Below are 576716 nucleotides of genomic sequence, written 5' to 3'. Positions count from 1 at the left end.
CTAGTAATGCCATTCGGACTTGCCAATGCTCCATCAGTGTTTCAGTCCTTTATGCATGACATCTTCCGAGAGTACCTGGATAAATTCCTGATTGTGTACTTGGATGACATTTTGATCTTCTCGGATGATTGGGAGTCTCATGTGAAGCAGGTCAGAACGGTGTTTCAGGTCCTGCGTGCTAATTCTTTGTTTGTGAAGGGATCAAAGTGTCTCTTTGGTGTTCAGAAGGTTTCATTTTTGGGGTTCATCTTTTCCCCTTCTACTATCGAGATGGACCCTGTTAAGGTCCAAGCCATCCATGATTGGACTCAGCCGACATCTCTGAAAAGTCTGCAAAAGTTCCTGGGCTTTGCTAATTTTTATCGTCGCTTCATCTGCAATTTTTCTAGTATTGCTAAACCATTGACCGATTTGACCAAGAAGGGTGCTGATGTGGTCAATTGGTCTTCTGCTGCTGTGGAAGCTTTTCAAGAATTGAAGCGTCGTTTTTCTTCTGCCCCTGTGTTGTGTCAACCAGATGTTTCGCTTCCATTCCAGGTCGAGGTTGATGCTTCTGAGATTGGAGCAGGGGCTGTTTTGTCGCAGAGAAGTTCTGATTGCTCGGTAATGAAACCATGCGCCTTCTTTTCCAGGAAGTTTTCGCCTGCTGAGCGAAATTATGATGTGGGTAATCGAGAGTTGCTGGCCATGAAGTGGGCATTCGAGGTGTGGCGTCATTTGCTTGAAGGAGCTAAGCATCACGTGGTGGTCTTGACTGATCATAAGAACTTGACTTATCTCGAGTCTGCCAAGCGGTTGAATCCTAGACAGGCTCGTTGGTCGCTGTTTTTTGCCCGTTTTGACTTTGTGATTTCGTACCTTCCGGGCTCTAAAAATGTGAAGGCGGATTCTCTGTCTAGGAGTTTTGTGGCCGACTCTCCGGGTTTATCTGAGCTTGCGGGTATCCTCAAAGAGGGAGTAATTGTGTCTGCCATCTCCCCTGATTTGCGGCGGGTGCTGCAAAAATTTCAGGCTAATAAACCTGATCGTTGCCCAGCGGAGAAACTGTTTGTCCCTGATAGGTGGACGAATAAAGTTATCTCTGAGGTTCATTGTTCAGTGTTGGCTGGTCATCCTGGAATCTTTGGTACCAGAGAGTTAGTGGCTAGATCCTTTTGGTGGCCATCTCTGTCGCGGGATGTGTGTTCTTTTGTGCAGTCCTGTGGGATTTGTGCTCGGGCTAAGCCCTGCTGTTCTCGTGCCAGTGGGTTGCTTTTGCCCTTGCCGGTCCCGAAGAGGCCTTGGACACATATCTCTATGGATTTTATTTCAGATCTTCCCGTCTCTCAAAAGATGTCAGTCATTTGGGTGGTCTGTGGTCGCTTCTCTAAGATGGTCCATTTGGTACCCTTGTCTAAATTACCTTCCTCCTCTGATTTGGTGCCATTGTTCTTCCAGCATGTGGTTCGTTTGCATGGCATTCCAGAGAATATTGTTTCTGACAGAGGTTCCCAGTTTGTTTCGAGGTTTTGGTGAGCCTTTTGTGGTAGGATGGGCATTGACTTGTCTTTTTCCTCGGCTTTCCATCCTCAGACTAATGGCCAGACCGAACGAACCAATCAGACCTTGGAAACATATCTGAGATGCTTTGTTTCTGCTGATCAGGATGACTGGGTGTCCTTTTTGCCTTTGGCTGAGTTCGCCCTTAATAATCGGGCCAGCTCGGCTACCTTGGTTTCGCCGTTTTTCTGCAACTCTGGGTTCCATCCTCGTTTCTCTTCAGGGCAGGTTGAGTCTTCGGAATGTCCTGGTGTGGATACTGTGGTGGACAAGTTGCAGCAGATTTGGACTCATGTAGTGGACAATTTGACCTTGTCCCAGGAGAAGGCTCAACGTTTCGCTAATCGCAGACGCTGTGTGGGTCCCCGACTTCGTGTTGGGGATTTGGTTTGGTTATCTTCTCGTCATATTCCTATGAAGGTTTCCTCTCCTAAGTTTAAACCTCGTTTCATTGGTCCGTATAGGATTTCTGAGGTTCTTAATCCTGTGTCTTTTCGTCTGACCCTTCCAGATTCTTTTTCCATACATAACGTATTTCATAGGTCATTGTTGCGGAGATACGTGGCACCTATGGTTCCATCTGTTGATCCTCCTGCCCCGGTTTTGGTGGAGGGGGAGTTGGAGTATATTGTGGAAAAGATTTTGGATTCTCGTGTTTCAAGACGGAAACTCCAGTATCTGGTTAAGTGGAAGGGTTATGCTCAGGAAGATAATTCCTGGGTCTTTGCCTCTGATGTCCATGCTCCCGATCTTGTTCATGCCTTTCATGTGGCTCATCCTGGTCGTCCTGGGGGCTCTGGTGAGGGTTCGGTGACCCCTCCTCAAGGGGGGGTACTGTTGTGAATTCTGTGGCAGAGCTCCCTCCTGTGGTCACAAGTGGTACTTCGGCTGATTCTCTCTGTGAGCTTCCGTTAGTGGAGGAAAGTGGTACTGCGGCTTCTGAGTTTCCTTCCTCAGGTGATGTGGTGAAGTCGTTAGGTGCTGCTCTATTTAACTCCACCTAGTGCTTTGATCCTGGCCTCCAGTCAATGTTCTAGTATTGGACCTGTTTCCTCCTGGATCGTTCCTGTGGCCTGCTGCTCTGCATAGCTAAGTTCTGCTTTGCTATTTTGTTTGCTGTTTTTTTTCTGTCCAGCTTGTCTATTTGTTTTTCCCTGCTTGCTGGAAGCTCTGAGACGCAGAGGGTGTACCTCCGTGCCGTTAGTTCGGTACGGAGGGTCTTTTTGCCCCCTTTGCGTGGTTTCTGTAGGGTTTTGTGTTGACCGCAAAGTTACCTTTCCTATCCTCGCTCTGTTCAGAAAGTCGGGCTTCACTTTGCTAAATCTATTTCATCTCTACGTTTGTCTTTTCATCTTAACTCACAGTCATTATATGTGGGGGCTGCCTTTTCCTTTGGGGTATTTCTCTGAGGCAAGGTAGGCTTATTTTCTGTCTTCAGGCTAGCTAGTTTCTCAGGCTGTGCCGAGTTGCATAGGGAGCGTTAGGCGCAATCCACGGCTGCCTCTAGTGTGGTTGGAGAGGATTAGGGATTGCGGTCAGCAGAGTTCCCATGTCTCAGAGCTCGTTCTATGTTTTTGGGTTATTGTCAGGTCACTGTATGTGCTCTGACCTCTATGTCCATTGTGGTACTGAATTACCTTATCAGAACAGGTGCCCGGTCGGCCATGTCCAATCAGCGACAGGCGCAGTCCAGCCGCGAATTTGCACCGGATTTGAACCACGCTTCGCTGATCAGCAAGCCGGGCGTGACCAATCAGCGATATTGGCGCGGAATTTAACCCTCACTCACAGCGCGACGTACATACATACATACATATTCTAGAATATCTGATGCGTTAGAATCGTGCCACCATCTAGTATAGATACAATTATGCAATTCCACAAGAATTAGATCTAACTTTCCCTGTAGCTACTCGCACTTTAGGTCAGGTAGTGGGCATATTGATATTAATTGTACAGACAAGCCTGTAAATAAAAGCCATACATATGTGACTTGTATTTATATATTGGATAAATTTATCAGAAACACAGCTACGTAAATCAATTTATTGGTTTTAGTAGGTGACTATGGATTGTCATTTATTCCTCTTTTGGTTGACTGTTATTCTTTTCGACCCGACCAAAAACTTTTGTTGTCAATAGGGAAATTAAAATAAGGTAGTTCCAGATGTATCTGGGAGCACTTATCTCCCATAAGGGGAACCTGCCAACTCCAGAAACACTATTTACTTGCAGATATACAGTAGTGCTAATCTGCAGGTAAATAACAACCTTTCACCAAATGTTTCATGTTGAACTGGACACACAATGTAATAGTGGCTGCAGAGCGAAAAAATAATAATAATAATAATAATAATTTTATTTATATAGCGCCAACATATTCCGCAGCGCTTTACAAGTTATAGAGGGGATTTGTACAGACAATAGACAATATTAATATAATTTACCTCTTTGTTGCAGAGATATTCCACTGTTTAGGCACATCAGGGGCTCTCGAAATGCGACATGACATCCGCAGACCATTCCATCAGTCTGCATTCCAAAACGTCACTGCTTCCCTTCCGAGCCCCGACATGTGCCCAAACAGTAGTTTTCTCCCACATATGGGGTATCAGCATACTCACGACAAATTGGACAACAAATTTGGAGTCCAATTTTTCCTCTTACACTTGGGAAAAAGACGTTGGGGACTAAAAGATCATGTTTGTGCGCTATAAACTTTAGTGAAACACCTGGGGGTTGAAAGTTGTCACCACACATCTAGATAAGTTCCTTGGGGGTGGATTTTTCAAAATGGGGTCACTTGTGGGGGAGCTCCAATTTTTAGGCACACAGGGGCTCTCCATACGCGACATGGTGTTCACTAACGATTGGAGCTAATTTTCCATTCAAAAAGTCAAATGGCGCTCCTTCCCTTCTGAGCCCTTCGGTGCTCCCAAACAGTGGTTTACCCCCACATATGAGGTATCGGTGTATTCAGGAGAAATTGTACAACAAATTTCATGATCTATTTTATCCAGTTGCCCATGTGAAAATGAAAATAATTGAGGCTAAAATAATTTTTTTGTAAAAAAAAAGTACTTGTTCATTTTTACGGATCAATTTGTGAAGCACCTTGGGGTTCAAAGTGCTCATTATGCATCTAGATAAGTTCCTTGGGGGTCTAGATTCCAAAATGGGGTCACTTGTGGAGGAGCTCCAATGTTTAGGCACACAGGGGCTCTCCAAACGCGACATGGTGTCCGCTATCGATTGGAGCTAATTTTCCATCCAAAAAGTCAAATGGCGCTCCTTCCCTTCTGAGCCTTGCCGTGTGCCCAAACAGTGGTTTATGACCACATATGAGGTATTGTTGTACTCAGGAGAAATTGCCCAGCAAATTTTAGGATCCATTTTATCCTGTTGCCAATGAGAAAATTAAAAAATTGAGGATAAAAAACATTTTTGTTATGAAAATTAAAATGTCCATTTTTTCCTTCCACGTTGCTTTAGTTGCTGTGAAGCACCTGAAGGGTTAATAAGTTAATAATCTTCTTGAATGTAGTTTTGAGCACCTTGAGGGGTGCAGTTTTTGGAATGGTGTCACTTTTGGGTGTTTTCTGGTCACTAAAAAAAATGGTTTTGTAAATTTTGCTGGAAAAATGAGAAATTGCTGATAAACTTTGAACCCTTATAACTTCCTAACAAAAATTAGTTTTTTCCCAAACTTGTGATGATATAAAGTAGAAATGGGGTAAATGTTGTTTATTAACTGTTTTGTGTCACATAACTCTCTGGTTTAAAAGAATAAAAATTTACAATTTGAAAATTGCGAAATTTTCAACATTTTTGCCAAATTTTTGATTTTTTCACAAATAAACGCAAAAATTATCTGCCTAAATTTACCACTATCATGAAGCTCAATATGTCATGAAAAACTATTCTCAGAATCGCTAGGATCCGTTGAAGCGTTCATGAGTTATTACCTCATAAAGGGACTCTGGTCAGAATTGCAAAAAATGGCCTGGTCATTAAGGTCAAAATAGGGTGGGTCATGAAGGGGTTAACAAGTATTACAATTCATAGCATTAAGTAAATACTGACAAAATATTCCATGCATACAACATACTTGTCTATATTGAGGAAAATCCTATGTAATTGTGATTGAGGTTTGTGTATGACACATTGTTATAGGAATCAATCACTTACGGGTCCATACTTGCCAGGCTGCAAACCATTTTCCATCACAATTCGTTCACAAAGACAGGTTTTATTTAATGCCAGACTTCAAAATCTAAACCGCATCATCTGTAGACGTACTTAGGTGTAAGAAATGGTATTTTATGTAATTCCAATTAAAAACTGGAGAATCACAAGCTGTAGATCACTGGTCGATAGTTTGCCAGATTTACAAGGAGTTATACATTTTGACTGCTCAGATTAAGACTGGCTGCACCAAATTTCTTCCACTGGTTTATGGATGATAAACTTGGCTCATCTTTAGGAATTTTTTTCTAACTTTTCTACTTCTGACTGATTTTATTTTAACATTTTTATGCATCTTTAACCGTGAACTTTTTCTGATATTTCATGCCCCCAATTGTATGAGGCACAACAAGCTTTGAAATATATATATTGAATAGCAAACCCTTAAAGATAACTACTGTATTTTCTGGCGTATAAGACTACTTTTTAACCCTTGAAAATCTTCTCAAAAGTCGGGTATCGTCTTATACGCCAGGTGTCGTCTTATAGGGCAGGTGCGGAGTAAAATGCGGTCGCCGGATATTGTGGGGGGAGTGACCCCAATGACAAGGAGAGGGGGCACCTCACCGGGAAGGTGTAAGTGAAGCAGAGGCAGAGAAGGAGATAATAGGATACAAGGGTGAGCCAGATCAGTGAAAGAGGAGTGTTTTTCTAGGCACAGCACCGCTCTCTCTTTTTTGCATACCCCTGGCATCCCAGACGCTGACAGTTTGCTTCACTTACACCTTCCTGGTGAGGCGTTCCCTCACCTCGTCATCGGGACCACTCCCCCCCACTATATACTTCGACCGCAGATTGCTCCGCACCCACCCTATAAGACGACACCCGGCATATAAGACAACCCCCGACTTTTGAGAAGATTTTATATTTTAACTGGAAAAGTTGGGGGTCGTCATATACCCCCAGTCGTCTTATGCTCCGGAAAATACGGTACATATTCTTATATCTGTTAGCTTTAGAGGCAGGATTGGAGGTAGGGCAGCCTAGGGTCACCTAGGGTGCCATCAAGGGAGGGGTTCAATTTGTGGCTTTAAAAACACTGTCTGTCTATTTTTAGTTGTCTTAGGATTGGGGGCGACAGTGTGATGGGACAATTACATCGTTGCCAACACGTAGAACAGAAAAATAAGGACATTTAATCAGCTTCCAAATGGCCATGAATGCCCCCAAAATACCCATTTTACTGGGGTGTTTTTGCTAAGCGTAATTATTTTGTCACCTGGTCCACAGGACTGTTGTGGCAAAATCTGAAAAAGAATGCATTGTGTCAATAATTGTCCATCCAAGAACTATCATGTTTAAGTTCAGAAACCGCTGAACTTACCCAGAACTTGTCTATCTCCTGAGTTTCATATCAATGTGAGAACTACTATATCCTATCTTCTGTAAAGAAGCTACAGGGAAATTGGTTTTGCAGAGCTCATTGGTTAAGTTTTAGATGGTTCTGAGTTTGCTAATAAAGCTATCAGTAGAGCTTTTTGATACTGAATGATTAATTACATATTACAGCTTAGTGGCTGGAACTCGCACTAAGGATAGCGGTGCTCATTGGTGGGAAAACTTCACAATATTATAGAATACCAAGGTGCTTAAACAGTTAAATTGATATACCGTATATACTCGAGTATAAGCCGAGATTTTCAGCCCATTTTTTTAGGCTGAAAGTGCCCCTCTCGGTTTATACTCAAGCCATTGTCCCAGGGGTCGGCGGGGGAGAGGAAGCAGCAGCTGTCATATCATACTCACCCGGCACAGTCTCTCTGCAAATCCCTGCTTCTCAGATTGTCTCCGGCACTGGCAGCTCTTTCTGTATTCAGCGGTCACGTGGTACCGCTCATTAAAGCAATGAATATGGATGCAACTCCACTCCCATAGGCATGGTGCGCATATTCATTACTTTAATGAGCGGTACCATGTGACCGCTGAACACAGGAACAAGCTGCCGGCGCATGCCGGAGACAATCTGAGAAGCAGGGGCTTGCAGATAGACCGCGCCAGGAAGGGGTGAGTATGACGGGGAAGGGTGAGCCGTGCGTTATTCATCTGTCCCGTTCCACCGCCGTGCTATGTCTTCCGCGTCCTCTGGCTGTGACGTTCAGGTCAGAGGGCACGATGATGTGGTTAGTGCACACCCTCTGTCAGAACAGTCACTGCAGAGACCTGGAAGACACAGCGGCGAGCAGCGGTGGAATTGGGACAGGTGAATATCGCAAGTGTCGGGGGCCTGAGCCAGCAGCGACTCCGGGACCTGGCCCCCATAGCGCGCCTGCTAGGGACCTCGGCACTCTTGCCCAGCAATGAGAGGTGAGTATGTCATTTTTTTTAAATCGCAGCAGCAGCATAAGGGGCATATTATGCTATAGAGCATCTTATGGGGGCCATCAACCTTTATGGAGCAACATATGGGACATATTATGCTATGGAGCATCTTATAGAGCCATCAACCTTTATGGAGCAGCATAAGGGGCGTATTATGCTATGGGGCATCTTATGGGGCCATCAACTTTTATGGAGAAGCATGTGGAGCATATTATGCTATGGAGCATCTTATAGGGCCATCAACCTTTATGGAGCAACATATGGGACATATTATGCTATGGATCATCTTATAAGGCCATCAACCTTTATGGAGCAGCATATGGGGCGTATTATGCTGTGGGGCATCTTATGGGGCTATCAACCTTTATGGAGAAGCTTGTGGAGCATATTATCCTAGGGAGCATCTTATGGGGCCAGCAACCTTTATGGAGCAGTATATGAGGCATATTATGCTATGGAGCATCTTACAGGGCCATCAACCTTTATGGAGCAGCATATGGGGCACATTATTCTAAGGAGCATCTTATGGGGCCATCAACCTTTATGGAAAATTATAATGGGGATATTATTCTATGGAGCATCTTATGGGGCCATCATTAACCTTTGCGCAGCATTATATGGGGCGTATTTTAATATGGAGCATCTTATTATTAATCTTTGTGCAGGATTATGTGGGGCATTTTTTTGTATGGAGCATCTTATGGGGCCCATCATGAACTCTATGGAGCATTATATGGGGCTCCTGATTCAATATGGATATTGAAAAACATTTAACCTACTGATGTCTCAATCAATTTTACTTTTATTGGTATCAATTTTTATTTTTGACATTTACCAGTAGCTGCTGCATTTCCCAACCAAGGCTTATAATCGAGTCAATAAGTTTTCCCAGTTTTTTGTGGCAAAATTAGGGGTCTAGGCTTAAATTCGGGTCAGCTTATACTCGAGTATATACAGTAGTTTTATTTGAAGAAAAATACAGCAGTATGTCTGTAAAACAGAAAAAGGGACAATGTTTCCGTCCACAGACCTTGGTCACGTTGTGAATTCATAGCAGCGCACACCTGTCTGTACCTCCTGTCTGCCTGTGACAAAGGTCTCTGGACCAAAACATTGGCACTGATATCTTATAATATATTACCACTTCAGTGATATAATCTTTTTTGCAAATAATAGGATAGAGTGAAATGCTGAGATCAGACAACAGATCAGGTTGGATAAGACACAGGACTGCCCTCTATACTCAACTTATCCAAAGTAATTTTGAAAAGTAAAATCAATAACTTTGTTAAAACTTTTTGTTTTAAGTGCCAGTGGAAAAAAAACAGATTTAACTACTCCTAAGGCTTAAATGTCTTGGCTTGGCTGTGACATTTAGCTTCAGCAGGCAGATGTGAGTTTAAGTTAAGTTCCCTATGATTTAGTTCAATAAATTTTGTGAAACTACATTAAAAGGTAACTTATCACCACCTAAAAAGCCCTCCACTTTCTTCAGCTATAAGATTTGCTGTAAATATGAGTGTGTAGATATGTACCCATGCATACACCCTGCAGAAAAGTTGCCCATCTAGACACTCACACACTTACACATTTTGTGACTCTATTCTACTGCTGTCCTACATATCTTCACACCACTGTTTTCTACAGCGTCGCACTCGCATCAGATATTCACTCGGAAGCTCCTCTCATGCATGGCAGAGTGTTATGAATCAATAGACAACCCTGGCACAACAACCTCACAAAAAAGCTTCGGCAAGTGTCCAGGGTTGTGGAGTGGCACTGGAAGAATACACACTTGCAAGAAGATTTTACCGCGTTCAAAAAAACTACTTTTAAATTTAAGTCATCCCTCACCTCTTCCAAAAAAGGCTACTTCACCACCCTGTATCCTCTTTACCCCACAATCCCAAAGAGCTATTCAATACCTTTAACTCCCTCCTCCATCCACAAATGCCCCTCTGACCTACCTCATCTCTGCAGAAAACGTTGCCGCATATTTCAAAAACAAGAATGACCAAACAAGACAAGCTTTTACTGAAAAACCACCACAAGTCCTATGTGTAACAGACCACTGATTATCCTCCATGACTTTCCCTCCCATCATTACTGACAGAGAACTTTTTGATCTCTTCTCCAAATCCCACTTCACCACTTGTGTACTGGACCCCATGCTATCACACCTCCTCTCCAACCTCACCACCACATTTGTCCTATCCTAAACCCATATCTTCAACCTATAATTATCTTCTGGTACCTGCCCTTCTGCTTTCAAATATGCCATGATTACACTTATCCTAAACAAATCATCCATCCACCCGACCGCTACGTTCAACTATCATGCCATATTGCTGCTCCTGTTCTCCTCCAAGCTCCTTCATTCGGCCAGCTCTTTACTGACAGCTACATTGCCCTTTTCCTGAGATGTATGCATGTGCAAATGGTGGGATTTGCATTTTCTTAACATTATGCAATATTCCATAATTTGTCTAATCAGCTACATTTTGTTTGTTTAGTGCATATTGCTATATACTCACTTATATGGAAAAAATATATACCCTATTACACACCATTGATCAACGAGAATCTTATAAATCAGAGAGCTTATAGGATGAAAATAACAATTTGCAAACATAGATCTTGCCTTAGCATTAGGCTGCATACATACATACATACATGACCAATTTGTTATCTGAGCTGTCAAGCATCCATTGATGTCACGTTGTATAACATCTGCTAAGAGAAGAGTACAATGCAGTTATAAAATAGATCCTGGTGCAAGTGGAAGGGTGTGACAGGGACTGTCGTATACCTTCCCCTGAAGACAACAATTTTAGTGTGAATATTAACATGCGTCTGTAATGTGTTTTGATGTTATAATGTAAAATGCATAGAGTTTTAACAGTACTGATGCTGCTGTTTGGTTATTGTACTTTTAATGACTGAGGTAACTCTGTACAGTCATCTCAGGGAAAGAATAGGATATAAGTTAATATTTAGGTAGTCAAAGACAGGAACTTTAAGATCCAAAGTAGTTACAGATAGATTACGATAAGCAGTGGTGGGCCTATTAATGTGATAGTATAAATAATGTTAGTATAGTGTTAATGTAAGAAAGTAATGCAAGCTGTGTGGGCAAATATAAGTGAAAGGTTAGATTGCCCCAGCAACAGACTGCAGGAACAGATTAGATACAGTTAAACTCAGTCTGAGTTAGTTAGAGGTTCATGTGAAGTTAAGGTTCAAGCTGCCATCGGCTGGAGGCACGTAGAGTACATATCGTTTTGGCAGCATGGGGTCATACCAAATTTCCAGTGGACCGTCATGTAACATCCGGGGACTACAACCCGAACTACTCACTGAGGAGTGTGCCTTAATCCCTTCCATACAGAGGAAGCCGGATGGGGAACCACGTGAGGGAAACGTACTGGATCTCAGGATTGCTGTGAGGCCGAATGGGAAATCCCTGGGGCTGACAGGAGGACCAAGCAAAGGGATAGTCCCAGCTGAACTTAAGCAGAGGCTTGAAATAAACTGTATTGATGAAACTGGAGGGTGCTGTGTCCGAAACTGCGTGTTAACGACTTGTATCTTAACTGTCCAGTTAAGTTGAATTTCCTGTAACGAGCCAGGTGTCCCCTGATGTGTGTATGTGTGGCTGATCCTGGACCAAAGGATGTGGATGCAGCGGAGGACTTTGGCCAGAAAGTGAGTACACTGCATTGTACACAGTACAACATTGATGGACTGGGACAAAGGTTAATTGTTGGTGGCCAGGGTGTGGAGAAGCAGCAGCTTGTTGACTTGTTCAATGTAACCCATAAAGAACATGTCAGGATTTGAACCCAGCAGCTCTTGTGCACTTGTGCACTTGTGCACCAGTCGGCAGCTCTTCCCTCTGAGATTTTAAGCTCTCTGGACAGTTCTTTGCTAGACCAGATAATAGTACCTGTGTGGTTCTTGATTGATTCCATCCTGAGTCTTTGATTATCTCCACCTCGAGTTCCTGATTGGCTCAACCCTGATTGAACACCCTACTTAAACCTGGCACTGAATGTTAGTGTGTGGTTTGTGAATCTTTAGTGTCAATGTATCCGATCTTTGAGCCGTTTCACATTTTAACTTTCACGTTACTTATACTGATACATTTGGTGTAAAGAACTAATTGGGATAAAATTTATTTTCTATGATCGTCAAAGGCAAAACATCTAATAAAGGGAGAGTATTTGGTTGTATGAATGGATCTTTGTGTCTAGAGTTATCTTAAATCCTTTGTATCAAATAAAGCACTTTTAACTGTGGTGTCACGGAGATTGATATTCGATTACTAGATGGATGGCAGAAATCTATTAATATTAAGACCTTGTGTTGCTGATGTTCATTCAGTCAGTTTAGCAAGAAGAAAGAAGTCTCATCAGTAGTGTTGTCCGATACTTGAAAGTATCGGTATCGGATAGTATCGGCCGATACCCGAAAAGTATCGGATATCGCCGATACCGATATCCGATACCAATACAAGTCAATGGGACACCAAGTATCGGAAGGTATCCTAATGGTTCCCAGGGTCTGAAGGAGAGGAAACTCTCCTTCAGGCCCTGGGATCCATATTAATGTGTAAAATAAAGAATTAAAATAAAAAATATTGATATATTCACCTCTCCGGCGGCCCCTGGACATCACGCTGGTAACCGGCAGGCTTCTTTGTTTAAAATGAGCGCGTTTAGGACCTGAGGAATGACATCGCGGCTTCTGATTGGTCGCGTGCCGCCCATGTGACCGCCACGTGACCAATCAGAAGCCACGACATCATTCCTCAGGTCCTAAATTCCTAGAATGAGGAGTTTAGTGCCTGAGAATGACGTCGCGGCTTCTGATTGGTCGCGTTGCGGTCACATGGGCGGCACGCGACCAATCAAAAGCCGCAACGTCATTCATCAGGTCCTAAACGCACTCATTCTAGGAATTTAGGACCTGAGGAATGACGTCGCGGCTTCTGATTGGTCGTGTGGCGGTCACATGGGCGGCACGCGACCAATCAGAAGCCGCGACGTCATTCCTCAGGTCCTAAACGCGCTCATTTTAAACAAAGAAGCCTGCCGGTTACCAGCGTGATGTCCAGGGGCCGAATATAGGGGTGAATATATCAATATTTTTTATTTTAATTCTTTATTTTACACCTCACTATGGATCCGATACCGATACCCGATACGACAAAAGTATCGGATCTCGGTATCGGAATTCCGATACCGCAAGTATCGGCCGATACCCGATACTTGCGGTATCGGAATGCTCAACACTACTGATGACGTCGCGGCTTCTGATTGGTCGCGTGGCGGTCACATGGGCGGTACGCGACCAATCAGAAGCCGCGATGTCATTCCTCAGGTCCTAAACGCGCTCATTTTAAACAAAGAAGCCTGCCGGTTACCAGCGTGATGTCCAGGGGCCGCCGGAGAGGTGAATATATCAATATTTTTTATTTTAATTCTTTATTTTACATATTAATATGGATCCCAGGGCCTGAAGGAGAGTTTCCTCTCCTTCAGACCCTGGGAACCATTAGGATACCTTCCGATACTTGGTGTCCCATTGACTTTTATTGGTATCGGATATCGGTATCGGCGATATCCGATACTTTTCGGGTATCGGCCGATACTATCCGATACCGATACTTTCAAGTATCGGACGGTATCGCTCAACACTACTCATCAGTAATGTATGAAATGATCATATTGAATTGAAAATTATTGTGAGCTTCTATAAATACAGTATTTGGTCCTGAATAGATGTGTGAAATAATTTAGTGAAATTCGATTTATGGTTTGTAAAAATAAAATATCTTGTCTAACACTATTTCCCTCACTGCTGAAGCTATAGCAAGAAGGCTAGTGTAATTTTGTGTGGCTGTCTGGGCTTCCTCATAACCTCCTGCAGCTATGACATCTAGTGGATTATAATACCTTGTACAGTGGTTGTGGACTGACCAGAGCTGGAGTAGTGATATTACAACCACTAGCGGCAGCACCGGCAGGTAGTGTCATCAGGGTTAAGCCAGAAGAAGGTACACAGAGCAGCATGGTAGTTGGGAGGATAAGCAGGAATAGTAGTCAGGATATAGCCAGAGGTCGGTACACGGAGCAGCTGTAAGATCTTGAGGATGAGCAGTGTGTGGGAAGAAGCTAGACTAAAGGCTGGAACCTCAATATTCTTGCAAGGAAGGAAGTGCAGTGCCAGGTTTAAGTAGGGTGTTCAATCAAGAGATCACAGGGTTGAGCCAATCAGGAACTCGAGGTGGAGATAATCAAAAACTCAGGATGGAATCAATCAAGAACCACACAGGTACTATTATCTGGTCTAGCAAAGAACTGTCCAGAGAGCTTAATATCTCAGAGGGAAGAGCTGCCGACTGGTGCACAAGAGCTGCTGGGTTCAAATCCTGACAGTGGTAGTCAGAACCTGGGCCATCACATGTCCGTGGTTCCCAGTGAAGCACAGTATGTATGAGTCGTTTTTCATCTCCAGAGCCACTGGGCATGTCTTTCTCTTCTCTTCTGTAGTGTGTAAGTGTAATGCCCAGGTCGAATGTTCCCTGCTATTCACCCCCACACGGTGTCCGCAGCCGAAGGAATTATGACACACACCTGTTATGATCTGGTGGCCTAGGAGCAGCATGTGACGTACTCTGGAGAAGGTGGTACCTGTACTGACCGCAGACCCTAAACTTAGCACCGCAACTAGAAATAGCCGTGGGATGTACATAACACTCCTTAGACACCTCGACACAGCCTAAGGACTAACTTTCGCTAAAGATAGAAATGGGAAAACTATCTTGCCTCAGAGAAAATCCCCAAAGGATAGACAGCCCCCCACAAATATTGACTGTGAGAGGAGAGGGAAATGACATACGCAGACTGAAATCAGGATAAGCAAAGGAGGCCTTACTAGCTAAAAAGAAAGAATAGGACAGAGAACTATGCGGTCAGTATTAAAACACTAGAAAATATCCACCACAGAAAATACAAAACTCCACATCTGACTAAAGACATGGAGGGTATATCTGCATCTCCAGAGATACAGCTTGGCTGCAAAAAATCCTTACACAGACAAAGCTGGACAAGACAAAACATGAAAATGCACTGAACTATAAAGGCCCACAGCATGTGGACAGCGAAAACAAAGCCCGGACTTATCTTTGTTGAAAAGCACAGCAAACAGGAGAGACCAGTCAGGGATGTGAATCCTCCAAAAACAATGGACAACTGGCACTGACTAAAGGATCAAGCAAGACTAAATAGCCCAGTCCAAATTGCAATAAGTGGACACACCTGATAAATGCTGTGATCCAAAGACAGCAGCACTACCACTCATAACCACCGGAGGAAGCCCAAGAGCAGAATTCACAACACACACCGGTCTGCTTTTACTTCAGCAGGCATGGGAATTATAACTTGGAACAAGTAAGGAACAGTCTCTCATGGGTAGTCCACAGCAATTACAGTTCACACTTAGATGCTGAGATGTTATTGGGGTCTGGAGCTTTAAGAGCACTCAACAGAGTCTTTTGATAGCTTACAGAAGGAGTGTGTCACGGCACGTGCACAAGTACTTATAGGTGAATGTAAAACAAAGGTGGGTCCAGTCAGAAAGACTTTAGAATGATGTCTGTACAGGTTAGAGAGGGAACCCAGGCTGTTAGGACTGCAGGAGATCTTGTAGCGAAAACAGCCTTCATGTGTGTTCTGCTCTCCCTGAGGGCATCCCTCAGACTAAAGAACATTCTAGACTTGCCTGGAAAACAGCTCCTCCTATTGACCATGTGACTAGGTGCTGGCCAATAGGACATCAAATTCACATCCCAGATCCTTACAAAACAATAATTATAAGTTATTGTACACTTTCACCATTAGGCGGCGCCAGAACACAGCAAATGAGAAATGCATTGCATCTAAAATGGCGGTGACTAGAAATGGTGAATTACAGCTCACAAATGCAGGTAATAATGTAGAGGGGCAGCTAGAGAGTGAGATGTAATGTACAAAAGCCACTCACAATCCAGGATTACGTAAAGGGAAGGACACACTCTCGACCGGTCACTACATAAGCTCTTATGGTCAGCAGGGCCCTCTCTCTCTTCTGTAGTGTGTAAGCTCTTATGGACAGCAAGGTCATCTCTCACTTCTGTAGTGTGTAAGCTCCTATGGTCAGCAGGGCCCTCTCTCTCTTCTGTAGTGTGTAAGCTCTTATGGACAGCAGGGTCATCTCTCACTTCTGTAGTGTGTAAGCTCCTATGGTCAGCAGGGCCCTCTCTCTCTTCTGTAGTGTGTAAGCTCTTATGGACAGCAAGGTCATCTCTCACTTCTGTAGTGTGTAAGCTCCTATGGTCAGCAGGGCCCTCTCTCTCTTCTGTAGTGTGTAAGCTCTTATGGACAGCAGGGTCATCTCTCACTTCTGTAGTGTGTAAGCTCCTATGGTCGGCAGGGTCCTCTCTCTCTCCTGTAGAGTGTCAGCTCCTATAGTCACCGAGGTTCTCGCTCACTCTCTCCTGTAGAGTGTAAGCTCCTATTGTCAGCAGTGTCCTCTCTTGTTCTCTCTCTCCCGCTTGTATTTTCTGATCAATTACAAGATTTCCAGTATTAAGATTCAAGCAACTTTTCCACAAATCAAATTGCGGGGAAATAGCATTGTGAACCAGCCTGGCATCTGCACTTAGACCTCCACTACCTGGAGGAAATTAACTTTATTCTCCCCGGCAGCTTTCAGGTTCCAGTAATAGGGGTGGCACAGGCATGGGTTCAGTCACCAGTCTGTGCATAGAGAGTGGCGGCTCTAATCATACCCCCTGTATTGCCTGACAGTAACTCAACATTAGTGCTGGCTTTTGGAGCCAGGGGCATGGTTACAGCCGCTGCTCTCTAAACACAGAGTGGTGACTGAACCTGCCCTGGAGCCTCCCCTATGACTTGAGCCCGAATGCTACTGGAGGGAATAAAATTAATTTCCTCCCGGCAGCGGGGCTCTAAGTGCCAGTGTCGGGCAGGTTCACAACACTTTTAACCTGCAGATTAACCCAATATCTGCAGGTTAACAGCATTTTTTCAGGTGACAGGTTCCTTTAACAATGGATGAATGAAAAACAGCTGAAACTTGGATGGAACATGAAATACCAAGGTTGTCTTCAGTGTCATCTGTTTTACGCACATCCACATAAACTTCAATGGCCAAGTTTGATCCACAAAAATGATCAGAATAGGACCTGCTTTGAGTCTCACAGACTGGAGATACAAATCCCTGATATGCATATGTCTCAATGAAATTCTAAGGGTTCGGGTGTTGTACGAGAAAAAAACAGACAGCGGTAGAGCATGTCATACGAATATGTGGATCTCTTCTTAAACAAATATGTCCAAAATGTGATCACCGGTAAAAATCACAATATTAACAACCTCATGGCAAAACAGCGGTAAATGTCTGACACAGATACAGACACAGACAGAAGATGGGTTCTGTGCAGGACAAATTATTGTCCCTTTGATGTCCAATAGCTCATCATAAAGCATAATTCCACCTGCTTTGGAGGTGGAAATGGGCCCTCTTAGTTCTTGGCCCCTGTGCAGGAGCACCAATGGTATGTCTGCCCCTGGTCTGATATGTGAGACACTATCCTAATGTGTGAACCCAGCCCAATAAACAGAAACATAAGAATTACCATATAATAAGACTAACCTCTTTGTTATAACAATTGTTTCCAGCCATACTCCATAAATACACTAACATCTTTTTGGCCGACGACTGTCTCTCCCAACTTCTCCATACACAGAAGCACTTGGCTGACAGTTGATGTGTTCTTAACAGGGAGAGAGGAGAAATCCACTTCCTAACACCTCTAACAGCATCTCATCTCCACACAAGGATCCGATACTCAAATTCCAACTGCCCTATGCAAATTGGATAATTGACTGGTTCTGCTGAAAGTGTCAGGGTCAGATCGCTTTTTATCTTATGAGTATGTAGGGGAGTGACTGAAGAAGTTGTGACAACAGAGGGTTAACGTGAAGTGGGATGTGTTAATATGTTGTGTTATATGTTTGATAAAGGAATGTTGCATTTTATACTTATGGCCGGTTTGTGTTCTCCTGGAGACTCTGCCTCAAGGCTGTCCTGGGGAATGGGTGAGGTCTGTCTATTAGGAGAACCATTACTAGCATGGGGATATAGTTTATCCCACACAGGGAAACATACAGCTACAAGTGCTTCCACTGTGTTTTATCAAGACCAAAGTCAGCACAGCCGTCTACCAGGACATTCTAGTGCACGCCATGCTTCCCTCTGCCGACAAGCTTTTTGGAGATGGAAATTTCATTCTCCAGCAGGACTTGATTCCTGTCCACATGGCCAAAAGTACCAATACCTCGTTTAGGAACAACAGTATCACTGTGCTTGATTGGCCAGCAACTCGGCTGACCTTAACCCCTCCATAGTGAATCTATGGGATATTGTCAAGAGGAAGATGAGAGACACCAGACCCAACAATGCAGATGAGCTGAAGGCTGCTATCAAAGCAACCTGGGCTTCCATAACACCTCAGCAGTGCCACAGGCTGATCGCCTCCATGCCACACCGCATTGATGCAGTAATTGATGCAAAAGGAGCCCCGACCAAGTATTGAGTGCATTTACTGAACATTAGTGTTGAGCATTCCGATACTGCAAGTATCGAGTATCGGCCGATATATGCTGTATCGGAATTCCGATACCGAGTTCTGATATTTTTGCGATATCGGAAATCGGAATCGGCGTGTGCGGTGCGTATGGTTCCAAGGGTCTGGAGGAGAGGAAACTCTCCTTCAGGCCCTGGGATCACCTGACCGCGACGTCATCGAAGGTCCTTCACTCACTGCATTCTTAGGGACGAAGGCAGACGCTCGCAGCGGTGACAGCCAGGGTCCTTTGGAGGGGTGAGTATATCCATATTTTTTATTTTTATTCTTTATTTTTTACATGAATATGGATCCCAGGGCCTGAAGGAGAGTTTCCTCTCCTTCAGACCCTGGGAACCATCCAGGATACCTTCCGATATTTGTGTCCCATTGACTTGCATTGGTATCGGGTATCGGTATCGGCGATATCCGATATTTTTGGGCCGACACCATCCGATACCGATACCTTTGAATATCGGAAGGTATCGCTCAACACTACTGAACATACATTTCAGTAGGCCAACATTTTGAATTTTAACCCCTCTGTGACCTTAGACGTACTATCCCGTCGAGGTGCCCTGGGCTTATCTGACCCTGGACGGGATAGTACGTCATAGCCGATCGGCCGCGCTCACGGGGGGAGCGCGGCCGATCGCGGCCGGGTGTCAGCTGCTTATCGCAGCTGACATCCGGCACTATGTGCCAGGAGCGGTCACGGACCGCCCCGGGCACATTAACCCCTGGCACACCGCGATCAAACATGATCGCGATGTGCCGGCGGTGCAGGAAAGCATCGCGCAGGGAGGGGGCTCCCTGCGGGCTTCCCTGAGACCCCCGGAGCAACGCGATGTGATCGCGTTGCTGCGAGGGTCTCACCTCCCTGCCTGCTACCTCCAGCCCCGGATCCAAGATGGCCGCGGATCCGGGTCCTGCAGGGAGGGAGGTGGCTTCACAGAGCCTGCTCAGAGCAGGCACTGTGAAGGCTGCAGCGCTGCATGTCAGATCAGTGATCTGACAGAGTGCTGTGCAAACTGTCAGATCACTGATCTGTGATGTCCCCCCCTGGGACAAAGTAAAAAAGTAAAAAAAATTTTTTCCAAATGTGTAAAAAAAAAAATAAAAAAAAATATTCCAAAATAATGAAAAAAATATATATATATTATTCCCATAAATACATTTCTTCATCTAAATAAAAAAAACCCCAATAAAAGTACACATATTTAGTATCGCCGCGTCCGTAACGACCCGACCTATAAAACTGTCCCACTAGTTAACCCCTTCAGTAAACACTGTAAGAAAAAAAAAAAACGAGGCTAAAAACAACGCTTTATTATCATACTGCCGAACAAAAAGTGGAATAACACGCGATCAAAAGGACAGATATAAATAACCATGGTACCGCTGAAAGCGTCATATTGTCCCGCAAAAAACGAGCCGCCATACAGCATCATCAGCAAAAAAATAAAAAAGTTATAGTCCTGAGAATAAAGCGATGCAAAAATAATTATTTTTTCTGTAAAATAGTTTTTATCGTATAAAAGCGCCAAACCATAAAAAAATGATATAAATGAGATGTCGCTGTAATCGTACTGACCCGAAGAATAAAACTGCTTTATCAATTTTACCAAACGCGGAACGGTATAAACGCCTCCCCCAATAGAAATTCATGAATAGCTGGTTTTTGGTCATTCTTCCTCACAAAAATCGGAATAAAAAGCGATCAAAATATGTCACGTGCCCGGAAATGTTTTCAGTAAAAACGTCAACTCGTCCCGCAAAAACAAGACCTCACATGACTCTGTGGACCAAAATATGGAAAAATTATAGCTCTCAAAATGTGGTATTGCAAAAAATATTTTTTGCAATAAAAAGCGTCTTTCAGTGTGTGACGGCTGCCAATCATAAAAATCCGCAAAAAAACTCGCTATAAAAGTAAATCAAACCCCCCTTCATCACCCCCTTAGTTATGGAAAAATAAAAAAAAATGTATTTATTTCCATTTTCCCATTAGGGCTAGGGTTAGGGCTAGGGTTAGGGCTAGGGTTAGGGCTAGGGCTAGGGTTAGGGCTAGGGTTAGGGCTAGGGTTAGGGCTAGGGTTAGGGCTAGGGTTAGGGTTAGGGCTAGGGTTAGGGTTAGGGCTAGGGTTAGGGTTAGGGCTAGGGTTAGGGCTAGGGTTAGGGCTAGGGTTAGGGCTAGGGTTAGGGTTAGGGCTAGGGTTAGGGCTAGGATTAGGGCTAGGGTTAGGATTAGGGCTAGGGTTAGGGCTAGGGTTAGGGTTGGGGCTACATTTAGGGTTGGGGCTAAAGTTAGGGTTAGGGTTTAGATTACATTTACGGTTGGGAATAGGGTTGGGATTAGGGTTAGGGGTGTGTCAGGGTTAGAGGTGTGGTTAGGGTTACCGTTGGAATTAGGGTTAGGGGTGTGTTTAGATTAGGGTTTCAGTTATAATTGGGGGGTTTCCACTGTTTCGGCACATCAGGGGCTCTCCAAACACGACATGGCGTCCGATCTCAATTCCAGCCAATTCTGCGTTGAAAAAGTAAAACAGTGCTCCTTCCCTTCCGAGCTCACCCGTGTGCCCAAACAGGGGTTTACCCTCACATATGGGGTATCAGCGTACTCAGGACAAATTGGACAACAACATTTAGGGTCCAATTTCTCCTGCTAACCTTGGAAAAATACAAAACTGGGGGCTAAAATATAATTTTTGTGGAAAAAAAAATATTTTTTATTTGCATGGCTCTGCGTTATAAACTGTAGTGAAATACTTGGGGGTTCAAAGCTCTCACAACACATCAAGATGAGTTCCTTAGGGGGTCTTCTTTCCAAAATGGTGTCACTTGTGGGGGGTTTCTACTGTTTAGGTACATTAGGGGCTCTGCAAACGCAATGTGACGCCTGCAGACCATTCCATCTAAGTCTGCATTCCAAATGGCGCTCCTTCCCTTCCGAGCCCTCCCATGCGCCCAAACGGTGGTTCCCCCTCACATACGGGGTATCAGCGTACTCAGGACAAATTGGACAACAACTTTTGGGGTCCAATTTCTCCTGTTACTCTAGGGAAAATACAAAACTGGGGGCTAAAAAATAATTTTTGTGGGAAAAAAATTTTGTTTTATTTTTATGGCTCTGCATTATAAACTTCTGTGAAGCCCTTGGTGGGTTAAAGTGCTCACCACACATCCAGATAAGTTTCTTAGGGGGTCTACTTTCCAAAATGGTGTCACTTGTGGGGGGTTTCAATGTTTAGGCACATCAGTGGCTCTCCAAATGCAACATGGCGTCCCATCTCAATTCCTGTCAATTTTGCATTGAAAAGTCAAATGGCGCTCCTTCCCTTCCGAGCTCTCCCATGCGCCCAAACAGTGGTTTACTGCCACATATGGGGTATCAGCGTACTCAGGACAAATTGGACAACAACTTTTGGGGTCCATTTTCTCCTGTTACCCTTGGTAAAATAAAACAAATTGGAGCTGAAGTAAATTTTTTGTGTAAAAAAGTTAAATGTTCATTTTTATTTAAACATTCCAAAAATTCCTATTAAACACCTGAAGGGTTAATAAACTTCTTGAATGTGGTTTTGAGCACCTTGAGGGGTGCAGTTTTTAGAATGGTGTCACACTTGGGCATTTTCTATCATATAGACCCCTCAAAATGACTTCAAATGAGACGTGGTCCCTAAAAAAAAATGGTGTTGTAAAAATGAGAAATTGCTGGTCAACTTTTAACCCTTATAACTCCCTAACAAAAAAAAAATTTGGTTCCAAAATTATGCTGATGTAAAGGAGACATGTGGGAAATGTTACTTATTAAGTATTTTGTGTGACATATCTCTGTGATTTAATTGCATAAATATTCAAAGTTTGAAAATTGCGAAATTTTCAAAATTTTCGCCAAATTTCTGCTTTTTTCACAAATAAACGCAGGTACTATCAAAGAAATTTTACCACTATCATGAAGTACAATAAGTCTCGAGAAAACAGTGTCAGAATCACCAGGATCCGTTGAAGCGTTTCGGAGTTATAACCTCATAAAGGGACAGTGGTCAGAATTGTAAAAATTGGCCTGGTCATTGACGTGCAAACCACCCTTGGGGGTAAAGGGGTTAAAAACATTTCTCAAGCTGGTGATATAAAGTATTCTAATTTACTGAGATAATGACTTTTGGGTTTTTATTGGCTGTAAGCCATATTCATCAACATTGACATACATTAACACTTGAAATAGATCACTTTGTTTGTAATGACTCTATATAATATATGAGTTTCATTTTTTGTATTGAAAAACTGAAATAAATAAACTTTTTGATGATAATCTAATTTAGTGAGAAGCACCTGTAATACAAAGGATTAGCACACTAGTTGGAAGGGGTTAGATCAGTTAATAGGAGAAGCATTTCCTGCTTCTAGTGAGATTAAATAGAGGGAAGTTAGTGAGAAGTCTAGGAGGGTTAAAGGGAACCTGTCACTCTGTTTTTTCAGTATGAGATAAAAATACTGTTAAATAGGGCCTGAGCTGTGCGTTACAATAGTGTATTTTGTGTACCCTGATTCCCCACCTATGCTGCCGAAATACCTTACCAAAGTCGCCGTTTTCCCCTGTCAATCAGGCTGGCCTGGTCAGATGGGCGTGGTGACATCGCTGTTTCTTCCCCCAGATCTTGCATATCTTTCCATTGGTGGCATAGTGGTTTGCGCATGCCCAACAGGCGAATCCACTGCGCAGCTGAAGGAAAAGAGTGCGATCTGTGCTATTCAGCCGTTTATCGGTGGGCGCGGCCATCTTTGTGAGATGCGAACTCGGCTTCAGTAAAATGGCCGCCGCGATCTCCATCTGCGCACGCGCGGCCTCCCGCGGCAATTTTCCTGAAGCCCCGGGAAGCCGAGCAGTACCATCTGCGCACGCATGGCCTCACAAAGATGGCCGCGCCCACCGATAAACGGCTGAATAGCGCAGATCGCGCTCTTTTCCTTCAGCTGCGCAGTGGATTCGCCGTGTTGGGCATGCGCAAACCACTACGCCATCAGCGGAAAGATATGCAAGATCTGGGGGAAGAAACAGAGATGTCACCACGCCCAACTGACCAGACCAGCCTGATTGACAGGCAAAAACGGCGACTTTGGTAAGGTATTTTGGCAGCATAGGTGGGGAATCAGGGTACACAAAATACACTATTGTAACGCACAGCTCAGGCCCTATGGCCCTATTTAACAGTATTTTTATCTCATACTGAAAAAGCGGGGTGACAGGTTCCCTTTAAGTGTGTGAGGTAGTTCTGATGAAGTGATAGATAATGACTGTGTCAAGGGGTTGTAAGAAAGCGGATGCAGCAGAGGTGAGATGGTTCTTTCAGTACAAGTCTCCTAACACTATGAAGACATGTCCAGGGCAGTCTTGAGCCTAGGGCTCAGAAGAGGTACTGAGTGCCGTATCTCTATCTCCCCTGTGAGAAAGATGTCAGCTGGGTCACAGCAAAAGGGACAGATGGTGGGCTTCAGGGAAACTATTATGCCAGGTAGGAAGCTCCTGGGACCAACAGAAGATGTCTAGGTGGGGAAAGGATTGGAAGAAGGGAGTCAAGGACTGATACAAACAGACGGAAGTGCCCCTTAGACGATAATATATATGTAGAAATCTGGATGATGACCGATACATCTCAGGCTTTCTCTTACACCAGACACAGGTGCTCCAGGACCAGGAGGGTTAATGTACCGCAAGTAGTAAGGTGCAATACCGAATCACTATGGAATGTGGAGCCCGGAGACAGCTCACATTCCTGTGAACAGTCCCAGCTTATACCAGAGGCGTGGAACCAACTCATCAAAGAGGTCAATTCTAAGGAACTACCAATCACTAAAATGACATCAATAATGTCTATACACGTGGATTTTCATTGGAAGGTTTCTATGTGCACATGATGCAGATTATTACCCTAAATGTGGAGAATGCAAGCTGTTGGGGGTTAGATATAGCAATGAACCCTATTTTTTGTCAAAATTCCACTTCTGAATAGTCCAAACTCTGTATCTCTGAGATCCATATAGGGGAATTATATCAATCCATTTGGATCTGGCAGAAAAAAGAAATCACAAACTTTGATGTATCTCTGTTTTGTACAAAACAGACCTTTTTTTCATTTTCTTGCGATTCATTCCATTTTTTCAAAAAATATCAATGGCTTAGCTGAAGGGGGCACCGACATACTGATTGATTTACTCTAATTTTCACAGCAACATTATGTACAGGTCCTTCTCAAAAAATTAGCATATAGTGTTAAATTTCATTATTTACCATAATGTAATGATTACAATTAAACTTTCATATATTATATATTCATTATCCACCAACTGAAATTTGTCAGGTCTTTGATTGTTTTAATACTGATGATTTTGGCATACAACTCCTGATAACCCAAAAAACCTGTCTCAATAAATTAGCATATTTCACCCATCCAATCAAATAAAAGTGTTTTTTAATAACAAACAAAAAAACCATCAAATAATAATGTTCAGTTATGCACTCAATACTTGGTCGGGAATCCTTTGGCATAAATGACTGCTTCAATGCGGCGTGGCATGGAGGCAATGAGCCTGTGACACTGCTGAGATGTTATGGAGGCCCAGGATGCTTCAATAGCGGCCTTAAGCTCATCCAGAGTGTTGGGTCTTGCGTCTCTCAACTTTCTCTTCACAATATCCCACAGATTCTCTATGGGGTTCAGGTCAGGAGAGTTGGCAGGCCAATTGAGCACAGTAATACCATGGTCAGTAAACCATTTACCAGTGGTTTTGGCACTGTGAGCAGGTGCCAGGTCGTGCTGAAAAATGAAATCTTCATCTCCATAAAGTATTTCAGCCGATGGAAGCATGAAGTGCTCCAAAATCTCCTGATAGCTAGCTGCATTGACCCTGCCCTTGATGAAACACAGTGGACCAACACCAGCAGCTGACATGGCACCCCACACCATCACTGACTGTGGGTACTTGACACTGGACTTCAGGCATTTTGGCATTTCCTTCTCCCCAGTCTTCCTCCAGACTCTGGCACCTTGATTTCCGAATGACATGCAAAATTTGCTTTCATCAGAAAAAAGTACTTGGGACCACTTAGCAACAGTCCAGTGCTGCTTCTCTGTAGCCCAGGTCAGGCGCCTCTGCCGCTGTTTATGGTTCAAAAGTGGCTTTACCTGGGGAATGCGGCACCTGTAGCCCATTTCCTGCACACGCCTGTGCACGATGGCTCTGGATGTTTCCACACCAGACTCAGTTCACTGCTTCCTCAGGTTCCCCAAGGTCTGGAATCGGTCCTTCTCCACAATCTTCCTCAGGGTCCGGTCTCCTCTTCTCGTTGTACAGCGTTTTCTGCCACATTGTTTCCTTCCAACAGACTTACCATTGAGGTGCCTTGATACAGCACTCTGGGAACAGCCTATTTGTTGAGAAATTTCTTTCTGGGTCTTACCCTCTTGCTTGAGGGTGTCAATGATGGCCTTCTTGACATCTGTCAGGTCGCTAGTCTTACCCATGATGGGGGTTTTGAGTAATGAACCAGGCAGGGAGTTTATAAAAGCCTCAGGTATCTTTTGCATGTGTTTAGAGTTAATTAGTTGATTCAGAAGATTAGGGTAATAGGTCGTTTAGAGAACCTTTTCTTGATATGCTAATTTATTGAGACAGGTATTTTGGGTTATCAGGAGTTGTATGCCAAAATCATCAGTATTAAAACAATAAAAGACGTGACAAATTTCAGTTGGTGGATAATGAATCTATAATATATGAAAGTTTAATTGTAATCATTACATTATGGTAAATAATGAAATTTAACACTATATGCTAATTTTTTGAGAAGGACCTGTAAGTTATAGTGGAAATCCATGCCAGCTCATGCATACTATTAAAGGGAACCTGTCACCTGAATTAGGCGGGACTGGTTTTGGGTCATATGGGCGGAGTTTTCAGGTGTTTGATTCACCCTTTCGTTACCCGCTGGCTGCATGCTGGCTGCAATATTGGATTGAAGTTCATTCTCTGTCCTCGATAGTACACGATTGGGCAAGGCAAGATTGCTTTGCGCAGGCGTGTACTATGGAGGACAGAGAATGAACTTCAATCCAATATTGCAGCCAGCATGCAGCCAGCGGGTAAGGAAAGGGTGAATCAAACACCCGAAAACTCCGCCCATATGACCCAAAACCAGTCCCGCCAAATTCAGGTGACAGAGTCCCTTTAAATTCTGTTTACTGGCAGCCATCAGAGAGGTGCGCTTATTAAATATAGATACATACGATAAATTAGTCTCATTAAAAAAAAAAACTAAAATAAAAAGAAATTTGATAGTTTCCATGTCCACTCAGGGATATTAGAGAGGATTTAAATTCATGGCCATTAGTCCATTAGTTCAATAGCACTTCCGTTCTACACATTGTGCCAACAGCAAGACTGGGCTGACGCACTGATTTTAGGATTTTAGTTTCCTGTCACTAAAATCCCGGAACACTCCCAATGGTTTACTGTGGAAAAAGGATGGAGGTCAACAGAAAAGATGTGAATTGTGTAAAGTGTCTGAATGTGTGGTAACGTATGGTTACTATATTAGATCACTATTGACAAATTTTATATGGAGACAGCAGGGAGAACAAAAATAATGATTCTTGCCGACCCGTGCTCACATAGTAAAGGAAAAAATGGAAGTAAAATGAGAAAAGGAAACCAGATGGACCCCATATAAATGTATGGGTCCCCTCTACCTCTGTATGACACATGACTGCACGGGATGCATCATTCCGTTTATTTGCTCTAAATAGAACAGAGTACTGGAAAATATATAAGGACATGTGAAGAGAGTCTACTAAGGGAAAATATTTAATAAAGACCCCACCCTCAAAAGAGCACACGTATTTCCAAATCCAGATATGCAACCATCACCCCTAGAAAACCAATTTTAGTTTGCCCTATCCCTGCTCTATGCACTTTTTGAATAAGGAATGAATGGAGCGATGGTTGAGAATGTGCACTGCCAATCCATTATCATAGAGATAAAAGTGCCCCGTTTCTGGTGGTCCCAGTGGATGAACCCACCCCGACGAGTTATTATCACCTATCCTTTGGCTATGGATCAATAAAAGATTTTTTTTTTCTTGAGTGGTGTCTGTGACAGCGCACCACACTGCCCCGATGACCAGAAGCCAGCCACAACATGGAAAATAAACCTTGATTCTCTCCATTTAGCCATTGCTCCAGTAAGGAAATCTGTTACATAGGATTTACATGCTATTTACCTGCAAATTGCCCCTATATCTGCAGGGAAATAACATTTCTGGACACGACACGATCTCTTTTACTATATTTGTTTCTTCTACCAGATTGCTGAGAAGCGGAAGGTTTTACGGTAAATGACCCGTGAATCGTAATCCTCTAGGGACCTCTAGTGGAAATGTTGGATATTGTTTCTGCCTTAAAGTTTTATAGTTTTAATTTAACAAAATATAAATGATAAAAAAATATTGGGAAAATATAAAGCCATTAATAAATAAAAGTCTTTCTGCAACTGACTAAAGAAATATCTCACATTGTCTTTAACTGAATTAAATAAATATTATTATTAAAATTATTATTTGCATGTTGTCTAAAAAAAATCTTGGATCTCTCTTCTTTGATCAAACAAATAAACTTAAGGACCCCCATTATACGATATCGTACCAAAAGTATAATGGGAGACCGCAGGAAGTGCGCCCAGGGTTCACTTGTGCTATTAAAGATGTGGAGAGATACAATAACGTTTTTATTTGATAAACTGGTAATTATAAGCAAAGGGGCAGATACAGATTCTCTTTATTCTTGTTGGACTCCTTTTACGCTGGAAGAAAAAACTTAAGATCAGTTATGAAGACTTTGATCCTGATTAGGGTTGAGCGAAACGGATCGGTCATTTTCATAAATCGGCGACTTTTAGGCGAAGTCGGGTTTCATGAAACCGGAACCGATCCTACAATGGGATCGGCCATGCGGTACACGATCAGAGCGCCAAAGTCGCGTTTCATATGACGCTGTCACCGCCGTTTTTCATCCAATGAAGGAGGACGCAGAGTGTGGGCAGCGTGATGACATAGGTCTCGGTCCCCACCATCTTTGAGAAGGGCATGGCAGTGATTGGCTTGCTGTCTGTGGCATCACAGGGGGTATAAAGGGGTGTGCACACCGACCGCCATCTTACTTCTGCCGGTCTGAGCATAGGGAGAGGTGTTGCTGCAGTTTGTCAGAAGCAGGGAAAGAGTTAGGGAGGAAATATAAACCCCCAAACCGCTTGTGCTGGAGAGATTTTCACTGTCCCACACCACCTTTTTGTGCAGGGACAGTGGAGGTCGTATTTTAGTGCAGCAGCTGCATAGCTGTGTGCACGGTGCTGTGCAAACCAACTGCTTTTTTTAAAGCAAAATTCCTGTTGCTCCTTTCTGCACAGTTACCTATCTTGTTTATTTGTCCACATTTTTGTGTTAAGCAGTCCTTTTTATTGCCGCCATACTTGTCCTGAGCTCATTGTAGGGAGCTTGTTATTTATTTATTTATTTTTAAATAATAATTCCAGCCACTTTCTGGCACGTTCATAGTTTACTGTTATACCACTGGGCCAGAGTTGTGGTTCTGTGTCTTCCCCCCCCCAAAAAAAAAGGGAGATTAAAATTTGCACACAGTGTATATTCTGCTGTACTGCTAGTGTGTCGTATATATCAGGCAGCCACTTTCTGCCACGTTCATAGTTTACTGTTATACCACTGGGCCAGAGTTGTGCTTCTGTGTCTCCCCCCCAAAAAAGGGAGATTAAATTTCGAACACAGTGTATATTCTGCTGTACTGCTAGTGTGTCATATATATCAGGCAGCCACTTTCTGCCACGTTCATAGTTTACTGTTATACCACTGGGCCAGAGTTGTGCTTCTGTGTCTCCCCCCAAAAAATGAGGAAGTCTGGTGGAAGAGGCCGTGGGCGAGGGTTGTCAGCTGGTACTGATGGCGGTGCTGCATCTGGTGGTAGTGGCAAAAGCACAGTAGCACCTAATGCTGGAGGTGTTGAGCCTGCGTCATCGTCTGGCTACACAAGGCCTCGAAGGCTCCCTTACCTGGGAGTAGGAAAACAGCTTTTAAAGCCAAAGCAGCAGGAAAACGTTTTGGCTTTCCTTGCTGACTCAGCCTCTAGCTCTTTGGCCTCCTCTTCCCAAAGTTCAAAATGTCACAGCAGCCAGTCGTCCGTGGATGCTCCCGGTCAGGAACAAGACGTTTCCTTATGTCCTTCTCCCAAACCAAAAGTGAAGGATGCGTCAGGCGACACAACAGGTTACTCCATGGAGCTCTTTACACATACCGTGCCTGGGTTAGAAAGGGAAATTGTACCCTGCCCATTACAAGAAGAATCGGACATGGAGTGCACTGATGCACAGCCACAGCTAGATTATGATGCTATTCCATCGAGTCAGATCACTACATTGCCCTCGCAGTTTGCTGAGCCAGAATCTGACCCTGATGAGACTATGGTGCCCTGTCCCGAACGCTATAGCACCTTACACGGTGACACTGAGGAAGGTGCACATGACATTGAGGAGGAGGAGGTGATAGATGACCCAGTTGTTGACCCAGATTGGCAGCCATTGGGGAAAGAGGGTGGCGCTGCCACTAGCTCAGAAGCGGAGAAGGGTTATCCACAGCAGCACCAATCTACACCGCAACAGCTGTCATCTGGCAGGCGCGTATCAGGCAAAAAAAGTTTGACAAAACCATTTTTAGGACAGCGTGGCCATCCTGTGAAAGTTGCACAGCATGCAATGCCTGAAATGGAATTCCATAGTAGGAAGAGTGCAGTGTGGCATTTTTTTTTACAAAGATCCCAATGATCAGTCAAAAGTGATCTGTTAAAAATGCTCAAAGACCTTTAGCAGAGGGAAGATTCTTAACAATTTAAATACAACGTGCATGCGTAGACATTTAAACAGCATACACTTGCAAGCCTGGACTAACTACCTAACGTCCCGTACCGTTGGTGCACCAGGTCTGAATGAAGGTAGCCAGCACTGCAACATTGCTTCCCTCACTGTAAGCCCACTGGTTAGGACACCAGCAGCAAATGTGGAGGGATCGTCGCTAGGCCAAAGCAGTCAGGGAGTCAGAAGGTTATTGGTAGGAAGCACTATATGTAGGCCAACATCACAAACTCACTCTCAATCTGCCATGTCCACAACCACCACCACCGCTAGTTCCACCATAGGCAGCTCTCCAGTGCAGCTCACCCTAGAAGAGACTCTTGTTAGGAAATGAAAGTACTCATCCTGTCATCCGCGTACAAAGGGTTTGAACGCCCACATTGCCAGACTTATCTCGTTAGAGATGATGCCCTACCGGTTGGTTGAAAGCAAAGCTTTCAAAGCCCTGATGGCCTACACAGTACCACGCTATGACCTACCCAGTCGCCACTTCTTTGCGAGAAAAGCCATCCCAGCCCTCCACCAGCATGTCAAAGACCGCATTGTCCATGCACTGAGGCAGTCTGTCAGTGGGAAGGTGCACCTCACAACAGATGCATGGACCAGTAGGCATGGCCAGGGACGTTACGTGTCCATCACGGCGCACTGGGTTAATGTCGTGGATGCAGGGTCCACAGGGGACAGCAATAATGGGACAGTTCTGCCTAGCCCACGATCTAGGAAACAGTTGGCTGTAGACGTTCGCCACCCCACCTCCTCCTCCTCCTCCTCCAGAAGTGAAAGCTCATCCACAGAGCGCTGTCGCATGACCACTCCATCCGCAGCTGCCAGTGTTGCACACGAGTTGTCCCATTACGGAACAGCTAGTGGAAAGCGTCAGCAGGCCATGTTTGAAATGAAGTGTGTGGGCGACAACAGACACACCGCGGAAGTTCTGGCCGAGTTCTTGCAAGGCAAGGTAGTCAGTGATAATGGAAGGAATTTTATGGCTGCCATAGCCCTTTCACAACTCAAACACATACCTTGCCTGGCTCACACTTTGAACCTGGTGGTGCAGTGCTTTCTTAAAAATTATCTAGAGTTACCAGCCCTGCTCCTGAAGGTGCGAAGACTTTGCTCGCACATCCGCCGGTCGCCCGTACACTCCAGCCGTATGCTGAACCATCAGCGATCGCTCAATCTTCCACAGCACCGCCTAATTATCGACGTTGCAACAAGGTGGAACTCCACATTGCACATGGTTCAGAGGCTGTGTGAACAGAGGCGTGCTGTCATATATTTGTGGGAGGATACGCATACACGGGCAGGCAGTTGGATGGCAGACATGGAGTTGTCTGGTATGCAGTGGTCCAAGCTACAAGACCTCTGTCAAGTCCTTCAGTGTTTCGAGGAATGCACACGACTGGCAAGTGCAGACGACGCCATCATAAGCATGAGCATCCCACTTATGCGTCTGCTGATGCAAAGTTTGACGCACATCAAGGAGCTGGCGTCTGCAGCCGAGGAGGAGGGAATCCTTGATGACAGTCAGCCATTGTCTGGTCAGGGAACTGTCCAGGATGAGGTGGCGGTCGAAGAGGATGAGGAGGAGGATGATGCGGATGACTATGTATGGGAGGAGGATGCTTCTCAGGGGATTTCCAAGAAAGTGCTCCTCAACCCAGCAGGACCAGTGAATAGACACCAGGAACATTGGCCCACATGGCTGAGTATGCCTTGCGTATTCTAAAAAGGGACCCCCGCATTGTCAAAATGATGACCGATGACGATTACTGGTTGGCCTGCCTCCTGGATTCACGCTATAAAGGGAAAATGCAAAACATCATGCCACATGAGAACCTTGAGCAAATATTGGCTACCAAACAAGCAACTCTTGTAGACCGTTTCGTTCAGGCATTCCCAGCACACAGAGGATGTGATGGTCCTCACACTTCCCGTAGGGGGCAACATGGCAGAGGTGCTAGAGGTGCAGAAATCCGAAGTGGCATTGGACAGAGGGGTTTTCAGACAAGGTTGTGGAGTGATTTTTCAATGACCAGGGTCTGCTGCATCTATTCAAAGTGACAGGAGACAGCATTTGTCCAGTATGGTTACAAACTATTTTTCATCCCTTATCGATGTTCTCCCTCACAGGTCATTCCCCTTTGATTACTGGGCATCTAAACTAGACACCTGGCCCGAATTGGCAGAATATGCATTACAGGAGCTCGCTTGCCCTGCTGCCAGTGTGCTTTCAGAAAGAGTCTTCAGTGCTGCTGGTTCAATACTGACCGAAAAAAGGACACGTCTGGCTACCCAAAATGTAGATGATCTAACCTTCATTAAAATGAACCAATCATGAATTGCTGTTATGAAAGGCAATTCAGTACCACAATGGACATAGCGGTCAGAGCACATACAGTGATCTGACAATAACCCAAAATCATAGAACGAGCTCTGAGACGTGGGAACTCTGCAGACCGCAATCCCTAATCCTCTCCAAACAACACTAGAGGCAGCCGTGGATTGCGCCTAACTCTGCCTATGCAACTCGGCACAGCCTGAGAAACTAACTAGCCTGAAGATAGAAAATAAGCCTACCTTGCCTCAGAGAAATACCCCAAAGGAAAAGGCAGCCCCCCACATATAATGACTGTGAGTAAGATGAAAAGACAAACGTAGGGATGAAATAGATTCAGCAAAGTGAGGCCCGACTTTCTAAACAGAGCGAGGATAGGAAAGATAACTTTGCGGTCTACACAAAACCCTAAAGAAAACCACGCAATGGGGGCAAAAAGACCCTTCGTACCGAACTAACGGCACGGAGGTACACCCTTTGCGTCCCAGAGCTTCCAGCAAAACAAATAGACAAGCTGGACAGAAAAAATAGCAAACAAATAGCAAAGAAGCACTTAGCTATGCAGAGCAGCAGGCCACAGGAATGATCCAGGGAAAAACAAGTCCAACACTGGAACATTGACAGGAAGCCAGGATCAAAGCATTAGGTGGAGTTAAGTAGAGAAGCACCTAACGACCTCACAAGATCACCTGAGGGAGGAAACTCAGAAGCCGCAGTACCACTTTCCTCCACAAACGGAAGCTCCCAGAGAGAATCAGCCGAAGTACCACTTGTGACCACAGGAGGGAGCTCTGCCACAGAATTCACAACAGTACCCCCCCCTTGAGGAGGGGTCACCGAACCCTCACCAGAGCCCCCAGGCCGACCAGGATGAGCCACATGAAAGGCACGAACAAGATCGGGAGCATGGACATCAGAGGCAAAAACCCAGGAATTATCTTCCTGAGCATAACCCTTCCATTTAACCAGATACTGGAGTTTCCGTCTTGAAACACGAGAATCCAAAATCTTCTCCACAATATACTCCAACTCCCCCTCCACCAAAACCGGGGCAGGAGGGTCAACAGATGGAACCATAGGTGCCACGTATCTCCGCAACAATGACCTATGGAATACGTTATGTATGGAAAAAGAATCTGGAAGGGTCAGACGAAAAGACACAGGATTAAGAACCTCAGAAATCCTATACGGACCAATGAAACGAGGTTTAAACTTAGGAGAGGACACCTTCATAGGAATATGACGAGAAGATAACCAAACCAGATCCCCAACACGAAGTCGGGGACCCACACAGCGTCTGCGATTAGCAAAACGTTGAGCCCTCTCCTGGGACAAGGTCAAATTGTCCACTACATGAGTCCAAATCTGCTGCAACCTGTCCACCACAGTATCCACACCAGGACAGTCCGAAGACTCAACCTGTCCTGAAGAGAAACGAGGATGGAACCCAGAGTTGCAGAAAAATGGCGAAACCAAGGTAGCCGAGCTGGCCCGGTTATTAAGGGCGAACTCAGCCAAAGGCAAAAAGGACACCCAGTCATCCTGATCAGCAGAAACAAAACATCTCAGATATGTTTCCAAGGTCTGATTGGTTCGTTCGGTCTGGCCATTAGTCTGAGGATGGAAAGCCGAGGAAAAAGACAAGTCAATGCCCATCCTACCACAAAAGGCTCGCCAAAACCTCGAAACAAACTGGGAACCTCTGTCAGAAACAATATTCTCTGGAATGCCATGTAAATGAACCACATGCTGGAAGAACAATGGCACCAAATCAGAGGAGGAAGGCAATTTAGACAAGGGTACCAGATGGACCATCTTAGAAAAGCATTCACAGACCACCCAAATGACTGACATCTTTTGAGAAATGGGAAGATCTGAAATAAAATCCATAGAGATATGTGTCGAAGGCCTCTTCGGGACCGGCAAGGGCAAAAGCAACCCACTGGCACGAGAACAGCAGGGCTTAGCCCGAGCACAAATCCCACAGGACTGCACAAAAGTACGCACATCCCGCGACAGAGATGGCCACCAAAAGGATCTAGCCACTAACTCTCTGGTACCAAAGATTCCAGGATGACCAGCCAACACCGAACAATGAACCTCAGAGATAACTTTATTCGTCCACCTATCAGGGACAAACAGTCTCTCCGCTGGACAACGATCAGGTTTATTAGCCTGAAATTTTTGCAACACCCGCCGCAAATCAGGGGAGATGGCAGACACAATTACTCCTTCCTTGAGGATACCCGCCGGCTCAGACAAACCCGGAGAGTCGGGCACAAAACTCCTAGACAGAGCATCCGCCTTCACATTTTTAGAGCCCGGAAGGTACGAAATCACAAAGTCAAAACGGGCAAAAAACAGCGACCAACGAGCCTGTCTAGGATTCAACCGCTTGGCAGACTCGAGATAAGTCAAGTTCTTATGATCAGTCAATACCACCACGCGATGCTTAGCTCCTTCAAGCCAATGACGCCACTCCTCGAATGCCCACTTCATGGCCAGCAACTCTCGGTTGCCCACATCATAATTTCGCTCAGCAGGCGAAAACTTCCTGGAAAAGAAAGCGCATGGTTTCAACACTGAGCAATGAGAACCTCTCTGCGACAAAACAGCCCCTGCTCCAATCTCAGAAGCATCAACCTCGACCTGGAACGGAAGAGAAACATCTGGTTGACACAACACTGGGGCAGAAGAAAAACAACGCTTCAACTCTTGAAAGGCTTCCACAGCAGCAGAAGACCAATTGACCACATCAGCACCCTTCTTGGTCAAATCGGTCAATGGTTTAGCAACACTAGAAAAATTGCAGATGAAGCGACGATAAAAATTAGCAAAGCCCAGGAACTTTTGCAGACTTTTCAGAGATGTCGGCTGAGTCCAATCATGGATGGCTTGGACCTTAACAGGATCCATCTCGATAGTAGAAGGGGAAAAGATGAACTCCAAAAATGAAACCTTCTGCACACCAAAGAGACACTTTGATCCCTTCACAAACAAAGAATTAGCACGCAGGACCTGAAAAACCGTTCTGACCTGCTTCACATGAGACTCCCAATCATCCGAGAAGATCAAAATGTCATCCAAGTACACAATCAGGAATTTATCCAGGTACTCTCGGAAGATGTCATGCATAAAGGACTGAAACACTGATGGAGCATTGGCAAGTCTGAACGGCATCACTAGATACTCAAAATGACCCTCGGGCGTATTAAATGCAGTTTTCCATTCATCGCCTTGCTTAATTCGCACCAGATTATACGCACCACGAAGATCTATCTTTGTGAACCAACTAGCCCCCTTAATCCGAGCAAACAGATCAGATAACAATGGCAAGGGGTACTGAAATTTAACCGTGATCTTATTAAGAAGGCGGTAATCTATACAAGGTCTCAGCGAACCATCCTTCTTGGCTACAAAAAAGAACCCTGCTCCTAATGGCGACGATGACGGGCGAATATGCCCCTTCTCCAGGGATTCCTTCACATAACTGCGCATAGCGGTGTGCTCAGGCACGGATAAATTAAACAATCGACCTTTTGGGAATTTACTACCAGGAATCAAATTGATAGCACAATCACAATCCCTATGCGGAGGTAGGGTATCGGACTTGGGCTCATCAAATACATCCCGGTAATCAGACAAGAACTCTGGGACCTCAGAAGGGGTGGATGACGAAATTGACAGAAATGGAACATCACCATGTACCCCCTGACAACCCCAGCTGGACACCGACATGGATTTCCAATCTAATACTGGATTATGGACTTGTAGCCATGGCAACCCCAACACGACCACATCATGCAGATTATGCAACACCAGAAAGCGAATATCCTCCTGATGTGCAGGAGCCATGCACATGGTCAGCTGGGTCCAGTACTGAGGCTTATTCTTGGCCAAAGGTGTAGCATCAATTCCTCTCAATGGAATAGGACACTGCAAGGGCTCCAAGAAAAACCCACAACGCTTAGCATACTCTAAGTCCATCAAATTCAGGGCAGCGCCTGAATCCACAAATGCCATGACAGAATACGATGACAAAGAGCAGATCAAGGCAACGGACAGAAGAAATTTTGACTGTACCGTACCAATGGTGGCAGACCTAGCGAACCGCTTAGAGCGCTTAGGACAATCAGAGATGGCATGAGTGGAATCACCACAGTAGAAACACAGACCATTCAGACGTCTGTGTTCTTGCCGTTCAACTCTGGACAAAGTCCTATCGCACTGCATAGGCTTAGGTTTAATCTCAGGTAATACCGCCAAATGGTGCACAGCTTTACGCTCACGCAAGCGTCGACCGATCTGAATGGCCAAAGACATAGATTCATTCAGACCATCAGGCATAGGAAATCCCACCATGACATCTTTAAGGGCTTCAGAGAGACCCTTTCTGAAAATCGCTGCGAGCGCAGCTTCATTCCACTGAGTGAGTACAGATCACTTTCTAAATTTCTGACAATACAGGTCCTTCTCAAAAAATTAGCATATAGTGTTAAATTTCATTATTTACCATAATGTAATGATTACAATTAAACTTTCATATATTATAGATTCATTATCCACCAACTGAAATTTGTCAGGTCTTTTATTGTTTTAATACTGATGATTTTGGCATACAACTCCTGATAACCCAAAAAACCTGTCTCAATAAATTAGCATATCAAGAAAAGGTTCTCTAAACGACCTATTACCCTAATCTTCTGAATCAACTAATTAACTCTAAACACATGCAAAAGATACCTGAGGCTTTTATAAACTCCCTGCCTGGTTCATTACTCAAAACCCCCATCATGGGTAAGACTAGCGACCTGACAGATGTCAAGAAGGCCATCATTGACACCCTCAAGCAAGAGGGTAAGACCCAGAAAGAAATTTCTCAACAAATAGGCTGTTCCCAGAGTGCTGTATCAAGGCACCTCAATGGTAAGTCTGTTGGAAGGAAACAATGTGGCAGAAAACTCTGTACAACGAGAAGAGGAGACCGGACCCTGAGGAAGATTGTGGAGAAGGACCGATTCCAGACCTTGGGGAACCTGAGGAAGCAGTGGACTGAGTCTGGTGTGGAAACATCCAGAGCCACCGTGCACAGGCGTGTGCAGGAAATGGGCTACAGGTGCCGCATTCCCCAGGTAAAGCCACTTTTGAGCTACAGAGAAGCAGCACTGGACTGTTGCTAAGTGGTCCCAAGTACTTTTTTCTGATGAAAGCAAATTTTGCATGTCATTCGGAAATCAAGGTGCCAGAGTCTGGAGGAAGACTGGGGAGAAGGAAATGCCAAAATGCCTGAAGTCCAGTGTCAAGTACCCACAGTCAGTGATGGTGTGGGGTGCCATGTCAGCTGCTGGTGTTGGTCCACTGTGTTTCATCAAGGGCAGGGTCAATGCAGCTAGCTATCAGGAGATTTTGGAGCACTTCATGCTTCCATCGGCTGAAATGCTTTATGGAGATGAAGATTTCATTTTTCAGCACGACCTGGCACCTGCTCACAGTGCCAAAACCACTGGTAAATGGTTTACTGACCATGGTATTACTGTGCTCAATTGGCCTGCCAACTCTCCTGACCTGAACCCCATAGAGAATCTGTGGGATATTGTGAAGAGAAAGTTGAGAGACTCAAGACCCAACACTCTGGATGAGCTTAAGGCCGCTATTGAAGCATCCTGGGCCTCCATAACATCTCAGCAGTGTCACAGGCTGATTGCCTCCATGCCACGCCGCATTGAAGCAGTCATTTCTGCCAAAGGATTCCCGACCAAGTATTGAGTGCATAACTGAACATTATTATTTGTTGGTTTTTTTGTTTGTTATTAAAAAACACTTTTATTTGATTGGATGGGTGAAATATGCTAATTTATTGAGACAGGTTTTTTGGGTTATCAGGAGTTGTATGCCAAAATCATCAGTATTAAAACAATTAAAGACCTGACAAATTTCAGTTGGTGGATAATGAATCTATAATATATGAAAGTTTAATTGTAATCATTACATTATGGTAAATAATGAAATTTAACACAATATGCTAATTTTTTGAGAAGGACCTGTATACCTCTATCTCATCCTGACCCTGACACAAAGCCAGCAAATTTTTCTCTGCCTGATCCACTGAATTAGGCTCATCGTACAGCAATCCGAGCGCCAGGAAAAAATGCATCAATATTACTTAATGCAGGATCTCCTGGCGCAAGGGAAATTGCCCAGTCTTGAGAGTCGCGACGCAAAAAAGAAATAATAATTCTCACTTGTTGAGCTGGGTCACCAGAGGAGTGAGGTTTCAAGGCCAGAAACAGTTTGCAATTATTTTTGAAATTCACAAACTTGACTCTATCACCATAAAACAAATCAGGAATAGGAATTCTTGGTTCAAACATAGGCTTCTGAACCAAATCTTGAATCTTTTGTACATTTATAACGAGATTATCCATTGAAGAGCACAGACCCTGAATCTCCATGTCCACACCTGTGTCCTGAACCACCCAAATGTCTAGGGGAAAAAAAAGGCAAAACACAGTGCAAAGAAAAAAAAATGGTCTCAGAACTTCTTTTTTCCCTCTATTGAGAATCATTAGTACTTTTTGGCTATTATGAAAGGCAATTCAGTACCACAATGGACATAGCGGTCAGAGCACATACAGTGATCTGACAATAACCCAAAATGATAGAACGAGCTCTGAGACGTGGGAACTCTGCAGACCGCAATCCCTAATCCTCTCCAAACAACACTAGAGGCAGCCGTGGATTGCGCCTAACTCTGCCTATGCAACTCGGCACAGCCTGAGAAACTAACTAGCCTGAAGATAGAAAATAAGCCTACCTTGCCTCAGAGAAATACCCCAAAGGAAAAGGCAGCCCCCCACATATAATGACTGTGAGTAAGATGAAAAGACAAACGTAGGGATGAAATAGATTCAGCAAAGTGAGGCCCGACTTTCTAAACAGAGCGAGGATAGGAAAGATAACTTTGCGATCTACACAAAACCCTAAAGAAAACCACGCAATGGGGGCAAAAAGACCCTCCGTACCGAACTAACGGCACGGAGGTACACCCTTAGCGTCCCAGAGCTTCCAGCAAAACAAATAGACAAGCTGGACAGAAAAAATAGCAAACAAATAGCAAAGAAGCACTTAGCTATGCAGAGCAGCAGGCCACAGGAATGATCCAGGGAAAAACAAGTCCAACACTGGAACATTGACAGGAAGCCAGGATCAAAGCATTAGGTGGAGTTAAGTAGAGAAGCACCTAACGACCTCACAAGATCACCTGAGGGAGGAAACTCAGAAGCAGCAGTACCACTTTCCTCCACAAACGGCCACAGGAGGGAGCTCTGCCACAGAATTCACAACAGATTGCCAATTCTTTTGCCCCACCTTCCCCTGCTGACACGTAGCTTGGGTGATAAATGACTCGCTTTTGGCCTCCTCTTACTGACTTTGCCAATTCCTCCATTTGCAGCTGCTGAATGTCCACCATAGGCCATTTTTATACGTCCCTAAATGGGCTGACTCCCCCACAGGACCGTGGTCACCACTTGGCGCAAGCACCCGTGCAAGTGCCGTTTGCCTGGACAGGTGGGTGCGCCCACTCTACCTCTACTAAACAAAGCTGAGTTTGAATCTACAGGCTTTCGGCCTCTATCAACAATATGAAACTGCATTTGGCCTGGTTCTTGGTTTGGGCCTAGTGACGTCTGCTGCTGCCTCTTGGTTTCCTCAAAGAAACAAAGCTGAGTTTGAATTTACAGGCTTTCGGCCTCTATCAACAATATGAAACTGCATTTGGCCTGGTTCTTGGTTTGGGCCTAGTGACGTCTGCTGCTGCCTCTTGGTTTCCTCAAAAAAACAAAGCTGAGTTTGAATCTACAGGCTTTCGGCCTCTATCAACAATATGAAACTGCATTTGGCCTGGTTCTTGGTTTGGGCCTAGTGACGTCTGCTGCTGCCTCTTGGTTTCCTTAAAGAAACAAAGCTGAGTTTCAATCTACAGGCTTTCGGCCTCTATCAACAATATGAAACTGCATTTGGCCTGGTTCTTGGTTTGGGCCTAGTGACGTCTGCTGCTGCCTCTTGGTTTCCTTAAAGAAACAAAGCTGAGTTTCAATCTACAGGCTTTCGGCCTCTATCAACAATATGAAACTGCATTTGGCCTGGTTCTTGGTTTGGTCCTAGTGACGTCTGCTGCTGCCTCTTGGTTTACTCAAAGAAGCAAAGCTGAGTTTCAATCTATAGGCTTTCGGCCTGTATTTAGAATTTGAAACTGTATTTGCCCTACTAGTTTGGTTGGGCCCTACTAACAGTGTCTGCTGCTTGTTGTTGTCCTCCACTGAACAAAGCAATGCTGCCCGTTTACTCCTGTTACCAATTTTTTTCTGCTTTTAGCCTCCTTTTTTATTTGGGGCCTATATCTGTGTTTCCTCCTCATCCTGCCTATTACCCAGCCACTGCTTGATGGGTCTGCTGGTACATTGACCCAGACCACTACATTCCCCTTGCACTCTACACAGCCAGAATCTGACCCTGCTGAAAGTCAGGTCCCCTTCCCGCATACCATACCACCTTACACGGGGACAAAGAGGAAGGTGCATATGAAAGTGCAGGCTCCTTCATCAGGTGGGGGGGCATACTCGTTGGCGACGTCACTGTCACAGGGCCCGTCATAGTATGCAAAAGTGTCACTGCCGGTGGGAGGCGCCAACGCCGTCAAACACAACGCCGTACTTTGAGGGGCCCTGTGTCAGTGCCAATGCGAACGAGTGGGCCCCCCTGCTTGCTCTGGATCACAGCACTTGCAAAGTTGAAATACTTACCTCTCCCTGCTCCACCGCCGTGACGTATTCCACATTTCCTGGGCCCAAGAAAAAATTGAGCCAGCCCTCCCCCCCCCCACAACTTTAAGCAAATCACCCCCAATTTCCAATGCCTTACTATTATTATAAGGTTAATTAAGATTGACAAGCTTAAGTAACAAGAATTGATGTTTTTGACATTAAAATGGGCTCTGTAGGTGTTTTTCTGTCCTCCACTCACTGCCGACTTTTATTCCCCATTGACTTGCATTGGGTTTCGTGTTTCAGTCGGCCCCCCGACTTTTCGCAATGATCGGCCGATTTCACCCGCGAAACCCGACTCGATCCTGAAAAAGTAAAAGTCGCTCAACCCTAATCCTGATTCATTAAAGCTTTTCTGCTAGAATTCAAGTACAAAAAAGGTTGAAAAGTCGCTAAAGTTTCGCCAAGCTGTAACGAAGTGGATTGATGAGGAATCCAACACCTCCCCATCGAGGCTGCCGTGAAAAATGCCCGTCTTGATGATTCGGAACCATTGACTTTATAAACCCTACTGATAAATGGATTGTAGAAGATTAGAAAAACATGCAGTTGTTCGCCGCAATCTTTTCCGGAGTGCAGCCTGTAATTGCAGCTCCAACACATGGAGAATTCACTTAAAGGGAACCTTTCATGTCCCCAAAGCTCCTTAATTGGTTAAGGTAATGGCCATGTTTCTGCAGTATAGAGGATAACATTGCTTAATTTTATCACTTGTGTGGTTAACATATTGAGCCTTTTTTGCATCATGTTTATGCATTATAGATTTAACAGAATGTTTTTTACAAACCAGAAGTGACAATTTTTTTTCAATTTATGTAAATGCAGCGAAATTAATGCTCAAAAGGAAAATATGTAATGTTATGAAATTATATGAATGTAACACTAGATGGCACTGTGGCATAACAGGTAAAGCCTTGACGTTCTATTTTCTTGTGCAGTGGCTAGTGTTGAGCATTCCGATACCGCAAGTATCGGGTATCGGCCGATATTTGCGGTATCGGAATTCCGATACTGAATTCCGATACTTCCCGCGTATCGGATACCGGAATCGGAAGTTCCCAGAATTCAAATTGAACGCAGCAGCCAATGAGGAATGAATGAAAGTGTGGGCACATCCTGTTTAGCATGGTGGGCATGTAAGTACTGGCAAGGCTTGGATTGGCTGCTGAAATGATGTCACTCTGCACTATAAAAAAGCGCTGCCGCCATTTTGCGCTCACTCTGCTGTGATTTCAGTTAGGGACAGGACGCTGTGTTCTAACTGAGGGCCAGTTGAGCTTGCTAATTGCTTTATTTTCCTTTCCAAAGGCTAATTTAGCAAAACGCTGTGTGTTCTTCACTGTTCACCTTGCTCTTGCCTTGCAGCGCTGTTTTAACAGCGTTCTGCAAGGTCTCTCTGTGTGTGTGTGTGTGTGCAGCTCACTCTGTAGTCTGTGTGCAGCCATATACCCGGTTGTATTCAGCTCAGGGGGGGTTCACACTGCCTCACACAGTTGTTCTTTTTTGCTCTTAGTGCAGCCTGCTGCACATTTTTTCTCAAATTTCCTATTAGTGTTTTTCCACCAGTCTCCAGCTCTATTGTGGAAAAACACTACATAGGATAACCTAGAGGGGGGTTTTTGGGCCTTGCAGCGCCGTTTACGGCTGTCTGCACGGTCTCCGTGTGAGCCCAGCTCGCCCTGTAGTCTGTGTGCAGCCATAGCCGGTTGGATTCAGCTCAGGGTTCGTTACTGGCTCATACCTTGAGAAAAATTTTCCTTTTTTTCAAATAGTGCAGCCTGTTTAAAATTTGAAAAAAAAAATTCCTATTAGTGTCTTTCCACTCGTATCCAGCTAAATAGTGGAAAAACACTATATAGGATAACCTAGAGGAGGGTTTTTTGGCCTTGCAGCGCCGTTTACGGCTGTCTGCACGGTCTCCGTGTGAGCCCAGCTCGCCCTGTAGTCTGTGTGCAGCCATAGCCGGTTGGATTCAGCTCAGGGTTCGTTACTGGCTCATACCTTGAGAAAAATTTTCCTTTTTTTTCAAATAGTGCAGCCTGTTTAAAATTTGAAAAAAAAAAATCCTATAAGTGTCTTTCCACTCGTATCCAGCTAAATAGTGGAAAAACACTATATAGGATAACCTAGAGGAGGGTTTTTTGGCCTTGCAGCGCCGTTTACGGCTGTCTGCACGGTCTCCGTGTGAGCCCAGCTCGCCCTGTAGTCTGTGTGCAGCCATAGCCGGTTGGATTCAGCTCAGGGTTCGTTACTGGCTCATACCTTGAGAAAAATTTTCCTTTTTTTGAAATAGTGCAGCCTGTTTAAAATTTGAAAGAAAAAAAATTCCTATTAGTGTCTTTCCACCAGTCTCCAGCTCAATTGTGGAAAAACACTACATAGGATAACCTAGAGGGTTTTTTGGGGGCCTTGCAGCGCCGTTTACGGCTGTCTGCACGGTCTCCGTGTGATTTAAACTAGCTCTGTAGCCCGATCTGCACCAAAAAAAAGGTTAAGTTCACCAAACACAACTTAACACTTGTGTAGGCCACATTTGAAAAATAATAAAGTTTAGTCCACAATTTACAACATTAGTGTTTCTTACACCTGTTAGGAGGAGCATTACAGGAATAAGCACACTAAGGCCTTAGTACTTTTCTGCTTATCTTTATCTGTCAACCAAGATGAAGAGGGCAGGGAGTAAGGCACGTGGGCGTGGGCGCGGAGCAGGGAGAGGAGCAGGGAGAGGACGTGGTGATTCTGTGCCTGCTGCGGGCGCCGGTGACTCGTCGTCACTCAGTTTCAGCAGGGAACAGTCCTTCATGCGCAGCTTTGTCGGAGAGCGCCGTGCACCGCTGCTGCGTGAAGACCAAATTGAAGCCGTTGTCGGGTGGATGGCAGCTAACGCCTCGGCATCGACTTCAGTTAGTGCCACATCCTCTCAGGCACAGAGCACTGGAGAGCAGCCATCTGTCTCTTCACCACCTGCCAAATTGGCCAGGCAGTCAGAGAGCCCAGGACAGGAGCCGTCTCTACTTCTGTTCTCTGAATCTCTTGGCTTGGAAACAGGGGGCCAGCCAAGCAGCATTGGAGAAATGGAAGAAGAGGCAGTGTGCAGTGATGCCCAACACCTTTTTCTCTCTGACTCTGAAGAGGCAGGTGGGCCAGTGCCTCCGGTGACCACAGCGCAGTACGCATCTGATGATGAAACTCAGGTGCCGCTTTCTCGTGCGTACTGTGCTGCTGAGACTACCCAGGAGGAGCAGTTGGTGGCAGAGGGTAGTGGAGATGATGAGGTCCTTGACCCATCGTGGCGTGAGGAACAGGAAGGTGGTGGGAGCAGCTCAGAGGAAGAGCTTCCTCTTACGGGCCAAAGAGGGAGAGGGAGGGGGAAGACTGCGGAGCCTGTAGCCTCCACTTTGGCACCCGTTAGGAGCCTGTCTCTTTCCAAAGCCAAAAAGGGCGCTCCCAAGACTTGCAGTGCCTGGTCCTTTTTTGACACAGTTGCAGATGACATTTGTTTTGTCAAATGCAAGCTGTGTCATCATAAAGTAAAAAGAGGGAAAAATGTCAGCAACCTCAATACCACAAATATGTGGAAACATGTGCGGACCAGGCACGCGGTGGAGTTACAGAAACACACTGAAGATGTAGGCCAACCAACAGCGGCAGCTACCACCTCTTCAGCTCGTGTTGCCTCTTCCTCCAGCTCACGCACAGCTGGTTTGGCTTCCTCCCAGAGACTTTGTGTAATTCCACCCACAGCACCACCTTCCCAGTCATCCTCACACTCCCAGTCTACTCTACAGCCATCGGTAGTACAGGCATGGGAGAAAAGGCGGGCATTCTCGGCCAACCACCCCCGAGCACAGGCTCTGAATGCAGGCATTGCCAAACTGTTGTCCCTGGAAATGCTCTCGTTCAGGCTGGTGGAGACTGACAGCTTCCGTGACTTGATGGCATTGGCAGTCCCACAGTACAAGGTGCCCAGCCGCTTTTACTTCAGCAGGCAGGCTGTCCCTGCCCTGCACAGGCATGTTGAGGCAAACATAAAACATGCGCTACTGAACGCCGTCAGTAGCAAGGTCCACCTCACCACCGATGCGTGGACCAGTCAGCATGGACAGGGGCGATATGTTTCCCTCACTGCCCATTGGGTTAATGTTGTTGAGCCAGGTACAGATCGTGCGAGTGGCGCAGGACGTGTCCTGCCCACTCCAAGGATTGCAGGAATCCAGTCTGTACGCATCGACTCCTCCTCTTACACCAGTTCCTCTGATTCCTCTCTGCAGGATCCGTCACAGTCCACCCCCACATGGACCCGTGAACGTTTACCTATGACCGACATGAGCACAGCCGTGGCCAAACGTCAGCAGGCCGTCTTGAAACTAGTTTCATTGGGGCATCGAAGCCACACAGCGCAGGAGCTCTGGAATGCCATAAAGCAGGAGAGCGATGTGTGGTTACTGCCAGCGAATCTCCAGCCAGGCATGGTAGTGTGTGACAATGGCCGAAATCTGGTGGCAGCTTTGGCCCTTGGCAACCTCACTCACATCCCATGTCTGGCACATGTGCTCAATTTGGTTGTGCAGAGTTTTCTGAGGGACTATCCGGATCTTGATGCCCTGCTGCACAAGGTCCGCCTAGAGTGTGCTCACTTGCGGCGTTCCAGCTTGGCCAGATCCCGCATTGCTGCTCTGCAGCGCCGATTCCGCCTTCCGGAACACCGCATCATATGTGACCTACCTACCCGGTGGAATTCCACGTTACATATGTTGGAGCGGTTGTGTGAGCAGCAGCAAGCAGTTATGGAGTACCAGCTGCATCAGGCGCAAAGAAGTCGCAGTCAGCGCCGATCAGACTTCACAACCACAGAGTGGGCCACTATGAAGGACGTCTGCCAGGTTTTGCGTCCTTTTGATTATTCCACGCGGATGGCAAGTGCAGATGATGCACTAGTCAGCATGACTGTCCCCCTTATCTGCCTGCTTCAGCAAACTTTGCAAGGGTTAAGGGATGATGTGGTGGAAGAGGTGGAGGATGAGGAGTCACCTTTTCCATCAGCTTCTGGAGAGTCAGCGCCACGTGGTTCCTCACAAAGGGGTACGCAGGGGCCAATTTGTGAGGAGGATGAGGAGGAGTCAATGGAGGAGGAAGAGCTCCGTCCAGAGGAGGGAGCGACACAATTGTCCAGTGGTCAATGTGTACAGCGAGGGTGGGGTGATGACGAGCGGGCAGAGATCATGTCTCAAGCAGGGGACAGCGTTTCTGGGCCAGTGGGCACTCTGCAGCACATGGTGGATTTCATGCTGCAGTGCCTGAGAAACGACCGCCGCATCGACCACATTCTCAACATGCCTGATTATTGGGTGTTCACCCTCCTCGATCCTCGCTACCGGGACAATGTCCAAAACCTCATCCCTGCGTTGACCCGGGAGCGTAAATTGCGGGAGTACCACGACACACTGGTGAATTCCATCATCTTCTCCTGTCCAACTGAGAGGAGTGCTGCTAGTGCTTTACAAAGCAGCTCAGTGCGTCGAGGCAGTGGGGGAGGCTCTGCCCAAAGAGGGAGCAGAAGCAGTGCCTCTGCCCAAGGCAAGCCCAGTATGGCACAACTCTGGCACACTTTTGTGTGCCCGCCCCAAATGTCTACACCATCACCGGCGGCTCCAGTCAGCAGGAGGCAACGGTTCCGTCAGATGGTGACAGACTACATGGCTTGCCCTCTTACTGTACTCCCAGACGGCTCTTCCCCGTTCAAGTTTTGGGTCTCTAAGCTGGATACATGGCCAGAGCTAAGCCAGTATGCATTGGAGGTGCTGGCTTGCCCTGCGGCTAGTGTCTTATCGGAACGTGTCTTTAGTGCCGCAGGTGGTGTACTAACAGACCGTCGCATGCGACTATCCTCCGATAACGTTGACCGGCTTACTTTCCTGAAAATGAACCAGGCCTGGATCTCGCAGGAATTTGCCACTCCTCTGCCTGATTAAGTAATTGGGTGTCATCCAGGTCTCCTGCTGTGTTCATCTTTCTACCACCTGAACTGCTATTCCTGGGCTCCAACACCGCCAGTTGCGGCTCAGAAGTGCAGGCTGCACAGTAAAAACATACGACCCAGTGTTATTGGGTTTCAGTAACGTCAGCTGATCCCCAGCTGTGTAGCCGGCAATGTGTCCTGCGACCGCCACGCTGGCACAACAACCTAAATGTAAGGGAACCTGTCCCCCCCCTCCCCCCGTCGTTTGTTACTGAAAGAGCCATCTTGTGCAGCAGTAATGCTGCACAAGGAAAAGGTAGCTCTTTTTTTTTAGCTCTTTGCACACGCAGAACTTAACACTTATAAAATGTGTTCACTGATACCGTTATACCGTCCCGGAGCTGGGACTTTCCTTCGTAATGTGACGCAGCACAGCCGTCATTCCTACCCCCTTGGTGCCATGCGCTGCCTCCTCAGCGTTGTTTTAAGCTGTCACGGAGCCTGCGCTGTTCTGTTATCCCTTGGGCATGCCCTATTTGCGCTGCCTGTCTTCTGACTTAATTTGGTGTCAGGCTGGCTGCGCCTGTGCGGCCGCGGTGCCCGAGATCCCGCCTCGCAGTGTCTTCTGATTGAGTCACACTGCGGGCCTGGGATCCATGGGCATGCGCAGTGCATATCTTCCCCTCGGGCTCTCGCTCATTTCCCTCCGCCTTCTTTAGACTGTGCGCCGTCAGCTGATCCCTAGCATGCCACGGCCGTGACACCGCACAGTCTGAAGAAGAGGGAAGGAGGGGAGTGAGAGTCGAGGTTATGCACTGTGCATGCCCATGGTTCCAAGGCCCGCAGTGGGATTACGTTAGATGAGACTGCGAGGTGGGATCTGGAGCAGCGTGGACGCACAGGCACTGACAGCCTGACACCAAATTATATCAGAAGACAGGCAGCGCTAATTGGGCATGGCCAAGGGCTAACAGAACAGCGCAGGCTCCGTGACAGCTTAAAACAACGCTGAGGAGGCAGCGCACGGCATCAAGGGGATAGGAATGACAGCTGTGCTGTGTCCCATTACGAAGGAAATTCGCACCTCCGGAACGGTTTAACGGTATAAAGGGACACATTTTTAGTGTTTACTTCGGTGTTTGCAAGGAGCATAATTAAAAGAGCAACCTTTTCCTTTTGCATCCTTAGTGCTGCACAACATGGCTCTTTCAGCTACAAACGTCTTGGGGGGGGGGGGTTAAAGGTTTCCTTTCAACTTGCTCCAATCAGGCTTCGGCCTACACTCTGTTCCTCTGCTCCTCCTGCTGTCCCTGGGCTCTAACACCGCCAGTTGGTGCCTGGAAGTGCTGTGTGCACAGTCAACAGTCGCTCCTCTGTTATTGGGGTTCAGTAACGTCAGCTGATCCCCAGCTGTGTGTGCGGCAATACCTCCAATCTGCTCCTCCTGCTGTCCCTGGGCTCTAACACCGCCAGTTGGTGCCTGGAAGTGCTGTGTGCACAGTCAACAGTCGCTCCTCTGTTATTGGGGTTCAGTAACGTCAGCTGATCCCCAGCTGTGTGTGCGGCAATACCTCCAATCTGCTCCTCCTGCTGTCCCTGGGCTCTAACACCGCCAGTTGGTGCCTGGAAGTGCTGTGTGCACAGTCAACAGTCGCTCCTCTGTTATTGGGGTTCAGTAACGTCAGCTGATCCCCAGCTGTGTATCCGGCAACGTGTCATGCGACCGCCACGCTGGCACAACTAAAATGTAAGGGGACCTGTCCCCCCCCCCCCTAGGCGTTTGTTACTGAAAGAGCCACCATGTGCAGCACTAATACTGCACAAGGGAAAGGTCGCTCTTGAAATTATGCTCCTTGCAAACGCTGAACTACACACTCATGTAATGTGTCCCCTCACACCGTCCAACCGTCCCGGAGGTGGGACTTTCCTTTGTAATGTGACGCAGCACAGCCATCATTGCTACCCCCTTGGCACCGTGCGCTGCCTCCTTAGCGTTGTTTGATTACGTCATGGACCCTGCGCTGTTATGTTATCCCTTGGCCATGCACAGTTTGCGCTGCCCGTCCTCTGACATCATTTGTTGTCGTCCTGGCTGCGCCTGTGCGTCCACGCTGCCCGAAATCACACCTCGCAGTGTCGTCTAATGTGATCCCACAGTGGGCCTGGTATCCATGGCCATGCGCAGTGCATATACTAGCCTCTCACTCCCCTTCTTCACGCTTCTTCAGACTAGGCGGCGTCAGCTGATCCCTAATAGCATGCCACGGCCGTGACGCCGCACAGTCTGAAGAAGCAGGAAGGAGGTGAGTGAGAGGCGATGATATGCACTGCGCATGCCCATGGATCCCTGGCCCGCAGTGGGACTACATTAGATGACACTGCAAGGTTGGATCTCGGGCAGCTTGGATGCACAGGCACTGCCAGCCTGACACCTACATGATGTCAGAAGACGGGCACCGCTAACTGTGCATGGCCAAGGGATAACATTACAGCGCAGGCTCCGTGACAGAACCAAACAACGTTGAGGAGGTGGCGCCCGGCACCAAGGGGGTTGGAATGACGGCTGTGCTGTGTCACATTACAAAGGAAAGTCCCACTTCCGGGATGGTTTGACGGTGTGAGGGGACACATTATATGAGTGTGTACTTCAGCGTTTGCAAGGAGCATAATTTTCGGAGCCACCATTTTCCATGTGCAGTATTACTGCTGTACAAGATGGCTCTTTCAGCAACAAATGCCTGGGGGGGGGGTTAAAGGTTCCCTTTCAACTTGCTCCACTGCAGGCTTCGGCCTACACTCTGCTCCTCTTTGATTCCCTGGGTTTCAACACTGTCAGTTGCCACCTGGAAGTGTTGTCTACACAGAAAAAACACTAGGTGATGTGTCAGTGGGGTTCAGCACCGCCAGCTGTTCCCCTGCTGTGTAGTCGGCAACGTGTCCAGCACAAGCCACGCTGGCACAACAGAACAAAAGCTGCCACCAGTGCAGGCTTCGGCCTACACTCTGCTCCTCTCCTCCTCCTGCTGACCCTGGGCTCAAACACCGCTAGTTTTTGCCCGGAAGTGCTAGCTGCACAGAGAAAAACACCAGCCAATGTGTTAGTGGGGTTCAGCAACGCCAGCTGTTCCCCTGCTGTGTAGCCGGCAACGTGACCTGCAAACACCATGCAGGCACAGGAACTGAAATTAAAAGGGAACCTGGCCCCACCCCCCAGGTGTTTCTATGTATAACAGCCACCTAGTACAGCAGTACTGCTGCATTTGTACAAGGTGGCTGACTTTTTCTCCTTGCCCACGTGGAACTCAACACGTACAAAATGTGTCTCATTGAGACCATTCCACTGTCCCTGAGGTGTGACTTTCCTTTGTAATGATACGCAGCACCCCCCTTGGTAGCGTTTCCCGTCTTTTGTCATCATGGTTAGATGGCTGCGCCTGTGCATCCGCCCTGCTAGAAACAACGCCCCTCGTTGTCATATTTATTTTGTCAGCGAGGGTGTGGTTTATGGGCACGAACAGTGCATATGTTCGCCTGTCTTAACTCATCTCCTTCCGCCTTCTTCAGACTGTGCGGCCTCCTGGCCGTGGTAGGCGATAAGGGATCAGCTGAGGCCGCCCAGTCTGGAGCAGGTGTAAGGACATGTGTAAGCGGCAAACCTATTTACTGCACAAGGCCACGAATCCCAGCCACGCAGTGTGATTTTTTGAAAACACACTGTGGGTCTGGGATTCATGTCCATCGCTAACCGCAACGGCCGACATGAAATGAGGTCAGAAGACAGGAAGCGCTCACAGCGCATGGCCAAGGGATCACAATAGCGCAGACTCCTGTACAGCAACTAACAACGCTCAGGAAGCTGCGCCCATGCAAAAAGGTGTTGTTTTCGACACCTGTGCTGCTTTTCTTTAAAAAGACAAGTCACGCCTCCACTACTGATTAACAGTATAATGGGCTAAATAGTCTACGTGTTGCATTCAGCTTGTGCAAGTAGAAAAATTAATAGAGCAACCTTTTACTTGTGCAGCATTAATGCTGCAGAAGGAGTGGCTCTTGTACTTTGTAACACCTGAGGGGGGGTTAAAGGTAACCTTTGAAATTGGTTCAACTAGGCTTCGGCCTACACTCTGCTCCTCTCCTCCTCCTGCTGACCCTGGGCTCTAACAACGCTAGTTTTTGCCCGGAAATGCTAGCTGCACAGAGAAAAACACCAGCCAATGTGTTAGTGGGGTTCAGCACCGCCAGCTGTTCCCCCGCTGTGTAGCCGGCATCGTGTCCAGCACAAGCCACGCTGGCACAACCGACCAAAAGCTGCCACCAGTGCTGGCTTCGGCCTACACTTTGCTCCTCTCCTCCTCCTCCTGCTGACCCTGGGCTCAAACACCGCTAGTTTTTGCCCGGAAATGCTAGCTGCACAGAGAAAAACACCAGCCAATGTGTTAGTGGGGTTCAGCAACGCCAGCTGTTCCCCTGCTGTGTAGTCGGCAACGTGTCCAGCACAAGCCACGCTGGCACAACAGAACAAAAGCTGCCACCAGTGCAGGCTTCGGCCTACACTTTGCTCCTCTCCTCCTCCTGCTGACCCTGGGCTCAAACAACGCCAGTTTCTGCCCAGACATGCTAGCTGCACTGAGAAAAACACCAGCCAATGTGTTAGTGGGGTTCAGCACCGCCAGCTGTTCCTCTGCTGTGTAGTCGGCATTGTGTCCAGCACAAGCCACGCTGGCACAACTGACCAAAAGCTGCCACCAGTGCAGGCTTCGGCCTACACTTTGCTCCTCTCCTCCTCCTGCTGACCCTGGGCTAAAACAACGCCAGTTTCTGCCCGGACATGCTAGCTGCACAGAGAAAAACACCAGCCAATGTGTTAGTGGGGTTCAGCACCGCCAGCTGTTCCCCTGCTGTGTAGCTGGCAACGTTTCCTGCAAACGCCACGCAGGAACATGAACTGAGATTGAAGGGAGCCTGCCCCCCACCCCCCCAGGTGTTTCTATGTATAACAGCCACCTTGTACAGCAGTACTGCTGCATTTGTACAAGGTGGCTGACTTTTTCTCCTTGCACACGTGGAACTCAACAAGTACAAAATGTGTCTCATTACAGACCATTACAATGTCCCTGAGGTGTGACTTTCCTTTTTAATGACACGCAGCACCCCCATTGTTAGCGCTGCCCGTCTCCTGACATCATTGGTTGGCTGGCTGTGCCTGTGCGTCCCCCCTGCCCGACACAACGCCCCCCGTTGTCTCATATATTTTGACTGCGAGGGTGTGATTGATGGGCACGAGCAGTGCATATGTTCCCCTGTTTTCACTCCCCTCCTTCCGCCTTCTTCTGACTGTGCGGCCTCATGGCCGCGGCATGCGATAAGGGATCAGCTGAGGCCACCCAGTCTGAAGCAGGTGTAAGGACATGTGTGAGCGGCGAACATATTTACTGCACAAGGCCACGAATCCCAGCACCGCAGTGTGACTTTAGGAAAAGCCACTGTGGGTCTGGGATTTATGGCCATCGTTAACCGCACCGGCCAACATGAAATGAGGTCATGAGACGGCCTGCACTAACAGGGTATTGCCAAGGGATAACACAAGAGCGCAGTTTCCTGTACTGCAAATAACAACGGTAAGGAATCTGCGCACAGCACCTAGGTGTAAATTTGTACACCTGTGCTGCGTCTCCTTAAAAAGACTAGTAGTCACGCCTCCACTACTGTTTGACAGTATAATGGGCTAAATAGTGTACGTGTTTAATTCAGCGTGTGCAAGGAGCAAAATTAAATAGAGCAACCTTTGACTTGTGCATCATTAATGCTGTTCAAGGTGTGGCTCTTGTACCTTGCAACACCTGAGGGGGGGGTTAAAGGTAACCTTTGAAATTGGTTCAACTAGGCTTCGGCCTACACTCTGCTCCTCTACTCCTCCTGCTGACCCTGGGCTCAAACACCGCTAGTTTTTGCCCGGAAATGCTAGCTGCACAGAGAAAAACACCAGCCAATGTGTCAGTGGGGTTCAGCACCGCCAGCTGTTCCCCTGCTGTGTAGTCGGCAACGTGTCCAGCACAAGCCACGCTGGCACAACCGACCAAAAGCTGCCACCAGTGCAGGCTTCGGCCTACACTTTGCTCCTCTCCTCCTCCTCCTGCTGACCCTGGGCTCAAACAACGCCAGTTTCTGCCCGGACATGCTAGCTGCACAGAGAAAAACACCAGCCAATGTGTTAGTGGGGTTCAGCACCGCCAGCTGTTCCCCCGCTGTGTAGCCGGCATCGTGTCCAGCACAAGCCACGCTGGCACAACCGACCAAAAGCTGCCACCAGTGCAGGCTTCGGCCTACACTTTGCTCCTCTCCTCCTCCTCCTGCTGACCCTGGGCTCTAACACCGCTAGTTTTTGCCCGGACATGCAATCTGCACAGAGAAAAACACCAGTCAATGTGTCAGTGGGGTTCAGCAACGCCAGCTGTTCCCCTGCTGTGTAGCTTGCAACGTGACCTGCAAACGCCACGCAGGCACATGAACTGAAATTGAAGGGAGCCTGCCCCCCACCCACAGGTGTTTCTATGTATAACAGCCACCTTGTACAGCAGTACTGCTGCATTTGTACAAGGTGGCTGACTTTTTCTCCTTGCCCACGTGGAACTCAACACGTACAAAATGTGTCTCATTAGAGACCATTACAATGTCCCTGAGGTGTGACTTTCCTTTGTAATGACACGCAGCACCACCCTTGTTAGCGCTGCCCGTCTTTTGACATCATTGGTTAGCTGGCTGCGCCTGTGCATCTCCCCTGCTCGAAACAACGCCCCTCGGTGTCTTATTTTTTTGGACAGCGAGGGTGTGATTGATGGGCATGTGCAGTGCATATGTTTGCCTGTGTTCACTCATCTCCTTCCGCCTTCTTCAGACTGGGTGTCCTCATGGCCGCGGCAGGCGATAAGGGATCAGATGAGGCCGCCCAGTCTGAAGCAGGTGTAAGGACATGTGTGAGCGGCAAACATATTTAGTGCACCAGGGCACGAATCCCAGCACCGCAGTGTGATTTTTTAAAAACACACTGTGGGTCTGGAATTCATGTCCATCGCTAACCGCAACGGCCAACATGAAATGAGGTCATAAGACAGGAAGCGCTCACAGCGCATGGCCAAAGGATCACAAGAGCGCAGACTCCTGTACAGCAACTAACAACGCTCAGGATGCTGCGCCCATGCAAAAAGGTGTTGTTTTCGACACCTGTGCTGCTTTTCTTTAAAAAGACATGTCACGCCTCCACTACTGATTAACAGTATAATGGGCTAAATAGTCTACGTGTTGCATTCAGCTTGTGCAAGTAGAAAAATTAATAGAGCAACCTTTTACTTGTGCAGCATTAATGCTGCAGAAGGAGTGGCTCTTGTACTTTGTAACACCTGAGGGGGGGTTAAAGGTAACCTTTGAAATTGGTTCAACTAGGCTTCGGCCTACACTCTGCTCCTCTCCTCCTCCTGCTGACCCTGGGCTCTAACAACGCTAGTTTTTGCCCGGAAATGCTAGCTGCACAGAGAAAAACACCAGCCAATGTGTTAGTGGGGTTCAGCACCGCCAGCTGTTCCCCCGCTGTGTAGCCGGCATCGTGTCCAGCACAAGCCACGCTGGCACAACCGACCAAAAGCTGCCACCAGTGCAGGCTTCGGCCTACACTTTGCTCCTCTCCTCCTCCTCCTGCTGACCCTGGGCTCAAACACCGCTAGTTTTTGCCCGGAAATGCTAGCTGCACAGAGAAAAACACCAGCCAATGTGTTAGTGGGGTTCAGCACCGCCAGCTGTTCCCCTGCTGTGCAGCTTGCAACGTGACCTGCAAACGCCACGCAGGCACATGAACTGAAATTGAAGGGAGCCTGGCCCCCACCCCCAGGTGTTTCTATGTATAACAGCCACCTTGTACAGCAGTACTGCTGCATTTGTACAAGGTGGCTGACTTTTTCTCCTTGCACACGTGGAACTCAACAAGTACAAAATGTGTCTCATTACAGACCATTACAATGTCCCTGAGGTGTGACTTTCCTTTTTAATGACACGCAGCACCCCCATTGTTAGCGCTGCCCGTCTCCTGACATCATTGGTTGGCTGGCTGTGCCTGTGCGTCCCCCCTGCCCGACACAACGCCCCCCGTTGTCTCATATATTTTGACTGCGAGGGTGTGATTGATGGGCACGAGCAGTGCATATGTTCCCCTGTTTTCACTCCCCTCCTTCCGCCTTCTTCTGACTGTGCGGCCTCATGGCCGCGGCATGCGATAAGGGATCAGCTGAGGCCGCCCAGTCTGAAGCAGGTGTAAGGACATGTGTGAGCGGCGAACATATTTACTGCACAAGGCCACGAATCCCAGCACCGCAGTGTGACTTTAGGAAAAGCCACTGTGGGTCTGGGATTTATGGCCATCGTTAACCGCACCGGCCAACATGAAATGAGGTCATGAGACGGCCTGCACTAACAGGGTATTGCCAAGGGATAACACAAGAGCGCAGTTTCCTGTACTGCAAATAACAACGGTAAGGAATCTGCGCACAGCACCTAGGTGAAATTTGTACACCTGTGCTGCGTCTCCTTAAAAAGACTAGTAGTCACGCCTCCACTACTGTTTGACAGTATAATGGGCTAAATAGTGTACGTGTTTAATTCAGCGTGTGCAAGGAGCAAAATTAAATAGAGCAACCTTTGACTTGTGCATCATTAATGCTGTTCAAGGTGTGGCTCTTGTACCTTGCAACACCTGAGGGGGGGGTTAAAGGTAACCTTTGAAATTGGTTCAACTAGGCTTCGGCCAACACTCTGCTCCTCTACTCCTCCTGCTGACCCTGGGCTCAAACACCGCTAGTTTTTGCCCGGAAATGCTAGCTGCACAGAGAAAAACACCAGCCAATGTGTTAGTGGGGTTCAGCAACGCCAGCTGTTCCCCTGCTGTGTAGTCGGCAACGTGTCCAGCACAAGCCACGCTGGCACAACAGAACAAAAGCTGCCACCAGTGCAGGCTTCGGCCTACACTTTGCTCCTCTCCTCCTCCTGCTGACCCTGGGCTCAAACAACGCCAGTTTCTGCCCGGACATGCTAGCTGCACTGAGAAAAACACCAGCCAATGTGTTAGTGGGGTTCAGCACCGCCAGCTGTTCCTCTGCTGTGTAGTCGGCATTGTGTCCAGCACAAGCCACGCTGGCACAACTGACCAAAAGCTGCCACCAGTGCAGGCTTCGGCCTACACTTTGCTCCTCTCCTCCTCCTGCTGACCCTGGGCTAAAACAACGCCAGTTTCTGCCCGGACATGCTAGCTGCACAGAGAAAAACACCAGCCAATGTGTTAGTGGGGTTCAGCACCGCCAGCTGTTCCCCTGCTGTGTAGCTGGCAACGTTTCCTGCAAACGCCACGCAGGAACATGAACTGAGATTGAAGGGAGCCTGCCCCCCACCCCCCCAGGTGTTTCTATGTATAACAGCCACCTTGTACAGCAGTACTGCTGCATTTGTACAAGGTGGCTGACTTTTTCTCCTTGCACACGTGGAACTCAACAAGTACAAAATGTGTCTCATTACAGACCATTACAATGTCCCTGAGGTGTGACTTTCCTTTTTAATGACACGCAGCACCCCCATTGTTAGCGCTGCCCGTCTCCTGACATCATTGGTTGGCTGGCTGTGCCTGTGCGTCCCCCCTGCCCGACACAACGCCCCCCGTTGTCTCATATATTTTGACTGCGAGGGTGTGATTGATGGGCACGAGCAGTGCATATGTTCCCCTGTTTTCACTCCCCTCCTTCCGCCTTCTTCTGACTGTGCGGCCTCATGGCCGCGGCATGCGATAAGGGATCAGCTGAGGCCACCCAGTCTGAAGCAGGTGTAAGGACATGTGTGAGCGGCGAACATATTTACTGCACAAGGCCACGAATCCCAGCACCGCAGTGTGACTTTAGGAAAAGCCACTGTGGGTCTGGGATTTATGGCCATCGTTAACCGCACCGGCCAACATGAAATGAGGTCATGAGACGGCCTGCACTAACAGGGTATTGCCAAGGGATAGCACAAGAGCGCAGTTTCCTGTACTGCAAATAACAACGGTAAGGAATCTGCGCACAGCACCTAGGTGTAAATTTGTACACCTGTGCTGCGTCTCCTTAAAAAGACTAGTAGTCACGCCTCCACTACTGTTTGACAGTATAATGGGCTAAATAGTGTACGTGTTTAATTCAGCGTGTGCAAGGAGCAAAATTAAATAGAGCAACCTTTGACTTGTGCATCATTAATGCTGTTCAAGGTGTGGCTCTTGTACCTTGCAACACCTGAGGGGGGGGTTAAAGGTAACCTTTGAAATTGGTTCAACTAGGCTTCGGCCTACACTCTGCTCCTCTACTCCTCCTGCTGACCCTGGGCTCAAACACCGCTAGTTTTTGCCCGGAAATGCTAGCTGCACAGAGAAAAACACCAGCCAATGTGTTAGTGGGGTTCAGCACCGCCAGCTGTTCCCCTGCTGTGTAGTCGGCAACGTGTCCAGCACAAGCCACGCTGGCACAACCGACCAAAAGCTGCCACCAGTGCAGGCTTCGGCCTACACTTTGCTCCTCTCCTCCTCCTCCTGCTGACCCTGGGCTCAAACAACGCCAGTTTCTGCCCGGACATGCTAGCTGCACAGAGAAAAACACCAGCCAATGTGTTAGTGGGGTTCAGCACCGCCAGCTGTTCCCCCGCTGTGTAGCCGGCATCGTGTCCAGCACAAGCCACGCTGGCACAACCGACCAAAAGCTGCCACCAGTGCAGGCTTCGGCCTACACTTTGCTCCTCTCCTCCTCCTCCTGCTGACCCTGGGCTCTAACACCGCTAGTTTTTGCCCGGACATGCAATCTGCACAGAGAAAAACACCAGTCAATGTGTCAGTGGGGTTCAGCAACGCCAGCTGTTCCCCTGCTGTGTAGCTTGCAACGTGACCTGCAAACGCCACGCAGGCACATGAACTGAAATTGAAGGGAGCCTGCCCCCCACCCACAGGTGTTTCTATGTATAACAGCCACCTTGTACAGCAGTACTGCTGCATTTGTACAAGGTGGTTGACTTTTTCTCCTTGCCCACGTGGAACTCAACACGTACAAAATGTGTCTCATTAGAGACCATTACAATGTCCCTGAGGTGTGACTTTCCTTTGTAATGACACGCAGCACCACCCTTGTTAGCGCTGCCCGTCTTTTGACATCATTGGTTAGCTGGCTGCGCCTGTGCATCTCCCCTGCTCGAAACAACGCCCCTCGGTGTCTTATTTTTTTGGACAGCGAGGGTGTGATTGATGGGCATGTGCAGTGCATATGTTTGCCTGTGTTCACTCATCTCCTTCCGCCTTCTTCAGACTGGGTGTCCTCATGGCCGCGGCAGGCGATAAGGGATCAGATGAGGCCGCCCAGTCTGAAGCAGGTGTAAGGACATGTGTGAGCGGCAAACATATTTAGTGCACCAGGGCACGAATCCCAGCACCGCAGTGTGATTTTTTAAAAACACACTGTGGGTCTGGAATTCATGTCCATCGCTAACCGCAACGGCCAACATGAAATGAGGTCATAAGACAGGAAGCGCTCACAGCGCATGGCCAAAGGATCACAAGAGCGCAGACTCCTGTACAGCAACTAACAACGCTCAGGATGCTGCGCCCATGCAAAAAGGTGTTGTTTTCGACACCTGTGCTGCTTTTCTTTAAAAAGACAAGTCACGCCTCCACTACTGATTAACAGTATAATGGGCTAAATAGTCTACGTGTTGCATTCAGCTTGTGCAAGTAGAAAAATTAATAGAGCAACCTTTTACTTGTGCAGCATTAATGCTGCAGAAGGAGTGGCTCTTGTACTTTGTAACACCTGAGGGGGGGTTAAAGGTAACCTTTGAAATTGGTTCAACTAGGCTTCGGCCTACACTCTGCTCCTCTCCTCCTCCTGCTGACCCTGGGCTCTAACAACGCTAGTTTTTGCCCGGAAATGCTAGCTGCACAGAGAAAAACACCAGCCAATGTGTTAGTGGGGTTCAGCACCGCCAGCTGTTCCCCCGCTGTGTAGCCGGCATCGTGTCCAGCACAAGCCACGCTGGCACAACCGACCAAAAGCTGCCACCAGTGCAGGCTTCGGCCTACACTTTGCTCCTCTCCTCCTCCTCCTGCTGACCCTGGGCTCAAACACCGCTAGTTTTTGCCCGGAAATGCTAGCTGCACAGAGAAAAACACCAGCCAATGTGTTAGTGGGGTTCAGCACCGCCAGCTGTTCCCCTGCTGTGCAGCTTGCAACGTGACCTGCAAACGCCACGCAGGCACATGAACTGAAATTGAAGGGAGCCTGGCCCCCACCCCCAGGTGTTTCTATGTATAACAGCCACCTTGTACAGCAGTACTGCTGCATTTGTACAAGGTGGCTGACTTTTTCTCCTTGCACACGTGGAACTCAACAAGTACAAAATGTGTCTCATTACAGACCATTACAATGTCCCTGAGGTGTGACTTTCCTTTTTAATGACACGCAGCACCCCCATTGTTAGCGCTGCCCGTCTCCTGACATCATTGGTTGGCTGGCTGTGCCTGTGCGTCCCCCCTGCCCGACACAACGCCCCCCGTTGTCTCATATATTTTGACTGCGAGGGTGTGATTGATGGGCACGAGCAGTGCATATGTTCCCCTGTTTTCACTCCCCTCCTTCCGCCTTCTTCTGACTGTGCGGCCTCATGGCCGCGGCATGCGATAAGGGATCAGCTGAGGCCGCCCAGTCTGAAGCAGGTGTAAGGACATGTGTGAGCGGCGAACATATTTACTGCACAAGGCCACGAATCCCAGCACCGCAGTGTGACTTTAGGAAAAGCCACTGTGGGTCTGGGATTTATGGCCATCGTTAACCGCACCGGCCAACATGAAATGAGGTCATGAGACGGCCTGCACTAACAGGGTATTGCCAAGGGATAACACAAGAGCGCAGTTTCCTGTACTGCAAGTAACAACGGTAAGGAATCTGCGCACAGCACCTAGGTGAAATTTGTACACCTGTGCTGCGTCTCCTTAAAAAGACTAGTAGTCACGCCTCCACTACTGTTTGACAGTATAATGGGCTAAATAGTGTACGTGTTTAATTCAGCGTGTGCAAGGAGCAAAATTAAATAGAGCAACCTTTGACTTGTGCATCATTAATGCTGTTCAAGGTGTGGCTCTTGTACCTTGCAACACCTGAGGGGGGGGTTAAAGGTAACCTTTGAAATTGGTTCAACTAGGCTTCGGCCAACACTCTGCTCCTCTACTCCTCCTGCTGACCCTGGGCTCAAACACCGCTAGTTTTTGCCCGGAAATGCTAGCTGCACAGAGAAAAACACCAGCCAATGTGTTAGTGGGGTTCAGCAACGCCAGCTGTTCCCCTGCTGTGTAGTCGGCAACGTGTCCAGCACAAGCCACGCTGGCACAACAGAACAAAAGCTGCCACCAGTGCAGGCTTCGGCCTACACTTTGCTCCTCTCCTCCTCCTGCTGACCCTGGGCTCAAACAACGCCAGTTTCTGCCCGGACATGCTAGCTGCACAGAGAAAAACACCAGCCAATGTGTTAGTGGGGTTCAGCACCGCCAGCTGTTCCTCTGCTGTGTAGTCGGCATCGTGTCCAGCACAAGCAACGCTGGCACAACTGACCAAAAGCTGCCACCAGTGCAGGCTTCGGCCTACACTTTGCTCCTCTCCTCCTCCTGCTGACCCTGGGCTAAAACAACGCCAGTTTCTGCCCGGACATGCTAGCTGCACAGAGAAAAACACCAGCCAATGTGTTAGTGGGGTTCAGCACCGCCAGCTGTTCCCCTGCTGTGTAGCTGGCAACGTTTCCTGCAAACGCCACGCAGGAACATGAACTGAGATTGAAGGGAGCCTGCCCCCCACCCCCCCAGGTGTTTCTATGTATAACAGCCACCTTGTACAGCAGTACTGCTGCATTTGTACAAGGTGGCTGACTTTTTCTCCTTGCACACGTGGAACTCAACAAGTACAAAATGTGTCTCATTAGAGACCATTACAATGTCCCTGAGGTGTGACTTTCCTTTTTAATGACACGCAGCACCCCCATTGTTAGCGCTGCCCGTCTCCTGACATCATTGGTTGGCTGGCTGTGCCTGTGCGTCCCCCCTGCCCGACACAACGCCCCCCGTTGTCTCATATATTTTGACTGCGAGGGTGTGATTGATGGGCACGAGCAGTGCATATGTTCCCCTGTTTTCACTCCCCTCCTTCCGCCTTCTTCTGACTGTGCGGCCTCATGGCCGCGGCATGCGATAAGGGATCAGCTGAGGCCGCCCAGTCTGAAGCAGGTGTAAGGACATGTGTGAGCGGCGAACATACAGTGGGGCAAAAAAGTATTTAGTCAGTCAGCAATAGTGCAAGATCCACCACTTAAAAAGATGAGAGGCGTCTGTAATTTACATCATAGGTAGACCTCAACTATGGGAGACAAACTGAGAAAAAAAAATCCAGAAAATCACATTGTCTGTTTTTTTAACATTTTATTTGCATATTATGGTGGAAAATAAGTATTTGGTCAGAAACAAAATTTCATCTCAATACTTTGTAATATATCCTTTGTTGGCAATGACAGAGGTCAAACGTTTTCTGTAAGTCTTCACAAGGTTGCCACACACTGTTGTTGGTATGTTGGCCCATTCCTCCATGCAGATCTCCTCTAGAGCAGTGATGTTTTTGGCTTTTCGCTTGGCAACACGGACTTTCAACTCCCTCCAAAGGTTTTCTATAGGGTTGAGATCTGGAGACTGGCTAGGCCACTCCAGGATCTTGAAATGCTTCTTACGAAGCCACTCCTTCGTTGTCCTGGCGGTGTGCTTTGGATCATTGTCATGTTGAAAGACCCAGCCACGTTTCATCTTCAATGCCCTTGCTGATGGAAGGAGGTTTGCACTCAAAATCTCACGATACATGGCCCCATTCATTCTTTAATGTACCCGGATCAGTCGTCCTGGCCCCTTTGCAGAGAAACAGCCCCAAAGCATGATGTTTCCACCACCATGCTTTACAGTAGGTATGGTGTTTGATGGATGCAACTCAGTATTCTTTTTCCTCCAAACACGACAAGTTGTGTTTCTACCAAACAGTTCCAGTTTGGTTTCATCAGACCATAGGACATTCTCCCCAAACTCCTCTGGACCATCCAAATGCTCTCTAGCAAACCTCAGACGGGCCCGGACATGTACTGGCTTAAGCAGTGGGACACGTCTGGCACTGCAGGATCTGAGTCCATGGTGGCGTAGTGTGTTACTTATGGTAGGCCTTGTTACATTGGTCCCAGCTCTCTGCAGTTCATTCACTAGGTCCCCCCGCGTGGTTCTGGGATTTTTGCTCACAGTTCTTGTGATCATTCTGACCCCACGGGGTGGGATTTTGCGTGGAGCCCCAGATCGAGGGAGATTATCAGTGGTCTTGTATGTCTTCCATTTTCTAATTATTGCTCCCACTGTTGATTTTTTCACTCCAAGCTGGTTGGCTATTGCAGATTCAGTCTTCCCAGCCTGGTGCAGGGCTACAATTTTGTTTCTGGTGTCCTTTGACAGCTCTTTGGTCTTCACCATAGTGGAGTTTGGAGTCAGACTGTTTGAGGGTGTGCACAGGTATCTTTTTATACTGATAACAAGTTTAACCCCTTAATGACCGCCAATACGTCTTTTAACTGACCTGAGATATAAGAGAATAGCCTCCCCATACAGATGACAATCCAGCATCTGTCGGTTGTACACTATAGCTGACAACTTGCTGTACCAGCCACGATCAGTATTTGCACCATCTAAATCTGTTTAACCCCTTAGATGCTGCTGACAATAGTGACTACATCATTATAAATGGTTAACAGAGTGTGGGGGCTTCTTCTTTGTCACAATTGGTGCCCTCAGATCATGATTTTGTGGTCCTGATGTTTGCAATGGCAATTCATGACCAAATAGCGGCCTTAGAGTCTGACGGCTGTAGTAATCTGTTTAGAAGTTAGCAACATTTAGGTGGTAAAAATACACATTTTCATTTCTGTCATACCACTTTGCATTAATTCCTGTAAAGCACCTGAAGGGTTAATAAACTACCTGACAGCAGTTTTTAATATGTTTAGGGGTGCTGTTTTTAAAATGGTATCACGTTTGTGGAATTCCCAATATATGGCACCCCTAAAGTCACTTTAAACATGGATAGTCCCTAAAAAAATAAATTTTGTAAATTTCTTTGAAAAAATGAAAAATTGCTGCTACATTTTTAAACCTCCTAAAATGCTAACAAAATAAAATAACATTTTACAAATGGTGCTGATGTAAAGCCGACATGTGGGAAATGTTATTTATTAATGGTTTGCTGTTGTATGACTATCTGGATTAAAGAGATAATCATTCAAATTTAGAAAATTGCTAATTTTTTAACATTTTTCTCAAATTTTTGATATTTTTTATAAATAAACACAAAAAATGTTGAACAAAATTTACCATTATCATAAAGTATAATGTGTCACGAAAAAACAATCTCAAAATCACTGGGATTTGTTGAAGCGTTGCAGAGTTATTACCACATAAAGTGACACTGGTCAGATTTCAAAAATTTGGCTCGGTCACTAAGGGGTTAAACAGGTGCCATTACTACAGGTAATGAGTGGAGGAAAGAGGAGACTCTTAAAGAAGAAGTTACAGGTCTGTGAGAGCCTGAAATCTTGACTGTTTGTTTCTGACCAAATACTTATTTTCCACCATAATATGCAAATAAAATGTTAAAAAAAACAGACAATGTGATTTTCTGGATTTTTTTTTCTCAGTTTGTCTCCCATAGTTGAGGTCTACCTATGATGTAAATTACAGACGCCTCTCATGTTTTTAAGTGGTGGAACTTGCACTATTGCTGACTGACTAAATACTTTTTTGCCCCACTGTATTTACTGCACAAGGCCACGAATCCCAGCACCGCAGTGTGACTTTAGGAAAAGCCACTGTGGGTCTGGGATTTATGGCCATCGTTAACCGCACCGGCCAACATGAAATGAGGTCATGAGACGGCCTGCACTAACAGGGTATTGCCAAGGGATAACACAAGAGTGCAGTTTCCTGTACTGCAAATAACAACGGTAAGGAATCTGCGCACAGCACCTAGGTGTAAATTTGTACACCTGTGCTGCGTCTCCTTAAAAAGACTAGTAGTCACGCCTCCACTACTGTTTGACAGTATAATGGGCTAAATAGTGTACGTGTTTAATTCAGCGTGTGCAAGGAGCAAAATTAAATAGAGCAACCTTTGACTTGTGCATCATTAATGCTGTTCAAGGTGTGGCTCTTGTACCTTGCAACACCTGAGGGGGGGTTAAAGGTAACCTTTGAAATTGGTTCAACTAGGCTTCGGCCTACACTCTGCTCCTCTACTCCTCCTGCTGACCCTGGGCTCAAACACCGCTAGTTTTTGCCCGGAAATGCTAGCTGCACAGAGAAAAACACCAGCCAATGTGTTAGTGGGGTTCAGCACCGCCAGCTGTTCCCCTGCTGTGTAGTCGGCAACGTGTCCAGCACAAGCCACGCTGGCACAACCGACCAAAAGCTGCCACCAGTGCAGGCTTCGGCCTACACTTTGCTCCTCTCCTCCTCCTCCTGCTGACCCTGGGCTCAAACAACGCCAGTTTCTGCCCGGACATGCTAGCTGCACAGAGAAAAACACCAGCCAATGTGTTAGTGGGGTTCAGCACCGCCAGCTGTTCCCCCGCTGTGTAGCCGGCATCGTGTCCAGCACAAGCCACGCTGGCACAACCGACCAAAAGCTGCCACCAGTGCAGGCTTCGGCCTACACTTTGCTCCTCTCCTCCTCCTCCTGCTGACCCTGGGCTCTAACACCGCTAGTTTTTGCCCGGACATGCAATCTGCACAGAGAAAAACACCAGTCAATGTGTCAGTGGGGTTCAGCAACGCCAGCTGTTCCCCTGCTGTGTAGCTTGCAACGTGACCTGCAAACGCCACGCAGGCACATGAACTGAAATTGAAGGGAGCCTGCCCCCCACCCACAGGTGTTTCTATGTATAACAGCCACCTTGTACAGCAGTACTGCTGCATTTGTACAAGGTGGCTGACTTTTTCTCCTTGCCCACGTGGAACTCAACACGTACAAAATGTGTCTCATTAGAGACCATTACAATGTCCCTGAGGTGTGACTTTCCTTTGTAATGACACGCAGCACCACCCTTGTTAGCGCTGCCCGTCTTTTGACATCATTGGTTAGCTGGCTGCGCCTGTGCATCTCCCCTGCTCGAAACAACGCCCCTCGGTGTCTTATTTTTTTGGACAGCGAGGGTGTGATTGATGGGCATGTGCAGTGCATATGTTTGCCTGTGTTCACTCATCTCCTTCCGCCTTCTTCAGACTGGGTGTCCTCATGGCCGCGGCAGGCGATAAGGGATCAGATGAGGCCGCCCAGTCTGAAGCAGGTGTAAGGACATGTGTGAGCGGCAAACATATTTAGTGCACCAGGGCACGAATCCCAGCACCGCAGTGTGATTTTTTAAAAACACACTGTGGGTCTGGAATTCATGTCCATCGCTAACCGCAACGGCCAACATGAAATGAGGTCATAAGACAGGAAGCGCTCACAGCGCATGGCCAAAGGATCACAAGAGCGCAGACTCCTGTACAGCAACTAACAACGCTCAGGATGCTGCGCCCATGCAAAAAGGTGTTGTTTTCGACACCTGTGCTGCTTTTCTTTAAAAAGACAAGTCACGCCTCCACTACTGATTAACAGTATAATGGGCTAAATAGTCTACGTGTTGCATTCAGCTTGTGCAAGTAGAAAAATTAATAGAGCAACCTTTTACTTGTGCAGCATTAATGCTGCAGAAGGAGTGGCTCTTGTACTTTGTAACACCTGAGGGGGGGTTAAAGGTAACCTTTGAAATTGGTTCAACTAGGCTTCGGCCTACACTCTGCTCCTCTCCTCCTCCTGCTGACCCTGGGCTCTAACAACGCTAGTTTTTGCCCGGAAATGCTAGCTGCACAGAGAAAAACACCAGCCAATGTGTTAGTGGGGTTCAGCACCGCCAGCTGTTCCCCCGCTGTGTAGCCGGCATCGTGTCCAGCACAAGCCACGCTGGCACAACCGACCAAAAGCTGCCACCAGTGCAGGCTTCGGCCTACACTTTGCTCCTCTCCTCCTCCTCCTGCTGACCCTGGGCTCAAACACCGCTAGTTTTTGCCCGGAAATGCTAGCTGCACAGAGAAAAACACCAGCCAATGTGTTAGTGGGGTTCAGCACCGCCAGCTGTTCCCCTGCTGTGCAGCTTGCAACGTGACCTGCAAACGACACGCAGGCACATGAACTGAAATTGAAGGGAGCCTGGCCCCCACCCCCAGGTGTTTCTATGTATAACAGCCACCTTGTACAGCAGTACTGCTGCATTTGTACAAGGTGGCTGATGTTTTCTCCTTGCCCACGTGGAACTCAACACGTACAAAATGTGTCTCTTTGAGACCATTCCACTGTCCCTGAGGTGTGACTTTCCTTTCTAATGATACGCAGCACCCCCCTTGGTAGCGCTTCCCGTCTTCTGACATCATTGGTTGGCTACTTGCGCCTGTTCGTCCGCCCTGCCTGAATAAAATGCTCCTCGTTGTCTTAATTATTTTGACTGCGAGGGTGTGATTGATGGGCACGAGCAGTGCATATCTTCGCCTGTCTTAACTCATCTCCTTCCGCCTTCTTCAGACTGTGCAGCCTCATGGCCGCGGCATGCGAGAAGGGATCAGCAGAGGCCGCCCAGTCTGAAGCAGGTGTAAGGACGTGTGTGAGCGGCCAAAATATTTACTGCTCAAGGCCACGAATCCCAGCACCGCAGTGTGACTTTATGAAAAGACACTGTGGGTCTGGGATTTATGGCCATCGTTAACCGCACCGGCCAACATGAAATGATGTCATAAGATGGGCAGCGCTAACAGGGCATTGCCAAGGGATAACACAAGAGCGCAGACTCCTGTACAGCAAATAACAACGCTCAGGAAGCTGCGCCAAGCACCAAGGCGTTATTTTGGACACCTGTGCTGCGTCTCATCAAAAAACCAAGTCACGCATCCACTACAGTTTGACTGTAGAATGAGGTAAATTGTGTATGTCTTTCATTCAGCGTGTGCAAGTAGACAAATTAATAGAGCAACCTTTCACTTGTGCAGCATTAATACTGCACAAGGTGTGTCTCTTGTACTTTGTAACACCTGAGGGGGGGGGTTAAAGGTTTCCTTTGAAATTGGTTCAACTAGGCTTCGGCCTACACTCTGCTCCTCTCCTCCTCCTCCTGCTTCAACACGGGCTCTAACATCGCTAGTTTTTGCCCGCAAGTGCTAGCTGCACAGAGAAAAACACACGCCATTGTGTTAGTGGGGTTCAGCAACGCCAGCTGTTCCCCCAGTGTGTAGCCGGCAAAGTGTCCTGCAAACGCAACGCAGACACAAAGCTGCCTCCAGTGCAGGCTTCGGCCTACACTCATCTCCCCCTGCTTACCCTTTGCTCCAACACCGCTAGTTGGGGCTCTAGGAAGACAATCTTTAATAGGCAAGGCAACGCATCTGGGTTCCAGCACCGCCAGCTGGTTCTCGGCAGTGTTCTTGTCACAGGTACTCCCTCGTGCCAAGCCTGGTTTCAGCACCGTCAGCTGTTTCCGGGTTGTGTCAACTTCACTGAGACGCCTATGCTTGCCCCGTCGTGGTACGGTCGAGTTAGCCAACTCCAGGGTGCCTCCAGTTTAGGAGCTTCCTATGTGGGCTGCGTGAACTGGTAGTCAAGGCTGGTTCTGTAGTGCCAGTAGGCCCAGCTCCCCCTGTAGGACTGTTGGGGTTCGGTAACTGCGGCTGCCTCGCGGCCTAGCTGTTCTCTCCTCTCCTGTGGACCTTGGGGTCCACCACCTGGTTCCAGCACCGTCAGCTGGTTCCGGGCCGAGCCTTTGGCTTAGGTGCCTCCTCCTGGGTATCCGAGTTCCGCCAACGCCAGGCGGTCCTTGGTAGTGCTTTTAAGCGCGGGCACCTACAGCTTAGTAACCGGGTTCCAGCACCGTCAGCTGGTCCTCGGTCGTGCCATTGGCTCTTGCACACTGGGGCAACGCATCCGGGTTCCAGCACCGCCAGCTGGTTCTCGGCAGTGTTCTTGTCACAGGTACTCCCTCGTGCCAAGCCTGGTTTCAGCACCGTCAGCTGTTTCCGAGTTGTGTCAACTTCACTGAGACGCCTATGCTTGCCCCGTCGTGGTGCGGTCGAGTTAGCCAACTCCAGGGTGCCTCCAGTTTAGGAGCTTCCTATGTGGGCTGCGTGAACTGGTAGTCAAGGCTGGTTCTGTAGTGCCAGTAGGCCCAGCTCCCCCTGTAGGACTGTTGGGGTTCGGTAACTGCAGCTGCCTCGCGGCCTAGCTGTTCTCTCCTCTCCTGTGGGCCTTGGGGTCCACCACCTGGTTCCAGCACCGTCAGCTGGTTCCGGGCCGAGCCTTTGGCTTAGGTGCCTCCTTCTGGGTATCCGAGTTCCGCCAACGCCAGGCGGTCCTTGGTAGTGCTTTTAAGCGCGGGCACCTACAGCTTAGTAACCGGGTTCCAGCACCGTCAGCTAGTCCTCGGTCGTGCCATTGGCTCTTGCACACTGGGGCAACGCATCCGGGTTCCAGCACCGCCAGCTGGTTCTCGGCAGTGTTCTTGTCACAGGTACTCCCTCGTGCCAAGCCTGGTTTCAGCACCGTCAGCTGTTTCCGGGTTGTGTCAAGCTCACTGAGACACCTATGCTTGCCTCGTCGTGGTGCGGTCGGGTTAGCCAACTCCAGGGTGCCTCCAGTTTAGGAGCTTCCTATGTGGGCTGCGTGAACTGGTAGTCAAGGCTGGTTCTGTAGTGCCAGTAGGCCCAGCTCCCCCTGTAGGACTGTTGGGGTTCGGTAACTGCGGCTGCCTCGCGGCCTAGCTGTTCTCTCCTCTCCTGTGGGCCTTGGGGTCCACCACCTGGTTCCAGCACCGTCAGCTGGTTCCGGGCCGAGCCTTTGGCTTAGGTGCCTCCTCCTGGGTATCCGAGTTCCGCCAACGCCAGGCGGTCCTTGGTAGTGCTTTTAAGCGCGGGCACCTACAGCTTAGTAACCAGGTTCCAGCACCGTCAGCTAGTCCTCGGTCGTGCCATTGGCTCTTGCACACTGGGGCAACGCATCCGGGTTCCAGCACCGCCAGCTGGTTCTCAGCAGTGTTCTTGTCACAGGTACTCCCTCGTGCCAAGCCTGGTTTCAGCACCGTCAGCTGTTTCCGGGTTGTGTCAAGCTCACTGAGACACCTATGCTTGCCTCGTCGTGGTGCGGTCGGGTTAGCCAACTCCAGGGTGCCTCCAGTTTAGGAGCTTCCTATGTGGGCTGCGTGAACTGGTAGTCAAGGCTGGTTCTGTAGTGCCAGTAGGCCCAGCTCCCCCTGTAGGACTGTTGGGGTTCGGTAACTGCGGCTGCCTCGCGGCCTAGCTGTTCTCTCCTCTCCTGTGGGCCTTGGGGTCCACCACCTGGTTCCAGCACCGTCAGCTGTTTCCGGGCCGAGCCTTTGGCTTAGGTGCCTCCTCCTGGGTATCCGAGTTCCGCCAACGCCAGGCGGTCCTTGGTAGTGCTTTTAAGCGCGGGCACCTACAGCTTAGTAACCGGGTTCCAGCACCGTCAGCTAGTCCTCGGTCGTGCCATTGGCTCTTGCACACTGGGGCAACGCATCCGGGTTCCAGCACCGCCAGCTGGTTCTCGGCAGTGTTCTTGTCACAGGTACTCCCTCGTGCCAAGCCTGGTTTCAGCACCGTCAGCTGTTTCCGGGTTGTGTCAAGCTCACTGAGACACCTATGCTTGCCTCGTCGTGGTGCGGTCGGGTTAGCCAACTCCAGGGTGCCTCCAGTTTAGGAGCTTCCTATGTGGGCTGCGTGAACTGGTAGTCAAGGCTGGTTCTGTAGTGCCAGTAGGCCCAGCTCCCCCTGTAGGACTGTTGGGGTTCGGTAACTGCGGCTGCCTCGCGGCCTAGCTGTTCTCTCCTCTCCTGTGGGCCTTGGGGTCCACCACCTGGTTCCAGCACCGTCAGCTGGTTCCGGGCCGAGCCTTTGGCTTAGGTGCCTCCTCCTGGGTATCCGAGTTCCGCCAACGCCAGGCGGTCCTTGGTAGTGCTTTTAAGCGCGGGCACCTACAGCTTAGTAACCGGGTTCCAGCACCGTCAGCTGGTCCTCGGTCGTGCCATTGGCTCTTGCACACTGGGGCAACGCATCCGGGTTCCAGCACCGCCAGCTGGTTCTCGGCAGTGTTCTTGTCACAGGTACTCCCTCGTGCCAAGCCTGGTTTCAGCACCGTCAGCTGTTTCCGGGTTGTGTCAAGCTCACTGAGACACCTATGCTTGCCTCGTCGTGGTGCGGTCGGGTTAGCCAACTCCAGGGTGCCTCCAGTTTAGGAGCTTCCTATGTGGGCTGCGTGAACTGGTAGTCAAGGCTGGTTCTGTAGTGCCAGTAGGCCCAGCTCCCCCTGTAGGACTGTTGGGGTTCGGTAACTGCGGCTGCCTCGCGGCCTAGCTGTTCTCTCCTCTCCTGTGGGCCTTGGGGTCCACCACCTGGTTCCAGCACCGTCAGCTGGTTCCGGGCCGAGCCTTTGGCTTAGGTGCCTCCTCCTGGGTATCCGAGTTCCGCCAACGCCAGGCGGTCCTTGGTAGTGCTTTTAAGCGCGGGCACCTACAGCTTAGTAACCGGGTTCCAGCACCGTCAGCTGGTCCTCGGTCGTGCCATTGGCTCTTGCACACTGGGGCAACGCATCCGGGTTCCAGCACCGCCAGCTGGTTCTCGGCAGTGTTCTTGTCACAGGTACTCCCTCGTGCCAAGCCTGGTTTCAGCACCGTCAGCTGTTTCTGGGTTGTGTCAACTTCACTGAGACGCCTATGCTTGCCCCGTCGTGGTGCGGTCGAGTTAGCCAACTCCAGGGTGCCTCCAGTTTAGGAGCTTCCTATGTGGGCTGCGTGAACTGGTAGTCAAGGCTGGTTCTGTAGTGCCAGTAGGCCCAGCTCCCCCTGTAGGACTGTTGGGGTTCGGTAACTGCGGCTGCCTCGCGGCCTAGCTGTTCTCTCCTCTCCTGTGGGCCTTCGGGTCCACCACCTGGTTCCAGCACCGTCAGCTGGTTCTCGGCAGTGTCTTTTGCTCTTGTACCTTCTGCTCCCCATCCTGGTTCCAGTACCGTCAGCTGGTTCCGGGCAGAGCCTTTGGCTTAGGTGCCTCCTTCTGGGTATCCAAGTTCCACCAACGTCAGGTGGTCCTTGGTAGTGCTTTCAGGCATGGGTACCTCCTGCTTAGTAACCGGGTTCCAGTAACGTCAGCTGGTCCTTGGTAGTTCCATTGGCTCTTGGACCTTCGGCTACCCATCCGGGTTCCAGTACCGTCAGCTGGTTCTCGGCAGTGTCTTTTGCTCTTGTACCTTCTGCTCCCCATCCTGGTTCCAGTAACGTCAGCTGGTTCCGGGCAGAGCCTTTGGCTTAGGTGCCTCCTTCTGGGTATCCGAGTTCCGCCAACGTCAGGCGGTCCTTGGTAGTGCTTTTTAGCACGGGTACCTCCTGCTTAGTAACCGGGTTCCAGTAACGTCAGCTGGTCCTCGGTAGTTCCATAGGCTCTTGAACCTTCGGGTAGCCATCCGAGTTCCAGTTCCATCAGCTGGTTCTTGGCATTTTCTCAGCCTTCTTGTACCTTCTGCTACATTTCCAAGTTGAAGACCCTAACGTCGACGACCCGGAAGACCACCCCGATGACGACGACCCGGAAGACCACCCCGATGACGACGACGATGACGGCGGAGACGACGACGGCGGAGACGACGACGGCTGAGACGACGACGGCGGAGATGACGACACTGGAGACGACGACCCTGGAGACGACAACATGGAAGACCGAGAAGCAGAAGAACAAGAGGCTGCAGAACAAAGAGCAGAAGAACATTAAGCATAAGACTTAATATCAGAGCAAAAGATATTATCTAAATTATATGCAGAAGAAGACTAAGCAGTGTATGGGGGTGAGTCCGTTCCTCCTCGTGGTGCCCCTGGATAAAGCCTGATGCTGCAGGCCAAACTGAACGCGGACAAATGTAACTTTTGTGACTGGCAGAACGGAAGGTGTAATCTTCCAACTTTTATAGATAACAACTACGGGAATGCCTGTCACAAATGAGAATATGATGAAGAAGTAGAATAGGAAGAATAATAACAGTGGAATAAAAAGAATATGTAGAATAGGAAGAATAATAATAGTTGAAGAAAATGAATATGAAGAATGTAATAAAAAAAAAAAAATAGGTAGAAGATGAAGAAGAAGATGAATAAGGTGAAGAAGTTGATGTCAAAGATGCTGATGATGATGAAGATGAAAGTGTGGGAAAAGGAAAAAAAAGAAGGGGAAGGTCGTGGAATAGTGAAACATCAATATCTGACAAAATAAAAAAAATTTACATAGTCAATATCTTTTTCAATCCGAACGTCTTTAAAAAAAAAAAAATCATGCTATTCTATTTGATTGGACTAATCCTCATTGCCTTTAATGTCTCCGCCACCTCCCCCATACATCCTACATTATTCTTAGTTGTTTTCCTTCATGTAGAATGAACCTACAAGGAAAGAAAGGGTTTATTTTAATTCCGATATTTTGGTCCCATTGACTTGCATTGGGATCGGGTATCGGTATCGGCGATATCCGATATTTTTTGAATATCGGCCGATCCAAACCGATACCGATATTTTCCGATATCGGAAGGTATCGCTCAACACTAGCAGTGGCCAATCTCAGGCTTTGGTGTGAAGCTTTCTAAAAAAAAATAAGAGTATGATAGTTACATAAAAAATAGGATTAGTGATGATATCAGTATACGTATTTTCTTGATAATTCCATGTTAGTTGGTATATTAGCAGCCATTCTGCACCTTGAACATTATTGCCTACATATTATAGAAGTTTATTTGACCCAGACAAACCCATGTTAGATCCCTTCAAGAGCAGGGGTCTCAAACATACGGCCCCTAAGGGTGCATTCTGTGACCAGCATGGCCACAGAGGCCCGAGGTACACGGATAACCAAGCCAGCAGAGTAAGAGACAACCCCAGCGCTGTTTATAGTTGAATGTACATCCTTAGGCCTCTTTCACACGTCAGTGTCTCCGGTATGTGTACTGACAGTTTTCTCACTTACCGGAGACACTGATACATGTAGACCCATTCAAATGAATGGGTCTATGCACATGTCTCCGTGTTTTCACGGACCGTGTGTCCGTGTGCAAAACACGGAGACATGTCCGCTTTTCTCCGGCAGCACGTACCGCAATACGTGCCGCACACGTGCACACGGAGAACAGTGTGCACTCTCCTCCATGTGCACGTACCACCCGCAGGAGAGACAGCGCTACAGTAAGCGCTGTCCCCTCTGCGTATGGTGCTGAAGCCGGCATTCATCCCTTCTCCCCAGCAGCGTTCGCTGGAAAGAAGGAATGAGTAATGAAGGTTTATTTTTTTCCCTTAAAAATAAAGTTTGTGAGTCACCACCCGCCTCCCATCCCCTGTGCGCCCCCCGCTTGCCTGTGTGAGCGGTTACATGGTACCGCTCATTACAGTGATGAATATGCGCATATTCATCACTGTAATGAGAGGTACCATGTGACTGCTCACACAGGACCTGCTGCCGGCGCTGAGAGCATACATCGCAGGAGCTAAGTATTTCCCGGCAAGCGGGGGGGGTGCACAGGGGATGGGAGGTGGGTGGTGACTCACAAACTTTATTTTTAAGGGGAAAAAAAACCTTGCTTTTTCATTCCTTCTCTCCAGCGAACGCTGCTGGGGAGAAGGAATGAATGCCAGCTTCAGCACCACACGCAGGGGACAGCGCTTAACTGTAGCACTGTCTCCTGCACGGTCTGTGTGGTCTCAGTCGGCACATGGGCGGCACACGGCTGCCACACGTGTGCCAAACTGATGTGCTACGTGAGCACACGGACACGCGGACACGGATAATTCTGGTACCGATTTCTCCGGTGCCGGAATTATCTGGACGTGTGAAAGAGGCCTTAGACACACATTTAGCTAAAATATATTCCAGAGCAGTGAGCCACTGTCTCTCTGCACGGCAAACACTATACATATCACTGGCCAATCAGAGGCTGTTGACTGATATAAGCATGCCTATCACAGGCGGTGCCTGACATCACTGATGGGGGACATTATTACATCTTAGGATAAGGGACAAAATAGAGGACATTAATACTGGATCAAGTCCAAGATGCAGGACATCATTACAGGATGTGGCCAGGAAGGAGGACATTATTACAGGACAAAGTCAGGGATGGGGACATTATTACAGGATGGGGGTGAGGACAGAGGACATTATTACAGGTTGAAGTCCAGGATGGGGAGCATTACTATAGGATGGGGTGAGGACGGAGGACATTATTACAGGTTGAAGTCCAGGATGGGGAGCATTACTATAGGATGGGGTGAGGACGGAGGACATTATTACAGGATGAGGTCTAGTGTGCGGACATTATTATAGGATGGAAGTGAGGAAAGAGGACATTATTACAGGACAAAGTCCAGGATGTGGGACATTATTACAGCATGTGGCCAGGAAGGAGGACATTATTACAGGTTGAAGTCCAGGATGGGGAGCATTACTATAGGATGGGGTGAGGACGGAGGACATTATTACAGGATGAGGTCTAGGGTGGGGACATTATTATAGGATGGGGGTGAGAAGAGAGAACATTATTACAGGATGAGGTCCAGCATGTTTAGTTCTTCTGCAGGTTGTGTGTGCTCTTGGAACACAGTGGGTGAGATAAGATGATATATTCCAAAGCCAAGTTTTATTAGTACAGCATACAATGCGTTTCAACTCTCATGAGTCTTCTTCAGGTATAATATATATATATATATATATATACAGTGGGGCAAAAAAGTATTTAGTCAGTCAGCAATAGTGCAAGTTCCACCACTTAAAAAGATGAGAGGCGTCTGTAATTTATATCATAGGTAGACCTCAACTATGGGAGACAAACTGAGAAAAAAAAATCCCGAAAATCACATTGTCTGTTTTTTTTAACATTTTATTTGCATATTATGGTGGAAAATAAGTATTTGGTCAGAAACAAAATTTCATCTCAATACTTTGTAATATATCCTTTGTTGGCAATGACAGAGGTCAAATGTTTTCTGTAAGTCTTCACAAGGTTGCCTGTTATGACCTGGTGGTCAGGACAATAATGGACCTGGTGGTTAAGAGCACACGGAATGACCTGATAGTTACTGATAATAAAGGACGAGCTCTGGGACGTGGGAACTCTGCTGACCGCAATCCCTAATCCTATCACACACACTAGAAATAGCCGTGGATTGCTCCTAACGCTCCCTATGCAACTCGGCACAGCCTAAGGAGCTAGCTAGCCCTGAAGATAGAAAAATAAAGCCTACCTTGCCTCAGAGAAATTCCCCAAAGGAAAAGGCAGCCCCCCACATATAATGACTGTGAGTAAAGATGAAAATACAAACACAGAGATGAAATAGATTTAGCAAAGTGAGGCCCGACTTACTGAACAGACTGAGGATAGGAAAGGTTGCTTTGCAGTCAGCACAAAAACCTACAAAAAGACCATGCAGAGGGCTCAAAAAGACCCTCCGCACCGACTCACGGTGCGGAGGCGCTCCCTCTGCGTCCCAGAGCTTCCAGCAAGCAAGACAACAATATAAATAGCAAGCTGGACAGAAAAATAGCAAACCAGAGAAAAACAAGCAGGAACTTAGCTTCTGCTGGGAAGACAGGTCACAAGAACGATCCAGGAGTGAACTAGACCAATACTGGAACATTGACAGGTGGCATGGAGCAAAGATCTAAGTGGAGTTAAATAGAGCAGCCAGCTAACGAATTAACCTCGTCACCTGTGGAAGGAAACTCAGAAACACCCACAGCCACTAGAGGAAGTCCATGGATAGAACCAGCCGAAGTACCATTCATGACCACAGGAGGGAGCCCGACAACAGAATTCACAACAGTTGCCACACACTGTTGTTGGTATGTTGGCCCATTCCTCCATGCAGATCTCCTCTAGAGCAGTGATGTTTTTGGCTTTTCGCTTGGCAACAAGGACTTTCAACTACCTCCAAAGGTTTTCTATAGGGTTGAGATCTGGAGACTGGCTAGGCCACTCCAGGACCTTGAAATGCTTCTTACGAAGCCACTCCTTGATTGCTTCCAGTTCACACGGGGTGAAGCTTAACCCACGTGTGAGCTGAGAGGTTATCCGCCGTTACTTTGCAGCAGATATCTCTGCATGGTGGACCCCGGGCTGCGAACGCACCTTGTAGCTACCTAGCTATACTCGGTGCTTTTCTGCTAGCCCTAACAGTATACTAGCGCCAGGGTCTGGCTAAGTAATGGCAGACAAACAGCGATTTCAGGGGTACCTCCAGCAGCTGGAGGGCATGTTGGCGGCTCTCGAGCGTGCATCCTCAGCTGTGGATGTTACCGCAATATCTGTTCAGACTGCTAGCATGGCTACAGCAACTTTAACCACTGCCATCCCTGTTTTGACCTTATCCCACCTTCCGCTGCCAGAGAAAAACTTTGGTGACAGTAAATCATGTAGGGGTTTCGTGAGCAAGTGCAGTATACCAGGGGTGTCAAACTGCATTCCTCGAGGGCTGCAAACAGGTCATGTTTTCAGGATTTCCTTGTACTGCACAGGTGATAATTTAATCACCTACACAAATAATGAGTTGGTGATTAAATTATCACCTGTGCAGTACAAGGAAATCCTGAAAACATGACCTGTTTGCAGCCCTCGAGGAATGCAGTTTGACACCCCTGCAGTATACACCTCGAGCTCCTGGCTACACATTTTCCCACAGAGCGGGCAAAGGTGGGATTCATTATTTCTCTTCTGTCGGACAGGGCGTTGGAGTGGGCTACGCCGCTGTGGGTGCGTGACGATCATGTGGTGCAGAGTGCTCCTCGGTTTTTGAGCACTCTGAAACAGGTCTTTTTAGGACCTCGAGTCACCCATGATACGGCACTCCAACTGCTGGCATTGACTCTGGGTTCATCCATGGTCAGCCATTTTGCCATCCAATTTCAGACTTTAGCATCCGAGCTGGAGTGGCCGGATAAAGCCCTCATCCCAGTATTTTGGAGGGGGCTGGCTGACCATGTGAAGGACGCTTTGGCCACTAGGGAGATTCCCACCACACTGTAGGAGCTCAAAGCAGTATCAACTCGCATCGACCTTCGTTTTAACGAGCAAAGGTTGGAGCGAGCCTAGTGTAGGCAGAGGTTTCAGCTGGCTCCCACCTTCGCCAAACCTCTGGAATCTCCGGTCCAGGCGTCCGAGTCACATGAGACCATGGAGGTGTCACGAGTGGGATCTAAGTCCTGGACCGCTCGTGCACTTAAGGTCTGTCATGTTTGCCGGCAGTCAGGACACCTTGCCTCCAGGTGTTTTCAGCGGTCGGGAAAACGTCAGTGTCTAGCGGTAGTCGGAGAAGGTACACTAGACACGGCAACGTTTTCCTCCAAATTGTCCTTCAAGGGGACAATTACCATAGGCCCATCCACTCTTATGGTAGAGCTTTGTGTGGGCGGATGGCAATTTTATATTATCTGCTTTCGCCAAACAACACGCAATACCCCTGGTGATGCTCGGCAAACCTGTGACCGTTCGAGTGGTAAATGGGTTGACACTACCCTCTCAGATTACACACCAAACCATTCCATTCACTCTTTCCATGTCTCCATCTCATTAGGAGATTATTTTCCTACTAGTTATTCCCGAGGGAATTGATGAGGTCTTGTTGGGGATACCATGGCTACGTTACTACTCTCCTCATAAAGAGTGGAAAATTCTGGGATGGAGTAAATCCTGTGAGGGTAGATGTCAGAGGGAGTGCGTTCAGGTTGCTACAACTGATGTACCCGCAGATCTTTCCTCTCTCCCCAAGCACTACTGGCCCTATGCAGTAAGTGTTCTCCAAAAGAGTTGAGGAGACCTTTCCGCCTCACTGCCCCTATGACTGTCCTATTGATCTCTTGCCTGGTGCAGAGCTTCCCCGGGGTCGAGTCTATCCATTATCTCTTCCGGAGATGGAGGCAATGTCCCAGTACATCCAAGAGAATCTGGCAAGAGGATTCATTAGGAAGTCAGTGTCACCTGCACGGGTTGTGTTCTTCTCCGTGCAGAGAATGGAGAACTATATCCATGCATAGACTACAGGGGTCTTAACGCCATCACCATTAAAAAAAAGTACCCACTACCCCTGATATCTGAGCTCTTTGATAGGCTACGAGGAGCAAGGGTATTTACTAAATTAGATCTGCGGAGTGCTTACAAGCTGATTCGCATCCGTGAGCGGGATAAATGGAAGACGGCTTTTAACGCCAGGGATGGGCACTATGAATATCTGGTGATGCCCTTCGGGCTCTGTAATGCCCCAGCCATTTTCCAAGACTTTGTGAACGACATCTTCCGGGATATGCTCACCACCTCGGATGTAGTCTATCTGGATTATATTCTCATCTACTCTCCAGACATTGACTCCCATCGGAGAGATGTTTGCAAAGTCTTCGACCTCTTACGGGCAAACTCACTCTATGCCAAGTTGGAGAAGTGTGTGTTTGAGCAGGAGTCCTTGCCTTTCCTTGGCTATATCATCTTTTCTAAGGGATTGGCTATGGATCCTGCCATGCTACAGGCTGTGATGGACTAGAAGGAATCTCATTCTCTTAAAGCAGTGCAGCGCTTTATGGGGTTCTTTAATTACTATCACCAGTTCATTCCCCACTTCTCAACTTAGGTAGCTCCCTTGGTTACCCTCACCAAGAAGGGAGCAAATCCCAAATTGTGGTCGGAGGAGGTCTCCAAGGCCTTTCTCGCTATTAAGTCACACTTCGCTAGTAGGGTTGAGCGAAATGGGTTGGCCAGATTCAGAAGTCACCGACTTTTGGCAAAGTCGGGTTTCATGAAACCCAACCCGACCCCTGTGTGGAGTCGGCCATGAGGTCGACGATCTTCTGATCTGGAATCGGAATTCCGATACCGAGTTCCGATATGTTTAAGATATCGGGAATCGGTATCGGAATTCATATTTAAGTGTAAAATAAAGAATAAAAATAAAAAAATATTGATATACTTACCCTCGGACGTGCCCTGGTTCTCACCGGCTGCCTTCCTTCCTAAGAATGAGCGCCTGAAGGGCCTTCGATGACGTCGCGGCTTGTGATTGGTCACGTGAGCGGTCACATGGGTGGTCACGCGACCAATGACAAGCCGCGATGTCATCTAAGGTCCTTCAGGCGCTAATTCTTAGGAAGGAAGCGTCCGAGGGCACGTCCGAGGGTGAGTATATTCTTAATAGGTATATACTCACCCTCGGACGCGCCCTGGTTCTAACCCGCTGTTAGGGCTAGCGGAACGCACCGAGTAAATAGAGATGTTTATTGATATTGGTGCGTTCGCAGCCGTGAAAGGAAAGCACTGTGCCCTGTTAGACTCCACAGAGGCACAGGCTAACTGCCCAAACAGAGAGCAGTCAGTGGTCACACAAACACACAAAACTCCTCGCCGGAGGAGCCAGCATTCTAGGGGCTTATTTCAGCCGGGTCCCTGAATACACTCAGACTCAATCTCCTCGCCGGAGGAGCCAGCATTCTAGGGGCTTATTTCAGCCGGGTCCCTGAACACACATACATGTGACCACACTGGAGCAAAGCACATAACATGAGACAATACTAGCGCATGGCCGTGCGGTCATGCGCAGTTTATATAGTTGCAGAACAGGAAGCTGCTACTGAAGTTTTTGCCCTTTCAGGACCTTCCAGAAGGACCAATGGAAAGTGCTGCAGTACCTGAGCATGTTTTGCCCTTTCAGGACCTTCCAGAAGGACCAATGGAATGTACTGCAGCACCTGAGCATGTGACCGAACATGTGGCCCTCGACCTCCAATGGGAGACCCTGCCCTGGGCATGCTCAGTGTGAGTAAACAAGGACTTAGTCCCAGAGAGGCTCGCTCGCCGCAGATCAGTGCAGGGTACCATAGGAAAGCCAGAAAAGGCAGTAGTGACCTTATGCACCGAATCAGCCCCAGCGAGACGCTGGGAGCGACGTCTCCGCTGAGCAGAGCCCACTGCGGCCGATACCGAATGGGAGACCGCAGCAGACACGGATCGAGATTCCCCCTGTGCAGCAGAGGAAACTCGACTCCTAACATTACCCCCCCCTCCTAGGGCCCCCCCCTCCTTGAGCCTCACTACGCTCAAAAGCTGCGATAAGCAGCAGAGCCCGAATGTGCTCCACAGGCTCCCAGGTTCTATCCTCTGGGCCGTGACCCTTCCAGTCCACCAGATAAAATTTCTTGCCACGTACCACCTTGCACCCCACAATAGCATTCACCTCAAACTCATCCGTGGATGAACCCGATGTCCCAGCAGATGACTCGGAAAACTGGGAAAAATGAACCGGCTTTAAGAGGGAAACGTGGAAAGTATCGGTGATACCAAGGCGTGGAGGAATAGCCAAACGGTAGACCACAGGGTTGACCTGTTCCAGAACCTTAAACGGGCCAATGTGGCGAGGAGCAAACTTAGTGGACTCAACTCGCAGCCTGATGTTACGGGCGGAGAGCCAAACTAAGTCGCCAGGAGCAAAGACCGGAGCGGGGCGCCGGTGTGTATCAGCCGAAACTCTCATTCTCTCCTTGGAGGCCCGGATGGCATCCTGTGTGCGGTCCCAGATGTGACGTGCCTCCACCGCCCAGTCTGCCACCCTAGAATCGGTGGATGACACGGGCATGGGCACAGGGACACGCGGATGCTGGCCGTAATTAAGGAGAAAAGGAGTTTGACCAGTGGAATCGGCTACGGCGTTGTTCAGGGCAAATTCCGCCCAAGGTAGCAAAGATGCCCAGTCATCCTGCCTAGCAGAGACGAAATGTCGCAAATATGTCACCAGAGTCTGGTTGGTTCTCTCCACCAACCCATTCGTCTCGGGATGATATGCAGAGGAGAGGTTTAACTCTATGCTGAGTAAACGGTAGAGCTCTCTCCAAAACCGAGATGCGAATTGGGGACCCCGATCGCTGACAATCTTATCAGGCATACCATGCAAACGGAAAACGTGTTTAATGAACAACACCGCTAAGGCCCGTGCTGAGGGTAACCAAGGAAGCGGCACCAAATGCACCATCTTGGAGAAATGGTCGGTGACAATCCAAATAATGGAGCAGCCACGCGACTTGGGTAGACCCACCACAAAGTCCATCCCGACCATCTCCCAGGGCCTGTCTGCCACCGGTAGAGGGTAAAGCAACCCAGCAGGCCGTTGCCGAGGAGACCGATTCTGGGCACAAGAAACGCACGCCTGAATATAGTCCTTGACATCTCGGGCCATATGCGGCCACCAGTATGTTCTTGCCAGAAGCTCAGATGTCCTCTTGGTCCCAAAATGCCCACCCACTCTGGAGGAGTGAGCCCAAGAGAGAACCTCCGGTCGCAAGTTAGCTGGTACGAAAGTCTTGCCCGGGGGCACAGACTCTAGCGAAACCGGAGCTACAGTTCTCAGGCTCTCAGAAGGGACAATAAGCCGAGGCTCCTCCTCCTCCGATGACACCACGGAGCGGGAGAGAGCGTCAGCACGAACGTTCTTCTCCCCGGAGAGGATATGGAGAGTAAAATGGAACCGGGAGAAGAACAGGGACCATCTAGCCTGGCGAGAATTCAGCCGCTGGGCCGTTTGCAGATACACCAAGTTCTTGTGGTCAGTGAAGACTTGGAAGGGAAAGCGAGCTCCCTCCAAGAGATGTCTCCACTCCGAAAAAGCCAACTTCATGGCCAGCAACTCCCTGTCCCCGATGGAATAATTCCTCACCGCTGGTGTGAAGGTCTTGGAGAAGAAGAAGCAAGGATGCTTCCGACCTTGAGCATCCTTTTGGAAAAGGACTGCTCCAGCACCAACGGATGAGGCATCCACCTCCAAGATAAATGGCTTATCAACATCGGGGCGATGTAGGATGGGAGCGCTAGCGAAGTATGACTTGATCGAGAGAAAGGCTTTGGAGACCTCCTCTGACCACAACTTGGGATTTGCTCCCTTCTTGGTGAGGGCAACCAAGGGAGCTACCAAAGTTGAGAAGTGTGGAATGAACTGGCGATAGTAATTAATGAACCCCATAAAGCGCTGCACCGCTTTAATAGAATGGGGTTCCTGCCAGTCCATTACAGCCTGTAGCTTGGCAGGATCCATAGCCAAACTCTGGGCAGAGATGATATAACCAAGGAAAGGCAAGGACTCCTGCTCAAACACACACTTCTCCAACTTGGCGTAGAGGGAGTTTGCCCGTAAGAGGTCGAAGACTTTGCGAACATCTCTCCGATGGGAGTCAATATCTGGAGAGAAGATGAGAATATCATCCAGATAGACTACGACCGAGGTGGTGAGCATATCTCGGAAGATGTCGTTCACAAAGTCTTGGAAAACGGCTGGGGCATTACAGAGCCCGAAGGGCATCACCAGATATTCATAGTGCCCATCCCTGGTGTTGAAAGCCGTCTTCCATTCATCCCCCTCACGGATGCGAATCAGGTTGTAAGCACCCCGCAGATCTAACTTTGTAAATACCCTCGCTCCCCGTAGCCTATCAAACAGCTCAGATATCAGGGGTAGTGGGTACTTGTTCTTAACGGTGATGGCGTTAAGACCCCTGTAGTCTAGGCATGGACGTAAGTCTCCAGTCTTCTTCTGTACGAAGAAGAACCCTGCCCCTGCCGGTGACACTGACTTCCTAATGAATCCTCTTGCCAGATTCTCCTGGATGTACTGGGACATTGCCTCCGTCTCCGGGAGAGATAACGGATAGACTCGACCCCGGAGAGGCTCAGCACCAGGCAAGAGGTCAATAGGACAGTCATAGGGGCGGTGAGGCGGAAGGGTCTCCGCAGCTCTTTTGGAGAACACGTCTGCATAGGGCCAATAGTGCTTGGGGAGAGAGGAAAGATCTGCGGGTACCTGTGTAGTAGCAACCTGAACGCACTCCCTCAGACATCTACCCTCGCAAGATTTACTCCATCCCAAAATTCTCCCAGAGGACCACTCAATATGAGGAGAATGGTAGCGAAGCCATGGTATCCCCAACAGGACCTCATCAATTCCCTCAGGAATGACTAATAGGGAGATTATCTCCTGATGTGATGGAGACACAGATAGCATGAAAGGAATGGTTTGGTGGGTAATCTGTGAAGGTAGTGTTGACCCATTTACCACTCGAACGGTTACTGGCTTGGCGAGCATCACCAAGGGTATTGCGTGACGCTGGGCAAAAGCGGAAGACATAAAGTTACCCTCTGCCCCAGAATCCATGCATAGCTCGACCATAAGAGTGGATGGGCCTATGGTAATTGTCCCCTTGAAGGACAACTTTGAGGCAAACGTCGCCGTGTCTAGTGTACCTCCTCCAACTGCCACTAGACGCTGATGTTTCCCCGACCGCTGAGGACCCTTGGAGGCAAGGTGTCCTGACTGCTGGCAAACATGACGGACCTTATGTGCACGGGCAGACTGAGACTTGGATCCCGCTCGTGTCACCTCTAAGGCCTCATGTGACTCGGATGCCTGGACTGGGGATTCCAAAGGTTTGGCGAAGGTGGGAGCCAGCCGAAACCTCTGCCTACACTGGGCTCGCTCCAACCTCCGCTCGTTAAAACGGAGGTCAATACAAGTAGAGACAGTTATTAACTCCTCCAGTGTGGCAGGAATCTCCCTAGTGGCCAGAGCGTCCTTAATGTGGTCAGCCAGGCCCCTCCAAAATATGGGGATAAGGGCTTTATCCGACCACTCCAGCTCGGAAGCTAAAGTACGGAAGCGGACGGAAAAATGGCTGACCAAGGACTCACCCTGAGTTAATGCCAGTAGTTGGAGCGCTGTGTCATGGGTAACTTGAAGTCCTAAAAAGACCTTTTTCAGAGTGCTCAGGAACAATGGAGCACTCTGCACCACATGATCGCCACGCTCCCACAGCGGCGTAGCCCACTCCAACGCCCTGTCCGACAAAAGAGACACAATAAATCCCACCTTAGCCCGCTCTGTAGGAAAACGTGCAGCCAGGAGCTCGAGGTGAATAGAGCACTGACTCACGAATCCCCTACAAGTTTTGCTATTTCCAGAAAAATTTTCTGGGAGCGGGAGGCGAGATAATGTCGGAACAGGGGTGGCAGTGGACAAGATTGCTGCAGCCACGCTAGCAGCCTGTACAGCAACTGCGGTAACATCCACAGCTGAGGTTGAGCTCTCGAGAGCCGCCAACCTACACTCCAGCTGCTGGATATACCGCAAAGATTGCTGAATGTCCGCCATTTACTAGCCAGACCCTGGCGCTAGTATTCTGTTAGAGCTAGCGGAACGCACCGAGTAAATAGAGATGTTTATTGATATTGGTGCGTTCGCAGCCTGGGGTCCACCGTGCAGGAGTACCTGCTGCTAGCAAACGGCGGAGCTATATGGCGGTATAGACTAACTCAGTTAATTCACTGAGTAGCCGTGAAAGGAAAGCATTGTGCCCTGTTAGACTCCACAGAGGCACAGGCTAACTGCCCAAACAGAGAGCAGTCAGTGGTCACACAAACACACAGAACTCCTCGCCGGAGGAGCCAGCATTCTAGGGGCTTAATTCAGCCGGGTCCCTGAATACACTCAGACTCAATCTCCTCGCCGGAGGAGCCAGCATTCTAGGGGCTTATTTCAGCCGGGTCCCTGAACACACATACATGTGACCACACTGGCGCAAAGCACATAACATGAGACAATACTAGCGCATGGCCGTGCGGTCATGCGCAGTTTATATAGTTGCAGCACAGGAAGCTGCTACTGAAGTTTTTGCCCTTTCAGGACCTTCCAGAAGGACCAATGGAAAGTGCTGCAGTACCTGAGCATGTTTTGCCCTTTCAGGACCTTCCAGAAGGACCAATGGAATGTACTGCAGCACCTGAGCATGTGACCGAACATGTGGCCCTCGACCTCCAATGGGAGACCCTGCTCTGGGCATGCGCAGTGTGAGTAAACAAGGACTTAGTCCCAGAGAGGCTCGCTCGCCGCAGATCAGTGCAGGGTACCATAGGAAAGCCAGAAAAGGCAGTAGTGACCCTATGCACCGAATCAGCCCCAGCGAGATGCTGGGAGCGACGTCTCCGCTGAGCAGAGCCCACTGCGGCCGATACCGAATGGGAGACCGCAGCAGACACGGATCGAGATTCCCCCTGTGCAGCAGAGGAAACTCGACTCCTAACACCCGCAGCCTTCCTTCCTAAGAATCAGCGCCTGAAGGACCTTAGATGACGTCGCGGCTTGTGATTGGTCGCGTGACGCCCATGTGACCGATCACGCGACCAATCACAAGCCGCGACGTCATCGAAGGTCCTTCAGGCGCTCATTCTTAGGAAGGAAGGCTGCCGGTTAGTACCAGGGCGCATCCAAGGGTAAGTATATCAATATTTTTTATTTTGATTCTTTATTTTACACTTAAATATGGATCCCAGGGCCTGAAGGAGAGTTTCCTCTCCTTCAGACCCTGGGAACCATTAGAAACCCAATACACTGCATTGGGTTTCGTGTTTCGGCCGACCCCGACTTTTCTATAGGATTGGCCGATTTCACTCGACCCGACTTTTGAAAAAGTCGGGTTTCGTGAAACCCGACCCGATCCCATAAAAAGAAAAGGCGCTCAACCCTATTCGCTAGCGCTCCCATCCTACATTGTCCCGATGTAGATAAGCTGTTTATAATGGAGGTGAATGCCTCATCCGTTGGTGCTGGAGCAGTCCTCTTTCAAAAGGATGCTCAAGGTCGGAAGCATCCTTGCTTCTTCTTTTCCAAGACGTTCTCACCAGCGGAGAGGAATTATTCTATCGGGGACAGGGAGTTGCTAGCTATGAAGTAGGCTTTCTCAGAGTGGAGACAACTCCTGGAGAGGGCTCGCTTTCCCTTCCAGGTTTTTACAGACCACAAAAATTTGGTGTACTTACTTATTTGGCTAAAGTTGTGGTGGGTAGGGCTGGTTCAAGTAATTAGTGGGCCCAGGAAATCTGGACCACGTCACGGCAGTGGAGCAGGGAGAGGTAAGTATTTCAACTTTGCAAGTGCTGTGAACCTGAGCGAGCAGGGGGGGCCCACTCGTTGGCATTGGCACTGGCACAGGGCCCCTCAAAGTACAGCGGTGTGTTTGCACGGCGGGTGCGCCTCCCACCGGCAGCAACACTTTTGCGTACCATGAGAGGCCCTGTGCCAGTGACGTCGCCAACTAGTATTCCTCCCCCCACCTGATGAAGGAACCTGCACTTTCATCTGCACCTTCCTGTTTGTCCCCGTGTAAGGTGGTATGGTATGCGGGAAGGGGGACCTGACTTTCAGCAGGGTCACAATCTTGCAGTGTAGCGTGCACGGGAAATGTTGCGTTATGGGTCAATGTACCAGCAGACTCATCTATCACTGGCTGGGCAATGGGCAGGATGAGGAGGAAACACAGATATAGGCCCAAAGAATAAAGTGGGCTAAATGCAGTTCAAAATTGGTAACACAGGACTAATCAGGGGGCATTGCAGTGGAGGACAACTGGAATGAGAGGCTGACACAGAGAGTAGGCCCAAATCAGTAAGTAGTCGAAATGCAGTTCAAAATTGGCAACAGTAGTAAACAGGCGGCACAGCTTTGTTCAGTGGAGGAGAACAGCAAGGAGTGGCAGACACCGACAGTAGGCCCCAACCCAACTAGTAGGCCAAATGCAGTCTAATATTAACAACTACTTAACGAGCGCCTGAAAACGGAATTTCAGGACAGGAAACCAGGAGAACAGCAAGGAGCGGCAGACACCGATAGTAGGCCCCAAACCAACTAGTACGCCAAATGCAGTTGTTCCGTTTAACCACAATTTAATGAGAGCCTGAAGATAGAAGTTCAGGAAAGGCAACCTGGAGAACACCTTGGAGTGGAACACACCATCTCTCTACACCCCATACCCAATTTGTAGGCCCAATGCAGCGTAGTTTCCAACAACTACTAAACGAGAGCCGGAAGATCGAAGCAATGGAGAGGAAACCTGGGGAACACCTTGGAGTGTAACACACCATCTCTCTACACCCCATACCCAATTTGTAGGCCTAATGCAGCGTAGTTTCCAACAACTACTAAACGAGAGCCGGAAGATCGAAGCAATGGAGAGGAAACCTGGGGAACACCTTGGAGTGTAACACACCATCTCTCTACACCCCATACCCAATTTGTAGGCCTAATGCAGCGTAGTTTCCAACAACTACTAAACGAGAGCCGGAAGATCGAAGCAATGGAGAGGAAACCTGGGGAACACCTTGGAGTGTAACACACCATCTCTCTACACCCCATACCCAATTTGTAGGCCTAATGCAGCGTAGTTTCCAACAACTACTAAACGAGAGCCGGAAGATCGAAGCAATGGAGAGGAAACCTGGGGAACACCTTGGAGTGTAACACACCATCTCTCTACACCCCATACCCAATTTGTAGGCCTAATGCAGCGTAGTTTCCAACAACTACTAAACGAGAGCATGAAGATCGAAGCAATGGAGAGGAAACCTGGGGAACACCTTGGAGTGGAACACACAATCTCTCTACACCCCATACCCAATTTGTAGGCCTAATGCAGCGTAGTTTCCAACAACTACTAAACAAGAGCATGATGATCGAAGCATTGGCGAGGAAACCTGGGGAACACCTTGGAGTGGAACACACCATCTCTCTACAGTGGAACACACCATCTCTCTACACCCCATACCCAATTTGTAGGCCTAATGCAGCGTAGTTTCCAACAACTACTAAATGAGAGCCGGAAGATCGAAGCTCAGGAAAGGCAACCTGGGGAACACCTTGGAGTGGAACACACCATCTCTCTACACCCCATACCCAATTTGTAGGCCTAATGCAGCGTAGTTTCCAACAACTACTAAACGAGAGCCGGAAGATCGAAGCAATGGAGAGGAAACCTGGGGAACACCTTGGAGTGTAACACACCATCTCTCTACACCCCATACCCAATTTGTAGGCCTAATGCAGCGTAGTTTCCAACAACTACTAAACGAGAGCCGGAAGATCGAAGCAATGGAGAGGAAACCTGGGGAACACCTTGGAGTGTAACACACCATCTCTCTACACCCCATACCCAATTTGTAGGCCTAATGCAGCGTAGTTTCCAACAACTACTAAACGAGAGCCGGAAGATCGAAGCAATGGAGAGGAAACCTGGGGAACACCTTGGAGTGTAACACACCATCTCTCTACACCCCATACCCAATTTGTAGGCCTAATGCAGCGTAGTTTCCAACAACTACTAAACGAGAGCATGAAGATCGAAGCAATGGAGAGGAAACCTGGGGAACACCTTGGAGTGGAACACACAATCTCTCTACACCCCATACCCAATTTGTAGGCCTAATGCAGCGTAGTTTCCAACAACTACTAAACAAGAGCATGATGATCGAAGCATTGGCGAGGAAACCTGGGGAACACCTTGGAGTGGAACACACCATCTCTCTACAGTGGAACACACCATCTCTCTACACCCCATACCCAATTTGTAGGCCTAATGCAGCGTAGTTTCCAACAACTACTAAACGAGAGCCGGAAGATCGAAGCTCAGGAAAGGCAACCTGGGGAACACCTTGGAGTGGAACACACCATCTCTCTACACCCCATACCCAATTTGTAGGCCTAATGCAGCGTAGTTTCCAACAACTACTAAACGAGAGCCGGAAGATCGAAGCAATGGAGAGGAAACCTGGGGAACACCTTGGAGTGTAACACACCATCTCTCTACACCCCATACCCAATTTGTAGGCCTAATGCAGCGTAGTTTCCAACAACTACTAAACGAGAGCCCGAAGATCGAAGCAATGGAGAGGAAACCTGGGGAACACCTTGGAGTGTAACACACCATCTCTCTACACCCCATACCCAATTTGTAGGCCTAATGCAGCGTAGTTTCCAACAACTACTAAACGAGAGCCGGAAGATCGAAGCAATGGAGAGGAAACCTGGGGAACACCTTGGAGTGTAACACACCATCTCTCTACACCCCATACCCAATTTGTAGGCCTAATGCAGCGTAGTTTCCAACAACTACTAAACGAGAGCCGGAAGATCGAAGCAATGGAGAGGAAACCTGCGGAACACCTTGGAGTGGAACACACCATCTCTCTACACCCCATACCCAATTTGTAGGCCTAATGCAGCGTAGTTTCCAACAACTACTAAACGAGAGCATGATGATCGAAGCAATGGAGAGGAAACCTGGGGAACACCTTGGAGTGTAACACACCATCTCTCTACACCCCATACCCAATTTGTAGGCCTAATGCAGCGTAGTTTCCAACAACTACTAAACGAGAGCATGAAGATCGAAGCAATGGAGAGGAAACCTGGGGAACACCTTGGAGTGGAACACACCATCTCTCTACACCCCATACCCAATTTGTAGGCCTAATGCAGCGTAGTTTCCAACAACTACTAAACGAGAGCATGATGATCGAAGCATTGGCGAGGAAACCTGGGGAACACCTTGGAGTGGAACACACCATCTCTCTACAGTGGAACACACCATCTCTCTACACCCCATACCCAATTTGTAGGCCTAATGCAGCGTAGTTTCCAACAACTACTAAACGAGAGCCGGAAGATCGAAGCTCAGGAAAGGCAACCTGGGGAACACCTTGGAGTGGAACACACCATCTCTCTACACCCCATACCCAATTTGTAGGCCCAATGCAGCGTAGTTTCCAACAACTACTAAACGAGAGCCGGAAGATCGAAGCTCAGGAAAGGCAACCTGGGGAACACCTTGGAGTGTAACAAACCCTCTCTCTACACCACGGAAGGGCTGATTCTTAGGAAGGAAGGCTGTCGGAAAGAAGCAGGGCGCGTCCGAGGGTGATTATATTCTTATTAGGTATATACTCACCCTCGGACGCGCCCTGCTTCTTTATTTGTAATGAATGTTTATTTGCAATGTGGTTTTGACTTACTCTATTTTTTTGGTAAATAATGATTTTATTATTTTCATTGTTTTGCATCTTCTTGGCAATAATATAAAGAAGACGCGACAGGACAACACTCGGTGGATGCCATATCTGTGTTTAAAATTGAAAAAACCTTTCAGTTAACTACTTGCAGGAGAAAGTTATTGTAGCTGGTGTCCATTTTTAGTACTGTACCAGATTTTTGTTGTATGTGTTTGTTTTTAATGTTAAAATGTCTGCATTTGATATCTCTCCAGTATTTTCTTTTTTATAAGCAAAATACTTATTTTTATATTTTCTGATGTTGGTTCCAGGGGTACACGGGCAGCAGTGGTGTGGTCAGTGGAGGCCTAGTGGAAGGAGTGACCGCAGACAGGCATCGAAGGCCTAAAATAATAACACATGGCTGTAGGCAATTTTAAATTGGTTCCAGGGGTACACGGGCAGCAGTGGTGTGGTCAGTGGAGGCCTAGTGGAAGGAGTGACCGCAGACAGGCATCGAAGGCCTAAAATAATAACACATGGCTGTAGGCAATTTTAAATTGGTTCCAGGGGTACACGGGCAGCAGTGGTGTGGTCAGTGGAGGCCTAGTGGAAGGAGTGACCGCAGACAGGCATCGAAGGCCTAAAATAATAACACATGGCTGTAGGCAATTTTAAATTGGTTCCAGGGGTACACGGGCAGCAGTGGTGTGGTCAGTGGAGGCCTAGTGGAAGGAGTCACCGCAGACAGGCATCGAAGGCCTAAAATAATAACACATGGCTGTAGGCAATTTTAAATTGGTTCCAGGGGTACACGGGCAGCAGTGGTGTGGTCAGTGGAGGCCTAGTGGAAGGAGTGACCGCAGACAGGCATAGAAGGCCTAAAATAATAACACATGGCTGTAGGCAATTTTAAATTGGTTCCAGGGGTACACGGGCAGCAGTGGTGTGGTCAGTGGAGGCCTAGTGGAAGGAGTGACCACAGACAGGCATCGAAGGCCTAAAATAATAACACATGGCTGTAGGCAATTTTAAATTGGTTCCAGGGGTACACGGGCAGCAGTGGTGTGGTCAGTGGAGGCCTAGTGGAAGGAGTGACCGCAGACAGGCATCGAAGGCCTAAAATAATAACACATGGCTGTAGGCAATTTTAAATTGGTTCCAGGGGTACAGGGGCAGCAGTGGTGTGGTCAGTGGAGGCCTAGTGGAAGGAGTGACCGCAGACAGGCATCGAAGGCCTAAAATAATAACACATGGCTGTAGGCAATTTTAAATTGGTTCCAGGGGTACACGGGCAGCAGTGGTGTGGTCAGTGGAGGCCTAGTGGAAGGAGTGACTGCAGACAGGCATCGAAGGCCTAAAATAATAACACATGGCTGTAGGCAATTTTAAATTGGTTCCAGGGGTACACGGGCAGCAGTGGTGTGGTCAGTGGAGGCCTAGTGGAAGGAGTGACCGCAGACAGGCATCGAAGGCCTAAAATAATAACACATGGCTGTAGGCAATTTTAAATTGGTTCCAGGGGTACACGGGCAGCAGTGGTGTGGTCAGTGGAGGCCTAGTGGAAGGAGTGACCGCAGACAGGCATCGAAGGCCTAAAATAATAACACATGGCTGTAGGCAATTTTAAATTGGTTCCAGGGGTACACGGGCAGCAGTGGTGTGGTCAGTGGAGGCCTAGTGGAAGGAGTGACCGCAGACAGGCATCGAAGGCCTAAAATAATAACACATGGCTGTAGGCAATTTTAAATTGGTTACAGGGGTACACGGGCAGCAGTGGTGTGGTCAGTGGAGGCCTAGTGGAAGGAGTCACCGCAGACAGGCATCGAAGGCCTAAAATAATAACACATGGCTGTAGGCAATTTTAAATTGGTTACAGGGGTACACGGGCAGCAGTGGTGTGGTCAGTGGAGGCCTAGTGGAAGGAGTGACCACAGACAGGCATCGAAGGCCTAACATAACAAAAATGTCAATACAATGGTATTATCAGTGGCAGGCATTGAAGGATGTCAGCGCATAGACTAAACATTGGTGGAGCTGTGAGATAATTTTGCAAGTGGTAGAGCACTGTTTGAGCTGGGGTGGGGGGAAACTGTCTTGTGGCCGGCGGTACAGGCCCAGGGCCCCTCATATTACAACGGTGTGTCTGACGTTGGGTGCGCACCACCACCGCCAGAGACACTTTATTGTACTAGGAGGGACCCAGTGGCAGTGCCGTCGACCAAAAGCGGGCTCACCCACCTCTTCAGACAAACTGCACTCTCACGGGTGCTGTCGCCAAGGGTCGATACCACGGCCCCGTGTGGGGAGTTTGGCCATTTAGTGAGGTGTAAACATGTCATATGCTGGACAATCAGGTGCAGAAAATTACGAGATTGGAAAAGGCATTCAGAATAGTCCACAGGCAAGACCTTTTCATAGGAAAGCTAGGTGTCAGCCGGGCAAGGTGGGGCAAAAGATTTCGAAATCCAGTTGTGGTTCATTTTAATGAAGGTTAGATCATCTACATTTTGGGTAGCCAGACGAGTCCTTTTTTCTGTTAGTATTGAACCTGCAGCACTGAATACTCTTTCTGATAGGACACTAGCTGCCGGGCAAGCAAGCTCCTGCAATGCATATTCTGCCAATTTTGGCCAGGTGTCTAATTTTGATGCCCAGTAATCAAATGGGAATGACGGTTGAGGGAGAACATCGATAAGGGATGAAAAATAGTTTGTAACCATACTGGACAAATGTTGTCTCCTGTCACTTTGAATTGATGCTGCCGTACCTGTCCTGTCTGCGGTCATAGCAAAATCACTCCACAACCTGGTCAGAAAACCCCTCTGGCCAATGCCACTTCTGATTTCTGCCCCTCTAACTCCTCTGGTCTGCTGCCCCCTGCAGCTCGTGTGAGAACGATCACGGGCGCTGTGTGCAGGGAATGCCAGAAGCAAACGGTCAACAAGAGTTGATTGTTTGGTTGCTAATATTAGTTCCAAGTTCTCATGTGGCATTATATTTTGCAATTTGCCTTTATAGCGAGGATCAAGGAGGCAGGCCAACCAGTAATCGTCATCATTCATCATTTTAGTTATGCGTGTGTCCCTTTCGAGGATACGTAAGGCATAATCCGCCATGTGGGCCAAAGTTCCAGTTCTCAAATCTGCGGTTGTGCTTGGTTGAGGGGCAGTTTCAGGCAAATCCACGTCACTTGTGTCCCTCCAAAAACCAGAACCCGGCCTTGCCGCGCCACCAATTTCCAGTGGCCCCGGAAAAGCTTCCTCATTAAAAATATAATCATCCCCATCATCCTCCTCGTCCTCCTCCTCCTCTTCGCCCGCTACCTCGTCCTGTACACTGCCCTGGCCAGACAATGGCTGACTGTCATCAAGGCTTTCCTCTTCCTCAGCTGCAGACGCCTGATCCTTTATGTGCGTCAAACTTTGCATCAGCAGACGCATTAGGGGGATGCTCATGCTTATTATGGCGTTGTCTGCACTAACCAGCCGTGTGCATTCCTCAAAACACTGAAGGACTTGACACATGTCTTGAATCTTCGACCACTGCACACCTGACAACTCCATGTCTGCCATCCTACTGCCTGCCCGTGTATGTGTATCCTCCCACAAAAACATAACAGCCCGCCTCTGTTCACACAGTCTCTGAAGCATGTGCAGTGTTGAGTTCCACCTTGTTGCAACGTCTATGATTAGGCGATGCTGGGGAAGGTTCAAAGAACGCTGATAGGTCTGCATACGGCTGGAGTGTACGGGCGAACGGCGGATATGTGAGCAAAGTCCACGCACTTTGAGGAGCAGGTCGGATAACCCCGGATAACTTTTTAGGAAGCACTGCACCACCAGGTTTAAGGTGTGAGCAAGGCAAGGAATGTGTTTCAGTTGGGAAAGGGAGATGGCAGCCATGAAATTCCTTCCGTTATCACTCACTACCTTGCCTGCCTCAAGATCTACAGTGCCCAGCCACGACTGCGTTTCTTTCTGCAAGAACTCGGACAGAACTTCCGCGGTGTGTCTGTTGTCGCCCAAACACTTCATAGCCAATACAGCCTGCTGACGTTTGCCAGAAGCTGGGAGACCTGGTGTGCAACAGTGGCAGCTGCGGATGGAGTGGTTGTGCGACTGCGGTCTGTGGACGAGCTCTCGCTTCTGCAGGAGGACGAAGAGGAGGAGGAGGGGGTGCGAACAGCTACAGCCAACTGTTGCCTAGACCGTGGGCTAGGCAGAACTGTCCCAAACTTGCTGTCCCCTGTGGACCCTGCATCCACAACATTCACCCAGTGTGCCGTGATGGACACGTAACGTCCCTGGCCATGCCTACTGGTCCATGCATCTGTTGTCAGGTGCACCTTTGTGCTCACAGATTGCCTGAGTGCATGGACGATGCGCTCTTTAACATGCTGGTGGAGGGCTGGGATGGCTTTTCTGGAAAAAAAGTGTCGACTGGGTAGCTCGTAGCGTGGTACAGCGTAGTCCATCAGGGCTTTGAAAGCTTCGCTTTCAACTAACCGGTAGGGCATCATCTCTAACGAGATTAGTCTAGCTATGTGTGCGTTCAAACCCTGTGTACGCGGATGCGAGGCTAAGTACTTCCTTTTTCTAACCATAGTCTCATGTAGGGTGAGCTGGACATGGCAGACTGAGAGACGGTGGGAGATGGTATTGTTGCCACCGGTGCCCTAGATGCAGTGTTTCCTACTATGAAACTGGTGATTCCCTGACCCTGACTGCTTTGGCCTGGCAAAGAAACCTGCACAGATACTGCAGGTGGTGCGGAAAATGGTGGCCCTACACTGCCGGAAGGGATGTTGCGTTGCTGACTAGCTTCATTGGCCGAGGGTGCTACAACCTTAAGGGACGTTTGGTAGTTAGTCCAGGCTTGCAAATGCATGGTGGTCAAATGTCTATGCATGCAACTTGTATTGAGACTTTTCAGATTCTGCCCTCTGCTTAAGGTAGTTGAACATTTTTGACAGATGACTTTGCGCTGATCAATTGGATGTTGTTTAAAAAAATGCCAGACTGCACTCTTTCTAGCATCGGATACCTTTTCAGGCATTGCAGACTGAGCTTTAACCGGATGGCCACGCTGTCCTCCAACAGGTTTTGGCTTTGCCACGCGTTTTGGGCAAGATACGGGCCCGGCAGATGGAACCTGTTGCGATGTTGATGCCTGCTGCGGCCCCTCCTCCTCCGCTTCAGAACTGCTGCCGCCTGCACCCTGTTCCCCCAATGGCTGCCAATCGGGGTCAAGAACTGGGTCATCTATTACCTCTTCTTGTAGCTCGTGTGCAACTTCGTATGTGTCACCGTGTCGGTCGGTGGTATAGCGTTCGTGATGGGGCAACATAGTCTCATCAGGGTCTGATTCTTGATCAGCACCCTGCGAGGGCAATGTTGTGGTCTGAGTCAAAGGACCAGCATAGTAGTCTGGCTGTGGCTGTGCATCAGTGCACTCCATGTCAGATTCAACTTGTAATGGGCATGGACTGTTAACTGCTTCACTTTCTAAGCCAGGGACGGTATGTGTAAAGAGCTCCATGGAGTAACCCGTTGTGTCGCCTGCTGCATTCTTCTCTGTTGTTGTTTTTGCTGAAGAGGACAAGGAAGCGAATTGTCCCTGACCGTGAACATCCACTAACGACGCGCTGCTTTGACATTTACCAGTTTCACGAGAGGAGGCAAAAGAGCTAGAGGCTCAGTCAGCAAGATAAGCCAAAACTTGCTCTTGCTGCTCCGGCTTTAAAAGCGGTTTTCCTACTCCCAGAAAAGGGAGCATTCGAGGCCTTGTGTAGCCAGACGACGAACCTGGCTCCACAGCTCCAGACTTAGGTGCAATATTTTTTTCCCACGACCAGCTGATGCTCCACCACTACCACTACCCTCATTACCAGCTGACAATGAACGCCCCCGGCCACGACCTCTTCCACCATACTTCCTCATTGTTTTAAAAACGTAAACAAACTAACGGTATTTGTTGCTGTCACACAAATTACACGGTGAGCTATAACTTCAGTATGATTTAGCTACCCCTTTACAGGTGAGTGAGACCACAACGAAAATCAGGCACAATGTTACACACTCTGTTGTTGGTGGCAACAAATGAGAGAGATGCCACACACGCAGGACTGTCACTGAAGCACAAATGTAAATATTAATCTCCCACTGATTTGATTTTTTTTTTTTTTAAGGGAGACTTTAGGAAAAAAAAATAATAGAATAAAATGATTTTTTCAGGAAGAATTTAGAAACCAAATAAAATAAAATGATTTTTTCAGGGAGAATTTAGAAAACAAATAAAACAAAAAAAGGCTTTCTATGGCCCACTGAGTGAGAGATGATGCACACAGGAGTCAGGAGTGGCACACAAGCCCAGAGGCCAATATTTATCTCCCACTGATTGATGTAGTGATTTTTTCAGGTAGATTTTGGAACCCAAATCAAGCTAAAAAAAATAATAGGCTTTCTATGGCCCACAATTGGAGAGAGAGAGAGAGATGGCACACCCAGGAGTCAAGACTGGCACACAAGCAGAAAGGGCAATATTAATCTCCCACTGATTTGTTTTTTTGGTTTTTTTTTCAGGGAGACTTTAGGAAAAAAAAATAGAATAAAATGATTTTTTCAGGAAGAATTTAGAAACCAAATAAAATAAAATGATTTTTTCAGGGAGAATTTAGAAAACAAATAAAACAAAAAAAGGCTTTCTATGGCCCACTGAGTGAGAGATGACGCACACAGGAGTCAGGAGTGGCACACAAGCCCAGAGGCCAATATTTATCTCCCACTGATTGATGTAGTGATTTTTTCAGGTAGATTTTGGAACCCAAATCAAGCTAAAAAAATAATAGGCTTTCTATGGCCCACAATTGGAGAGAGAGAGAGAGATGGCACACCCAGGAGTCAAGACTGGCACACAAGCAGAAAGGGCAATATTAATCTCCCACTGGTTTGGTTTTTTTTTTTTTTTTTTCAGGGAGACTTTAGGAAAAAAAAAATAGAATAAAATGATTTTTTCAGGAAGAATTTAGAAACCAAATAAAATAAAATGATTTTTTCAGGGAGAATTTAGAAAACAAATAAAACAAAAAAAGGCTTTCTATGGCCCACTGAGTGAGAGATGACGCACACAGGAGTCAGGAGTGGCACACAAGCCCAGAGGCCAATATTTATCTCCCACTTTTTTTTTTTGTTCCAGGGAAAATTTATAAACCCAATAAAAAAAATAATAAATAGGCTTTCTATGGCCCACTATCTGAGAGACAGAGAGAGATGGCACGCTTAGGACTGGCACACAAGCCCAAAGGCCAATATTAATCTCCCTTTTTTTTTAAGGGAGAATTTATAAAACCAAAAAAAAATAAATAAATAGGCTTTCTATGGCCCACTATTTGTGAGAGAGATGGCACGCTCAGGACTGGCACACAAGCCCAGAGGCCAATATTAATCTCCCACTTTTTTTTTTTTTCCAGGGAAAATTTATAAACCCAATAAAAAAAATAAAAAATAAATAGGCTTTCTATGGCCCACTATCTGAGAGAGAGAGATGGCACGCTTAGGACTGGCACACAAGCCCAAAGGCCAATATTAATCTCCCACTGATTGATTTATTGATTTTTTCAGGTAGAATTTAGAACCCAAATAAAGCAAAAAAAAAAAAAATGGGCTTTCTATGGCCCACTGAGTGAGTGATGATGCACACAGGAGTCAGGAGTGGCACACAAGCCCTGAGGCCAATATTTTTCTCCCACTGATTGATGTAGTGATTTTTTCAGGTAGATTTTATAACCCAAATCAAGCAAAAAAATAAATAGGCTTTCTATGGCCCACTGAGTGAGAGATGACACAGACAGGGATGGCACTCTAGCAGAAATGTCAATCTTAATCTCCCACAAAAAAAAAAAAAAAAAAACAGGGAGTGTCCTTCAATTACTATCTCCCTGCAGTAATCTCAGCCAGGTATGGCAGGCAGCAATAAGGAGTGGACTGATACACAAATTAAATAAAAAGTGTGTACAAACCAAAAAGATAGCTGTGCAGAAAGGAAGGAACAAGAGGATTTGTGCTTTGAAAAAAGCAGTTGGTTTGCACAGCGGCGTATACACAGCAATGCAGCTATCAGGGAGCCTTCTAGGGCAGCCCAATGAGCTACAGCGCTGAGGGGGAAAAAAAAAAAAATGTAGCTTCCACTGTCCCTGCACACCGAAGGTGGTGTTGGGCAGTGGAAATCGCTACAGCACAAGCGGTTTGGTGGTTAATGGACCCTGCCTAACGCTATCCCTGCTTCTGACGAAGCGGCAGCAACCTCTCCCTAAGCTCAGATCAGCAACAGTAACATGGCGGTCGGCGGGAACTCCCCTTTATAGCCCCTGTGACGTCGCAGACAGCAAGCCAATCACTGCAATGCCCTTCTCTAAGATGGTGGGGACCAGGACCTATGTCATCACGCTGCCCACACTCTGCGTTTACCTTCATTGGCTGAGAAATGGCGCTTTTCGCGTCATTGAAACGCGACTTTGGCGCGAAAGTCACGTACCGCATGGCCGACCCCGCACAGGGGTCGGATCGGGTTTCATGAAACCCGACTTTGCCAAAAGTCGGCGACTTTTGAAAATGAACGACCCGTTTCGCTCAACCCTACTTACTAGAGATGAGCGGTGTTTGAGTCGAACTGTTCGCCAATCTCAAATTCGAGCTGTTTTGGGTGGTGTTCGAGTCGTTCGACGAACCCGATCAATTTGCTTAAAATTCTGCTGTTCGAGTTTCTGTTCAATAACTGTTCGTTCAGCAAAAGCCTCGCTTAATTTGCACATTCAAATTGTTTATCATTGTTAATAGACTGTTTCAGTGTATAGTGGGCGGGGGTGGGGGATAAATCTGTGCTGAAATAACGCCAATCTCTATTTTTTTTTCTTTCCCGCATTTACAGTGGGACGGTGCAGTCTCTCAGCCTATCAGCAGTGCACACACAGCAATGTGCATGTGATGCACACAAGCAAGTGCATGTGTCATTGGCTGTGTATGTCACATGTCCTTGCTCTATAAGAACCAGCCATTTGCCCCGTCGCCACCATTTCCTCACTGCTGCAGCTTAGTGTTAGATGGCACCGCTGCTGCTGTGGGCGTTATACAGACTAATAGTATTTTTTGGGAGCGAATTGTCAGAGAGATAGGTTTAGGGAGTCGGGAGAGGTCGGGACTAGTTGTAATATCAGCTCTTTTCAGGGTAGGTTACAGCAGTTCATAGCACTGATTGTCAGGCAGGTCTGTGCCAGTGCTGTGCAAATGTTTATCACAGCATTTGGTAAAATCTAGCTCAGCCAATCCTTTTGGGCTAGTAGCATTGTCTGATAGTCATCTGAGTAGCCCGCCTGTGAAGCTAGCTACACAGCCTGTGTATCTCAATTTTCACTGCATCTAATCCAGTTGACATTTTAGGGCCTAGGAGCAGTGTCTGCACGTCAGCAGAGTAGCCTGCCTGTGAAACAAACTACACCAGCTGTGTATCTCAATTTTCACTGCATCTAATCCATGGTGTCCTGTTCCCGTTATGTCTCTTTCTCTTCTCTACCGACATCTATTTACAGATGTTTTTTTCCGTCTGACATGTACTCTTTTTCATGTGTATTGTTATATTTAATGATTTTTATATTGTTATTTTAACTAATAAATTATGTTTATATTGGAAACTTCACCTCCGACTGTTTCTCTATTGGTAGATATGCGTATGTGGAGGATTCTATTTCCCTTCTCTATCTTGGGTGTTTTGATTTGTATATGAGGTGTTCTCTTTCAATGTATACGTTATGACGTATAGCCTGGGCCAACGAGATCAAGAGGTGTGGCAAATCATGCTGCAGGAGTAGTCTCAGATTACGGACCTATGCACCCTTCTGCAAAGTTTTGAAATAGCGACAAAGATGTTTAGTGCTGACGATGCCATTATTAGCATGACCATTCCGGTGATTTATATGCTGGGGCACACCTTACACAGTGTTCGGAGTCAGGTGGTGGAACAAGAGGAGGAGGAGGAACAGGAGGAGTCGTATGCGTAAGAGATCATATCTCCAAGGTCAAGAAGGTTGGCAGCACCAAGGCGGCTGGCATTGGAGGCTGGGGAGAGGGATTACCAAGGTCGCATGGTAGCAGCCAAACTGTTGAGGGAGGTGCAAGAGGCGAGGAAGAAGTGGAGGACGAACTGGCGCTGGGCATGGAAGACTCATCAGATGAGGGAGACCTTGATCAAATTTCTGTTGTGCGATGTTGGGGAGAGAGGGCAGATGAAGAAAGCATGATTCTCACCTCGCCACACCAAGACAACAAGGACTTGGTGCTCCTGGATGCACAAGACACATGAGTGCCTTCTTGCTGCACTACCTGCAACATGACCCTTAGATTGTCAGAATCCAAAGTAATGCCGACTACTGGGTTGCCACACTCTTAGATCCCCGGTACAAAAGCAAATTTGGCGAAATAATTCCTGCCATAGAAAGGGATTCGCGCATGCAGGAGTATCAGAAGAGACTGTTACAGAATCTAACATCTGCTTTTCCTCAAAACACCAGTGGTGCACGAAGTGAATCTCTGAGTTCTAACTTGCCAACCGTGTAACTATCGAGTCATCACTCAAACCGTAACAGTAAACAGTAACAATGTATCTGGTGGTAACAGCAATTTTTTCCAATCGTTTCAAGATTTTTTTAGACCATCCTTTGCAAGGCCACAGGAGACAAGAAGTCTGACGCACAGCAAACGCCTAGAGAGGATGGTACAAGAGTATCTCCACGTTAACATCGATGCCATGACTGTGGAACTGGACCCTTGCTCATTTTGGGCTTCCAATCTTGAAAAATGGCCTGAGCTCGCCACTCATGCCTTGGAGATCTTGTCGTGCCCGGCAGCCAGCGTTCTCTCTGAATGTGTGTTCAGCGCTGCTGGTGGTGTGCTGACAGATAAGCGCACGCGGCAGTCCAGTGACAATGTAGACAGACTAACGTTCATCAAGATGAACAAATCCTGGATTCGCAAGGACTTTTCTACCCTGTGTCATCTTGGGGAGACTAAAAGCTTGATGATTTCTGAAAATCACCTCACCAACTGTTTTAAAAAACTCTGGCGAAATTAATGCTACTTAAGTGGTGTCTGTGGCTGATTTTTTGGAAAAAATGGAGACTCTTTATATAGTCCCCTTGCTGAGTTTTACATGACGTTGCCATCGTCAATTCTATTTGGGTGGGGTCGTCTGCAGAGTTGTTTACTCATACTATGGCCTGGGATTCAGAGGTCTGCTACAAAGCTTCAGTGTCTGCTAGTGAGCAGAGTAGCCCAGCCACCCACCGCCTGTTTACCTAAGTACTATTTTTAATGGCATCTGGTCCAGGAAATCCTTTTGGGCCGAGTAGAATTTAGTGCTACTCAGCAGCGTACCCCACCCATGAAGCAAGCTACACCGCCTGTTTACCTGACTACTATTTTGTAACGGCATCTAGCCCAGGAAATCCTTTTGGGCCTAGTAGCAATTTCTGCTACTCAGCAGCGTACCCCACCCATGAAACAAGCTACACCGCCTGTTTACGTAACTACTATTTTGTAACAGCATCTAGCACAGGTTAACCTTTTGGGCCTAGTAGAATTTAGTGCTACTCAGCAGCGTACCCCAGCCATGAAGCAAGCTACACCGCCTGTTTACCTGACTACTATTTTGTAACGGCATCTAGCCCAGGAAATCCTTTTGGGCCTAGTAGCAATTTCTGCTACTCAGCAGCATACCCCACCCATGAAACAAGCTACACCGCCTGTTTACGTAACTACTATTTTGTAACAGCATCTAGCACAGGTTAACCTTTTGGGCCTAGTAGAATTTAGTGCTACTCAGCAGCGTACCCCAGCCATGAAGCAAGCTACATCGCCTGTTTACCTAAGTACTATTTTTTAACGGCATATGGCCCAGGAAATCCTTTTGGGCCTTGTAGAATTTGGTGCTACTCAGCAGCGTACCCAACCCATGAAGCAAGCTACACCGCCTGTTTACCTAAGTACTATTTTTTAACGGCATCTAGCCCAGGAAATCCTTTTGGGCCTAGTCGAATTTGGTGCAACTCAGCAGCGTACTTCACCCATGAAGCAAGCTACACCACCTGTTTACCTAAGTACTATTTTTTAATGGCATCTGGCCCAGGAAATCCTTTTGGGCCTATTAGCAATTTTTGCTACTCAGCAGCGTAAACGATGTTGTCGTTTACTGACCTGCCCCTTGGATATGACAAATGGTGGATTAGTCTGAAGGTATTGGGTTCATTTTTAAAAAAAAAAAGAGGTAGAAAAAACGCAATAGCACTCACCGATCTGTAGCAGTTCAAACGTCTTTTATTACAACATGCAGTAAGGCATCTTCACGGCTTAAGGGAGGGAGTGAGAACAGGAGTGCGACAGGTTTGGGTTCATTTTTTGGCACAACTCCCAACGGGGGTACCACTACGTTTTCTAAGGAAAGTGTTCTGAATGGACCCGCTACCATTCTACCTAAATATATTTATTTTTTTATTTTTTTTGTCAAGACGTCTGGGTGTTCTTAGAGTGATTTTAGATTTTTACTCCAGCCTTTCTTGATTTTAGAAGGGCATGACATGCCTATATCTGTGTCTCCTCCTCCTTTAACTCCTCCCCCTCTTTTCTTTTCGCATGACTATATGTAGTTGTGACTTTTCCATGTGTTTGTTGTGTCTTCTGAGCAGTTTGTCAGCTTTTGGACACCTTTTAAGGTGTTTTCTATGTGTTTTCCATGTGTTTGTATGTGTTTGTGTTTGCCTGCCATTGGTTTCAATGGGGTTCGACGAAGTTTGTCGAACGTTCGACGAACAGTTCGGCGAACGCCTCCCTGTACGATGAACCGAACCCGAACACTAGGGAGGTGGCTCAATACTAGTACTTACAGCCCAGCAGCTAAATTCTCGCCAGGCCAAATGGTTTCTGTTCTTCTCCCGGTTCCATTTTACCCTCTAGTTTCTCTCTGGGGAGATGAACATTCGTGCCGAGGCTCTCTCTCGCTCCATAATGTCATCTGAGGAGGAGGAGGAGTCTCGGTTTATTGTCCCTTCTGAGAGCCTGAGAACCGTGGCTCTGGTTTCGCTAGAGTCTGTGACCCCGGGCAAGACTTTTGTACCATCAAATTTGCGACCGGAGGTTCTCTCTTGAGCTCATTCGTCCAGGGTGGGTGGATATTTTGGGACCAAGAGGACATTTGAGCTTCTAGTGAGGACATACTGGTGGCCGTATATGGCTCGTGACGTTGGTGATTATATTTGGGCGTGTGTCTCCTTTGCCAAGAATCAGTCTCCTCGGCAACAGCCTGCTGGGTAACTTTACCACTGCTGGTGGCAGACAGTCCCTGGGAGATGGTTTGGTTGGACATCGTGGTGGGCTTACCTAAGTCTCGTAGCTGCACCGTTATCTGGGTAGTCACCGATCATTTTTCTAAAATGGTGCACTTGGTGCCGCTTCCACGGTTACCTTCTGCATGGGCCTTGGCAGCGTTGTTCATTAAACATATTTTATGTCTACATGGCATGCCTGACAAAATTGTCAGTGACCGGGGTCCCCAGTTTGCATCTCGGTTTTGGAGAGAGCTCTGTCGTTTACTCAGCATTGCGCTGAATCTCTCTTCTACATATCATCCCGAGATGAATGGGTTGGTAGAGTGGGCCAACCAGACTCTGGTGACATACCTGCAACATTTTGTCTCTGCTAGGTAGGATGATTGGGCATGTTTGCTACCTTGGGCGGAATTTGCTTTGAACAACGCCGTAGCCGACTCCAGTTCTCCTTAATTACGGCCAGCATCCGTGTGTCCCTGTGCCCATGCCCGTGTCATCCACTGATTCTAGGGTGGCAGACTGGGCAGTGGAGGCACGTGACATTTGGGACCACACACAGGATGCCATTCGGGCAACCAAGGAGAGAATTAGGGTTTCTGCCGATGCACACCGGCGCCCTGCTCCGATCTTTGCTCCTGGCGACTTAGTGTGGCTCTCCGCCCGTAACATCAGGCTGCGAGTTGAGTCCACTAAGTTTGCCCCTCGCTACATTGGTCCTTTCAAGGTTCTGGAACAGGTTAACCCTGTGGGCTACCATTTGGCTATTCCTCTGCGCCTTGGTATCACCGACACCTTTCATGTTTCCCTCTTAAAGCCCGTCTATATGTCCCGCTTTTCCGAGTCATATGCCAGGACATCAAGTTCATCCACAGATGAGTACGAGGTGAACTTTCTCTTGGGGTGCAAGGTGGTATGTGGCAAGAAGTACTATCTGGTGGACTGGAAGGGTCACGGCCCAGAGGGCAGAACCTGGGGAGCACATTCAGGCTCTGCTGCTCATTGCAGCCTTTGAGCGTAGTGAGGCTCAAGAAGGAGGGGACCCTGGGAGGTGGGGTAATGTTAGGTGTCGAGTTCCTGCTGCTGCACAGGGGGAATCTTGAACCATGTCTGCTGCGGTCTCCCATTCTCCTCCGGCCGCAGTGGAACCTGCTCAGCGGAGACGTCGGTCCCAGCGTCTGGCTCAGCCTGATACTGTGCGAACAGTTACTTTTGCCTTTCCAGGCTCTGCTTTTTTCCAAGTCTTGCTTTTCACGCAATGAGCAAGCCCACGTGAGGACCTTTCATTGGAGGTCGGGGGTCACACGCTCAGGCCCTGTTGCAGCTCCTATTTGTCCACCAGGAAGGTCCTGTAGATCTGCAACTATAAAAGGTTTGCATGGCCGCACGGCCATGCGCTAGTATCAAATGTGTTTGGCTCATGCCAGTGGATTCTATACCACTCTATACATATGTGGTTTGAGGCTGTAGCTTTGGGACTGTATACTCAGGCAGGCAGCTATCGTCAGTGAGGGCAATAAGCCTTGGCTTAGCATCTGGTTCCTTCATGTGTGCGATTAGCACAGAAGAGTTCCAGAGCAAGCACAACCCTTAGTTAGGGTAATAGTTTTATGTACAGCACAACTCTGTGAGTCAACAGAGATTGCTTCCAGTTCACACGGGGTGAAGCTTAACCCACGTGTGAGCTGAGAGGTTATCCGCCGTTACTTTGCAGCAGATATCTCTGCCCCGGGCTGCAAACGCACTTTGTAGCTACCTATCTATACTGGGTGCGCTCCGCTAGCCTAACACATATTGTACTTCATGTTAGTGGTAAAATTTATTCGATATCACCTGCGTTTATTTATGAAAAAAATGAAATTTGGCAAATGTTCCAATTTTAAAACTTTTAATTTTGTATCCTTAAATCAGAGAGAGGTGTCACACAAAATAGTTAATCAATAACATTTCCCACATGTCAACTTTACATTATCACAATCTTGGAAGCATAATTTTTTTTGGCTAGGATGTTATAAGGGTTAAAAGTTGACCAGCAATTACCGACGTGTTTCCGGTAAGCGCGAGATAACTGCCACTGTCAGAGATTGACAGTGGCATTTAACAGGTTAACAACCACAGGTGGATCATGATTACACCCGTGGCTGTTAAAGGCACATGTCAGCTGTTCACAGCAGCTGACATGTTCCAGGAAAGATGTGGGCTCAGCTCCGAAGCCCAGATCAAAGGAAGGATTCCGAAGTGGGTGTATTATTGTGCCCAACATCGGAAAGGGGTTTTAAAAAAGAATTTATATTGTCTCCATTTGCCATACTAATGAGGGTTTAAAGTAGTTGCTGGGGTGTTAGATGCCCCAGACAAGTCATTCCACTTTCCATGTTATCACGCCCCTGTGGGAGTAAAAACACAATTTGCACTAGCGGCGTTAACGCCACTCATGCAAATCTCACGCATTCACGCTGGTCATTCCAGCAGTGTCACTGCATTTCTGAAGCCAGATGTAGTAGTGCCCTGCCTCTGATGCGAGAAGTGTACACCCGGCTTCAGAGGCGCACTGCGCATGACTGGAAGTTCAGACGATGGCTACTGGACATGCGGAGTGCACGCCTCTGAAGCTGGGAAGCGTACACCCGACTACAGAGATGCAGTGATGATGAACAGCGATGTTGATACTTATGCAAATTAGGTTTTCCAGCTAGTGTGGGGCAATTAATGCCACCATCGACTAGTCAAAGCCCTCATTAGCATAACAAATGGGGGCAATATAAATGCTTTATTAAACTTCATTTTTACAGAAATATGTTATACAGGGATGGTTAGGCAGGGAATTTACTCATAAATAAGTGAATGCAGCTGGGTTGGAGGGCATAAAAACATAAAACATGTAAAAACATAAAAATGTAACTATTTTCTACGGTTAAAATAAAGAATAAGAAAAAACAAATTTGGTATGTACCCCTTTGGTAAAAATCCGATATATTAAAATATGGAATTGATTAACCCAATTGCTAAATGCTCTAAAGATTTTTAAAAACCAAGACTCCAAAATAACTTTTTCCTTTTTGTCACCTCACCTCTTAAAAAAATAATATTAAGCAATCAAAGCATGTGAATTTATGTATATGAAATGGTATCAGTAAAAATGCCAGCTCACAATGCCAAAAAAAAACCAGGCCTACTAAACAGAAGAAAAAAGTTATGGTTCACTAAAAAGGCTGCACAGAAACAAAATATTTTTTGTGTACAAAATTCCACTGCACAGATGCTAGACTTCAAGCAATGTGTGAATGATGTAGGATAGAAGAGCCAGTGTTTGAAGGGACTTGGGTGGCGCTGAGTGTAATCTGGATTAACCCATTCAACATGCTTATGAATAGGTTTAACATGCTTATTTAGTATTAATTAATCAGACTTGTTTGAAAAATTTGTGTCACAGCCAAAGTCATCTTACAGCCCCGGCCTAATTGTCATAAGATTTGACGTTCGTCTTAAAAGTGAAGCATTTTAAGGAAAAGAAGCAATAACATAAAGGGGTAATTTCCTCTTACATAAAATGTATTTATTTGTACATTATTATGCTCTGTTTATAGCGTCATCATATTTTCCAGCACTTTACAGACATCATCACTGCTGTCCTCATTGGGGCTCACAATCTTCATTCCCTATCAGTATGTTTTTGGAGTGAGGGAAGAAACTGGAGTACCTGGAGGAAACCCACTGAAACATGGGAAAATCATACAAACTGCTTACAGATGTTGTCCCGAATGGGATTAGAGCCCAGGACCCCAGCGCTGCAAAGCAACAGTGCTAACCACTGAGCCACCATGCTAAGCAAACAACATTTATGTACAGTAGAAAGAAAATGTTTGCAAACATTTCTCACTGTTTTTAAGATTTCTTTCTGCAGTGATTAAAAGTGGAACCTGCATTGTTTTAATCAAAATTGAGATACAGGGAATATTACAAAAAGATATATACGTTTCCATCATTCAATATTTGTTGTATACCTCTTTATGAAGTTATTTAAATGTAGAAATCATGTTGCAATAAAGGATGCCCAACTCTTACTAAAGCAATGCGGCTTATTGATTTTGATTGGCGCCTCGAATGTTCTCTTCCCGTGAGTTTTGTCGGCTCGTGTGAGTAACCAGTGTCTAATGACTGATACATTGGTGTTCGTTAATGGGCCGAAATCAGAGGATTGAAATGGACTTTAAGTTAATCAAGATAATCTTTAATAATAATCTTTATTTTTATATAGCGCTAACATATTCCGCAGCGCTTTACAGTTTTGCACACATTATCATCACTGTCCCCGATGGGGCTCACAATCTAAATTCCCTATCAGTATGTCTTTGGAGTGTGGGAGGAAAACAGAGAACCCGGAGGAAACCCACGCAAACACGGGGAGAACATACAAACTCCTTGCAGATGGTGTCCAAGGTGGGATTGTATGGGGATCACCTTGTAAGAGAAGTACTCAGTCAGGCTTAAAAGTGTTTTTTTCCCCAACTCTTTGCTCCATTTAACAAAATGTGGATTCAGCTACGGACTATAGTCTAGTTTGCTTGGAATTTTATATCCTGCAAATAAACACTGAGTGGCAAGAGTTAGGCCAGGGTCGCACTGCTGTTTTCGAGAAAATCCGATTATGCCAATCTCACTCTGATCAGAGTGTGATCAAAGTGTGATCCCATTTTCTCGGATGAAAAAAAATAAAGTAAAAAAAAAAGTTTCTTCATATTCTCCATTCAAAATCATATTGCACTCGGATGTTGTCCAATTTGTTTCAACGGACCCATAGACGTGAATGACAGTATGCTCCAATAATCCTCATTGAATAACATGGGGACAAGTGCTATCCATAAAATGATGGATAGCACCCATCTATTTCTTACGGTTGAATGCATGAGCCCTAACAAGGCAGTATTTACCGTGGGTGACTGTGCATCACGGTAGATATTTAGCCGAAATGTATAGAATTATATTTAAAAAACAGAGTACAAATGTTTTAACTTCGGTATATTTTTATAGTGCAAATGAGAAAAAAATGAATAAATGTCAATAAATTGTTCCTATTATTATAATTACTATTCTTATTTCATTTATAACATTACATGTTTAGAATAATTTTGATTATAGTTTTTCTTGTTTGAGTTTTTAAATATATTTCCTTTTCCAATGGTCGGTCTGTCATTTCTATGCTTATTACTATGAAGGAATTTTTCTCTGTTTGTTGACGTTCCCACGATGAGTTTTCAGTGAGTTTCAGATGTTGCAGATTTTCTGCAGCATTTCTCAGCCTATTAGGTAAAATAGGTTACTTGCATTTTTTACATTGTTTTTTTTAGTGTGTTTTTTTTTACATACATTTTTATCGTATTTTTTAAGCTCATCGACTTTTGGTTTGTCAGGTTTTAGAAAAATCTGCGTTGTACTGGAAACTTCCTCTTACTTAAATATTATATCATACATGATATTCTGTAATACTTTAATAATACTTTAACAAAAGTTTGGTGATAAATTCGTGTGCAGAATGGTGTGTTTTTTACCTACAGATTCTCCTTATCTCATTCAAGCCTATAGGGAAAATCCGCCAATAAAATGCAAGAATAAAATGCAAGAAAAATTGAAATGTTTCAGATTTTATAAATGCAAAGCAGATCAGTTTATGCTGCGTAAAAAAAGCATAGTGGATGTTTCTATAAGTTCCATGTAAAAATAGTGGATGTAATAAAAGATCATCAAATATCAAAACCATTAAAAAAAAATTTAAAAATTCTCAATTTTTTGGGCTAAACTTATAAATGGAAATAATCCAAGACGAACACACAAATAAACAAAAATACATAGTCGATGATTATCCACCCTAAAAATCCCCTAGATAGCCCTATTGTCTGTGTCTACAGTACTGTGGAGGTTGGTACCCTAAATGATACAACAAATGGCACCCCCGCTCCTTGACGGCTGTCCCTGCATATCCCTATATATCCCTATATCTGGGTCTAGGGATAATCAGAAAAAGCAACACATCAAGATCCATATGAAAAAAGAGGGGGTAGATAAACAGGGAATTCCTTTTATTCCTGATGAACAGCATAGAATGCAAGCATTATATGTACAGGACACCAAAAATAGACATATCTTGAATGGAAGGTATATTGTAAGCACTATACAAGTATACAAAACATCATATATAGAGAAATATATAAATCCAAATGAAAAACTCTAATAAGACAGGATACCCCATATCATTCTTTGAGTATATATACATGAGGATCACCCAGAGATTTATCAGTACATCTCATTATTTCCACAAACAACAATCTATGCAGTCTGTAACTTACCTTTTATGATTTGTTCCAGAGGAATGATAAAGTGCCAGTGGCTTGATAAAGTGCCAGTGCTTTTATAAATGGTTTAACCAAAAAGCAGAGCAGCAATATGATCACATGCCATTGGTTGTCTAGACATGAATATGTGATAAAGTTTCAAAATATCTAGGACCTATGCATGATTGTACATGACAACCAGTGATTGCTCATGAGAAATGCTTAAAAAAATTAAATAGCTTTATACCATACATTGGGTATCACAACTGGAAAAGGGGGTAGCTTAACTGACCATTCTATCACAAGTAGTTATAAATATAATGTCTGTGCTTTGCAAATACAGTATATAATTCCAAAGACATACTGATAGGGAATTTAGATTGTGAGCCCCATCGGGGACAGTGATGATAATGTGTGCAAAATGTAAAGCTCTGTGGAATATGTTAGCGCTACATAAAAATAAAGATTATTATAATAGTGTAAAAAAAGGGGTTACTTATCCCATATGTTTTGCCCCATGTTTGCTCATAGGTGGTTCATCACGAGGCCCAGATAATTGGGCTAACTAGATATGTAGCTAGATAGAGGATCCAAGATGTTGCACTGTGTTCTGTGTATATCGTATCATTTAGGGTGCCAACCTCCGCAGCAAGGTAGACGCAGACGATAGGGCTACCTTGGGCATTTTTAGGGTTGATAATCAAGGACTATATTTTTTTGTTTATTTGTGTGTTCGACTTGGATTATTTCCTTTTTTAAGCATATCCAAGAAAAATTACAATTTTTAAGGTTTTCTGATGGTTTTGATACACGTTCCATCCACTTTGCTAAAACTGTAAGACGCCTGATTTTTTTTGAGCAACGAAATTAGGAAGCGTCATCAATGCTCCAAATACTCATCATGGGAGCTTGTGCACACAATGTGTTTTTTTAGGCAGGTTCACCATGATGCCTGAAAAAGTGCTTGCAAAATACAAAAAAGAAACATATGCATTGCAATGTCAAAAAGACTGACTGTGTATATAGTATGCGCAGATTTTTTTAGCTTCTTTAAAACAATTCAGGCTTTGAATGCTGCAAAGCTAAAAGAAGTGACCTGACCATACTTCAGATGTTTTCCTGCAAGAAAACACCTCAATATCTTACACCTAAAAGAATAAAATAAAGCAAGCAACAAATCTGTCCCCAAAAATGACAGAATAAGCTACAAAAAAGATGCTTCAGGAAAAACACAACCGGCATTTTCCTGAAATGTATTCTGTTTGAAAAACTCAAAGAGGACACAGGCATTTAAAAGATATCAAGCATTCATATCCTTATTGACTCCTGAGGAGCACTAGGATCTCAAGAATCCCAGATTAAAACTAGACCTTAACTGAAAAACACTGTCTGTTCCAAGTCATGGGTACACCTAAAACTGTTCTGCTACATCCAAGAAAGACAGTTTACCCACTGTCATTCTGTTCATTCATAAAAGCAAAGTTGGCAGTCTAACGTTGTTTCCTAGTAAAGTCTGGATCTGTGGGAAGTTTAGGGCCGTGTTGATTGTCTGCAGTTGTTTCTCAAATTGAAGAAGGTAAATTTAATTGCTTTTCTTTTTGCCAACTTTCACATACACAGCCAAATTTTAGAATCTATATTAAGGCCCCAATGACTGCAACTTCCGAAATTTCTATTGAGCCAAGCTTAATTCACTGTTGCATTGAATGGTGATTTAAATAGAACCTGTCACATTGTATATGAAGTTCAATTTGTGAGCGGCATGGGATAGAGAAGGCGAAGCCAAGCTTCACGACATATTGGTTTGTTGGTAAAGATTCAGTATAACTTATATGTACAGTACATGAGTACAGTTGGGGGTTCTACTCTACTAGTGACTGACAGCTATCTCTGCTTGGACAGTAATACAGGGGATACTGTAAATCACTGAGTAGGATCACCCAATCATATGTATACAAGCACCAGGGATTTCAATGAATAAAATTTACTGAAACATTTACTGCAAAGCTGTAAATCAATCTGAAGAACCTGAAGACTCATCTCTTCCGACAAGCCTACAGCCTGCAGTGATCCTCAACCTACTGAACAGCCGCACAGCCAGCTCTTCCCTCTCCTAGTGTATCCTCACCCACCCCCTGCAGACTGTGAGCCCTCGCGGGCAGGGTCCTCCCTCCTTATGTACTCGTGTGCCTTGTTATCTGCTCATGTTTAATGTATTTGTCTATATTTGCCCCGTATTCACATGTAAAGCGCCATGGAATAAATGGTGCTATAAAAATGTATAATAATAATAATAATAATAATCATTTCCTCCTGCTCTATAACATCCTGCCTGCAGATCAGATACCATTTTCATCATGGCAGGTTAAACACTTTAAATTCAGTTGAAATTCAGGTCTTGGAATTGCAATTTTTAAAGGGTTTTTCGAAATGTATCCCCAATTTCAATAATAGATTATACATTTCTTAATGCTGGAGGGCCTACCTCTAGATCATGATATGCGAGTCCTGATTCCCCTTATTACCTCACTACTGTCAGGATTTCTGGATAAGTTCTGCTGCTCTAACTTTTGCCTGTGTTGCCGATAGAGACAGCCGGCTGCTGTACTCAGCTACCTCTATCAGTCCCATAGGCACTAAATGGAGTGGCAGAGGTTGTGCGAGCAGACACCTCCAACAGCAGTGAGGTAGAAAAGAGCACTGGGACACACATTGTCATCAGTGGTGGGAGTACCAGTGGAGGATAGCAGAGAAAAGACATTGACGACCAATCCTGGGATATGTGATAAATGTATTTTTATAACAATTCCACTTTAATATTGGTGCTAAAATATGGACAAATGATTTCCATCTGAGACTGGCCACAGTATTCTGTTTTATGGATTGAAATTAAGATTTATATTTAAGGAAGAATCATTGAGTGTATAGTATTTCATAACAAAATTTTAAGCAACTTTGTCAATTCATTGGTTACCTTCCATTCATAAAGGGAATCTATTAGTAGTATCAACCCCTCTAAGACATCTATATGAACATGCAGGTCATAGTGAGTTGATTAAAATGATGCTTTGATATATGCAATATCTGCAGATTAACAGTCCACTTTCCTGATCCCACTGTAGAGTGGTGATTGATTATAACTAGCACAGTACAGCAAAACTGAGCTTTGTTTCTTTACAAACACATATGCAGCTGCAGTTGTCCTTTCAGAGGGCTTCAGTATCTATCACACAGACAGCTGTTTTGGGGAAAAGGGCAGTACAGCAGAGGTGACAGCACTATGAATAGAGAGCTGCAGCTGCAGATGTGTTTGTAGTGAGAAAAAGCTCAGCTCTGCTGCACTATGTAGTTATAATCACACACAGCTCTGCAGTGAGATCAGAACAGACGGTTGAACAGTACATTACTCACACTTGTAACATCCCCTTTCATTTGAAAAAATGCTCTGGAGGTAAATTTTAAGGGATATCTCTGTCCAGCCCCGAGATCTTGGCCAAAAAGAAAAAGCACCACTGCAATAAATGCACACCACTACATTGTATAGAAAATTATTTAACATTATATTTTATTAGTACGCCACACAAAATATTAAAACATAATTAAAACCAGACAAGAATCAATCCACTCAGAAAAATAAGTACATGTTATAGTGCCCAATATACACATATATGCATATACCGGTAAACCAATTTCAGACCTACTGGCTCAAGGGGCTATGTGGTGCAACTCTGCAAACCTAACGTGGACAATAACATGCCCATCAAGGAAAAGGGCCCCCCAAGGTAGGGAAGAACCCTATAGGTAAGACCACAGAAGATGACCAAAGACAATATATATATATATATATATATAAAGGGTCATCTGCATAATGAAACCAAGAGAACTCAGTAAAAGTCTGAAAGTTAAAGGGTTAAATTACCAAATGCTCCACATGTGAAAGAGGGCATGACCCCTCAAATGCAGGAGCTGAGTGGAATGAAGACAGTGGCCCCACGCATATCATCCTAGTGGAAAGAGCTTCATCAGGGTAAGTGGTGGTACACACACCAATGTACAAATAAATAAGAGTATGTGGAGTTGCCATAATAACCTGATGAAAAGCCAGTGTGCATAGATAGGAGCAGCCCAATGAGGAAGAAAAAAAAATGTGCCCATGAGACCGGTACCAGAAAATGGCTGCACATGCTGGAACGCAGGCCCTGTCACGGCCAGTTTACGCAGGCACACTTTCGTTCTCGGTGAGCATGTACTGATCATGCGCTACTATGTACAAAGATGCTGGATTCTGTTGCGCTGTACCCTGCGCAGGCGCCTTGAGTGGACCCGCGTCCCAGCATCTGCAGCTGCACAATGGCGCTGGACTTTGTTGCACTCTACTTCACGTAGGCACCCTGACAGAGCCTGCGTTCCAGCATGCGTGGCCATTTTCTGGTACCAGTCTCATGTGCACATTTCTTTTTCTTCCTCGTTGGGCTGCTCCTATCTATACACTTACCTATAGGGACCTTCCCTACCTTGGGGGGCCCTTTTTCCTGACGGGCATGTTATTGTCCACGTTAGGTTTGCCGAGTTGCACCAGATAGCTCCATGAGCACGTAGGCCTGAGATTGGTTTATATGCATATGTCTGTATATTGGGCAATATAACATGTACTTATGTTTCTGAGTGGATTGATTCTTGTCTGGTTTTAATTATGTTTTAATATTTTGTGTGGCGTACCACTAAAATATACTGTTAATTTCCTATACAATCTTGTTGTGTGCATTTATTGCAGTGGTGCTTTCTCTTTTTTGGCCATTATTGTTTACCACTGAACTTGCACCCCTAGTTTTCCTTTTCCTCTGGTATCTTTGTATATAGTGGTGCGCTTGGTTTCTCTATACTCATATACAGCCCAGAGATCTTAGCAGCAAATTTACGTATTAAAAAAACACATATTTTTCTGGAACAAGAAATCATATCACAGATATCAAGGTATCATCTTTTTATGACTTGCATATCCATGTAGATGACTTAGGAGGCATGACCCTACTGACAGATTCCCTTTATGTTAAAGCAGGTAATCATACCCAAAGCTGCTGCATTCACAGTTCTAGAGGATTCATAGCTGAATTCTCACCACAACATGAGCTGGCTCAATTTTGTTCACAGAAGAGTCATCTGTATACCAAGCGCTCAATAGTACCAACAATCTGATGGATGACAATAAAGTGTCCTACTGTATTAGTGGGATCAACTAAGCTGTTGGGAGTGTGCCTGGCCTCAAGCTTCTTGACCTTTTCGAATAACAAGCAGAACAATCACGGGGAGTAGCTTTGAAGTATAATTCTAGCTCAAATTCATAATATGTATATAATGAGTTATATAGTGTATTTGAAAAGTTACTCTATGCCATGTGCATAAATTAATGTTGATAAAGTAATGATTAACAGAAAACGTTTTATTGGAAATTCTTAAAATTAGTACAAAGAAAACAGGAGGAAACACTCTCTTGTACCTATGATGGTAGTCATTTACAGGGTTTCCATTTTCCATTGCCTACTATTTCTAAGATAACATTTCTACAGTTTCCATCCTAATCTGTGGAAGAGCCCAAAGCCAACACAATCACACAATTCCAAAGATACAAACCATTCAATAACAAGAATGATCTATGAGGGCTTTTTACCACCACAATGTTTTCTCGTACAGTGAACACTATATAAAGTGAGGCTCCACCTTTACGATCCGTACCCTTTGCTGCCATGTGGTTTTGTGCAATACACAATGAAACACCTTGTACATAGAAGAACATATTCTCTAATATTCCCTGAGCTTCATGTCTAATTCCATCTGTAGAACCGTCTCACCATTAATACATTACAACAGATGCCTTTAATAACATCCTAACAAGAAATAATGTAAAATAGTGTTAACAGTAACAGTTTTCTTCATTGCGTTCAATAAGATTATTTTGCATAGTCTAATATATGAAGGTACTTATATGGATATACTTATATATTGATAGTAACTGTAGAGTTTCTGCAAAATAAAAATATAAATGCTAATTCCTTTTGCAAACCCTACATAATCCCTACTCTGCATTCGAAACCCTATAGTTGGTCATTTCTTTATAAATGGTCGTCATGCCCCAAAGTGACAATGCTTTAATCAGTCATGTAAGGAATTATTAAACCTTCCAAATGCACTTAAAATATCATATATCATATGTACAGATGATGATCACAGTTTAGTAATAGTATCTCCATCTGTGGAGGACTCTACGTGTGTGCTTTTTGAATCTGACGGTAGTTCTTTGCTCGATGTGCATTCGACATCATGGAATTGACTTTCTTCTATTAAACTGTGGCCTCTGGCAGAAGGCTCTGATGGTAGACATTCCAAGGTATCCATATGACCTGGAGTTACTGTGCAATGTTCATCCAGTTTGTTAACATTTAATTCCGTGCTAAGTTCTTGGCTCTTTGCGGAGTTAAATATTTTCTCTGTTGGGCTACATATTTCTGTCTCCAGGATTTCCTCAGAAACCGAGTAGATTTTAGTAGAACTCTGTTCCGTGGAACTAGTTTTTACATGTCTGTGAAAAAGCCCAAAGCTTTTTATGTCTTTGGCAAATTGAATTTTCTTCGGCTTTTCCTTCACAGGCTGAGGAGCTAGCAGAGCAGTGCCATTGCTCACATTGTTATGCTTATCGGCTCTCATCTCTCCCGTTCTGGGATGAATCATCGTGGTTATGTCAAAGAAGCTGAAGTTTTTCTTCTGCGTTCTACTTTTATTTTCTTTGGGTATACTTTTCTCTTCTTCCTCTGATACATTGTTCATTTTAGTGTTGTGAAAATTTAACTTATTTCCTTTTAACAATCCCAAGACTTCAAAACGGAAGCTGGAAATATCTTGCTTTAATTCCTATGAAAAATGTTAAAAACTCAACGTCATCACCAGGGTAACAGTATAGGAATTTTATATCTCTTTATAAGACTGCCTCTAGCCTTTTATGCTTTCTATAGAGCTAGTCATTCCATAAAAGGATTAAAAATCTAATCATATCGTTATTTCATTCCCCAGTAAGAATTTACGAACTTACATTTACTGTCAATCGACCCAAGTACTACTATAAAACGAGACATTATTGTCAATCAAGGCACTGCAGAATAATCTGTTCATGCTTCTAATATTTCCTCTTTTTTTTGCTGAGATTGCTATCTAACAGAGGAACTTTAAACTAGAAAAATGTATTTCTAGGGTAAAATACTGTATATCCGTAATACAGTGAACTGAGTAATGAAGTCATGCATATATGCTAAAGACACATAGTGTACAACCAGCCGTGTTATTAGATGAGGCATTCCTTCCTGTCACCATCAGGCACTCCTACTAAGCTGGCCTCTCTTGCACCCTGCCACCCTCCAAATCATGCATCACAGCCAGGCACTCCTACTGTGCTTCCATCTCTTGCACCCCTCCACTCCCCCCCCACTGCACACCACAGCCAGGGACTCCTACTATGCTTCCATCTCTTGCACCCTCCACTCCCCCCTGCTGCACATCACAGACAGGCACTCCTACTGTGCTTCTTTTTTTTGCACCCCTCCAAGCCAGGCACTGCTACTTCCCACCACCGCGCATCCCAACCAGGCTCTCTTACTGTGCTGCCTTCTCTTGCACGCCAACATTTTCCCCATCATGCATCACAGACAGGCACGCCTACTGTGCTGCCTTATTTTGCACCCTGCTGCTCCCCTCAGTCCACATCACTGCCAGGCACGCCTACTGTGCTGCCCTATCTTGCACCTGAGGAACGTGCACCAAGCATGGACCAAAACCAGTAAAAAGAATGATGATGGCAGGGAATAATATTTAAAACGATAATTTTTATTATATAGCAACAGCAATAAATATTAAAAATGAAGAGATAAAACAACTGTGTATATGTATGTTTTTTTACATTTATATGTATATGCACATATCACACTATATATATAATGCAAAATACAATTAGCACATGGCAAGTCAAAAATGTATATGCTCTGGATACCCCAGTGGACAGAATAGAAAAATATATATATATAAGTATAAGTACCAAAAAAGAGAGAGACCATATGTAAAAAATAAAATAATAAAAGGGACCAATTTATGTGAAACAAAGATTATAAATAATATAAAAAATAACATATAAAAATATATATATAAAAAGATTATATATAATATATTAAAAATGTGTGTCACATAACAATGAAAAACATGTGTATAAGAACATGCAAGAAGTGCTAGGGAAAAATCCTGTGCAATAACTATATAGAAGGCAGCTTGTCGTGCATGCCGTGCTTGACCCACACAGAAAAAAAGTGCTATTTGAACATATGATCCAATCTGATCTGATGCCACTTACTTATAAAGCTGGGGAGAATACTTCCAGGACCGCCAATGTGTGGTGATATGTACCCCGACGCACGTTTCGGACCCAAAAAAAGTTCCTTCGTCAGGGGGTGATTTTAGCTATCTCTCTCCATATATAATACCTGATTTTTCTCCTATCTTGCACCTTACCACTCCCCCACCGTGCATCACAGCCAGGCACTCCTACTGGTTTGTCCTATCTTGAACCTTACCATTCCCCAACCACACATTACAGCCAGGCACTCCAACCATTCTGACCTATCTAGCACCTTACTACTCCCCCCACCGCACATCACAGCCAGGCACTACTACTGTTCTGCCCTATCTTGCACCTTACCATTCCCTCCACCGTGCATCACAGCCAGGCACTCCTACTGTTCTGCCCTATCTTGCACCTTACCATTCCCTCCACCGTGCATCACAGCCAGGCACTCCTACTGTTCTGCCCTATCTTGCACCTTACCACTCCCCATCACGCATCACAGCAAGTGCTGATTGCTCTGACATGCTGAGATGAGGAGGGACTGCAGTAGGACCTGGCTGTGATAAGTGGGGCAGGGAGTAATTCAGAGCGAGTGGTAATGCAGGAGGGCCTGACATGTTGACATTTATTCTTCTTGCCTGCCCTCTATCTCAGACCACTATGCAGGTCTTGTAGCATATGTTACACCTACTATGGCTACTGTTCTGCTCCACCACCTAAGAAAAACCCTCTTTAAATCTGTAAATGGCAAAATAAATTGTCTGTGATTAACATATATATAATAAAGTCAGAGGAAAAATTATGAAAATTATATTGGAGAAAATACTGCATAAATACAAGTTACCTCCCTCCTCGCTCACATGATTAGTGCTTAATATGTAGATGAGATTGATCAGTCTATTATTCACACTGAATAATGGTAAGGCTAAAGTAGCTAATCTAAAGAATAAAACAACATAAATACAAATAAACAAATTATGAAATTGCAGACAAGATACCTTAAAGTTTTCTTCTGTTAACCCTTCTTCAGTCTTCGCGTCCCTGATCATTGCAGCAACATATCTCTTAACAAGATTTTTCATAACCTCCTGAAACAAGATAATGAGATACTTGAAATGTTTCATTTTCAGCATGATTAATCATTAAATTAAAGATACCGATGCCTTAAAACTCATACAAAAGGAAAACAAGTTTTTTATATGAAGAGTAGTGATGGGCGAGCACTAAAATGTTTGGGTGCTCATTGCTCGGGTCGAGCAAATTGGAATGCTTGGGTGCTTGACACGAGCAAAGAACCCAATGTAAGTCTATGGGAAAAACGAGCATTTTTGCCGCGACCCCCCCGGGGTCCTTTTAGGTTCTAAAAACGTCCAAAATCGATGGGAACACTGCTCAAATGACATGGTAACACCATGGGGAATAGCCCTGGAAGCATTTCTGACTCCCAGGTCACAGCTGTGAACAATGTTGTCAGAGTTTTATGCCACTTTTACAGGAGCACAATAAAACATACAAAAACGAAACCAAAATGGATTTTGCTGGAAAATATGTTAAAGGGAACCTGTCACCACCAAAATCGAAGACGAGCTAAGGCCACCGGCATCAGGGGCTTATCTACAGCACTCTCGGCCCACAAAGTTGGGTGCTTTGCTGTCATTTGCCTGATCATGCTGGTGGTGGTCAGGATGGTAGTTTTGCTACCCCTGCTGATGCGGGCATGGCAGGTTCTGCAAATGGCCTGTTTGGGGTTATCGGTAGAGTCGTTAAAAAATAACCAGACTCCGGAAGACCTAACAGTTTTACTGCCAACTTCCATCGTGTTGGTGTTATGAGGAACAGTTGCCTTCCTTCTCTCTGCCGCCACCACACTGCTTCTTTCTGCCTGTTGGGGTGCTATGCCTCCCTCCCCCTGTGTGCTGCTGACCTCCTGCCAAGTTGGGTCAGTTACTATATCATCCACCACTTCCTCTTCCACTTACGCACCCTGGTCCTCCTCCTGACTTTCTGGCAATTGTGTCTCATTATCGTCCACATCTTGTGACACGTTCCCACAGTCACGTTCATGTGATGGTGGCTGCTCAAATATTTGGGCATTGCTACATGAGATCTCATCTTGCCCCGCTTCAAATGGACCGGCGAGAGGCCCGAATCTATAAAGGGAAAAGTGAACAGCTCTTCGGAGTGTCCAAATGTAGGATCAGTTTTCTCTGGGCACTCAGCATGATGGGAGGAAGGAGGATCAGGGTGAGGAATATGCAGTCCAGACTCACGGCTACTCAGACTTGACCGTGTGGAAGACAGGGGGGTGGCGGTGGAGCTGGTGGCAAAGTGACTGGAAGCATTATCCGCAATCCAACCAACAACTTTTTGACATTGCTCTGGATTCAATAGTGGTGTCCTGTGGTCCCCTAATAATTCAGACATGAAGGTCGAGCGAGAAGATGTGGGTGTTTGTTGTGACACAATTTCAGCTTGCCAACGGCTTCGGCCTTTGCATAGACCATAACCATCACATCCACTTCCTCGTCCCTTGCCACGCGCCTTGCCCATTTTAAATGGACTACAATATTTTCCACGTTCACTGCAAATGGCTGAATTTGGATTGAACTTATATGTGATCCATGTGTGGGAATACCACAGTTTAAAATAACTGGCCTATAGGTAACAGTTTCTTTTTCTGCAAACTGGTGTCAATAACTAGACTAACACACAGCAAAAACAGTTGAATGGAGGCCTGAAATGCCACAATTTTTAGCCCACAGATAGATGATTCGTGTGACGAAGATACCACACAGTAAAATTTGTGACCTGTATTTCTATTTTTCTACAGCAAAAAGTGTCAATAACTAGGGTAAGACAGGGCAAAATCAGTTGAATGGAGGCCTCAAATGCCACAGTTTGAAGCCCATAGATTGATGAGGGCTGTGATGGAGATACCAGACTGTAAAACATGTGGCCTGTATTTTTATTTTCTTACAGGAAAATAGTGTCAAGAACTAAGGTAACACACAGCAAAAACAGTTAAATGGAGGCCTGAAATGCTACAATTTTTAGCCCACAGATAGATAAGGTGTGTGACGGAGGTACCACACTATAAAATATGTGGCCTGTATTTTTATTTTTTTGCAACAAAATAGTGTTAATAATTGGAGCAACACACAGCAAAAATAGATGAATGATGGGCTCAAATGCCACAATTTGTAGCCTACAGAGAGGTGAGGCAACTGATAGAGATAGCCCACTTTCAAATATCTGGCCTGCATTTTTATTTTTTTTGGCCAGCAAAATTGTGTCAATAAGTAGGCTAAGACACAACAAAAACAATTCTATGGAGTCCTGAAATGGCACAATTTTGACCGCATTGGTATGCGATCTGTGTGGTGCACAAAACCCAGTGTGAAATACCTACCCATTTAAAATACCATATTTTTTCGGACTATAAGACGCACCGGACTATAAAACACACCCAGGTTTTAAAGGTGGAAAATAGAGAAAAAAATATTTGAAGCAAAAAAAAAAATTGGTAAAATTGAATAACATACTGTTATATGTGTTGTTATTACATATAATAGTACGTTATTATATTGGAAGCTGTGGGTAGAAGATGGTGCTGCGGGACCAGTGTGGTGTCTCTAAAGTACTATATGAAGACGCTGGAGGGGGAGTATAAGAATGGGGGCACAGGGCTTATATTTAAAGCACCGCTCCAGAACCTAAAAATAACACTGGAGTGCTGCATTAAGATCTCATTGGGAGAACTATAAGGACCTTCATGATGTCACTTGTAGTGACATCATGAAGGTCCTTATAATTGCATGGCTGCAGCATTACAGTGCGTGGCAAACAATCCCTGCATGTTGATTGGCTCTCTAAAGAGCACTGCAAAATGTTCAGTTTGTCTGATTCTTCTCTTTATAGGTATATTTTTGAATAAAATGTAAATTGCTCTTTTATTCAGTAAACTACTGACAACATGTCTCCGAATTTATTTTTGTTTTTTGCATTATTTGAGGTCTGCAAACAATGCATTTTTTTGTTATTTTGACCATTTCTCAAATTCAGAAAATAAATACAAAATTTATTGCTTGGAACTTCGGAGACATGTTGTCAGTAGTCTAGAGAATAAAATAACAATTTACATCTTACTCAAAAATATAAAGAGAAAAGTCAGACAAACTGAACATTTTGAAGTGGTCTCTTAATTTTTGCCAGAGCTATATACATATTATATCTATCTATCTATCTATCTATCTATCTATCTATCTATCTATCTATCTATCTATCTATCTATCTATCTATCTATAAATCCAAGGATACATACACAAACTACTTGGTGACAGTTACTGCTCTAAAGTGGTAAATTTATAGTCAGCAGTTTAACTAGCGACTGGTTATGAGAAAAGTTAGATAACCTGATATTGATTGTGTCTTCGAAGATTGTCGGCAGCTCTTCTCTGGAAAGAAAAAAAAAACAAACAAAATTATTTAAATCATCTAAACAATCCAACCACATTGAGCCGAGCCCAATTTTTCCTTTAACCCCCTTGTATTAGCAAACTGGCCAGTGTTATTTTTCCGTTTTCAATAAGAAAAGAAAAAGTCGCTTCTTGATATGAAGTGAGATTATCAAGTGGGATAATGAATTGGGATTATATCCTTGTCAAAAAAAAAACAAAAAAAAAACATTATATTAGTGCAATCAGTATGAATATGACCGTATCTGGCTGGATCTCATGTGTTTTTTTATTTTATTTTTTTTTTAAGTTCTTACCCCTATTGCTCCAAAAGTTTCCGGTTTTTTTCTTGTGTTCTTCTTGCATATCTGCTTCCGAACCCATTTGCAAAAGTACCACAATGATTTAGGACTTGGAACTATATTGAAAGGAGTGGGAAGTGTCCCTCCTTCTTCAAAGTAGCTCATCCATAACTTTGTTCTTGCAAACTTCCATTCAATATCTGCATGATCCTATTGAGGTGAATTAAACGGATATTAATAGGAAATGCCAAATGTTACCCCATTAAAGAACAAATGTTATTCTAATTGTACGATCCAATTTAGATTCTAAGAAGTTGAATGCTCCACATTTAACCCTGCTGTTCTGTTCAGGTCATAGTGACCCAGGAACAATACAAGTGTATAGTACATGGGAACAGAACAGAAGGGTTAAGATACCCTGATATCTGGCCACACCATCAGACAATAATGCTCTATTGTTTTTGCTATCAGTGGGCACAGTATTAAAATATCATATTATGAAGACAACCATGTGTCCTCCTAGGCCTTTTCGAGTCACTTTCCAAGGCAGTTCCAGTTCTGGTGGTTTTGAGCCAACCATGAAACATGAATGCCCATTCATCTAAACACTGACGTACACAGACAGAAAAGAATTCCTGTACAAGATTACTACATGGGCCCTTTGCTGTCAAATGGAGGTGGAAATGGGCCACTTATCTCTTGAGACCCTAAGCAGCTGAACAGGTTACACCAATCATTTGTCAGCACTGCATCTAAAAGGCTGCATTATAATGCTCCATATCACCTGCAGCAGGAGCTTTAGTTCTTATATAAAAGAGGCTGTTTATGGTTAACTTTTATTTTCTGCCATTATCCATAGCATCCCTTTACCAATACAGCATTACATGAAATTAATGGGTCATCCATGTAACCCACAGATGAGCTGTGTCCCTCAAAGAGAGCAATCAATGTAGATGTATTCTGAGCAAGAACCCTGCTAGGTGTCGAGTTCCCACAGCCGCACAGGGGGAATCTCGAGCCATCTCCGCTGCAATCTCCCATTCTTCTTTAGCCGCAGTGGAGCCTGCTCAATGGAGATGTCGGGCCCAGCGTCTGGCTCAGTCAGATACTGTGCGCTTGGTTGCTGCTGATCTTCCAGGCTCGGCCATTGTAGCCAGCACTGTTCAGTGCCGAACGGACACTCCTGCTTTTCCTCTACTGAGCATGCCCAAGGGACGACCTCTCATTGGAGGTCGGGGGTCACATGCTCAGGTCCTGAAGCAGTTCCTATTGGACCACAAGGAAGGTCCTGAAGAGCTTTCTCTATAAAAGGTTCGCATGGCCGCACGGCCATGCTCTTGTATAAACTTATGTTCTTGTGTGTTTGAGCTTAGCTACTTTGTGGTCTGTGTCAGCATGTGCTCAGGGTCGGCTGTATAGCCACTAGAATTCCGGCACCTCCGGAGAGTAGTTTGTGTGTGTGAATTTAGGGCTGGCATATAGCCACTAGAATTCCGGCACCTCCGGAGATGAGTTGTTTGTGTGCTGTTGCTGACTGTAAGATCACTGCATGGTACCTGCTCCATTAGTGGGCTGTGATCCTCTGTGAGGTTAACAGAGCACAGCATTATCGTTAATCCTGGCGACTCTGTGAAGCAACAGAGTTCGCTCCTATATACCGGGTGATGGATCCTGTTGTGAATTCTGTGGCAGAGTTCACTCATGTGGTCACAAGTGGTACTTCGGCTGATTCTCTCTGGGAGCTTCCGTTTGTGGAGGAAAGTGGTACTGCAGCTTCTGAGTTTCCTCCCTCAGGTGATCTGGTGAGGTCGTTAGCTGCTTCTCTACTTAACTCCACCTGATGCTTTGATCCATGCTTCCTGTCAATGTTCCAGTGTTGGACTTGTGTTTCTCTGGTTCATTCCTGTGGCCTGCTGCTCTGCATAGCTAAGTGCTTCTTTGCTATTTGTTGCTATTTTTTCTGTCCAGCTTGTCTATTTGTTTTGCTGGAAGCTCTGGGACGCAAAGGGTGTACCTCCGTGCCGTTAGTTCGGTACGGAGGGTCTTTTTGCCCCCTTTGCGTGGTTTTCTTTAGGGTTTTGTGTAGACCGCAAAGTTATCTTTCCTATCCTCGTTCTGTCTAGAATATCGGGCCTCACTTTGCTGAATCTATTTCATCCCTACGTTTGTCTTTTCATCTTACTCACAGTCATTATATGTGGGGGGCTGCCTTTTCCTTTGGGGTATTTCTCTGAGGCAAGGTAGGCTTATTTTTCTATCTTCAGGCTAGTTAGTTTCTCAGGCTGTGCCGAGTTGCATAGGGAGCGTTAGGCGCAATCCACAGCTGCCTCTAGTTGTGTTTGGAGAGGATCAGGAATTGCGGTCTACAGAGTTTCCACGTCTCAGAGCTCGTTCTATTATTTTGGGTTATTGTCAGATCACTGTATGTGCTCTGATCGCTATGTACATTGTGTTACTGAATTGCCTATCATAACAGTACAGGAAGCCCAAAGTACTAATGATTCTCAATAGAGGGAAAAAAGAAGTTCTGAGACCATTTTTTTTCCTTTGCACTGTGATTTGTCTTTTTTTTCCCCTAGACATTTGGGTGGTTCAGGACACAGGTGTTACAATGGACATTAAAGGTCTGTCTTCATGTGTAGATCAGCTCACGGCAAGAGTTCAAGATATTCAAAATTTTGTGGTTCAGAATTCTTTGTTAGAACCGAGAATTCCTATTCCAGATTTGTTTTTTGGAGATAGAACTAAATTTCTGAGTTTCAAGAATAATTGTAAACTGTTTCTGGCTTTGAAACCTCGCTCCTCTGGTGACCCAGCGCAACAGGTTAGGATCGTCATTTCTTTTTTGCGTGGCGACCCTCAGGACTGGGCATTTTCTCTTGCATCAGGAGATCCTGCATTGAGTGATATCGATGCGTTTTTCCTGGCGCTTGGATTGCTGTACGATGAGCCTAATTCAGTAGATCAGGCAGAAAAAAATTTGCTGGCTCTTTGTCAGGCTCAGGATGAGATAGAGCTATATTGCCAGAAATTTAGAAAATGGTCCGTGCTCACTCAATGGAATGAATCTGCGCTTGCAGCCATTTTCAGAAAGGGTCTCTCTGAAGCCATTAAGGATGTCATGGTGGGATTTCCTATGCCCGCTGGTTTGAATGAGTCTATGTCTTTGGCCATTCAGATCGGTCGACGCTTGCGTGAGCGTAAATCTGTGTACCATTTGGCGGTATTACCTGAGATTAAACCTGAGCCTATGCAGTGCGATAGGACTATGACCAGAGTTGAACGGCAAGAACACAGACGTCTGAATGGGCTGTGTTTCTACTGTGGTGATTCCACTCATGCTATCTCTGATTGTCCTAAGCGCACTAAGCGGTTCGCTAGGTCTGCCGCCATTGGTACTGTACAGTCAAAATTTCTTCTGTCCGTTACCTTGATATGCTCCTTGTCGTCGTATTCTGTCATGGCGTTTGTGGATTATGGCGCTGCCCTGAATTTGATGGACTTGGATTATGCTAAACGTTGTGGGTTTTTATTGGAGCCCTTGCAGTATCCTATTCCATTGAGAGGAATTGATGCTACACCTTTGGCCAAGAATAAGCCTCAATACTGGACCCAGCTGACCATGTGCATGGCTCCTGCACATCAGGAGGTTATTCGCTTTCTGGTGTTGCATAATCTGCATGATGTGGTCGTGTTGGGGTTGCCATGGCTACAAGCCCATAATCCAGTATTGGATTGGAATTCCATGTTGGTGTCCAGCTGGGGTTGTCAGGGGGTACATGGTGATGTTCCATTTCTGTCAATTTCGTCATCCACCCCTTCTGAGGTTCCAGAGTTCTTGTCTGATTACCGGGATGTATTTGATGAGCCCAAGTCCGATGCCCTGCCTCCGCATAGGGATTGTGATTGTGCTATCAATTTGATTCCTGGTAGTAAATTCCCAAAAGGTCGACTGTTTAATTTATCCGTGCCTGAGCACACCGCTATGCGCAGTTATGTGAAGGAATCCCTGGAGAAGGGGCATATTCGCCCGTCATCGTCGCCATTAGGAGCAGGGTTCTTTTTTGTAGCCAAGAAGGATGGTTCGCTGAGACCGTGTATAGATTACCGCCTTCTTAATAAGATCACTGTTAAATTTCAGTACCCCTTGCCATTGTTATCTGATTTGTTTGCTCGGATTAAGGGGGCTAGTTGGTTCACTAAGATAGATCTTCGTGGTGCATATAATCTGGTGAGAATCAGGCAAGGCGATGAATGGAAAACTGCATTTAATACGCCCGAGGGTCATTTTGAGTATCTAATGATGCCGTTCGGACTTGCCAATGCTCCATCAGTGTTTCAATCCTTTATGCATGACATCTTCCGTGAGTACCTGGATAAATTCCTGATTGTGTACTTGGATGACATTTTGATCTTCTCGGATGATTGGGAGTCTCATGTGAAGCAGGTCAGAACGGTTTTTCAGGTCCTGCGTGCTAATTCTTTGTTTGTGAAGGGATCAAAATGTCTCTTTGGTGTGCAGAAGGTTTCATTTTTGGGGTTCATCTTTTCCCCTTCTACTATCGAGATGGATCCGGTTAAGGTCCAAGCCATCCATGATTGGACTCAGCCGACATCTCTGAAAAGTCTGCAAAAGTTCCTGGGCTTTGCTAATTTTTATCGTCACTTCATCTGCAATTTTTCTAGTGTTGCCAAACCATTGACCGATTTGACCAAGAAGGGTGCTGATTTGGTCAATTGGTCTTCTGCTGCTGTGGAAGCTTTTCAAGAGTTGAAGCGTCGTTTTTCTTCTGCCCCTGTGTTGTGTCAACCAGATGTTTCTCTTCCGTTCCAGGTCGAGGTTGATGCTTCTGAGATTGGAGCAGGGGCTGTTTTGTCACAGAGAGGTTCTGGTTGCTCAGTGATGAAACCATGCGCTTTCTTTTCCAGGAAGTTTTTGCCTGCTGAGCGAAATTATGATGTGGGCAACCGAGAGTTGCTGGCCATGAAGTGGGCATTCGAGGAGTGGCGTCATTGGCTTGAAGGAGCTAAGCATCACGTGGTGGTATTGACTGATCATAAGAACTTGACTTATCTCGAGTCTGCCAAGCGCTTGAATCCTAGACAAGCTCGTTGGTCATTGTTTTTTGCCCGTTTTGACTTTGTGATTTCATACCTTCCGGGCTCTAAAAATGTGAAGGCGGATGCTGCAAAAATTTCAGGCTAATAAACCTGATCGTTGCCCAGCGGAGAAACTGTTTGTCCCTGATAGGTGGACGAATAGAGTTATCTCTGAACTTCATTGTTCGGTGTTGGCTGGTCATCCTGGAATCTTTGGTACCAGAGAGTTAGTGGCTAGATCCTTTTGGTGGCCCTCTCTGTCGCGGGATGTGCGTACTTTTGTGCAGTCCTGTGGGATTTTTGCTCGGGCTAAGCCCTGCTGTTCTCGTGCCAGTGGGTTGCTTTTGCCCTTGCCGGTCCCGAAGAGGCCTTGGACACATATCTCTATGGATTTTACTTCTGACCTTCCCGTTTCTCAAAAGATGTCAGTCATTTGGGTGGTCTGTGATCGCTTTTCTAAGATGGTCCATCTGGTACCCTTGTCTAAATTGCCTTCCTCCTCTGATTTGGTGCCTTTGTTCTTCAAGCATGTGGTTCGTTTGCATGGCATTCCAGAGAATATTGTTTCTGACAGAGGTTCCCAGTTTGTTTCGAGGTTTTGGCGAGCCTTTTGTGGTAGGATGGGCATTGACTTGTCTTTTTCCTCGGCTTTCCATCCTCAGACTAATGGCCAGACCGAACGAACCAATCAGACCTTGGAAACATATCTGAGATGCTTTGTTTCTGCTGATCAGGATGACTGGGTGTCCTTTTTGCCTTTGGCTGAGTTCGCCCTTAATGATCGGACCAGCTCGGCTACCTTGGTTTCGCCGTTTTTCTGCAATTCTGGGTTCCATCCTCGTTTCTCTTCAGGACAGGTTGAGTCTTCGGACTGTCCTGGTGTGGATACTGTGGTGGACAGGTTGCAGCAGATTTGGACTCAGGTAGTGGACAATTTGACCTTGTCCCAGGAGAAGGCTCAACTTTTCGCTAATCGCAGACGCCGTGTGGGTCCCCGACTTCGTGTTGGGGATCTGGTTTGGTTATCTTCTCGTCATATTCCTATGAAGGTTTCCTCTCCTAAGTTTAAACCTCGTTTTATTGGTCCGTATAGGATTTCTGAGGTTCTTAATCCTGTGTCTTTTCGTCTGACCCTTCCAGATTCTTTTTCCATACATAACGTATTCCATAGGTCATTGTTGCGGAGATACGTGGCACCTATGGTCCCATCTGTTGAGCCTCCTGCCCCGGTTTTGGTGGAGGGGGAATTGGAGTATATTGTGGAGAAGATTTTGGATTCTCGTGTTTCAAGACGGAAACTCCAGTATCTGGTTAAATGGAAGGGTTATGCTCAGGAAGATAATTCCTGGGTTTTTGCCTCTGATGTCCATGCTCCCGATCTTGTTCGTGCCTTTCATGTGGCTCATCCTGGTCGGCCTGGGGGCTCTGGTGAGGGTTCGGTGACCCCTCCTCAAGGGGGGGTACTGTTGTGAATTCTGTGGCAGAGTTCACTCCTGTGGTCACAAGTGGTACTTCGGCTGATTCTCTCTGGGAGCTTCCGTTTGTGGAGGAAAGTGGTACTGCAGCTTCTGAGTTTCCTCCCTCAGGTGATCTGGTGAGGTCGTTAGCTGCTTCTGTACTTAACTCCACCTGATGCTTTGATCCATGCTTCCTGTCAATGTTCCAGTTTTGGACTTGTGTTTCTCTGGATCATTCCTGTGGCCTGCTGCTCTGCATAGCTAAGTGCTTCTTTGCTATTTGTTGCTATTTTTTCTGTCCAGCTTGTCTATTTGTTTTGCTGGAAGCTCTGGGACGCAAAGGGTGTACCTCCGTGCCGTTAGTTCGGTACGGAGGGTCTTTTTGCCCCCTTTGCGTGGTTTTCTTTAGGGTTTTGTGTAGACCGCAAAGTTATCTTTCCTATCCTCATTCTGTCTAGAATATCGGGCCTCACTTTGCTGAATCTATTTCATCCCTACGTTTGTCTTTTCATCTTACTCACAGTCATTATATGTGGGGGGCTGCCTTTTCCTTTGGGGTATTTCTCTGAGGCAAGGTAGGCTTATTTTTCTATCTTCAGGCTAGTTAGTTTCTCAGGCTGTGCCGAGTTGCATAGGGAGCGTTAGGCGCAATCCACAGCTGCCTCTAGTTGTGTTTGGAGAGGATCAGGAATTGCGGTCTACAGAGTTTCCACGTCTCAGAGCTCGTTCTATTATTTTGGGTTATTGTCAGATCACTGTATGTGCTCTGATCGCTATGTACATTGTGTTACTGAATTGCCTATCATAACAGGATCCCGTGTCTATTCGGCGTAGTACCGCGATATAGTGCCACCATTTACTAGCAGCAGGTTCCACTCCTGCACGGTGGACCCCGGGCTGCGAACGCACCTATACTATCTCCATATTTACTCTGTGCATTCCGCCAGCCCTAACAAACCACTCCTTTTTGACATTTATATAAACTGGTTTGTGTGTTCATATAGAACACACGTTGATGTCCAAAATTCCAAATGATTTTATATAATTACATCCGACCATACCTTAAGTCCTTGTACATTATGAGCTGAAGTCTTACAATACCATTCCCTATCAGATGCAAAGATGAAGAATCTAAAAGAAGGGACGAGTGCCTACTACAACACCGTAGGATCCACGTGACTTAAAGGGAACCTGTCAGGTCACCCATGCCCTCCAACCCAGCATCATTCATCTATGTAGGACTAAATTCCCTGTCTAATCAGCCCTGTATAACATTATTCAGTAAAAAGAGGTTTAAAAATAGCATTTATAAGGTTCCTGTTTGCTATGCTAATTAGAGCTTTGACTAGTCCATGGGGCATGTTTCCCTAGACTAGTCGTCAGCCCTCTTTCCATGTTATCATGCCCCTGTGGGTGTGATAACAGAATTTACAGGAGCCGACATCATCGCCAGCTCCTGCTAATCTCTCGCATGTGAGCCACTCATTTCGCCAACGTCACTGCTCCTATGTTGCTAAGTGTATGCTTCCTGGCTTCAAACAAGAAGTGTGGTAGATGGCTTACATCCATAGAGGAGTCAAAGCACAACTGGACTCACAGGAACAAGAGGAACAGCTGGCACAATGACGTGAGTGAAAAAAGCTGCACACCTGCGTAAGATTTGCCGGGGCTGGCGGTGATGTCGGCTCCTGCAAATTATGCGGTGTGATAACATAGAAAAAGGGCTGATCAGTCTGGGGAAATTAACGCTCCATTGTCTAGTCAAAGCCTAAATTAGCATAGCAAATGTGGACCTTATAAATGCTTTTTTAAAATATCATTTTCACTGACTAATGTTATACAGGACTGGTTAGGCAGGGAATTAAGTCCTGCATACGTAAATGCTCTCTCGGTTGAAGGGCCTAGAGGACCAGACAAGTTCCTTTTAACCAGCCTGGACTTATATGAACTCTTCACATCTATCACACTGAGTTGATGCATAATATGCATAATATCAGAGAGTCATGCTAGCTTTTGAGGTTTATTACTTTGACGACTAAAACAAAGTTTAATAACACTTAATAAAAATAGACAAATATTACAAAACACAACTTACAGCGATGAGCTGGTAGGAGTTGTTCATCATGGCAATCAGCATGTTCAGAAGAACAACCAGGGAGATTACATTGTAGGTTCCAAACATTGTGGCACCAACAAATTCTGTGAATTTGTGATCAGGTTGTACGTTTGTTACATAGAGGTTGATGAGTCCAAAAATTGACCAAAATAGTGACTGTAAGGTTTCAAAAAACCTAGAATAATGAAGAGCGACAGGAGAAAGGAAATCATAATAAAACAGATATTTTCACAATATAACAGTCAAAAAGTAAAAAGCATTTTCAAGGAAAAATACATTCCTGTTCTAAATTCTACAAGCAGTAATCAATGTAAGGGTCATCAACTATGCAATGATAGGGAATCGAGTACTCTAACCATGGGCAACTGACTTATCGAGGAAGCCGTACTCAAGCGTGGGAAAATATTCTGAAAAGTTCCCAGGCTCGAATTCATATGAGTTCATCCAGCAGAGGGCGCATCACCGCGACTCGAGGCAACTACAGTACATTCCCCTGCATTCCATTCATTCACCAAGTTTTACAGTCAGGAGCACAGCTGCATTAGCAGACTTCCTGGGTGTAAAATGATTTAACATCTTCAGATGGATTTACAGCGTGGGACAAGACTGTAACGACGGAAGGTATGGAATATTGTTGTTTGTTTTTTTTGTTTCAGGTGACCAGTATAATAAAATATTACAACAACCTGTGTATTTATTTAATTAAAATACTTTGTAATAATGTGTGTGTGTTTTTTTAACCATTTCATACTATTGGATTAATAATGGATAGGTATCATAATTGACGCCTCTCCATCATTAATCTGGCTTAATGTCACCTTACAATAGCAAGGTGACATTAACCCTTTATTACCCCATATCCCACCGCTACACGGGAATGGGAAGAGAGTGGCCAAGTGCCAGAATAGGCGCATCTTCCAGATGTGCCTGTCCTGGGGTGGCTGGGGGCAGATGTTTTTATCCGGTGAAGGGGGGGGCAATAACCATGGACCCTCTCCAGGCTATTAATATCTGCCCTCAGTCACTGGCTTTACCATTCTGGCGGAGAAAATTTTTTCCGCGATTTAACCCTTTAATTTAATAGCTAGAGTGCCCAAATTTTGCACATACACACTACTAACATTAGTAGTGTGGAATATGCAAAAAAAAAGGGATATGAGATGGTTTACTGTATGTAAACCATGTCTCATGTCATGTTGGGTTTGAGAAGGAGATAGGAAAAGCCGGCAATTGAATTACCGGCTTTTAAGCTATCTAGCGCTGTATGAAATATTAATATATATATATATATATATATATATATATACAGTGGGGCAAAAAGTATTTAGTCAGTCAGCAATAGTGCAAGTTCCACCACTTAAAAAGATGAGAGGCGTCTGTAATTTACATCATAGGTAGACCTCAACTATGGGAGACAAACTGAGAAAAAAAAATCCAGAAAATCACATTGTCTGTTTTTTTAACATTTTATTTGCATATTATGGTGGAAAATAAGTATTTGGTCAGAAACAAAATTTCATCTCAATACTTTGTAATATATCCTTTGTTGGCAATGACAGAGGTCAAACGTTTTCTGTAAGTCTTCACAAGGTTGCCACACACTGTTGTTGGTATGTTGGCCCATTCCTCCATGCAGATCTCCTCTAGAGCAGTGATGTTTTTGGCTTTTCGCTTGGCAACACGGACTTTCAACTCCCTCCAAAGGTTTTCTATAGGGTTGAGATCTGGAGACTGGCTAGGCCACTCCAGGACCTTGAAATGCTTCTTACGAAGCCACTCCTTCGTTGCCCTGGCGGTGTGCTTTGGATCATTGTCATGTTGAAAGACCCAGCCACGTTTCATCTTCAATGCCCTTGCTGATGGAAGGTTTGCACTCAAAATCTCACGATACATGGCCCCATTCATTCTTTCATGTACCCGGATCAGTCGTCCTGGCCCCTTTGCAGAGAAACAGCCCCAAAGCATGATGTTTCCACCACCATGCTTTACAGTAGGTATGGTGTTTGATGGATGCAACTCAGTATTCTTTTTCCTCCAAACACGACAAGTTGTGTTTCTACCAAACAGTTCCAGTTTGGTTTCATCAGACCATATGACATTCTCCCAAAACTCCTCTGGATCATCCAAATGCTCTCTAGCAAACTTCAGACGGGCCCGGACATGTACTGGCTTAAGCAGTGGGACACGTCTGGCACTGCAGGATCTGAGTCCATGGTGGCGTAGTGTGTTACTTATGGTAGGCCTTGTTACATTGGTCCCAGCTCTCTGCAGTTCATTCACTAGGTCCCCCCGCGTGGTTCTGGGATTTTTGCTCACCGTTCTTGTGATCATTCTGACCCCACGGGGTGGGATTTTGCGTGGAGCCCCAGATCGAGGGAGATTATCAGTGGTCTTGTATGTCTTCCATTTTCTAATTATTGCTCCCACTGTTGATTTCCTCACTCCAAGCTGGTTGGCTATTGCAGATTCAGTCTTCCCAGCCTGGTGCAGGGCTACAATTTTGTTTCTGGTGTCCTTTGACAGCTCTTTGGTCTTCACCATAGTGGAGTTTGGAGTCAGACTGTTTGAGGGTGTGCACAGGTGTCTTTTTATACTGATAACAAGTTTAAACAGGTGCCATTACTACAGGTAATGAGTGGAGGAAAGAGGAGACTCTTAAAGAAGAAGTTACAGGTCTGTGAGAGCCAGAAATCTTGATTGTTTGTTTCTGACCAAATACTTATTTTCCACCATAATATGCAAAAAAAATGATAAAAAAACAGACAATGTGATTTTCTGGATTTTTTTTTCTCAGTTTGTCTCCCATAGTTGAGGTCTACCTATGATGTAAATTACAGACGCCTCTCATCTTTTTAAGTGGTGGAACTTGCACTATTGCTGACTGACTAAATACTTTTTTGCCCCACTGTACATATATATATACAGGTCCTTCTCAAAAAATTAGCATATAGTGTTAAATTTCATTATTTACCATAATGTAATGATTACAATTAAACTTTCATATATTATAGATTCATTATCCACCAACTGAAATTTGTCAGGTCCTTTATTGTTTTAATACTGATGATTTTGGCATACAACTCCTGATAACCCAAAAAACCTGTCTCAATAAATTAGCATATCAAGAAAAGACCTATTACCCTAATCTTCTGAATCAACTAATTAACTCTAAACACATGCAAAAGATACCTGAGGCTTTTATAAACTCCCTGCCTGGTTCATTACTCAAAACCCCCATCATGGGTAAGACTAGCGACCTGACAGATGACAAGAAGGCCATCATTGACACCCTCAAGCAAGAGGGTAAGACCCAGAAAGAAATTTCTCAACAAATAGGCTGTTCCCAGAGTGCTGTATCAAGGCACCTCAATGGTAAGTCTGTTGGAAGGAAACAATGCGGCAGAAAACGCTGTACAACGAGAAGAGGAGACCGGACCCTGAGGAAGATTGTGGAGAAGGACCGATTCCAGACCTTGGGGAACCTGAGGAAGCAGTGGACTGAGTCTGGTGTGGAAACATCCAGAGCCACCGTGCACAGGCGTGTGCAGGAAATGGGCTACAGGTGCCGCATTCCCCAGGTAAAGCCACTTTTGAACCATAAACAGCGGCAGAGGCGCCTGACCTGGGCTACAGAGAAGCAGCACTGGACTGTTGCTAAGTGGTCCCAAGTACTTTTTTCTGATGAAAGCAAATTTTGCATGTCATTTGGAAATCAAGGTGCCAGAGTCTGGAGGAAGACTGGGGAGAAGGAAATGCCAAAATGCCTGAAGTCCAGTGTCAAGTACCCACAGTCAGTGATGATGTGGGGTGCCATGTCAGCTGCTGGTGTTGGTTCACTGTGTTTCATCAAGGGCAGGGTCAATGCAGCTAGCTATCAGGAGATTTTGGAGCACTTCATGCTTCCATCGGCTGAAATGCTTTATGAAGATGAAGATTTCATTTTTCAGCACGACCTGGCACCTGCTCACAGTGCCAAAACCACTGGTAAATGGTTTACTGACCATGGTATTACTGTGCTCAATTGGCCTGCCAACTCTCCTGACCTGAACCCCATAGAGAATCTGTGGGATATTGTGAAGAGAAAGTTGAGAGACGCAAGACCCAACACTCTGGATGAGCTTAAGGCCGCTATTGAAGCATCCTGGGCCTCCATAACATCTCAGCAGTGTCACAGGCTGATTGCCTCCATGCCACGCTGCATTGAAGCAGTCATTTCTGCCAAAGGATTCCCGACCAAGTATTGAGTGCATAACTGAACATTATTATTTGATGGTTTTTTTGTTTGTTATTAAAAAACACTTTTATTTGATTGGATGGGTGAAATATGCTAATTTATTGAGACAGGTTTTTTGGGTTATCAGGAGTTGTATGCCAAAATCATCAGTATTAAAACAATAAAAGACCTGACAAATTTCAGTTGGTGGATAATGAATCTATAATATATGAAAGTTTAATTGTAATCATTACATTATGGTAAATAATGAAATTTAACACTATATGCTAATTTTTAGAGAAGGACCTGTATATATATATGTGTCTCACTGACATCTTATCTTAGCTATTCTATTCTAACCTGTCAGTGTGATTTTACTGTACACCGCACTGAATTGCCGGCTTTTCTCTCTAACACCGCTGCATATTTCTCGCAAGTCACACTGTTGGTCCATGTGTAATCCGTATTTTTCTCACTCCCATAGACTTTCATTGGCGTATTTTTTGCGCAATACGGTGACAAACGCAGCATGCTGCGATTTTCTACGGCCGTAGAAGACCGTATAATACGGATCAGTAAAATACGGCAGATAGGAGCTGGGCCATAGAGAATCATTGTACCGTATGCAATCCGTATTTTCTGCACCTCTCATACGTCTGTAAAACTCGCTAGTGTGAGGCCGGCCTTAGAGTTGAGCAAATATGTTCGTAATCGGTCTACAAATCTGAATTTGCCATATTCTTGCCATAGTGGTGCCCTATTCGTGCTGAATTTATGTTAGGCTTGTTTCACATTTGCGTTTAAAAACGCAGCGTTAAAAACGCAAACGCAGGTGGTGAAAAAAATGCATGTAAACGCGTGCAAACGCTGCGTTTTTAAGACACATATACGTTTTCGTTTGCAGAAAAAAACGCGGCGTTTTGACGCGTTTACATGCGTTTTTTCCTGCGTTTGCATTTTTGAAACGCATGATGAGAAGTGTGTGACAGCTGCCAATCATCAAAATCAACTAGAAAACCCACTAGAAATAGCTAGAGTTAGGGTTAGGGTTAGGATCCCTTTATCACCTTGATGGTGGGGGGTTAGGGTTAGGATTAGCGTTAGGATTAGGGTTGGGGTTTGGATCCCTTTATCACCTTGATTGTGGGGGGTTAGGGATAGGGTTAGGATTAGTGTTAGGATTAGGGTTAGGGTTTGGATCCCTTTATCACCTTGATTGTGGGGGGTTAGGGTTAGGATTGGGGTTAGGATTAGGGTTAGGGTTTGGATCCCTTTATCACCTTGAAGGTGGGGGGTGGCTTATCAGTGTGTAGACTTGTTTTTTTCTATGGAAATGCATGTGTTTAAAAACACAACCAAACACATGTGCTTAAAAACGCATGCGTTTACATAGACAGCAATATGTTTTTTTGCCGCACAAAAACGCATGCTTTTTTTGCGGCAAAAAAACGCCTCTAGAAATTACTACATGTTGCATTTCTGCAACAAAACGCAAGCAGAGAAACGACACATGCGTTGTCAAATGCGGCAAAACGCATACAAAAAAAACATGCGTTTTTAATGTTAAATATAGGTAAAAAAACGCATGCTTTTTTTGCGCTAAAACGCAGTGCCAAAAACCGCAAATGTGAAACCAGCCTTAGATGATCAGTTCCGAACATATTCGGTCATTTCTACTCCCATTGACTCAAATGACATTCGGCTGTGTTCGATCAATATTGACAAAAAGATAATTCGCTGCTAATCATAATCGGAACCAAATTTTGAAAAATTTGCTCATCTTTACTGTCTATGTTGCCCACAGCAACTAATCACAATGAAGCTTTAATTTTGCAAGGGCAGAACACAAAATTAAAGCTGCTCTGCGATTGATTGCTCTAAGCAACAGAGGTTGATAAGTCTATAAATTTGTCTTATTTATAAAGACAAATCAGATGAGCCAAATAAATATAAAATTGATGGTATTCAATTACTTCTAAATTACAATTAATTTGGTTTGAGTTACAGAAATGTGATGGTAATATACCTGTCCCATAGAACATCCACGGCAGTTGGAACCTCAACAACAATTCCATTATGAGTTTAGCCAAGATTTACATGTTAGGCTGCTTTCACACATCAGGTTTTTGCTATCAGGCAGAATCCGGCAAATTTTGAAAAAACGGATCCTGCAAAAGTTGCCGCCAGATCCATTTTTTTCTCATAGACTTGTATTAGCACCGGATTGTGATTTCATGCGTTTTTTTTTTGCCGGATCCGTCGAAAATTCATTTTCTGGCGGTCGGAGAAAACAAACATAGGAACGTTTTTTCTGTCAGTCGAAAAAATGGACAGCTACAGATCTGGTGAAAAATGGATGAAACTTGAGGTGAAATGATGGAATCTGGCGACGGATTTTTACACAAATCATGCATTTTCCATTCTGGAGTCTCTTTCTCTATCGACAAAAAACCGATGCGTGAAAGCATCCTTAGATGGGTATTAAGCAGTTTTTTTTTTTGTACAGCACCCTTTATTTTCAGGTGAAATACAGACAAAAACAGGTTTTACAGTACAGATGAATCATTTAGCAGAAATACAATGCACGGTACAAAACAAGTATAACTAAACATGGCCAAGTGACAGACATGGGAATGGGGACTTGGCCAACAAGAGTTTACAATCTACAACAGAAAAGGGAAGAACAAAGAAGAAGAGAGTAAAAGCTAGTAATATGGGAATGTGATGGGAATGTGATGGAATCAGTGTTATTTTGCTGGTTGTAGGCATTTTTGAAGAAGTGGGTTTTTAGGCTGCATTTGACACCTTTGAAGGTTGGGGATGGTCCAGTCAGTTGAATTACTCAGTTCCAGAGTACAAGGAAGTAATATGAGAAATCTTGGAGATAATCAAGTGAGGAGCTGACAAGAGGGGAGCAAAGAAGGAGTTCTTCTGAGGACTGGAGATTTGGAGATAACAGGCCATGAATAGTCAGGTAAGTCATAGTAACATATTAACATAGTTATTAAGGTTGAAGAAAGACTTTAAGTCCATCTAGTTCAACCCATAGCCTAACCTAACATGCCCTAACATGTTGATCCAGACGAAGGCAAAAAAAACCATGTGGCAAAAGTAAGCTCCACTTTGGGGAAATAAATTCCTTCCTGACTCCACATACGGCAATCAGACTAGTTCCTTGGATCAACGCCCTATCGAGGAATCTAGTATATATATCCTGTAACATTATACTTTTCCAGAAAGGTATCCAGTTCCTTCTTAAATTTTAGCAATGAATCACTCATTACAACATCATACGGCAGAGAGTTCCATAGTCTCACTGCTCTTACAGTAAAGAACCCGCATCTGTTATTATGCTTAAACCTTCTTTCCTCCAGACGTAGAGGATGCCCCCTTGTCCCTGTCTATGATTAAAAAGATCATCAGAAAGGTCTTTGTACTGTCCCCTCATATATTTATACATTAAAATAAGATCACCCCTAAGGCTGGTTTCACACTTGCGTTTTTGAACGCATGCGTTTTAAAAAAAAAACGCATGGTACAAAAACGCATGTAAACGCGTGTAAACGCTGCGTTTTTTTGATGCACGCGTTTAACGCGTGCGTCAAAAAAACGCAGCGTTTACACGCGTTTACATGCGTTTTTGCATGCGTTTGCGTTTTTTTGGGGATTTTTAAAAAAAAAAAAAAATAAAAAAAAAGGTTACCAGACACAACCAATGGGAATAGAGAGGGCGTACATGATTGGCAATCAATATATAGACCCTAGGGGAACAGAAATTTTCAGAGCTTGCTACTGTTTCCGGTGTCATGATGGATCTTTCAATGGCGAACTTTTATTTCAAACTGGAGTTCAGCTTCAAGATTTTCCTTGCCTGTGTTTTTGCTTGGGAGCAAGACCGAAACCGCCAAAGATGGAGAAGGAGACAGCGTCGGCGTTTTTGGAGGCACCCCATCATTGAAATGCGTGAGACCCGTGGAGCATATCACACGCTCTATGCGGAGCTGAATGCCAACCCGGAGAAATTCCAGGATTACACCAGAATGTCTCAGGATTCTTTCCGGGATTTACTGTCTCGCCGTGGACATTGGAGCTTTTGGCCGTGGCAATGATTCCCAGACATTCAAGAGCTCGGATATGGGCCGTCGGGTATATGGCAACAATTTTAATTTTCCCCCTCCACAGCCTCTCCCCAACACTCAAGGCCCACCGCTGCCATTTGTTATGGTTGGGGATGAGGCCTTCCAGATGTGTGAAAATCTCCTGAAGCCCTATTCTAGTAGGGACTTGGACCACACACGCAGAATATACAACTACAGACTGACCAGGGCCAGAAGAACCGTAGAGTGCAGCTTTGGCATTCTGGTTGCTAAATGGCGCATTCTTGCAACAGCCATCAATCTAAAAGTGGAAACTGTGGACGAGGTGGTCAAAGCCTGTGTGGTTCTACACAATTATATAATGGCTAAGGAGCGACCCCACATTGAACTTGATGAACCAGTTTCACACCCATTGCCAGATTTTCAGCATCACCCGATGCGGTCAACTGCAGCCGTTGGTCTTATGCGGGACCAATTTGCGGCCTATTTTGTGTCCGATATTGGACGGGTTTCATGGCAGGACAATGTTGTTTAAATGTCCTGTTGTATGTTAATGTTTACCAATTATTAAATACTGATACCAATTTTTCTAATTAATAAACTTTTTTGTCTTCACCAGGTCTCCTGTCTTTTTCCTCTCTAAAAAACGGTTGAACAAAGATGGGCAGTAGATATGTATATCATAATTTGTAATCCAAAACCAGGAGTGGGTGATAGTTGATGAGGTAATAATTAGATTTTTTTAATCATAATTGACCTCTGTTGCACTCCCTATTTTGGTTTACAAAGAATGATATAAACACGCATACTTATAATAATGTAACCAGATTTAAATTTATTTATTGGTAATCTTCTTGACGTCATTGCGTCAAGACTGGCACGCTCTCTATACCCGTCAAGTCAAGTGTAAGAAATAATGAATTCATGATGAACATATACATGATCATGAATTCAAAATTTCTTACACCTGCCCAGGTGAGGATAGATAGTTAGCGTGTGCCAACCATTGTCCCATCAGTTTGACAAAAATTGTCACATAATGTGCTATATAGAATATGGTGAATATACAAGTCAGTAATCAACTAAACAGGTCAGGTGTCTATTTTGACATCTGACCGGTTCAGTTGAGTTCTGAACTTGATTGCCACCATTTTCTCTTTGGACAGTGACACTACACTAGTTAAAAATTAAAAATAAGAGTATGGAAATAACTGCTATTTTTTTGGCCAACTCATATCTGTATACTAAAGAAACACATATAGATGTTGTCTGGTATTTTATACTACTGGAGATATGTGTAGGCCAAAAGAATAAGTGTGTGACGAACTTTATTGGTGTGTATTGAGAGCGGTGAAAGACACAATAAACCAAACATAATTGTTGCAAATAATCTTTTTTTTAATTGAGGAAAAACAACAATTTATTTTTTGGTACCGTGCCGGGTTGAACCACGCCGGCTTGGGGTTGAGTGACGTAACTGGGGGGTATTCAGAACTGAAGCCTGGCTTTCCGTGGAGGAGACAGAGGTGGCAGGAGAATGGGCAAGAAAACTTGAAGGGTCTGGAAGTTCGGGGATGGGGCTTAACCCCTTAGTGACAGAGCCAATTTGGTACTTAATGACCAGGCCAATTTTTGCAATTCTGACCACTGTCACTTTATGAGGTTATAACTCTGGAACGCTTCAACGGATCCCGCTGATTCTGAGATTGTTTTTTCGTGACATATTGTACTTCATGTTAGTGGTAACATTTCTTCGATATTACTTGCGATTATTTATGAAAAAAACGGAAATATGGCGAAAATTTTTAAAATTTTGCAGTTTTCAAACTTTGTATTTTTATGCCCTTAAATCAGAGAGATATGTCATAAAAAATAGTTAATAAATAATATTTCCCTCATGTCTACTTTACATCAGCACAATTTTGGAAACAAAATTTTTTTTTGTTAGGGAGTTATAAGGGTTAAAATTTGACCAGCAATTTCTCATTTTTACAACACCATTTTTTTTTAGGGACCACATCACATTTGAAGTCATTTTGAGGGGTCTATATGATAGAAAATAATGAAGTGTGACACCATTCTAAAAACTACACCCCTCAAGGTTCTCAAAACCACATTCAAGAAGTTTATTAACCCTTTACGTGCTTCACAGGAACTGAAACAATGTGGAAGGAAAAAATGAACATTTAACTTTTTTTTGCAAACATCTTAATTCAGAACCATTTTTTTTATTTTCACAAGTGTAAAAACAGAAATGTCACCATAAATTTTGTTATGCAATTTCTCCTGAATACGCCAATACCCCATATGTGGGGGTAAACCACTGTTAGGGCGCACCGCAGAACTTAGAAGTGAAGGAGCGCCGTTTGACTTTTTCAATGCAGAATTGGCTGGAATTGAGATCGGACACCATGTCACATTTAGAGAGCCCCTGATGTACCTAAACAGTGGAAACTCCCCACAAGTGACACCATTTTGGAAACTAGACCCCTTAAGGAACTTATCTAGATGTGTGGTGAGCACTTTGAACCCCCAAGTGCTTCACAGAAGTTTATAACGTAGAGCCGTGAAAATAAAAAATCGCTTTTGTTTACACAAAAATGATCTTTTTGCCCACAAATTCTTATTTTCACAAGGGTAACAGGAGAAATTAGACCACAAAAGTTGTTGTGCAATTTCTCCTGAGTACGCTGATACCCAATATGTGGGGGTAAACAACTGTTGGGGCGCACCGCAGAGCTTGGAAGAGAAGGAGTGCCGTTTTACTTTTTCAATGTAGAATTGGCTGGAATTGAGATCGGACGCCATGTCGCGTTTGGAGAGCCCCTGATGTGCCTAAACAGTAGAAATCCCCCACAAGTGACCCCATTTTGGAAACTAGACCCCCCATGGAACTTATCTAGATGTGTGGTGAGAACCTTGAATGCCCAAGTGCTTCACAGAAGTTTATAATGCAGAGCCGTGAAAATAAAAAATATTTTTTTTTTCCACAAAAAAGATTTTTTAGCCACCAAATTTTTATTTTCACAAGGGTAACAAGAGAAACTGGACCCCAAAAGTTGTTGTCCAATTTGTCCTGAGTATGCTGGTACCCCATATGTGGGGGTAAATCACTGTTTGGGCGCACGGCAGAGCTCGGAAGGAAGGAGCGCCGTTTTGGAATGCAGACTTTGATAGAATGGTCTGCGGGTATTATGTTGCGTTTGCAGAGCCCCTGATGTACCTAACCAGTAGAAACCCTCCACAAGTGACCCCATTTTGGAAACTAGACCCCCCAAGGAACTTATCTAGATGTGTGGTGAGAACTTTGAATGCCCAAGTGCTTCACAGAAGTTTAGAATGCAGAGTCGTGAAAATAAAAAATATTTTTTTTTCCACAAAAAAGATATTGTAGCCCCCAAGTTTTTATTTTCACAAGGGTAACAGGAGAAATTGGACTGCAATAGTTGTTGTCCAATTTATCCCGAGTACGCTGATGCGCCATATGTGGCGGTAAACCACTGTTTGGGCGCACGGCAGAGCTCGGAAGGGAAGGAGCGCCTTTTTGGAATGCAGACTTTGATAGAATGGTCTGTGGGCATTATGTTGCGATTGCAGAGCCCCTGATGTACCTAAACTGTAGTAACCCCCCACAAGTGACCCCATTTTGGAAACTAGACCCCCCAGGGAACTTATCTAGATGTGTGGTGAGAACTTTGAATGCCCAAGTGCTTCACAGAAATTTAGAATGCAGAGTCGTGAAAATAAAAAATATTTTTTTTTTCACAAAAAAGATATTGTAGCCCCCAAGTTTTTATTTTCACAAGGGTAACAAGAGAAATTGGACCCCAGAAGTTGTTGTCCAATTTATCCCGAGTACGCTGATGCCCCATATGTGGGGGTAACCCACTGTTTGGGCGCACGGCAGAGCTCAGAAGGGAGGGAGCACCATTTGACTTTTTGAGCGCAAAATTGACTGTCGTGTTTGGAGACCCCCTGATGTACCTAAATAGTGGAAACCCCCCAATTCTAGCTCCAACCCTAACCCCAACACACCCCTAACCCTAATCCCAACCTGATCCATAATCCTAATCACTAACCCTAACCATAATCACAACCCTTACCCCAAAACAACCCTAATGTCAACCCTAACCATAACCCTAATCAATACCCTAAATCCAACACACCCCTAATCCTAATCTCAACCCTAACCTCAAACCTAACCCTAATCCCAATACACCCCTAATCACAACCCTAACCTTAACCCTAATCCCAAACCTAACCCTAATCCCAAGCGTAACCCTAATGCCAACCCTAACCCTAATACGAACCCTAATCCAAACCCTAACCCTAATCCCAGCTCTAACCCTAACTTTAGCCCCAACCCTAGCCCTAACTTTAGCCCCAACCCTAACCCTAGCCCTAGGGCTACTTTCACACTTGCGTCGTTTGGCATTCCGTCGCAATCCGTCGTTTTGGACAAGAAACGGATCCTGCAAATGTGCCCGCAGGATGTGTTTTTGCCCATAGACTTGTATTGCCGACGGATCGTGACGGATGGCCACACGTCGCGTCCGTCGTGCACTGGATCAGTTGTGTTTTGGCGGAGCGTCGGCACAAAAAAACGTTCAATGAAACGTTTTTTTGTACGTCGCATCCGCCATTTCTGACCGCGCATGCGTGGCCGTAACTCCGCCCCCTCCTCCCCAGGACATAGATTGGGCAGCGGATGTGTTGAAAAACTACAGCTGCTGCCCACGTTGTGCACAATTTTCACAACGTGCGTCGGTATGTCGGGCCGACGCATTGCGACGGCCCCGTACCGACGTAAGTGTGAAAGAAGCCTAACCCTAAGTTTAGCCCCAACCCTAACCCTAAATTTAGCCCCAACCCTAACCCTAAATTTAGCCCCAACCCTAGCCCTACCCCTAACCTAACCCTACCCCTAACCTAACCCTACCCCTAACCCTACCCCTAACCCTACCCCTAACCTAACCCTAACCTAACACTAACCCTACCCCTAACCCTACCCCTAACCCTAACCTAACCCTACCCCTACCCCTAACCCTACCCCTAACCTAACCCTAACCCTACCCCTAACCCTACCCCTAACCTAACCCTAACCTAACCCTAACCCTACCCCTAACCCTACCCCTAACCCTACCCCTAACCCTAACCTAACCCTACCCCTAACCCTACCCCTAACCTAACCCTACCCCTAACCCTACCCCTAACCTAACCCTAACCCTACCCCTAACCCTAACCCTACCCCTAACCCTAACCTAACCCTACCCCTAACCCTAACCTAACCCTACCCCTATCCCTACCCCTAACCCTACCCCTAACCTAACCCTAACCTAACCCTACCCCTAACCCTAACCCTACCCCTAACCCTACCCCTAACCCTACCCCTAATTTTAGCCCCAACTGCTGTTCTCCTGCCGGCCGGCAGATGGAGACAGATGGCGGGCGCACTGGGCATGCGTCCGCCATGTTCTGCTGCCGGCGGCCAGGAGGAGCAGCAAGAGGATCCAGGGACCTAGGTGAGTATGCTAGGGTCCCCGAATCCCCCTATTTCTCTGTCCTCTGATGTGCGATCACATCAGAGGACAGAGAATTACACTTTACTTTTTTTTTTTTTTGCGGTCGCCGGTAAACAGTTAATTACCGGCGATCGCAAAACAGGGGTCGGTAATACCAACCCCGATCGTGCTCTTTGGGGTCTCGGCTACCCCCGGCAGCCGAGACCCCAAAGATTCTCCCGGTGCCGGCCGGCGGGCGCACTGCGCATGCGCCCGCCATTTTGAAGATGGCGGCGCCCACCGGGAGACACGAGGAGCATCGGGGGAGCTAGGTGAGTATTGGGGGGCCTCCTGGGACCCCTTTTCTCTGTCCTCCGATGTGCGATCACATCGGAGGACAGAGAAATTAAAAAGAGATCGCTTTTTTTTTTTTTTTTGCGATCGCCGGTAAACGGTTAATTACCGGCGATCGCAAATGCGGGGTGGGTTAAAAAACCCCCGAATCATGTTCTCTGGGGTCTCGGCTACCCTCGGCAGCCGAGACCCCGGAGAAAATCGGCCTCTGGGGGGCGCTATGGACTTTTTCCACAGCGCCGTTAATTAACGGCGCTGTGGTTTAAGTACCCTTAGCGGCCGCCGTTAAAAGGCGTATCGGCGGTCGCTAAGGGGTTAAAACATGAGGGGCTTGAGACACACTGCAAGGTTGAGACACATCGGTAGGTGATGGGGGAGGAATAATCAAAGTTTTTTGTTTTTTATGAGTTTTGCCAGTTTTACGTTGGGTTTTCCGGGTTGGGGGAAGTCTTCTGGGGCTAGGTTGTAAAGTGTAGGCGGGAGACACGTCAGGACCCGGCTCCACAATTAAACAGTCAGTCTCCATTGTGGAGCGCTCGGCAATGTCTGAGTCCAATGGGGGAAAAGATAAAGTCCCGCCTGGGTCCTGGTGCCTTGTTGGGGGGGGGAAACAAAAACCCTCCCAGGATCCTGGTGCCTCGTTGGGGGGGGGGAACATAACACCCTCCCAGGTTCCTGGTGCATCGTTGGGGGGGGAACGTAAAGCCATGGATGGGTCCTGCTGCATCGGGGTGGGCTGCATCGGGGTGGGTCCTGTCCGGAAAGGTATGGCTTGGTCGTGCTGCATCATGGGGGGCCCGGTGCGATACGCCATGGATGGGTCCTGCTGCATCGGGGGGTGTCCTGCCCGGAAAGCAACGCCTCGGTCCTGCTGCATCGGGGTGGGTCCGGTCCGATATGCCAGGCCTCGGTCCTGCTGCATCGGGGGTGGGCCGGTCCGATATTGCATGGATGGGTCCTGCTGCATCGGGAGGGGGCCGGGCCGATAAGCCACGCCAGGGTCCTGCGTCATCGTGGTGTGAGTGGAGGAGGTCCAAGCCGGAGCAGCGGTCGTCACGGTGGTGGCGGTGGGATGTCCAACAGCACTCGTCATCGTGTTGGCGCTGTAGTGGAGTACACCTGTAGAGGGAATAGAGGTGGCCGTGCAGTGGTATGCAGCAGAGGTAGGAATAGTGTTTACTTGTGACAGTGACGGCACAGTTGGATATGCCGCCACATTACGACTCTGACTCTGCTGCATAGCCTGCACAAAAGCAACATTGCAGGCCTGCATCACACTCAGCTGGAGATCAGGGCTAAGGTGTTCCGACATGCCCTGTTCGATTTGATTAAAAAAATGATGAGCTGGCTTCTGGAGGTCGGCTTTCACTTGATCAACGCTTTTGGCGACATCCTGGATGCGGCACTCTAACAGGTTATGGGACACATCCATTCTGTCACCTAAAGCCTTGATAGCTTCATGTAAAACCGAGCTCAAGTGCAAAAACTCGGGCATGAGGGACCTATCCGGAGCCCTCTGTCGCTGCCGGGATGAGCCCGCAAAAATGGGTGCAGCGAAAGAGGACTGCGAAAGGGGAAGACCTGATGGGCCAGCCCCCTGGTCTCCAGTGAGTGTGGAAGACCCACCTGGTGCTGCGCTGCTGGATGGCTGGGACGGGTCCGTGGCTGCCGGCTGAAGGACCGCTCCAGAACCTGTGGCGACAGTCGTGCAGTGTGTGCTGTGAAAAAAGAAAACAGAAAATTAATACCAAACTATAACAAGACGGTACATCCTGTGGAATTAAAAATGACAGATTATGTCTATGCAATACAACCGGAGGCATGTGAGAAATACTTACATTCTCATGAGAAGGACCGGTCTCAGGAAGGCCAACACACGGTGGTATTTGTAGAGCCGGTGCCTTGCTCCGGAACCACTAGCTGCACTCTTCTCTGCACGCAGGTCCTTGTTGAAGCGGTCCTTCATGGAACGCCAACGTGTCCTTACTTTGTCCACTGTGAAATAACAATAAAATATAATGGTCAGAATAAGGACTTTTGGCCGTGCTCTCGTGACTGTGTGTGATGACAGAAACTACGAAAAGTTTCTTTCATCACACACAGTCAAGAGAGCATGGCCAAGGTCTGTTGCTTCACACTACCGTGCAATACTTACCAAATGCATTACGGACCCGTGGCGGGGAATTCTCCCAGCCATCCCACAACGCTTGGGCCACCTCACTCCACAAACGACGGAGAACACTATTGACGGAGTGCTGTTGATCCCGGCTGTCCCACAACGGGACTCGCTCCTGGACCAGACTGATCAGCAGGTCATTATTAATCCGGTCGTCGTCCTGTTGTGAAACCTAAAATTAAAAGAAAATCATTTAAGTTTGCTCAACCACATTTGGAAAAAATAAGACACGAAGATGAGAAAGGGCAGGAATATGAAAGACAACTTTCAGAAAAGGATGATACAAGAAAAATGTAAAGAAAAACAAGGGTACAGAAAAGGAAAGAATATTACAATAAGGACAGTCTGCCTGGTATACATACCCGCTGCCGTCTTCCACCTGGACCTTGACTCCGCTGCTCAGTACCTCTCTGTCCCTCAGTTGAAGTGCTCTATAAAATTAAAAAAAAAAAATTGCCTCATGTGTCGATGTGACAGTCAATACTTACCAAGCTGACGGACAAAAAAATTACCTCGCTCACGTGATCCACTTCTGATTGCCGTGGCTGGAACTCCTCATCAGACGAAGAAACCAGAGAAGACATTCTGATGCGTGTTGAAAGAAAAAAATTGAAGAAATTAGGACATGTAGATCCAAAAAATTGAAAATGAATGCATTGGCTAGGATATACTCACATTGCTCTGTGTCTTGTCCAACAATGCGTCCGGGCAGGGTGCTGTCTTCTTTGGAGTCTGATGAGAAGTGACCAGAAACTTCCCCCAACCTTCCTTTTATAACCCTGCTGCTATGGGGGAGGCTTATCAGTGTCTAGACATCCTTATCTACAGTTAATTCAATGGTGCCAAAAAAAACGCATGCAAACGCATGTCCAAAAAAACACATGCATCCCCATTGACTCCAATGCATTTTTTGTCAAAAAAAAATGCATGTAAACGCATGCGTTTTTTTGGGGAAAAAAAAACGCCCCTCAAAATACTACAAGTTGCATTTTAGAAAATGAACGCATGCAGTAAAAAAACGCACGCGTTCACAAACGCGTGCAAACGCGTACACCAAAAAACGCATGCGTTTTCAATGTTAAATATAGGGGAAAAAAAGAATGCTTTTTTTGGTAAAAAACGCTGCAGACAAAAACGCAAGTGTGAAACCACCCTTAGTCTTTGTTTTTCCAAACTAAATAGCCCCAAGTGTAATAACCTATCTTGGTATTGCAGACCCCCCAGTCCTCTAGTAACCTTGGTCGCTCTTCTCTGCACCCGCTCTAGTTCAGCTATGTCTTTCTTATACACCGGAGACCAGAACTGTGCACAGTATTCTAAGTGTGGTCGAACTAGTGACTTGTATAGAGGTAAAATTATGTTCTCCTCATGAGCATCTATGCCTCTTTTAATGCATCCCATTATTTTATTTGCCTTTGTAGCAGCTGCCTGACACTGGCCACTGAATAGGAGTTTGTCATCCACCCATACACCCAGGTGTTTTTCACTGACGGTCATCATTTTGAGCTGAATTCTCTCAGTAATGTGGCGGAATTGTAAGAGGGAATAATAGCACGGTGAATGGTGGACCGAGTTAACCTTAGAGTCGAGGCTGAACTGGATGGGCATGAGAGCGCTACAAGCCAGAGGAATTTAGACTATATCTACAAGTATGTGTACAAATATATTCCAATATTGGCTCATATCAGCAAAGTCTAATGATACCATCCACTTGCCAATTCTTGAACCCTACTATTTTGGAAAAATTATAGAGTTTATGGTTTTATTAGATAGGAATGTAAAATAAAAACCTTAATATCACTAACCATACTTCATGTAATAGTTTAAAAGTAGAAAAATACTGGAGCAATGTGAGGAGATTGGGATTTTAGCATATGTTTGGCTGGTTTCACACTTGCGTTGGGCAGAGCTGCGGAGGGCTGCGTAGTTCCTCTGTTAAGCCCTGCCCAATGCCGCCCCTCTTCCATTCAGCTCCGCCTGCGTTGGCATGCATCCTACATACATATCTTTAACATTGGGTATGCAGGCCATGTGAATGTTTGCGGATGCTTCTACATGTGTCGTTTTGATGCTGCGCCGAAGGAAACATGTTGCATTTTGTTGCGGTCGGTGCAGCGTCAAAAAGACGCATGCGGAGGCATCCGCATACATTCGCATGGCCTGCGTACCTAATGTTAAAGATAGGTACACAGGAAGTATGTCGACGTAGGCGGAGCTGAATGGAAGAGGTGTGGCAGTGGGCGGGGCTTAATGAAGGAACGACGCAGCTCTGCTCAACACAAGTGTGAAACCAGCCTAAGAGTGGGCCATCCTCCAGCTACTGATGTTGGAGCATAGCCCTTTCACAGGTTTATATTAAAACTATCTCCTTTTTTCAATTGCAGAATGATAAGGAGGAATCCTCTTATTTCAGATCCTGACTATTTATTTTCACTAGAGTTAAGAAGAACCGCCTGGGGCTGGACAGAGATATGTTAATCATCGTCCAGCTTGTAATTGTAGCTGTGGGGGTCCTTCATCTTCTGCTACATTCAGGCTGCGTGTCCACGTTCAGGATGGCCGGCGGTATCGTCGGAGCGGCTTAGCCGCTCTGCGGTAAGCCCCGCCCCCTTTCTGGGACGCGATGATGCCGGATGTGTTCACAGCACACATCCGGGATCATCGCTCCCCACCATAGGGCCCTGTGCTATATCTTGCGGCGACGGAGCGTCGCCGCAAGATATACGGACCTGCTGCGATCTGAAAAGACGCGCAGCATGTCCGGAGTCGCAGGGCCGCCGCGTGCGTGTTACCACGCATAGTGGAGACGGGATTTCATTAAATCCCCTCCACTATGCTGTAACATCTGGACGCTGCCTGTCTGACGCTGCGGCTCTATGCAGCGTCAAACACGCAGCGTTTACTGCACGTGGACACATACCCTAATAGTATGCTATTATATAACTATATCATTTATTGTTCATTATATGAGGGTTTCTGACTCAGTTTTCCTTTTTAAATGCTGGTTGTCGGCTGACATCTGTCCATTGTGTGCCGTTGTTGAAATATTCTATACTCAGCCTAACTTTGAAAAGCAGATTTTCAGGATAGTTAATGGATGAATAGATAGGATAGATATGATAGCTAGATAGGATAGATAGATAGAATAGATAGATAGATAGATAGATAGATAGATAGATAGATAGATAGATAGATAGATAGATAGATAGATAGATAGATAGATAAATTTTCCTGAAATACACATTGATAACATACTGAGCAGTATGGTGGTTCAGTGGTTAGCACTATACTTTTGTAGTATTAAGGTCCTGGATCAATCCCAGCAAGGGCATGTTCAAAGAGTTTGTATGTTCTCCCTGTATTTCCATAAGTTTCCTCCAGGTACTCAGATTTACACTCACTCTATAAAAACATAGAGCCCAATTCATCAAAGTTTTTCCCCAGAATACTGGAGTAAAAAGCTTTGAAAAGTATCTAATTGTTGTTGCAACTTGAGACTGTGCTAACATATTGCGACTTTGGAGTTATCATTCCATTTTTACTCATCTCCAACAATGTGGGCAGAGCTGGGGTAGGATGTGGGAGTGTTGACTGCAAAATTTACGACAAGTGGCGGCGTATGCTTCACCACAAATCTTACTCCAGCAGGGACTGGAGTAGGATTTGTGGCGAGGGGCACACAGAGGTGCACGCCATTTGTCCGATGGTCCTGAATCATTAAGAGGCTTGAATCCCTTAATGAATCAGGAACATCTGACTCCAGCATCCTCATCAAGACCGGCGTGAACAATGCCAATCTTGATCATTCAAGGTCATACTGATAGGTATAATGTCAAATGGACACTATTTATTCAACTATACTTTCTATACAGAGTGTCACTGCAGAACGTTTCACACAATGTACATTTTAGATTGGGACCTTAATGTGTGATATATTTCACTTCATATTCCTACAGCAGCATATGCTGGAGCCTTCTGTCATAAATATTCTCTACCGACCACCGATAAAATTCTCATGCTATGGACCCATATCATACTTTTATGTGCATGACTATGTATGAACCCATAAGAGAAAATAATTTTGTCCTGTTCAATCACATTTTGCATTGCAAAGAAATTTTCCCAAAATTACATTATAGTGGCTCATGGGTATGACAAAATGGCAGCGCGCAGAATGCCTATAGGTGTATAATACAGATTCTTTAGCATTATGAAGGATCCATACATGTGGCTTTGCTAAGTGCATGTGTCCTAAGTAAGTACAATGTACAGTAGTTTGTGAAAGTATTCACCCCTCTTGGCATTTTTCTTGTTTTGTTACCTCATAACCTGGAATTTCGTTTTTTTTAGGATTTGCATCAGTTCATGTAAAGAACATGCCTACAACTGTGAATATTTTTGTTTTCTTTTTATTGTGAAGCAAACAACAAATAGGACAATATAACTGAAAACTTCAGCATTCATAACTATTCACCCCCTAAAGTCAGTACTTTGTAGAGCCTCCTTTACCAGATATTACAGCTGTAGGTCGCTCCAGCTCCGTCAAGCTAGATGGTTTCCTCTGATGAACAGCAACCTTCAAGTCTGACCACAGATTCTCAATTGGATTAAGGTCTGGGCTTTGATTAGGCCACTCCAAAACATTTACACATTTTCCCTTAAACAACTCAAGTGCTACTTTAGCAGTATGCTTTGGGTCTGCAATGGACTGGGTGGTGGAACCACTATGCTGTGATCTGAGGAAAGCCTGGAGAGGCGTGACTAGGTTCCTCACCAAGTCCGACCTTGAATGTACGGTGGCCAACTATACCTCAAAAAATGAGGGACCAGTTGCTACACCAGGACTGACCTCTGGTAGATGGTAGCTGACCCTTAAGGGACAGGAGTCAGGAACGGCCATGGATGGTAGACTTGGCAAGCGCTGTTGAACATGGCTGACAAACAGGCAGACTGGCAAAGCTGATAGACAGACACATGGGCACGGTTGATAGACAGACTGTTGGGCATGGCTGATAGACAGGCAGGCACGGCTAATAGACAGGCTGGTGAGCACAGCACATAGACAGGCAGGTGAGCACAGCTTATAGGCAGGCAGGAGGACACTGCTGATAGATAGGCAGGCAGGCATGGCTGATATAGTCAGGCAGGTAAACAGGAATATGAGTACTGGGATCTGAGAACTAACAAGAGTGCTATGAACAAACTTACAACATTGCACAGGCACCTCCCACCTGGTGGAGGTGCCTTAAATAATAAGTATTTTACACTTTAGGATGGTGCGCGTTCCTTTGAAGAAGACAGGACAGCGTGCGTGTATTCTACGCACAGTACTTGGGGATCTGCGAGCCATGTGCAGACACCGGGCAGCGGCAGGAGGATGAGGACGAGGCATGGGACCATGTTGGTGAGTTGCTAACTACCTGCCTGTTCTGCCAGGCGTCGATCTTTGCCCACACAGAAGGGTCACAGAATGCTCCTAGCAAAAACTGATACCTGCGTTTTTTGCTTAGTTTTTGCTGTGTTCTTGCAGTTATACATTGTTTCCTGTTGGTGAAAAACACAGCAAATATGCTGAAAAAACGCTGAGAGAAGTGACATGCTGCAGTTTTAAAAAATGCAGCAGTTTTCCAAATCAGTCAGGAAAATAAAACAATGTGTGTGCATGACATTTCTAAAATCTTATAGACTTTGCTGGTAATGTGAAACACACAAAAAATGCAGCAAAAACGCAATGTGTGAACATAGCCTATAACTGCAGGTTAATAATATTTGGGGACATGACAGGTTCCCTGTACCTTTCTGCATTGTGATATCTTTCTTGTGTGTTTGTGTACGCAAGGTTACATCTTTACATAATAACATTACATGCAAAATCATAATAACATTTAAATAGAAAAATGACATTGGATTTTCAACTTACGTGGAGAAGGCATTGTTTTGCTTTTCACACCGGATGCCAGTACAGTTCGCGGTATTATTCACAGTGGTATCGTAATTGAAGTACAGTTGATTTAATCCATTTGCGAAGGCCAGTAATACGAGACAGTAAATGAAAAGAAACTTTAAAATGTCCAGAAGCATTCTTCCTAAAGAGATCTGCAGAGGACCCAGGTGAGAATTGGCTGTGAACAATGAGATCAGTCTCAACGAGCTAAAGATATTTGCAATGGCAAATAATGCTTCTGCGACTAAAGTTGGATGCCACATGTCCCAGTGGCTACGTTCACAATAATCTTCACTGTACTAAAGCAACAGAAAATAGAAATAATGTTACTTTCAGACCACTCCACTCATTTACATTATATTCATGTATATAAAACCAGTTTTTACCATAACTTCTAGTTAGGACAGATGAAGATGACCATTTTATCTCCATCTGAGAAAATCGGTCCAGTAATGCAAATTACACTCTGATCAAATTTTCCTAGGGGTGGAGAGAAAAACAAAGGTTTCTCCGCCTTCTCCATTATGTCAGTTCATGACAATTGTTTTTTTTCAAGGACCTATAGACATGAATAGGTAAGTGCCATCAGATTCTTGGAGACAATATCACTGCAAATCATGCATTCTTGGAGAATCAGTGATTTTTGGAGTGATATTTTTCCTCTGACCGCTCAGTCCTAGGAAAAAATCAGACATGTACATGGTCCTATGGAATAAAATGGGTATGAGGACTATTGGTCACAACCATGAATAGCATTCATCTGATTAAAACGGTCATGTGCATTAGCCCTGATGCTAATGCTAAAATGCTAAAAAAGATGAAAATATCTATATATATTTCATATAGATATATATATTGCCTAAAATACAAAGCAAACGTGTCAACTTTAATTTTAGTTATTTTAGATATCATTTCACCTTCAACTTGCTTAACTGTTCACAAAAACAGTAATTTTGACCAGGGGTGCTAAAACTTTTACAATCCACTGTACTAGCCTGTGTTTTGCTGTTTCAATGCAATCAGTAAATCAGTGTTTTATCTGCAGAAGATTGTCACTTCTGGACATGCTGCCTTATGTGTCCTGATCCATCCAAGTCCCCACCAATGATTAGCAGATTTCTGTCACTTTACATTGTACACAGAAAGCTGCCAATTATTGGTGTGGATGGAGATATAAACAGCTCAATATCTCAGTGTTGTTAAATCTACAACAGAGAAAACTGTGATTTTATCACAACTGCTGCACCCAGCATGGAATCAGGTTCTTCGTTCCTATCTTATGCTGCTGTGTAAGGGTACCGTCACACAGTGAAATTTTGATCGCTACGACGGCACGATTCGTGACGTTCGAGCGATATATCTGTGACGTTCGAGCGATATCGCAATGTCTGACACGCTCCTGCGATCAGGGACCCCGCTGAGAATCGTACGTCGTAGCAGATCGTTTGAAACTTTCTTTCGTCGTCTAGTGTCCCGCTGTGGCGGCATGATTGCATGGTGTAACATATATCGTATACGATGTGCGCATAGTAACCAACGGCTTCTACATCGCACATACGTCATGAAATTATCGCTCCAGCGTCGTAGATTGCAAAGTGTGACAGCAGTCTACGACGCTGGAGCGATATTGTTACGACGCTGGAGCGTCACGGATCGTACCGTCGTAGCGATGAAAATTGCACTGTGTGATGGTACCCTAACGCACATAGTTGTGAAAGCACTGTGCCATGGTCCAGGGAGAGCCTGGAAGGGCGTAACTAAGTAACTAAGCAACCCCCTGGTTCTTCATTAGAGCCCCTCATGGTGTGAATAGAATGAAACCCAGGTGAATGCCAAATGCTACTCCAGGATGGACTTCAGAGCCGCAGGAGCTGACCCCCACAGGGGCAGTCAAACAGGACTGGCCAGGAACTGGTAACCAGGAGTACATGCGGCCGATTAAACAGAACAGATTCCATATAGGACTACAAGGCTGGTAGACAGAACAGGTTCAGGATCAGGAACTGACAGGAGAGGTTAAGGAGCACATAGCTGACTTGGGTGCAGTATCACAGGTGCAGGTTCAGATTGAGCTTGTGACGGTAGCAGGATAGGTGCGGAGAGATGCAGGATAGGTGTGGAAAGGTACCGATCAGGCTCAAGACCAGATAGAGGCTAGACGGGCACAGGAACAGGTTACAGTGGAACAAGTAGGATCAAGATCAGATAGGACAGACAAGATCAGATTCAGGGAGCATAGGTACAAGATATAAATCTTTATTAATGACAAGAACCCACATATTGGTTCACACCACAAAAAATGACCACAAAATAAAAAAAAACAAAAAAACATACACTGTGCTCACACATAAACACTTAATTAAAAAAGGAGTAACTAGGTGTCCCTAATGTGTGCTATTCTCGCACCTTCCTACCTGTGGGGGTTGGCACCCTATGGGGGAAACAATATGGCGCCCACACTCCACGGTGGCTATCCCTAGGGGCCCTGTAATACCCTATATCCCCTGGGAAAACCCACTACCCACGGACTAAGGAAACCGCTGTAGATAGACAGAGATACTCCTATGCTAAAGGAACCCTAGATCCCCACAAAGATAAAAACAAAATAAGGAACACAGTAGGCAAAGATACTGGCGTATCGGCGATAGAGGGGAGGGATATTTGGCCTAAATACTTATAGGACCATAATATCCGTGATAGGAGAGTCTATTGTAATACCCCAATATATTACCCATGCGCTGTAGCAATAGGGTGTGCGGCAGGCACCCGGAAGTGAGCCGGGCGGTGACGTCACACGCCCCCAAGCGCACACATGGCGGTAGGCTTTAAAGAGAGGTAGGTATCAGAGTTATTCATTACTACCACACCGCATTAGGACACTACTTATCTTATTATCGAGCCTCCTGAGGAGCCCAATGGGGTGAAACGCGTAGAGGCGCTGCTCATCTGTATGGCAATTGGCAGGCGAAGGGAGATAAGTGCTTTCTAGTTCTTTTCTACAGTGGATATGCTTAACCCCTTCATGACCAGGGGATTTTTCGTTTTTCCGTGTTCGTTTTTCGCTCCCCTCCTTCCCAGAGCCATAACTTTTTTATTTTTCCGTCAATTTGGCCATGTGAGGGCTTATTTTTTGCGGGACGAGTTGTACTTTTGAACGACATCATTGGTTTTAACATGTCGTGTACTAGAAAACGGGAAAAAAATTCCAAGTGCGGTGAAATTGCAAAAAAAGTGCAATCCCACACTGGTTTTTTGTTTGGCTTTTTTGCTAGGTTCACTAAATGCTAAAACTGACCTGACATTATAATTCTCCAGATCAGCACGAGTTCATAGACACCTAACATGACTAGGTTATTTTTTATCTAAGTGGTGAAAAAAAATTCCAAACTTTGCTAAAAAAAAAAAAAAAAAGTGCGCCATTTTCCGATACTCGTAGCGTCTCCATTTTTCGTGATCTGGGGTCGGTTGAGGGCTTATTTTTTGCGTGCCGAGATGATGTTTTTAATGATAGCATTTCGGTGCAGATACGTTCTTTTGATCGCCCGTTATTGCATTTTAATGCAATGTCGCGGCGACAAAAAGAGCGTTTCGAATTTTTTTCCCGCTACGCTGTTTAGCGATCAGGTTAATACTTTTTTTTAATTGATAGATCGGGCGATTCGGAGCGCGGCGATACCAAATATGCGTAGATTTGATATTTTTTTATTGATTTATTTTGATTGGGGCGAAAGGGGGGTGATTTAAACTTTTATGTTTTTTTATTTTTTTCACATTTTTTTAAACTTTTTTTTTAAACTTTTGCCATGATTCAATATCCTACATGGGAGGCTAGAAGCAGGCACAACGCGATCGGCTCTGCTACATAGCAGCGATCTGCTGATCGCTGCTATGTAGCAGAAATGGAGGTGTGCTGTGAGCGCCGACCACAGGGTGGCGCTCACAGCCACCGGTCATCAGTAACCATAGAGGTCTCTAGGACCTCTATGGTTACAATATACAAGCATCGCCGACCCCCGATCATGTGACGGGGGTCGGCGATGACGTCATTTCCGGCCGCCCGGCCGGAAGCGGTAGTTAAATGCCGCTGTCTGCGTTTGACAGCGGCATTTAGCTAGTTAATAGGTGCGGGCAGATCGCGATTCTGCCCGCGCCTATTACGGGCACATGTCAGCTGTTCAAAACAGCTGACATGTCCCGGCTTTGATGCGGGCTCACCGCGGAGCCCTGCATCAAAGCAGGGGAGCCGGCATCGGACGGTATAGTACGTCCGATGCCGGTAAGGGGTTAATATATGGACATGTCTGTAGCCATATCTGGGTATTACAATAGACTCTCCTATCACGGATATTATGGCCCTATAAGTATTTAGGCCAAATATCCCTCCCTCTATCGCCGATACGCCAGTATCTTTGCCTACTGTGTTTCTTATTTTGTTTTTATCTTTGTGGGGATCTAGGGTTCCTTTAGCATAGGAGTATCTCTGTCTATCTACAGCGGTTTCCTTAGTCCGTGGGTAGTGGGTTTTCCCAGGGGATATAGGGTATTACAGGGCCCCTAGGGATAGCCACCGTGGAGTGGGGGCGCCATATTGTTTCCCCCATAGGGTGCCAACCCCCACAGGTAGGAAGGTGCGAGAATAGCACACATTAGGGACACCTAGTTACTCCATTTTTAATTAAGTGTTTATGTGTGAGCACAGTGTATGTTTTTTTGTTTTTTTGTTTTTTTGATTTTGTGGTCATTTTTTGTGGTGTGAACCAATATGTGGTTCTTGTCATTAATAAAGATTTATAGCTTTTAGGGATTGCATACGATTGTATACTTTTGAGACCCTAGTCATATAATTTCTTTTTCTAAGCATAGGTACAAGAACCTTACAACTAGGTAGCAAGATACACACTGATACTAAGGTTGCTAAGGCACCTCCCAATAGGGGAGGGTGCCTTAAATATCAGGCATCTCCCAGCTATTGGCTGGAAATGTTTTCAGAAGCAAGTGTGCTACCCCTTCAAAAGGTAGGGAGCACGTTCTCGCCTTAATCACACTCCCAGGAGACATGCGTGCCATGCACAGGTCCTTGGAAAAACCAGACACCACGGGAGCTGCAAGGGCTTGTAAGTGAACAAGTTTTAAATGTTATGTTGTAGATATATCTGCTGTAGTGCAGATCATTGTTGTAAAGATGAAACTGGACGCACACAATTTAATAAGGGCTGCAGAGCGGAAAAAAAAGTTTGTTTTTTTATTTTAAGTTTGCCACTCCATTGCGGACATATTATTAGAGTATTGGCACCTAATGAGTTAACTTTTAATACGCCAAGTGGGTGTTATCGGATAGCAACTCATACAGAGGGAAGAAAAACATGCTCCAAATAAAAAGAATCTAAGAACTCCCACTTGGACTTAAAAAATACTTAAAATTATCAGATGCTAAATAATTTGATTGCAAATATTTCTGCAAGGGTGAAGCGACATTACAAAATAAAAAACAAGCAAAAAGAACCCATTATATTTGGCTCCACAGTTGTCAATTTCAACATGACAAAAAATGTAAAACGTACATACCATAATTAATATAGTTGAGCTAAACACCCTCCTTGAGGCAGTGTAGTACAATCCCTTTTAGTGTCACTTGACACTAAATACATGTACTGCAATTTCACAAGGAATGAGTGTGGTGTAAAACAGAAAAAAAATATTAATGATATCTATTATTCTTATAACAGTAAAACATCAATATAAACAAGCTTTTTTAATCCCATATATTGCATAAAATGTGTTCATATTATATCTCCACTGTACCTTAGAATAAGCAACAATTTTTAATGAAATAGTTGCTAAATATAATGAATTCATTACAAAATCCATTAAGTTCCACCAGTCATGGATGTAATCCTGAAGTCCTCCATCCCACATCTGTTTAATTTCAGCCCATATGATACCTATTCATTGTAAAACAAAACACATTACAAACATTTATGTTATCAAATTGTAATGGGGCACAAATGCTGTTTAATCATTCAGAACATTATTCCATAACAATTAACACTTTGCTACATACAATATCAGTTAAAAAGTGCATTATAAACAGAGCTAATAAAGCTCCATAAAAATGTGTATGTAAACATTGCTTGCCCTTAAAGGGGTTCCCCAAAAATAAAAAATAAATAGCTGGAGAGAACATTGTATAGAACCGGGGTGCACAACCTGTGGCCCAGAGGCCAAATGCAGCGTGCAATACTCTCTTGTGAAGCCCTCAACCATCTGTTCACAGATTTGCTTGATAGTGTCTGGTAGGATCCGTACATTCCTCAACCAAGAATCTGCAAAAACCCTAATCCATGCTCTCATCATCTCCCACCTTGACTACTGCAACCTCCTGCTCTGTGGCCTCCCCTCTAACACTCTCGCACCCCTAAAATCTATTCTAAACTCTGCTGCCCGACTAATCCACCTGTCCCCCCGCTATTCCCCGACCTCTCCCCTCTGTCAATCCCTGCACTGGCTCCCCCATTGGCCAGAGACTCCAGTACAAAACCCTAACCATGACATACAAAGCCATCCACAATCTGTCTCCTCCATACATCTGTGAGCTCGTCTTCTGCTACTTACCTGCGCGCAACCTCTGATCCTCACAAGATCTCCTTCTCTACTCCCCTGTTATCTCCTCTTCCCACAATTGCATACAAGTTTTCTCCCGTGCTTCCCCCATAATCTGGAACTCTCTACCCCAACATATCAGACTCTCGCCTACCATGGAAACCTTCGAAAAGAACCTGAAGACCCACCTCTTCCGACAAGCCTACAACCTGCAGTAACCACCAATAGATCAAACTGCTGCACAACCAGCTCTATCCTCACCTACTGTATTCTCACCCATCCCTTGTAGATTGTGAGCCCTCGTGGGCAGGGTCCTCTCTCCTCATGTACCAGTCGTGACTTGTATTGTTTAAGATTATGGTTTTATTATGTATACCCTTCCTTACATGTAAAGCGCCATGGAATAAATGGCGCTATGACAATAAATAATAATAATATCTGCCAAAAGGAATTTTGCAGGTAAAGGAGAATAGTGGTGGGTATCTGTTATGAACTGGTGATTCAGAACCACAATGGACCTGGTGGTTAAGAGCCCACAAAGTGACCTGATAGTTACTAATAACATAGGACGAGCTCTGAGACGTGGGAACTCTGCTGACCGCAATCCCTAATCCTATCACACCACACTAGAGGTAGCCGTGGAGCGCTCCTGACCAGACCTAGGCACCTCGGGCACAGCCTGAGAAACTAGCTAGCCCTGAAGATAGAAAAATAAGCCTACCTTGCCTCAGAGAAATTCCCCAAAGGAAAATGCAGCCCCCCACATATAATGACTGTGAGTAAAGATGAAAATACAAACACAGAGATGAAATAGATTTTAGCAAAGTGAGGCCCGACTTACTGAATAGACCGAGGATAGGAAAGATAGCTTTGCGGTCAACACAAAACCTACAAACAACCACGCAGAGGGCGCAAAAAGACCCTCCGCACCGACTAACGGTACGGAGGTGCTCCCTCTGCATCCCAGAGCTTCCAGCAAGCAAGAAAACCAATATAGCAAGCTGGACAGAAAAAATAGCAAACAAAAGTAACACAAGCAGAACTTAGCTTATGCAGGCCACAAGGACGATCCAGGAGAGAGCAAGACCAATACTGGAACATTGACTGGAGGCAAGGAACAAAGAACTAGGTGGAGTTAAATAGAGCAGCACCTAACGACTTAACCTCGTCACCTGAGGAAGGAAACTCAGAAGCTGCAGCCCCACTCACATCCACCAGAGGAAGCTCATGGACAGAACCAGCCGAAGTACCACTCATGACCACAGGAGGGAGCTTGACCACAGAATTCACAACAGTACCCCCCCTTGAGGAGGGGTCACCGAACCCTCACCAGAGCCCCCAGGCCGACCAGGATGAGCCAAATGAAAGGCACGAACCAGATCGGCAGCATGAACATCAGAGGCAAAGACCCAGGAATTATCTTCCTGACCATAACCCTTCCACTTAACCAGGTACTGGAGTTTCCATCTCGAAATACGAGAATCCAAAATCTTCTCCACTATATACTCCAACTCCCCTTCAACCAAAACCGGGGCAGGAGGATCAACGGATGGAACCACAGGTGCCACGTATCTCCGCAACAATGACCTATGGAATACATTATGGATGGAAAAAGAAGCTGGAAGGGTCAAACGAAAAGACACAGGATTAAGAACCTCAGAAATCCTATACGGACCAATGAAACGAGGCTTAAACTTAGGAGAGGAAACTTTCATAGGAATATAACGAGACGACAACCAAACCAAATCCCCAACACGAAGTCGGGGACCCACACAGCGCCTGCAGTTAGCGAAACGTTGAGCCTTCTCCTGGGACAATGTCAAATTGTCCACTACATGAGTCCAAATCTGCTGCAACCTATCCACCACAGTATCCACACCAGGACAGTCCGAAGACTCAACCTGCCCTGAAGAGAAACGAGGATGGAAACCAGAGTTGCAGAAAAACGGCGAAATCAAAGTAGCTGAGCTGGCCCGATTATTAAGGGCGAACTCAGCCAAAGGCAAAAAGGACACCCAATCATCCTGATCAGTAGAAACAAAACATCTCAGATATGTTTCCAAGGTCTGATTGGTTTGTTCAGTTTGGCCATTTGTCTGATGATGGAAAGCCGAGGAAAAAGACAAATCAATGCCCATCCTAGCACAAAAGGCTCGCCAAAACCTCGAAACAAACTGGGAACCTCTGTCAGAAACGATGTTCTCCGGAATGCCATGTAAACGAACCACATTTTGGAAAAACAATGGCACCAAATCAGAGGAGGAAGGCAATTTAGACAAGGGTACCAAATGGACCATCTTAGAGAAGCGATCACAAACCACCCAAATGACCGACTTCTTTTGAGAGACGGGGAGATCCAAAATAAAATCCATAGAGATATGTGTCCAGGGCCTCTTCGGGACCAGCAAGGGCAAAAGCAACCCACTGGCACGAGAACAGCAGGGCTTAGCCCGAGTACAAATCCCACAGGACTGCACAAACGAACGCACATCCCGTGACAGAGATGGCCACCAAAAGGATCTGGCCACCAAATCTCTGGTACCAAAGATTCCAGGATGACCAGCTAACACCGAACAATGAACCTCAGAGATAACTCTACTCGTCCATTTATCAGGGACAAACAGTGTCTCCGCTGGGCAACGGTCAGGTCTATTAGCCTGAAATTTTTGCAGCACCCGCCGCAAATCAGGGGAGATGGCAGACAAAATTACCCCCTCTTTGAGAATACCCGCCGGCTCAGGCAAACCCGGAGAGTCGGGCACAAAACTCCTAGAAAGGGCATCCGCCTTCACATTCTTAGAGCCCGGAAGGTACGAAACCACAAAGTCAAAACGGGAGAAAAACAGCGACCAACGAGCCTGTCTAGGATTCAACCGTTTGGCAGACTCGAGATAAGTCAAGTTCTTGTGATCAGTCAAGACCACCACGCGATGCTTAGCTCCTTCAAGCCAATGACGCCACTCCTCGAATGCCCACTTCATGGCCAGCAACTCTCGATTGCCAACATCGTAATTACGCTCAGCAGGCGAAAACTTCCTGGAAAAGAAGGCACATGGTTTCATCACCGAGCAATCAGAACTTCTTTGCGACAAAACAGCCCCTGCTCCAATCTCAGAAGCATCAACCTCGACCTGGAACGGGAGCGAAACATCTGGCTGGCACAACACAGGGGCAGAAGAAAAATGACGCTTCAACTCCTGAAAAGCTTCCACAGCAGCAGAAGACCAATTGACCACATCAGCACCCTTCTTGGTTAAATCAGTCAACGGTTTAGCAATACTAGAAAAATTATTGATGAAGCGACGATAAAAATTAGCAAAGCCCAGGAACTTTTGCAGACTCTTCAGAGATGTTGGCTGAGTCCACTCATAAATGGCCTGAACTTTAACAGGGTCCATATTGATAGTAGAAGGGGAAAAAATGAAACCCAAAAATGAAACCTTCTGAACACCAAAGAGACACTTTGACCCCTTCACAAACAAAGAATTGGCACGCAGGACCTGGAACACTATTCTAACCTGCTTCACGTGAGACTCCCAATCATCCGAGAAGACCAAAATATCATCCAAGTATACAATCAGGAATTTATCCAGGTACTCTCGGAAGATGTCATGCATAAAGGACTGAAATACTGATGGAGCATTGGAAAGCCCGAATGGCATAACCAGGTACTCAAAATGGCCCTCGGGCATATTAAATGCTGTTTTCCATTCATCGCCCTGTTTAATACGCACAAGATTATACGCACCACGAAGATCTATCTTGGTGAACCAACTAGCCCCCTTAATCCGAGCAAACAAATCAGACAGCAGCGGCAAGGGGTACTGAAATTTGACTGTGATTTTATTTAGAAGGCGATAATCAATGCAAGGTCTCAGCGAACCATCCTTCTTGGCCACAAAAAAGAACCCTGCTCCCAATGGTGACGACGACGGGCGAATATGACCCTTCTCCAAGGATTCCTTTACGTAACTCCGCATAGTGGCGTGCTCAGGCACAGACAAATTAAACAGTCGACCTTTAGGAAACTTACTACCAGGAATCAAATTGATAGCACAATCGCAATCCCTATGTGGAGGTAGGGCACTGGACTTGGGCTCATCAAATACATTCCGGTAATCCGACAAGAACTCTGGGACCTCAGAAGGGGTAGATGACGAAACAGACAGAAATGGAACATCACCATGCACCCCCTGACAACCCCAGCTGGACACAGACATAGATTTCCAATCCAATACTGGGTTATGGACTTGTAGCCATGGCAACCCCAACACGACCACATCATGCAGATTATGCAACACCAAAAAGCGAATATCCTCCTGGTGCGCAGGAGCCATGCACATGGTCAGTTGGGTCCAGTGTTGAGGCTTATTCTTGGCCAAAGGCGTAGCATCAATTCCTCTCAGTGGAATAGGATACTGCAAGGGCTCCAAGAAAAACCCACAGCGCCTAGCAAACTCCAAGTCCATCAAATTCAGGGCAGCGCCTGAATCCACAAATGCCATGACAGAATAGGACGACAAAGAGCAGATCAAAGTAACGGACAAAAGAAATTTCGACTGTACCGTACCAATGGTGGCAGACCTAGCGAACCGCTTAGTGCGCTTAGGATAATCGGAAATAGCATGAGTGGAATCACCACAGTAAAAACACAGCCCATTCCGACGTCTGTGTTCTTGCCGTTCAGCTCTGGTCAAAGTCCTATCACATTGCATAGGCTCAGGTTTATGTTCAGATAATACCGCCAAATGGTGCACAGATTTACGCTCACGTAAGCGTCGATCGATCTGAATGGCCAAAGACATAGACCCATTCAGACCAGCAGGCATGGGAAATCCCACCATGACATCCTTAAGGGCTTCAGAGAGACCCTTTCTGAAAATAGCTGCCAGCGCACCTTCATTCCATTGAGTGAGTACGGACCACTTTCTAAACTTCTGACAATAAATCTCTATCTCATCCTGACCCTGACACAGAGCCAGCAAATTTTTCTCTGCCTGATCCACTGAATTAGGTTCATCATAAAGCAATCCGAGCGCCAGAAAAAACGCATCAATATTACATAATGCAGGATCTCCTGGCGCAAGGGAAAATGCCCAGTCTTGAGGGTCGCCACGTAGTAAAGAAATAATGATCTTAACTTGTTGAACTGGGTCACCAGAGGAGCGGGGTTTCAAAGCCAGAAATAGTTTACAATTATTTTTAAAACTCAGAAACGTAGCTCTATCTCCAGAAAACAAATCAGGAATAGGAATTCTAGGTTCTAACATAGAATTCTGAACCACAAAGTCTTGAATATTTTGTACTCTTGCAGTGAGATGATCCACACAAGAAGACAGACCTTTAATGTCCATCACTACACCTGTGTCCTGAACCACCCCAATGTCTAGGGGAAAAGAAAGACAAAACACAGTGCAGAGAAAAAAAAATGGTCTCAGAACTTCTCTTTTCCCTCTATTGAGAAGCATTAGTACTTTGGGCCTCCAGTACTGTTATGAACTGGTGATTAAGAACCACAATGGACCTGGTGGTTAAGAGCACACAAAGTGACCTGATAGTTACTAATAACATAGGACGAGCTCTGAGACGTGGGAACTCTGCTGACCGCAATCCCTAATCCTATCACACCACACTAGAGGTAGCCGTGGAGCGCTCCTGACCAGACCTAGGCGCCTCGGGCACAGCCTGAGAAACTAGCTAGCCCTGAAGATAGAAAAATAAGCCTACCTTGCCTCAGATAAATTCCCCAAAGGAAAAGGCAGCCCCCCACATATAATGACTGTGAGTAAAGATGAAAATACAAACACAGAGATGAAATAGATTTTAGCAAAGTGAGGCCCGACTTACTGAATAGACCGAGGATAGGAAAGATAGCTTTGCGGTCAACACAAAAACCTATAAACAACCACGCAGAGGGCGCAAAAAGACCCTCCGCACCGACTAACGGTACGGAGGTGCTCCCTCTGCGTCCCAGAGCTTCCAGCAAGCAAGAAAACCAATATAACAAGCTGGACAGAAAAAATAGCAAACAAAAGTAACACGAGCAGAACTTAGCTTATGCAGGCCACAAGGACGATCCAGGAGAGAGCAAGACCAATACTGGAACATTGACTGGAGGCAAGGAACAAAGAACTAGGTGGAGTTAAATAGAGCAGCACCTAACGACTTAACCTCGTCACCTGAGGAAGGAAACTCAGAAGCCGCAGCCCCACTCACATCCACCAGAGGAAGCTCATGGACAGAACCAGTCGAAGTACCACTCATGACCACAGGAGGGAGCTTGACCACAGAATTCACAACAGGTATCATCATAGGGACAGGTGCTAATGACATAATGCATGCTCTTCACAGAAAGTAGTTAATGGGGTAAAGAAGTGGCCATATATGAGGGCTGATTAATTCATTGTGGTTTATGGAAGAAGGGAAACACTGGACAGTTTCAGCATCTCACATAAGCTACAATAGAAAAAGCTGAATTCAGAGTCACTTCCTTTCCTATCAGTGACTGACAGCTTTCTCTTCAAGCACACTTATACAATGACAGCTGTCAATCACAGATAGAACCGCGCACTGGACTACTAATCCTAAAAAGAGGAGCGGTTAAAATAATTAAACACAGGCTATGCTTAAAGGTAAATGATATAAGTCCATCTCCAAACAGCTTCATTTTCCTGTTACTAGAGCTGCACATATTATTCAGAAGTTTATGGTCAATGGGACTGTAGCCAACTTCCCTGGATGTGAAGAGGAAAATAGTTGACTAATCATTACAAAGGGAATATGTTCTTAATGTCAAGATCTTCTTGGGGAGAATTTGCAATTTAAAATTTTCAACATTACCCATTTCAGATAAGAGTAAGTTTGCTGTTCTGATCTTTTTCAGCATAAGTAATAGTCTATATATAAAAATATAGTTTATGATATAAATTAAAAATCAGTGTAGTGAAGAATTTGATCAGTAGCCTACCATACAAAACAAAATGTGACCACTTCTTTCCTTCTCTATCAAAAACAGGCGAGCTTATGTCTTGTCTTTTGAATTCAGTAATGTTGCTTGTAATATCTAAGTAGTCTTGAGATGCCTGCTTTAATTCAAAAACATCAGAAAAATCCTTTATTTTGGATTATTACAAAGTGATGCTCCGAGCAGATTAGCACTGCTTTAGCTAATGTATTTTTAGAATTGTGGGAAAGCAAAAAAAAAATGATCTGAACAACATCACAAGGAAATGTTATTCCAATTCTTCCTACAAGTGTCTCACAGTATACTACTCCATCTATTTTTAAAGACCAGATAAAGAACGACTGCAAAATAAGCTGATAAAAGATGAAAGCCGTACATTATTTATAATCTTAGTGTTATTCAATGTGAATGCCTAGTGCAATATTACAGTTTTCATTTATTTCATTGTGATCCATGGGAGTTTGGCTGCTGGTTTTTTGATCCAGGTTTTTGCCACCTAACTTGAAAGACAGAGACCCTGGGAGAAACGGATTATTATCTTCTCAATGGACAGGTGAGGAATATTGTTATTATTTTAATTCTCTTACAGGGGACAATGGCTTCACTGGGAAGGGCGATACTGTAATTATGGTTTAATTAAGATAAATTAAAGGAGTTTGTGTCATTCTTTCAATTAAAAGACATTATTCTGGGTGTGTGTGTTTTCATACAATACTATGTGGTTAGTAATTGGAGTGTCTTACAGATGCCTCTCCATTACTAACTTCTGGGCTTGATGTCACTTGACAATACAAAGGTGACATCAGCCCCTCCAACTATCACCCCACTTGCCACCCCTTCAGTGCAAGTGGAAACAGAAAGGGCAAGTGCCAGAATTATAAATGCGCCTTTTCTGGGGAGGCTGAGAGCTGATATTTTTAGCCTGGAGGTGCCAAGATCCATGGCCCTTCTTAGGCTATTAATATCAGCCCGCAGCTGTCTGCATAGCCTTTGCTGGTTATTAATTATAGGAGGACCCTATGTCATTTTTTTGGGGGGTGTCCCCCATTTTAATAGCCAGTTAAAGGCTAAGTATACAGTTGTGAGCTGAGATCACTAGCCTGGAAAAATCCTTGGGTATTACCCCCTTCCCAGGCTATAAACATCTGTCCCCAGCCTTCGGCTTTCCCTTTGCAGGTTAAGAAAATTATGCTGGAGCCCACGCCATTTTTTTCTGAAAAATAGTCTTTTAATAATTAAGTACATGCACAGTAAGCTGCACACGCACTGTACTAATTGTATATGTCACTGACATCTTTAGCTTTTCATCTATCTTTCTAATATATATACTGTATATATTTTGAAGAATATTTCCTTTGAAAACTATATGTAAATGACAGAGAATTGCTCTATGTAAAAGCTCATATTAAAATCGCATTGCGCTCCGACAGCAATCGCACTGCATTTGGATGTAAATCGGATGCTAGGTGTTAAAAGTCAGATTCTGCTCTCATAACAAACGCATGACACTTGCATGACACTCGCCAAACTTTGCAGGAACAAAATCGGGCCGATTTTAAAATTACTAATGTGTCTTCGGCCTTAAAGGGTTTGTTTCATGTTCATAAATAGGAACCTCCGGACTTCCTGCTGTTAGCTTTGTACACTGCAACAGCTTCCTATAGATTTATTTGAAGCTCTGATCTTATATTCACATGTTGCTATAAATAAAGGTCTGTATCTCTGCACATGTTATTGTACAAGGACTTCTTTGTAATAAAAAAGCCACTTCCAAAATCCCATCTGCGTTGCTAGGGAAGTGAGTGAACTATTAAACATTTTATAAGAGGGATACAAATTTGGCTGGCATTAAATATTCATACTCTCCATATTTTCTTCTTGGCATCACTTGAGCTTTAAATTTCTGTGTTAAAAATCATATTAGCAATAGAGTTTTTAATCTGATTATTTTCAGTGCGTATGACACACAGTATCATTTTGTTTAGTCTAAACATTTGACCAATATTCCACATAAAAGGGATGGTTTTAAATTAATACAGGAAAATATTATCAATCATGAATCATGCGACCTGCGGTATTCACTGCACTCGGCAGTAGGGTTGAGTGGCCTTGACCTTTTTAGAGTCGAGCCGTGTTTCACGGAACCCGACTATCTTAAAAGTCGAGTCGAGTGGAATCGGCCGATTATCGCGAAAAGTCAGGGATCGACCGAAACACGAAACCCAATGCAAGTCAATGGGGGAGCATAGTCGGCAGTGAGTGGAGGCCAGGAAAACACCTACACTGCTCATTTTAATGGCAAAAACATCCATTCTTGTTACAGAAGCTTGTCAATCGTAATTTAGCTTATAATAATTGGAAGGCATTTGAAATTGGGGGTCATTTGGCTAAAGTTGTGGGGGGTAGGGCTGGTTCAAGTAATTAGTGGGCCCAGTAAATCTGGACCAAGTCACGGAAGTGGAGCAGGGAGAGGTAAGTATTTCAACTTTGCAAGTGCTGTGATCCTGAGCAAGCAGGGGGGACCCACTCATTGGCATTGGCACTGGCACAGGGCCCCTCAAAGTACAGCGGTGTGTTTGCACGGCGGGGGCGCCTCCCACCGGCAGCAACACTTTTGCGTACTATGAGGGGCCCTGTGCCAGTGACGTCTCCAGCAACGAGTATTCCTCCCCCCACCTGATGAAGGAACCTGCACCTTCATCTGCACCTTCCTCTTTGTCCCCGTGTAAGGTGGTATGGTATGCGGGAAGGGGGACCTGACTTTCAGCAGGGTCACAATCAGAGGCGTAGCTAGGGGTTCAGCCTAGGGGGGGCGAGACATCTGAGTGGGCCCCTAACCTCTGATTACAACTATGGTGATGCACCCTAATAGTGGACGTAGGAGAACGTCAGCAGATGACCCTGCTGCAACTTAAAAAAAAACATCTCCACAAGACCAATACTGATATTACCGCCATATTGTGACCATATAGGGGTAGATACCAGTCCTACAAAGCATACAAGTGATAACAGCACAGTTACAGATGATGACTTACCACTGACGTTCTTTCTGATGGAATCGTTCACTTTTCCCGCCTTTTCCATCTGGTCCAGACCGACATGGCGACTTCTCCACCCAGGACTCATCTGCAGAAATTACAACAAAGACACATTTCACTTCTCATATTCCAGCCCCATCACCATCTATTCCCAACCTGCACAAACTCCTCATCCTGCTGTTACCCCAATACTGAGCCGCTGCTGCTGTATGTGTCCCTATTACTACACCTGATACCGCAATACTGAGCTCCTGCTGCCGTATGTGTCCCTATTACTGCAACTTATACCCCAATACTGAGCTGCTGCAGCCGTACGTGTCCCTATTACTGCACCTGATACCCCAATACTGAGCCGCTGCTGCCGTATGTGTCCCTATTACTGCACCTGATACCCCAATACTGAGCCGCTGCTGCCGTATGTGTCCCTATTACTGCACCTGATACCCCAATACTGAGCCTCTGCTGCCGTATGTGTCCCTATTACTGCACCTGATACCCCAATACTGAGCCTCTGCTGCCGTATGTGTCCCTATTACTGCACCTGATACCCCAATACTGAGCCGCTGCTGCCGTATGTGTCCCTATTACTGCCCCTGATACCCCAATACTGAGCCGCTGCTGCCGTATGTGTCCCTATTACTGCCCCTGATACCCCAATACTGAGCCCCGGCTGCCGTATGTGTCCCTATTACTGCACCTGCTGTGTGGTACAAATGCAATGCTCCTCATACTGCATCACATAGTAATGCCACCATTGTGCCCTTACTTAGTACAATGTCTCTTTTGTGCTCTCACAGTAGCCCCAAACTCTTTACAGGCCCCCACAGTAGTCCCCACACTGTATATAGGCCCCTACAATGTATGATGGCCCGACAGCAACCTTCAAACTGTATAGTGACCCCTGCGTTAGCTCCCACACTGTATAATGACTCCTGCCTTAGGTCCCACGCTGTGTAACGGCTCCCACATTATCTACCACACTTTACAATGACCCCTCCATTAGCTTCCACACTGTATAAAGACCCCTCCATTAGTGTCCACGCTGTATAATGACCCCCGCATTAGCTTGCACGCTGTATAATGGAACCCGCTGTAGCTCCCACTCCTTGGATTCTGGTCACTGTCTGTCCCTCTCTGGGGGCTGATACTTGCACAGCCCTGAAATATATGACAAAGACATAAATAGAAGAAACAGCCAGTGGGTGTGTATAGAGGCCATCATATGGGTATAGCTCCCTGAATGTGTCCAGATAACCCTAAAGGAATACTCTTGTCTGGACAAGACCCCAAAGAGGGAAATGGAAATGAGGGAATCAGAAAAAAGAGGGGGAGGTAGAATATTACCCATCTAAAGAAAAAAGTACACCCCCTGGCTCTTCAGTTCCTTTTTCCTCTTCTCCCCCTTGGGGATCTTGTGGTCTAGACTGAGTATATGTAAATGGACCCGCACCCATATGTGATTTTCTATATGCACCTACTTGTTGTTTCTATTTTCGTCTGGCTATTTTTCATCTTAATATATACTTACCTTGTAATGTCTTCACATCCTGTTCCGTCCAGATCCCAGAATTCTAAGAGGCGGAAGTTCACCGACCACCATATTGGGACACCCAAGTGATGGGTGTCTCAATTTGGAAACTGTTTACGATACCAGCCTCTTGCGCGGTACCACCAGCTGAACACCGTCCACCACACACACTGTATATGCCGTACGCACCACACACCCACTGTAAACGCCGTAGGCAGTACACACACACACTTTATAATCATCCTCTTGAGCGGTACCACCAGCGGAACACCGTTGCAAACATGCCACTGCCGGGATCAGCCGAATGACTCACTGACCGCCGCCATCTTTGTACAAGGGCAGCGCAGAGCACATGGGGTAGACAGGTCAAAGAAGAGAGCACAGACGGGGGAAAGAGAGAGTGGATAGGTGGGCGAGCACATGGGGGGGAGAGATTCTCAACGCTACAAAGCCTGCACCCATCGTGACACTACCGCCCTCCCAATGCGATAGCATCGGGTCTCCATATAGTAAATATATATTCATCCTCAACTTTTTTAATAAAAGGTTTTACCTTTTATTTTTCATATTTCGTGTTTTTTTTATTTTTCGTGTTTACCACCTTAGATTTACTGATATGAAATCATGCAGACACTGGTCTGATAGGATCCTGACCCAGGCTACAGGATAGAACATGTATATGGGTTGGGGTCTTATCAGACCAGTGTTATATATATATATATATATATATATATATATATATATACTAGATGGTGGCCCGATTCTAACGCATCGGGTATTCTAGAATATGCATGTCCACGTAGTATATTGCCCAGCCACGTAGTATATTGCCCAGCCACGAAGTATATAGCAGAGCCACATAGTATATAGCAGAGCCACATAGTATATAGCAGAGCCACGTAATATATTGCCCAGCCACGTAGTATATTGCCCAGCCACGTAGTATATTGCCCAGCCACGTAGTATATTGCCCAGCCACGTAGTATATTGCAGAGTCACATAGTATATAGCAGAGCCACATAGTATATTGCCCAGCCACGTAGTATATTGCCCAGCCACGTAGTATATTGCCCAGCCACGTAGTATATTGCCCAGCCACGTAGTATATAGCAGAGCCACATAGTATATAGCAGAGCCACATAGTATATAGCAGAGCCACATAGTATATAGCAGAGCCACGTAGTATATTGCCCAGCCACGTAGTATATAGCAGAGCCACATTAGTATATAGCAGAGCCACATAGTATATAGCAGAGCCACATAGTATATAGCAGAGCCACGTAGTATATTGCCCAGCCACGTAGTATATTGCCCAGCCACGTAGTATATTGCCCAGCCACGTAGTATATTGCCCAGCCACGTAGTATATAGCAGAGCCACGTAGTATATAGCAGAGCCACATAGTATATAGAAGAGCCACGTAGTATATTGTCCAGCCACGTAGTATATTGTCCAGCCACATAGTATATTGTCCAGCCATGTAGTATATTGCCCAGCCACGTAGTATAGTATATAGCAGAGCCACGTAGTATATAGCAGAGCCACGTAGTATATAGCAGAGCCACATAGTATATTGTCCAGCCACATAGTATATTGCCCAGCACAGAGCCACGTAGTATAGAGACAAAAAAAAAATAAACATATACTCACCTATAGCTCGTTGAAGTCCTGCTATACTATTAAAAAAAACAAAAAACCTGCTATACTCAACCTCCGCCGCCTTTCCCGCTCCTCGCCACGCTCCCGGGACCGCGCCATTGCAAGCGCATGCTTCCGCTCCCAGGGCTGGTGTGAGCAGGACCTATGATGAAGTCGCGGTCACATGACCGTGATGTCACGGCAGGTCCTTGTCGTACACCAGCCCTGGGAGCGGAAGCTGCTGCTTGCAATGGAGCGGTCCAGAGAAGCGGGAAAGGCGGCGGAGGGTGAGTATAGCAGGTTTTTTGTTTTTTTTAATTATTTTTAACATGACCTATTTTTACTATTGATGCTGCACAGGCAGCATCAATAGTAAATAGTTGGGGACACACAGGGTTAACAGCAGCGGTAACGGAGCGCGTTACACCGCGGGCCGTTACCGCTGCCATTAACCCTGTGTGAGCGGAGGGGATTATGGAGCGGGCGCCAGGCAGTGAGTGCAGGTGAGTAGGGGAGGGACTAATCGGACTGTGGCCGTCGCTGATTGGTCGCGGCAGCCATGACAGGCAGCTGCCGAGACCAATCAGCGAATGAATAACCATGGCAGAAGGAGACAGACAGACGGAAGTACCCCTTAGACAATTATGTATATATATATATATATATATATATATATATATATATATATATATACAGTGGGGCAAAAAAGTATTTAGTCAGTCAGCAATAGTGCAAGTTCCACCACTTAAAAAGATGAGAGGCGTCTGTAATTTACATCATAGGTAGACCTCAACTATGTCGTGTTTGGAGGAAAAAGAATACTGAGTTGCATCCATCAAACACCATACCTACTGTAAAGCATGGTGGTGGAAACATCATGCTTTGGGGCTGTTTCTCTGCAAAGGGGCCAGGACGACTGATCCGGGTACATGAAAGAATGAATGGGGCCATGTATCGTGAGATTTTGAGGGCAAACCTCCTTCCATCAGCAAGGGCATTGAAGATGACTAAATACTTTTTTGCCCCACTGTATATACAGTGGGGCTAAAAAGTATTTAGTCAGTCAGCAATAGTGCAAGTTCCACCACTTAAAAAGATGAGAGGCGTCTGTAATTTACATCATAGGTAGACCTCAACTATGGGAGACAAACTGAGAAAAAAAAATCCAGAAAATCACATTGTCTGTTTTTTTAACATTTTATTTGCATATTATGGTGGAAAATAAGTATTTGGTCAGAAACAAAATTTCATCTCAATACTTTGTAATATATCCTTTGTTGGCAATGACAGAGGTCAAACGTTTTCTGTAAGTCTTCACAAGGTTGCCACACACTGTTGTTGGTATGTTGGCCAATTCCTCCATGCAGATCTCCTCTAGAGCAGTGATGTTTTTGGCTTTTCGCTTGGCAACACGGACTTTCAACTCCCTCCAAAGGTTTTCTATAGGGTTGAGATCTGGAGACTGGCTAGGCCACTCCAGGACCTTGAAATGCTTCTTACGAAGCCACTCCTTCGTTGCCCTGGCGGTGAGCTTTGGATCATTGTCATGTTGAAAGACCCAGCCACGTTTCATCTTCAATGCCCTTGCTGATGGAAGGAGGTTTGCCCTCAAAATCTCACGATACATGGCCCCATTCATTCTTTCATGTACCCGGATCAGTCGTCCTGGCCCCTTTGCAGAGAAACAGCCCCAAAGCATGATGTTTCCACCACCATGCTTTACAGTAGGTATGGTGTTTGATGGATGCAACTCAGTATTCTTTTTCCTCCAAACACGACAAGTTGTGTTTCTACCAAACAGTTCCAGTTTGGTTTCATCAGACCATAGGACATTCTCCCAAAACTCCTCTGGATCATCCAAATGCTCTCTAGCAAACTTCAGACGGGCCCGGACATGTACTGGCTTAAGCAGTGGGACACGTCTGGCACTGCAGGATCTGAGTCCATGGTGGCGTAGTGTGTTACTTATGGTAGGCCTTGTTACATTGGTCCCAGTTCTCTGCAGTTCATTCACTAGGTCCCCCCGCGTGGTTCTGGGATTTTTGCTCACCGTTCTTGTGATCATTCTGACCCCACGGGGTGGGATTTTGCGTGGAGCCCCAGATCGAGGGAGATTATCAGTGGTCTTGTATGTCTTCCATTTTCTAATTATTGCTCCCACTGTTGATTTCTTCACTCCAAGCTGGTTGGCTATTGCAGATTCAGTCTTCCCAGCCTGGTGCAGGGCTACAATTTTGTTTCTGGTGTCCTTTGACAGCTCTTTGGTCTTCACCATAGTGGAGTTTGGAGTCAGACTGTTTGAGGGTGTGCACAGGTGTCTTTTTATACTGATAACAAGTTTAAACAGGTGCCATTACTACAGGTAATGAGTGGAGGAAAGAGGAGACTCTTAAAGAAGAAGTTACAGGTCTGTGAGAGCCAGAAATCTTGATTGTTTGTTTCTGACCAAATACTTATTTTCCACCATAATATGCAAATAAAATGTTAAAAAAACAGACAATGTGATTTTCTGGATTTTTTTTTCTCAGTTCGTCTCCCATAGTTGAGGTCTACCTATGATGTAAATTACAGACGCCTCTCATCTTTTTAAGTGGTGGAACTTGCACTATTGCTGACTGACTAAATACTTTTTTGCCCCACTGTATATATCTATGGATATATATATATATATATATATATATATATATATATATATCTATAGATATATATATATATATATATACACTGACAAGACTGGTCAGTAATGTGCATTGAAACACGTGACCCTGGCTGCAGGACCCCACAGATGAGGATATTTGACTCTTTCCCATATATGGTATATATAGGAAAGAGACATATTGTATATCCTCATCTGTGGGGTCCTGCAGCCAGGGTCACTCACTCTATGAGTGCACATTACTGACCAGCCGCCATAAATCTCAGTGCCCTAGAAACTGCAGATACAGCACAGGAATCCTGCTGGGGCTTATCAGGAGAGCAGCAGAGTAGAGTAGAAGTGTGAGCTGTACTTACACTGCTGTGTCCTGCTCCTCTCCAGTCTCACTGGGAAAAGATGCTTCATCCTGTCTGCTCTGCAGCAGACATTGCATGCCCCCTCAGCGTGCACTGTGGGCGTGTCTTCCGTATACTGAGGCAGGCAGCTGTCAGGTACAGTGCTGGCCTGGAACTCAGCGTGTATCAGCATGAGGGGGGGGGGCGGGGGCTTTGGGGAATATGCTCCTCTCTCTTCAGCCACAGCCCGCGGTAGTGCAGGGAAAGATCATGTCTCCCTCGTCTCTACCGCAGGCTGTGCACGCTGATATAATTAAGTGTAGCATAGCTCCAGGTGGGCCCCTGTGAGCGGTGGGCCCGGGGCGACCGCACCCTCTGCCCCCCTGCTAGCTACGCTACTGGTCACAATCTTGCAGTGTAGCGTGCACGGGGAATGTTGCGTTATGGGTCAATGTACCAGCAGACTCATCTATCACTGGCTGGGCAATGGGCAGGATGAGGAGGAAACACAGATATAGGCCCAAAGAATAAAGTGGGCTAAATGCAGTTCAAAATTGGTAACAGGACTAACCAGGGGGCATTGTTTTGTTCAATGGAGGACAACTGGAATGAGAGGCTGACACAGAGAGTAGGCCCAAATCTGTAAGTAGTCTAAATGCAGTTCAAAATTGGCAAGAGTAGTAAACAGGCGGCACAGCTTTGTTCACTGTAGGAGAACAGCAAGGAGCGGCAGACACAGATAGAAGGCCCCAACCCAACTAGTAGGCCCACTGCAGTTTTAAAATTCCGATAGGCTGAAAACCAGATAATTGTAGGTCATTTTTTGTAAAGAGGACAGCTGTATTGAGTGGCGCAGCCAGACACTACAAGTAGGCCTTAAACCACAAAGTTGGCTCGACGCTGGTTTAAAAAAGGTTACATGGGCACACGTTCTGCATTGTTGTGCTCAGTGGAGGACAATTGGAAGGAGGGACCACAGAAAGACTTTGTAGGCGTAAAATTACAAAATAGGCTCTATGCAGCTTCGATTATGTGGCAACCTGGAGAACACCTTGGAGTGGAACACACCGTCTCTACGACCCAGACCCAACTTGTAGGCCTAATGTAGTGTTGTTTCAACAACTACTTAAGACGAGCATGAAGATTGAAGCAATGGAGAGGAAACCTGGAGAACACCTTGGAGTGGAAGACACCGTCTCTACAACCCAGACCCAACTTGTAGGCCGAATGCAGTGTTGTTTTCAACAACTACTAAACAAGAGCTTTAAGATTGAAGCAATGGAGAGGAAACCTGGAGAACACCTTGGAGCGGAAGACACCGTCTCTACACCCCATACCCAATTTGTAGGCCTAATGCAGTGTAGTTTTCAACAACTACTAAACGAGAGTCGGAAGACCCAAGCAATGGAGAGGAAACCTGGGGAACACCTTGGAGTGTAACACACCGTCTCTCTACACCCCATACCCAATTTGTAGGCCTAATGCAGTGTAGTTTTCAACAACTACTAAACGAGAGTAGGAAGATCGAAGCAATGGAGAGGAAACCTGGGGACCACCTTGGAGTGGAACACCGTCTCTACACCCCATACCCAATTTGTAGGCCTAATGCAGTGTAGTTTTCAACAACTACTAAACGAGAGTAGGAAGATCGAAGCAATGTGGACGAAACCTGGGGAACACCTTGGAGTGTAACACACCGTCTCTCTACACCCCATACCCAATTTGTAGGTCAAATGCAGTGTAGTTTTCAACAACTACTAAACGAGAGTAGGAAGATCGAAGCAATGTGGACGAAACCTGGGGAACACCTTGGAGTGTAACACACCGTCTCTCTACACCCCATACCCAATTTGTAGGCCTAATGCAGTGTAGTTTTCAACAACTACTAAACGAGAGTAGGAAGATCGAAGCAATGTGGACGAAACCTGGGGAACACCTTGTAGTGTAACACACCGTCTCAATACACCCCATACCCAATTTGTAGGCCTAATGCAGTGTAGTTTTCAACAACTACTAAACGAGAGTCGGAAGACCCAAGCAATGGAGAGGAAACCTGGGGAACACCTTGGAGTGTAACACACCGTCTCTCTACACCCCATACCTAATTTGTAGGCCTAATGCAGTATAGTTTTCAACAACTACTAAATGAGAGTAGGAAGATCGAAGCAATGTGGACGAAACTTGGGGAACACCTTGTAGTGTAACACACCGTCTCTCTACACCCCATACCCAATTTGTAGGCCTAATGCAGTGTAGTTTTCAACAACTCCTAAACGAGAGTAGGAAGATCGAAGCAATGTGGACGAAACCTGGGGAATACCTTGGAGTGTAACACACCGTCTGTCTACACCCCATACCCAATTTGTAGGCCTAATGTAGTGTAGTTTTCTACAACTACTAAACGAGAGTCGGAAGACCCAAGCAATGGAGAGGAAACCTGGGGAACACCTTGGAGTGTAACACACCGTCTCTCTACACCCCATACCCAATTTGTAGGCCTAATGCAGTGTAGTTTTCAACAACTACTAAACGAGAGTAGGAAGATCGAAGCAATGTGGACGAAACCTGGGGAACACCTTGGAGTGTAACACACCGTCTCTCTACACCCCATACCCAATTTGTATGCCTAATGCAGTGTAGTTTTCAACAACTACTAAACGAGAGTAGGAAGATCGAAGCAATGTGGACGAAACCTGGGGAACATCTTGGAGTGTAACACACCGTCTCTCTACACCCCATACCCAATTTGTAGGCCTAATGCAGTGTAGTTTTCAACAACTACTAAACGAGAGTAGGAAGACCCAAGCAATGGAGAGGAAACCTGGGGAACACCTTGGAGTGTAACACACCGTCTCTCTACACCCCATACCTAATTTGTAGGCCTAATGCAGTGTAGTTTTCAACAACTACTAAATGAGAGTAGGAAGATCGAAGCAATGTGGACGAAACTTGGGGAACACCTTGTAGTGTAACACACCATCTCTCTACACCCCATACCCAATTTGTAGGCCTAATGCAGTGTAGTTTTCAACAACTCCTAAACGAGAGTAGGAAGATCGAAGCAATGTGGACGAAACCTGGGGAATACCTTGGAGTGTAACACACCGTCTGTCTACACCCCATACCCAATTTGTAGGCCTAATGTAGTGTAGTTTTCTACAACTACTAAACGAGAGTCGGAAGACCCAAGCAATGGAGAGGAAACCTGGGGAACACCTTGGAGTGTAACACACACCGTCTCTCTACACCCCATACCCAATTTGTAGGCCTAATGCAGTGTAGTTTTCAACAACTACTAAACGAGAGTAGGAAGATCGAAGCAATGTGGACAAAACCTGGGGAACACCTTGGAGTGTAACACACGTCTCTCTACACCCCATACCCAATTTGTAGGCCTAATGCAGTGTAGTTGTCAACAAATAAAAAATGAGAGTCGGAAGATCGAAGCAATGGAGAGGAAACCTGGGGCACACCTTGCAGCGGCAGACACCGTTAGTAGGCCCTACCAAAGTAGTAGCCCCAATGCAGTTTTAAAATTCCTAGAGGCTGAAAACAAGACTATTGACGCTCTGCTTTTTTCAAAGAAGGACAGCTGTATTGAGTGGCGCAGACAGACACAGGTAGTAGGCCTTAAACCAAAAATGTGGCTCACTGCAGTTTAAAAAAGGTTACAGGGGTACACAGGCAGCATTGCTCTGGTCAGTGGAGGACAATTTCAATAGTGGACCGCAGACAGACTTTGTACGCCTACTATTAAAAAAAGGATGCTCTATGCAATTAAAAATAGGTTCCAGGGGTCCACGGGCAGCAGTGGTGTGGTCAGTGGATGAGTATTGGAAGGAGGGACCGCAGACAGGCGTAGTAGGCCTAACATAACAAAATTAGGTTGTAGGCACTTTAAAATTGGTTCCAGGGGTACACGTGCAGCAGTGGTGTGGTCAGCAGAGGACAATTTGAATTAAGGACTGCAGACAGACTTTGTAGGCTGTCCCCTGTGGACCATGCATCCAACACATTAACCCAGTGCGCAGTAATGGACACGTAACTTTTTGTGGACATGCCTACTGGTCCATGCGTCTCTTGTCAGGTGCACCTTTCTACTGTTTGATTGCCTGAGTGCTATGACAATGCAGACTTTTTCATGCCGGTGGATGGCTGGGATGGCGCTTCTCGCAAAGGAAATGTCGACTGGGTAGCTTTAACCGTGGTACAGCGTAGTTCATCTGGGCTTTCTAAATATAAAACAAAGAAAAAAAGGAGGCTCCATGCACTTTCAGCTGGGTTCCAGGGGTACACAGCCAGCATTGGTCTGGTCAGTGGAGAACTATTGGAAGGAGGGACCGCAGACAGGATTCGAAGGCCTAACATAAAAAATTAGTGCTGTAGGCACTTTAAAATTGGTTCCAGGGGAACACGGGCAGCAGTAGACAGGTCAGTGGAGGCCTAGTGGAAGGAGGGACCGCAGACAGGCTTCGAAGGCATAACATAATAAATTAGGGCTGTAGGCACTTTAACATTGGTTCCAGGGGTACACGGGCAGCAGTAGACTGGTCAGTGGAGGCCTAGTGGAAGGAGGGACCGCAGACAGGCTTCGAAGGCCTAACATAATAAATTAGGGCTGTAGGCACTTTAACATTGGTTCCAGGGGTACACGGCCAGCATTGGTCTGGTCAGTGGAGGCCTAGTGGAAGGAGGGACCGCAGACAGGCTTCGAAGGCCTAACATAATGAATTAGGGCTATAGGCACTTTAACTTTGGTTCCAGGGGAACACGGGCAACAGTAGACAGGTCAGTGGAGGCCTAGTGGAAGGAGGGACCGCAGACAGGCTTCGAAGGCCTAACATAATAAATTTGGGCTGTAGGCACTTTAACATTGGTTCCAGGGGAACACGGGCAGCAGTAGACAGGTCAGTGGAGGCCTAGTGGAAGGAGGGACCGCAGACAGGCTTCGAAGGCCTAACATAATAAATTTGGGCTGTAGGCACTTTAACATTGGTTACAGGGGAACACGGGCAGCAGTAGACAGGTCAGTGGAGGCCTAGTGGAAGGAGGGACCGCAGACAGGCTTCGAAGGCCTAGCATAATAAATTAGGGCTGTAGGCACTTTAACATTGGTTCCAAGGGTACACGGCCAGCATTGGTCTGGTCAGTGGAGGCCTAGTGGAAGGAGGGACCGCAGACAGGCTTCGAAGGCCTAACATAATAAATTAGGGCTGTATGCACTTTAACATTGGTTCCAGGGGTACACGGGCAGCAGTAGATTGGTCAGTGGAGGCCTAGTGGAAGGAGGGACCGCAGACAGGCTTCGAAGGCCTAACATAATGAATTAGGGCTGTAGGCACTTTAACATTAGTTCCAGGGGAACACGGGCAGCAGTAGACAGGTCAGTGGAGGCCTAGTGGAAGGAGGGACCGCAGACAGGCTTCGAAGGCCTAGCATAATAAATTAGGGCTGTAGGCACTTTAACATTGGTTCCAAGGGTACACGGCCAGCATTGGTCTGGTCAGTGGAGGCCTAGTGGAAGGAGGGACCGCAGACAGGCTTCGAAGGCCTAACATAATAAATTAGGGCTGTAGGCACTTTAACATTGGTTCCAGGGGTACACGGGCAGCAGTAGACTGGTCAGTGGAGGCCTAGTGGAAGGAGGGACCACAGACAGGCTTCGAAGGCCTAACATAATAAATTAGGGCTCTAGGCACTTTAACATTGGTTCCAGGGGTACACGGGCAGCAGTAGACTGGTCAGTGGAGGCCTAGTGGAAGGAGGGACCGCAGACAGGCTTCGAAGGCATAACATAATAAATTAGGGCTGTAGGCACTTTAACATTGGTTCCAGGGGTACACGGGCAGCAGTAGACAGGTCAGTGGAGGCCTAGTGGAAGGAGGGACCGCAGACAGGCTTCGAAGGCCTAACATAATAAAATTGGGCTGTAGGCACTTTGAATTCTCTTGCAGGGGTACACAGGCAGTGGGCACCATTGGTGCTGTCAGCGGCGGCCGATTGTAATGAGTGTCTGCCAGTTAGTAGTCCCAAAAAATCAATACATTTTAATGTCTCGCATTACAACAAAAAGAAAAACCAAAAGGGTGCAATCATTAGGTACAGGGTTGGGCTCCTCTGCGTAGTTTCAGACCTAGTAATTTGGCACAAAGTACTGTATTTACTTGGGTAAATATAGGACACTGCCCCTGACTATGTTAAGTACCATCATACATGTCAACACAATGGTATTGTCAGTGGCAGTAATTTACGGATGTCAGCGCATAGACTAAACATAGCTGTAACTGTGAGAGATAATTGTGCACGTGGTAGAGCAATGTTTGAGGTGGGGGTGGGTGAACTCTCTTGTGGCCGGCGGTACATGCCCAGGGCCCCTCATGTTACAACAGTGTGTCTGATGTTGGGTGCGCACCACCACCGCCAGAGACACTTTATTGTACTATGAGGGACCCAGTGGCAGTGCCGTAGACCAAAAGCGGGCACACCCACCTCTTCAGACAAACAGCACTCTCACGGGTGCTTGCGCCAAGTGGCGATACCACGGCCCCGTGTGGGGAGTTTGGCCATTTAGCGAGGTGTAAACATGTCGTATGCTGGACAATCAGCTGCTGCAAATTACGAGATTGGTAAAGTCATTCAGAGTAGTCCACAGGCAATACCTTTTCATAGGAAAGCTAGGTGTCGGCCGGGCAAGGTGGAGCAAAAGAATTCGAAATCCAGTTGTGGTTCATTTTAATGAAGGTTAGATCATCAACATTTTGGGTGGCCAGACGAGTCCTTTTTTCGGTTAATATTGAACCTGCAGCACTGAATACTCTTTCTGATAGGACACTAGCTGCCGGGCAAGCAAGCTCCTGCAATGCATATTCTGCCAATTCTGGCCAGGTGTCTAATTTGGATGCCCAGTAATCAAATGGGAATGACGGTTGAGGTAGAACATCGATAAGGGATGAAAAATAGTTAGTAACCATACTGGACAAATGTTGTCTCCTGTCACTTTCAATTGATGCAGCAGTACCTGTCCTGTCTGCGGTCATAGCAAAATCACTCCACAACCTGGTCAGAAAACCCCTCTGTCCAATGCCACTTCGGATTTCTGCACCTCTAACACTTCTGTTCTGCTGCCCCCTGCTGCTCGTGTGAGAACGATCACGGGCGCTGTGTGCTGGGAATGCCTGAAGCAAACGGTCAACAAGAGTTGATTGTTTGGTTGCTAATATTAGTTCCAAGTTGTCATGTGGCATAATATTTTGCAATTTGCCTTCATAGCGAAGATCAAGGAGGCAGGCCAACCAGTAATCGTCATCGTTCATCATTTTAGTAATGCGTGTGTCCCTTTTGAGGATAAGTAAGGCATAATCCGCCATGTGGGCCAAAGTTCCAGTTGTCAAATCTGCGGTTGTACTTGATTGAGGGGCAGTTTCAGGCAAATCTACGTCACTTGTGTCCCTCAAAAAAACAGAACCCGGCCTTGCCATGCCACCAATTTCCAGTGGCCCCGGAAAAGCTTCCTCATTAAAAATATACTCATCCCCATTATCCTCCTCGTCCTCCTCCTCTTCGCCCGCTACCTCGTCCTGTACACTGCCCTGACCAGACAATGGCTGACTGTCATCAAGGCTTTCCTCTTCCTCTGCTGCAGACGCCTGATTTTTTATGTGCGTCAAACTATGCATCAGCAGACGCATTAGGGGGATGCTCATGCTTATTATGGCGTTGTCTGCACTAACCAGCCGTGTGCATTCCTCAAAACACTGAAAGACTTGACACATGTCTTGTATCTTCGACCACTGCACACCTGACAACTCCATGTCTGCCATCCTACTGCCTGCCTGTGTATGTGTATCCTCCCACAAAAACATAACAGCCCGCCTCTGTTCGCACAGTCTCTGAAGCATGTGCAGTGTTGAGTTCCACCTTGTTGCAACGTCTATGATTAGGCGATGCTGGGGAAGGTTCAAAGACCGCTGATAGGTCTGCGTACGGCTGGAGTGTACGGGCGAACGGCGGATATGTGAGCAAAGTCCGCGCACTTTGAGGAGCAGGTCGGATAACCCCGGATAAGTTTTCAGGAAGCACTGCACCACCAGGTTTAAGGTGTGAGCCAGGCAAGGAATGTGTTTCAGTTGGGAAAGGGAGATGGCAGCCATGAAATTCCTTCCGTTATCACTCACTACCTTGCCTGCCTCAAGATCTACTTTGCCCAGCCACGACTGCGTTTCTTTCTGCAAGAACTCGGACAGAACTTCCGCAGTGTGTCTGTTGTCGCCCAAACACTTCATAGCCAATACAGCCTGTTGACGCTTGCCAGTAGCTGCCCCATAATGGGACAACTGGTGTGCAACAGTGGCAGTTGCGGATGGAGTGGTTGGGCGACTGCGATCTGTGGACGAGCTCTCGCTTCTGCAGGAGGACGAGGAGGAGGAGGGGGTGCGAACGCCTACAGCCAACTGTTTCCTAGACCGTGGGCTAGGCAGAACTGTCCCGAAATTGATGTCCCCTGTGGACCCTGCATCCACCACATTCACCCAGTGTGCCGTGATGGACACGTAACGTCCCTGGCCATGCCTACTGGTCCATGCATCTGTTGTCAGGTGCACCTTTGTACTCACAGATTGCTTGAGTGCATGGACGATGCGCTCTTTAACATGCTGGTGGAGGGCTGGGATGGCTTTTCTCGAAAAGAAGTGTCGACTGGGTAGCTCGTAGCGTGGTACAGCGTAGTCCATCAGGGCTTTGAAAGCTTCACTTTCAACTAACCGGTAGGGCATCATCTCTAACGAGATTAGTCTAGCTATGTGGGCGTTCAAACCCTGTGTATGCGGATGCGAGGATAAGTACTTCCTTTTTCTAACCAGAGTCTCATGTAGGGTGAGCTGGACTGGAGAGCTGGAGATCGTGGAACTAGCGGGTGTGCCGGTGGACATGTCAGACTGAGAGACGGTTGGAGACGGTATTGTTTCCGCCTGTGCCCTAGATGCAGTGTTTCCTACTGCGAAACTGGTGATTCCCTGACCCTGACTGCTTTGGCCTGGCAAAGAAACCTGCACAGATACTGCAGGTGGTGCGGAAAATGGTGGCCTTACAGTGACAGCAGGGATGTAGCGTTGGTGACTAGCTTCATTGCCGAGGGTGCTACAACCTTAAGGGACGTTTGGTAGTTAGTCCAGGCTTGCAAATGCATGGTGGTTAAATGTCTATGCATGCAACTTGTATTGAGACTTTTCAGATTCTGACCTCTGCTTAAGGTAGTTGAACATTTTTGACAGATGACTTTCTGCGGATCAATTGGATGTTGTTTAAAAAAATGCCAGACTGCACTCTTTCGAGCCTCGGATCCCTTTTCAGGCATTGCAGACTGAGCTTTAACCGGATGGCCACGCTGTCCTCCAACAGTTTTTGGCTTTGCCACGCGTTTTGTCCCATCTACGGACCCGGCAGATGGAACCTGTTGCGATGTTGATGCCTGCTGCAGCCCCTCGTCCTCCGCTTCAGAACTACTGCCGCCTGCACCCTGTTCCCCCAATGGCTGCCAATCGGGGTCAACAACTGGGTCATCTATAACCTCCTCTTCTAGCTCGTGCGCAACTTCGTCCGTGTCACCGTGTAAGTCGGCGGTAGAGCGTTCGTGACGGGGCAACATAGTCTCATCAGGGTCTGATTCTGGATCAGTACCCTGCGAGGGCAATGTTGTGGTCTGAGTCAAAGGACCAGCATAGTAGTCTGGCTGTGGCTGTGCATCTGTGTACTCCATGTCAGATTCAACTTGTAATGGGCATGGCCTGTTAACTGCTTCACTTTCTAAGCCAGGGACGGTATGTGTAAAGAGCTCCATGGAGTAACCCGTTGTGTCGCCTGCTGCATCCTTCTCTGCTGTTGTTTTTGCTGAAGAGGACAAGGAAGCGACTTGTCCCTGACCGTGAACATCCACTAACGACGCGCTGCTTTTACATTTACCAGTTTCAAAGAGGAGGCAAAAGAGCTAGAGGCTGAGTCAGCAAGGTAAGCCAAAACTTGCTCTTGCTGCTCCGGCTTTAAAAGCGGTTTTCCTACTCCCAGAAAAGGGAGCGTTCGAGGCCTTCTGTAGCCAGACGACGAACCTGGCTCCACAGCTCCAGACTTAGGTGCAATATTTTTTTCCCACGACCACCTGATGCTCCACTGCCACTACCATCATTACCAGCTGACAATGAACGCCCACGGCCACAACCTCTTCCACCAGACTTCCTCATTGTTTTAAAAACGTAATCAAAGTAACGGTATTTGTTGCTGTCAAACAACTTACACGGTGAGCTATAACTTCAGTATGATTTAGATATCCCTTTACAGGTGGGTGAGACCGCAAGGAAAATCAGGCACAATGTTACACACTCTGTTTTCGGTGGCACCAAATGAGAGAGATGCCACACACGCAGGACTGTCACTCAAGCAGAAATGTCAATATTGATCTCCCACTTTTTTTTTTTTTTCAGGGAGACTTTAGAAACAAAATTTAAAAAAAATGATTTTTTCAGGAAGAATTTAGAAACCAAATAAAAAAAAATGATTTTTTCAGGGAGAATTTAGAAACCCAATAAAAAAAAAAATAGGCTTTCTATGGCCCACTATTTGAGAGAGAGAGATGGCACACCCTGGAGTCAAGACTGGCACACAAGCAGAAAGGGCAATATTAATCTCCCACTGATTTTTTTTTATTTTTTCAGGGAGACTTTAGAAACAAAATTTTAAAAAAATGATTTTTTCAGGAAGAATTTAGAAACCAAATAAAAAAAAATGATTTTTCAGGGAGAATTTAGAAACCCAATAAAAAAAAATAGGCTTTCTATGGCCCACTATTTCAGAGAGAGAGATGGCACACCCAGGAGTCAGGAGTGGCACACAAGCAGAAAGGGCAATATTAATCTCCCACTAATTTTTTTTTTATTTTTTCAGGGAGAATTTAGAAACCCAATAAAAAGAAAAATAGGCTTTCTATGGCCCACTATTTGAGAGAGAGATGGCACACCCAGGAGTCAGGAGTGGCACACAAGCAGAAAGGGCAATATTAATCTCCCACTGATTTTTTTTTATTTTTTCAGGGAGACTTTAGAAACAAAATTTTAAAAAAATGATTTTTTCAGGAAGAATTTAGAAACCAAATAAAAAAAAATGATTTTTCAGGGAGAATTTAGAAACCCAATAAAAAAAAATAGGCTTTCTATGGCCCACTATTTCAGAGAGAGAGATGGCACACCCAGGAGTCAGGAGTGGCACACAAGCAGAAAGGGCAATATTAATCTCCCACTAATTTTTTTTTTATTTTTTCAGGGAGAATTTAGAAACCCAATAAAAAGAAAAATAGGCTTTCTATGGCCCACTATTTGAGAGAGAGATGGCACACCCAGGAGTCAGGAGTGGCACACAAGCAGAAAGGGCAATATTAATCTCCCACTGATTTTTTTTTATTTTTTCAGGGAGAATTTAGAAACCCAATAAAAAAAAAATAGGCTTTCTATGGCCCACTATTTGAGAGAGAGATGGCACACTCAGGACTGGCACACAAGCCCAAAGGCCAATATTCATCTCCCACTGTCTTTTTTTTTTCAGGGAGAATTTATAAACCCCACAAAAAAAAAACAGGAAAATAAAAAGGCTTTCTATGGGCCACTATGTGAGAGAGATGGCACACACAGGGATGGCACTCTAGCAGAAATGCCAATCTTAATCTCCCACAAAAAAAAAAAAACAGGGACTGTCCTACAATTACTGTCTCCCTGCAGTAATCTCAGCCACGTATGGCAGGCAGCAATAAGGAGTGGACTGATGCACAAATTAAATCAAAAGTGTGGACAAACAAACAAGATAGCTGTGCAGAAATTGAAGGAACAACAGGATTTGTGCTTTGAAAAAAGCAGTTGGATTGCACAGCGGCGTACACACAGCAATGCAGCTATCAGGGAGCCTTATAAGGCAGCCTAATAAGCTACAGCGCTGAGGAAAAAAAAAAGTAGCTTCCACTGTCCCTGCAAACAAAAGGTGGTGTTGGACAGTGGAAATCGCTACAGCACAAGCGGTTTGGTGGTTAATGGACCCTGCCTAATGCTATCCCTGCTTCTGACGAAGCGGCAGCAACCTCTCCTTAGGCTCAGATCAGCAGCAGTAAGATGGCGGTCGGCGGGAATGCCTCTTTATAGCCCCTGTGACGCCGCAGACAGCAAGCCAATCACTGCAATGCCCTTCTCTAAGATGGTGGGGACCAGGACCTATGTCATCACGCTGCCCACACTCTGCGTCCACCTTCATTGGCTGAGAAATGGCGCTTTTCATGTCATTGAAATGTGACTTTAGTTTTTTAGGCATAGCCACAACTCATACAGACACAGAGGTAGAGCAAAATTAGTTTCTTATTCCCGGCCACAACTCGTACATAGTGACACAGTATAATTATTTTTTTAGCACCAGCCTCAACTCTTACAGAGACAGCTGTATAGTATAATTACTTATAGACACAGCGGTAGAGTATAATAATTTTTTAGGCATGGCCACGACTTGTACAGACACAGCGGTAAAGTATAATTATTTTTAAAGCCTAGCCACAACTCATACAGGCACATCGGTAGAGTAAAATAATTTTTTAGGCCCACTACTCGTACAGACACAGCTGCAGAGTTTGCAGAGGCTTTTTGGCACAATACTTCCACAGGCAGGGGTGCAGAGCACAAACAGAGGGTTTTTGGCACAGTACTCTCACAGTATGTATATATAGAGCAATACTACAAATAATCTCCCACTACCGTTTGTTCCACAATAGGATCAGGAAAAATAGCAACAGTTCGGTTTATAAACATAACTTTTACTAGTCAGTTCCTAAAAACAGGTTCAACATCTCTGTAATATTATTTGAAACAGTGATATCAACACACAATAAAATTAACATATAGCAGATAGTTCAACCCTCTGTTTGGGAACAAAATTTATTTTTGTCACACCATATGAAAAGTGGGACATCATTATTGTGCGGGGGCACAAAGGAAGGCATTTCCGTCTATACATTTCCTGATGAGACTATATGGTTCTAGTTTTTTCTTGGGTTTATGGTTTGCACGCATATAATAGTTTGTCAATAAAATAGTGCTTAGCTATTGTGTATCAAAAATAACATTCACTTGTCATCGCTTAGTTTTTGTGACACATTTAACTAAAAATACTTGCAGTATGTAAAATGTGAAGGTTAAATGTGACACTGCTGAAGTATTATTTTTCTGGTGCTGTAATCCAAATCTTTAAATTGTCAGAGATAAATTGAGTTCATGACTTTGCAATGATGATATAAAATCCAGCAATTGACACCAAAAATCAACTGTGGAGACCTTCGTCTAAAGAGGGGAATGAAAACTTTTGGAGTGTTTATTAAAAATGTTCCTCATATTTGATGCATTGATTTAACACATATAGATATATATTTTTTCCATTCCTTTAAAGCACCACTCCAGCTTTTGTTTGTTTGTTTTTCTGTAGTTTTTTTTTCAGCACTGGAGTTGTGCTTCTAATGTAAGGTTCCCGTCCCCGGTCTTACGCACACCCTCCAGCGTCTCAATCTTTTATCTGCACCACTCCGGTCCCACGACACCATCTTGTGACCTTAACCCAGAAGTTAGATCAAAAGCTCTCAATGAAAGTATATGAGAGCCAGAAGGAGATTACACTGGAGGGATCTGGCAGGTCACAAACTGCTGGAGTCTGACAGGAGCGGCAGTGTTTAAAGGTGAAGATGGCGGCAGGTGAGTATAAGATTAGAAACACCACTCCAGTGGTAAAATAAAAAAAAAAAACTGTTGGATTGGTGCTTTAAGTAACTGGGATTTTTCCTCCTTTCTTATATTTTTTTCCCCTTAAAATGACCAAATTCAGATTACTTTTAAATTGCATGACTGGGATAAGTCTTAAAGTGCATTTGTCATATCAGGTGACTGTTCGAAATAAGTAGCCATGTGGATCTTCACATGAAAAATAATACTGTATCTTGCTGTTATATGACTTGCAGTGGTATAAAATGGCAGCAGACCATGTGACTATCATGTGAGCTGGCATGTGGGGGAGACCGGTGCTAGTATCAATGTACCTTTACATTTTTAATAGAAAACATATTTGTCCCGCCAAAGTCTCACTGCATCCAAATTAGTTTAGCAGATGTGCCCCCACTTACCACTCTGAATGCTTCTGCCTAGGCCTCTCATGTTGATGCTAAAGAGAGATGCTAAACTGCTGTGGACAGGACACCAGACAGATACCACGAGAAGTTGTGCTCCCTGCTGGAAAACCAGGCATGGTGGTGGTTGGACTCTTAGGGTATGTGCACACGTAGAATGGACCTCTGCGGATTTTTCCGCAGCGGATTTTAGAAATCCGCAGGTAAAAGGCACTGCTTTTTACCTGTGGATTTACCGCGGTTTTACACCTGCGGATTCCTATTATGGAACAGGTGTAAACCGCTGCGGAATCCGCTCAAAGAATTGACATGCTGCGGAATGTAAACTGCTGCGTTTCCGAGGGTTTTTTCCCACAACATGGGCACAGCGTTTTCTGTTTCCCATAGGTTTACATTATACTGTAAACTCATGTGAAACTGCTGTGGACCCGCAGCTGCAGATCCGCTGCGGATCCGCAGCAAAATCCGCAACGTGTGCACATAGCCTCACTCTAAAGAGTTTGGCTGAGTGAGTGTCTAGCAGTGAGTGACTGTGCCAGGCAGCAAATGTTCTCTGCCTGTCATTTTCGTAAGGGGATTGTGATGCCTGGCTCACTGTCTACACAGCTCATCCACTCTTTCCTTGGCATTGTGTTCCTGAAATGCACAGGATGGAAAATGAGGAGCATATCTAGAAAATGCACTGCAGCCTCCTGGATTTGTCCATGGCAGTGCATGTGTGGGAGGGGTCAAGTAGAGGTGTATGGCCAGCATTAAGGTGATCTTCTATTACAGCGGATCATAAAAATAGATTTTGTTTTCATATTTTTAATGTATTTAGTGTGGAGAATATATCTGCAGAATGATTTAGCTCACTTTGCAATATTAAAAAAGTCAGAGAGTGATCTCAGACGCGCGCTCGGAGCTCGGACCACATGGCGCTCAAATGAGCATTCCGTCGGCCTTGTGTGCCAGTATGCTTTCTTAGCTTTTGGATTAATTTGCCCAATAGATGATTGCGTTTTGAGCAGCATTTTAAAAATTATTCCTTAGTATTATGACCCTTTGTAATCACCTCACACTGATCAGACATCCAATAGGATGATTTACTGGAACGTTGTGTTGGAGCAGAAATGCAAAATTGCAAAGAATCACTCAACTCACTCATTTCGTCATTTGCTCCGAAACAACTTCACTGAGGTGCAAAGATTGTGAGCATAGCTATGCTTTTGGTAATAATTATCTTTATCGAGGGGTTTATACCAATTCTTAATGAAATGACTATTGGACTGCAAGCAGGGATGTACGTGCACATGTGGGACAAGGCTCGTTTAAGTGGCTTCGAGCGGCGTTTGTCTGACTCCATTGGAGACTACAGATCTCATCGATAAGGGTATGTGCACACGTCCGGATTTTTAGCGTTTTTTTTGCGGAATTTCCCGATAAAAACGCTATAAAATCGCTAAAAAACGCAAACATTATGCATCCTATCATTTAGAATGCATTCCGCATTTTTTGTGCATATGTTTGCGTTTTTTTCCGCAAAAAAAAACGCATTCCGCAAAAAAAACGAGCATGTTTATTATTTTTGCGGATTTTTTGCGGATTACCCATCAAATTGGAGTGTCCGGAAAAAAACGCAAAAAATCCGCAAAAAACACGCCAAAAACTCGCAAATTCCGCGCAAAATCCGCGCAAAAAAAGCACGCGGATTTCTGGCAGAAATCTCCGGATTTTGTCAGGAAAAAATCCTGACGTGTGCACATACTCTAAAAGAGAGAGCAGCTCTGCAGGAATTTTATGAGCACAAGGAAGAATTACTATTTTCCTGGAATGGCTGATTGATTGATTGTATGTAAACATATCTCTGTGTAATCAGTACGAAAAACATTAAAAAAACGCATTTTTCTAGAAACCACTTTCTTTTCAAATCAGTGGCTACGATATCTTCAGAGCCAATTGCTGGGCTGGTACACACATTTTCATCATATAAGTACGTTCCTGTACCAGAATAAGGTTGAAATATTATTTTTGTAATTTTGACAGGCCTCCAATTGTGACAAAATTCGATACTCAATTTTTAGCATTATGCCATTTATTTTAATTTTCATGCCTTTTTAAAATTTCTGCTACTGGAGATAGTGACAGTTATAGAAATTAAGAATCTCTGTTTTTTTTTGTTTCAGACAAGTACAACAGCCGGGATTGTGGCCACCGTTCACAACCATTTTGTTTTCCTTGCCCACTTCATTGCATTTTTACCGTACTTATTTATAGTCTTTTCATGATATAAAAATGTGTCAGCATTAGTGATGAGCGAATATACTCATTACTCGAGAGCATGCCCGGACAACTGTTAATCTATGGGGCAGCTCACACGACCATATTTTTTCTCAGGCGTATCCAACGTGCGTGTAAAATCACAGCATGCTGCGATTTCACGCGTATATCTTCAGAGACTCGCCAATGCAAGTATATGGGTGCGAGAAAAACTCGGACACCACATGGACCATCAGTGTGACTTGAGACAAATACGCACACATTGTCTCTGCAACTATTATTCTACATTTCAGGACCATCTACAATGTCCTACGCTACAGAATGGTAGTGCATCCGGAAAAAATGGACAGTCTGCATGCCCATCCTTTTTTTCTCATACCAACTGACTTGCATTGGCAAGTCTCGTCCGATATACGCGGCCACTCGCCGCGTGTTTCAATTTTTTTCTCAGTCCGATCCAAGCTCAGAAAAAAAAATCACAGATGAACACATAATCATTGAATAATATTTGTCAGAGTACAATCAGATTTTTTTTTTCATCCGATTGCACTCGTCTGATTTATACGCAGATGAATATGAGCCCTAATCCTTGCTTCATCCTTAACTCCTACTCGGTGCTATTTTAAGGCTTACAGACAGATGAATACATGTTCTTCTATCTAACCAGTTTTTAAGTGAACACATTAAGTGTTATACACAATTATAAGCAGTAATTAAGAATAACATGCACCTCTGCAACTAAATATAGAAGCGTTTTTTGCTTATCACTTCTTACTTTGAGAAACTTTCTCCTTAGACTTTGTAAAAGCCAACAATGCTTTCTGCTGAATCCCTCTTTCCTTTCGCCAGCATGGAATTATGTTTGTTAAAGTAACTGCAATCTATTGTACACGTTTTTCTTGCAAAATACACCGTGCAGACAAAGAAATTCTGCAATGTACTGAAATCACCAAAAGACTTTGTTAATGGTTCACATGGTTTGTCTGAACTGTATTTTTTTTTAAAAGTCAGATCTTGAAAAAAAAAAATTGTGAAGTAAATATGATGCAGCATGAGTCAAACGCCAAACTATAGACAAATAATGATCAAAATCAGAACGAAAAAAAATCTTGGGAATGTGTGAATTAAGCCTAAAATAGTAAATAAAAAAACTGGGAGGAAAGGGAGCTACAGAAATGTCTTTTTCCTTTTTGTCTGACTAAGGGGCACATTCATATGACAGCTTTTTTTTTTAAGTACAAGAAAAATCGACCAAGTTTCATCAGTGATTTCGGTGAGAATTTCATCAAAGTTTTATCAGAGTTTGTTCCAAGTTTGGTACGAGTTTCATGAGTTTTTCCTCGTACGTAGAAAAAAAAAAGTTTCTCCACCTTCTCCTGTCCAACAGTCCATGAAGATCGGACGGCACTCACATGGTCTCTGAGTGCTGTTCAATTTTTTTCACGGACCATAGACTTGCATTACTGATTTTGATCAGACACTCAGATCAATATCGGCATGTCTCCACGATTTTGCGCAGATTCTTCTGTCTGCGGAAAATCACAAACATGAACAGCCTCATTCATTATTATAAAATAGGGGAATGAGCTCTGATACCATGAAAAGAGAAGGGGCCATCAGATGAAGTAGATCTGACTGAATAAGAGAAATTAGCAAAGTCCTTTCTTTCCGCAAAAAAATCCATTCCCCCAACTAGACAGAGCGAGAGAGAGAAAATGTGCAATTTAGAAATGAGCGAATCTCACAAAACTGATTAGAAAAAAAACAGTCTGAATCGAAAGTGCTCAGATTAACGTGAAAAGACATTTGTAATGCAGTGAGGTCTTAATGAAAAGGAGTTAAAAATTAGAAAACAAATATGTCCTAGGTCTTAACCTGATTGCCTATGCTGCCTCAAATCCCTGGAGAGCTGCACAGGTCTTCTGTTCTTCCAGCACTGAGCTTAGTGATTGGCCTTCTGTGGTCACATGAGTTCTAATTTATTAAGTCAATGACTTGTAATGCCTTCTTCTTGCTCTCATGAGGTCATCCACTGGCCATAGAACTGGCAGAGCAAAGGAAGGGGGGCTGAGGCATTGATTAAGGCATGTGAAGGCCAAGGACAAGGACATGTGAGTGTAATGTTTTGTCCTTTAACAAAAAGTACCAAAACTTACATTTTTTAACAGAATTATGTCGAGCATGAAAACTTCGGAAACTTGTTGTTTTTTGGGGGGGCATGCGCAGTTGCGCTGCCCTTCGAACTTACAGTGCAGGCGCCGGGGACGCTACTGAAGGAAGAGGAGGCAGCGCCCGGCGCACAGAGGCCCTAAGTGATGGCTGGGAGGCGTCTGGATTAGGGGGGAAAGACCTGCCCCCCTGCCGATTTGATGGTACGAGGGTCAAATTTAAAAAACGATTCTTTCAGCAGTGCCAGGGACCTGAACTAAAAGAGCCACCTTGTCAGAATGCAGCATTACTGCTGCACAAGGTGGCTCTTTTAGTTACAAACGCCTGGGGGGGGGAGGGGGTTACAGGTTCCCTTTTACAGAGTTCTTGTGAATGGAAAGAGTTTAGAGTTCCTCATATTGGCTGTGATGCTTATTGGAACCTCACCCTTTCATTGTATAAACCTATGGTCTGGCTTCCCTCCATGTGAGCAATAGAATCTTCATTCTGTCCCTGGCATCATTGAAGAAAGTATTCTGGAGAGTCGCTCTAGTAGTCTTGAGATTGTTGCATGTGGTTTGTTGTGATTACCTCTACCTTCCCCTTCTTGTATTCTTTTTGATTTTCTGCCTCATTACTGTGTACTCATTTTTCCTTTGTATTTTATCCTGTATGTCTGTTGTTTTTTCATTCCTGTCTGTCCAGCTGTTGTTACCCTTTTACTACTGCCACTTTCCACTTTTTAGGAGTGTAAGAAGGAGAACCAGGCCACGGTTACCTGTCCTATGCCGGGTCCTGAATTGTCTGGGCTGTCTCTTTTGTTTTCCGGGGGAAAGAGTAAGAGACCGGACAGACCTTTGCGCTTGGAAATAGGGTGTGTGGTTAAGTGGCAAGAGCCATGACGCGCACGGAAGCAGTCAGTCTTGGCAGGAACAGGCAGCGCACAGCACAGAGAGAGAAGCGCTCCAACCCTTGAGCATCAAGGCTGCGCTGGCCCACGTTTGTGTATTCCTGCCGTGACCAGTGGGAATTGCAGAGAGAGAAGTGTAGCGCGCCCAGTAACTGACAGAGAGCAAGGTGCCATGCGCTTCATGACCCCGAGTACAGCGCCCATGCCGCGAAGAGAGAACCGGCTACTGGACAGACATTTGTGGCCCACCTTTACACCAGACGCCTTCCTGCCTACAGAGGGCCTTGATCGTGCTGCTGCCTTGTTTGCTCTGGCTGCCTATGTTCATGGACATGGGGCTCAGCGGAAGGTACTGGAGACTGATCGCTGCTGCCAGAAGATGGACCAACATTACCAGCTCAATCTCCTTTGACCAACACCGTGCCAGCCATTGAAGGTGTTCCTAACCCCCAAATTGTTCCTGCCTTCTGAAGAACTTCTGATACGATAAGTGCATCACCGAACTACTGTCACATTGTTTATTTACCCTGCATATTTTCCACAATTGGACTGCTATTGCCCTGTTTAACCCTTAATCTTTTTGCAAGGCAGAGCTAGGGTTATCAAATTTAACAGTTTTAATTTTAACATGGGTTTACCATGTTAAAATTAAAACTGTTTAATTTGATAACCCTAGCTCTGCCTTCTGTCTGTCACTGCATCCTGCAACCTGCATACAGGAGCACAGAAAGGTATGAGACCCAGGCATCTCCAACTTCAGGGGTAACCCTGAGGTTGGGGATAGATTACGGAAAGTATAGATTAAGAGAAACTTTAGGGTGCCTCCTCTCTGACTTTCCTACATTCACAGAGTGACACACTGGCTGAGCTCAATAGCTCTGTGGACAAGCATACTACAGGAGATTTTTCTGACAACACTGTGCAGGAGGCAGAGTGTGTGCTAGCTGAGAGCTCAGAGGTAGACATGAGCACATCGATATGTGGAGGATTGAGCTTGTGTCTAATTTCCTGAAATTACAGGTTTTGAAGAAATTGAGATTCCATTCTCTGTTTGAAAAACAAGACAATTTGTTTGGTAAAATTTGGTGAAACCGTTAAAATCAATTTTTAAAATAAAAATCCTCTTCTCAGGAGGAAGACATCTGAACTCACTACCCTGCTCAAGAGCCATAACACTACTAAGATGGTGACCCCTTCAATTACAGAAAATGTATTCCAAGTACATAGAGAGGAAAATAGACTTAGGGAAATGCAGGGGTTGTATGTGTACTGTGCTGCAGGGTAAGTCACTTACACGATATTGTTTCCATGGTGAACAAAATTATATATGAAAAAATGAAGTTTAATTACTCTTTAAATTTATCTCCTCAGATTAGTCATAGCCTGTATTATTTAGGAAATGTAATGAAAAAACAGCTAAAGCAAGGAAATAGATACAAAATGCTCATTCAATTTCTGGCTGTATTGTAACCTGTATATTCTATCATCATAAAAAAAAGTTCAACTTATGATAAAAAATATGAAGTGGGTTTTCTGAAATCAGAACAAAGTAAATATATTAAAAAAAAATTGCAGCAGAATTATTATTTACCTGATAAATTCCCTGCTGCAACCACTCCAATGGTGCCCAGAGACATTTGTTGATTATCCTGCGGCGGTCTATCCACATAAACACTGCTGAGGATAGTGATTGGCTGCAGTGGTCACATGAGCATATAGTATATCGCCATTGCAGTAAAATGAACAAAGATCAGTGAGGAACACCAGAGGATCTGCCAAAGTGTAATATAAAAAATCTTGCATGAATAATGTGAAAAAGTGACAAAAAATTACTATTATCATAGCAACATTTGAAGGATCTAAATCACCAACCAATGAAAGTCAATGTTCACGCATGATCTGAATCATGATGGTGGTGCGGTGATAACATGAAAATGAGGGAGCAATGGACTGGAAGAACAATACTGCTGTGGAAAACAAAGCAGACATTGGGCGTCTACAACTTGGCACTGGTAACTTGCTAAAGATATCAATCACTAATCTCTTATTCCCATATTTTCAATGTGCAAATGAGCCGTTTATGTAACAATTCTGGTAAGTCTATTTTGGGTATGTCTTAAAATTTTGGCAAGAACATGTTGTTTCAATGCCAACAGATGGCGTGCTATATTAATGATGCCACATGGCAGTAGAAACATGTAATGCTATTCGATTCATGAGAGAAATGTATGCATACATATCAGCTGTTGAAATATCATTGGCAATAACAAAACAAATATCTAGAGCTTTAAAGGGGTTTTCCGCAAATTAAAGTAATTTTGTCTAATAGTCGGAAATGTAAAAAAAAAACAAAGTAACCATAACTACCCTGTTAAATTTCCTACTGCTCTATTAATCCCCACTGGCGCCCTTGTGCTATCTATCCATGTGACTGCTGCAGCCAATAAACAAAGTTAGGCGGGGATATCTGGAGCCTTAGTGCTGGAGAGGCGGGGTATTATACGAATCAGCTATGTTTGTATATTAGCTTTTATACCTATATATATTATAGAAATCATAGACAACTCCATAACACCTTGATGTTCCATAACCCAGGGAAACACCGACGGAAGTCTCATGTTTGTAGCACCAAAGTGACTGCTAATGCTTCGAAGGCCGGGATCACACACAATGAGATACGGCTGAGTCTCGCAGGTTAAAAACAAAATCTGGCACCGACACTCCAGAGCGGAGCGGCAGCCGCATAGCAATACATGGAGCTGCACGCTCCGCTCCGGAGTGCCGGTGCCAGAGCTTGGCTTTAGCCTGCGAGACTCGGCCGTATCTCGCTGTAGTGTGACTCCGGCCTTATTGGAATACTGTGCTGCTTCCATCAATTATAGTCTGCTAAATGGCAACTAATCAATGGCGTCTTCAGTTTTTGGTGCATTAAATTACTGTCCCATCTGGGATATTTTGACATATCAATTGTATATTCCATAAATGTCCGCGCGACAATTTTCAGAGTTCCCGAAGAAATGAATGGAGAAAGCCCCGTATATGTACATCCACGTCTCCAATTTCTGACATTGTCTGGCAGGACCCCATACTCAATATTGATGTGGTTCTCGCTAAATAACACTTAATAGAGTAGTTGCTCACTTTATATTTTGCAGCTAACAAAATATAGGAAGTGTATATTCACACGTTGCATTTTTGCATTTTTTTTTCCTGCACCAAAAACCAGAGCGGTGGCAGGAAAGTACAATCTGCACATTTTTGTTGTGTTTCTAGGTGCGTTTTTGGCAGCCTGTTTCACTCACTCATGTGAATGTTGAAGTGCTGAAAAAAAATACTGAAAGAATTGACAAGCTGCATCCTGACAAAAATGGAACAGGGCTCAAAATATGCAAACAAAAAAAATGAGCGAGCATGAAATGTCATAAAACTCATTGATTAGGCTAGTGCTGTAAAACACCGCATATTTTATTTTACATATTTCAACAAATATATTGTGCAAAAAATGTCGCATGTGAATATACCCTAAAATGCAGTATATTTTACCTTTAGAAAAAATGCAAAAAACATACAAATCCATATAAAATTCAGCAAAAAAATCAGCGTGTGAATAAGCCCTTATTTTTCTCACTTCTAGGCACCAGGATGAGAAATACAATACCACATCTAATCATTTCTGTGGCTGACACATTTCCAGATCAGCATAAAATATTTCACTCTTTAAACTACTCTTCGACAATAAAAATATTTGACATGCTACTGAAGTTCATGTAGACATCATGTATTGCATTTATTTAGTAATTCATTTACCCAAAACCCACGGTAATATCACCCATTCAATGGGCACTGGTGCGGGGCCTGGCTTGTTAATGTTGTATCCACTTTGAGAAGCTTGTAGTAAACAGAACAGGAAAGTCAAATGTGATGCGGTGTGGCAGATGAATTTGATGAACGGTTTCCTAATAAAAAGTCCGAGGTTGCTTTTTGGAGCTATCAAGTAACACGCAGAGAAGATAGGGAAAAGGAGTCCTATTATTACACATGTCACCATCTTCACTGCCCAATGTCGTCTCCTCCAGCCTGGAAATTCATCATACCAGCGGGAAGCAAGCAGCTGCTGACAGTTAGGTTGAGCGACAAACTGAAAAACACAAGGAGAAATAAAACAATTTACATGAATGTGAGGAGGCCACTGCTATAGTCAACATATCACTAGACGGTTCACGATACATTAATCTGAATGATTTATATGGGTTGTCTGTGATTTTAAATTGTTCACACATATCTGGAAATGAATAAAATAGCACAGTAACCCGAAGGCTACTTTCACACATCTGTTTTTGGCCTTCAGGCAGAATCCGGCGAATTTTGAAAAAAACAGATCCGGCGTAAAATGCAAAAAACTGATGCAACGGATCCGTTTTTTTGCTGGATCCATTTTTGTGTTTTTTGCTTTTTTTAAAATCAGGAATAAAGGAGAGAGAGAGAGAGAGAGGGTGAGAGAGAGAGAGACTCCATAATGAAAAATGCAGCCACGGGGCATGCTCAGTGTAAAAAAAATGAAATTGGTAGCCGGATTCACTCAATTCCCCTCACGTTTTGTCCGTTTATCGCCAGAAATGTTGCTGTGCGTTTTTTCGCCAGACAAAAAAAAAAGTTCATCTGTACATTTTCTCCGACCGCCGGAAAACTAATTTTTGACTTATTTGGCAAAAAACGGATGAACCGTTAGGCCATCCGGCGCTAATACAAGTCTATGAGAATAAAAACGGATCCGGCGGAAAAAAAAAATCCGTTTTTTCGAAACTTGCCGGATTGTGCCTGACGGAAAAAACCTGATGTGTGAAAGTACCCTTAGGCTACTTTCATACTAGCGTCGGTATGGGGCCGTCGTCATACGTCGGCACGATTTACCGACTCAAACTGCGAAAAAAATGAACAACGGGGCAGCGGATGCAGTTTTACAATGCATCCCCTGCCCCAATGTAAGGTCCGGGGAGGAGGGGGAGGAGCTCCGGCATGCGCGGTCAGAAATGGTGGACACTAGAGTTGAGCGACCTTGACCTTTTTAGAGTCGAGCCGGGTTTCGCGAAACCCGACTATCTCAAAAGTCGGGTCGAGTGAAATCGGCCGATTATGACGTAAAGTCGGGATCGACCGAAACACGAAACCCAATGCAAGTAACATAGTAACATAGTAACATAGTAACATAGTTAGTAAGGCCGAAAAAAGACATTTGTCCATCCAGTTCAGCCTATATTCCATCATAATAAATACCCAGATCTACGTCCTTCTACAGAACCTAATAATTGTATGATACAATATTGTTCTGCTCCAGGAAGACATCCAGGCCTCTCTTGAACCCCTCGACTGAGTTCGCCATCACCACCTCCTCAGGCAAGCAATTCCAGATTCTCACTGCCCTAACAGTAAAGAATCCTCTTCTATGTTGGTGGAAAAACCTTCTCTCCTCCAGACGCAAAGAATGCCCCCTTGTGCCCGTCACCTTCCTTGGTATAAACAGATCCTCAGCGAGATATTTGTATTGTCCCCTTATATACTTATACATGGTTATTAGATCGCCCCTCAGTCGTCTTTTTTCTAGACTAAATAATCCTAATTTCGCTAATCTATCTGGGTATTGTAGTTCTCCCATCCCCTTTATTAATTTTGTTGCCCTCCTTTGTACTCTCTCTAGTTCCATTATATCCTTCCTGAGCACCGGTGCCCAAAACTGGACACAGTACTCCATGTGCGGTCTAACTAGGGATTTGTACAGAGGCAGTATAATGCTCTCATCATGTGTATCCAGACCTCTTTTAATGCACCCCATGATCCTGTTTGCCTTGGCAGCTGCTGCCTGGCACTGGCTGCTCCAGGTAAGTTTATCATTAACTAGGATCCCCAAGTCCTTCTCCCTGTCAGATTTACCCAGTGGTTTCCCGTTCAGTGTGTAATGGTGATATTGATTCCCTCTTCCCATGTGTATAACCTTACATTTATCATTGTTAAACCTCATCTGCCACCTTTCAGCCCAAGTTTCCAACTTATCCAGATCCATCTGTAGCAGAATACTATTTTCTCTTGTATTAACTGCTTTACATAGTTTTGTATCATCTGCAAATATCGATATTTTACTGTGTAAACCTTCTACCAGATCATTAATCAATGGGGCAGCATAGTCGGCAGTGAGTGGGGGCCAGGAAAACACCTAGAGTGCCCATTTTAATGTCAAAACCATCCATTCTTCTTAATGAAGCTTGTCAAGCGTAATTTACCTTATAATAATTGGAAGGCATTTGAAATTGGGGGTCATTTGGCTAAAGTTGTGGTGGGTAGGGCCGGTTCAAGTAATTAGTGGGCCCAGGAAATCTGGACCACGTCACGGCAGTGGAGCAGGGAGAGGTAAGTATTTCAACTTTGCAAGTGCTGTGAACCTGAGCAAGCAGGGGGGGCCCACTCGTTGGCATTGGCACTGGCACAGGGCCCCTCAAAGTACAGCGGTGTGTTTGCATGGCGGGGGCGCCTCCCACCGGCAGCAACACTTTTGCGTACCATGAGAGGCCCTGTGCCAGTGACGTCGCCAACTAGTATTCCTCCCCCCACCTGATGAAGGAACCTGCACTTTCATCTGCACCTTCCTGTTTGTCCCCGTGTAAGGTGGTATGGTATGCGGGAAGGGGGACCTGACTTTCAGCAGGGTCACAATCTTGCAGTGTAGCGTGCACGGGAAATGTTGCGTTATGGGTCAATGTACCAGCAGACTCATCTATCACTGGCTGGGCAATGGGCAGGATGAGGAGGAAACACAGATATAGGCCCAAAGAATAAAGTGGGCTAAATGCAGTTCAAAATTGGTAACACAGGACTAATCAGGGGGCATTGCAGTGGAGGACAACTGGAATGAGAGGCTGACACAGAGAGTAGGCCCAAATCAGTAAGTAGTCGAAATGCAGTTCAAAATTGGCAACAGTAGTAAACAGGCGGCACAGCTTTGTTCAGTGGAGGAGAACAACAAGGAGTGGCAGACACCGATAGTAGGCCCCAACCCAACTAGTAGGCCAAATGCAGTCTAACATTAACAACTACTTAACGAGTGCCTGAAAACGGAATTTCAGGACAGGAAACCAGGAGAACAGCAAGGAGCGGCAGACACTGATAGTAGGCCCCAAACCAACTAGTACGCCAAATGCAGTTGTTCCGTTTAACCACAATTTAATGAGAGCCTGAAGATAGAAGTTCAGGAAAGGCAACCTGGAGAACACCTTGGAGTGGAACACACCATCTCTCTACACCCCATACCCAATTTGTAGGTCTAATGCAGCGTAGTTTCCAACAACTACTAAACGAGAGCATGATGATCGAAGCATTGGCGAGGAAACCTGGGGAACACCTTGGAGTGGAACACACCATCTCTCTACAGTGGAACACACCATCTCTCTACACCCCATACCCAATTTGTAGGCCTAATGCAGCGTAGTTTCCAACAACTACTAAACGAGAGCCGGAAGATCGAAGCAATGGAGAGGAAACCTGGGGAACACCTTGGAGTGTAACACACCATCTCTCTACACCCCATACCCAATTTGTAGGCCTAATGCAGCGTAGTTTCCAACAACTACTAAACGAGAGCCGGAAGATCGAAGCAATGGAGAGGAAACCTGGGGAACACCTTGGAGTGTAACACACCATCTCTCTACACCCCATACCCAATTTGTAGGCCTAATGCAGCGTAGTTTCCAACAACTACTAAACGAGAGCCGGAAGATCGAAGCAATGGAGAGGAAACCTGGGGAACACCTTGGAGTGTAACACACCATCTCTCTACACCCCATACCCAATTTGTAGGCCTAATGCAGCGTAGTTTCCAACAACTACTAAACGAGAGCCGGAAGATCGAAGCAATGGAGAGGAAACCTGGGGAACACCTTGGAGTGTAACACACCATCTCTCTACACCCCATACTCAATTTGTAGGCCTAATGCAGCGTAGTTTCCAACAACTACTAAACGAGAGCATGATGATCGAAGCATTGGCGAGGAAACCTGGGGAACACCTTGGAGTGGAACACACCATCTCTCTACAGTGGAACACACCATCTCTCTACACCCCATACCCAATTTGTAGGCCTAATGCAGCGTAGTTTCCAACAACTACTAAACGAGAGCCGGAAGATCGAAGCTCAGGAAAGGCAACCTGGAGAACACCTTGGAGTGGAACACACCATCTCTCTACACCCCATACCCAATTTGTAGGCCCAATGCAGCGTAGTTTCCAACAACTACTAAACGAGAGCCGGAAGATCGAAGCAATGGAGAGGAAACCTGGGGAACACCTTGGAGTGTAACACACCATCTCTCTACACCCCATACCCAATTTGTAGGCCTAATGCAGCGTAGTTTCCAACAACTACTAAACGAGAGCCAGAAGATCGAAGCAATGGAGAGGAAACCTGGGGAACACCTTGGAGTGTAACAAACCCTCTCTCTACACCACGGAAGGGCTGATTCTTAGGAAGGAAGGCTGTCGGAAAGAAGCAGGGCGCGTCCGAGGGTGATTATATTCTTATTAGGTATATACTCACCCTCGGACGCGCCCTGCTTCTTTATTTGTAATGAATGTTTATTTGCAATGTGGTTTTGACTTACTCTATTTTTTTGGTAAATAATGATTTTATTATTTTCATTGTTTTGCATCTTCTTGGCAATAATATAAAGAAGACGCGACAGGACAACACTCGGTGGATGCCATATCTGTGTTTAAAATTGAAAAAACCTTTCAGTTAACTACTTGCAGGAGAAAGTTATTGTAGCTGGTGGCCATTTTTAGTACTGTACCAGATTTTTGTTGTATGTGTTTGTTTTTAATGTTAAAATGTCTGCATTTGATATCTCTCCAGTATTTTCTTTTTTATAAGCAAAATACTTATTTTTATATTTTCTGATGTTGGTTCCAGGGGTACACGGGCAGCAGTGGTGTGGTCAGTGGAGGCCTAGTGGAAGGAGTGACCACAGACAGGCATCGAAGGCCTAAAATAATAACACATGGCTGTAGGCAATTTTAAATTGGTTCCAGGGGTACACGGGCAGCAGTGGTGTGGTCAGTGGAGGCCTAGTGGAAGGAGTCACCGCAGACAGGCATCGAAGGCCTAAAATAATAACACATGGCTGTAGGCAATTTTAAATTGGTTCCAGGGGTACACGGGCAGCAGTGGTGTGGTCAGTGGAGGCCTAGTGGAAGGAGTGACCGCAGACAGGCATCGAAGGCCTAAAATAATAACACATGGCTGTAGGCAATTTTAAATTGGTTCCAGGGGTACACGGGCAGCAGTGGTGTGGTCAGTGGAGGCCTAGTGGAAGGAGTCACCGCAGACAGGCATCGAAGGCCTAAAATAATAACACATGGCTGTAGGCAATTTTAAATTGGTTACAGGGGTACACGGGCAGCAGTGGTGTGGTCAGTGGAGGCCTAGTGGAAGGAGTGACCGCAGACAGGCATCGAAGGCCTAAAATAATAACACATGGCTGTAGGCAATTTTAAATTGGTTCCAGGGGTACACGGGCAGCAGTGGTGTGGTCAGTGGAGGCCTAGTGGAAGGAGTCACCGCAGACAGGCATCGAAGGCCTAAAATAATAACACATGGCTGTAGGCAATTTTAAATTGGTTCCAGGGGTACACGGGCAGCAGTGGTGTGGTCAGTGGAGGCCTAGTGGAAGGAGTGACCGCAGACAGGCATCGAAGGCCTAAAATAATAACACATGGCTGTAGGCAATTTTAAATTGGTTACAGGGGTACACGGGCAGCAGTGGTGTGGTCAGTGGAGGCCTAGTGGAAGGAGTGACCGCAGACAGGCATCGAAGGCCTAAAATAATAACACATGGCTGTAGGCAATTTTAAATTGGTTACAGGGGTACACGGGCAGCAGTGGTGTGGTCAGTGGAGGCCTAGTGGAAGGAGTGACCGCAGACAGGCATCGAAGGCCTAAAATAATAACACATGGCTGTAGGCAATTTTAAATTGGTTCCAGGGGTACACTGGCAGCAGTGGTGTGGTCAGTGGAGGCCTAGTGGAAGGAGTCACCGCAGACAGGCATCGAAGGCCTAAAATAATAACACATGGCTGTAGGCAATTTTAAATTGGTTCCAGGGGTACACGGGCAGCAGTGGTGTGGTCAGTGGAGGCCTAGTGGAAGGAGTGACCGCAGACAGGCATCGAAGGCCTAAAATAATAACACATGGCTGTAGGCAATTTTAAATTGGTTACAGGGGTACACGGGCAGCAGTGGTGTGGTCAGTGGAGGCCTAGTGGAAGGAGTGACCGCAGACAGGCATCGAAGGCCTAAAATAATAACACATGGCTGTAGGCAATTTTAAATTGGTTCCAGGGGTACACGGGCAGCAGTGGTGTGGTCAGTGGAGGCCTAGTGGAAGGAGTCACCGCAGACAGGCATCGAAGGCCTAAAATAATAACACATGGCTGTAGGCAATTTTAAATTGGTTCCAGGGGTACACGGGCAGCAGTGGTGTGGTCAGTGGAGGCCTAGTGGAAGGAGTGACCGCAGACAGGCATCGAAGGCCTAAAATAATAACACATGGCTGTAGGCAATTTTAAATTGGTTACAGGGGTACACGGGCAGCAGTGGTGTGGTCAGTGGAGGCCTAGTGGAAGGAGTGACCACAGACAGGCATCGAAGGCCTAACATAACAAAAATGTCAATACAATGGTATTGTCAGTGGCAGGCATTGAAGGATGTCAGCGCATAGACTAAACATTGGTGGAGCTGTGAGATAATTTTGCAAGTGGTAGAGCACTGTTTGAGCTGGGGTGGGGGGAAACTGTCTTGTGGCCGGCGGTACAGGCCCAGGGCCCCTCATATTACAATGGTGTGTCTGACGTTGGGTGCGCACCACCACCGCCAGAGACACTTTATTGTACTAGGAGGGACCCAGTGGCAGTGCCGTCGACCAAAAGCGGGCTCACCCACCTATTCAGACAAACTGCACTCTCACGGGTGCTGTCGCCAAGTGTCGATACCACGGCCCCGTGTGGGGAGTTTGGCCATTTAGTGAGGTGTAAACATGTCGTATGCTGGACAATCAGGTGCAGAAAATTACGAGATTGGAAAAGGCATTCAGAAGTCCACAGGCAAGACCTTTTCATAGGAAAGCTAGGTGTCAGCCGGGCAAGGTGGGGCAAAAGATTTCGAAATCCAGTTGTGGTTCATTTTAATGAAGGTTAGATCATCTACATTTTGGGTAGCCAGACGAGTCCTTTTTTTCTGTTAGTATTGAACCTGCAGCACTGAATACTCTTTCTGATAGGACACTAGCTGCCGGGCAAGCAAGCTCCTGCAATGCATATTCTGCCAATTCTGGCCAGGTGTCTAATTTTGATGCCCAGTAATCAAATGGGAATGACGGTTGAGGGAGAACATCGATAAGGGATGAAAAATAGTTTGTAACCATACTGGACAAATGTTGTCTCCTGTCACTTTGAATTGATGCTGCAGTACCTGTCCTGTCTGCGGTCATAGCAAAATCACTCCACAACCTGGTCAGAAAACCCCTCTGGCCAACGCCACTTCTGATTTCTGCCCCTCTAACTCCTCTGGTCTGCTGGCCCCTGCAGCTCGTGTGAGAACGATCACGGGCGCTGTGTGCAGGGAATGCCAGAAGCAAACGGTCAACAAGAGTTGATTGTTTGGTTGCTAATATTAGTTCCAAGATCTCATGTGGCATTATATTTTGCAATTTGCCTTTATAGCGAGGATCAAGGAGGCAGGCCAACCAGTAATTGTCATTATTCATCATTTTAGTTATGCGTGTGTCCCTTTTGAGGATACGTAAGGCATAATCCGCCATGTGGGCCAAAGTTCCAGTTCTCAAATCTGCGGTTGTGCTTGGTTGAGGGGCAGTTTCAGGCAAATCCACGTCACTTGTGTCCCTCAAAAAACCAGAACCCGGCCTTGCCGCGCCACCAATTTCCAGTGGCCCCGGAAAAGCTTCCTCATTAAAAATATAATCATCCCCATCATCCTCCTCGTCCTCCTCCTCCTCTTCGCCCGCTACCTCGTCCTGTACACTGCCCTGGCCAGACAATGGCTGACTGTCATCAAGGCTTTCCTCTTCCTCAGCTGCAGACGCCTGATCCTTTATGTGCGTCAAACTTTGCATCAGCAGACGCATTAGGGGGATGCTCATGCTTATTATGGTGTTGTCTGCACTAACCAGCCGTGTGCATTCCTCAAAACACTGAAGGACTTGGCACATGTCTTGAATCTTCGACCACTGCACACCTGACAACTCCATGTCTGCCATCCTACTGCCTGCCCGTGTATGTGTATCCTCCCACAAAAACATAACAGCCCGCCTCTGTTCACACAGTCTCTGAAGCATGTGCAGTGTTGAGTTCCACCTTGTTGCAACGTCTATGATTAGGCGATGCTGGGGAAGGTTCAAAGAACGCTGATAGGTCTGCATACGGCTGGAGTGTACGGGCGAACGGCGGATATGTGAGCAAAGTCCACGCACTTTGAGGAGCAGGTCGGATAACCCCGGATAACTTTTCAGGAAGCACTGCACCACCAGGTTTAAGGTGTGAGCCAGGCAAGGAATGTGTTTCAGTTGGGAAAGGGAGATGGCAGCCATGAAATTCCTTCCGTTATCACTCACTACCTTGCCTGCCTCAAGATCTACAGTGCCCAGCCACGACTGCGTTTCTTTCTGCAAGAACTCGGACAGAACTTCCGCGGTGTGTCTGTTGTCGCCCAAACACTTCATAGCCAATACAGCCTGCTGACGTTTGCCAGTAGCTGCCCCATAATGGGAGACCTGGTGTGCAACAGTGGCAGCTGCGGATGGAGTGGTTGTGCGACTGCGGTCTGTGGACGAGCTCTCGCTTCTGCAGGAGGACGAAGAGGAGGAGGAGGGGGTGCGAACGGCTACAGCCAATTGTTTCCTAGACCGTGGGCTAGGCAGAACTGTCCCAAACTTGCTGTCCCCTGTGGACCCTGCATCCACCACATTTACCCAGTGTGCCGTGATGGACACGTAACGTCCCTGGCCATGCCTACTGGTCCATGCATCTGTTGTCAGGTGCACCTTTGTGCTCACAGATTGCCTGAGTGCATGGACGATGCGCTCTTTAACATGCTGGTGGAGGGCTGGGATGGCTTTTCTGGAAAAAAAGTGTCGACTGGGTAGCTCGTAGCGTGGTACAGCGTAGTCCATCAGGGCTTTGAAAGCTTCGCTTTCAACTAACCGGTAGGGCATCATCTCTAACGAGATTAGTCTAGCTATGTGTGCGTTCAAACCCTGTGTACGCGGATGCGAGGCTAAGTACTTCCTTTTTCTAACCATAGTCTCATGTAGGGTGAGCTGGACTGGAGAGCTGGAGATCGTGGAACTAGCGGGGGTGCCGGTGGACATGGCAGACTGAGAGACGGTGGGAGATGGTATTGTTGCCACCGGTGCCCTAGATGCAGTGTTTCCTACTACGAAACTGGTGATTCCCTGATCCTGACTGCTTTGGCCTGGCAAAGAAACCTGCACAGATACTGCAGGTGGTGCGGAAAATGGTGGCCCTACACTGCCGGAAGGGATGTTGCGTTGCTGACTAGCTTCATTGGCCGAGGGTGCTACAACCTTAAGGGACGTTTGGTAGTTAGTCCAGGCTTGCAAATGCATGGTGGTTAAATGTCTATGCATGCAACTTGTATTGAGACTTTTCAGATTCTGTCCTCTGCTTAAGGTAGTTGAACATTTTTGACAGATGACTTTGCGCTGATCAATTGGATGTTGTTTAAAAAAATGCCAGACTGCACTCTTTCTAGCATCGGATACCTTTTCAGGCATTGCAGACTGAGCTTTAACCGGATGGCCACGCTGTCCTCCAACAGGTTTTGGCTTTGCCACGCGTTTTGGGCAAGATACGGGCCCGGCAGATGGAACCTGTTGCGATGTTGATGCCTGCTGCGGCCCCTCCTCCTCCGCTTCAGAACTGCTGCCGCCTGCACCCTGTTCCCCCAATGGCTGCCAATCGGGGTCAAGAACTGGGTCATCTATTACCTCTTCTTGTAGCTCGTGTGCAACTTCATCTGTGTCACCGTGTCGGTCGGTGGTATAGCGTTCGTGATGGGGCAACATAGTCTCATCAGGGTCTGATTCTTGATCAGCACCCTGCGAGGGCAATGTTGTGGTCTGAGTCAAAGGACCAGCATAGTAGTCTGGCTGTGGCTGTGCATCAGTGCACTCCATGTCAGATTCAACTTGTAATGGGCATGGACTGTTAACTGCTTCACTTTCTAAGCCAGGGACGGTATGTGTAAAGAGCTCCATGGAGTAACCCGTTGTGTCGCCTGCTGCATTCTTCTCTGTTGTTGTTTTTGCTGAAGAGGACAAGGAAGCGACTTGTCCCTGACCGTGAACATCCACTAACGACGCGCTGCTTTGACATTTACCAGTTTCACGAGAGGAGGCAAAAGAGCTAGAGGCTGAGTCAGCAAGATAAGCCAAAACTTGCTCTTGCTGCTCCGGCTTTAAAAGCGGTTTTCCTACTCCCAGAAAAGGGAGCGTTCGAGGCCTTGTGTAGCCAGACGACGAACCTGGCTCCACAGCTCCAGACTTAGGTGCAATATTTTTTTTCCCACGACCAGCTGATGCTCCACCACTACCACTACCCTCATTACCAGCTGACAATGAACGCCCCCGGCCACGACCTCTTCCACCATACTTCCTCATTGTTTTAAAAACGTAAACAAACTAACGGTATTTGTTGCTGTCACACAAATTACACGGTGAGCTATAACTTCAGTATGATTTAGCTACCCCTTTACAGGTGAGTGAGACCACAACGAAAATCAGGCACAATGTTACACACTCTGTTGTTGGTGGCAACAAATGAGAGAGATGCCACACACGCAGGACTGTCACTGAAGCACAAATGTAAATATTAATCTCCCACTGATTTGATTTTTTTTTTTTTTTTTTAAGGGAGACTTTAGGAAAAAAAAATAATAGAATAAAATGATTTTTTGAGGAAGAATTTAGAAACCAAATAAAATAAAATGATTTTTTCAGGGAGAATTTAGAAAACAAATAAAACAAAAAAAGGCTTTCTATGGCCCACTGAGTGAGAGATGACGCACACAGGAGTCAGGAGTGGCACACAAGCCCAGAGGCCAATATTTATCTCCCACTGATTGATGTAGTGATTTTTTCAGGTAGATTTTGGAACCCAAATCAAGCTAAAAAAAATAATAGGCTTTCTATGGCCCACAATTGGAGAGAGAGAGAGAGAGATGGCACACCCAGGAGTCAAGACTGGCACACAAGCAGAAAGGGCAATATTAATCTCCCACTGATTTGTTTTTTTTTTGTTTTTTTTCAGGGAGACTTTAGGAAAAAAAAAATTGAATAAAATGATTTTTTGAGGAAGAATTTAGAAACCAAATAAAATAAAATGATTTTTTCAGGGAGAATTTAGAAAACAAATAAAACAAAAAAAGGCTTTCTATGGCCCACTGAGTGAGAGATGACGCACACAGGAGTCAGGAGTGGCACACAAGCCCAGAGGCCAATATTTATCTCCCACTGATTGATGTAGTGATTTTTTCAGGTAGATTTTGGAACCCAAATCAAGCTAAAAAAAATAATAGGCTTTCTATGGCCCACAATTGGAGAGAGAGAGAGAGATGGCACACCCAGGAGTCAAGACTGGCACACAAGCAGAAAGGGCAATATTAATCTCCCACTGATTTGTTTTTTTTTCAGGGAGACTTTAGGAAAAAAAAAATAGAATAAAATGATTTTTTGAGGAAGAATTTAGAAACCAAAGAAAATAAAATGATTTTTTCAGGGAGAATTTAGAAAAGAAATAAAACAAAAAAAGGCTTTCTATGGCCCACTGAGTGAGAGATGACGCACACAGGAGTCAGGAGTGGCACACAAGCCCAGAGGCCAATATTTATCTCCCACTGATTGATGTAGTGATTTTTTCAGGTAGATTTTGGAACCCAAATCAAGCTAAAAAAAATAATAGGCTTTCTATGGCCCACAATTGGAGAGAGAGAGAGAGATGGCACACCCAGGAGTCAAGACTGGCACACAAGCAGAAAGGGCAATATTAATCTCCCACTGATTTGTTTTTTTTTCAGGGAGACTTTTGGAAAAAAAAAATAGAATAAAATGATTTTTTGAGGAAGAATTTAGAAACCAAAGAAAATAAAATGATTTTTTCAGGGAGAATTTAGAAAAGAAATAAAACAAAAAAAGGCTTTCTATGGCCCACTGAGTGAGAGATGACGCACACAGGAGTCAGGAGTGGCACACAAGCCCAGAGGCCAATATTTATCTCCCACTGATTGATGTAGTGATTTTTTCAGGTAGATTTTGGAACCCAAATCAAGCTAAAAAAATAATAGGCTTTCTATGGCCCACAATTGGAGAGAGAGAGAGAGAGAGAGATGGCACACCCAGGAGTCAAGACTGGCACACAAGCAGAAAGGGCAATATTAATCTCCCACTGATTTGTTTTTGTTTTTTTGTTTTTTCAGGGAGACTTTAGGAAAAAAAAAATAGAATAAAATGATTTTTTCAGGAAGAATTTAGAAACCAAAGAAAATAAAATGATTTTTTCAGGGAGAATTTAGAAAACAAATAAAACAAAAGAAGGCTTTCTATGGCCCACTGAGTGAGAGATGACGCACACAGGAGTCAGGAGTGGCACACAAGCCCAGAGGCCAATATTTATCTCCCACTTTTTTTTTTTGTTCCAGGGAAAATTTATAAACCCAATAAAAAAAATAATAAATAGGCTTTCTATGGCCCACTATCTGAGAGACAGAGAGAGATGGCACGCTTAGGACTGGCACACAAGCCCAAAGGCCAATATTAATCTCCCTTTTTTTTTAAGGGAGAATTTATAAAACCAAAAAAAAAAAATAAATAGGCTTTCTATGGCCCACTATTTGTGAGAGAGATGGCACGCTCAGGACTGGCACACAAGCCCAGAGGCCAATATTAATCTCCCACTTTTTTTTTTTTTTCCAGGGAAAATTTATAAACCCATTAAAAAAAATAAAAAATAAATAGGCTTTCTATGGCCCACTATCTGAGAGAGAGAGATGGCACGCTTAGGACTGGCACACAAGCCCAAAGGCCAATATTAATCTCCCACTGATTGATTTATTGATTTTTTCAGGTAGAATTTAGAACCCAAATAAAGCAAAAAAAAAAAAAAAAGGGCTTTCTATGGCCCACTGACTGAGTGATGATGCACACAGGAGTCAGGAGTGGCACACAAGCCCTGAGGCCAATATTTTTCTCCCACTGATTGATGTAGTGATTTTTTCAGGTAGATTTTAGAACCAAAATCAAGCAAAAAAATAAATAGGCTTTCTATGGCCCACTGAGTGAGTGATGATGCACACAGGAGTCAAGAGTGGCACACAAGCCCTGAGGCCAATATTTTTCTCCCACTGATTGATGTAGTGATTTTTTCAGGTAGATTTTATAACCCAAATCAAGCAAAAAAATAAATAGGCTTTCTATGGCCCACTGAGTGAGAGATGACACAGACAGGGATGGCACTCTAGCAGAAATGTCAATCTTAATCTCCCACAAAAAAAAAAAAACAGGGAGTGTCCTTCAATTACTATCTCCCTGCAGTAATCTCAGCCAGGTATGGCAGGCAGCAATAAGGAGTGGACTGATGCACAAATTAAATCAAAAGTGTGTACAAACCAAAAAGATAGCTGTGCAGAAAGGAAGGAACAAGAGGATTTGTGCTTTGAAAAAAGCAGTTGGTTTGCACAGCGGCGTACACACAGCAATGCAGCTATCAGGGAGCCTTCTAGGGCAGCCCAATGAGCTACAGCGCTGAGGGAAAAAAAAAAAAAATGTAGCTTCCACTGTCCCTGCACACCGAAGGTGGTGTTGGGCAGTGGAAATTGCTACAGCACAAGCGGTTTGGTGGTTAATGGACCCTGCCTAACGCTATCCCTGCTTCTGACGAAGCAGCAGCAACCTCTCCCTAAGCTCAGATCAGCAGCAGTAACATGGCGGTCGGCGGGAACTCCCCTTTATAGCCCCTGTGACGCCGCAGACAGCAAGCCAATCACTGCAATGCCCTTCTCTAAGATGGTGGGGACCAGGACCTATGTCATCACGCTGCCCACACTCTGCGTTTACCTTCATTGGCTGAGAAATGGCGCTTTTCGCGTCATTGAAACGCGACTTTGCCGCGAAAGTCGCGTACCGCATGGCCGACCCCGCACAGGGGTCGGATCGGGTTTCATGAAACCCGACTTTGCCAAAAGTCGGCGACTTTTGAAAATGAACGACCCGTTTCGCTCAACCCTAGTGTTTACTGTTTAGTGCTAGGGTAACAAACACCAAAAAAAGAATGGAAGCCTCAAAAGCACACTTTGTAGCCCACAGATAGATGAGGCGTGCCACAGAACTACCACACTGTAAATTTTTTTTAATTTTAACCAAGATAGTGTATAGACTAAAAATTGGAATGTATGGATGAAAAAAAACTATTTTTATACCACATATAAAACATGAGCACCACCAGAAAAAATCAGTGTATAAACGTCCACAGACTATTATTGAGGTCACAATACATAAAGTTTATTGAATACATAAAACAGACCACAAGACAGGGCAACGAATAAAAGGGCAACAGATCTTCCCACATAGCAAGCAGGCGGAGAAAGGGCCATATGTGAAACCACCCGGGGGACAGTCATACAATCATACATGTATAGGTAGGTATAGGCAGGACATCCTGCACCAAAGACATGTCCCACATCACATACCTGTAGATAATGACAGGGTCACATAGAGGCACTCCCGCCCTCCCCGACGCGCGTTTCGGAAGTATACAACACTTCCTTCCTCAGGGGGATACTTAATAAAAATGAGTCACCATTAAATAAAAGCCCAGACCGGAAATACACGCCGGCCGGCAAGAGAGACACGCCCACCCCGCAGGCGTCACACCGGACCGCCGACACCAGGGAGCCAGAGTCCCCACGTGACCACGGCGTCTGGCGGGAGGCGGAGCCAATGGGCGGGACAAAGAACGTCCACTCCAAAGCGCCGCAACAGCCGCCGACGCCAAGGCAACAGGAGCCCTAAGCCACCATGACGCCAGTAGAGGGCGGGACTAACCAGCGGGACAAGGCGGAGCCCAGACAGAGGGAAGCACAGCCGCAGCCATATTCAAAGAGGCTCCTTTGTGAGCCTATGGTGCGTGTAGCCTTGGTCCAGCATTAGATGTAATGGGCCTTTGCCCTCTTTGAATATGGCTGCGGCTGTGCTTCCCTCTGTCTGGGCTCCGCCTTGTCCTGCTGGTTAGTCCCGCCCTCTACTGGCGTCATGGTGGCTTAGGGCTCCTGTTGCCTTGGCGTCGGCGGCTGTTGCGGCGCTTTGGAGTGGACGTTCTTTGTCCCGCCCATTGGCTCCGCCTCCCGCCAGACGCCGTGGTCACGTGGGGACTCTGGCTCCCTGGTGTCGGCGGTCCGGTGTGACGCCTGCGGGGTGGGCGTGTCTCTCTTGCCGGCCGGCGTGTATTTCCGGTCTGGGCTTTTATTTAATGGTGACTCATTTTTATTAAGTATCCCCCTGAGGAAAGAAGTGTTGTATACTTCCGAAACGCGCGTCGGGGAGGGCGGGAGTGCCTCTATGTGACCCTGTCATTATCTACAGGTATGTGATGTGGGACATGTCTTTGGTGCAGGATGTCCTGCCTATACCTACCTATACATGTATGATTGTATGACTGTCCCCCGGGTGGTTTCACATATGGCCCTTTCTCCGCCTGCTTGCTATGTGGGAAGATCTGTTGCCCTTTTATTCGTTGCCCTGTCTTGTGGTCTGTTTTATGTATTCAATAAACTTTATGTATTGTGACCTCAATAATAGTCTGTGGACGTTTATACACTGATTTTTTCTGGTGGTGCTCGATTTATGGACGTCAGTGTGTCCGTATATGTCCAACAATATACTATGGGTTATTTCTGAGAGACATCTTACTAATATGTGTTCCCATAGTTTCTTGTGGTTTCCGGTTTATTATTATTATTTCACATATAAAACATCTAAACAGTCCAACAGACTGTTCCATTATGTGTATATGAATTACACCAGCGCCCTCAATGACAAGGAAAACCTAAAAAATGATTTTGATTAAAAAATCGATGTGAATACTGTTCTGCCCAATGATGACAGAAGTATTCTGGGAGTGATACCTTTATTGGCTAACTAGAAAATAAATAATAATTGATTATTAATAATCAATTAATAATTGATAATAAATGATTGATTGACATCATTCAAGGTTATATATTCATTAGGTGACCATTATAAGGATTAGCATGGCAAACCATTTGATTTTAGTATTTAGTATTTTGCACATAGGATTTTTCACACAGGATCCTGAGTTTTGCCAGCAGCTGTATATCCTATTTTTTAATCATGATGTACAATAACAAATTGTATTGTGGTACCGTGTTAGCCAGAAAAATCGATGTGAATACTGTTCTGCCCAATGATGACAGAAGTACTCTGGGAGTGATACCTTTATTGGCTAACCAGAAAATAAATTATTATTTATTTTCTGGTTAGCCAATAAAGGTATCACTCCCAGAATACTTCTGTCATCATTGGGCAGAACAGTATTCACATCGATTTTTCTGGCTATCACGGTACCACAATACAATTTGTTATTGTACATCATGATTAAAAAATAGGATATACAGCTGCTGGCAAAACTCAGGATCCTGTGTGAAAAATCCTATGTGCAAAATACTAAATACTAAAATCAAATGGTTTGCCGTGCTAATCCTTATAATGGTCACCTAATGAATATATAACCTTGAATGATGCCAATCAATCATTTAACTATAACAATAATGTTCAATATAACAAGTAGAAAGCCAATGTCATGTTAAACTGTGCACAATAGCAAGCTTAACCCCTTTACCCCCAAGGGTGGTTTGCACGTCAATGACCAGGCCAATTTTTACAATTCTGACCACTGTCTCTTTATGAGGTTATAACTCCGAAACGCTTCAACGGATCCTGGTGATTCTGACATTGTTTTCTCGTGACATATTGTACTTCATGATAGTGGTAAAATTTCTTTGATAGTACCTGCGTTTATTTGTGAAAAAAACAGAAATTTGGCGAAAATTTTGAAAATTTCGCAATTTTCAAACTTTGAATTTTTATGCAATTAAATCACAGAGATATGTCACACAAAATACTTAATAAGTAACATTTCCCACATGTCTCCTTTACATCAGCATAATTTTGGAACCAATTTTTTTTTTTGTTAGGGAGTTATAAGGATTAAAAGTTGACCAGCAATTTCTCATTTTTACAACACCATTTTTTTTTTAGGGACCACGTCTCATTTGAAGTCATTTTGAGGGGTCTATATGATAGAAAATTCCCAAGTGTGACACCATTCTAAAAACTGCACCCCTCAAGGTGCTCAAAACCACATTCAAGAAGTTTATTAACCCTTCAGGTGTTTAATAGGAATTTTTGGAATGTTTAAATAAAAATGAACATTTAACTTTTTTACACAAAAAATTTACTTCAGCTCCAATTTGTTTTATTTTACCAAGGGTAACAGGAGAAATTGGACCCAAAAATTTGTTGTCCAATTTGTCCTGAGTACGCTGATACCCCATATGTGGCAGTAAACCACTGTTTGGGCGCATGGGAGAGCTCGGAAGGGAAGGAGCGCTATTTGACTTTTCAATGCAAAATTGACAGGAATTGAGATGGGACGCCATGTTGCGTTTGGAGAGCCACTGAAGTGCCTAAACATTGAAACCCCCCACAAGTGACACCATTTTGGAAAGTAGACCCCCTAAGGAACTTATCTGGATGTGTGGTGAGCACTTTGACCCACCAAGTGCTTCACAGAAGTTTATAATGCAGAACCGTAAAAATAAAAAATCATATTTTTTCACAAAAATTATATTTTTGCCCCCAATTTTTTATTTTTCCAAGGGTAAGAGAAGAAATTGGACCTCAAAAGTTGTTGTCCAATTTGTCCTGAGTACGCTGATACCCCATATGTGGCAGTAAACCACTGTTTGGGCGCATGGGAGAGCTCGGAAGGGAAGGAGCGCAGTTTGACTTTTCAATGCAAAATTGACAGAAATTGAGATGGGACGCCATGTTGCGTTTGGAGAGCCACTGATGTGCCTAAACATTGAAACCCCCCACAAGTGACACCATTTTGGAAAGTAGACCCCCTAAGGAACTTATCTAGAGGTGTGGTGAGCACTTTGACCCACCAAGTGCTTCACAGAAGTTTATAATGCAGAACCGTAAAAATAAAAAATCATATTTTTTCACAAAAATTATATTTTTGCCCCCAATTTTTTATTTTTCCAAGGGTAAGAGAAGAAATTGGACCTCAAAAGTTGTTGTCCAATTTGTCCTGAGTACGCTGATACCCCATATGTGGCAGTAAACCACTGTTTGGGCGCATGGGAGAGCTCGGAAGGGAAGGAGCGCCGTTTGTCTTTTCAATGCAAAATTGACAGGAATTGAGATGGGACGCCATGTTGCGTTTGGAGAGCCACTGATGTGCCTAAACATTGAAACCCCCCACAAGTGACACCATTTTGGAAAGTAGACCCCCTAAGGAACTTATCTGGATGTGTGGTGAGCACTTTGACCCACCAAGGGCTTCACAGAAGTTTATAATGCAGAGCCTTTTATTTTTGTGGGAAAAAAACAAAATTTTTTTCCCACAAAAATTATTTTTTAGCCCCCAGTTTTGTATTTTCCCTAGGGTAACAGGAGAAATTGGACCCCAAAAGTTGTTGTCCAATTTGTCCTGAGTACGCTGATACCCCATATGTGGGGGGGAACCACCGTTTGGGCGCATGGGAGGGCTCGGAAGGGAAGGAGCGCCATTTGGAATGCAGACTTAGATGGAATGGTCTGCAGGCGTCACATTGCGTTTGCAGAGCCCCTAATGTACCTAAACAGTAGAAACCCCCCACAAGTGACACCATTTTGGAAAGTAGACCCCCTAAGGAACTCATCTTGATGTGTTGTGAAAGCTTTGAACCCCCAAGTATTTCACTACAGTTTATAACGCAGAGCCATGCAAATAAAAAATATTTTTTTTCCACAAAAATTATATTTTAGCCCCCAGTTTTGTATTTTTCCAAGGTTAGCAGGAGAAATTGGACCCTAAATGTTGTTGTCCAATTTGTCCTGAGTACGCTGATACCCGATATGTGGGGGGGAACCACCGTTTGGGCACATGGGAGGGCTCGGAAGGGAAGGAGCATCATTTGGAATGCAGACTTAGATGGATTGGTCTGCAGGCGTCACATTGCGTTTGCAGAGCCCCTAATGTACCTAAACAGTAGAAACCCCCCACAAGTGACCCCATATTGGAAACTAGACCCCTCAAAGAACTTATCTAGATGTGTTGTGAGAACTTTGAACCCACAAGTGTTTCACTACAGTTTATAACGCAGAGCCGTGAAAATAAAAAATCTTTTTGTTTTCCCAGAAAAATTATTTTTTAGCCCCCAGTTTTGTATTTTCCCAAGGGTAACAGGAGAAATTGTTCCACAAAAGTTGTTGTCCAATTTGTCCTGAGTACGCTGATACCCCATATGTTGGGGTAAACCCCTGTTTGGGCACACAGGAGAGCTCGGAAGGGAAGGAGCACTGTTTTACTTTTCAACGCAGAATTGGCTGGAATTGAGATCGGACGCCATGTCGTGTTTGGAGAGCCCCTGATGTGCCGAAACAGTGGAAACCCCCCAATTATAACTGAAACCCTAATCTAAACACACCCCTAACCCTAATTCCAACGGTAACCCTAACCACACCTCTAACCCTGACACACCCCTAACCCTAATCCCAACCCTATTCCCAACTGTAAATGTAATCTAAACCCTAACCCTAACTGTAGCCCCAAACCTAACCCTAACCCTAGCCCTAACCCTAGCCCTAACCCTAGCCCTAACCCTAACCCTAACCCTAGCCCTAACCCTAGCCCTAACCCTAGCCCTGGCCCTAACCCTAGCCCTAACCCTAACCCTAGCCCTAACCCTAGCCCTAACCCTAGCCCTAACCCTAACCCTAGCCCTAGCCCTAACCCTAGCCCTAACCCTAGCCCTAACCCTAGCCCTAGCCCTAGCCCTAACCCTAGCCCTAACCCTAGCCCTAGCCCTAACCCTAGCCCTAACCCTAGCCCTAATGGGAAAATGGAAATAAATACATTTTTTTTTATTTTTCCCTAACTAAGGGGGTGATGAAGGGGGGTTTGATTTACTTTTATAGCGAGTTTTTTAGCGGATTTTTATGATTGGCAGCCGTCACACACTGAAAGACCCTTTTTATTGCAAAAAATATTTTTTGCAATACCACATTTTGAGAGCTATAATTTTTCCATATTTTGGTCCACAGAGTCACGTGAGGTCTTGTTTTTTGCGGGACGAGTTGACGTTTTTATTGAAAACATTTTTGGGCACGTGACATTTTTTGATCGCTTTTTATTCCGATTTTTGTGAGGAAGAATGACCAAAAGCCAGCTATTCATGAATTTCTATTGGGGGAGGCGTTTATACCGTTCCGCGTTTGGTAAAATTGATAAATCAGTTTTATTCTTCGGGTCAGTACGATTACAGCGATACCTCATTTATATCATTTTTTTATGGTTTGGCGCTTTTATACGATAAAAACTATTTTACAGAAAAAATAATTATTTTTGCATCGCTTTATTCTCAGGACTATAACTTTTTTATTTTTTTGCTGATGATGCTGTATGGTGGCTCTTTTTTTGCGGGACAATATGACGCTTTCAGCGGTACCATGGTTATTTATATCTGTCCTTTTGATCGCGTGTTATTCCACTTTTTGTTCGGCGGTATGATAATAAAGCGTTGTTTTTTGCCTCGTTTTTTTTTTTTTTTCTTACGGTGTTTACTGAAGGGGTTAACTAGTGGGACAGTTTTATAGGTCGGGTCGTTACGGACGCGGCGATACTAAATATGTGTACTTTTATTGTTTTTTTTTTTTATTTAGATGAAGAAATGTATTTATGGGAATAATATATATTTTTTTTTTCATTATTTTGGAATATTTTTTTTTAATTTTTTTTACACATTTGGAAAATTTTTTTTTAACTTTTTTACTTTGTCCCAGGGGGGGACATCACAGATCAGTGATCTGACAGTTTGCACAGCACTCTGTCAGATCACTGATCTGATATGCAGCGCTGCAGGCTTCACAGTGCCTGCTCTGAGCAGGCTCTGTGAAGCCACCTCCCTCCCTGCAGGACCCGGATCCGCGGCCATCTTGGATCCGGAGCTGGACTGAGCAGGGAGGGAGGTGAGACCCTCGCAGCAACGCGATCACATCGCGTTGCTCCGGGGGTCTCAGGGAAGCCCGCAGGGAGCCCCCTCCCTGCGCGGTGCTTCCCTGCACCGCCGGCACATCGCGATCATCTTTGATCGCGGTGTGCCAGGGGTTAATGTGCCGGGGGTGGTCCGTGACAGCTCCTGGCACATAGTGCCGGATGTCAGCTGCGATAAGCAGCTGACACCCGGCTGCGATCGGCCGCGCTCCCCCCGTGAGCGCGGCCGATCGGCTATGACGTACTATCCCGTCCAGGGTCAGATAAGCCCAGGGCACCTCGACGGGATAGTACGTCTAAGGTCACAGAGGGGTTAATATCCAAATTAAAATAGCTAGCAGCCGTATCTAGTTAATCCCACACACTGTAGTGCAAACTGCTCATATAGTTGTCCCTAAATGATGAGCAAACAACTCCAATGAATGCGTTCACATCACAAAAAATCTATATAAGCCAGGCAGACAAACTTGTGTACTGTGATAAATCTCAAGGCTAATGGCAGTGCAATGCATTACAAATGGCTTGTGACAGGACCAGGCAACAAAAAAGACCTTCTGCAATGAAATCAATAACAGCAGAAGACTGCTCACCTGTTGGAGGAAAAAAAAAATGCAGCTATGGTGGCGACTAACCTGCTGAGTACCTGTTCCTCGTTTTTCTGCTGGGGCTGCAGATGGCAATGGGTAAACGGAGCTTCAAGAGATCAAGAGGTACGCGCAGAGCCAAGGGAGCCCTGGCCGGTGGCGTCTCTGGTTGCACGGCAATAGAAAAAAATGGCTGACAGAGGCTGGCCGGCATGTGACGTCACAGCACTATGGAGTGCATAAATGGCCAAAAGAGTTACCAACGCGTTTCGGGGAATACATGGTTCCCCTTCATCAGGGTGTCACATGTTTCATTATGTGGCTTGTATTTTTTAAAATTTTCAAACCATAAAATACTGTATACACCAAGAGTATCAGACCAAAAAGTGGAATGTATGGCTGAAAAGCTAAGATATGAAGATCACAGACCAGACGTGTGACTGAGATAACAGACTGTTTCAATATGTGAGATGTATTTTTTTAAATTTTAAAAACCACAACATACTGTATACACCAAGGGTAGAAGTCTAGTAGATCGAAAAATGCAATATATGCCTGCAAAGCAAGGATATGGACACCACAGATACACTCTGTGTCTGACAGAGATAACAGAGTAATCAAAATGGGTTCTTGATTTTTTTGGCCCACCAAAATTGTGTCCATAAGTAGGCTATGACACTAAAATAAAACATTTAGAGAATTGTACAAACATTTCCCCATAGGCGGTATATTTAAAAAAAATATTTCATAGGTATCACAGATACCGTTTCCAAAAAATGGACTGGCTGTAGCAGTGCAGAACCCATTAACCCTAGTGATCTAGTGGCGGAGAATGAGGAGACATAATGAAAGATCAATCATACAGAAATAAAAAAAGTGAATAAAGGATGTAAATCCACCTTTGAAAGAAAATAACAAAAGGGAAGGGTGAACAAAGGTTTATAGATATGAAGCCAGAATGTGTCCAACAAGATATTTTGGTCCCTAGCAACAGCTCAGAGACAGGTATAAAATAAAAATATAATATAATAGTATTTTTAAAAAAAATTATATTGGAGAGGTATACAATAGGTCATAATTGGATAGTCCAGAGATAGGAAAAATGGAAAATATAAGAATAAATGGGAAGAATAGACGAACATCTCATTTTTGTGACATTTCCCTTTGGGTGAGTAACATTTAATTGGCTTCAAATTATTAACAGGCATCATGTAGACACTTTTGACAAAAATTGCACTGGTGTAGCCGCACAGAACCCGTTAACCCTGGTGATCTAGTGGTGGAGAATGAGGAAACATTGATGAAGGCCTTATTAAAAACTAGGCCCAATGTTAAGGAGCGGGTCTCCTAGACTTGTAATGCCGATACACGAAGTGCATGGGCTGACAAACATTTCCCCATTGGGGGTAAATTTGTAAAAAATATTTTATGGGCATCATAGACACCCTTGCCAAAAAATCAAAAATTGCACTGGTGTAGCAGCACAGAACACATTAAACCTGGTGATCTAGTGGTGGAGAATGAGGAGACTTTGATGAAGGCCTCATTAAAAAATAGGCCCAATGTAAAGGAGGAGCGGGTCCTTTAGACTTGTAATGCCCATACACGAAGTGCATGGGCTAGCAAACATTTCCCCATTGGGGTTAAATTTTTAAAAAAAATTTTATTGGCATCATGGACACTCTTGCCAAAAATTGCATTGGCTGTAGCAGCACAGAATCCATTAACCCTGGTGATCTAGAGGTGGAGAATGAGGAGACATAAGATAAATCATACTGAAATCAAAGAAAAAAATAAAAAATGTGAATCCACCCGTGAAAGAAAATAACAAAAGGGAAGGGTAAACACAGGTTCATAAATATGAAGCCAAAATGTGTCCAACGAGATATGTTTGTTCCTAGCAACAGCTCAGAGACAGGGATATAAATAAAAATATAATATAAAAGTATTTGAATAATTTTCTATTGTAGAGGTATACACTACCTCATTAGAGGACTGTCCAGAGATAGGAAAAATGGAAAATATAAGAATAAATGGGAAGAATAGATGTACATCTCATTATTATGACACATTCTCTTGGGGGAGTAACATTTGTTTTGGTTTCCAATTAGTAACGGGAATCATAAAAACTCACTTGCACAAAAAAATTGTGACTTTGGCAACACACAATCCATTCACCGTGGTGTTCTAGTGGTTGTGGATGATGAGGATGAGGATAAGGAGGAGGATAACACCAAACAGACCAAATCTGGAAGTGTATACCCATGTGTGGTTGTGAAGAGGTGCATGCGAATACACCTCCCCAAAAACAGAATGTATTAGAGGTTATGTTTCAATGTTTTCACTTGGTGGTGTACAGAAGTCTTGTCCAATCCAGCCCTTGTTCATTTTTATAAGAGTCAGCCTGTCAGCATTTTCAGTTGGCAGGCGGATGCGCTTATCTGTTACAATTCCACCAGCGGCACTAAAAACCCACCCTGACAGAAAACTAGCAGCAGGGCAGGCCAGGACCTCCAAGGCGTAGAGAGCCAGTTCATGCCCTGTGTCCTGCTTGGACACCCAATAATTAAAAGGCACAGAGGAATCCCGGAGGACGTTTGTACAATCTGCAAGGTACTCTCTCAGCATCTTTCCAAATATTGCACTTCTTGTGACAGCACCCCTTACCTCTGTGCCGGCACAAAGAGAGGGTCTGAGAAAACTGTCCCAGAACTTTGCCATTGTTCCCCTGCCTGAGCTGGATTGTACTGTCTCTCTCGCTTGGACTCCTTGGTTGTACAACATACTCTGACGTCTGCTGCCAGCATTCTCACATGGGAATTTTCTAAGTAATTATGCTACAAGGGCCCTCTGGTACTGCAATATTTTAGTTCACCTTTCTGCCTCTGGCAGAAGAGATTGAAAGTTCTCCTTGTAGCATGGTTCTAGAAGTGTCTCCAACCAGTAATGAGTGTCACCAAAAATTTTTACAATGCAAGGTTCACATGAAACGCTGTGCAACATAAAGTCAGCCATACATGCCAGACTGCTAACAGGCAAGACTTCCGTGTCCTCACCAACAGGATGACTGACCATGCTGTCCTCCTTTTCCTCAACCTCATCCTCCTCCTCCCTGTCCTTAGGCCATCGCAACTGAACAGACGTTATGACAGCTGTGTTTGTAGTACTGTCTATAGCGCATGAAAGTAGCTCCTATTTTTCCTCCTCCTTCTCCTCCTCATTGTCTACCAATCCACGTTGGGAAGACATGAGGCTGTACTGAGTGTATTCACCCTGTATGGGTCCTTGCTCCATGTCCTTGTGCTCTGCCTGCAATGCATTCTCTTTAATTTTGAGCAGAGAGGTTTTCAGAATGCAGAGAAGCGGAATGGTGATGCTAATTATGGCATCATCTCTGCTCACTATCTTGGTGCAGTTCTCAAAGTTTTGGAGGATGGTGAATATGTCTGACATCCATGTCCACTCCTGAGGGCTTATGTGTGGAGTCTGAACTGAATATCGACGGCCTTGTTGATGTTGGTAGTCAACAACTGCCCTCTTCTGCTCACAAATCCTTTCCAAAATATGCAGTGTAGAGTTCCAATGCGTGGGGACATCACACAACAGTCGGTAAGCTGAAGCTACAAATGCTGCTTAAGCACAGCAAGGGCAGCTGAAGCTATAGCTGACTTTCTAAAATGGGCAGACAGATGACATACTTTCACTAGCAGATCCAGCAGCTCTGGGTAGCTTTTCAGAAAACGTTGAACCACGAGGTTAAGCACATGGGCCAGACAGGGTTCGTGTGTGAGCTCACCTTGTCTCAGATACACAACAAGGTTATGGCCATTGTCACACAGAACCATGCCTGGCTATAGGTTCAGTGGTGTCATCCAAATATCTGACTGATCTTTCAGCGCTGTCCATAACTCTTCAGCATTGTGCGGTTTGTCACCTAAGCAGAGTAGCTTCAGCACAGCCTGTTGCCGCTTGGCTGAGGCAGTGCTGCAGTGCTTCCAGCTCCTGATTGATGTGTTCATTTCACAGATGGAGGCTGAAGAGGAGGAGGTGCAGGATCTGTAGACAGTGGGGGCAACCCTGATTGAAGAAGGGCTTGCAATCCTTGATGTCGGGAGGATGTGTTCCATCCCAAGTTCCGACTGGGTCCTGGCTTTCACTATGTTAACCCAGTGTGCCATCAGTGAGATGTACCATCCCTGCCCATAAGCACTTGTCCATGTGTCTGTGGTTAGGTGGACTTTCCCAGCAACAGCATTGTTGAGGGTACGGGTAATGTTGTGGGACACATGCTGGTGTAATGCCGGTATGCATACTTGGAGAAATAGTGGTGACTGGGGACGGCTGCCACCATCAGGTTGTGGAAAGCTTCCGTCTCAATGAGCCTAAAAGGCAACATTTCGAGTGCAAGCAGATGAGAAATGTTAGAATTTAGTACTATGGCCTGTGGGGCATTGGCTGGGTATTTCTGCTAGCGTTCCAATGACTGGTATAGACAGCTGAAGGCTGTGCTGGGACAAGAATGTGGATTGGGACAAGAAGACGAGCTTGGACTTGATGATGGTGGAAGAAGCAGTGGTGTTACCTGCAGACAGTGTTCCTGGAGCCTGGGGTTCGGCCCCCAAAGTCGGGTGCTTTGCTGCCATGTGCCTGATCATGCTGGTGGCGGTCAGGCTGGTAGTTTTGCTACCCCTGCTGATGCAGGCATGACAGGTGCTGCAAATGGCCTGTTTGGGGTTATTGGCAGAGTCTTTAAAAAGTAACCAGACTCGGGAAGATCTAACAGTTGGAATGGCAACTTCCCTCATGTTGGTGTTACGGATGCACGTCATCTGTCTGTGGCCACCACACTGCTTCTTCCTGCCTGTTGGGGTTATATGCCTCCATCTCCATGTGTGCTGCTGTCATCACCCTGCATGTCCTCCTGCCAGTTTGGGTCAGTCAGTATGCCATCCACCACCTTGTCTTCCACATCCGCACCCTGCTCCTCCGCCTGACTTTATGGCAATTGTTTCTCATCATCGACCACCTCTTCAGAAAATTTCCCACCATCGCCTTCGTGTGACAGTGGCCGTTCAAAGCTTTGGGCATTGCTACATGCAATCTCATCTGGCCGCACTTCAAGTTGACCGGCCGAGAATCCGGAATCTTTAAAAGGAAAACTGAACAGCTCTTCGGAGTGTCCAAGTTTGGGATCAGTTGTCTCAGGGCACTCGGCATGGTGGGAAGAAGGAGGATCAGGGTGAAGAATATCCGGTCCACACTCACGGCTACTCAGACTTGACCGTGTGGAAGACATGGTGGTGGCCAAATGACTGGAAGCATTATCCGCTATCCAACCAACAACCGTTTCACACTGCTCTGGCTTCAATAGTGGTGTGCTGCAGTCTTCTAGAAACTGGGACAGGAAGGTCAATCGCGAAGATATGGGTCTTTGTTGTGGCCCACTTTCAGCTTGACCACGGCCTCGTCCTCTGTATGCACCATCAGCATCACATCCACTTCTCCATCCCTTGCCCCTTGCCTTGCCCATTTTAAATGGACTACTGAACTATTTGAAAAGCTCAATACAAAGGTATTTATTTGGAGAAAAATTATACGTGATCAGTATGCCTGCAAAGCAAAGATTTTTCCACCACAGATACACCAGGCCTCAGCCTGAGATAACCGACTGTATACAGTTTTATTTATGCTTGTTAATAATTTTTGAAAACAATAAAAAATGAGTAGAACAAGGCTAGCAGACACATCTATGCAACGTATGCCTGCAAAGCAAAGATTTTTCCACCACAGATACACCAGGCCTCAGCCTGAGATAACAGACTGTATACATTTTTTTTGTGAATTTAAAAAAAAATGAGTAGAACAAGGCTAGCAGGCAGAACTATGCAACATATGCCTGCAAAGAAAAGATTTTTCCACCACAGATACACCAGCCGTCAGCCTGAGATAACAGACTGATCTAAATGTGGCCTTTATTTTTTTGGGCACAACAAAATTGTGTCAACAAGTTGGCTATGACACAAAAAAAAGGAGTATTAAAATTGTAAGATATTTTGCACAATGATATGCGATGCGTGTGGTGTACAACTCAGAGTGATAAATCTAAGAACTGTAGTTAAATATCTTTAGGCCAGCTACCGATTTTTGGGGCAGCAAAATGGTGTCCAAAAATGTTGTTAGACACTACAAAATATTAGATAGTACCAAAATAAAAAAAATAAAAAATATTTTTTGGCGCACTCTCATTTGATGCCTGGGACAAAAATAATTCTTAGATTTGCACGCTCTTTTATTACAATGACCTGGCTGTAGTCTGCAGCGTGACCAAGCAAATAAATGTAGAAAAAAAGGGGGCTATGGACTACTTTACAATAAAAGGAGCAGGTATAAGGTGAAAAAAAAATAAATTGTTAGATTTGCATGCTCTTCTATTACAATGACCTGGCTGTGGTCAGCAGCGTGACCAAGCAAATAAATGTAATAAAAAGGGGCTATGGATTGCTTTAGAATAAAAGGAGCAGGTATAAGATGCAATCAAAAAATTGCCACAGATAATTGCAGCTAGGTATATATTAAATAAGCAGCAGCAGATAGGGTTGAGCGAAACGGGTCGAACATTTTCAAAAGTCGCCGACTTTTGGCTAAGTCGGGGTTTCATGAAACCCGATCCGACCCCTGTGCGGGGTCGGCCATGCGGTACGCGACTTTCGCGCCAAAGTCGCGTTTCAATGACGCGAAAAGCGCCATTTCTCAGCCAATGAAGGTAAACGCAGAGTGTGGGCAGCGTGATGACATAGGTCCTGGTCCCCACCATCTTAGAGAAGGGCATTGCAGTGATTGGCTTGCTGTCTGCGACGTCACAGGGGCTATAAAGAGGCGTTCCCACCGACCGCCATCTTACTGCTGCTGATCTGAGCTTAGGGAGAGGTTGCTGCCGCTTTGTCAGAAGCAGGGATAGCGTTAGGCAGGGTCCATTAACCACAAAACCGCTTGTGCTGCAGCGATTTGCACTGTCCAATACCACCCTCGGTGTGCAGGGACAGTGGAAGTTTTTTTTTTTTTTTTTCCCCTCAGCGCTGTAGCTCATTGGTCTGCCCTAGAAGGCTCCCTGATAGCTGCATTGCTGTGTGTACGCCGCTGTGCAAACCAACTGCTTTTTTCAAAGCACAAATCCTCTTGTTCCTTCCTTTCTGCACAGCTATCTTTTTTGTTTGTCCACACTTTTTATTTCATTTGTGCATCAGTCCACTCCTTATTGCTGCCTGCCATACCTGGCTGAGATTACTGCAGGCAGGGAGATAGTAGCTGCCTGCCATACCTGGCTGAGATTACTGCAGGCAGGGAGATAGTAATTGTAGGACATTCCCTGTTTTTTTTTTTTTTTTTTTTTTTGGTGGGAGATTAAGATTGGCAATTTGGCATTTCTGCTAGAGTGCCATCCCTGTGTGTGCCATCTCTCTCACATAGTGGGCCATAGAAAGCCTTTTCATTTTTCTGTATTTTTTTTTGTGGGGTGTATAAATTCTCCCTGATAAAAATACAGTGGGAGATTAATATTGGCCTTTGGGCTTGTGTGCCAGTCCTGAGTGTGCCATCTCTCTCACAAATAGTGGGCCATAGAAAGCCTATTTTATTTTTTTTGGGGTTTTATAAATTCTCCCTGAAAAAAAGGGAGATTAATATTGGCCTCTGGGCTTGTGTGCCAGTCCTGAGCGTGCCATCTGTGCCAGCCCTGAGCGTGCCATCTCTCTCACAAATAGTGGGCCATAGAAAGCCTATTTAATTTTTTTTTTGGTTTTATAAATTCTCCCTGAAAAAAAGGGAGATTAATATTGGCCTCTGGGCTTGTGTGCCAGTTGTGAGCGTGCCATCTGTGCCAGTCCTGAGCGTGCATATCTCTCTAATAAATAGTGGGCCATAGAAAGCCTATTTAATTTTTTTTTTGGTTTTATAAATTTTCCCTGAAAAAAGGGAGATTAATATTGGCCTCTGGGCTTGTGTGCCAGTTGTGAGCGTGCCATCTGTGCCAGTCCTGAGCGTGCCATCTCTCTCACAAATAGTGGGCCATAGAAAGCCTATTTAATTTTTTTTTTTGTTTTATAAATTTTCCCTGAAAAAAGGGAGATTAATATTGGCCTCTGGGCTTGTGTGCCAGTTGTGAGCGTGCCATCTGTGCCAGTCCTGAGCGTGCCATCTCTCTCACAAATAGTGGGCCATAGAAAGCCTATTTAATTTTTTTTTTGGTTTTATAAATTTTCCCTGAAAAAAGGGAGATTAATATTGGCCTCTGGGCTTGTGTGCCAGTTGTGAGCGTGCCATCTGTGCCAGTCCTGAGCGTGCCATCTCTCTCACAAATAGTGGGCCATAGAAAGCCTATTTAAATATTTTTTTGGTTTTATAAATTCTCCCAGAAAAAAAGGGAGATTAATATTGGCCTCTGGGCTTCTGTGCCAGTCCTGAGCGTGCCATCTGTGCCAGTCCTGAGCGTCCCATCTCTCTCACAAATAGTGGGCCATAGAAAGCCTATTTTTTTTTTTTTTTGGGTTTTAGAAATTCTCCCTGAAAAAAAAAGGGAGATTAATATTGCCCTTTGGGCTTGTGTGCCAGTACTAAGCGTTCCATCTCTCTCTCTCTCTCAGTCAGTGGGCCATAGAACGCCTATTTTTGGTTTTATTTGTTTTCTAAATTCTCCCTGAAAAAATCATTTTATTTTATTTGGTTTCTAAATTCTTCCTGATAAAATCATATTTTTTTTATTATTTTTTTTTCTAAAGTCTCCCTGAAAAAAAAAAAAAAAAAAAAAAAACAGTGGGAGATTAATATTGGCCTTTCTGCTTGTGTGCCAGTCTTGACTCCTGGGTGCGTCATCTCTCAGTCAGTGGGCCATAGAACGCCTATTTTTGTTTTTATTTGTTTTATAAATTCTCCCTGAAAAACTCATTTTATTTTATTTGGTTTCTAAATTCTTCCTGATAAAATCATATTTTTTTTATTATTTTTTTTTCTAAAGTCTCCCTGAAAAAAAAAAAAAAAAACAACCAAAAAAAACAGTGGGAGATTAATATTGGCCTTTCTGCTTGTGTGCCAGTCTTGACTCCTGGGTGTGCCATCTCTCTCTCTCTCTCTCTCTCTCTCTCTCTCTCTCTCCAATTGTGGTCCATAGAAAGCCTATATTTTTTTTCCTTGATTTGGGTTCCAAAATCTACCAGAGAAAATAACTACATCAATCATTGGTAGAAAAATATTGGCCTCTGGGCTTGTGTGCCACTCCTGACTCCTGTGTGCATCATCTCTCAGTCAGTGGGCCATAGAACGCCTATTTTTGTTTTCATTTGTTTTATAAATTCTCCCTGAAAAAATCATTTTATTTTATTTGGTTTCTAAATTCTTCCTGATAAAATCATATTTTTTTTATTATTTTTTTTTCTAAAGTCTCCCTGAAAAAAAAAAAAAAAAACAACCAAAAAATACAGTGGGAGATTAATATTGGCCTTTCTGCTTGTGTGCCAGTCTTGACTCCTGGGTGTGCCATCTCTCTCTCTCTCTCTCTCTCTCTCTCTCTCCAATTGTGGTCCATAGAAAGCCTATATTTTTTTTCCTTGATTTGGGTTCCAAAATCTACCAGAGAAAATAACTACATCAATCATTGGTAGAAAAATATTGGCCTCTGGGCTTGTGTGCCACTCCTGACTCCTGTGTGCGTCATCTCTCAGTCAGTGGGCCATAGAACGCCTATTTTTGTTTTTATTTGTTTTATAAATTCTCCCTGAAAAAATCATTTTATTTTATTTGGTTTCTAAATTCTTCCTGATAAAATCATATTTTTTTTATTATTTTTTTTTCTAAAGTCTCCCTGAAAAAAAAACAAAAAAAAAACAAACAAAAAAAACAGTGGGAGATTAATATTGGCCTTTCTGCTTGTGTGCCAGTCTTGACTCCTGGGTGTGCCATCTCTCTCTCTCTCTCTCTCTCTCTCTCTCTCTCCAATTGTGGTCCATAGAAAGCCTATATTTTTTTTCCTTGATTTGGGTTCCAAAATCTACCAGAGAAAATAACTACATCAATCATTGGTAGAAAAATATTGGCCTCTGGGCTTGTGTGCCACTCCTGACTCCTGTGTGCATCATCTCTCAGTCAGTGGGCCATAGAACGCCTATTTTTGTTTTTATTTGTTTTATAAATTCTCCCTGAAAAAATCATTTTATTTTATTTGGTTTCTAAATTCTTCCTGATAAAATCATATTTTTTTTATTATTTTTTTTTCTAAAGTCTCCCTGAAAAAAAAAAAAAAAAAACAAACAAAAAAAACAGTGGGAGAATAATATTGGCCTTTCTGCTTGTGTGCCAGTCTTGACTCCTGGGTGTGCCATCTCTCTCTCTCTCTCTCTCTCTCTCCAATTGTGGTCCATAGAAAGCCTATATTTTTTTTCCTTGATTTGGGTTCCAAAATCTACCAGAGAAAATAACTACATCAATCATTGGTAGAAAAATATTGGCCTCTGGGCTTGTGTGCCACTCCTGACTCCTGTGTGCGTCATCTCTCAGTCAGTGGGCCATAGAACGCCTATTTTTGTTTTTATTTGTTTTATAAATTCTCCCTGAAAAAATCATTTTATTTTATTTGGTTTCTAAATCCTTCCTGATAAAATCATATTTTTTTTATTATTTTTTTTTCTAAAGTCTCCCTGAAAAAAAAAAAAAAAAAACAAACCCCCAAAAAAAATGGGAGATTAATATTGGCCTTTCTGCTTGTGTGCCAGTCTTGACTCCTGGGTGTGCCATCTCTCTCTCTCTCTCTCTCCAATTGTGGTCCATAGAAAGCCTATATTTTTTTTCCTTGATTTGGGTTCCAAAATCTACCAGAGAAAATAACTCCATCAATCATTGGTAGAAAAATATTGGCCTCTGGGCTTGTGTGCCACTCCTGATTCCTGTGTGCGTCATCTCTCACTCAGTGGCCCATAGAAAGCATATAGTTTGTTACATTTGTTTTCTAAATTCTCCCTGCAAAAATCTATTTTTTTTTTTTGGGGGGGTTTCTAAAGTGTTCCTGAAAAAAATAAAAATAAAAAAAAAATAATAGTGTGACATTAATATTAACATTTGTGCTTCAGTGACAGTCCTGCGTGTGGGGCATCTCTCTAATTTGCAGCCACCAAAAAAAGAGTGTGTAACATTGGGCCTGATTTTCGCTGTGGTCTCACCAACCTGTAAAGGGGTAGCTAAATCATACTGAAGTTATAGCTCACCGTGTAAGTTGTGTGACTGCAACAAATAACGTTAGTTTGGTTACGTTTTTAAAACAATGAGGAAGTCTAGTGGAAGAGGTCGTGGCCGGGGGCGTTCATTGTCAGCTGGTAATGAGGGTAGTGGTAGTGGTGGAGCATCAGGTGGTCGTGGGGAAAAAAATATTGCACCTAAGTCTGGAGCTGTGGAGCCAGGTTCGTCGTCCGACTACACAAGGCCTCGAACGCTCCCTTTTCTGGGATTAGGAAAACCGCTTTTAAAGCCGGAGCAGCAAGAGCAAGTTTTGGCTTATCTTGCTGACTCAGCCTCTAGCTCTTTTGCCTCCTCTCGTGAAACTGGTAAAAGTAAAAGCAGCGCGTCGTTAGTGGATGTTCACGGTCAGGGACAAGTCACTTCCTTGTCCTCTTCAGCAAAAACAACAACAGAGAAGAATGCAGCAGGCGACACAACGGGTTACTCCATGGAGCTCTTTACACATACCGTCCCTGGCTTAGAAAGTGAAGCAGTTAACAGTCCATGCCCATTACAAATTGAATCTGACATGGAGTGCACTGACGCACAGCCACAGCCAGACTACTATGCTGGTCCTTTGACTCAGACCACAACATTGCCCTCGCAGGGTGCTGATCAAGAATCAGACCCTGATGAGACTATGTTGCCCCATCACGAACGCTATACCACCGAACGACACGGTGACACAGACGAAGTTGCGCAGGAGGTACAAGAAGAGTTATTAGATGACCCAGTTCTTGACCCCGATTGGCAGCCATTGGGGGAACAGGGTGCAGGCGGCAGCAGTTCTGAAGCAGAGGAGGAGGAGGGGCCGCAGCAGGCATCAACATCGCCACAGGTTCCATCTGCCGGGCCCGTATCTTGCCCAAAACGCGTGGTAAAGCCAAAACCTGGTGGAGGACAGCGTGGCCATCCGGTTAAAGCTCAGTCTGCAATGCCTGAAAAGGTATCCGATGCTAGAAAGAGTGCAGTCTGGCATTTTTTTAAACAACATCCAATTGATCAGCGCAAAGTCATCTGTCAAAAATGTTCTACTTCCTTAAGCAGAGGTCAGAATCTGAAAAGTCTCAATACTAGTTGCATGCATAGACATTTAACCACCATGCATTTGAAAGCTTGGACTAACTACCAAACGTCCCTTAAGGTTGTTGCACCCTCGGCCAATGAAGCTAGTCATCAACGCAACATCCCTTCCGGCAGTGTAGGACCACCATTTAGCGCACCACCTGCTGTATCTGTGCAGGTATCTTTGCCAGGCCAAAGCAGTCAGGGTCAGGGAATCACCAGTTTCGTAGTAGGAAACACTGCATCTAGGGCACCGGCGGCAACAATACCATCTCCTACCGTCTCTCAGTCTGCCATGTCCACCGGCACCCCCGCTAGTTCCACGATCTCCAGCTCTCCAGTCCAGCTCACCCTACATGAGACTATGGTTAGAAAAAGGAAATACTTAGCCTCGCATCCGCGTACACAGGGTTTGAACGCCCACATAGCTAGACTAATCTCGTTAGAGATGATGCCCTACCGGTTAGTTGAAAGCGAAGCTTTCAAAGACCTGATGGACTACGCTGTACCACGCTACGAGCTACCCAGTCGACACTTTTTTTCCAGAAAAGCCATCCCAGCCCTCCACCAGCATGTTAAAGAGCGCATCGTCCATGCACTCAGGCAATCTGTGAGCACAAAGGTGCACCTGACAACAGATGCATGGACCAGTAGGCATGGCCAGGGACGTTACGTGTCCATCACGGCACACTGGGTAAATGTGGTGGATTCAGGGTCCACAGGGGACAGCAAGTTTGGGACAGTTCTGCCTAGCCCACGGTCTAGTAAACAGTTGTCTGTAGCCGTTCGCACCCCCTCCTCCTCCTCCTCCTCCTCGTCCTCCTGCAGAAGCAAGAGCTCGTCCACAGACCGCAGTCGCACAAACACTCCATCCGCACCTGCCACTGTTGCACACCAGGTCTCCCATTATGGGGCAGCTACTGGCATACGTCAGCAGGCTGTATTGGCTATGAAGTGTTTGGGCGACAATAGACACACCGCGGAAGTTCTGTCCGAGTTCTTGCAGCAAGAAACGCAGTCGTGGCTGGGCACTGTAGATCTTGAGGCAGGCAAGGTAGTGAGTGATAACGGAAGGAATTTCATGGCTGCCATCTCCCTTTCCCAACTGAAACACATTCCTTGCCTGGCTCACACCTTAAACCTGGTGGTGCAGTGCTTCCTGAAAAGTTATCCGGGGTTATCCGACCTGCTCCTCAAAGTGCGTGGACTTTGCGCACATATCCGCCGTTCGCCTGTACACTCCAGCCGTATGCAGACCTATCAGCGTTCTTTGAACCTTCCCCAGCATCGCCTAATCATAGACGTTGCAACAAGGTGGAACTCAACACTGCACATGCTTCAGAGACTGTGCGAACAGAGGCGGGCTGTTATGTTTTTGTGGGAGGATACACATACACGGGCAGGCAGTAGGATGGCAGACATGGAGTTGTCAGGTGTGCAGTGGTCGAAGATTCAAGACATGTGTCAAGTCCTTCAGTGTTTTGAGGAATGCACACGGCTGGTTAGTGCAGACAACGCCATAATAAGCATGAGCATCCCCCTAATGCGTCTGCTGATGCAAAGTTTGACGCACATAAAGGATCAGGCGTCTGCACCAGAGGAAGAGGAAAGCCTTGATGACAGTCAGCGATTGTCTGGTCAGGGCAGTGTACATGACGAGGTACCGGGCGAAGAGGAGGTGGAGGATGAGGAGGATGATGGGGATGAGTATATTTTTAATGAGGAAGCTTTCCCGGGGGCACGGGAAATTGGTGGCGTGGCAAGGCCGGGTTCTGGTTTTTTGAGGGACACAAGTGACGTAGATTTGCCTGCAACTGCCCCTCAACCAAGCACAACCGCAGATTTGACAACGGGAACTTTGGCCCACATGGCGGATTATGCCTTGCGTATCCTCAAAAGGGACACACGCATTACAAAAATGATGAACGATGACGATTACTGGTTGGCCTGCCTCCTTGATCCTCGCTATAAAGGCAAATTGCAAAATATTATGCCACATGAGAACTTGGAACTAATATTAGCAACAAAACAATCAACTCTTGTTGACCGTTTGCTTCTGGCATTCCCTGCACACAGCGCCCGTGATCGTTCTCACACGAGCTCCAGGGGCCAGCAGACCAGAGGTGTTAGAGGGGCAGAAATCAGAAGTGGCGTTGGCCAGAGGGGTTTTCTGACCAGGTTGTGGAGTGATTTTTCTATGACCGCAGAAAGGACAGGTACTGCAGCATCAATTCAAAGTGACAGGAGACAACATTTGTCCAGTATGGTTACAAACTATTTTTCATCCCTTATCGACGTTCTCCCTCAACCGTCATTCCCATTTGATTACTGGGCATCCAAATTAGACACCTGGCCAGAATTGTCAGAATATGCATTGCAGGAGCTTGCTTGCCCGGCAGCTAGTGTCCTATCAGAAAGAGTATTCAGTGCTGCAGGTTCAATACTAACAGAAAAAAGGACTCGTCTGGCTACCCAAAATGTAGATGATCTAACCTTCATTAAAATGAACCACAACTGGATTTCAAAATCTTTTGCCCCACCCTGCCCGGCTGACACCTAGCTTTCCTATGAAAAGGTCTTGCCTGTGGACTATTCTGAATGACTTTTCCAATCTGGTAATTTTCTTCACCTGATTGTCCAGCATACGACATGTTTCCACCTCACGAAATGGCCAAACTCCCCACACGGGGCCGTGCTATCGCCACTTTGCGCTTGGACCCTTGAGAGTGCTGTTTGTCTGAAGAGGTGGGTGTGGCCGCTTTTGGTCGACGGCACTGCCACTGGGTCCCTCATAGTACAATAAAGTGTCTCTGGCGGTGGTGGTGCGCACCCAACGTCAGACACACCGTTGTAATATGAGGGGCCCTGTGCCTGTACCGCCGGCCACAAGACAGTTCCCCCCCCCCAGCTCAAACAGTGCTCTACCACTAGCAAAATTATCTCTCACAGCTTCACCAATGTGTAGTCTAGGCGCTGACATCCTTCAATGCCTGGCACTGACAATACCATTGTTTTGACATTTTTGTTATGTTAGGCCTTCGAAGCCTGTCTGCGGTCCCTTCTTTCTACAACTACTACACTGACCAGGCCACTGCTGGCCGTGTTACCCTGGAACCAATTTAAAAGTGCCTACAGTCAGCCCAATTTTGTTATGTTAGGCCTTCGAAGACTGTCTGCCGTCACTCCTTCCACTAGACTTCCACTGACCAGACCACTGCTGCCCGTGTACCCCTGGAACCAATTTAAAAGTGCCTACAGCCAGCCCAAGTTTGTTAAGTTAGGCCTTCGAAGCCTGTCTGCGGTCACTCCTTCCACTAGACTTCCACAGACCAGACCACTGCTGCCCGTGTACCCCTGGAACCAATTTAAAAGTGCCTACAGCCAGCCCAAGTTTGTTATGTTAGGCCTTCGAAGCCTGTCTGCGGTCACTCCTTCCACTAGACTTCCACTGACCAGACCACTGCTGCCCATGTACCCCTGGAACCAATTTAAAAGTGCCTACAGCCAGCCCAAGTTTGTTATGTTAGGCCTTGGAAGCCTGTCTGCGGTCACTCCTTCCACTAGACTTCCACTGACCAGACCACTGCTGCCCGTGTACCCCTGGAACCAATTTAAAAGTGCCTACAGCCAGCCCAAGTTTGTTATGTTAGGCCTTCGAAGCCTGTCTGCGGTCACTCCTTCCACTAGACTTCCACAGACCAGACCACTGCTGCCCGTGTACCCCTGGAACCAATTTAAAAGTGCCTACAGCCAGCCCAAGTTTGTTATGTTAGGCCTTGGAAGCCTGTCTGCGGTCACTCCTTCCACGAGACTTCCACTGACCAGACCACTGCTGCCCGTGTACCCCTGGAACCAATTTAAAAGTGCCTACAGCCAGCCCAAGTTTGTTATGTTAGGCCTTCGAAGCCTGTCTGCGGTCACTCCTTCCACTAGACTTCCACAGACCAGACCACTGCTGCCCGTGTACCCCTGGAACCAATTTAAAAGTGCCTACAGCCAGCCCAAGTTTGTTATGTTAGGCCTTCGAAGCCTGTCTGCGGTCACTCCTTCCACTAGACTTCCACTGACCAGACCACTGCTGCCCGTGTACCCCTGGAACCAATTTAAAAGTGCCTACAGCCAGCCCAAGTTTTTATGTTAGGCCTTGGAAGCCTGTCTGCGGTCACTCCTTCCACTAGACTTCCACTGACCAGACCACTGCTGCCCGTGTACCCCTGGAACCAATTTAAAAGTGCCTACAGCCAGCCCAAGTTTGTTATGTTAGGCCTTCGAAGCCTGTCTGCGGTCACTCCTTCCACTAGACTTCCACAGACCAGACCACTGCTGCCCGTGTACCCCTGGAACCAATTTAAAAGTGCCTACAGCCAGCCCAAGTTTGTTATGTTAGGCCTTGGAAGCCTGTCTGCGGTCACTCCTTCCACTAGACTTCCACTGACCAGACCACTGCTGCCCGTGTACCCCTGGAACCAATTTAAAAGTGCCTACAGCCAGCCCAAGTTTGTTATGTTAGGCCTTCGAAGCCTGTCTGCGGTCACTCCTTCCACTAGACTTCCACAGACCAGACCACTGCTGCCCGTGTACCCCTGGAACCAATTTAAAAGTGCCTACAGCCAGCCCAAGTTTGTTATGTTAGGCCTTGGAAGCCTGTCTGCGGTCACTCCTTCCACTAGACTTCCACTGACCAGACCACTGCTGCCCATGTACCCCTGGAACCAATTTAAAAGTGCCTACAGCCAGCCCAAGTTTGTTATGTTAGGCCTTGGAAGCCTGTCTGCGGTCACTCCTTCCACTAGACTTCCACTGACCAGACCACTGCTGCCCGTGTACCCCTGGAACCAATTTAAAAGTGCCTACAGCCAGCCCAAGTTTGTTATGTTAGGCCTTGGAAGCCTGTCTGCGGTCACTCCTTCCACTAGACTTCCACTGACCATACACTGCTGCCCATGTACCCCTGGAACAAATTTAAAAGTGCCTACAGCCAGCCCAAGTTTGTTATGTTAGGCCTTCGAAGCCTGTCTGCGGTCACTCCTTCCACTAGACTTCCACAGACCAGACCACTGCTGCCCGTGTACCCCTGGAACCAATTTAAAAGTGCCTACAGCCAGCCCAAGTTTGTTATGTTAGGCCTTGGAAGCCTGTCTGCGGTCACTCCTTCCACTAGACTTCCACTGACCAGACCACTGCTGCCCATGTACCCCTGGAACCAATTTAAAAGTGCCTACAGCCAGCCCAAGTTTGTTATGTTAGGCCTTGGAAGCCTGTCTGCGGTCACTCCTTCCACTAGACTTCCACTGACCAGACCACTGCTGCCCGTGTACCCCTGGAACCAATTTAAAAGTGCCTACAGCCAGCCCAAGTTTGTTATGTTAGGCCTTGGAAGCCTGTCTGCGGTCACTCCTTCCACTAGACTTCCACTGACCATACACTGCTGCCCATGTACCCCTGGAACAAATTTAAAAGTGCCTACAGCCAGCCCAAGTTTGTTATGTTAGGCCTTCGAAGCCTGTCTGCGTCCTGTTCTTTCAACTACAACTACACTGACCAGGCCACTGATGGCCGTGTTCCCCTGGAACCAATTTTAACTTGCCTACAGCCAGCCCTATGTTATTATGTTAGGCCTTCGAAGCCTGTCTGCGTCCCGTTCTTTCAACTACAACTACACTGACCAGGCCACTGATGGCCGTGTTCCCCTGGAACCAATTTTAACTTGCCTACAGCCAGCCCAATGTTAGGCCTTTGATGCCTGTCTGCCGTCACTCCTTCCACTAGGCCTCCACTGACCTGTCTATTGCTGCCCGTGTACCCCTTGAACCAACATCATTAAATATAAAAAAAATTAATTTGATTATAAAAAATAAGATCGTGTTGAGATCTCAAATGCAGACATTTTAACAATCAAAACAAACACACAACAAATATCTGGAACTGTACTACAAAGGTCCAACAGCTACAATTTCTTTCTCCTGCAAGAAGTTAACTGAAAGTTTTTTGGAGTTGTTAACACAGATATGGCATCCACCGAGTGTTGTCCTGTCGCGTCTCCTTTAAATTATTTCCAATAAGATGTTAAACTATTAATTTAATAAAATCAATAATTAAAAAAGTAATTGAGTAAGTCAAAAGCACATTGCAAATAAACATTAATTACAAATCAAGAAGCATGGCGCGTCCGAGGGTGAGTAGATACCGAATAAGAATATAATCACCCTCGGACGCGCAATGCTTATTTAAAACAGCCTTCCTTCCTAAGAATCAGCCCTTCCGTGGTGTAGAGAGAGGTTGTGTTACACTCCAAGGTGTTCCCCAGGTTGCCTTTCCTGAGCTTCGATCTTCCGGCTCTCGTTTAGTAGCTGTTGGAAACTACGCTGCATTAGGCCTATTAATTGTGTATGGGTGAAACAGTGGCGCATCTGCGGTCCCTCCTTCCACTAGGCCTCCACTGACCTGTCTACTGCGGCCCGTGTACCCCTTGAACCAACCTAATAAAATATTTAAAAAATTAATTTGATTATAAAAAATAAGATCGTGTTGAGATCTCAAATGCAGACATTTTAACAATCAAAACAAACACACAACAAATATCTGGAACTGTACTACAAAGGTCCAACAGCTACAATTTCTTTCTCCTGCAAGAAGTTAACTGAAAGTTTTTTGGAGTTGTTAACACAGATATGGCATCCACCGAGTGTTGTCCTGTCGCGTCTCCTTTAAATTATTTCCAATAAGATGTTAAACTATTAATTTAATAAAATCAATAATTAAAAAATTAATTGAGTAAGTCAAAAGCACATTGCAAATAAACATTAATTACAAATCAAGAAGCATGGCGCGTCCGAGGGTGAGTAGATACCGAATAAGAATATAATCACCCTCGGACGCGCAATGCTTATTTAAAACAGCCTTCCTTCCTAAGAATCAGCCCTTCCGTGGTGTAGAGAGAGGTTGTGTTACACTCCAAGGTGTTCCCCGGGTTGCCTTTCATGAGCTTCGATCTTCCGGCTCTCGTTTAGTAGTTGGTGGAAACTACGCTGCATTAGGCCTACAAATTTGGTATGGGGTGTAGAGACAGGTTGTGTTACACTCCAAGGTTTTCACCAGGTTGCCTTTCCTGAGCTTCGATCTTCATGCTCTCGTTTAGTAGTTGTAGAAAAGTACGCTGCATTAGGCCTACAAAATGGGTATGGGGTGGAGAGAGATGGTGTGTTACACTCCAAGGTGTTCCCCAGGTTGCCTTTCCTGAGCTTCGATCTTCATGCTCTCGTTTAGTAGGTGTCGGAAAGTAGGCTGCATTAGGCCTAAAAAATGGAGAATGGGGTGGAGAGAGATGGTGTGTTACACTCCAAGGTGTTCCCCAGGTTTCCTTGCCATTGCTTCGGTCTTCCGACTCTCGTTTAGTAGTTGTAGAAAAGTACACTGCATTAGGCCTAAAAAATGGGTATGGGGTGGAGAGAGATGGTGTGTTACACTCCAAGGTGTTCCCCAGGTTGCCTTTCCTGAGCTTCGATCTTCATGCTCTCGTTTAGTAGGTGTCGGAAAGTAGGCTGCATTAGGCCTACAAATTGGGTATGGGGTGGAGAGAGATGGTGTGTTACACTCCAAGGTGTTCCCCAGGTTTCCTTGCCATTGCTTCGGTCTTCCGACTCTCGTTTAGTAGTTGTAGAAAAGTACACTGCATTAGGCCTAAAAAATGGGTATGGGGTGGAGAGAGATGGTGTGTTACACTCCAAGGTGTTCCCCAGGTTTCCTTGCCATTGCTTCGGTCTTCCGACTCTCGTTTAGTAGTTGTAGAAAAGTACACTGCATTAGGCCTAAAAAATGGGTATGGGGTGGAGAGAGATGGTGTGTTACACTCCAAGGTGTTCCCCAGGTTGCCTTTCCTGAACTTCGATCTTCATGCTCTCGTTTAGTAGGTGTCGGAAAGTAGGCTGCATTAGGCCTACAAATTGGGTATGGGGTGGAGAGAGATGGTGTGTTACACTCCAAGGTGTTCCCCAGGTTTCCTTGCCATTGCTTCGGTCTTCCGACTCTCGTTTAGTAGTTGTAGAAAAGTACACAGCATTAGGCCTACAAAATGGGTATGGGGTGGAGAGAGATGGTGTGTTACACTCCAAGGTGTTCCCCAGGTTGCCTTTCCTGAGCTTCTATCTTCAGGCTCTCATTAAATTGTGGTTAAATGGAACAACTGCATTTGGCGTACTAGTTGGTTTGGGGCCTACTATCGGTGTCTGCCACTCCTTGCTGTTCTCCTGGTTTCCTGTCCTGAAATTCCATTTTCAGCCTCTCGTTAAGTAGTTGTTAATGTTAGACTGCATTTGGCCTACTAGTTGGGTTGGGGCCTACTATCGGTGTCTGCCACTCCTTGCTGTTCTCCTCCACTGAACAAAGCTGTGCCGCCTGTTTACTACGGTTGCCAATTTTGAACTGCATTTCGACTACTTACTGATTTGGCCCTACTCTCTGTGTCAGCCTCTCATTCCAGTTGTCCTCCACTGCAATGCCCCCTGGTTATTCCTGTGTTACCAATTTTGAACTGCATTTAGCCCACTTTCTTCTTTGGGCCTATATCTGTGTTTCCACTTCATCGTGCCCATTGCCCAGCCAGTGATAGATGAGTCTGCTGGTACATTGACCCATAACGCAACATTCCCCGTGCACGCTACACAACAACATTGTGACCCTGCTGAAAGTCAGGTTGCTCTTCCCGCATACCATACCACCTTACACGGGGACAAAGAGGAAGGTGCAGATGAAAGTGCAGGTTCCTTCATCAGGTGGGGGGAGGAATACTAGTTGGCGACGTCACTGGCACAGGGCCTCTCATAGTACGCAAAAGTGTTGCTGCCGGTGGGAGGCGCCCCCGCCGTGCAAACACACCGCTGTACTTTGAGGGGCCCTGTGCCAGTGCCAATGCCAACGAGTGGGCCCCCCCTGCTTGCTCAGGTTCACAGCACTTGCAAAGTTGAAATACTTACCTCTCCCTGCTCCACTGCCGTGACGTGGTCCAGATTTCCTGGGCCCACTAATTTCTTGAACCAGCCCTACCCCCCACAACTTTAGCCAAATGACCCCCAATTTCAAATGCCTTCCAATTATTATAAGGTAAATTACGCTTGACAAGCTTCATTAAGAAGAATGGATGGTTTTGACATTAAAATGGGTACTCTAGGTGTTTTCCTGGCCCCCACTCACTGCCGACTATGCTGCCCCATTGACTTGCATTGGGTTTCGTGTTTCGGTCGATCCCGACTTTACGTCATAATCGGCCGATTTCACTCGACCCGACTTTGGACATAGTCGGGTTTCGCAAAACCCGGCTCGACTCTAAAAAGGTCAAGGTCGCTCAACTCTAGCAGCAGACAGTAATGGAGCTTTTGGAGGTATGTAGTGAGAGCTATGTACTCACATACAGTGCCTGCAGGCTCTGCACTGATGTGGATATGTGCACATAGACTCCCCTTCCTACCTAGCGCTGCAATCTCTGGACCCACGAATTAGCCCTAAAAAGGACTGTTGGGTTCTCAGAATTTGAGGACTGAGCACTAGGGTTGAGCGACCTTTACTTTTATAGGATCGGGTCGGGTTTCACGAAACCCGACTTTTGAAAAAGTCGGGTCGAGTGAAATCGGCCGATCCTATAAAAAAGTCGGGGTCGGCGAAACTCGAAACCCAATGCAGTGCATTGGGTTTCCATGGTTCCCAGGGTCTGAAGGAGTGGAAACTCTCCTTCAGGCCCTGCGATCCATATTTTAGTGTAAAATAAAGAATTAAAATAAAAAATATTGCAATACTTACCCTCTGACGCGCCCTGGTACTAACCGGGAACCTTCCTTCCTTAGAATCAGCCTTCCAGGACCCTGCGGTGACGTCGCGGTGACGTCGCGGCTTGTGATTGGCCGCACGGCCGCCCATGTGTCCGCTCGCGCGGCCAATCACAAGCCGCGACGTCACCCGCGACGTCACCGAAGGTCCTGGAAGGGCTGATTCTTAGGAAGGAAGGCTGCCGGAAAGAAGCAGGGCGCGTCCGAGGGTGAGTATATTCCTATTAGGTATATTCCTATTAGGTATATACTCACCCTCGGACGCGCCCTGCTTCTTTCCGGCAGCCTTCCTTCCTAAGAATCAGCCCTTCCAGGACCTTCGGTGACGTCGCGGGTGACGTCGCGGCTTGTGATTGGCCGCGCGAGCGGTCACATGGGCGGCCACGTAGCCAATCACAAGCCGCGACGTCACCGCGACGTCACCGCAGGGTCCTGGAAGGCTGATTCTAAGGAAAGAAGGTTCCCGGTTAGTACCAGGGCGCGTCAGAGGGTAAGTATTGCGATATTTTTCATTTTAATTCTTTATTTTACACTTAAATCTGAATTCCGATACCAATTCCCGATATCTTAAACATATCGGGAATCGGGATCGGAATTCCGATTCTAGATTCAAAAGATCGCCGACTTCATGGCCGACCCCACACTGGGGTCGGGTCGGGTTTCATGAAACCCGACCTTGCCAAAAGTCGGCGACTTTTGAAAAATTTCGACCCGTTTCGCTCAACCCTACTGAGCACTAGCAGACCCACACTAACTATTAAAAGGACGATTCTGACCCTATCTCAGCAGCAGCTCTCCCTACACTTAGTCCGGAGCACAATGCGGCGAGCAGGGCAGCACCAGGTCTCTTATAGACCTGATGACGCTGTACAACCAGCCAATCACTGTAATACCACAACAAAGATGGCTGCTGCATTACAGTGCATGGCAGACAATCCCTGCATTGTCATTGGTGCTCTAAAGAGCGCCAGAACTGCAGGGCAGAGACCCGAGCTCCCACCAAATAATCCCAGAAATACTCTGTGCACGCCGAGTACACCAAGCATAGTGATATTCGGGTGAGTACCGAGTATTGGCGAGCATGTTCGCTCATCACTACATGGTATCGAATCTATACAATATTTTGTCAGCGAAGCAGCCTGTATTCCCGAATGGATACACCGTAGCAAAACACCAAAGAGATTTGTGCATGAAATGCTAGACACAACTATTACAACTTTTCAAAATGTACCAGTTAGTTCTGATTAGACATAAATTTCTTCCACCCATAATATTGTAAAGTGCCATCTGTCAGTTAATGTATGGGAGAACAGCGTCTCATAAAAGTTCTTTCATTTCACTTAATCATGTGTTCCCTTATTATAAATACATTATGCAGCTCAGTAATTGTTCATATACATTGAGTCATAGACACACGATAACAGCAATTTTATATGACAATTTCAATTTTAATTTGAAGTCTTCATCATTTATAATTCTATTAAAAGTCTCTGTATACAGCGCTATTGTTCTCAAATTACATATGAAGTTCACAGATTCACTTTCTGCGCTAAAGAGCTGTCTTTTACAATTAATGTTCTCATAATTAGCTAAATGAAAAATAAGCATACTTATTCATCTGTCTATTCTGACAGGTTCTAACCACCTACATATTACTCTATGTCAATATCTGCTGAAAAAAAAATCATCTGATGTTGGAGCTTTGAAGAAAGGGAATTATGTGAATCCATTGTCCTTATGTACCGTATTTTTAGACATACTGGACCATGAGGTCGGGGTCACACTAGAGAGGAATACGGACGAGAGGCACAAAAAAAAACGCATTGCACACTGACCAATGTTTTTCTACGGGGTGACCCCTATCTGGCGTATATTTCTCGGCCGTATTTTACGGGCTGAGAAAATCGCAGCATGCTGCGATTGTCAGCGTATTGCGCAAAAAAAAAAGCCAATGAAAGTCTATGGGGGGTGAGAAAAATATGGATTACACACGGACTATGCGTGTGACTTGCGAGAAATGCGCAGCGGTGTTCTATAGAAAAGCCGGTAATTCAGTGCGGTGTACAGTAAAATCACACTAACAGGTTGGAATAGAATAGATAAAATAAATGTCTACACATAGCATACATATATATATACATATATATATATAGATACATATATATATAATCGTCTAAGGGGCACTTCCGTCTGTTTGTCTGTCTGTCTGTTTGTCTGTCTGTCACGGAAATCCCGCATCACTGATTGGTTGCGGCCGGAGGCACAGTCCGGCCGCGAATTCGACCCTTCCTACTCTGTCAGTGCCTCCTCCAGTCAGCGCTCACACAGGGTTAATGGCTGCATTACACAGCATTATGCCGCAGTGAAACGCAGTCCGTTAACGCTTGCTATTAACCCTGTGTGACCAACTTTTTACTATTGATGCTGCCTATGCAGCATCAATAGTAAAAAGATCTAATGTTAAAAATAATTAAAAAAAATAAAAAATCATTATATTCTCACCTTCCGTCGCGTCCTCGTGATGCTCCAGTCCATGCATTGCGGTCTCGCGAGATGATGATGTAGCAGTCTCGTGAGACTGCTACGTCATCATCTCGTGAGACCACAATGCATTCTTGGGAGCGTCGCGAGGAGCATCGGTAAACGCCTGGGCTGGATCCAGGGGCCGACGGAAGGTGAGTATATAACTATTTGTTATTTTAATTCTTTTTTTAACAGAGATATGGTACCCACATTGCTATATACTACGTGGGCTGTGTTATATACTGCGTGGGCTGTGTTATATACTGCATGGGCTTTGTTATATACTGCATGGGCTGTGTAATATACTACGTCTCTGTGCTATATACTACGTGGCTGTGGTATATATTACGTGGCTGGGCAATATACTACATCGCTGTGCTCTATACTACGTGGCCTTTGTTATATATACTGCATGGGCTGTGTTATATACTACATCTCTCTGCTATATACTACGTGGCTGTGCTATATACTATGTGGCTGTGCAATATGTTACGTGGCTGGTAATGTAGTAATTTTCAGAGGCATTTTTTTGATGCAAAAAACCGCATGCGTTCGTATGCGTTTTTTTGCGGCAAAAAATGCATTGGAGTCAATGGAAACGCATGTGTTTTTAAGCACATGTGTTTGGTTGTGTTAAAAACGCATGTATTTTTATAGAAAAAAAAACAGAAAACACACTGATATGCCACCCCCCACCATAAAGGTGATAAAGGGATCCTAACCCTACCCCTAACCCTAACCCTAGGGATCCTAACCCTACCCCTAACCCTATCCCTAGGGATCCTAACCCTAACCCTACCCCTAACCCTAACCCTAGGGATCCTAACCCTAACTCTAACCCTACCCCTAACCCTAACCATAACCCTAAGGGTTAGGGTTAGTATCCCTTTAGGGTTAGGGGTACGGTTAGGGGTAGGTTTAGGGTTAGGATCCCTAGGGTTAGAGTTAGGGTTAGGGTTAGGATCCCTAGGGTTAGGGTTAGGGGTAGGGTTAGGGGTAGGGTTAGGGTTAGGGTTAGGATCCCTACCCCTAACCCTAACCCTAGCTTTTTCTGTTTATAGTGGGATTTTTACTTGATTTTGATGATTGGCAGCTGTCACACACTTCTCATCATGCGTTTAAAAAACGCAATCGCATGAAAAAACGCATGTAAACGCGTCAAAACGCCGCGTTTTTTTCACCACATCCAAAAACGCATGGGTCTAAAAAACGCAGCGCTTGCACGCGTTTACATGCGTTTTTCCACCATGCGTTTTTTTTTTAAACGCATGCGTTTTAAAATGCAAGTGTGAAACCAGCCTTACTGAACAACAAAATAAAGATTTGTAATGTAATTTCTTGTCCATCCTCCTCTTTTACATTTGTCCAACCCATACTCCATTACACACAGATAGATAGATACATAGATATGGGATAGACAAATAGATCTATAAATAATATATTGATCTATGTATAGATCTATATATCTATCTCATTGCTTCTATCTATCTATCTCATTCTATCTATCGATCTATCTATCTATCGATAAATAGCTATATAGATTTGGGATAGATAGATAGATAGATAGATAGATAGATAGAAGGAATGAGATATAGATAGATCTATATATAGATAGATCTATAGATAGATCTATTAATATATCTATCCATATATATATCTATGGATAGATGTAGATAGGTATATGGATAGTTAGATATATATGGATAGATATATCTAAGTATCTATAGATATATCTGTCTATCTATAAATATATCAATAGATAGATATATCTATAGATAGATATATCCATATCTATCTGTATAGATATATCTATAGATATATAACAGCAAGGACAATGTTTATTAATGAACAATATGTTTAATTTTTGAAAAAAGTGGCATGGGCTCCTGCACAATTTTCTGCACCAGAGGGGGAAAGCCAATGGCTGGGGGCATTATGTTTGTAGTCTGGGAATGGAATAATACCCCTGGCCCCTTCCCAGGCTATGAATATCAGCCCGCAGCTGTCTGCGTAGCCTTTACTGGCTATTAAAATAGACCCCCCAAAAAAAGACATGGGGTCCCCCTATATTTTATAGCTAGAAAGGCTACAGAGACAGCTGCAGGCTGATATTCATAGCCAAGAGAGGGGCCATGGATTTTTGCCCCACCAGCTACATACACCAGCACCCACCCGCCCCAGAAATGGCGCATCTGGAAGATTCGCCAATTCCGGCACTTAGCCCCTCTCTTCCCACTCCAGTGTAGCGGTGGGATATGGGGTAATAAGGGGTTAATGTCACCTTTTGTATTGTAAGGTGACATTAAGCTTGGTTATTAATGGAGAGGCTTCAAGACACCTATCCATTATTAATCCTATAGTAGTGAAAGAGTTAAAAAAATTGATTGGATTTCTGCAGATCAGGGAGTATATTGTTTGTTTATTATATTAATATTTTTTTTACAGGTGAGCAAGGGCTTCGGGATCAAGGTGATTGGTGAGTATGTACTCTATGTTGTATGTACTGTATGTACTGTATGTGTTGTGTATATGTACTTTATGTACTGTATGTTGTATGTACTGTATGTTGCATGTATTTTATGTTGTATGTAATGTATGTATTGTATGTTGTATGTTGTATGTACTCTATGTTGTATGTACTGTATATTGTATGTTGTATGTACTGTATGTACTGAATGTTGTAAGTGCTGTATGCTGTATGCACTGTATGTTGTATGTTGTATGTACTGTATGTTGTACATACTGTATGTTGCATGTTGTATGCACTGTATGTTGTATGTACTGTATGTTGTATGTACTGTATGTTAAGTATGTTGTATGCACTGTATGTTGTACATTGTATGTACTGTATGTTGTATGTACTGTACGTTGCATGTTATATGTACTGTATGTTGCATGTTGTATGTTCTGTATGGTGTTTGTACTGCATGTTGTATATTGTATGTACTGTATGTATTGTGTATATGTACTGTATGTTGTATGTTGCATGCACTGTATGTTGTATGTTGTATGTACTGTATGTTGTATGTACTGTATGTATTGCATATTGTGTGTACTGTATACTGTATGTTGTATGTATTGCATGATGTATGTTCTGTATGTTGTATGTTGCATGTTGTGTATGTTGTATGTACTGTATGTTGTATGCACTGTATGTTGCATGTTCTGTATGCTGTATGTTATATATACTGTATGTTGTATGTACCGTATGTATTGTATGTTGTGTGTACTGTATGTTGTATGTTGTATGTTCTGTATATTGTATGTTGTGTGTTTTATATGTTGTATGCACTGTATGTTATATGCATTGTATGTTGTATGTTGTATGTAATGTATGTTGTATGTTAAGTATGATGTATGCACTGTATGTTGTACGTTGTATGCACTGTATGTTGTATGTACTGTATGCTGTATGAACTGTATGTTGCATGTTATATGTACTGTATCTTGCATGTTGCATGTACTGTATGTTGTATGTACTGCATGTTGTATGTACTGTATGTGTTGTGTATGTGTACCATATGTACTGTATGTTGTATGCACTGTATGTTGTATGTACTGTATGTTGTATGTACCGTATGTATTGCATGTTGTATGTACAGCATGTTGTAAGTTCTGTATGTTGTGTATGTACTGTATGTTGTATGTACTATATGTTGTATGTACTGTATGTTGTATGTTCTGTATGTTGTATGTCCTGCTTGTTATGTGTACAGTATGTTGTATGCACTGTATGTTGTATGTACTGTATGTTGTATGTACTGTATGTTGTATGTATTGTATGTTATATGTACTGTATGTATTGTATGTTGTATGTACTGTATGTTGTATGCACTGTATGTTGTATGCACTGTATGTACTGTATGTTGTATGTACTGCATGTTGTATGTACTGTATGTCTATATGTGTGTATGTGGGTTTTTTGTATACTTGAACACAGTAGCCAGATGAAGGGACTATACTGTCCCATCATCCGGCTACATGTCACTAGTTGTCCCATCGTTTGATGCCTGCCTACATACAGACTGGCGCACACACAGCCCCTCACACACCCACGCACAGACACACACAGCCCTGCGATACCCTACAGCCCCACGATCCCTGCACAGCCCCACGATCCCCGCACAGCCCCGCGATCCCCACACAGCCCCGTGATGACTGCACAGCCCCACGATCCCCACACAGCCCCACAATCCCCGCAGAGCCCCATTATCCCGGCACAGCCTCACAATCCCCGCACAGCCCCGCGATCGCCACACAGCCCCACGATCCCCGCAGACCCCCACGATCCACGAACAAAGAGAAACAGAGCCCCGCAGACACACACAAACACCCGCACACAGTCACATCTTCACTGTACACACACAGTGTACACACACAGCCTCCACCCACACACACAGTCTCCGCCCACACTCCACCACACACTCTTCCCCCTCCCAATCTGCAGCGCTTCTCGCACCCAACTCCACAGCAAAACTGCAAATCTTTTTAAACCTGCTGTTTTGCTGGGGATTGGCCTGGCACAATGGAAGTCAATGGGTGCAGAAACACTGTAGATCCGCACAAAAGAAGTGACATGCTGCGGAAAATAAAACGCTTCTGTGCGGATTTTTCCACAGCATGTGCACATCAAGTGTGCGGTTCCCATGGACTTACATTGGTTGTGCACTACATTGCGGATTTGATGCAATTCCGTGCAGAAAAAAATGCTGCAGATTCGCAATTAAATCCACAATGTGTGCACACAGCCTTACTGTCAGTTTAATAATGCGTTTGTTGAGTGAAGAGACTGACAAATGGGCATCTAGCGACAAGATACAACATGGTGCCATTTCTCTTTAAATCACATGGGAGTTAGCATATGGACACAGTTCAGTAAGTGCATTGCACATTTCTTGCATTCTGTATTTATAGACAGGAGTGGGAGTTTCCATATTGATCAGATCAACAACATATATAAAATGTTACAAGAAACAAATGTTACCCTTCTGTGAAATACTGAATCATATGTCTGATTATATAAAAGGCAACAACTGAAACAATAGAGTTCCATGTATCAAGCTAAGTGCAACTCTAATGTTACTTGCTAATGTATGCATTCTTTAGCCATAATTAGCGACTTTAAATAATTGTCACTTTAAACACCTTTCACAACGTCTGCCTGATATGTACGGCACAAGTTGGAAGCGGGTGTTTGGAGCCGGCCCACACAGCGAGCCAATGTCATACCCAGCAGGTGATGTTGTGTATTACAGCCAGGACCTACCCCTAAGGCTGGAGTCACACTAGAGAGGAATATGGACGAGTGCTATGCAAGAAAAAAATCGCATAGCACTCAGACCAATGTTAATCTATGGGGCAGCTCTCATCACTGTTATTTTTCTCGCCCGCATTATACGTGCGAGTGAAATCACAGCATGAGGCGATTTGCACCGTATATCGGCCAAGACTTACCAATGAAAGTCTATGGGTGTGAGAAAAACTCACACAGCACAAGGACCATCAGAGTGACTTGCGAGAAATACGCACCGGCAATTCAGTGCGGTGTAATGTAATAAAATCCTTGACCAATCAGCGACGGGCACAGTATCGACGTAGAAATCCCACGTCTCTGATTGGTCGAGGCCTGGCGGCCTCGACCAATCAGAGACGCGGGATTTCCAGGACAGACAGACAGACAGACAGACAGACGGAAAAACCCTTAGGCAATTATATATATAGATATATACTGCTCAAAAAAATAAAGGGAACACTTAAACAACAGAATATAGCTCAAAGTAAATCAAACGTCTGTGAAATCAAACTGTCCACTTAGGAAGCAACACTGTTTGACAATCAATTTCACATTCTGTTGTGCAAATGGAATAGACAACAGATGGAAATTATTGGCAATTATCAAGACACCCCTATAAAGGAGTGGTTCTGCAGGTGGGGACCACAGACCACAGCTCAGTACCAATGCTTTCTGGCTGATGTTTTGGCAAAAAAAAATGGCAAGTGTGGCTCCAGCCTAAGAACGCGATTGCTAATGCGTTAAATGCCGCTGTCAATCTTTGATAGCAGCATTTAACACGAGCCGTCATTTTCTTCGCCCATCAATGTGATCGCAGGTTGCCAATGGGCTGTCATGGCAGCCAGGGGTCAGTTGATGACCCCTGTGCTTCTCAGTATGGAGTTCCTGTGAAACTTTGCCTGTGGCTGGGCTTCAAAGGAGACTGTGATTTCTGCTATATGCAGCAATCCTTTGCATCATTGGATACAACACAAGCGATCAGATGATCATATCTTCAAATCTCCTAAGGAGGTTAACAACAATAAAAAGTGGAAAAAAAATGTTGTAAAAAACGTGGAAAAAAATCTCCAGGTGACATACAGCAGCTGTCGGCTGTACACTATAGCTGACAACTTGCTGCATCAGCCATGATCAATGATGGCACCGTACATATCTGTTTAACCCCTTAGATGCTGCTGTCAATAGTGACTATATCATATAAATGTTTTAAAGAGTGTGGGGGCTTCCTCTTTATCCCCATCGGCACCCTGAGATCATGACTGTGTGGTCCTGATCTTTGCCATGACAATTCACAAGCAAATAGCGGCCTTAGAGTCTCCCAGCTACAGCAGCATGTTCAGAAGTTAGCGACATTTAGGTGGTAAAAATACACTTTTTCATTCCTATCATGCCACTTTGTATTCATTCCTGAAAGCACCTGAAGGGTTAATAAACTGCCTGACAGCAGTTTTTAGTATGTTAGGGGGTTACTGTTTTTAAAATGGTATCACTATGGGGGGTTTCCAATAAATAGGACCCCCAAAGTCACTTCAAACTTGTATAGGTCCCTAAAAAATAAATTTTGTAAATTGCATGAAAAAATTAAAAATTACTGCTACATTTGTAAGCCTCCTAAATGGCTAAAAAAATAAAATAACATTTTACAAATGGTGCTGATGTAGAGCAGACATGTGGGAAATATTATTTGTTAATGTTTTGTTGTGGTCTGACTACCTGGATTAAAGTGATAATCATTCAAAGTTTGAAAATTGCTATTTTTTTTTACATTTTTGTCAAATTTCTGATATTTTGTATAAATAAACACAAAACATATCAGCCTAAATTTACCATTATCGAGAAGTATAATGTGTCACGAAAAAAACTTCTCAAAATCACTGGAATTTGTTGAAGCGTTCCAGAGTTATTACTACATAAAGTGACACTGGTCAGATTTTTTAAATTTGAATTTCTCATTAAGGAGTTAACTTCAATCACAAAATTGTACTAATAAAAACACAGCTCCATTGACAGAAAAATAAAAATGTTCTCAGAAAATGGAAACACAACCCCCAAAATGTTTTTTTTTTTAAACTTCTGATTTTTTTTCACCACTAAAATTAAAAAAAACTGGACATGTTGTGTACCGCCATAATCATATTGCGAGGTGTTTTTTTTACCACAAAATGTACACTGTAAAAACAATTCCCAAAAAACAATGTCAGAATTATGTTTTTTTCAAAGTTCTACCACATTTGGATTTTTTTTCCCGTTTTCAAGTACACTATGTAGTAAAATTAATGGTGTAATTCAAAAGTACAACTCGTCCTGAGAAAAACAAGCCCTCACATGTCAATGTGTTCAGAAACTTAAAAGAGAAGGAATGAAATGGAGGAAATAACGGAAATGCAAAAACAGAAATTGGCTGTGGCGTTAAGGGGTTTAAGCTTTACCGTACAGATTTTTTTAGCATTGTTTTGGGGCACTTTTTGGTATGAGATGATGATGTAACTTTTTTTATATGTACAGTATGTGATTTTATGACTGATTAAAGGGAATCTACAGTATCAGTAGGATCACCCCTCCTGAGCCGTCTATATGGGCATGTAGGTCATAATAAGCTGAATAGTGACCGATAAGGATATTCCCGATCTGCTCCTTATACACACTGACCTATGTAAGGTTTTAATATTCCATTTCTTTTAAGGCCAGTCTCACGCGTCCAGATAATTCCGGTACCGGAAAAATTGATACCGGAAATATCCGTGTCCGTGTGCTCACGTTGAACTTCAGTGTGGCACACGTGCGGCAGCCGTGTGCTGCCCGTGTGCCGACTGAGGACCACACGGACCGTGCAGGAGACAGCGCTAGAGTTAAGCGCTGTCCCCTGCATCTGGTGCTGAAGCCGCTATTCATTTCTTCTCTCCAGCATCGTTTGCTGGAGAGAAGATATGAAAAATCTTTTTTTTTTTTAGTGTTTAAAATAAAGATCCCTGTCCCCAACCCCCTCCCACCCCCTGTGCGCTCCCCCCCCCCCCCCCCGCTGTTAATAAAATACTTACCCGGCTCCCTCGCTGCTTCCTGTCCTTGCCGCAACTTCTCCTGTATGAGCGGTGATGTGGTGCTGCCTATTACAGTGATGAATATGCGGCTCCACCTCCCATAGGGGTGCTGCAGAGAAGAAATGAATAGCGGCTTCAGCACCACGCTGGGGGGACAGCGCTTACTGTAGCGCTGTCTCCTGCACGGCACACGGACAACATCCGTGTGCGGTACGTGTTTTACACGGACCCATTGACTTTAATGGGTCCGTGTAATACGTGCGCTCCCACGAACACTGACATGTCTCTGTGTTTTCCAAATGGACACACGGTCCACGAAAACACGCTGACATGTGCAGAGACACATTGATTTTAATGTGTCTATGTGAGTCAGTGTCTCCGGTACGTGAGGAAACTGTCACTACACGTACCGGAGCCACTGACGTGTGAAACCGACCTAATATAGTGAATTAAAAGTTAATTTTTATGGCTTTTAGATGGGGATTTTTGTTGCCTTTCGACAAATTGTGATCAATAAAAAAGTAGTGGACAACCTATATAAATGCTGTTATATCAAGCCATTAAAAAAACGTGTTTTGATGCCTTTATACAGTTCTAAAATACAAAAAAAAAACTCATTGTCGTATCACCACAACAGAACACTGGCTATAACTAAATACAATTTTTTTTTATTGTGATATGGTTACATTAGATCACAGAGACTGTACATAAAGACACCGGATTTTGTTATTTTAGCAAACACAGCTGTGAGTTCAGTACAATACACATCTCCATGCAAAAGAAAAAAAATTACATTGTTGGCAACAAAATACAGCCTAAGAAAGAAAACAATCTAAATTGTGACATCAATACCAAAGAGCACCGGCTTAAAATAAATACAAATTGTGATGTGATATCACCACAGTAGATTATCGTATATAAACCTTTAAATAAGGATGCAGTCTATTGTGACATCAGAAAAAAAGCAAAACCTCTATTATATTTTAGGAATAAAAATAACTGGTAGAGATGAGAAGATCTTTTAATTTGCTGACTTTACCACATTTTGCCCCCAAAATTCAATTTGCAGCAAGTAAATTTGCGTGAATCTCAATACTAAAAAGCTTGTAACAGATCAGATAATACAGGTGGGGGAGATGAGGAAGAAAGAGATTACACATTATAGAAGAAAGAGTAGGAACACAGCTGATCATAAGAGCATAAACTCTATATGAGAGAGATATAGGGCAAGGATCCTGCTAACCAGATGAGCTTACACTCTACAATAGAGAAACTAAAGGACTCGCTCACACGACAAGTGCGATCTGGTAAAAAATAGGAATTCCACTAGGACCAATGTTATTCTGGGAGAGGGAGAGGTGAGTAAAAAAATTGCAGAATGCTATGATTTGTCTGCAAAATTGGATGGGTGTGAGAAAAAAATTGGATACCATAAGGACAGTAGCTTAGCTACTAGGGGGTGAGACAGAGAGAGTGGTGGCCTCCAAGAGCTCTGAGGTGGTGGCATCTCCTGGATGCCGATACAGTTGAAAGAAATGATGAAAGATGGAGCGTCATTCATCCTTCAGCGTCTGACATCTCAATGCAGCGGGCATGATGATGTTACTACATAGTGCCCGCTATGATAAGATGTACACGCGATCAAAACGCTCACTGCAGAAACCGGAGCAGGGAGTGGACGAAGAGGAGAGGGGAGCATTGTATTTTTTTTTAATCAGTGGGAACATTGTGGTTGCCAGAATACTGTATGGAGGACTATGGGGATTGCATTACACTATATGGAGGACTATCTGGAGTGCCTTTTACTGTTTGAAGGACGATTGGGAGTGCAGCATACTATATAGAGGACTATGGGGTGTATTATATTATATGGAGGACAATGGTAGGGGCATTTTACTAAATGGAGGACTATGGAGAGAGCATTTTATTATATGGAGGATTATGGGGTGCCTTATACTACGTGGAGGAGGACTTTGGTTTGGGCAACATACTATATGGAGGACAAACAGGGGTACATTATACTATATGAAGGACTATTGGGAGTGCATTATACTGTATAGATGACTATGGGGAGTGCATTATATTATATGGAATGACTATGGGAATGGGAAGAGTATAATGCTATATGGAGAACTATGTGGAGTGCATTTTACTATATGGGGAGCTATGCAGAGTGTGTTATACTATATAGAAGACTATGGGGTGCATTGTAGTATATGGAGGACTATAGAGAGTGCCTTATACCATATGGAGGAATATGAGGAGAGCATTATACTAAATGGAGGACTATGGGGAGTGTATTATACTATATGGAATGACTATGTGGAGTGTATTATAATATATGGAAGACTATGAGGCGTGCATTATACTATATGGAGGACTAAAGGCAGTGCATTATACTATATAGATGACTATGAATTGCATTATGCTGTATGGATGACTAAGGAGTGCATTATACCATATAGAGGAATACTGAGAATGCATTATCTATATATATAATTGTCTAAGGGTTTTTCCGTCTGTCTGTCTTTCTGTCTGTCTGTCCTGGAAATCCCGCGTCTCTGATTGGTCGAGGCCACAAGGCCTCGACCAATCAGCGACGGGCACAGCGACGATGATGTCATAAAGGACGTAGAAATCCCACGTTTCTGATTCAGCAACGGGCACAGTATCGACATAGATGTCATAATGGTTGCCATGGCGACGATGATGTCATAAAGGTTGCCTCGACCAATCAGCGACGGGCACAGTCTGCTGCGAATTCTGGATTCATCATTGTCCATATACTACGGGAACATGCATATTCTAGAATACCGGACGCGTTAGAATCGGGCCACAATCTAGTGCTGTATATTGGAGGGCTCATGCTGTATTTCGGAGGCTATGTGGGGGGCTCATGCTGTATATAGGAGGCTATGTGGGGGGATCATGCTGTATATAGGAGGCTATGTGGGGGGCTCATCCTGTATATTGGAGGCTATGTGGGGGCTCATCTATATATATAATTGTCTAAGGGTTTTTCCGTCTGTCTGTCTTTCTGTCTGTCTGTCTTTCTGTCTGTCTGTCTGTCCTGGAAATCCCGCGTCTCTGATTGGTCGGGGCCGCCAGGCCTCGACCAATCAGCAAAGGGCACAGCGACGATGATGTCATAATGGTTGCCATGGCGATGATGATGTCATAAAGGTTGCCTCGACCAATCAGCGATGGGCACAGTCTGCCGCGAATTCTGGAATCATCATTGTCCATATACTACGGGGACATGCATATTCTAGAATACCTGTCTGTCTGTCCTGGAAATCCCGCGCCTCTGATTGGTCGAGGCCACCAGGCCTCGACCAATCAGCGACGGGCACAGCATGGCGACGATGATGTCATAAAGGTTGCCTCGACCAATCAGCGACGGGCACAGTCTGCCGCGAATTCGCCTCGACCAATCAGCGACGGGCACAGTATCGACGTAGATGTCATAATGGTTGCCATGGCGACGATGATGGCATAAAGGTTGCCTCGACCAATCAGCGACGGGCACAGTCTGCCGCGAATTCTGGAATCATCATTGTCCATATACTACGGGGACATGCATATTCTAGAATACCCGATGCGTTAGAATCGGGCCACAATCTAGTACTAAATAAAGGACTATGGGGAGTGCATTATACCATATGAAGGACTATTGGTAGTTCATTATACTATTTGGAGGACTATGGGGAGTGCATTGTACGATATAGAGGAGTATGGGGTGAATTATACTATCTGGAGAACTATGTGAAGATGCATTATATGCATTGTATTATACGGAATAGTGTGAAGAGTGCATTATACTATATGAAGGATTATGGAGAGTGCACTATACCATATGGAGGACTAAGGGGGGTGCATTATACTAAAAGGATGACTTTAGTGAGTGCATTATTCTATGTAGAAGACTGTGGAGGGAAGTATACTGTATGGATAACTATGGAGAGCTTACTATACCATATATAGGTATATGGGGAGTGCATTATACTAAATGGAGGACTATGGGGAGCACTGTACCATATGAGGGACTATGAGTAGTGCATTATACTATATGGAGACTATGGGGAGTGTATTATATAATATACCATATGGAGGATAATGGGCAGTGCATTATGCAGGACTATGGGGAGTGCATTTAACTATATGGAAAACTATAGGGAGAACATTATACTATATGGAGGACTATTGGGAGTGCAGTATATTATATGAAGGACTATGGGGAGTGCAATATACTATATCGAGGATTATGGGGTGTGCAGTATACTATATGGAGGACTATGGGGAGTGCAGCATACTATATAGAAGACTATAGAAAGTGCAGTATATTATATAGAGAACAATAGAAAGTGCATTATATTATATGAAAGAATATGGGGTGCATTATACTATACTAATATACTATGTGGGGGCTATTATATTTGGAGGGCTATGTGAGAACCTTTATACTGTATGCAATCAATTATACAATGTGAAGGTTTGTGTAGGGTCGATCATACTGTGTGGAGTTCTGTGTAGGGGACCATTATACAGTGTGGAGACGTGTTGGACAATTATACTGTATGTAGGCTCATTATACTGCATGGAGGGTTGTTTGAAGGTCACAGTTGGGGGATCATACTGTGTTGGGGTCGCCATCATTTTCTGGGGGAGTTGACAGGTAGGGTACAGTAGGGCCATCATACTGTGCATGTGGAGAGTACTGTGGAGGAACTTTTGCTGACATCATATTTTTTTGCAATGAACAGGAAATTTAGGGCTCCAGTAGGAGGAATATTAAAAGGCACGCAGTACCACACAGTAGGTGCAGTAATAGTGACACATAGCAGCAGCGGCTCAGCATTGGGGTATCAGCATGATAAGGAGTTTGTGCAGGTTGGGGATAAATGCAATAAATGTGCCTAAAATGTATTGTATTAAGGCTGAGTGTTTTTTGCGTACCAAATATACACAAAAAATCAGACACATGTCCAGTAGGGACCGCAGGGATCTGTGCTAGGATCAATTCTTTTCAACCTCTTTATTAATGACCTAGTGAATAGAATTGAGAGTAAAGTCTTTGCTGATGACACCAAACTATGTAGGATATTAAAATTGGACCTTGACATTACAATATTGCCAAACGATCTAAATAAGATGGCTGAATGGGCAAACACTTGGCAAATGAGATTTAATGTAGATAAATGTAAAGTAATGCATCTAGGACAGAGTAATCCTATCACTGCATATACATTAAATGGGAGTATACTCGCGACTACAGAACAGGAGAAGGACTTGGGTATTCTGGTTACAAGTAAGCTGAGCAGCAGTACTCAATGTCAAGCAGCAGCCACAAAAGGAAACAAGATTTTAGGATGTATAAAAAAAGAGATAAAATACCATGATCCGAACGTATTATTACCCCTTTATAAATTATTTGTGAGGTCACATCTAGAATATGGGATCCAGTTTTGGGCTCCACATTTTAAAAAGGACATTCAGAAATTAGAATCGCTTCAACGATGGCATCTAGATTATTACAAGGGACGGTAGGTATGCCTCTCATATGAGGAGAGTTTGGAAAAGTTGGGCTTGTCTAGCTTAGAAAAAAGATGCCTCAGAGAGGATCTCATTTACATGTGTAACTATATGTGTGACTAGTACAAAACACTGGCACGTGACTTATTCCTTCCAAAGACCGTACTGAGGACCGGGGGCACTCATTACAGGTGGAAGAAAGGAGATTCCCACAGCTAAATAGGAAAGGATTCTTTACAGTTAGAGCAGTCAGACTGTGGAATGCCCGACCACAAGAGGTAGTAATAGCAGACACAGAACAGCTATTAAATAAGGGCTGGAGGATTTCCATGATACACATAACATCGCGGGTTATTGCTAAAGTAGTGACGAAATGTACAATTGGTGGAGAAAGGTTGAACTTGATGAAACTAGGTGATTTTTTAACCTATGTAACTATGTACTACAGTATATAAACAAACCCTTTAATCATAACATTTTGCCTCTAATAAATTCAGTAGGTTTACAGCCAGAAAATGTCACAGATTTTATTTTCTTTCTTTAAGAAAGCTCAAAGTGAGATACATTTTTAAGGGACAAAAAGCATGGTAAGCTTGTTTTCTATTTGCAAACAAACTCCTTATATGTACATAATAAAACATTGCATTATGTTACTAATGAGTGCTCACCTCTTTTTGATGGTACTTAATTGCCAATTTTAATCGGGCCAGGTCATTACCACTCTGCTCTTCCAATATGCTGCCATCATCCTTGTAATTGAGGATAATTTCCAGTTCTCTTGAGCTCCTTGTCTGATCCAGCAGATCTTTAGCAAATTGCTTACATTGCTTTGATAGCTCCTCATACTCAGATTTAAACTCATTTTCCACTTTGCTTAATTCCTGTAGCTCCCAGCTCAGCTGGAATGCTGTGAGAAAAGGATCTTCACTTGACAGTGCTATTAAAGAAGGACTCGCCAATGCCCTGTAGATGTTAAGTCTTGATCGAGAGTGCCGTAAACTGTCCACATCAGATCCAGAAACACATTCCACACAGTTACAGCGCACTTCATGTGGTCTGGGGATTGAGACTCCTTTTTGAACAAGATGCTTTATTATTTCATAATTGTTTGTATGAGCTGCCAAAATAATTGGGGTGATGTCTGGAGTAAATTCAGAAAACTGTTTATCCAAAAGGATTGGAGGAACCTGTACGCAAACAATATAAAAAAAATATTACATTATTATATTACATATTCAGTTTTACGCAATTTCCCAAAACATGTTATTTATTTTTAACAACATGAGAAATGTAAAAGGATTCTCAAAGCTTACTATGTTTATTAGTGATGAGCGAATATACTCGTTACTCGAGATTTCTCGAGCATGCTCGGGGGTCCTCCGAGTATTTTTTAGTGCTCGGAGATTTAGTTTTTCTTGCCGCAGCTGAATGATTTACATCTGTTAGCCAGCTTGATTACATGTGGGGGTTCCCTAGCAACCAGGCAACCCCAACAAGTACTTATGCTGGCTAACAGATGTAAATCATTCAGCTGGGGCGATGAAAACTAAATTTCCGAGCACTAAAATATACTCAGAGGACACCCGAGCGTGCTCGAGAAATCTCAAGTGACGAGTATATTCGCTCATCACTATTTATGACCATTTACTTAGAATTGGTCATTAATAGAAGCTCAGCTGTTTTAAGCTCCAGCTGGATCTATTGATTAGGAGCTGAACTGGAGTGCTCAAGAATTACCATTACACAGTGAACGGAGCTGTATTGTTCTGCTCTATTACAGCTTTACATCTGGACATTGCTGGAGCTGAAAACAGCTCATCAGTGTGGGTTTCGGGTGTTGTCTCCCGACCAATCTGATATGACATGCATGTCCTATGGATAGGGCATCAATATTTAACTCATTGGGATTTACAGTGATTTTAAGAAAAACTTTTTCTGACTTTTTTGTGTATGGGTGTGTTAGGTGTTGAGTTCCCGCCGCTACACAGGGGGAATCTTGAACCATGTCCACTGCAGTCTCCCATTCTCCTCCAGCCGCAGTGGAACCTGCTCAGCGGAGACATCGGTCACAGCTTCTGGCTCAGGCTGATACTGTGCGCTTGCCTTTGTAGCCAGCACTGATCAGCAGGGAGCAGGCATTTCAGGGACTAAGTCCTGCTTTTCCCACACTGAGCATGCCCACGGGACGACCTCCCATTGGTCACATGCCCAGGTCCTGTTGGGGCTCCTATTGGACCATTAGGAAGGTCCCGGAGCACTACTACTATAAAAGATTTGCATGGCCGCTCAGCCATGCGCTAGTGTAAACTTTTGTGTGTGGATGTATGCCTGTCAATGGATGAAAGCTCTGAATCATTCCCATCCCTAGAGTTGTTGTCTGCTCGCAAATGGTAGAGATACCTAGCGCCCGCCTGTGCTATCCTGCAAATTAGCACAAGATACTATCTAGTTAGCAGCGACCGCCAGAGCGACGCCATGCACAGATAGTGCACTTTCCTGGCCCTAGTTAGGGTGGTTAGTGGCATCCGTCAGAGCGGCGCTGCACGCACTCCTGTGCGGTAAATGTTTAAGGCTACGTTCACATTAGCATGGTGCGCCGCTGCGTCGGCGACACAACGCAAAACGCAAATAAAAACGCACCAAAACGCACGCAAAAACGCTGCGTTTTGCGACACATGCGTCGTTTTTTGCCGAAATTTGGATGCAAGAAAAATGCAACTTGTTGCGTTTTCTGCGCCCGACGCTTGCGGCAAAAAACCGAATGCGTCGCACAACGCATGTCCATGCATCCCCCATGTTAAATATAGGGGCGCATGACGCATGCGTCGCCGCTGCGTCACCCGACGCAAACACGCAAAATGCTAATGTGAACGTAGCCTTATTTAGCTTTTTCCCTGGCACCACAGTAGGGGTGTTGAGCGCAAGAGATCTAGAGGGACTCTTATCCTGAGTCTCGGAGCAGAGTTCTGTGTCACCTTGCTTGTGCTGTCTGTGCTGTATTGCGTCCCTGTAATGCAACAGGGTTCACTTCCTTCATACCGGGTGAAGCTAACCTGTGTGTGTACTCACACTATACTGCCATATAGTCCGTCATTACCAAGCAGCAGGTGTCTTAGCTGCACTGTGGACCCCGGACTACGGACGCACCTAATTTAATCTCTAATTATTATTTGGTGCATTCTGCAAGTAAGAACTCTGACATCATGCTGATTGACATCCAGCTCCCTATTGCCTAACTGAGAGGTGTCAATCAGCATGATGTCAGCAGTAACATCGCACTGACAGAGCACAGTCGAAAAGAAGGAGCTGCTCTGTCCACATAACACCACAGGAAGCAGGAGAATCGTCGGCAGAACCGCTCTTAAGTTCTTAGCCCACAGGAAATAAATATAAAAGTCCTGGATAACCCCTTTAAGAGCACTCATTAGAACTAATGACTCTTTACATAATGCATTGCTTGATTTGGAAAGTTCTTTGCTTTAAAAGAGTTGACCCTATTGCTTAGTTGTAATTTTGTCCTTAGCTAGGGCAGAAAATCAATATTACATCTGTTGATATCCAGCTTTTACCTCCTTCACTGCTAAACTGCTTAAAGACACAATGGAATAGTGCAGATGTTGCTGCCAGAGATGACTGATTAAGAGCAAACTGAATTTAAGTCGAATTTTATGAGTTGCACAGGTCCCGGAAAATTTGAACAATTTGAAATTCGATTAGAATGAACTGCCAAAAAGATGCCTGCCTTTTTACACATTGTAGAAAACTGCATTAGCCACAGAAAGCTTACATTACCTTAGGCAAGAACATATGTGTTTCCCCCATAATGCCTTGCAGCTATCACATCACAGGTGCTATTATAGTCTGTATGAAAGTCTATATACAAAAAAAAGTTGCATTCTATTGTGATAAAACATGTCAATGTGAAATATATTAAATATGAATAGGAATACTTCTTCTGGATACTAGGAAAAAATGAGACTCTTAGCAAATAATTTGGCCAATTCATGCCTGCCCATCAACCAATGTCAAGGTGGTCTCAAAACTGATGGGTCCCCACATATATAATGTGAATATCTCTCTTAGGCTGAAGTCTGAATTCCTGGGTGAATGTGGATACATCTCTCAGTAAAGCCTGCATTTGTGGGTAGATAGGACCCTGCTGTAATTAAAACCACCAAATATTGTGCTTGGTCAGAGAGCTAACATAGAAATAACAAAAGACTGACTGGCGCCTCCGTGCTAGTGTGAATAGGTGCATTTCTTTTTGTATATTGTATATGGAGGTGGCTGTTCCTAGTATGCACTTATTCACACTAGCTTGGATGTGTCAGTCAGTCTTTTGTTATTTGTATTAAAGTCTAGGCAGGGAATGCAGCAGCCATTTTAGAGTGAATTTAGAATAGTGAGAGTTTGTCAGATGTCAAAATTCAGTAATAGAGGTAGGAAGACAAAAACATAAAACAATGGACAAATACTCAAGACAGCAATGCGAGTAGTAGTGTGCAAATAATAAAGAGATTCAATTGATAGGGGGAGAGATAGAAGAGGTACCAGCAGCAATGCTAGACACTGTGATTAATCAGTGATATGGTGTAGCTGGCATTTGTTCTGCTGCAATTTCACAATTTTTTCTTTATTAAATAAAAACAAAATAAAAACAGCACAATAGTTTTTACAGAGAAAAAAAATCTTAAATCAGCATCAGACAGAGTGTTTGTCAGAAGAGACTGTACTGAGTTTTTGCATTTCTTGTGCAGTATTTATGAAAGGGGAAATATATTTTTTTTTAATTAAAAAGAAAATTCCCCCAAATCTAGACTTTTAACTGCAACTGTCTATTTCACAAATTATGTATGTTTTAGAAACAATTTATTGCTGTTTTTTTGAAGGGGTACTTAACATTTCTTATGAAGTCACTTTTTGGAATTTCTTTTTTAAATGTAGACATTTATCTGTGCATGTCAGTTTTTGCACATTTGTTTTACTTGTTCAATTTGACAACCATACTAGTCACACCAATACTCCAGCCTGCTGCCACAATTTTCTTTTTGTACCTGTATTTACTTAGAATTTCTTAATATGTCTTTTTTGGCAAGGTTTGAATAATTGGAGTTGAACGTTTTTCAACAGTTTAATGTAGTGTTGAACAAAATGTAAAAATGTATAGTGAAAGATAAATTGGCAATGGTAATGAATACAAAAGAAAAAAAAACATAACAAGGCTAATAACGCAAAAACTGTAAACAGCAAAAGATCACAAACACCACTGGCACCAGGTGTCCAGGCAGTATTACTATCAAATGCAGGTCACAATTTGCCTTTTTTTTTACCTCTGGCAAGTGTATTAGCGGGAGGGCATTATGGAGTATATGGCACATCACTCATCGGAGCCACAGTAGTATGATGTTACCTCTTACAGTGACGTCATCAGTTTTCAGTATTTTTCACAGACTGGTCTGCCTGATCATAAATGACTAAGAGGGATAATTTTTGGACTATTTTTTTTAAATAAATACGAAGAAAAAAGTGTTTAAATTGAAGAATCAACTAAAAATAGTAAATGTTTATTAAAGGGAACCTGTCACCTGAATTTGGCGGTACAGGTTTTGGGTCATATGGGTGGAGTTTTCGGGTGTTTGATTCACCCTTTCCTTACCCGCTGGCTGCATGCTGGCTGCAATACTGGATTGAAGTTCATTCTCTGTCCTCCATAGTACACGCCTGCACAAGGCAAGATTACCCTGCGCAGGCGTGTACCACGGAGGACAGAGAATGAACTTCAATCCAATATTGCAGCCAGCATGCAGCCAGCAGGTAAGGAAAGGGTGAATCAAACACCCGAAAACTCCACCCATATGACCCAAAACCAGTCCCGCCAAATTCAGGTGACAGGTTCCGTTTAACATACAATCCAAACAAGACATGTTCAAAACATTTTAAAAACCACAAATGGCTGTAACCTGAGTAGTCCAGACCACATCAGTAAAGTGCGTGGGTCTAACTTGTCTGTCAATATGATGATTTAGGAAACCCAAATTATTGCCATCTTAATACAAATATATTGATATATACCCCTAATCACAGCTTATCCAGTAATTCAAGAGGCACTGCATCATTAACCTGAGCCCCAAAGTAAGGACCAGTATTATGCAAAGTGCATAGAGACAAAAGGGCAGAAAATAAATTTGCCCAATGGATAATATGCAGTCATTCATCAAGAAGAACAACGTGACAGATGATAAACAAGAGCATATAGAACAATTTTGTATAATAAGTATCAGGATGAACGATAGATAATACAACCCTATGGATGAAAGTGTCATAATTGAATCAAGAAAGGTTGCACAACAATCACACTGCTGGCATAATTTGCAAATGATTTCAAAGAGTAAAAATACATATGCAGAGATCAAGTAGACAGACATTGACAAGTAGACCCCATGTGTATCGGCATTAGGGGTGAGGCTTCATTACTTCTGCCCCTGATTAAGCCACAAACCTAGTGATGATACGCATGGTGTATCTATTTTTAGGTGATCTCTCTTTTTGGTATGCAGTAGGTTGATCCCAATTATTATGCAGTGGTGCCCTCCTTATTTCTTTGAATGATATTTTAATTGTTGCAAAAACATTAAATGTCTATCAAAGTATGATGTTATTAAATGAGCTGTTGGTTACTATCAGGTTACCATCTGTTTCTAAGGCTAGCATTAATGAGATTAAAATGGGCTGGATAGAGTCCTAGAAGATCTGAGTCTTATACATATCTTTTCAGTGAGAAAGTTCTCACACTGTGATTGGTGAAGTCAGTAAAGTTAAAGCAGTTCATAGGTGGTGGATCACACAGAGGTTACCATGAAAAGTGTCGGCTGTGACCTTTGGTTACCCTAATGATGTCACCGCTTATCACTGCAGTCTGCTACTCTCAGTGTATTCCGGCGGCCATGGCGAGCGGTCATGTTACTGACGTCACCGCTCATCACAGCCTCTGGATGAGTCGGGGATCGTCCTGGGACCTCTTTATTATGGATTTATGGTGGGCCCTGATGGATTATTTTTATTTTTTTGTGTGTGTATATTTATTTTGACTGCGGGTTACTAATGGAGACTTGACGTCAGCGGATATTGCAAAAGCTGAAATCAACCCCAAAACCATTACATTGATTCCCAATGTACCAGGGCAATGGGGAAGAGTCAAGGCTAAGTGCCAGAATTCGCACATCTAATGGTTGCACCATTTCTGTGTTTGCTGAGGGCTGGTGTTATTAGTCTGGGAAGGGGTCCAATATCTATGGCCCCTTACTAGCCTATTAATATCAGCCCTAGTGATGAGCGAATATACTCGTTACTCGAAATTTCCCGAGCACGCTCGGGTGACCTCTGAGTATTTTTTAGTGCTCGGAGATTTAGTTTTCCTCACCTCAGCTGAATAATTTACATCTGTTAGCCAGCTTGATTACATGTGGGGATTCCCTAGCAACTAGGCAACCCCCACATGTACTTATGCTGGCTAATAGCTGTAAATCATTCAGCTGAGGTGAGGAAAACTAAATCTCTGAGCACTAAAAAATACTCGGAGGTCACCCGAGCGTGCTCGAGAAATCCCGAGTAACGAGTACATTCGCTCATCACTAATCAGCCCGCATCTGTCTGCTTAGCCTTTTCTGATTATTACAAACCGGTGGGGACCCTATATCTTTTTTTAGTCCCCTTTGTAATAACCAGTAAAGGCTAAGCTATTAGCTGTGAGCTGATATTAATTGGCTCGGAAGATGCATAGATATTGGCTTCTTCCCATACTATTAATACCAGCTCACAGCTATCTGCTTTCCCTTAGCTGGGTTATTAAAAATAAAGGGGATCCCACACCATTTGTTTATTTTCTTTATTGGCTAAAAACAAGTACAGAAAACTACATATGCAAAGTACTAATTACATACAGTATATTACTGAGATCTATCTATTTCTGTATACAAGATTGCTTAATTAGTTAGAAAACTAGCTTTAAATGACAGAGAATTACCGTATGAAAAATTTGATTTAAAAAAGACATTGTATGTGGATTGCATACGCATGTCATACAGATGGTAGGTGAGGAAAAGGAAAGCGTGAAACTCGCCTGACACTCTCCAACTTCTCTGTCTGAGAATCTCAGCTGCTTTATACACTCAGATGTGAGCGAACTCTTAAGGTACCTTCACACATAACGATATTGTTAACGATATCGTTGCTATTTGTGACGTAGCAACGATATCGTTAATGAAATCGTTATGTGTGACAGCGACCAACGATCAGGCCCCTGCTGGGAGATCGTTGGTCGCGGAATAAAGTCCAGAACTTTATTTCGTCGCTGGACTCCCTGGAGACATCGCTGGATCGGCGTGTGTGACACCGATCCAGCGATGTCTTCACTGGTAACCAGGGTAAACATCGGGTAACTAAGCGCAGGGCCGCGCTTAGTAACCCGATGTTTACCCTGGTTACCATGCTAAAAGTAAAAAAAAACAAACAGTACATACTTACCTACAGCCGTCTGGCCTCCAGCGCTGCGCTCTGCACTCCTCCTGTACTGGCTGTGAGCCGGAAAGCAGAGCGGTGACGTCACCGCTCTGCTTTCCGGCTCCCAGACAGTACAGGAGGAGTGCAGAGAAGCAGAGCGCAGCGCTGGAGGACAGACGGCTGTAGGTAAGTATGTACTGTTTGTTTTTTTTTACTTTTAGCATGGTAACCAGGGTAAACATCGGGTTACTAAGTGCGGCCCTGCGCTTAGTTACCCGATGTTTACCCTGGTTACCTGTATCGTTGGTCGCTGGAGAGCGGTCTGTGTGACAGCTCTCCAGCGACCAAACAGCGACGCTGCAGCGATTCGGATCGTTGTCGGTATCGCTGCAGCGTCGCTAAATGTGAAGGGGCCTTTAGTGAAAAAAATAACAGATATGGGTAAAAAACAGAAGCAACTTGGAAGTAACTATGATGACACATGGGAGAAAAATCAGTCCAACAACTAAAATGTGAATGCAGCCTTATAGATTGTTCAAATGAGCGAATGACTTGGGCTTGTGCTGTACATGTGCACCATGGACCGCACATAGAGAGCACATTCATCCACTATAGCCAATGTGACAGTGCACATGGGCGATTTTCCACACTGACCAACAGTCTATGGCCGGGATCACACATACGAGAAATACGTCCGAGTTTCGCCTGGTAATACCCGGCATTGCCGCCGTCACTCAGGAGCGGAGAGTGCAGCCGCATATTAATACATGCGGCCTCACGCTCCGCTCCTGAGTGACGGCGGCAATGCCGGGTATTACCATGCGAGACTCGGACGTTTTTCTCGCATGTGTGATCCCGGCCTATCTGGAATAAAAAACAGCATACACTACTTTTGGCAGATATATGGACCAGACTAGTGCACATTAACAGCAGGCAGCTCGTGCACTCAGAGCCAAACCTATCCACAATTTGCAAAGATGACTGGCCCTTGTTTTATTATGGCCGTTTGAACCTGGCTTTAATCTGAGTAAATGTTCTAGATGAAATTGTAGTACTGATTTTTTTTATGCTGCTTGAGCAATTTTGTTGAATAAATTGAGCAAAAAGCGGAAAATAAGTCAACAGAGAATTGAAAAATACAGACAATATACAATTACATGGTCAGTAACATCAGAAATGAGTGGAGCAGAAGCCGTTTATCCGCTATTTTTATCAGGACTTTGACAGGCTTGAAAAGCAAATGCCAGGTTTCCAGACAGACATATAAATAGGAGCTGAGCTGTTATCAGCGGCATAATTACCAGATTTCACCGGCTCTTGTGCAAAATATGAAATGCCAACTACATAACATTTATCATTTTACAGAGCAACCTAGTGGAATAGGACAACACGGCCTAATAACTCACAGACACATGAAACAATGTCATGATGCAGAATGTACCCATTATGAAAATTCACGATATGTTTTTGTAGCTTTCACCATTGATTTAGGAAGCAATAATTCCAGAAATGTATTTATTTCATCACCAGAACTTAGATAGCACCAGCATAGTCTTGATCCTCAGTGAGATTAATAATCTAGCTTCTTCATATTTCCATTTGGGAACCTTAATCATGAAGCCAGTGTGGACCATATATGTTCAGGTATCACAATGATAGTCCATGGATTCCAGTAACCAAAACATTGGCTTATTTTACTGCAAAACGCTGCTGACTTTCCACAGATCTAGCCAGAAGAGTCATTTTGACTTCTTTGGAGGCAGAAATGATTGAGCTATATTCCCACTATGAGCTTTTCTTCAGTTTTTGATGTTGAAGAATTTCTGCACCATTTCTGCACCTATAATTTAAATTAGTTCACTTGCATTATTTAACAAGCATTTTTATTGTGTTTTTGACGCTGCATTTTTTTTGTCTCTTGTTGGTATGTCAGCATTTAAATAAAGCTGCTTTGTTTTTGATACTTCCTCTTATTTGGCTTTGACAAAACTTTATTGACATACTTCGGTGCGGATTACATGGGTTGCTGATGCGTTTCCTCAGCAGAAACACACTAAAAACTTGTATATTTTAACTTGTGGAATTTCGCGACCTAATGTAAGTCTATGGTGAAATACCACACAGAAAACTCAGCGTACCCACAAGAGCAATTGATATGCTGCGGATTTGAAATATGCACCGCAGGTCAGTTAATGCTGTGCTAAAAAGATGCTCATTGGTCTGGGGATTTCTATAAATCCCATCAACTTTGTTGGAACTCTAAGAAAAGGTGTTTTTGATGCAGCACAATTATGCAACATCAAAACACACCAAAAGCTAACTGCGGCAATGTAGTCTTACTTTTTCACTCCTAAGGCTACGTTTGTTAGGACTGGCGGAACGCACCAAGAAAGGTGATATAGATGCGTTCGCAGTCCGGAGTCCACTGTGCAGGTGAAAACCTGCTGCTAGTAAATACAGACTATATGGCGGTACACTAAAGTATATACACGTGGGTTCAACCTCACCCAGCGTGAAGGGAGCAATCCTGTTGCGTCACAGGATCGCGGTACCGCACCTAAAGCGCGAGCGAGTAGTCAGCGTACTTAACCCCAACTGGGATTGAAGTCCGATTAGACCCTCGCTGGCACTACACCGCAACTGGGTGTGTAAGGAAACTAAGTTTAAATATATAAATGCACAGGAGTGCGAGCAATGCCGCACAGACGGACGCCACCAACCACACTGGCTAGGGTATGGAAAGCGCAAGGCAAGCACACGGCGCCGTACAGGCGGACACAGCAAGAGGACGCTGTAATGTGTGTATCGTGCAGATGATTAGTCGGGCGCTAGATAGCTACCAACATCCGCGAGCAGACAACAACTCTAGGGAGGGATATTTAGGAGCTTTCATCCATCGACATACATTCATCTACACACACACATATAACGTTATGAGACAATACTAGCGCATGGCCGTGCGGTCATGCACAGTTTATATAGTTGCAGCACAGGAAGTGGCTACAGCACTTTTGCCCTTCCAAGACCTGCCAAGAGGACCAATGGAATGTGCTGCAGAGCCTGAGCACATGACCCTCGATCTCCAACGGGAGATCTTACCCTGGGCATGCTCAGTACGTGCAGACAAGGACTTAGTCCCAGAGAAGTCCGCTCGCTGCTGACCAGCACTGACTTTAATGGCAGAGACTGGAGAAGCAGCAGTAACTCTTTGCACAGAGTCAGACTGAGCGAGACGCTGGGAGCGACGTCCCTGCTGAGCAGACTCCACTGTGGCTGGAGGAGAATGGGAGACCGCAGCGGAGACGGATCGAGATTCCCCCTGTGCAGCAGAGGAAACTCGACTCCTAACAACGTTCACATTAGCGTTTTGTGGTGCTGCGTCGGCGACGCAACGCACAACGCATGCAAAAACGCAGCTTTTTGTGACGCATGCATTCATTTTTTCATGATTTTTGGCGCAGAAAAAACTGCATGATGCAGCATTATCTGTTGCGCAAAAAAAACGCATGCATCACAAAACGCAAGACAACGCATGTCCATGCGCCCCCCATGTTAAATATAGGGGCGCATGGCGCATGCGTCACCGCGGCTGTGCCCGACGCAGCCCCGCAAAACACTAATGTTAATGTAGCCTAAATTGTTTTTAGAATTTGTATTCAACAGAGCTATGTGATGACTTTTTTGCTGAAAAAAGCATATTTTGGAAGGATCTTTTTTTCCCCTCATGCTTTAGTTAAGGCTAGGGTCACACCACCAAATTATCTGTCATTCAAGAGAATTGGACCAATTATACTAATCACACGCTGATCAGAGATTGATCAAAAAGGTGACCATAGTGTGATCAATTTTTTTGGACGAGGGTAAGATGGAATGAAAACTTTTCTCCACTTTCTCCATGCTGTCAGTCCGTGAAAATCAGACCGCACTCGGATGTCATCTGAGTACAGTCCGATTTTTTTTACACTGACTCATTGACTTGCGTGGCTGAGTGCGATACAAATATCAGACGCCAATTGTTCGTGCTGCAATTTTTTCCTCAGACATGTCCTAGGAAACAAGCTGACGTGCACATCCCCATAGAATAACATTGGTCCAAATGTGATCCGATGTTTCGTCGGATCGCACTTGGGCTGAAAATACGGTCGACTGCATGAGTCTTAGCAGTCTAAAATAGCATGCTAATTTTATTCAGTGGGTCAGTATGTGTACAGTGATGCTAAATTGATGCTATTTTTGTCACTATCTTCTAACAGCCAAAACCTGTTTATCTATCAGTGTGTGATGGTTTATAGTTTGGAGGTCAATCTGCATTTTTTTCTGCCTTTTTTGCTACCAATTTGGTGAATAAGTTTTTTATTCTCTTTTTACTTGTTTATATTTTTGGAAGAAATGAACCCGTGAATATTTAATCTTCAGTATGGGACAATATTGGCCTACCAGCATTTTTTAAGTACTCTTTTTTTCTGAGCTTATAAATTATGAGAAATACAAAAAAGTTATATTAACATTAATAATAAATTCTAAGATTTAATAATTATAATTCACAATACATCCTAATAGGAATCAGCAAAATGCAAATCTGAAAAATTACCTCATCCTCTACCTCCTAATAGGAGTCTGTGTTACTCCATACACAATATCGATATTAATCAGCCATGAAATAACATGTCACTGAAGGGGGAGGATACAGCTAAATGCTTCTAAGTGTTTAATCCCCTAAAGTAGGACATAGCTGCTTGTAAATGGCTAATTAGCAATAATAGGATTCAGACGCTGATGAAGGACCAATCTGTGTCTCTATTTACTGTATATAGACAGAAAGCAGAAGTCAGAACACACTGAGGAGAAAACTGTGACAGGATTTACCTCAGTCACTATTTCTATCCAACCTCTTCTCCTCCTTCTGCTCCATAATACACAGGATTGCATTTACATATCTTCTCACACAACTACTTCCAGCATGAAGACAGCTGCACTGATTCCCATGCTGCACACACCCAGTCTATACCACACCGTGCTCCAGGTCAAGCAGGTTGTGTCACACAGCTGTCAAAAAAGCAAGAAAATGCAAAACCCCACCTTTCCAATTCACCAAACAATTTTGTCCCTATCTACATAATGGGGAAAAAGTGAAAGGAAAAGTGTTGGAGGCAAATTGACAGCTGCCAGATGTGAACAAGGGGGACTTAAAGAATGAGAGAGATGGCGCCAAAGAGTATATACCGTACAGTTGCTAAGGTGGGGCCCCGACATGGGATACTCACCACACACGGGGATATGAACACACACACAAAATGCGCCACACACTACCACGTGCTTGAACACATATACCACCCTCAGCACACATTTCACCACACATACACCAACCTCGCCACATAAAAGTCGAAACACAAAAGTCACTGCTCAAAACTCGCCACGCGTGAAATTTGCCACATGCAAAACTCGCCAAATGCAAAACTAGGCTCATGCAAAACTAGCCACACGTGCAAAACTCACCTCATGGAAAACTCACCACACGCAAAACTTGCACACGTGGAAAAATTGCCACATGCACAAAAGTTGCAACACATGCAAAAGTTGCCTCACACAAAACTTGCACATACTCAAAACGCACCACACATAAAACTCACCACGCGCAAAACTCGCCATGCGCAAAACTTGCTGCACACAACTTGCTACACTAACCTGTCACATGCAACTGGACAGACAAAAAGTTGCTACACGCATGTCACCACACAAAACTCATCTCACAAAAGTTGCTATATGCATGTCGCCACACGCAACTCAACACACACAACTTGACACATGAAACTCGCCCTAAAACACACACAAGTCTGGTATTATCCTTCAAAAATAAAAATCTGAATAATAAGCAGACAAACTACAAGAGCAACAAATGTACCATATAGGAAATACAGCAGCTGTCAGTCACATGACCTGTCTATTATGTGTATGTGTGAGCTAATATATACTGCCAGGGAGGAGGGCTTCCTGTTGGCTGGGGATTATCAGGCTGCCAATTTAGCTTACAAATACTGAGGTAAAAATATTGTCCAAATAACGTGTGAACGAGGTCTAATACAGGAGGAGGTGACACACAGATAAATACTATATACAGGGGAGATGACATACAGGTACATGCTATATACAGGGGAGATGACACACAGGTATATACTATATACAGGAGCAGATGACACACAAGTATATGCTATATACAGGAGGAGATGACTTACAGGTATATACTATATACAGGAGGAGATGACATACAGGTATATACTATATACAGGAGGAGATGACATACAGGTATAAACTATATAAAAGAGGAGATGACACATAGGTATATAGAGGAAGAGATGACATATAGCAGGTATATACTATATGCAGGGGAGATGACATAAAGGTATATACTATATACAAGAGATGACATACAGGTATATACTATATATAGGAGGAGATGCCATACAGGTATATACTTTATATAGAAGAGATGACATACAGGTATATACTATATACAGGAGGAGATGACATACAGGTATATACTATTCACAGAAGATGACATACAGGTGTATACTATATATAAGGGAGATGACAAACATGTATATATTGAGGGGAAAATGAGAGGTGTGAGGTGAAAATGAAAAGGTGTGAGTGCAAAATGAGAGGAATGAGGGAAAATAGTGGAGTGATCAGAAAATGACAGATGTGAGGTCGAAATGACAAGTGTTAGGAGGAATGAGAGGAGTGAGGGGGAATGAGAGGAGTGAGGGGGGAAATAAGAGGAGTGAGGGGGGAAATGAGAAGTGTGAGGGAGAAAATGAGAGAAGTGAGGTGCTAAATGAGAGGTGTGATGGGAAAATAAGAGAAGTGAGGTGCTATAACTAACCACAGATATTTACTATGCCCAGGCAATGCCGGGCTCTTCAGCTACTACTATATACAGGAGGAGATGACACATAGGTATATAGAGGAGGAGATGACATACAGCAGGTATATACTATATACAGGGGAGATGACATACAGGTATATACTATATACAGGAGATAACAGACAGGTATATACTATATATATAGGAGGAGATGGCATACAGGTACATACTATATACAGAAGAGATGACATACAGGTATATACTATATACAGGAGGAGATGACATACAGCAGGTATATACTATTTACAGGGGAGATGACATACAGGTATATACTATATACAGGGGAGATGACATACAGGTATATACTATATATAGGAGATGACATACAGGTGTATACTATATATAAGGGAGATGACAAACATGTATATACTGAGGTGAAAATGAGAGGTGTGAGGTGAAAATGAAAAGGTGTGAGTGCAAAATGAGAGGTGTGAGGGAAAATAGTGGAGTGATTGGAAAATGACAGATGAGAGGTCGAAATGACAAGTGTTAGGGGGGAATGAGAGGAGTGAGGGGGAAAATAAGAGGAGTGAGGGGGAAAATGAGAGATGTGAGGGAGAAAATGAGAGATGTGAGGGGGAAAATGAGAGGCGTGATGGGAAAATAAGAGAAGTGAGGTGCTATAACTAACCACAGATATTTACTATGCCCCGGCAATGCCGGGCTATTCAGCTAGTTATATATATATCTTATAAAAGTGTTTTTTTTTTTAATTTTGGTCTCCTTTTACTTCATAATCTTTTTTAGTAGGTGATAGGTCTTTATAAGTAAGAGTACTGAAATAGCATACTTTTGGTACCTTCCTAGCTGCTTGGCAAATCGCTAGATCACAGGGCTTTCTCTGTCTAATGACTGGCCAGTGGCATTTAATGGGTGAAAAGAACACTCCCATCAAAGTTTTGATATTCTTAATATATTGCAGTCATCATATTATATAGCACTGTGTACTTACAATTGTTCATTTTGCCTTTCTACCCAGATAATTGTTCTCTTTTCTCTGCTCTATTTAGAAACAGAAAGTTCCCTCTTCAACTCTGGACCCAGCTGCTCCCTCCCCCCTCCCTGCCATGTACTTTTGCAGTGACTTATGGTATGCTATATTTTATTATACTATATTCGGAAACTATAGTATAACCTGTTTACCCTGTGTGGTTCACCAAATAGATATTTTTCTACAATTACTAACAGTGTTGTATCCCTAGGCTTGGTGAATAATTATCTCGCCTTCTGCTTCTTTTGAACTCTGTAGGCTACATGATGCTGACATTTACTCGCTGATCTGCAGATGCTACATGTAGATTTATCAGTACATGTGACTTGCTTCTGCTTAAACTACTGTAATTATCTAGTTTTAACCCATTAACATCCAGCTAGGAGGGGTTTTACCACTATTATAAATCATAATAATTGCATAGGTCATAAAATAAACAGTGTTCGCCATTGATATAAACATCTCAGTGACATCATATATTTAAGGAGCCAATCCTCAGGAAGTACACGGGCTGGTTTAGGAGTCGAACCGTAGCTAGCTGTAATTCATTCTGGGCTCTGAGATGACTCCCAACCCTATTTAACCCCTCTGTGACCTTAGACGTACTATCCCGTCGAGGTGCCCTGGGCTTATCTGACCCTGGACGGGATAGTACGTCATAGCCGATCGGCCGCGCTCACGGGGGGAGCGCGGCCGATCGCGGCCGGGTGTCAGCTGCTTATCGCAGCTGACATCCGGCACTATGTGCCAGCAGCGGTCACGGACCGGCCCCGGCACATTAACCCCTAGCACACCGCGATCAAAGATGATCGCGATGTGCCGGCGGTGCAGGGAAGCACCGCGCAGGGAGGGGGCTCCCTGCGAGCTTCCCTGAGACCCCCGGAGCAACGCGATGTGATCGCGTTGCTGCGAGGGTCTCACCTCCCTCCCTGCTTCCTCCAGCCCCGGATCCAAGATGGCCGCGGATCCGGGTCCTGCAGGGAGGGAGGTGGCTTCACAGAAGCCTGCTCAGAGCAGGCACTGTGAAGCAGCCTGCACTGCTATCAGATCAGTGATCTGACAGAGTGCTGTGCAAACTGTCAGATCACTGATCTGTGATGTCCCCCCCTGGGACAAAGTAAAAAAGTTTAAAAAAAAATTTCCAAATGTGTAAAAAAAAAAAAAAAAAAAATATTCCAAAATAATGAAAAAAAAAAAAAATATTATTCCCATAAATACATTTCTTCATCTAAATAAAAAAAACAAAACAATAAAAGTGCACATATTTAGTATCGCCGCATCCGTAACGACCCGACCTATAAAACTGGCCCACTAGTTAACCCCTTCAGTAAACACCGTAAGAAAAAAAAAAAAAAAACGAGGCAAAAAACAACGCTTTATATCATACTGCCGAACAAAAAGTGGAATAACACGCGATCAAAAGGACAGATATAAATAACCATGGTACCGCTGAAAGCGTCATATTGTCCCGCAAAAAACGAGCCGCCATACAGCATCATCAGCAAAAAAATAAAAAAGTTATAGTCCTGAGAATAAAGCGATGCAAAAATAATTATTTTTTCTGTAAAATAGTTTTTATCGTATAAAAGCGCCAAACCATAAAAAAATGATATAAATGAGGTATCGCTGTAATCGTACTGACACTTTGGTCATTCTGCCTCACAAAAATCGGAATAAAAAGCGATCAAAAAATGTCACGTGCCCGAAAATGTTTTCAATAAAAACGTCAACTCGTCCCACAAAAAACAAGACCTCACATGACTCTGTGGACCAAAATATGGAAAAATTATAGCTCTCAAAATGTGGTATTGCAAAAAATATTTTTTGCAATAAAAAGGGTCTTTCAGTGTGTGACGGCTGCCAATCATAAAAATCCGCTAAAAAACCCGCTATAAAAGTAAATCAAACCCCCTTTCATCACCCCCTTAGTTAGGGAAAAATAAAAAAAAATGTATTTATTTCCATTTTCCCATTAGGGCTAGGGTTAGGGCTAGGGTTAGGGCTAGGGCTAGGGTTAGGGCTAGGGTTAGGGCTAGGGTTAGGGTTAGGGCTAGGGTTAGGGCTAGGGTTAGGGTTAGGGCTAGGGTTAGGGTTAGGGCTAGGGTTAGGGCTAGGGTTAGGGTTAGGGCTAGGATTAGGGCTAGGCTTAGGGCTAGGGTTAGGGCTAGGGTTAGGGCTAGGGTTAGGGTTAGGGCTAGGGTTAGGGTTGGGGCTACAGTTAGGGTTGGGGCTAAAGTTAGGGTTTGGGTTTAGATTACATTTACAGTTGGGAATAGGGTTGGGATTAGGGTTAGGGGTGTGTCAGGGTTAGAGGTGTGGTTAGGGTTACCGTTGGAATTAGGGTTAGGGGTGTGTTTAGATTAGGGTTTCAGTTATAATTGTGGGGTTTCCACTGTTTCGGCACATCAGGGTCTCTCCAAACACGACATGGCGTCCGATCTCAATTCCAGCCAATTCTGCGTTGAAAAAGTAAAACAGTGCTCCTTCCCTTCCGAGCTCTCCTGTGTGCCCAAACAGGGGTTTACCCTCACATATGGGGTATCAGCGTACTCAGGACAAATTGTACAACAACTTTTGTGGACCAATTTCTCCTGTTACCCTTGGGAAAATACAAAACTGGGGGCTAAAAAATAATTTTTGTGGGAAAACAAAAAGATTTTTTATTTTCACGGCTCTGCGTTATAAACTGTAGTGAAACACTTGGGGGTTCAAAGTTCTCACAACACATCTAGATAGTTCATTGAGGGGTCTAGTTTCCAATATGGGGTCACTTGTGGGGGGTTTCTACTGTTTAGGTACATTAGGGGCTCTGCAAACGCAATGTGACGCCTGCAGACCAATCCATCTAAGTCTGCATTCCAAATGATGCTCCTTCCCTTCCGAGCCCTCCCATGCGCCCAAACGGTGGTTCCCCCCACATATCGGGTATCAGCGTACTCAGGACAAATTGAACAACAACATTTAGGGTCCAATTTCTCCTGCTAACCTTGGAAAAATACAAAACTGGGGGCTAAAATATAATTTTTGTGGAAAAAAAAATATTTTTTATTTGCACGGCTCTGCATTATAAACTGTAGTGAAATACTTGGGGGTTCAAAGCTCTCACAACACATCAAGATGAGTTCCTTAGGGGGTCTACTTTCCAAAATGGTGTCACTTGTGGGGGGTTTCTACTGTTTAGGTACATTAGGGGCTCTGCAAACGCAATGTGACGCCTGCAGACCATTCCATCTAAGTCTGCATTCCAAATGGCGCTCCTTCCCTTCCGAGCCCTCCCATGCGCCCAAACGGTGGTTCCCCCCCACATATGGGGTATCAGCGTACTCAGGACAAATTGGACAACAACTTTTGGGGTCCAATTTCTCCTATTACCCTAGGGAAAATACAAAACTGGGGGCTAAAAAATAATTTTTGTGGGAAAAAAATTTTGTTTTATTTTTATGGCTCTGCATTATAAACTTCTGTGAAGCCCTTGGTGGGTCAAAGTGCTCACCACACATCCAGATAAGTTCCTTAGGGGGTCTACTTTCCAAAATGGTGTCACTTGTGGGGGGTTTCAATGTTTAGGCACATCAGGGGCTCTCCAAACGCAACATGGCGTCCCATCTCAATTCCTGTCAATTTTGCATTGAAAAGTCAAACGGCGCTCCTTCCCTTCCGAGCTCTCCCATGCGCCCAAACAGTGGTTTACTGCCACATATGGGGTATCAGCGTACTCAGGACAAATTGCACAACAACTTTTGGGGTCCATTTTCTCCTGTTACCCTTGGTAAAATAAAACAAATTGGAGCTGAAGTAAATTTTTTGTGTAAAAAAGTTAAATGTTCATTTTTATTTAAACATTCCAAAAATTCCTATTAAACACCTGAAGGGTTAATAAACTTCTTAAATGTGGTTTTGAGCACCTTGAGGGGTGCAGTTTTTAGAATGGTGTCACACTTGGGAATTTTCTATCATATAGACCCCTCAAAATGACTTCAAATAAGACGTGGTCCCTAAAAAAAAATGGTGTTGTAAAAATGAGAAATTGCTGGTCAATTTTTAACCCTTATAACTCCCTAACAAAAAAAAAATTTGGTTCTAAAATGATGCTGATGTAAAGGAGACATGTGGGAAATGTTACTTATTAAGTATTTTGTGTTACATATCTCTGTGATTTAATTGCATAAAAATTCAAAGTTTGAAAATTGCGAAATTTTCAAAATTTTCGCCAAATTTCCGTTTTTTTCACAAATAAACGCAGGTACTATCAAAGAAATTTTACCACTATCATGAAGTACAATATGTCACGAGAAAACATTGTCAGAATCACCAGGATCCGTTGAAGCGTTTCGGAGTTATAACCTCATAAAGGGACAGTGGTCAGAATTGTAAAAATTGGCCCGGTCATTGACGTGCAAACCACCCTTGGGGGTAAAGGGGTTAAAGAAGCCGTCTCATAAAAGTTGTTGTCCTCTTATTACATTGCAATCGTCATATTATATAGCACAGTGCACTTACAATTGCTCATTTCTACCCAGATAATTGTTCCCTTTTCCATTAGGTCTATGACATCACATGATTAAAAACAGACTGGCTGAATCCTTATTAGCTCTATGTAGAAAAAGGATGCCTGGGTCATCATTAGAACTATCATCCAACACCTTGAAAAGTCCCTGGCTGGGAGGAAGAGAGGAGCAGATGGGTCATGAATTGAAGAGTGGAATAATTCATGTAGGATAAAACTTTGATGTCTTTAATTTTCCTAATTGTGTTTTTAGCCATTTAAATGTGTAAAGATCCTATAAAAAATGTACCTATTTATTAGTTATAGTATATACGGTACTCCTTTCTAAAATAAAATAAACTTCTTGATTTTGGAATATTAATATAGAAAAGAACATAAGCATTCATTACCCAGAACATTATTTACTTCTTGCAGAAATAAGCAGATTATGAAATGAGTAGGGTTGAGCGAAACGGGTCGAACATTTTCAAAAGTCGCCGACTTTTGGCTAAGTCGGGGTTTCATGAAACCCGATCCGACCCCTGTGCGGGGTCGGCCATGCGGTACGCGACTTTCGCGCCAAAGTCGCGTTTCAATGACGCGAAAAGCGCCATTTCTCAGCCAATGAAGGTAAACGCAGAGTGTGGGCAGCGTGATGACATAGGTCCTGGTCCCCACCATCTTAGAGAAGGGCATTGCAGTGATTGGCTTGCTGTCTGCGACGTCACAGGGGCTATAAAGAGGCGTTCCCGCCGACCGCCATCTTACTGCTGCTGATCTGAGCTTAGGGAGAGGTTGCTGCCGCTTTGTCAGAAGCAGGGATAGCGTTAGGCAGGGTCCATTAACCACAAAACCGCTTGTGCTGCAGCGATTTGCACTGTCCAACACCACCCTCGGTGTGCAGGGACAGTGGAAGTTTTTTTTTTTTTTTTTTTCCCCTCAGCGCTGTAGCTCATTGGGCTGCCCTAGAAGGCTCCCTGATAGCTGCATTGCTGTGTGTACGCCGCTGTGCAAACCAACTGCTTTTTTCAAAGCACAAATCCTCTTGTTCCTTCCTTTCTGCACAGCTATCTTTTTTGTTTGTCCACACTTTTTATTTCATTTGTGCATCAGTCCACTCCTTATTGCTGCCTGCCATACCTGGCTGAGATTACTGCAGGCAGGGAGATAGTAGCTGCCTGCCATACCTGGCTGAGATTACTGCAGGCAGGGAGATAGTAATTGTAGGACATTCCCTGTTTTTTTTTTTTTTTTTTTTTTGGTGGGAGATTAAGATTGGCAATTTGGCATTTCTGCTAGAGTGCCATCCCTGTGTGTGCCATCTCTCTCACATAGTGGGCCATAGAAAGCCTTTTCATTTTTCTGTATTTTTTTTTGTGGGGTGTATAAATTCTCCCTGATAAAAATACAGTGGGAGATTAATATTGGCCTTTGGGCTTGTGTGCCAGTCCTGAGTGTGCCATCTCTCTCACAAATAGTGGGCCATAGAAAGCCTATTTATTTTTTTTTTTGGTTTTATAAATTCTCCCTGAAAAAAAGGGAGATTAATATTGGCCTCTGGGCTTGTGTGCCAGTCCTGAGCGTGCCATCTGTGCCAGCCCTGAGCGTGCCATCTCTCTCACAAATAGTGGGCCATAGAAAGCCTATTTAATTTTTTTTTTTGTTTTATAAATTTTCCCTGAAAAAAGGGAGATTAATATTGGCCTCTGGGCTTGTGTGCCAGTTGTGAGCGTGCCATCTGTGCCAGTCCTGAGCGTGCCATCTCTCTCACAAATAGTGGGCCATAGAAAGCCTATTTAAATATTTTTTTGGTTTTATAAATTCTCCCAGAAAAAAAGGGAGATTAATATTGGCCTCTGGGCTTGTGTGCCAGTCCTGAGCGTGCCATCTGTGCCAGCCAGCCCTGAGCGTGCCATCTCTCTCACAAATAGTGGGCCATAGAAAGCCTATTTAATTTTTTTTTTTGTTTTATCAATTTTCCCTGAAAAAAGGGAGATTAATATTGGCCTCTGGGCTTGTGTGCCAGTTGTGAGCGTGCCATCTGTGCCAGTCCTGAGCGTGCCATCTCTCTCACAAATAGTGGGCCATAGAAAGCCTATTTAAATATTTTTTTGGTTTTATAAATTCTCCCAGAAAAAAAGGGAGATTAATATTGGCCTCTGGGCTTGTGTGCCAGTCCTGAGCGTGCCATCTGTGCCAGCCAGCCCTGAGCGTGCCATCTCTCTCACAAATAGTGGGCCATAGAAAGCCTATTTAATTTTTTTTTTTGTTTTATCAATTTTCCCTGAAAAAAGGGAGATTAATATTGGCCTCTGGGCTTGTGTGCCAGTTGTGAGCGTGCCATCTGTGCCAGTCCTGAGCGTGCCATCTCTCTCACAAATAGTGGGCCATAGAAAGCCTATTTAAATATTTTTTTGGTTTTATAAATTCTCCCAGAAAAAAAGGGAGATTAATATTGGCCTCTGGGCTTCTGTGCCAGTCCTGAGCGTGCCATCTGTGCCAGTCCTGAGCGTCCCATCTCTCTCACAAATAGTGGGCCATAGAAAGCCTATTTTATTTTTTTTTTGGGTTTTAGAAATTCTCCCTGAAAAAAGGGAGATTAATATTGGCCTCTGGGCTTGTGTGCCAGTTGTGAGCGTGCCATCTGTGCCAGTCCTGAGCGTGCCATCTCTCTCACAAATAGTGGGCCATAGAAAGCCTATTTAAATATTTTTTTGGTTTTATAAATTCTCCCAGAAAAAAAGGGAGATTAATATTGGCCTCTGGGCTTCTGTGCCAGTCCTGAGCGTGCCATCTGTGCCAGTCCTGAGCGTCCCATCTCTCTCACAAATAGTGGGCCATAGAAAGCCTATTTTATTTTTTTTTTGGGTTTCAGAAATTCTCCCTGGAAAAAAAAAGGGAGATTAATATTGCCCTTTGGGCTTGTGTGCCAGTACTAAGCGTTCCATCTCTCTCTCTCTCTCAGTCAGTGGGCCATAGAACGCATATTTTTGGTTTTATTTGTTTTCTAAATTCTCCCTGAAAAAATCATTTTATTTTATTTGGTTTCTAAATTCTTCCTGATAAAATCATATTTTTTTTATTATTTTTATTTCTAAAGTCTCCCTGAAAAAAAAAAAAAAAAAACAACCAAAAAAACAGTGGGAGATTAATATTGGCCTTTCTGCTTGTGTGCCAGTCTTGACTCCTGGGTGTGCCATCTCTCTCTCTCTCTCTCTCTCTCTCTCCAATTGTGGTCCATAGAAAGCCTATATTTTTTTTCCTTGATTTGGGTTCTAAAATCTACCAGAGAAAATAACTACATCAATCATTGGTAGAAAAATATTGGCCTCTGGGTTTGTGTGCCACTCCTGACTCCTGTGTGCGTCATCTCTCAGTCAGTGGGCCATAGAACGCCTATTTTTGGTTTTATTTGTTTTCTAAATTCTCCCTGAAAAAATCATTTTATTTTATTTGGTTTCTAAATTCTTCCTGATAAAATCATATTTTTTTTATTATTTTTTTTTCTAAAGTCTCCCTGAAAAAAAAAAAAAAAAACAGTGGGAGATTAATATTGGCCTTTCTGCTTGTGTGCCAGTCTTGACTCCTGGGTGCGTCATCTCTCAGTCAGTGGGCCATAGAACGCCTATTTTTGGTTTTATTTGTTTTATAAATTCTCCCTGAAAAAATCATTTTATTTTATTTGGTTTCTAAATTCTTCCTGATAAAATCATATTTTTTTTATTATTTTTTTTTCTAAAGTCTCCCTGAAAAAAAAAAAAAAAAAACAACCAAAAAAAACAGTGGGAGATTAATATTGGCCTTTCTGCTTGTGTGCCAGTCTTGACTCCTGGGTGCGTCATCTCTCAGTCAGTGGGCCATAGAACGCCTATTTTTGGTTTTATTTGTTTTATAAATTCTCCCTGAAAAAATCATTTTATTTTATTTGGTTTCTAAATTCTTCCTGATAAAATCATATTTTTTTTATTATTTTTTTTTCTAAAGTCTCCCTGAAGAAAAAAAAAAAAAAAAAAACAACCAAAAAAAACAGTGGGAGATTAATATTGGCCTTTCTGCTTGTGTGCCAGTCTTGACTCCTGGGTGTGCCATCTCTCTCTCTCTCTCTCTCTCTCTCTCTCTCTCTCTCTCCAATTGTGGTCCATAGAAAGCCTATATTTTTTTTCCTTGATTTGGGTTCTAAAATCTACCAGAGAAAATAACTACATCAATCATTGGTAGAAAAATATTGGCCTCTGGGTTTGTGTGCCACTCCTGACTCCTGTGTGCGTCATCTCTCAGTCAGTGGGCCATAGAACGCCTATTTTTGTTTTTATTTGTTTTATAAATTCTCCCTGAAAAAATCATTTTATTTTATTTGGTTTCTAAATTCTTCCTGATAAAATCATATTTTTTTTATTATTTTTTTTTCTAAAGTCTCCCTGAAAAAAAAAAAAAAAAAAAAAAACAAAAAAAAAACAGTGGGAGATTAATATTGGCCTTTCTGCTTGTGTGCCAGTCTTGACTCCTGGGTGTGCCATCTCTCTCTCTCTCTCTCTCCAATTGTGGTCCATAGAAAGCCTACATTTTTTTTCCTTGATTTGGGTTCCAAAATCTACCAGAGAAAATAACTCCATCAATCATTGGTAGAAAAATATTGGCCTCTGGGCTTGTGTGCCACTCCTGATTCCTGTGTGCGTCATCTCTCACTCAGTGGCCCATAGAAAGCATATAGTTTGTTACATTTGTTTTCTAAATTCTCCCTGCAAAAATCTATTTTTTTTTTTTTGGGGGGTTTCTAAAGTGTTCCTGAAAAAAATAAAAATAAAAAAAAAATAATAGTGTGACATTAATATTAACATTTGTGCTTCAGTGACAGTCCTGCGTGTGGGGCATCTCTCTAATTTGCAGCCACCAAAAAAAGAGTGTGTAACATTGGGCCTGATTTTCGCTGTGGTCTCACCAACCTGTAAAGGGGTAGCTAAATCATACTGAAGTTATAGCTCACCGTGTAAGTTGTGTGACTGCAACAAATAACGTTAGTTTGGTTACGTTTTTAAAACAATGAGGAAGTCTAGTGGAAGAGGTCGTGGCCGGGGGCGTTCATTGTCAGCTGGTAATGAGGGTAGTGGTAGTGGTGGAGCATCAGGTGGTCGTGGAGGAAAAAATATTGCACCTAAGTCTGGAGCTGTGGAGCCAGGTTCGTCGTCCGGCTACACAAGGCCTCGAACGCTCCCTTTTCTGGGATTAGGAAAACCGCTTTTAAAGCCGGAGCAGCAAGAGCAAGTTTTGGCTTATCTTGCTGACTCAGCCTCTAGCTCTTTTGCCTCATCTCGTGAAACTGGTAAAAGTAAAAGCAGCGCGTCGTTAGTGGATGTTCACGGTCAGGGACAAGTCACTTCCTTGTCCTCTTCAGCAAAAACAACAACAGAGAAGAATGCAGCAGGCGACACAACGGGTTACTCCATGGAGCTCTTTACACATACCGTCCCTGGCTTAGAAAGTGAAGCAGTTAACAGTCCATGCCCATTACAAATTGAATCTGACATGGAGTGCACTGACGCACAGCCACAGCCAGACTACTATGCTGGTCCTTTGACTCAGACCACAACATTGCCCTCGCAGGGTGCTGATCAAGAATCAGACCCTGATGAGACTATGTTGCCCCATCACGAACGCTATACCACCGAACGACACGGTGACACAGACGAAGTTGCGCAGGAGGTACAAGAAGAGTTATTAGATGACCCAGTTCTTGACCCCGATTGGCAGCCATTGGGGGAACAGGGTGCAGGCGGCAGCAGTTCTGAAGCAGAGGAGGAGGAGGGGCCGCAGCAGGCATCAACATCGCCACAGGTTCCATCTGCCGGGCCCGTATCTTGCCCAAAACGCGTGGCAAAGCCAAAACCTGGTGGAGGACAGCGTGGCCATCCGGTTAAAGCTCAGTCTGCAATGCCTGAAAAGGTATCCGATGCTAGAAAGAGTGCAGTCTGGCATTTTTTTAAACAACATCCAATTGATCAGCGCAAAGTCATCTGTCAAAAATGTTCTACTTCCTTAAGCAGAGGTCAGAATCTGAAAAGTCTCAATACTAGTTGCATGCATAGACATTTAACCACCATGCATTTGAAAGCTTGGACTAACTACCAAACGTCCCTTAAGGTTGTTGCACCCTCGGCCAATGAAGCTAGTCATCAACGCAACATCCCTTCCGGCAGTGTAGGACCACCATTTAGCGCACCACCTGCTGTATCTGTGCAGGTATCTTTGCCAGGCCAAAGCAGTCAGGGTCAGGGAATCACCAGTTTCGTAGTAGGAAACACTGCATCTAGGGCACCGGCGGCAACAATACCATCTCCCACCGTCTCTCAGTCTGCCATGTCCACCGGCACCCCCGCTAGTTCCACGATCTCCAGCTCTCCAGTCCAGCTCACCCTACATGAGACTATGGTTAGAAAAAGGAAATACTTAGCCTCGCATCCGCGTACACAGGGTTTGAACGCCCACATAGCTAGACTAATCTCGTTAGAGATGATGCCCTACCGGTTAGTTGAAAGCGAAGCTTTCAAAGACCTGATGGACTACGCTGTACCACGCTACGAGCTACCCAGTCGACACTTTTTTTCCAGAAAAGCCATCCCAGCCCTCCACCAGCATGTTAAAGAGCGCATCGTCCATGCACTCAGGCAATCTGTGAGCACAAAGGTGCACCTGACAACAGATGCATGGACCAGTAGGCATGGCCAGGGACGTTACGTGTCCATCACGGCACACTGGGTAAATGTGGTGGATTCAGGGTCCACAGGGGACAGCAAGTTTGGGACAGTTCTGCCTAGCCCACGGTCTAGTAAACAGTTGTCTGTAGCCGTTCGCACCCCCTCCTCCTCCTCCTCCTCGTCCTCCTGCAGAAGCAAGAGCTCGTCCACAGACCGCAGTCGCACAAACACTCCATCCGCACCTGCCACTGTTGCACACCAGGTCTCCCATTATGGGGCAGCTACTGGCATACGTCAGCAGGCTGTATTGGCTATGAAGTGTTTGGGCGACAATAGACACACCGCGGAAGTTCTGTCCGAGTTCTTGCAGCAAGAAACGCAGTCGTGGCTGGGCACTGTAGATCTTGAGGCAGGCAAGGTAGTGAGTGATAACGGAAGGAATTTCATGGCTGCCATCTCCCTTTCCCAACTGAAACACATTCCTTGCCTGGCTCACACCTTAAACCTGGTGGTGCAGTGCTTCCTGAAAAGTTATCCGGGGTTATCCGACCTGCTCCTCAAAGTGCGTGGACTTTGCGCACATATCCGCCGTTCGCCTGTACACTCCAGCCGTATGCAGACCTATCAGCGTTCTTTGAACCTTCCCCAGCATCGCCTAATCATAGACGTTGCAACAAGGTGGAACTCAACACTGCACATGCTTCAGAGACTGTGCGAACAGAGGCGGGCTGTTATGTTTTTGTGGGAGGATACACATACACGGGCAGGCAGTAGGATGGCAGACATGGAGTTGTCAGGTGTGCAGTGGTCGAAGATTCAAGACATGTGTCAAGTCCTTCAGTGTTTTGAGGAATGCACACGGCTGGTTAGTGCAGACAACGCCATAATAAGCATGAGCATCCCCCTAATGCGTCTGCTGATGCAAAGTTTGACGCACATAAAGGATCAGGCGTCTGCACCAGAGGAAGAGGAAAGCCTTGATGACAGTCAGCGATTGTCTGGTCAGGGCAGTGTACATGACGAGGTACCGGGCGAAGAGGAGGTGGAGGATGAGGAGGATGATGGGGATGAGTATATTTTTAATGAGGAAGCTTTCCCGGGGGCACGGGAAATTGGTGGCGTGGCAAGGCCGGGTTCTGGTTTTTTGAGGGACACAAGTGACGTAGATTTGCCTGCAACTGCCCCTCAACCAAGCACAACCGCAGATTTGACAACGGGAACTTTGGCCCACATGGCGGATTATGCCTTGCGTATCCTCAAAAGGGACACACGCATTACAAAAATGATGAACGATGACGATTACTGGTTGGCCTGCCTCCTTGATCCTCGCTATAAAGGCAAATTGCAAAATATTATGCCACATGAGAACTTGGAACTAATATTAGCAACAAAACAATCAACTCTTGTTGACCGTTTGCTTCTGGCATTCCCTGCACACAGCGCCCGTGATCGTTCTCACACGAGCTCCAGGGGCCAGCAGACCAGAGGTGTTAGAGGGGCAGAAATCAGAAGTGGCGTTGGACAGAGGGGTTTTCTGACCAGGTTGTGGAGTGATTTTTCTATGACCGCAGACAGGACAGGTACTGCAGCATCAATTCAAAGTGACAGGAGACAACATTTGTCCAGTATGGTTACAAACTATTTTTCATCCCTTATCGACGTTCTCCCTCAACCGTCATTCCCATTTGATTACTGGGCATCCAAATTAGACACCTGGCCAGAATTGGCAGAATATGCATTGCAGGAGCTTGCTTGCCCGGCAGCTAGTGTCCTATCAGAAAGAGTATTCAGTGCTGCAGGTTCAATACTAACAGAAAAAAGGACTCGTCTGGCTACCCAAAATGTAGATGATCTAACCTTCATTAAAATGAACCACAACTGGATTTCAAAATCTTTTGCCCCACCCTGCCCGGCTGACACCTAGCTTTCCTATGAAAAGGTCTTGCCTGTGGACTATTCTGAATGACTTTTCCAATCTCGTAATTTTCTTCACCTGATTGTCCAGCATACGACATGTTTCCACCTCACGAAATGGCCAAACTCCCCACACGGGGCCGTGCTATCGCCACTTTGCGCTTGGACCCTTGAGAGTGCTGTTTGTCTGAAGAGGTGGGTGTGGCCGCTTTTGGTCGACGGCACTGCCACTGGGTCCCTCATAGTACAATAAAGTGTCTCTGGCGGTGGTGGTGCGCACCCAACGTCAGACACACCGTTGTAATATGAGGGGCCCTGTGCCTGTACCGCCGGCCACAAGACAGTTCCCCCCCCCAGCTCAAACAGTGCTCTACCACTAGCAAAATTATCTCTCACAGCTTCACCAATGTGTAGTCTAGCCGCTGACATCCTTCAATGCCTGGCACTGACAATACCATTGTTTTGACATTTTTGTTATGTTAGGCCTTCGAAGCCTGTCTGCGGTCCCTTCTTTCTACAACTACTACACTGACCAGGCCACTGCTGGCCGTGTTACCCTGGAACCAATTTAAAAGTGCCTACAGTCAGCCCAATTTTGTTATGTTAGGCCTTCGAAGACTGTCTGCCGTCACTCCTTCCACTAGACTTCCACTGACCATACACTGCTGCCCATGTACCCCTGGAACCAATTTAAAGTGCCTACAGCCAGCCCAATTTTGTTATGTTAGGCCTTCGAAGCCTGTCTGCGGTCACTCCTTCCACTAGACTTCCACTGACCAGACCACTGCTGCCCGTGTACCCCTGGAACCAATTTAAAAGTGCCTACAGCCAGCCCAAGTTTGTTATGTTAGGCCTTGGAAGCCTGTCTGCGGTCACTCCTTCCACTAGACTTCCACTGACCAGACCACTGCTGCCCGTGTACCCCTGGAACCAATTTAAAAGTGCCTACAGCCAGCCCAAGTTTGTTATGTTAGGCCTTGGAAGCCTGTCTGCGGTCACTCCTTCCACTAGACTTCCACTGACCAGACCACTGCTGCCCGTGTACCCCTGGAACCAATTTAAAAGTGCCTACAGCCAGCCCAAGTTTGTTATGTTAGGCCTTGGAAGCCTGTCTGCGGTCACTCCTTCCACTAGACTTCCACTGACCAGACCACTGCTGCCCGTGTACCCCTGGAACCAATTTAAAAGTGCCTACAGCCAGCCCAAGTTTGTTATGTTAGGCCTTGGAAGCCTGTCTGCGGTCACTCCTTCCACTAGACTTCCACTGACCAGACCACTGCTGCCCGTGTACCCCTGGAACCAATTTAAAAGTGCCTACAGCCAGCCCAAGTTTGTTATGTTAGGCCTTCTAAGCCTGTCTGCGGTCCATTCTTTCAACTACTACTACACTGACCAGGTCACTGCTGCCCGTGTACCCCTGGAACCAATTTAAAATTGCCTACAGCCAGCCCAATTTTTTTATTTTAGGCCTTCGATGCCTGTCTGCGGTCCATTCTTTCAACTACTACTACACTGACCAGGTCACTGCTGTCCGTGTACCCCTGGAACCAATTTAAAATTGCCTACAGCCATGTGTTATTATTTTAGGCCTTCGATGCCTGTCTGCGGTCACTCCTTCCACTAGGCCTCCACTGACCACACCACTGCTGTCCGTGTACCCCTGTAACCAATTTAAAATTGCCTACAGCCATGTGTTATTATTTTAGGCATTCGATGCCTGTCTGCGGTCCATTTTTTCAACTACTACTACACTGACCAGGTCACTGCTGCCCGTGTACCCCTGGAACCAATTTAAAATTGCCTACAGCCATGTGTTATTATTTTAGGCCTTCGATGCCTGTCTGCGGTCACTCCTTCCACTAGGCCTCCACTGACCACACCACTGCTGTCCGTGTACCCCTGGAACCAATTTAAAATTGCCTACAGCCAGCCCAATTTTTTTATTTTAGGCCTTCGATGCCTGTCTGCGGTCCATTCTTTCAACTACTACTACACTGACCAGGTCACTGCTGTCCGTGTACCCCTGTAACCAATTTAAAATTGCCTACAGCCATGTGTTATTATTTTAGGCATTCGATGCCTGTCTGCGGTCCATTTTTTCAACTACTACTACACTGACCAGGTCACTGCTGCCCGTGTACCCCTGGAACCAATTTAAAATTGCCTACAGCCATGTGTTATTATTTTAGGCCTTCGATGCCTGTCTGCGGTCACTCCTTCCACTAGGCCTCCACTGACCACACCACTGCTGCCCGTGTACCCCTGGAACCAATTTAAAATTGCCTACAGCCAGCCCAATTTTTTTATTTTAGGCCTTCGATGCCTGTCTGCGGTCCATTCTTTCAACTACTACTACACTGACCAGGTCACTGCTGCCCGTGTACCCCTGGAACCAATTTAAAATTGCCTACAGCCATGTGTTATTATTTTAGGCCTTCGATGCCTGTCTGCGGTCACTCCTTCCACTAGGCCTCCACTGACCACACCACTGCTGTCCGTGTACCCCTGGAACCAATTTAAAATTGCCTACAGCCATGTGTTATTATTTTAGGCCTTCGATGCCTGTCTGCGGTCCATTCTTTCAACTACTACTACACTGACCAGGGCACTGCTGGCCGTGTACCCCTGGAACCAACATCAGAAAATATAAAAATAAGTATTTTGCTTATAAAAAAGAAAATACTGGTGAGATATCAAATGCAGACATTTTAACATTAAAAACAAACACACAACTCTAATCTGGTACAGTACTAAAAATGGCCACCAGCTACAATTACTTTCTCCTGCAAGTAGTTAACTGAAAGTTTTTTTAAATTGAAAACACACATATGGCATCCACCGAGTGTTGTCCTGTCGCGTCTTCTTTATATTATTGCCGAGAAGATGCAAAATAATGAAAATAATAAAATCATTAATTACCAAAATAATAGAGAAAGTCAACACCACATTGCAAATAAACATTCATTCCAAATAAAGAAGCAGGGCGCGTCCGAGGGTGAGTATATACCTAATAAGAATATAATCACCCTCGGACGCGCAATGCTTATTTCCAACAGCCTTCCTTCCTAAGAATCAGCCCTTCCGTCGTGTAGAGAGACGTTGTGTTACACTCCAAGGTGTTCCCCAGGTTGCCTTTCCTGAGCTTCGATCTTCCGGCTCTCGTTTAGTAGTTCTTGGAAACTACTCTGCATTAGGCCTTCAAATTGGGTATGGGGTGTAGAGAGATGGTGTGTTCCACTCCAAGGTGTTCCCCAGGTTGCCTTTCCTGAGCTTCGATCTTCCGGCTCTCGTTTAGTAGTTGTTGGAAACTACGCTGCATTAGGCCTTCAAATTGGGTATGGGGTGTAGCGAGAGGGTGTGTTACACTCCAAGGTGTTCCCCAGGTTGCCTTTCCTGAGCTTCGATCTTCCGGCTCTCGTTTAGTAGTTCTTGGAAACTACACTGCATTAGGCCTTCAAATTGGGTATGGGGTGTAGAGAGAGGGTGTGTTACACTCTAAGGTGTTCCCCAGGTTTCCTTGCCATTGCTTCGGTCTTCCGACTCTCGTTTAGTAGTTGTAGAAAAGTACACTGCATTAGGCCATACAAAATGGGTATGGGGTGGAGAGAGATGGTGTGTTACACTCCAAGGTGTTCCCCAGGTTGCCTTTCCTGAGCTTCTATCTTCAGGCTCTCATTAAATTGTGGTTAAATGGAACAACTGCATTTGGCGTACTAGTTGGTTTGGGGCCTACTATCGGTGTCTGCCACTCCTTGCTGTTCTCCTCCACTGAACAAAGCTGTGCCGCCTGTTTACTACGGTTGCCAATTTTGAACTGCATTTCGACTACTTACTGATTTGGCCCTACTCTCTGTGTCAGCCTCTCATTCCAGTTGTCCTCCACTGCAATGCCCCCTGGTTATTCCTGTGTTACCAATTTTGAACTGCATTTAGCCCACTTTCTTCTTTGGGCCTATATCTGTGTTTCCACTTCATCGTGCCCATTGCCCAGCCAGTGATAGATGAGTCTGCTGGTACATTGACCCATAACGCAACATTCCCCGTGCACGCTACACAACAACATTGTGACCCTGCTGAAAGTCAGGTTGCTCTTCCCGCATACCATACCACCTTACACGGGGACAAAGAGGAAGGTGCAGATGAAAGTGCAGGTTCCTTCATCAGGTGGGGGGAGGAATACTAGTTGGCGACGTCACTGGCACAGGGCCTCTCATAGTACGCAAAAGTGTTGCTGCCGGTGGGAGGCGCCCCCGCCGTGCAAACACACCGCTGTACTTTGAGGGGCCCTGTGCCAGTGCCAATGCCAACGAGTGGGCCCCCCCTGCTTGCTCAGGTTCACAGCACTTGCAAAGTTGAAATACTTACCTCTCCCTGCTCCACTGCCGTGACGTGGTCCAGATTTCCTGGGCCCACTAATTACTTGAACCAGCCCTACCCCCCACAACTTTAGCCAAATGACCCCCAATTTCAAATGCCTTCCAATTATTATAAGGTAAATTACGCTTGACAAGCTTCATTAAGAAGAATGGATGGTTTTGACATTAAAATGGCCACTCTAGGTGTTTTCCTGGCCCCCACTCACTGCCGACTATGCTGCCCCATTGACTTGCATTGGGTTTCGTGTTTCGGTCGATCCCGACTTTACGTCATAATCGGCCGATTTCACTCGACCCGACTTTGGACATAGTCGGGTTTCGCAAAACCCGGCTCGACTCTAAAAAGGTCAAGGTCGCTCAACTCTAGAAATGAGGATAACAACTGGATTTATAGTTACCTGCCATTTCTGTACAGACAGGAAACAAATTATTGATCGGTAGAAAGAGGTATTTACGGATCTAGAGCACAAATGCATCACTTCTTATTTAGTGCTTCCTTATCAGATGTCTCCATCTTCATTTAGTTAAAGTTGAATGGTTTTAGTCTGTTGGCAGAAATGTGCTTCACTTTTAATTAATGGTATATCCATTCAGCCCTCACTCCTGTTATTATATAATGTTGATAGAGCAAAAGATCCAAGATCAAGAACTTAACATTTTACTTGGCTCTTGCAGTGAAGAGCATACAGGTCCTTCTCAAAAAATTAGCATATAGTGTTAAATTTCATTATTTATCATAATGTAATGATTACAATTAAACTTTCATATATTATAGATTCATTATCCACCAACTGAAATTTGTCAGGTCTTTTATTGTTTTAATACTGATGATTTTGGCATACAACTCCTGATAACCCAAAAAACCTGTCTCAATAAATTAGCATATCAAGAAAAGGTTCTCTAAACGACCTATTACCCTAATCTTCTGAATCAACTAATTAACTCTAAACACATGCAAAAGATACCTGAGGCTTTTATAAACTCCCTGCCTGGTTCATTACTCAAAACCCCCATCATGGGTAAGACTAGCGACCTGACAGATGTCAAGAAGGCCATCATTGACACCCTCAAGCAAGAGGGTAAGACCCAGAAAGAAATTTCTCAACAAATAGGCTGTTCCCAGAGTGCTGTATCAAGGCACCTCAATGGTAAGTCTGTTGGAAGGAAACAATGTGGCAGAAAACGCTGTACAACGAGAAGAGGAGACAGGACCCTGAGGAAGATTGTGGAGAAGGACCGATTCCAGACCTTGGGGAACCTGAGGAAGCAGTGGACTGAGTCTGGTGTGGAAACATCCAGAGCCACCGTGCACAGGCGTGTGCAGGAAATGGGCTACAGGTGCCGCATTCCCCAGGTAAAGCCACTTTTGAACCATAAACAGCGGCAGAGGCGCCTGACCTGGGCTACAGAGAAGCAGCACTGGACTGTTGCTAAGTGGTCCCAAGTACTTTTTTCTGATGAAAGCAAATTTTGCATGTCATTCGGAAATCAAGGTGCCAGAGTCTGGAGGAAGACTGGGGAGAAGGAAATGCCAAAATGCCTGAAGTCCAGTGTCAAGTACCCACAGTCAGTGATGGTGTGGGGTGCCATGTCAGCTGCTGGTGTTGGTCCACTGTGTTTCATCAAAGGCAGGGTCAATGCAGCTAGCTATCAGGAGATTTTGGAGCACTTCATGCTTCCATCGGCTGAAATGCTTTATGGAGATGAAGATTTCATTTTTCAGCACGACCTGGCACCTGCTCACAGTGCCAAAACCACTGGTAAATGGTTTACTGACCATGGTATTACTGTGCTCAATTGGCCTGCCAACTCTCCTGACCTGAACCCCATAGAGAATCTGTGGGATATTGGAAAGAGAAAGTTGAGAGACGCAAGACCCAACACTCTGGATGAGCTTAAGGCCGCTATTGAAGCATCCTGGGCCTCCATAACATCTCAGCAGTGTCACAGGCTGATTGCCTCCATGCCACGTCGCATTGAAGCAGTCATTTCTGCCAAAGAATTCCCGACCAAGTATTGAGTGCATAACTGAACATTATTATTTGATGGTTTTTTTGTTTGTTATTAAAAAACACTTTTATTTGATTGGATGGGTGAAATATGCTAATTTATTGAGACAGGTTTTTTGGGTTATCAGGAGTTGTATGCCAAAATCATCACTATTAAAACAATAAATGACCTGACAAATCTCAGTTGGTGGATAATGAATCTATAATATATGAAATTCTAATTGTAATCATTACATTATGGTAAATAATGAAATTTAACACTCTATGCTAATTTTTTGAGAAGGACCTGTATATAATCATTTCAGCTGCTAGACCTAGCATCAAATAATTTGTAGTTATTTGAAGCCGCGCCAAGCCCTGAAAGGGTAAGACATAGATGAGCAAGAAGAAAAGCCAGTGTAATTTGAAATGACAGCAATTGGTACAGCTATGGGGTATAGCTCTAGGCAAGAAAATAAGTATCTGTAGGAGGAGGATACTGAACTTAAGAATGACAACCAAACAGAGCAACAACAAAGCGACAAATGTGAAGATTTCTTCATTGCCTCATGATGCTAAAGGACAGGAGAGTTAAAAGCTCATAACTTTCTTTTGTAGCCTATGTAATGGTATGATGGATCTGTGGAAAAAGTAATATACATCAATTTTCATGGCACGCTATAACAAACATAACAGATGACTCATTTGCATAACAAGCTATCGTCTGGCTCAACAAATGCGATGTACACATAATAGTATTGCCCTGTGGAAAATCCCATATTATCTGAGAAAATTCTGGAGAGTATGAAAGAAAAATTCCATTTTCTATTCTTTACTTGTGGTCATCACCTAACATGTAACAGGTGACTTGGTTATGGCTGATTGTGGCAGGGGCAGACATCTTTGGTGCGACCTATGTCCAAAAGGTAAGTGGAGCCACTACCCCCTCCAAAGTAGGACAAATTGTACATTAAGATGAGTTATTAGACTGCATACTGCCTATATACCTTTTTGCACTGGGGCCATCTTCTGTCTGTTTCCACCTCAGTAATGTGTACTGCAGTAAATTTAAAGAATTTTCCAAGATTTACCTTAGGCTTAATTTAGATTTTCATATTGTTAGGACTGGCAGAACGCACCAAATATAAATAAGAGGCGATATAAGATGCATTCGCAGTCCGGGGTCCACCATGCAGAGAAGACACCTGCTGCTCGGTAATGGCGGACTACATGGTGGTATTAAGAGAAGACACACACTGGTTAGCTTCACCTGGTATGAAGAAAGCGAACCCTGTTGCGTCACAGGGCCGCAATGCCGCACAGAGAGCGCAAGCAAGAAGTCACAGAACTCTGCTCCAAGACTCAGGATCAGATTCCCTCGAGACCTCTTGCACTCGACACCGCTACAGTGGTGTCAGGAGTAAACTAAACTTAAAATAGATTTAGAGCACTGGGTGCACGCAGCGCCGCTCTGGCGAACACCACTCACCACCCTAACTAGGGACTTGTAAGCGCACTGGTTGCGCACGGTTCCGCACTGGCTAACGCTGCTGTTAGATGCTATAGATTGTGCCTGGTGCTGGATGGCACTAACTGGCACTATATACAAGAAAAACAGCCGCACTCAAGTCTTAATTTCAATGTAGAAAATTTTTTTGTTTTTACTCAAGTGCACAGGCACCACCAAATAATTTTTGAAGAAAATAGCAAACGATAGCGGACAACGAGGTGTCCGCTATCATTTGCTATTTTCTTCAAAAATTATTTGGTGGTGCCTGTGCACTTGAATAAAAGCAAAAAAAAATTTCTACATTGAAATTAAGACTTGAGTGCGGCTGTTTTTCTTGTATATTTGACGTTGGATGTCCAGCCAGCACCTTCTTCATTGGACTTTACAGTGTGCCCATTTTTTTCTGGATACACTAACTGGCACTAGACAGCTCCAACATTCATGAGCATTTATCATCACTAGGGATGGGAATGATTCTGAGCTTTCACCAGAACAGGCATGCATCCATACACACACAATAACTGATTTGTGCTAGCGCATGGCCATGCGAACCTTTTATAGCTGTATCTCTCCAGGACCTTCCTAGTGATCCAATAGGAGCCGCTACATGACCTGAGCATGTGACAACCGACCTCCAATGAGAGGTCGATGTTGTGAATTCAGCTTTTGGGCTCCCTCCGGTGGTTGTAGAGGGTAATGCAGTTGTGCCTGGACTGCAGGAGTGGACAGGTGTATCTACTAATTGCAAAACTGACTGGGGTATATAGCTTTGCAGGATCCTTTAGTCAGTGCCAGTTGTCCATTGTCCTTGAAGGATTCACTTCCCTGCTGGTCTCTCCAGTTTGCTGTGTTTTTCTACAAAGATAAGTCCTGGCTTTGTTTTTGCTGTCCACCTGCTGTGGACTTTACAGTTCTGTGCATTTTCATGTTTTTTGTCTTGTCCAGCTTAGTCTGTGAAGGATTTTTTGCAGCCTAGCTATTTCTCTGGAGATGCAGATATACCCCCCATGTCTTTAGTCAGATGTGGTGTTTCGTATTTTCTGCGGTGGATATTTTCTAGGGTTTTTATACTGACCGCATAGTACTCTGTTCTATTCTTTCTTTTTAGCTAGTATGGCCTCCTAAGCTAAATTCTGATTTCATATCTGCGTATGTTATTTCCCTCTCCTCTCACAGTCAATATTTGTGGGGGGCTATCTATCCTTTGGGGATTTTCTCTGAGGCAAGATAGGTTTCCTGTTTCTGTCTTTAGGGGTAGTTAGATCTTAGGCTGTGCCGAGGAGTCTAGGGAGTGTTAGGTACCCCCCACGGCTACTTCTAGTTGCGCTGCTAGGTTCAGGGTTTGCGGTCAGTACAGGGACCACCTTCTCCAGAGTCCATCTCATGCTGCCCCTAGGCCACCAGATCATAACAGTACAACTGGCTAACAATGAGTTAAACGCATCTCAGAAGAAGGGAACGAAAGTGCTGAGCCATTTTTTTTCTGTAGTCTGTTGTGTCTTTCCTTTCCTCTTTACCTCTGGGTGGCTACGGAGTCTAGTATTAACAGGAATGTTCAGGAGTTAGTTTCTCGGGTGGATCAGCTTGCTGCTAGGGTACAGGGTATTTCAGATTTCATTGTTCAGACTCCTGCCTTAGAACCTAAGATTCCCACTCCTGATTTATTCTTTGGTGACAGATCCAAATTTTTGAGTTTCAAAAATAACTGTAAACTGTTTTTTGCATTAAGAACCCGGTCTTCTGGTGATCCTATTCAGCAGGTTAAAATCATCATATCTCTGCTGCGTGGTGACCCACAGGATTGGGCATTTTCCCTGGAATCTGGCAATCCTGCTTTGCTTAATGTTGATTCCTTCTTTCAGGCATTGGGGTTGTTGTATGATGGGCCTAATTCTGTGGATCAGGCTGAGAAAATCTTATTAGCCCTGTGTCAAGGTCAAGAAGCGGCAGAATTGTATTGCCAGAAATTTAGAAAATGGTCTGTACTGACTAAATGGAATGAGGATGCCTTGGCAGCAATTTTCAGAAAGGGTCTTTCTGAATCCGTTAAAGATGTTATGGTGGGGTTCCCCACGCCTGCTGGTCTGAGTGATTCTATGTCTCTGGCCATTCAGATTGATCGGCGCTTGCGCGAGCGCAGAGTTGTGCACACTGTGGCGTTGTCCTCTGAGCGGAGCCCTGAGCCTATGCAGTGTGATAGGATTTTGTCTAGAGCTGAACGTCAAACATTCAGGCGTCAGAATAGGTTGTGTTTTTACTGCGGCGATTCTGCTCATGTTATTTCTGATTGCCCTAAGCGTACTAAGAGAATCGCTAGTTCTGTTGCCATCAGTACTATACAACCTAAATTTCTGTTATCTGTGACCTTGATCTGCTCATTATCATCATTTTCTGTCATGGCATTTGTGGATTCAGGCGCCGCTCTGAACTTAATGGACTTAGAATTTGCCAGACATTGTGGTTTTCCCTTGCAGCCTTTGCAGAACCCTATTCCTTTGAGGGGCATTGATGCTACACCATTGGCTAAAAATAAACCTCAGTTTTGGACACAGCTGACCATGCGCATGGCGCCAGCCCATCAGGAAGATTGTCGTTTTCTGGTGTTGCATAATTTGCATGATGATATTGTGCTGGGTTTTCCATGGTTACAGCTACATAATCCGGGGTTAGATTGGAAATCCATGTCTATGACTAGTTGGGGTTGTCAGGGGGTTCATGATCAGGTTCCTTTGATGTCAATTTCCTCTTCCCCCTCTTCTGAAGTTCCTGAGTTCTTGTCTGACTTCCAGGATGTATTCGATGAGCCCAAATCCAGTTCCCTTCCACCGCATAGGGACTGTGATTGTGCTATTGACTTGATTCCAGGTTGTAAGTTCCCTAAGGGCCGACTTTTCAACCTGTCTGTGCCTGAACATACCGCCATGCGGAGCTATATTAAGGAGTCTTTGGAGAAAGGGCATATTCGGCCATCTTCTTCACCATTGGGTGCGGGGTTCTTTTTTGTTGCCAAGAAGGATGGCTCCTTGAGACCCTGTATTGATTATCGCCTCTTGAATAAGATCACGGTTAAATTTCAATACCCCTTGCCTTTGCTTACTGATTTGTTTGCTAGGATTAAGGGGGCTAGCTGGTTTACTAAGATTGACCTTCGAGGGGCATATAATCTTATTCGTATTAAGCAGAGTGACGAATGGAAAACTGCATTTAATACGCCCGAAGGCCATTTTGAATACCTTGTGATGCCATTCGGACTCTCTAATGCCCCATCTGTGTTCCAATCCTTCATGCATGATATCTTTCGGAGTTATCTTGATAAATTCATGGTTGTATATTTGGATGATATTTTGATTTTTTCCAATGATTGGGAGTCTCATGTGAAACAGGTCAGGATGGTATTTCAGATCCTCCGTAATAATGCTTTATTTGTGAAGGGGTCAAAGTGCCTCTTTGGAGTGCAGAAGGTTTCTTTTTTGGGTTTCATTTTTTCTCCCTCATCTATAGAAATGGATCTGGTTAAGGTTCAGGCCATTCATGATTGGATTCAGCCCACATCTGTGAAGAGCCTTCAGAAATTCTTGGGCTTTGCTAATTTTTATCGTCGTTTCATTGCCAACTGCTCCAGTGTGGTTAAACCTCTGACCGATTTGACCAAGAAAGGCGCTGATGTGACGAATGGGTCCTCCGCGGCTGTTTCTGCCTTTCAGGAGCTTAAACGCCGATTTACTTCTGCCCCTGTGTTGCGTCAGCCAGATGTTTCTCTTCCATTTCAGGTTGAGGTTGACGCGTCTGAGATTGGGGCAGGGGCCGTTTTGTCTCAGAGGAATTCTGATGGTTCCTTGATGAAACCGTGTGCCTTCTTTTCTCGGAAGTTTTCGCCTGCGGAACACAATTATGATGTCGGCAATCGGGAGTTGTTGGCTATGAAGTGGGCATTTGAGGAGTTGCAACATTGGCTTGAGGGGGCCAAGCACCGTATTGTGGTCCTGACCGATCATAAGAATCTGATTTACCTCGAGTTTGCCAAACGGCTGAATCCTAGACAGGCTCGATGGTCCCTGTTTTTCTCCCGTTTTGATTTTGTGGTCTCGTACATTCCTGGTATTAAGAATGTTAAGGCGGATGCCCTCTCTAGGAGTTTTTTTCCTGATTCCCCTGGGGTTCTTGAGCCGGTCGGCATTTTGAAGAAAGGGGTGATTCTTTCTGCCATCTCCCCTGATTTGCGATGGGTTCTTCAGGAATTTCAGGCTGATAAGCCTGACCGCTGTCCTGTGGGGAAACTGTTTGTTCCTGATAGATGACGAGGAAAAAGCTAACATATTAAACACCTTCTTCTCCACGGTATTCACGGTGGAAAATGAAATGCTAGGTGAAATCCCAAGAAACAATGAAAACCCTATATTAAGGGTCACCAATCTAACCCAAGAAGAGGTGCGAAACCGGCTAAATAAGATTAAAATAGATAAATCTCCGGGTCCGGATGGCATACACCCACGAGTACTAAGAGAACTAAGTAATGTAATAGATAAACCATTATTTCTTATTTTTAGTGACTCTATAGCGACAGGGTCTGTTCCGCAGGACTGGCGCATAGCAAATGTGGTGCCAATATTCAAAAAGGGCTCTAAAAGTGAACCTGGAAATTATAGGCCAGTAAGTCTAACCTCTATTGTTGGTAAAATATTTGAAGGGTTTCTGAGGGATGTTATTCTGGATTATCTCAATGAGAATAACTGTTTAACTCCATATCAGCATGGGTTTATGAGAAATCGCTCCTGTCAAACCAATCTAATCAGTTTTTATGAAGAGGTAAGCTATAGACTGGACCACGGTGAGTCATTGGACGTGGTATATCTCGATTTTTCCAAAGCGTTTGATACCGTGCCGCACAAGAGGTTGGTACACAAAATGAGAATGCTTGGTCTGGGGGAAAATGTGTGTAAATGGGTTAGTAACTGGCTTAGTGATAGAAAGCAGAGGGTGGTTATAAATGGTATAGTCTCTAACTGGGTCGCTGTGACCAGTGGGGTACCGCAGGGGTCAGTATTGGGACCTGTTCTCTTCAACATATTCATTAATGATCTGGTAGAAGGTTTACACAGTAAAATATCGATATTTGCAGATGATACAAAACTATGTAAAGCAGTTAATACAAGAGAAGATAGTATTCTGCTACAGATGGATCTGGATAAGTTGGAAACTTGGGCTGAAAGGTGGCAGATGAGGTTTAACAATGATAAATGTAAGGTTATACACATGGGAAGAGGGAATCAATATCACCATTACACACTGAACGGGAAACCACTGGGTAAATCTGACAGGGAGAAGGACTTGGGGATCCTAGTTAATGATAAACTTACCTGGAGCAGCCAGTGCCAGGCAGCAGCTGCCAAGGCAAACAGGATCATGGGGTGCATTAAAAGAGGTCTGGATACACATGATGAGAGCATTATACTGCCTCTGTACAAATCCCTAGTTAGACCGCACATGGAGTACTGTGTCCAGTTTTGGGCACCGGTGCTCAGGAAGGATATAATGGAACTAGAGAGAGTACAAAGGAGGGCAACAAAATTAATAAAGGGGATGGGAGAACTACAATACCCAGATAGATTAGCGAAATTAGGATTATTTAGTCTAGAAAAAAGACGACTGAGGGGCGATCTAATAACCATGTATAAGTATATAAGGGGACAATACAAATATCTCGCTGAGGATCTGTTTATACCAAGGAAGGTGACGGGCACAAGGGGGCATTCTTTGCGTCTGGAGGAGAGAAGGTTTTTCCACCAACATAGAAGAGGATTCTTTACTGTTAGGGCAGTGAGAATCTGGAATTGCTTGCCTGAGGAGGTGGTGATGGCGAACTCAGTCGAGGGGTTCAAGAGAGGCCTGGATGTCTTCCTGGAGCAGAACAATATTGTATCATACAATTATTAGGTTCTGTAGAAGGACGTAGATCTGGGGATTTATTATGATGGAATATAGGCTGAACTGGATGGACAAATGTCTTTTTTCGGCCTTACTAACTATGTTACTATGTTACTATGGACTAGTAAAGTGATTTCTGAGGTTCATTGTTCTGTGTTGGCTGGCCATCCTGGGATTTTTGGTACCAGAGATTTGGTTAGTAGGTCCTTTTGGTGGCCTTCTTTGTCACGGGATGTGCGTTCTTTTGTGCAGTCCTGTGGGATTTGTGCGCGGGCTAAGCCTTGCTGTTCCCGCGCTAGTGGGTTGCTTTTGCCATTGCCGGTCCCTGAGAGACCTTGGATGCATATTTCTATGGATTTTATTTCCGATCTTCCTGTTTCCCAAAGAATGTCGGTTATCTGGGTTGTCTGTGACCGATTTTCTAAGATGGTTCATTTGGTGCCTTTGCCTAAATTGCCTTCTTCTTCTGATTTGGTTCCGTTGTTTTTTCAGCATGTGGTACGTTTGCATGGTATTCCGGAGAATATTGTGACAGAGGTTCCCAGTTTGTTTCTAGGTTTTGGCAGGCCTTTTGTGCCAAGCTGGGCATTGATTTGTCTTTTTCCTCTGCATTTCATCTTCAGACAAATGGCCAGACTGAGCAAACTAATCAGACCTTGGAGACCTATTTGAGATGCTTTGTGTCTACTGATCAGGGTGATTGGGTGGCTTTTTTGCCATTGGCCGAGTTTGCCCTTAATAATGGGGCTAGTTCGGCTACTTTGGTTTCGCCTTTTTTTTGTAATTTTGGTTTTCATCCTCGTTTTTCTTCTGGGCAGGTTGAGCCTTCTGACCTTCCTGGTGTGGATTCTGTGGTCGACATGTTGCAGCAGATTTGGGCTTATGTGGTGGACAATTTGGTGCTGTCTCAGGAAGAGGCTCAGCGTTTTACTAACCGTCATCGGTGTGTTGGTTCCCGGCTTCGGGTTGGTGATCTGGTTTGGTTATCTTCTCGTCATGTTCCTATGAAGGTTTCTTCCCCTAAGTTTAAGCCTCGATTTATTGGTCCTTATAGGATTTCTGAGATTATTAATCCGGTGTCCTTTCGCCTGGCGCTTCCGGCCTCTTTTGCTATTCATAATGTCTGTCATAGATCTTTGTTGCGGAAATATGTGGAGCCCGTTGTTCCCTCTGTTGATCCTCTGGCCCCTGTATTGGTCGATGGGGAGTTGGAATAAGCTGTTGAGAAGATTTTGGATTCCCGTTTTTCAAGGCGGAAGCTTCAGTACCTTGTCAAGTGGAAGGGTTATGGCCAGGAGGATAATTCTTGGGTTTCTGCCTCTGATGTCCATGCCGTTGATTTGGTTCGTGCCTTTCATCGGGCTCATCCTGATCGGCCTGGGGGCTCTGGTGAGGGTTCGGTGACCCCTTCTCAAGGGGGGGTACTGTTGTGAATTCAGCTTTTGGGCTCCCTCCGGTGGTTGTAGAGGGTAATGCAGTTGTGCCTGGACTGCAGGAGTGGACAGGTGTATCTACTAATTGCAAAACTGACTGGGGTATATAGCTTTGCAGGATCCTTTAGTCAGTGCCAGTTGTCCATTGTCCTTGAAGGATTCACTTCCCTGCTGGTCTCTCCAGTTTGCTGTGTTTTTCTACAAAGATAAGTCCTGGCTTTGTTTTTGCTGTCCACCTGCTGTGGACTTTACAGTTCTGTGCATTTTCATGTTTTTTGTCTTGTCCAGGTTAGTCTGTGAAGGATTTTTTGCAGCCTAGCTATTTCTCTGGAGATGCAGATATACCCCCATGTCTTTGGTCAGATGTGGTGTTTCGTATTTTCTGCGGTGGATATTTTCTAGGGTTTTTATACTGACCGCATAGTACTCTGTTCTATTCTTTCTTTTTAGCTAGCATGGCCTCCTATGCTAAAATCTGATTTCATATCTGCGTATGTTATTTCCCTCTCCTCTCACAGTCAATATTTGTGGGGGGCTATCTATCCTTTGGGGATTTTCTCTGAGGGAAGATAGGTTTCCTGTTTCTGTCTTTAGGGGTAGTTAGATCTTAGGCTGTGCTGAGGGGTCTAGGGAGTGTTAGGTACCCCCCACGGCTACTTCTAGTTGCGCTGCTAGGTTCAGGGTTTGCGGTCAGTACAGGGACCACCTTCTCCAGAGTCCGTCTCATGCTGCTCCTAGGCCACCAGATCATAACAGGTCGACCCGTGGGCATGCTCAGTAGGGGAAAAGCAGGACATAGTCCCTAGAATGTCTGCTCGCCACTGATCGGTGCTGGCCACAAGGGCTGAGCCTGGAAAAGCAGCAGTATCCAAGCACACAGTATCAGCTTGAGCCACACGCTGGGATCGACGTCTCTGCTGAGCAGGTTCTGCTGCAGCTGGAGGAGAATGGGAGACTGCAGCGGATTTGGTTCGAGATTCCCCCTGTGCAGCGGCGGGAACTCGACACCTAACATATATATCATGATTTGAGTATTAATTGTAATTTCTGGACTGATCACAGGTCTCTTCTTCCAAGAACTACAGTCAGTCAAAAACTTGCAGTTTGTACTTAGCCATGACATGTACAAATATAATTTCTGATAACTGAGGCATCACTGTTGGGGCCAGTAATTGGTAGCAGTGTTCACATGAATTATGTGTGTGATTACATCACTGTAGGAATTATGGGAACCAGGGGTGCAATGAAGATTGAGCACCCGGATACTTAAGGGGAATCGGTCACCGGATTTTCGCTGTGTAATCTGAGAGTAACATGATATAAGAACACTGTCTTTGATTTCAGCAATGTGTCACTTACTAGTCTACAATTTTTGGTAGTTAAAAGATTACAACCATGTCAAAGTTATAGACATAACCAAAAACAAATATCAATGTAATTGACATGTAAAATGGTGAAATGGAAAAAATGGGGAAAGGAGGGGGAGGAGGAAGGGAAGAGGCGGAAGGAGGACCATTATTGGAAAAGGATGAGTGGGGGGAGGGAATAGCATCAATTTAAACAATACACACAGGTACACACGTTAAAGCCTCAATAGTTTTGTTAACAAAACAGGAACCATATAAACTATATGTAAGGGCAATTGCATCCAGGGAAACTTATTAATCATTATCAACCTGTAGGCTCTTCCAGGCATCCAAGTTTTCAAGTAGGAATCATGGTTGTGGATTTCCCAGCTTGAGAGCTCCTCAAGACGAGAAATTTGGTTTACCTTAGAAGTTTATTCACTTAAAGTAGGAGGAAATTCATTCTTCCAGCATAAGGTTATTAAGCGTTTTGCAGCACTGAGCAATAAAGGAAGAAGTCCATGTTTTACTGGTTTGAAGTTTTTTGACGGGCATGAAAGAATTTCTTCGGAGGCCTGTAAATCAACCTGAATTAACTTCATTCCAAAAATCTCTTATTATTGGGCATTCCCAAAATCATGTGTATGATGACCTGTTTGTTGTGGCATCTCCAACAAACATTATCATCTGATAACCCCATATGATGTAGTTTTACTGGGGTCATATGCCATCTAGTTAAGATTTTATACTAATTTTCTTGAAGTAAAATGCAGTGTGAAAAACCTCTGGCATAAAGCAACATTTTGGCAATTCCGATTCCCAAGAGTATATGAATGAATGTTTAAATTCTTTGGGAGGGGCAATAAGGCGAGAATATAAGCGCGATATGAGTCCTGTTCTAGGAGATGGTAGTTTGGTCATGATGTCCAACCAAGACCAAGTAGTTTTAATTGGGTATTGTTGCCTAAATTTTAACAGAATGCGTTTAATATGTTGTTCTTGCAGAACATTTTTTGGTTGAGACAGTGCATTTCCAAGCCAAACATTGTTCTTAAAAATTTTGTTATTATAGAAATTGTTTAATGTTTCTTTAGGTAGCATTGACCAAAGATTATATGGATCACTGAAACAAGGATCCATAAGAAAAGGCATGGCAGCAACGGGTGTCAATGTCGATGGAAAGGAGACTGGAGGGAGGTCATTAAGAATTAATCGTTTAACTCTTAGGCTGGTCAAAATTACTACATCTAGTCTAAGCGAATCTGGTGGTTTCGTTCGGACCACAAAAAAGGTATTCCTTTAGGACCTAATAGAGATAAATCTATATTATCTTGATCTTCTTTCTCATAACTATACACAATTTTCAGTCATATGCTCAAATGTATAGCCTTATAATAAATGTATGGGTCAGGAACTCCCAAACCCCCTGAAGAATTAGAGTGCGAGAGAAGTCTATATGGTAACCTTGCTGTTTTCTGTTTCCATATGAATCTAGATATTAAGGATTTTAGATTTATGAAGAAAGTGAGGGGAAGATGAATGGGGATCATATTCATGCGATATAAAATGACTGGCATTATATAAGTTTTGAAAACATTAATATGACCCATCCAAGATAGAGAGGGTAAATTATATGTCTTCATCAACGATTCAACTTTATTTAATAAAGGAGAATAATTAGTCTTAAATAGATCGATAGGGTATCTAGTGATCCATATACCCAAGTATTTTAGAGCTGTTGTAGACCAGGAGAAAGTGGTTAATTTACGTAGGACAGTAATTTGAGTATTTGACAAGGTTATATTCAGAGCTTCTGATTTTGTGGCGGTAATTTTGAAGTTAGATAATATACTAAATTGATGGAGTATAGCAAGAATGTTGGGGAATGCTCTAAAGGGATTAGTAATGATTAGTGTTGAGCATTCCGATACCGCAAGTATCGGGTATCGGCCGATACTTGCGGTATCGGAATTCCGATACCGAGATCCGATACTTTTGTGGTATCGGGTATCGGTATCGGATACATAGAGATGTGTAAAATAAAGAATTAAAATAAAAAATATTGATATATTTACCTCTCCGACGGCCCCTGGACTCAGCGCGGGTAACCGGCAGGCTTCGTTGTTCAAAATCAGCGCTTTTAGGACCTGAGAATCACGTCCCGGCTTCTGATTGGTCGCGGGCCGCCCATGTGACCGCCACGCGACCAATCACAAGCCGCGACGTCACCGCAAGCTATTAGCGCGCTCATTTTTGAAAAATGAGCACGTTAATGACTTTCAAAGACGTAGCGGCTTGTGATTGGTCGCGTGGCCGCGACCAATCACAAGCCGCTACGTCTTTGAAAGTCATTAACGCGCTCATTTTTAAAAATGAGCGCGTTAATAGCTTGCGGTGACGTCGCGGCTTGTGATTGGTCGCGGCCACGCGACCAATCACAAGCCGCTACGTCTTTGAAAGCCATTAACGCGCTCATTTTTAAAAATGAGCGCGTTAATAGCTTGCGGTGACGTCGCGGCTTGTGATTGGTCGCGGCCACGCGACCAATCACAAGCCGCTACGTATTTGAAAGCCATTAACGCGCTCATTTTTAAAAATGAGCGCGTTAATAGCTTGCGGTGACGTCGCGGCTTGTGATTGGTCGTGTGGCCGCGACCAATCACAAGCCGCTACGTCTTTGAAAGTCATTAACGCGCTCATTTTTCAAAAATGAGCGCGCTAATAGCTTGCGGTGACGTCGCGGCTTGTGATTGGTCGCGTGGCGGTCACATGGGCGGCCCGCGACCAATCAGAAGCCGGGACGTGATTCTCAGGTCCTAAAAGCGCTGATTTTGAACAAAGAAGCCTGCCGGTTACCCGCGCTGAGTTCAGGGGCCGCCGGAGAGGTAAATATATCAATATTTTTTATTTTAATTCTTTATTTTACACATCCCTATGGATCCCAGGGCCTGAAGGAGAGTTTCCACTCCTTCAGACCCTGGGAACCATGAGAATACCTTCCGATACTTGATGTCCCATTGACTTGTATTGGTATCGGATATCGGTATCGGCGATATCCGATATTTTTCGGGTATCGGCCGATACTATCCGATACCGATACTTTCAAGTATCGGACGGTATCGCTCAACACTAGTAATGATGAAAAGTAAATCATCTGCAAATGGTAATGTTTTTAGTTCCATCCCTCCTATTTTCAACCCCTCAATGTGTTCATCTTGTCTTACCCTTTGAATCAATGTCTCTATCTAATATATAAAGCTGAATGTGTGTGTGTGTATGTGTGTATGTGTGTATGTATGTCCGGGATTGGCATCTGCACCGTCGCAGCTACAGCCACAAAATTTTGCACAGTCACACGTCTGGACCCCGAGAGCGTCATAGGCTATGTTGTGAGGTGAAATTTTAACCCCGCGCGTTCCAATTCACCAAACAATTTTGCCCCTATCTACATAATGGGGAAAAAGTGAAAGGAAAATGTAGGAGGCGTCGTAGCTACAGCCACAAAATTTTGCACAGTCACACGTCTGGACCCTGAGAGTGTCATAGGCTATGTTGTGAGGTGAAATTTTAACCCCGCGCTTTCCAATTCACCAAACAATTTTGCCCCCATCTACATAATGGGGAAAAAGTGAAAGGAAAAGTGTTGGAGGCAAATTGACAGCTGCCAGATATGAACAAGGGGGAGTTATAGAGTGAGAGCAATGGCGCCAAAGAGTATATACCGTACAGTTGCTAAGGTGGGGCCCCAACATGGGATACTCACCACACACAGGGATATGAACATACACACAAAATGCATCACACACTACCACGTGCTTGAATGCATATACCACCCTCAGCACACATTTCACCACACATACACCAACCTCGCCACATAAATGTCAAAACACAAAAGTCGCCGCTCAAAACTCGCCACGTGCAAAACTCGCCACATGCAAAACTAGGCTCACGCAAAACTCGCCACACGTGCAAAACTCACCTCATGGAAAACTCGCCACAGGTGGAAAAAGTGCACACGCGGAAAAATTGCCACATGCACAAAAGTTGCAACACATGCAAAAGTTGCCTCACACAAAACTTGCACATACTCAAAACGCACCACACATAAAAATCGCCACGCGCAAAACTCGCCATGCGCAAATCTTGCTGCACACAACTTGCTACACTAACCTGTCACATGCAACTCGACACACAAAAAGTTGCTACACGCATGTCACCACACAAAACTCATCTCACAACATGTGACCTCACATGCAACTCAACACACACAACTTGACACATGAAATTCCCCCTAAAACACACACAAGTCTGGTATTATCCTTCAAAAATAAAAATCTGATTAATAAGCAGACAAACTACAAGAGCAACAAATGTACCATATAGGAAATACGGCAGCTGTCAGTCACATGACCTGTCTATTATGTGTATGTGTGAACTAATATATACTGCCAGGGGGCAGGGCTTCCTTTTGGCTGGGGATTTATCAAGCTGCCAATTTAGCTTACAAATACTGAGGTAAAAATTCTGACCAAATAACGTGTGAACGCGGTCTAATACAGGAGGAGATGACACACAGATATATACACAGGTATATACTATATACAGGAGAGATGACACACAGGTATATACTATATATATACAGGAGGAGATGACACACAGGTATATACTATATACATGAAGAGATGACACATGTATATACTATATACAGGAGAAGATGACACACAGGTATATACTATATACAGGAGCAGATGACACACATGTATATACTATATACAGGAGGAGATGACATGTATGTACTATATACAGGAGGAGATGAGACACAGGTATATACTATATACAGGAGGAGATGACACACACATATATACTATATACAGGGGAGATGACATACAGGTATATACTATATACAGGAGGAGATGACATACAGGTATATACTATATACAGGAGGAGATGACAACCTGGTATATACTATATACAGGAGAGATGACATACAGGTACATACTATATACAGGGGCGATGACACACAGGTATATACTATATACAGGAGGAGATGACATACAGGTATATACTATATACAGGAGGAGATGACACAGATATATACTATATACAGGAGCAGATGATACACAGGTATATACTATATACAGGAGAAGATGACTTACAGGTACATACTATATACAGGAGGAGATGACACACGTATATACTATATACAGGAGGAGATGACATACAAGTATATACTATATAAAAGAGGAGATGACACATAGGTATATAGAGGAGGAGATGACATACAGCAGATATATAGGGGAGATGACATACAGGTATATACTATATACAGGAGATGACATACAGGTATATACTATATATAGGAGGAGATGACATACAGGTATATAGTATATACAGAAGAGATGACATACAGGTATATACTATATACAGGAGGAGATGACACATAGGTATATACAATATACAGGAGGAGATGACATACAGCAGGTACAGTGGGGCAAAAAAGTATTTAGTCAGTCAGCAATAGTGCAAGTTCCACCACTTAAAAAGATGAGAGGCGTCTGTAATTTACATCATAGGTAGACCTCAACTATGGGAGACAAACTGAGAAAAAAAAATCCAGAAAATCACATTGTCTGTTTTTTTAACATTTTATTTGCATATTATGGTGGAAAATAAGTATTTGGTCAGAAACAAACAATCAAGATTTCTGGCTCTCACAGACCTGTAACTTCTTCTTTAAGAGTCTCCTGCTTCCTCCACTCATTACCTGTAGTAATGCCACCTGTTTAAACTTATCAGTATAAAAAGACACCTGTGCACACCCTCAAACAGTCTGACTCCAAACTCCACTATGGTGAAGACCAAAGAGCTGTCAAAGGACACCAGAAACAAAATTGTAGCCCTGCACCAGGCTGGGAAGACTGAATCTGCAATAGCCAACCAGCTTGGAGTGAAGAAATCAACAGTGGGAGCAATAATTAGAAAATGGAAGACATACAAGACCACTGATAATCTCCCTCGATCTAGGGCTCCACGCAAAATCCCACCCCGTGGGGTCAGAATGATCACAAGAACGGTGCGCAAAAATCCCAGAACCACGCGGGGGGACCTAGTGAATGAACTGCAGAGAGCTGGGACCAATGTAACAAGGCCTACCATAAGTAACACACTACGCCACCATGGACTCAGATCCTGCAGTGCCAGACGTGTCCCACTGCTTAAGCCAGTACATGTCCGGGCCCATCTGAAGTTTGCTAGAGAGCATTTGGATGATCCAGAGGAGTTTTGGGAGAATGTCCTATGGTCTGATGAAACCAAACTGGAACTGTTTGGTAGAAACACATCTTGTCGTGTTTGGAGGAAAAAGAATACTGAGTTGCATCCATCAAACACCATACCTACTGTAAAGCATGGTGGTGGAAACATCATGCTTTGGGGCTGTTTCTCTGCAAAGGGGCCAGGACGACTGATCCGGGTACATGAAAGAATGAATGGGGCCATGTATCGTGAGATTTTGAGTGCAAACCTCCTTCCATCAGCAAGGGCATTGAAGATGAAACGTGGCTGGGTCTTTCAACATGACAATGATCCAAAGCACACCGCCAGGGCAACGAAGGAGTGGCTTCGTAAGAAGCATTTCAAGGTCCTGGAGTGGCCTAGCCAGTCTCCAGATCTCAACCCTATAGAAAACCTTTGGAGGGAGTTGAAAGTCCGTGTTGCCAAGCGAAAAGCCAAAAACATCACTGTTCTAGAGGAGATCTGCATGGAGGAATGGGCCAACATACCAACAACAGTGTGTGGCAACCTTGTGAAGACTTACAGAAAACATTTGACCTCTGTCATTGCCAACAAAGGATATATTACAAAGTATTGAGATGAAATTCTGTTTCTGACCAAATACTTATTTTCCACCATAATATGCAAAAAAAATGATAAAAAAACAGACAATGTGATTTTCTGGATTTTTTTTTCTCAGTTTGTCTCCCATAGTTGAGGTCTACCTATGATGTAAATTACAGACGCCTCTCATCTTTTTAAGTGGTGGAACTTGCACTATTGCTGACTGACTAAATACTTTTTTGCCCCACTGTATATACTATTTACAGGGGAGATGACATACAGGTATATACTATATACAAGAGAAGACATACAGGTGTATACTTTATATAAGGGAGATGACAAACATGTATATACTGAGGTGAAAATGAGGGGTGTGAGGTGAAAATGAAAAGGTGTGAGTGCAAAATGAGAGGAGTGAGCGAAAATAGTGGAGTGATCGGAAAATGACAGATGTGAGGTCGAAATGACAAGTGTTAGGTGGGAATGACAGGAGTGAGGGGGAAAATAAGAGGAGTGAGGGGGAAAATGAGAGGTGTAAGGAAGAAAATGAGAGGTGTTAGGGAGAAAATGAGAGGCATGATGGGAAAATAAGAGACGTGAGGTGCTATAACTAACCACAGATATTTACTATGCCCAGGCAACGCCGGGCTCTTCAGCTAGTAGTTAATATAAAAAGCAACGGGGAAAGTGGGCAACCCTGTCTAGTACCATTGTTAATGATGAAGCTCTCAGACAGAGTGCCATTGACCCTGACCCTAGCCGTTGGAAGCGAATAAAGAGATAAAATTGCGGAGATAAACTGTGAGGGGAAACCAAATTTAATCAATACTTTTTCCATATGTCTGCAACTTACCCTATCAAAGGCTTTATCAGCATCTGTAGTTAGGAGAGTTAGAGGAATTCCTTGAGTCTTAGCATACATTATGGATTGGATAATTTTTGCTGAATTGTCCCTACCCTCTCGCCCCCTCACGAATCTGGCCTGGTCTGTATGAATTAATTCGGGAAGAATATTATTCAGTCTAGCCATAACTTAGTATCCGAATTAAGCAAAGATATCGGCCTATAACTTGCACAGAAATTATGGTCTTTCCCCTCTTTCGGAAGGATTGTAATAAAGGATTCCAGAGCTTGTTTTGGTAAGGAGTTGCCTTCGAAGTAAGAATTAAATAGAGCTACTAGGTGGGATAACAGTGGTTTAATTAATTTTTTATAATAAATGATAGGGAGACCATCAGGCCCCGGGTCCTTCCAATTGGAAATAGTCAATAGAATATCCATCACCTCTTTGGGGGTAACAGGAAGTGTCAGTGACATGTGATCATTCTTAAGTAGCTTAGGGAGCTTTACAAGAGATTAAAAATTGCCTATTTTTTCTGCAGCTACTACCAGATCCTTGATGTCTACTGGTGTATCTACATTATCAAGGCGTTTGTAGAAGCTCTTAAATTCTTTGGCAACAGCAGCAGTATCAGATTTATTTAAGCCATCCACGGCTTTTATTTGTGCAATAAAAGTTTTTTCGTTATGTTTCTTCAGAAGAAAAGTCATGAGCTTACTGCCTCTATTAGCATGAAGAAAAAGTTTCTGTTTTCTTCTCATGTATTTTTTGTCTTGAGATTGTTTATGTAGTTTTTCACAAGAATTGATCTGGTGTAAAATGGAAATTATCTCTCTTGATCTTTCATTCTTTAAATATGAGCCTAGAGCTATAAATTCACCTCTCATAACAGCTTTGTGTGTCTCCAAAGCCATGGGTATTGATGAGCCTGAGAGAGAATTTTCTTTGAAGAAAAGATCAAGAGAGTCCAAAAACTTAGATATATGTGAACTAGAATCTAACAGCGTTCGAAAATAGGTGCAAACAGGTAAAGGTATTGATGAGATATTCATTTCTAGAAAAATCGGAGCCTGATCTGAGAGGGAGTTAACATCTATTGTTGCGGATTTTATAAGATGGAGATGCGAAGCTTGCGTTAAGAGATAGTCTATTCTATGATAATTATTATGGGGAGATGAGAAAAAATGTATAATCTTTAATTGAGGGACATGGTGTTCTCCATGGGTCTATTAAATTTAACGATTGTAGATTGAGATGTAATTTTCTCAGATCTTTTTGTGAGATAGAAGATTTGCCTGATGAAGTGTCTATTAGTGGATTGAGTGGGACATTAAAATATCAAAAGGCCCTCCTTAAACAAGCGTAGAGTGTGCAAAATTTTACATAGCCAGCCAATCTGATTATTATTCGAGGCATATAGGTTGCAAAATGTAATTTTTGTGTTGGCTAACATGCCTTTTATCATAATGTATCTCCCATCTGGGTCAGACATGCCTTTTATCATAATGTATCTCCCATCTGGGTCAGACATAGTGTCTGTTAGTGTAAAGGGTAATTTTTTTTACTCACTCCTCTTGAGGCTGTGGTGCCCGTGCTGTGATACCAGATCGGGAAACGTGTCCTGGTCACATAAGGGACCCGGCCTTTCTTTAAATGAGTCTCCTGTAAAATTGCAATGCTAGAATTTTTAGAATGCAACAGTTTCATCAATTGACCTCGCTTTCTAGGTGAGCGCATGCCCTTCACATTATATGAAGCCACTACTATAGTGGCTGACTTGGCATCATTACCAATCATGTCCCAAAAATAATATAAAAGAGGTGCCATCACGTGTGTACCAAACTAAAAACATATTTGTAACAATAGGAAAAACTAGATAACAATTATAAACAACGTAAATCCCATCCGCGGCGGAGGCAAGGGCTTGCAACCTCCTCCCAAGACAGATAGGACAGTCTATCACAGGTGCACAAGTGGCAATCCAAAATTACTAAGAAGTACAACATTCTGAATCAAGAAGAGGAAGAGAAGAAGAAAAAAAAATCTATATATTTATTCCATCTCCCTTCTCCTCTCCCTCTCCCATCTCCCATCCAAGAATTAAGCAATGAAAGTGTCATACCCAAAATTCTTACAAATCACAAATCACAGTCAAACCAGACTATGAATGCCCAGCACAACTAAGAGCCTGGTGTATGATGGCCTAATGTCTTGACATGACCGGTCTTCAAGGAGGTGGTTTCTTCTTTGTGCCGGATTTTCCTGGTTTCGGCAATGAGTGCCCGGCGACCATTCTCCTTGTCCTGACAGGGAATGTAGAGCAGGAGGGGCACGCAGATCCATGTCTAAGGGTAGCCAAGAAGAGACCTCTACTGCAGCAATATTAAAAGTTTCCCACACCTTGATAAGGTCCGGGTGTCGAACAATAACTTGGTTTCCTCCACCATGTAATGCCAGACCGAATGGGAATACCCATTTGGATAATATTTTGTTTGAATGGATTACATCTAGCAGTGGTTTTAGAATTCTGTGCTTTGCTAGAGTTGATGGAGTTAAATCTTGGTATATTTGTATTGATGATCCTTAGTAGGAAATGTTGTTATTGTCTTGAGATGCACTCAAGACAGCCGAAGTGTCAAGGTAGTTCAACAAGCCACAAATTACATCTCTCGGGGGATCCGTGGATTTTGGTCTAGGTCGAAGTGAACGAGGTACTCTTTCAATCGCAATTTGATCGCATCTCTCCTGTGGCAATATTAACGCAAGCATCTCTTTAGTTATTTTTTCAAGTATTTCAGATGAGACACTTTCCAGTATGCCTTTAATTCTGATGTTTTTCCGACAGCTTCGAGTTTCTTGGTCTTCTATAGCTAGAGATGTGTTATTCAACTGTGTTCTCTGAAAATCTACATGCTCTTTTATATTATTTGAATAGCTTATGAGTGAAGACTGTGTTGTCTCCAAGGATTCCACCCTACTGCCGATTTGTTGTATATCTGCTCTCATACCAGAGACCTCGGCTATCAGGGGCTTCATCGCCTGAACGAGAGCTTTCTTAAGAAAAGATTTTGAGATCCCCCCAGATTCCAATTGAAGAAGATTGCTACCTGATGCCTCATCACTTGAGTCAGAATCATCAATATGGTCGTCCGTAGCAGTGTTTGAATGAGTATTTTTAAGGGTTGCACGAGTTGACAAGGATTTGCGCCTTAAGTATCTTTCCATCTCACTTTGTTTGTCTTGGTGGAGAACAGTAGAAGAGATTTTTCTGTGCTCCTTATGAGGTTTGACCATTATAACTAAATATAGCACGTGCTTTTAGGATCACCACTTGTGAATTAACAGTAAGATTAGATCCACATATTCATTGCTGAAACTCTCCTTCTATTAGCACAGATTGATAAAGAGAGTGTTTCTGACAAAATGTCTAATGCAACTGCATGTAGGTGTGGTTGAATAATGTTGTACAATATATCAAATGAGAATTCACTGCTCATATATATTGGAGTCCAATAATTGAGACCCCAAAGGGGTTAAGACAGGAGGGAGAGAAGGTGTTAACCTGCAGCCACTCTCTAAAGTTTTTCTATTGCACCCTCTGCTTCTAAGATGGCTCCTGCCGCCTGTTAGGGCAAGGGGAGGCAAAGTTAAATCAAAGTCCGGTCTCACCGGTAATTTTCTATCCCGAGACTCTTCCGAGTCACCCCCCGGCTTCCAGGCCTGTATCCTCTTCTCTTCGCCCTGTCCTCTTCCTCTTTTCCTCTCACCGGTGCGACCACGTACCTCACACACTGTCCCACGGTCAGCTGTGCAGTTGCTTTCCGGTAAATGTCGCTGAGGGGTTTCCGGGAACCGGGTGAGCTCGTCCTCCTCTTCCGTTTGTGACAAGCCGCTGCACCAAGCCGCGTGCACCGCAGCTAGGGATATCAGGGCAGACCACAAGCATGGCACGATGGCGCCTGGGACCTCGTCCTCTTCACCTTCGCCACTCACCCGACCTCCACCAGTCTCTAGATTGTTTCCAACGCTGTCGCACTGTCTTCTAAGGACCCGGTGGCTATTATTGAACTAAAGCTTCTTTCTTTTAGGCACTGAATATGTGAATTAATTGGCCTGAGAGCGGGAGCTGCAATGACTTGTGTCCTCCCTGTTTGAGATTCAGTCCACGCCCCCACTTATGTATTTTATTTTATCACACAATTTTCTACATGTCTGCCTATCTAGCTAATCCCTAATTGAATATTTTTTTACTGTACTTCCAATGATGTTTTGTTTGAGAGGAATCTCAAACATGATGCCACAGGAGGCTGGGGCTGCACTCACTTCCAGTAGCGTTCGTCATCGCTCCTGGTACAGGATGTCATTATTGTACAGATCTGCAGTTACTCCCTAGTTTCTTGCCTCACTGTCCCCTCTTAAGATGTCCTGGATCCTGCATGATTGACACTGTGGCAGATGTGAGTTCTGCTCTGGCTCCCTGCTTGTGCAGCCGCGCCCATAGCTTTTAACTGTGATGGACATTAGCAGGTAGATACAAGTAGAGAGTGACAGTAGCGCGATGCCACAACTTCTAGTACCACCCTCAGATGAGTTATCATCAGGGAGCGGTGTAGGAAGCAGTGAGTGACACCGATGCAGCCCACTGATGACGATTCATTTATGGGCGGTGATAGAAGCTGTGGGTGGCACTCACTGCTTTTATCTTCACCTCCTGCCGACATCTTCTTTCACAAAAGCTAAGACAATGGCAGAGACTGAAGCAGAGAGCCAGTGCAGCACTCACATCAGCCACATCACCCATCACCCAGGGTCTAGGACATCTTCAGAGGGGCAGACATTCAAGAAACTTGTGCTCAGCACCTCCCCCTATTCCAGGACGTTTTAATGGACACCACAAGGAGTGAGTGAAGCCCCAGCCTCCTGTGGCATCATGTTTGAGATTCCAGCCAAAAAACAAAATGTCACCGGAAGTTCAGTAAAAAAAAAACATTTAGGGATTAGCAGGATAGACAGAAGTGTAGGGTGTTGTGTAATAAAGGAAATTGCAAAAGTGGTTAGGATGTAAGGATACATATCTAAAGTAGAAAATACTTTAAGTGCTGGACTATCCTTTTACACACAAGGAATGTAATTTTTTTTACATTTTATATTTCCAACACATTTCACAACACTTTAAACAAATTATGATTATTAATTTCAGTCCTTGTTTCCAATAGGTCTCACAATATAATTTCCCTGATTGACATACAGTATATATATTAATTTCAAAGGAAACTAATGAGACATGATGGAAACTCTTTACAAATGTCGCTCTTGGTCCATTTAGAGTCGAAAACTTCAGTGCTGCTAGAAACCATTAAAACCACTGAGCTATGATTCACAGCACAGATGTGATACATTGTATCATCTTTAAAAAAAATATTAAAAAATTCATTATAATAAGCATTTCTTTTAGTAGACTGATAGGAAACCAAATCAGTATACTGTTTCCAGTAGATACGAAACCAACTTTTCCAGTAAGCAACAAACATTCAGTAAATGCTACCATAAATGCAGGAGGACAGATAAGATATGCTGATATGGTTCCAGTTTATTAATAGTTTCAGTATTGGTATTGGATGTGGAGCATTATTTGCTACTGATTGGTATTCTAGCTGCAAAAAGTACATTCTGCACATTGTACATTTGTATGCATGAATGCAAATATCTATAACTGCATAATTGCGGAGACAAAATAAGACTTTAGGGTAAAACCAAACAGAAATTACGAGATTAGCAAATGTACAATAATTTTGCTTGCCACCTTTTTCTGTTTTTATCTATCTTGGACCTGCTAAAGCAAGTATAGGTGCTTACTATTTTATGTTTGCCAAATGCTATAGCTAAGGGTAAGATGCTCTTGGTGACAGAGAAGGGAGTTAAATATAATGTCACTTTCTGTCTTTACACAATCTACAGCCCTGTTATTGAAGAATTTCTTTAAAATGAAATGATCTCAGATAAGGGGTCTGGGAGAGTGTGTGGGAATCTGTTTCACACAGAGTGAATGTCATATTTGGAATAGCTAATTGTCTTGCGGCTTAGCCAAGCAGAAATCTCCAGAACTAAAATGATTGACAACTATATGAAAACTAGAGGCAGTGTCATGGGTTTACCGCAACAGAGAGGAGCCAGAAGACTGCGCTGCCTGATTTCTCATACTCCTGCACCGATTAGAAGCACTTCACCAATTGTTAGGGCTAGCGGAACGCACCAAATAATAAGATAGATTAAGGTGCGTTCGCAGCCCGGGGTCCACCGTGCAGAGATGGAACCTGCTGCCAAGTAATGACGGACTATATGGCGGTGGAAGCGAACCCTGCTAAACCACAGGACCACAATACCGCACTAAAGAGTGCAAGCAAGGAGTCAGCGAACTCAGTCCCAAGACACAGGGTAGAAGTCCGTTCTGACTACTTGCGCACAACACCGCAACTGGGTGTAATACCAAATAATTAGAGAGCACTGAAGTGCGAACTGCGCCGTACTAGCAGACACCACCAGACACCCGGACGTGGGTAGGAAGCGAACTACTGGTGCGTGGCGCCGCACTGACGGTCACAGCAATGGACGCTGATTTGTGTGTAAGACGTAGTGAGGTTAGTCGGGCGCTAGATAGCAGCCATACACCTTACGCGAACAGTCATACAATAGGGTAGGGGTATCCAAGGACGACTTGCACTCACAACAAACACACGTATGCAATTGTACACTAGCGCATGGCCGTGCGGTCATGCGCAGCTTACATAGCTGCAGCACGTTCAGGACCTTCCAATAAAGGACCAATGGGAACCGCTGCAGCATCTGAGCATGTGACCCTTGATCTCCAATGGGAGATCTCACCCTGGTCATGCTCAGAAGGGAAAAAGCAGGACTTAGATCCAAAAGCGTTTGCTCGCCGCTGCCCAGCACTGGCTTCAATGGCAGAAGCAGGACAAGCAGCAGTAATCCTATGCACAGAGTGAGACTGAGCAAGATGCTGGGAACGACGTCTCTGCTGAGCAGACTCCACTGTGGCTGGAGAAGAATGGGAGACCGCAGCAGAGATGGTTCGAGATTCCCCCTGAGCATAGGTGGGATCTCGACACCTAACACCAATTAGAAGCACTTCATACTAAACAGTCTAGGTTTCTGCTATCAGTGCAGAGGTCAATCTGTTCATTTTGGTGCTCCTCTAAGGCTTCCTGCTTTGATGCTCTCAGCTGTTCAGTGTTTGCCACTCCCCTCTGCTATATATTATCACCTCTGGCAAGCAGGCATTGCCACAATAAGTTTGATACTGCCTTGTTCTGGAGCTGGAGGTGTTGGTTGATTGAGGATTGTTGTTAAGGAGACTGTTGCTTGGTGTTACTTGGTTTTCCCTTACTTTACTTCCCATTGTGCCACTCTGTTTGTGAGTGCATATTTGTATGTATGATATTTTCATTTATCACTGTACGTCTTCCCTTGTTTGTATATTCATATATACAACAACTTCCCGCTTCCCTGAGTGGGGAGATGACAGATAATGACGGTGATGGATGACGGTTAATTCAGAAGCTCAGTGAGGCATGTGGCCCAGGCATCTTTACTATCAAAAATAATCCAGGGAGCAGGGATTGATAGGGCGCCCCTAGCTTTAGGGATAGGGAAGGAGCCCATAGCCCTGGGACATATTGCAACTGTGCCATCACAGGCAGTCTCAAGGTAGTAATTAATTGTTCATTGCATATGTTAAAGTACCATTCCAGCTAGGGCTCTTTCAGTGATGGAGTTGTGCTTCCAATCTAAGGTGCTTTACCATAGTCTTATACTTGCCCACCGGAGTCTTTACCATTTCTGTTATGTTAAGCAATTCAGTATCACAATGGACATGGAGGTCAGAGCACATACAGTGATCTGACAATATCCCAAAAATAAAGAACGAGCTCTGAGACGTGGGAACTCTGCAGACCGCAATCCCTGATCCTATCAAACCACACTAAAGGTAGCCGTGGAGCGCTCCTGACCAGAACCTAGGCGCCTCGTCACAGCCTGAGAAACTAGCTATTCCTGAAGATAGAAAAATAAGCCTACCTTGCCTCAGAGAAATTCCCCAAAGGAAAAGGCAGCCCCCCACATATAATGACTGTGAGTAAGATGAAAACACAAACATAGAGATGAAACAGATTTAGCAAAGTGAGGCCCGACTAGCTGAATAGAACGAGGATAGAGAAGATAACTTTGCGGTCAGCACAAAAACCTATAAATAACCACGCAGAGGGGACAAAAAGACCCTCCGCACCGACTAACAGTACGGAGGTCGTCCCTCTGCGTCTCAGAGCTTCCAGCAGGCGAGAAAAACCAATAAAGCAAGCTGGACTGAAAAATAGCAACAAAATAACATAAGCAAAACTTAGCTTTGCAGAGCAGCAGGCCACAGGAATGATCCAGGGAAAAAACCAGTCCAACACTGAAACATTGACAGGAAGCATAGATCAAAGCATCAGGTGGAGTTAAGTAGAGAAGAAGCCAACGAGCTCACCAGATCACCTGAGGGAGGAAACTCAGAAGCTGCAGTACCACTTTCCTCCACAAACGGAAGATCCCAAAGAGAATCAGCCGAAGTACCACTTGTGACCACAGGAGTGAACTCTGCCACAGAATTCACAACAGTACCCCCCCCTTGAGGAGGGGTCACCGAACCCTCACCAGAGCCCCCAGGCCGACCAGGATAAGCCACATGAAAGGCACGAACAAGATCGGGAGCATGGACATCAGAGGCAAAAACCCAGGAATTATCTTCCTGAGCATAACCCTTCCATTTAACCAGATACTGGAGTTTCCGTCTTGAAACACGAGAATCCAAAATCTTCTCCACAATATACTCCAATTCCCCCTCCACCAAAACCGGGGCAGGAGGCTCAACAGATGGAACCATAGGTGCCACGTATCTCCGCAACAATGACCTATGGAATACGTTATGTATGGAAAAAGAATCTGGAAGGGTCAGACGAAAAGACACAGGATTAAGAACCTCAGAAATCCTATACGGACCAATAAAACGAGGTTTAAACTTAGGAGAGGAAACCTTCATAGGAATATGATGAGAAGATAACCAAACCAGATCCCCAACACGAAGTAGGGGACCCACACGGCGTCTGCGATTAGCGAAAAGTTGAGCCTTCTCCTGGGACAAGGTCAAATTGTCCACTACCTGAGTCCAAATCTGCTGCAACCTGTCCACCACAGTATCCACACCAGGACAGTCCGAAGACTCAACCTGTCCTGAAGAGAAACGAGGATGGAACCCAGAATTGCAGAAAAACTGTGAAACCAAGGTAGCCGAGCTGGCCCGATTATTAAGGGCGAACTCAGCCAAAGGCAAAAAGGACACCCAGTCATCCTGATCAGCAGAAACAAAGCACCTCAGATATGTTTCCAAGGTCTGATTGGTTCGCTCGGTCTGGCCATTAGTCTGAGGATGGAAAGCCGAGGAAAAAGACAAGTCAATGCCCATCCTACCACAAAAGGCTCGCCAAAACCTCGAAACAAACTGGGAACCTCTGTCAGAAACAATATTCTCTGGAATGCCATGTAAACGAACCACATGCTGGAAGAACAAAGGCACCAAATCAGAGGAGGAAGGCAATTTAGACAAGGGTACCAGATGGACCATCTTAGAAAAGCGATCACAGACCACCCAAATGACTGACATCTTTTGAGAAACGGGAAGGTCAGAAATAAAATCCATAGAGATATGTGTCCAAGGCCTCTTCGGGACCGGCAAGGGCAAAAGCAACCCACTGGCACGAGAACAGCAGGGCTTAGCCCGAGCACAAATCCCACAGGACTGCACAAAAGTACGCACATCCCGCGACAGAGAGGGCCACCAAAAGGATCTAGCCACTCAGGGGAGATGGCAGACACAATTACTCCTTCCTTGAGGATACCCGCCGGCTCAGATAAACCCGGAGAGTCGGGTACAAAACTCCTAGACAGAGCATCCGCCTTCACATTTTTAGAGCCCGTAAGGTACGAAATCACAAAGTCAAAACGGGCAAAAAACAACGACCAACGAGCTTGTCTAGGATTCAAGCGCTTGGCAGACTCGAGATAAGTCAAGTTCTTATGATCAGTCAATACCACCACGCGATGCTTAGCTCCTTCAAGCCAATGACGCCACTCCTCGAATGCCCACTTCATGGCCAGCAACTCTCGGTTGCCCACATCATAATTTCGCTCAGCAGGCGAAAACTTCCTGGAAAAGAAAGCGCATGGTTTCATCACTGAGCAACCAGAACCTCTCTGCGACAAAACAGCCCCCGCTCCAATCTCAGAAGCATCAACCTCGACCTGAAACGGAAGAGAAACATCTGGCTGACACAACACAGGGGCAGAAGAAAAACGACGCTTCAACTCTTGAAAAGCCTCCACAGCAGCAGAAGACCAATTGACCACATCAGCACCCTTCTTGGTCAAATCGGTCAATGGTTTAGCAATACTAGAAAAATTGCAGATGAAGCGACGATAAAAATTAGCAAAGCCCAGGAACTTTTGCAGACTTTTCAGAGATGTCGGCTGAGTCCAATCATGGATGGCTTGGACCTTAACAGGATCCATCTCGATAGTAGAAGGGGAAAAGATGAACCCCAAAAATGAAACCTTCTGCACACCAAAGAGACACTTTGATCCCTTCACAAACAAAGAATTAGCACGCAGGACCTAAAAAACCGTTCTGACCTGCTTCACATGAGACTCCCAATCATCCGAGAAGATCAAAATGTCATCCAAGTACACAATCAGGAATTTATCCAGGTACTCTCGGAAGATGTCATGCATAAAGGACTGAAACACTGATGGAGCATTGGCAAGTCCGAACGGCATCACAAGATACTCAAAATGACCCTCGGGCGTATTAAATGCAGTTTTCCATTCATCGCCCTGCTTAATTCGCACCAGATTATACGCACCACGAAGATCTATCTTTGTGAACCAACTAGCCCCCTTAATCCGAGCAAACAGATCATATAACAATGGCAAGGGGTACTGAAATTTAACCGTGATCTTATTCAGAAGGCGGTAATCTATACAAGGTCTCAGCGAACCATCCTTCTTGGCTACAAAAAAGAACCCTGCTCCTAATGGCGACGATGACGGGCGAATATGCCCCTTCTCCAGGGATTCCTTCACATAACTGCGCATAGCGGTGTGCTCAGGCACGGACAAATTAAACAATCGGCCTTTTGGGAATTTACTACCAGGAATCAAATTGATAGCACAATCACAATCCCTATGCGGAGGTAGGGTATCGGACTTGGGCTCATCAAATACATCCCGGTAATCAGACAAGAACTCTGGGACCTCAGAAGGGGTGGATGACGAAATCGACAGAAATGGAACATCACCATGTACCCCCTGACAACCCTGCTGGAAACCGACATGGATTTCCAATCTAATACTGGATTATGGACTTGTAGCCATGGCAACCCCAAAACGACCACATCATGCAGATTATGCAACACCAGAAAGCGAATATCCTCCTGATGTGCAGGAGCCATGCACATGGTCAACTGGGTCCAGTACTGAGGCTTATTCTTGGCCAAAGGTGTAGCATCAATTCCTCTCAATGGAATAGGACACTGCAAGGGCTCCAAGAAAAACCCACAACGCTTAGCATACTCTAAGTCCATCAAATTCAGGGCAGCGCCTGAATCCACAAATGCCATGACAGAATACGATGACAAAGAGCAGATCAAGGTAATGGACAGAAAAAATTTTGACTGTACTGTACCAATGGTGGCAGACCTAGCGAACTGCTTAGAGCACTTAGGACAATCAGTGATGGCATGAGTGGAATCACCACAGTAGAAACACAGACCATTCAGACGTCTGTGTTCATGCCGTTCAACTCTGGACAAAGTCCTATCGCACTGCATAGGCTCAGGTTTAAGCTCAGGTAATACCGCCAAATGGTGCACAGATTTACGCTCACGCAAGCGTCGACCGATCTGAATGGCCAAAGACATAGATTCATTCAGACCATCAGGCATAGGAAATCCCACCATGACATCTTTAAGGGCTTCAGAGAGACCCTTTCTGAAAATCGCTGCGAGCGCAGCTTCATTCCATTGAGTGAGTACAGACCACTTTCTAAATTTTTGACAGTATACCTCTATCTCATCCTGACCCTGACACAAAGCCAGCAAATTTTTCTCTGCCTGATCCACTGAATTAGGCTCATCGTACAGCAATCCGAGCGCCAGGAAAAACGCATTGATATTACTCAATGCAGGATCTCCTGGCGCAAGAGAAAATGCCCAGTCCTGAGGGTCGCCGCGCAAAAAAGAAATAATAATCAAAACCTGTTGAACTGGATCACCAGAGGAACGAGGTTTCAAGGCCAGAAATAACTTACAATTATTTTTGAAACTCAGAAACTTAGTTCTATCTCCAAAAAACAAATCAGGAATAGGAATTCTTGGTTCTAACATAGATTTCTGATCAATAGTGTCTTGAATCTTTTGTACTCTTGCCGAGAGCTGATCCACAAATGAAGACAGACTTCTAATGTCCATCGCTACACCTGTGTACTGAACCACCCAAATGTCTAGGGGAAAAAAAAGACAAAACACAAAGCCAAGAAAAAAAAATGGTCTCAGAACTTCTTTTTTCCCTCTATTGAGAATCATTAGTACTTTTGGCTTCCTGTACTGTTATGTTAACCAATTCAGTATCACAATGGACATGGAGGTCAGAGCACATACAGTGATCTGACAATATCCCAAAAATAAAGAACGAGCTCTGAGACGTGGGAACTCTGCAGACCGCAATCCCTGATCCTATCAAACCACACTAAAGGTAGCCGTGGAGCGCTCCTGACCAGAACCTAGGCGCCTCGTCACAGCCTGAGAAACTAGCTATTCCTGAAGATAGAAAAATAAGCCTACCTTGCCTCAGAGAAATACCCCAAAGGAAAAGGCAGCCCCCCACATATAATGACTGTGAGTAAGATGAAAACACAAACATAGAGATGAAACAGATTTAGCAAAGTGAGGCCCGACTAGCTGAATAGAACGAGGATAGAGAAGATAACTTTGCGGTCAGCACAAAAACCTATAAATAACCACGCAGAGGGGACAAAAAGACCCTCCGCACCGACTAACGGTACGGAGGTCGTCCCTCTGCGTCTCAGAGCTTCCAGCAGGCGAGAAAAACCAATAAAGCAAGCTGGACTGAAAAATAGCAACAAAATAACATAAGCAAAACTTAGCTTTGCAGAGCAGCAGGCCACAGGAATGATCCAGGGAAAAAACCAGTCCAACACTGAAACATTGACAGGAAGCATAGATCAAAGCATCAGGTGGAGTTAAGTAGAGAAGAAGCCAACGAGCTCACCAGATCACCTGAGGGAGGAAACTCAGAAGCTGCAGTACCACTTTCCTCCACAAACGGAAGATCCCAAAGAGAATCAGCCGAAGTACCACTTGTGACCACAGGAGTGAACTCTGCCACAGAATTCACAACACATTTCTTTATGCCGCCCTGATCCCCATCTTGTGATCTAAATTTGTCACTTTACGGAAGTCAGAAGTTAGGATCATAAGCTGTCAACGCAACTCTATAACAGCCAGAACAAGGCACTGATTATTTGAAATTTGAATTTGCCAACCTCACTGAATTTTCCCCCCAAAGTCTTACAAATGTATTGTTTTCCACAGTTGCATTGAATACCCTCTCCAACATTATACTGGAGGCTGGACATAACAGTACATCCATAGCAAACTGGGCAATATCTTGCCAGTGTTCTATTCTGCTGATCCACAAGTCCAGGGTTTGAGGTCAGGATATCTGTCTGAGTAAAGATAGTTTAGGTAAGATTGAACCTGGCTGTTCAGCCAGTGAACCTCTATTTGTTGAAGTGTATCAGGTTGTCCTAATGGCAAATAACACATTTGGTTCATCATGTCAAATGTACTGTAACTGATGCTGCTGCCTCAGCTACTTGATGTAGTTGATGTTAGCCCAGGTTGGGAACTTTGTGTCGACAGCGACTGCAGAGGGGTCTGCTGGTCAATTTTGAGGAAGGCAGCCAACTGATGAAAGCTTTGCAGAGAAAGGGGACAAGACCTATATCATGTTCATTGAGAGCCAACTCCCTGCTACCTAACTGCAGGGAGCTAGCTGTCAATCAGCAGGATGTTGTAGACTGTAAGCTCTCACGAGCAGGGTCGTCTTATTTCACTTTAATTATTGTATTGCTAACATTGTTACTTATGACTGTTGTGTTTGAAACTATTTAACTGTAAAGCACTGCGGAATATGTTGGCGCTATATAAATAAAGATTATTATTATTATCATTATTGGCAGTCATGCCTTGGTAACAAAGCAGCTTGTAAGAGGTAGAACTGCTCTGTTGACATGAACTCAAATAAAACAGCAGAATCCCCAGTAGGAGCAATCCATGACTGCTCTGAGCAGGCATCAGGCTGAATAGGAATGTAGTTAGCAGCTACCTGCCTGTAAGTTCTTAACCTCATGAGAAAAAAAATAAAATAGATCTGGATAATCCCTTTAAGACCTGCATTTTGTATGCTGGTCTCTATAAAATTTCTTAAGTTAATGCCAACATATTCAATATTTATAGTGAAAATTCAAAATGTACATTTACATATTTATTCTATTTTTTATGCATTTCATTGACATATTTAATCGCTGCATTTTCCAGGGACATTTATGAATATAAATTATTCTAGCTTACAGGAAATGGTGCAATTCATATACAAGAATGGTTTAAATGTATGCTTTCAGCTAACAAAGTATTAAGACTAAAGTTTGAGACTTGGGCTTTGATTCATTGAAGGACATCTGTCAGTAGGATAGGATGGGCAAACCAGAAAGGTAAAGTTAGAGGTCCATACCAAACACCTAGTGTTCGTGCACAGACCATGAACAAGGACTTCTCCAGGAAGTCTGTGTTATTGTTTTGGTTCATCAGGTGTTTCCCATACTGCCACCTGTGAGACAGCATGAGAAACACCGATTCTGATTGGCAGTAAGTTTGTACCACTCAGAGCACTGCAGTTCCCACCATATCAGACAGACATGGTGGGAACTGGTTACCGCCAGTCACTGGTGTCGATTGATGAGAGTACTACTTTGGTAGCAGTGAGAGCAGGCGAAGCTGTCAGCTTTATGTTGGCTGGTTATCAATAATAGAGGGGTACCCACGCCATATTTTTTAATTAATTTAATAAATAATAATTCAAAAAACAGCTTAGAGTCCCACCCATTTTTGACATCAAGCCAAGCTAAAACAGACTGATGGGGGCTGGTATTCTCAGACTGGGAAGGGGCCATGGATATTGGCCCTCCACAGACTAAAAATAACAGCTTGCAGCCACCCCAGAGACGGCGCATGCCCGAGCTTTGCCTGACTTTTCCCACTTGCCCCGGGTGTGGTGGCAAATAGGATAATATTTGTGGGGTTGATGTCAGCTGTTTTATGGCTGCTGATATCAAGCCCAGAGGTTAGTAATGGAGAGGCATCTTTAAGACATCCCCATTACTAATTCCATAGTCATATTGTAATAAAGGCACAGCCATAATAAAGTCCTTTACTTGAAAGTTTACGGCTGATCAGAGCCAGTGTTTCTTGCGTGGTCACACACATGATGGCAGGGGAAACACCGGGTGTTCGGGTCCCCTATTCATTTGATTGGGGTCCTGGTTTGAGTTTGGGTAGCATTTTGGTACCCAAACCAAACTTTTTTTAAATATTCGGCCAAACCCACCGGACCGGATCATCCATGGGTTCGCCCATCACTAGTACTAAGCCACCTATATGGGAATGAATAAAGTGATACCTTGATATCCGAGACCCTATGTCTTATTCCAGAGAAATCGAAATTTTTCTTAATGTGCAAATTAGCTGCTAAAATCTATGAGCCAGATATAAATCTCCCTGACCATCTGCCTCTGGAGCTTTTCAATGAATGGACACGTTACCAGTGTGAGACATGTAAATCAGGAGAGCATACTGTCAGTGTTACTTGTCGCACACTGGTAATGCCCCTTTTCATTTAAAATAAGCTGTGGAGCTGCAGGAGGTGAAACCCTTTTCCCAGCTGCAATCGAAGTATGATCTTAAGACATACGGGGAGTATCAATATGCCCAAGTCCAACATGCATTTGTAGCTCAGAATAAGGGGGAATGTCTCAAAATCCAAAGTGACTTAGTATTGGAATACATCTGTGGAATGGGGACAACGAGGGGCATTATTTCCTCTCTGTACAAGGACTTACTTCATACTCACTCATTGAGATATTCGATTGGCGCGAGGGCTAAATGGGAAAGAGAGTTGGGTCACTTAGAGGATGAAACGTGGGAATCTGTATTAGAATGGATGCCAAAACTATCATTGAATGAGCCATATAGATTTTCCCAGCTTTATATTATACACAGAGTGTATAGGTCTCTGGATGTCCTATACAAAGGTGGGGTGAGATCTGATTCGGAATGCCCTAGATGTAGGAATGATAATGCGGGAATGTTCCACATGCTCTGGATTTTTTGTCCGAGATTGACTGCTTTTTGGTTGGTGGTTCTCAACCGGATAGAAGGGGCATACAGATGTCTAATTCCAAGGGAACCAGGGGTGTCCATGTTGGGATATGTAGAGGAGATAGTTGTGGATAACAAGTTGAAAATAGCAATCGCTAGATTATTATACATGGCTTGGAAGGTCATAGCAAGAAACTGGATTAAAGAGGAGCCTCCCTCGAGGGGTGAATACATTAAGTATGTGGGGCAGGTCATTGCACTGGAAAAGGGAGTGTATCAGAAATGAGGGAAAATGGTCTTGTTTGACAAATTGTGGACGCCTTGGTTGGCACTGGGTTAGGAGGAGGTTAAGGAAAAACAAGCCTGAGGTGGTATCGCCCACACGAAAATGGTCTATATGTCCATAATAGAAGATAATACATAATGATAATGTATAGGGTTGAGCAACTTTTACTTTTATAGGATCGGGTCGGGTTTCACGAAACCCGACTTTTGGAAAAGTCGGGTCGAGTGAAATCGGCCGATCCTATAAAAAAGTCGGGGTCGGGGTCGGCCGAAACACGAAACCCAATGCAGTTGGTATTAGGTATATACTCACCCTCGGACGCGCCCTGCTTTTTTCCGGCAGCCTTACTTCCTAAGAATCAGCGCTTGAAGGACCTTCGGTGATGTCGCGGCTTGTGATTGGTCGTGCGAGCAGTCACATGGGCGGTCGCGCGACCAATCACAAGCCGCGACGTCATCTAAGGCCCTTCACGCGCTGATTCTAAGGAAGGAAGGCTGCCGGTTAGTACCAGGGCGCGTCAGAGGGTGAGTATAGCAATATTTTTTATTTTAATTCTTTATTTTACACTTAAATATGGATTCCGATACCGATTTCTGATATTGCAAACATATCGGAACTCGGTATCGGAATTCCGATACCAGATTCAGAAGTTCGCCAACCTCATGGCCGACCCCACACAGGAGTCGGGTCGGGTTTCATGAAACCTGACTTTGCCAAAAGTCGGCGACTTCTGAAAATGGCCGACTCGTTTTGCTCAACCCTAATAATGTATATACTGTTACAAGACATGTTAAGTGAAGGGGGGTTAATGTTGGAGAAAATTGGAAAATACATGTATTAATGTCAAATGTTTTATTGAAATTTTATACTTAATAAAAAACTATCTGAGTTAAAAAAAAAAAGCTGTGGAGGCAGATTTTAATGGAGATCTGTGTCCGGCTTATCGATTTTGATAGCTCATTTACATATTAAGACAAATTTTGATTTATCGGAGCCAAGACAAAATTTAATTACCAAAGTAGCATTTTGTTCAACTTTCTATGACCTAAATGCCCATAAAGATGGCTTGGGAGGGTTGAGCCTACTAACAGATTTCCTTAAAGGCTGACATTTTGTACACAAGTCTTGAGGAAGGGTTCATTAGAGCAAGATGTGTTAAACTCATTAAAAGACATTTGCGTCTCCCAGAAATGTTACTTCAGCTTAGGGCTGGTGTATATTTCTGGTGTAATGTAAGCCAATTTTTTTTATTTAGGTTATGATGAATTTGCTGAGTGAGCTTCATCATGCCTCATCCTGCCCCAGTTCCCCCCACTTTGGCTTAGGTGGCCAAGACTAGTGTAAAACTACCAAAGTTGCTAAATTTTTGTATAAATATGAGATGCCTAAAAATGTTATGAAATTTCAAGAAGATTTGTGTTAACATTCTGGCAAAAAAATAAAAATTCCTGGATGAATCAGGGTCTCAATTCCCAAACTAAGGACAGAAAAAGAAGACTTTTTTTTATTGTTCATGAAGCACAATACAGTTAGACTGATAATCACCAATTGCTTAAAAAGAAAATGTCTTAAAACAGTTGTAATTTGCAGGTATATACATTTTTTAATTTATGTGGCTGCTTAACTGGAAAATTGGCTGCAAAGGAAAACTAAAACTAAATTTTCCCAGTCACTTACTTCCATTCATCTGGGCAAAGCAGGGGGAAGTAACAATCACAGCTCAATACTGTAGCCCTTTTTCAAATTAAACTACCCTATCTGCAGTTTGATTTGAAATAGGGCTCAGTGCGATTCTTTCATCTGTTGGCTGACTGCAATGGACAGTTTTCTAATTGAAAGCCTGTCAGGCCGCAGTTTTGTCAAATGAGATGCTGGTTTAAAATAAAAATAATAATTTTATTTCTATACCACCAACATGTTTTGCAGTATGTTACACTACTACCAGGTTACCATCTGTTTTATGTTAAAGTCTCTTTTTTGGTGTTACAAAGGTTGAAAGGGGTTGGATACAGTGCTAGAAGAGATGATAGCTTGCAATATTGTGACTTTTTAATAATTTTTTTGTTTCAAATCTCATTTTTGTGAAAAATTGGTCAAACCTGGCAATTTCTAATTTTAACCCCTTAAGCCCCAAGGGTAGTTTGCACGTTAATGACTGGGCCAATTGTTACAATTCTGACCACTGTCCCTTTATGAGGTTATAACTCTGGAACACTTCAACAGATCCTGATGATTCTGACACGGTTTTCACAAGACATATTGTATTCATGATAGTGGTAAAATTTCTTCGAAAAGACTTGTGTTTATTTGTGAAAAAAAATGGAAATTTGGCAAAAATTTAGAAAATTTCACAATTTTCCAACTTTGAATTATTTAGCCCTTAAATCACAGAGATATGTCACACAAAATACTTAATAAGTAACACTTACCACATGTCTCTTTTACATCAGCACAATTTTGGAACCAAATTATTTTTAAGGGTTAAAAGTTGACCAGCATTTTCTCATTTTTACAACACTATTTTTTTTTAGGGACCACATCTCATTTGAAGTCATTTTGAGGGGTCTAAATGAAAATAACCAAGTGTGACACCATTCTAAAAACTACACCCCTCAAGGTGCTCAAAACCACATTCAAAAAGTTTATTAACCCTTCAGGTGTTTCACGGGAATTTTTGGAATGTTTAAATAAAAATGAACATTTAACTTTTTTTTCACACAAAATTTACTTCGGCTCCAATTTGTTTTATTTTACCAAGGGTAAAAGTAACGCCAAAAGTTGTTGAACAATTTGTCCTGAGTATGCTGATACCCCTATATGTGGGGGTAAACCACTGTTTGGGCGCATGGCAGAGCTTGGAAGGGAAGGAGCGCCGTTTGACTTTTCAATGCAAAATTGACTGGATTTGAGATGGGACGCCATGTTGCGTTTGGAGAGCTATTGATGTGCCTAAACATTGAAACCCCCCACAAGTGACACTATTTTGGAAAGTAGACCCCCTAAGGAACTTATCTAGATGTGTGGTGAGCACTTTGACCCACCAAGTGCTTCACAGAAGTTTATAATGTGGAGTGGCAAAAATAAAAAATCAAATTTTTTCATAAAAATGATATTTTCCCCCCAATTTTTTATTTTCCCAAGAGTAGTAGAAGAAATTGGACCCCAAAGGTTGTTGAGCAATTTGTTCTGAGTACGCTGATACCCAATATGTGGTGGTAAATCAGTGTTTGGGCGCATGGCAGAGCTCGGAATGGAAGGAGTGTCGTTTGACTTTTCAATGCAAAAGTGACTGGAATTGAGATGGGACGCCATGTTGCGTTTGGAGAGCCACTGATGTGCCTAAACATTGAAACCCCCCAAAAGTGAAACAATTTTGGAAAGTAGACCCCCTAAGGAACTTATCTTCACAGCCGTGAAAATAAAAAAACATTTTTTCCACAAAAATGATTTTTTAGCCCCCCAAATTTTTATTTTCCAAAGGATAACAAGAGAAATTGGACCCCAAAAGTTGTTGTCCAATTTGTCCTGAGTATGCTGATACCCTATATGTTGGGGTTAACTCCTGTTTTGGCGCACGGGAGAGCTTGGAAGGGAAGGAGCACGTGTTTACTTTTTCAATGCAGAATTGGCTGGAATTGGGATCGGACGCCATGTCGTGTTTGGAAAGCCCCTGATGTGCCTAAACAGTGGAAACCCCCAATTCTAACTGAAACCCTAACCCTAGCCCCAACCCTAACCCTAGCCCCAACCCTAACCCTAGCCCCAACCCTAGCCCTAGTCCTAGCCCTAACCCTAACCCTAGCCATAACCTTAGCCCTAACCCTAACCCTAGCCTTAACCCTACCCCTAACCCTACCCCTAACCCCAGCCCTAACTCTAACCCTAGCCCTAACCCTAGCCCTAACCCTAACCCTAACCATAACCCTAGCCCTAACAGTATCCCTAACCCTAGCCCTAACTCTAGCGCTAACCCTAGCCCTAACCCTAGCCCTAACTCTAACCCTAATGGGAAAATAGAAATACATTTTTTCAATTTTTTAATTTTTCCTTAACTAAGGGGGTGATGAAGTAGGGTTTGATTTATTATTTATTGCGGGGTTTTAGCTGATTTTTATGATTGGCAGCCGTCACACACTAAAAGACGCTTTTTATTGCAAAAAATAGTTCTTGCATCTCCACATTTTGAGAGCTATAATTTTTCCATATTTTTGCCCACAGAGTCAAGTGAGGCCATGTTTTTTGCGGGACGAGTTGAAGTTTTTAATGGTACCATTTTTGGGCACGTGACTTTTTTGATCGCTTTTTATTTTGATTTTTGTGAGGCAGAATGACCAAAAACCAGCTATTCATGAATTTCTTTTGGGGGGGTGGGGTGGGGGGGAGGGGGCATTTATACCGTTCCACGATTGGTAAAATTGATAAAGCAGTTTTATTCTTCGGGTCAGTACAATTACAGTGATACCTCATTTATATCTTTTTTATGTTTTGGCGCTTTTATACGATAAAAACTATTTTATAGAAAAAATAATTATTTTTGCATTGCTTTATTCTGAGGGCTATACCTTTTTTATTTTTTCACTGACAATGCTGTATCATGGCTCGTTTTTTGTGGGATAAGATGACGTTTTCAGCACTACCATGGTTATTTATATCCGTATTTTTGATCGCGTGTTATTCCACTTTTTGTTCGGCGGTATGATAATAAAGCGTTGTTTTTTGCCTCGTTTTTTTTTACCGCGTTCACTGAAGGGGTTAACTAGCGGGACAGTTTTATAGGTGGGGTTGTTACGGATGCGGCGATGCTAAATATGTGTACTGTTATTGTTTTTTATTATTTAGATAAAAAAATGTATTTATGGGAACAATATTTTTTTTTTCTTTATTTAGGAATTTTTTTTTCTCTTTTACACATGTGAATATTTTTTTTTTTTACTTTATAACATTGCCCCGGGGGGGGGGGGGGGGGGAGGCATCATGTTATAGGGTCAGATCGCTGATCGGACACTTTGCAGAGCACTGTGTCAGATCAGCGATCTGACATGCAGGGCTGCAGGCTTACCAGCTCTTGCTCTGAGCAATCGCTGGTAAGCCACCTCCCTGCAGGACCTGGATGTAGCCCTGCAGCCAATTTGGATCCGGGGCCTGTAGGGAGGAGATGCTCGGTACAAGGTCAGGGAAGCCCGCAGGGAGCCCCCTCCCTGCGCGATGCTTCCCTATATATATATCTTTGATCGCAGTGTGCCGTGGTCAATGTGCTGGGGCGGGTCCGTGACCACTCCTGGCACATAGTGCCGGAGGTCAGCTGCGATAGTCAGCTGACACCCATCCGCGATCGGCCGCCCACATTGGCGGAAATTATCTGAGGATTCAGCTACTGGGGACCCTAGCTGAGATCCTAGAGAACATGATCAGGGCCAGTTTTTTCTGGTCCAGATCACTTGATTGCCATTATTCAATTAATAATGGAGGTCACGTAGAAAAAAGTGTGCTAACTATTAAAAACGTTATTCCTTCCACATTCCATTAATTCATGTGAAGAACCAAAAGGGTTAATAAACTTCTTGAATGTGGTTTCACTTAGAGGGGTGCAGTTTTTAGAATGGTATCACTTTTGGGAATTTTCTGTTTTATAGACCACTCAAATTCACTTCAAATGTGACGTGGTCCCTAAAAAAATGGTTTTGTTGGAAAACTGAGAATTGCTGATCAACTTTTAATCCTTCTAACTTACTAACAAAAAAATTATGTTTAATAAATTGTGCTAATGTAAAATTGACATGTGGGAAATTATATTTATTAATTACTTTGTGTACTATAATTATCTGATTTAATGGCATAAAAATGTGAAGTTTAAAAATGGTAAAATTTTAAAATTTTTTGTCAAATTTGTTGTCACATTTTCGATATTTTCATAAATATACGCAAATCATATTGACCAAAATTTACCACTAACATGAAGTACAATCTCAGAATCAGTGGGATCCGTTGAAGAGTTCCAGAGCTATTACCACATAAAGTGACTGGTCAAAAATTTGGCCTGATCATTAAGGTCAAACTCAACTCTGTCATTAATAGGTTAAAGAACAAAAGTGGAGCATCTTCACTTGGAAATTTGGGCTGTGTTATTCCCCTTGAAATTGTATGAATAAAATGACTATTTAAATTTACTATTTCCTTGTCATAAACGGACAAATCAGGAAAACCAAAAAATGTTCCCAAAGGTAGACAGGATAATTATTAGCAGATATTTTAAGAAATGGAAAACCATACTTGAACATACTCATACATCAAAACAATTGAAAATTGTTGTGAGTTATTTTTTGTGGAGGATGGGAGGGGATGGTGGTTAACAAGGAATGGTTTACTGAAGTAGCAGGCATAGGAGAGCAGTTTTATTATTACTAAAAGTAATTGAAGGGCTATCCCCATCTGGCCAGAATAGATGCCTGATATGTTTGAAACCTCTGGTACTTCCTCCTGGTAAGAAAATAGGGGTTTATATTCTTAGTGGTGGCTCTTCCCAAATAATTCAATCCAAATAATATGCAGTTGCCTGTTCAACTTAAGCCTCATTCAGATGTCTGATCTTCACATACGTGTTTTGTCAGTGTTTTTCATGGAAAAAAATGTACTCTTTATAAACATTGGGCCATTTCAATCCTTGAGGGTTTTTTTAAAAAATTGAGAAGAAGAAAATAGAGATATGTCTATGATTCAAACTCACCATTGTAGGTCAATACGTTCATGAAAAATATGGATAAACAAAATGAATAGCACTCAGATTCCATATGTCATCAGTGTACTATCCGTTTTTACTGTGAAAACTATAGAAGTTTTTTCAGAAGAAAAAACAGATGTCATACTGATGATAAAAATGGGCACGTGGAGCAAAAATGGGTGAAAATCAAATAAAAACATTGATCGAAATCATCAGATTTTCTTGCACGCTAAAAGAACTGATGCTTGAATGAAGCCTTTGAATGAAGCCTATTGTAACTTTATAAAATCCGTTGGTATATCTCGATCCTCCGGTTGCCTACCTAAAAGAATGAAATCGTGTATACAGTCGATGGTGATCACCTATTTTCTTTGTGTGTATAAAATAGTATATTACATAAATATCTTAAAGAATAAAAAAAATCCAATAAAATAAAATTCAAACATTTTTCACGTTATTTAATTTGTCTAAAAAATATTCTTGGCTATTATGTATTTATTTTTAAAATGTTTATAAAGGTGTGTTACCTGCTATGGTATTTGTTATTGAATGAGTGCATGGAATCATAACATTCAGGATCGCCTTTGGTTTTATCATGGCAATTCTCAATTGCTGGATTCCTGCAAACGCACACTTTTTACTTAAGAAACCATCCAAGTGTGATAGACTGGAGCCGTGGTTGCTAACGTGGTCAATTAGCAATAAACTATACAATTAAAAATCTCTCCAAGATAAGACACGTTACACAATATTTCACATATAACCAGAAGTGTAACCTATCGATATATATGGGAGAAAACACGGCTAATTCATTCATTTTGACACTAGCGATTCCATGCAATTAAATATATATATACACATATATATATATTTAAGTCCCAGTAGAATGAGTACGAGTAAATAGTAATGACAATTAATGTGCTAGAGATATTTTGCATATCCCTGGAAAAAGATATTTCCCTTGGTAGTCTTTAGCTTCATGTCCTCAAGGCCTATATTCTAGAGTAGCCGTGTGAAATATGTACCGTATACTTTTGTGAATAATTACCGCCAGCCATCTGACTAATTATCTTTCTACGAATATTTTTCGGTGAAGGAGGGGGGCGAAAGGAAGGAATGGAATTTTAAAATTCTAATTAATTCATAGAAAGCCCCCAGCAAGTGATGTGTACTTTACTTAAAAAGGGTAGGCAGGTTATGTTTAGAATTATCTGCTGGTTGCGTTTCGCCTTCTTGGCTTACTGCTAGAAATACAGTGTTTGCAATAAGAGTTGTAAATTAAGAAAGTAGGGTATGCTAAGCAGAGCTGTAAGGCGGCCAAGTTAATAAACTGCTTAAAGAAAAATAGAAAATTAATATTTATCCTGTACAATGTTGACACATTCGGCATAAAATGTTTTCATTCCATGGGATCTGATTACACAACGAATTTGTTTATGGTTTGTAACCAGAGAGATACATAGGTCGGCATATGGACTGTATACACAAAATGATAAGATAATTTTATAGCAAAATAGCTTTTATAAATTATACTACTCTTCGAAAAACAAAATCAAATTTTTGGTGCATGACAGGCCTAAGAAAAAATTTGGTCCCAACTTTAGCCTGTAAAACGGAGCAAAATAAAAACACTAAATCAACCCTCTATCCTGTGATATAGTTTGAGCTTTAACTTTTGCCCAGCCAATATATACATTGTCAAGCATTGTGGCAAAAGATGAAGACAGAGTGTTATCGACAAACCAGGGGACCTAGGCGTGACTATTTGTAAATTATTGTCTAAGTCGGTAAGCACAAAAGTGTGTTCTAGATAAAAAGTGGTGCAAGCCCCTATGTTTGGCTACATTTACATGTCCAGTAGTCATCCACTGAAATGAATCAAGCAGCAGTCCGTTGACAAAAAAGTGTTGTAGACAACTTTTTGCCGGGCTAACTGGATCTCTTTTTTTAACATTGTGGTCTGTGTAAAAATGATACTTTGAATAGCCATCTGTTTTCCTTTCATTTGAAAAGGATCTACTTTTGGCTTATTGGATCACGGATCAGGAGGACCTCACTTTTGTAACAGACTCGTACATAAGCTACAGTGCAATTTGCCAAAATGTATGTGAGTAAGCCAAAATCCTTCTGGGAAAGCATATTGTGGACAGATGAGACCAAAAAAGAATTGTTTGATAAAGCACATCATTCTACTGTTTACCGAAAATGGAATGAGGCATACAAAGAAAATAACACTGTACCTACAGTCAAACTTGATGGGTTTTCAAAGATGATTTGGGGCTGTTTTTTGCATCAGGCACTGGTTGGTGCCTTGACTGTATGCAAGACATAAAGAAATCTAAAGATTTCCAAATGATTTTGGGTCACAATGTAATACCCACTGTCGGAGAACTGGGTTTGCATCTTATTTCATGGGTCTTCCAGCAGAACAATGACCCCAAACATACTTCAAGAATCACCCAAAAAGGGATGAAAGCAAAGCACTGGAGAGTTCTTAAGTGTCTATAAATTAGTCTGGATTTAAATCCTATTGAATACCAGTGGAGAGATTTAAACATTTCTGTTGAAAGACTGCACCCTTCAAATGTGAAAGACCTGGCGCAAAAGAAGAGTGGTCCCCCATATGTGGGGGGGAACTACCGTTTGGGCACATTGCAGAGCTCGGAAAGGAAGGAGTGCCATTTGGAATGCAGACTTAGATGGATTGGTCTGCAGGCGTCACATTGCATTTGCAGAGCCCCTGATGTACCTAAACAGTAGAAACCCCCCACAACTGACCCCATATTGCAAACTAGTAACATAGTTAGTAAGGCCGAAAAAAGACATTTGTCCATCCAGTCCAGCCTATATTCCATCATGATAAATCCCCAGATCTACGTCCTTCTACAGAACCTAATAATTGTATGATACAATATTGTTCTGCTCCAGGAAGACATTCAGGCCTCTCTTGAACCCCTCGATTGAGTTCGCCATCACCACCTCCTCAAGCAAGCAATTCCAGATTCTCACCGCCCTAACAGTAAAGAATCCTCTTCTATGTTGGTGGAAAAACCTTCTATCCTCCAGAAGCATGGAACTCTGGAGTTCCATGGAACTTATGCAGATGTGTTATGAGAACATTGAAACCTCAAGTGTTTCACTACAGTTTATAACGCTGAGCCGTGAAAATGAAAAATAATTTTTTTCCCACAAAAATGTTTTTTTAGCCCCGCAAATTTTTATTTTCCCAAGCATAACAAGAGAAATTGGACCCCAAAAGTTGTTGTCCAATTTGTCCTGAGTGCGCTGATACCCCATATATTGGGGTAAACTCTTGTTTGGGTGCACGGGAGAGCTCGGAAGGGAAGGAGCACTGTTTTACTTTTTCAATGCAAAATTGGCTGGAATTGAGATTGGACACCATGTCGCATTTGGAGAGCCCTTGATGTGCCTAAACAGTGGAAGCCCCAAATTCTAACTGAAACCCTAACCCAAACACACCCCTAACCCTAATCCCAACTCTACCCATAACCTTAACCTACCCCTAACTCAAACATGCCCCTAACCCTAACCCCAACCAAACCTCTAACCCAACACACCCCTAACCCCAACACACCCCTAAACCTAATCCCAACCCTAACCACACCCCTAACTCCAACACACCCCTAACCATTATCCCAACCATAACCCTAACCACACCCCTAACCCTGACACACCCTTAACCCTAATCCCAACCGTAAATGTAATCCAAACCCTAACCTAGCCTCAACCCTTACCCTAATTTTAGCCCCAACCCTAACCCTAACTTTAGCCCCAACCCTAACCCTAACTTTAACCCCAACCCTAAACCTAACTTTAGCCACAACCCTAACCCTAACTTTAGCCCCATCCATAACCCTAACTTTAGCCCCAGCCCTAAATGTAGCCCTAACTCCAACCCTAACCCTAGCCCCAAGCCTAACCCTAGCCCCAAATCTAGCCCTAACCCTAGCTGCAACCCTAACCCCAACCCTAGCCCCAACCCTAACCCTAGCCCCAACCCTAGCCTCAACCCTAACTCTAACAGCCCCAATCCTAACCCTAGCCCCAACCATAACCCTAGCCCCAACCCTAGCCCCAACCCTAAACCTAACCCTAGCCCCAACCCTAACCCTAATGGGAAAATGGAATTAAATGCATTTTTTTATTTTATTATTTTTCCCTAACTAAGGGGGTGATGAAGGGGGGTTTGATTTACTATTTATAGCGTGTTTTTTAGCGGCTTTTTGTGATTGGCAGCTTTCACACAGTAAAAGACGCTTTTTATTGCAAAAAATAGTTTTTGCGTCTCCACATGTTGAGAGCTATAATTTTTCCATATTTTGGTCCACAGAGTCATATGAGGTCTTATTTTTGCGGGAAGAGTTGACGTTTTTATTGGTACCATTTTCGGGCATGTGACATTTTTTGATCGCTTTTTATTCCGATTTTTGTGAGGCAGAATGACCAAAAACCAGCTATTCATGAATTTCTTTTTTTTTTTGGGGGGGGGAGCGTTTATACCGTTCCACGTTTGGCAAAATTGATAAAGCAGTTTTATTCTTCGGGTCAGTACGATTACGGCGATACCTCATTTATATCTTTTTTTATGTTTTGGCACTTTTATACGATAAAAACTATTTTATAGAAAAAATAATTATTTTTGCATCGCTTTATTCTGAGGGCTATAACTTTTTTATTTTTTCACTGATGATGCTGCATTGGTGGGTCATTTTTTTCGGGACAAGATGACATTTTCAGTGGTACCATGGTTATTTATATCCGTATTTTTGATCTCGTGTTATTCCACTTTTTGTTCGGCGGTATGATAATAAAGCATTGTTTTTTGCCTCCTTTTTTATGGTGATCACTGAAGGAGTTAACTAGTGGGACAGTTTTATAGGTCGGGTCGTTACGGACGTGGCGATACGAAATATGTGTACTTTTATTGTCTTTTTTTAGATAAAGAAATGTATTTATGGGAACAATATTCTTTTTTTCCTTATTTAGGAATTTTTTTTTTTACACATGTGAATATTTTTTTAAAACTCTATAACATAGCCTCGAAGGGGGGGGCATCATGTTATAGGGTCAGATAGCTGATCTGACACTTTGCAGAGCGCTGTGTCAGATCAGCGATCTGACAGGCACTGCAGGGACACTTGCAAGCGCTTGCTCTGAGCAGGCTCTTGCAAACCACCTCCCTGCAGGACCCGGAAGCAGCCCCGTGGCCATATTGGATTCGGGGTCTGCAGGGAGGAAGAGGTAGGAGACCCTTGGAGCAACGCGATCCAAGGGTCTCAGGGAAGCATGAAGGGAGCCCCCTCCCTGCGCGATGCTTCCCTATACCGCCGGAACACTGCGATCATCTTTGATCGCAGTGTGCCGAGGGTTAATGTGCCAGGAGCGGTTCGTGACCACTCCTGGCACACAGTGCCGGATGTCAGCTGCGATAGTCAGCTGACACCCGGCCGCGATCGGCTGCTCTCAGAACCTATAACTAATAAATATTCTTTAAAAAATGAAGAGACATGGTTATTTGTGCAGTGACAGAGAAGCCCAGTGAGTAAGTTGGGAAGGGGGCATTGCAACCTTATAGGGAACCTAACAGCATGTTTTTCCATATGGTAATAGTAGTAAGTGAAATGAACCCCCATTGTCCTTTTATATACATATGGCTTCTAGCTAGATTGTCATAACTAGCATATTGGATGTAAAGATATCATGTCTATTCCATGTTTAGCATTTTGTGCTCTCAAAGGTCTAAAGTTTTAGTTCTATTTGTTAATGTCAATGCTTTTGAAAGGAAACTTACCATCATAAGGCATTTTGGGATCTCAAAGAATAATTAACGGTCAAAAGGATCAACTACACATGATAATGGGGCTACAGAACTACACCTTCATAAGAGTCATTATTTGCAGACATTTTATCATCTCATCCTAATAGATTTTCAGTCCATTAAAAAAGGTAATAAAGTTAAGACAAATCTCCACTAAAATTAATTCTTAATTTCTAACCAACCTCAAATCAAATAAAGCTATAATTATTCGAGCAGCAGATAAAAATGGAGCAATTGTTATCGAGAATAGTAACATTGATAAGAAGTAAGCGTTTAGGATCTTTGTAGATGAGAATTTAAAAAAAATTAGATTATAACCCTGTAGGAGAATACTTGAAAAACTATTAAGAAAATGAGAGATCTATCAGATCAAGATTGCTCATCAATATGGAGAAGTTATTTGTAAAAGACCAATAATATCTGGATTAAACTCATTAATCAGTCAACTGTCCCATTTTATTGAATTACATTTACAACTGCTGGTGTTATAATTATAATCCTACCTTAGGGATTCCACTGCTATCATCAAAGATTTGCATAAGGTATAATACTTTATTTTTCTCACGCTTGGTTGGTCTTTTCTCTTCTGCAAGAACTTAAATTAGGGTTATATATTTGTAGATCCCATCTTGAACCCAAAAGTGTGCCACCCCAGTGGCAGATTGAGCTTCTTCTAGGGGATAGAATTTATTCTCACACACGACCTTTGTGTATGAGGACACAATTTATTATCAGAGGAGAGGACTGTGATGGGGGCTCAAATCGCGCCTAATTGTATAAATTTGTATGTGAATGGATTTGAATCCCATTACATCATTACTTTTTCCTCCATATTGTTTATTACAAATACCTTGATGACTTTTTCATCATTTAGACTTTATTAGGTATTAACATTCACCTCACACATGAGCCTCGACAACATTGTCTTTTACACTTGGACATAAACAGTCAGGAAAAATTACCACAAAGACAGTGAAGCACAAACTGAAGAAACTACAAAAAATACCAATGCCCCCCAGTAATTTTCTGAGAGCATTTCATAGGGACAATGGAAATATAAAACCATATTTTATACAAACACTGGACATTTCTGAACTTAGATCCAGCTTTTAAAAAATATAATACTGACTAAACAAGCAATCATATTTGGAAGTGCTGAAGATCAGCCACTCAGCAACCTCTGTGCAGTCTCATTACGAACAAATGAGGTGGCAGTGCACACAATCAACCTCCATTTTCATTTAGAACCCCAGTTCTTGGGTTAGTGGGGGTCTAAGCAATCAGAACCCAAACGATTGGGAACATATACCCTATACCACAGATAGGGAATAACATTCAAATGAGAATTTTTAGGATATTTGTAGTAATATTGTAGCAACTGAGTAGCTATACACATACATTATGCCACCAGAAACAATAGAATGTATACTATGTCAAGAATACTTTTAATTCTATTATTCCAGTTTCTCCAAATATAGTGAATCTGCAGTACTTTTACTATTGACATTTAACATTTTGTCAATTTGAATAATGTGGAGCAGAAGAAACCCGTGTGAATCCATTGATGGATGAAGGGCACCAATTTTGTGCTTTGCATGCTATTGCTTGACAGTACACATGATCTGTTAATATAGGGATGAATCTTTCATTTTCAGAGTCTGAAATTAAAGGGTGTTATCGAATTGTATGATATTGTCGACTTTCTTCTCTAAAAGTCATCATTTTAAAAGGTGTGCGGGTCTATCATTAGGCAATACCATTGATCACCTGATGCATGTGAAAATTGAACGAGATGCACTGTTCACCTCAAAAGTTATGTTTTTTTCATGCAAAATTTTTCTCTGGTGCCTCGGTTCTACTGTGGACTGCACTACTCACCTCAATTCCAGGAACAGTGGTCGTTGCTGAGTGCTGCAGAACAGCTCCTATTCAAGGGAACTAATAACAGCTGAGCAATGGAGGGTGTCCGGCCCCAACAGATTTGGTATTGATGACCTTTCCTAAGGGTTGGTATCATATAGCAGGACAACTCCTTTAAAAGGAGGAAGACAATATGTATGAAAAAAAATTGCAGATTTGGGATTTGGTTTATTCAAGTTCAGACAGAAAGTGTAGCTTTACCTAATGTATTGCATCATATACAGTATAATAACTACATGGGTTTGCCATCTTGTTGATTAGTACCAACACCAATAACCTTCAAGTCTATATATTTTGAGGCCATAAAGTACAAAGCAATAACTTTATGATAACTATCATCACTCAGGTAACATAGTAATCAACCAGTGATAAGCTATTTCACACAACGTTCATAGCAAATTCTGGGTGCTTCCTAGAAGGGAACAATGGGGCAGATATTTTAAGATGATTCACAATTTACACTTTAAAAAACTAGACCAGACAAATAGTGCCAAATTTATCAGAAAGCTAGATGCTGTAGAGTAAATATAACATATTTCAAAGCTTTCTTTTCACGAGATGCTTGAAAAATGTTTTTAACACATAATAAATTGCTGCATGTTGCATAAGACACTTTCTTTGGTGCAATTTGTGCCAGAATTTTGCTTAATTAATATCCCCCTACAAATCCACTATTTAGAATAATGAATAGGGATGAGTGAAAGTGCTTGGAGTTCCTTGAATATTACGCAAATATCTGGGTGCACGGATATGCTCGTTACTCAGCCACCATTAACCGATGCTCAATTTGAAACTCAAATCCCAGCCGCTATGTTTGTTTGGCACCTGTTACACAGCCAATAAGCATGTGGGGATTGCTTGAGCTTAAATGTAATGCGATAGCCATCTTGGTAGTGGCATTACTCAGATTGACTGGCTGAGTGACATCATCTGGGGTTATAATAGGAAAAGTGCCACCAGACTCAGCACACTGCAGCCATTGTACAGCTCTGTGACAGTTGTTTTTGGAGGGAGAGAGTGCGTGTCCAGGCGTGTGTGTGCACAACTTAACGAATCACAGTCCTGTAGTGCTAAAACTGATGGTGAAGCTGAACCATCAATCTAACAGTCTTTGTAAGGGATAATTTTGTACTGTTTGTTTGTATCAGATACAATCTGCATTTAGTCATATGGAGAGAGAGAGAGTTGCAGGAACAGGGAAAGTGACAATCTCTTGGCACCAATTAGGACTTTGCAGTTGCTAAATATATAGATGCAGCAGTTGACCACATTTCTATTTTTTGGGTGGAGAAACTTACTATATTGTCACCCATAGTGTATTAGGTACTTTATGAAACATTTTGGTGTTATATGACAGTCCAAAAAAGCATTGAAACATTTTTTCTATTCAATCACTCATCCATATACTATTATGTGGACTGTGGTACATTTTGGTGTCACAAAACAGTCCAAAAACACATTGAAACATTTTTCTTTATGCAATGACTCAGCCATATACTATTATGTTTTCTATGGTACATTTCGGTGTTACATAACAGTCCAAAAAATCTTTGAAATATTTTTCTGGATTCAATTACTCAGCCATATACTATTACGTGGTCTGTGGTATATATTGGTGTTATATTTCAATCCAAAAAAGTGTTGAAAATCTTTTCTGCATTCAATTACTGATCCATAGAGTATTACATACTCTGTGGGTGACAAAGATGGCAGAATCATACGAGACTCCCAAGAGAGTGACCAGTGGAAAATCAGAGCCAAAGGAAGCTGGCACAACTGGAGGTGGTATTAGCCTGTGGTCTGTAACCAGCTGCTTTCCCAGAACAACCAAGTCCCGAACCCAGGTCCAAACCAAGGCTGCAGACTTCACCACTGGGATTCTTGTGTACTGCAGACTGGAGAGCCAGGATTCAAGAACTGGTGAGCAGACTGCTGGGTATAGACTGGTTGGAAGAGGCAAAGAGGTGAGCCAGGTCCAGTGCTGGAGAAATGGTAGCAGGCCCTCTAGCCACAAGGTACCGACAGTTGGCATCCTGGGGGAAGGTAATTTCATGTAACCCGCAACGGAGATGGAGGTCCATTGAAGAGTTTGGGACCCATCATCACATCTCGTTCAACCGGTGGGCAGTAGAGATGGATCACTTGCCTCAAAGACAGAAAGTGCTGATGGCTGAGATAGGGTCACATTCCTCAAAATGGAGGGGCAAAATCACTGGCATGCAGTGGGTTAGATCCAAAAAGGAAGTGAGCAGGATGAACTCTTCTTGAGGAATGAATGGGCCTGGGAGATGCTTCTCAAGGCAGCTTGAGACGGAGCTACTATCAGCCCTAGAGATTATACTGTCCTTGGGGTTCCAAAACTCTTATGCAGGAGTAGACAATTTTGCAGGTGACTTAAGGAGCAGTCACCCACTTCTACATGTTGGGGGCTCAGGCACTACCTGAAGCTGGGTCACTTACAACCCAGGCCCCTGGGAATTGGGCTCCAGGAAGCAGGTAAAGGAAGTTCCTCCAGCCTCCTGATGAAGGAGAAGAAGTAGACATCTGAAGTGAATTATTGCATTACCCTACTTTTAATTTTGTACTGGCTTTGCACTTTGTGCAAAGCCTTTATGGGTGTAGGAGTGGAACAACTACACTTTAAAAATATTTGAATGAGGCCCACTAGTTGTTTACTTTCTGAGGTCTATAGATGACTAGATGACCCTCATTATAATTTTTCCTGGCATTTCACCTTCTGCAAAGCCTTTATAAGTGTAAGATTACAGCAGCTACACTTTAAATACATTTGAAAGAGGCCCGCCAGTTGTTGTCTTTCAAGGGTTGATGGATGACCCTCCTTATAATTTTTTTCTACCTTGGTACTTTCTGCAAACCCTTTATGAGTGTACGAGTACAGCAACTAAAATCTCAAAATATTTACATTGTAAAATTTTTATGAATTCAATTAGTCATCTGTGCAGTTAATGTGGTTTTTGATACATTATGGAGATACAGTACAGACCAAAAGTTTGGACACACTCATTTAAAGATTTTTCTGTATTTTCATGACTATTAAAATTGTACATTCACACTGACGGCATCAAAACTATGAATTAACACACGTGGAATTATATAGAGTACTTAACAAAAAAGTGTTTTGCGCATTCTTGGCATTCTCTTGATGAGTTTCAAGAGGTAGTCACCGGGAATGGTCTTTCAACAATCTTGAAGTAGTTCCCAGAGATGCTTAGCACTTGTTGGCCCTTTTGCCTTCACTCTGCGGTTCAGCTCAGGGGTGCTCACCAAAAAGATATGTAATTCAAAAGCAAAAGAAAAAAAAGTGGTTAGCACTCACCAAACCCGACGCTGTAAAAAGTCTTTATTTTGACATGGACATGGACGGAGAGAACATGATGTCTGGAGGATGACAGCTGTTTCGCACTACATGCGCTTCCACAGATCCCACAGATTTTTTTTTTTTTATCTTTTTCTTTTTTTTTTTTCTTTTGCTTTTGAGATACATCTCTACAACAACTGTTAAGAGGAGACTTTCTGCAGCAGGCCTTCATAGTAAAATAGCTGCTAGGATACCACTGCTAAGGACACGCAACAAGCAGAAGAGACTTGTTTGGGCTAAAGAACACAAGGAATGGACATTAGACCAGTGGAAATCTGTGCTTTGATCTGATAAGTCCAAATTTGAGATCTTTGGTTCCAACCACCGTGTCTTTGTGCGACGCGGAAAAGGTGAACGGATGGACTCTACATGCCTGGTTCCCACCGTGAAGCATGGAGGAGGAGTTGTGATGGTGTCGGGGTGCTTTGATGGTGACACTGTTGGGGATTTATTCAAAATTGAAGGCATAGTGAGCCAGCATGGCTACCACAGCATCTTGCAGCGGCATGCTATTCCATCCGGTTTGCGTTTAGTTGGACCATCATTTATTTTTCAACAGTACAATGACCCCAAACACACCTCCAGGCTGTGTAAGGGCTATTTGACCAAGAAGGAGAGTGATGGGGTGCTACGCCAGATGACCTGGCCTCCACAGTCACCAGACCTGAACCCAATCGAGATGGTTTGGGGTGAGCTGGACCGCAGAGTGAAGGCAAAAGAGCCAACAAGTGCTAAGCATCTCTGGGAACTCTTTCAAGATTGTTGGAAGACTATTCCGGGTGACTACCTTTTGAAGCTCATCAAGAGAATGCCAAGAGTGTGCAAAGCAGTCATCAAAGCAAAAGTGGCTACTTTGAAGAACCTAGACTATAAGACATAATTTCAGTTGTTTCACACTTTTTTGTTACGTATATAATTCCACATGTGTTAATTCATAGTTTTGATGCCTTCAGTGTGAATGTACAATTTTCATAGTCGTGAAAATACAGAAAAATCTTTAAATGAGAAGGTGTGTCCAAACTTTTGGTCTGTACTGTATGCAACACTCCAAAAAAAGCGTTAAGAAATTTTTCTTGATTCAATTATTTAATTACTTACTGCAGCCCATTTTTCTTTAAGTGCCTCCTTATTGTGCATCTTGAAACAGCCACACTGCTAGTTTTCAGAGAGTCCGAGTATTTCAGATTATGTTATTTGTGGGTTTTTCTTTGCATCCCGAACAATTTTCCTGGCATTTGTCACAGGTCTCAGGTCAGGATGTTACTTGTAGTAGCCATTCAAACCCATTTGTGTCAACTTCTGTACATGTTATCAGGCCAAAATCACCAGAGTATGTGAACTTTTGATTAGTGTCATTTGGATATTTTGGGTTGTCATTATGATTTAAAAAGAGAAAACACAGTAAATTGACAGTAAATGGCTTCACCCAACCACTAACCATGAGTGGAGAAAAAGTTTTGATGTTATCATTCATATTCTCTGAAAAAAGCAAAGCAAGAAAGCAAAAATTCTGCGGGGGTATGTAAACTTTTGAGCACAACTGTATTTTGAGCAACGTTGAAACAACAAAATGGATAAATGTAAACTTCCATTGTTCTGATAGGGAAATATGGTTTCATTTCATGAAACACTCACGTTTTTGATTTTTAATAAAGTCTTATAAAATGACAGTACTTGCCTTTTTGAGGCATACAAAAAAGAGCGTCTCACTACATTTTTGTGTCCGGCTTGAAGAGGAGGTCAGACAGAGAAAAGTTTCTCCATCTATTACATCAGAATCAATGGCATTATCAGTGGATTTGCCTAAATCACATTTTTCAGGGCTTCAGTTGGAAACCCCGACTGATCCACTAACGTGTGACAAAAACATGATTTGAACCCAGCCATACAAAAGATTTATTTTTCTTTTTTAGGTTTTACATTCCTCAGCTGTAGTGAGCAGATACTTTGCACAAATTAGTAATGACATTTTACAACACTACATAAGTCTATTTTTCCTAAAACCCAGAAAGAAAATTAAGCTGATATAACTTTGTAATACTGATTAATAATAATATACTTATCCTACCTGCTTTTCTCCACTTGGCTTCTTGTGATTTAATAACAGCTCAACTGCTCCAACCACTTCTTTCCTTATGGCATGTAGTAAAGCATCTCCAACATAGACATTATAACTTAGCAATAGCTCAATCAGTTCAAGGTTTTCATTTTCAATGGCAATTAATAGCGCTGTTCTTCCCAAGGGGTCAATGCAATTAATATTGATTCTGAAATAGATTTCGGCTTCTTCAAGTGATTGCTTCACGCTGGCGAAATCACCTTTCTCCACCGAACTTAGGTAGGCTTTCTCATACGGGGAGAGTTCAGACTCTGAGCGTACAATTCGGAGGGGGATCCGATCTTGGAAATGAGAATTGTTGCCTTTACTTTTGTAGTAAAACAGAGCCATATTTTATGCCATAATACAATGTCTCTGAAAAATAGAGAAAAATATCAGTTAGCATCATCAAAGGATTGTTATTATTATGCACTTGTAGCGCAATATAATGTTGTGATTTAATGGGGTTGTCCAGAATTTCTAACAGATAGCCTACCCTTTGGATAGACTATGAATTTATATTTAGCAAGAATCTAAGCATGTGCCCCCACTAATCAGCAGAGCAAAGGTACTGAAGTGCTGACTGAATACTACAAAGTAACATTCACTTGGAATGGCAGCATGGCACACTTTGGTGTGGAAGCACGGCACACTCTTGTGTGGTAGCACAGCACAATCTGGTGTGGTAGCACAGCACAATCTGGTGTGGTAGCACAGCAAACTCTAGCATGGCAGTGTGGCACACTTTGGAGTGGCAATGCCGCACACTCTGTTGTGGTAGCACGGCACATTCTGGAGTGGCAGTTCGACGCACTCTGGGGTGGTAGCATGGCACACTCTGGAGTGACAGTATGACACACTAGCTCAATTCTAACGAGCAATATTCACATGAATGGCCTAAGCTGCTATTCCTGGCACATTCATAGCATTGAAAGGTCGTGAGCTGTTAGGTCTCTTTAATACGGGAGTCCATTGTGGTTTCTAAAGTTAGACTCCCACTGATCGTATACAACATAATAATCTACTATTTAATTGTCTAAGGGTCACTTCCGTTTTTCTGTCTGTCCTTCTGTCATGGTTATTCATTCGCTGATTGGTCTCGCCAGCTGCCTGTCATGGCTGCTGGGACCAATCAGCGACGGGCACTGTCCGGAAGAAAATGGCCGCTCCTTACTCCCCGCAGTCAGTGTCTGTCGTCCGCATAGTCCCCTCCGGTCACCGCTAACACAGAGTTAATGCCGGCGGTAACGGACCACGTTATGCTGCGGGTAACGCACTCCATTACCGCCGCTAATAACCCTGTGTGTCCCCAACTTTTTAATATTGACGCTGCCTATGCGGCATCAATAGTAAAAAATGTAATGTTAAAAATAATTAAAAAAATAAACCTGCTATACTCACCCTCCGTAGTCCGCCGAGCCTCTCCCGCCGGCCGCCATCTTCCGCTGCACTTTCTGGTGGCAAAGATGGTATGGCAGAAGGACCTGCCATGACGTCACGGTCATGTGACCGTGACGTCATCACAGGCCCTGCGCGCCTGCGCTAGAAAGACCTGCCATGATGTCACGGTCATGTGATCGCGATGTCATCACAGGTCCTGCGCCCATACCAACGCTGGGACCGGAAGCTGCCGTGGACTACAAGGGGCCTTCGGAAAGGTGAGTATATGTTTATTTTTTATTTTTTCACTTGTGACAAACCTGGCTGGGCAATATACTACGTAGCTGGGCAATATACTACGTGACTGGCCAATATACTACGTGGCTCTGTGCTGTATACTACGTTGCTGTGCGATATACTATGTCACTGGGCTATATACTACATAACTGGCCAATATACTACGTAACTGGGCAATATACTACGTGGCTGCGCAATATACTACGTGACTGGGCAATATACTACGTAACTGGCTAATATACTATGTGGCTGCGCAATATACTACGTCACTAGGCAATATACTATGTGACTGGGCAATATACTACGTCACTGGGCAATATACTACGTCACTGGGCTATAAACTACGTGACTGGGCAATATACTATGCGGCTGGGCTATAAACTACGTGACTGGGCAATATACTATGTGGCTGGGCAATATACTACGTGGCTGGGCAATTTACTTCGTGTCTGGGCAATATACTACGTGGCTGGGCAATATACTACGTAGCTGGGCAATATACTACATAACAGGCCAATATACTACGTGGATGCGCAATATACTACATCACTAGGCAATATACTACGTGACTGGGCAATATACTACGTAACTGACCAATATACTATGTGACTGGGCAATATACTACGTCACTGGGCAATATACTACATCACTGGGCTATAAATTACGTGTCTGGGCAATATACTACATGGCTGGACAATATACAGTTAGGTCCATATATATTTGGACAGAGACAACATTTTTCTAATTTTGGTTATAGACATTACCACAATGAATTTTAAACAAAACAATTCAGATGCAGTTGAAGTTCAGACTTTCAGCTTTCATTTGAGGGTATCCACATTAAAATTGGATGAAGGGTTTAGGAGTTACAGCTCCTTAACATATGCCACCCTGTTTTTAAAGGGACCAAAAGTAATTGGACAATTGACTCCAAGGCTATTTCATGGACAGGTGTGGGCAATCCCTTCGTTATGTCATTCTCAATTAAGCAGATAAAAGGCCTGGAGTTGATTTGAGGTGTGGTGCTCGCATTTGGAAGGTTTTGCTGTGAAGTAAACATGCGGTCAATGGAGCTCTCCATGCAGGTGAAACAAGCCATCCTTAAGCTGTGAAAACAGAAAAAAAAAACATCCGAGAAATTGCTACAATATTAGGAGTGCCAAAATCTACAGTTTGGTACATACTGAGAAGAAAGAAAGCACTGGTGAACTCATCAATGCAAAAAGACCTGGGCGCCCACGGAAGACAACATTGGTGGATGATGGCAGAATAATCTCCATGGTGAAAAGAAACCCCTTCACAACAGCCGACCAAGTGACCAACACTCTCCAGGAGGTCGGCGTATCAATATCCAAATCTACCATAAAGAGAAGACTGCATGAAAGTAAATACAGAGGGTTCACTGCACGGTGCAAGCCACTCATAAGCATCAAGAATAAAAAGGCTAGACTGGACTTTGCTAAAAAAACATCTAAAAAAGCCAGCACAGTTCTGGAAGAACATTCTATGGACAGATGAAACCAAGATCAACCTCTACCAGAATGATGGAAAGAGAAAAGTATGGTGAAGGCGTGGTACAGCTCATGATCCAAAGCATACCACATCATCTGTAAAACCCGGCGGAGGCAGTGTGATGGCTTGGGCATGCATGGCTGCCAGTGGCACTGGGTCATTAGTGTTTATTGATGATGTGACACAGGACAGAAGTAGCCAAATGAATTCTGAGGTATTCAGAGCCATACTGTGTGCTCAGATCCAGCCAAATGCAGCCAAACTGATTGGTCGTCGTTTCATACTACAGATGGACAATGACCCAAAACATAAAGCCAAAGCAACTCAGGAGTTTATTAAAGCAAAGAAGTGGAATATTCTTGAATGGCCAAGTCAGTCACCTGATCTCAACCCAATTGAGCAGCATTGCACTTGTTAAAGACTAAACTTCAGACAGAAAGGCCCACAAACAAACAGCAACTGAAAACCACCGCAGTGAAGGCCTGGCAGAGCATCAAAAAGGAGGAAACACAGCGTCTGGTGATGTCCATGAGTTCAAGACTTCAGGCAGTCATTGCCAACAAAGGGTTTTCAACCAAGTACTAAAAATGAACATTTTATTTACAATTATTGAATCTGTCCAATTACTTTTGGTCCCTTTAAAAATAGGGTGGCACATGTTAAGGAGCTGAAACTCCTAAACCCTTCATCCAATTTTAATGTGGATACCCTCAAATGAAAGCTGAAAGTCTGAATTCCAACTGCATCTGAATTGTTTTGTTTAAAATTCATTGTGGTAATGTCTATAACCAAAATTAGAAAAATGTTGTCTCTGTCCAAATATATCTGGACCTAACTGTACTACGTCACTAGGCAATATACTACGTCATTGGGCAATATACTACGTGACTGGGCAATATACTACGTGGCTGGGCAATATACTACGTCGCTGGGCAATATACTTCGTCGCTGGGCAATATACTATATGGCTGGGCAATATACTACGTAATTGGGCAATATACTATGTGGCTGGGCAATATACTACGTGGCTGTGCAATATACTACGTGGCTTGGCAATATACTACATCGCTGGGAAATATACTACGTCACTGGGCAATATACTATGTCATTGGGCAATATACTACGTGGTTGGGCAATATACTATGTGGCTGGGCAATATACTACGTCGCTGGGCAATATACTATGTGGCTGGGCTATATACTACGTAATTGGGCAATATACTATGTGGCTGGGCAATATACTACGTGGCTGAGCAATATGCTACGTGGCTGTGCAATATACTACGTGGCTGGGCAATATACTATGTGGGCTTTGCAATATACTATGTGGACATGCATATTCTAGAATACCCGATGTTAGGGTTGGCGGAACGCACCAAATATATAGTTTATTAGATGGAATTGGTGCGTTCGCAACCCGGGATCCACCGTGCAGGAAAATACCTGCTGCTAAGTAAGACGGACTATATGGCGGTACTATAAGTATGCATACAAGGGTTAACTTTACCCTGCGTGAAGGAAGCGATCCTGTTGTGTCACAGGACCGCGGTACCGCACATAGAGCGCGAGCAATAAGTCAGCGAACACAACCCCAACTAGGATTGAAGTCCGATTAGACCACTGCTGGCACAACACCGCAACTGGGTGTGTAAGGAAACTATCGAAATAGTAAATAAAGGCACGAGAGTGCGTGCGGTGCTGCACAAACGGACGCCGCTAACCACCCAGGCTTGGGTAAGGAAAGCTCACAGCGCCGTACAGGCGGTCACAGCAACTAGACGCTGTTATGTGTGTTTTGTGCTGATGGCTAGTCGGGCGCTAGATAGCTACCATCATCCGCAAACAGTCAACAACACTAGGGAGGGATATTTAGGAGCTTTCATCCTTCGACATACATCCATCTACACACACACATATTTTCAAGACAATACTAGCGCATGGCCATGCGGTCATGCGCAGTTTATATAGTTGCAGCACAGGAAGCTGCTACTGAAGTTTTTGCCCTTTCAGGACCTTCCAGAAGGACCAATGAAAAGTGCTGCAGTACCTGAGCATGTTTTGCCCTTTCAGGACCTTCCAGGAGGACCAATGGAATGTACTGCAGCACCTGAGCATGTGAGCGAACATGTGGCCCTCGACCTCCAATGGGAGACCCTGCCCTGGGCATGCTCAGTGTGAGTAAACAAGGACTTAGTCCCAGAGAGGCTCGCTCGCCGCAGATCAGTGCAGGGTACCATAGGAAAGCCAGAAAAAGCAGTAGTGACCCTATGCACCGAATCAGCCTCAGCGAGACGCTGGGAGCGACGTCTCCGCTGAGCAGAGCCCACTGCGGCCGATACCGAATGGGAGACCGCAGCAGACACGGATCGAGATTCCCCCTGTGCAGCAGAGGAAACTCGACTCCTAACTTTACCCCCCCCCTAGGGCCCCCCCTCCTTGAGCCTCACTACGCTCAAAAGCTGCGATAAGCAGCGGAGCCCGAATGTGCTCCACAGGCTCCCAGGTTCTATCCTCTGGGCCGTGACCCTTCCAGTCCACCAGATAAAATTTCTTGCCACGTACCACCTTGCACCCCACAATAGCATTCACCTCAAACTCATCCGTGGATGAACCCGATGTCCCAGCAGATGACTCAGAAAACCGGGACAAATGAACGGGCTTTAAGAGGGAAACGTGGAAAGTATCGGTGATACCAAGGCGTGGAGGAATAGCCAAATGGTAGACCACAGGGTTGACCTGTTCCAGAACCTTAAACGGGCCAATGTAGCGAGGAGCAAACTTAGTGGACTCAACTCGCAGCCTGATGTTACGGGCGGAGAGCCACACTAAGTCGCCAGGAGCAAAGACCGGAGCGGGGCGCCGGTGTGTATCAGCTGAAACCCTCATTCTCTCCTTGGAGGCCCGGATGGCATCCTGTGTGCGGTCCCAGATGTCATGTGCCTCCACCGCCCAGTCTGCCACCCTAGAATCAGTGGATGACACGGGCATGGGCACAGGGACACGCGGATGCTGGCCGTAATTAAGGAGAAAAGGAGTTTGACCAGTGGAATCGGCTACGGCGTTGTTCAAGGCAAATTCCGCCCAAGGTAGCAAAGATGCCCAGTCATCCTGCCTAGCAGAGACGAAATGTCGCAAATATGTCACCAGAGTCTGGTTGGTTCTCTCCACCAACCCATTCGTCTCGGGATGGTATGCAGAGGAGAGGTTTAACTCTATGCTGAGTAAACGGCAGAGCTCTCTCCAAAACCGAGATGCGAACTGGGGACCCCGATCGCTGACAATCTTATCAGGCATACCATGCAATCGGAAAACGTGTTTAATGAACAACACCGCAAAGGCCCGTGCTGAGGGTAACCGAGGAAGCGGCACCAAATGCACCATCTTGGAGAAATGGTCGATGACAACCCAAATAATGGAGCAGCCACGCGACTTGGGTAGACCCACCACAAAGTCCATCCCGACCATCTCCCAGGGCCTGTCTGCCACCGGTAGAGGGTAAAGCAACCCAGCAGGCCGTTGCTGAGGAGACCGATTCTGGGCGCAAGAAACGCACGCCTGAATATAGTCCTTGACATCTCGGGCCATATGCGGCCACCAGTATGTTCTCGCCAGAAGCTCAGATGTCCTCTTGGTCCCAAAATGCCCACCCACTCTGGAGGAGTGAGCCCAAGAGAGAACCTCCGGTCGCAAGTTAGCTGGTACGAAAGTCTTGCCCGGGGGCACAGACTCTAGCGAAACTGGAGCTACAGTTCTCAGGCTCTCAGAAGGGACAATAAGCCGAGGCTCCTCCTCCTCCGATGACACCTCGGAGCGGGAGAGAGCGTCAGCACGAACGTTCTTCTCCCCGGAGAGGAAATGGAGAGTAAAATGGAACCGGGAGAAGAACAGGGACCATCTAGCCTGGCGAGAATTCAGCCGCTGGGCCGTTTGCAGATACACCAAGTTCTTGTGGTCAGTGAAGACTTGGAAGGGAAAGCGAGCTCCCTCCAAGAGATGTCTCCACTCCGAAAAAGCCAACTTCATGGCCAGCAACTCCCTGTCCCCAATGGAATAATTCCTCTCCGCTGGTGTGAAGGTCTTGGAGAAGAAGAAGCAAGGATGCTTCCGACCTTGAGCATCCTTTTGGAAAAGGACTGCTCCAGCACCAACGGATGAGGCATCCACCTCCAAGATAAATGGCTTATCAACATCGGGGCGATGTAGGATGGGAGCGCTAGCGAAGTGTGACTTGATCGAGAGAAAGGCTTTGGAGACCTCCTCTGACCACAACTTGGGATTTGCTCCCTTCTTGGTGAGGGCAACCAAGGGAGCTACCAAAGTTGAGAAGTGTGGGATGAACTGGCGATAATAATTAATGAACCCCATAAAGCGCTGCACCGCTTTAAGAGAATGGGGTTCCTGCCAGTCCATTACAGCCTGTAGCTTGGCAGGATCCATAGCCAAACCCTGGGCAGAGATGATATAACCAAGGAAAGGCAAGGACTCCTGCTCAAACACACACTTCTCCAACTTGGCGTAGAGGGAGTTTACCCGTAAGAGGTCGAAGACTTTGCGAACATCTCTCCGATGGGAGTCAATATCTGGAGAGAAGATGAGAATATCATCCAGATAGACTACGACCGAGGTGGTGAGCATATCCCGGAAGATGTCGTTCACAAAGTCTTGGAAAACGGCTGGGGCATTACAGAGCCCAAAGGGCATCACCAGATATTCATAGTGCCCATCCCTGGTGTTAAAAGCCGTCTTCCATTCATCCCCCTCACGGATGCAAATCAGGTTATAGGCACCCCGCAGATCTAACTTCGTAAATACCCTCGCTCCCCGTAGCCCATCAAACAGCTCAGATATCAGGGGTAATGGGTACTTGTTCTTAACGGTGATGGCGTTAAGACCCCTGTAGTCTATGCATGGACGTAAGTCTCCAGTCTTCTTCTGTACGAAGAAGAACCCAGCCCCTGCCGGTGACACTGACTTCCTAATGAATCCTCTTGCCAGATTCTCTTGGATGTACTGAGACATTGCCTCCTTCTGCGGGAGAGATAACGGATAGACTCGACCCGGGGAGGCTCAGCACCAGGCAAGAGGTCAATAGGACAGTCATAGGGGCGGTGAGGCGGAAGGGTCTCCGCAGCTCTTTTGGAGAACACGTCTGCATAGGGCCAATAGTGCTTGGGGAGAGAGGAAAGATCTGCGGGTACCTGTGTAGTAGCAACCTGAACGCACTCCCTCTGACATCTACCCTCGCAGGATTTACTCCATCCCAAAATTCTCCCAGGGGACCACTCAATATGAGGAGAATTGTAGCGAAGCCATGGTATCCCCAACAGGACCTCATCAATTCCCTCAGGAATGACTAATAGGGAGATTATCTCCTGATGTGATGGAGACACAGAAAGCGTGAAAGGAATGGTTTGGTGGGTAATCTGTGAGGGTAGTGTTGACCCATTTACCACTCGAACGGTCACAGGCTTGGCGAGCATCACCAAGGGTATTGCGTGACGCTGGGCAAAAGAGGAAGACATAAAATTACCCTCTGCCCCAGAATCCACGCATAGCTCGACCATAAGAGTGGATGGGCCTATGGTAATTGTCCCCTTGAAGGACAACTTTGAGGCAAACGTCGCCGTGTCTAGTGTACCTCCTCCAACTGCCACTAAACGCTGACGTTTCCCCGACCACTGAGGACCCTTGGAGGCAAGATGTCCTGACTGCCGGTAAACATGACGGACCTTATGTGCACGGGTGGACTGAGACTTGGATCCCGCTCGTGTCACCTCTAAGGCCTCATGTGACTCGGACGCCTGGACTGGAGATTCCAAAGGTTTGGCAAAGGTGGGAGCCAGCCGAAACCTCTGCCTACACTGGGCTCGCTCCAACCTTCGCTCGTGAACACGAAGGTCTATGCGAGTAGATATGGCTATGAGCTCCTCCAGTGTGGCGGGAATCTCCCTAGTGGCCAAAGCGTCTTTCACATGGTCAGCCAGCCCCCTCCAAAATACAGGAATGAGGGTTTTATCTGACCATTCCAACTCAGACGCTAATGTCCGGAAGAGAACAGCAAAATGGCTGACCATGGTTGAACCCTGAGTCAAAGCCAGCAGCTGGAGCGCTGTATCATGGGTGACTTGAGGTCCTAAAAAGACCTGTTTCAGAGAGTCCAGAAACAGAGGAACACTCCGCAACACATGATCGTTGCGCTCCCACAGCGGCGTAGCCCACTCCAACGCTCTGTCCGACAAGAGGGAGATTATGAATCCCACCTTTGCCCGCTCAGTAGGGAAACGTGCAGTCAGGAGCTCGAGGTGTATTGTTGTGAATTCTGTGGCTGAATTCACTCCTGTGGTCACAAGTGGTACTGCAGCTTCTGAGCTTCCTCCCTCAGGTGTTCTGGTGAGCTCGTTAACTGCTTCATTACTTAACTCCGCCTGATGCTGCTATCCTTGCGCCTTGTCAATGTTTCAGTGTTGGATCTGAGCTTCTCCTGATTGTTCCTGTGACCTGCTGCTCTGTATAGCTAAGTGCTTTTTGCTTTTTTGTTGCTTTTTTTCTGTCCAGCTTGTCTTTTGTTTTGCTGGAAGCTCTGAGACGCAAAGGGTGTACCGCCGTGCCGTTAGTTCGGCACGGTGGTTTTTTTTTGCCCCCTTTGCGTGGTTTTGCTTTAGGGTTTTTTGTAGACTGCAAAGTTCGCTTTACTGTCCTCGCTCTGTCCTAGAATATCGGGCCCCACTTTGCTGAATCTATTTCATCCCTACGTTTTGTCTTTTCATCTTACTCACAGTCATTATATGTGGGGGGCTGCCTTTTCCTTTGGGGAATTTCTCTGGGGCAAGTCAGGCCTATTTTTCTATCTTCAGGCTAGCTAGTTTCTTAGGCTGTGCCGAGTTGCCTAGGTAGTTGTTAGGCGCAATCCACAGCCGCTTTTGTTGTGTTTAGGATAGGATCAGGTGTGCAGTCTACAGAGTTTCCACGTCTCAGAGCTCGTTCTTGTATTTTTGGGTATTTGTCAGATCACTGTGTGCGCTCTGATCGCTAAGCACACTGTGTTTCTGGATTGCCTTCATAACACCTGTCATTAGCAAACATAACAGTACAAGGAGCCTAACTAATGATTCTCAATAGAGGGAAAGAAAAAGTTCTGACATAATTTTTTTTTTTTTTTTTCTCAGCTCTGTGTTCACTTTTTTTTTTTCCCCTAGACATTTGGGTGATTCTGGACACAGGTGTGGACATGGATATTCAGGGTCTGTGCTCTTCAATGGATAATCTCGTTATAAATGTACAAAAAATTCAAGATACTATTGATCAGAAATCTATGTTAGAACCAAGAATTCCTATTCCTGATTTGTTTTTTGGAGATAGAACTAAGTTTCTAAGTTTCAAAAATAATTGTAAGCTATTTCTGGCCTTGAAACTTCATTCTTCTGGTAATCCTATTCAACAGGTTTTGATTATTATTTCTTTTTTGCGCGGCGACCCTCAAGACTGGGCATTTTCTCTTGCGCCAGGAGACCCTGCATTGAGTAGTGTCGATGCGTTTTTCCTGGCGCTCGGATTGCTGTACGATGAGCCTAATTCAGTGGATCAGGCTGAGAAAAATTTGCTGGCTTTGTGCCAGGGTCAGGATGATATAGAAGTATATTGTCAGAAATTTAGGAAATGGTCAGTACTCACTCAGTGGAATGAATCTGCGCTGGCAGCTTTGTTCAGAAAGGGTCTCTCTGAGGCTCTTAAGGATGTCATGGTGGGATTTCCTATGCCTGCTGGTTTGAATGAGTCTTTGTCTTTGGCCATTCAGATCGGTCGACGCTTGCGCGAGCGTAAATCTGTGCACCATTTGGCGGTACTGCCTGAGGTTAAACCTGAGCCTATGCAGTGCGATAGGACTATGACTAGAGTTGAACGGCAGGAATACAGACGTCTGAATGGTCTGTGTTTCTACTGTGGTGATTCCACTCATGCTATTTCTGATTGTCCTAAGCGCACTAAGCGGTCCGCTAGGTCTGCCGTCATTGGTACTGTACAGTCCAAATTCCTTCTGTCCATTACCTTGATATGCTCTTTGTCGTCGTTTTCTGTCATGGCGTTTGTGGATTCGGGCGCTGCCCTGAATCTGATGGATTTGGATTATGCTAAACTTTGTGGGTTTTTCTTGGAGCCTTTGCGGTGTCCTATTCCATTGAGAGGAATTGATGCTACACCTTTGGCCAAGAATAAACCTCAATACTGGGCCCAGCTGACCATGTGCATGGCTCCTGCACATCAGGAGTTATTCGCTTTCTGGTGTTGCATAATCTGCATGATGTGGTCGTGTTGGGGTTGCCATGGCTACAAACCCATAATCCAGTATTGGATTGGAATTCCATGTCGGTATCCAGCTGGGGTTGTCAGGGGGTACATGGTGATGTTCCATTTTTGTCGATTTCGTCATCCACCCCTTCTGAGGTCCCAGAGTTCTTGTCTGATTATCAGGATGTATTTGAAGAGCCCAAGTCCGATGCTCTACCTCCGCATAGGGATTGTGATTGTGCTATCAATTTGATTCCTGGTAGTAAATTCCCTAAAGGTCGATTATTTAATTTATCCGTGCCCGAACACGCCGCTATGCGCAGTTATGTGTAGGAATCCCTGGAGAAGGGACATATTCGCCCATCGTCATCACCACTGGGAGCAGGGTTCTTCATTGTAGCCAAGAAGGATGGTTGGCTGAGACCGTGTATTGATTACCGCCTTCTTAATAAGATCACTGTTAAATTTCAGTATCCCTTGCCATTGTTATCTGACTTGTTTGCTCGGATTAAGGGGGCTAGTTGGTTCACTAAAATAGATCTTCGTGGTGCGTATAATCTGGTGAGAATCAGGCAAGGAGGGTTGTATGGAAAACTGCATTCAATACGCCCGAGGGTCATTTTGAGTATCTAGTGATGCCGTTCGGACTTGCCAATGCTCCATCTGTGTTTCAGTCTTTTATGCATGACATCTTCCGTGAGTATCTGGATAAATTCCTGATTGTTTACTTGGATGACATTTTGATCTTCTCAGATGATTGGGAGTCTCATGTGAAGCAGGTCAGAATGGTTTTTCAGGTCCTGCGTGCTAACTCTTTGTTTGTGAAGGGATCAAAGTGTCTCTTCGGTGTGCAGAAAGTTTCATTTTTGGGGTTCATCTTTACCCCTTCTACTATCGAGATGGATCCAGTTAAGGTCCAAGCCATCCAGGATTGGATTCAGCCGACATCTCTGAAAAGTCTGCAAAAGTTCCTGGGCTTTGCTAATTTTTATCGTCGCTTCATCTGTAATTTTTCCAGCATTGCCAAACCATTGACCGATTTGACCAAGAAGGGTGCTGATTTGGTTAATTGGTCTTCTGCTGCTGTGGAAGCTTTTCAGGAGTTGAAGCGTCGTTTTTGTTCTGCCCCTGTGTTGTGTCAGCCAGATGTTTCTCTTCCGTTCCAGGTCGAGGTTGATGCTTCTGAGATTGGAGCAGGGGCGGTTTTGTCACAGAGAGGTTCTGATTGCTCAGTGATGAAACCATGTGCTTTCTTTTCCAGGAAGTTTTCGCCCGCTGAGCGTAATTATGATGTGGGCAATCGAGAGTTGCTGGCCATGAAGTGGGCATTCGAGGAGTGGCGTCATTGGCTTGAAGGAGCTAAGCATCGCGTGGTGGTATTGACTGATCATAAGAACTTGACTTATCTCGAGTCTGCCAAGCGCTTGAATCCTAGACAGGCCCGTTGGTCGTTATTTTTTGCCCGCTTCGACTTTGTGATTTCGTACCTTCCGGGCTCTAAAAATGTGAAGGCGGATGCTCTGTCTAGGAGTTTTGTGCCCGACTCTCCGGGTTTATCTGAGCCAGCGGGTATCCTCAAGGAAGGAGTCATTGTGTCTGCCATCTCCCCTGATTTGCGGCGGGTGCTGCAAAAATTTCAGGCGAATAAACCTGATCGTTGTCCAGCAGAGAAACTGTTCGTCCCTGATAGGTGGACTAATAAACTTATCTCTGAACTTCATTGTTCGGTGTTGGCTGGTCATCCTGGAATCTTTGGTACCAGAGAGTTAGTGGCTAGATCCTTCTGGTGGCCATCTCTGTCACGGGATGTACGTACTTTTGTGCAGTCCTGTGGGATTTGTGCTAGGGCTAAGCCCTGCTGTTCTCGTGCCAGTGGGTTGCTTTTGCCCTTGCCGTCCCAAAGAGGCCTTGGACACATATTTCGATGGATTTCATTTCTGACCTTCCCGTTTCTCAAAAGATGTCAGTCATTTGGGTGGTCTGTGATCGCTTTTCTAAAATGGTCCATCTGGTGCCCTTGGCTAAATTGCCTTCCTCCTCTGATTTGGTACCTTTGTTCTTTCAGCATGTGGTTCGGTTGCATGGCATTCCTGAGAATATTGTTTCTGACAGAGGTTCCCAGTTTGTTTCAAGGTTTTGGCGAGCCTTTTGTGGTAGGATGGGCATTGACCTATCCTTTTCCTCGGCTTTCCATCCTCAGACTAATGGCCAGACCGAACGAACCAATCAGACCTTGGAAACATATCTGAGATGTTTTGTTTCTGCAGACCAGGATGATTGGGTGTCCTTTTTGCCGTTGGCTGAGTTCGCCCTTAATAATCGGGCCAGCTCGGCTACCTTGGTTTCTCCATTTTTTTGCAATTCTGGGTTCCATCCTCGTTTCTCTTCAGGACAGGTTGAGTCTTCGGACTGTCCTGGTGTGGATTCTGTGGTGGATAGGTTGCAGCAGATCTGGACTCAGGTAGTGGACAATTTGATCTTGTCCCAGGAGAGAGCTCAACTTTTCGCTAATCGCAGACGCCGTGTGGGTCCCCGACTTCGTGTTGGGGATCTGGTTTGGTTATCTTCTCGTCATATTCCTATGAAGGTTTCCTCTCCTAAATTTAAACCTCGTTTTATTGGTCCGTATAGGATTTCTGAGGTTCTCAATCCTGTGTCTTTTCATTTGACCCTCCCAGACTCCTTTTCCATACATAATGTATTCCATAGGTCGTTGTTGCGGAGATACGTGGCACCTATGGTTCCATCTGTTGAGCCTCCTGCCCCGGTTTTGGTGGAGGGGGAATTGGAGTATATTGTGGAGAAGATTTTGGATTCTCGTGTTTCTAGACGGAAACTCCAGTATCTGGTTAAATGGAAGGGTTATGCTCAGGAAGATAATTCCTGGGTTTTTGCCTCTGATGTTCATGCTTCCGATCTTGTTCGTGCCTTTCATGCGGCTCATCCTGGTCGGCCTGGGGGCTCTGGTGAGGGTTCGGTGACCCCTCCTCAAGGGGGGGGTACTGTTGTGAATTCTGTGGCTGAATTCACTCCTGTGGTCACAAGTGGTACTGCAGCTTCTGAGCTTCCTCCCTCAGGTGTTCTGGTGAGCTCGTTAACTGCTTCATTACTTAACTCCGCCTGATGCTGCTATCCTTGCTCCTTGTCAATGTTTCAGTGTTGGATCTGAGCTTCTCCTGATTGTTCCTGTGACCTGCTGCTCTGTATAGCTAAGTGCTTTTTGCTTTTTTGTTGCTTTTTTTCTGTCCAGCTTGTCTTTTGTTTTGCTGGAAGCTCTGAGACGCAAAGGGTGTACCGCCGTGCCGTTAGTTCAGCACGGTGGTTTTTTTTTGCCCCCTTTGCGTGGTTTTGCTTTAGGGTTTTTTGTAGACTGCAAAGTTCGCTTTACTGTCCTCGCTCTGTCCTGGAATATCGGGCCCCACTTTGCTGAATCTATTTCATCCCTACGTTTTGTCTTTTCATCTTACTCACAGTCATTATATGTGGGGGGCTGCCTTTTCCTTTGGGGAATTTCTCTGGGGCAAGTCAGGCCTATTTTTCTATCTTCAGGCTAGCTAGTTTCTTAGGCTGTGCCGAGTTGCCTAGGTAGTTGTTAGGCGCAATCCACAGCCGCTTTTAGTTGTGTTTAGGATAGGATCAGGTGTGCAGTCTACAGAGTTTCCACGTCTCAGAGCTCGTTCTTGTATTTTTGGGTATTTGTCAGATCACTGTGTGCGCTCTGATCGCTAAGCACACTGTGTTTCTGGATTGCCTTCATAACACCTGTCATTAGCAAACATAACAGTGTATACCACATTGGCTCACGAAACCCCTACAGGACTTACTGTCCCCAGAGTATCTCTCAGGCAAAGGAAGGTGAGATAGGGTCGGAACAGAGGTGGCAGTGGGTAAAGCTGCTGCAGCCTCGCTAGCAGCCTGAACAGCTATTGCGGTAACATCCACCGCCGAGGTTGCACGCTCAAGAGACGCCAACCGGCCCTCCAGCAGCTGGATGTACACCTGCAATCGCTGTTCATCCGCCATTACTTAGCCAAATCCTGGCGCTAGTATTCTGTTAGGGTTGGCGGAACGCACCAAATATATAGTTTATTAGATGGAATTGGTGCGTTCGCAACCCGGGATCCACCGTGCAGGAAAATACCTGCTGCTAAGTAAGACGGACTATATGGCAGTACTATAAGTATGCATACAAGGGTTAACTTCACCCTGCATGAAGGAAGCAATCCTGTTGCGTCACAGGACCGTGGTACCGCACATAGAGCGCGAGCAATAAGTCAGCGAACACAACCCCAACTAGGATTGAAGTCCGATTAGACCACTGCTGGCACAACACCGCAACTGGGTGTGTAAGGAAACTATCGAAATAGTAAATAAAGGCACGAGAGTGCGTGCGGTGCCGCACAAACGGACGCCGCTAACCACCCAGGCTTGGGTAAGGAAAGCGCACAGCGCCGTACAGGCGGTCACAGCAACTAGACGCTGTTATGTGTGTTTTGTGCTGATGGCTAGTCGGGCGCTAGATAGCTACCATCATTCGCAAACAGTCAACAACACTAGGGAGGGATATTTAGGAGCTTTCATCCTTCGACATACATCCATCTACACACACACATATTTTCAAGACAATACTAGCGCATGGCCGTGTGGTCATGCGCAGTTTATAAAGTTGCAGCACAGGAAGCTGCTACTGAAGTTTTTGCCCTTTCAGGACCTTCCAGAAGGACCAAAGGAAAGTGCTGCAGTACCTGAGCATGTTTTGCCCTTTCAGGACCTTCCAGGAGGACCAATGGAATGTACTGCAGCACCTGAGCATGTGAGCGAACATGTGGCCCTTGACCTCCAATGGGAGACCCTGCCCTGGGCATGCTCAGTGTGAGTAAACAAGGATTTAGTCCCAGAGAGGCTCGCTCGCCGCAGATCAGTGCAGGGTACCATAGGAAAGCCAGAAAAGGCAGTAGTGACCCTATGCACCGAATCAGCCTCAGCGAGACGCTGGGAGCGACGTCTCCGCTGAGCAGAGCCCACTGCGGCCGATACCGAATGGGAGACCGCAGCAGACACGGATCGAGATTCCCCCTGTGCAGCAGAGGAAACTCGACTCCTAACACCCGATGCGTTAGAATCGGGCCACCCTCTAGTAACATATAAAGGTAGATCATCAACTGGAAATTCTTAAAATAGATAGATAGAACAGCAATATTGAATTTCATACCTGTTTGGCAGTCACATGCCAATTTGACTATTATTTGTGGCATGGTACTGATTTCTATATACTTTAAAATGTGAAAAGCGATTAAATGGGGTTTACCACTGTGAAACTCAATGATCCTGAGAACTCCCAGAGAGCTATTTCCTACAGTCCCATAGGGAATGAACTGACCAGAGGTGCACATGCCCAATCTTCTAGTTATTTAGGCAAGGCTCAGAAGAAGGCTTTTTTCGGGATTGTTGAGGATCCCAGCAGGCGAACCCCCATCAATGAGGAAGATAACTAGGACAAACCTGTGGGATGTGGGAAATGACGCTGTATCAATAGAGTTACCTACAGAAATGCCATTGAGACTGAAAACAATACTGCAGGAGACTATCGGATTAGAGAACATTCTGTTTTTTGAACTCTTTTTAATACTTGTGATCAGTATAGATTTTGGGCACTATGGGGTTAAGCAATCAGGAAGGACTCCATTTGTTTTCTTGTCAGTGCAAACAACATACTTAATTGCACACATGCAGTAGGTTTATAATGACAGCTTGAAGAGGTCGTCCATTTGAAAAAAGTTTCTTCAGATGTGTTTCAAATGTAAAAATATGCCGCTAATATATATGTATTAAATGGAATCTTTTAGCAAGTTTTTGCTATTTAAGCAGAGAGCAGCATAATGGAGGGGTGGAGAGCTTGATTCCTGAGATGTGTCACTTGTTTACCAGCTTACTGTTGTTTTATTGCAATCAGTGTTTTATCAGCAGAATATTATCACTGCAGGACTAGGTGTCTCCCGACAGGCAGTCAGGCTAATATATGTAATTAGGAAAGCATGGTGCTTCTGGAATTCTGGTGGTGCACAAGTAGGATAACCAAATCCGTCAGCTGTGATGTAGAAATGCTTGGCACTCGTATAGGTGTTCAAGAACTTATTTATTGAGTGAAGAAATTCCTGAAAAAATGAGACGTTCTGCTGTCTTAGCAGTGGACACTGCAGACTCTCACACAGCCCGCTGTCATACAGATCTCCTCTGTCTAGTAGACTGATGAAGGTCAGGAATGGACCAAAACATCTCATTTTTTCAGGAATTTCTTCAGTCAATAAATAAGTTCTTGAACACACCTATACAAGTGCCAAGTATTTCTACATCAAGGCGGACATGTGTAACCCAGCCCCAGCCATTGATTGGCAGCTAGCTTGCAATACAGAGTGCACACAGGAAGCTGACAATCACTGGCGTGGGCGAGGTAATACATAGCTCAGCATTCTGACCACTGCTACATGTACTGCAGAGAAAACAGTGATCCTTTCAAAACTGCACCAAGGTGGCCAGTAAGTGATACATCACGGGAATCAAACTCTTTGGCTCAAAAATTCCCCTTAACAAGAGCGACACAATCTCCAGATACAAATGCTAATCCTGGACTCAGTGACTCCATTCCACTTGGGTTCAACAAAGATGAAAACTTTTTTTGTGTTGGCATGTGACCAGAGCTGTGTGGGAAGGGGGCTGGCTGACTAGTTAATTTCAATAGCTAAAACAGCTCCATTTTCTGTCCATTCATCAGCAATGACAGAGAAGAAGTCTGGCTTAGCTACTGATATCAGTCAGTGAGTGAGCTCTCTTGGACACTGGTCATGTGTAGACACAGAAAACTTACTTCTGTCCAAACCAGTAACCAACACTGATATCAGGAGATTTGGATACCTTTGATAATGCAAATATACAGTTGTGTGAAAAAGATTTTGCCCCCTTCCTGATTTTCTATTCTTTTGCATGTTTGTCACACTTATATGTTTCAGATCATCAAACAAATTTAAATATTAACGAAATATAACACAAGTAAACACAGAATGCAGATTTCAAATGAAGGAAAAAGAAATCCAAACCTATAGATCCCTAAACCTAATAACTGTTCGGGCCAACCTTAGCAGCAACAACTGCAATCAAGCGTTTGCAATAACTGGCAATGAGTCTTTTACAACGTCCTAGAGGAATTTTGGCCTCTTATCTTTGCAGAATTGTTGTAAATCAGTCACTTTGGAGGGTTTCCGAGCATGAACCACCTTTCTAAGGTCATGCCGCAGCATCTCAATCGGATTAAGGTCAGGACTTTGACTAGGCCACTCCAAAGTCTTAATTTTCTTTTTCTTAAGCCATTCAGAGGTGAAGTTGCTGGGGTGCTTTGGATAATTTTCCTGCTGCATAACCCAAGTGCGCTTCAGCTTGAGGTCACAAATAGATGGTCAGACATTCTCCTTCAGGATTTTTTGGCAGATAGCTGAAATCATGGATCCATTTACCACAGCAAATTTTCCAGGTCATGAGACAGCAAAACAGCCCCAGACCATCACATTACCCCTACCATATTTTACCATTGGTATGATATTCCTTTCTAAAATTCTTGTTACTTCTACACCAGATGTAATGGGACATACAACTTGCAAAAAGTAAAAATTTTTATTGTCAGTCCATAGAGTATTCTCTTAAAAGTCTTGGGGATTATCAAGATCTTTTTTGCTCAGTCTCTTTCTGATGGTGGAGACATGGACACCGACCTTAACTTAGGAAAGTGAGGCATGCAGTTCTTTGCATGTTATTGTGGGGTCTTTTGTGAACTCTTGGATGAGTCGTTGCTGCACTCTTGGGGTTATTTTGGTAGGCTGGCTACTCCTGGGAAGGTTCCCCTCTGTTCCATGCTTGCGCCATTTGTTGATAATGGCTCTCGCTGTGGTTGGCTGGAATTCCAAAGATTGAGAAATGGCTTTATACTGTAACTAGAGTTGAGCAAAAATGTTTGGAAACAGCCGCCGAATCTGAATTTGCTATATTTGTGCCATATTGGTACCCTGTTCGTGCCGAATTTATGTTTAATGATTGGTTCCAAACATATTTGTTCATTTCTACTCCCATTGACTCCATTGACATTCACCTGTGTTTGGCAAATATTGCAAAAACAATATTCGCCGCCGATCATAATAAGAAGCGAGTTAAGAAAAATTGGTTCAGCTCAGTTTATAACCTTTTCCAGACTGATAGCTCTCAATTACTTTGTTTCTCATTTGTTCCAGAATTTCTTTGGATCGCGGCATGATGCCTAGCTTTTGAGGAGCTTTTGGTTCACTTCACTTTGTCATGCAGGTCCTATTTAATTGATTACTTGATTGAAAACAGGTGTGGCAGTAATCAGGCCTGCGTGTGGCTAGGAAATTTCAACACAGCTTTCCAAAAATGTGATAAGCCACAGTTCATTAATGTTTTAAGGTGATGGGGCAATTGCTTTTTCACACCGGGCCCTGTAGGTTTGAAATTCATTTTCATTTAATAATAAAGACCTTCATTTAAAAACTGCACTTTGTGTTTATTTGCCTTACCTTTGTGTAGTATTTAAACTTGTTTGGTGATCTGAAACATGGAAAATAATATGAAATCAGGAAGGACTTTTTGTCCTCATGTCCCATCAGGCCCCAAGTCTGCTACCGCTACATTGATGATATTTTAATCATCTGGATGGAGTCTGAGCCACAGCTAAAGACGTTCCATGAACAGTTTAATTAATTTAATCCTACCATCAACTTAACACTCAACTACTCCAGCACTGAAATTAACTTTTTGGACACCATCATTAAGGTGCAGACCAATGAAATAGAGAAATCCCTGTATCAGAAGCCAATCGATGGCCCACATACTTTAAATGGGACAGTTTCCATCCAAAACACATAAAAAACTGTATTGTCTACAGCCAAGCCATCAGATACAATCGTATATGTTCCAACCCAATGGATAGGGATGAACACCTTGGTTGCCTCAGAAAGGCCTTTTTGAATCAGGGCTACCATCCAAGAACAATTCAAAACCAAATTACAAGTCCAACTAGAATATCAAGGAATCACCTGCTGCATTACAAAGCTAAAGAAGAAAATAACCGGGTGCCTCTAGTAGTCACCTACAATCCAAATCTGGAGGTGCTAAGGGGAGCTGCACGGAAATTACAACCTTTACTACAAAAAGATGCCCGCTTACAATCCATTTTTCAAGAACCCCCACTACTGTGTTTTAGGCAGCCCCCAAATTTAAGAAGCATCATTGTCAGAAGCTCCCTGTCCTCTCAAACGGCTGCAGGAACCTTTCCTTGCAACCAGAATAAATGTAAAACCTGTCCATTCATAATGACCACAGACAAGATAAAGATCCCCAATTCACATTAGGACTACAAGATCCCAGATACTTTCAGCTGCATCACATAACTTCTAATGTGGTGTAAGTAATTATTTGTGCTAAATGTCCAACTGGGGGGTCTGTATGTAGGGGAGACAGGGCAAAAACTGAGAATAAGGATGAACTCTCATCACCGCACAATAAGAGAAAAAAGAATAGATATACCTGTGGAAAGACATTTTTGTCTCCCTGATCATAGCACCATGGACATGAGGTTACTTGTATTAAAGGGTAATTTCACATCTCAGAGAGGCAGAAGAGTTTTGGAGTATAAAATGATGATGACATTTGACACACTTAGTGCAGGAATGAATGTGTTGCATGGATTTATGTCTTTTTACATCAATTAAGGAATTTGCTCCTCAGACCGTGTGGGGGCATCACAACACAGAACCAGACCCATTCAGAAGACCATAAAACATTAAGACTTTCTTATCTATGAACTGTTCCAATATATATGGACATAACTGTTTATCACTCTTACATAATGGTATTTCTGCTTCATGTCACCTATCATATCTATGGCATTATTTCTGGGCTGTTTTGTGCATAAATATGTGATTCTTCAGAATTTCTATTAGTCTATGCCTGATAAAGAGACCTGAGTAGTCTTGAAAGCTTGCAAATTGTTACCATCGTTTCAGTTAGCCATTAAAAGGTATCAACCACTGAGGACTCTCAATTCTAAATATTTGTAATAACTACTGGCTAACACGGTACCAAGATATATATGTTTCCTATACATGTGAATTAAGAATATTGAGAATGAAAGATCAGTCTATAAGGAAAAAGAAGCAGGTTTCTCTGATACAATATATTACAAAGTTTCATATTTTCATCTGTACTATTGATTTATGAAAATAAAATTAAAAAATAGCAATCAATCTTTAAGGCTAGACTCCTACGGGATTAAATGCATCATGTAATGGAATAGAAGAAGAGTATTGTGGAAACGATTCTATTAAATCTCATGACTGAGTTTCTTACAACTGTTGCTGCTGTTTTTATCACTACGCAGAGTTCAAATGCAACTCTAGCCATCCTGCTTTGCAGAACATGACTGCAGGGTTCACAACAAGCTCCTGACTTCTATAAACTGTCATGCTTAAAAAGGCAGAGAGAAGAGTTTACTGTTGGAAATTCATGTTGATGATGCATCACTCTAAATCTGACATTCATATGGAATATGTGTGGGTCAAGTTTGCTGTCCACAAATGTCAAACAATATCATGTTATATTACAGTACATTACAGTTAAAAGGATATAAAACATATATACCGTAGTTACTTTTTCTCAATAGGTAATTACTTTGCTGAACTTAGTCTCATGCTATTAAACTGGTTTAATTAGTTATACATCATAAAAATAAGCAAGTTTGCAATTGCTTTTTCTGCCTGCTGTCATTCTCCTGCCATGACATAGTGTACATCTCATGGAGTTGACCACTAGTGAGTGCCCAGACTCTGGCCAAGATTGCTTAGTAGATTCGCTGCAGAAGAGGAGTTAACTCCTAACATCCCAGTCAGCTCTCTCAATTTCATTTATTTCTATAGAGCAGTTGACTTCTCCTCTCCCTCCACCTTCCTCTCAGCCACTGACAAGCTGTTGATATAAATCTTGCTTTTATCAATCCTGTAAAACCACAATCCCTGGCACCTAGCTGAGCAATTGTTCAAATGCACATGTTATCCTTGGGTAAATATAGGGATAAATGTGTTACATAGTAACATAGTTAGTAAGGCCGAAAAAAGACATTTGTCCATCCAGTTCAGCCTATATTCCATCATAATAAATACCCAGATCTACGTCCTTCTACAGAACCTAATAATTGTATGATACAATATTGTTCTGCTCCAGGAAGACATCCAGGCCTCTCTTGAACCCCTCGACTGAGTTCGCCATCACCACCTCCTCAGGCAAGCAATTCCAGATTCTCACTGCCCTAACAGTAAAGAATCCTCTTCTATGTTGGTGGAAAAACCTTCTCTCCTCCAGACGCAAAGAATGCCCCCTTGTGCCCGTCACCTTCCTTGGTATAAACAGATCCTCAGCGAGATATTTGTATTGTCCCCTTATATACTTATACATGGTTATTAGATCGCCCCTCAGTCGTCTTTTTTCTAGACTAAATAAGCCATTTAAAATAAACCATTAGAGCCTTCCCTTCCAGATGCCAATAAGTAAGGAGACTATAAAGAAACAACATAGCTCTGAGCTGCCTAGGAGACAACTTGAGAGTAATCCTTTAATGTTTACCATTTGCTCATCTCAAGAGCTCAGTACTACTAGGAACTCCTTCAAGATTGTTGGAAATCCATTCTAGTTGACTACCTTATGAAGCTGCTTAAGCAAATGCCAATGATATATTAAGCTGTCATAAGTGTAAAGATGAGTTCACATAGCGTTTGTGGTTCAGTGGAACCATCGGGATTCGGGCATATGCACCAAGGAGGGCATTGACTATAATGATGCAGGTGGAGTCACAGTGTGCTATGTCATGCATCATTTTTGACTGAATATGCCTATTGGAGGAGGCCAGCAAGATGTGGCTAACTGCTTCTTGCTGACCATTTAAACTAAGCATATACAGCCAAAAATTAGGAACGACAGAGCACATTGTAACTCCATCTACACCATTACAGTCAATGGCCCTGTCTGGATTCAGACGTAAGTTCTGATGAAGCCACTGAATGTAGTGGCAAACAGAATTTTAAGGGGGTACATTGAGGACTCTACGGTTTAATACATATTTGTTTTTTTTTTCCACATTTCTTTACTACTTTTTTCTATATGCATTATTTTTATGTGGTTTTGCTGCCTTCAGTCTGAATCTACAGTGCACATATTCTAACAAGAGCAAGGTAAACAAATTCATGAACAGGGGTGTAAAAACTTTTGACTAGTACTGTATACACAGTTACATAGTCATCAGAGTCCTACAATAGAAACATGTTATACTGTATATTGCATAAGCCAAATATTAGCTTTGTGCAGCTTTTACAATATGTACTGTTACATGCTTTATGATTTATCAATTTCTTATCATTTAATGAGGATTTTTTTATACTGCAAGTGCAGTACATCATGTGATTACTTTCCCAGAGATATCGTCCTAGTTAAAGGGTAAACTGTAGAAAACAAACCCCTAAATTCCTGACAAATTTAACAGAGCACTTATATACAGCTCGTGACTAGAACAGCACATCGATGACTCATACATTGAGGACTAAAATAAAATGTCAACCCACAGAATCACAAACCTCCCAATACCTTGATTATACATTCCTCGTCTATGATTTCTGTCAATTCCTATAGCAGAGCTTCTAAACTTTTTCACCTTGAGAGACACTTTTCACTCTGAGAGATGGTCTGGAGCCAAAATTTGTGACATGAAATCTTAGAAACCAAACTGCAACCAGTGTCGGCTAGCTAGTCACTAAAGAGTTATCATCACCAGTTGTTAAAGGGTTATTTTGGTTATTTCAGGTTAGTTATTGTCACGAATCCCTACTCCGTCGCATCACTAATTCGTCACGTGCCTGCTTTCACACGTGACTTGGGGTAGTGCCTGCAAGGGTTAATCTATCTCCCCTCTCTCAGTCCAGCATTCAACCTCTGTCCTATGCTGTAATGGGAGCAGAAATCACACACCGGCCCAGGCCACACACCCGATCATACGCGCTGCCACCACTCACCGAATACATGGGCGATGTGTCCCAGAAATAATAATACTAATAAAAATATGTCTATCACTCATAAGGCTCACACACTTTAGGCTATGGATTCTTTTAGAACATTCAAGGTTCAACTTGTTAAAGTTTTATACTTTAATGACAACAAAAGGGTCAGTGCTTACAATAAGAAAAGGTATAAAAATATGATAATAAAAAGACATACAACTTATGCAAAACAGTATCAAAATAAACAGGAGAAAACTTAGGCTACTTTCACACTAGCGTCGGAATCTCCCCGTCGCAATGCGTCGGGCAGAGATTCCGACGCTAGCGTTTAACACACTGCACAATGGGTGCAGCGGATGCATTTCTCTGGCACATCCGCTGCCCCATTGTGAGGTGCGGGGAGGTGGGGCGGAGTTCCGGCCGCGCATGCGTGGTTGGAAAAAGCGGTCCGTCAGGAGCAAAAACGTTACATGTAGCGTTTTTTGCTCCCGACGGTCCGCCAAAGCACGACGCATCCGTCGCACGATGGATGCGACGTGTGGCAATCCATCGCAATGCGTCGTCAATACAAGTCTATGGGTAAAAAACGCATCCTGCAAGCACTTTTGCAGGATGCGTTTTTCTGCAAAACGACGCATTGTGACGGATTGCAGTTAACGCTAGTGTGAAAGTAGCCTTACAGAAATTATCTAACTGGTAGTTGCTTCTGCTCCCTGAGGGGGGGTGAATGGAGTTGGTGGAACACATCAGCTTCTCAGGCTGCCATCACATGTGAACACAATTCTCTGTCTGCAGCCTAAAGTTATAACTTTGGTCTGAGGTCAGGTTTCTAGACTGGCCCCTCAGTTCAATATCATAACTGTTGCCTGTTTAATTGGGCCACCGGGGCAGCACGGTGGCACAGTGGATAGCACAGCAGACTTGCAGCGCTGGAGTCCTGGGTTCAAACCCCACTAAGGACAACAACTGCAAAGAGTTGGTATGTTCTCTCTGTGTTTGCGTGGGTTTCCTCCGGGTACTCCGGATTCCTCCCACATTCCAAAGACATACTGATAGGGAATTTAGATTGTGAGCCCCAACAGGGACAGCGATGATAATGTGTGCAAAACTGTAATGTGCTGCAGAATATGTTAGCGCTATATAAAAATAAAGATTATTATTATTATTGTTAGTTATGGTCAATGGGCGAGTGTAGCTACACTCTTTGTTATGTAACATTCAGATTGCCATAGTAAAACTAGTTACGTCCATAAATTGAGGGCATGACTGGTTCTGTGTGCAGCTCCCTGTGCTTGTCCACATAGTGGAGGGGTGCAGGACCTGCATTGATGTATTTTGCAGAATTCATGGTCTCTGTACCGTGATGACAAACACAAGGGCCTTTGGCAGGAACCTGTCTGTCATGACAACCCATCGACGACCCGGTATTGCGTTGTGGGAGTGCCTCTGTGGCTCACATAAATATATCTGTCGCCACTTGACAGCAGAATGTAACTGGTTAACAGGGGCGGGTGGAGCTGGGAAAGATACAGGCTTGGAATGCTAGCCCGTATCAAAGGTTGGGAGACAACTTATGGTCGAAATAGTACTTTATAAGTCGTGAAGGGGTTAAGGCTAAATTAGGACATCCATATATTATGGTCCCAGCATGGAACATGATTTTCATACAGACCGCTGAACTCCTGACCTGATATAAGACCTTATAAGCCTCCTCACATTGGCATGCCATGCATGTCACTCTCCTCGATTAGAAAGATTATCCCTTGGATCCCACTAAAAAGTCTCTCAGTCAGTGAAATCAGTGAGTTATACTTTGCACTGACGAGGTGCACTTCCCCAATCAAAGTGACTGCAAATTGAGATTCTGGTTTAGCTTTTATCCTAAGTTACCTGACAAGGTTTATCAAAGGGTTGATAGTGACTTTTAGGATAGCTACTTCCAAAATGTTGCACTAGAGTTCTAGTGCTCATCCTCTCTGAAGAGGCAATTTGCATATGTGTGTATATGATTATGTATGTGTGTCCTCAGTGGTTGATACCTTTTAATGGCTAACTGAAAAGATGGTAACAAATTGCAAGCTTTCGAGACTACATGTTAGGGTTAGGGTTTGGATTAGGGTTAGGGTTGGCATTAGGGTTACGCTTGGGATTAGGGTTAGGTTTGGGATTAGGGTTAAGGTTAGGGTTGTGATTAGAGGTGTATTGGGATTAGGGTTAGGTTTGAGGTTTGGGTTGAGATTAGGATTAGGGGTGTGTTGGATTTAGGGTTTTGATTAGGGTTATGGTTAGGGTTGACATTAGGGTTGTTTTGGGGTAAGGGTTGTGATTATCATTAGGGTTAGTGATTAGGATTATGGATCGGGTTGGGTTTAGGGTTAGGGGTGTGTTGGGGTTAGGGTTGGAGCTAGAATTGGGGGGTTTCCACTGTTTAGGTACATCAGGGGGTCTCCAAATACGACAGCCAATTTTACGCTCAAAAAGTCAAATGGTGCTCCCTCCCTTCTGAGCTCTGTCGTGCGCCCAAACAGTGGGTTACCCCCACATATGGGGCATCAGCATACTCGGGATAAATTGGAGAACAACTTCTGGGGTCCAATTTCTCCTGTTACCCTTGTGAAAATAAAAACTTGGAGGCTACAAAATCTTTTTTGTGGAAAAAAAAAATATTTTTTATTTTTATGACTCTGCATTTTAAACTTCTGTGAAGCACTTGGGCATTCAAAGTTCTCACCACACATCTAGATAAGTTCCTTGGGGGGTCTAGTTTCCAAAATGGGGTCACTTGTGGGGGATTACTACTGTTTAGGTACATCAGGGCTCTGCAAACGCAACATAACGCCCACAGACCATTCTATCTAAGTCAGCATTCCAAAATGGCGCTCCTTCCCTTCCGAGCTCTGCCGTGCGCCCAAACAGTGGTTTACCCCCACATATGGGGCATCAGCATACTCGGGATAAATTGGACAACAACCTTTGGGGTCCAATTTCTCCTGTTACCCTTGTGAAAATAAAAACTTGGGGGCTACAAAATCTTTTTTGTGGAAAAAAAAATATTTTTTATTTTCACGACTCTGCATTCTAAACTTCTGTGATGCACTTGGGCATTCAAAATTCTCACCACACATCTACATAAGTTCCATGGGGGGTCTAGTTTCCAAAATGGGATCACTTGTGGGGTGTTTCCACTGTTTAGGCACATCAGGGGCTCTCCAAACGCGACATGGCGTCCGATCTCAATTCCAGACAATTCTACATTGAAAAAGTAAAACGGCACTCCTTCTCTTCCAAGCTCTGCGGTGCGCCCAAACAGTGGTTTACCCCCACATATTGGGTATCGACGTACTCAGGAGAAATTGCACTACAACTTTTGTGGTCTAATTTCTCCTGTTACCCTTGTGAAAATAAAAATTTGGGGGCAAAAATATCATTTTTGTAGAAAAAATGCAATTTTTTATTTTCACGGCTCAACGTTATAAACTTCTGTGAAGCACATGAGGGTTCAAAGTGCTCACCACACATCTAGATAAGTTCCTTGAGGGGTCTAGTTTCCAAAATGGTGTCATTTGTGGGGGGTTTCCACTGTTTAGGCACATCAGGGGCTCTCCAAACGCGACATGGCGTCCAATCTCAATTCCTGCCAATTCTACATTGAAAAAGTAAAACGGCGCTCCTTCTCTTCCAAGCTCTGCGGTGCACCCGAACAGTGGTTTACCCCCACATATTGGTTATCAGCGTACTCAGGAGAAATCGCACAACAACTTTTGTGGTCTAATTTCTCCTGTTACCCTTGTGAAAATAAGAATTTGTTGGCGAAAAGATAATTTTTGTGTAAACAATTGCGATTTTTTATTTTCACGGCTCTACGTTATAAACTTCTGTGAAGCTCTTGGGGGTTCAAAGTGCTCACCACACATCTAGATAAGTTCCTTAAGGGGTCTAGTTTACAAAATGGTGTCACTTGTGGGGGGTTTCCACTGTTTAGGCACATCAGGGGCTCTCTAAACAAGACATGGCGTCTGATCTCAATTCCAGCCAATTCTGCATTGAAAAAGTCAAACGGCGCTCCTTCACTTCCAAGTTCTGCGGTGCGCCCAAACAGTGGTTTACCCCCACATATGAGATATTGACGTATTCAGGAGAAATTGCATAACAAAATTTATGGTTACATTTCTGTTTTTACACTTGTGAAAATAAAAAAAATGGTTCTGAATTAAAATGTTTGCAAAAAAAAGTTAAATGTTCATTTTTTCCTTCCACATTGTTTCAGTTCCTGTGAAGCACGTAAAGGGTTAATAAACTTCATGAATGTGGTTTTGAGAACCTTGAGGGGTGTAGTTTTTAGAATGGTGTCACACTTGGTTATTTTTTAGCATATAGACCCCTCAAAATGACTTCAAATGTGATGTGGTCCCTAAAAAAAAAAAAGGTGTTGTAAAAATGAGAAATTGCTGGTCAACTTTTAACCCTTATAACTCCCTAACAAAAAAAAATTTTGGTTCCAAATGATGTAAAGTAGACATGTGGGAAATGTTATTTATTAACTATTTTTCGTGACATATCTCTCTGATTTAAGGGCACAAAAATACAAACTTTGAAAATTGCAAAATTTTAAAAATTTTCGCCATATTTCCGTTTTTTTCATAAATAATCGCAAGTAATATCGAAGAAATGTTACCACTAACATGAAGTACAATATGTCATGAAAAACAATCTCAGAATCAGCGGGATCCGTTGAAGCGTTCCAGAGTTATAACCTCATAAAGTGACAGTGGTCAGAATTGCAAAAATTGGCTCGGTCATTAAGTACCAAATTGGCTCTGTCACTAAGGGGTTAAAAGGTATCAACCACTGAGGACTCTCAATTCTAAATATTTTTCTATCTACTGGGTAACACGATACTAAGATATATATCTTTCCTGTATAGAAATGTTTTAGTTATTTGAATTGTTTCTAAAGGTACCGTCAAATTAAGCGACGCTGCAGCGATATAGACAACGATGTTGATCACTGCAGCGTCGCTGTTTCGTCGTTGTGTGGTCGCTGGAGAGCTGTCACACAGACAGCTCTCCAGCGACCAATGATGCCAAAGTCCCCTGGTAACCAGGGTAAACATCGGGTTACTAAGCGCAGGGCCGCGCTTAGTAACCCGATGTTTACCCTGGTTACCATTGTAAATGTTAAAAAAAAAAACACTACATACTTACATTCCGGTGTCTGTCGCGTCCCTCGCCATCAGCTTCCCGCACTGACTGTGAGCGCCTGCCGTAAAGCAGAGCGGTGACGTCACCGCTGTGCTCTGCTCTACGGACGGCCGGCGCTGACACAGTGCAGGGAAGCTGACGCCGGGGGACGCGACAGACACCGGAATGTAAGTATGTAGTGTTTTTTTTTTTTTTACATTTACAATGGTAACCAGAGTAAATATCGGGTTACTAAGCGCGGCCCTGCGCTTAGTAACCCGATGTTTACCCTGGTTACAAGTGAAGACATCGCTGAATTGGCATCACACACGCTGATTCAGCAATGTCAGCGGGTGATCCAGCGATGAAATAAAGTTCTGGCCTTCTAGCTCCGACCAGCGATCTCACAGCAGGATCCTGATCGCTGCTGCGTGTCAAACACAACGATATCGCTATCCAGAATGCTGCAACGTCACGGATCGCTATCGTTATCGATCTAAAGTTGCTCCGTGTGAAGGTACCTTAAGTTTCTTCTAAATAAGTATCAGAAGATTGGCATAACAAAATATTCTGCATCTTTCAATTTGCAAATATAATAATGTTTCAAAGTGCTGAAACTTTTATGCATTAATTATATGTAGCAGTAAAAGGAAAACTCTTTGATATCATAGAAACAAGAGCCAATTAAGAATTGTCATTGTTAAATTTGAATTGAGGAGTTATGTATCATTAAGAAATTGATCATTTCATAACTGAACCTGACAACTTTTGAAAATATTTACAACAGTGTAACATCTGTCAATTTGAATGACTGTTTTCTGTCTTCTACAAAGCTCTGCTCCCGCCAGCCCTTCTCCCTGTCCAACATTTCATCTATACAGTAGCACTGTCATTGCTGGGAATACATTGCTAGAACACTAGCTAGGGAACACTTGCCCAATCAAAATTCAATTACCATGTTTCTGGCTCTGGCACTACACACGGCACGCACATCTCAATCCACACATCTCCTGCCTGCCCACTGTGCTTTATAGATATCATATACTCTTAGAAGCATACTTTTTGAAGGATATACAAATACAGTAGGAAACAACATCAACAATAGGGCTTTCTAAAAAAAAATGTAATCTCATTTATTTATTTTTAGAAAAACCTTTATCATTTAATCATTTTGACAATATTAATCCTATTGCGAAGAATTTTTGGGTGGTTTGTGTTAAGCTATTGCTTCTTCATTATGCAAAAAAAAAGTAGTTCTTGATACTCCCAAAACAGTGATAATTTCTGACCCACGATTTCATCTGTTTTCGCCACATATTATTATTATTATTATTATTATTATTATTATTATTATACGTATGTACAGTATAAACACCAGAAATGGAGGTATTACCTCTCAAAAGGGATCATTTTTGGACTGTTTTTACAATTTAACTGTCTTAAAAAGCCTGATACTGCAGGGCATTAATATGACTGTGTATGCCTTGCATTTTTTTTTTCTGTAAAACATTCAAAATTTGAATTCACACGTGTGCTAAATTAACAAGTGCAAAGGCATTGTGTGTACTCCATCTCTAATACAGTTATAAAAGCTTAATATATAGTGCTATTTTAAAGATTTAATAAAATGTACAATATATATTATTTATGTCTAAGGGATTGATCAAGATAGGCGAGCACTATATGGAGTGCAAACAATCAATCATTCTCAAACATGCCACTCCCAATATTCAAAATTCAAGTACAGAAGAGATCCTGCTACTCATGATTGGTGTGAGTACAAGCAATGGGACCCGGAAAGATCAAAGATTAAGTACCTATCCTAAGGAGCGATGATAAATGTCTTTCATGGAAAATCTCCTTTAATATAAAGTACTCGTATCAAATCACAGATATATTTATACGGTAATACATCATTGAGCATTCCAACTGCTGCAGTTCCAGCCTGAGCACTGGTCTCATCATTTATATAATTCTTAGCTCTGTCATAATCTATTTACATTTTCAGAGATTTTCTTAATAAATTCCCAATAAATGTTTCTCATGGAATTTCTATTTCAGTTTCTTCCCATTGCCCCTGTGTAATGTCATTATAGAATGTCCCCAGGGATTGTCTTATGAATACGGTGAAGAGCTAAACAACAAAAACATGCCAATGTACCCTCTGAGAAATGGAAATGCGGCATTAAGTTATTCTGTGCTTTATATCATTAGTGATCAGGACAAGACACAGACTGCTGCTTCCAGCTACAAAACTTCAGACTCAGCAAGACAGTGAAGACAGCAACGTCCATCGTGTTCTGCCTGGAGGCAAAGTCTTATGACTATCCTCACTCTCTTACATATTCTGCATCCGCAAAAACAAAAGCTATGTATGAGTATAAAGAAAAAACACAACTTCATCACTCGACTCCATCAAATTTAAAGGGTCTCATGTTGAAATCATTTCATAATATACATGACAGTACATTTTTCCTTTTAAAGGGAACCTGTCACCATGAAAATGCCAACCAACCTGCAGGCACCATGTTATAGAGCAGGATCACATGAGCAGATTGATATATAGTTTTGTGAAAAAAGATTCAATATAACCTGTGGTTTAATCATTTTGATCCACTGCTCTTTCGGGGATTTTCGGTCCAGTGGGCAGTCCTATCAGTGATTGACAGCTATCTCAGGATGCATAATTCTGCAAAGAAAGCAGCTCAATCACTGATAGGACCGACCACTGGACCAAAATCCCCAAAAGTGCAGAGGATTCAATGGTAAAATCGCTAGTTATACCTAATCTTTTCTTGCAATATCATACAGTATATCAGTCTGTTTAGCTTCCCTTGCTCCATCACATGGTACCAGCAGATTGGACGGTATTTTCATTATGACAGGTTCCCTTTAAAATGTATAGTCAGGGTATACCGAAGACCAGAGGCTTTTGATAAGGATTTTGAAGCAGATTCATTCCAAAATCCACATGAAAAAAACTTCTTCAAATGCTACTTTGAATACTGTTGATGTGGATTTTGAAATTAAAATTTGCGTGAACATAGCCTAAGGTATAAGTACTAGACAGCCCCGGTAGCCCTTGTTACAGTAGGCTCAATGCAGTTAGTATAAAACCACCGGTATTGTGATCCATGGATGGCTGTGAATATTTCAAATGGAATTTTAAGTGTCAAACTACAAGGATCATAGTTTTCTCTTATCCCAGACATTAGTGCAGGAGGAGCAGTCAGAGCTTTGTTTCTGCTGGTGATTTCGCAGGTAAAGCTAATATGTCCAATGATTCAAACTAATGTACAACATACATGTATGTTATAAAGCAGGATTTAGAACATGTTACTGATGTACATATACATTAAATCAGATTTTGGGAAGAGGGTGTATCATTGTGCTATACACTGTCAGCCCTCATATAGTGATTTTTCAGATTTCAGATTTATGCTTTTAATATTTGAGTTTATTGAGTTTCACTGGATCCACAGAAGACAGACATGCTTCAGCATCTGAATACATATTGTACCCTGTTGTGTCTTGATCTGGTTTAAAGAATCACTTCTATTAAGTTTTTTTTTCAAAAAGCCTGTGTAGTGTGTTAATATAGTCACCGATCGCCATCTTCTCCAGTATCCAGCATCACTCCGCTCCACTTCTGCGTTATGTGATGGCAATTCAGACTCTCCAGATCACACTGCATTCTATGAGTGAGTTCGAAGTCTCCTTCACAGACCACATTCACACATTCAGTATTTGGTCAGTACCGTTAGTCATCGGGTTACGACGGTCTCGTGTTACGTCGTTTCGTGGTTATGACGCTTTATACGAAGCCTGATTCTGACTTACGCGGTTTTGCGTCGTAAGTCGAACTACGTGCAACTACGTGCAGCGGCGGAAGAATAGAGTCCAGTACTGTACACTGTACCCGGTTACACGAGGAAAACGAGTCTCCTGCACGCCATAACACCCTAATTATGTAGGGTACTGTGTTAGGATAGGTGTTTGGATAGGCTAAGTGTTTGCAGTACTGTACTGTTATTATGGTACAGTACTGTATGAACGTATGGTCCGACTTACGCCGAAATTCAGTTTACGACGCCGCGTAAGAATAGATCAACGTCGTAAGTCGAGGACTACCTGTATTTTCATTATTATTTGGAAGCCAAAACCAGGAGTGGGTGATAAATGCAGAAGTGGTGCATATGTTTCTATTATACTTTTCCACTGATTGTTCCACTCCTGACTTTGACTTATACTGATGTAAAATACTGACCAAATACTGAATGTGTGAATGTAGCCACAAGGTAACTCTATGTAGCCAGGTTCTGATGCTCCAGATGATTCCATTGTAAAAAGCATTCTGGGTCACACGTAGAGCGCAGTGTTATCTGGAGAGTCTGATTCGCAGACACATGACTCAGGAGAGGAACAAAACAGTGCTGGATACTGGAAAATATGGTGATCAGTGAGTATGTTAAAGGTGATCAGTCAGCATGCTTGTGCTATGTAATCTGAAGATAGCCTGATGTAGGGGTTAAAACACAGATTTCAGAGACTCCCCTTGAGAAAGCATGTTATTTAACACAAAATGCGCAATGGGGATCTATTGTACGGGTAAGAATGCCTCTCTGTGCTTTTTAGGTACTGACAGCTGATAATGGATGTTATTGGGAATAATTACTGTGTCTTCCCCGAAAGACTCCATATACACCCATGAGTGCATGTTAAAATACTATATTTGTGGATACCTATATATAAGTCACTGGTGTTACCTGTCTGTTCGTCTTCTTTTTTATGTAATTTTTCTAACATTTGCCTATTTTGCATAAACAAATACACCTTTTATACCTTTAAACTCCAGTTTTTCTCCAGTTTTATCAGTGTAGAATTTTGTTCAATATTTTAGCGCTTTCTTTCGCTATCTTTATTGCTGAGCTGTGAGCTCTGACATTCTCACTCGAACCTAAATCCCCCTAAACTGACTGCTGCATTCCCTGCCCCAGCTTTTATACAGGTGATAATACTCACTCCTGATTGACTGCACAGTACAATGTGATGAGATAACGGCAAAACATTATGATACAGTTAGCTGGACTACAATTTAGATAATGCAAGCCTTCTCTGGCTGATACAATCATCTTCAAATGTGTAAAATGGAGTTGGGCATTTTTTTGGGTGATTCACTCAAATTGATTTGCATATTGTTCACTTGGAAAAGAATATTTCATTGCAACAGAATTTGATTTGCATCAATTCGCTCATCTGAACTGATCAGCTTTCCGAGAGTGTGGTGGGGAGGACACATGCTCTGCCTTACAGCAATTCACAGACACTGCTGATGTGTTCTACATGGAATTCTCTCACTCTGACCTTGACACTCAGTTATATCCAGTGCTTCTTGATACAGATCAGAGGAGATATGTATACTATCAAGTGTTTGGATAAGAATGGCAGAAGTAATATATGATAATTGGAAATATGCAGCTTCATGACCTTGACATTCAAGGGAAAGAAGTGGAATTTCGGCTATTTATGCCTTTCTGTGACTGATGAATCATTTATTACCCATAGAACTCATGAATAGAGTTGACCTTTTTAGAGTCGAGCCGGGTTTCGCGAAACCCGACTATCTCAAAAGTCGGGTCGAGTGAAATCGCCCGATTATGACGTAAAGTCGGGATCGACTGAAACACGAAACCCAATGCAAGTCAATGGGGCAGCATAGTCGGCAGTGAGTGGGGGCCAGGAAAACACCTAGAGTGCCCATTTTAATGTCAAAACCATCCATTCTTCTTAATGAAGCTTGTCAAGCGTAATTTACCTTATAATAATTGGAAGGCATTTGAAATTGGGGGTCATTTGGCTAAAGTTGTGGTGGGTAGGGCTGGTTCAAGTAATTAGTGGGCCCAGGAAATCTGGACCACGTCACGGCAGTGGAGCAGGGAGAGGTAAGTATTTCAACTTTGCAAGTGCTGTGAACCTGAGCAAGCAGGGGGGGCCCACTCGTTGGCATTGGCACTGGCACAGGGCCCCTCAAAGTACAGCGGTGTGTTTGCACGGCGGGGGCGCCTCCCACCGGCAGCAACACTTTTGCGTACCATGAGAGGCCCTGTGCCAGTGACGTCGCCAACTAGTATTCCTCCCCCCACCTGATGAAGGAACCTGCACTTTCATCTGCACCTTCCTGTTTGTCCCCGTGTAAGGTGGTATGGTATGCGGGAAGGGGGACCTGACTTTCAGCAGGGTCACAATCTTGCAGTGTAGCGTGCACGGGAAATGTTGCGTTATGGGTCAATGTACCAGCAGACTCATCTATCACTGGCTGGGCAATGGGCAGGATGAGGAGGAAACACAGATATAGGCCCAAAGAATAAAGTGGGCTAAATGCAGTTCAAAATTGGTAACACAGGACTAATCAGGGGGCATTGCAGTGGAGGACAACTGGAATGAGAGGCTGACACAGAGAGTAGGCCCAAATCAGTAAGTAGTCGAAATGCAGTTCAAAATTGGCAACAGTAGTAAACAGGTGGCACAGCTTTGTTCAGTGGAGGAGAACAGCAAGGAGTGGCAGACACCGATAGTAGGCCCCAACCCAACTAGTAGGCCAAATGCAGTCTAACATTAACAACTACTTAACGAGCACCTGAAAATGGAATTTCAGGACAGGAAACCAGGAGAACAGCAAGGAGCGGCAGACACCGATAGTAGGCCCCAAACCAACTAGTACGCCAAATGCAGTTGTTCCGTTTAACCACAATTTAATGAGAGCCTGAAGATAGAAGTTCAGGAAAGGCAACCTGGAGAACACCTTGGAGTGGAACACACCATCTCTCTACACCCCTTACCCAATTTGTAGGCCTAATGCAGCGTAGTTTCCAACAATTACTAAACGAGAGCATGATGATCGCAGCATTGGCGAGGAAACCTGGGGAACACCTTGGAGTGGAACACACCATCTCTCTACAGTGGAACACACCATCTCTCTACACCCCATACCCAATTTGTAGGCCTAATGCAGCGTAGTTTCCAACAACTACTAAACGAGAGCCGGAAGATCGAAGCAATGGAGAGGAAACCTGGGGAACACCTTGGAGTGTAACACACCATCTCTCTACACCCCATACCCAATTTGTAGGCCTAATGCAGCGTAGTTTCCAACAACTACTAAACGAGAGCCGGAAGATCGAAGCAATGGAGAGGAAACCTGGGGAACACCTTGGAGTGTAACACACCATCTCTCTACACCCCATACCCAATTTGTAGGCCTAATGCAGCGAAGTTTCCAACAACTACTAAACGAGAGCCGGAAGATCGAAGCAATGGAGAGGAAACCTGGGGAACACCTTGGAGTGGAACACACCATCTCTCTACAGTGGAACACACCATCTCTCTACACCCCATACCCAATTTGTAGGCCTAATGCAGCGTAGTTTCCAACAACTACTAAACGAGAGCCGGAAGATCGAAGCTCAGGAAAGGCAACCTGGGGAACACCTTGGAGTGGAACACACCATCTCTCTACACCCCATACCCAATTTGTAGGCCCAATGCAGCGTAGTTTCCAACAACTACTAAACGAGAGCCGGAAGATCGAAGCTCAGGAAAGGCAACCTGGGGAACACCTTGGAGTGTAACAAACCCTCTCTCTACACCACGGAAGGGCTGATTCTTAGGAAGGAAGGCTGTCGGAAAGAAGCAGGGCGCGTCCGAGGGTGATTATATTCTTATTAGGTATATACTCACCCTCGGACGCGCCCTGCTTCTTTATTTGTAATGAATGTTTATTTGCAATGTGGTTTTGACTTACTCTATTTTTTTGGTAAATAATGATTTTATTATTTTCATTGTTTTGCATCTTCTTGGCAATAATATAAAGAAGACGCGACAGGACAACACTCGGTGGATGCCATATCTGTGTTTAAAATTGAAAAAACCTTTCAGTTAACTACTTGCAGGAGAAAGTTATTGTAGCTGGTGGCCATTTTTAGTACTGTACCAGATTTTTGTTGTATGTGTTTGTTTTTAATGTTAAAATGTCTGCATTTGATATCTCTCCAGTATTTTCTTTTTTATAAGCAAAATACTTATTTTTATATTTTCTGATGTTGGTTCCAGGGGTACACGGGCAGCAGTGGTGTGGTCAGTGGAGGCCTAGTGGAAGGAGTGACCGCAGACAGGCATCGAAGGCCTAAAATAATAACACATGGCTGTAGGCAATTTTAAATTGGTTACAGGGGTACACGGGCAGCAGTGGTGTGGTCAGTGGAGGCCTAGTGGAAGGAGTGACCGCAGACAGGCATCGAAGGCCTAAAATAATAACACATGGCTGTAGGCAATTTTAAATTGGTTCCAGGGGTACACGGGCAGCAGTGGTGTGGTCAGTGGAGGCCTAGTGGAAGGAGTGACCACAGACAGGCATCGAAGGCCTAAAATAATAACACATGGCTGTAGGCAATTTTAAATTGGTTACAGGGGTACACGGGCAGCAGTGGTGTGGTCAGTGGAGGCCTAGTGGAAGGAGTGACCGCAGACAGGCATCGAAGGCCTAAAATAATAACACATGGCTGTAGGCAATTTTAAATTGGTTCCAGGGGTACACGGGCAGCAGTGGTGTGGTCAGTGGAGGCCTAGTGGAAGGAGTGACCGCAGACAGGCATCGAAGGCCTAAAATAATAACACATGGCTGTAGGCAATTTTAAATTGGTTCCAGGGGTACACGGGCAGCAGTGGTGTGGTCAGTGGAGGCCTAGTGGAAGGAGTCACCGCAGACAGGCATCGAAGGCCTAAAAAAATAACACATGGCTGTAGGCAATTTTAAATTGGTTACAGGGGTACACGGGCAGCAGTGGTGTGGTCAGTGGAGGCCTAGTGGAAGGAGTAACCGCAGACAGGCATCGAAGGCCTAAAATAATAACACATGGCTGTAGGCAATTTTAAATTGGTTCCAGGGGTACACGGGCAGCAGTGGTGTGGTCAGTGGAGGCCTAGTGGAAGGAGTCACCGCAGACAGGCATCGAAGGCCTAAAATAATAACACATGGCTGTAGGCAATTTTAAATTGGTTACAGGGGTACACGGGCAGCAGTGGTGTGGTCAGTGGAGGCCTAGTGGAAGGAGTAACCGCAGACAGGCATCGAAGGCCTAAAATAATAACACATGGCTGTAGGCAATTTTAAATTGGTTCCAGGGGTACACGGGCAGCAGTGGTGTGGTCAGTGGAGGCCTAGTGGAAGGAGTGACCGCAGACAGGCATCGAAGGCCTAAAATAATAACACATGGCTGTAGGCAATTTTAAATTGGTTCCAGGGGTACACGGGCAGCAGTGGTGTGGTCAGTGGAGGCCTAGTGGAAGGAGTGACCGCAGACAGGCATCGAAGGCCTAAAATAATAACACATGGCTGTAAGCAATTTTAAATTGGTTCCAGGGGTACACGGGCAGCAGTGGTGTGGTCAGTGGAGGCCTAGTGGAAGGAGTCACCGCAGACAGGCATCGAAGGCCTAAAATAATAACACATGGCTGTAGGCAATTTTAAATTGGTTACAGGGGTACACGGGCAGCAGTGGTGTGGTCAGTGGAGGCCTAGTGGAAGGAGTGACCTCAGACAGGCATCGAAGGCCTAAAATAATAACACATGGCTGTAGGCAATTTTAAATTGGTTCCAGGGGTACACGGGCAGCAGTGGTGTGGTCAGTGGAGGCCTAGTGGAAGGAGTCACCGCAGACAGGCATCGAAGGCCTAAAATAATAACACATGGCTGTAGGCAATTTTAAATTGGTTACAGGGGTACACGGGCAGCAGTGGTGTGGTCAGTGGAGGCCTAGTGGAAGGAGTGACCGCAGACAGGCATCGAAGGCCTAAAATAATAACACATGGCTGTAGGCAATTTTAAATTGGTTACAGGGGTACACGGGCAGCAGTGGTGTGGTCAGTGGAGGCCTAGTGGAAGGAGTCACCACAGACAGGCATCGAAGGCCTAACATAACAAAAATGTCAATACAATGGTATTGTCAGTGGCAGGCATTGAAGGATGTCAGCGCATAGACTAAACATTGGTGGAGCTGTGAGATAATTTTGCAAGTGGTAGAGCACTGTTTGAGCTGGGGTGGGGGGAAACTGTCTTGTGGCCGGCGGTACAGGCCCAGGGCCCCTCATATTACAACGGTGTGTCTGACGTTGGGTGCGCACCACCACCGCCAGAGACACTTTATTGTACTAGGAGGGACCCAGTGGCAGTGCCGTCGACCAAAAGCGGGCTCACCCACCTCTTCAGACAAACTGCACTCTCACGGGTGCTGTCGCCAAGTGTCGATACCACGGCCCCGTGTGGGGAGTTTGGCCATTTAGTGAGGTGTAAACATGTCGTATGCTGGACAATCAGGTGCAGAAAATTACGAGATTGGAAAAGGCATTCAGAATAGTCCACAGGCAAGACCTTTTCATAGGAAAGCTAGGTGTCAGCCGGGCAAGGTGGGGCAAAAGATTTCGAAATCCAGTTGTGGTTCATTTTAATGAAGGTTAGATCATCTACATTTTGGGTAGCCAGACGAGTCCTTTTTTCTGTTAGTATTGAACCTGCAGCACTGAATACTCTTTCTGATAGGACACTAGCTGCCGGGCAAGCAAGCTCCTGCAATGCATATTCTGCCAATTCTGGCCAGGTGTCTAATTTTGATGCCCAGTAATCAAATGGGAATGACGGTTGAGGGAGAACATCGATAAGGGATGAAAAATAGTTTGTAACCATACTGGACAAATGTTGTCTCCTGTCACTTTGAATTGATGCTGCAGTACCTGTCCTGTCTGCGGTCATAGCAAAATCACTCCACAACCTGGTCAGAAAACCCCTCTGGCCAACGCCACTTCTGATTTCTGCCCCTCTAACTCCTCTGGTCTGCTGGCCCCTGCAGCTCGTGTGAGAACGATCACGGGCGCTGTGTGCAGGGAATGCCAGAAGCAAACGGTCAACAAGAGTTGATTGTTTGGTTGCTAATATTAGTTCCAAGTTCTCATGTGGCATTATATTTTGCAATTTGCCTTTATAGCGAGGATCAAGGAGGCAGGCCAACCAGTAATCGTCATCATTCATCATTTTAGTTATGCGTGTGTCCCTTTTGAGGATACGTAAGGCATAATCCGCCATGTGGGCCAAAGTTCCAGTTCTCAAATCTGCGGTTGTGCTTGGTTGAGGGGCAGTTTCAGGCAAATCCACGTCACTTGTGTCCCTCAAAAAACCAGAACCCGGCCTTGCCGCGCCACCAATTTCCAGTGGCCCCGGAAAAGCTTCCTCATTAAAAATATAATCATCCCCATCATCCTCCTCGTCCTCCTCCTCCTCTTCGCCCGCTACCTCGTCCTGTACACTGCCCTGGCCAGACAATGGCTGACTGTCATCAAGGCTTTCCTCTTCCTCAGCTGCAGACGCCTGATCCTTTATGTGCGTCAAACTTTGCATCAGCAGACGCATTAGGGGGATGCTCATGCTTATTATGGCGTTGTCTGCACTAACCAGCTGTGTGCATTCCTCAAAACACTGAAGGACTTGACACATGTCTTGAATCTTCGACCACTGCACACCTGACAACTCCATGTCTGCCATCCTACTGCCTGCCCGTGTATGTGTATCCTCCCACAAAAACATAACAGCCCGCCTCTGTTCACACAGTCTCTGAAGCATGTGCAGTGTTGAGTTCCACCTTGTTGCAACGTCTATGATTAGGCGATGCTGGGGAAGGTTCAAAGAACGCTGATAGGTCTGCATACGGCTGGAGTGTACGGGCGAACGGCGGATATGTGAGCAAAGTCCACGCACTTTGAGGAGCAGGTCGGATAACCCCGGATAACTTTTCAGGAAGCACTGCACCACCAGGTTTAAGGTGTGAGCCAGGCAAGGAATGTGTTTCAGTTGGGAAAGGGAGATGGCAGCCATGAAATTCCTTCCGTTATCACTCACTACCTTGCCTGCCTCAAGATCTACAGTGCCCAGCCACGACTGCGTTTCTTTCTGCAAGAACTCGGACAGAACTTTCGCGGTGTGTCTGTTGTCGCCCAAACACTTCATAGCCAATACAGCCTGCTGACGTTTGCCAGTAGCTGCCCCATAATGGGAGACCTGGTGTGCAACAGTGGCAGCTGCGGATGGAGTGGTTGTGCGACTGCGGTCTGTGGACGAGCTCTCGCTTCTGCAGGAGGACGAAGAGGAGGAGGAGGGGGTGCGAACGGCTACAGCCAATTGTTTCCTAGACCGTGGGCTAGGCAGAACTGTCCCAAACTTGCTGTCCCCTGTGGACCCTGAATCCACCACATTTACCCAGTGTGCCGTGATGGACACGTAACGTCCCTGGCCATGCCTACTGGTCCATGCATCTGTTGTCAGGTGCACCTTTGTGCTCACAGATTGCCTGAGTGCATGGACGATGCGCTCTTTAACATGCTGGTGGAGGGCTGGGATGGCTTTTCTGGAAAAAAAAGTGTCGACTGGGTAGCTCGTAGCGTGGTACAGCGTAGTCCATCAGGGCTTTGAAAGCTTCGCTTTCAACTAACCGGTAGGGCATCATCTCTAACGAGATTACTCTAGCTATGTGTGCGTTCAAACCCTGTGTACGCGGATGCGAGGCTAAGTACTTCCTTTTTCTAACCATAGTCTCATGTAGGGTGAGCTGGACTGGAGAGCTGGAGATCGTGGAACTAGCGGGGGTGCCGGTGGACATGGCAGACTGAGAGACGGTGGGAGATGGTATTGTTGCCACCGGTGCCCTAGATGCAGTGTTTCCTACTACGAAACTGGTGATTCCCTGACCCTGACGGCTTTGGCCTGGCAAAGAAACCTGCACAGATACTGCAGGTGGTGCGGAAAATGGTGGCCCTACACTGCCGGAAGGGATGTTGCGTTGGTGACTAGCTTCATTGGCCGAGGGTGCTACAACCTTAAGGGACGTTTGGTAGTTAGTCCAGGCTTGCAAATGCATGGTGGTTAAATGTCTATGCATGCAACTTGTATTGAGACTTTTCAGATTCTGTCCTCTGCTTAAGGTAGTTGAACATTTTTGACAGATGACTTTGCGCTGATCAATTGGATGTTGTTTAAAAAAATGCCAGACTGCACTCTTTCTAGCATCGGATACCTTTTCAGGCATTGCAGACTGAGCTTTAACCGGATGGCCACACTGTCCTCCAACAGGTTTTAGCTTTGCCACGTGTTTTGGGCAAGATACGGGCCCGGCAGATGGAACCTGTTGCGATGTTGATGCCTGCTGCGGCCCCTCCTCCTCCGCTTCAGAACTGCTGCCGCCTGCACCCTGTTCCCCCAATGGCTGCCAATCGGGGTCAAGAACTGGGTCATCTATTACCTCTTCTTGTAGCTCGTGTGCAACTTCGTCTGTGTCACCGTGTCGGTCGGTGGTATAGCGTTCGTGATGGGGCAACATAGTCTCATCAGGGTCTGATTCTTGATCAGCACCCTGCGAGGGCATTGTTGTGGTCTGAGTCAAAGGACCAGCATAGTAGTCTGGCTGTGGCTGTGCATCAGTGCACTCCATGTCAGATTCAACTTGTAATGGGCATGGACTGTTAACTGCTTCACTTTCTAAGCCAGGGACGGTATGTGTAAAGAGCTCCATGGAGTAACCCGTTGTGTCGCCTGCTGCATTCTTCTCTGTTGTTGTTTTTGCTGAAGAGGACAAGGAAGCGACTTGTCCCTGACCGTGAACATCCACTAACGACGCGCTGCTTTGACATTTACCAGTTTCACGAGAGGAGGCAAAAGAGCTAGAGGCTGAGTCAGCAAGATAAGCCAAAACTTGCTCTTGCTGCTCCGGCTTTAAAAGCGGTTTTCCTACTCCCAGAAAAGGGAGCGTTCGAGGCCTTGTGTAGCCAGACAACGAACCTGGCTCCACAGCTCCAGACTTAGGTGCAATATTTTTTTTCCCACGACCAGCTGATGCTCCACCACTACCACTACCCTCATTACCAGCTGACAATGAACGCCCCCGGCCACGACCTCTTCCACCATACTTCCTCATTGTTTTAAAAACGTAAACAAACTAACGGTATTTGTTGCTGTCACACAAATTACACGGTGAGCTATAACTTCAGTATGATTTAGCTACCCCTTTACAGGTGAGTGAGACCACAACGAAAATCAGGCACAATGTTACACACTCTGTTGTTGGTGGCAACAAATGAGAGAGATGCCACACACGCAGGACTGTCACTGAAGCACAAATGTAAATATTAATCTCCCACTGATTTGATTTTTTTTTTTTTTTCAGGGAGACTTTAGGAAAAAAAAAAAATAGAATAAAATGATTTTTTCAGGAAGAATTTAGAAACCAAAGAAAATAAAATGATTTTTTCAGGGAGAATTTAGAAAACAAATAAAACAAAAAAAGGCTTTCTATGGCCCACTGAGTGAGAGATGACGCACACAGGAGTCAGGAGTGGCACACAAGCCCAGAGGCCAATATTTATCTCCCACTGATTGATGTAGTGATTTTTTCAGGTAGATTTTGGAACCCAAATCAAGCTAAAAAAAATAATAGGCTTTCTATGGCCCACAATTGGAGAGAGAGAGAGAGAGATGGCACACCCAGGAGTCAAGACTGGCACACAAGCAGAAAGGGCAATATTAATCTCCCACTGATTTGTTTTTTTTTGTTTTTTTTTCAGGGAGACTTTAGGAAAAAAAATAGAATAAAATGATTTTTTCAGGAAGAATTTAGAAACCAAATAAAATAAAATGATTTTTTCAGGGAGAATTTAGAAAACAAATAAAACAAAAAAAGGCTTTCTATGGCCCACTGAGTGAGAGATGACGCACACAGGAGTCAGGAGTGGCACACAAGCCCAGAGGCCAATATTTATCTCCCACTGATTGATGTAGTGATTTTTTCAGGTAAATTTTGGAACCCAAATCAAGCTAAAAAAATAATAGGCTTTCTATGGCCCACAATTGGAGAGAGAGAGAGAGATGGCACACCCAGGAGTCAAGACTGGCACACAAGCAGAAAGGGCAATATTAATCTCCCACTGATTTGTTTGTTTTTTTTTTTTTTCAGGGAGACTTTAGGAAAAAAAAAAATAGAATAAAATGATTTTTTCAGGAAGAATTTAGAAACCAAATAAAATAAAATGATTTTTTCAGGGAGAATTTAGAAAACAAATAAAACAAAAAAAGGCTTTCTATGGCCCACTGAGTGAGAGATGACGCACACAGGAGTCAGGAGTGGCACACAAGCCCAGAGGCCAATATTTATCTCCCACTGATTGATGTAGTGATTTTTTCAGGTAGATTTTGGAACCCAAATCAAGCTAAAAAAAATAATAGGCTTTCTATGGCCCACAATTGGAGAGAGAGAGAGAGATGGCACACCCAGGAGTCAAGACTGGCACACAAGCAGAAAGGGCAATATTAATCTCCCACTGATTTTTTTTTTTTTTTTTTTTTTCAGGGAGACTTTAGGAAAAAAAAAATAGAATAAAATGATTTTTTCAGGAAGAATTTAGAAACCAAATAAAATAAAATGATTTTTTCAGGGAGAATTTAGAAAACAAATAAAACAAAAAAAGGCTTTCTATGGCCCACTGAGTGAGAGATGACGCACACAGGAGTCAGGAGTGGCACACAAGCCCAGAGGCCAATATTTATCTCCCACTGATTGATGTAGTGATTTTTTCAGGTAGATTTTGGAACCCAAATCAAGCTAAAAAAAATAATAGGCTTTCTATGGCCCACAATTGGAGAGAGAGATGGCACACCCAGGAGTCAAGACTGGCACACAAGCAGAAAGGGCAATATTAATCTCCCACTGATTTGTTTTTTTTTTTTTTTTTTCAGGGAGACTTTAGGAAAAAAAAAATAGAATAAAATGATTTTTTCAGGAAGAATTTAGAAAACAAATAAAACAAAAAAAGGCTTTCTATGGCCCACTGAGTGAGAGATGACGCACACAGGAGTCAGGAGTGGCACACAAGCCCTGAGGCCAATATTTATCTCCCACTTTTTTTTTTTTGTTCCAGGGAAAATTTATAAAGCCAATAAAAAAAATAATAAATAGGCTTTCTATGGCCCACTATCTGAGAGACAGAGAGAGATGGCACGCTTAGGACTGGCACACAAGCCCAAAGGCCAATATTAATCTCCCTTTTTTTTTTAAGGGAGAATTTATAAAACAAAAAAAAAATAAATAAATAGGCTTTCTATGGCCCACTATTTGTGAGAGAGATGGCACGCTCAGGACTGGCACACAAGCCCAGAGGCCAATATTAATCTCCCACTTTTTTTTTTTTCCAGGGAAAATTTATAAACCCAATAAAAAAAAATAAAAATAAATAGGCTTTCTATGGCCCACTATCTGAGAGAGAGAGATGGCACGCTTAGGACTGGCACACAAGCCCAAAGGCCAATATTAATCTCCCACTGATTGATTTATTGATTTTTTCAGGTAGAATTTAGAACCCAAATAAAGCAAAAAAAAAAATAAAATGGCCTTTCTATGGCCCACTGAGTGAGTGATGATGCACACAGGAGTCAGGAGTGGCACACAAGCCCTGAGGCCAATATTTTTCTCCCACTGATTGATGTAGTGATTTTTTCAGGTAGATTTTAGAACCAAAATCAAGCAAAAAAATAAATAGGCTTTCTATGGCCCACTGAGTGAGTGATGATGCACACAGGAGTCAAGAGTGGCACACAAGCCCTGAGGCCAATATTTTTCTCCCACTGATTGATGTAGTGATTTTTTCAGGTAGATTTTATAACCCAAATCAAGCAAAAAAATAAATAGGCTTTCTATGGCCCACTGAGTGAGAGATGACACAGACAGGGATGGCACTCTAGCAGAAATGTCAATCTTAATCTCCCACAAAAAAAAAAAAAAACAGGGAATGTCCTTCAATTACTATCTCCCTGCAGTAATCTCAGCCAGGTATGGCAGGCAGCAATAAGGAGTGGACTGATGCACAAATTAAATAAAAAGTGTGTACAAACCAAAAAGATAGCTGTGCAGAAAGGAAGGAACAAGAGGATTTGTGCTTTGAAAAAAGCAGTTGGTTTGCACAGCGGCGTACACACAGCAATGCAGCTATCAGGGAGCCTTCTAGGGCAGCCCAATGAGCTACAGCGCTGAGGAAAAAAAAAAATGTAGCTTCCACTGTCCCTGCACACCGAAGGTGGTGTTGGGCAGTGGAAATCGCTACAGCACAAGCGGTTTGGTGGTTAATGGACCCTGCCTAACGCTATCCCTGCTTCTGACGAAGCGGCAGCAACCTCTCCCTAAGCTCAGATCAGCAGCAGTAACATGGCGGTCGGCGGGAACTCCCCTTTATAGCCCCTGTGACGCCGCAGACAGCAAGCCAATCACTGCAATGCCCTTCTCTAAGATGGTGGGGACCAGGACCTATGTCATCACGCTGCCCACACTCTGCGTTTACCTTCATTGGCTGAGAAATGGCGCTTTTCGCGTCATTGAAACGCGACTTTGGCGCGAAAGTCGCGTACCGCATGGCCGACCCCGCACAGGGGTCGGATCGGGTTTCATGAAACCCGACTTTGCCAAAAGTCGGCGACTTTTGAAAATGAACGACCCGTTTCGCTCAACCCTACTCATGAATATTCACCTTAGGTCAAAGCTAGGTCACACTGCTTATACATGATCATGCAAAACTTTCCTTTGGTCTAACAGAAGTTGGAGTCGATTCTGGACGATATTCTGGATAGCATGTTATTATGGATACCTTTTCTTCAGGGTAAGTTCAGATCCTAGATATTTATATAACCTTAAACATGTAGTTAATATCCAAAAATGGAGTAATACAATTCTCAGAATGGAACAATGTGAGCTGATAATCGTATATCTAACTGTAGGACAGAATCCCAGTGCGATTTGGATCTGTAGTTAAAAATGTATGATAGGGTCACGTGACAGTCTAAAAAATTGTTTAGAGTCGCATCCAGAATAGCACAGCAATTTTTTTCCCATGTGTCATTCATATGCGCGGTCCGTGTGCCAGTGTGTCTGTTCTATTTTTCATTTACAGTTTTCTATGTTACAGAATTGCAATGTGCCTATAAAAATCAGATGATATACTGAGGCTCCGTATGTCATCCAATTTGTTTTCTCACACCCATATTTTTAAATGGGCAAGTCTCACCCAATTTCTGGAGGAAAATCGTGTGTGCTATAATTTTATCACATGCATATTCAGTCAGTAAAAAAAATCGCTCATTTGCACCACGCGATTGAATAACTTTGGTTCGAAAGAGAACTCTGTTTTTTCAATGGATAGTAGTCAGACTGAAAATACGGTTGAGTATTCCTTTATTCACTATATCCAATCATTGCATTTCATGTAATCACCTCAAACTGCAAAAACTCTTGTCACTCCTATCGATTCTCGTCTGGACTACTGCAACTGTTTACTGATTGGTCTCCCTCTTACCAAAATTTCTCCTCTCCAGTCTGTCCTGAATGCAGCAGCCAGGGTTGTATGTCTCTCGAGCAGCTTCACCGATGCCTCCGCCTTGTGGCAGTCATTGCACTGGTTACCCATTCACTACAGAATACAATACTAATTTATCTCTCTCACCTACAAAGCTCTCCACAGTTCTTCCCTTACCCTATATCTCTTCCCTTTTGTCTGTCTATCACCCAACTCGTGCTTTCAACTCGTGCTTTCAACTCTGCAACTAATCTAAGACTAACATCATCCATAATCCGAACCCCACAATTTTGTCTCCAAGACTTCTCTAGTGCTGCACCAGTTTTCTGGAATGCATTACCCAGGATGATCCGACTAATACCACGCGCGTACATTTTAAGGGTGTTTTTAAATCACATCTCCTTACACAGGTCTATCACCTCAATTCACTAACCTAAATCTCCCCTGTTCTCTCTTTATATTTTCCGCAGAATCTGGTCCCTCCTATTCATCTGTCTCCACATCCTCCATGCATCCAATAGCTCTTGGCTTGGTAACTGTACTTAGACAGATACTGGCTCATGACCGGGTCATGCAGCTTCTTAGAAATGCCCTATGTATTATAATGATGGCTGGACCATACATGACGAGCGCTTTTTCCCTAATGTGTCCGCTCAAGTTCCTTATAAATTGTAAGCTTGCGAGCAGGACCCTCATTCCTCCTCCAAGTGCTGAAATATGTGTTACTTTGTGATGTCTTTTTTGTCTGTAGGTGCACTTACTTAATTGTAAAGTGCTGCGGAATATTTTGGCACTATATAAAATTAATATTTATTATTATTAATATTACTATTATTATTCCAGGCACCGTTTGTGACCATGTTTTATCTTGTGAACTTGAAATGAGAAATTCCTATTGGAAATATTTTATTTTTCATCTTCAGAGAGTGCGATAATCCAGCCCATTTACGTATATTAAAATCTATTTATTTCAAATTCAAATCAATTAAGTTGACATTTACATCAAATGTTGCTATAAAAGGGTATATGTATCAGTTACAGCTTTGTTCAAGTCTCTTGATATCTTGTAAAACGTCAACTTTACCAGAATTAAGGCTCACAGTAAATTGGTTTGTGTCTGTTCCAAGTAAGGGGATTTGTTGAGTTTGTATTTGGGAAATATAAATCCTTTTGAACCTTGACAGATACTTTGTAAACTGAATAACAGCAAGCTCAAGTACTGGAAATGATAAATCTGAGCTCGACATGAGGATATTACAAAAATTTGAACAGGAAAATGACAAAACATCAAGAATCAATACACAGCAATGCATGTGACTGTATCTAATATTTCACTGGTCATTAATCTCATCATTGGACTGACTGATGGCCTGAAGCCTAAACTGTCATCAGAATATGTCTGTAATGAGAAGACTGTAGTGGAAATAGAAAGTTTACTTGAAATGTAGCAAAAATGTTGAAATTTTTTTTAAGTAATAATATTAAAAATGTATATATTATAACAAATTTCTGCAACTATTACAAAGCAATACAAAATTGAAAATGTGCCAGATGCACACTGCAGGATACATGTGGCTGCTATATTGCCTTTGAGTTGGGGGGAGCAGTCAGTCTGTGTCATGGCCTATTGGGGTCTCATATATGGTGAGGGTGGCTGTGGGATCGATCAGACTATGTGAGAGGCTATGGGGTCTATCCTAAATTGGTTGGGGTGCTGTGAAGGCATAATACTCTGTGGTGAGCTGTGAGGTCCATCATACATGGTCTGAGGGGTTGTTGGTGACCATTATACATTGCCTTGCGAAAGTATTCGGCCCCCCACAAACATAAAGATACCAAATGTAAATTTTTGGTGAAGAATCAACAACAAGTGGAACACAATTCTGAAGTTGAGCAAAATTTATTAGTTATTTTAAATTTTTGTGGAAATTAAAAAACTGAAAAGTGGGACGTGCAATATTATTTTGCCCCTTTACTTTCAGTGCAGCAAATTCACTCCAGAAGTTCATTGTGGATCTTAGAATGATCTAATGTTGTCCTAAATGCCTAATGATGATAAATATAATCCACCTGTGTGTAATCAAGTCTCCGTATAAATGCACCTGCTCTGTGATAGTATCAGGGTTCTGTTTGAAGCACCGAGAGCATCATGAAGAACAAGGAACACAACAGGCAGGTCTGGGATACTGTTGTGGAGAAGTTAAAAGCTGGATTTGGATACAAAATAATTTCCAAAACTTTAAACAACCCAAGGAGCACTGTGCAAGCGATCATATTGAAATGGAAGGAGTATCATACCACTGCAAATCTACCAAGACCCGGCCGTCCCTCTAAACTTTCATCTCAAACAAGGTGAAGACTGATCAGAGATGCAGCCAAGAGGCCCATGATCACTCTGGATGAACTGCAGAGATCTACAGCTGAGGTGGGACAGTCTGTCCATAGGACAACATTCAATCATACACTGCACAAATCTGGCATTTATGGAAGAGTGGCAAGAAGGAAGCCATTTCTCAAAGATATCCCAAAAAAAGTGTTGTTAAAAGTTTGTAATAAGCCACCTGGGAGACACACCAAACATGTTGAAGAAGGTACTCTGGTCAGATGAAACCAAAATCAAACTTTTTGTCAACAATGCCAAATGATATGTTTGGTGTAACGGCAACACAGCTCATCACCCTGAAAACACCATCCCCATTGTCAAACATGGTGGTGGCAGCATCATGGTTTGGGCCTGCTTTTCTTCAGCAGGGACAGGGAAGATGGTTAAAATTGATGGGAAGATGGATGGAGCCAAATACAGGACAATTCTTGAAGAAAACCTTTTGGAGTCTGCAAAAGACCTGAGACTGGGACCGAGATTTATCTTCCAACAAGACAATGATCCCAAACATAAAGCAAAATCTACAATGGAATGGTTCACAAATAAACATATCCAGGTGTTAGAATGGCCAAGTCAAAGTCTAGACCTCAATCCAATCGAGAATCTGTGGAAAGAGCTGAAAACTGCTGTTCACAAACGATCTCCATCAAACCTCACTGAGCTTGAGCTGTTTGCCAAGGAAGAATGGGCAAGAATTTCAGTCTCTCGATGTAAAACACTGATAGAGACATACCCCAAGCGACTTTCAGCTGTAATCGCAGCAAAAGATAGCGCAACAAAGTATTAAGTTAAAGGGGCCGAATAATATTGCACGCCCCACTTTTCAGTTTTTGAATTTTCACAAAAATTTAAAACAACCAATAAATGTTGTTTATCTTCACAATTGTGTTCCACTTGTTGTTGATTCTTCACCAAAAAATTACCTTTGGTATCTTTATGTTTGAAGCATGATATGTGGGAAAAGGTTGAAAACTTCCAGGGGCCGAATACTTTCGCAAGGCACTGTATATAGTGTGGCAGAGCTGAGGGAGTCTATCATGATATGTGAGAGTAATGGAGACTGTCTTACTATATTGGAGCTGTGGGACCATCATTCTGTACGTGGGTGTGCCTGTGGGGTCATTATACTGTGGAGCATCATACTGATAGGGTTTGCTGTAAGGTCGTCATACTGTGCGTGGGAGTAGTGTGGTATCAAATTATGTGGGTGGATTCACTGTGAGGTATAATACTGTGTGTGGTTGTATTTTTGGGGGCATCATACTCTATGGGAGATATGAGAGGGGTATCATAGTGGGTTAAGATACTAAGAGGCTTCATGAAGTGACTATTTCTATGTAGATGCTTCAAAACCTGTCCCTTTACCTGTATTTAAAAGTTGGCAGGCATTTTCCCATTTTTGGGTGGAGGGAGGTCTGAAGCAAATCAAATTGTCTTGAGAATAGTATTAAAACATAATAAGCTCTCATACTCAAGGGTCTGCATCAAATTCTTTGAGACCACATGGAGCCCAGGTAGCAACGTTGTGTGCCAGAAGACTTGAAGAAGAAGAAGGAAGAAAAGAGCCCACAGTGATACAAGTTTGAAGAGAATCAAGAAAAGGTAAGTAAAAAGGTTGTTTTATAGGAAAATGAAGGATTCATGCAAATTGCATCTCCAAATGCTTGGATTCATCCAAATCTCAAATTTTGGGGAAATTCATAGAGAATTTGATAAATTTAAAATTGATTTGTTGATCTCTACTTAAGAATATCTCTAAAAAATACACATATCTGATAAAAACAGATGTCATGTTAATGACTTCCATGTGCAGTCTGTTTTTAAAAGGGTAATTCCATAACTGAAAGATATTCACTTTACATATGAAGGAGATACCTTACAGCAGTAATCCCAAGAATTTGGCTGTGCACCTCCGCTCCATTCCTCATTTATGGGATTTATGGGACTGCCAGAAGAAACCGAGTAAAACAGTTGCCTATTTCCAGCAGACTCGTAGACAATGAAGAGATTGATGGCTGAGTGTGCATACTTTGGCTCTATTGAGAAAGAATACGGGAGAGCATCATTCTTGAGAACCTGTCAGCACGATTTTGCATGTTCAAGGAAAGGCATGGCCATAATTTTGCTCTTATACAGATTATATTATATACCTTTAGTGAAGAAATCTGCACAGTGGTTGTTCTTTTATCAGTATTTGAAGTTTTTGTGTAACAAGATTTAAGTACGTAGGGTTTGGACTGTGGGTAGGGTCTTCGGCTCCGGCCCCGGGACCTTCGCCTGCCTCTGGTGTATGTATGATGGGTCACTGCTTTGTGAGTGACCTGCCTCCTATTTGAAAGTTTGCGAAGGTTCAATGACATCCTTTAGAGATTTCATTGAACCAAGAACGCAAGCTGTGCATGCGCCGCCACCGACACCATTTAACTGAAGGCAGCCGGGAGATCAATCTGCACAAGCACCACCGGCAGCGAGGACGGAACCAGCACAAACTTTCAAACAAGAAGCAGGCCACTCAGAAAGCAGTGACCTGTCTCACAGACACCAGAGGCAGGTGCAGGGGCTAAGGCAGGAGCCGAAGACCCTGCACACAGTCCCGCCTCTGTGCACCTAAAGCTAATTACATGAAAACTTCAAATTTTGAGAAAAGAACAATCATAAAGCGGATTTCTTCACTAAAGGTATCTATTGAATCTGTATAACAGCCCCATTACGGCAATGCCTTTAATTTAACATGCAAAATTTTGCTGACAGATTCTGTTTAAGGTCCCAGTGGTCTGACTCACAGAGATTAGCTGGCTATTCTCTATTCCATTCATAAGGGAAAACTTTGAAATTTGTAAATAACCCTTTCACTGAGGCCCATAGACTTCCGTTTCAAAAAAAGTATCAAAATAGTGAAGTTTTTCTCAGAATGGACATATGGATCCATTAAAAAACTCAAATGATGTGTGTAGGTTTATGTGCTTTCTGTATTTAAAATGTCGCAAAATCACAGCACTCTCCAAATATAGATTATTTGCAGTCATATTTAAAATGGACACATGGATGACAAAATCTGTGGTGTGAATAAAGCCTCATATTGGGAAACTATCATCAATGTTCTATAGATTATTTTTTTGGTAGAAAAGAAAAATTAAGATCAAGTTCAATAATTTGGAATTCCAAAAACAATATTGCCATTTTTTGTTACATTAGCATGATAATAATTAAATTAAAAATATTGAGATATTAAATATATACTGGACATTCTTCATACATGTTCATTTCTTTAGCACAAAAACATATAGAGCCGAAAATTTCATCTATATTGGCTATATCATACAACAAATACATCTTGAGAAACTCTTTAATTTTTAACACTGGAGATTGTACAAAGAATATAATCGTCTGGAAATGACAGGGTCTATTCTTGGAAAACGTGTATTATAATTACATGGATAATTTGTGAAAAGATATAACTGCCCACATTGTAAAAACACATTTCAGAGGATGGTACCATGAAGCGTAGCAATGTGTTGAGAAGCAAAGTGCTAACATTTCGAAGTGAACCCATGTAAATGCCTTTTCTTAATCTCCTTTTAATAAATTAGAAAGCGGCTCATTTTAATCAGGCAGATGGTGTCTGCAGAGAACGTTTAAATGAATCCAGAAACATTTAATCAAACTTCAGAAGAGTAACTTTGATCGCATTCGCAAGAACAGTGTTGTAAAAATTAGAAACTTAGAAAGCATTTTATTTTCTTTCTGTATTTTCTGTTTTGCATGTGCGCTCATTCACGCTGTGTGTATTGCTATTTTTAAAAGTCTAAGACTATGCATTGAAGGAAAAAAAAATTCTACCTTGGTAACCAGTATATGAACGTAGAGATAAGCAAAACAATTAAAATGGAGTTCTGAAATGCAATTTGCTTCCGTGGAAATTCATCAAAATAAGAGTGATTGCCATTTTTCTGAACCATAATGAGCAATCAAAAGGTTAAAAGATTTACTAATTTTGCCTAATCTGCTCATCACTGCATAAAAGTGATAACAAACATGATTATTGTCTTTGGAAACCAATGTGTTTTAATCCCTACTGTAGGCAAAGTGTCTTAGCATTATTTTTCAGCATGGTTTCCTGTTATGAAGAGGTAATTCAGAACCACAATGGACCTTGAAGTTCAGAGCACACAAGTGACCTGACAAAACCCACAAAACATAGGACGAGCTCTGAGACGTGGAAACTCTGCTGACCGCAATCCCTAAACCTATCAAACCACACTAGAGGTAGCCGTGGATTGCGCCTAACGCTCCCTATGCAACTCGGCACAGCCTGAGAAACTAGCTAGTCCTGAAGATAGAAAAATAAGCCTACCTTGCCTCAGAGAAATTCCCCAAAGGAAAAGGCAGCCCCCCACATATAATGACTGTGAGTTAAGATGAAAATACAAACACAGAGATGAAATAGATTTAGCAAAGTGAGGCCCGACTTACTGAATAGACCGAGGATAGGAAAGATAGCTTTGCGGTCAACACAAAAACCTACAAACAACCACGCAGAGGGGCAAAAAGACCCTCCGCACCGACTAACGGTACGGAGGTGCTCCCTCTGCGTCTCAGAGCTTCCAGCAAGCAAGCAAAACCAAAAAAGCAAGCTGGACAGAAAATATAGCAACAAAAGTAACACAAGCAGAACTTAGCTTATGCTGAGCAGACAGGCCACAGGAACGATCCAGGAGGAAGCAAGACCAATACTAGAACATTGACTGGAGGCCAGGATCAAAGCACTAGGTGGAGTTAAATAGAGCAGCACCTAACGACTTAACCTCATCACCTGAAGAAGGAAACTCAGAAGCCGCAGTACCACTCGTGACCACAGGAGGGAGCTTGATCACAGAATTCACAACAGTTTCCGTAAGCAAATAGGGTTAGGTTCATAAACACTATTTGGAAAAAAAGGTGTTGGAAAGTACTTCGAAATCATTAACTTCAAGTTTATTATTTAGCAAGGCATGCCGGGTGCCAGACAAACAAGTAGAGCAGGTAGCACAGATTTAGCAGAACCATGTGTGTGGATACACACATGAACAGTAACTGTATATGAAACTGGTATCTTCCAGCAGGAAAACAGTTAATCACAGGATTACAGTCTGGTATCTTCTGACAGATCAAAGTTGAAAAATTTTGAGTAAGAAAGAAGTAAATGCAGTCTGGTATTTTGAAGCAGACAAATTGGTAATATCAGCGATGTAACAATGAAGTAAATGCAGTCTGGTATCTACCAGCAGGGCAACAGTTAATAGCAATCATGTAATAGGTAAATGCAAACTAGAGACATACTTGAAGAAATGCATTACCATGATTGCAGAGACCATGCCATGTGTGAACAGGACTGAAAACAATTGAGAGGAGTTGGTAACTTGCATGCTGAGAGGTGAATGTGAACAGCAAAGTAAGTTTAAATAATCTTGGAAAAAATGCTGATTGTAGCATGAAAGTTAGAAACAGCAGAGGAGACCATAAACACTTGGCTGGAGCTCAGACCAGTGAATCGGGCAACATTTCCTGACCAACTTGAGGCCAATATAGACAATGCTGTTATTTACTAAACTGCAGACATCTTCCAAAGCTGGCCTTGAAAGGACTGGGGTGATAATGTAAGAGGAGTTTGCCAAGTTACATGACAAACCAAGAGTGGAATACAGCAAAGAGAGCTAAGCCTGGCTCTTGTGCTGGGACAGGTGAGTAACAGTCTGATTCTGCAACCATTTGTGAATATTGGGTTATTCTAAAGATATCACTGAATTTGAGCATAGTCCTGTTAGAGGAGCCAATATTGCAACAAGTTAATTCAGGAAATTTATTCCCTTCTAAATGTTCTACGCTCAACTGTGAGTAGTATTATTGCAAAATCAAAGTATTTAGGAACCACAATCACTAATTCTTTACTGACTCCATAACTGCAGAGTCCACTGGCATTAAAATAAGCACAAATACAGTCCACTGGGAACGTTTGACATCAGTATCAATGGCTAAGCACTTAGCAGCTTACAAGCCTTAAATCAGCAAAGCACAAAAACCAATACAACAATGTGCAGGACTCAAATAGTTACAAAAATCAATACAATATTGCTTTTATTATATACTAGATGGAGGCCCGATGCTATCGCATCGGGAGGGCGGTAATGTCACGATGGGGGCAGAATCTCTCTCCCACATGTGCTCACCCACCTATCCACTCTCTCTTTCCACATGTGCTGACTTCTACCGTGTGCTCTGTTCTTTGACTTGTCTACCCCATGTGCCATCCCTCTTGTCTGCTGTCTCTCTCCTTCCTGTTTTGTGTTCTCCCCTCATGTGCTATCCCGTTTGAACTGTCTCCCCCCTGTGCTCTGTCTCTCTCACCCCTGTGCGCTTTCTCTCTTCCCCATCTGCTGTCTTCTCCTCTCATGTCATCTCTTCTTTCACCTGTGTAGTCGTATACAGTGTGTGTGTGTGTGGTGGTGCGACGGTGTTCCGCGGGTGGTACCGCGCAAGAGGATGGTACCACAGCAGTTTCCATATTGAGACACCCATCACTTGGGTGTCCCAATATGGCTGTCAGTGAACGTTCGCCGCTTGGAATTCTGGGATTTGCACACATCTGGATGGAACAGGATGTGAAAACATTACAAGGTAAGTATATATTAAGATGGATTAACCCCTTTCTGCCATCTGACGTACTATCCTGTCGAGGTGACCTGGGACTTAATTCCCATTGATGGGATAGTATGTCATAGGTGATCAGCCATGCTCATGGGGGGGAGCGCGGCTGAACGCGGCCAAGTGTCAGTTGATTATTACAACTGACATCCACAATGTGATCGCAGTGTTACAGCGGCATAAGAAGCTTCTCCTCCATCCACACTGCAGGCCCCAGATCCAAAATGGCCACGGGGAGTCCTTCCGGGTCCTGCAGGGAGGTGATTTGCAAGAGCCTGCTGAGAGCATGTGCCAGCAAGCCTCCTGCACTGCCTGTCAGATTGCTGATCTGTCACAGTGCTTTGCAAAGTGTCAGATCAGCGATCTGACACTATGCAGTGATGTCCCACCCTGGGACAAAGTAAAAAAAAAAATATTAACATGTGTAAAAAAAAAAAAAAAATCCTAAATAAAGAAAAAAAAAATTGTTCCAACAAATAAATTTCTTTATGTAAATAGAACAATAAAAGTACAGATATTTAGCATCGCCATGTCAGCAACGACCCAACCTATAAAACTGTCCCACTACTTAACCCCTTCAGTGAACACCCTAAAAAAAGGCTAAAAACAATGCTTTATCATCATACCGCCAGACAAAAAGTGGAATAACACGCAATCAAAAAGACAGATTGAAATAAACATGGTACCGCTGAAAACGTCATCTTGTCCCGCAAAAAAGAACTGCCACACAGCATCATCAGCGAAAAAATAAAAAAATTATAGCCCTCAGAATAAAGCAATGCAAACATAATTATTTTTTCTTTAAAATAGTTTTTATTGTATAAAAGCGCCAAAAAATAAAAAAATGATATAAATGAGGTATCGCTGTAATCGCACTGACCTGAAGAATAAAACTGCTTTTTCAATTTTACCAAAGGCGGAACGGTATAAATGCGGGTCCTCCCCCAAAGAAATTCATGAATTGCTGGTTTTTGTTCATTCTGCCTAATAAAAATCTGAATAAAAAGCGATCAAAAAATGTCATGTGCCCAAAAATGGTACCAATAAAAACATCAACTCACTCCACAAAAAACAAGACCTCACATGACTCTGTGGACTTAAATATGGAAAAATTATAGCTCCCAAAATGTGGTAACACGAAAACTAATTTTTGCAATAAAAAGTGTTTTTTACTGTGTGACAGCTGCCAAACATATAAACCTGTTATAAATAGTAAATTTAACTTCCCCCGCTGCACAGCGGGAAGCTTGAGACATGTCTGCTGCAGTCTCCCATTCTGCTTCAGCCGCAGTGGAGCCTGTTCAGCAGAGACATCAGTCCAAGCATCTCACTCAACCTGATACTGTGCAAAGTGTTACTGCTGCCTTTCTAGGTTCTGCTTTTGTAGCCAGCACTGGTCAGCGGTGTGCAGGCTTTTCTGGGACTAAGTCCTGCTTTGCACACACTGAGCAAGCCCACGGGAGGACCTCTCATTGGAGGTCGGGGGTCACACACTCAGACCCTGTAGCAGCTCCTATTGGACCACTTGTAAGGTCCTTGTCTGCTACAGCTATAAAAGGTTCGCATGGCCGCACGGCCATGTGCTAGTATCAAACCAAAGTCTATCAGCTCAGCGCCAGTATGGTCATGTCTGGATGTGATTAGGGTTTGGCTGAAATAAGCCCCTAGAATACTGGCACCTCCGGTGAGGAGTTTGTATGTGTGTATTCATGGCCTTGGCTGAAATAAGCAGCTAGAATACCGGCACCTCCGGTGAGGAGTTGTTCGCCTGTTTCTCTGACTGTATGACCACAGTTTTGCTCTGGAGTTAACAGAGTTCGCTTATACCGCTATATAGCACCGCCATTTGCCAGCAGCAGGTTCCTCTCCTGCACGGTGGACCCCGGGTTGTGAACGCTCCTATTAATACCTTTATCTATATATTTGGTGCGTTCCGCCAACCCTAACACTCCCCTTTATCACCGCCTTAGTTAGGGAAAAATAATAAAATAAAAAAGGGCTACAGTTAGGGTTAGGGCTAAAGCTAGGGTTGGGGCTAAAGTAAGGGTTAGTGTTGATGCTACTTTTAGGGTTAGGGTTAGGGTTAAAGTTAGGGTTAGTGTTGGGGCTAAAGATAGGGTTAGGGTTTGGATTACATTTACAGTTGGGATTATGGTCAGGGGTGTGTCAGGGTTAGGGTTGTGGTTAGAGTTATGGTTGGGATTAGGGTTAGGGGTGTGTTGGAGTTAGGGGTGTGGTTAGGGTTGGGATTAGGGGTGTGTTGGGGTTAGGGTTGGAGTTAGAATTGGGGGGTTTCCACTGTTAAGGCACATCAGGGGCTCTCCAAAAGCGTCCAATCTCAATTCCAGCAAATTCTGCATTGAAAAAGTAAAACAGTGCTCCTTCCCTTTCATGCTCTCCCGTATGTCCAAACAGGGGTTTACCCCAACATATGGAGTATCAACGTACTCAGGACAATTTGGACAACTTTTGGGATACAATTTCTCCTGTCACCCTTGGGAAAATACAAAACTGGGGGCTAAAAAATCATTTTAGTGGGAAAAAAAAGATTTTTTATTTTCACGGCTCTGTGTTATAAACTGTAGTGAAACACTTGGGGTTTCAAAGTGCTCACCACACATCTAGATAAGTTCCTTAGGGGGTCTACTTTCCAAAATGGTGTCACTTGTGGAGGTTTTCAATGTTTAGGCACATCAGGGGCTCTCCAAACATGACATGGCGTCTGATCTCAATTATAGTCAATTTTGCATTGAAAAGTCAAATGGCGCTCCTTCCCTTCCAAGCTCTACCATGACCCCAAACAGTGGTTTACCGCCACATATAGGGTATCAGCGTACTCAAGACAAATTGCACAACAACTATGGTATGCAATTTCTCCTGTTTCCCTTGGAAAAATAAAATATTGGGGGCGAATAGATCATTTTTGTGAAAAAATATTATTTTTTATTTTTACGGCTCTACATTATAAACTTCTTTGAAGCACTTGGTGGGTCAAAGTGCTCACCACACATCTATATAAGTTCCTTAGGGGGACTACTTTCCAAAATGGGGGTTTCTACTGTTTAGGCACATCAGGGGCTCTCCAAGTGCGACATGGTGTCCTATCTGAATTCCAGCCAATTTTGCATTGGAAAGTCAAATGGCGCTCCTTCACTTCCAAGCTCTGCCATGCGCCCAAACAGTGGTTCCTCCCCCAGATATGGGGTATCTGCAAACTCAGGACAAATTGGACAACAAATTGTGTGGTCCAATTTCTCCTGTTACCCTTGGTAAAATAAAATAAACAGGATCTGAAGTAAATTTTTTGTGAAAAAAAGTTAAATGTTCATTTTTTTTTAAACATTCCAAAAATTCCTGTGAAAAACCTGAAGGGTTAATAAACTTTGTGAATGTGATTTTGAGCATCTTGAGGGGTGCAGTTTTTAGAATGGTGTCACACTTGGGTATTTCCTATCATATAGACCCCTCTAAATGACATCAAATGTGATGTGGTCCCTACAAAAAATGGTTTTGTAAAAATGAGAAATTGGTCAACTTTTAACCCTTATATCTTCCTAACAAATGTTTTTTCCCCAAAATTATGCTGATGTAAAGTAGACATGTGGAAAATGCTATTTGTTAACTGTTTTGTGTCACATAACATGGGAATGAAAACTCAAAGTTGGAAAATTGCAAAATTTTCGCCAAATTTCCATTTTTTTCACAAATAAACATAAGTAATTCAAGGAAATTTTACTACTATCATGAAGTACAATATGTCCCGAGAAAACAGTGTCAGAATCACCGGGATCAATGCAAGCGTTCCAGAGTTATAACCTCATAAAAGGACAGTGGTCAGAATTGTAAAAATTGGCCCGGTCATTAACATGCAAACCACCCTTGGGGGTTAAGGGGTTAAAAACATGTATAAGACACAGAAACAAATTGGTGGGTGAGCTAAAATTAAATCCCACATTATATTATATGGATAAATGGCGTAAACCAAACAAAGTTGCAAAAAAAATTACACCGTGTACATCAGATCAATAAACTATATACAGGAAACAGATATAGAATGTATGAAGGGAGTGGATAACAAAAATAGAGTGGCACAGGAAAATATTTAATTTGCAGTTAATGTGTACTAGTGATGAATTGAACTTTGCTCTCTGATGGACAAGTCTAGATTTGACGAATGCCTAGAAAACCTTACCCGCAAAACTGCATTGTGCTTAATGTAGAGTTTGATTGAGCACAGAGGGGATAATGCTATAGAGTTATTGTTCTTTTTGTTTTTTGAGAAATTGACCTAAACTGATTTTTTGGGTAAAATGTCTGAATTTACTCTGTCATTTTTTATTTTCCTAATTTATTACCTTTAGGGTGCAGTCAGACAACCATATAACGTGGATGACGATCAAACCGCAATGCTCGGACTGAGCGGCTGCTCGCCTGGCCCGAGTATGACAGCATCATGTATTTCTATGCAGCTGCCACGCTTGTGTTATACGGCCGTCTGACTGTGTCCTAACACTCATGCTAACAAATTAGCTCTCCGAAAAGTCCACAGTTATAACTTACTGTCCTCAACCGGCAAGTCACTATGTAACAAGGAAGGGGGGTTCATTTTATCCTATGACAATCGGAAGGAGAAAGTTACAAAACATGAGCCATGGCCATATGTCATTGTGAGGCTTATTTATTTTGTATATTTAAAAATAGAAAAAAAATGTATTTTTTTTATTTATGCGATGATACATTTTTTGGGAAATTCATAAAAAAATGCATTCCATGGGGCTGAATAATGCAGCCAGTTCCTGTGTTTTCATCACAAAAGAGAACCCGACGTATATAAGTCCTATGTCTGGAAGGGTTTAAGATTATACTGCCATTCTGAAATGATTTCAGAGTAAATACACCTGTCTCATCAGGCTCTAACGTTCATATAAACTTTAAAAAAAATTAGTGATCTGTTATAGATGCCTAAAACCGTGTGGATCACTGGGGTCTGAGTTCCCCTCAAATTAAAGGTCAGATCTTGAAACTGAAGTCATTCTTTCGTACAGACAAACCTTTTAGATTCAACACTGAAGTAATCACTTTAGAAAGCCTGTGTAATAGAATGCTTTTTTTTAATAAACATAATGACTTCTTCAAGAAATTTAGGAAACAAGCTGAGGCATTTTTAATTAAAAAAGCTATTTTGGCTCTTGCTCTTGAGGTGATCAAGGTAAGACAAAAAGGATCTGACAGAGACAACAGTAGCACATATCACAGAAAACAATTACAAGAGATCCTTTTCAATAATAACAATATAAAATGCAAAGAATACAGCAGCGTCTAGATACGCCACGATGTATGCAAACACTAAAGGTATGAAATGCAATACTGATATATAGAATATACTTATAAAATAAATGTGCTAGGGACACAAATTGTACATTGTACATATTCGTACTTTCCTATTCTGTTAGGAGGTGCTGGCCAATATGCTTTTTGTAATATACTATTGGAGATGTTGGGTGCCCTGACAGAGCAATCCTCCTCTCAGCCAAAGGCCTCCTTCACACGTCCTGGTGATTTTGGTACTGGAAAAAACAGTACTGGTGAGATCTGTGGTCCGTGTCTCTGTGTACGTACGTGACATCTGTGTGACATCCGTGTGATATCCATGTGTCCATGGCCAGCTCCAGGTTTTCGTGGGCCCCGGGTGAAAGAGTCTCAGTGGGCCTCTTTAACACATACCACAATTCATGATGCACCCATATGGCAGAGAAATATAGGTATAGTACAATGCCAAAGATTTCACTTCTTCATTACATGAGTGATATCGATAGCTCAGAAACTGGACAGTATAGTCCTTCATACAGTATTATGGACACCACATAGTGCTCCATACCGAATAATGAGCCCGATATATTGCTCCATACAGAATAATGGGCCCCATTGTTGTGAATTCCGCTCTTGGGCTCCCTCCGGTGGTTGTAAGTGGCACTTTTGTGAGTTCTGCTCTTGGGCTCCCTCCGGTGGTTTTAAGTGGTATGGCTGCTCCTTGGATTTAGCAGTCTGCAGCTGCTTCCACTGATTGTCTTTCTGCTCGGCTATTTATGCCTGGCTCTTCCCTTCAGCCAGTGCCACTTGTCTATGGTTCCTGGTTGGATTCACATCTCTCTTGGATTTCCCTGATATCCTGACCAGTTCAGCAAAGTTAAGTCCTTGCTTGCTCTTTTCTGTTCACAGGTTGTGGACTTATTCATTCTGTGCTTTCTATGTTTTGTCCAGCTTGTCAGTATGGATTAATTCAGTTATGCTGGAAGCTCTGGGAAGCAGATTTACCCTCCACACCTTTAGTCAGGTGTGGAGATTTCTGTAAACTCTGTGTGGATTTTTGTAGTTTTTAATACTGACTGCACAGTATTCTATCCTGTCCTATCTATCTAGCTAGACTGGCCTCCTGTGCTACATCCTGGTTTCATTCTGTGTATGTCTTTTCCCTCTCCACTCAGTCATTACTTGTGGGGGGCTATCTATCCTTTGCGGATTTTCTCTGAGGCAAGATAGTTTTCCTGTTTCTATCTTTACGGGTAGTTAGTTCTCAGGCTGTGACGAGGTGCCTAGGGAGTGACAGGATCATCCCACGGCTACTTCTAGTGTTGTGTTGAGCTTAGGGACTGCGGTCAGTACAGGTGCCACCTCCTTCAGAGCTCGTCCCGTGTTGCTCCTAAACCACCAGTTCATAACACCCCATATATTGCTCCATACAGTATAATGAGCCCCACATATTGCTCCATACAGTATAATAAGCCCCATATATTGTTCCATACAATATAATGAGCCCCATATATTGCCCCATACAGAATAATGAGCCCCATATATTGCCCCATACAGAATAATGAGCCCCATATATTGCTCCAGACAGTACTATGGACACCACAAATAGCTCCATACAGAATAAAGAGACCCATATTGTAACAACTCTGCTGGCATCATGGCATGGCCTCTCATCTCTCACACTATCTTATCCACTGCTCCAGGTCATATTGTGGTTTCTGTTTCTTGCCAGCTTCCTATTCTGTGCCTCTGCTCTCTGCATGCTTCCTGGCTGTGTGCATAGGGGGGCGGCGCCTGAACTCTCTGGTTCTTATAGGAATCAGGTGCACCTGTCTAATCTGTTCCTGACCAATTAACAAGAGGCCTTCAGTATTTAGTGCAGCTCCACCCAGTGGACTGGGCCTGTGCAATGTATTAGCTCAGTTTGTGTTTAGCTTCTGAGTTGCCAGGCTTTGCTTTGTGTTACTCCCTCTCTAGAGGCTTTTCTCTTTGCCTTCCCTTGATCTTGTTTGTCTGCCTTCCAGGAGGCTGTATATCCTGGTCCCTGTGTCTTTATTCTTGTACCTTGTCTTGTTCCATTACCTTGTCTGTACTTAGTCCTATCTCTGTTTCCTTGTCTGTGACTTCCTTCTCTGCTGTGTCTTTCCTTGTGTTCTCAGTCTGCTTATGTTCCGCACTCTTGCGGCTCTGCCTGCTCTGAACCCTTGTGACTTTGCCTGGGCTTCGCTCTCTTGCAGCTTTGCCTCTGCTCCGCACTCCTGCGGTTCTGCTCCATTCTACTCTGCTCTGCTGCTGCAGAGACCTCTTGCTGCAACTCCTCTCCGCATTCCTTGTGACTCCGCTCTACTTAGCTTCTGTTGCTGCTCCATCTTCTGATGCTCCACCATTCCTATCCGCAGCCTTGCGGTTCTCTCCTGAGTGAACAGGTCCCAACCTGTTCCTTCCCACTCCTTTCCTTCCTGCTTGTTTCCATAACTACATCTTCTGTGTTAACAGGTCTCTACCTGTTCCTTCATACTACATATCCGTACCTGAACCTCCTGTGTGAACAGGTCCCTACCTGTTCCTTCATACACCACACCAACCTGCCTTGTGTCTCTGCCGTTCCTGCCAGCCCTGTGTCTCTGCCATTCCTGCCTGCCCTGTGTTTCTGCCGTTCCTGCCAGCCCTGTGTCTCTGCCGTTCCTGCCAGCCCTGTGTCTCTGCCATTCCTGCCAGCCCTGTGTCTCTGCTGTGCCTGCCACTGCCAGCCCTGTGTCTCTGCCGTTCCTGCCAGCCCTGTGTCTCTGCCGTGCCTGCCAACCCTGTGTCTCTGCTGTTCCTGCCTGCCCTGTGTCTTTGCCATGGCTGCCACCCCTGTGTCTCTGCCATTCCTGCCAGTCCTGTCTCTGCCAGCCTTGTGTCTCAGCCGTGCCAGCCTACTCATCTGAGTTTCGTCCGTGCTCATCTGCTAGTCCTGCCTGATGCCCACACCTGTCCTAGTGTTCCTGTTGTCTAAGTGGGATCAGCAGCCACAGCCAGACACCACCCTGGAGTAGCACCTGGCAGCTGCCTGCTGCACAAGCCTGACCTCACCATCAGAGGCTCCAGTGAAAACCAAGGCAGCTGTCATAGTCACGCCCCTTCCAGGGTAATCTGGTTCATGGCACAGTGGGGCCACAAACCCCCTTGGCTCACGCCCATCAGTCAGGGCGTGAGCGTGACACATATATTGCTTCATACAGAATAATAGACCCCATTTAACGCTCCATACAGTAAAATAAGCCTCATATATTGCTCCATACAGTATAATGAACCCCATATATTGTTCCATATAGCATATAGGACCCCACATATTGCTCTATACAGTATAATGGGCCCCATATAATACATACAGTATAATGAGCCAGATATTTTGTTCCATACAGTATAATGAGGAAAGAGAGGATTCCAGTGAGACAGTATGAGGAAGGCAAAAGTCCACATTTATTGATTCATTTTGAAATCGTGTAAATGTTCACCATGTCTAGCAGCTCATATGATTAACCTACGCATTTCACCTGTTGCAAGTCTCACTCATAATTTTTGAGGAAGGCTGGCAACAGCTGAAACACATAGGTTTATTATAGGAGCTGCTGAACATGGTGAACGTTTACACGATTTTAAACTTTTTATGACCTGCATGATTATATACACAGCTTAGAAAGGTTCATGCTACTGGCAGATTTCCTTTAAGCTTGTATTCGTTTAGCCTAGGAGAGATATGTTTGATAAACATTAAAGTCCTATCTTTGAAACGTCGCCTTGTCATGGTTGGTGAGAACAATCAATAGCCAAATTTGTGTGCTATAGTATGTACCTCCATTTTATGAATATTCTATATAGCTGTTTAAGTTTCATATATTACATTTTTCCATACTTCTTAGGGTAAATAGATTGTTGCTATATTCTTTGGCAGGTATATCTAGAAATAAATCCATGAACATGTAAGAGGGTCGACGAGGCAGCAGGTACCTGTGTGCCAGGTCCGGAACTGTAGGGGCTGCATCCTCTGTTTCCAGAGGAAGGCTTAACAGAACCAGACCTTCCCTGGGTGCCGGGGGTAAGCCTGAGGGAGCCGGACCAACCCTTGAACCCAGGAGGGTGGGCGGAACCAGAAAAGGGCGTGCAGTGATGGGGACATAAAAAGAAAAAGCACACGAAGCAAGTCAGTCAGGTGCCGGCTCAGAGCAGTGAGGAGGGCAGCGTGGGGAGCAACGTGCAGAATAGTGAGTGGTGCGCTCTGCTTCCCTCATCAGAGAGTATCGGCGTGGCAACGGGCCATATAGAAGGAGCCCCCATCGCCTGCAGAGCAGAGCCGTGTGGAGCACACCCATGCCCACAGAGCAGAGCCAAGCCGGGTGCTGCAGCAGACAGAGAGAGGAGCGCTCTGTCCGGGGAGCATCAGAGCCACACAGAACAGCGACCGCTGTCGCCCTCCCATCAACAGCGGGGACTAGAGAGAGAGAGATGGTCAGTGTGTGCCCGGTGACCGTTATAAAGCCAAGTGCCAGATGTTACAGGATCCTGAGTACCAATTGCATGCCACCTGAAAGAGAGTGGGAGCGTGACCGTTATTTACATCCCGCCTGTACTAGTGAATGTCGGCCCAGAGACTTGTGACCTGACTTCGCCAGCTTATGTTAGCAGAGCCGTGCTGGGCTCGTACATGACTGTGGCCCTCACTGTTAAGTAGCCACTACAGGGGACTAGGGGCAGTGGAAGGTACCGGAGACCGACCACTGTCACCAGAAGACGGGGTATTGTTGTTTGCTGAACCCCATTAGTAAAGACACCGCACCAGCCATTGTCGGTGCCATTGAGTCCTCAGCTGGAGTTATAGTCTGCAGAGCTTCTAACACAACTTCGTCACAGGAACTGTTGTTACCGGATCCGTCATTCTTATTCTTGGACTCTTCCATGTACATTTTACCTCACGTTTTCCCTATTCTTCCTATTTTTTACCTCACGTTTTCCCTATTCTGCCTAAATTTTACCTCACGTTTTCCCTATCTCCCTGTGTGGAGTAAAAACCTTGTTTATTAAAACCTGTTAACCCTTGATCTGCCTCCTGTCTGTCTCTGCACCCTGCAACCTGCTTACAAACACAAAAGCACAACATGCGCTGAACGACTATGTTGCAATCATGTAATATCTTCTACTGTTTCTACTAAATGTTTTCTAAAACCAAACATCTGTTCCATTAGAATAAGATAAGTAAAACTTCAGAAAAATAAAATGAACTGCGCCAATAGAATTGAAGAAACTCTGTTTAGGTATTACGATCCATTCTGAAATTGGTACGATAACAGCAAATGCATCATCTAACTAAAGGTATGTTTCTTCTGCAAACAGGAACATTCCTTTCCCGTGGTGCTACAGCTTATTTATAAATATTTAGATTTCAGATGGTGCCTGTGTTTTATTAGGTAAACCAGAATGATTCATAAGTTGATTTCTAAGATGCTGGCATTATACAACTACCTGAGTGGGGCACCGGGCCTTCATAAATACCAAACAGTTAAAAACTACCATGGTGCCAAATATTCTCCAGAGAAGCTAAACATCCACTTTCACAAGAAATGCTTCCTGCGTCAAAATCCTGTGGACTCCTAAGATGGCATCTTCATGGGTCCGCCCTACAATTCATTGTTGTATCACTTGTTATTGTGACCTTCCACTTGTTTTGTCTTACTTATATAAAATTTTACTCTTGTCTTCAAATGAGCCCAATGATGTGAACAAGGCAATTCTTGCTTATATCAGATTTTTTAAATTGTTTCATCTGTTGTCTGGCGTAGAAGATAAGGTAGGAACAGCTGAAATATCAATTATTTATCATGGCAGCATTCCCTTAGCCTCTGTCTTGGGTCAAGCTTCTTGGCAAAACAAAACCAACATTATAATGTGAAAACAAAGTTGTTTACGAGCTTAGAAATGTTTGATGTAACGTTTAGTTCCAAAGTACAGAACATTGAACACCTTTAAAATATCTGTCCAAGGTGGTAAAAATAATATATCAAGGGGTGTGATCTAAAAAGGATTCACATGGCATGGCACTGTACGCTTATACATTACCAGATGGTGGCCCGATTCTAACGCATCGGGTATTCTAGAATATGCATGTCCTCGTAGTATATTGCCCAGCTATGTAGTATATTGCCCAGTCACGTACTATATTGCCCAGCTACGTAGTATATTGGCCAGTCACGTAGTATATTGCCCAGTCACATAGTATATTGCCCAGCCACGTAGTATATTGCCCAGCGACGTAGTATACAGCACAGAGCATATTGCCCAGCCACGTAGTATATTGCCCAGTTACATAGTATATTGCCCAGTGGCGTAGTATACAGCACACAGCCACGTAGTATATTGCACAGCGACATAGTATACAGCATAGAGCCACGTAGTATATTGCCCAGCTACGTAGTATATTGCCCAGCCACGTATGTCACAAGTTAAAAAATAAAAAATAAACATATACTCACCTTCCGATCCGAAGGCCCCTTGTACCGTAGTTCTGTCGCCAGCTTCCGGTCCCAGGGTGTGATGACGTCACGTAGGCGCGCAGGACCTGTGATGACGTCGCGGTCACATGACCGTGACGTTATGGAAGGTCCTTCTCGCGCAGGCGCGCAGGACCTGTGATGACATCGCGGTCACATGAAGGTGACGTCATGGAAGGTCCTTGTCGCATACCATCCTTAGCACCGGAACGTCGCGAAGAGCGGGAAAGGCGCCGGAGGGTGAGTATATGATGATTTTTTATTTTTTTTATTATTTTTAACATTAGATCTTTTTACTATTGACGCTGCATAGGCAGCATCAATAGTAAAAACTTGGTCACACAGGGTTAATAGCAGAGGTAACGGAGTGAGTTACCCGCGGCAAAACGCGGTATGTTACCACTGGCATTAACCCTGTGTGAGCAGTGACTGCGGGGAGTATGGAGCGGGCGCCAGGCACCTGACTGCAGGGGAGTACGGAGGGACTAATCGGACTGTGGCCGTCGCTGATTGGTCACGGCAGCCATGACAGGCAGCTGGCAAGACCAATCAGCGACTTGGATTCCATGACAGACAGAGGCCGCGACCAATGAATATCTGTGACAGAAAGACAGACAGACAGACAGAAAGACGGAAGTGACCCTTAAACAATTATACTGTATAGTAGATACATCAAAAGAAAGATTGGGAGATTTTTAACCCCTTTCTGCCATTAGACGTACTATTCCATCCATGTGGGGTGGGCCTTACTTCCCAAGGACGGAATAGTACGTCATAGGCTATCGGCCGTGCTCACGGGGGGAGCGCGGCCGATCGCGGCCGGGTGTCAGCTGCTTATCGCAGCTGACATCCGGCACTATGTGCCAGGAGCGGTCACGGACCGCCCCCGGCACATTAACCCCCGGCACACCGCGCTCAAACATGATCGCGATGTGCCGGCGGTGAAGGGAAGCATCGCGCAGGGAGGGGGCTCCCTACGGGCTTCCCTGAGACCCGCGCAGCAACACGATGTGATCGCGTTGCTCCGGGGGTCTCCTACCTTCCTTCCTGCAGCAAGTCCCGGATCCAAGATGGCCGCGGATCCGGGTCCTGCAGGGAGGGAGGTGGCTTACCAAGTGTCTGCTCAGAGCAGGCACTTAGTAACTCTGCAGCACTCTGAGACAGATCGGTGATCTGTCAGAGTGCTGTGCAAACTGGCAGATCACCGATCTGTATTGTCCCCCCTGGGACAAAGTAAAAAAGTTTAAAAATTTTTTTACAAGTGTGTAAAAAAAAAAAAATCCTAAATAATGAAAAAAAATATATATTATTCCCATAAATACATTTCTTTATCTAATTAAAAAAAAGCAAAACAATAAAAGTACATATATTTAGTATCGCCGCGTCCGTAACGACCCGACCTATAAAACTATATCACTAGTTAACCCCTTCAGTAAACACCGTAAGAAAAAGAAAAAAAAACGAGACAAAAAACAACGCTTTGTTATCATACCGCGGAACAAAAAGTGGAATAACACGCGATCAAAAAAACGGATATAAATAGCCATGGTACCGCTGAAAGCGTCATCGTGTTCCGCAAAAAACGAGCCATGATACAGCAACATCAGCAAAAAAAAAAAAAAGTTATAGTCCTCAGAATAAAGCGATGCAAAAATAATTATTTTTTCTATAAAATAGTTTTTATCGTATAAAAGCGCCAAAACATTAAAAAAATGACATAAATGAGGTATCGCTGTAATCGTACTGACCCGTAGAATAAAACTGCTTCATCAATTTTACCAAACGCGGAACGGCATAAACGCCTCCCCCAAAAGAAATTCACGAATAGCTGGTTTTTGGTCATTCTGCCTCACAAAAATCGGAATAAAAAGCGATCAAAAAATGTCACGTGCCCGAAAATGTTACCAATAAAAACGTCAACTCATCCCACAAAAAACAAGACGTCACATGACTCTGTGGACTCAAATATGGAAAAATTATAGCTCTCAAAATGTGGTAACGCAAAAAATATTTTTTGCAATAAAAAGCGTCTTTCAGTGTGTGACGGCTGCCAATCATAAAAATCCGCTAAAAAACCCGCTATAAAAGTAAATCAAATCCCCCTTCATCACCCCCTTAGTTAGGGAAAAATAAAAAAATTAAAAAAATGTATTTATTTCCATTTTCCCATTAGGGTTAGGGCTAGGGTTAGGGCTAGGGTTAGGGTTAGGGTTAGGGCTAGGGTTAGGGTTAGGGCTAGGGTTAGGGTTGGGGCTAGGGTTAGGGCTGGGGTTAGGGTTAGGGCTAGGGTTAGGGCTAGGGTTAGCGTTAGGGCTAGGGTTAGGGTTAAGGTTAGGGTTAGGGCTAGGGTTAGGGCTAGGATTAGGGCTAGGGTTATGGTTAGGGCTAGGATTAGGGCTAGGGTTAAGGCTATAGTTAGGGTTAAGGCTACAGTTAGGGTTGGGGCTAAAGTTAGGGTTAGGGTTTGGATTACATTTGCGGTTGGGAATAGGGTTGGGATTAGGGTTAGGGGTGTGTCTGGGTTAGAGGTGTGGTTAGGGTTACCGTTGGAATTAGGGTTAGGGGTGTGTTTGGATTAGGGTTTCAGTTATAATTGGGGGGTTTCCACTGTTTAGACACATCAGGGGCTCTCCAAATGCAACATGGCGTCCGATCTCAATTCCAGCCAATTCTGCCTTGAAAAAGTAAAACAGTGCTCCTTTCCTTCCGAGCTCTCCCGTGTGTCCAAACAGGAGTTTACCCCAACATATGGGGTATCAGCGTAATCAGGACAAATTGGACAACAACTTTTGGGGTCCAATTTCTCCTGTTACCCTTGGGAAAATACAAAACTGGGGGTTAAATATAATTTTTGTGGGAAAAAAAAGGATTTTTTATTTTTACGGTTCTGCATTATAAACTTCTGTGAAGCACTTGGTGGGTCAAAGTGCTCACCACACCTCTAGATAAGTTCCTTAGGGGGTCTACTTTCCAAAATGGTGTCACTTGTGGGGGGTTTCAATGTTTAGGCACATCAGTGGCTCTCCAAACGCAACATGGCATCCCATCTCAATTCCAGTCAATTTTGCATTAAAAAGTCAAATGGCACTCCTTCGCTTCCAAGCTCTGTCATGCGCCCAAACAGTGGTTTACCTCCACTTATGGGGTATCGGCGTACTCAGGACAAATTGTACAACAAGGTTTGGGGTCCATTTTCTCCTGTAACCCTTGGTAAAATAAAACAAATTGGAGCTGAAGTAAATTTTTTGTGAAAAAAAGTTAAATGTTAATTTTTATTTAAACATTCCAAAAATTCCTGTGAAACGCCTGAAGGGTTAATAAACTTCTTGAATGTGGTTTTGAGAACCTTGAGGGGTGCAGTTTTTAGAATGGTGTCACACTTGGGTATTTTCTATCACATAGACCCCTCAAAATGACTTCAAATGAGATGTGGTCCCTAAAATAAAATGGTGTTGTAAAAATGAGAAATTGCTGGTCAATTTTTAACCCTTAAAACTCCCTAACAAAAAAAAAATTTGGTTCCAAAATTGTGCTGATATAAAGTAGACATGTGGGAAATGTTACTTATTAAGTATTTTGTGTGACATATCTCTGTGATTTAATTGCATAAAAATTCAAAGTTGGAAAATTGCGAAATTTTAAACATTTTCGCCATATTTCTGTTTTTTTCACAAATAAACGCAGGTAATATCAAAGAAATTTTACCACTATCATGAAGTACAATATGTCACGAGAAAACAGTGTCAGAATCACCGGGATCCGTTGAAGCGTTCCAGAGTTATAACCTCATAAAGGGACAGTGGTCAGAATTGTAAAAATTGGCCCGGTCCATAAAGTGCAAACCACCCTTGGGGGTAAAGGGGTTAAAGTTGATCCATCATCAGATTTGACAATAAAAACTGCATACTTTATTGAAAAGATATTGCAGACCAGATAAGTCTGGTGTATTTATTTTGTAAATCCAAGTAAAAAAAGCTGTATAATCCTTTTTGAATCTCTGCCTATCTAGGTCGCCTGACAGTGCCTCAGTGTCCCTCCTACCTCCCTGCTGCTGCTGAGATCTCATACTTCTCAGTACAAGCTGCAGCTGTCAGTCAGGCTGGGTGGGCAGAGACTGAATACGCTTGGGCCCATGAGTTCTCTAACGAGCTAGGTGGACTCAAATGCTCATTTTAATATCAGGATTCTTACTTCTTACTTAAATTTACAAAGCAAGTATACAAGCATAATCAGGTATAAGATATCTATTATATTGCATATTGTTTATATTGTCTGCTTTCTAAAGTAGAGATGGAAGAGTCAATTTGAAGGACTCCGAACCGTCAGCCAGGCCAATAATCTGTTACTGCTATGATGAAAAGCCTGCGAATCTCATGGACTGCCACCATTTTGCTGGATTATAGAGGGTCAGGAAAGGGGTACAAAATGTTATAGTGACCCTTCATCCATTTCTTTTCTCATTTAAAACCTTATAGATAGATATGAAATTGGTCTTGTATCAAATTCATATTTGTCCAAATTAATTTTTTTATGATTTGCGGCAGGCAATGGCTAGCCACCATTTTGCTGGATTATGGAGGCCTAGGAATGGGTTGCAAAAAACCTTATACTCATCCCTCCTCATCATCTACCATGCTTGTATTCCCTGCCACCACTGTTTCCCCATCTGAGTCTTCTATCTTCTATACTCTGTTTTCATTCTGGACCTCTGAACATTTCTGGACAGGTCTTCTATTCACAATGTCCCATGCCATCACGTGGAGCATGACACACATCAATGACGTACAACACTCTTCGCGTGACTGTATGTGGTGATGTGACCATCAGTTTAGGGCATTGTTCCCCACAAGACATTGTGAGGTTTACTGAACAGAAGATCTGTCCAAAATTGGATTCCACAATTCTACACGGCTTGTCTCAAAGTGAAAGCATGAGATCTCGAGTGTTATCAAGATATCTCGCTTTTTGGTCTGCCAGATTGTTTACTAAGTAATGAGTATTATTCTTAGGGCAGTAAATTTTTAGTATCTGCTTAGTAAAGGATGCAGAATAATTTGGTACAAGAGTGGCATCTTGTAATAATATATGAGATCTTGTATTTTCACAGTGAAAGGTATCTTTAACCATTATAGGATCCTGCCCTGTATGCCGAGATCCCCAAATTCAGAAGATCGTACCCGCATTTTTGCTAGAAGTCACACTCTTTAGGAGGGTGTTAGGAACTCTTCTGCACACTTTTAACAATAACGTTAAATAATAAGATTGCCAGTCACTGGTGATAGGTACACTTTAAAATGTATCTCTCAGCATGATTTCACACCCCAAATTACTTATATGAGCATGTAGCTCTTTTGTACACAAGTCTAGCAATATCTTTACATGGCCGGTATGTTCCTCCATCATTGAGAAATCAGTGTTTGAATTCATATGCAAATGTGGCTGAGTAGTTATAGTAGATCTGAATGATCTGTCACTCCAGCTCTACTACTCAACCAGCATCACCAGTTCCTGCTTGTCTGAAGTCACACAGCATAGAGGCGGTTAGTCAAGCAGGAGGAGGCAACACAGGGTAAGGAATAGAGCTCGAGTGACAGAAGCTTCTGACCTACCATCATAGTCCTTCATTTGCATATCAATTAAAATGCTTATTTCTCAGTAATAGAGGAACAGCCTGGCTATGTAAAGGTATTGCTGGAAATGTCTTTGAAAGCGCTACAGTGCCGTGTAAAAGTTTGGGTTTGCCTTACTAACTCTATTCAAAGGTGTCAAGAAGAGTGGGTGTGGTTTTGCTGTGCATAAAAAAGTGCTAGCCTTAAAACTTGGATCTAAGGGGTAATATTTCTCCTTGTTAAGAGTGACAGGCCTGGAATGCCAGCAAAAGGAGGCTTATAAGCCATGCAGTGCTCCTCTGGAAAATTAGATATGCAAATTGCCTCTTCAGAAAGGAAAAGAACAGGAACTCTAGTGCCACCTATCGAAAGTAGCAATCCTAAAAGTTAATATCGACTCTTTAATGAGCCTTGCTACATGAATTAAGATAAAAGGCAAACCAGAATCTGAATTTGCAGACATTGTGTTTTGGGGAATTGTCCCTCGTCAGTGCAAAGCATGAGATCTAATTTGGCAGTATTTGCATATTTAATTAACCAGAGCAGCGTTGCATGGCTTGTATGCCTCCTTACATCAGCATGCCATACATGCCATTTTGCACAAGGAGAAAAATCATGATTTAGATTCCAGTAAGAAGCCTCTCATACATCCAAATCAAATCTCATGCTTTGCACCGACGAGGGGCAACACACTGAAACACAGTGTCTGTAAATTAACATTCTGGTTTGCGTTTTATCCTAAGTCATGTGACAAGGCTTATTATTGGGTCGATATTGACTTGTAGGATTGCTACTTCCAATAGGTGGCCATAGAGCTCTAGTCCTCTTCCTCTCTGATGAAACAATTTGCAGAATTATTATTGACATGCAGCAGTTTTAGGCTCATAAGTCAGAGAAAGTTTTTAACTTCTAGCGAGGTACACCAAAATATAATAACTTAGCTAAGCCAGAGCAATTTGTTTTCACTCCTCCCCAGGCCACAGGCATAGTATGTGACATTGTAAGTAACAATCTAATTAATGGAACGTCCTAAATAATCGCTGTTGGTCCCAGGCAAACTATTTCTTATCTATAGAATAACAAGGTTGGTTTTTCCGCAGTATAATTGATATACTGTTGCTTTATAACTCAATTCATGTATAAAGATAACACTGACATGCACCCTAAGGATCCTCCAGTTTTTGATTAATCAATGGCGATTGATTTCATTTTCATTTTCATACCCAATCCCTTCTTGTCTGCCTAGAAATACTTGCAGAAAGCCAAAATTTCTAGGCTGGAGCTGAAAAGAAAACTTCATGCAAGTAATCATCACTCCAATCATATTAGATTGTGAAATAAGCATGATTGATTACTGAAGATGTTTTGGTCTGAGATGGTAATGATAATCAAGCATTAAGCATGCTCAATGCCACTATGATTGTCTATTATTATGTGATTTTTTTTTGTAAATTCATATGATGACAAGAATAAGAACAACATGCTATTTAAAGACAAAAATTAGGTCAATGTTATCTACAGGGTAGTAATAAGATTTCGTTATTACAATCATGTGTCAATCCGAGATACTGTGTACCAAAAAAGACATTCACTGAGCTTGTTCTGATGGGGGACCAAGATGACTGCACAGAGATCAGCTCCTAATAGTGACCTCTACAGCAAAATATGAAAGCTGCACCAGCAGGATACAATGATCACCAGCAACAAATAATCTCAAACTAGACAAAAGTGGCTTCGGAATTTTTTTTTTTGTAGTCCATAACAATCAGCTTTGGATCCAAAGGCACGCAATTTTCAAAAAATCAGTTTCATATATCTAAAGCTCTGGCAAAAATTAAGAGACCACTGCAAAATGTTCAGTTTGTCTGATCTTTCTCTTTATAGGTATATTTTTGAGTAAAAGGTAAATTCTTGATTTATTCTATAAACTTCTGTCAACATGTCAGACCAGGGATTCAATTTTGAGGAGGATAATTTGCATATTCCAGGTGCCTTCTGGGAAAAGCGAAGAGTCTCCCTCAGCTAGAAGATCGTTGGGTACATCCGGGACCAGCTGCTTGGAAAGCATCACCAAACCAGGGATTCAATTTTGAGGAGGATAATTTGCATATTCCAGGTGCCTTCTGGGAAAAGCGAAGAGTCTCCCTCAGCTAGAAGATCGTTGGGTACAGCCGGGACCAGCTGCTTGGAAAGCATCACCAAACCAGGGATTCAATTTTGAGGAGGATAATTTGCATATTCCAGGTGCCTTCTGGGAAAACCGAAGAGTCTCCCTCAGCTAGAAGATCGTTGGGTACAGCCGGGACCAGCTGCTTGGAAAGCATCACCAAACCACGCGCCTTACGGCGCGCAAATTCTTGCCTGTAGGACATTATTGCAAGAGAGCTTGGCTGAGTAGATTACACAAGAAGGAAAACACACAGCAAGTCAGCAGGATCTAGGAGCAACATGGCAGATGTGACAACCTACATGTTGAGCTGCAGCATGTGCTACATGTTCACAGATCGACCAGAAGAAGAATCGAATTTCACCTGTCAGAAGTGTAGACTAGTGGCCCTTTTAGAAGAAAAGGTGCGGGGTCTGGGAGAAAGAATAGCAACTTTGAAACTCATCAAAGAGAATGAAGGCTTCCTAGACAGAACAGAAGCATCTCTACTGGTCACAGAAGGTGAAAAAAGTGTCAGAGAACCTCCAAAAGCAGATGAGTGGAAGCATGTGACCAAAAGAAGCAAGAAGACCATGGAGAAATCACCAACCACTAGTGTTGAGCATTCCGATACCGCAAGCATCGGGTATCGGCCGATACTTGCGGTATCGGAATTCCGATACCGAGATCCGATATTTTTGTGGTATCGGGTATCGGTATCGGAGGTGTAAAATAAAGAATTAAAATAAAAAATATTGTTATATTCACCTCTCCGGCGGCCCCTGGAACATCACCGCGAGTCACCGGCGTCCGGCAGGCTTCTTTGCTTAAAATGAGCGCCTTTAGGACCTGAGGAATGACGTCGTGGCTTCTGATTGGTCGCGTGCCGCCCATGTGACCGCCACGCGACCAGTCAGAAGCCGCGACGTAATTCCTCAGATAAATTCCTAGAATGAGCGCCTTTAGGACCTGAGGAATGACGTCGCGGCTTCTGATTGGTCGCGTGGCGGTCACATGGGCGGCACGGGACCAATCAGAAGCCGCGACGTCATTCCGCAGGTCCTAAAGGCGCTCATTTTGAACAAAGAAGCCTGCCGGATGCCGGTTCCTCGCGGTGATGTTCCAGGGGCCGCCGGAGAGGTGAATATAACAATATTTTTTATTTTAATTCTTTATTTTACACATTAATATGGATCCCAGGGCCTGAAGGAGAGTTTCCTCTCCTTCAGACCCTGGGATCCATCAGGATACCTTCCGATCCTTGGTGTCCCATTGACTTGTATTGGTATCGGATATCGGTATCGGCGATATCCGATATTTTTCGGGTATCGGCCAATACTATCCGATACCGATACTTTCAAGTATCGGACGGTATCGCTCAACACTACCAACCACACAACTGAAGAACCGATATCAAATCTTTGTAGAGGATGAAGATGGCACACCTAAGGATGAAGCAATACCAGCAAGAAAAAAAGAAAAGGGCACACAGCAACAAGTGACAGCAAAAAGTACAGCCAAGAAGCAACGAAGAGTGGTGGTGGTGGGAGACTCACTACTGAGAGGCACAGAAGCAGCCATCTGCAGACCGGACATAACTGCAAGAGAAGTATGCTGCCTTCCAGGTGCGATGATCAAGGATGTGACCGATAGGATCCCAAAGCTCTTCAGCTCCAAGGACGTCCATCCATTTCTTCTGATACATGTTGGCACCAATGACACGGCAAGGAAGGACCTACCGACAATCTGCAAGGACTTTGAAGAGTTGGGGAAGAAAGTAAAGGGACTGGATGCACAGGTAGTTTTTTCTTCTATCCTTCCAGTAGACGGGCATGGCACCAGGAGATGGAACAGGATCCTTGATGCGAACAACTGGCTAAGACGATGGTGCAGACAACAAGGATTCGGATTCCTGGACCACGGTGTGAATTACTTGTACGATGGACTCCTCGCCAGAGACGGACTACACCTCAACAAACCTGGGAAACACACATTCGCCAGAAGACTCGCTACACTCATCAGGAGGGCGTTAAACTAGAAGAAGAGGGGACGGGAAGAAAAACATTAGACTCGAACAAAGAAGACGCAGGAAAACATACTCAAAAGGGAGGTAAGAACAATTCTAAAACAATCCACAGCGAGGAGATTGGAACAAAACAAAATCCTCTAAACTGCATGCTCGCAAACGCCAGAAGTCTGACAAACAAGATGGAAGAACTAGAAGCAGAAATATCTACAGGTAACTTTGACATAGTGGGAATAACCGAGACATGGTTAGATGAAAGCTATGACTGGGCAGTTAACTTACAGGGTTACAGTCTGTTTAGAAAGGATCGTAAAAATCGGAGAGGAGGAGGGGTTTGTCTCTATGTAAAGTCTTGCCTAAAGTCCACTTTAAGGGAGGATATTAGCGAAGGGAATGAGGATGTCGAGTCCATATGGGTCGAAATTCATGGAGGGAAAAATGGTAACAAAATTCTCATTGGGGTCTGTTACAAACCCCCAAATATAACAGAAACCATGGAAAGTCTACTTCTAAAGCAGATAGATGAAGCTGCAACCCATAATGAGGTCCTGGCTATGGGGGACTTTAACTACCCGGTTATTAACTGGGAAACAGAAACCTGTGAAACCCATAAAGGCAACAGGTTTCTGCTAATAACCAAGAAAAATTATCTTTCACAATTGGTGCAGAATCCAACCAGAGGAGCAGCCCTTTTAGATCTAAAACTATCTAATAGACCTGACAGAATAACAAAACTGCAGGTGGTCGGGCATCTAGGAAATAGCGACCACAATATTGTACAGTTTCACCTGTCTTTCACTAGGGGGACTTGTCAGGGAGTCACAAAAACACTGAACTTTAGGAAGGCAAAGTTTGACCAGCTTAGAGATGCCCTTAATTTGGTAGACTGGGACAATATCCTCAGAAATAAGAATACAGATAATAAATGGAAAATGTTTAAGAACATCCTAAATAGGCACTGTAAGCAGTTTATACCTTGTGGGAATAAAAGGACTAGAAATAAGAAAAACCCAATGTGGCTAAACAAAGAAGTAAGACAGGCAATTAACAGTAAAAAGAAAGCATTTGCACTACTAAAGCAGGATGGCACCATTGAAGATCTAAAAAACTATAGGGAGAAAAATACTTTATCTAAAAAACTAATTAAAGCTGCCAAAAAGGAAACAGAGAAGCACATTGCTAAGGAGAGTAAAACTAATCCCAAACTGTTCTTCAACTATATCAATAGTAAAAGAATAAAAACTGAAAATGTAGGCCCCTTAAAAAATAGTGAGGAAAGAATGGTTGTAGATGACGAGGAAAAAGCTAACATATTAAACACCTTCTTCTCCACGGTATTCACGGTGGAAAATGAAATGCTAGGTGAAATCCCAAGAAGCAATGAAAACCCTATATTAAGGGTCACCAATCTAACCCAAGAAGAGGTGCGAAACCGGCTAAATAAGATTAAAATAGATAAATCTCCGGGTCCGGATGGCATACACCCACGAGTACTAAGAGAACTAAGTAATGTAATAGATAAACCATTATTTCTTATTTTTAGGGACTCTATAGTGACGGGGTCTGTTCCGCAGGACTGGCGCATAGCAAATGTGGTGCCAATATTCAAAAAGGGCTCTAAAAGTGAACCTGGAAATTATAGGCCAGTAAGTCTAACCTCTATTGTTGGTATAATATTTGAAGGGTTTCTGAGGGATGTTATTCTGGATTATCTCAATGAGAATAACTGTTTAACTCCATATCAGCATGGGTTTATGAGAAATCGCTCCTGTCAAACCAATCTAATCAGTTTTTATGAAGAGGTAAGCTATAGGCTGGACCACGGTGAGTCATTGGACGTGGTATATCTCGATTTTTCCAAAGCGTTTGATACCGTGCCACACAAGAGGTTGGTACACAAAATGAGAATGCTTGGTCTGGGGGAAAATGTGTGTAAATGGGTTAGTAACTGGCTTAGTGATAGAAAGCAGAGGGTGGTTATAAATGGTATAGTCTCTAACTGGGTCGCTGTGACCAGTGGGGTACCGCAGGGGTCAGTATTGGGACCTGTTCTCTTCAACATATTCATTAATGATCTGGTAGAAGGTTTACACAGTAAAATATCGATATTTGCAGATGATACAAAACTATGTAAAGCAGTTAATACAAGAGAAGATAGTATTCTGCTACAGATGGATCTGGATAAGTTGGAAACTTGGGCTGAAAGGTGGCAGATGAGGTTTAACAATGATAAATGTAAGGTTATACACATGGGAAGAGGGAATCAATATCACCATTACACACTGAACGGGAAACCACTGGGTAAATCTGACAGGGAGAAGGACTTGGGGATCCTAGTTAATGATAAACTTACCTGGAGCAGCCAGTGCCAGGCAGCAGCTGCCAAGGCAAACAGGATCATGGGGTGCATTAAAAGAGGTCTGGATACACATGATGAGAGCATTATACTGCCTCTGTACAAATCCCTAGTTAGACCGCACATGGAGTACTGTGTCCAGTTTTGGGCACCGGTGCTCAGGAAGGATATAATGGAACTAGAGAGAGTACAAAGGAGGGCAACAAAATTAATAAAGGGGATGGGAGAACTACAATACCCAGATAGATTAGCGAAATTAGGATTATTTAGTCTAGAAAAAAGACGACTGAGGGGCGATCTAATAACCATGTATAAGTATATAAGGGGACAATACAAATATCTCGCTGAGGATCTGTTTATACCAAGGAAGGTGACGGGCACAAGGGGGAATTCTTTGCGTCTGGAGGAGAGAAGGTTTTTCCACCAACATAGAAGAGGATTTTTTACTGTTAGGGCAGTGAGAATCTGGAATTGCTTGCCTGAGGAGGTGGTGATGGCGAACTCAGTCGAGGGGTTCAAGAGAGGCCTGGATGTCTTCCTGGAGCAGAACAATATTGTATCATACAATTATTAGGTTCTGTAGAAGGACGTAGATCTGGGGATTTATTATGAAGGAATATAGGCTGAACTGGATGGACAAATGTCTTTTTTCGGCCTTACTAACTATGTTACTATGTTACTATGTTACTATGTCTCCGAATTTCCAAGCAATAAATTTTTTTTTTTTTTTCTGAAAAAGAGAAATGGTCAAAAATAAAAAAAAGCCACTGCTTTCAGACCTCAAATAATGCAAAGAAAACAAGTTAATAATCATTTAGAAACTTAAATACTAATGTTTTAACTTAGGAAGAGTTCAGAAATCAATATTTTGTGGAATAACCATGATTTGTAATCACAGCTTTCATGCGTCTTGGCATGCTTTCCACCAGTCTTTCACACTGCTTCTGCACAAAAATGTAATCAGTTCTTCTTTGTTTGCTGGCTTGTAACTATCCATCATCCTCTTGATTATATTCCAGAGGTTTTCAATGGGGTTCAGGTCTGGAGATTGGGCTGCCCATGACAGGGTTGATGTGGTGGTCTCTTAATTTTTGCCAGAGCTGTATTTCTACAAAAGACTTCCAAAAAAAAGAAAACACCAAAATGATTCTACATAAATTTAACCATAAAGCAGCATATAAACAAAACTCCAAAGAAGAAACCGCTTTAACTACAGTCAGAGTAACCATTTTAAGATATAAGTTTATTATAACTTCCTTTAAAGAAAATTCCACTCTAATTTTACAAAAATCCACATTCTGGCAGGATTTTTTGTAATTTGCTTTGAGCAAATAAAAAAACAATGGCAGTCAGCTGAAGCTACCATCTTGCTGAACAGTAGTGGGCCTGCAAAAGATTAAAAATAAAATAAAATGATATTTGCTTCATTGTTCACCTCTCCGGCCACCTCCATTGCTCCCTGCCCACTGCCCATCTAGTCGCGTTTCCACACCGCTGTTCACGCTATGCCGGTTGTTATGTTACATTAGAATAAATAGGTATGGCATACTCCAGAGTGAATGCACAAGAAAGGCAGAGGTATAAGGCCTATATACAGTGGGGAAAATAAGTATTTCATACACTGCCAATTTTGCAAGTTTTCCCACCTACAAAGAATGCAGAGGTCTGTAATTTTTTATCACAGGTACTTATGAAATAGTTATTTCATGCAAAAAAATGTAAATTATGAAAAAAAAAATCATACAATGTGATTTTCTGGATTTTTTTAAGATTCTTTCTCTCACTATTGGGTTATCATATGGTTTTCCATCATTCTCTCCATCCCTCATCTATTATTTCTCCTCTACCCTTTAGGTTGCATTCAATAGCGACCAAACCGCTGCCTGACCATCTCTACCCTCACCTACTGTATTCTCCCCCATCCCTTGTAGATTGTGAGCCTTCGCGGGCAGGGTCCTCTCTCCTCCTGTACCAGTTATGACTTGTATTGTTTAAGATTATTGTACTTGTTTTTATGTATACCCCTCCTCACATGTAAAGCGCCATGGAATAAATGACGCTATAACAATAAATAATAATAATAATAATAGCTCTTGGACAATCAGAATTATGAGAATACGTACATTATCACATGCTCAAGCTTTTGCTGATGTCCATAACACGGCATCGTCAACACAACTTCCAAGACCAGCACTCCAAGCAGCAACTACATTGTTGCTCCAAAATCTCTCTCTTCTAATTTTGTATTGGGCATCTTTCTACCTACAGCATCTGTTTATCTGAACCTTTTGTCTTTCTGATCACAATAATGTAAACATTATCTACAAATCATCTTTATGCATTTTCACACGGAAAAAAAGCTCCATATGGCAAAAAAACTAGTGGTAAAGGTTTAATGTTTATGTTAGAGATTCCAATACTGGTGAAGAAGGAACTACTACATTCTCTTTTGCTGTTAAATATACTAATGACCAGTGATCAAACCTGCCAAAAATCAAATTTGTCCAGGAAATTTGATTCACATTGAATCTACTGTATTCCATGATACTGGAATGTACATTATTATTGTGCTCTGAGGTCTCTCTCACCGGGGCCTCACCTGTCCTGCTGCACAGCCGTGCTCTGGTAAAATTTTTCAGTGCATTCACGGGTTATTATTGAAAGTATATTTTGTATTTTAAAGCCTGTCCCAGAACTTTATAATACTGTAAAATGTTGGTTGGCTAGAAGAAAAATTGATTCTGAAAAGTTTTACATTTTGGGGAAATTTTAAGGGAATTGGACTATCCTCAAAGCTATTTGCACATCTCTACTACTACCCCAATGGAAACCATTAAGACTCAGGTATTTGTCAGTGGGTTCATTTAGGATGCCTTCAGATCCAATCGAAAATGGAATAAGCATTGCTGGCTTCTTTAGGACCAGAACTCATAGTAACATAGTAACATAGTTATTAAGGTTGAAGGAAGACTTTAAAGGGAACCTGTCACCCCCTCAGGTGTTTGTAACTAAAAGAGCCACCTTGTGCAGCACAAATGCTGCATTCTGACAAGGTGGCTCTTTTAGTTATGATGCCTGCACATGCTGAAATAATCACTTATAAAATGTGCCCCCTATTACCCTGAAATCGCCAGGGAGGGGGGTCTTTCCTTTCTAATCAGACGCAGCACAGCCTTCACTCCAGGCCTGTGCGCGCCGGGCGCCGCCTCTCCTTGCTTCATTATCATCCCCGGCGCCTAAGCATTAAGTTTTTTGGGGGGGCATGCGCAGTTGGGCTGCCCTTTGTACTTACAGCGCAGGCGCCATTGTGTCTTGCAATGCCTGCACATGAGGAAAGAAATGTACAGTATGCTACATTTCTATTTGAAGGTATTTGCTAATATTATTATTATTACACCTACTACATATGGGGATAGGATCTTCAAGATGGGAATACACTTTTAAGTCTTTGTTATTCCAAATTGAACAAACTGAATTGCCCAATACTGACCCCTGTGGTACCCCACTCTTAACTGAAAACATAAAAACTCCTTACAGATGTTTTCCTTTGGGGGGATTTGAACCCAGTACCGCAGTTCTGCAAAGCAACAGTGCTAACCACTGAGCCAATGTGCTACTCCAATAGCAACGCATCTTCTTTGGTACCAACCTCACCAGTTAATATTAATAGTGAGAAAAGTGGCTGCAAATGCTCAATTTCATAGCAGTGCAAGCTTAGGGAAGAATAATTACATAAATTAATAGTTGGGCTGTGTAAGGAACGGCACAACAGGTCCCCGATATGAGAATTAAAAGAGAAGATTTACTATTCAAGATGCTTAAGAATTGAAATTCAATTTAAGACGTAGTAGCACCAATATAGTCCAAAATGTCCCTTACATAGGATATTTATGTTACATATGTAAGAGACCTATCTGGAAAAGTATGACAACATTCAAACAATAATATAAAAAGTTACATATTTTATTGAGAGAGTAATAAGAAAAACATCTTAAAACACAGTAAACAGAATCCACACATTGCAAAGTACGAGAAAAGGAAAGGTTCAGTACAAGCTAAAAAACCCAAGTTATGGTTATTTGCCCATGTTGATATAAATAAAGAAGGTATAAAAGTAAGTGCCTGTGTATGACTAGACGACGATACAGATTGTGGAGAGCAGAGTGTCAGCAAATGCTATAAAACCTTATTCAACGTGCTTACATTCAATAGTAACACTGCAAGGGAATATAGAAATTATTATCACTGGTGGCAGTCACAATAGTAAAATATTGCATCACCCAGTGATCACATGTGCAAAAAATATATAATCAATGGCAGAATATCAACCAAAGTAGGGGTAAAGCCCAGTCTAACCAACAGGTGTTTCGCACATTGTACTTCATCACAGGTGTCAGAAGTGAGTGCACATCCTTATATAGATAAACCAGTGAGAATAGAGAACTTACACTACTAAAGTGTCTCACTGTGGAAATACATATCAAAGATGGTGCAGACGCAATGGAGTGTGTTTTCAAATAGCCATGTGGTTTGATCAGCTGATCAGTCATGTGATGCCGATATATAGCGCGCTACTTAAAATTCATACTTCATAAAAGAGAAGGTGCGGCATAATGCAGTGCCACTCAGAAAGAGCGTCTTGGGTAGAGTCTATCTCAGAGATGGATCAAAGGAATACTGCAATTTTGGTATATACCAGTAGAGGTCACCCAGTGCTCATAAAAATATATATTATGGGACAAACTGGAGGAAAAAAACAATATGAAAAAGAAATCCCTCTGGCTTGCCCACTTTCTCCACGCCCTCCCTTCACTACCCTTCTGCTTTTCACTCTTCCTTTCTCTCATTCCGCTTCACCTTCTCCCTTTCCCTTACCTTCTTTCTCCTTTTGCCCCTCTACTTCCTCCTCCCTCTCGCTCTTTTACAACCCCTCTCCAACTTCACCTAATAATAATAATCTTTATTTTTATATAGTGCTAACATATTCCGCAGCACTTTCCAGTTTGCACACATTATCATCACTGTCCCCGATGGGGCTCACAATCTAGATTCCCTATCAGTATGTCTTTGGAGTGTGGGAGGAAACGGGAGAACCCAGAGGAAACCCACGCAAACACGAGGAGAACATACAAACTCCTTGCAGATGTTGTCCACCTCCCCTCTTTCTTCCTCCCACCGGATGTTCATATATCTTCAGGACAATTTGACTACCATCTATTTGTAGCAAATAAAATGGAAAAATTTGTCAAAACTAGCAAATTTGAATTTCAAAAAGGTCAATCTCTAACTTTAATACTTGAACCACAAATCTTTATACTGGTTAACAAGCGGCATTATGATCAAATAATACTGTAAGTACTGGCAGTCAACACCCCTGAATCCTCAATAATGTCACGTTGTGGGTAATTCTTTCTGCACTGGGTTTTCTACTATTAGAGTTCTTCTTTTTTTGGTTCTATTAACATCAGCTGTTTATTGATATATCAATATGTAAAGTACAATTATCCATCACAGCCTAGCCCGATGAACACAAAAATAATGATGTGTCTTATGACAATGGTTTCTTAATCGACAATCTACATAAGAAATTACTGTCTTGACGTTTTCACTGAGACTAAGTAGCTGTCTGGTTAAATACAGATAAGCCAATATTCAGCTCTGCTGACCATTTTTTGCATATTTATTGTTGCTTTTATGTTGAATATACGATCAGCCATAACATTTGCATTTTAGGGCTATTTCAGTCTTTTGGATGAAACTATTTTCTTATTTTATCAGTGTTGCATTTTTTGACCTTTCGATTTTATTTGAATTTTTGGTTTAATTTATTAAATGATTTAAACACTGTGTTAACTTTATTCTGAGACTTGCTACCACTATAACAATATATGTTTTTTTTTGTCACTCTAAACATGTATTTTATAATGAGATATCTTCTTTTTTAAGAGACCACCCAGAAATAATATAACAGTATTAATGAATAAAAGGTTGGTGAATACTTGCAGAACATATTTTTAGCTTTTGCATGCTTCACTTTAGTACTCAGGAAAAGAAGTATGCAATTTAGTTGGTTCTAGATAAGTTAGTCACTCTATCCAATGCTTAGTCTGTCCCTGGGCAAGTGTAGTCTATATCAAAATTGAATCGCCAAGAATCTTAGTGTCCCTTGGTTTCCAGAATTAGCCACCTGGCAGCTGCAAACAAGTTTTCTGCTCTAAAATATACAGTAATGCCAGGTCTATACATACATTTTATGACCTTCTGTTGATCCTTCTCTACACTGTAAGGTCATGTGCCATAGCGGTATATAGTTTTCGAGCATGAAGCACGCGATGTGGCCTGATAGGCCTCAGTCCTAGTATTGTGAAATTGTTCTACTGCTCTGTTCTTCTCTTTCGAAAACTGTGCCCATTGAGTAAGAGTATATTTCCTAAGTGCTGCACCTCATCATAGGTTCTAATCTTGAAGCTTGTACCAATTAAATTACTGTCCACAACCATTAGACGCTGTGCTCCCAGTAAAGGAAAGAAAGTTTCTTGTTTCCATCTAAAAGATTCTGCAACATTACAGAATCTGCAACATTTCACTTACAAAAGTGACAATTCAGGCATGTACTACTATGCAAAGGGATAAGCACACCAGTGCAAAAGATGATGGAGACATAAACAAATGCAATAGAGAAAACACAAAAATACCATAAAGTGGAAAAAAGTGGTTTTCTATTTAAAAATCTATTCTGAAACATGGAGTCCCACTACAGTTGAAACCAGAAGTTTAGGCAGCAATAGCATTTGGATACAATAAAACTTCACCTTTAATAGGTTTCTCTAAAAATATATATATAAAATTATTCAAAACAAGACCAAAGAATAGGGGATAGGGAAGGGGGGGGAACCCTAGTGAAATGAAGTGCCCTATTGCCCAACACAGAAAGGGAAAACCATACAAAAAGACAAAAAACATACAAAAGTTATACCAGACAGTACTATGGGTCTCTAAACCGGTAATGTCACGATCTGCAAGACAAAAACCCAAATTCTGCTATGGTGGAAAAAATATCTTTTTGAACTGCTGTTGAAAGATCCTAGATTCTGAGAAAACACCAATTAGACAGAAATCAGAAATATTGATCAAGGTTGCATATGAACTGTGTCACCGTATGAACTGGTACACTATCTAGTATCTCAAATGCAGCACCGTATCCACTATTCATGCAGTTTCCTGCAGTCTAAATACTGAGTCTGGCAACCTGTGTGTCCTTAGACTCTAATACGGTATCAGGAGGCTTGCTTCATAATTAGTTTAAACAGTTAGCCATCAATTATTTCAAAGTAGAAAATCCCACAGTTACTGTTAGTAAAGAAAGCAGCATAAATATGAGGCTTATGAAACACCAATGAGAAGGAAATCATCCACAGAGAGTATAATCACATACATATATGTAAATACGGAACCATACTGCCTCATCAAAAATTTCTATGAGCATTCCATTGCGATTAGATTGCGGATCTCTTGTCACTTTATCATAAATATTTCATTTATATGCTGTTAGGACTGGCGGAACGCACCAAGAAAGATGATACAGATGCGTTCGCAGTCCGGGGTCCACCGTGCAGGTGAAAACCTGCTGCTAGTAAATACAGGCTATATGGCGGTACACTAAAGTATATACACGTGGGTTCAACCTCACCCAGCGTGAAGGGAGCAATCCTGTTGCGTCACAGGATCGCGGTACCGCACCTAAAGCGCGAGCGAGTAGTCAGCGTACTTAACCCCAACTGGGATTGAAGTCCGATTAGACCCTCGCTGGCACTACACCGCAACTGGGTGTGTAAGGTAACTAAATATAAATATATGAATGCACAGGAGTGCGAGCAATGCCGCACTGACGGACGCCACCAACCACACTGGCATGGGTATGGAAAGCGCAAGGCAAGCGCACGGCGCCGTACAGGCGGACACAGCAAGAGGACGCTGCAATGTGTGTTTCGTGCTGTTGGATAAGTCGGGCGCTAGATTAGCAAACATACACCTTCCGTGAACAGACATTCAATAGGGAGGGTTATTTAAAGAGCGACTTTCACTCACAACACACACACATATTTACAAGACAATACTAGCGCATGGCCGTGCGGTCATGCGCAGTTTATATAGTTGCAGCACAGGAAGTGGCTACAGAACTTTTGCCCTTCCAAGACCTGCCAAAAGGACCAATGGGATGTGCTGCAGCACCTGAGCATGTGACCCTCGATCTCCAACAGGAGAACTTGCCCTGGGCATGCTCAGTGCGTGCAAACAAGGACTTAGATCCAGAAACGTCCACTCGCCGCTGCCCAGCACTGGCCTTAATGGCAGAAGCAGGAAAAGCAGCAGCAACTCTTCGCACAGAGTCAGACTGAGCGAGACGCTGGGATCGACGTCCCTGCTGAGCAGACTCCACTGCGGCTGGAGGAGAATGGGAGACCGCAGTGGAGACGGATCGAGATTCCCCCTGTGCAGCAGAGGAAACTCGACTCCTAACATTACCCCCCCTCCTAGGGCCCCCCCTCCTTGGGCCTCGCTACGTTCGAAGGCAGCAATGAGCTGCGGAGCCCGAATGTGCTCAACAGGCTCCCAGGACCTGTCCTCGGGACCATAACCCTTCCAGTCCACCAAATAAATTTTTTTACCACGCACCACCTTGCACCCCAAAATAGCGTTCACCTCATAATCGTCCGTAGACGAACCCGATGTCCCAGCAGATGACTCGGAGAACCGGGACATATACACGGGTTTCAAGAGGGACACATGAAAGGTGTCGGTGATACCCAGGTGTGGCAGAAGGGCCAAACGATAGACCACAGGATTAACCTGCTTGAGGACCTTGAATGGGCCCAAGTAGCGAGGAGCAAATTTAGTGGACTCAACTCGCAGCCTGATGTTACGGGCGGAGAGCCACACCAAGTCGCCAGGAGCAAAGGTCGGAGCGGGGCGCCGATGAGCATCGGCGGAGGACCTCATTCTCTCCTTAGAGGCCTGAATGGCATCCTGAGTGCTGTCACAAATATCCCGTGCCTCCACAGCCCAGTCTGCCACCCTGGAGTCGGCGGAAGACACGGGCATAGGCACAGGTACCCGTGGATGCTGACCATAGTTGAGGAGGAATGGGGTTTGTCCAGTGGAGTCGGCTACGGCGTTGTTCAGTGCAAACTCTGCCCATGATAGCAAGGATGCCCAGTCATCCTGCCTGGCTGAAACAAAATGTCGCAGGTATGTGACCAAGGTCTGGTTGGCCCTCTCTACCAACCCATTCATCTCGGGATGATAAGCGGACGAGAGATTCAACTCAATACTGAGAAGACGACAGAGCTCTCTCCAGAACGCAAACTGGGGACCCCGGTCACTGACAATTTTGTCTGGCATACCATGCAGGCGGAAGATATGTCTAATGAACAACGCTGCCAAGGCCCGTGCAGAAGGTTACCGTGGTAGCGGCACCAAATGCACCATTTTTGAGAAATGATCGGTGATGACCCAAATGATGGCACAGACGCGAGACTTGGGCAAACCCACAACAAAGTCCATCCCGACCATCTCCCAGGGCCTATCTGCCACCGGCAGGGGATAGAGCAAACCAGCTGGCCTTTGACGCGGAGATTTATTTTTGGCGCAGGAGACACACGCCAGAACATAATCCCTGACATCCCGGACCATATGCGGCCACCAGTACGTCCTCGCCAGTAGCTCAGATGTCCTCTTTGTCCCAAAGTGTCCACCCACCCTGGACGAATGAGCCCAAGAGAGAACCTCCGGTCGCAAATTAATGGGCACAAAAGTCTTGCCCGGAGGCACAGACTCTAGCGAAACCGGCGCCACGGTTCTCAGGCTCTCGGAAGGGACAATAAGCCGAGGCTCCTCTTCCTCCTCCTCAGTTGACATAAGGGAGCGAGAGAGAGCGTCAGCACGGATATTCTTCTCCCCGGCGAGATAATGAAGAGAAAAGTGGAACCGGGAGAAGAACAGGGACCATCTGGCCTGGCGAGAATTTAGCCGCTGAGCTGTCTGCAAATAGACCAAATTTTTGTGGTCCGTGTAAACTTGGAAGGGAAACCACGCACCTTCCAGAAGGTGTCTCCACTCCGAAAAGGCCAACTTCATTGCTAGCAACTCCCTGTCCCCGATGGAGTAGTTCCTCTCCGCTGGCGTGAAGGTCTTAGAGAAGAAGAAGCATGGATGCTTCCGACCTTGAGCATCCTTTTGGTAGAGGACTGCTCCAGCACCAACGGACGAGGCATCCACCTCCATTAGGAAAGGCTTATCCACATCGGGACGCTGTAAGATGGGAGCGCTAGCAAAGTGGGACTTAATAGAAGTGAAGGCCTTGGAGACCTCTTCCGACCACAATTTGGGGTTCGCTCCCTTCTTGGTGAGGGCTACCAAGGGAGCCACCAGAGTTGAGAAGTGGGGAATGAACTGGCGGTAATAGTTTATGAACCCCATAAAGCGCTGCACCGCTTTAAGAGAATGGGGTTCTTGCCAGTCCATCACAGCCTGTAGTTTGGCAGGATCCATAGCCAATCCCTGGGCGGAGATGATATAGCCCAGGAAAGGTAAGGACTCCTGCTCAAACACACACTTCTCCAACTTCGCATAAAGAGAGTTTGCCCGTAGGAGGTCGAAGACTTTGCCAACATCTCTCCGGTGGGAGTCAATATCAGGAGAAAAGATGAGAATATCATCCAGATAGACTACCACCGAGGTGGAAAGCATATCCCGGAAGATGTCGTTGACAAAGTCTTGGAAAACGGCAGGTGCATTACAGAGCCCGAAGGGCATCACCAGATACTCATAGTGCCCATCTCTGGTGTTAAATGCCGTTTTCCACTCGTCCCCCTCACGGATGCGAATCAGATTATAAGCACCCCGCAGATCTAGTTTAGTAAACACTCTAGCTCCCCGAAGCCTATCGAAAAGCTCAGATATCAACGGCAAAGGGTACTTGTTCTTAACTGTGATAGCATTAAGACCCCTGTAGTCTATGCATGGACGTAGTTCTCCATTCTTCTTCTGCACGAAAAAGAACCCTGCCCCAGCAGGTGACACTGACTTCCTGATGAACCCTCTTGCCAGATTCTCTTGTATGTACTGAGACATTGCCTCCGTTTCTGGGAGAGATAATGGATAGACTCGACCCCGGGGAGGCTCAGCACCAGGCAAGAGATCAATAGGACAGTCATAGGGGCGATGGTGCGGAAGAGTCTCCGCTGCCTTTTTGGAGAACACGTCTGCATAAGACCAATATTGCTTGGGGAGAGAGGAGAGATCTGCGGGTACCTCTGTAGTAGTAACCTGAACGCACTCTCGATGACACCTGTTCCCACAAGATTCACCCCATCCCAGAATTCTGCCTGAGGACCACTCGATGTGAGGAGAGTGGTACCGTAACCAAGGTATCCCCAAGAGAACCTCATCAATTCCCTCAGGAATGACGAGTAGAGATATAATCTCCTGATGAGATGGTGACATGGACAGAGTGAAAGGGATAGTTTGATGTGTAATCTGTGTGGGCAGTGTCGACCCATTCACCACTCGTACCGTTACTGGTTGAGATAGCATGACCAGAGGAATTGCGTGACGTTGGGCGAAGGCTGAAGACATAAAATTGCCCTCCGCCCCAGAATCCTTGCAGAGTTCCACCGAGTGAGAGGATGAGCCCAATGTTATTGTCCCCTTAAAGGACAATTTGGAGGCAAACGTCGCCGTGTCTAGTGCACCTCCACCAACTACCACTAGACGCTGACGTTTCCTCAACCGCTGGAGACATCTGGACGCAAGATGTCCAGACTGTTGGCAAAGATGACATATCTGGAGTGCACGAGCGGTCCGGGACTTAGATCCTGCTCGAGACTCTACCACAGGCTCATGGGGCTCAGGAGCCTGGTCTGGAGATTCCAAAGGTTTGGCGAAGGTGGGAGCCAGCCGAAACCTGTGCCTACACTGGGCTCGCTCTAACCTCCGCTCGTGAAAACGGAGATCAATTCGAGTGGATAGAGTTATTAATTCCTCCAGTGTGGCGGGAATCTCCCTAGTGGCCAGGGCGTCCTTAACGTGGTCAGCCAGCCCCCTCCAAAATATTGGAATGAGGGCTTTATCCGACCACTCCAGCTCAGATGCTAAGGTGCGGAAGTGGACGGCAAAATGACTGACCAAGGACGAGCCCTGAGTCAATGCCAACAATTGGAGCGCCGTATCATGGGTGACACGAGGTCCCAAAAAGACCTGTTTCAGAGTGCTCAGAAACAACGGAGCACTCTGCACCACATGATCGCTACGCTCCCATAGCGGCGTAGCCCACTGCAACGCTCTGTCCGACAGAAGAGACACTATAAATCCCACCTTAGCCCGCTCTGTAGGGAAACGAGAGGCCAGAAGCTCGAGATGGATAGAGCACTGACTCACGAAACCCCTACAAGACTTACTGTCACCAGAGAATTTCTCTGGAAGCGGGAGGCGAGTTAGAGTCGGGACAGGAGCGGCAGTGGACAAGGTGGCTGCAGCAACACTAGCAGCCTGTACAGCGACAGCAGTGACATCCACAGCTGAGGTTGAACGCTCAAGAGCCGCCAACCTTCCCTCCAGCTGCTGGATGTACCGCTGTGAACGCTGATCGTCCATCATTTACTAGCCAGACCCTGGCGCTAGTATTATGTTAGGACTGGCGGAACGCACCAAGAAAGATGATACAGATGCGTTCGCAGTCCGGGGTCCACCGTGCAGGTGAAAACCTGCTGCAAGTAAATACAGGCTATATGGCGGTACACTAAAGTATATACACGTGGGTTCAACCTCACCCAGCGTGAAGGGAGCAATCCTGTTGCGTCACAGGATCGCGGTACCGCACCTAAAGCGCGAGCGAGTAGTCAGCGTACTTAACCCCAACTGGGATTGAAGTCCGATTAGACCCTCGCTGGCACTACACCGCAACTGGGTGTGTAAGGTAACTAAATATAAATATATGAATGCACAGGAGTGCGAGCAATGCCGCACTGACGGACGCCACCAACCACACTGGCATGGGTATGGAAAGCGCAAGGCAAGCGCACGGCGCCGTACAGGCGGACACAGCAAGAGGACGCTGCAACGTGTGTTTCGTGCTGTTAGATAAGTCGGGCGCTAGATTAGCAAACATACACCTTCCGCGAACAGACATTCAATAGGGAGGGTTATTTAAAGAGCGACTTTCACTCACAACACACACACATATTTACAAGACAATACTAGCGCATGGCCGTGCGGTCATGCGCAGTTTATATAGTTGCAGCACAGGAAGTGGCTACAGAACTTTTGCCCTTCCAAGACCTGCCAAAAGGACCAATGGGATGTGCTGCAGCACCTGAGCATGTGACCCTCGATCTCCAACAGGAGAACTTGCCCTGGGCATGCTCAGTGCGTGCAAACAAGGACTTAGATCCAGAAACGTCCACTCGCCGCTGCCCAGCACTGGCCTTAATGGCAGAAGCAGGAAAAGCAGCAGCAACTCTTCGCACAGAGTCAGACTGAGCGAGACGCTGGGATCGACGTCCCTGCTGAGCAGACTCCACTGCGGCTGGAGGAGAATGGGAGACCGCAGTGGAGACGGATCGAGATTCCCCCTGTGCAGCAGAGGAAACTCGACTCCTAACATATGCTGGCAAAAATGGACAGCATGTTGATAAAAAACCCACTGATGTGGGTGGATCTCACCGCAAGTTGAAGAGAGTTTGCCCTGTATTTGGTTTCTCTAAAGCGGTGAGATGAAGGTGAAGCCTCGGCTATGACTAGCGTCTCCTGACGCGTTTCATCCTTGCGGAATCATCAAGGGAGTATAAAAACCTGCATTTGCCGGAAGTTTACATACAATATATAAAAGGACACATATGCATATTTTTCTCAATATCTGACATGAAATCAGAATAAACCTTTTCCGTTTTAGGTCAACTACGATTACCATAATTATTAATATTTGCCAAATGCCAGAATAATGAGAGAGAGAGAGAGAATGTTTAAGGCATTTTATTACTTACTGCAAAGTCAAAAGTTTACATACATTACATTAGTATTTGGTACCATTGCCCTTAAACTGAATGACTTGGTCAATTGTTTGGGATATCCTTCCACAAGCTTCTCACAATAGTTGGTTGGAATTTAGGCATGGCTCCCATATCCTTCTCCCCTGCATGCATGGCTTCCATATCCTTCTCCCCTGCATGCATGGCTGCTCTATCCTCCCACCCTGCATGCATGGCTCCTCTATCCTCCTCCCCTGGGTGCATGGCTCCCATATCCTTCTCCCCTGCGTGCATGGCTCCTCTATCCTCCCACCCTGCGTGCATGGCTCCTCTATCCTTCTCCCCTGCGTGCATGGCTCCTCTATCCTCCTCCCCTGCATGCATGGCTCCCATATCCTTCTCCCCTGCGTGCATGGCTCCTCTATCCTCCTCCCCTGCGTGCATGGCTCCTATATCCTTCTCCCCTGCGTGCATGGCTCCCATATCCTTCTCCCCTGCGTGCATGGCTCCCCCATCCTCCTCCCCTGTCATACTCACCTCTCACCGCGCGGCGCAGAACTTCCCGGCATCTCTGCAGCGTCTTCCATCCTGTATGAGTGGTCATGTGGTACCGCTCATTAAGGTGATGAATATGCACATATTCATCACCTTAATGAGCGGTACCACCTGACTGCTGAAGACAGGACGCGCTGGCGGCCCTGAGACAGAGTTACAACCACCACTGGAGGAAGGTGAGCATGACGTCGTCAGGGAGAGGGGGAGGAGGGGGGAGGAGGGAGCTCGGAGGGGGGGCGGGCACTTGACCTTGGACTTTTATGAAAAAAAAAAGAAAAAACGTTGCTCAAGTGCGCCCTCCCGCATCCTGCTGCCCTAGGCACGTGCCCTCAAGTGCCTAGTGGCAAATACGGCCCTGATCTTAGTGTATGTAAACTTTTACCTTTGCTTTAAAACATTTTTATTACTTACTGCATTCTCTCTCTTTCATTATTCTGGCATTTGGCAAATATTAGCAATTATGGTAATCTTATTTGACCTAAAACAGGAAAGGTTTATTCTGATTTCCTGTCAGGTATTGAGAAAGACATGCATATTTGTCTTTTTATATAGTGTATGTAAACTTCTGGTTTCAACTGTATGTGGCAGAGATGTCACTAAACCATCTGAGACACCAGGGCTGATGTTCAAGTAAAGCTCTTGCGTCAGTTGCAGTTATGCCACTGAATACAACAAATCTTGCTGCACTGTGACCTGCAAAATAATTCATACTGTTGTACCTAGAAAAGTCAATGCAAAATCAATACATTTGTAGCACAGTGTAACATTTTCTGCTGATATTATTTTCAATAGCCAAGATTGCAAGTGCAGCTGAGTACTTGTATTCATTGCCTATACAATGTGCTGCTTGGCAAAGTCTACACTTATCATGTTTATAAATGAGGACAACTGCGAGGCATGAAGTAAATTGCTGTCGTAGTGTATCAATTCTCAGTTACACTAAGCATGAACGCCGGGCCATCTGTTGTACCGCAGCAGTCAGTGTTTCTTTGTTATCATTATGTCTTTGTCTCCATACGAAGAGTTTTATCGTCGATAACTGCAAATAATGTTATCCCAAATGGAGCATTATATGGAAACGTGTCTGAAAATTAGGAATGAATGAGTTTACTGAATTCTACTCAAATTTAGCAAAAATCTGATTTCTAGAGAATATGAATTTTTTGGTAATTCACTCTGCAAATTCAGCTAAATGGCGCTCTCCTTTTCTGCTGCCCTGCTGCTCTCTGCCCAATGTATAGTGCCCATACTTCCACTGTACCTCATTTCTGGCTTGAGATTCACTTTAAGTCGGGGCTCTAAAGTTCACTGCACATGCTCAAAAGCCTACTCACATCCGGATGTCCCGGCCCAGGGTGAGTACCCCACCATTGAATTGCAATGCTACGGAGGTGCAGAAAACTGGACAGTGGTCAGGGAGCAATGGGAGCAACTGGAAAGGTGAATGGTTAGTATAAGGTTTATTTATTTTTTTTCTGTTTTGCTTCGGGATCTTCATAGACCCCTGTGCATAATAAAGAACATTAACCCCTTATCGGCATCGGACGTACTATACCGTCCGATGCCGGCTCCCCTGCTTTGATGCAGGGCTCCGCGATGAGCCCGCACCAAAGCCGGGACATGTCAGCTGTTTTGAACAGCTGACTTGTGCCCGTAATAGGCGCGGGCAGAATCGCGATCTGCCCGCACCTATTAACTAGTTAAATGCCGCTGTCAAACGCAGACAGCGGCATTTAACTACCGCTTCCGGCCGGGCGGCCGGAAATGACGTCATCGCCGACCCCCATCACATGATCGGGGTCGGCGATGCTTGTGAATGGTAACCATAGAGGTCCTTGAGACCTCTATGGTTACTGATTGCCCGTCGCTGTGAGCGCCACCCTGTGGTCGGCGCTCACAGCACACGTGCAATTCTGCTACATAGCAGCGATCAGCAGATCGCTGCTATGTAGCAGAGCCGATCGGGTTGTGCCTGCTTCTAGCCTCTCATGGAGGCTATTGAAGCATGGCAAAAGTTAAAAAAAAAAGTTTAAAAAAATGTGAAAAAAATAAAAAAAACATAAAAGTTTAAATCACCCCCCTTTCGCCCCAATCAAAATAAATCAATAAAAAAAATATCAAATCTACGCATATTTGGTATCGCCGCGCTCAGAATCGCCCGATCTATCAATTAAAAAAAAGTATTAACCTGATCGCTAAACAGCGTAGCGGGAAAAAAACTCGAAACACCAGAATTACGTTTTTTTGGTCGCCGCGACAATGCATTAAAATGCAATAACGGGCGATCAAAAGAACGTATCTGCACCGAAATGCTATCATTAAAAACGTCATCTCGGCACGCAAAAAATAAGCCCTCAACCGACCCCAGATGATGAAAAATGGAGACGCTACGAGTATCGGAAAATGGCGCAATTTTTTTTTTTTTTTTTTAGCAAAGTTTGGAATTTTTTTTCACCACTTAGATAAAAAATAACCTAGTCATGTTTGGTGTCTATGAACTCGTAATGACCTGGAGAATCATAATGGCAGGTCATTTTTAGCATTTAGTGAACCTAGCAAAAAAGCCAAACAAAAAACCAATGTGGGATTGCACTTTTTTTGCAATTTCACCGCACTTGGAATTTTTTTCCCATTTTCTAGTACACGACATGCTAAAACCAATGATGTCGTTCAAAAGTACAACTCGTCCCGCAAAAAATAAGCCCTCACATGGCCAAATTGACGGAAAAATAAAAAAGTTATGGCTCTGGGAAGGAGGGGAGCGAAAAACGAACACGGAAAAACGAAAAATCCCCCGGTCATGAAGGGGTTAAATTAGAGGAGAATAATGTCTGCATAAATAGAATTTCCAGGTAAAATCTCACTAACAGGCGGATTTGAATTTTATCAGAATTTGATTTTTTTTTTCAGATCGGCTCATCTTTTCTGAAAATGTTATTTAACCCCATCATGACATGTGCAGTACATGTATGGTGCTGTGGGAGCTGCATTACCGCAAAGCGTTGCACATGAATGGTACTGCAATCACTGAGTGCCTCCACGATCGGGTGCGGGTGTCAGATCTATGTGAGAGCTGCTAGCACTGATGACGGGTGTTTAACCCCTTCTGATGCTGCTGTCAATACTGACAGCGACACCGAGGAGCATTGCACAGGGAGTGAGCTCCCTGTGTGCTTCCATCAACACAACACAATGCAATAGCATTGTTCTGATGGTCTTCATGGTGACCCCCAGCATAAAGATGGCTGTGGCGTCCTTCAGGGTCATACAGTGATGGTGGCTTGTGAGCGCCTGCAAAGAGCCGGAGCTAACACGCCTCCATCTCTGCATGCATTGCAGAGTATCAGATCAGCGATCTGTCAATGTACAGTGATGTCCCATCCTGGGACAATGTAAAAAAGTAAGAAAAAAGTTATTAGAAGATGTAAAAATATATATTTTTTTAAATCCTCAAATAAAGAACAAAAAAAAGAAAAAATATTAAATCCTATAAAAACATTTATTTCTTAAAAAAAAAAACAATAAAAGTACACATATTTGGTATCACCGCATCCGGAATGACCCAACCTATAAAACTCTCCCACTAGTTAAACCTTTCAGTGAACACCGTAAAAAAAATAATTAAAAAAGGCAAAAAACTATTCTTTACCATTGTAAGTCAGGCACTTCCTGCGTGCTTCATGGTTGTCGAAACATGTGGGTGTGGGGATGCAAACATGTCACCCGAGCACCCTATGCAGACTCGAGTAACGAGAGCTATCCGTAAGGCATTAAATTACGACTACGCTGCACCTATTAAAAGCACAACATTAGGACTATGGGAGAACCCCCTAAAGACAGATATCACCAAGGGTACACTCAAAGATAACAAAATTTGCTACACCACATGTAAATACACAGTACGGTAATTTGCCTGGTTGGTCTGCAGAATGGTTCTCCAGGTATAGACTATAGTTAATTATACACTAAAATTTGCATAATCATTTGTTCTTCCTCAAAACAGTGTCCATTTCGCCCTGAGCTGAAGACTTAGTTTTTGATTATTCAAAGTGTTCCTGAAATTTTATTTCAGGTAATTTTCAAAATGAGCTACATGAAGTAGAAGACTATTTATGGCCATTATGTGACTTGTATCATATGTTTTTTCTCCTGTTTTCCCCTCTCTATTTTTCATTTGTCTCGGAGCTATTAGGTGAAGAGTTACTGATATGTCTTCCATAAACAGTACAAATAAAAATGAGGGATACCTACTCTTCTGCCTCAGCACCCAGACAGATGCAGTAGCAGCTTGGAAGAATACATAGCTATGGATTCACCATGTTCCAAATTATAATGCAAATGTTACCTTTTTCTGATTTTCCTAAATAGTGTTTATAAATGAGTCAGTATAATGTTCAAATCATCATGCGTTAGAGTAAAAATCACATTTTATTGGACAAGCATCCCAATGATAACAGTATTATTTCCAACATAAACAACCTCAAAACGCACTGTTCAAAATTATTATGCACAACAAAGTTTCCAATCATATTGTTGTTGTAAAGAACTGAACATGGTCATTTGTTGAATTTGCAGCATTAACAGGTCACATTTTCTGAAATCAAAAGCTTTTTCAATCAAAAAACATCTTAACAGGCTAAGAGACATGTTAACATAGGACCCCTTCCGTTATATCCACTTGCTTGCATCCATTCAACTTGTGAGCTTTTGGAGAGTTTCTAGATGAATTTATTTGCAGGATGTCAGAACAGCTTTCCTGAGCTGTTTTTTTTATGTACACTGCCTCCTACCCTCATATACAGCTCTGGCAAAAATTAAGAGACCACCACATTAAAACCCTGTCATGGGCGCTCAATCTCCAAACCTGAACCCCATTGAAAAACTCTGGAATGTAATCTAGAGGATGATGGATAGTCACAAGCCATCAAACAAAGAAGAACTGCTTACATTTTTGCGCCAGACGCAGTGTGAAAGACTAGTGGAAAGCATGCCAAGACGCATGAAAGCTTTGATTAAAAATCCTGGTTATTCCACAAAATATTGATTTCTGAACTCTTCAGGAATCCTGAGTTCAAAGATTAGTATTGTTGTGTCTAAATGATTATGGACTTGTTTTCTTTGCATTATTTGAGGTCTGAAAGCACTGTTTTTTTTTTTTTTGACCATTTTTCTTTATCAGAAAAAAAATACAAAATTTATTGCTTGGAAATTCGGAGACATGTTGTCAGAAGTTTATAGAATAAAAAAACAGTTTACATTTTACTCCAAAATATACTTATAAAGAGAAAAATCAGACAAACTGAACATTTTGCAGTGGTCTCTTAATTTTTGCCAGAGCTGTATCTTTTGCTTAACTATATGCAAAAAGTTCTTAACAGGGTTGAGGTCAGTGGAGGATGGAGTCTATCATGAGTTTATCTCCTTTTATGCACATAGCATCTAATGACTCAGAGGTATTCTTTGCGGTATGAAATGGTGTATTGTCATGCATGAAGATTATTTTGCATGGATGACATGGTTCTACCATGGAAGAAAGTGGTTAATTAGAAACTCTATACTTTGCCAAGGTCATTTTCACACCTTCAGGAATGCTAAAGGAGCCTACCAGTTTTCTAACCATGATTCTGTCCCAAAACATGGTTCTGCCACCTCCATGTTGCAGCTTTGTTGTGATATGGTAGCTATCCCCCAACTATTCACTACTCCATACATCGGTTCCATCCAGGGTTACACACCATTCATCAGTAAACAAGACTGTTTTAAAATTGCTTTTCATTCATGTCTTAGCTCACTGCAACCATTTCTGCTGGTGAGTAGTGTTTAGGAGTGGCAATTAGTAGGCTTATGCATAACTGCAATCCTCTGGAAGATCCTACACCTTAAGGTTCATGGAACTCCAGAGGTACCAGCAGATTCAAATACCTGTTTTGCTGCTTTATAATGGTGTTTTAGCAGCTGCTGTCTTTATGCGACTAATTTGCCTGTCAAAAACCTTCCTCCTTATGCCTTTATCTGCATGAAACCATCTGTGCTCTGTATCAGCCATAAATCTCTTCACAGTATGATGAGTAATGCTTCAGTTTTCGTGAAATATCTGAAGTCTTTGCCTAAGCCATTGCACTATTTGATGATATTCAGCAGCAGAAAGATCCTTTTTCTTTCCAAGATTGCTTGAACCTTTGGCAGTTTAGTAATGTGAAAAGTCCTTCTTAAGTAGTTTTCCTACAATTGGGCTCACCTGTCAAACTAATTATCACAGGTGCTAAAGATTGATTTCAGTCATCTAAAGCAGCCTCTGACACAATGTCATCCATAAAATTAATTGAAAAATGAAAAAAATAATTTTTTATGACGCTTAAATCCAATTTGCATAATAATTTGGAAAGCTGTGTATACATAGATTTAAAAAAATGCATAGGTCCATCATATTTAACCTTTCTCCAAGATGTTAAACAGCAATACTGAGAAGTGTGGCTGTGAATCCAACACTGACATGAAATAGGTTTGGTAAAAGCTGAAGCATAATATGTCTTTGTGAGTTCAGTCTTTCACTAAGTGCTCACTCTTCCTCCTCCTCTACTCTCCACAAAGGTTATTAAAAGCAGCAAAAAGATAATTTTGTTTGCTAGCAGTGCATCGTGCTTTGAGCTGTATTTTCACAGTGGATGGTTAGTTCAGAAGGCAAGGGAAATAGCGTAGAAAGAAGAGGTTTGCTGAGCTATATTTCAAAGCTTCTTATATTTACTTTTTGTACTTTTGATTTATGCAAAGTTTGATTAAATGACACAGGTTATTTAATTTTGAAGTGTGTAATTGTAAATTGAGATATTTATTGCAGGTACTCTTCACAAAGGATAAAAACAAACCAGTGCTAGCTATCACATCTCTTGGTAATATCCAACCATAAAAGTTTGCTTTGCATGGTGTTACTCCACCGGTAATTTCCAGAAATTCATTCACAAAAAAAGAAGAAAATGGACCAAGGACTTCCTTCTGAATGTCAATTGTAAAACTCATCCTTTAATGTCTCAAAATGCTTTAGAAGACGTCTACCTAACATGTTTCATACAGACATGGCATTCTAATTATAGGTATCAAGGGAACACGAGAGCCAAACACATTTGGTAACTTCATTAATTAGCATAGAAAGACACGTCACAGCTCGTCATGCACTCATCCCGCCCTTTCCTGCACCAGCTTCACCCATTTTGACAGCTGGGCAAAACTGGAATGAAAATGCCAGAAGTTGCAAAATTTTGGTCAATCTCGAATTACACGAACATTTTGTGACTTAACAATGTGTTTTATACTAGATGTAAATTAAAAATGAATGATTGGGGCCATAATATTTTTATATCACCATTTATAATAGGATAAATAACTTTTTTAACACCAAAAAAAGTCCTGAATGTTACTTTCATGTGCCTTTTTAAGAAGCCTGTATGAGTCCTGTCAGAGTCTTTTCTTGCTTGTAAACCAGAGTGCTAAGTCTATTGCTTCTTGTAAGAAGAAACATTAGAACTATGAACCATGATGCCTTTAAGCAAAAAAGTACTTTAAAGCTGCATATTAAAATTTTGCATAAATTATGCAAATCCTAAATATGTTCAGTTCCATGAAGTGTTTTTTTTTTCTACTTGGGGATTGGAAATTATAAACTAATGCTATCAAGGATTCTTTTTAGTAGAGAGAAAAACAAAACATATCTGAGATAATTTGTCATGGGACCTTTATCGTCATGAAATTTGGTTCAATGAGCTGGAAAGTAGACACTTATACATTAATCAAACAAACAGTCTTCTAGAATCAAGGATGAAAAAGTAAGCACTTTAAAAAAATACTTGAAGAAATTTAAAAAACTAATAACATGACAAGCACTTATTGGAGAACAGTTAGAAGAAATAGAAGCATGGAGGTGGAAATAGAGTACTAAGACCTTTAATGATGGTGAATTTAATGTCCTAACTTTGACTGCTCTCTCGTCCTTGCCCAAAGGGAAGACGAGACCAAAAGGTTGCTAGCAGTATGTTACAAAAAAGTCAAAGAATTGGTAAAAAGTCACCGTAGACATAACTTTCCTGAACAGTGTAATACTCCATTAGGGTTGAGCGACCTTTACTTTTATAGGATCGGGTCGGGTTTCACAAAACCCGACTTTTTCAAAAGTCGGGTCGAGTGAAATCGGCCGATCCTATAAAAAAGTCGGGGTCGGGGTCGGCCGAAACCCGAAACCCAATGCAGTGCATTGGGTTTCCATGGTTCCCAGGGTCTGAAGGAGCGGAAGCTCTCCTTCAGGCCCTGCGATCCATATTTTAGTGTAAAATAAAGAATTAAAATAAAAAATATCGCAATACTTACCCTCTGACGCGCCCTGGTACTAATCGGGAACCTTCCTTCCTTAGAATCAGCCTTCCAGGACCTTGCGGTGACGTCGCGGTGACGTCGCGGCTTGTGATTGGCTGTGCGGCCGCCCATGTGACCGCTCGCGCGACCAATCACAAGCCGCGACGTCACCGCTGACGTCACCGAAGGTCCTGGAAGGGCTGATTCTTAGGAAGGAAGGCTGTCGGAAAGAAGCAGGGTGCGTCCGAGGGTGAGTATATACCTAATAGGAATATACTCACCCTCGGACGCGCCCTGCTTCTTTCCGGCAGCCTTCCTTTCTAAGAATCAGCCCTTCCAGGACCTTCGGTGACGTCAGCGGTGACGTCGCGGCTTGTGATTGGTCGCGCGAGCGGTCACATGGGCGGCCGCGCGGCCAATCACAAGCCGCGACTACACCGCGACGTCACCGCAAGGTCCTGGAAGGCTGATTCTAAGGAAGGAAGGTTCCCGATTAGTACCAGGGCGCGTCAGAGGGTAAGTATTGCGATATTTTTTATTTTAATTCTTTATTTTACACTTAAATCTGATTTCCGATACCAATTCCCGATATCTTAAACATATCGGGAATCGGTATTGGAATTCCGATTTTAGATTCAAAAGATCGCCGACTTCATGGCCGACCCCACACAGGGGTCGGGTCGGGTTTCATGAAACCCGACCTTGCCAAAAGTCGGCGACTTTTGAAAATTTTCGACCCGTTTCGCTCAAACCCTATACTCCATTATTATAAACTAGATGGATGCCCGATTCTATCGCATTGGGAGAGTGGTAATGTCACGATGAGGGCAGTCTTTGCAGCATTTCCCCCATGTGCTCACCCACCTCTCCACTCTCTATTTCCCCATGTGCTGACTTTTCCCATCTGTGCTCTCTTCTTTGACCTGTCTACCCCATGTGCTATCCCCTTGTCTGCTGTCTCTTTCCTTCCTGTGCTGTGTTCTCCCCTTAAAGACAATTCTGATATTACAACAGGAGATCGCAGAGGATACATTTTGTGAGGTAAAATATAGTTTAAAAACAGTCAGTGAAATATTATACCTGACAAAATGAATCCTCTGTGATCCCCTGCTGTAATGTCAGTATTGTCTTTTGCTTCCTCCCCTGCCCAGGAGATGTGGTTTGCTCCGTACAGTCAGACACAAGCAATTTTTAAAATGAAATTTTGGTCGTGGGAAAACCCCTTTAATGTGACCGACTTCCTCTGCCTGTTGCGCATCTGCCACCGGGATCAGACAAATGATTCACTGCGCCTATGCGGAATTTGCGCAGGAGCAATAAATCAGACGGCTGCCAACTTTGTGCAGACAGATAGCAGCGGTCACATTAAAACTGTGCATGGGCTCCTCTTATATAAAGATGGCGGCGGTCAGTGAATCATTCAGCTGATCCCGGTGGCGGCATGTTCGCGATGGTGTTCCGCTGGTGGTACCACGCAAGAGGCTGCATTTGGCATATACAGTGTGTGTGGTGCATACGGTGTATACAGTGTGTGTGGTGTGTACGGTGTATACAGTGTGTGTGTGGTGCGTACGGCATAGAAAGTGTGTGTTTGTGTGTATGTGTGGTGTGTACGATGTATACAGTTTGTGTGTGTGTATGGTGTGACGGGGTTCTGCTGGTGGTACCACCAAAGAGGCTGGTGCCACCAGCAGTTTCCATATTGAGACACCCATCACTTGGGTGTCCCAACATGGAGGTTGGTGAACTTCCGCCGCTTGGAATTCTGGGATCCAGACACATTTGAATGGAACAGGATGTGAAGACAATACAAGGTAAGTATATATTAAGATGCATCATTCGAATGTGGCTACAGGTTTTATTTTCAAAGCAAAGCTTCAGTCAAAAATGGAAGATTCACCTGATATCAGAAGTAAGATAACATTCAACTCCCCGTAGTCTAACATATCTTGTGGCCATACTTTTCAAGACCTACAAAGTTTCTTATCAAGGCGGAAGGTCTAAGCACTAAGTTAGTGGGCCACCTAAGGAATCTAAATTAATATGTTTCTCCTTCCCAAGAATTTTGTAATCAAGGAACTATAAGTTTGGAAAGTTCTCTGGTGGCCCATGACAATTCTAAACAACTCTCATTTTCCTGACGTAGACAGAACAGATTGTGGCATAGATTTCCATTTTAATAGCCTAGGGAATGTACAATTTTGGAGTCAGAATATATATTTCATGGTGAGAACATGTTTTGCCATTGTGTAGTCAGAAGAAGAATATAGTATGGGAGACACCTTACTTCCATGCCACAGAGTATTGCAGTGTGTTAAAGAATAATATGACAAAGTTAGCTGTTCTGTTTGTGTTTAATATTGGTGCATCCAAGAGGAATTGTAAAATAGCATTTACGGAACTGTCACCTGCAATATGTATTTTTACTGACTTGAGAAACAAGAGAATAGCACCCCAATGGGTAAAGTATCAGCTTTATACCATAGCTGACAATCTTCTGCATTGACCATGATTGGTGTTGGCACCAATCATATACATTCAAGTAGCTAGATGCTATTGTCAATAGAAACATCAACTTCTAGATGGTTAAAATATTGCAAGGGTTCCCTCTGCAACCCCATGGCAGCCCAAGACTAAGATTATGTGGTCCTGATGATTGCCAAGAGGTCTGCCAGCTATGATGGCCTGTTAAGATGTTAACAACATTTTAGTGGAAAAAATATAATTTTTCATTTAATTCATTCCACTTTGTACTAATTCCTGTGAAGCTCTTGAATGGTTAACAAACTACCTGACAGTAGTTTTAGACAGTCTGTTTATAAAATAGCAACACTTTGGGAATTTTTCAATATTGAGACCCTTCAAAGTCACTTCAAAACTGAATAAAAAATAAACCTTTAGTAAATTTCCTTGCAAGAATGAAAAAAAACACTGCAAAACTTTTAAATATTCTAACATCCTATCAAAGTAAAAGGACATTTAGAAAATGTTCATGGCATAAGGTAGACATATGGGAAATGTCATTTATTAAGCTTTTTGTGCAGTATAAATATGTGGTTCAAAGGTATGGACATTAAAAATTTTAAAATTTCAAAATGGTTTGTTCAGTCTTCTTAAATCGATACAGAACATATCAACCTAAATTTAACACTAGCATAAAGTACACTGTGTCCCAAAATAAATCTGAGAAATATTGAACCGTTTTAAAATATTAATGAGTCATTATCCCATACATTGATACATGCCAAAATAAAAAAAAATGGCTTGGCCACTATTGGCTTTAGACACACAACCAGTAACACTAGTTCTATTGCAAAAATTGACACGTTGGCAGCACATAACATCAAATATTCGGATACGATGAATAGTTTAGACTAAAGTTATAATTATAACATTCCAAAATACCCAGCGCCTGCCACCCAGTCAAGATCAAACAACAATAGGCATGTAAAAAAAATCCAATGATGGCAAAATAATAAGACTTATTAGATCTAAGAAATAATCCTGGAAGTTTGGGTTTTAATGTTTTCCTAAGAACTTAAAAGAGAGGAAAAAATGAATGTGTCATTCTAGCCAACAGAAGAATAATAAAAAGAGAATATTTGATGAGTTGGTAAACTTAGTATTTCTAAATTGTGACAGCAAACGGAAAGATACATCAGCAGTGTATTCAACTTCTTTTATTATTTTGGGGGATTTATTTTAAATTCAGCTATACCAAAACACAGGGAAAGATTTTTGTTCTACAATTTCATATTTGACTCTAAGGTATTAGAAGTTCAAGACATAAACCATGCAATAGTTTTTCCCTATTGTGAACATTATACTTTAGTGCTTCCCAGGGCCAGCGTTTGGGGCAGGCAGACCAGGCAGATGCCTGGGGTCCCCACCTACAAAGGGGGCCCCCTGCGTCTGCAGCCTCTTTATGAAGTGCCCAGAGGGTGTACAGCAGTGAATAATGCTGTGCATTGCTCTGTTGTTATGGAATGTCTCTCCCAAACCCCCCTTGAGACCCCTTCAGTGCAGTGATTTACTCACTGTGGTCCCGGAGCTCTGTGCTGATTGCTGTAGGATCAGGTTTCACAGTCACATACAGTAGGGATCAGCATAGGCTCTGACCACAGTCACTGAATCACTTCTTGTAATCTGACAGGGTGACCTCCTGTCACTACTGTCTGGATGACACAAGGCAGAAATATTGTCTGCTGAATCAGTGTATTCATTATACAGAAATAAATGAATTCTCACTTGAAGTAATAAGGGTAAACCATACACATATATAGTACAGGTGTGCATAGGAATCAGCGTTTTTGGTGCACTTTTTTTTTGCAGCCACAGCCTATTCTCTTGGCAGTGAAAACACTGCTTTCAAACCAACCATTTTTTAGGATATGTGCAGACGATCTGGAAATGGCAGCCCTTTGGACGCAGCGGACATGTACTGCGTCGAAAGTCCCCATCTATTGAACACAGGTGATTCCGCATGCGTTCATTGAACTGTGCGGAATCACCGCGTCTTATACATAACAGGGGTGAGATTTCTCTTGCGGAGACTGAGTATCTACGCAAGATAAATAGGCATGCTGGGGTGTGGAGAGATGCGCTGCATGTCCATCTCTGCGGGTGATCCGTGGGTGTCAGTGCACACATAGTAGAGATGGAATTTCTTGAAATCCCATCCGCTATACTGTAACATCTGGCCGCTGTGGGTTGGACGCTGCACAAGTGCACAGCAGCCGACCCGCAGTGTTTACTGATTGTGGACACACACCCTTAGAGCTTTTGCTGTTTGTTTTTTTTACAGTGTGCATTTTGTCTACAGTACATGTGTAATAAAGTTAGTTTTATTCACCAAAAACGCAGAGAAAAACAACATTGTTGCGACATTTGCAGCATTTTTTAAACTTTTTAATTGCTTTCTAAAGGTGATGATAAAAATGCTGTTGCAGTTGTGAAATTCCATCAGGAGAAAATAAAAGGGAGTGCAGGAGATTTCAGAAAATCTCAGTCTTTGCTTGTGCTGTAAAATGCTGTAAACGTCTTATTTGCAGAAGATAAAGCTGCAAAAATTTTGCATATGAACATGGCGAAAAGCTGCGTTTTTAAAGTGCCAGCAAAACATTGGAGATTTTTGCATGCGCTTGTTTTTTTCTGACTGGATTTCAGAACTGTAGCGCTTATTAAATCTGTAGCGTGTCACTTCTTTCAGTGTGTTTTCACCCGTAGAAAGCAATCAAAGAATAAAAAAGCTGCAGATATTGCAACAGCATTTTTCGCTTCAATTTTTTAAGTGGATAGAGCAGAGAAAAAGGAATTAGTTGAGTAGAATGACAAAATGTGATTAGGCCTGTGCAGTCCATTGGCAAATAAATAGCTGCATTTTTTTGTGGGGGCTGAAAAATGTAATATATTTTGATCCATCAAGTATTACGCGCTTTGAGTATCCTTTTTGTGTTCTATAACACACGAAAATTGTTGAAACAATTCTCTGCTATACACTATTCTGTAGTGTGGAGTAAATTTCTGTGATATCTAAAACAGAGAATAAGCTTTAGAAAATTTTGTAGACTTCCATTTTTCAGCTATACAGTGTTACAAGGTCTGTGAACATTTCTGTGCTCTCTAAAACTGAAAATAAAAGCTTAAAAAATGTAAGCTTTCATTTCTCAAACATATAGTGTTACTTGGTCTGTGAACATTTCTGTGATTTCTAAAACTGAAAAAAACTTTTATAAATTTTGTATGCTTCCATTTCTCAGACATACAGTGTTAAATAGTCTATGAACATTTCTGTCATCTCTAAAACTGCTAAAAAGCTTTTAAAAATTTTGTAGGCTTCCATTTCTCAGACATACAGTTATACATGGTCTGTGAATAGTTTGTGATCTCTAAAACTCAGAAAAAGCATTTAAACATTTTTCTGGATTGAATTTGATTGTCATTCATACACTTTTGCGTTCTTTTTGTTACAGTACGGTGGATTAAATGCACAAAAAACGCTTTGATCGCTGCTGCAGGTTACCACTTTTTTGCTTTTATTAAAAATAAACTTGGTTTCAAAAGACCTAACAATTGCAAAATGCATAAGGTATGCATTAAGGGACAGAAAAATGGTGCACGCAGATGTCAAGGACATGGTCAAGGACACCTGTTGCTGGAGCACATGAAACACACCCATCCACGACACATTGGTTTCTGTAGAAAGAACTCCGACACACAAAAACAGTATGAGTTGATTTTTATTCAACAAAAATTCCAAATAATAGGACTCCAATTGTCCAAAGTAATGTTTTTTCAAAATTTCTTATATTGGTTTCTGTCCCACTTTGCAGGGAGGTACAGTAGACCACTTCTAAAGCCATAGCAGGGCAAACAGATGGTCAGTTGGATAGCAGATAATGCTTCCAGCAGGCATGGCAGCACCACACAGTGTTCAAAACGGTCCAGTCTCACTAGCCTACAGTCTGGATCACTTCAACCTCACCATGATCCTCCTTCCTCCCACCATGATGAGGTCCAGGAGACTAATGATCCCACACTAGGACACTCTGAGGAGCTCTTTACAGCATAATTTCTTGATTGTGGACTCTCAACCTGCATGCTCCAAGAGCGACAGGAGGACATGCTGTTTAGTGATCACAAACCTTAGAGCAGCCACAGCTACAAGAGCATGATGATGGGGAATGTTAAATTTGGGATAAGGTGGAAGATAATGTTGAGACACAGTTGCCGATAATGTTATGATCAGATGGCCTTGGAGCAGCATGAAATGACCTTCGCTGGAGCAGTGGTAACTTTACTGACCGCAAACCCTGATCCTATCACTGCAACTAGAAGTAGCCGTGGGGTGTGCCTAACCAGACCTAGACACCTCGACACAGCCGGAGAACTAAATATCCCTAAAGATGGAAATAGGAAAACTATCTTGCCTCAGAGTAGACCCCCAAAGGATAGACAGCCCCCCACAAATAATGACTGTGAGTAGGAGAGGAAAAGACACACGCAGACTGACAACAGGGATAAGCAAAGGGGCCACTTCTACCTAGATAGGAAAGGAAAGTACAGGATACTATGCGGTCAGCATAAAACACTACAAAATATCCACAGCAGAAAAATACAAAAACTCCACCACCTAACTAAAGATGTGGAGAGTATATCTGCGACCCCAGCGAATCCAACTAGACTGAGAAAAACATCAGGCACAGTCTAGCAGGAACAAAATAGAAACAAGATAGCACAGAAAATAAACACACAGCAGTGTGTCTAAAACAAAATGAAGCAAACACTTATGTTTGCTGAAATGGCAGCAAGCAGGAAAGGCCAGGCAGGACCAACACTTCCAAAGGAACATTGACAACTGGCAGGGACTAATGAGTCCTGCAAAGCTAAATACCCCAGTCAGCTTTGCAATCAGCAGATACACATGTCCAATCCTGCAGTCCAGGCACAACTGTATTACCCTCTACAACCACCGGAGGGAGCCCAAAAGCTGAATTCAAAACAGTACCCCCCTTTGAGCAGGGGTCACCGAACCCTCACCAGAGCCCCCAGGCCGATCAGGATGAGCCCGATGAAAGGTACGAACCAAATCAGCGGCATGGACATCAGAGGCAGAAACCCAAGAATTATCCTCCTGGCCATAAACCTTCCATGTGACAAGGTACTGCAGCTTCCGCCTCGAAAAACGAGAATCCAAAATCTTCTCAACAACATATTCCAACTCCCCATCGACCAACACAGGGGCCGGAGGATCAACAGAGGGAACAACGGGCTCCACATATTTCCGCAACAAAGATCTATGGAAGACATTTTGAATAGCAAAAGAGGCCAGAAGCGCCAGGCGAAAGGACACCGGATTAATAATCTCAGAAATCTTATAAGGACCAATAAACCAAGGCTTAAACTTAGGGAAAGAAACCTTCATAGAAACATGACGGGAAAACAACCAGACCAGATCCCCAACCCGAAGCCAGGAACCAACACACTGACGACGGTTAGCAAAACGTTGAGCCTCCTCCTGAGACAGCACCAAATTGTCCACCACATGAGCCCAAATCTGCTGCAACCTGTCGACCACAGAATCCACACCAGGAAGGTCAGAAGGCTCAACCTGCCCAGAAGAAAAACGAGGATGAAAACCAAAATTACAAAAAAAAAGGCGAAACCAAAGTAGCCGAACTAGCCCGATTATTAAGGGCAAACTCGGCCAATGGCAAAAAAGCCACCCAATCATCCTGATCAGCAGACACAAAGCATCTCAAATAGGTCTCCAAGGTCTGATTAGTTCGCTCAGTCTGGCCATTTGTCTGAGGATGAAATGCAGAAGAAAAAGACAAATCAATGCCCAGCTTGGCACAAAAGGCCCGCCAAAACCTAGAAACAAATTGGGAACCTCTGTTGGACACAATATTCTCCGGAATACCATGCAAACGTACCACATGCTGAAAAAACAACGGAACCAAATCAGAAGAAGAAGGCAATTTAGGCAAAGGCACCAAATGAATTATCTTAGAGAATCGGTCACAAACAACCCAGATAACAGACATCCTTTGGGAAACAGGAAGATCGGAAATAAAATCCATAGAAATATGTGTCCAGGGCCTCTCGGGGACCGGCAATGGCAAAAGCAACCCACTAGCACGGGAGCAACAAGGCTTGGCCCTCGCACAAGTCCCACAGGACTGCACAAAAGACCGCACATCACGCGACAAAGAAGGCCACCAAAAGGACCTACCAACCAAGTCTCTGGTACCAAAAATACCAGGATGACCAGCCAACACAGAACAATGAACCTCAGAAATCACTCTACTAGTCCATCTGTCAGGAACAAACAATTTCCCCACAGGACAACGGTCAGGTTTGTCAGCCTGAAATTTCTGAAGAACCCGTCGTAAATCAGGAGAAATGGCAGAAAGGACCACCCCTTCCTTCAAAATACCGACTGGTTCCAAAACCTCAGGAGAATCAGGCAAAAAACTCCTAGAGAGGTCATCAGCCTTAACATTCTTAGAACCAGGAAGGTACAAGACCACAAAATCAAAACAAGAAAAAAACAAGGACCATCGAGCCTGTCTAGGATTCAACCATTTGGCAGACTCGAGGTAAATCAAATTCATATGGTCGGTCAAGACCACAATACGGTGCTTAGCTCCCTCAAGCCAATGTCGCCACTCCTCAAACGCCCACTTCATAGCCAACAACTCCCGATTTCCGACATCATAATTGCGTTCCACAGGCAAAAATTTACGGGAAAAGAAAGCACACGGTTTCATCAAGGAACCAACAGGATCCCTTTGAGACAAAACGGCCCCTGCCCCAATCTCAGAAGCGTCAACCTCAACCTGAAACGGAAGAGAAACATCCGGCTGGCACAACACAGGAGCAGAAGAAAAACGTCGTTTAAGTTCTTGAAAGGCAGAGACAGCCGCAGAGGGCCAATTCGCCACATCAGCGCCCTTCTTAGTCAAATCAGTCAAGGGTTTAACCACGCTGTAAAAATTAGCAATGAAACGGCGATAAAAATTAGCGAAACCCAAAAATTTCTGAAGGCTCTTCACGGATGTGGGCTGAATCCAATCATGAATGGCCTGAACCTTAACCGGATCCATCTCAATAGATGAGGGAGAAAAAATAAAGCCCAAAAAGGAAACCTTCTGCACCCAAAAATACACTTAGACCCTTCCACAAACAAGGCATTGTCACGAAGGATCTGAAACACCATCCTGACTGTTATGACCTGGTGGTCAGGACAATAATGGACCTGGTGGTTAAGAGCACATGGAATAACCTGATAGTTACTGATAATAAAGGACGAGCTCTGGGACGTGGGAACTCTGCTGACCACAATCCCTAATCCTATCAAACACACTAGAAATAGCCGTGGATTGCGCCTAACGCTCCCTATGCAACTCGGCACAGCCTAAGGAACTAGCTAGCCCTAAAGAAAGAAAAATAAAGCCTACCTTGCCTCAGAGAAATTCCCCCAAGGAAAAGGCAGCCCCCCACATATAATGACTGTGAGTAAAGATGAAAATACAAACACAGAGATGAAATAGATTTAGCAAAGTGAGGCCCGACTTACTGAACAGACCGAGGATAGGAAAGGTTACTTTGCGGTCAGCACAAAAACCTACAAAAAGACCACGCAGAGGGCGCAAAAAGACCCTCCGCACCGACTCACGGTGCGGAGGCGCTCCCTCTGCGTCCCAGAGCTTCCAGCAAGCAAGACAACAATAAAAATAGCAAGCTGGACAGAAAAATAGCAAACCAAAGAAATACAAGCTGGAACTTAGCTTCTGCTGGGAAGACAGGTCACAAGAACGATCCAGGAGTGAACTAGACCAATACTGGAACATTGACAGGTGGCATGGAGCAAAGATCTAAGTGGAGTTAAATAGAGCAGCCTGTTAACGAATTAACCTCGTCACCTGTGGAAGGAAACTCAGAAACACCCACCAGAGGAAGTCCATGGACAGAACCAGCCGAAGTACCATTCATGACCACAGGAGGGAGCCCGACAACAGAATTCACAACAGTACCCCCCCTTGAGGAGGGGTCACCGAACCCTCACCAGAGCCCCCAGGCCGACCAGGACGAGCCAAATGAAAGGCACGAACCAGATCGGCAGCATGAACATCAGAGGCAAAAACCCAGGAATTATCTTCCTGACCATAACCCTTCCACTTGAGCAGGTACTGGAGTTTCCGTCTCGAAACACGAGAATCCAAAATCTTCTCCACCACATACTCCAACTCCCCCTCAACCAACACCGGGGCAGGAGGATCAACGGATGGAACCACAGGCGCCACGTATCTCCGCAATAACGACCTATGTGTTATGAAGGCAATCCAGTAACACAGTGTGCCAGTAATCAGAGCACATACAGTGATCTGACAATAATCCAAAAACATAGAACGAGCTCTGAGACGTGGGAACTCTGTTGACCGCAATCCCTAATCCTATCCAACAACACTAGAGGCAGCCGTGGATTGCGCCTAACGCTACCTATGCAACTCGGCACAGCCTGAGAAACTAGCTAGCCTGAAGATAGAAAATAAGCCTGACTTGCCTCAGAGAAATACCCCAAAGGAAAAGGCAGCCCCCCACATATAATGACTGTTAGCTAGATGAAAAGACAAAACGTAGGGATGAAATAGATTCAGCAAAGTGAGGCCCGATATTCTAGATAGAGCGAGGATAGCAAAGAGAACTTTGCAGTCCACAAAAAACCCCAAAGCAAAAAACCACGCAAAGGGGGCAAAAAGACCCACCGTGCCGAACCAACGGCACGGCGGTACACCCTTTGCGTCTCAGAGCTTCCAGCAAAAACGAAAAGACAAGCTGGACAGAAAAAACAGCAACAAAAGCAAAGAAGCACTTATCTAAGCAGAGCAGCAGGCCACAGGAAAGATCCAGAAGCTCAGATCCAACACTGGAACATTGACAAGGAGCAAGGAAGACAGAATCAGGTGGAGTTAAATAACAAGGCAGCCAACGAGCTCACCAGAACACCTGAGGGAGGAAGCCCAGAAGCTGCAGTACCACTTGTGACCACAGGAGTGAATTCAGCCACAGAATTCACAACAGTACCCCCCCCCTTGAGGAGGGGTCACCGAACCCTCACCAGAGCCCCCAGGCCGACCAGGATGAGCCACATGAAAGGCACGAACAAGATCTGGAGCATGGACATCAGAGGCAAAAACCCAGGAATTATCTTCCTGAGCATAACCCTTCCATTTAACCAGATACTGGAGTTTCCGTCTAGAGACACGAGAATCCAAAATTTTCTCCACAATATACTCCAATTCCCCCTCCACCAAAACAGGGGCAGGAGGCTCAACAGATGGAACCATAGGTGCCACGTATCTCCGCAACAACGACCTATGGAATACATTATGTATGGAAAAGGAGTCCGGGAGGGTCAGACGAAAGGACACAGGATTGAGAATCTCAGAAATCCTATACGGACCAATAAAACGAGGTTTAAATTTAGGAGAGGAAACCTTCATAGGAATATGATGAGAAGATAACCAAACCAGATCCCCAACACGAAGTCTGGGACCCACACGGCGTCTGCGATTAGCGAAAAGTTGAGCCTTCTCCTGGGACAAGGTCAAATTGTCCACTACCTGAGTCCAGATCTGCTGCAACCTGTCCACCACAGAATCCACACCAGGACAGTCCGAAGACTCAACCTGTCCTGAAGAGAAACGAGGATGGAACCCAGAATTGCAGAAAAATGGAGAGACCAAGGTAGCCGAGCTGGCCCGATTATTAAGGGCGAACTCAGCCAACGGCAAAAAGGACACCCAATCATCCTGGTCTGCAGAAACAAAACATCTCAGATATGTTTCCAAGGTCTGATTGGTTCGTTCGGTCTGGCCATTAGTCTGAGGATGGAAAGCCGAGGAAAAAGATAGGTCAATGCCCATCCTACCACAAAAGGCTCGCCAGAACCTTGAAACAAACTGGGAACCTCTGTCAGAAACAATATTCTCAGGAATGCCATGCAAACGAACCACATGCTGGAAGAACAAAGGCACCAAATCAGAGGAGGAAGGCAATTTAACCAAGGGCACCAGATGGACCATTTTAGAAAAGCGATCACAGACCACCCAAATGACTGACATCTTTTGAGAAACGGGAAGGTCAGAAATGAAATCCATCGAAATATGTGTCCAAGGCCTCTTCGGGACCGGCAAGGGCAAAAGTAACCCACTGGCACGTGAACAGCAGGGCTTAGCCCTAGCACAAATCCCACAGGACTGCACAAAAGTACGTACATCCCGTGACAGAGATGGCCACCAGAAGGATCTAGCCACTAACTCTCTGGTACCAAAGATTCCTGGATGACCAGCCAACACCGAACAATGAAGTTCAGAGATAACTTTACTAGTCCACCTATCAGGGACGAACAGTTTCTCGGCCGGACAACGATCAGGTTTATTAGCCTGAAATTTTTGCAACACTCGCCGCAAATCAGGGGAGATGGCAGACACAATGACTCCTTCCTTGAGGATACTCGCCGGCTCAGATAAACCCGGAGAGTCGGGCACAAAACTCCTAGACAGAGCATCCGCCTTCACATTTTTAGAGCCCGGAAGGTACGAAATCACAAAATCAAAGCGAGCAAAAAATAACGACCAACGGGCCTGTCTAGGATTCAAGCGCTTGGCAGACTCGAGATAAGTAAGGTTCTTATGATCAGTCAATACCACCACGAGATGCTTAGCTCCTTCAAGCCAATGACGCCACTCCTCGAATGCCCACTTCATGGCCAGCAACTCTCGGTTGCCCACATCATAATTACGCTCAGCAGCAGAAAACTTCCTGGAAAAGAAAGCACATGGTTTCAACACTGAGCAGCCAGAACCTCTCTGTGACAAAACCGCCCCTGCTCCAATCTCAGAAGCATCAACCTCGACCTGGAACGGAAGAGAAACATCTGGTTGACACAACACAGGGGCAGAACAAAAACGACGCTTCAACTCCTGAAAAGCTTCCACGGCAGCAGAAGACCAATTAACCAAATCAGCACCCTTCTTGGTCAAATCGGTCAATGGTTTGGCAATGCTAGAAAAATTACAGATAAAGCGACGATAAAAATTAGCAAAGCCCAGGAACTTTTGCAGACTTTTCAGAGACGTCGGCTGAGTCCAATCCTGGATGGCTTGGACCTTAACCGGATCCATCTCGATAGTAGAAGGGGAAAAGATGAACCCCAAAAATGAAACTTTCTGCACACCGAAGAGACACTTTGATCCCTTCACGAACAAAGAATTAGCACGCAGGACCTGGAAAACCATTCTGACCTGCTTCACATGAGACTCCCAATCATCAGAGAAGATCAAAATGTCATCCAAGTAAACAATCAGGAATTTATCCAGATACTCACGGAAGATGTCATGCATAAAAGACTGAAAAACAGATGGAGCATTGGCAAGTCCGAACGGCATCACTAGATACTCAAAATGACCCTCGGGCGTATTAAATGCCGTTTTCCATTCATCTCCTTGCCTGATTCTCACCAGATTATACGCACCACGAAGATCTATCTTAGTGAACCAACTAGCCCCCTTAATCCGAGCAAACAAGTCAGATAACAATGGCAAGGGATACTGAAACTTAACAGTGATCTTATTAAGAAGGCGGTAATCAATACACGGTCTCAGCGAACCATCCTTCTTGGCTACAAAAAAGAACCCTGCTCCCAGTGGTGATGACGATGGGCGAATATGTCCCTTCTCCAGGGATTCCTTCACATAACTGCGCATAGCGGTGTGTTCAGGCACGGATAAATTAAATAAACGACCTTTAGGGAATTTACTACCAGGAATCAAATTGATAGCACAATCACAATCCCTATGCGGAGGTAGGGCATCGGACTTGGGCTCTTCAAATACATCCTGATAATCAGACAAGAACTCTGGGACCTCAGAAGGAGTGGATGACGAAATAGACAAAAATGTTACATCACCATGTACCCCCTGACAACCCCAGCTGGATACCGACATAGAGTTCCAATCCAATACAGGATTATGGGTTTGTAGCCATGGCAACCCCAACACGACCACATCATGCAGATTATGTAGCACCAGAAAGCGAATAACTTCCTGATGTGCAGGAGCCATGCACATGGTCAGCTGGGCCCAGTACTGAGGTTTATTCTTGGCCAAAGGTGTAGCATCAATTCCTCTCAACGGAATAGGACACCGCAAAGGCTCCAAGAAAAACCCACAACGTTTAGCATAATCCAAATCCATCAGGTTCAGGGCAGCGCCTGAATCCACAAACGCCATGACAGAATACGATGACAAAGAGCATATCAAGGTAATGGACAGAAGGAATTTGGACTGTACAGTACCAATGACGGCAGACCTATCGAACCGCTTAGTGCGCTTAGGACAATCAGAAATAGCATGAGTGGAATCACCACAGTAGAAACACAGCCCATTCAGACGTCTGTGTTCTTGCCGTTCAACTCTGGTCATAGTCCTATCGCACTGCATAGGCTCAGGTTTAATCTCAGACAATACCGCCAGATGGTGCACAGATTTACACTCGCGCAAGCGACGACCGATCTGAATGGCCAAAGACATAGACTCATTCAAACCAGCAGTCAAAGGAAAACCCACCATGACATAATAATAATAATAATAATCTTTATTTTTATATAGCGCTAACATATTCCGCAGCGCTTTACAATTTACACACATTATCATCGCTGTCCCTGTTGGGGCTCACAATCTAAATTCCCTATCAGTATGTCTTTGGAATGTGGGAGGAAACCGGAGTACCCGGAGGAAACCCACGCAAACACGGAGAGAACATACAAACTCTTTGCAGATGTTGTCCTGAGTGGGATTAGAACCCAGGACTCCAGCGCTGCAAGGCTGCTGTGCTAACCACTGCGCCACCGTGCTGACATCCTTAAGAGCCTCAGAGAGACCCTTTCTGAACAAAGCTGCCAGCGCAGATTCATTCCACAGAGTGAGTACTGACCACTTCCTAAATTTCTGACAATATACTTCTATATCATCCTGACCCTGGCACAAAGCCAGCAAATTTTTCTCAGCCTGATCCACTGAATTAGGCTCATCGTACAGCAATCCGAGCGCCAGGAAAAACGCATCGACACCACTCAATGCAGGGTTTCCTGGTGCAAGAGAAAATGCCCAGTCCTGAGGGTCGCCGCGCAAAAAAGAAATAATAATCAAAACCTGTTGAACTGAATTACCAGAAGAATGAGGTTTCAAGGCCAGAAATAGCTTACAATTATTTTTGAAGCTCAGAAACTTAGTTCTATCACCAAAAAACAAATCAGGAATAGGAATTCTTGGTTCTAGCATAGATTTCTGATCAATAGTATCTTGAATCTTTTGTACATTTATAACGAGATTATCCATTGAAGAGCACAGAGCCTGAATATCCATGTCCACAGCTGTGTCCTGAAGCACCCTAATGTCTAGGGGAAAAAAAAGACTGAACACAGAGCTGAGAAAAAAAAATGATGTCAGAACTTCTTTTTTCCCTCTATTGAGAATCATTAGTTTGTCTCCTTGTACTGTTATGAAGGCAATCCAGTAACACAGTGTGCCAGTAATCAGAGCACATACAGTGATCTGACAATAACCCAAAACAATAGAACGAGCTCTGAGACGTGGAATCTCTGTAGACCGCAATACCTGAACCTATCCTGAACACAACTAAAGGCAGCTGTGGATTGCGCCTGACACTACCTATGCAACTCGGCACAGCCTGAGGAACTGACTAGCCTGAAGATAGAAATACAAGCCTGACTTGCCTCAGAGAAATACCCCAAAGGAAAAGGCAGCCCCCCACATATAATGACTGTTAGCAAGATGAAAAGACAAAACGTAGGGATGAAATAGATTCAGCAAAGTGAGGCCCGATATTCTAGATAGAGCGAGGATAGCAAAGAGAACTTTGCAGTCCACAAAAAACCCCAAAGCAAAAAACCACGCAAAGGGGGCAAAAAGACCCACCGTGCTGAACCAACGGCACGGCGGTACACCCTTTGCGTCTCAGAGCTTCCAGCAAAAACGAAAAGACAAGCTGGACAGAAAAAACAGCAACAAAAGCAAAGAAGCACTTGTCTAAGCAGAGCAGCAGGCCACAGGAAAGATCCAGAAGCTCAGATCCAACACTGGAACATTGACAAGGAGCAAGGAAGACAGAATCAGGTGGAGTTAAATAACAAGGCAGCCAACGAGCTCACCAGAACACCTGAGGGAGGAAGCCCAGAAGCTGCAGTACCACTTGTGACCACAGGAGTGAATTCAGCCACAGAATTCACAACACCTATGGAACACATTATGGATGGCAAAAGAAGCAGGAAGGGCCAAACGAAATGACACAGGATTGATAACCTCAGAAATCTTATACGGACCAATGAAACGAGGCTTAAACTTAGGAGAGGAAATCTTCATAGGAAAATAACGAGATGACAACCAAACCAAATCCCCAACTCGAAGTCGGGGACCCACACAGCGCCGGCAGTTAGCGAAACGTTGAGCCTTCTCCTGGGACAATGTCAAATTGTCCACCACATGAGTCCAAATCTGCTGCAACCTATCCACCACAGTATCTACACGAGGACAGTCCGAAGACTCAACCTGCCCTGAAGAGAAACGAGGATGGAAACCAGAATTGCAGAAAAACGGCGAAACCAAAGTAGCCGAGCTGGCCCGATTATTAAGGGCGAACTCAGCCAATGGCAAAAAGGACACCCAATCATCCTGATCAGCAGAAACAAAGCATCTCAGATATGTTTCCAAAGTTTGATTAGTTCGTTCGGTTTGGCCATTTGTCTGAGGATGGAAAGCCGAGGAAAAAGACAAATCAATACCCATCCTTGCACAAAAGGATCGCCAAAACCTCGAAACAAACTGGGAACCTCTGTCAGAAACGATGTTCTCCGGGATACCATGTAAACGAACCACATGCTGGAAAAATAATGGCACCAAATCAGAGGAGGAAGGCAATTTAGACAAAGGTACCAAGTGGACCATCTTAGAAAAGCGATCACAAACCACCCAAATGACCGACATCTTTTGAGAGACGGGGAGATCCGAAATAAAATCCATAGAAATATGCGTCCAGGGCCTCTTCGGGACCGACAAGGGCAAAAGCAACCCACTGGCACGAGAACAGCAGGGCTTAGCCCGAGCACAAGTCCCACAGGACTGCACAAAAGAACGCACATCCCGTGACAAAGATGGCCACCAAAAGGATCTAGCCACCAAATCTCTGGTACCAAAGATTCCAGGATGCCCAGCCAACACTGAACAATGAATCTCAGAGATAACTCTACTAGTCCATCTATCAGGGACAAACAGTTTCTCCGCTGGGCAACGGTCAGGTCTATCAGCCTGAAATTTTTGCAGCACCCGCTGCAAATCAGGGGAGATGGCAGACAAAATTACCCCCTCTTTGAGAATACCCGCCGGCTCAGGAACACCCGGAGAGTCAGGCACAAAACTCCTTGACAGGGCATCAGCCTTCACATTCCTAGAGCCCGGAAGGTACGAAACCACAAAATCAAAACGGGAGAAAAATAACGACCATCGAGCCTGTCTCGGATTCAACCGTTTGGCAGACTCAAGATAAGTCAAATTCTTGTGATCTGTCAAGACCACCACGCGATGCTTGGCTCCTTCAAGCCAATGACGCCACTCCTCGAATGCCCACTTCATGGCCAACAACTCACGATTACCAACATCATAATTACGCTCAGCAGGCGAAAACTTTCTAGAAAAGAAAGCACATGGCTTCATCACCGAGCCATCAGAACTTCTTTGCGACAAAACAGCCCCTGCTCCAATCTCAGAAGCATCAACCTCAACCTGAAACGGGAGCGAAACATCTGGCTGGCACAACACAGGGGCAGAAGAAAAACGACGCTTCAACTCCTGAAAAGCCTCTACAGCTGCAGAAGACCAATTGACCACATCAGCACCCTTCTTGGTCAAATCAGTCAACGGTTTAGCAACAGTAGAAAGATTAGCGATGAAGCGCCGATAAAAATAAGCAAAGCCCAGGAACTTTTGCAGGCTCTTCACAGATGTCGGCTGAGTCCAATCATAAATGGCCTGGACTTTAACAGGGTCCATCTCGATAGTAGAAGGGGAAAAAATGAACCCCAAAAATGAAACCTTCTGAACTCCAAAGAGACACTTTGACCCCTTCACAAACAAGGAATTCGCACGAAGGACCTGGAACACCATTCTGACCTGCTTCACATCAGACTCCCAATCATCCGAAAAGACCAAAATATCATCCAAATACACAATCAGGAATTTATCCAGGTACTCTCGGAAGATGTCATGCATAAAGGACTGAAATACTGATGGAGCATTGGAAAGCCCGAATGGCATAACCAGGTACTCAAAATGGCCCTCGGGCGTATTAAATGCTGTTTTCCATTCATCGCCTTGTTTAATACGCACAAGATTATACGCCCCTCGAAGATCTATCTTGGTGAACCAACTAGCCCCTTTAATACGAGCAAACAAATCAGACAGCAACGGCAAAGGATACTGAAATTTGACTGTAATTTTATTAAGAAGGCGGTAATCAATAAAAGGTCTCAAAGAACCATCCTTCTTGGCCACAAAAAAGAACCCTGCTCCTAACGGTGATGAAGACGTGCGAATATGACCCTTCTCCAAGGATTCCTTTATATAACTCCGCATAGCGGCGTGTTCTGGCACAAATAAATTGAACAATCGGCCCTTAGGAAACTTAGCAACCAGGAATCAAATTAATTGCACAATCGCAATCCCTATGAGGAGGTAGGGCACTTGCTTTGGGGTCATCAAATACATCCCGATAATCCGACAAAAACTCTGGAACTTCAGAAGGAGTGGAAGACGAAATAGACAAAAATGGAACATCACCATGTGCCCCCTAGCAACCCCAGCTGGACACAGACATAGATTTCCAGTCCAATACTGGATTATGAACCTGTAGCCATGGCAACCCCAAAACGACCACATCATGCAGATTATGCAACACCAGAAAGCGGATATCCTCCTGATGTGCAGGAGCCATGCACATGGTCAATTGGGTCCAGTACTGAGGCTTATTCTTGGCCAAAGGCGTAGCATCAATTCCTCTCAATGGAATAGGATACTGCAAGGGCTCCAAGAAAAAACCACAGCGCCTAGCATACTCCAAGTCCATCAAATTCAGGGCAGCGCCTGAATCCACAAATGCCATAACAGAATAGGATGACAAAGAGCAAATCAGAGTAACGGACAATAGAAATTTAGATTGTACCGTACCAATGGTGGCAGACCTAGCGAACCGCTTAGTGCGCTTAGGACAATCGGAGATAGCATGAGTGGAATCACCACAGTAAAAACATAGCCCATTCCGACGTCTGTGTTCTTGCCGTTCAGCTCTGGTCAAAGTCCTATCACATTGCATAGGCTCAGGCCCATGCTCAGATAGTACCGCCAAATGGTGCACAGCTTTACGCTCACGCAAGCGTCGATCGATCTGAATGGCCAAGGACATAGACTCATTCAGACCAGCAGGTATGGGAAATCCCACCATGACATCCTTAAGGGCTTCAGAGAGACCCTTTCTGAAGATCGATGCCAGGGCACATTCATTCCACTGAGTGAGCACAGACCACTCTCTAAACTTCTGACAATATATCTCCGCTTCATCCTGACCCTGACACAGAGCCAGCAAGATTTTCTCTGCCTGATCCAGTGAATTAGGTTCGTCATAAAGCAATCCAAGAGCCAGAAAAAATGCATCAACATCACGCAATGCCGGATCTCCTGGCGCAAGGGAAAATGCCCAGTCTTGAGGGTCACCACGTAACAAGGAAATAATGATCTTTACGTGTTCAACAGGGTCACCTGAGGAGCGAGGTTTCAAGGCAAGAAACAATTTACAATTATTTTTGAAATTCAAGAACTTAGATCTAGAGAACTTAGACCAAGAGGCGTTGGTCTGCTCCTTTCACCAAAATGTACTTTCCAAGTTATCCCCCAAGTACCCTCACTTGTCTTCCCTTCCTTTGAGGTCCATGTGGTCAGACTCTACGTCCCCTTCTCCATGCGAGTGGTGGTGGTGTATCGTCCTCCCGGCCCCTCTCATCAGTTCCTGGATCACTTTGCCACCTGGCTTCCACACTTTCTTTCCTGTGACACCCCCACCCTTATCATGGGTGATTTCAACATCCCTATTGCCTCTCCCCTCTCCCCATCTGCTTCTCACCTTTTGGCTCTAACCTCCTCTTTCGGCCTCTCGCAGCATACTAACTCGCCAACACATGAAGATGGAAACTCCCTTGACTTGGTCTTCTCCCGGCTTTGCTCAGTGGATGATTTCACAAACTCCCCTCTCCCACTCTCTGACCACCACCTTCTTTCATTCTCTATCAAGAACAGCCATCCCGCTCAGGTCACCCCCACTTTCCACACTTATAGAAACATACAGGCCATTAACACCCAGGAACTTATGAAGAACTTGCAGTCCTCATTGGCCCCAATCTCCTCCATCTCATGTCCTGATTCTGCTCTGAAGCATTACAATGAAACCCTGCAAAGTGCCCTGGATGAAGCTGCTCCTCCTATACATAAAACAACTCGGCACAGACGGCAACAACCGTGGCACACGCTGCAAACACGTTTCCTGCAGCGGTGCTCCAGGTGCGCAGAACGTCTGTGGAGAAAATCTAATCTACCCGAAGATTTCATCCATTATAAGTTCATGCTAAAGACATACAATTCTGCCCTTCACCTCTCCAAACAAACCTACTTCAACACCCTCATCACCTCCCTGTCCAATAACCCTAAACGTCTCTTTGACACGTTCCAGTCCCTACTCAACCCAAGAGCGCAGGCCCCAACCACGGATCTCCGTGCTGACGATCTGGCCAATTACTTCAAAGAAAAAATTGACCATATTCGACAGGAAATCATCTCCCAATCTCTTCATACCATGCACTGTCCTCCCTCCCCCACTGCATCTAGTTCACTCTCTGACTTTGAACCAGTTACAGAAGAAGAAGTAAGCAGGCTCCTTGCATCTTCTCGCCCGACCACTTGCACCAGTGACCCCATTCCGTCACATTTCCTCCAGTCCCTTTCCCCGGCTGTCACCTCTCACCTAACAAAAATATTCAACCTTTCCCTCACTTCCGGTATTTTTCCCTCCTCATTTAAGCATGCCATCATACATCCATTACTTAAAAAACCATCCCTCGACCAAAACTGTGCCGCTAATTATAGACCTGTCTCTAATCTTCCCTTCATCTCTAAACTCCTCGAACGCCTGGTCCACTCCCGTCTTACCCGCTATCTCTCAGATAACTCTCTTCTCGACCCTCTTCAATCTGGTTTCCGCTCTTTACACTCTACTGAAACTGCCCTCACTAAAGTCTCTAATGACCTACTAACAGCTAAATCTAATGGTCACTACTCCATGCTAATTCTCTTGGATCTCTCTGCAGCATTTGATACTGTGGATCATCAGCTCCTCCTCACTATGCTCCGCTCCATCGGCCTCAAGGACACCGTTCTCTCCTGGTTCTCCTCCTATCTCTCTGACCGATCCTTCACTGTATGTTTCGCTGGTTCCTCCTCCTCTCACCTTCCCCTTACTGTTGGGGTTCCTCAAGGATCAGTCCTAGGCCCCCTCCTCTTCTCTTTGTATACTGCCCCTATTGGACAAACAATCAGTAGATTTGGCTTCCAGTACCATCTCTATGCTGACGACACCCAACTATACACTTCTTCTCCTGATCTCACGCCTGCCTTATTAGAAAACACCAGTGATTGTCTTACCGCTGTCTCTAGCATCATGTCCTCCCTCTATCTGAAACTAAACCTGTCAAAAACTGAACTCCTCGTGTTTTCTCCCTCTACTAACCTACCTTTGCCTGACATTGCCATCTCCGTTTGCGGTTCCACCATTACTCCAAAGCAACATGCCCGCTGCCTTGGGGTCATCCTTGATTCTGACCTTTCATTCACCCCCCACATCCGATCACTGGCTCGCTCTTCTTACCTGCATCTCAAAAACATTTCTAGAATTCGCCCTTTTCTTACTTTCGACTCTGCAAAAACTCTTACTGTTTCACTTATTCATTCTCGTCTGGACTATTGTAACTCCCTACTAATCGGCCTCCCTCTTACCAAACTCTCCCCGCTCCAATCTGTCCTGAATGCTGCTGCCAGGATCATATTCCTCACCAACCGTTACACCGATGCCTCTACCTTGTGCCAGTCATTACACTGGTTACCCATCCACTCAAGAATCCAGTACAAAACTACTACCCTCATCCACAAAGCACTCCATGGCTCAGCACCACCCTACATCTCCTCTCTGGTCTCAGTCTACCACCCTACCCGTGCCCTCCGCTCCGCTAATGACCTCAGGTTAGCATCCTCAATAATCAGAACCTCCCACTCCCGTCTCCAAGACTTTACACGTGCTGCGCCGATTCTTTGGAATGCACTACCTAGGATAATACGATTAATCCCCAATCCCCACAGTTTTAAGCGTGCCCTAAAAACTCATTTGTTCAGACTGGCCTACCGCCTCAATGCATTAACCTAACGATCCCTGTGTGGCCTATATTAAAAAAAAAAAAAAAAAAAAAAATTAATTAACTGGTTCATGCAGCTTTACATGAACACCCAAGCCTAACACTATGGCTGGTCCGAATAACTATAGCAATTGTTACCATCCACCTCTCGTGTCTCCCCTTTTCCTCATAGTTTGTAAGCTTACGAGCAGGGCCCTCACTCCTCTTGGTATCTGTTTTGAACTGTATTTCTGTTATGCTGTAATGTCTATTGTATGTACAAGTCCCCTCTATAATTTGTAAAGCGCTGCGGAATATGTTGGCGCTATATAAATAAAAATTATTATTATTATTATTATCTATCACCAAAAAACAAATCAGGAATTGGAATCCTAGGCTCTGACATCGGATTCTGAACCACTAAATCTTGAATGTTTTGTACCCTTGTTGTGAGATTATCCATCCAAGAGGACAGACCTTGAATGTCCATGTTTACACCTGTGTCCTGAACCACCCAGAGGTAAAGCGGAAAAGAGAGACAAAACACTGTGCAAAGAAAAAAAAATGGTCTCAGAACTTCTCTTATCCCTCTATTGAGATGCATTAGTACTTTGGGCCACCTGTACTGTTATGACCTGGTGGTCAGGACAATAATGGACCTGGTGGTTAAGAGCACATGGAATAACCTGATAGTTACTGATAATAAAGGACGAGCTCTGGGACGTGGGAACTCTGCTGACCGCAATCCCTAATCCTATCAAACACACTAGAAATAGCCGTGGATTGCGCCTAACGCTCCCTATGCAACTCGGCACAGCCTAAGGAACTAGCTAGCCCTGAAGAAAGAAAAATAAAGCCTACCTTGCCACAGAGAAATTCCCCCAAGGAAAAGGCAGCCCCCCACATATAATGACTGTGAGTAAAGATGAAAATACAAACACAGAGATGAAATAGATTTAGCAAAGTGAGGCCCGACTTACTGAACAGACCGAGGATAGGAAAGGTTACTTTGCAGTCAGCACAAAAACCTACAAAAAGACCACGCAGAGGGCGCAAAAAGACCCTCCGCACCGACTCACGGTGCGGAGGCGCTCCCTCTGCGTCCCAGAGCTTCCAGCAAGCAAGACAACAATAAAAATAGCAAGCTGGACAGAAAAATAGCAAACCAAAGAAATACAAGCTGGAACTTAGCTTCTGCTGGGAAGACAGGTCACAAGAACGATCCAGGAGTGAACTAGACCAATACTGGAACATTGACAGGTGGCATGGAGCAAAGATCTAAGTGGAGTTAAATAGAGCAGCCTGCTAACGAATTAACCTCGTCACCTGTGGAAGGAAACTCAGAAACACCCACCAGAGGAAGTCCATGGACAGAACCAGCCGAAGTACCATTCATGACCACAGGAGGGAGCCCGACAACAGAATTCACAACACCTGACCTGCTGCACATGAGACTCCCAATCATCGGAAAAAATCAAAATATCGTCCAAATAAATGATCAAGAATTTATCACGATAACTCCGGAAGATATCATGCATGAAGGACTGAAAAACAGATGGAGCATTAGAGAGTCCGAACGGCATCACACGGTATTCAAAATGGCCTTCGGGCGTGTTAAACGCAGTTTTCCATTCATCACTTTGCTTTATACGAACAAGATTATAAGCCTCCCGAAGGTCAATCTTAGTAACCCAACTAGCTCCCTTAATCCTAGCAAACAAATCAGAAAGCAAAGGCAAGGGGTATTGAAACTTGACCGTGATCTTATTTAAGAGGCGATAATCAATACAGGGTCTCAAAGAACCATCTTTTTTAGCAACAAAAAAGAACCCTGCTCCCAATGGTGAAGAAGATGGCCGAATATGCCCCTTCTCCAAAGACTCCTTAATATAACTCCGCATGGCGGTATGTTCAGGTACAGAAAGGTTGAAAAGTCGACCCTTAGGAAACTTACAGCCTGGAATCAAATCAATAGCACAATCGCAGTCCCTGTGCGGTGGAAGGAAACTGGACTTAGGCTCATCGAATACATCCTGAAAATCAGACAAAAACTCCGGAATTTCAGAAGAGGGAGAAGGGGCGATTGACATCAGAGGAACATCATTATGAACCCCCTGACAACCCCAACTAGTTACTGACATGGACTTCCAATCCAAAACAGGATTATGGACCTGCAACCACGGGAAACCCAGCACGACAGCATCATGCAAATTATGCAACACCAGAAATCGACAATCTTCCTGGTGGGCTGGCGCCATGCGCATGGTCACCTGTATCCAAAACTGAGGCTTATCTTTAGCCAAGGGTGTAGCATCAATTCCCCTTAAAGGAATAGGATTCTGCAAAGGCTGCAAGGGAAAACCACAACGCCTAGCAAAGTCAAAGTCCATCAAATTCAAGGCGGCGCCTGAATCCACAAGCGCCATGACAGAATATGACGACAATGAGCAGATCAAGGACACAGATAACAGAAATTTAGGTTGTACAGTACTGATGGTAAATGAACTGGCGATCCTCTTTGTCCGCTTAGGGCAGACAGAAATGACATGAGAAGCGTCGCCACAATAAAAACACAACCTGTTGAGACGTCTGAAACCTTGTCGTTCCGTTTTAGACAGAATCCTATCACACTGAATAGGCTCAGGAATTTGCTCTGAGGATAACGCCATAGCGCGCACAGTTCTGCATTCCCGCAAGCGCCGGTCAATCTGAATGGCCAAAGACATAGAATCACTCAGATTGGAGGGTGTGGGAAACCCCACCATAACATCCTTAACAGATTCAGAAAGACCCTTTCTGAAAATTGCCGCCAAAGCATCATCATTCCATTTTGTCAGCACAGACCATTTTTTGAATTTCTAACAATACAATTCAGCCGCCTCTTGCCCCTGAGATAGGGCCAACAAGGTCTTCTCAGCTTGATCCACAGAATTAGGCTCATCATACAATAACCCCAATGCTTGAAAGAAAGAATCTACATTAAGCAAAGCAGGATTGCCAGATTCCAGGGAAAATGCCCAATCCTGTGGGACACCATGCAGCAGGGATATGATGATTTTAACCTGCTGAATGGGATCACCAGAGGACCGGGGTCTCAATACAAAAAACAGTTTACAGTTATTTTTGAAACTCAAAAATTTGGATCTGTCACCAAAAAATAAATCAGGAGTGGGAATCTTAGGTTCCAAAGCAGGAGTCTGAACAATATAATTCGAAATACCCTGTACCCTAGCAGCAAGCTGATCCACACGAGAAGCTAACTCCTGAACATTCATGTTAGTACTAGGTTCCTCAGCCACCCAGAGATTAAGAGGGAGGAGAAGACAGATCAAACTGAAGAAAAAAAATGACTCAAGACCTTTCCTCCCTTCTTCTGAGATGCATTTAACTCATTGCTGGCCAGTTGTTACTGTTATGATCAGGTGGCCTTGGAGCAGCATGAAATGACCTTCGCTGGAGCAGTGGTAACTTTACTGACCGCAAACCCTGATCCTATCACTGCAACTAGAAGTAGCCGTGGGGTGTGCCTAACCAGACCTAGACACCTCGACACAGCCGGAGAACTAAATATCCCTAAAGATGGAAATAGGAAAACTATCTTGCCTCAGAGTAGACCCCCAAAAGATAGACAGCCCCCCACAAATAATGACTGTGAGTAGGAGAGGAAAAGACACACGCAGACTGAAAACAGGGATCAGCAAAGGAGGCCACTTCTACCTAGATAGGAAAGGAAAGTACAGGATACTATGCGGTCAGCATAAAACACTACAAAATATCCACAGCAGAAAAATACAAAAACTCCACCACATAAGTAAAGATGTGGAGATTATATCTGCGACCCCAGCGAATCCAACTAGACTGAGAAAAACATCAGGCACAGTATAGCAGGAACAAAATAGAAACAAGATAGCACAGAAAATAAACACACAGCAGTGTGTCTAAAACAAAATGAAGCAAACACTTATCTTTGCTGAAATGGCAGCAAGCAGGAGAGGCCAGGCAGGACCAACACTTCCAAAGGAACATTGACAACTGGCAGGGACTAATGAGTCCTGCAAAGCTAAATACCCCAGTCAGCTTTGCAATCAGCAGATACACATGTCCAATCCTGCAGTCCAGGCACAACTGCATTACCCTCTACAACCACCGGAGGGAGCCCAAAAGCAGAATTCACAACACGATAAGTCTTGTTGATAAGTCTCAAAGTCAGGAGGACCACGGTGCGGTGGTGTAAGACAAGGTGGTGGATGACAAAGTCACCTACCCAACCTGGGATGATGGCATGCAGAGCAATGCCAGCAGTGCTGAGGGGGAGAGAACGGCAGCACCAAATCAGACAGGAAGAGGCAGTGGGGTGATCAGAGAGAAAAGGTGGGCAACTGTTCTGCAGAGCACCGACACTCCTGAATTTCTCTGTCAAAGAGATAGGTGTTCCCCAGTCAGAGACTTTTTTAAAGACAGTTTTGAGACAAACAAAATTACCATTTGCAACCTGTACCATGCACTGATCAGCAGGGGCCTGACCACTAAGAATCTAATCAGCACCAGCATGATCAGGCACATGTCATATAGGCTCCCGACTCGGAGGGCCGAATGCCTGGGTAAATGATTGGTACCATCGGGTGACACCACTGCCTCTTCACCTATGATAGGTGCTTCCCAATTCCATGTCCAAAACACTTGCGAAGATATCTCATGCCCTGCACCTATCCTTGCACATCCTGACTTTCCATCATCAGGCACTTCCAAATCCTTGTCCCAGCACAGTGTTCAGCTGTCCCTACCCCAGGCCTTGAAACAAAAAATAAAGTTCCCAGCCATCCTCCCACAGGTCAAAATGCTAAACGGGCACATTTCCCAGCTGCTTGCCGTGGAAATGTTGCCATTTAGGCTGGTAGACACTGAGTATTTCTGCCGACTCATGGCAGTAGCTGTCCCTCAGTACTTGATCCCCAGTAATTTCTCCCAGTGTGGCATACCAGCCTTGTACCAGCACGTGTCCATGAACATCACCGGTGCCCTTACCAACACACTTACTGGCATTGTCCACTTAACGACCATCACGTGGACAAGAGCTTGTGGCCAGTGACGCTACTGTTTCCCGGATAGCACACTGGGTGAACACTGTGGAGGCTGGGGCTGAATCACACCCTGGCACGATGCATGTGCTCCCGAGGTGGAGGATTGCTGGCCTCCCCACTCCTCTTCATACTCCATCTCTGATGTGCTATCTCAGAGAACGTCATCCACATCAGCCGAAAGCTCAGCAGCACTGCCTCAGCGAAGCAGCAACAGGCTCTGCCGAAGCTAATTTGCCTAGGAGACAAACCGCACAACTTGGAAAAGTTACTTAAAGGAATAATAGACCAGACAGATCTGTGTTTTTTGTCACTGAACCTCCAACAAGGCATGGTCGTGTGTGATAATGGGTGTAACTTCGTGGCGGCTGTGAAACTTGGCATGCTCACGCTTGTCCCATGCTTGGCAGATGTGCTCAACTTGGTAGTTCATCATTTTCTGGAAACATACCCAGCTTCTGGTCAAGGCATACCGCATCAGCGCCCACTTCCACAGATGCCGCCGCTCTGACAGTGCTGCAGCAGTGCATGCAAGTGTCAGCTCACCGACTGGTGTGCGACGTCACCACATGCTGGAACTCCACACTGCACATGCTGGTAGGGTTTTGTGAGCATAAGAGGCCAGTAGTTAAGTACCAGCTCCAACACTTCCATCAGTCTTCTGGTCAGCCCCGCACATAACAACTGAAGAGTGAGCATGGATGCCTGAAATTTGTTTGGTTTTCCAAGACCTTGAGGACTCCGCAAAGAGCGGCAATGATGCCATAGTCAGCGCAACAATCCAGCTTCTGTGCCTACTTAAACATTCATCCAGAATTAAACATGATGCTTTGCATGTGGACCAGGTGGGGATGGAGGAAAACATAACACAGAAAGATTGCAGCCAGCCCAGCCTCATCTCATCTGTGCGGATTGAGTATCAATAAGAAGGTGGATCCTGACAGGGAGGAAGAGGAGGAACAGGAGCTGGTGGCGAGCGCAGTAAAGGCTAGTATCTACACAACCTGCCACGCTACAAGGAGAACTTTACTTCTCTTCTTGTGGAAAATATTTTCATATTTTCAAAAAATTCCCAGCACACAACGCTATAGGCAGGGGGCAAGCATCCCTGCCAAACCAAGGAAGAAAGGCCAGGTAAACACATAGCAGAGGCAGGGGTACACTGTTAAAAGTGTGGGATAATTCCATGACAGCAGCCCAGTGCTCAGGACCTGATGACAGGATATTTTTGACAAAGCGGGAAACGTTTTTTAAAGATGGTCAAGCAATACTTGTCCGACCAAACCAGGGTACTCACTAATTCTGCTGCAGCTTTCAACAATTGGATCTCAAAGCTGGACACCTTGCATGAGCTGTCCCTCAATGCCTTGGAGGTCTTGTGCTGCCTTGTCGATACCGCTTTGTCTGAGTGAGTTTTTAGTGGTTCTAGGGGTGTCATAACAGAAAGAGAATGCAGACAGGCTCACTCTCATAAAAATGAACAAAGCCTGGATTAGCTCACACTTTTGCAGACCACCAGATGACAACAGCACATAAAGGGTTTGTAATATTTAATATATAAGTAAGGTCACCAGTTGAAGCCTTTCAGAGGAGCAGTTTAACATGGTTTTTGTTGCATTACGATGGCATGAAAAACTTACAAAAAGCGTAGAAAAATAGTTCAGGACTAGTGTTGAGCGATACCGTCTGATACTTGAAAGTATCGGTATCGGATAGTATCGCCGATACCCGAAAAGTATCGGATATCGCCGATACCGATATCCGATACCAATACAAGTCAATGGGACACCAGGTATCGGAAGGTATCCTGATGGTTCCCAGGGTCTGAAGGAGAGGAAACTCTCCTTCAGGCCCTGGGATCCATATTAATGTGTAAAATAAAGAATTAAAATAAAAAATATTGATATATTCACCTCTCCGGCGGCCCCTGGACATCACCGCGGGTAACCGGCAGGCTTCTTTGTTTAAAATGAGCGCATTTAGGACCTGAGGAATGACGTCGCGGCTTCTGATTGGTCGCGTGCCGCCCATGTGACCGCCACGCGACCAATCAGAAGCCGCGACGTCATTCCTCAGGTCCTAAATTCCTAGAATGAGGAGTTTAGTGCCTGAGAATGACGTCGCGGCTTCTGATTGGTCGCGTGGCGGTCACATGGGCGGCACGCGACCAATCAGAAGCCGCGACTGGATGACATTTTGTTGGTATATAACCCTCAAAAAAATTGTTCAACATTTATCGATATTATAGCTCTCATCCATAGGGTACCTTATCGGGTACATTTCATTGCTATAAAAACCTGTAAAAACTTGTTAAAAAATGTATCGGTATTATAATGTTCATCCATAGGGTATTACATCTTCTTGGGTATATTAAGTTGCTATATAAGTCTCCAGAAACTTGTTCCGAATTTATCTGCATCATAATGCTCACCCATAAGGTATTACATCTCCTTGGGTACATTTTGTTGGCATATAACCCTCAAAATACTTAAAAAATGTAGGCTGTGTGCACACATTACAGATTGTGTGCGTTTTTGTCACGTTTTTTTCTGCGGGGATTTGTGACAAATCCTGAAGCAAAACCTGATGCCAGCAAAGTAAATGAGAAACCTGAAGTCATGCACACGTTGAGGATTTTTGACTTGCAGATTTGATGCAGAAAATAATCTGCTGCATGTCAGTTCTCTGTGCGTAATTGCTCTGCATTTTTCACCATTGACTTCACTCAAATCAATCAAAAACGCCGGAAAAAAACATGGCAAAATGTATGTTTTTGCAGCAGCATTTTTGCTGCCAAGAGATGCAGAAATTTTGCTCAACATGTGCACATACCCTCATTGGTATTACAGGTCCTTCTCAAAAAATTAGCATATAGTGTTAAATTTCATTATTTACCATAATGTAATGATTACAATTAAACTTTCATATATTATAGATTCATTATCCACCAACTGAAATTTGTCAGGTCTTTTATTGTTTTAATACTGATGATTTTGGCATACAACTCCTGATAACCCAAAAAACCTGTCTCAATAAATTAGCATATTTCACCCATCCAATCAAATAAAAGTGTTTTTTAATAACAAACAAAAAAACCAACAAATAATAATGTTCAGTTATGCACTCAATACTTGGTCGGGAATCCTTTGGCAGAAATGACTGCTTCAATGCGGCGTGGCATGGAGGCAATCAGCCTGTGACACTGCTGAGATGTTATGGAGGCCCAGGATGCTTCAATAGCGGCCTTAAGCTCATCCAGAGTGTTGGGTCTTGCGTCTCTCAACTTTCTCTTCACAATATCCCACAGATTCTCTATGGGGTTCAGGTCAGGAGAGTTGGCAGGCCAATTGAGCACAGTAATACCATGGTCAGTAAACCATTTACCAGTGGTTTTGGCACTGTGAGCAGGTGCCAGGTCGTGCTGAAAAATGAAATCTTCATCTCCATAAAGCATTTCAGCCGATGGAAGCATGAAGTGCTCCAAAATCTCCTGATAGCTAGCTGCATTGACCCTGCCCTTGATGAAACACAGTGGACCAACACCAGCAGCTGACATGGCACCCCACACCATCACTGACTGTGGGTACTTGACACTGGACTTCAGGCATTTTGGCATTTCCTTCTCCCCAGTCTTCCTCCAGACTCTGGCACCTTGATTTCCGAATGACATGCAAAATTTGCTTTCATCAGAAAAATGTACTTGGGACCACTTAGCAACAGTCCAGTGCTGCTTCTCTGTAGCCCAGGTCAGGCGCCTCTGCCGCTGTTTATGGTTCAAAAGTGGCTTTACCTGGGGAATGCGGCACCTGTAGCCCATTTCCTGCACACGCCTGTGCACGGTGGCTCTGGATGTTTCCACACCAGACTCAGTCCACTGCTTCCTCAGGTTCCCCAAGGTCTGGAATCGGTCCTTCTCCACAATCTTCCTCATGGTCCGGTCTCCTCTTCTCGTTGTACAGCGTTTTCTGCCACATTGTTTCCTTCCAACAGACTTACCATTGAGGTGCCTTGATACAGCACTCTGGGAACAGCCTATTTGTTGAGAAATTTCTTTCTGGGTCTTACCCTCTTGCTTGAGGGTGTCAATGATGGCCTTCTTGACATCTGAGTAATGAACCAGGCAGGGAGTTTATAAAAGCCTCAGGTATCTTTTGCATGTGTTTAGAGTTAATTAGTTGATTCAGAAGATTAGGGTAATAGGTCGTTTAGAGAACCTTTTCTTGATATGCTAATTTATTGAGACAGGTTTTTTGGGTTATCAGGAGTTGTATGCCAAAATCATCAGTATTAAAACAATAAAAGACCTGACAAATTTCAGTTGGTGGATAATGAATCTATAATATATGAAAGTTTAATTGTAATCATTACATTATGGTAAATAATGAAATTTAACACTATATGCTAATTTTTTGAGAAGGACCTGTATATTGCTCAATCTTAGGCTATTCCGTGATCTGGAGTATATTTCCTGGTAAATAACGCTCAAAACCTTTATGAATCCTAGGGAATCTAGGAGCACCAATACATGACAATTTGAACAGAATGTGTATGAGGCCCTACTTTATGTTTAATACAGGGTGTATTTGATTCCTTAATTTTTGCCAGTTCTTGCTTCCTTCATAAATTAAACTGAAATTTCTTACTTTTTAATAGAAAAAAATAAGTTTTGGTTTACTAAAATTATATATTATCACTGGCGTAAAAGTGTGACACCATTGTTCTCAGCAGCGATCTGGGAGTCAGATGAGTTTCTGGAGCAGCTGAGGTGTATATTAGAATGTTCTGCAGCAGTTGAAGTTTGTATTATGAGGTTCTGCAGTAGCTGAGGTGTACTGTATATTATGATGTTCTTAATCAGCTAAGGAGTGTATTATGAGGTGCTGCAGTATCTGAGGTGTGTATTTTGAGGTTCTGCAGCAGCTGAAGTGTCTTATGAGGTTCTGCAGCAGCTGAGGTGTGTGTTATGATGTTCTGCAGCAGCTGAGGTGTATTATGAGGTTCTGCAACAACTGGGGTGTGTTTTATAATGTTCTTCAGCAGCTAAAGTATGTATTATGAGATTATGCAGCAGCTGAGGTGTTCGCAGCCGGGGCATCAATACAGTCCATATACGAGACCGGTTGCCATGGGCGACTGCACCACTGTGTCACTCTGAGGGGGAGGCAGCCGTTTGCTTATATTGGCTCTGTGTTAGCTGCACACATAAGAAAGATGCAGCTTGCAAACCAAAATTGCCACACCTAAACCTTTTCTGCAGAGTTTTTAAAATGGAGTCTGTGGCCATGGGCAATGGGCCACTTGTAAGACCTGGCTGGAGGGAGTGAACTGCCCCACTACCATCCTGTAGTTCACTCCAAAATAAAAGCCCTTTAAGGGTTTTCCTAAAAATTGCCTTGGCCAAATAACTTGACTGGGTGTTAGGTGTCGAGTTCCCGCCTCTGCATAGGGAGAATCTCGAACCATCTCCGCTGCGGTCTTCCATTCTTTTCCAGCCGCAGTGGAGTCTGCTCAGTGGAGACGTCGGTCCCAGTATCTAGCTCAGGCTAATACTGGACGACTGGATACTACTGCCCTTCCAGGCTCTGTTCTTGTAGCCAGCAATGTTCAGCAGCGAGCAGGTCTTTCTGGGACTAAGTCCTGCTTTTCTCGTTCTGAGCATGCCCTGAGTGAGATCTCTCAGTGGAGATCGAGGGTCACATGGTCAGATGCTGCAGCTAAGTCCATTGGTCCTTTCAGGAAGGTCCCGTTGGTGCTAGGACTAAGTCCTACTTTGCACACGCTGAGCATGCCCAGGGCAAGATCTCTCAGTGGAGATATAGGGTCACATGCTCAGGTATGGCAGTCTCTCATTGGTCCTTCTGGAAGGTCTTTTACTTGCTGCAGCTATATAAGGCTCGCATGGCCGCACGGCCATGCGCTAGTATACAATTGTTATTGTGTGTGTGTTGATGAGTGCAAGTCGTTCCTTAAAAAACCCATCCCTTGTGTATAACTGTTCGCGTAAGGTGTATGGCTGCAATCTAGCGTCCGGCTGAACTCACAGCTTTAACACACGAAGCAGCGTCTACTGCTGTGACCGCCAGTGCAGCGCCGTGTGCTATTAGAGCGTTTACCTTACCCAAGTCTGGGTGGTTAGTGGTGTCCGCTAGTGTGGCACAGCATGCACTTCTGTGCATATTAGTTACCTCTGATACCCCAATTGTGGTGTCGATCGCAAGAGGTCTACACTAACTCTAATCCTGTGTCCTGGGATAGAGTTCTGTGGTTCCTTGCTTGCGCTCTCTGTGCGGTACCGTGACCCTGTGACTTAACAGGGATCGCTTTCTTCATACAGGGTGAAGTTAACCCATGTGTGTATCCTCATTGTACCGCCATATAGTCCATCAATACTTAGTAGCAGGTTCCATCTCTGCACGGTGGACCCCGGGCTGCGAACGCACCTTATTATATATATTTAATTATTTGGTGCGTTCCGCTAGCCCTAACACTAGGTCCACACTTACTTTTATTTTGCACTGAACCACAGCTATGCCTGTGACTGCAATGCACTCCAGCGGCCTCAATACGCTTCTATCTGCACCCTAGAGGATACATATCGACCCTCGCATATGATGCCCCTCACTGCCTCACACTACCTTAGCATACAATTCATATTAGATCATGGACTGCAGCTGTAATTGAGTTAGCGCTCACTCACAGAAGTGAATAAATTGGACGAGTGCAATCTGATAAAAAAAATCGGATAGCACTCAGCCCAGTGTTATTCTGTGAGGCAGTGCACATCTGCGAATATTTTCTCATGCCGATTTGGCATTAGAAAACTATCGCAGCAAGTTGCGAGTGGCTGTGAGAATCGAATTGCACACTCAAGTTTATGAGTGTGTGTGAAACATTTCACTGCACTCGGATGTCACTCTAGTGCAATACCATTCCCTAAAATGCCGCTTAAGGAGAAGATGAAGAAATACATTTCTCCATCTCTTCCGCACCTGTGCTGCGATTCTCTCATTTGAAAGGATTGAAGCACAGTGCACTGACACTCAGCTCACTCTCACAGCAGAGCTGGAGCCGAGTGTCATTAACATATCACATGCTCTCGAAGCTATATTCTGGTGTGCCTTAAGGATACTGAATTAACATTGAATCTATATATTTGCACTGGTAGACAGAAAATAGAATAACTTCTACAGATATTAATTAAACATAATAGTGAAGTCTTATTAACAATCTCTGTGATAGAGTTTTTCCCTCCCAAAGAGGATTCTAAAGAAACATCCAGTTGGACTGCAAAGAGAGATTTCCCATATTGCAACCCCAAAGCAACAAATTGGCATACCTCGAAATAAAGTCATGCAGTACAAAACGGAAAAAAAGTGCCAGAATCAGGAGAGCTCAGGGATGTTTTACAATATATTTAACGCATTTTTTTTGTTTGCAAGTGACAGGTCCTCTTTAAACATAATGCTAAAGGGTTAATCTCATTATCATAAATGGTTAAAATTTAAGAAATAGTTGTATTTTCTTAATACCCATCTTCAATGTGTTTTACAAATGAATATCGACCAATAACGTACTTTACAGCTAATGTCATCTTGATAAATTTTGTTCAGTATATCTATGGATTTATTCTATCGGAGATTAGACAACTGTCTGCTGTATAATATGGATGCCGAACAGCTAATTATATAAAGTAACAGATGTTTGAATGAGTAAGTAGTCCGGTTGCCGTAGTAACGTCATTGATACTTACTGACCTTTCATGCTAATAGTAACTAGTTGTTATATAAATTAAAAGCCATAATTATTTGGTGAATTACAATGAGAAAGAATGTGTGTAATGAACGTTTTGTAACTTTTCAAAAGGCTCGAGATATACGGGTTCTCATGCAAACAGAATTACAGAAAAAGTACAATTTATGTAACAATAATAATCTGAATATATAAGGCCATAATATTCCATAACACTGTACAGTGTAGACAAAAGCAAACATTTCAGATTAATTAACTAATAATTCAATAAAGAGAAGGGAAAGCCGTGCTCGGAATTGCTTACAGTCAGTGAGGATAAAGCCTAAGTTATAAGTCCATGTTTTAAATACAGAGCCTTGCAAAAGTATTCGGCCCCCTTGAACTTTTCAACCTTTTCCCACATATCATGCTTCAAAATTAAAGAGACTTGATTACACACAGGTAGATTATATTTATCATCATTAGGCATTTAGGACAACATTGGATCATTCAGAGATCCACAATGAACTTCTGGAGTGAGTTTGCTGTACTGAAAGTAAAGAGGCCGAATAATATTGCACGCCCCACTTTTCAGTTTTTGAATTTCCACAAAAATTTAAAATAACCAATAAATTTCGTTCAACTTCACAATTATGTTCCACTTGTTGATTCTTCACCAAAATTTTACATTTGGTATCTTTATGTTTGAGGCATGGGAAAAGGTCGAAAAGTTCAAGGGGGCCGAATACTAATAGTAATAGTCCATCCATTCAATATAAAATAGGGCAGTAAAAGAGATGAGAAAATCTCAATTTGGACAGATTCGCTTGTTTCAAACGGTGTTTCCAAAACCCATAGGTGGCTGCAAAAAAATGGTAGCAAATCTGGATACAGTCCATGATGTAGAGAACATCCCAGTAAAAAGAAAAAAATGTCTGGACTATAATGTCTGTTATGACCTGGTGGTTAGGAGCACCCGGCACGACCTGATAGTTAAACTCACACAGGACAAGCTCTGGGATGTGGGAGCTCTGCTGACCGCAGGCCCTAATCCTATCACAACAACTAGAAATAGCCGTGGAGCGTTCCTGACTCTCCCTAGACGCCTCTTCACAGCCCACATATATTGACTGAGAGTAAAGATGAAAGTCACAAACGCAGAAATGAAACAGGTTTCAGCAAAGGGAGGCCAGACTTACTAAACAGACAGAGGATAGGAAAGGTATCTTTGCAGTCAGCACAAAAAACTACAAAAGACCACGCAGAGTGGGCAAAAAGACCTCCGCACCGACTAACGGTGCGGAGATGCCACTCTGCATCCCAGAGCTTCCAGCTAGCAAGACAAAATCATGATAACCAGCTGGACAAGGAAACAATGAACAAATAATAACTATCAGGAACTTAGCTTCTGCTGGAGAAGACAGGTCACCAGAAAAATCCAAGAGCGAACTGAACCAATGCAGGAACATTGACAGCTGGCATGGAGTAACAATCTGAGTGGAGTTAAATAGAGCAGCCAACCAAAGGATAAACCACGTCACCTGTGTAAGGAACCTCAGAAGCAGCAGCTTCACTCACAGCCACCAGAGGGAGTCCATGGACAGAACTCGCCGAAGTACCATTCACGACCACAGGAGGGAGTTCGACAACAGAATTCACAACAAATGTCCTTCAAAACGTAAATGTTCTTGTACTGTGGACCTTTCCTTTTCCTTTTAAATTCATTGACAGAAAATTGTTGCCATTCTCAGTCGCAATACAGACATGGTAAAACTGCAGCCCGGTCACAGTCCTGGTTTCTACAAACCTCCTAGTTTATTTTTTTTTTACTTGTTACTTCTCTTTCACTAGCACGTTCCTTCTGTAGGAATGCTTTAAGGCTATTGTATTAGTTGAAGTAGGATTTGAAGACAATCATCCCATGTGCAGTAAATCTTATGGTTATCTTCTTCTAAATCTATATGTAACAGTTCTTCTGATGAAAATATGAAATCATTACAGTTGAAATAGTGGCATGACACTGACGATATAACAATAGTACCCAAGCCATGTTGCTTGAAGGCCACTAAAGGCCAACTGTGATTAGAAATTGCATATGAAAAAGGATTCTACTATATAATTGTCTAAGGGTCACTTCCATCTGTCTGTCTGTCTGTCTTTCTGTCTGTCTGTCACGGATATTCATTGGTTGCGGACTCTGTCTGTCATGGAAATCCAAGTCGCTGATTGGTCATGGCAAAACACCGAGGACCATTGCCACGACCAATCAGCGACGGCCAGAGTCTGGCATCGAAATGGCCGCTGCTTTACTGCCCTGCAGTGAACGCTGACCGGTCACACAGGGTTAATGCCAGAGTTAACAGACCGCAGTGTAATGCACTCCGTTAACGCAGCTATTAACCCTGTGTGACCAACTTTTTACTATTGATGCTGCGGTCATGTGACCGCGACGTCATCACAGGTCCTGCGCTCATGCCAACCCTGGGACCGGAAGCTACTTCGTGCACCGCACACAGGCGCCAGGACTACAAGGGGCCCTCAGAAGGTGAGTATATGTTTATTTTTTATTTTAAGTCTTTTTTAACCACGCATATAGTGCCCACATTGCTATATACTACGTGGGCTGTGTTACATACTGCGTGGGCTCTGTTATATACTACATCTCTATGCTATATACTATGTAGCTGGGCAATATACAATGTGACTGTCCAATATACTACGTGCTCTGTGCTTTATACTACGTAGCGGTGCAATATACTATGTGGCTGTGTCAGTTCTGTTATATACTACGTCGACTGTGCAATATACTACGATATACGACGTGGCTATTTTATATACTACGTGGCTCTTCTATATACTACGTGGCTCTGCTATATACTTTGTGGCTGACCAATATACTACATGCCTGTGCAATACACTACGTGGCTATGTTATATACTACGTGGCTGTGTTATATACTACGCAGCTCTGCTATATACTACGTGCGCTGTGTTACATACTACGTAGCTCTGTTATATACTACGTCGGTTGTGTTATATACTATATCAATGTACAATATAGCACGTAGCCTGTGCGATATACTACCTACATATTCTAGAATACCCGATACGTTAGAATCGGGCCACCATCTAGTATTATATATTTTACATAGAGATCTTAAAGTTTTAAGTTAGAACTCTGAGAAAGCAAGCAATACATCTGTCTACCACTGGTAGAAGGACCAAGCTTGTTGCTAAGAACTACTTCTCTTTTCTTTGATCCCTTTTTCTTTATTATAAACATTTTTCTTCTTGTTTCTCACTTTTATAAATTTTACTAGCTATTGAACCCTTTCTACGCCCGGGTGGCGAGCATTTATATTGGTATATTGTCTCCATCCTGGTATGTGCTGCTCCATCCTGCGTCCCCATCCTGTCATGCACTGCTCCATCCTGCGTCCCCATCCTGTCATGTGCTGCTCCATCCTGCGTCCCCATCCTGTCATGCGCTGCTCCATCCTGCGTCCCCATCCTGTCATGCGTTGCTCCCATCCTGTGATGCGCTGCTCCCATCCTGCGTCCCCATCCTGTCATGTGCTGCTCCATCCTGCGTCCCCATCCTGTCATGAGCTGCTCCATCATGCGTCCCCATCCTGTCATGCGCTGCTCCATCCTGCGTCCCCATCCTTATGTGCTGCGGCATCCTGCGTCCCCATCCTTATGTGCTGCTCCATCCTGCGTCCCCATCCTGTCATGCGCTGCTCCATCCTACGTCCCCATCCTTATGTGCTGCTGCATCCTGCGTCCCCATCCTTATGTGCTGCTCCCATCCTGCGTCCCCATCCTTATGTGCTGCTCCATCCTGCGTCCCCATCCTTATGTGCTGCTGCATCCTGCGTCCCCATCCTTATGTGCTGCTGCATCCTGCGTCCCCATCCTTATGTGCTGCTGCATCCTGCGTCCCCATCCTTATGTGCTGCTCCATCCTGCGTCCCCATCCTTATGTGCTGCTGCATCCTGCGTCCCCATCCTTATGTACTGCTGCATCCTGCGTCCCCATCCTTATGTGCTGCTGCATCCTGCGTCCCCATCCTTATGTTCATGCTGCATCCTGCGCCCCCATCCTTATGTTCATGCTGCATCCTGCGTCCCCATCCTTATGTTCATGCTGCATCCTGCGTCCCCATCCTTATGTGCTGCTCCATCCTGCGTCCCCATCCTTATGTGCTGCTCCATCCTGCGTCCCCATTCTTATGTGCTGCTGCATCCTGCGTCCCCATCCTTATGTGCTGCTCCCATCCTGCGTCCCCATCCTTATGTTCATGCTGCATCCTGCGTCCCCATCCTTATGTGCTGCTGCATCCTGCGTCCCCATCCTTATGTGCTGCTCCCATCCTGCGTCCCCATCCTTATGTTCATGCTGCATCCTGCGTCCCCATCCTTATGTGCTGCTGCATCCTGCGTCCCCATCCTTATGTTCATGCTGCATCCTGCGTCCCCATCCTTATGTTCATGCTGCATCCTGCGTCCCCATCCTTATGTTCATGCTGCATCCTGCGTCCCCATCCTTATGTGCTGCTCCATCCTGCGTCCCCATCCTTATGTGCTGCTCCATCCTGCGTCCCCATCCTTATGTGCTGCTCCCATCCTGCGTCCCCATCCTTATGTGCTGCTCCATCCTGCGTCCCCATCCTGATATGCTGCTCCATCCTGCGTCCCCATCCTTATGTGCTGCTCCATCCTGCGTCCCCATCCTTATGTGCTGCTCCATCCTGCGTCCCCATCCTTATGTGCTGCTCCATCCTGCGTCCCCATCCTGTTATGTGCTGCTCCATCATGCGTCCCCATCCTTATGTGCTGCTCCATCCTGCGTCCCCATCCTTATGTGCTGCTCCATCCTGCTTCCCCATCCTTATGTGCTGCTCCATCCTGCGTCCCCATCCTTATGTGCTGCTCCATCCTGCGTCCCCATCCTGTTATGTGCTGCTCCATCATGCGTCCCCATCCTTATGTGCTGCTCCATCCTGCGTCCCCATCCTTATGTGCTGCTCCATCCTGCGTCCCCATCCTTATGTGCTGCTCCATCCTGCGTCCCCATCCTTATGTGCTGCTCCATCCTGCGTCCCCATCCTGTTATGTGCTGCTCCATCATGCGTCCCCATCCTTATGTGCTGCTCCATCCTGCGTCCCCATCCTTATGTGCTGCTCCATCCTGTGTCCCCATCCTTATGTGCTGCTCCATCCTGCGTCCCCATCCATATGTGCTGCTCCATCCTGCGTCCCCATCCTTATGTGCTGCTCCATCCTGCGTCCCCATCCTGTTATGTGCTGCTCCATCATGCGTCCCCATCCTTATGTGCTGCTCCATCCTGCGTCCCCATCCTTATGTGCTGCTCCATCCTGCGTCCCCATCCTTATGTGCTGCTCCATCCTGCGTCCCCATCCTTATGTGCTGCTCCATCCTGCGTCCCCATCCTTATGTGCTGCTCCATCCTGCGTCCCCATCCTTATGTGCTGCTCCATCATGCGTCCCCATCCTTATGTGCTGCTGCATCCTGCGTCCCCATCCTTATGTGCTGCTGCATCCTGCGTCCCCATCCTTATGTGCTGCTCCATCCTGCGTCCCCATCCTGTCATGCGCTGCTCCATCCTGCGTCCCCATCCTTATGTGCTGCTGCATCCTGCGTCCCCATCCTTATGTGCTGCTCCCATCCTGCGTCCCCATCCTTATGTGCTGCTCCATCCTGCGTCCCCATCCTGTTATGTGCTGCTCCATCATGCGTCCCCATCCTTATGTGCTGCTCCATCCTGCATCCCCATCCTTATGTGCTGCTCCATCCTGCGTCCCCATCCTTATGTGCTGCTCCCATCCTGCGTCCCCATCCTTATGTGCTGCTCCATCCTGCGTCCCCATCCTGATGTGCTGCTCCATCCTGCGTCCCCATCCTTATGTGCTGCTCCATCCTGCGTCCCCATCCTTATGTGCTGCTCCATCCTGCGTCCCCATCCTTATGTGCTGCTCCATCCTGCGTCCCCATCCTGTTATGTGCTGCTCCATCATGCGTCCCCATCCTTATGTGCTGCTCCATCCTGTGTCCCCATCCTTATGTGCTGCTCCATCCTGCTTCCCCATCCTTATGTGCTGCTCCATCCTGCGTCCCCATCCTTATGTGCTGCTCCATCCTGCGTCCCCATCCTGTTATGTGCTGCTCCATCATGCGTCCCCATCCTTATGTGCTGCTCCATCCTGTGTCCCCATCCTTATGTGCTGCTCCATCCTGCGTCCCCATCCTTATGTGCTGCTCCATCCTGCGTCCCCATCCTTATGTGCTGCTCCATCCTGCTTCCCAATCCTGTTATGTGCTGCTCCATCATGCGTCCCCATCCTTATGTGCTGCTCCATCCTGCGTCCCCATCCTTATGTGCTGCTCCATCCTGCGTCCCCATCCTTATGTGCTGCTCCATCCTGCGTCCCCATCCTTATGTGCTGCTCCATCCTGCGTCCCCATCCTGTTATGTGCTGCTCCATCATGCGTCCCCATCCTTATGTGCTGCTCCATCCTGCGTCCCCATCCTTATGTGCTGCTCCATCCTGCGTCCCCATCCTTATGTGCTGCTCCATCCTGCGTCCCCATCCTTATGTGCTGCTCCATCCTGCGTCCCCATCCTTATGTGCTGCTCCATCCTGCGTCCCCATCCTGTTATGTGCTGCTCCATCATGCGTCCCCATCCTTATGTGCTGCTCCATCCTGCGTCCCCATCCTTATGTGCTGCTCCATCCTGCGTCCCCATCCTTATGTGCTGCTCCATCCTGCGTCCCCATCCTTATGTGCTGCTCCATCCTGCGTCCCCATCCTGTTATGTGCTGCTCCATCATGCGTCCCCATCCTTATGTGCTGCTCCATCCTGCGTCCCCATCCTTATGTGCTGCTCCATCCTGCGTCCCCATCCTTATGTGCTGCTCCATCCTGCGTCCCCATCCTTATGTGCTGCTCCATCCTGCGTCCCCATCCTGTTATGTGCTGCTCCATCATGCGTCCCCATCCTTATGTGCTGCTCCATCCTGCGTCCCCATCCTTATGTGCTGCTCCATCCTGCGTCCCCATCCTTATGTGCTGCTCCATCCTGCGTCCCCATCCTTATGTGCTGCTCCATCCTGCGTCCCCATCCTTATGTGCTGCTCCATCCTGCGTCCCCATCCTTATGTGCTGCTCCATCATGCGTCCCCATCCTTATGTGCTGCTCCATCCTGCGTCCCCATCCTTATGTGCTGCTCCATCCTGCGTCCCCATCCTTATGTGCTGCTCCATCCTGCGTCCCCATCCTTATGTGCTGCTCCATCCTGCGTCCCCATCCTTATGTGCTGCTCCATCATGCGTCCCCATCCTTATGTGCTGCTCCATCCTGCGTCCCCATCCTTATGTGCTGCTGCATCCTGCGTCCCCATCCTTATGTGCTGCTCCCATCCTGCGTCCCCATCCTGTCATGCGCTGCTCCATCCTGCGTCCCCATCCTTATGTGCTGCTGCATCCTGCGTCCCCATCCTTATGTGCTGCTCCCATCCTGCGTCCCCATCCTTATGTGCTGCTCCATCCTGCGTCCCCATCCTGTTATGTGCTGCTCCATCATGCGTCCCCATCCTTATGTGCTGCTCCATCCTGCATCCCCATCCTTATGTGCTGCTCCATCCTGCGTCCCCATCCTTATGTGCTGCTCCCATCCTGCGTCCCCATCCTTATGTGCTGCTCCATCCTGCGTCCCCATCCTGATGTGCTGCTCCATCCTGCGTCCCCATCCTTATGTGCTGCTCCATCCTGCGTCCCCATCCTTATGTGCTGCTCCATCCTGCGTCCCCATCCTTATGTGCTGCTCCATCCTGCGTCCCCATCCTGTTATGTGCTGCTCCATCATGCGTCCCCATCCTTATGTGCTGCTCCATCCTGCGTCCCCATCCTTATGTGCTGCTCCATCCTGCGTCCCCATCCTTATGTGCTGCTCCATCCTGCGTCCCCATCCTTATGTGCTGCTCCATCCTGCTTCCCCATCCTGTTATGTGCTGCTCCATCATGCGTCCCCATCCTTATGTGCTGCTCCATCCTGCGTCCCCATCCTTATGTGCTGCTCCATCCTGCGTCCCCATCCTTATGTGCTGCTCCATCCTGCGTCCCCATCCTTATGTGCTGCTCCATCCTGCGTCCCCATCCTGTTATGTGCTGCTCCATCATGCGTCCCCATCCTTATGTGCTGCTCCATCCTGCGTCCCCATCCTTATGTGCTGCTCCATCCTGCGTCCCCATCCTTATGTGCTGCTCCATCCTGCGTCCCCATCCTGTTATGTGCTGCTCCATCATGCATCCCCATCCTTATGTGCTGCTCCATCCTGCGTCCCCATCCTTATGTGCTGCTCCATCCTGCGTCCCCATCCTTATGTGCTGCTCCATCCTGCGTCCCCATCCTTATGTGCTGCTCCATCCTGCGTCCCCATCCTGTTATGTGCTGCTCCATCATGCGTCCCCATCCTTATGTGCTGCTCCATCCTGCGTCCCCATCCTTATGTGCTGCTCCATCCTGCGTCCCCATCCTTATGTGCTGCTCCATCCTGCGTCCCCATCCTTATGTGCTGCTCCATCCTGCGTCCCCATCCTTATGTGCTGCTCCATCCTGCGTCCCCATCCTTATGTGCTGCTCCATCATGCGTCCCCATCCTTATGTGCTGCTCCATCCTGCGTCCCCATCCTTATGTGCTGCTCCATCCTGCGTCCCCATCCTTATGTGCTGCTCCATCCTGCGTCCCCATGCTTATGTGCTGCTCCATCCTGCGTCCCCATCCTGTTATGTGCTGCTCCATCATGCGTCCCCATACTGCCACGCCCACCAGCACTTCCTATACTCACCTGTCCGGCGTTCCATCGCTGAGCGGCGCCATCTTCCCGGTCTCCTGGCTGTAACTGTTCAGTCAGAGGGCGGCGCCGGCGCGCATTAAGCGCGTCACCGCGCCCTCTGAACTGAAGGTCACAGGCCGAAGACCGGGAAGATGTCGGCGCTCAGCGGTGGAACGGGGACAGGTGAATATAGGCCGATACTCACCCTCCTGGCGGTCCCTGCTTCTGCGGTGGAGATCGCGGTGTGCGTTCAGTGTGAACGCACACCGCGATCTCCCGGGAGCGTCGCTCTGTGAGGCCCAGACTGCGCCGGCGCTTGCGCTTGCGCAGTCTATAGAGGCTTCGGACAGAGATACTCACCCTCCTGGCGGTCCCTGCTTCTGCGGTGGAGATCGCGGTGTGCGTTCAGTGTGAACGCACACCGCGATCTCCCGGGAGCGTCGCTCTGTGAGGCCCAGACTGCGCCGGCGCTTGCGCTTGCGCAGTCTATAGAGGCTTCGGACAGAGTGACGCTCCCAGCGTTATATTATAGATATTAGAACATTTATTTTCCCTACTACCCTAAGACATTAACGATTTCTCAATCTACTGTCTATTTGTTTGTTTTTTATAATAAATGCCTTATGTTTCTGTTCTCTCAATAACAAATCCTCTTATTCTCTCTTGACTAGTTTATGATAATTGAACTCTACAAAATTTAGCCAAGTGCACATTAGGGAATGGATTATAACAGGCTAATCTCTGATAAACCATTAGGATAATTGTACATAGAAATAAGAAAATTATGAACAAAGGAAAAATGGTTATCTGTTATCCCACGACAATATTCTGATCAACAGCAATTTTAACAAACCCTAGAATTCATAAAAGCCTTGTAAACTACAAAAACAAAACATCTTAAAGAGTTATTGCCATAATAAATATTGATAGATTAATTAGGCCAAGCATGTGTGTGCTATTAATAGGGAGAGTGGACCAAAGACGTATCTGGCAGTAGTTTATCTCTAGTGGGAACTAAGGGTAAGTCTGTTGAAACCCTCATTTTCTTAACATCTAATTTGGGGAAGCACAGGACAACCTTAACAATAATAATAATAATAATAATAATCTTTATTTTTTTTATTTTTAGCCTCAGATTGATATGTTTGTTAGATTCTGCAAAAATCGTCAAGTTCAGCCAACATACATCGAATGTGGTATGGACCTGTTGGCCAGAATTAGATACCTGTTTTCAATTGTAGTAAATATCATGAATTCTGCGGACATTTATTATTTCTATTAACAGTGTGTTAGAAATGGACAAATGTATTGTAGTGGAGTTGATTGAACTGTACTCAAATTTAAAAAAAAATATTATCCAAATTGCAATTTTTTTGTTAAACACTCTGTTCAAATTCAGTAAAATTGCAGCGTGCTGGACTTTAGAGGACAAAAGGTAAAAAAAAAAATCTCATGTCGCCACTTTCCCTCATCTGCATATTCTTACCACCATGGTACACTGCATCTTCACCCTAGCATATCATATGGTTGCAGCTGTCATTGCTTGGTTTGGGGATTTGATCTGGTGAACTCTGGCTCCATGGTCGGTTCTCCTGTCTGCTGAGCTATTGCCCTTTTTTTTCCCTGTCCTTATGTTGATGTTTTTTTCCCTCCTGAATTAATTCCTCTTCAGGTGTTTCACATTGTCCAGTTTTGGTTGTGCTATCACATTCTGTGATGGGCTATATGTATTCTCCCTTCACTGCACTTCCTTGCTGGCTATACTTCTGTGTGGAATAGTGCTAAGGAGTTCCAGCACTTCATTAAAGGATTTTTCCTTGGTAGCCACACACCGTGTGTATTTCTACTGTGTGTTTATTTGAGGAGAAAGGAAAGGTTCTGAGAAGGCAGACAATTAGGTTGGTGGGAGATTATTCTTATTACATATATTATTCTCCTTAGTTCTCCTTATTTCCCCTTTGTGCATGTGTTTTAAGTTTACTTAGCCTGAGTCCTCATATTTCGCTTTACACTTTCCCTCTCCTGGTTAGCTGTGCACAGTGACCTCCCCTCTTGTTCCACCCTACATCTCCTCCCTGGTCTTAACCTACCACCCTACCCGTGCTCTCCGTTCTGCTAATGACCTGAGGTTAACATCCTCAATAATTAGAACCTCCCACTCTCATCTCCAAGACTTTTCACGTGCTGAGCCAATTTTTTGGAATGCACGAGCCAGGTTAATACAATTAATCCCCAATCCCAAGTTTTATGCGTGCCCTAAAAAAGCATTTGTTCAGTCTGGCCTATCTTCTCAACACATTAAATGAGTAGGGGGTCCTGTTATGGATGAAAAGAATAATCTCATGTAATTTCCTACATGATGCACATACACAAATCTACTACACTATGTTCCAAATCAGTATGCAGATGACATTTTTCTCGGATTTTCCTAAATGGTCAGTGCAAATGACAGTCAGTCTAATAAAAGTCATCACCCGTTGGATTATACATCGAATTTTATTGAAGAAACCTCCCAATGATAACAGTATAATCTCCAAAATGAATAAAAACTCCAAATGCACTGTTCCAAATTATTAGGCACAGTAGAAATTCTAAACATTTGATATGTTTTAAAAAACTGAAAATGCTCATTTGTGGAATTTGCAGCATAAGGAGGTCACATTCACTGAACAAAAAAGCTATTTAACTCCAAAACATCCTAACAGGCCAAGTTACATTACATAGGACCCCTTCTTTGATATCACCTTCACAATTCTTGCATTCTTGAGTTTTTGGAGAGTTTCTGCTTGTACGTAGGGTTGAGCGAAACGGGTCGTTCATTTTCAAAAGTCGCCGACTTTTGGCAAAGTCGGGTTTCATGAAACCCGATCCGACCCATGTGCGGGGTCGGCCATGCGGTACGCGACTTTTGCGCCAAAGTCGCGTTTCAATGACGCGAAAAGCGCCATTTCTCAGCCAATGAAGGTGAACGCAGAGTGTGGGCAGCGTGATGACATAGGTCCTGGTCCCCACCATCTTAGAGAAGGGCATTGCAGTGATTGGCTTGCTGTCTGCGGCGTCACAGGGGCTATAAAGGGGCGTTCCCGCCGACCGCCATCTTGCTGCTGCTGATCTGAGCTTACGGAGAGGTTGCTGCCGCTTCGTCAGAAGCAGGGATAGTGTTAGGCAGGGTCCATTAACCACCAAACCGCTTGTGCTGTAGCGATTTCCACTGTCCAACACCACCTTCGGTGTGCAGGGACAGTGGAAGCTCCATTTTTTTTTTCTTTTTCTCAGTCCTGTAGCTCATTGGGCTGCCCTAGAAGGCTCCCTGATAGCTGCATTGCTGTGTGTACGCCGCTGTGCAAACCAACTGCTTTTTTCAAAGCACAAATCCTGTTGTTCCTTCCGTTCTGCACAGCTATCTTGTTTGTTTGTCCACACTTTTTATTTAATTTGTGCATCAGTCCACTCCTTATTGCTGCCTGCCATACCTGGCTGAGATTACTGCAGGGAGATAGTAAGTGTAGGACAGTCCCTGTTTTTTTTTTTTTGTGGGAGATTAAGATTGGCATTTCTGCTAGAGTGCCATCCCTGTGTGTGCCATCTCTCACTCAGTGGGCCATAGAAAGCCTATTTATTTTTTTGCTTGATTTGGGTTCTAAAATCTACCTGAAAAAATCACTACATCAATCAGTGGGAGATAAATATTGGCCTCTGGGCTTGTGTGCCACTCCTGACTCCTGTGTGTGCCATCTCTCACTCAGTGGGCCATAGAAAGCCTATTTATTTTTTTGCTTGATTTGGGTTCTAAAATCTACCTGAAAAAATCACTACATCAATCAGTGGGGGAAAAATATTGGCCTCAGGGCTTGTGTGCCACTCCTGACTCCTGTGTGTGCCATCTCTCACTCAGTGGGCCATAGAAAGCCTATTTATTTTTTTGCTTGATTTGGGTTCTAAATCCTACCTGAAAAAATCAATAAATCAATCAGTGGGAGAAAAATATTGGCCTCTGGGCTTGTGTGCCACTCCTGACTCCTGTGAGTGCCATCTCTCACTCAGTGGGCCATAGAAAGCTTATTTATTTTTTTGCTTGATTTGGGTTCTAAAATCTACCTGAAAAAATCACTACATCAATCAGTGGGAGAAAAATATTGGCCTCAGAGCTTGTGTGCCACTCCTGACTCCTGTGTGTGCCATCTCTCACTCAGTGGGCCATAGAAAGCCTATTTATTTTTTTGCTTGATTTGGGTTCTAAAATCTACCTAAAAAAATCACTACATCAATCAGTGGGAGAAAAATATTGGCCTCAGGGCTTGTGTGCCACTCCTGACTCCTGTGTGTGCCATCTCTCACTCAGTGGGCCATAGAAAGACTATTTATTTTTTTGCTTGATTTAGGTTCTAAAATCTACCTGAAAAAATCGCTACATCAATCAGTGGGAGAAAAATATTGGCCTCAGGGCTTGTGTGCCACTCCTGACTCTTGTGTGTGCCATCTCTCACTCAGTGGGCCATAGAAAGCCTATTTATTTTTTTGCTTGAATTGGGTTCTAAAATCTACCTGAAAAAATCACTACATCAATCAGTGGGAGAAAAATATTGGCCTCAGGGCTTGTGTGCCACTCCTGACTCCTGTGTGTGCCATCTCTCACTCAGTGGGCCATAGAAAGCCTATTTTTTTTTTTGCTTGATTTGGGTTCTAACATCTACCTGAAAAAATCACTACATCAATCAGTGGGAGAAAAATATTGGCCTCTGGGCTTGTGTGCCACTCCTGACTCCTGTGTGTGCCATCTCTCACTCAGTGGGGCATAGAAAGCCTTTTTTTTTATTTGGTTTCTAAATTGTCCTTGAAAAAATCATTTTATTTTATTTGGTTTCTAAATTCTTCCTTAAAAAATCATTTTATTTTATTTTGTTTCTAAAGTCTCCCTGAAAAAAAATAAAAATAAATAAAACAGTGGGAGATTAATATTGCCCTTTCTGCTTGTGTGCCAGTCTTGACTCCTGGGTGTGGCATCTCTCTCTCTCTCTCAAATTGTGGGCCATAGAAAGCCTATTTATTTTTTTGCTTGATTTGGGTTCCAAAATCTACCTGAAAAAATCACTACATCAATCAGTGGGAGAAAAATATTGGCCTCTGGGCTTGTGTGCCACTCCTGACTCCTGTGTGTGCCATCTCTCACTCAGTGGGCCATAGAAAGCATTTTTTGTTTTTTTATTTGGTTTCTAAATTGTCCCTGAAAAAATCATTTTATTTTATTTGGTTTCTAAATTCTTCCTGAAAAAATCATTTTATTTTAATTTGTTTCTAAAGTCTCCCTGAAAAAAAAAAAAAAAAATAAAACAGTGGGAGATTAATATTGCTCTTTCTGCTTGTGTGCCAGTCTTGACTCCTGGGTGTGCCATCTCTCTCTCTCTCTCTCTCTCTCTCAAATTGTGGGCCATAGAAAGCCTATTTATTTTTTTGCTTGATTTGGGTTACCAAATCTACCTGAAAAAATCACTACATCAATCAGTGGGAGAAAAATATTGGACTCTGGGCTTGTGTGCCACTCCTGACTCCTGTGTGTGCCATCTCTCAGTGGGCCATAGAAAGCCTTTTTTTTTTAATTTCGTTTCTAAATTGTCCCTGAAAAAATCATTTTATTTTATTTGGTTTCTAAATTCTTCCTTTTAAAATTATTTTATTTTATTTTGTTTATAAAGTCTCCCTGAAAAAAAAAAAAAATAAAACAGTGGGAGATTAATATTGACATTTGTGCTTGAGTGACAGTCCTGCGTGTGTGGCATCTCTGTGATTTGGTGCCACAGAAAACAGAGTGTGTAACATTGTGCCTGATTTTCCTTGTGGTCTCACCAACCTGTAAAGGGATATTGAAATCATACTGAAGTTATAGGTCACCGTGTAAGTTGTTTGACAGCAACAAATAAAGTTACTTTGGTTAAGTTTTTAAAACAATGAGGAAGTCTGGTGCAAGAGGTCGTGGCCGTGGGCGTTCATTGTCAGCTGGTAATGATGGTAGTGGTAGTGGAGCATCAGGTGGTCGTGGGAAAAAAATATTCCACCTAAGTCTGGAGCTGTGGAGCCAGGTTCGTCGTCTGGCTACACAAGGCCTTGAATGCTCTCTTTTCTGGGAGTAGGAAAACCGCTTTTAAAGCCGGAGCAGCAACAGCAAGTTTTGGCTTACCTTGCAGACTCAGCCTCTAGCTCTTTTGCCTCCTCTTCTGAAACTGGTAAATGTAAAAGCAGCGCGTCGCTTGTGGATGTTCACGGTCAGGGACAAGTCGCTTCCTTGTCCTCGTCAGCAAAAACAACAACAAGAGAGAAGGATGCAGCAGGCGACCCAACGGGTTACTCCATGGAGCTTTTTACACATACCGTCCCTGGCTTAGAAAGTGAAACACTTAACAGGCCATGCCCATTACAAGTAGATTCTGACATGGAGTGCACTGATGCACAGCCACAGCCAGACTACTATGCTGGTCCTTTGACTCAGACCACAACATTGCCCTCTCACGGTACTGATCCACAATCAGACCCTGATGAGACTATGTTGCCCCATCACGAACGCTATACCACCGACCGACACGGTGACACAGACAAAGATGCACACGAGCTAGAAGAGGAGGTAATAGATGACCCAGTTGTTGACCCTGATTGGCAGCCATTGGGGGAACAGGGTGCAGGCGGCAGTAGTTCAGAAGCGGAGGTGGAGGAGGGGCCGCAGCAGGCATCAACATCGCAACAGGTTCCATCTGCCGGGCCCGTATCTGGTCCAAAACGCGTGTCAAAGCCAAAACCTGTTGGAGGACAGCGTGGCCATCCGGTTAAAGATCAGTCTGCAATCCCTGAAAAGGGATCCGATGCTAGGAAGAGTGCAGTCTGGCATTTTTTTAAACAACATCCAATTGATCAGCGCAAAGTCATCTGTCAAAAATGTTCAACTAGCTTAAGCAGAGGTCAGAATTTGAAAAGTCTCAATACAAGTTGCATGCATAGACATGTAACCACCATGCATTTTCAAGCCTGGACTACCTACCAAACGTCCCTTAAGGTTGTAGCACCCTCGGCCAATGAAGCTAGTCAGCAACGCAACATCCCTTCCGTCACTGTAAGGCCACCATTTTCCGCACCACCGGCAGTATCTGTGCAGGTTTCTTTGCCAGCCAAAAGCAGTCAGGGTCAGGGAATCACCAGTTTTGTAGGAGGAAATATTGCATCTAGGGCACCGGCGGAAACAATACGGTTTCCAACCGTCTCTCAGTCTGCCATGTCCACCGGCACACCCGCAAGTTCCACGATCTCCAGCTCTCCAGTCCAGCTCACCCTACATGAGACTCTGGTTAGAAAAAGGAATTATTTATCCTCGCATCCGCGTACACAGGGTTTTAACCTCGTTAGAGATGATGCCCTACCGGTTAGTTGAAAGCGAAGCTTTCAAAGCCCTGATGGAGTACGCTGAACCACGCTACGAGCTACCCAGTCGACACTTTTTTTCCAGAAAAGCCATCCCAGCCCTGCACCAGCATGTTAAACAGCGCATCGTCCATGCACTCAGGCAATCTGTGAGTACAAAGGTGCACCTGACTACAGATGCATGGACCAGTAGGCATGGCCAGGGACGTTACGTGTCCATCACGGCACACTGGGTGAATGTGGTGGATGCAGGATCCACAGAGGACATCAATTTCGGGACAGTTGTGCCCAGCCCACGGTCTAGGAAACAGTTGGCTGTAGGCGTTCGCACCCCCTCCTCCTCCTCGTCCTCCTGCAGAAGCGACAGCTCTTCCACAGACCGCAGTCGGCCAACCACTCCATCGGCAGCTGACACTGTTGCACACCAGTTGTCCCATTATGGGCCAGCTACTGGCAAGCGTCAGCAGGCTGTATTGGCTATGAAGTGTTTGGGCGACAACAGACACACCGCGGAAGTTCTGTCCGAGTTCTTGCAACAAGAAATGCAGTTGTGGCTGGGCATAGTAGATCTTGAGGCAGGCAAGGTAGTGAGTGATAACGGAAGGAATTTCATGGCTGCCATCTCCCTTTCCCAACTGAAACACATTCCTTGCCTGGCTCACACCTTAAACCTGGTGGTGCAGTGCTTATTGAAAACTTATCCTGGGTTCTCCGACCTGCTCCTCAAAGTGCGTGGACTTTGCTCACATATCCGATGTTCGCCTGTACACTCCAGCCGTATCAGCGGTCTTTGAACCTTCCCCAGCATCGCCTAATCATAGACGTTGCAACAAGGTGGAACTCAACACTGCACATGCTTCAGAGACTGTGCCAACAGAGGCGGGCTGTTATGTTTTTGTGGGAGGATACACATACACGGGCAGGCAGTAGGATGGCAGACATGGAGTTGTCAGGTGTGCAGTGGTCGAAGATACAAGACATGTGTCAAGTCCTTCAGTGTTTTGAGGAATGCACACGGCTGGTTAGTGCAGACAACGCCATAATAAGCATGAGCATCCCCCTAATGTGTCTGCTGATGCAAAGTTTGACGCACATAAAGGATCAGGCGTCTGCACCAGAGGAAGAGGAAAGCCTTGATGACAGTCAGCCATTGCCTGGTCAGGGCAGTGTACAGGACGAGGTAGCGGGCAAAGAGGAGGTGGAGGACGAGGAGGATGATGGGGATGAGTATAATTTTAATGAGGAAGCTTTCCCGGGGGCACTGGAAATTGGTTGCGTGGCAAGGCCGGGTTCTGGTTTTTCGAGGGACACAAGTGACGTAGATTTGCCTGAAACTGCCCCTCAACCAATCACAACCGCAGATTTGACACCTGGAACTTTGGCTCACATGGCGGATTATGCCTTACGTATCCTCAAAAGGGACACACGAATTACTAAAATGATGAACGATGACGATTACTGGTTGGCCTGCCTCCTTGATCCACGCTATAAAGGCAAATTGCAAAATATTATGCCACATGAGAACTTGGAACTAATATTAGCAACCAAACAATCAACTCTTGTTGACCATTTGCTTCAGGCATTCCCAGCACACAGCGCCCGTGATCGTTCTCACACGAGCTCCAGGGGGCAGCAGACCAGGAGTGTTAGGGGTGCACACATCAGAAGTGGCGTTGGACAGAGGGGTTTTCTGACCAGGTTGTGGAGTGATTTTGCTATGACCGCAGACAGGACAGGTACTGCTGCATCAATTGAAAGTGACAGGAGACAACATTTATCCAGTATGGTTGCTAACTATTTTTCATCCCTTATCGATGTTCTCCCTCAACCGTCATTCCCATTTGATTACTGGGCATCAAAATTAGACACCTGGCCAGAATTGGCAGAATATGCATTGCAGGAGCTTGCTTGCCCGGCAGCTAGTGTCCTGTCAGAAACAGAATTCAGTGCTGCAGGTTCAATATTAACTGAAAAAAGGACTCGTCTGGCTACCCAAAATGTTGATGATCTAACATTCATTAAAATGAACCACAACTGGATTTCGAATTCTTTTGCCCCACCTTGCCCGGCAGACACCTAGCTTTCCTATGAAAAGCTCTTGCCTGTGGACTACTGTGAATTACTTTTCGAATGTCTAATTTGCTGCAGCTGATTGTCCAGCATGCGACATGTTTACACCTCCCTAAATGGCCAAACTCCCCACACGGGGCCGTGGTATCGCGACTTGGCGCAAGCACCCGTGAGAGTGCTGTTTGTCTGAAGAGGTGAGCGTGCCCGCTTTTGGTCGATGGCACTGCCACTGGGCCCCTCATAGTACAATAAAGTGTCTCTGGCGGTGGTGGTGCGCACCCAACGTCAGACACACTGTTGTAACATGAGGGGCCCTGGGCCTGTACCGCCGGCCACAAGAGAGTTCACCCAACCCCAGGTCAAACATTGCCCTACCACTTCCACAGTTATCTCTCACACTTCCACCAATGTTTAGTCTATGCGCTGACATCCTTCCATTCCTGCCACTGACAATACCATTGTGTTGACATGTATGATGGTACTTAACATAGTCAGGGGCAGTGTCCTCTATTTACCACAGTAAATACTTTGCGCTAAATTAGTAGGTCTGAAACTACGCAGAGGATCCCACCCCTGAACCTAATGATTGCACCCTTTAGTGCTTTCGTTTTGTTTTAATGCGAGACATTCACATTTATTTATTGTTTTGGACTACTAACTGGCAGACACTCATTACAATCGGCCTCCGCTGACCAGACCACTGCTGCCCGTCTACCCCTGGAACCAATTTTAAATTGCCTACAGCCAGCCCATTTTATTATGTTAGGCCTTCGAAGCCTGTCTGCGGCCCGTTCTTTCAACTACTACTACACTGACCTGTCTACTGCTGCCCGTGTACTCCTGGAACCAATTATAAAGTGCCTACAGCCTGTCCAATTTTATTATGTTAGGCCTTCGAAGCCTGTCTGCGGTCCCTCCTTCCACTAGACCTCCACTGACCAGACCACTGCTGCCCGTGTACCCCTGGAACCAATTTTAAATTGCCAACAGCCCTATTTTTTTATTTTAGGCCTTCGAAGCCTGTCTGCGGTCCCTCCTTCCACTAGGCCTCCACTGACCATTCTACTGCTGCCCGTGTACCACTGGAACCAATTTTAAATTGCCAACAGCCCTATTTTGTTATGTTAGGCCTTCGAAGCCTGTCTGCGGTCCCTTCTTTCTACTACTACTACACTGACCAGACCATTGCTGCCCGTGTACCCCTGGAACCAATTTTAAATTGCCTACAGCCCAATTTTTTTATGTTAGGCCTTCGAAGCCTGTCTGTGGTCCCTCCTTCCACTAGGCCTCCACTGACCATTCTACTGCTGCCCGTGTACCCCTGGAACCAATTTTAAAGTGCCTACAGCCCTAATTTATTATGTTAGGCCTTCGAAGCCTGTCTGCGGTCCCTCCTTCCACTAGGCCTCCACTGACCTGTCTACTGCTGCCCGTGTACCCCTGGAACCAATGTTAAAGTGCCTACAGCCCTAATTTATTATGTTAGGCCTTCGAAGCCTGTCTGCGGTCCCTCCTTCCACTAGGCCTCCACTGACCATTCTACTGCTGCCCGTGTACCCCTGGAACCAATTTTAAATTGCCAACAGCCCTATTTTGTTATGTTAGGCCTTCGAAGCCTGTCTGCGGTCCCTTTCTACTACTACTACAATGACCAGACCATTGCTGCCCGTGTACCCCTGGAACCAATTTTAAATTGCCTACAGCCCAATTTTTTTATGTTAGGCCTTCGAAGCCTGTCTGCAGTCCCTCCTTCCACAAGGCCTCCACTGACCATTCTACTGCTGCCCATGTACCCCTGGAACCAATTTTAAATTGCCCACAGCCAGCCCAATTTTTTTTATGTTAGGCCTTCGAAGCCTGTCTGCGGTCCCTCCTTCCACTAGGCCTCCACTGACCATTCTACTGCTGCCCGTGTACCCCTGGAACCAATTTTAAATTGCCTACAGCCCAATTTTTTTATGTTAGGCCTTCGAAGCCTGTCTGCGGTCCCTCCTTCCACAAGGCCTCCACTGACCATTCTACTGCTGCCCGTGTACCCCTGGAACCAATTTTAAATTGCCTACAGCTCAATTTTTTTATGTTAGGCCTTCGAAGCCTGTCTGCGGTCCCTTCTTTCTACTACTACTACACTGACCAGATCATTGCTGCCCGTGTACCCCTGGAACCAATTTTAAATTGCCTACAGCCCAATTTTTTTATGTTAGGCCTTCGAAGCCTGTCTGCGGTCCCTCCTTCCACTAGGCCTCCACTGACCATTCTACTGCTGCCCGTGTACCCCTGGAACCAATTTTAAATTGCCTACAGCTCAATTTTTTTATGTTAGGCCTTCGAAGCCTGTCTGCCGTCCCTCCTTCCACTAGGCCTCCACTGACCATTCTACTGCTGCCCGTGTACCCCTGGAACCAATTTTAAATTGCCTACAGCCCAATTTTTTTATGTTAGGCCTTCGAAGCCTGTCTGCGGTCCCTCCTTCCACAAGGCCTCCACTGACCATTCTACTGCTGCCCATGTACCCCTGGAACCAATTTTAAATTGCCCACAGCCAGCCCAATTTTTTTTATGTTAGGCCTTCGAAGCCTGTCTGCAGTCCCTCCTTCCACTAGGCCTCCACTGACCATTCTACTGCTGTCCGTGTACCCCTGGAACCAATTTTAAATTGCCTACAGCCCAATTTTTTTATGTTAGGCCTTCGAAGCCTGTCTGCGGTCCCTCCTTCCACAAGGCCTCCACTGACCATTCTACTGCTGCCCGTGTACCCCTGGAACCAATTTTAAATTGCCTACAGCTCAATTTTTTTATGTTAGGCCTTCGAAGCCTGTCTGCCGTCCCTCCTTCCACTAGGCCTCCACTGACCATTCTACTGCTGCCCGTGTACCCCTGGAACCAATTTTAAATTGCCAACAGCCCTATTTTGTTATGTTAGGCCTTCGAAGCCTGTCTGCGGTCCCTTCTTTCTACTACTCCTACACTGACCAGACCACTGCTGCCCGTGTACCCCTGGAACCTATTTTTTATTGCATAGAGCATCCTTTTTTTAATAGTAGGCGTACAAAGTCTGTGTGCGGTCCACTATTGAAATTGACCTCCACTGCCCAGAGCAATGCTGCCTGTGTACCCCTGTAACCTTTTTTAAGCTGCAGTGAGCCACATTTTTGGTTTAAGGCCTACTACCTGTGTCTGTCTGCACCACTCAATTCAGCTGTGTTCCTTTGAAAAAAGCTGAGCGTCAATAGTCTTGTTTTCAGCCTCTAGGAATTTTAAAACTGCATTGGGGGTCCAACTTTGGTAGGGCCTACTAACGGTGTCTGCCGCCCCAAGGTGTGCCCCAGGTTTCGTCCACATTGCTTCGGTCTTCCGACTCTCGTTTAGTAGTTGTAGAAAACTACACTGCATTAGGCCTACAAAATGGGTATGGGGTGTAGAGAGATGGTGTGTTCCACTCCAAGGTGTTCCCCAGGTTTCCTCGCCATTGCTTCAATCTTAATGCTCTCGTTTAGTAGTTGTTGGAAACTACACTGCATTAGGCCTACAAATTGGGTATGGGGTGTAGAGAGATGGTGTGTTACACTCCAAGGTGTTCCCCAGGTTTCCTCTCCATTGCTTCGATCTTCTGGCTCTCGTTTAGTAGTTGTTGGAAACTACACTGCATTAGGCCTACAAATTGGGTATGGGGTGTAGAGAGATGGTGTGTTCCACTCCAAGGTGTTCCCCAGGTTTCCTCGCCATTGCTTCGATCTTAATGCTCTCGTTTAGTAGTTGTTGGAAACTACACTGCATTAGGCTTACAAATTGGGTATGGGGTGTAGAGAGATGGTGTGTTACACTCCAAGGTGTTCCCCAGGTTTCCTCTCCATTGCTTCGATCTTCTGGCTCTCGTTTAGTAGTTGTTGGAAACTACACTGCATTAGGCCTACAAAATGGGTATGGGGTGTAGAGAGATGGTGTGTTCCACTCCAAGGTGTTCCCCAGGTTTCCTCGCCATTGCTTCGATCTTAATGCTCTCGTTTAGTAGTTGTTGGAAACTACACTGCATTAGGCCTACAAATTGGGTATGGGGTGTAGAGACGGTGTGTTCCACTCCAAGGTGTTCTCCAGGTTGCCTTTCCTGTGCTTCTATCTACAGGCTCTCGTTTAGTAGTTGTTGGAAACTACACTGCATTAGGCCTACAAAATGGGTATGGGGTGTAGAGAGATGGTGTGTTCCACTCCAAGGTGTTCCCCAGGTTTCCTCGCCATTGCTTCGATCTTAATGCTCTCGTTTAGTAGTTGTTGGAAACTACACTGCATTAGGCCTACAAACTGGGTATGGGGTGTAGAGACGGTGTGTTCCACTCCAAGGTGTTCTCCAGGTTGCCTTTCCTGAGCTTCTATCTTCAGGCTCTCGTTTAGTAGTTGTTGGAAACTACACTGCATTAGGCCTACAAAATGGGTATGGTGTGTAGAGAGATGGTGTGTTCCACTCCAAGGTGTTCCCCAGGTTTCCTCGCCATTGCTTCGATCTTAATGCTCTCGTTTAGTAGTTGTTGGAAACTACACTGCATTAGGCCTACAAATTGGGTATGGGGTGTAGAGACGGTGTGTTCCACTCCAAGGTGTTCTCCAGGTTGCCTTTCCTGAGCTTCTATCTTCAGGCTCTCGTTTAGTAGTTGTTGGAAACTACACTGCATTAGGCCTACAAAATGGGTATGGGGTGTAGAGAGATGGTGTGTTCCACTCCAAGGTGTTCCCCAGGTTTCCTCGCCATTGCTTCGATCTTAATGCTCTCGTTTAGTAGTTGTTGGAAACTACACTGCATTAGGCCTACAAATTGGGTATGGGGTGTAGAGACGGTGTGTTCCACTCCAAGGTGTTCTCCAGGTTGCCTTTCCTGAGCTTCTATCTTCAGGCTCTTGTTAAATAGTGGTTAAATGGAACAACTGCATTTGGCGTACTAGTTGGTTTGGGGCCTACTAACAGTGTCTGCCGCTCCTTGCTTTTCTCCTGGTTTCCTGTCCTGAAATTCCATTTTCAGGCTCTCGTTAAGTAGTTGTTAATGTTAGACTGCATTTGGCCTACTAGTTGGGTTGGGGCCTACTATCGGTGTCTGCCACTCCTTGCTGTTCTCCTCCACTGAACAAAGCTGTGCCGCCTGTTTACTACGGTTGCCAATTTTGAACTGCATTTCGACTACTTACTGATTTGGGCCTACTCTCTGTGTCAGCCTCTCATTCCAGTTGTCCTCCACTGCAATGCCCCCTGGTTAGTCCTGTGTTACCAATTTTGAACTGCATTTAGCCCACTTTATTCTTTGGGCCTATATCTGTGTTTCCTCCTCATCCTGCCCATTGCCCAGCCAGTGATAGATGAGTCTGCTGGTACATTGACCCATAACGCAAAATTCCCCGTGCACGCTACACAGCAAGATTGTGACCCTGCTGAATGTCAGGTTCCTCTTCCCGCATACCATACCACCTTACACGGGGACAAAGAGGAAGGTGCAGATGAAAGTGCAGGTTCCTTCATCAGGTGGGGGGAGGAATACTAGTTGGCGACGTCACTGGCACAGGGCCTCTCATAGTACACAAAAGTGTTGCTGCCGGTGGGAGGCGCCCCCGCCATGCAAACACACCGCTGTACTTTGAGGGGCCCTGTGCCAGTGCCAATGCCAACGAGTGGGCCCACCCTGCTTGCTCAGGATCTCAGCACTTGCAAAGTTGAAATACTTACCTCTCCCTGCTCCACTGCCGTGACGTGTTCCAGATTTCCTGGGCCCACTAATTAATTGAACCAGCCCTACCCCCCACAACTTTAGCCAAATGACCCCCAATTTCAAATGCCTTCCAATTATTATAAGGTAAATTACGATTGACAAGCTTCTGTAACAAGAATGGATGTTTTTGCCATTAAAATGGGCAGTGTAGGTGTTTTCCTGGCCTCCACTCACTGCCGACTATGCTCCCCCATTGACTTGCATTGGGTTTCGTGTTTCGGGCGATACCCGACTTTTCGCGATAATCGGCCGATTCCACTCGACTCGACTTCTAAGATAGTCGGGTTTCGTGAAACACGACTCGACTCTAAAAAGGTCAAGGTCGCTCAACCCTACTTGTACGTCTTTGCATGAAGTCAGAATAGCCTCCCATAGCTGCTGTTTTGATGTGAACTGCCTCCCACCCTCATAGATCTTGTGCTGGATGATACGCCAAAGGTTCTCTATAGGGTTCAGGTCAGGGGAAGATGGTGGCCACACCATGAGTTTATCTCCTTTTATGCCCATAGCAGCCAATGACTCAGAGGTATTCTTTGCAGCATGAGATGGGGCATTGCCATGCATGAAGATGATTTTGCTCCTGAAGGCACATTTCTGCTTTTAGACCATGGAAGAAAGTTGTCAGTCAGAAACGCTATTTACTTTACAGAGGTCATTTTCACATCTTCAGGAACCTTAAAGGGCCCCACCAGCTGTTTCCCCATGATTCCGGCCCAAAACATGATTTCTCCACCTCCTTGCTGATGTCGCAGCCTTGTTGCGACATGGTGGCAATCCACCAACCATCCACTACTCCATCCATCTGGACCATCCAGGGTTGCTCGACACTCGTCAGTAAACAATACTGTTTGAAAATTAGTCTTCATGTATATCTGGGCCCACTGCAACCGTTTCTGCTCATGAACACTGTTTAGGGGTGGCCAAATAGTAGGTTTATGCACCACAAAAGCCTTTGAAGGATCATACACCTTGAGATTCGAGGGACTCCAGAGGCACCAGCAGCTTTAAATAACTGATTGCTGCTTTGTAATGGTATTTTGGCAGCTGCTCTCTTAATCCAATGAATTTGTCTGGCAGAAACCTTCCTCATTATGCCTTTATCTGCATGAACTCTGTCTGTGCTCTGTTTCAGTCACAAATCTCTTCACATTATGATGATCACAAAGTTTTTGTGAAGTATCTAATGTTTTCATCCCTTGTCCAAGGCATTGCACTATTTAACGCTTTTCCGCAGCAGAGAGATCCTTTTTATTTCTCATATTGCTTGAAAACTTTGGCCTGCTTAATAATGTGGAACATCATTTTTAAGTAGTTTTCCTTTAATTAGACTCACCTGGAAAACTAATTATCACATGTGTTTAAGATTGATTTCAGTTATCTATTGAGCCCTGAGACACAATACCATCCACAAGTTTATATGAAAAACAAAACAATTAAATCTTTATGACACTTAAATCCAATTTGCATAATAATTTGGGACACAATGTATATAACCCATTCTCCTGAACCCTAAAGACATAATCTAAATCCTAAACCATTTCTTCTACAGCCATATATAAGTATGTTTTTCAAAGAAATAAAGCCAGCAGATCTATAGGAAGGAATATTCTTTTTCCCTGTAAGCGTTCTTTATCAAGTGGCCATAAATAGCTGAGAGACTGACACAAGCTCTTGGCTACACACAAGAAGTGAGAAAAGCCTTTGTACGCATCACACTGTCACACATCATTTTGCAGCTCTTATGTAGCACAGAAATGGACTATTTATTCATAGAGAACCCTAAGGAAAAAATAATGGAGATACAATAATATATAGCTATCACATAACTGGTTGTTAATATAAAGTAGTTGGGATTCGATTCACTGTTAATCACTGAAAATTTGACGGATAGTCTCTGAACACTGCTCTATATACTATTATTTACAGAATCCAATGAAAGTATAATTGGATTTATTTATCTTTGAATGCAAAGAAAACTGTTAACTAAATATTTCTATAAGTTTTTCTACAATTGAAACTGTAACACCAAGAAGATAAAGTTGTGGCTCCCCTACTTGATACTGAAAAATCAAGATGTTTTAAAAATGTTGTTTCCATTTTTTTCCTCATTTGAGATGCAGATGATAAAAATTTGGAAACAAAATGTTTAAAACATCTCGACTAATTCAGTATTGAGTAGGCATGCAATGTGCAGAAATATATATACTTACATGCCTTGGCAGATAGCAATTAGGTTATTAATTGGTTGTCTTAAAGTGAACCTGTCACCTGAATTTGGCGGGACCGGTTTTCGGTCATATGGGCGGAGTTTTTTGGTGTTTGATTCACCCTTTTCTTACCCGCTGGCTGCATGCTGGCTGCAATATTGGATTAAAGTTCATTCTATGTCCTCCGTAGTACACGCCTGCGCAAGGCAATCTTGCTATGGTGCCACCCACGGAGAGGTAAATGTCAGATTTAGGGAGGTTAGTAGATGGCGGGAGCAGAAGAAGTTCAGTTTTGGAGAGGTTGAGTTTCAGATAGAGAGCGGACATGATGTTGAGACTGCAGACAGACAGTCAGTGGCGTTCTGTAGTACAGCGGGGGTAAGGTCAGGGGATGATGTGTATAGTTATGTGTCATCAGCATAAAGATGATACTGAAAGCCAAATCTGCTGTTGGTCTGTCCAATTGGGGCCGTGTAGAGGGAGAAGAGAAGGGGGCCAAGGACTGAGCCCTGAGGTACCCCAACAGCGAGAGGAAGAGGAGATGAAGTGGAGCCAGAGAACAGAATACTGAAGGAGCGGTCAGAAAGGTAGGAAGAGAATCAGGAGAGCAGTGTCCTTAATGCCTAGTGACTGGAGCCTAGAGAGAAGGAGAGGGTGGTCAACAGTGTCGAAAGCTGCAGAAAGGTCGAGAAGAATGAGCAGAGAGTGGTCACTGTTACTTTTTGCTGTCAGAAGGTCATTGGTCACTTTGATGAGTGCAGTTTCAGTCGACTGTAGGGGGCGGAAACCAGACTGTGAAGGGTCTAGGAGGGAGTGAGTGGAGAGGTAACAGGTAAGACGGGAGTATATCAGGTGCTCCAAGAGTTTAGAGATGAAGGGGAGATTGGAGACCAGTCTGTAGTTATTTGGGCAGGATGGGTCGAGAGCGGGTTTCTTTAGTAGTGGAGTAATGATAGTGTGTCTGAAGGAGGAGGGGAAGATGCAAGAGGAGAGGGAGAGATTAAAGATTGTAGTTAGGTGAGTTGTTGTGACGACTGGAGAGAGAGACTGGAGGAGGTGTGAGGGAATGGGGTCGGTGGTGCATATAGTCGGACAAGAAGAGGAGAGGAGCCTTGAGACTTCTTCTTCTGTGATGGGATCGAATGTGGAGAGTGAGCCAGGGGAGATGCAGGGAGGGATGAGAGTCACTGAACTTGGTGATTGGGAGCGGATTTCCTGACGGTATTTGTCTATTTTCTCTATAAAGTGGGAGGCCAGGTCATCAGCACAGATGTCTGTGATAGGGGCTTGTGCTTTTGGCCTGAGGAGGGAGTGAAAGGTGTCAAAAAGTTTCTTGGGGTTGTTGGCTAGTGAGGAAATCAGGGTGGTGAAGTAGGTCTGTTTAGCAAGGTGAAGAGCAGAGTTATAGGTCCTTAACATAAATTTGAAGTGTATGAAGTCTTCTGGTTTGCGTGTTTTCCTCCATAAGCGTTCAGCACACCTAGAGCATCGCTGGAAAAAATCGGGTTTGCAATGTGAGCCAGGGCTGTTTCACTCTGTGTTTGGAGGTTCTGAGGGTGGCTACTTGGTCAAGGGTGCTTCTAAGAGTGTCATTGAAGTGATGTACAGCCAAATCAGGACAGGAAAAAGAATAGATTGGGGACAATGATGAGTGTAGGGAGTCTGAAAGTGTAAGAGGGTTAATGGCTTGTAGATTTCTGACTGAATGGTGTGTAGGAGGGTGCTGGGGTGGGCGAGGATTTGTGAGTGTGAAGGAGAGAATGTTGTGGTCAGAGAGGGGAAGCGGTGAGTTATCTAGGTAGGAGATTGAGCAGAGCTGGGCGACGACCAGGTCAAGGGTCCTTAGGCTCTTGAAGGGGTCTTAATTGTGTTGCCCATGTGGTAACCAGACCAATATTTGACTATCATTGTACTCAAGTCAAAAGTAAGACACATTCCAGCCTTTAATGCTGTGTTGCTGTGCCCATGATTGCCGATTCAAAAAAGTCTTTTTGAGGCGACCAAGGTGTTTGTCTCTATCCATGGGCTTGGAACATATACGATTGTATCTGATGGCTTGGCTGTAGACAATAGAGTTTTTTATGTGTTTTGGATGGAAACTGTCCCATTTAAGGTATGTTGGACGGTCGATTGGCTTCTCATATAGGGATGTCTCCATTTTATTGTTCTGCAGCTTAATGACGGTGTCCAAAAAGTTAATTTCAGTGCTGGAGTAGTTGAGTGTTAAGTTGATGGTGGGATGAAGTTGATTAAACTGTTCGTGGAACGTCTTTAGCTGTTACTGTTGCTGTTAGCTGGTGCCTCTTGTAGTCACCACCAACAATCCAAATCTGGAGGTGGTATGGGGAGCTGCACGGAAATTACAACCTTTACTACAAAAAGATGCCAGATTACAATCCATTTTTCCAGACGCCCCACTACTGTGTTTTAGTCAGCCCCCAAATCTAAGAAGCATCATTGTCACAAGCTCCCTGTCCTCTTCAACAGCTGCAGGAACCTTTCCTTGCAACCAGAAAAATTGTAAAACGTGCCCATTTATAATGACCATGGACAAGATAAAGATCCCCAACTCACATCAGCACTATAAGATCCCAGGTACTTTCAGCTGCATCACATCTAATGTGGTGTATTTAATTATTTGTACTAAATGTCCAACTGGGGGGTCTGTATGTGGGGGAGACAGGGCAGAAACTGAGAACAAGGATGAATTCTCATCGCCACACAATAAGAGAAAAAAGAATGGACCTACCGGTAGCAAAACATTTTTGTATCCCCGGTCACAGCATCATGGACTTGAAATTACTTGTTTTAAAAGGTACCATATTTTTCGGACCATAAGACGCACCCCAAATTTGGGGTGAAAATAGCAGAAAAAAAGATTTTTTATAAGATGGGGGTCCATCTTATTGTCCGAATTTACAGTATCTTACCTAAGGGCTGGCGGTGGCAGAGTAGGGTCACAGGAGGCATGGTGTTGGCAGAGGTGGGGTGATGCAGTACGGCGTGCACCTGAGCAGGGTCCCTTCCTGCTTAGGTGGGCAACGCCACGGCCTGGTGTCCATGGGGGGGTTGCAGCAGTGGTGTGGCAATGGCAGAGGTGTTGGGATAATGAGCGGTATGGCGTGAGCAGGGTCCCTTCCTCAGGTGAGGTGATGCAACGGCCCGGTATCCATTCCAATGTGAGCAGCAGAGCCAGGTTAATTACCGGTTTATGGTGGTGGCGGCCATCTTCTTGAGGCCTCGCGTGCACAGATGGAGTGCTCTGCTTCCTGGGGCTTCAGGAAAATGGCCGCGGGAGGCCGCATGTGCGCAGATAGAGATCGCGGTGGCCATTTTCCTGAAGCCGAGATCTAAATCTGCGAACTCAGCTTCAGGAAAATGGCCACTGCGATCTCCATCTGCGCACGCGCGGCCTCCCGCAGGCATTTTCCTGAAGCCCCGGGAAGCAGAGCACTCCATCTGCGCACGCGCGGCCTCAGGAAGATGGCCGCCACCACCGATAACGCCATGATTCACCCGGCTCTGCTGCTTACCGGGATGCTGCGTCACCTCACCTGTGGAAGGGACCCCACTCATGCCATACTGCCTCCTCATTCCCGCACCTCTGCCGCCGCCGCACCTCTACCGGTAAGCCTGTATTCCAACTATAAGACGCACCCCCATTTTCCCTCCTTTTTTGGGGGGGAAAAGTGCATCTTATAGTCGGGAAAATACGGTAATTTCAAATCTCAGAAATACAAAAGAGTCTGTGAGTATAAACTCATGACAACCTTTGACACACTCAGTGCAGGAATGAATGTGTCGCATTGATTTATGCCTTTTTACATCAATTAAGGAATTTGTTGTTCAGACCTTCTGGGGTCATCACAACACAGAACCAGACCCATTCAGAGGACCATAAAACATTAAGACTTCCAGACCCATTCAGAGGACCATAAAACATTAAGACCTCCTTTTCTATTAACTGTTCCAATATCTATGTCTATCCCTCTCACAAAATGATAATTCTGCTTCACATCACTTGTCTTATCTATTGCCTTCTTTCTCTCTGTGCTGTGTTGTGTATAAAAATGTGATTCTTAAGATTTTGCATTAGTCTATGCCTGATGAAGAGACCTGCGTAGTCTTAAAAGCTTGCAATTTGTTACCATCTTTTCAATTAGCCACTAAAAGATATCAACCACAGAGGACTCTCAAGTCTAAATATTTTTCTCACCCAATCAGTGACTGGGGAAGGACATTTCTGACAATTGATTAGAGGGGATCAGTCACTAGGTTTTTTGCCACCAAATCTGACAGCAGCATGTTTTGGGCAGAGACCCTGATTCCAGTGGTGTGTCACTTACATTGCTGTTAACTGTAATTTTGATAAAATCACTGATTTATGAGCGAGAGAATATCACTAGATGACTGCTTCTAGGTATTCATGAGCTCTATATAATCCCACCCCCTGAACTGATTGGCAGCTTTCTGCCTTTGCATAGTATACACAAAAATCTGCCAATCAGTGGTGTGGGCGGGGTCATAGAGAGCTCAGCATTAGAGAACTGTTATATCTGTAGCAGATAAAACGTTATCAAAATGACAGTAAGAAGCCCAGTAAATGACACATCACTGGAAACAGGGTCTCTGTCTCTACAATACATTATGCTGTCCTCATATGGAGTAGCATAAACCTGGTGACAGGTTCCCTTTAAGCAGAATGCGGCTTTAAATAGAATAGGCATATTGTACTCCAGTGAGCCCTAATACTGGTGTGCTGAATGCCTGTGTTAATGAATCCTGAAAGTTTCACACATTATGCCTAGAGTTTGGCTCTAAGTGATACAAACTAAAAAATGCAGAAAAACTTGATATCTGAATTTTTGCTGCAGATTTTTAGCTTTTTTTCACCACACAATCATGTCAATGGTTGAAAAACACTGAAAAAAAAAACATGAAAGAAGTAACATACTCTATTGTCCAAAAAACCATGCAAAGCACAAAATACCGATGACAAAAAAAACAATGTTGGTGGATGCGATTTCTGAAATCTCATAGACATAGCTGCTGAAAATTTGCATTAAAAAAAGCATTAAAAAAAGCAGAAAAAACACCTAGTGTGAACTTGCCCTAATAATAGCTTGCATAGGTCTTCTTAATCATGGCAGCTATATTTAACACAGTGGAATAAAACAAATGCTCTTGCGATCCCATCAGCTTAATAAGATTGCAGAGTGAGAGGCAAGACCTAAGTACCGTTTCCTTCTGTGAAAGGCGTAATCCAAGGAACGGCGCAGTTTGTAATTTAATTAAGAAATGCTTCAGTGTTCTGGAATAGACACTAATGATGTAACGTGGAAATAATGCCCAATAACACATCACATTAGAATGCAGAACGACAATGTATACAGACATCATTCCACATTGACACCGGCGAGACCTGTCTAATGACACAATGTACAATACAGCACGTAGCCAGTGTTTGAAGGCAAAAACCTACATCGGTGCACAGAAGAATAGATCCACCAGGTTTGAAGTTAACACTGACTTTCTCTTGGAGAATAAATGGAGACAAGAATATTTTAAGAATAATTTTTGCTTTTCCCAAAACCAGTATAGATATAAATGTAATGACGTGTTAGGTCAAAAATATACTCAAAAATCGCAGTCTTTTCTGGTTTTCAGCATTGCTCCGGTCCTCTTCTCACTCACATGACTGAAAACTCAACTTGTTGGATTACACTGGGGTTTATGTGTGTAACAGAAATTGCTTTTACAGTGTAAGTCTATGTAGTGTCAGAACGAGACTTCATGGACTTACAATATCCTCACACATAAACACCAGTGCGAACCAGCAAGTCAGAATTTCAGGCATCCAAAAGCGAAGAGGACCAGAGCAACAGTGATAACTGGGGAAGATGGTGATCATTGAGTGTATTAAAGGAGTTCTCCAATAATGTAATAAAATCGTCCCCAAATGTAATTTAACATCAACCAATGCTAATCAAGATTTAGGACATGCTGCAATCTGAAGAAACACAGTTCCTGAGACCTGTGTCTCAATGACAGAGGAGCTGTATCAGAAACCCACATGACTCCTTGAGCAGAGGAAAATGGTTGTGATATCTAAATAAATAAATCTCCTCTTCAGCTGACCGAGCAGGGAGAACAAAGTCTAGCAAAAAAATCCTTTATGCTCACTTAGACAAGGAGAACATTTATTTCTACTGATGTCACAGCCCTTCTCCTGCAGCTCATGTTACAGCTACTCTGTCAGTTGAGACACAGGTCTTGGGAGCTATATTTCTTCATACTGAAGCCTATTATGATGACATGTGACTAGGACAGGTTGCCATTTGAATTACGTGATGCATGAGATTTTAATACATTCTTAGATAATCCATTTAAAACACTTACATTATATACACATTTACAAAGGTTTAGGGAATAAAACATTTTGTGAGATTGCTCCTTTAAAGATTGAGTTCTTATCTATTCTAATTAGAACCAACCGACAATTATGCTATGTATAATATTACATTGATGTTACCCATGATCATAATGCAGAATGTTTAATAGGAATTAATAACTTTTTCTGTTTTATAGCATTGAATAGAAGTTATTGTTACATGACAATATATGTTACAACAGAATTTATATTAAATACGGAAAAAAGTTGAAATTCAAACGCCAAGATTAAGGTTAAAAGGTTTGCCCCAAAAGCAACATATATCACAACTAAGATTGGTGATAAATGTGTGAGTTCTGGATGTTTGACCATTTGGACTACCACTGTTCACAAGAACCAGGGCTCCTTGGCCCCCTTACAATGAAGTATTACTTAGGTTAGGTTCATACTAATACAGTAATCTCTGGCTGACTTCTTTTTAAACATGTGTGAAAAAAATGAATACAGCCATGGTGGAGGCCAAACAGTGTCCACAGTGGCTCCATTTAAGTGAATGGCCCCATGAAGGGTTCCATTCAAAATCTTGTTTTTTGGGGGACCCTGACGGAAACATAGACATATTGCTCGATGGAAAGCATTTTAATAGTACGAACCTAGCTTAATCATACCTGACCACTACTCTATTACTTGTCCAGTGACTTTATATAGTAAATAAGCGAAGTGTAAGGACAAGTGGTCGCTCTTGCTCAGTAACGCTTCATTCTTAGAGAGGACTTTGCAGCCCCTTTCTTTGAATCAGTGAAGGTCTCAGCACACAAACCCCTAGCGATCATAAATGTATCCCATATCCTGGGGAGACTTGAAAAATATTGTTTATAAGATAATTATTGACGAGCAAGTGTGCGCATTACTCAACATTTCCGAGCACGCTCGGGTGATCTCCGAGTATTTGTGAGTGCTCGGAGATTATCTTTGAGTCGCCGCTAGTGTTGAGCGATACCTTCCGATATTTGAAAGTATCGGTATCGGATGGGATTGGCCGATATCCAAAAAATATTGGATATCGCTGATACCGATACCCGATACCAATGCAAGTCAATGGGACACAAATATCGGAATGTATCCTGGATGGTTCCCAGGGTCTGAAGGAGAGGAAACTCTCCTTCAGGCCCTGGGATCCATATTCATGTAAAAAATAAAGAATAAAAATAAAAAATATGGATATATTCACCTCTCCGGCGAACCCTGGCTGTCACCGCTGCAAGCGTCTGCCTCCGTTCCTAAGAATTGCAGAGAGTGAAGGACCTTCAATGACGTCGCGGTCAGGTGACCGCTCACGTGACCGCGACATCATCGAAGGTCCTTCACTCTCTGCAATTCTTAGGAACGGAGGCAGACGCTTGCAGCGGTGACAGCCAGGGTTCGTCGGAGGGGTGAGTATATCCATATTTTTTATTTTTATTCTTTATTTTTTACATGAATATGGATCCCAGGGCCTGAAGGAGAGTCTCCTCTCCTTCAGACCCTGGGAACCATACGCACCGCACACGCCAAAGATGACTCGGAACACTTCCGATTCCAATTTCCGATATCACAAAAATATCGGAACTCGGTATTGGAATTCCGATACAGCAAATATCGGCCAATACCCGATATTTGCAGTATCGGTATGCTCACCACTAGTCGCCGCAGCTGTATGATTTCCAGCTGTTAGACAACCTGAACACATGCAGGGATTGCCTGTTTGTTAGGGAATCCAAACATGTATTCAGGCTGCCTAGCAGTCACAAATCATGCAGTTGCGGCGACTCAATCATAATCTCTGAGCACTCACAAATATTAGGAAACCACCCAAGCATAATCGGGAAAACTTGAGTAACGAGCACACTCGCTCATCACTAAAGATAATCCCTTTAACTCATGAAATTAACAATTAAGATATAATTCCAATTAATATCAACTAAGTTACATGTTCCTCCCCCATCATATCCAGGGTCAAGGAAACTCACAATTTATAGGACTATTCCCATCTCCAAGATCCTGTCCCAATATATAGTAGGTGTAATAATAATATTAGCAAATACATCTAATTAACCATGTAATATAGTTCTTCTAATTCACTATGCCACTTACCCAATGTCCAGGGCATTGCAGTAGCGTAGATATTCATGGTTATGATGACCACTCTTATAGTGACAGTTAGTTAGTTGCTAGTGGTCATAACCATGGATACCTAAGCTACAGCAATGAGGTAAGCAACATAGGTTATCAGAAGAACTTTACTACATTTCTAATTGGAAGCATTTACTAATAGTATTCTTATTACACCTGGTACATATTGAGATAAGATGTTGAAAAATGTAATACCTCTTTATAAAAGCATTAGACCAAGTTCACACGTCGTGCATCTGCTGTGGATCTGGAGAACGGAATTCACACAGCAAATTTGCAGCAATTTACAGTACAATACAGGTAATTGGGTTTTTTCGAATGTGAAAGCACGGCACAGATTTCAAATCAGCAGCATGCTAACTATTATGCAAATTTTCGGAACAGGTTTCATCGTACTTAATGTTTAACAAATGGAGAGGGGAGAAATCCGATGCCAAATTTGCAACAAAATCAGCATGTGTTACTCGTGGATATTTGTCTCAGATATCTGCAGCGTGTAAACATAAATGATAAACATACTACCCAAGCCCATTTTCCTCACAAGGGGAGCGGGCAACACTTCACGTAAGAGAGCCACACTGATCTTATGGTGAATACTAACTGTGCCGTGCACATATTGCCTGGGTTTGCAGTGAATGCTGAGTGGCGCGCTGTCTCTCCTAACCCCGACGCGCGTTTCACTCGTGCTTCTTCCTGGAAGCCCTCAGGAGCACTGCAAACCCAGGTAATATGTGCACAGCAGTTTGTTATGACTTTACTGTGAGCATGGCAATATGGACTCTCATTTTCAATAGCTGCTAGCACTGTGCTTTATTTTTCATACTTTGTCCTGGTCTGCAGAAGTATTGTAATTTTGCACATGCACTTTAGTAATCTGTGATACCATTAATATGTTTGGCTATAGGGTCACATTATCTGTGTGAGAGGCTCTAATGAGGACCCTCATCTGCACATGCTGCATCCCATATATGTGTGGCTATTAGGTTGACATTTTGGGTTTTTCCTTTCACAAGAACATGTTTTCTGATTGTGTTCCTCATGTGTGAACTTTTCTATATATTTTGACCACATACCAGCCTAATTAGGAAACCTGCCAGATTATAGACAGGACACTTATAGCTGTGCATATATTCGTACCTGTGCATTGATTTATGCTGCCCTATCTGTCCTCCTATGTGTGTTTGGTGGTATTTTTAATATTATTGTTCATGTCTGTATGATTTATTTTTTAATTTTTAGTTGAAATACAGTGTTTTACAATTATTCTATATTTGTAAGCACTTCTTTATCGTTATGCGGTGCATTCACCGTAAGATCAGTATGGTTCGTCAGTGTGTAAACATAGCCTTAGTTAGGATCATCGTGCTGCAATTTTGGAGATCACCAGTTATCCTCCTTCCTTCAATAACTCCCTAAACATAGATTAAAAAAAATCTTATCTCAACTACGTACTCAATCCCCTGAATAACTAATATTGTGTTAATATGGGAAGACAAGTGTTAAGTGGCTTCCTGAGTGTTTAATAGGGATGAGGAATAAACAGCACTGAGACAACTGTAGAAAAATGTTTACCATCAGGCATAAAATAATTCAGGAGTAAACTGATATACCAATAATAATGGAAAAAAATAAGTCTAAAAATATTCCAAAACTACAATTTTTCCTTATTTTTGGTTTTGCAGCCTTCCTGCAGGTGTCAGCGTTCCCCAGCCTTAAACCTCGGAACAACAGACTAAAGCCCTCCGCTCTGTCCGCTGATGCTAAACCATATAGCACATTTATCATCCAAGTTACTATATAAAATAGGATGAAAAAACAACAAAATTATACAATAATAAACAGCACAATAAAGAGATTCACAATATAATAATACAAGATATCTCATTTATTTACTTATACAGGACAAGACATCTCTGAATTCCAGAATAATGTATACAAAAAAAAAATGGTATAATAAGTTATTTAGTACTTACTTGGTCTAATTGCAATTTTGTGATATCCACAAGTGAAGTTTACAGATTCTTTAGATTGGGATTTTCCAAATGAAACTTCATTAGAAAGATATATAAGGAAAGGTAGCACATTGAGTATTTGTAGTAGGATCTGTTCTTCGTGGCATAGGACGGAATGGTCTTGTTATTTCTTTTTTTTTTGCTCAATGTCTAGAAGCTTTACGGAGGCGATGAGATAAAATCAATAGTGAAGTTAATAGGAATATCCCACGCTGACTGTAAAAAATGCCATCAAGTCATCTCCACGCTCGGTGTCTTGCTGTAGTTAAGAAGCGTGCCCATGAAATGAAGATTACCACTTGCACTTGTCTGGACTGCTGCTAGTCTACATTGACTTATATGGAGGCTGCATCTTTCCCAGCTGTAAAGTATCCGCCTCTCTTCGGTGAAATCCCTTAGGGTATCCCTTCATGCTGTTTTGATCTCCCTTCTTTCCCATTCGATTATCCTTCTCTCCCACTCACTGAATAGTTTTTCCTTCCTCCCACTGACTTAAAGCTCCTTTCTTTGCATCTCCCCTGTTGCTCACTGATCACTTGCTACTGATTTGCTGGCTCCATTTGCCTGCCTGGTATGTTTTCTCTTTCTGTCACTCACAGTAAAAATCTGTTGAGCACCTTGCAGACACACAGAGCCGGAGAAAAAAAAGAGAAAAAAAAGGAGTATTCTGGTTTATTATCTATTGAATTTATATCGCAAAATGTATCTGTTTATTTAAGACAAAAAGAAAACAATAAACAGATAAAAACACCAAAAAATACCACAAACTAATTTTTGTATGCAACGGCAGTGATGTATTTAGCTTTATGTTATAAATTCTGATTGTTTCTTTTTTTTTTTTTTTCTTGTTCTCTGCCTACAGGATCTTGGAACTCGCAACGTATCTGTAGACAGGGTTGAACTGCACTGAGAGTCCTATGGGGAATGTTGTGTACATCTGCCCGGAGAAACGGTACAAAACCAGGGAATACCATGATGAAAACAGTTTCTTGCAAATTACTTTTTTTTTTCAGATTTTCAATGCGGAATTGAGGAAATTGCATGTTTCTAGTAGTCATCCAGGAATAATGACGTCTGCGATAGGTAATGGATGTTTTCAAAGCGTCTCCTGTACGTTGTTTGTAAATTTTATGTCAATCCTAATCATTTTCCCCCAAATTCAGCTTTGTGTTACAGTATAGCAGTGAAGGTCTTAGCAGGAATCGTACACAGCCTGGAAGGTTAGACTGTTTCCTCTATTTCACGTATACTGTAAATGTTATGTACAGTCATGGACTAAAATTTTGAGAATGAGACAAATATTAATTTTTCCAAAGTCTACTACTTCATTTTTTCTAATGGCAATTTGCATATACTCCTGAATGTCAGAGTGATTAGCTTAACAGCAATTACTGTACTTGCAAAGTCAATATTTGCACAGAAAATGAACTTTAACCCCCAAAACACATTTCAACATCATTGCAGTCCTGCCTTAAAAGGAGCAGCTAACATTGTTTTAGTGATTGATCCATTAATACAGGTGTGGGTGTTGATGAGGACAGGGCTGGCGATCAATCAGTCATGATTAAGAAAGAATGACATCACTGGACACTTTAAAAGGAGGCTGGTGCTTGGTATCATTGTTTCTCTTCAGTTAACCATGGTTATCTCTAAAGAAACACGTGCAGCCATCATTGCACTGCACAAAAATGGCCTAACAGGGAAGAGTATCGCAGCTACAAAGATTGCACCTCAGTCAACAGTCTATCGCATCATCAAGAACTTCAAGGAGAGAGCTTCCATTGTTGTCAAAAAGGCTCCAGGGCGCCCAAGAAAGACCAGCAAGCGCCAGGACCGTATCTTAAAACTGTTTCAGCTGTGGGATCGGACTACCAGCAGTGCTGAGCTTGCTCAGGAATGGCAGCAGGCTGGTGTGAGTGCTTCTGCACGCACTGTGAGGCGGAGACTCTTTGAGCAAGGCCTGGTTTCAAGGAGGGCAGCAAAGAAGCCACTTCTCTCCAGAAAAAACATCAGGGACCGACTGATATTCTGCAAAAGGTACAGGGAGTGGACTGCTGAGGACTGGGGCAAAGTCATTTTCTCTGATGAATCCCCTTTTCGATTGTTTGGGACATCTGGAAAACAGCTTATTCGGAGAAGAAGAGGTGAGCACTACCACCAGTCTTGTCTCATGCCAACTGTAAAGCATCCTGAAACCATTCATGTGTGGGGTTGCTTCTCAGCCAAGGGAATTGGCTCACTCACAGTCTTACCTAAAAACACAGCCATGAATAAAGAATGGTACCAGAATCTCCTCCAAGAGCAACTTCTCCCAACCATCCAAGAGCAGTTTGGCGCCCAACAATGCCTTTTCCAGCATGATGGAGCACCTTGCCATAAAGCAAAGGTGATAACTAAATGGCTCATGGAACAAAACATAGAGATTTTGGGTCCATGGCCTGGAAACTCCCCAGATCTTAATCCCATTGAGAACTTGTGGTCAATCATCAAGAGACGGGTGGACAAACAAAAACCAACAAATTCTGGCAAAATGCAAGCATTGATTATGCAAGAATGAACTGCTATCAGTCAGGATTTGGTCCAGAAGTTGATTGAGAGCATGCCAGGGAGAATTGCAGAGGTCTTGAAGAAGAAGGGTCAACACTGCAAATATTGACTTGCTGTATTAACTCATTCTAACTGTCAATATAACCTATTGGTACTCATAATATGATTGCAATTATATTTCTGTATGTGATATAAACATCAGACAAACACTAATAAAAACCAGAGGGCAGCAGATCATGTGAAAATATAATTTTGGTGTCATTCTCAAAAATTTTGGCCATGACTGTATATTATAGTACGTCAATGGAAAGGTCTTTCCTTCACATCTTTTATCTGTCATTGAAATAAGTTAGAAGTCCTCAGTATTGTTACTTGTGAAATGTTGGTTGATATATATTAGTAGGGCTGTGTTTGCCTCTAGACTCGTAAGAGCTGTTGCCCTGGACAGCAACATTTAGGAGGCAGCAGTTAAAGAGTAAAATACTTATTCATTAATTTATTTGTTGGACTAGCTATATGAAGTGAATGTGTTTACACACATATGCCATCAATATTCACCCCACATTGCAAATTACATTTGTTAACAAAATGTATACTGTAGGCTTTCTGCTGTCTGCAATAAACCAATGAATCAAGAACAATTAAAATACTCCAGCGCAACTAAAATAACAAGAGGTTGAGTAAGATGCCCAAGCAAAGTAGTCGTGGGCAAGCTTCAGTCCCCACTCGCTCTGGCATCCTACAGTCAAGGTGTGTCTCAGTCCTGGTGGGCTGCTGTGTATGTGTTGTTTCCCACCTACTTCTGGCCTGCAGACCTCTTCTGAGTCAAAGAATCCTTCTTCTGAAACCAGGGTAACAAACAATCCAGGCTATGCAAGAGGGAGGGTAAGTAGCTACGCTTTACCGCATCGCAGCTGATATAGACCCGGTCAGCGGTGAATTCTTCCTCCAGGAACCTATAACCTTCCTTGATGTGAAATTCCAGGATGCGGCACCTGGTCTGGGAATCTTGTACTGCCTCCTGTCTGCCCACATGGGCTCTCTCTAACCTCCTCCTTAGGAAGTTGTCAATTTATTTCCTTTCTTCCTTTGAGTCCCTGGGTGGGTACTGTGCCGGCAGCCCCTGTGGATTATTGGGAGGGTCAGTGACTGGCGGGTCATTCATTATGCTGTTTTTGACCCAACTCCTTTCGATCTGCCTGGCTTCCTTCAGGTATCCACCCTGGTTACTATTACACTATCGACTTCAGTTCTTCCCAAGCTGAGTGTGCCCCTAGCTCTCGACGTCCATCTCAAGGTTGCCCTTGGCCATTAGACAGAATCACAAGAAGGGTATTTATGGCAATCTGCTGTCTTGAATATTGAGCTCACGTTGTCCCTAGCAGCCCACTATTCCTGCTGCATGTTTACTCCTGCCCTTGCATACACTCACTGTCACTTCCTGCCTCTGTTTCTAACACTCAGTCTCCCCTCCCATCTGGACTGGCCACTTCAGTTAACCCTGTCCCAGCTAACTTCTGCCCCAGGGAGTATTCTAACTGTACCACATACAAGTATATAAAACACAATTAACCCTTGGGGGTCTGGAAGCAATCCATGGGCTCCCACCTACATTACAGTTACTTCAAATTCAGCACATAATGCCACTTTTACTGATTACTGCCATCTTAGATTTATGTAACTAGAGATGAGCGGATCAATCCACGGAAGATCAAGTTTGAGTCAAATTTCCTGAAGTTGAAATTTTCGGTTATACTTTGAGATTTGATTAACGGTTTGTTAAAAAAATTCTTGCACAGCACCATATTCCACACTGCTGAAGCATCAGAGAGCAGGCTATTGTTTTTTTACTTAGCCACACAGACTTTCCCATAATACCCTGCAGCTAGGACATCCTACCTTGTACAGTGGTCAGTACCTGGGCCATTTAAGATCAGGGGGTCACAATCATGCACATTTTGTATGCGCTAGGAATTTCAGGGCCCCATACTAGCAACATTTTCGGTGCCCCCTTGAGACTCCACCCAGGCTTCACCCCTCGAACTGTCCACAGCCCTACTGCTCTCTTGGAAAAACTCCACCTCTCACCAATCACACATTAAGAGTTCCCATCACCAGCTCCATTTCAGCTGCTTCTGAGCTGGTGGTTAACTCTTCCTATAAAATATGGCCAGACCTTCTCTGTGCTGCATGTGAAAGCTCTGCTTCCTTGTTCTTAGGAGACGATGTGCTGTGTGCTAAATCTAAGTAGTTGAAGTTTGGTGTTGGAGTCATGGTGTTCTCCCTTTCACATTTAGTTTATTCATCCCTGTCCCTATGCTCCTCTCTATTGTTAATTAGTGTTTTTGTATGGTAGAGGGTTTTTGTTATCTCTGTTTTGTCTTTGTGTCTGGTTTACCTTTTATTTCTGTCCCAGGCCTCATGGGGCGAGGAAGGAGACAAATTAGAGTTTTTACTGGAGCATAATGAGGTCAGAGACTCGGACCGCTCTACCTTTAAGAGTAGGGTTGAGCGAAACGGGTCGGCCATTTTCAGAAGTCGCCGACTTTTGGCAAAGTCGGGTTTCATGAAACCCGACCCGACCCCTGTGTGGGGTCGGCCATGAAGTCGGCGATCTTCTGAATCTGGAATCGGAATTCCGATACCGATTCCCGATATGTTTAAGATATCGGGAATTGGTATCGGAATTCAGATTTAAGTGTAAAATAAAGAATAAAAATAAAAAATATTGCTATACTTACACTCTGACGCGCCCTGGTACTAACCGGCAGCCTTTTTTCCTTCGAATCAGCGCTTGCAGGACCTTGCGGTGACGTCGCGGCTTGTGATTGGTCGCGCGACTGCCCATGTGACCGCTCGCGCGACCAATCACAAGCCGCGACGTCACCGCAAGGTCCTGCAAGCGCTGATTCTTAGGAAGGAAGGCTGCCGGAAAGAAGCAGGGCGCGTCCGAGGGTGAGTATATACCTAATAGGAATATACTCACCCTCGGACGCGCCCTGCTTCTTTCCGGCAGCCTTCCTTCCTAAGAATCAGCGCTTGCAGGACCTTGCGGTGACGTCGCGGCTTGTGATTGGTCATGCGAGCGGTCACATGGGCAGTCGCGCGACCAATCACAAGCCGCGACGTCACCGCAAGGTCCTGCAAGCGCTGATTCGAAGGAAGGAAGGTTCCCGGTTAGTACCAGGGCGCGTCCGAGGGTGAGTATAGCGATATTTTTTATTTTAATTCTTTATTTTACACTTAAATATGGATCGCAGGGCCTGAAGGAGAGTTTCCTCTCCTTCAGACCCTGGGAACCATTGGAAACCCAATGCACTGCATTGGGTTTCAAGTTTCGGCCGACCCCGACCCTGACTTTTCTATAGGATCGGCCGATTTCACTCGACCCGACTTTTGAAAAAGTCGGGTTTCGTGAAACCCGACCCGATCCTATAAAAGTAAAAGTCGCTCAACCCTATTTAAGAGTACTCCCAGGACAGGGATAGTAAAGATCCCAGCTCCAGGGACAGTTTGAGGCCCTTCTTCCTTACTGAAGACCATCACACCATATATACTTAACTATGGGCTGGGGAAGGTGAGAGGAGGGAAACATAATACTTGTACGTATATGTCACTGCGGGAATGGAGGGGAACACAGTCCATCGGTTGAGCTGAAGCCAATAAGCCATTAGGAATCTAATAAGCATAATGGGGGCTGAGTGATGCTCTACCACTGCTTTGCTTCTTTTCCCCTGGAAATCTTCATTATGTGGGGTGCAAGATAGATTCAATCATGTATAAAGAAACCTTAAGGAAAAAATTGCGCCTGCTGTAAGGAAGCTGAAGCTTGGGCATCACTGGAACTTGCAACAGGACAAAGATCTCAAGCTTACCTAAAAGTTCAGTTATGCTTGGTATCAGTAGAAGTCCTGAAAAATGTTTGAGTGGCCATCACAGTGACCTGACTTGAAATCCATAGAACAACCTTTGACATGATATGAAGCAGCTGCAGCACATAAGCTCAAGAATTTCAGTAAAAGGAAGACCATTGTCCACGAGGTATGAAAGGATTGGATAATTCTGAGACCCCACTAGTCATTGAAAGTGGCATTTTTTAATGAATTTGGAGAAACCATTTGTTATATTAGTTGTGTTGAGCAATTTAATTTTTTTCTTGCTTGGTTATTGCAAACAGTAGAAAGTCTGAAAATGTTGCTAATAATTCTGATTTGAATGGGGTTTTGAATAATTTTGATGACATCTATATATACTTCTATATATACGGTAAGTATATATAATGTGCAAAATTTTTAGCAGGTGTGGAAAAATGCTGTAAACACCCCTGGACGAAGCATTTCATTGCGAAACGCGCGTCGGGTGTGGTGGACGCCTGGAGACTTCCTCTGATACTTCTGGTAATTATTATGCTAATGCTTTGCTTACATGTGAATGTGATTGTTTAGCCCCCTTTATCTGGCCTGATGAATGAGTATTATTCGTCTATATAGGTATACAATGGTTACAAACATGTTGGCCCAATATTTGCAGGGGTGTATTGTATCTATGAGATAGGATTTTCTACGTCACATATTATGTCTAATTAATGAATATGCATTATCTTGGTTAGTCACAAGTGATATCTGTGACTATATACATGTAGGTTGTCTCCAGGTGTATCCACTTTCTTCCTTCCTGTTTATTTTGTGGTCCTCACCTTTGAGTTATATTGTTTTTATATTGTTGTGATTTGCTAATAAAAATATCTTTTAATTGAATTTGCTCTGGTGTGGAGCCTTCTTGCATTGGTGTATATATATTCTTTAAATGGTTTCCATTAGGATATATGCTTAGGTGTCTTAAAATGCTGTAAAGCAAGAAAGTCTTCAAAATAGAAGTATAAATAGCTTCTTTTATCAATTCACAAAATAAAAAGTAAATGAACAAAAGATAAATCTAAATTAAATCAGTATTTGTTATGCCTACAATTTTGCCTTCAAAACAATCAACATAAAGGCATCAATTCTTCTAAGTACACTTGAATGTAGTTTTTGAGGAAATCGGCAGACAGGTTCTTCCAAACATCTTGGAGAACTAAACACAGATTTTCTGTGGATGTAGGCTTGTGCAAATCCTTCAGTCTCTTCATACTCAGATAGACTTGATGTAGAGATCAGTGCTCTGCGGGGCCATATCATCACTTCCAGGACTTCCTATTCTTATGAATGCTGAAGATAGATCTTAATTGCATTTAATTTATATTCGGGGCCATTTTCTTCCATTAGGGTAAATTTGTAGCCAATCAGACACTTCCCTGATGGCTCTGCAACGTGGATAAGAATTGTCCCAATCAGTTTGAAAAATGTGGTTGATTTTTAATCTGTCTAGGCTGCTTATTGCAATGCAATGTATATGTGAGGAGTTAATGTGTAATTCATCTAATGTCATAACATAAACTATTGATGGCTTTTCTCTGCTATAGAAGAAAACTATTGATTGTGACTTGTCCTCATTTTTTCACATTTCTTTTTTTCTAGCATCAATTCCTGAGTGTAAAAGTGATGACAAATTATTGTTATGGATGACAAAATTCACTATGAACTTAATTGGGAGAAAGTATTTTACAATTTATGATGTCTGATGAATGGACGGTACTACAGGAATCAGGAGTTACAGAGTGCAGTCAACTGTGCTTACCAAATACCATGCACGTTAGATTTATTCCTTTTTTTTCTAATTTCACCGGAAAAATTCAGCTTGTATGATATAAAAAGCTTTCATTTATACTATTAATGAATAAATTCTGTAACAAATCCCTTGATGCATCACTCACTTGCCTAATGTTTTTTATAAGATGGCTGATGGGCAGAGTAGTCAGAGAATGCTGGGGGTGTAGTTTTCATTTTGTGAAATATCCATATTTTTTGCATTTATAAAGCTGTTGTCCTTTAACCTGTTTTGTGTAACTATAACGCCCAGCAGTAGCATAGCAAGCGGGGAGCAGAGGGTGTGGTTGGCCTGGGCCCGTGCTCAGAGGGCCCCACAATGAGCTATGCAACCCTCCACTGTAACATCCGCAGTGGAGCAGGGAGACACAATCTCCCTGCAGTACCCACTTCTCTGCCCATCCCTGGTCTAGCAATCCGACAGTGGTACTACCAGGGGCAGGCTGGGACAGGGGGCACAGGGGGCATATGCCCCCTGGGAAGCTGGATGCCAACAAGGTACCTGTGTTACAGCTGCCTCCAGCATGGTGCATGCAGCAGACATACCCACATTGCACTCTGTATGGTGGTGTCTGCATAGCACTGCTTCTTCACTCCAGGAAAGAGCAGTACAGGAGATAGGGCACCTGGGATCAGAGGTGTCTGCATGGTGCAGTGAGGAGGTGGCAGGATGCTACTCAACTCCTGACAAGTCCCAGAGGGATTATTATCATTTATCTGCTGTTTCGCCATCAGAGGCACAGTAAATTGATGGCGGCTGCTTAAACTTTTAAACAGATCAGGCCACTGTCAGTGCGAGTCGAGTAGCCCGAGCATCAATTGATCTGTAAAAGACGTCAAAGCAGCTGCCATAAATCTCATCATGCTTTAGAGCCGCAGACATGTGTCTGTATCATGCACTGCACTGATAGACGTGGCCCCGAGTGCGGGACGCCACAGATGGAGATACTTGTCTCTTTCCCTCTTCATATATATACATGAAGTCTGTATACTCAGTCTGGACAACAAAACCCACAAAGGTAAAGTAGTGAAAAAGAAAGGATAAGACGTACTGAGGGGTGCACTTTCTTTGCATGTGTAATATTCTACCTCCCCTTCTTTCTTCAGATTCCCTGCTTCTTTACATTTCCCTCTTGGCGTCTTGTCCAGATAATAGTATTCCTTTTAAGGTTATCTGGATTCATTCAGGGAACTCATATGCTGGCCTCTATACGTACCCACTAGCTTTTTCTATTTTTTCTTTTTAGCTCTGTGTCATATACATCAGGGACATACAGAGACCAGAATTAAAAGCATGGGCGCTAATGCTGGGGCCCGGCCATTAGACAGCTTGGGAGCTAATGCAGGAGTCATTATACAGCGAGGGAGCTAATGCAGGGGCCATTATAGAGTATGGGGATTATTTCGGAGACCATTATAGAGAATGGGAACTAATCCAAGGGCCATTACTCAGCATGGGAGGTAATGCTGGGGCCATTGTACAGAGTGGGAGCTAATGCGGGGTTCATGATACAGCATGGGAACTAATGCAGGAGCCATTACACAGTCTTGGAGCTAATAAAATGGCCACTATACAGTCTGAAGGCTACTGTGGAAGCCATCATACTGTCTATGGGCCTATATAGTACATCATACTGTGTAGGGCCCCATACAGTGTGGGAGCTAATGTGGGGGGCTGTCATAAACTGTGGGGATCATTATATAGTGTGGGGACTATTGTGAGGGCCTATATACTGTGTGGGGGCTACTGTGAGGGCACAAAGGAGGAGGGCCAGCTCCAGGTTTTAGAGGGCCCCGGGCGAAAGAGTCTCAGTGGGCCCCCCCTTTAACACATAGCACGATTTATGATGCACAGATACAGCAGAGAAATATAGCATAGCCACATAGCATATAACACAGCCCACGTAGCATATAGCACAGCCACGCAGTGTATAACACAGCCCATGCAGTATATAACACAGCCCACGTAGCGTATAGCACAGCCATGTAGTATATAACACAGCCACATAGTATATAACACAGCCATGTAGTATATTGCACAACCCACGTAGTATATTGCCCAGCCACGTAGTATATTGCCCAGCTATGTAGTATATTGCCCAGCCACGTAGTATATTGCCCAGTGACGGAGTATACAGCACAGAGTCACGTAGTATACAGACTTAAAATAAAAAATAAACATATACTCACCCTCCATTGAAGTTCTGGCCCTGTACCGCACGCGGCAGCTTCCGGTCCCAGGGCTGGTATGAGCGCAGGACCTGTGATGACGTTGCGGTCACATGGCCGTGACGTCATGGCAGGTCCTTCTCGCATACCATCCTTGGCATCGGAAGCTGCCACTTGCATGGAGCCGTCACCGGAGCGTCGCGAGGAGCGGGAAAGGCGACAGATGGTAAGTATAGCAGGTTTTTTGTTTTTTTATTTTTAACATGACCTATTTTTACTATTGATGCTGCATATGCTGCATTAATAGTAAATAGTTGGGGACACACAGGGTTAATAGCAGCAGTAACGGAGTGCGTTACACCACGGGCCGTTACCGCTGCCATTAACCCTGTGTGAGCGGTGACTGGAGGGGATTATGGAGCAGGCACAGACTGCTGGGAGTATAGAGCGGGCGCCGGGCACTGACTGCAGGGGAGGGACTAATCGGACTGTGCCCGTCGCTGATTGGTCGCGGCAGCCATGACAGGCAGCTGCCGAGACCAATCAGCGACGACAGAGGCCGCGACCAATGAATATCCGTGACAGAAAGAAAGACAGAAGGACAGACAGAAAGACGGAAGTGTGAACCTTAGACAATTATATATATATATATATATATACTTCTCACCTGTGTCTTGCCTCTCTGTTGTGTTTTCTGTCTCACTTCTTACATCTTTTCTGTCTCCCGCTCTGATTTTTATATTTCCTTCTGCCTTCTTCTCCCTGCTTGTCTGTGGCTCCACCCCCGACATTTAGCCCCGCCCCTCCATGGCTCTTCACAGTGTCGGAGCTGTGATGCTGCTGGAGGGGAGGGATCCGATGCTGCTGCTGCAGGTGCGGTGAGTAGTGTCACAGCGTGTGTGACTGTGTGCCCCTGCTACACTGCAGCCAGCAACTCTCTGCACGGCCGCGCGCACTGCCAGCGCTCTGCTCCAGTCCTCACTATGCAGAGAGGAAGGAGCAGAGAATGAGTGCGCGCAGCCGCGCTGATACCCGGTGTTCCAGCGCCGGCTGTACCAGGAGAGCAGAAGTGAGGGGCCACTCTCTGCTCACCGGGCGGGCACCATACGCCAGTGCAGCCCTGCAGGGAGGGATGACGTCCGGCTTCGGGGCCCCCCCAGGAGCGCATGATGCGCATTAGTGTCGGCAGCAGTGTCTTACCGTTATGGGCCCCCTCAGTCTCTTCAGGGCCCCGGCATTTGCCCGGGTACGCCAGGTGCTGACGCCGGCCCTGCAAAGGAGGCATTATTAATATGTAAGGGGCACAGTGTTGGCATTACTATAGGAAAATCCAAAGAAGAAAAGCATTACTGCAAAAAGTCGCACACCTACAATAATAAACAGCAATAAACGTAAAATACAAGCTGATTTTATTGACAGTTCAAAAGAAAACACACCACAAACAATAAAAACATAATTAAAAACATATAAGCACCATCAAAGACACTCAGGAAAAACGGACCATAGCTCAGTGTAATAAAGTGACCCAAAATTAACCCAATGGCTCATGGGGTATAGCGACAAAGTATGTATATATGCATACAAATATGAATATAAATAGCGGGACAGTGCCAAGATTAGTTTGCCAAAGCGCACACACAGTGCCAAGCAAACAAAAATAATAATAATAGATGATAGGCACAAAGAATGTCCCAGACAATGGTGAACCACGGTGAGCCAAAGGAAAAAAAAAAAAAAAAGGCTAATGGGTCACCTATACATGATAATATCACTGGGTCACAAAAATAGACAGGAGAGAAAACCTCCCAAACAAATACAACCTGGTGGAGTGATGCCCCACGCGTATCGCCCGGCGAATCAGGCTTCGTCAGGGATGATGTGTGTATTGAGCTGTCATACAGCCTTAAATGCTAAGAGCCCAATAGCTAATTAGAAACCGGTGTGAGCAGTCAGTTGACCGGCACTGGGGAGTAATAATTACCACAAACCTCGGCTATGAGATGCGAGCATGCGCACAAGTCAGATGCGCAGCAGCCGACCGGAAGAGACAGGTGCCCAGAACTAATATGCGCGAAGCGTCACAGCCATAAAGCGCACACATGCGCCATAGGGATATGGCGAAATCGCAGGGGCACAAGAGGCAGCAGCCAGCCGGAAACAGAAGGTGTGCACCACAAACCGGTCCAGGGTGTTGACGTCAAATAGCGCACGCCTGCGCAGAGAGCAGCAATACCTGGCGCACGCTCCCCAGGAACCCAATGAGGGAATAATAAAGGCGCCTGCGCACAGGACAAAGAGCCCAGCCGCTGAACTCAAAACATAGCCGGACACAGAGACATAGACAGGAGGAGGGAGGATCATTGCGGCAAGAGTAAGAGCCGTAACATAAGCATATCAGCTTATCTCATAGAGAACAAATGGCAATACTACGAGGTATAAATGATCTGCAAGAAAATAAACATCGCAGATATAGTAAGAGTAAATGCAAGGTAGGAGTGATAATAAAAATATAAATATATTGCGATTTCACCATATCCCTATGGCGCAAGTGTGCGCTTTATGGCTGTGACGCTTCGCGCATATTAGCTCTGGGCACCTGTCTCTTCCGGTCGGCTGCTGCGCATCTGACTTGTGCGCATGCTCGCATCTCATAGCCGAGGTTTGTGGTAATTATTACTCCCCAGTGCCGGTCAACTGACTGCTCACACCGGTTTCTAATTAGCTATTGGGCTCTTAGTATTTAAGGCTGTATGACAGCTCAATACACACATCATCCCTGACGAAGCCTGGTTCGCCGGGCGATACGCGTGGGGCATCACTCCACCAGGTTGTATTTGTTTGGGAGGTTTTCTCTCCTGTCTATTTTTTGTGACCCAGTGATATTATCATGTATAGGTGACCCATTAGCCTTTTTTTTTTTTTTTTCCTTTGGCTCACCGTGGTTCACCATTGTCTGGGACATTCTTTGTGCCTATCATCTATTATTATTATTTTTGTTTGCTTGGCACTGTGTGTGCGCTTTGGCAAACTAATCTTGGCACTGTCCCGCTATTTATATTCATATTTGTATTCATATATACATACTTTGTCGCTATACCCCATGAGCCAGTGGGTTAATTTTGGGTCACTTTATTACACTGAGCTATGGTCCGTTTTTCCTGAGTGTCTTTGATGGTGCTTATATGTTTTTAATTATGTTTTTATTGTTTGTGGTGTGTTTTCTTTTGAACTGTCAATAAAATCAGCTTGTATTTTACGTTTATTGCTGTTTATTATTGTAGGTGTGCGACTTTTTGCAGTAATGCTTTTCTTCTTTGGATTTTCAGTATAGTTTTTATTACTGTTATCGCACCCTCATGGATGTCTATATATTGTCTATATATTGTATATGGCTGTGCTCTCAAAAATCTAGTTTTGCTATAGGCATTACTATAGGAGGCAGTAAGAGGATCACTGCTTTTGTACCAGACAGCAGGTGCGGTAATAGAGACACGTACGGCAGCAGCGGCTCAGTATTGGGGATATCAGTGTGACGCCCAGGAGACTGGGGTACCCAGCACCGGACCAATGGGGTCTGTCTCTTGAGGGAGATGTCACGGGTGGCTTGACCCAGTGCTGTGGCCTCAGGCAATGCACAGTGTAAGGGGTATCATGAGGGAACAGACACTTACTTGATCAGCAGCAGGTTCTCCCAGCGGTGACGATCCCAATCCTGGATAGATGGCTATTGTCCAAATTAAAGTCTGAGGCACTGAAACGTTTAACCAGTTTACTTCAACATAAAGGGATTTACAACCAGTCCTGTCACCGGAGTCTGTATGGGAACTCTGAGTTACTTTGACCCTGCCGGGGTCTTCGCCTCTTATTGTGCGCAATTTCTGTGTGGCCCTGCTGCTGTATGTGAACTGGCTGCCGGCCCAATCTGTCCCCTCCGGGTCCTGGTTCGACGGGCAACCCGAGTCCTTTTATTGGCTTACCCCCTCCGGGAGTACCGCTGAACTCTGTGTCTGTTGCTGCGTCCGGCCCTAGTGAAGCTGATATCACCTCACGTTTTTCCGGTTGCTGTATTATATATAATGAATACAGCCACGGATCCGGTATCCATCTTTGCGCCTGTTCTGGGTAGTGATTAATGCTACCCGGTTCTCACAATGTCCCTTTTCTCTGTCCCTCTTCTCCTCAGGCCGGTGATTTGGGCCTGGAAACCGTCATAGGGCTGTTAGAAATTCAGCTGTATGACCTCTCACTATCAGCTCCTTAGCCCAACTGCCATTTCTTCTCTCAGACCAGAATGGATTAAGGGGAGTCTCTGGAGCTCCCCCTTCTGGCCGGAGGTGGTAGTGCAGTTTTACTATTTTAGTATTTGTGTCTAGTGTCAGTAACTATTTTTGTGGCAAATACCCCTAGGGGTGCCACATTCCCCCTTAGTTAAGAACAGTACTCCGGGACTGTGGGACGATAACATTTTGAAATAACAATTAATATGTACAGAGTCTTAAAAATGAAAAGTTACAAAAACCACTCAAGGAAACAAAAATAGAGTTCTGTAAAAAGTCACTTCAAATAGCGTCCATTAATTCAGTTCTACCCTTGAAGGTACTCAATATAAAGTCTAAAGAAAGTTCAAAAAGAGCAAAAAGCAAAGTTCAAAAAGCAGTCTTTCCGGAGCTTTGATTTAGTACCTCCGGGCTGATAAAAAGTTCAAGAATATGCAAGAAGTTCATACAGACAAGTCTCTGTAGGCACTGGGCTTAAACGTTGCAGGCTGATAACAATGACTATACTACATTTTCTGTTTAACTATATACGGCATAACATATATACAATTCACATTATGAGCTTTATAGTTGGTAATCTGCATACCTGGCCGGTAATTGACCCTGGGTACTACGCTGTGATCTACGTAATGGCGGTATCTCTTCATGTGGTGTACTACTGTCTACTGCGGATGTAGTATCTGCCCACTCTGCTAAAGATAATTCCACGACTATGGAGTTGGCAAGTCCACCGTGAATGGGATTACTCTGATCAGGAATCTGTTCTTCCTGGCCTGGAACCTCCTGTAGTACGGGGTCAGCCTCTTCCTGTCTTGGGACTTCTGGTATTGGGTTCGGTGTTGGGTAAAAGGCCACCATGGGAACCACTACTGCACCATGGTATGTTAGTAGGGTTTTGGGAAAGTCTCCTATACAGGTATGATACATTTCATCTTCTTTTTCCTTTACTGGTTGGACCTGCATGGGTTGAATAACTGGTTCTGGCTGGACAACTTCTGGCTCTTTCAATGCTTCCGGACATAATTTAAGATTGTCTCTTGACACTAGTACAGATGTTAAGCCTCCGTTTTTGCTAATGAGACACATTTTAGGATTATCCATTCTTGTTGGTAAAACTGTGTAGGGTACGGCTTCCCACTGATTGTCTAGTTTATTGGTTCGACGATTTCTCTTGAGCACTTGGTCACCCGATCTTAATGGGGTCGGTAGAGCATTCTGGTTGAAAGTTCGCTCTTGTCTTTCTCTAGTTTGCTGAAGGCTTTTTTCCACACTCTCTTGCACTTGGCGATACTGCTTTTGCTGTATGATATCCCAATTGGAGTCTTGAACTTCTGCATCTGGTTTCAGAATTCCCATTTCTAGATCTATTGGTAATTGGCCGGGTCTTGCACGCATAAGGTAAGCTGGGGTGCAGTTGGTGGAGCTCACCGGGACATGATTATACAGATCCACCAAGTCAGGCAATTTCTCTGGCCATTGATTCCTTTCTGTCTCAGGTAAAGTCTTTAGTAGGTCTATTACAATATGGTTCATCTTCGCGCATAAGCCGTTTGTTTGTGGATGATAGGCCATCGTCCTGATCTTTTTGCAACCATACATATTACAGAATTCTCTGAAGATCTCTGATTCAAAGGCTGTACCTTGGTCGGTGAGAACCTGTTCCGGATATCCATGGGGTCTACAAAAGTACGTTTGGAACGCTTTGGCTGCTGTTTTTGCTGTCAGATCTTTTACGGGTACTACTACCAAGAAGCGTGAATAATGGTCCACGATGGTCAAGGCATAGACATAGCCGGACCGGCTTGGTATTAACTTCACATGGTCTATGGCTACAAGTTCAAGTGGTTGTTTGGTGATTATGGGCTGCAGTGGTGCTCTTTGGTTCTTTTGATCGTTTCTTCTGAGGTTGCACGGGCCACAATTTCTGCACCACTGTTCGATTGATTTTCTCATCCCGACCCAATAAAATCTTTCTCTTAGAAGTACTTCTAACTTTTTCCAACCAAAGTGACCAGCACCATTATGGTAAGCTTCGAGGACCATCTTGACATCTTGTTTAGGCACGATAATCTGCCAAACCAATTCATGTGTTTTCGGATTGGTGTACCTTCTACAGAGCTTCCCTTGATACAGGAACATTTTGCCTCTCTCTTTCCAGAGTTGATGCGTCTCTTCTGGGGCATCCTCATCGGGATATGCACTTTGCTCAGTCAAAAGTTTCTTCACCAACTTCACAGCCGGATTGCTGTCTTGGGTATCAGCCCATCTATGGTGTGCTAACGGATTAAAATTCACCTCTTGTTGTTTCTGATAGGTACTTGACTGATGATGTTTTGCCTTGGGACGATGGAAGGCTGGTAGTTCAATTTCTTCAAGCTCCCCCGTTTCTTCTTCTACATCTCTCAAGTGTGGCATCCGGGATAGGGCATCGACATTTCCATTCTTGCGACCTGCTCGATACTTGATCTTGAAGTTGTAATTAGATAACCGGGCTATCCATCGCTGTTCTAACGCACCTAATTTTGCTGTGTCCAGGTGGGTCAACGGATTGTTGTCAGTATAGACAATAAATTCTGCAGCGGCCAGATAGTGTTTGAAACGTTCCGTCACAGCCCAAACTACTGCCAGTAGTTCCAATTTGAATGAGCTATAATTTTCTGGATTTCTTTCAGTAGGCCGGAGCTTTCTACTTGCAAAGGCGATGACTTTCTCCCGACCTTCTTGCTTTTGTGACAGCACCGCTCCTAGTCCCACATTACTGGCATCGGTGTAGAGGATGAAAGGTTGATGGTAATCTGGGTATGCCAGAACCTCTTCTCCGGTTAGTGCCTTCTTTAGTTGTTCAAAGGAGTCTTCCCTTTCGTCGTTCCACTGGAAAGGAGGGTTTCGGTTTGAAGGTTTCTTCGTCTGCTCTACCAAGGCGTCTTGCAAGGGTGCTGCCAACTTGGTAAATCCTTTTATAAATCTGCGATAGTAACCCACCAATCCCAGGAATTGCCTCACTTCTTTTGCGCTGGTAGGTCTCGGCCAATCCCTTATGGCGGATATTTTCTCAGGATCCGGTGCTACTCCCTCCGAACTCACGATGTGTCCCAGGTACTGTACCTTTGGCTTGAGAAGGTGACATTTGGATGGCTTGATTTTCATGCCATACCTGGATAAGGCTTCGAACACTTCTGCCAAGTCTTTTAAGTGTTGTTCGTAAGTCTTTGAGTAGACAATCACATCATCTAGGTACAGGAGGACGGTCTCGAAGTTCTTGTGTCCGAGGCAGCATTCCATCAGCCGCTGGAAGGTACCGGATGCATTGCAGAGTCCGAACGGCATGCGATTAAATTCACTTAGACCCATTGGTGTGGTGAATGCCGTCTTTTCCTTATCTCTCTCAGCCACAGGGACTTGCCAATACCCGCTTGTTAAGTTTAAGGTGGAAAAATAATTAGCAGATTTCAAAGCAGTCAAGGACTCTTCTATCCTAGGCAAAGGGTAGGCATCTTTATGGGTGATGTTATTAATCTGCCGGTAGTCTACGCACATTCTCATAGTTCCATCTTTTTTTTTGACAATCACTAGAGGGGCCGCCCAGGGGCTACAGCTGTCTCTTATTACCCCGGCCTGTTTCATTTCCCTCAGCATATCTTTTGCACATTGATAGTGAGCGGGCGGTATGGGTCTATATCTTTCTTTTATTGGGGGATGGTCACCTGTGGGGATTGTGTGTTCTACCCCTTCTATCCGTCCGAAGTCCAATGGGTGTTTACTGAAGACTTGTTCATATTCCGTCACTAGCCTATACACCCCTTGTTTTTGATGGGTAGGTGTTGAATTTATGCCCACGTGTAGCTGTTGGCACCAATCCTCCATTTCTCCATCTGAGCCATTGCCTTCCACCTGACAGGTTGGTTCTAAGGGCTCAATGGCTGTGATGGCATTGTTGTCAACAGTATATAGCTTTGCCATTGTAGCATACCTTGGCAAAGTGACCTCTTCCTCTCCACAGTTCAAAAGTCGTACCGGCACTCGTCCCCGGTGTACCTCGACTATCCCTCGTGCTGTGAGTATAGTGGGCCTGCTGTCGGTGTACACTGGTTCTATTAAGGCTTGATAATCTCGTCCCTTAGTACCAATGGCTGCTCTACACCATACCAGCATTTCTGTTTTTGGTGGGATTACAATAGACGTTGAATCACTTACCCTCACACTGCCGATTTCTCCACCTGCAACTTCTACCTGTTGCCTTAACATCAATACTTTTATTTCCCTCCGGAGAACTCTCTGCTGGCAGGATTGGGCAGTTTCAGCAATTTGCTGTAAGACAGAAATGACTTCGGAAAAGCAGTTCTCTAACACATTCATTCCTATCAATACAGTTGGTTCACAGTTCCGCCGGTCAACATCAACAACAATTATACCCTGTTTCTTCAATTCTACTTTACCAATCTTTATGGTCATCTCCCTGAATCCTAGTTTCGGTACCAACTTACCATTACTGGCCCATATATCTAGTTCAACATCAGAGGGCCCTTTATCAATATCTGCATCAGCCCAGTACCTCTTATAAAGGATATACGGTATAGATGAAATCTGGGAACCTGTGTCCAGCAAAGCGTTGAGGGGAATTCCGTCCAGCACGATAGGGATAATGGGTCGTCCTCCGATGTACCTGTCGTGCCAGGGTGTTGGGCCTTGAAAGTTCATTCCTGTGAAGCGGCCCGCATTCCCAGGGGATTCCCGTTTAAATCACAATCTCGTGCAAAGTGGCCTGGCTGCTGGCAACGGCGGCAAATGGGCTGTCCATCCGGTTGGTAGCGGTCGCGGGGTCGTCCTCTCCATGTCAGGTATTTCCGGGGTCTCATCCATGGAACACCTTCTCTACGGTTTGACAACTCCATCTTGGGTCCTCTCCTCTCCTGCATGGTTTTAGCCATTGAAGCAACAACATCAGTTAAAGAGTCAAGCTTTTGTTGAAGAGCCTCATTAGTACTGGGCCCCAGGGGCTTAGCAATGGCCCCGGACATAGCTGATGTCACTGGTACTCCATGTTGTTGAGGAGCCTCTGCCATGAGTTGCGCAGGCTCCTGATCCCGAGGTGCCTCTGCCAGCTGGAGACGTATAACGCTCTCGTTTAATTGGGCAAATGTCAATTCAGGGTTCTTAAAAACAAGCATGCTCACATGCCCCCGGTGAGAAGGGGTGTAGAGTCCCTCAATAAATTGATCTCTTAGCAGTTTATCCGCTCCGGTGTTAAAAATGGATTCAGCCAGTCTAAGTGATTTAAGGGCTTCCTGCAGGTTTAAGGCAAAGTCTCTCACGCCCTCATTAACTTTTTGTTTGCAATTAAGGAATCGTACTTTAGCTTTGCTGCTGGCAGTGGTTTCAAATGTAGCTTTTAATCCAGCAAATATGCGTTCAACAGTGCCTTTTAGATCAGCTGCCCATGCTGTGACTTCTCGCTTAGCATGGCCACTTAACTGCATCATCAGGAGACTAACACGCTGAACTTCACCCACAGGGAACATGTCAAAATGGGCCAGCATCTTTTCTCTGAAATCGTCAAGGGTATTAGGCTCACCTTAGGCTCACGCAGGGGTCAGTATTGGGACCTGTTCTCTTCAACATATTCATTAATGATCTGGTAGAAGGTTTACACAGTAAAATATCGTTATTTGCAGATGATACAAAACTATGTAAAGCAGTTAATACAAGAGAAGATAGTATTCTGCTACAGATGGATCTGGATAAGTTGGAAACTTGGGCTGAAAGGTGGCAGATGAGGTTTAACAATGATAAATGTAAGGTTATACACATGGGAAGAGGGAATCAATATCACCATTACACACTGAACGGGAAACCACTGGGTAAATCTGACAGGGAGAAGGACTTGGGGATCCTAGTTAATGATAAACTTACCTGGAGCAGCCAGTGCCAGGCAGCAGCTGCCAAGGCAAACAGGATCATGGGGTGCATTAAAAGAGGTCTGGATACACATGATGAGAGCATTATACTGCCTCTGTACAAATCCCTAGTTAGACCGCACATGGAGTACTGTGTCCAGTTTTGGGCACCGGTGCTCAGGAAGGATATAATGGAACTAGAGAGAGTACAAAGGAGGGCAACAAAATTAATAAAGGGGATGGGAGAACTACAATACCCAGATAGATTAGCGAAATTAGGATTATTTAGTCTAGAAAAAAGACGACTGAGGGGCGATCTAATAACCATGTATAAGTATATAAGGGGACAATACAAATATCTCGCTGGGGATCTGTTTATACCAAGGAAGGTGACGGGCACAAGGGGGCATTCTTTGCGTCTGGAGGAGAGAAGGTTTTTCCACCAACATAGAAGAGGATTCTTTACTGTTAGGGCAGTGAGAATCTGGAATTGCTTGCCTGAGGAGGTGGTGATGGCGAACTCAGTCGAGGGGTTCAAGAGAGGCCTGGATGTCTTCCTGGAGCAGAACAATATTGTATCATACAATTATTAGGTTCTGTAGAAGGACGTAGATCTGGGTATTTATTATGATGGAATATAGGCTGAACTGGATGGACAAATGTCTTTTTTCGGCCTTACTAACTATGTTACTATGTTACTATGTTATGTTACCTTCATACATTGGAAGCCATGGGCCACCCGGGGTATATGGCATCAGCACCGGCATGATGGGCGCCACTCCTTGCACCGCTGCGCTACCGGACTCTCTATCGACACTCTGTCTTTCAGCTGCATTAGCGTCGCCGGGTGCTGCGGCGTCTCCGTGCTGCGACATACTGTGCCCCCTTAGTTAATACGGACCCTTCCGGTCCTCCGCTTCCGTCGGGATAGTGTAGATTCGTTCCGCTGTGCAGCAGGATCGATTTTCCCCTTGCTTTGATGTCAGAGCGCTCAGCTTGGTGCCGCCCACAATGACACGCCCCCTGCTGCTCCCACCCACCGCGCTCTGTAATGGCGGATTCTGAAGTTTTTCAGTTAGACTGGGGCTCAGGTGATGGCGTAGCTCAATTAACAGTCTCGTGCCTAACGGTTATGAAGTGATTACCTCAGGGGATGGCGGCCATCTTTACTCCATTATAACCAATGGGGAAAAGTCACTTTCAATAGTTTTTCAATGGGGAATGGATTTTTCTTTAATAAAGTCAATTTTCAAGATTTTTCATCCAAGTTTTCACAGTTTTGGGCTCCAATCACGGCACACAATACCCGGTATATGGGCTGGCTAGATCCTGTTCGTGACGCCAATTGTGACGCCCAGGAGACCGGGGTACCCAGCACCGGACCAATGGGGTCTGTCTCTTGAGGGAGATGTCACGGGTGGCTTGACCCAGTGCTGTGGCCTCAGGCAATGCACAGTTTAAGGGGTATCATGAGGGAACAGACACTTACATGATCAGCAGCAGGTTCTCTCAGCGGTGATGATCCTGATCCTGGATAGATAGCTATTGTCCAAATTAAAGTCTGAGGCACTGAAACGTTTAACCAGTTTACTTTAACATAAAAGGATTTACAACCAGTCCTGTCACCGGAGTCTGTATGGGAACTCTGAGTTACTTTGACCCTGCCGGGGTCTTCGCCTCTTATTGTGCGCAATTTCTGTGTGGCCCTGCTGCTGTATGTGAACTAGCTGCCGGCCCAATCTGTCCCCTCCGGGTCCTGGTTCGACGGGCAACCCGAGTCCTTTTATCGGCTTACCCCCTCCGGGAGTACCGCTGAACTCTGTGTCTGTTGATGCGTCCGGCCCTAGTGAAGCTGATATCACCTCACGTTTTTCCGGTTGCTGTATTATATATAATGAATACAGCCACGGATCCGGTATCCATCTTTGTACCTGTTCTGGGTAGTGATTAATGCTACCCGTTTCTCACAATGTCCCTTTTCTCTGTCCCTCTTCTCCTCAGGCCGGTGATTTGGGCCTGGAAACCGTCATAGGGCTGTTAGAAATTCAGCTGTATGACCTCTCACTATCAGCTCCTTAGCCCAACTGCCATTTCTTCTCTCAGACCAGAATGGATTAAGGGGAGTCTCTGGAGCTCCCCCTTCTGGCCGAAGGTGGTAGTGCAGTTTTGCTATTTTAGTATTTGTGTCTAGTGTCAGTAACTATTTTTGTAGCAAATACCCCTAGGGGTGCCACATCAGCAAGATGAGGAGTTTGTGCAGGTTGGGAATAGATGGGGATGTAAGGGGGTGTGCAGGCCGCTGGTTTCAGCCCTGCATTCCTGTGCATGCCTACCTAATGAAACTGGGCATGTTTTGTGTTTGCTGAGTGCCCTGTGTAGTTTATGATAGCTGACACTGTTTAACATGATAATGGCTGACACTCTTCTGATATCTGTGTGTTAGGGACAGGAATAGGGGCAGTCAGTGGCAGTGGTAGGTCAGCATTGGTAAGGGTTATGGAATTGCAGTTACAGGTTATTGTTAAGGGGGCACTGTAGAGTAGGAGATTAGATTGTGTTGAGAACTGGTTTCAGTTAGTGGCAGGGAGAGTGCCTTTCTGAGGTAATTTTCAGTTAGTGGGAGGAGCTAAAGCTAAATGGGAGGAGCTAAAGCTGTGTGAGGAGAATTGTTCTAGAAGGAGCTGTGACAGAATGTTGAACAGAGCAACAGTGTAGAGTGAAGAGAGCAAGGCAGCCTGGAAGAATCAGTGGCTAGTCTGTGGGTCACCTCCCGTGACGTCCGGGACTTAGGGTATGTGTCCACGATCAGGATGGCCGGCGGTATCGTCGGAGCGGCTTAGCCGCTCTGCGGTAAGCCCCGCCCCCTTTCTGGGACGCGATTATGCCGGATGTGTTCATAGCACACATCCGGCATCATCGCTCCCCACCATAGGGCCCTGTGCTATATCTTGCGGCGACGCAGCGTCGCCGCAAGATATACGGACATGCTGCGATCTGAAAAGACGCGCAGCATGTCCGGAGTCGCAGGGCCGCCGCGTGCGTGTTACCACGCATAGTGGAGACGGGATTTCATTAAATCCCCTCCACTATGCTGTAACATCTGGACGCTGCGTGTCTGACGCTGCGGCTCTATGCAGCGTCAGACACGCAGCGTTTCCTGCACGTGGAAACAGACCCTTACGGTCCGAACAGGAATTGCGGAGGCAACCTGAATTTTCACCCAAGATGTGGAAAGTGGACGGGGAGCACTCAGTATCAGCTAGGCTGGATGGTTCAGGAAGCTGCGAGCCTGGGAGCCATGGTGCAGGAAGAAACGCTGAGGGAGCAGACCAGGGAAAATGCAGGAGATGGATTACTCATGTATTGGGAAAATGGATGGACTGTAACAGTTATGAAGATGCACGAGTTAAGTAAAGTTTTATTGAAAATGAATCGGGACTTTGATAACATTTGTGTGTGTCTGCGACAGATTGGAGCCCTGCATGCTGTGAAGGATTCTGACTCACAGGTGGGTGAACTACTTGACACAGACAGCACACCACAAAATGGACATGATATTTCTGTAGCGGAGCGTCAGGGTGTGATGAGGAAGCAGCAGCAATCCCTTGGTACGGCTACCACCCTGGCCCCCGTTACAAACACATGGCTGAAAATGTGAGAAGTGAAATGTGTCTGTTTTGTAATCTCTGCAGACGAGTCCTGGCTGGAAGAAATTGTCATGTCAGTCTGGGCCAGATGAAAAATACAGTAAAAGTGAACTAATCCATAAGAAGGAATGTCAGCTGCAAATCACAATCTGTAAATGTACTGCAATCACTTGTATGTTCTGCAGGACTGGTATCTACACTATGGCGGTAATATTAGTGTTGGTCTTTGTGGAGATTTTTTTTTTCCAGTTAGAGTAGCGTCATCTGCTGAAGTTCACAAGTAAGTCTATTTTTCCTGTGAATGTATATTGTGTCTCTAATAACGCTCAGCTGCTGATGATAACCAGAGAACGTTCTTATATTCACTGGATGGAGCCACATTTCCAGCAATCATTGTCTCATTACCTCCAACTGTAGAAACATCACCGAAAGATGGACCCATTAGATTGGAAGAGGCTGGAGTTGGTGGATCTATTATATAGCCACACACTAGGATTGATATAGATGTACCACCTTTATCTTTTCTAGTAATGATTTAAATTTATTGCATGGTGATTTATGATAAATTATACTATCCTATATAATAATCTCCAGTTGGGACTTCAGGCCGCTGTCCAAGAATCCCATAAGGCACCGTGGCAGTGTCACTTGCACAGGCGCAGTTTGTGGCCTCAAGTGACGTTGACGTCACCGCCACTCCCACGCATTCGCAGTAACAGCCACAACTGTGCGCACTACTGTGCATACGCAGTAACAGCCACAACTGCACGCACTACCCGCTCTACCCATGCATGCATGGTAAAGATGCGGCTGTTACTGCCCCTGTGTGAGGAATAGCGGTGACATCTATTTCACCGCACTCCCGATGCGATGGCATCAGGCCTATTTCTAGTTAATAAATAAATGAGAGTCTATACGTGATAGCAGACATTGCATGCATTTGTCTGACAAACCTTATTTCCTTGTCTTAACATATTGTCCTGTATGTCTGGGAATATGTTGAGTTGTCGGGCAAGTTATAGAAGGACCCCTCAGTAACTTGTCACAATCCTTATAAGAAATCAGCCTGTCTGCCTTGAATCCATCTTTGGTGCCATAATGTGGCCTCAGAAAGAGAAAGATACTGTGGCTTGTAGTGAGATGAGGCCAAAGGTAGAGAGAAGAGCTGGGGCATGAAATGTCAGTGGGTCTGACAACCTGAGACAGTCAGTGGTGATTAAGCCTGTGAAGACAAGTTCTTCCCTGATGGGAGAAGATAACACAGTAGGTTGTGGCCTGAATAATGAGACTTCAATGTGCATAGTGGACTATTTCTGCATGAGCTATGGCTGACCATTCGTTCGACCCCCGCTTCCCCAGTCCCACTAACAGGTGCTCTGTGGAATGCTCGCTCTGTCTGCAACAAGCTTTCTTACATCCATGATCTTTTTATTACTCACAAACTTTCCTTCCTCGCTATTACCGAAACCTGGCTCACCCCTTCTGACACAGCCTCTCCTGCTGCACTCTCGTATGGTGGCTTCCACCTTTCTCACACACCCCGCCACAGCAGCAAGCATGACGGAGGAGTTGGTTTTCTCCTGTCAGATAACTGCTCCTTCACCCCAATCCCACTGCCACCCTCTGTTACCCTCTCTTCCTTTGAGGTGCACTCTGTGCGCATCTACTCCCCCTCCAACTGGCTGTCATTTACTGCCCCCTGGGGCCAGCCACCACTTTCTTTGACCACCTCACCACCTGGCTACTTCATTTCCTTTCTGCGGACATCCCCACTATCATCATGGGTGACTTCAACATCCCCATTGACACTTTCCTCTCAGCTGCCACTAAACTTCTATCTCTCACTTCCTCCTTTGGCCTTGTTCAATTGTCTTCTACAGACACCCACAAAGATGGCCACACACTAGACCTCATCTTCACCTGCCTCTGCTCCCTATCTAACCTCTCTAACTCACCTCTTCCTCTTTCTGACCACAATCTACTCACATTATCTTCCCTCTCCACTCCTTGTTCTAGAATACCCACTCCATAAACTTGCACACCCTCGCAGAAATCTTAAACACCTTGATCTACACTCACTCTCTGAATCCCTCCTCCCTCTCACAGACATAAGTTCCCTACACAATGCGGATGACGCTGCCGCTCTATATAACACAACAATAGCTGCAGCTTTGGAATCTCTTGCCCCTCTCACACATACCAAAGCTCGCAAAATCAACAGACAGCCCTGGCACACCAGCCTGACCAAAGAACTGAGGCGAGCTTCCAGGGCGGCTGAGTGGAGATGGAAAAGATTCCACTCCAACGAGCACTTCATCGCATTCAAACAGTCCCACACTACTTTCAAGACCACACTCACCACAGCAAGACAAACCTACTTCTCATCTCTCACATCATCCCTGTCTAACAACCCTAAACAGTTATTCAACACCTTCAACTCTCTCCTCCGTCCCCCAGCACCTCTTCCCTCCCCACTCATCTCAGCTGAAGACTTTGCCTCATTTTTCAAGCAGAAGATTGATAACATCAGAGACAGTTTTGGTCAACAACCCCCAGAGCCCTTCCTCCCAACTACCCAGCACTCCACCTCCAAAACCAACTTCTCCACCATTACAGAAGTTCAACGCTCCACTCTACTCTCAAGATCGCATCTCGCCACCTTTGCACTTGACCCGATCCCTTCCCACTTCATCCCAAACCTCGCCACAGTCTTCATCCCAACTCTAACTAAAATCTATCGCTAACAACTGGTGTTTTCCCCTCAAGCTTTAAACATGCCTCAATCACACCTATCCTCAAAAAGCCCTCTCTTGACCCATCCTCTGTATCTAGCTATCGCCCTATATCACTTCTCCTCTCTGCCTCAAAACTACTGGAATGACACGTCCATCTTGAACTGTCCTCCCATCTATCTTCCTGCTCCCTTTTCGACCGCTTTCATTCAGGCTTCCGGTCACACCACTCCACTGAAACTGCCCTGACTAAGGTCACCAATGACTTATTAACTGCCAAGAGCAAGCAACACTACTCTATCCTCCTCCTCCTGGACCTGTCCTCTGCCTTTGACACAGTGGACCATTCCCTATTACTACAGACCCTCTCATCCCTTGGCATCATAAACTTGGCCCTATCCTGGATCATTCAGCATCTCCTATTCACACACCACCTCCTCACCTCGCCCCCTATCTGTCAGAATCCTGCAGAGTTCAGTTCCAGGGCCCCTGCTCTTCTCCATTTACACTTTTGGCCTGGGACAGCTCATAGAATCTCACGGGTTTCAGTATCATCTCTATGCTGATGACACACAGATCTACATATCTGGACCAGATATCACGACCCTACTAACCAGAATCCCTCAATGTCTATCTGCTATTTCATCCTTCTTCTCCCCTAGGTTTCTAAAACTCAACATGGACAAAACAGAATTCATTGTCTTTCCCCCATCTCACGCAACCCCCCAATGAACCTATCTATTACAGTAAATGGCTGCCCACTCTCCCCAGTCCCACAAGCTCGCTGCCTTGGGGTAATCCTTGACACTGATCTCTCCTTCAAACCGCATACCCAAGCCCTTTCCATTTCCTGCTGCCTTCAACTCAAAAATATTTCATGGATCCGTACATTCCTAAACCAAGAATCTGCAAAAACCCTAGTCCATGCCCTCATCATCTCCCGCCTCGACTACTGTAACCTCCTGCTCTGTGACCTCCCCTCTAACACTCTTGCACCCCTCCAATCTATTCTAAACTCAGCTGCCCAACTACTCCACCTGTCCCCCCCGCTATTCCCCAGCCTCTCCCCTCTGTCTATTCCTTCACTGGCTCCCCATTACCCAGAGACTCCAGTACAAAAGCCTAACCATGACATACAAAGCCATCCACAACCTGTCTCCTCCATACATCTGTGACCTCATCTCCCGGTACTTTCCTGCACGCAACCTCTGATCCTCACAAGATCTCCTTCTCTACTCCTCTCTTATCTCCTCTTCCCACAATCGCATACAAGATTTCTTTCGTGCATCACCCCTACTCTGGAACTCTCTACCACAACATATCAGACTTTCACCTACCATCGAAACCTTCAAAAAGAACTTGAAGACCTACCTCTTCCAGCAAGCCTACAACCTGCAGTAACCACCGATCGACCAAACCACTGCACGACCAGCTCTTTCCTCACCTACTGTATCCTCATCCATCCCTTGTAGATTATGAGCCCTCGCGGGCAGGGTCCACTCTCCTCCTGTGCCAGCTGTGACTTGTATTGTTCAAGATTATTGTACTTATTTTTATTATGTATACCCCTCCTCACATGCAAAGTGCCATGGAATAAATGGCGCTATAATAATAAATAATAATAATAATAAATCTAAGTATGATATTCAGCATGGCATACCATAATACTTCTAGGGACCCAATACTTCATAGAGACAGTAACTGTCAGTCTTAGTGCCTCAATATTGTTGCGGAACCAACAAGATCAGTGACAATTCTATTGTGTAACCATCAAAGGGGTTGTGCCAAGTTTGGACATTATCCCATATTCAATGAATGAGGGAAAACTCCCTGATCACTGGGGGTCCGACTACTGTGAACCCCACAAATCTTGAGAACAGAGTTCTCAAGAGCCCCATGTGAATTGAGCTATTGAGCATGCACACCTATCCTATGGAGATATACCGCATCCTATCAGCCATAGCTCTCACTGAAACCATGCAGAATGCACACTGATTGATGCATAGCACCATCAAAGAGGTTGTTCCAACATTGTAAGTTATCCACTATGCATATGATGGGGGTCACTTATTTGTCACTGGGGAGATCAGAATGCTGGAATTCCCACAGATCTTGAGCATGTACAACTCCGCTTTATTCATTGTCAAGGGAACCGCCGGAAACAGAAGTTCAATGCTCAATTATTGGCAGAAGTTCTACAAATAGAAATATGAGATGTGTATGTTTTACCTCTGCTTTTTTTCAGGCACTGCTCTGCAGAGCTCCATTTTCAGGGTTAGTGAACAATTTTGGTCCAACCCCTTTAAATTTACAACCTCACTGTGAGACTGTAAAGCTATGTTCAGAAGTTGCGTTTTTGCAGTTGTTTTTTATGCAAAGTTTAATTTTACAGTACCAGCAAAGTCTATGAGATTTCAGAAATCTCATGCACACACATTGGTTTTATTTTCCTGACTGATTTGGAAAACTGCAGCAAATCACTTCTTTCAGCATTTTTTCAGCATATTTGCAACGTTTTTTACTCCATAGGAAACTATGAGTAAGGTCAAAAAAGCAGCAAAAACACAGGTATCAGGTTTTGCTGCGAAAAACCTTAACAAAGTTGCATCATGATTTTTTGGGGTGGCACTAAACTTTATCAACATGCCCAAGAGACAGCAAAAACTCAGCAAAAAAAACGTAGCAAAAACAAAGCAAAACCTGCTTTTTTATGAGCAGCTTAAACACATCTTAAAATTAACATTAAAAAACGTAGCAAAAATGCAACATGTGAACATAGCCTAACTGTTGTGCTTGAGTTAATATCAACCAAGTTAACCCAGTGGTTCCTCTGTCCATTACTGCATCATCATGAAGTGGGAGTATCTTTTAGGGTATATATCTATGTGGAATTTCCAGCATTTCTCTATTCTAGCCATTTACGAACATATAGTTATGAGATAGTTGGATATCGATATATGATGTTTAAAGTTTGGATTATATTGATAGTGATCTTGAAGTGGGAGCTGCATTTGGTGTCAAAAGACCAGATCTGAAAAAAAAATTAAAGGAAAAAAAGGAAAAGGGCAAAATTTCCATTTAGAAATACATTTGTATTTCTAATTTATTGGATTTATGCACATATCTGTACTACCGTATATCCAAAAGATGTAATCTTTCATTATAGGTGCCCATAGAAGTTATGTATGAAAACATTGTTATGTTTTAGAGGTTGTATTCTGTTGTGTTCCATGTCAGGTTTGGCTTCTCTCTCTCTGCATTGCAAATCTTCCTAATGTAGATATTAGAGCCAAAAACAATTCTGTTTCCCGTGGAATAGATGCAAAGAGACTGGAGTTCTCAGCCAGCAGCTGTAATGGTGCACAGACTTATCACACTGACAGCTGTAGACGGCCATTCCTTGAGCTGAATGCCTGTCTTTATAGTATATATTCATCTGACCTTTAATCTCATCCTATTAACAAGATTTTTGGCAATTCCGTTAGTTGTTTCTATGTTGTGTAATATTACCCATATTATTGCTGAGCAATGAATCTATTCCCCTCTATAAAAACACATCCGACTGAATTAGTGTCTTTGTGAATGTTTTTATGCTGACAATGTTAGCCGTGATGAGGAATAATTGTTATAGAGATATTATAGGTTCCCCCAGTAAAGATTATTCTTTGTGGGATAGGAGCTTTTGATATATTAATTGTATTTATAAAGCAGATGTAAGTGACTCGTCTTTTTTGCACCTGATATCAATTCAATATAATGTTTATTTCCCAGCACCTATAATTCCGTGTCCAAGTTATTAATTTTGAATAAAGCTTTATATCTGGAAAAAGCAGATTTCGCATGAGATTTCACAATAAAATCTGAATAAATGTTGCATTATTACCTGTCATTAGAAAAGCAATAGACAAACAACGATAGCCTATCTGGAGACATTTGTTAAGTTTGTAGGTCAATAATAGAGGAATAATTCAGGAGTGGGATTCAATTTTTTGAAGGGGGTGTCCAGGACTTTACAAAAATACAAAAAATGTACCTAAGCATTAGCAGGCAGGTAATTGCAAATTCAGCTGCATCTGCTGATATGACGAGGCGGGACTTCTGAGGAAATTTTGATTGACAGCCTGCACCCCCAGTTAGGCGGCGGGGATCTGGCTGTCAATCAGAATGACGTTGGAAGTCTTGCCCCGTGAACAGAGCATAGCAGAAAGGAAGCTTCCGCTCTATAGACGTGACATCAGCAGAGGCAGCTGAATCCCCGGCACAAGTGGTCTGTTACCACTTTGTCCCGGAGAAGAATACAACAGGCTGAAAAGCTGAAATTACCTGCCTGTTAGTGCTTAAATACATTTTTTGTTTTTTTTTGTAAATTCCTAGATATCCCTTTTAACAACATGTTCTCTGTGTTAGAAAACAATGCCCATTTAAAAGCCACACCCATTTGATTGATAGGCTGATGGCCATTCTAACTATTGCGGTACAGAAAGCTTTGCGCACCGTAAAACATTTCAACTGAATGCCACATTCAGTAGAAAACCAGCAGGTGACTGGTCATCAGTATTGGATTTGGGCACTCCTTCTTGCTGGTTCTGCCAACCAGCTTTAATTTTAACAACTGGTTCCTCAGAACTGGTAAGAACCAGTTGAATCACACCCCTGGACAAATCAATCCATTTCTCAATCTTTGGTCAGGATTAGTGAGGAGCGAGTATACTTGTTGCTCGGGTTTTGCCGAGCACGCTCGTGTGTTCTCCGAGTATTTATAACCGCTCGGAGATTACGTTTTTGTTGACTCAGCTGCATGATTTACAGCTGCTAGCCAGGCTGAGTACATGTGGGGGTTGTCTAATTGCTAGGAAATCTCCACATGTATTCAAGCTGTCTAACACCTAGAAAACATTCAGCTGCTGTGACGAAAACTAAATATCAGAGCAGTCACAAATACTCGGAGACCACCCGAGCGTGCTCGGGAAAACTCGAGCAACTAGTATACTTGCTGATCACTAGTCAGGATCTTTGAGCACTGATTAGACTTCACATGACCAACATGGCTTAGTCAGCAGTCTGAAAGACCCAGACTGAAGAGAAGAACAATCCAAAGAACAATCCCAGTGAGGGTCTAGATGGACAGCTTCTATGGCCATACAGGTGAGTGTCACTCTCATTTCATCAGTCCATAAAACCTTTGAAAAGTCAGTCTTAATATATTTCTTGGCCCAGTCTTGACGTTTTATCTTATGTTTCTTGTTCAAAGGTGGTCGTTTTTCAGCCTTCCTTACCTTGGCCATGTCCCTGAGTATCGCACACCTTGTGCTTTTTGTTACTCCAGTAACGTTGCAGCTCTGAGATATGGCAAAACTGGTGGCAAATGGCATCTTGGCAGCTTCACGCTTGATTTTCCTCAATTCATGGGCAGTTATTTTGCGCCTTTTTTGCCCAACACGCTCCTTATGACCCTGTTGGCTATTTGCCATGAAACGCTTGATTGTTCGGTGGTCACGCTTCAAAAGTTTGGCAATTTCAAGACTGCTGCATCCCTCTGCAAGACATCTCACAATTTTGGACTTTTCAGAGCCCATCAAATCTCTCTTCTGACCCACTTTGCCAAAGGAAAGGAAGTTGCCTAATAATTAAGCACACCTTATATAGGGTTTTGATGTCATTAGACAGCACCCCTCCTCATTACAGATATGCACATCACCTGATTTACTTAATTGGTAGTTGGCTCTCAAGCCTGAACAGCTTAAAGTAGGACAACATGTATAAAAAGTATCATGTGAGCAAAATACAACTTGCCTAATAATTCTGCACACAGTGTAGACCAAAGTTAATGTTACCTCCTATTCTGACCACAATAGAAGAAACTGTTCCCTGTAGTGATAACACAATCACAACGTCTATAGAAGCAATAGAAGCATTGTCAGTCCTGTTGAGAGACAAAGCTAAGGACACAGCCAGTGGTAAGAGAAGCCATATTTTATGTTTCTCATTAGATTACCTCTTATATGTAGTTAATAAGAAGAGCAACTTTTATTGCAACAAATTTTAAGCATATGTGTAAAAAAATAATTTATCATCCTCTCAACGAAATCTCATATTGGAAAACTTGTGTTGTCGAGGCCAATCGTACATGGATATGGCAATTGGCCAGGTCAGTGAATGGATGCTTACATTGCACAGGTGTGTCCACAAATTATTTTAAGAACTGAAATTTGTTTTCCTGGAAACCAAATAGCAAACAAATCATTGAAATTGTATTAAGAAGATCAGAGTGTGCATCAGTGGATACGAGATAACTTAAAAATGGTTAACCCCTTGACGACCGCCGATACGCCTTTTAACCACAATTAACGGCGCTGTGGAAAAAGTAAATAGCGCCCCCCCCAGAGTCCAATTTTCTCCGGGGTCTCGGCTGCCGGGGGTAGCCGAGATCCCAGAGAACATGATTCGGGGTTTTTTTTACCGACCCCGCTTTTGCGATCGCCGGTAATTAACCGTTTACCGGCGATTGCAAAAAAAAACGCGATTTCTTCTGTGATCGCACATCAGAGGACAGAGAAATGGGGTCCAGGTAGCCCCCCAATACTTACCTGTCTCCCCTGGTGCTCCTCGTGGCTCCCGATGGGCGCCGCCATCTTTTTCCGGCAAAAAAATGGCGGGCGCATGCGTAGTGCACCCGCCGGCTGGCACCGGGAGGATCTTTGGGGTCTCGGCTGCCGGGGGTAGCCGAGACTCCAAAGAACATGATCGGGGTCGGTTTTACCGACCCCTGTTTTGCGATCGCTGGTAATTAACTGTTTACCGGCGACCGCAAAAAAAAAAAAGTAATGTGTAATTCTCTGTCCTCTGATGTGATCGCACATCAGAGGACAGAGAAATAGGGGGATTCGGGGACCCTGCCATACTTACCGGTGTCCCTGGGTCCTCCTTCTGCTCCTCTGTTGTGAATTCTGTGGCAGAGCTCCCTCCTGTGGTCACAAGTGGTACTTCGGCTGATTCTCTCTGTGAGCTTCCGTTAGTGGAGGAGAGTGGTACTGCGGCTTCTGAGTTTCCTTCCTCAGGTGATGTGGTGAAGTCGTTAGGTGCTGCTCTATTTAACTCCACCTAGTGCTTTGATCCTGGCCTCCAGTCTATGTTCTAGTATTGGACCTGTTTCCTCCTGGATCGTTCCTGTGGCCTGCTGCTCTGCATAGCTAAGTTCCGCTTTGCTATTTTGTTTGCTGTTTTTTTTCTGTCCAGCTTGTCTATTTGTTTTTTCTTGCTTGCTGGAAGCTCTGGGACGCAGAGGGTGTACCTCCGTGCCGTTAGTTCGGTACGGAGGGTCTTTTTGCCCCCTTTGCATGGTTGTTTGTGGGGTTTTGTGTTGACCGCAAAGTTACCTTTCCTATCCTCGCTCGGTTTAGTAAGTCGGGCCTCACTTTGCTAAATCTATTTCATCTCTACGTTGGTCTTTTCATCTTAACTCACAGTCATTATATGTGGGGGCTGCCTTTTCCTTTGGGGTATTTCTCTGAGGCAAGGTAGGCTTATTTTCTATCTTCAGGCTAGCTAGTTTCTCAGGCTGTGCCGAGTTGCATAGGGAGCGTTAGGCGCAATCCACGGCTGCCTCTAGTGTGGTTGGAGAGGATTAGGGATTGCGGTCAGCAGAGTTCCCACGTCTCAGAGCTCGTTCTATGTTTTTGGGTTATTGTCAGATCACTGTATGTGCTCTGACTTCTATGTCCATTGTGGTACTGAATTACCTCATCATAACAGTACTGGAGGCCCAAAGTACTAATGATTCTCAATAGAGGGAAAAAAGAAGTTCTGAGACCATTTTTTTTTCTCTGCACTGTGTTTTGCCTTTTTTTCCCCTAGACATTTGGGTGGTTCAGTACACAGGTGTAGCGATGGACATTAAAGGTCTGTCTTCATGTGTGGATCAGCTCTCGGCAAGAGTACAAAAGATTCAAGACACTATTGATCAGAAATCTATGTTAGAACCAAGAATTCCTATTCCTGATTTGTTTTTTGGAGATAGAACTAAATTTCTGAGTTTCAAAAATAATTGTAAACTATTTCTGGCCTTGAAACCTCGCTCCTCTGGTGACCCAGTTCAACAAGTTTTGATCATTATTTCTTTTTTACGTGGCGACCCTCAGGACTGGGCATTTTCTCTTGCGCCAGGAGATGCTGCATTAAGTAATATCGATGCTTTTTTCCTGGCGCTCGGATTGCTGTACGATGAACCTAATTCAGTGGATCAGGCAGAGAAGAATTTGCTGGCTCTGTGTCAGGCTCAGGATGATATAGAGGTATATTGTCAGAAATTTAGAAAGTGGTCCGTACTCACTCAATGGAATGAAGGTGCGCTCGCAGCTATTTTCAGAAAGGGTCTCTCTGAAGCCCTTAAGGATGTCATGGTGGGATTTCTTATGCCTGCTGGTTTGAATGAGTCTATGTCTTTGGCTATTCAGATCGGTCGACGCTTGCGTGAGCGTAAATCTGTGCACCATTTGGCGGTATTACCTGAGCTTAAACCTGAGCCTATGCAGTGCGATAGGACTTTGACCAGAGTTGAACGGCAAGAACACAGACGTCTGAATGGGCTGTGTTTCTACTGTGGTGATTCCACTCATGCCATATCTGATTGTCCTAAGCATAGTAACATAGTAACATAGTTAGTAAGGCCGAAAAAAGACATTTGTCCATCCAGTTCAGCCTATATTCCATCATAATAAATACCCAGATCTACGTCCTTCTACAGAACCTAATAATTGTATGATACAATATTGTTCTGCTCCAGGAAGACATCCAGGCCTCTCTTGAACCCCTCGACTGAGTTCGCCATCACCACCTCCTCAGGCAAGCAATTCCAGATTCTCACTGCCCTAACAGTAAAGAATCCTCTTCTATGTTGGTGGAAAAACCTTCTCTCCTCCAGACGCAAAGAATGCCCCCTTGTGCCCGTCACCTTCCTTGGTATAAACAGATCCTCAGCGAGATATTTGTATTGTCCCCTTATATACTTATACATGGTTATTAGATCGCCCCTCAGTCGTCTTTTTTCTAGACTAAATAATCCTAATTTCGCTAATCTATCTGGGTATTGTAGTTCTCCCATCCCCTTTATTAATTTTGTTGCCCTCCTTTGTACTCTCTCTAGTTCCATTATATCCTTCCTGAGCACCGGTGCCCAAAACTGGACACAGTACTCCATGTGCGGTCTAACTAGGGATTTGTACAGAGGCAGTATAATGCTCTCATCATGTGTATCCAGACCTCTTTTAATGCACCCCATGATCCTGTTTGCCTTGGCAGCTGCTGCCTGGCACTGGCTGCTCCAGGTAAGTTTATCATTAACTAGGATCCCCAAGTCCTTCTCCCTGTCAGATTTACCCAGTGGTTTCCCGTTCAGTGTGTAATGGTGATATTGATTCCCTCTTCCCATGTGTATAACCTTACATTTATCATTGTTAAACCTCATCTGCCACCTTTCAGCCCAAGTTTCCAACTTATCCAGATCCATCTGTAGCAGAATACTATCTTCTCTTGTATTAACTGCTTTACATAGTTTTGTATCATCTGCAAATATCGATATTTTACTGTGTAAACCTTCTACCAGATCATTAATGAATATGTTGAAGAGAACAGGTCCCAATATACCAATAAAGTGCACTAAGCGGTTCGCTAGGTCTGCCACCGTTGGTACGGTACAGTCAAAATTTCTTTTGTCCGTTACCTTGATCTGCTCTTTGTCATCGTATTCTGTCATGGCATTTGTGGATTCAGGCGCTGCCCTGAATTTGATGGACTTGGAGTATGCTAGGCGTTGTGGGTTTTTCTTGGAGCCCTTGCAGTGTCCTATTCCATTGAGAGGAATTGATGCTACGCCTTTGGCCAAGAATAAGCCTCAGTACTGGACCCAGCTGACCATGTGCATGGCTCCTGCACATCAGGAGGTTATTCACTTTCTGGTGTTGCATAATCTGCATGATGTGGTCGTGTTGGGGTTGCCATGGCTACAAGTCCATAATCCAGTATTAGATTGGAAATCCATGTCTGTCTCCAGCTGGGGTTGTAAGGGGGTACATGGTGATGTCCCATTTCTGACTATTTCGTCATCCACCCCTTCTGAGGTTCCAGAGTTCTTGTCTGATTACCGGGATGTATTTGATGAGCCCAAGTCCGATACCCTACCTCCGCATAGGGATTGTGATTGTGCTATCGATTTGATTCCTGGTAGTAAATTCCCAAAAGGTCGAATGTTTAATTTGTCTGTGCCTGAGCACGCCGCTATGCGGAGTTATGTGAAGGAGTCCTTGGAGAAGGGGCATATTCGCCCATCATCGTCGCCATTAGGAGCAGGGTTCTTTTTTGTAGCCAAGAAGGATGGTTCGCTGAGACCTTGTATAGATTATCGCCTTCTAAATAAGATCTCGGTTAAATTTCAGTACCCCTTGCCGTTGTTATCTGATTTGTTTGCTCGGATTAAGGGGGCCAGTTGGTTCACCAAGATAGATCTTCGTGGTGCGTATAATCTTGTGCGTATTAAGCGAGGCGATGAATGGAAAACTGCATTTAATACGCCCGAGGGCCATTTTGAGTATCTAGTAATGCCGTTCGGACTTGCCAATGCTCCATCAGTGTTTCAGTCCTTTATGCATGACATCTTCCGAGAGTACCTGGATAAATTCCTGATTGTGTACTTGGATGACATTTTGATCTTCTCGGATGATTGGGAGTCTCATGTGAAGCAGGTTAGAACGGTGTTTCAGGTCCTGCGTGCTAATTCTTTGTTTGTGAAGGGATCAAAGTGTCTCTTTGGTGTTCAGAAGGTTTCATTTTTGGGGTTCATCTTTTCCCCTTCCACTATCGAGATGGACCCTGTTAAGGTCCAAGCCATTCATGATTGGACTCAGCCGACATCTCTGAAAAGTCTGCAAAAGTTCCTGGGCTTTGCTAATTTTTATCGTCGCTTCATCTGCAATTTTTCTAGTATTGCTAAACCATTGACCGATTTGACCAAGAAGGGTGCTGATGTGGTCAATTGGTCTTCTGCTGCTGTGGAAGCTTTTCAAGAGTTGAAGCGTCGTTTTTCTTCTGCCCCTGTGTTGTGTCAACCAGATGTTTCGCTTCCATTCCAGGTCGAGGTTGATGCTTCTGAGATTGGAGCAGGGGCTGTTTTGTCGCAGAGAAGTTCTGATTGCTCGGTAATGAAACCATGCGCCTTCTTTTCCAGGAAGTTTTCGCCTGCTGAGCGAAATTATGATGTTGGCAATCGAGAGTTGCTGGCCATGAAGTGGGCATTCGAGGAGTGGCGTCATTGGCTTGAAGGAGCTAAGCATCGCGTGGTGGTCTTGACTGATCATAAGAACTTGACTTATCTCGAGTCTGCCAAGCGGTTGAATCCCAGACAGGCTCGTTGGTCGCTGTTTTTTGCCCATTTTGACTTTGTGATTTCGTACCTTCCGGGCTCTAAAAATGTGAAGGCGGATGCTCTGTCTAGGAGTTTTGTGCCCGACTCTCCGGGTTTATCTGAGCCGGCGGGTATCCTCAAAGAGGGAGTAATTGTGTCTGCCATCTCCCCTGATTTGCGGCGGGTGCTGCAAAAATTTCAGGCTAATAAACCTGATCGTTGCCCAGCGGAGAAACTGTTTGTCCCTGATAGGTGGACGAATAAAGTTATCTCTGAGGTTCATTGTTCGGTGTTGGCTGGTCATCCTGGAATCTTTGGTACCAGAGAGTTGGTGGCTAGATCCTTTTGGTGGCCTTCTCTATCGCGGGATGTGCATTCTTTTGTGCAGTCCTGTGGGATTTGTGCTCGGGCTAAGCCCTGCTGTTCTCGTGCCAGTGGGTTGCTTTTGCCCTTGCCGGTCCCGAAGAGGCCTTGGACACATATCTCTATGGATTTTATTTCAGATCTTCCCGTCTCTCAAAAGATGTCAGTCATTTGGGTGGTCTGTGATCGCTTCTCTAAGATGGTCCATTTGGTACCCTTGTCTAAATTACCTTCCTCCTCTGATTTGGTGCCATTGTTCTTCCAGCATGTGGTTCGTTTACATGGCATTCCAGAGAATATCGTTTCTGACAGAGGTTCCCAGTTTGTTTCGAGGTTTTGGCGAGCCTTTTGTGGTAGGATGGGCATTGACTTGTCTTTTTCCTCGGCTTTCCATCCTCAGACTAATGGCCAGACCGAACGAACCAATCAGACCTTGGAAACATATCTGAGATGCTTTGTTTCTGCTGATCAGGATGACTGGGTGTCTTTTTTGCCTTTGGCTGAGTTCGCCCTTAATAATCGGGCCAGCTCGGCTACCTTGGTTTCGCCGTTTTTCTGCATCTCCGGGTTCCATCCTCGTTTCTCTTCAGGGCAGATTGAGTCTTCGGACTGTCCTGGTGTGGATACTGTGGTGGACAGGTTGCAGCAGATTTGGACTCATGTAGTGGACAATTTGACCTTGTCCCAGGAGAAGGCTCAACGTTTCGCTAATCGCAGACGCTGTGTGGGTCCCCGACTTCGTGTTGGGGATTTGGTTTGGTTATCTTCTCGTCATATTCCTATGAAGGTTTCCTCTCCTAAGTTTAAACCTCGTTTCATTGGTCCATATAGGATTTCTGAGGTTCTTAATCCTGTGTCTTTTCGTCTGACCCTTCCAGATTCTTTTTCCATACATAACGTATTCCATAGGTCATTGTTGCGGAGATACGTGGCACCTATGGTTCCATCTGTTGATCCTCCTGCCCCGGTTTTGGTGGAGGGGGAGTTGGAGTATATTGTGGAGAAGATTTTGGATTCTCGTCTTTCAAGACGGAAACTCCAGTATCTGTTTAAGTGGAAGGGTTATGCTCAGGAAGATAATTCCTGGGTCTTTGCCTCTGATGTCCATGCTCCCGATCTTGTTCGTGCCTTTCATATGGCTCATCCTGGTCGTCCTGGGGGCTCTGGTGAGGGTTCGGTGACCCCTCCTCAAGGGGGGGTACTGTTGTGAATTCTGTGGCAGAGCTCCCTCCTGTGGTCACAAGTGGTACTTCAGCTGATTCTCTCTGTGAGCTTCCGTTAGTGGAGGAGAGTGGTACTGCGGCTTCTGAGTTTCCTTCCTCAGGTGATGTGGTGAAGTCGTTAGGTGCTGCTCTATTTAACTCCACCTAGTGCTTTGATCCTGGCCTCCAGTCTATGTCCTAGTATTGGACCTGTTTCCTCCTGGATCGTTCCTGTGGCCTGCTGCTCTGCATAGCTAAGTTCCGCTTTGCTATTGTCTTTGCTGTTTTTTTTCTGTCCAGCTTGTCAATTTGTTTTTTCTTGCTTGCTGGAAGCTCTGGGATGCAGAGGGTGTACCTCCGTGCCGTTAGTTCGGTACGGAGGGTCTTTTTGCCCCCTTTGCGTGGTTGTTTGTAGGGTTTTGTGTTGACCGCAAAGTTACCTTTCCTATCCTCGCTCTGTTTAGTAAGTCGGGCCTCACTTTGCTAAATCTATTTCATCTCTACGTTGGTCTTTTCATCTTAACTCAGTCATTATATGTGGGGGCTGCCTTTTCCTTTGGGGTATTTCTCTGAGGCAAGGTAGGCTTATTTTCTATCTTCAGGCTAGCTAGTTTCTCAGGCTGTGCCGAGTTGCATAGGGAGCGTTAGGCGCAATCCACGGCTGCCTCTAGTGTGGTTGGAGAGGATTAGGGATTGCGGTCAGCAGAGTTCCCACGTCTCAGAGCTCGTTCTATGTTTTTGGGTTATTGTCAGATCACTGTATGTGCTCTGACTTCTATGTCCATTGTGGTACTGAATTACCTCATCATAACACTCCTCTTGGCCGCCGGCGTCTTCCTGGCAAAAGAAAATGGCGGGCGCATGCGCAGTGCGCCCGCCATCTGTCGCCATCTGCTGGCCAGCAGGAGAAGAGCAGTTGGGGCTAAAATTAGGGTTAGGGCTAGGGTTAGGGTTAGGGCTAGGGTTAGGGCTAGGGTTAGGGTTAGAGCTAGGGTTAGGGCTAGGGTTAGGGTTAGAGCTAGGGTTAGGGCTAGGGTTAGGGCTTGGGTTAGGGCTAGGGCTAGGGTTAGGGCTAGGGTTAGGGTTAGGGCTAGGGTTAGGGTTAGGGCTAGGGTTAGGGTTAGGGCTAGGGTTAGGGCTAGGGTTAGGGTTAGGGCTAGGGTTAGGGTTAGGGCTAGGGTTAGGGTTGGGGCTAAATTTAGGGTTAGGGTTGGGGCTAGATTTAGGGTTAGGGTTGGGGCTAAATTTAGGGTTAGGGTTGGGGCTATATTTAGGGTTAGGGTTGGGGCTAAATTTAGGGTTAGGCTTCTTTCACACTTACGTCGGTACGGGGCCGTCGCAATGCGTCGGCCCGACATACCGACGCAAGTTGTGAAAATTGTGCACAACATGGGCAGCGGATGTAGTTTTTCAACGCATCCGCTGCCCAATCTATGTCCTGGGGAAGAGGAGGCGGAGGTACGGCCACGTATGCGCGGTCAGAAATGGCGGACGCGACGTACAAAAAAACGTTACATTGAACGTTTTTTGTGCCGACGGTCCACCAAAACACAACTGATCCAGTGCACGACGGACGCGACGTGTGGCCATCCATCGCGATCCGTCGGCAATACAAGTCTATGGGCAAAAAACGCATCCTGCGGGCACATTTGCAGGATCCGTTTTTTGTCCAAAACGACGGATTGCGACGGATGCCAAACACAAGTGTGAAAGTAGCCTTAGGGTTAGGGTTGCGGCTAAAGTTAGGGCTAGGGTTTGGATTAGGGTTGGTATTAGGGTTAGGGTTGGCATTAGGGTTACGCTTGGGATTAGGGTTAGGTTTGGGATTAGGGTTAAGGTTAGGGTTGTGATTAGGGGTTTATTGGGATTAGGGTTAGGGGTGTGTTGGATTTAGGGTTTTTATTAGGGTTATGGTTAGGGTTGAAATTAGGGTTGTTTTGGGGTAAGGGTTGTGATTATCGTTAGGGTTAGTGATTAGGATTATGGATCGGCTTGGGATTAGGGTTAGGGGTGTGTTGGGGTTAGGGTACATCAGGGGGTCTCCAAACACGACAGCCAATTTTGCGCTCAAAATGTCAAATGGTGCTCCCTCCTTTCTGAGCTCTGCCGTGCGCCCAAACAGTGGGTTACCCCCACATATGGGGCATCAACGTACTCGAGATAAATTGGACAACAACTTTTGGGGTCCAATTTCTCCTGTTATCCTTGTGAAAATAAAAACTTGGGGGCTACAAAATCTTTTTTGTGGAAAAAAAAATATTTTTTTATTTTCACGACTCTGCATTCTAAACTTCTGTGAAGCACTTGGGCATTCAAAGTTCTCACCACACATCTAGATAAGTTCCTTGGGGGGTCTAGTTTCCAAAATATTGTCACTTGTGGAGGGTTTCTACTGTTTAGGTACATCAGGGGCTCTGCAAACGCAACATAACGCCCGCAGACCATTCTATCAAAGTCTGCATTCCAAAACGGCGCTCCTTCCTTCCGAGCTCTGTCGTGCGCCCAAACAGTGGTTTTCCCTCACATATGGGGTACCAGCATACTCAGGACAAATTGGACAACAACTTTTGAGGTCCAATTTCTCTTGTTACCCTTGTGAAAATCAAAACTTGGGGGGCTAAAAAATCTTTTTTGTGGAAAAAAAATACTTTTTATTTTCATGACTCTGCATTATAAACTTCTATGAAGCACTTGGGCATTCAAAGTTCTCACCACACATCTAGATAAGTTCCATGGGGGGTCTAGTTTCCAAAATGGGGTCAATTGTTGGGGGTTTCTACTGTTTAGGCACATCAGGGGCTCTCCAAACGCGACATGGCGTCCGATCTCAATTCCAGCCAATTCTACATTGAAAAAGTAAAACGGCACTCCTTCACTTCCAAGCTCTGCGGTGCGCCCAAACAGTGGTTTACCCCCACATATGGGGTATTGACGTACTCAGGAGAAATTGCACAACAACTTTTGGGGTCTAATTTCTCCTGTTACCCTTGCAAAAATAAAAATTTGGGGGCAAAAAGATCATTTTTGTAGAAAAAAATGCAATTTTTTTATTTTCACGGCTCAACGTTATAAACTTCTGTGAAGCACATGGGGGTTCAAAGTGCTCACCACACATCTAGATAAGTTCCTTAAGGGGTCTAGTTTCCAAAATGGTGTCACTTGTGGGGGGTTTCCACTGTTTAGGCACATCAGGGGCTCTCCAAACGCGACATGGTGTCCAATCTCAATTCCTGCCAATTCTACATTGAAAAAGTAAAACAGCACTCCTTCTCTTCCAAGCTCTGCGGTGCGCCCAAACAGTGGTTTACCCTCACATATGGGGTATCGACGTATTCAGGAGAAATCGCACAACAACTTTTGTGGTCTAATTTCTCTTGTTACCCCTGTGAAAATAAGAATTTGTGGGCGAAAAGATCATTTTTGTGTAAACAAATGCGATTTTTTATTTTCACGGCTCTATGTTACAAACTTCTGTGAAGCTCTTGGGGGTTCAAAGTGCTCACCACACATCTAGATAAGTTCCTTAAGGGGTCTAGTTTCCAAAATGGTGTCACTTGTGGGGGGTTTCCACTGTTTAGGCACATCAGGGGCTCTCTAAACGTGACATGGCGTCCGATCTCAATTCCAGCCAATTCTGCATTGAAAAAGTCAAACGGCGCTCCTTCATTTCCAAGCTCTGTCATGCGCCCAAACAGTGGTTTACCTCCACTTATTGGGTATCGGCGTACTCAGGACAAATTGTACAACAAGGTTTGGGGTCCATTTTCTCCTGTAACTCTTGGCAAAATAAAACAAATTGGAGCTGAAGTAAATTCCCTAAAAAAAATGGTGTTGTAAAAATGAGAAATTGCTGGTCAACTTTTAACCCTTATAACTCCCTAACAAAAAAAAATTTTGTTTCCAAAATTGTGCTGATGTAAAGTAGACATGCGGGAAATGTTATTTATTAACTATTTTTTGTGACATATCTCTCTAATTTAAGGGCATAAAAATACAAAGTTTGAAAATTGCAAAATTTTAAAAATTTTCGCCATATTTCCGTTTTTTTCATAAATAATCGCAAGTAGTATTGAAGAAATGTTACCACTAACATGAAGTACAATATGTCACGAAAAAACAGACTCAGAATCAGCGGGATCCGTTGAAGCGTTCCAGAGTTATAACCTCATAAAGTGACAGTGGTCAGAATTGTAAAAATTGGCTTGGTCATTAAGTACCAAATTGGCTCTGTCACTAAGGGGTTAAAGTCCAGAATCTTCTCACAGAAGGAACATAATTGCTTAATCCATATGTACATTTGAGCTGTGTCATATTTTAAATGAATGATCGATTTGTAATATACCGTAACTCTGTAATATTTTCTTAACTTTTACTAGTGCAGCAAAAATTAAAAATCTGCATCTGTACACAGTGGATAAAAGAATTCCCTAAGTAATTATTTATTTATTTTATTTAAATCTGTCAAATTATTTTTATTTAGTGCCAAGTTTTATGTTTTCTATCTAGGGGGCTCAGTTTTTAGGATATGCTGAGGTACAGTATGTCTTTAGGATACTCTGCATAATTGCCCTTTGAGCACCACCTGATTGAAAAAAGACCATGAAGAGTAGTACAAAAAAAAAAGGCCCATATGTCCAGAACCACATTGCTGATTTTTTATTTTTAAATCATGGTACTCAGGGTTGGAATAGGAAAAAAAATAAATGAATAACAGGCTATTTTTGACCTCGTAACAGGTCTTCTTTCATAACTCCTCATAACCTTGCTGCATTATGTCAAAAGTTTGAGACCGTGCAGACAGCCGTAAACGGCGCTGCAAGGCCCAAAAAACCTCCTCTATGTTATCCTATGTAGTGTTTTTCCACAATTTAGCTGGATACGGGTGGAAAGCCACTAATAGGAAATTTTTGAAAAAATGTGCAGCAGGCTGCACTATTAGCAAAAAAGGACAATGTATTTTACGGTATGAGGCAGTGACGCACCCTGAGCTGAATACAACCGGCTGTGGCTGCACACAGACTACAGGGCGAGATGCACTCACACGGAGACCGTGCAGACAGCTGTAAACGGCGCTGCAAGGCCCAAAAAACTCCTCTATGTTATCCTATGTAGTGTTTTTCCACAATTTAGCTGGATACGGGTGGAAAGCCACTAATAGGAAATTTTTGAAAAAATGTGCAGCATGCTGCACTATTAGCAAAAAAGGACAATGTATTTTACGGTATGAGGCAGTGATGCACCCTGAGCTGCATACAACCGGCTGTGGCTGCACACAGACTACAGGGCGAAACACTAATTTTCTAAAGTGTGGACTAGACTTTATTATGAGCTAATGTGGCCTACACAACAGTAGAGTGGTGTGTTTGGTGAACTTTATTTATTTATTTTTTTTTTTGGGCAGATCTGATTACAGGGCGAGCTGAACTCACACGGAGACCGTGCAGACAGCCGTAAACGGCGCTGCAAAGCCCAAAAAACCTCCTCTATGTTATCCTATGTAGTGTTTTTCCACAATTTAGCTGGATACGGGTGGAAAGCCACTAATAGGAAATTTTTGAAAAAATGTGCAGCAGGCTGCACTATTAGCAAAAAAGGACAGTATGAGGCAGTGTGAACCACCCTGAGCTGAATACAACCGGCTATGGCTGCACACAGACTACAGAGTGGGCTGCACTCACACACACAGAGACCTTGCAGAACGCTGTGAAAACAGCGCTGCAAGGCAAGAGCAAGGTGAACACACAGCGGTTGCTAAATTAGCCTGGGAAAAGCGCAATGAAGCAAATCGCTATCACAACTGGCCCTCAGTTAGAACACAGCGTCCCTAACTGAATTCACAGCAAAGTGAACGCAAAATGGCGGCAGCGTTTTTTATAGTGCATCATGACATCATTTCAGCAGCCAATCACAGCCTTGCCGGTAGTTACATGCCCACCATGCTGAACAGGATGTGCCCACACTTGCAGTCATTCCTCATTGGCTGAATTCGTGCAGTTTGAATTCTGGGAACTTCCGATTCCGGTATCCGATATGCGGTAAATATCGGAACTCGGTATTGGAATTCCGATACCGCAAATATCGGCCGATACCCGATACTTGCGGTATCAGAATGCTCAACACTAGTCATTAATTGGCAGCAGATTCCATCTCTGCACGGTGGACCCCGGGCTGCGAACGCACCTTAATCTATCTTATTATTTGGTGTGTTCCGCTAGCCCTAACATTACACCAGCGCCAGGGTCTGGCTAGTAATGACGGACATACATGTTATGGACCTGGTGGTTAGGAGCACCCGGAACGACCTGATGGTTAAACTCACACAGGACAAGCTCTGGGAAGTGGGAGCTCTGCTGACCGCAACCCCTAATCCTATCACACAACTAGAAATAGCCGAGGAGCGTACCTAACTCTACCTAGACGCCTCTTCACAGCTTAAGAGCTAACTAGCCCTAGAGAAAGAAAATAAAGCCTACCTTGCCTCAGAGAAATTCCCCAAAGGAAAAGGCAGCCCCCCACATATATTGACTGTGAGTAAAGATGAAAGTCACAAACACAGAAATGAAACAGGTTTCAGCAAAGGGAGGCCAGACTTACTAAACAGACTGAGGATAGGAAAGGTATCTTTGCAGTCAGCACAAAAAACTACAAAAAGACCACGCAGAGTGAGCAAAAAGACCTCCGCACCGACTCATGGTGCGGAGGTGCCACTCTGCCTCCCAGAGCTTCCAGCTAGCAAGACAAAATCATAATAGCAAGCTGGACAAGGAAACAATGAACAAATAATTAACTAGCAGGGACTTAGCTTCTGCTGGAGTAGACAGGTCACCAGAAAGATCCAAGAGCGAACTGAACCAGTACAAGAACATTGACAGCTGGCATGGAGTAACGATCTGAGTGGAGTTAAATAGAGCAGCCAGCCAAAGAATAACCTACGTCACCTGTGGAAGGAACCTCAGAAGCAGCAGCTCCACTCACAGCCACCAGAGGGAGTCCATGGACAGAACTCGCCGAAGTACCATTCATGACCACAGGAGGGAGTTCGATAACAGAATTCACAACACATACAGCAATCCTTGCGGTATATCCAGCAGCTGGAGGGTAGTTTGGCGGCTCTCGAGAGCTCAACCTCAGCTGTGGATGTTACCGCAGTTGCTGTACAGGCTGCTAGCGTGGCTGCAGCAACCTTGTCCACTGCCACCCCTGTTCCGACATTATCTCACCTCCCGCTGCCAGAAAAATTTTCTGGAGAAAGCAAATCTTGTAGGGGATTTGTGAGTCAGTGCTCTATTCACCTTGAGCTCCTGGCTGCACGTTTTCCCAAAGAGCGGGCTAAGGTGGGATTTATTGTGTCTCTCTTGTCGACAGCGCGTTGAAGTGGGCTACGCTGCTGTGGGATCGTGGCGATCATGGCGATCATGTGGTGCAGAGTGCTCCGCTGTTTCTGAGCCCTCTGAAACAGGTATTTTTAGGACCTCAAGTCAACCATGATACTGCGCTCCAACTGCTGGCATTAACTCAGGGTGAGTCCTTGGTCAGCCATTTTGCCGTCCACTTCCGCACTTTAGCTTCTGAGCTGGAGTGGTCGGATAAAGCCCTTATCCCCATATTTTTGAAGGGGCTGGCTGATCACGTGAAGGACGCTCTGGCCACTAGGGAGATTCCTGCCACACTGGAGGAGTTAATAACTATCTCTACTCGTATTGACCCCCGTTTTAACGAGCAGAGGTTAGAATGAGCCCAGTGTAGGCAGAGGTTTCGCCTGGCTCCTACCTTCGCCAAACCTCTGGAATCTCTGGTCCTGGTTCCTGAGTCACATGAGGCC

At 44.4% G+C, this 576716-nt stretch overlaps 1 protein-coding gene across 1 annotated transcript; it reads right to left on the bottom strand.

Annotated features, from left to right (window-relative positions):
- Positions 1–116058: 116058 nt before the first annotated feature.
- TRPC4 (transient receptor potential cation channel subfamily C member 4) lies at positions 116059–529493 on the bottom strand. The gene is made up of 11 exons (XM_069758936.1): positions 528925–529493; positions 352046–352450; positions 262179–262697; positions 200799–201129; positions 160530–160669; positions 154704–155026; positions 132422–132617; positions 123785–123979; positions 123426–123467; positions 120012–120101; positions 116059–117539 (listed from the first exon to the last, which is right to left on the bottom strand). Exons 2-11 carry the CDS (start codon positions 352424–352426, stop codon positions 116856–116858), a joined length of 2901 nt encoding a protein of 966 aa, XP_069615037.1. The 5' UTR covers positions 352427–352450; positions 528925–529493; the 3' UTR covers positions 116059–116855.
- Between the last annotated feature and the right edge of the window lie 47223 nt (positions 529494–576716).

The sequence above is a fragment of the Ranitomeya imitator genome, chromosome 3 (genome assembly GCF_032444005.1).
Source record: "Ranitomeya imitator isolate aRanImi1 chromosome 3, aRanImi1.pri, whole genome shotgun sequence".
Classification (NCBI taxonomy): domain Eukaryota; kingdom Metazoa; phylum Chordata; class Amphibia; order Anura; family Dendrobatidae; genus Ranitomeya; species Ranitomeya imitator.
This window is presented reverse-complemented; position numbering and strand designations above follow the sequence as displayed.

Coding starts and splice junctions, on each gene's coding strand:
- TRPC4 (XM_069758936.1), bottom strand. CDS start 352,426: ATGGCTCTGTTTTACTACAAAAGTAAAGGCAACAATTCTCATTTCCAA. Junction 132,618..154,703: donor CAAAACAATGCCTTCTCCAC/GTAAGTTGAAAA, acceptor TCATTATTCTAG/GTTTTTTGAAACCTTACAGT. Junction 120,102..123,425: donor GAAGACACAATCAATATCAG/GTTATCTAACTT, acceptor ATCTTGTTTCAG/GAGGTTATGAAAAATCTTGT.